At 38.5% G+C, this 522,546-nt stretch overlaps 13 protein-coding genes and 1 long non-coding RNA gene across 26 annotated transcripts; 6 read left to right on the forward strand and 8 right to left on the reverse strand.

The window, feature by feature from the left end:
- Positions 1 to 19,068: 19,068 nt before the first annotated feature.
- On the reverse strand, positions 19,069 to 179,852 carry nphp4 (nephronophthisis 4). The gene is made up of 29 exons (XM_086159231.1): positions 179,322 to 179,852; positions 178,577 to 178,714; positions 143,954 to 144,123; positions 143,477 to 143,541; positions 134,127 to 134,276; positions 130,792 to 130,928; positions 108,340 to 108,491; positions 106,007 to 106,142; positions 87,476 to 87,694; positions 86,908 to 87,043; positions 84,254 to 84,306; positions 76,261 to 76,398; positions 72,008 to 72,165; positions 69,739 to 69,930; positions 59,569 to 59,756; positions 52,674 to 52,834; positions 51,880 to 52,063; positions 46,170 to 46,304; positions 44,087 to 44,277; positions 42,100 to 42,320; positions 38,306 to 38,495; positions 36,252 to 36,335; positions 30,675 to 30,840; positions 28,231 to 28,307; positions 27,906 to 27,991; positions 26,210 to 26,381; positions 23,805 to 23,984; positions 22,877 to 23,020; positions 19,069 to 19,334 (listed from the first exon to the last, which is right to left on the reverse strand). Exons 1-29 carry the CDS (start codon positions 179,496 to 179,498, stop codon positions 19,194 to 19,196), a joined length of 4,341 nt encoding a protein of 1,446 aa, XP_086015357.1. The 5' UTR covers positions 179,499 to 179,852; the 3' UTR covers positions 19,069 to 19,193.
- Positions 136,582 to 140,049, forward strand: LOC147227217 (uncharacterized). The gene is made up of 2 exons (XM_086159960.1): positions 136,582 to 137,380; positions 139,904 to 140,049. Exons 1-2 carry the CDS (start codon positions 136,582 to 136,584, stop codon positions 140,047 to 140,049), a joined length of 945 nt encoding a protein of 314 aa, XP_086016086.1.
- Positions 179,853 to 183,549: 3,697 nt separating the features above from the next.
- dffb (DNA fragmentation factor, beta polypeptide (caspase-activated DNase)) lies at positions 183,550 to 188,603 on the forward strand. 2 transcript variants are annotated; one of them, XM_086159233.1, is made up of 7 exons: positions 183,550 to 183,705; positions 184,630 to 184,719; positions 184,814 to 184,999; positions 185,308 to 185,387; positions 185,484 to 185,657; positions 185,887 to 185,987; positions 186,915 to 188,603. In XM_086159233.1, exons 1-7 carry the CDS (start codon positions 183,633 to 183,635, stop codon positions 187,162 to 187,164), a joined length of 954 nt encoding a protein of 317 aa, XP_086015359.1. In that variant the 5' UTR covers positions 183,550 to 183,632; the 3' UTR covers positions 187,165 to 188,603. The 2 variants fall into 2 exon arrangements, with proteins under 2 accessions (XP_086015359.1, XP_086015358.1); XM_086159232.1 differs by having other exon boundaries at positions 183,553 to 183,776; positions 184,593 to 184,719.
- c14h1orf174 (chromosome 14 C1orf174 homolog) lies at positions 188,141 to 193,733 on the reverse strand. 2 transcript variants are annotated; one of them, XM_086159235.1, is made up of 4 exons: positions 193,570 to 193,733; positions 192,641 to 192,712; positions 191,712 to 191,945; positions 188,141 to 190,879 (listed from the first exon to the last, which is right to left on the reverse strand). In XM_086159235.1, exons 1-4 carry the CDS (start codon positions 193,579 to 193,581, stop codon positions 190,748 to 190,750), a joined length of 450 nt encoding a protein of 149 aa, XP_086015361.1. In that variant the 5' UTR covers positions 193,582 to 193,733; the 3' UTR covers positions 188,141 to 190,747. The 2 variants fall into 2 exon arrangements, with proteins under 2 accessions (XP_086015361.1, XP_086015360.1); XM_086159234.1 differs by having other exon boundaries at positions 191,712 to 192,077.
- Positions 193,734 to 197,583: 3,850 nt separating this feature from the next.
- Positions 197,584 to 228,166, reverse strand: cep104 (centrosomal protein 104). 2 transcript variants are annotated; one of them, XM_086159120.1, is made up of 22 exons: positions 228,112 to 228,166; positions 227,094 to 227,213; positions 226,327 to 226,500; positions 226,074 to 226,212; positions 225,029 to 225,091; positions 223,424 to 223,500; positions 222,925 to 223,093; positions 219,834 to 219,989; positions 219,460 to 219,675; positions 217,868 to 218,077; positions 215,958 to 216,125; positions 215,457 to 215,630; positions 214,004 to 214,180; positions 210,883 to 211,083; positions 210,035 to 210,130; positions 209,772 to 209,859; positions 208,977 to 209,046; positions 208,560 to 208,668; positions 208,147 to 208,285; positions 206,111 to 206,178; positions 204,384 to 204,471; positions 197,584 to 201,621 (listed from the first exon to the last, which is right to left on the reverse strand). In XM_086159120.1, the coding sequence occupies exons 2-22, from the start codon at positions 227,204 to 227,206 to the stop codon at positions 201,491 to 201,493; spliced, it is 2,826 nt and encodes a 941-aa protein (XP_086015246.1). In that variant the 5' UTR covers positions 227,207 to 227,213; positions 228,112 to 228,166; the 3' UTR covers positions 197,584 to 201,490. The 2 variants fall into 2 exon arrangements, with proteins under 2 accessions (XP_086015246.1, XP_086015247.1); XM_086159121.1 differs by lacking the exon at positions 225,029 to 225,091.
- On the forward strand, positions 197,836 to 199,638 carry b3gnt7l (UDP-GlcNAc:betaGal beta-1,3-N-acetylglucosaminyltransferase 7, like). The gene has a single exon (XM_086159122.1). It carries the CDS (start codon positions 197,836 to 197,838, stop codon positions 199,084 to 199,086), a length of 1,251 nt encoding a protein of 416 aa, XP_086015248.1. The 3' UTR covers positions 199,087 to 199,638.
- Positions 228,167 to 230,479: 2,313 nt separating the features above from the next.
- Positions 230,480 to 236,839, forward strand: lrrc47 (leucine rich repeat containing 47). Its single transcript, XM_086159123.1, has 7 exons — positions 230,480 to 231,069; positions 232,518 to 232,964; positions 234,478 to 234,594; positions 234,814 to 234,929; positions 235,089 to 235,191; positions 235,379 to 235,468; positions 236,403 to 236,839. The coding sequence occupies exons 1-7, from the start codon at positions 230,500 to 230,502 to the stop codon at positions 236,622 to 236,624; spliced, it is 1,665 nt and encodes a 554-aa protein (XP_086015249.1). The 5' UTR covers positions 230,480 to 230,499; the 3' UTR covers positions 236,625 to 236,839.
- A 775-nt stretch (positions 236,840 to 237,614) lies between these two features.
- On the reverse strand, positions 237,615 to 247,316 carry LOC147227223 (L-rhamnose-binding lectin SML-like). 3 transcript variants are annotated; one of them, XM_086159125.1, is made up of 13 exons: positions 247,147 to 247,316; positions 246,674 to 246,730; positions 246,135 to 246,196; positions 243,624 to 243,663; positions 242,670 to 242,737; positions 242,033 to 242,065; positions 241,887 to 241,946; positions 241,102 to 241,237; positions 239,552 to 239,661; positions 239,414 to 239,458; positions 239,140 to 239,272; positions 238,459 to 238,562; positions 237,615 to 238,165 (listed from the first exon to the last, which is right to left on the reverse strand). In XM_086159125.1, exons 5-13 carry the CDS (start codon positions 242,698 to 242,700, stop codon positions 238,158 to 238,160), a joined length of 660 nt encoding a protein of 219 aa, XP_086015251.1. In that variant the 5' UTR covers positions 242,701 to 242,737; positions 243,624 to 243,663; positions 246,135 to 246,196; positions 246,674 to 246,730; positions 247,147 to 247,316; the 3' UTR covers positions 237,615 to 238,157. The 3 variants fall into 3 exon arrangements, with proteins under 3 accessions (XP_086015251.1, XP_086015250.1, XP_086015252.1); XM_086159124.1 differs by having other exon boundaries at positions 246,135 to 246,236; XM_086159126.1 differs by having other exon boundaries at positions 242,670 to 242,751; positions 246,135 to 246,236.
- A 2,418-nt stretch (positions 247,317 to 249,734) lies between these two features.
- On the reverse strand, positions 249,735 to 254,592 carry casp9 (caspase 9, apoptosis-related cysteine peptidase). Of its 2 annotated transcripts, none has more exons than XM_086159767.1 (10): positions 254,323 to 254,592; positions 254,022 to 254,136; positions 253,829 to 253,912; positions 253,318 to 253,376; positions 252,997 to 253,173; positions 252,826 to 252,915; positions 251,325 to 251,472; positions 250,589 to 250,777; positions 250,368 to 250,477; positions 249,735 to 250,255 (listed from the first exon to the last, which is right to left on the reverse strand). In XM_086159767.1, the coding sequence occupies exons 1-10, from the start codon at positions 254,452 to 254,454 to the stop codon at positions 250,157 to 250,159; spliced, it is 1,203 nt and encodes a 400-aa protein (XP_086015893.1). In that variant the 5' UTR covers positions 254,455 to 254,592; the 3' UTR covers positions 249,735 to 250,156. The 2 variants fall into 2 exon arrangements, with proteins under 2 accessions (XP_086015893.1, XP_086015892.1); XM_086159766.1 differs by having other exon boundaries at positions 254,022 to 254,223.
- A 298-nt stretch (positions 254,593 to 254,890) lies between these two features.
- dnajc16 (DnaJ (Hsp40) homolog, subfamily C, member 16) lies at positions 254,891 to 262,180 on the forward strand. Of its 2 annotated transcripts, XM_086159706.1 has the most exons (16): positions 254,891 to 255,029; positions 255,419 to 255,599; positions 255,708 to 255,774; positions 256,496 to 256,820; positions 256,937 to 257,121; positions 257,274 to 257,378; positions 257,544 to 257,702; positions 257,797 to 257,927; positions 258,047 to 258,230; positions 258,842 to 259,021; positions 259,173 to 259,249; positions 259,672 to 259,752; positions 259,887 to 259,970; positions 260,048 to 260,215; positions 261,017 to 261,122; positions 261,207 to 261,610. In XM_086159706.1, the coding sequence occupies exons 2-16, from the start codon at positions 255,427 to 255,429 to the stop codon at positions 261,462 to 261,464; spliced, it is 2,283 nt and encodes a 760-aa protein (XP_086015832.1). In that variant the 5' UTR covers positions 254,891 to 255,029; positions 255,419 to 255,426; the 3' UTR covers positions 261,465 to 261,610. The 2 variants fall into 2 exon arrangements, with proteins under 2 accessions (XP_086015832.1, XP_086015831.1); XM_086159705.1 differs by having other exon boundaries at positions 261,017 to 262,180.
- Positions 262,181 to 266,738: 4,558 nt separating this feature from the next.
- On the reverse strand, positions 266,739 to 267,477 carry LOC147227226 (uncharacterized). The gene is made up of 3 exons (XR_015107074.1): positions 267,374 to 267,477; positions 266,960 to 267,044; positions 266,739 to 266,856 (listed from the first exon to the last, which is right to left on the reverse strand). It is a non-coding gene; the product is annotated as an uncharacterized LOC147227226 (long non-coding RNA).
- An 869-nt stretch (positions 267,478 to 268,346) lies between these two features.
- Positions 268,347 to 352,286, reverse strand: mtcl2 (microtubule crosslinking factor 2). Of its 2 annotated transcripts, none has more exons than XM_086159371.1 (24): positions 351,113 to 352,286; positions 345,184 to 345,285; positions 344,466 to 344,588; positions 336,633 to 336,782; positions 299,638 to 299,700; positions 296,401 to 296,568; positions 296,120 to 296,273; positions 295,178 to 295,745; positions 294,376 to 294,673; positions 293,337 to 293,552; positions 290,382 to 290,492; positions 288,120 to 288,230; positions 287,210 to 287,440; positions 286,964 to 287,080; positions 286,706 to 286,873; positions 280,233 to 280,385; positions 279,844 to 279,960; positions 277,140 to 277,198; positions 276,890 to 277,034; positions 275,904 to 276,476; positions 275,220 to 275,484; positions 274,870 to 275,085; positions 273,763 to 274,202; positions 268,347 to 273,645 (listed from the first exon to the last, which is right to left on the reverse strand). In XM_086159371.1, exons 1-24 carry the CDS (start codon positions 352,097 to 352,099, stop codon positions 273,505 to 273,507), a joined length of 5,676 nt encoding a protein of 1,891 aa, XP_086015497.1. In that variant the 5' UTR covers positions 352,100 to 352,286; the 3' UTR covers positions 268,347 to 273,504. The 2 variants fall into 2 exon arrangements, with proteins under 2 accessions (XP_086015497.1, XP_086015496.1); XM_086159370.1 differs by having other exon boundaries at positions 290,382 to 290,495.
- Positions 352,287 to 357,115: 4,829 nt separating this feature from the next.
- LOC147227228 (oxysterol-binding protein-related protein 2-like) lies at positions 357,116 to 385,236 on the forward strand. 2 transcript variants are annotated; one of them, XM_086159954.1, is made up of 14 exons: positions 357,116 to 357,205; positions 367,157 to 367,455; positions 371,292 to 371,418; positions 372,683 to 372,758; positions 373,494 to 373,628; positions 374,207 to 374,304; positions 375,340 to 375,522; positions 375,616 to 375,723; positions 377,086 to 377,175; positions 377,449 to 377,569; positions 377,663 to 377,788; positions 377,860 to 377,983; positions 379,299 to 379,389; positions 381,394 to 385,236. In XM_086159954.1, the coding sequence occupies exons 2-14, from the start codon at positions 367,419 to 367,421 to the stop codon at positions 381,494 to 381,496; spliced, it is 1,419 nt and encodes a 472-aa protein (XP_086016080.1). In that variant the 5' UTR covers positions 357,116 to 357,205; positions 367,157 to 367,418; the 3' UTR covers positions 381,497 to 385,236. The 2 variants fall into 2 exon arrangements, with proteins under 2 accessions (XP_086016080.1, XP_086016081.1); XM_086159955.1 differs by having other exon boundaries at positions 357,133 to 357,209.
- bsna (bassoon presynaptic cytomatrix protein a) lies at positions 377,930 to 488,109 on the reverse strand. Of its 4 annotated transcripts, none has more exons than XM_086159951.1 (16): positions 487,498 to 488,109; positions 459,828 to 461,318; positions 427,910 to 428,365; positions 419,742 to 425,120; positions 418,220 to 418,390; positions 417,683 to 417,939; positions 416,396 to 417,332; positions 411,293 to 413,804; positions 409,919 to 410,419; positions 407,405 to 407,730; positions 404,403 to 404,496; positions 401,799 to 401,930; positions 401,151 to 401,206; positions 398,863 to 398,991; positions 398,378 to 398,464; positions 377,930 to 378,043 (listed from the first exon to the last, which is right to left on the reverse strand). In XM_086159951.1, exons 1-13 carry the CDS (start codon positions 488,095 to 488,097, stop codon positions 401,166 to 401,168), a joined length of 12,897 nt encoding a protein of 4,298 aa, XP_086016077.1. In that variant the 5' UTR covers positions 488,098 to 488,109; the 3' UTR covers positions 377,930 to 378,043; positions 398,378 to 398,464; positions 398,863 to 398,991; positions 401,151 to 401,165. The 4 variants fall into 4 exon arrangements, with proteins under 4 accessions (XP_086016077.1, XP_086016079.1, XP_086016078.1 ...); XM_086159953.1 differs by lacking the exon at positions 377,930 to 378,043 and adding an exon at positions 387,627 to 393,617 and having other exon boundaries at positions 412,610 to 413,804; XM_086159952.1 differs by lacking the exon at positions 377,930 to 378,043 and adding an exon at positions 387,627 to 393,617 and having other exon boundaries at positions 412,133 to 413,804.
- Positions 488,110 to 522,546: the final 34,437 nt, after the last annotated feature.

Raw genomic sequence — 522,546 nt, forward strand, 5'->3', positions numbered from 1 at the left:
CAATAAGCCAAGTTGCCATGATTATGATGACTGCCTAGGTTGCACTTCAAGAGAGGCACTTATCCAAGTGTTACCTGTTGAAGTCTCAAGGAAAATAACTGTTAAGTTGCTTTTTTATGCACTGCTCAAAAAACATAAAGGGAACACTAAAATAACATGTCCTAGATCTGAATGAATGAAATATTCTTATTCATTACTTTGCTCTTTATATAGTTGAATGTACTGACAACAAAATCACACAAAAATGATCAATGGAAATCAAATTTATTAACCCATGGAGGGCTGAATTTGGAGTCGCGCTCAAAATTAAAGTGGAAAAACACACTACAGGCTGATCCAACTTTGATGTAATGTCCTTAAAACAAGTCAAATTGAATCAGTGTTGCTTCCTAAGTGGAGGTGGGATTGACTTACCTTGAGTTACACTGTGTTGTTTAAGTGATCCCTTTATATTTTGAGTAGTATATCTTGAGATTTGAGACTTCTACTTAATACAGAAAGGTAAGATATATTATTCAATTCTTTATTTTTTTAAGCATTAAATCAAGTGAGTGTCAGCTATCTTGTGCTGTTGTCAGATTTTTGAAGTATTTTGAAATTCAGAACACAGGTTCACTGGTCTGCATTGAAAGGAAAAAAATGCAGAGTAAATAATTTAATATTTCAATATTTAACCATGGAATTTCTATGACAAAATAAGAAAAAATGAGATTTATATCAAACAATTACATTTTAAAAGTACATCAAGTAGAAAAGCCAATATTTACATTTATATAATGCAATATAGCAAGGGACCCCAAATTTCAGAAAGAGATAGGTGGGTGTAGGTGGGAGATAGGTGGGAGATAGGTGATCTTGTCAACAAAACTTCAATGTTGATAGGGATATGGAATGGAAACATTAATCCTAATAGAAGCTAGCAAGCTAAAATGGAAAAATAAACTCTTTTGTACTAAAAACATCAATCGATAACATGCCCTCCTTGTGGTAAAGTCTGATTATTATGAGCAACTCAAATATTTTACTCAACACCCGGTACCCGGCCTGACTATAGCAAATTCACCTTTTTGCATATTTCATTATCTCTTGCACAAATAAGTAGAAACAATCCCTACTGTATAAATTCAACAAAGATTAGATATATCATTTTAACACATGGTCATCAGAATGACTGTAAGAAGTTCAAATTCGGTTTCAGCTTATGAAGTTGTGCTTTAATCATATACTGATCCGACTAATGCATCAAAAATTAAATCTTGGTAAACAAAAACTCATAGCAGGCCAGTAACACCATCATGTCTTAAAGTCAGGCATTGCACTATGCGCTGTGTTACTTACATAAAAATCTCCATTGACATATGATAACAGTACCAGTACCGTATTTTTTACACTATAAAGTGCATCGGATTATAAGCGGCACCTTCAGTGAATGACCTGTTTTAAAACTGTTTTCATATAAAGGGCGCACAGCATTATAAGGCGCATAGCATAGAAACTACTGTAGTGGCTGGGGTTGCGTTGTGCATCCCCTAGAATCTAGTGGGTCAAGAGAGAAATTCCCACATTCCCTTTGGCGCAGCTTCATCGAGTGTCAACAAAACAGTCAGATAAGTCAGTCAGTCAAACTACATTAACAAAATAACAACCAACGTCCTGAAAACGTCGTTCACTCCCAAAACAAGTAAGTTTTTTACAATACGGTACCGTAAGTAACGGTAGCACTTACCGGTATTTTCGCCGCCTTCGTTGAAAACAACGTTTTTCCAACTCCATTTGTCACAGTTCAATCATGTCGCTAGCTGGCGTTGTTGCCTTCAATCGAATAGTAACTGTAGAGACGCTTCTACTTGCTGCCCTCTGTTCAACAACTCATTGCTCGAGTTTGTCCTCCAACAGTAGCCATCGCTTTGTTTCCTCGGAAACTCTGTTTAGTCTTCTTTACTTGGTGCAGGTCATCTTGTCACTTCCTCTACTTCCGCACCATATCTTCATTAATGTTGAATTCTCTAGCCACTGCTCTACTCCCGTGTTCTACTGCGTGACTGATCGGCTTGAGTTTAAACTCTGCGTCATAAGCGTGTCTCTTGACAGGTGCCATTTTAGGGTCAAGTGGTGTTGGGATGGAATTCCCCTTTACCTTACCACTGCTACTTCGGCGACGCCCCCTGACTACGGTAGCCATAATTAACCAATATTGATCCATATATAAGGTGCATCGGATTATAAGGCGCACTTTTGGTTTTTGAAAACATTAAAGGCTTTCAGGTGCGCCTAATAGTGCAGAAAATACGGTAACTTCTTGGTCTATTGCAATATGCCCGCTATTAGTTTTCTTTGGCCCTAATAATATTAATAGCACAGTTTACACTCCAAGGGGAAGACATGAGTCCTCAGTATAAAGCGGAGAAGTGAAATTTCATTTTCAGGAAAACCCAAGGAGGGTATGAGCCAGACCAATTCAATTGTTTTTACATTACTATATTGTGCAGCATCATAGGCAGACAAGGCAAAGAGAAAGTCAGTAGCCATTACTGTTTATGAGTACTAAGGAGAAAAGTCACGGGTGTTGATGAGTGAGCTTGAAATTATTGCAACGTTTCCAACAGGCATGTAGCTTTCAGGTCTGTTAATAAAACAGGTGTTGCAGACTGTGTTGCAGATAGAGACTGTGTAGATGAAACATGTCTGCTGCAGTCTGAAAAGTTTTTTTTTTTGTTTTTTTTCCAGGAACATGGACAGCAACACTGTCAGTAGCAGCTGATCAAGAGAGAGAAAACATGAGTACCAGAGACCAAACCAGAAAAACCACATGTTCCAGCTAGATATCCATTGAGGAAGATAGTTGGGTGGAAAAATCAAAAATCTAAAACAACAGTAGCTCCACCTTGTATCGCCATAAATGAAGGCAGAAATCCAAATTTGGTGAAAGAAAAGGCCATACTGTTTCTATGAGGTATAAGCGGTGTCCAAGAACAAAGAGATATGCATTGATTTGGGCAACATAGGATGTAAGTAAGCATTGAGTGCACGAGGGCTCATCCTTATTACAGAAAAGAAGAATAGAACGTGCCCATAATCATTCCATAATGGGGACATTTCAAGTATGTTTCCATTTAGAGAGGAGGAATATACATATATATTAAATATATTATATTAAAAAATAACAATTAGCTGCTAATATACAAGCATAGTTATCAATGAAAATTAGTGGAAAATAAATTTTAGTAAATAGATAAATAAAGTGAATACTTGAATTATTTGAACTATGTAGTACAACTAGTACTGTATAAATCAAGAATGAATCAAATAATTTAAAAAAAGTGTGATTTATACATGACTTTTTGTTAAACTACAGCTCAGACTGCATTGGTGGCCAAGTCCTTTTTTTTTTTGAAGGAATGCCTTATTCTAACTGTGAGCTTGTCCTTACACATTGGATCACTCTCTGTCTGACGGGCAGATGACCCCCCACTGACCCCAACCTCTGTGGGCTGACTGGGGGTCTGTGGCTGGTGATGGTTGGCCCTCTGCCCAGACCCAGGTCATAGGGTGTCTTCAGGCTGAGAACACAGAAAACAGCCTAACCTCAAGGAACGCAAAGCTCAGTCAAAGCCTATGGGATCAAACGTTAACTTCATTTGAAACCGCAAATCGTACAGTGAGTGTGAGAGATGTTAGACTGTGAGAGGAGCAGGAGAAAGACAGTGAGGTCACAGACGTATCCATAGCTCGAAGGAAATGGCAGCTTATTCGCAGGCCGGGGGAGAGGATCAACACAAATGGAAAACGACAACAGATGAAACCACAGTCAGGAATGCTAAAGTAATTCACATGAGACTATTGCCTGGAAAATCCACAAAGCAGTATTTACTGTGTCCTGTAGCACATATATTTTACCTTTGCTCCAATCGTATGACCTAAATCAATCCCTAAAAAGCCTTTCAATGGTCGAGGTATCAAATGTACTTAAAAATAGAAAAAGCATTTTTATTTTGATGACAGACTTTGTTAAACACAAATTCCTATACAAGAAAATCATTTATTTTTTGTTTTCATGTTTCTCTTCTCTGTTCCCAAGCCAAACAACTGCAACAATGTTATATTAAGTGCTTCCACCGAGGCCAATATAATAATAATAAAAACAGATAAATTAATAAAAAAAATGCTAAATTAATCGTTGCCAACATTTAATGGGTGATTTAATATGCTGCTAATGGACACATTCAGAGTCCAGCCCTCCATTAACACAATTGTACAACATGCTTTTTGCCTTAATTTGGTCTAAGAACTACATTAAAAAGGTTCTTCCCGGGCTTACACCACATGCACCCATCATGTTTATTGAAAATGGACCCCATGGGCAGTCGGGCAGACACTGACCTGAGGTGTGTTGTGATCCATTACATTTTTTTTTCTTTTACTCAGGCCAGCTCGGATTGAAATAATTAAGGTTATATTTTTTAAAATACCACACAATACAATTGAGATGCCAATGTCAATTAATGCTTGGTTCACTGGAATTATTATTGTTATTATTAGCAGTAGTAGTAGTAGTAGTAGTAATAATAGTAATAGTAGTAGTCGTTGTAGTAATAGTAATAGTAGTAGCAGCAGCAGCAAACGTAGTAGTAATAGTTGTAGTTATATATCAAGGAAGGACTATTCATGCACTCATACCATCTATTAAGGTTATTTTTCTGTCAAACAAACTTTGATAGTAAAAAGATGCAGGAGAACTAACTCATCCTTTTGTCTCTTCCAGACTGGATTATTGTAACTGTCCCTTGTTGAGCTGTCATAATGAGTTGTGAAAGACTCTCTTGCTCATTCAGAATGCTGCTTGTGTGTGCGTGTGTTCTAACAAGAACTAGTATTAGGGATGAAATTTCTCCAGTATTGTCCTGTCCTCTTGTTTTTTACATTTTGTAATCCTTCTCCTTGCTGATAAAGCCTTACATGGCTAGACCCCACTGTATCTAGGAGAAGTCTTCAAGTCTATCACCAAGTCAGATCCCGAGGCTCCCAGGATGAAGGACTACTTGTGGACGCTGAATTCTGTAAAATCAGGATGAGAGTTAAAAACCATTCTTTCCGAGAAAGCGTGCTGCAAGGGCTAGGCTAGTCCCTAGCTATGTTGCCATATGCACAGGCTGCTGCAGGATACTGATTATATTATTGTGTCATTTAAATGATGACCATGTTACTGTCGTTGTTACTGGTATAAGAAGTAATAGATCATATATGCCTGTCTCTCCAAAAGGAGAGTTGTTTTGCAGAAACTAGATCAAAGGTGGTTGTTGTGTTAATGGGGGTGTCATTAGGTGGTAAATGAGGCCCGATTTCTGTAGACTTATCTGGACTGAAATTTTGTGTAGCCAAGGTTTAGCCAAAATTCTCAGAATGAAACAACAGAGATAAACCTATCGGATTGCATTGACTGAAGCTCAGTCGGTAATTACCGGGGTTTGGTTCCGATGGTGAATCTTTCCAGATCGTGCGGATGGGGCAGATAGGCCTGGTCTGTTTGAGTTAATATGTCTTGAGATGAATCCCATTAGCGTTCTATGTGAGCAAAAGGTTGTACCAAAAGCCCTGTCCTCTGAGACATTTTTTCAGTTTTGACAAAGATGGCTTTTTTGACTCTCTCTTGAACCGTCTGTCTTCTCTGGCTAGTAAGCAAACACTGCTGTCTATATAAATAAATATAAATATATATATATATATATATATATATATATATATATATATATAATATGTATATTATTTATACACAAATGAATTTAGGGACCACAAGCAGCCCTCCATAATAAAAAAAAACCTCACAGATGCCAGTTAGCGTACTGTAGTCTTTGGACTGTGGAAGAAAACTGAAGAAATCCAGAAGAGAATTCAAGCACTACAGAAAAAGTCAGCAACAGGAGGGAGTAGTGATCCCCACACCACCATGCCACATTAGGTTGTGACATATATTGATAAAACAAACTCAATATCGAGTAAACCAAGAGCTAGGTGTGCTACACAGACAAACTGACAGGGAAGTTATACTGGCTGTATGCGCAGAAAACAACATAAAGGACAAGACAAAGATAAAATCTGGCATGAACTTAAAAGAGCCAAAGACATAATGCAAGATGGATATAAATAATAAGGGCAAGTGACTAATATATTAGGAGCACCCAGCATTTTGACTCTTTCTGACACTACACTGGATATTGTGGCGGCGTGGTGCAGGAGATTTGAGCATTCGTCCTTGGAACCGACATTCCTTGTTCGATTCTTGATTCCTCCTCCCCTGTCGAAGTGTTGTTGAGCAAGACTCTGAACCCCTAACTGCTCCACTGATGCTGTTCCTTAGCTGCCTTCTGCTCATGGTTCATCCATAATGGTTTAAATGCAGTGGTCAAATTTGTGCTCTATGTTTAATTATATGTGACAATAAAGGCATTTCATCTTTTATTTTGAAAGTCCCAAGGAACCACAGTATGTATTAAGCCATTTGGATTTGTGTTTCATCCACAGATGCAGGCAGCTACACCAGAAAATAAAGTCTGAGAGAGTGGCTCTGGTTTAGAAATAGCATATTTATACACCATTATACAATCTGAATTTATATATCTATATTTATATAGATTGTATAATACTTTTGTGTATCCATCAATACCTTTGTTAAATCAACCACAGTAAATGTACATTTTGCCAGGAAATGCACATAAAGTGTGGTAGTTTCTAGATTCTTGATCCTAAACCCTCACATACTAAAACATATATAATAGCCAGTTAAAGCATTTGATAAAGTATGAAATGAAAAGAGGCAAAATATCAATATTCACAGTAATAACAACTTTAATGATTTTATGACACAATCTTTCACTGCTAATTAACTGCTGAGCTTATCACTAGATTATTTGATAGCCATTTGTTTATTCTGATTGAAAATCTTTCCTTCCAAACAGGTACTAAATATCTGTGAATGTTTATTAATCATATATCAAGACAAAAGTCATTCTATTCAGCTGACCTACAGCTGACTGTTGTTGATGTGTTCCCCTGCAGGACTGAGTCACTGCTAAGGCTAGAAAATCACCAGTGGCCAATGTTGTTCAAAATGCCAGTCTACACTGAGTGCAGAAAATGGTGAGTGATGTAAGGTGTGAGCTTTCTCTTCTGGGTTGAAATGGAAAGGAACTGCACTGCCTCAACTCTGCTATAAGATATTACCTGCACTCTGACCCTCACTTGATAAGGTGGACACACAAGCAAGAGCCCACTTTATTTCCCAGGGACCAGCCTCTCTCATGAATATTTACAGTATTTCTCCTTCCCTGCACTCGGGTCAATAGGACTGCACATTGTAATCAACATTGAAGCCAAAGGTTAATAACTGCAATTTGCTTTTTGTATCACTCCTTAATCTGAATATGTTATGATGAATTTTCCGGTACCAGTCAGTCACAGAGAATCTGGATAGAAGGGTGCTGACATTCAGTACCAAGACAATCTCAGTGCCTCTGACTTGTACTGCTTCGACTTTAAATGAAATGTGTAGATGTACAAGGACAAGACAGTCAGCTGTGTAGTGTCTCTGATGTACTTGATAATGTTTTTGTACATTCCAGTCTTACTAAGTGGCTGTTCAGTCCGCTGTGCAGTGGTTGCAAAGTGAGGCAGAAAGGTCTGCGGTAGGTCTCGAGTGTGAAAAGGTGGAGGGATAAGAAAAGTAAAGCTAGTGGTTGTGAACACAACGCTCCCAGCTTCTGTTGCAATGTGTTTTCAGACTGGAAGGGCAATGAGGCGTCTCAGACCTGTGCAGAGGGTACTAACTCTGCAAAAAGTGCTAAAAAGACTTGAGAATCATTCTTTGTTCTTTACCAAAGTTCCATTAGTACTGGAACACACTGGTGGCAGTGATTGAATTAAGATAAAAACCAAGTTGTTCTCTGCCAACTTCAATCAGGGTCTGCACCATTCAACATCAGCAATTTGAAAGAGTGGAAAATAAATCCCCCTCTCTCCCTAAGTAAAGAAAAACCAAAGACATGGCAATGAAAATAACCTCCCTGATGAAGGAAATTATGTAGGAGCATTCTTCTCCCAGGTGTAAGGTGCACTGTGATGCCCAATCAAGACTCCATATTTCATTTCCCCTTGCTCTCTGTTGTAACTCTTAGTTTATTAAACCAGAAATATGGTGGCTGATTTTCTAAGGGACTTGATTAAACTCAGGAAAGGGGACCTGATTTCCAATTTAAAATTCAAAACAAACTATCACTTAAGTTATTCAATTTTCCTTTATCAGTCAAGCAGTTAGTCTCAGCATCAGATTGGATAACATTACCTCAGCAGAATCATTTTGTTTTACTTTGGATAGGCAAACATAGACAGGTCACAGGGTTAGTATAGTTCATTCTATTAGATCCCATCAGAATACAGGTCTGCTTGAAATTTTCATATGCTTGACCTTCCAGATGTCCAGAAATTAAAGAAGAGGGTTCTTATGAAGAGACTTCAAGTTGTTCTTCAGCTTATTATCTCTTCTTGGGTGTTGCAAAAAGCTTGTTTCACTGACCAATTTGTCTATAACCTTTTTACATCATTTGTTCAGCATAATAGTTTAATGCCTCTTTTTTTTTGCTAGCGCTAGTGCTCCCTAGCTCTAAATGCCAGACAGAAGGGTACAAAAACAGGTCAGTTCAAACCAGTTACATCAGTGATAACCGAGAACTTTAGGTTGTCCTATTTGCAGAACAAACCTGATTCTGTATCAGTATAGTGTAATTCCTGATACTGTATTGTAAAAGTACAAAGATAATTTAACAGCATTTTAATATGTGTTACGGATAGTGTTACGGATAAAGCTGATAGCTTTTCATATTTTAGGTTGTGAATTCCATGAATTTACTATGTAGTTGTAATGATTTATGAGTTAGCAATAAATATGGTAATTTCAAAGACTGCAAGAAACATTTTACCAATATCAGAGAGTAAAATCTCTACAAAAACTCTACAAAATTAGATAAGCACATAAAAAGTTGTGATTCATTTCCCCTCCTTTCCCTTGAAAAACTACCTCATTGTAATTGGATTCAGAAAACCTTGTAACGCAAATATTTGACAGCAAACCTAGCAGTTCCACTATGAACAAGAACATCATTAGACACTGCTGCAAAAGGATGTAATTATTTTTTCAGCAATAGATTTTCTGCTAAATAACTATTGCTCCTGCTTTGATAGAATTTTAATTTAGATTGCTTTCTTTTCCTGTATTTGCTTTTATATATTTGTAATTGAAATTGATTATTCGTCAGTATTGTATACATGCTTCAAAGCAGGAAAAAGATCTGAATATTTCAAATACTGCGTATATCTTTAGAAAATGTGTGTGTGTGTGTGTGTGTGTGTGTGTGTGTGTGTGTGTGTGTGTGTGTGTGTGTGTGCCTATCTTCCAAATGAATGAAAATGACCCAAGCTTTATAGTTATTTTTAGAAAACTGTTAAGAACTTCATTTTCTAAATGAATGACTTCTCACATTTGGTATTGTTACACTACATTTTATCGAGACTCAGTTCAACAAAGGAAAACTCGTCTCTGTCTTGTCTGCAAGATAGGAAAGTGTAAAGAACAAAAATAAGAATCATTATTTTTATATATTTCATATATGTTATATATTTGATATACTATAGCTGTTGGTGGAGAATTCTTATGACCCCTACTTTGTGTTCAAGTCAAGAGGGTGGTGACAGTTGAACAGCGAGTATTGATTGGTGAGAATTTGTTTTTGGTTGACCCTTGTAGTCAGGCTTTTGTCATGTAGAATATATAGTGACCAGTCAAAGAAGAGCAATTTGTCATCGGTGATATAGGCTGGTGTTTAGCTCACAAAACATGTAGACATTATTGACATCCAAACTAAATTCCATATTAGTTACTTGGCAGGATGTCACTGATGAGAAACCACCTTTATTAGACTGCTCAGTTTATTCAATGGGACAAGAGCCGGGACACAAGGATCTACCAAGAACAAACACACAGATAAGTACTTGTTTGACTCACCGCCCTCTTAAATACAAGCTAGGGTCATCAGAACCCTCCAACATCAAGTGGGGAACCCCTGAAAGAAGGACAATGGAAAACAGAAGTTCAACATTTTAGGAAACAACCTATATTTTGTGGCTCCCCTAATTTGACCTTTTTCCAAACGAGATGCTGAACACCGAACCCGAGGAAGACAGAAACAAACGAAAGGACGGTGTAATACCACATATTGCTGGGATTTCTTAAAACTCAGAAGCTTTTCAACAGAGAAATCAAATCCCAGTACATTTCAAACCCTTCAACACCCTGAAGCAAAGACTAGTGCACCCTAATGACAGAACACATAGACACAAATTCAAGAATTTGATTTATGATGTTAAGTCCAACCTCTGCACAAACATATATCCCAACACAGGAGCCAGCTTTTGAGGACAGGACTCTGCAGTCCACCAACACCTTAAGGACAAACAGCAACGTCTGCATCCTGGCCAAAGCAGACAGATGTTTTGATAGAGGAGTCAAAGAAATCATCTTGGTCAAACTGGAGTGGCTGTCACTTTATAGCACAGGGGTCTTCAACATCACTTCTCACCTACATACAGTACAACGCCATGCTGAGTTCCATCCTAAGACAGATCAGCACATATATAGCTGCAGATCAGTTTGCACCCATTATAGTACAGGCATTGTGTTTTTGTAGACCTAGAAAAAGCATATGACAGGGTGCCAAGAGAGGAACTCTGGTATTGTATGAAGAAGTCTGGAGTGGCAGAGAAGTATGTTAGACTGGTGCAGGACATGTATGCTAGCTGTGAGACAGCGGAGAGGTGTGCTGTAGGGGTAACAGAAAAGTTCAAGGTGGAGGTGGGACTCCTCCAGGGACCAGCTCTGACCCCCTTCTTGATTGCAGTGGTGAAGAACAGGCTGACAGATGAGGTTAGACAGGAATCTTCTTAGACCATGATGTTTGCAGATGACATTGCACTCTGTAGTGAGAGCAGAGAGCAAGCTGAGAAAAATCTAGAGAGGTGGAGGTATGCGCTGGAAAGGAGAGGAATGAGAGATAGTCACAGCAAGACAGGGTATCGTATATGTGAACTCAGGTGGAACGGTGAGGTTGGAGGATTTCAGGCACTTAGAGTCAACAGTCCAGAGCAACGGAGAGTGTGGAAAAGAGGTGAAGAGACGGGAGCAAGAAGGATGGAGAAAAACGTCAGGGGTACTGTGGGATAGAAGACTATCAGCCAGATTTAAAGGAATGGTGTACAAGACAGTGGTGAGACCAGCGATGCTGTATGACCTAGAAACAGTTACAATGACAAAAAGACAGGAGGCAGAGCTGGAGGTTGTAGAGATGAAGATGTTGAGGTTCTCTTTGGGAGTCACCAGGATGGATAGGATCAGGAATGAGTCTATCAGAGGAACTGCACATGTTCGATGTCTTGGAGAAAAAGTCAGAAGCCAGACTGAGATGGTTCGGTCATGCACAGAGGAGGGATAGTGATTATATTGGAGACTGATGCTGGAATTGAAGCTGCCAAAGAGCGAATATATGGGCATAGTGAGAGAAGATATGAAGGTAGTTGGTGTGAGAGAGGAGGTGAGAGAATACGGTAAGATGGAGAAAGCTGATTTGCTGTGGCAACCCCTGAAGGGAAATGCCGAAAGGAGAAGAAGTCATTTTTAAAATGATTTAAATAGTTTGCTTGTAGACTAGTGTTGACAGCATTTAATAAAGGCAGCTCAAAAAAATTATAATGCACTTTGAACCACAAGTTTGGTCTAAACCTGACTGCCACTTTTAATCCAGAACTCTTCAAAAAAAAAAAGCACAAGAAATTAAGATCTGTCAAAACACATCATCTTGAAGAATAGTGAAAAGGTGTCTCTTTTATTTTTCTTTTTTTTTGTGAGATACCATGCTTTCTCGAGACACAGGAAAACAAAAAAATACTGCCTATCATCATTCAGTCCTCAGCTTAGCATTTCCTTTCACCGCATGGAAAGGCTTCGGTCATAAACCTTTTATAGGGCAGTGGCATGCAATATATACTTGCTTTATTGAATAATAAACCCACATGAACTCACTTTAACAGCTACAGAACTTACTGCCATCCAACATCCAAAGCAAACATATTAGAATTAAAATTTAAACAAAATTAAAAAAAATCCAATGTTTTACAACACAATTCATAGGTTCTATATTCCTATTGGTGTAGCGAATATCATACCCCTTAGAGAGCAATATAAATGAATACCACTTGTAATTTAAAATGCTTTCACACTGCATTACTAAATAATCATTTATTTATATTTTTGCAAACCAAGCAAGGATTCCCATGCTATTTTCCTTTCTAGACGATCTCTATGTCAGGTACTGGTCCCAGTAAAGTGTCTGTGTGTACGGGTAGGTGGAGAGGTCTGGCCAACACATTGCTGTGTTTCTGAATGATGTTACGTTGTCAGTTGAGTGTATTCCTTTAGGTCTCTCCACACTGCAGCAAATTCATGCCAATGGTGCAACTCAAAGAATATTAATGAAATCCCCATTGGACTGAGTGCTGCCTCCCTCTCAGCCCAACTCACAACTGCAACTGTATATTGGTAGAAAACAGATTAAATGTGGAAACTTTTTCTTATTTCAGTTTGGCATGGGTACGTTTGTGATATATATCACGCTTAAAAGTAAAATCCAGGTGTGACAATGAAAACCATAGAGGGACTACAAGTCCATGGGGCACAAAAATTGGGACAATTTACTGAAAAAGGAAAATATATGTAAAGAACAGAAAACTAAGTTCAAAAGAAAATTGCGATTGTTGAGTTTTATACTCACTCTCCAACTGTGTGATGTGATGTCAGACAGTCTGATGGCTGAATGCTCAATCAAATTGCAATTTCTTCCTGTGTTCCAGTGGATGAAGAACAAAAACATGAAACTGTGGTGTGAGAAGTAAGGATTGCAGAGATGAAGGCAAGTTCTAACTTTATTCATCAAACGCCAACAATGGCTGATGGTGAATTTCCGGGATCGATAAGATATTCCCGGCTTAACCATGCCCCACAGCCCCTGATCCTGAGGGGTGAGAAGCCACGCCACTTAGTGTCCGACATACAGCCCCCGAAAACCCAGAACAGACTCTGGAAGACCATCTAGTCCCTCACAGGAGGCCTGATTAGTCCTCCATAACGATTGCGTTGTCCCTCAGTCGAAACGGCAGACGGCACCAGAGACCGGGAGTTACCCAAGGACGCGTGCACTGCAGGCGGGATCTGACACAGAAAGACGTGCGGGAAATGGAAGCCGCCTTCGTCCGGTCCACGCAGCGACAGCATGTTGTGCATCATGACCATTGCAGTCCCGTCGCCCAAACCGGACAGATCTCCGCAGCAGACGGACTATATCTCTGGAGCAGAATCTGTTTGTGGGTGGCATATTTACCGTGTCGCGGTGAGAGGCATAACAGCTCCAAAACTCATCTTGTGGCCTGCTGGTCCAGCACAGTGACGGCAACGAAGTACCTAGCATTGACCGACATAATTCCACGACGCTGGAAAAACATCTCAACGTGCTGGAACTAGGAAGCCGGGTCGCTCTGCCAGAACTCCAGGAGGGCAAAGGTCACAGCCAGCTATGGGAGTTGGAGCGACACAGCTGAAGTGCGGTCGCACAAACGGTCCGAGTCAGACATGTTCAGGACAGGGTCACCGATGTGGTGTGAGAAGGAAGGATTGTAGCAATGAAGGAGAGTTCTAACTATATTCATCAAACACCAACAACAACTGACTGTGAACTTCCGGGATCGATATTATATCCCCGGCTTAGCCACGCTCCCCAGCCCCTTGTCCCATGGGGTGAGTGGCCACACCCCTTAGTGTCCATCACAAAATTATAGAAAAATCTGTCCCATGACTCTAATCTGCTGATAGGCAATAATTAACAATAAGGAAGAGTAATGAAATCCTCCCATATGAAAAATACATTTAAAGATAAAGCAGCACATCATAATCTGAAAACAACAATAAATCAGGGCCTCCATGCTCTGCAGCCTCGGCTTTAGAGGCAGAAATGATCAATAGGGCTTCCCACAGTCAGAACCGTGATCCCATACAGCAGCAAGGAATGCCATCAAAAGAAAAAGCATGAACAAAAATAAAAAAAGAAAGTTCATCTTTTTCTTAAAGGGTGAATACAATATGGGAAGAGCCAGTGGTATGACGGTTCTGGCCTCTTCTGAAACAAAAAAGGAAGATGGGCATCTTGAAAAGAACTCTATGAACTCAAAATTTGGATTGGATGTTTATCAGGTTTATATTACAGCAATATCCTAATTTTCTTTCTATTTCAAGCCAGTGAGATGCTGGGACCAGGCTAAGAATATAACTACAATATAGAACAAATAACCACGTGGTTCCTTGACAACTTATAAATGCATTGTTATTACTATTGAACTTGTATACCTTTAACCACATAGTGACATAATTTCTCATGGGAGACGATCCAAAGGGACTCGTGTGAAAGGGTAAAATGTATGTTTTAGATAGCGGTGTCACAGTTTCCAAGATGGCTAATGTTTGTGAATGATTCATGGTCACACAATTATTCTCCAGCAGGGTACATTTGAAAACGACAGCAGTTTCTCAGACTCCCAGTCATGGATGAGGACTGAACTGCCCTCTTGTGATTAGGACATGAGAAGGAGAAGGATGAAGAGGAGGAGAGGGTCCTCACACCAAAGCTGATAAGAGGGCATTAAAAAAAAAAATTGTGTTTGAAAGTTATGAAATATAGTGTTAAGTGCAACAGAAGCAGGTGTTAAGATGAAAAACAAAATAAATAAAAATACATACCTTAGCTGGAGAGGAATTGCAGAACGTGATATTTATTTAACAAACCAAGAAAAGTTCAACATAGAACTCACGGAATTAAACAAGCAGCGGCTGAAAGGGCAAACAATGGGCTACAACTGGAATACCAACTGACAAACAGGGTAGATATTGTGATATGGGCAAAATACAAGTGAACTAATCAGATAAACTGACAGGTGGAACATGTGGGCAGGCAAGGAGCTGAGTGGGTGAAAAGACAAGGGGAACGGGCAGACAAGGGCTGATTAACTGCTGAGACGCGGTTCAACACAAAACCACATAGGAGGTCAAAGAAGATAACAGGGTCTGTTTCAAAATAAAGCAGATATGTCAAAGTCAAACACAACAGTGAAAGAGTCCAACACTTGTGTTTCACAAAGACATGAAAGTGAAGAATATTTCTTGTACTCATCGTTCTGAAAGAGATGAAAATGAAATATTCATGACTTATGCATTTTCCACCAAGAATATTTATTTGACATATTTCTATAGTTCAAGACTGCTCCCTCTCAGCTCCTTCCGCAAATCTAACTTAATGATACAGAGAGTAGCATTAACATAAAACTTTTTATTGATTAAAGGTGAACTTTTTTCTTGTGCTATTAAGGTTACAGGACTGGGGCTGTTTATGTCTTTAGAGATGATCTAAGATATATGGCCGAGCTACTGATTCTGGGTTTTTACTGACTGTTTACTGCTGAGTAATTAAACCTCAGGGGGAAGGATGAGTGGTGAAACCAGTGGTTTGGAGAGCATGTGTGAAAGACTGCCATCTACTGAAAACTCTAAATTGTCCTCAAGTTTCAAAATCAAAAGTCAAAGTTAAAGTCAGATTTATTGTCAATTTCTCCACATTTACTCGACATACAGGCAAATCGAGAAGACGTTTCTCACCATCTCGTAATGACATAAAATTAACAAAATAATAAGAAGAATAAAGTGCACATGAAACAGTAAAGCCGACAATAAACACTAAACTCTAAAGGATGTATGAAATGTATAACGATATGAAATTTGAATTTAGACATTAGCAGCAGAGGTTTCTATTCAGTGCAAAAATCATCCTGTGAGTATTACCATACAATCGCAGCATGATGATACTAGGTGAGTATAAATAAAGTGGAGTTAAGGGCATAAGGAAAAAACAAAAAATAAAACAATTATAAAAATTGAATTTATAAATATAAATACACATGCATATGTATTATGTTACCTTGGGAGAGTAGCAGCAGAGATTTGAGTACAGTTTAATGCATAGCTGTCCTTATATATCTACCTCATATCACATTCATTTGTATTTTTGGAGCGCAGTGACACGTTTGGTCTGTGTTCTCGGTCACAGTTGAAAGAAGGCCCTTGAGTTGGCTAAAGTGGGAATTGTTTTTCAGTCAATGAAAAGTTCCTTTTTGAACATCTAATCTGATTCAGGCCGGTCTTGGTGAGGAAAGTAGAGAGACAGCCGCTTTCAACTTATCTATATTATTTTCTTTTTATTTGATCCTATTTTCTTTTTCTGTTTGAATTTCTCAGATTACATAACTTATTTTCCTGAATTCACAGTTCACTTTCTGAAAGTGCAAGTCAGATCAATGTGGATTGTGTAAGTCTAGACAGTGATGACACTTGCTTCATTCGAAATGTTCTCCATGAAATGTATAGGCAAAATAACCTTGACCTGACCTGCAATCATGCACAAAAAACATTTTTAACATGCTAGAGTTGAGCTCTGAGCCAGTAGGGCATGAGCAGTTGCTAGGTTGCATTTTCCTGCACTTAAAAACTTACAAAGCTCTTTGATATCTCCATTGCTGTATGCCCACAAAGACAAGCACCCACTCACAGCTCAGGTCAATCACTTATGCATGCACACACACACACATACACACACACACACACACACACACACCAGTGAGTGGATCTGTTTTTCCCCTAATCAGGCCAATAAAGGCACCATTCTACCAAACAAAATTGCAAGTAAACCTCACCTGTGGACCGTGAGGAAGCAGTCCTCCAACACCACTAACAGGCTGAGCAGACAGCGTGAGCTGCTGTGGCCGTTGTCTGTGCTCTTTCGGGAGGAACTGACAACAACTGGATTGGCACCACTAACAAGGTGTTAGCGCTGCTCTGCCTCTTGCAGAAAGACCATGCTGCTACCAGTCCATGCTGCCGCTCTGACCAGCACACGGGTGTTTAAACTGCAACAGGCGTGATTAGACACACCTGCAGAGGGAAAATAGCATGCCATTTTGATGCTGTGATAGTGGACATATTGGGCATGGATAGCTGCAGGAAATCTCCCCCACATACATGTTATGTTGAAAGAGGATGGATGTTAACAGTCTCTACTCAGACAGACACATGGTATAAACTGACAACTGTGAAGGAATTTTTTTTTGACTTTTTTTATTGCAATCTAAAGGATACTTTTGGTAAACAAAATAAAGAGTGATGGACAGTTTTATCCGGAATTTAGGATTTCTATATCAACAGTGAAATAATCTTGTTATAAATACTAAAATTATTAATAACAAAACAAACCTCTTATACTTATAATAACAGTGATATAAATAAAAAAAAAGTTTAAGAAGAAAAGCAAATGTCTTATTGATTTGTCTCACCCGGTTTGAGAAGAATCAGTTGAACCTATTTGAACAAATGGACAATTTTTTTTTTATACCAGATTTCAGAGATAAAAATTGATGTGACCTGAGATCCATGCATCCTGGTTTAGAATAAAGATGGTCAACTAATGAACAAACATATGAACAGTGCAAGGATAAATACACATTGTCATATTTCTCATACATAAAAACCTTAGCAATATCACACGTTATTTCTCCTTAAGAGGTCATACCTTTGTTGTATTTCTGTTGCTAAATTTCTTTAAAACCTGGTACTGGAGGTTAGCATGAGTCAAAGAGCTCATTTAAATAGTGTAACAAATGTTTTACATGGAGCTTGGAATAGGTCTATGGCTCTGAGTGCACTTTTATGATTAAAGGCACTCCATGTTAGGTCATTAGAGGTTCTGAATCCATTTTACCCATGGATGATGTTCCACATGCATTTCAGCTGCTTTGTCTAATAATACGGACATTGAAACACAGCACAGGTTCTAACACGAAATAAAATCAAATGACGCCGTCTCCGTGGGCCTCTTGCTGGCATCCGACCATGAGGAATGATTATAGCAAACAATCGTTCTGCATTTATTTTACAAGTATTGTATTAGGAGCGTTATTATCTTTTTAGCGAGGCCGTACCCCCACAAGGAACAATATTGCAAACCGACTGCAGCTTTAATATTTGCATCTGTAAGCACCATGCAAATTTAAAAAAGAAGACAATGAGGACTGTGCTTCAGACAAAATATTAGAAATGGTAAAGTGAGAGTGCACCCGGCTGGACTATCTTCTTATTAGCGTCTGCCGCTGTGCTGAGGCTTATTTTGCTGCCTACATTCTAATGAGAGACAGCGAAATGGGAAGGGGTGGAGGGGATTGTGTAACTGTGTTACATAACACAATGTGCTTGCCGTTTTCTCCCCGTACCTCAGACAGTCACCGAGCAGTGCGAGGGAGCTTGATGAAGATGATGGTGGGTTTGGAGGAATCGGGGCGAGAGCCTCGCTGGAAAATCATAACTCATTACCACACTGTTTCTAATAATGCCGGCGATGATGATAAGTAGTTTGGGAGGTGAAGGGACTCTGACTGTAGACCTCAGGCTTGTCTTAGATTAAACCAAAGCCATCAAGCGATATTCAAGGCGGTTTGCAGGGTAATTAAAGTCGATAAAATGTTATTGCTTTCACCCTTGGCCCACTTTAAAATTGGTTGGGATGATGTCTCAGAAATTCACTGGGTGCTTGGGAAGATGACTGATAACCACTGGGATTTAGTCTAAACTATTGTGAACGTTTCCAACTCTGTGTAAAAATTAATGTAGATGTCTGCTTGTTTCGGTGTATAGAGTATTGCTTGTATTTCATTAAAAATATTCTTTGCCTTCTTGTTTCTAAAGGTTTGATCTTTGAGATGTGACCTTATCTCTACACACAAACACACATAGATACACAAACACATGGACAATCAGATGCACGTACTAACACACGTTCGTGCCTCTTGATACAAATACCGAAAAGACCTCACAATAGCTGCATTAAAAAAGTTTATTTCTCTCATATATTTGATTGGATACATAATTACATGCATGAAAAAGAAACATCATTGCTCATTTAGGTTGTACCCTTTCATAAATTTCACACTGGCTGCACAGGAAATATCAGTTACGAGTAGGTGACTTTTACACAGAATGTCTCCTCAGTCTTTTCCTCCAGGTCATTCACGTAGACCAGAATCTCCACTGAGCCGGGACTCTGGCTGGGGGCAAATCGAAGTCCAATGATGTAACTCTCCCCCCCGTCAATCTGATCACAGAGAGCATGACAAACAATGTTGATACAAATGTGAATATGTTGTGAGGGTTTGTCAATCTCTGCTCTTCTGGTAGCTAGAAAAAAATTCTGATATTTCAATACAATTAGACATTGAATCAATGGGGATGATAAAAATGTATTTCTAGGAAAAAGCTGTTGCTTCTTTTATTTTTTTTGTTCATTGTTGCAAGCTAAATGGCCCAAAGCAAAAGTCATGCTTCAGGCTTCTCCTTCCCAGCTGGTAGCAGCAACTACCATGCGATTACTCTTACGCTACACTGTAAACAGTAAAAAAAAAGACAAAAGAAAGCAACTAAAACGGCATTTAAAACAGATGTAAAATGTTTTGTCCTTGCTGGGGGGTCCAGACAATGGACTTCAAACTAAGGTTATATCAAAAATAATGATTCTGACTAAAACTAAGATTCCTGCCTTGTAGTTGTATTCTCCTGTTGCTGATTACAGGAGCTGTGATTCGGAATAAAAGAATAATAAGACTACTGTGAACATTTTTAGTGAGTCTTCCCTTTATCACTTGTTACTGTAGGACAAAGGGGACCGATAGAAGCCTCATGACACCAGTCAGTCAAAGCTATTCATCAGTAACCCCAAAGAGGCAGTGGTGAATGAGCAGGGGAGCAGGAAGCCCCTTCCCCTGGTTTTGAATCAGTGAGAAAAAGTATATTACATTTCATGGGGCAATTTTATGACACAAAGGTAAAAAGCTCTTGTTTGAAATACAAAGCAAGAACATTGTGGAAAAGAACTGGAGTGAAATTGAAGGTGCATTGAAAAAAGATCAAGAATCGCAGATGTAGATGTTTTCATCAAGCTTGAGAAAAAAAAAAAAATCAGATTCAAGAAATCTGGCGGGCAAAGCTGATACATAACAGGTAGTTTGAGGAACAAGGAGATCCACATTGTACCTCAGCAATCATCCAGGAGGGAAGAAACAGGATGTTAAAGTGAATCTTATATTTTAGAGGAAGCCAGGAGGGCTGACATACACTGGGGTGATGTTTGACCTCTAACCAGCTCAAATTAATTATCTATTGGCTGCTATTGGCTAAATCAAACATAAATGATTCAAAGACGCTTAACAGTCGAATGTGTAAAATTCTCGCAGTAGTCTAGTAGATATATAAAAGTACCAATATGCAGATCGAAGCAAACAGGGTTTTCGTATTTTTGTAATGTTCCCCCACAGAGGAAAACAGAATTGCAGGACTTCAGTAACCTGTTAACAACTATCAAACTAATTAATTTTCAGAGTTTCAGTTTTTAATGTCTTAGGAGGAAGCACAAAGTACTAGAGTGCTGAACTGAGTTTTGGGAAAATTTTGACATATATATATTTTTCCTTTCTTTTCCTCTGAAAGCAATATGCACCCTTTAAATGTTAATTCCTCACTGAGTTTTTGTATATATTCACTGTATGATGTAACACAAAACATAGAAATTCTCATTAGTTCAAACTGAACAATGGGCTGAGGAAAACATATTGTATGGGTCAGTCGAATCCCAGGGGCTCGCAACCTTTTGCACCTTAAAAGCTAACAACTAAAATATTAATGTGGCACGGTTCTTTCAAAGTATTTGCATTTATTCAGAAAAAGTCAAAAGCTATACACACACACACACACATATATATATATATATACATATATATTCTGTTGCAGTGGCCTCACTTACAGATTCTTGTGACTCATTTCAGGCAGCAGTAGAAAATTATTTTGTGTTACAGCCTTAGAAATGTTTGGGGACAGGTAACAGATGGTTTGTTACACAGGACCAGCTGGGAAGAACCTCATGGAAACAGTTTGGAGAGGATTTGGCATTTAAAAAAAACACTGGCAGCTAATTGGATTAAACATCTGTCTACCGATGCAATTTGGTAAATGAAACTGTCTCTTTCCAGGAGACTATCTTCAATCTAGAAAATAATTCAATGCTGATAATCTCCCAATAGTTTTGATAAAAAGGATGCCACAGCAGTCTCTACGATAACTTTCTCAGAAGCAGTCACCATTAATTATGTCTCTTACGCGGATGCTTGTCTCACCTGAACACCTAAACAATGCTTAATGTTACCAATGATCTCTCCTGGGATGCTGATTAACTGAATTTGTATTGATGCAGCCACACATGGATAACTTGAAGTCTGGAGGATTAATTTAACATTATCTCATGAACCTGAGGCTGGGATTCTACTGCCAACCTTCTCTTGTCACTGTCTGGGTGTTTGGTCTTCAACACTATTACGGTACCTGCATGTATGTCATTGCTGTAAATTGCCTGTTTTGCACTTCTAAAACTTTGCTATGTGAGAGTTTTGTCTGTGTGTACCTCCCCCTGGGTGCAAGTTTGCTAACTGCCTGGTTTATTGTTTAGTGGCAATGAGGGATATCAAAAAGAAGGAACTCCACTTGTGCTTAATGCTACCAGCAAATGTGAATGTTTTATAAGACACCTGGAGAGTCACTGACAAGGTGGAAAAAACAATGGGCTGTTATTTCACTCTGCCCACCTCCTGTCTAATTGATGCAGTGTTTTCTGGACAGCAGCAGCAGGGCTTCTTAATAATTGATGTGGAAAAGACTTGTTCTATCTCATTCATTTATTTGTTCATTTAAAATGCAGTTTTTGCAATTTCTTTTTCTATTTCATCACACCTCAGCGAATGAAAGGAAATTATGGCAGTGACTCTTGTACTTTATGTCTGTCTGTTAGGAAGCCATTGCAGATGTGATATTTGATAAAAATACAATAAAAGAGTTTCAGTCAATGTACAAGAGTTAAGTTTGGGGCAAGTCTGAGTTCAACTTCAGTCTGACGGTTACAATTTAATAAGTAACCTTCAAACAAATTTGTGTAATTCTCTCAACTATACATAAAACTGGGGGCAGTCCAAAGTTGGGTTGATGAGAACTTGATGACTTTGTTTTCTGTGCAAAGACTGAACTGAAAGTCTACCAGGCCAATCAGCACATGATATTGTTGTACTAAATAACTATCTTAAAAAGTTATTTTGAAGTAACGGTATTTAAGTGCAGTTATGTTGCATCTTAGTGGGCCCCATGTCACCCGTAGGTCAGTTTTTACTGACTCAACTCTCATCGTCTTTGCAGCAACCCATGTTCTCTGACCCTGAGGCCTGATCTACAGTAATTGGATGCTGTTCCTTCATTCTTATGTTGATTAATTAAAAATGGGGCGAAAACACTTTTACTCAAATATACTGATGATTTGGTTATTTAATTTTGACAGGATGCAAAGGCAGTAAAACAGCATTTAATTAGTTAGTCATTAGCACTTCTGCAATTAATTAAATATTGAAGTTGTGGTTACAGTATAGAGACATTGTACCAGATGAAATTATCTGTACTGATACTTTCTTCTTCTTCCTCTTTCTGATTCTTGATTTTCTTTGTATATATAAGCAAGTTATATTCACATGGGGAAAACCCTTCACTGTTATAGGGTAAAACAAAGTGGACTGGAGATAAAGGAGAAATAAAGAGAAGAAAATGTACCTGGAATTTATCCTCTTTAAACTGCAGTAGGTCAGGATGATCAGAGTGGAGCAGAAACGTGCATGTGCTGGTGTAGGGGTTGGTGTAGGTGATTTTTCTGGAGCTGCCTCGGCCACCACTAACTGGAACACATACCTCAAAAGCCTGTGCAAACATACACACAGTCGGTAAACCCAGATAAAGCCCAGCAGACGTTCTAATATGCATCAGACTAGGATATAGAAATACATATAGATGTGTGTGTGTGTGTTCATATACACTAGATAACACTCGCCAATTCACACACACACACACACACACACACACACACAGCAGAGCTGCCATGCAAGGTACTCTAACCAGATCATTGGGAGCAACTGAAGGTTCAGTCTTACCCAAGGTCACTTCAGCATGCAGACATGAGGAGCCTAGAATTGAACCACAGACCTTCCGATTGCAGAGACACCCACTCTACCAACCACCCCATATACATTTTTTTAATGAGTAATTTTTTCTTATCCTAAGAGTTCTAATCTTAGAAGAACAACCAGTTAAATCACATTCATCTGTAAAAAAGGTACAAGTGATGGCAAAAGTAAGAGGACAAAAAATGCAATAATAGGCCAAGATTTTTTGCAGGTAATTATGGGACAGAAATCAATGCCATCTAAGATGTTGTTCTCCATCTGTTGCTCTTTCTTATGAAATTAAGATAATGAACAGTTTGTGTACCGTTGGTGGCTGCTCATGCCTGTAAAATGCCATTTAAAATAGTCAAGTATTTATTTTGTATATGATTGAGAGCAGGAAATAGCCTACACCTGACTAAACGACAAAGGCCAGACTTTGCTCCATGAGAGCAGCAGGAGTGCCCGCTCTTGCATTTATGATACACCGGTAATTGTGAGAAAGCATAGATATTTTCAAACCATAACAAACCCACCCCTACCTTTGATAGCAAAGGCCTGTGGACACTGAGACAAATTAGCCAAGTGGAGAGCAGCTGTCGTTGCTCCATATCCACAGCGTTTACGTAGAAAAACCGACTTCCTGCTCGCCATGGCTGCACCTTCAGCTGCAGCTCCTGCACCGCTGCAGGAGGCAGAGCGAACACACCTTCAGGATCCACCTACAGAGATAGTTCCGGTTGATTGGGATTAGAAGCAGGTAGGTGCGAGGACAGAGATAATGAGACATATGCAATCAAAAACAGGAAACACAAGTAAATGGTAGTGAGATGTATTCTGTACTATTTTATTCATTCTGCCCCCTTTCTAGAAATGTGGAAAAGAGGATCGAGGAAGTGTATGGATTAAAGGAGAGCGTTTAGGAGATTGTGTTGATTAGAGTCTATGCAAAAGGCAGAGAGAGACAATGAAAACGTGAGGAAGTGGAGAGAGGAAAGTGAGAGAGGGCTGTGAGAATGAGATTTTCTATGCAGCTCCTTTTCAATCTGTTGAGAAAAGCAAAGCTATTCTCTGGCGGTGAGCTTTATCCTATTTTATAAGACTCCTCCGATGCATTCCACAGTGAGCTAACCTGCCGAGAGTCAGATCAAAGCGGCTGCTGATGCATACGGTGAAATCTTTTAAAAATACATCTGTCGCTTTTTCAACCAGTAGCCTATTTCTTCAAGGAAAACACGTTTGGGTACTGTATGCACCCATCGTGACGGTCTATCACATCACTCTTTTCTTAATATGAATAATATGCAATGCCCTTTTACAACGTCTCTGAGCGAGAAGCATTGTCGCACTTATTCCCCTTTTATACTAAATCATGAATAAGAAAGGATCTATTAAAAATAAAAGGCAATCCGAGAAGACTTGAACATACTTTGTATGTTTCAGTCATGTACATTCATTACTCATTTTTATGTGTCAAATCGTGTCATAACATGATCTGACATGATTGCGGCAAGAAATAGCTAAACCTAATAAAAAGAAATATAATGACATGAGTAGGCCCATTATGCTGTCAAATCACATTTGTTCATTTTCACTAATGACTTGAATTTCAACCTAGGTAATTAGAGAAGAGACAATTGCTGTATCATTGTTTCCTTCCACTTTGCTGCAATTTATGGTTCTCACTTTTATCAGGTCTTCTCTTTTTGTATCATTGTAAATGGTGTACGGTGTACATACAGGATCGTGTCAAATCATGATTAGGTTCCTCTTTGTGAAAGCTCTGAGAGGGGCTCTTCTTTTATTAGAGCTGCAGGCATCAGCTATTTAGTTAATCATGGATAGCAATTAATATTAGCATTTTATTGATTTATCAGATTAAAAAACACTTGTGTTCGTCTAAGACAGAGAGTTAATAACAATAAAATATGACTATAAAATGACTGACTAGGTGGTTTCTTGTTCTATTTTTGAAAATCCGTTTTTCAATACACTGTATGTAAGGTTTCACTTTCAAATTCTACCATTTGACCATTATTATGGTTCTTTAGATAGTGTGGCTACTGAAATGTTATCTGTGTTGGGGAGCTCTAAAACTAAATGACAGCACAAGATGTCCAAGGAAATGTTGCCTCTTCTGTTATTTTCCATGTGATTGCTGAGAGTGAATAATTGGTCAATTATTTTCCGGGACGTGTGTGAAGGCTCAGGGCAAATAAAGGAAGAAGCTTTAGCCCAAATATTAGCCATGAGAAATCAACAGTGACAAATACCCCTGAAATGCTTGCCATTGCTGTCAGGGGCTAGATGTTTGTGAGACAATAGCCGATGGGTGTCTGAAATAGCTGCATGTGTAAATATATTTTTAAAAAGAGCCCCAGGATACATAACTTTGAACTGACTAGACTCAAGGATAATTAGTCTGCATCCAAAATGTGCTGGAGCCAAACAGGCTCGAAGAACCTCTCTGGCAGCATCCTGATGCTCTGTTGATTAATGAGCAGCTGTAGTCCAAAGGAGCAGCAATAAATACAGTGTTTTTTCCTTCATGTTACAGTTCACTTTCCCCATCCATCACAAAAAAAAAATCTAGAGTATCAGATATCATTTGATCTGAGCTGATAATCAGTCAACTCCTATCCAATGGGTATTTGCATCGCGACACACAAACTTCAGATGCTCAGTGATGGGAGAACTGTGTCGGGAGAGTCCGGGATATATTTTTTTCCAAGGGGCCAAAATTGTCTTTTTTTAACCTGAGAGATTTTATTGAAGTGTAAAAGGGAATGAAAGTTAGGTTGCTTTGAACATGGAATACAGAATGGAGCCAACTCAATTTGTTTTAGAAAACAAGCAAAGCTCTGCTATTATACGGACATGGCAGAATAATTTGACAGGATAACACTGTTTATTCTCATTATCTAATTTATGAACGGACGATGTGTACCTCAATCTCCTTCGGGTGCGATGAAAAACACTTGACCTTACGAACAGCCTGCTTTCCCCTCAGCACTAGTGACTGACAGCTCCGCTGGCCAGTAACACAGCTGACATCCACCCGCTCCATGAAATGCACATAAATCTTCCAGATTTGAGAGGGGGCAGTCATCCACTCATCACTAGACAGAAAAACATAATTTGAAACATTTAAGCTGAGGCCCCCCTGGAAACAGAGCAGGAGCAGGTTGACAATGAGGGGGGGTGCCAGAATTTTAATGAGCAGCAACCTCCTCCTTCTCCTTCTCCACCTCCTCCTCATCATCATCATCATCATCATCCTCTTACTGCTGAGACAATAGAAACCCATTCTCAGTGGACGACCCTGAGTCTGAGAGCTGAGTGGGAGGTGATGTAGTCATATACTCAGCCTTGTTCATTGACAAGTCTCAAGGAGCATTTAGGGACATTTGAAATGGGATTCAAAGGATTTGTAATTTGAAGGCAGCCATAATGTCAGCTGCATTGAATTGAAATTATATTTATGATGATTTTCATTTCTTAATATGACACTTTTACAGGTTTTCACTGATTGTTTCTTTACAGATTTATTCTTATCTTTAAACATAATGAATTACCAAATGTGTAAATAAGATTCACACTAACCTCACTTATTCTGTTATTATAATTTCATTTATTGATTCCAGGGAGTTGCCATAACCACAGTTAAATGTCAGCTAAGTTAAATGTCAGCCAAGAAAAAATCCTACATATACAGTGGACACATGATCAGTTTTAGTTTTGGTTTTAACATATCACTAACAGCTGTGCTTGGTAACAAACTGAAACACTCTCATTAACAGAGTTCATTTTTGTACATCCAGTAATTTGGTAATCATGTTTGCAAACATAGAGAAGACAAAGCGCTGATCAGTTCGTAGCAGGTGGTGCGTACAAATTGAATAACCATGTGTTTGTGCTATTTCAAAGAAACATAGGAACAGTTGTTGTTTGCTGTAGAATGTTCGGGGGAATCAGACTAATTGGATGGCTAAAAGTGATTCAGCAAATAACATTAAACCCCACATTCAAAAATGAGAATGCCCTGTTAAAAACTGGCACGCATCAAAATAATTTTTATTAGTTAGAAAAACAAGGTACTGCTTATGAGTATGAGAAGTATTTGTTATGGCTAAACAAATATGTTACTTTTATTTGTGCCCATTAAAACTAATATTGGATCACATATGGAAAGGAAATCCTGATCATTTTTTGATAGAGGAAATACACTTCCAACAAATTAGCATAACACAAATTACTTTGTAGGAATACTTGTAACTATGATGAAAGGACTCCTTATACAATGCAAATCTGGTTTACTGTCAATACAGGATAAAACTTTACTGCGCCTTTGTGCTATATCAAGTATAAATCTCTGACCTGATAGGAGAAAATCAGAAACTATATGTTAAAAACCATTGTTGTAAACCTGGCGGACATAGAAGAGCAGAGGACAGCCTTTAAACTATTGTTGTACCACTAAACCTCCTTTTGATTAGGTATTATTTCAAGCCTGTGTGAAGGATTAAATTAATCAAAAATAGAATAATACTTCAGGGTGAATTGTTTTTGTGCGTGTATGTGGTGTGTGTGTGTGTGTCGATATGCAATGTGTACAGTGTGCCTGTTCACTAAATAATACATACGTGAAAACCATTACAAAGAACATTTTTATGTGTGGACTGGGACTCCCTGGTACTTTTAAGTACACATCCTGAGGCTCCCCTGGCACCTAAACAGAAACATAATCACAGGCAGAAAGATGTTATTGGAAGATTGGCATAAAATAAAAAGAAACAGCAGATTAACACTTCAAAAGTATATTACATGGTGAAAGGGCAACTGGTTTATCTATTGGAGAGGTGCTTGAATAAGGCGCATTCCCACCTGAAGCAATCAGTTCAGTAATTAAAACCCTGATAATATGAGTGTCTGCTATAACAAATGAGTAAAATATAGTAATTTGCTTACCAGCATCCTCGTCTGGCAGATGATGTTTGGGTCACTGCAGCGAACAGAGATGTGAGTCCTGGCATCTGTGTCTCCAACTATTCAGAAAAAAAAAATACACAAATAAATAAATGAATAAATAAGTTACACATGCGCATAAATGTGCATTTAAACAGCTTTCTTATGGCTTGTTGTATTTTAAGCATCTGCATCTATTCTTAAAGTGAGTTCTCTATATTCTTCTTCTTTTCCTTTTGGCTGCTCCCTACAGGGGTCACCATAGTGAATCCGCTTCCTCCATTTAACCCTATTCTCTGCATGTTTTTCTCTCACGCCAAATAACTTCACATCCATATATCCAATATACCAATATACATTCACTATCCCTCCTCTATACATGTCCAAACCACCTGAGTCTGGCCTCTCTGGCTGTATCTCTAAAACATCCTACATGTGTAAAATGAGTTAAGTATAATGTATTCATATGCATGAATACACATAGATATTAAGTACATAGTGTGCTGCACATGCTGGTTTATTCTTTTATTGCTCCTCCGTGAGCTGCCACCTTACCGTGGTGGAGGGGTTTGCGTGCCCCAGTGATCCTGGGAGTTATGTTTTCAAGTGCTTTCCCCCTGGAAGGGTCAACCAAGGGCAACAGGTCCCAGGTGAGGGACCAGACAAAGTGAAGACAGAAAACCTCCCATGAAGAAGAAAATAATTGGACCCAGTTTCCCCTCGCCCGGACGTGGGTCACTGGGGCCCCCCCGGAGCCCGGCAGGGGCCAGGGGTCAGTGGGAAGTGCCTGGTGGCTGTACCTTTACCCATGGGTCTCAGACGGGCACAGCCCGAAGGAAACACATGGGTCTCTCTTCCCCTGGGCTCACCACCCGAAGGAGGAGCCAGAGGGGTTGGGTGTAGTGTGAGCTGGGTGGTAACTGGAGCGGGGGACTTTGGTCCTCAGCTGCAGAAGCTGGCTCTTGGAACATGGAATGTCACCTCTCTGGCGGGGTAGGAGCCTTGAGCTGGTGCGCGAGGCTGAGAGATTCCGATTTACTTCGAAGCGGAGCATTGGGTCTGGAACCAGGCCTCTTGAGAGGGCTGGACTCTTTTTTTATGCTGGAGTTGCCCTTGGCGAGAGGTGCCGGAAAGGTGTGGGCATATTGATTGGTGCCCGTCTTTGGTGCCTGCACGTTGGGGTTCAACCTGGTGGGTATGAGGGTATGAGTTTTGATTGTCGTTTGTGGCTATGCACAAATTTACCCACCCCTCTTGGGGTCCCTAGAGAGGCTGCTGGAGAACGCCATTAAACTGAAGGAGTCCTATCGGGCCTTTCTGACCTGTGGGGCTCTGGAGGCAGCTGACAGGCACCGACAGGCCAAGCAGCATGTGGTGGTTGCCAAGGCAAAAACTCGGGCATGGGAGGAGTTCAGGAAGACCATGGAGATCAACTTCTGGTGGGTATCGAGGAGATTCTGGTCCACCATCCGGTGGCTCAGGAGGGTTGAGCTGTGCTCTGTCAACACTGTGTACAGTGGGAGCGGGGCGCTGCAGACCTCAACTTGAGACGTTGTATATCGGTTGCAGGAAGACTTCCGAGACCTTCTCACCCCCATTGAGACGCCTTCCAATGAGGAAGCAGAACTGGGGGACTCTGGAGTGGACACACCCATTTCAAGGGCCGAAGTTGCTGAAGCAGTCAAAAAGCTCTTCAGAGGCGGGGCCCCGGGGGTGGATGAGGTCCGCCCTGGGTTCCTCAAGGCTCTGGATGCTGTAGGGCTGTCCTGGCTGACACGCCTCTGCACCGTTGCGTGGCTTTCGGGGACAGTGCTGCTGGACTGGCAGACTGGGCTGGTGATCCCCCTCTTTAAAAAGGGGGATCGGAGGGTGTGCTCCAACTACAGAGGGATCACACTCCTCAGCCTCCCTAGTGAGAAGAGCGTCTGCCGGGTCATTGAACCTCGGATTCAGGAGGAGCAGTGTGGTTTTTGTCCTGGTTGTGGAACAGTGGACCAGCTCTATACCCTCAGCAGGGCCCTCGAGGGGGCATGGGAGTTTGCCCAATAAGTATACATGTATTTTGTGGACCTGGAGAAGGCATTCGACCGTGTCCCACGGGAAATCCTGTGGGGGACGCTCTCGGAGTATGGAGTGCTGAACCCCGTAATATAGGCTGTTCAGTCCCTGTATGCTTGGTGTCAGAGCTTGGTCCGCACTGCCGGTTGTAAGTCGAACCCGTTTCCGGTGAGAGTTGGAGTCCGCCACGGCTGCCCTTTGTTACCGATTCTGTTCATAACTTTTATGGACAGAATTTCTAGGGGCACAAACCAGGACAAAAGCTTAGGATTTAAGAATTAAACTAAGCCATGAAAATGGGCCTTAATATAATTCATGGAATTCAGACATAATTGGGAGAGCAGGGAGGGGAGCGGTGGGACCAAAAGAATGTGGTTGAAGGGAAATACCTGTGCTACCAGGTGGTGTGTGCCAGGGAGGCAGGCGGATGGCCTTCTTCAGGAAACAGAGCTCAGGGTGGTAAAGTCTGAAAGTCTGATCGACAGCATGAGGTGTTGGCTCGACATTCACCTGCAAGATGGCTAGGGGTTTGCCGTCTTCTCCTTTGAAAGAAACCTGTGGTGTGAAAGTGAAAGAACAGCTGTGTTTGCCAGTCAGAATCTGAGCAGAATCAAACAGGATTTGCATGACACAACAATGAACTCCTCGTTTAGATGTTGATACAAGATCTAAACAGGAGCCTTTATTTTGTGATCCTGTGATAAAGTTAACACTTTCTTGTGGCTATTGGCTGTATTCAGGTAGTAAGATCTTTATCAACAGACTGACAACTGATTTTTATTTTTCTGTTTATTTATTTAATGTTGAACGGAAGGTCAGTATTCATCCAAAATGGAGCTCATACTGTGTAAAGAAAGGCATCTATTACTAGAGATAAGGTTTCCCCCTTAGCTTTTGGTAGCAAGAAATGATGTTTTTCAACTCACCAAAGATTCAAAGTAAACTCATAAACTCTTTTCAAAAAAAAGCACATGAAAAGCTACAATTATTTCAAGTTGTGTATATATTATAAGTAGACGGAAATATTTTTCTGCATAAAACACATATGCATTCTACCAACATTTTCTCTTTTACACTATATATTGCTTATGTTAAAAGACCTTCTTGCTTTTTATAGTCAGAACTTGGAGAATTTCATAATATTTCTGGCATTAAAAAGAATGCTGATTTTCCAAGTGAAATTGGAATGGAGCATACAAGTGTCACTGCCAAATATAATTCATTTCTCTGAGACGTGACATTATTTCGACTGCATTATCCCCCTCCCCCCTTCTTTTTGTGTGTTTAGTTCAGAATTATTTTTGTAAGGTTATGTGGATATTGGTGGGCCTCTTAATTAAGTGTGCAGTTTGTGCCCAGGTAGTGATGGATAATGATGAGAGTGAGGATATTAAAAAAACAATGGTCAGCTGTGATGTGCTAAGTATTAGAAAGGAAAATGCCAGAACATCCATCCATCCATTGTCCTCCACTTATGCTGCACTCAGGATTGCGGGGGATGCTGAAGCCTAATTTCAGAACATAGTCTAATTTATTAGATTACTTTTTTATTTAATTTTTGATTTCAACTAATTTTGTCTTTTCCAGTTCATATTTCTCAGCCTGTTCTGTATTTGATTCATAAACTGTTTCAGGAAACCGTCTTTTTCTGCCAAATGAAAGGTAAAATGAACATTGTCAAATTCGGGACAAATTGTTCTTTGAAAGCTCTGAATAGTTCATACTTCTCCAGTTTAATATGGATCTTTATTTAGAATAGTTATATCTATGTGTTTTAAATATTGTGGAAATATCTACTGCCCCTCAGCATACCTGTTCCTATATTTGAGTTTGTATAAACATATATATAGCCCAAGCTTTCTTTAATATACTAATGCATCAATATCAGGCCAGCTTTCATTTTTGATTACCATACAGTGAATATTAAAGTATACAATAACAGAGCACCGCAGTCACAAAAAAATAAACATGCATACTAACCCTCTCTTTAAACTATTATGCACAATGATAGTAATAATTTGCATGGTCTCTGCTGTTCATTGGGAGTTACAAATGTTTTCAGAACAGGAGCCTTGTTCTCATGCCAGCCAGAGTCAATTTCGATGTGCAAAATGACTTTGCGTTGACATCACATCAACACGGAAAGCAAACACTACAAGGCATATTGCTTCAATCTTTTTCTGCTTATATTGATTGACCTACACTCTCCAATTGTGAAACCTGAAGCTCATCCAACAATTCTTTTCAAATATTTTTTTCCTTTTCTATTCATTTCGCTATTTTCATTATTAAAGTTTTTTAGCTTTTAGGAAACTAACTGGTTGGACTGGACTATTGAGAATCAGTAGACAACTGTCTGGGTGACAAGACAGTGAGACATTAGCTCACATACAGCATGGTAAATGTGATCTGGCCAATGAATGCAGATGGTGAATCTGTAACTACTGTATGTATGGTCTGTTCCCATAGCACCTTTATATCAATGATGACCTATCACATAATGATATAAAAATCCATTAAAATATGACAAATTGCTTATGAAAAATAATCCCTCCAGTCCTCCCATATATTTGTGATTATTTTCTTTTTTTGATCGGTTGGTAAGCAAATGACTTTTGTTCCAGAGAAACTGTACTCATCCCATTTTGAAAGGTGTATCAAGGCTTATTCAGGTACATATATAATTTGGAGAATGTGAGTCAATTTCATAGCGAGGGTAAGAAAACAGCAAGCCATAAAGGGTCTTTTTCGATGTACAAATAACTGTAAAAGGTTATGATTCTAGTTCCAGGATATGTCTTGGGTTGCAGATCACAACATGTAGTATAAAGTGGATATCAGTGGGCCTTAGAGCATCCCATGGGGTATCTTCAAGTTGTTAGCTGGGCAGATATGTCTTGTTTTTTTTTCATTGTCCTCACATACAGTACTCGTCCCTGAGGTCCAAAATTCTAAACACTCTTTTGTGAAATGTATGTGTGTTTCCCCCAAGGCAGTTCAATATTGTAAGATAAGATACGAATAAGATGATGATGATGGGGTATGTCATACACTGGCATAGAAAAAAATGAAATTAAAAATTGGCTTTAGCTAGTTAGACAACTCAAAACCCCACAGACCTGAGAAATGTGCTTTGAAGTTTGCTACATTAAAACAGCCCCCAGGACAAATGTAATCATACATATACATAAAATTACATATGATATACATAAATAACCAGCATTAGCAAACAGAATGAGATTTCTATGTCTCTAATGCTTCAGTGCGATAAATCATCCTTTGCAACTTTAACACATTGCTATCGTATAGATTCTATAGATCACCTTTCTGCGTAGAGGGAATGTGCAAGTAAATTCACTTCAGGATATGAATTGTAGGTGTTAATTGTGGGATCACAAAGTTATTTACTTAGAATGGCTTGATACAGAAAGGCAGACTACTTAATTGGCCCCCCAAAAATTATATCATTCACATCTTTTCGTGATGTGTCACAAATTTTGCTTTGAATATGCAAGGTCCCTAAAGAATTTAATGACTTTGGGGAAATGTTCTTAAAGATTCCAGTCTACAGAATTTTAATCCTTACATTACCCATACATAAATACAAAGTGTTAAAGTCAACATAGGATTTTTAGTATAAAAATCATTGAGCTCTGTTCAGCGATTAAAGATTTGTAAACAAATTATACAAATTAAATGAATGATGTATAATTTTCAATACATGCATCCACAGACATGGTACATTACAGAGATTGAAATAATAACACTAATAATGGTTTAAAAATGAATTATAATTGAAAAAAATTCTAATCTTCTAATAGTTTGAATGAGTATATTCAGAAATATAAGTTGTTGTCTTTGGTGGATTTACATAAAAAAGGAGAGGCTATTGGCCTGGGTAGAGGTCTGAGCTCTCATAGTGCACTTGTAGTTGCTGCGTGTGTGCTTGAGCCCTGAGAGTGGCCCGGGTAAAAGATGACTCAGGGAAACAGTATCCTCTTTGAGATGTGTGGGCGGAAGGACACATAGTTTTCACTAAATTCCTCTTCGAAATGCCAATTTAAACAGGCTTTCTGTCACTGGCCATTTGGAAACATGCCCTTTAAAAGTGATTCCCTGGTAATAGCTGCTGGTTTAAACAGCAAACATAAACTTAAAAATCTTACTCAAACTATTTCCTGCTATAAAACAAAATTTCAGGTATTCAGGTGACTTTTTCCTCTTTTTCTTAATAAAGTTTCAGTTTTCACTTTGATTTCAGCAAAAATCAAGTTTCAGAAAACACTGAAACCCAACCCTTGTAGTTGTATAAATTGATTACACACACAGTGGGATGGGAATCAACTGTGTAGGAAGCCTGATTGAAAATTGTCTGCTCTAGTGAATACATTTGCCTGTGATATTATCAGTTACTCTCATCAATGCCAGTGCATATTTTCAGTTTTGCTTGTGCATGACAAATCAACTATATTCAAGTATTTACACTAAAGTTAATAACATAAGTTATAGTGAGGAAGAGAGGGTATGAAGCACAGTTTTTTGTTTACTAAATGCAGGCAACAAATTTTAAACCAACTTTTCTATTGAATTCAGACAGAGAAAATGAAAATGGATGTTGACTGTGAAACAACTATAATTGGTATGAACTTCAGTTGTTGCCTTCAGGAGACGGCACAGCAAATCAACTGCCACCATTTTACCATAGCCTCTACAAGCGCTTTTCTGTTTTCTCTCTCAAAGCAGAATGTTCTTTTCAACTCGATTGAAAAAATCTTGTTCGTGTGCTGACAACATGGATTATCTTAACCACCTGTATTGTTCAGTCATCTGTATATTGTTCTACACTTCCAACATTATAGTCACTTGAGGTTTGTCACCCGTGCTGTATCTGTTCAAATGGATGATGCATCAGACATATAGGCCGATGCTGACCTGCATGAGTGGCCCATATCTAGCTCTTGAGATATGTGCTGACTGACAGCAGTGTCAAAACTGGCATCCTGTCTGTACTGCTGATGGGGATTGTCAGTTTAAATGCGCAACATATATGATCCAGGCCTGACCTCTCTAATCTCTTGACGGAACTATTGCTCAGAGCAGCCCCTCCCACAGTGACATACACGTACTAGGTACACACATACATGCAAATATTCCATCATCCCATGCAGTGGTAAAAACATTCTTTAAGGGAAAACAGGTGAGTCAATTGTCATTGCATGCATATACAACACACAGGCATGGACAGACGCACACGCACACATACACACACACACAGAATTCAGGCTTCTACTGAGAGGGCTGGAATTCTAGTTTCAAATGATTCATGAAGAGACAGAACCTAATTTGGGTGACAGCTGTAGGATAGAGAGACTGGAGAGTACATTACATCACAAAGAAGATAAAGAGCACAGTCTTATCTCAAGTTCATCCAAACAAGCACATTCACATTGTTTCCCCTTCCTCTAAGCTTCTTATGTGTTAAAAATGGATGAATAAGCACTTTAAAAGGCAAAATAACTTCAGAGTAATAGTGTATATGCACGGTTCATTTAACTAGATTACCCAGACGTGTCAAGATGTTCTCCAATTGGGGGCAGTTTAACTCTAAAGTCTGACATTTTTTTCCAGTTGGAGTAGATAAAAAAAAAATGTCCAGTAAGATAAAAAATGATTTCCAGCGTATAATTTTGCTTGGCAGTCTCGTCTGGGTAGTGTAACTTTTTAAATAGTTGACACTTCAAAGACTTCTTTGTGTCTGAACAGTGACTGTGTGGGAGAGGAAATGAGGAGTTGGCAGCACACCACCACAACATAGTGGATTGTCTGGGTAGTTATGTGTACACAAGATGTTGTCAGATGGAGAGGAGTAGTAGGATAGGAGTAGCTAAGGATCTCAGATGACATAAAGATTGCCAGCTGCAGAGAGATGGTTGCATGAGTCATAAGTACAACAGAACTCTCTATACCTTTATAATTTTGGCAGTCACAATATTGGCAAGAGTCTTCCTGGCCAGTTGAGAACCCTTGGTTGTAGGTAGGAAGCTAGGCCCCTGTTGGGATATGATAAGAACAATATTCCTTGTCATAATCTATTACAACAAAACAAATGACATCAAACAAAATACTGTATAACAGCACAAAAAGTAAAAATCAGCTGGAGTGAATAATGTTACATGCAAGTGCCATTTCAGGCTTTTACAACTCACTCCAGTATTTCCAGCGTATTCTCACACCAACATCCAATTTTAACCTAAATTGCTAACATATTTTTAAATGTTTTTGTCGACTACAGAGAAATTATGTACTACGATATATAGGATTCTTATTAGGACTAGTTGTTTGAGTTGTTAAATGTCAGCACGACAATTGTGTGTTGTTGGAGGTGTCCACTTGGGTGGGGTGGAATTTGCAAAGATTGCATGGTGCCCCCGATACGACTCATCATCAGTTGCGTGCCCTGACTTCATTGGGTGTTTCAGTCACTTACTCAAAAAACACACATTGCCGAGATTGGCCCAGACCTGGGTGTGAGGCGCATGGTGGTACCATGTGGTCAATTGGCAGCCCATGTAGCATCCTTACGCTTCAGCCACAGCCAGTGTCTGCTCCATTCTGCTGCTGTGCCAAGCAGATTGCTCTCTGTTGGGCCTGTCCTCTGTTCCCTACCTCCCTTAGTAGGCTCGTGGTGGAACTGGCTACAAAGCCCCTGCAGCCCACACCTTCACTTTCCAGCCCTGTCCCTCTGTTTCAGCTGCTAAATCATCTCACTGCATCCTCTTCCGCTAGAATGCTTTGCCAATGGCATCCTCCCCTGGGACCGTAAGCTCAACAATGAAGACATGCCGACAGGACTTAGACCATAGGACCGGGTCTGGCCGCAGGTTGGTCATTGTAATTTTTGGATGGGAAGGTGAGTCTCTGGCTGAGCTCTACCCGCATTTCCCAATCCCAGGCTGAGTTCAGCTGGTCTGAGTCTGAAGGTGCTGGTTTGGTCCGCCGTTTCTCCCATTCTCGGATGAAGGTTGTTATTTGGAGGCATGGTGCTGGTGGTTACCTTCCTGTTCTGCAGTTCATTTCCTCCCAGTTTCTAGGGTTGGAGCAGCACCTTTGACCTACGGTTCCTTCGGATTATGTGAGGTCATCTCCAGCCTTGTTTTGGCAAATTTGTACTTCTCCACCAGGCTTGAAATTGGTAGGGAGAGGGCTCCATTGCCATTCAGGCCTATGCTGGTTAAGCATATCAGCAGTCCAAGCCACTTACTCACTTTGGCATTCACCATCTTACCAGCCGTATGGAATGGGACAGAATGACCTCATAGATGGAAACTGGCCACATAAGACCAGGTAACAGCCCAAAGTGAAAAGACCAGAGCTTCTGCTTCGCAGGGAGAGCAGTTGTTAATCTGCTTGAGGCCACTGATGGTATCCTGCCTGAGTTATTCCATCTGCTTCAAGTCTTTAAGGTCTGCACTATACCAGCAGCAAAGGCTCTTGATAGGCTTCTCCTGAACTGTTGGTATTGTATTGTATCTAAAACTCTTGTTGCCCCCGGGACTTAAGATGGCCTGATGGTTCTCTTCGTGTTCGAAGGTTCACACTCTTTACCCATAATCGCTTTGCTTCATAGCTGTCAATGACCTTCTCGAAGATGGACAAGGTCTGTGTCGGTGGTTTCCGACTCTTTTTTCTGGCAGGATTTACACCACAAGATTTGAGGCTTTCGCTGGTTCATCCTCCGCTCTACTGCTGTTTGTGGCTGGACGGGCTCAGGCCTCATGTCCATTGGTGGATCTATGCTTGGTTGAGTTTCATCTGGGGTTCTGATATCCTGTAGACTGTGGTGAATCTCCTTCTATGGGGCTTCAATGTATGTATATGATGAGTTAGAGGAATATGATTCCAATGTATGATTTATTTGGGGGAAGAACATCATCATAGTTTCGATAACATCAGTAGTTAACATGCTTACTTAAAACATGGTTTAGAATAACTTCAAACTTCAAAAAGTTCTAAACTTTACCTGAAAGGCCATAGTGTGTTTGCAATGGAAGCTCTGGTATTTCAAAGGAATGTGAATGGTCTCTTTGGGTCGAAGATAAACACTTGGACCTGGAGCACCCACTTCCAAATGAAACATGTTCTCCTCCAGTGAGGTAGGAGTTTTGGTTAGTGCTTTGAAGTAACGCCACTCTTCTGTGCTGGTGATGACACTGTATGGGAAGATTAGGGGACATGGGTGAAATGAAAACAGGCCCTTATCTTTAGAAAATCCCCCACGGATCAGCACTTAACTTGTTAATCAATCTGAAATGAGATGCAAAGCCAACAGTTCATCACACCCAATAGTAAGACAACAGTAAAATCAAAAATCTCAGCACAATAAAACCCAAAACGATGCTAAAATTTGAAAATAAATGGACTATAGATTACATCAAATGGACAAATGGTAAATGAATAAAAGCACAACGGTTATTGACAACAGAATGAGTGTGTCGGAGTTAGTTGAACCCCAATACCAATTACAAACACATTGACTTTGGGCGGAAAAAAATAAAATAAAAGTTGTTTACACTGTCTTCCTTTGAATGCGGAAATTTCATGGACAAAAGCAAAAAGAGAGGTGTTGCGTTAACTTCAAAGTCTTCAACCCATTGGTATGGAGAGAAGAATTCTTCTCAATATGAGAGTTTATGAATTAGTCAGGGGTCGACCTCGCTGACAATAGGCAAGATGCAACAGTAAATTTAGCGGGACTTATTTGGTGATCCCCAACTCCTACATTTGTAATAAAATATGTGTGGCTTTGTGTTTCCACAAAGCCTCAATGAGAAAAATAAATAAATCATGATATATATATGTTAAAAAAAAATACAACAACAACACACTGATATATTTCTTTTAAAATGCATTACATACATACTGTGGAACAGGACAGGTCGAGACCAATGTAGATCAATAGATTAAAATTACCAATGACAAAAAGATATCAAGAAATAAAATTGAACGACAGTGAGGGTCGGGTAAGTGCAGCACTGTGGAGAGGACAGGACAGGAGAGGTAGATATAATGGGCAAAAAGAAAGCATGACTAGAACATTTTCCTGTGTTTCAGGGTTCCAACAGCCATGGTTCACACTGGGCTCTGTGATGCCAAGTGTAAAAGGTAGCCATGCAAAATGGATGGCAACAGGTAGAGCAAACGTGTCCTCCATGACAAGAGGAGCCGCTGGGCTCTTAACCACTGCAGACATCAAAGCTCCAGCTAGGTTATCCAACTTCTAAGTACTTTCTCTTCAAAGCCTCATGCTGAATTTTAGGTTGAGGGTCAGACTTTTTTTCTGTTTATTTCAACAGAACAAAGAGGCAGATCCCAAGGCCTTGTTTGCATTCACAAAAAAAAAATTAAATAAACTGTCAAATATTGGCTGAAATACAGACAGGGATGTTACAACATGATGCACTGACCAAGCAGTACATGAAATCAGCAATATAATAGAAATGTCATTTTTTAATTTTTGATTTTTATTTTGCGTTGTCATTTGCTTGCAAATAGGCAACCCTGTGCCAATAAGCTTTGGCAGATGGTCAGGGTAAAATATATTTTCTGATTAAAAAATACATTAAGCAAATTCTTTACTCTATACAGCTGTCCGTTTACAGTGAAGCTCAATTTTATTCACTTAGGAGTTCTATAGCAAATTGGTTCTTTTGTCATGTACACCTGTATCATGACTTACAACCACTTGCTTTGAGCCATGGACTTTCTAAATATCCTAACTGCTGGGATGCATTCTGCTTTGTACTTAGATTCTAATAACCCTGCATTGCTTTTGTTGCTCAAGTACCGAGTAATTTTATCAGTTTTTAAATTGTATTAAAATAAAAGCTTTCAGCTAGATTCCTGTTAATATACTTTGGTGTGAGTCAAAAAGGAGAAACATTGTTTTAAGGGAAATACTATTGGCTCCATTACCTGAAATGAATTAACTACTTAAATAGAATATACAATTTTGTTACAATAAATCAATAGACATCTATAGTGATATTCTGAATCTCTGTAAATTATCAAACCCTAATAAAAAGCATTTTATAACAATTGTATATTTTATTATTATATAATAATTTCCATCCCTCCATTGAAACAACTAGTGACAACAATACACATGGTAAGAGCCGCTGTACAATAAATCAGTTAAACACAGTATTAGCTGGACAATTTTTGGAGGGGGCTGCTTAATAAAGCTGAGTAGGAAACCCTGCCTTGTTGGATGCTGAAATTCCCTTGGTAATTAACACGTTTCTAGCTATTGGAGGAGGTGACAGACGGTTTACTCTGAAGTGTCACACTGCTTCCTTTTGAAATAAATAAATAAAACTCAAGGCACTAAGCTGGCAAGAGGACAGATGCAAGGATTGATGACTCTCAATTAGACCTGGTAAACCCGATGGCAGTGCTAATGCCATAATGATTCATCCATGCCGCACTCCAACCTTTGTTGATCAATGTGATATATGTTAATCCGAAGTTCAGGCATGAGCAGAATTCATAACAAACAACTCAGTGTGATGGGATTATCAACAGCCCTAACTGGAGGAAACAAATGCCACATGGGTACTTGAAACGGGTGATCCAGGAATCATCAATCATAATGACGGCAATGTGCGGATTAACAGGGTTATTTTGCATCTCCCCAGCACTGTTGGCGCAACAATTTCAAGGACAAGTAAGTATAGAACTAGAATGTTCTTTGAATATATGCCTAGTTTCATAATATTACTAGAGGGGTGGATTGCAGCAGTTATTCAAATGTATAGCTCTTGTTAATCCACGCTGCCAAGTGTAGAAAATGAAATTCTACAGGTGCTCGTTCATGTTTCAGTTGAAATACATAGACAAAATTCACATTAAGACACATCCAAGTGAAAGCACAAGCAGGAACCTGAAAGACAATTTAAGTTAAAAAGTCCTCAAACATACACAGACCTTCCATTCTTTAGACACCTTCGCACACATGCCACATCAAAAAAATGAAATCCATCTGTAAAATCTCTATAGGTTATAAATCATGGGATTTCATCACCCATGTCAGTGTGGAAAACTGTAACAGAATCTATTCATACCACAATTGTAAAGTAAAAACCCACTCATTAATCTTTTGTGGCAATCAAGTATTCTTAATATACAAACTAACACAGCTATTACTATCATACACCTTACTGTTGTATATCACCCAAAACAAAATAATAAAATAGAGAGGAATAAAGCAATAAGAAAAAAGACATAGTTAGAAAAAGGAAAGCATAACAAAACACATTTCGTAAGTGATGGACAATAAACCTACTATACACTAACAGCTATTTAAGCTAATGACAAAGATGCTTTCATCTTGTGTATGATCACAAGATATTTTTCCCCCTTTGTCAGTAAGGGTCTCAGTAAAATGTTCCTTTACTGCCCCCCTTAGGAGGTCTTTATACATTGGACAGGAAAAATTGAAAAGAAAAGGAAAATTTTCTAGATTATATGTATAGACATATAAAATCTAGAGAGGGCTAGAGAAGAGCGAAAGACACATTTCAACTGTGTGTAATGGTTTCAACACCTGGCAGGACTTTTAACTGATTGTGATAATCTCTGAAAAATATACACTTTGTCACACATACTCACAGCTGTTATGTTAAACTGAAGATGGACTGAAAAACTTGTAAAAGTTTTCAGAATGATGGATAAAGAAGCAATCAAAGATGGAATGATAGTCTCAGACAACTCTCTGTTCATACTTTCGATTTAGGAAAACTTGCAGGGCAGACTTACCTGAGCTCAGGATCATCACTATAGATGGTGACAGTCTGAGGTACATTGAAAGGGTTTTTGAGGACAAATTCCATGTACTCTGCTGATCCAAGACTAGCATAAAGCAGGTGCTGGGTGGTGATGCCCTGGCTGAGCATGTTGGTGATGCACTCTGCCTTGCTGAGCTCTTCACGCTGTTTGAACTGATTATGTTCTTCAGTTGGCATGGCGTCTTTGAGACACTTTTAACACAAAATAATATGAAAATTCAGACAAAGTGAAAGAAATTAAATTTATCATCGGCCAATACTGAAACACATTGTAACATGTATGATAGGTAAATGAAAAAAAATATATATATTAATCCGTCGTGGAGAAATTTCATTCTCTGCATTTAACCCATCATGTATTAACCATGAGCAGTTGGCTGCCATCCATCAGCACCAGATGAGAAGTTAGGGGTTCAGCGTCTTGCTCAAGAACACTTCAACACACCAGGAGGAGCCGGGAATCGAACTAAGAGTGTTCGATTCCAAAAGACAATCGCTCTGCCTCCTGTGCCAAGCTGCCCCCAAAATAAAGAACTGAGCATTTCTTAAGCAATTCAGTAAAGTGCCACACTTGAGCAATTACCTCTGTGCGTTTTTTGAAACTATGACAACATTTGGAAGATAAACCCAGGGTTCAAAGACAAATGTGACCCTTTGCTTTTTCAAAGACTGCTGGGATACTAAATAGCACCAATCACTAAGAAAAACAACTTTTGAAAACCCTCTAGACTTATAAGAAAAGGCAAACAAATCTGTGAAAAAATATTACAGACACTTGATTGTCACATACTGGAATTAAAAAAATTAACAATTGTCAATTTGCTTTGACATCGTTGAGGTTTTATGCTTATACAATAAAAATAAGTTAAAATGTTAAATTGGGAATTAATAACTGGCCAAAATGTGATTTTAAAAAATTGGGTTCTCATTCAGCAAGGTTAACTTTTAAACTAGATCACAAGTCACAACCATATTGTGGATTCTGGCCAGGTTAAAAAAAAAAAAGTAACACTTCCGTTTTCAAAAACCGACAAAGCCTTTCGGATAAGCTTAGGTGAGATCTAAGTCCAGTTGCCACAATAAGAGATGACGACAACTTACCTTCACTGAAACAACATTTTCAAACTCAAGGTAATGTGTGCTTTTGAAAATGATAATTTCAAGGTTTCGATGAGTCTAGCACACTGAAAACTATGTCGATGACAAATATGGCCCAAAATAATTTGCTGTTACTTGCCAAGAACAGAGAATTCCAAAATAGACTGTGAAGGTTTTCTGAAAACCTTATTCATGTATTAGCAGTGCAGTACTCAGTTTGTCACAAAGTATTGGCTGTTATGACAGTGTGAAACATCTAAAACACCAGTGTAACAAAGGTAATAGAAAAGACATGCACCAATGCTATCCATCCATCCATTATCTACCACTTATCCTGCACTCAGGGTCGCAGGGATGCTGGAGCCTATCCCAGCTGTCATTGGTCAAGAGGCGGGGAAAACCCTGGACCGCTCGCCTGTCAATCACAGGGTCGCATACAAAGACAATCATTCACACTTTCATAATTTTTTTCTCCGATTAACCTTTTTGGCCTGTTGAGGAAACCATAGAAAACCCATGCAGAAAGTCCACACAGGAATGCCCCCAGCGTGATCCCAGTGAGTTCTTTGCACCGTGAGGCACAAATGCTTACCAAAGCACTAGAAGTAAATAACGTGCCGTCAGGTAGAAGAACAATTAACATCTTCTCGTACAGTCATTTCAAGGCACAACTGTAACATTAGTAGGTTAAGGGGAGATTGGTCCACACCTCTTTCCTGTGACAGTGTGTAAGAGCCCGAAACAAGTTTATTTTTCTGCTTCTAATGTCCATTTGAGATTTTAGCGAGTGACACATTTGAGACAGGAATTTATTCTTGGTTCCTAATTGGGTTGAGGAAAAAGTGTGACCTCACTCTAACCTTTGTTGCTTTGGAATCTCCCTTGCCCTCCTGTTGATGCACAGCGGCCATACATTTGAGTTTGCGGCTCTCACTGTCAGGCATGCCTAAATTGTGCTCCATGGACTTCATGGTGCCAGTTCTGCTACTGTGCCCAAACAATGGTACATGTTCCTCATCCGTATGCAGTTTGTGTGCATGTGCATTCCTTGCTGTGAAGAAGAAACAAGCCACAGTCATGAATATAGTCATTAAGCACAATGGTATGTAATCACTTTGTATTTTGACCATGTATTCTAAAAGTGTAGACTCAGTACAGAGAGGTGCTGACAAATACACCGATATTAGATCACATAAAGCAAAGACTAGTTAAATTCAAACAATTTCGGCCAAACCAGGTGAAAGCCCCACAAGCAGGCAAACAGACCTACTCTCTTGCTAAAACATTGTCCAGATTTGTTGCTCTATATCTTCTAATTAAAATACCTGATTCATCATCTAGACACCAAATAATCCATTCCGATTCAGACAGGATAATGCAAATTAGCCATGTTTTTTAAAGGCTTTGACAAGAGAATTTGCCTAATCCTGCATTTTGAGCACTCAGATATTAACAAAGTTGAAACATGGGTCTCCTCAAATAATCATCAATTTGAATACATTAACTTCAGCTATGAGCCTTTATAAATTCTATCACTGTAAAATGATTAAAGCTACCAAACCCAATAACAATGAAGCAACTGTTTAGTGACGTTTAAGCCAAAAAACAGTAACTATGACTTTTCAAAATCTTAAGAGAGCTGAACACAAATGAGAATTGCTGGAAATTATTAGCATGCAATGGCAATAAACATTATGTTGAACTTAGTATTGCTGTTGGTTAGACTGATCGAGTTTACATCCCAATGTACTGCTCTAACCTAAGAGCATCTCTTTTGCGGTGACCCAAATTACTACATTTTGTATGTGTTACACATAAATGCTTGCGAACTGGTTTCCTTCGCAGTTTACCTATACCTGTATCATTTTCTATCGCAATTCCTGACCATATTTCCCTCAAGACTTCTTATCAAATGTGCAGGTGATCGACTACCACTCATCTAAGTCGATAGAGCCTTGCTACAACGCTTATTTCGGAACTGCAGGCAGTGGTGGCACTACTTACTGAACACATGTTGCTTATTGTGACTTATTGGTTTAACTGAACTTGAGTGAATGTACAATGTTAGTTAGAAATGGTGCAGCACAGCTGAGAAAAGTGAGAAAATTGTTACATGTTATTAACTATAGATAGAAGAGAAGAACTGCTGTTGTATGTTTGTTGTGGTGTGATATTCAGGCATGAATCTAAGGGTAGAAAGAAATGGAACAGAGTAGGAGTTACTCCTACAGCCATTAATTAAATGCATAAATGCATTTACAATTAAACGATGCATGCCTGGTTACATAGGTACAGTATGCTTTTTACATGACAAACAGTAATGACTCCTCCTCATGCATTTTCCATGAGTATTGGTATGTAAAGTGCCATGAACAAATATTTGGGGGGGGGGGGGGGGGGGGTGCATCAACAGAGCACTTAAGCATTTTAAAAAGCTTCATCTGAGTTTGATGGATTTATTGACTGATCTAATTTATGTCATCATTTGCATTTATTGATTTGTTTCTGTCTATAATATGTGGTTTTGTTGGTTCGTGTCACAGTTCACAGTACATACTAGTATACTGGTAATTGCTTGTCTAATTGAGGAAGAAAAAAATCGTTTTCTCAAGTGTGTGTGTTCCTTTGCTTGGACTGTGCATGTACATGCACAAAGTACAAACAGGACTGCGGCTAGCCACCAGAGATGTTTTTATAAGCTCAATTAGGCTGAAAATTGGGTGGCTCATTGGCTCAGCCAACAGCTAGAATGTGAAATGGATTTAGTTCAGCTGATCAACGTAGGAGCTTAGTTTACAGCCAACTGAAATAAAATAATTCCTAATTGCTGGGTATCACACAAATGAGTTTGCCTATACATACAATGAACACTAAGGAGAGAAAATGTCAACAATTGATATGCTACAACACAGACATAATTCATTTTTGGGGTTAAGTGCTTACCATTGAGTTGCAGGACATTTCTGGGAGACAAGCTTCCCCCTCTGAAGCCACCTGAAACTTTGCAAGGAGTGATTATGTGTGATGGAGAAGGCATTCCATCTGCTGTCCTTTTCTTGCTTGGATCTGCTTGACACCCTATTCGAGAGATAAACTGATTTGTTTTGGGGGGTTCTGTTGTTGTTTTAAACAAAAGATCTTGCTATTTAACATAATCAGGAAAATGAGCAAATTTTCAACATGAAGAAATTTGGTACTTTTAGCAGAATATAATCCTTGGAATGATGAATGTACTTTGATAAGTACAAAATAAGACAAAATTATATATGCAGACTTCTAACTTCCTCAAAAGGCACACTTGAAACAGAGGCAGGAAAACCCCCATCTAAAATCATGTTAAGGATTAAACTGCTTTTGCTTTTATGTATTTTGGTCATAGGTTTCCCATGGTAACTGTCTGAAAAGATTTCACTTCATGAAATGATTAAATCCTTTCTGATTTAAATGTACTGCATGTACTTTTTTTAGCAGTAAAGCACATTTTTTCATGTAAGTGAGAAAATACAAACGATTGACCCAGCTTGTTGTAAGAGCACACTTTACATGTGAAGTTGATGCTCTCAGTAGCAGGACTGGAGCTCACTGAACCAGTTATCTTTCCTGACTTACTCAATGTATTGACAGCAACTCTCTGCAGCTCTACTTTAACTGTGACTTCCGACTTGGGGGGTTGATATCTGCTCATTTGAGATCTGACCATAATACACTATGCATGAATGGGCATCACTCACACACTCACTCACTCACTCACTCACTCACTCACTCACTCACTCACTCACTCACTCACTCACTCACTCACTCACTCACTCACTCACTCACTCACTCACTCACTCACTCTCTCTCTCTCTCAGACACACACACACACTCACTCACCACACACACACACACACACACAGTCCTTTAAGCCAGCGTTCTCTTTGGCCTTGATACAAGATACAACACACTGTCATTGTATGCAAGGCCAGACAGAATACTGTCCAGGTTAAACCTTGGCCGAGAACACCCCATGGAGGATCAATACATAGGGAGGTGCCTATAGTGGTTATTTAGATGCCAGAAACAGCCAGTAAAGTCCTGATGTAGAAATCTGGCACGTTGATGAATCTCATGCTGATTGATGGTAAATGCTGGCCTCTATGTTGTTTGGCAGAATACTTGCAATTACATGCGTAGAAGGCAATTCAACTAAAAGATGTCAAATATTAACTGCAACCATTTGACAATATTGCAAACAGTGAGGAGTGGGTCTTATATACAAAAAATACATTACATATACAAAAAATATAACAAAGGTCCTACAAACTATTTACCCAGTAATTAAAGCTGCTTTATGTCATCATAAATTGTCAAAGTGACAGTATCCTTTGTGCAATAAAACCAGTCTCTTGGCAGCTGCATTGTGTTGACATTTATTGTTGAGCAAACAGATATTTTTCCTTCAGCTGGATAAGTAAGTGTTCTAGGATGAATCTGAAATGATACAGGGAATGATGATTGATTGGCAGCTCTCATCAACCATAATACATCCTATGTAGGTTATAACAATACTTTATCTTTTCTTAATACCCTGTAGGGAAAGCCATTCTCTGCAATTTACCTATCATGGTTGAACCATGAGCAGTAGGCTTCCATCCACCAGCTAGGGGTTCCGGGTCTTGCACAAGAATACTTTGAACACTAGGAGGAGCCAGGAATCGAACCAGGAATGTTTGGCTCAAAGGACGATTGCTCTATCTCCTGCTCTATGTTACCCCCAAAAGAGCGCGTTATGTAGGTACAGTAAAAAGCAAACATCTGATAATAAAAGGTGACAGATACATACTCATAGAATCATATCACCAGATTATGAGATTTTTTTTCTGTTGATGACTAAAATGCTCCAACAGGTTTCTAGACTGTGTCGAATCAGAGATTAGTCAACTACGGTGCAGAATTGAACTTCAATATGTTTTAGTCTTTCCAAGTGGCTCAGAATACCTGTCCAGGATGCAAGCATATGAAATATATTAAGTGGAATGAAGCAGTGACTTTGCAGTCCAGAATTGATGGCTCAAGGAGTTTAAGAAGAGGTAAAAGTACCCTCCAGATCTCCAGCAACACGCTGAAAACAGGCAGAATCTAAATGAATGATGACTGGTTTTGCCATGCAAACAGACACAGCCAGCACAGTTCTGGAGATTAATGAGTGAGGCGTCTAGAGTCCCAATGATTTTCCCTCATCATCTATCAGTTGTTGCTGCCCCTGCCATTAAGCAGCAAGTATTTGAGTTATACTTCTTAAACATTACTGTGAAGACATTACTTCTGCCATTCCTTAAAAATCTCCTTTCAGCAACAATGCCACAGAGAACTCAGCCTTGATGCCTCATTATTGGCCTTTCAGATGCTTTCTTTTATGTCAACAAAAGCTTTGATGATGGATTGATTTGTACAATAAGTCTGCAAGGATGTGATAAGATGAACACCCAGTGCTACTAGTTAACAATCATACAAATGGACTGTTGATGAACTCAATTATGACCCTCTGATTTAATCATTCTATCATTTGAATTAATCAACTATCACTTGAATGATTAGTCTCATCAGATAAAACCTACTTTGGAGCTAATCATGGTTGACATGGATGGATCCCATGCTACTGAATCACAATGGTAGATTGATTGGAAAGCTGACGGTCTTCTACAGTCATATTTGCGTTAATACTCATAGCATGTCTAAAAAGATGGAAGCCCTTTACATATTTTGCTTCTCTGGTGTCTCTGTGGAAAAATACTGAATGGTAACCAATCACCAGGAGGTTTCCTTATCAAACACATTGACTACTTTATATTGTTGACAATAATCCTGCTCAGCATTAGCCTACCTGCCCTCCCTTCTTTTTTCTACTGGTGGTTTTTGAAGTTAAGGCCCCAACAAGCCACTGATGTATTGCCTCCTAGAGCAAATAGGTGAAAGCAACAAGGGATTTTTAAAGTAGTGTGTAGTATTCGATTTCTTTTCCTCCTTGTTCCAAGCAACTGACCTTTGAGAATAAGCAGATTCTCCTTTACATTAGGGCTAAAAGCCAGGTTGATGAAGTCATACCTTAATGAGCCAAATGGCAGTACTTTTAACAAGAAGTGAGACTGGGTGATACTATATATGCAGCCTTGGGGAAATCACCTAGCTCCACTAATTGTTAGGTAAACTTCACTGATGTTTTTTTCCTCTTGAGGAGGCTTTTAGATGGATTTGTTTTACTGTCTCCTTCTACAACAGTCAGTCTCTCTACAGCTTATCAGACTGCCGCAGATGAGGAGCACTGTGAGGTCTGGAGAAGGTTCTGATCAGTATTCAGTAGAGTGCAGAGGAAGATACATTCCATCTGTTTGTTAGTTTGTATGTGTTGTGTTTGTATGTCCACATCTATGTTTATCTGTGTGTATCCATGTCTGTTTACTGAGTAAGAGAAAATTGGAATCAATGAAAATATACACCCATAACTTGGAATCTCTATTATGTATGAATTATTTACTTCCTTCAAACATTTACATATTGGTACAGTATCAATACAGGTAATATGTAAGTCCTAGCAGGTTTTTTCACTTATAAATAACATGACCACTACCATTTGGAAATGTATCATACTATCCTTTTTTGATGCTCAAACTGCATGTATGCAATATATCCATCCATCATCTACCCATCTTCTGATGCTTATCCTGCACTCAGGGTCGCGGGGGATGCTGGAGCCTATTTCAGCTGACATCGAGAGGCGGGGTACATCCTGCCAGTTGCAGGGCCACATACATAAACAAAAAACCGTTCACTCACTGTATTGGGGCAATTTCTCTAATATTTTCCCAATTAACCTGTTGCATGTTTTCTGACAGTGGAAAGAAGCTGGCGGAAATTCATGCAGGAGAACATGCAAACTCCACACAGAGAGGTATGTATGCAATATGTATGCAATACATTGTCAGAAAATTAAAGGCTATTACTGCTGTATCTATCTGTGTTTTTCTTTTGTTTCCAGACCTACAGATTGCTAAATGGCTGGAAAAGGCAGGACGCAGAGCAGGAGGTCACAGAGATAAAGATGCTAACATTCTCTTTGGGAATGAATATTCATTATTTTATATTGGCAATATCCCCTCAATACAATAAAAATGTTTACCTCCGCTTTGTTAGCACTTTTTTTCATCACTTTAAATCATCAATACATTTTAAACAAATATCCTCAACCTCTCGATCCAAGATCCACGGGCACTTTTTAGTGTTAAGCGCTGAAAAACACCCTGTTTTTAAAACCATGTTGACCAATTTTCAGTCTGTGGGAGACTTAAAAGTCCGCTAATTTTCTGACATCTTTATAATCCATGGAGGAGGCATGAGAAATGTATTGAATTTTAATCACAAAAACAGAAAGAAAAGGGTTTCTACATGATATCAATGCCCCCTCTATCCTTCACCTTCATCACAGATTTTGTTACACCTACCTTCCTTTACATCTGTGCCTATGCATTAAAGCATTGCCTTTTAAGCATTTGTGAATTCATTGATATGCACATAAGCTTACATACAGTATACTGATGTCCCTCTCATGTACCTCTGTCTGCAAACAGTACAACTACTGGTCAAATGTTCTCATACCAAAGCCCACCCACACATTCTGATTAGCAAATTTACTTCAGATTGTTACTGCCCAGCTCATAAGACCGCTGAGTCATTATAGCTTGATAGCAGAAGCCAAGAAAGAACCCCACGAGGGGCATTGATGAGGTGAGAGAACAAAATCAAACAACAGAAAGACAGATAAAGACCAAAAAAAAGAAGTGTGAATTTGAGAAAGGCAGCAATTGACAGAGCCAGAAACATGGAAGAGTGCATGTGCACAGCCTGCAAATTGATTCTGACTGTTAGTCAGGCTGCCTGATGGATATCGTACCCTTGATTGGAATTTACATGCAGAGACCCTCCTTCGACCCCCAGCACACTCAATAACCCACTGCACTCTTAAACTGCTTGGATTGATAAGTGAGAATGTGTTGGCATATTTAGCCTCAACAGTGGCACTTAACAGAGTTTTGGAGGCCAGAAGAAAGATGAATCGTTTATGATCAGGAGTATCATTCAACAGTTGATTAATGCCGAGGAAGGTATTGTCAGCTGCCATCATGCCATTAGGATTAGCTGAGTCAGAATTGAATGAGTATGATGGAGGAGAAAGGCACTTAGCCACAAAACAAACTGGACCTATACCATCAAGATATTTGACTTAAGCACTGTTTTTTTCCTGTTCAGCTTTTTTTACTTCCAGGAAATGAAAACTTTCAATAGCAGGAGCAGCCCTGTGGAATTGCCTATTTCCAGACTCTAAATTTCATTTATTATAAATAATACTTCATTATCTAAGAATCCAAATGGGATACAACCACAGTATCCTTTGAAAAAGTCTACAGTAACGTGTCAGATACAAAAAAAAAGGGGGGTGGGGGGTAAAATTTTTGTTTTACTAAATAGCCATGCGTAAAATGCCATCATTTGTTACCGACAGTAGAACACAACAGCAATTAAATAGAACAGCTAACTCCATGTCATGAGGGTCCATTAGTTGTCTTGTTTTCATGCATTGTAATGTATCACAAAAGCCAGGATGTCATAATGTACTTGCCTATGTTTCCAGTGCGTATGTGCAGCCGCCCCCTGAGAATGGTGTGGACCAGCCTATGATTTGAAGCTGAGGATCTTTGCAAATCTCCGCTCATCGGCAGGCCTTCCTCTCCCACATAATCGGTGGTCAAAACCTCCACCTCATGAAGGGCCTGGACTGCCATTTTACCCTGACGCAACATGTACTGGAGATAGAAAACAGGTGTAAGGAAGGGAAATGAAAGTGTAATTGCAATTGACACAACAGACAGAAAAGCAAAGAGAGAAAAATGAGGAAAAGGAAAGGTGAATGGGGGAAGGATCAGGTTTTTACTTTCTACTAAATGGATTTTCAAGACTTCATAATCAGTCTCAAAATCACTTCAAAACGTGATACAAGAGACAAGTTAAATCAGTTCAGCACAACAGTTGGGAAAAGTGTTTAGTAAATCGATAAATTGTACAACAAAAAGATCTAAATTTAAAACAATTAAAATGCTTAAACATGGCATACAGAGGCACTTGTGCTACATATTGAGGTCTTTCTGTATTTCACACTCAATTAATGGGAGTGCTCTTTTCTCCAGTTTATTCTTCAGATGAAAACAGTCAAATGCCTCATGAATACCACACACACACTGTGACAAGATGGTGATGCATCATGATTTGACACTGCAGGAGTAAGAGATTGAGTTCTGTCTTCCTGATGCAGCATCCCTTGTCAGTTAAATTATTTTCAGTGATCTATCTGGTAAAACAACAAAGGAATGCAGTGGAGGTGAATCATAAAAAACTGCTTCGACCAGAAAGGTTTACCTTCAGCTCAATGGCAGTTGAACCTATTAGAAGCAATGAGTTACTGTCCCAAAGGTCAATGTGCAACGTGTGAAGAGCCAAGTAGCGCAGGAACAAACGCTTCTCTCCTGGCCCTAGAAAATTTTCATCTACTTTGAACTGCACCTGCAGACCTGGGGAGCCTGAAAAAGGAGAGAAAACATTTGCTACTAGAAATTAAAATGGTTCAAAAACATTAGGGTATACTGACCAACTACAAAAGGGGTGTAAACAACATAAAGACTGTCTGACCCCAAAATTTGCGATATGCTGTAGATTCTGACATAAGAAGGACAAGACTAAAGCTTTCTCTCGAGTTTAAGTTTAAGTTAATTCACTGGTCCACATTAAAAAAAACAGTTGAATACATTTCTTTCCATCTGAAGCATTTCTAACAATGCATTTTGTCTACTGTAAAAGCTTTCAATGGTTTCATCTATTTCTGTATGCCTGTTGGATGCCTTTTTAGTGTGACAGAGAGGGATTTCATCTTTTTGCACTGCATAGCAAGGTATATATTAAACAACATCTAGAATTACAAAATGCTGAATGGGAAATGGCCTAAAAAATAGCATAGAAAAGGAAGTTGCTTGAGATGAAGTGGTAACTAAGATGAGCGGCTATAATTCTTATTTGCGAGGATACAATGATTAAAGGTGCAGTTTGCCACAGGGGAGTGACTAACTTGTATGTCGCATGGAACCAAGTCACTGGTATAATTTTATTTCATCATCAAAAGATACACAAGTCTACTCATTGGTCACCAGAGAAGAATACATTCATTAATACACAGGACAGGTTGTTACTGTCCCTTTTTTGACAATGTGGTTCTGCTAAGCAGAAAACTGTTCCTTCTGCCTAGTTGGGCTAAATTATTAAATTGGCTATAGTATCTATAACCAACTGTCAGATAAATCAAACTTAGCACTACAAGCATCAGCTTTTGGTCAGTGAGTCTGATGATTGCACTGCATGTAGTACAATAACCAGGGAGTATGGGCTATTTCATGGAATCAAGTGTACCCTAGGGTTCCCATAATTCAAGAGGATAATCGCATCTAATACACTGCCAAAAGACGACAGGAGTGATTTCATGAACAGCAGGCTACAACAACGGCTTAAATCTCTAACATCCACAACTGACTTGCCCTTTAAAACAAGTAGAAGTACCTGTGTATCAAGGATATGAAGGTAGTTGGTGTGAGAGAGGAGATTACAAAGAATAGGGTTAGATGGAGAAGGTTGATTTGCTGGCGACCCCTGAAGGGAAAAGCCGGAAGAAGAAGAAGAAGAAGAAGAAGAAGAAGAAGAAGAAGAAGAAGAAGAAGAAGAAGAAGAAGAAGAAGAAGAAGAAGAAGAAGAAGAAGAAGAAGAAGAAGAAGAAGAAGAAGAAGAAGAAGAAGAAGAAGAAGAAGAAGAAGAAGAAGTCCATGTGTATCAGTCATAGAAAATGGAAAGAAAATATTTTAATTTGTTGAGAATTTACACAACATATAGTTTGAGGACATACATTTTTTATAGGACATTGGACTACTGTGAATCTGTCTAGATTCTATTTTTTAATTTATTTAATGTTAATGCAATGGTACATGCATTGGGCATTTGTGCTATGTCAGAAGGAAACGCACATGTTCAATCTAAAATATGCAATCTAATTTTGTGATGGCAACTTTGAAATTTAACCAACCGAGGATCCAAATTATTCTCTGATTTCAAGCAGTGGAAATTATTCTGAGCCTGCCATTTAGGTGATGCTGTGGTGCAATAATCAGCTGCAGCCAAAAATAAACATGCAACTGTGTGTGAAAGGGGTAAAAGGGGTGAGTGTGTGCTTGCATGACAATTTAAGTCCAAAAAATGTCCCAATAGCATCCCTCAGCGCTGTACTGGCACCAGCGCTCTTTTTATTGCCTTGGGCCATACATGCAGAGAAGCTACAGGGAGGTGACAGTCCTGTTGTGCAAAAAAGACCAAAAATCCTATCTGATACCTTCCTCAAACTAAGGTTAAAGTTGCTTTTCAAGCCCAAACAATGGTGGGCTGGATGGAATTCTGCTCCTTAAATCAAGTAGAAATACATTACAATTAATCCAATCATTCAGTATATCTGGACATGAAAAAAATGCATGACTCTATTTTGATGAATATATAAAAAAACAGGATTTTTACCAAAGGACCATCCTAGAGTTTTTAATATTCGGGGTTAGCATACAGTATGCGCCGCAAACAAATTTCTATACGTTGAAGCCCTCCACCCCACCCACCACCATCACCTCCAAATACAAATTATCTCTACGTGGACCATTAACTCACAGCATGCCTACAGAGGGAAAAAGAGAACGTACATGTATGTGTACGAGCGCGTGTGTGCGTGTACGTGTGTGTATGTGTTAGTGTGTGTACATCCATGGGTATGTGCTTGTAGCAACTCAGCATGCAGTCAAGGAGCGGCACACAGCAGTCACTCCCGCCCTGCTGACTGGCCAGCTGTGTTCACATCAGGCTGAAAATCATTGCAGGGAACAACTCAACAATGCTGAAAAGTGTAAGGGACATACAAAACAGTGAAGAGCAGCAGATTAGACCTCAGGATTCTGAAATTGATGCTGAGTGGGGCAAGAGTGTGTAATAGTTAAGTGAGTGTACTTAGCCTAATCTATCTAGTAGAACAATATATAATATAATAATGATGATGTGATTTATAGTAGATTCAATGCAAATATACATTTGAAACTAGCAATTGTTGGTCTGGTAAGTACCGATTTGCATGTGTTGGGATTATGTAACATAATTATGATTAAAAAATAGACAGAATGGTCTTTCACAATTTGGCCAACCCCCCTAAGGCGAGAGGCTCCCAAGCTAGGTCATCACCAAGGGTGTCTTTCAATACCACATCCAAAGTAGAACAACAGTCAGCAACCGCCTCCCAATAGATGACAACAAGCTGTATGCCAAGTATGTAAATTACATTGACTTCCTGATTCAGCTCACTGTAATATACAGCCATGATCTCAGGATTTCATTCAGACTGGATAACTACGGAGCGCTGGTGTGGACAAGATGGACGCTAATTGCCAGAGAGGGGGTTGAATTATCTCGAGGCAACATTGCAGATGCTCAGGACAGCAACAAATACCTGAGGATCCTACACGCAAATGGCAACAGCGAGGAGATACTGAGGTCACCCACCGCAAAGTACCATCACACAAACTGGAAGGTCCAGAAAAGTCAGCAGAATAAAAAGAAACAGATCAGCAAAAACAGCTTTGCCCTGCCACTGATCAAATACCAAGCTGGTAGAATATCCTGGCTACTGGAGCTATTGGAAGCTACTATTATCATGACAAGGAGGTCCAGCTTCTGGAGGCTAGTGACTGGTGAGCAAGCCTCTGAGGGAAAGATGGCAAGCCTCTGAGCTGGGGGTATATCAGAAATATGGTGATCTGCCAAGTGAATGTCTAAAGCAGCAGAACCACAGTAAGCAGAGGCTGAAAGGGTATTCTTGGGCAGACAAGCTTCTGCTTGGCATGTACCATCGGCAGCTTGAAGCAGTGGCTGACTTCACAAAAACATACCAGGACATGATTGATCAAGGCCAAGGTCTACTACACCAAGTAAGACCCCAAGTGCAGGCTTTGTAGAGATCCTCCTGAGAAAATCCAGTACATAACATCAGGATGAAAAATGCTGGCAGGGAGGGCATACATGGATCATTATAACCAGGTGGCTAGCAATATGTGCAGGAACATCTTTACAATGGGCTGGTTCAAATTGGAAGGCACTTCCAAAGGTAATCCAGAAAGACCAGACCAAGAACCTGCTGGGCATCTAGTTCTAAACTGACGAACTGGTGATGACAAACCAAACCGACATATTGTCAGTGGACAAGAAGCAGAAGACAGCAAGTGATGATCCAGTGATAGATCTAGCTATCCCAAATGTAATGCCGGGTCCTCAAGACGGAATTGGAGAAGATGTGAAGCATGAAGGCAAAATTGGCCCAAGTTGTGATGGGGTCACTTGGAGCAGAAACCCCCGATCTGGGGAACGAGCTCCAGCAGATTCCATCTGAGATCTCTGTCCAGAGGAGCACAATCTTGGGAATAGCAAGGATTCTGAGCAGAAGGATCCAATTATATAATCAATATGGGCTTAAAGTGCAGACTCTCAGCTGTAATTTGAGAGTATTCACATCCACATTGGAGCAAAGGTTTAGGAATTACAGCTCTTTAATATGTAGCCACCTCTTTTTCAAGGGCCAAAAGTAATTGGACAATTGACTCAGAATGCCGCAAAAAAATAACATGGCTGCATGGGCTCTACCCTTGATAACCTGTCATCAATTAAGCAGTTAAATGTTCTGGTGGTGATTCCAGGTGTAGCTTTTGCATTTGGAGTTAACTGAGCTTGGGAATTCAAAAAGGCCTAGGCATCCTCGGAAGGGAACAGAGGTGGATGAAGGCAGAATCCCTTCCATGGCGAAGACAAACGCCTTCACTACATCCACTCAAATGAAGAACACTCTCCAGGAAGTAGGTGTATCAGTATCTAAATCTACCATAAAGAGAGGACATCATGAGTAAATACAAAGGATTCACCACATGGTGCAAACCATTATTCAGCCTCAAAAAGAGAGGCCAGAACTGACTTTTCCAAAAAACACCTGAAGAGGCCAGCCCAGTTCTTTGGACAAATGAGATTAAGATCAACCTGCACTAGAATCATGGGAAAAAAAAGTTTGGAGAAGAATGGGAACAGCTCATGAGCCAAAGCACACCGCATATTCTGTAAAACATGGCACTGGGTCACTTGTGTTTATTGATGATGTGACAAAAGACAAAAGCAGCCAGATGAATTATGAAGTGTATAGGGATATACTTTCTGCTCAGATTCAGCCAAATGCTGCAGAGTTGATTGGACGGCGCTTCACACTAAAGATGGACAATGCTCAAAAACATACTGTAAAAGCAATCCAAGAGTTTTTTAAGCAAAGAAGTGGAATATTCTGCAATGGCCGAGTCAATCCCAAGATCTCAACCCAATCGAGCATGCGTTTCACTTGCTCAAGACAAAACAAGGCAGAAAGACCCACAAATAAGCAACAACTGAAGACAGCTGCAGTAAAGGCCTGGCAAAGCATCACAAAGGAGGAAAACCTGTGTTTGATGATGTCCTTGGGTTACACACATCAGGCAGTCATTGCCTGCAAAAGATTCTCAACAAAATATTTAAAAGTAACATTTTATTTAGGGTTATGTTTATTAATCCAATTACTTTTGAGTGTTTGTATAAAAATAGCGACAATTCCTCCATGTTTAATCGTATTTTAAACCCCTTGAATTTAACCTTAAAGTCTGCACTTCAATTCTGTTGTAGCTGTTACATCTCAAATCTAATGCGGTGGCATGCAGATCCCAAATCATGAAGATTGTGTCACTGTCCAAATATTTCTTGGCCTAACTGTATATATAAACGCACACACACATACGTATAATTATATATATAAATATATATAAAGATAATATAATTGGTAGCTCATGAGCCTGTATCAAGGGCAAAAAGCCTGTTACTGTTTAGTACTGAAGAACAGAGGAGAGGATCAGAGAAAAACAGAGAAGTTGAAATTATCAATTGTTCAAGAGCTCAAACAGTAATTTCAGGCAAAAGTTGCACATTCTTCAAATAGGGAGTTCAAATTTTATGTTGGGATTAGAAGGTGATATGAAATATTAAAATCATATGAAAGAGCAAAGCAGGACAAATTCCAATGAACTGTCAACAAATCTTTTCCTTATCTGTCTGTAACAAGAAAAGCTAGTTCAGTGTCATAGCACAATTTTCACAGAGCTCACACATTTTGCCTTTTTTCAATTTCAGTTTTGGACCATAACATAGCAGAAATGTAGCCCTTCTTTGTATAGAGTATGTATTTATCTTTAAGACAGATGTATGATGTTTTATAAAGTGTTGAAAATAACTGCCTAGGCTTTAGGAAAATCTCCACCAGGAGAAACTTTTAAATCATACACTTGACTCCTAATCCTTAATGTGAAAACAGAAAATTGTCTGGAAATGGATGAAAATAGGGGAAAATAGGTGGATAGATTCCACGCTAACGATTAAATAGAATCAACTCAAGGAAGGTAGTAAGGCTTTGAAATTCATGTCATGTGATATATTGTAGACCAAGAGACTCAAAGACAGAAAAATATTGACAGCCTTAGTGTTGAGTGTGCATCTGGGGATTGAAGAATATGAGTAAAAGCAGGAACAAAGTAGGGGGAAGAGGGGATTGTTTGTGTGTTCAATATCACGCTCTGTCAGAAGCTGTAATATCTCTTCCATTTCATTAGTTGCTACATGAATAGACATCAATCAGTGTTCACTCGGCTTATTGGAAGAGAAGTGCCTCAACATCACACAACATCATGGAGCATCTTGAAATGAGCTTGCAGTTTGTGGGTACAGATTGTACAGTGTTTACTGCAGGGGGGAGTAACAACTATATATAAATGAAAAATTACCACACAAGGTTATTCTTGGAATTCGTAACTCATTGTTATCGATGGCAATGAGTTATAAATATGTATTTTCAAGAATCAGCTTGTTTACAAGCAAATTTGAGGAATTGTTTTCTGTAATATAATGACATATCAGTAATGAATTTAATTTGAGTAGTTTTAATTTAGAATAAATATGAATGAAGACGGATTGATATTAAAAACGTACAAAACACAGAAGTGATGCAAAATAAAACAGAAAAAATGAATCTCAAGCTGACTTTAAGATGCTCCGAATGCAACCTGCAATCTTACAAAGAGAAGTCAATTATCTCAGTAAATGAAAAGTATTTTTTCCAGCAGTTGATCCATACCAGAGTTGACAGTTCCATCATTGTTGATGGGAGTCAGGACACAGGGAAGTGGATCAGTAAGTTTCTGCTGAACCTTGTCACTGTTCAGTAGTCTTAGCTGCTGCGATGTGACTGGTGGAAAGCGATAGAACTGGAAGGTGAGGAAGATACTGTCAGGCCATTGCTGGTGAACACTTGCCATTGGAATTCTAGAAAGAAAAACATTGATTATTGTTCAGAAAAATTGATTACTAATAATACAATATTTAAAATACAATGTAGACTGCAAATATACTGATACTCTTCTGATTCCGATTGTTACTTTATACATCTGCGGAAGACTGCTGTTACAAAAGTGGTGAAAACCACTAGTGTTTTAACTAGGTTTTGAAATGTCTAAGGAGTACAGGAGTAACAGTTGTTTAAATGACAGAGCTATTCATGGATTCCATTATCTATTCTATTGAGAAAAGTGTTTATTTATTTGTAATAATGCAGTTTCACAAAAATGTCTTATGTAGTGCGTGTGTATGGGGGGTGGGGTAGTGGTGCTATTAAAGTTTGCAAAGTAGACCAAAGATTCAGCTGAATCATGACCCTTCAGCTTGTCTCCTGTCTTATACAGTTGATCTGTTGACCTCATTAAGAACCCATTAAACTTTTTTATCCTTTGAAAAAGTCAGATTAACATAATTTAACATTCATTACATCCATTTGCTTTACAAACCACTGGGCCAAAGCTTTTCTTAGATTAGGAAAACTGTGCTACAGTAGTGGAAACTGACACCATTGTATTTAAGAGCATTTTGGCAAGTGTTGATAGCTCTTTCTATGATCTGAATTCATCTCGGGGAAACCCTCAAGACTGCTCAATATATAGTTACTGAAACATTTCAAAGCAACATTAGGTTAGGTTTTTTTCAGCTGTCTTGTCTGAGACTGAGGTATTGCAATGATTGTACCTCATGTGAACAAAATTGAAAAAATGATGTGTATGGGCTCTAGGTAGGAGAAAACAACACATGGTGCATACCACATTCAGCAAAGGGTTTGCGGAACAGTTAACAGTCTGGAGCAAGTGATCATCCTTACTAAGTAAGATTGATTTCAGGAACTTGAAAATAATGAGAATTCATAATTACTGAAAAGTGACTTTTTCAATCACATCCCAATAATGACCCCTGAAACAACAAGTAAAATGAACATCAATAAAAAGGAATTACCGGTAGCATTGGTTTTATTACTCTGTAACAATTACATTTGCCACAATTACACAAAGTTTGTCACATTGACGATAATGGAACTCCTTGGATATTTTTATTATTCTTCTGGTTTGTAAAGCACTTTGGCTGAAAACACTTAATACATATTTTAATTATTACAAAGTTTGTTTTGAACCATTTTATGTGAAAGTCTAACTGATAGCTTTTATCTAATACTTTGAGCCTGCTCACTTGAGTTGGTATTTCCAGGTGTGCAAGAGGTGGGCATTATCTGTTCCTATTATTATTATTGATATTATTATCATTATTGTCATTATTATCAATATCATTATTAGTCTCCTTTCGACTTTTTCCTTCAAGGGTCGCCACAGTAAATCAACCTTCTCCATCTAAACCTGTTCTCTGTATCCTCCTCTTTCACACCAACTACCTTCATATCCTCTCTCATTACATCCATAAATCTTCTCTTTGATCTTCCTCTAGACCTCCTGCCTGCCAATTCCAGCGTCCGTCTACCAATATATTCACTAACCTTCCTCTGTACATGACCGAACAATCTCAGTCAGAAATCTCTGACCGTCTTTCCAAAACATCTTACATGTGCTGTACCTCCATTCCTGATCCTCCATCACAGTCACACCCAAAGAGAGCCTTAGCATCTTGATCTCTGTGACCTATCACTCAGCCTCCTCTCTTTTCGTCATTGTAACTATTTCTAGGCTATACAGACTTGCTGGTCTCACCACTGTCTTGTACACCTTTCCTTTCATTCTGTCTTCTATTAGAGGTCTAATCAACTCTTTTCCACACTCTCCACTGCTCTGGACTATTGACCCCAAGGACTTGAAATCCTCCAAATTCTTGATCTCCACTCCCTGTAGCCTAACCATTCCACCCAGGCTCCTCTCATTCATGCACATATATTCTGTCTTGCTGTGACTAACCTTCATTCCTCTCCTTTCCAGTCCATACCTCCACCTCTCTAGATTTTCCTCTATGGGTTTTCTGCACTCACTACAGATCACAATGTCATCTGCAAACATCATGGTCCATGGAGATTCCTGTCTAATCTCATCTGTCAGCATGTCCATCACCACTGAAAACAAGAAGGGGGTCAGAGCTTATCCCTGGTGGAGTCCCACCTCCACCTTGAACTTTTCTGTTACCCCTATAGCACACCCCACCGCTGTCTCACAGCTAGCATACATGTCCGGCACCAGTCTAACATACTTCTCTGCCACTCCAGACTTCCTCATACAATACCAGCGTTCCTGTCTTGGCACCCTGTCATATGCTTTTTCAGGATCTACAAAAACACAATGCAGCTCCCTCCTGCCTTCTCTGTACTTCCCAAATTAGCTTTAGCATTCTCAAAGCAAATACTGCATCTGAAGAACTCTTTCTAGACATAAAGCCAGACTGCTGTTCACAGATGCTGACTTCTGCTCTCAGTCTAGTTTCCACTTCTCTTTCCCATAACTTCATTGTATGGCTCATCAACTTTATCTCTCTATAGTTGCCGCAATTTTGCACATCCCCCTTATTCTTAAAAATAGGGACCATCACATTTCGTGATGGATGGATGGATGGATGGATGGATGGATGGATGGATGGATGGATGGATGGATATCTGGATTTTTTTGGTTTTTATCTTGCTATAGCCTGTCTTCTGTATTTATATTTATACTCATATTTATATTCATATGTATTTCCTTTTTTCATATTATTACTGTTATGTTTCTGTGACAAAGGGATTTCCCAAATGGGGATCAAAAAATCTAATTTTATCTTTATTAATTTTTATCATTAATCATCTTCCCATCAGTCTTCTAGCATATCTGAATACATTTCCCTCTGTATCCTTAATAACCCGAACCTGTTGTACAACCTTTCCATCTCTGTCTCTGTTTCCCCAACCTGTATAGATCTTTCTCTCTCTCCTCACTGTTCAACTGAGCATACGAGTCATCGTAGACCCTTTGTTTTGCCTTTGCTACCTCTTTCTTTACCTTACGCTGTATATCCCTGTACTCCTGTCTATTCTCTTCAGTCCCCTCAGTGTCCCACTTCATCTTTGCAAACCGCTTTCTTTGTACATACTCTTGCACTTCCTCATTCCACTACCACCTCCTTAGCTACTTTCCTTTCAGATACACCAAGTGCTCTCCTACCTGTGTACCTGTTAACATTAGCTGTAGTTGTTCAATCATCTGGAGGCTCTTCCCTAACAAACCACAACCATACAACACTCCTCCCTTTTAAGCTTCCACTACTTTTGCCTCTACTCTGCCTTTGTCCTTGATCTTCCTTGTCATCAGAGTCATCCTAAAAATCACCATCCTGCACTGTCTGGCTACACTCTCATTCACAACTACTTTGCAGTCACTGATCTCTTTCAGGTTACCTCAACTATACATGATGTAGTCTACCTGCGTGCTCTCACCTCCACTCTTATAATGTCCAGGAGACTAGGTGGAAAGGCAATAAGGCGAGAAGCGTAGGTGCTTTTTAAGTAGTGCTATCATGGTATTGATAAGTGGAGAACTGGAGTAGGAGTCATCTTGAAGGTATAGTATGTTATGAATGTTCTGGAGGTAAAAAGAGTGTCATATAGACTTATTAGTCTGAAGCTGGAAATTAAAGTTTTGATGCACACTGTTGCTAGAGGCAAAAAAAGGTATATAACTACTTGTAGAGAATGACTTCTATAGGTCAGCGAAACAGAGAGTTAGAGGTGGGAAGAAAAGGCAGCAGGTTTGATGGGGAAAGTATTGACAGGTGCTAGCGAGTGATTGGAAGATGCTGTGGTCCACAAAATAGCAGACATTAGTTAAGGCGAAGTGAGGAAGATATTGAATAGGATCAGGGGTGGAAAGGCAGTTCGTCCAGATCATATACCTGTGGAGATGTGGAAAAATCTTGGGGCGGCAATGTGCCTTTATAGACCTAGAAAAAGCATATGGCAGGGTGTTGAGAGAGGGACTATGATATTTTATGAGTGAGTCTGAAGTGGCAGAGAAGCATAATAGAGTGGTGCATGATATGTATGTGAACTGTGAAATATTGGTGAGGTGTGCTACAGGTCTGACGGAGAAGTTAAAGGTGGAGGTAGGACGTCAGAGGTCAGTTCTGAGCTGTATTGCTGTAATGCTGTATTGTTTAGAGACAGTGGGACTGAAGAAATGACAGGAAGCAGAGCTGGACGTAGTTCCCTTTGAGAGTGATAAGGATGGATAGGATCAGAAATGAGGCCATCAGAAGGACAGCACATGTTAGATGTTAGATAACGTCATAGAAGCCAGACTGAGATCTGCTTGGTCAGGGATAGTAAATATTATGTTCGAAGGATGTTGGGGTAGGAACTGCCAGGTAGGAGGCCAAGAGGAACACCAGAGACAAGATTTATGGATGTAGTGAACAATGTTCCCTCTAAGCTGCGCAACCGCGCAATTGCGCACTGCTCGCACGCTCTCAGTGCACAAGAAAACCTATCCAGTGAACGCAGTGAACGCACTGCAAATGAATTAGATATATACATTTTTTTTTTCTGTATAATTTTGCTGTGTAACCCAGAGAGTGACAGGTGTCCATCCAGTCATATAATACGATGCAATTACACTACGCAGCCAATTATGGCATTGACAGTACTTGCACACCTGCTCTGCCCATACACGCTATATAACAATAATAACAATGTGGTGGAGTTAAGGGACGCTAATCCTTAACCCTTATCATGGCAAAACGAGCGGGCAGTGAATGTGATACGTCCACTCACCAAAGTAAAAAAGAAATGCGCTTCTTTTAAGTTGGAATGGCTGTCGGGGTACGTGAAAATAAAAGAACATGCGGTGAAATTTGGTGAGATTTTTTTCTTTTTCGAGTGAGAAAGGTCTGCTCTGCAAAACATGCAGCGAAGTGAGAAAATTCTCTGATGGAAAAATATGGACTAAAGAGGAGCTAGGATCCCAGGTGTGATACTGGTGTGTGGCCACAGCGTGCACATCTAATGTTGCTCACAGTGGTCCTAAGTGTGCTCAGCGAGGTTGTCTGTATGGCCAGACATATGAAAAATTAGAGTGAACATTGGTAGTGAACTAACATTAAGTTAGTTGGTGTGAGGGAAGAAGATAGATAAGATAAGATAAGATAAGATAAGATAAGATAAGATAAGATAAGATAAGATAAGATAAGATAAGATAAGATAAGATAAGATAAGATAGAAGATAAACTTTATTGATCCCCATATGGGAAATTTCATTGTCACAGAGGCATAACAGTTATGATGTCAAAAAATTATAATAAATATGAATATAAATATAAATATAAATAGAGAAGGAGACAGAAGATAGTAGGACATCTTCAAATAAATAGACAGAGGTGACAACAACAACAGCAACAACATCAGTGGACAACATAATGGACAACATAAGGGAACAGTAAGGGTGAAAAATACACGACCAGAACTAAACAACAATAAATAGAGTGACAATAGCAATGACAAGAATAAAATAAATAAATGAAAAATAGGCAATATCAATATCAGTTTTGGTCAGTGTCTGTACTACCTACAATAACGCTCAGAAATTTTAGGATGCAAGCAATTACAATATAGTGCTCCATCACATGTGGATGTGATTCTAGGTTAAATGTAGAGAAATCATATTGTTTTGTAATTTATATTCTTCCCTAAAAAATATAAAGGTACATCTTCAATTTTACTTGCGTAACAAATTGAGTCATTAAGAGAAATGACTAGAAGCATCATACCGGGATGCCTGCTGTGTCTGGGAGTCAGCTTTAAAGGAGAAATACCAGAGAAAAGGCTGAAAAAGGGAGCAAATGATAAGCAGAAGTGAGAGACAGATAAGAATGAAAGGAGATGAGGCAACAGTTAACTGGCAACAAGAAAAAGATAATGGGGAAGATAACTAATCATCACCTGTCAGATCATGTTATGGTTTAAATTTTAATTTTTTGGTCACATCAGAAACAGTAGACTTGTTTATTTCAGAAAACTCAACTCTGAAAGCCCTTTTCCCTTTCATTCTTACATATTTTTCAAGATTCAAAATACTTCCAATTTTTCTTACCAAGAAAAAGCATAGAGGAATGTAATTTTGTCCCCATTTTTGCTTCAGGATCTCAGTAAAACAGTTCCTGGGCTGAACTGCCTGCCCATGGTTGTGAGAACAGTTAGAACAGGAGGTTTTAAAGGGGGATCTTATGACTGAGGTGAGTGTCCCCTCAGTCACTGATATACCACTGTTAAAAATGCAGCCATGCTACATCTTTACAGAGGACCTGGCATTAATATTCATTCTGTAAATGGACAAGATCAATAATTATGGTGCATAGGTTAGAGATACTGTAGATATTACACTGCCGATCCAGGAGCTCCCTCTTGCCGAAACAAGAGGGAGAAACTTGCTGCTCTCTGAAGAGCAGCAAAGTATTGGTTTGCAACCATATTGGTTTGAGGTAATTGTTAGGATCTTTCATTAAGCAGCAGACTGGAACAATTTATGTTAAAAGCCGTGGAGTTGATTTGCACTTCGTTTACCTTGAAAGAACCTCACAACAATAAAAGTCAAAGATTTTTTTAAGTATGCGTTTTCATTCCCTTTTCTTCATTTGGAGATATTATTTTAAAACACTCGATATGTAAATATCTGCAAATCTAATTACTTACTATTACTGCAGTATATGGCAAACCACAGAAGGAGAATTCACAACTATTTTCAACTTTAGTTTTAAAGGTGAACTGCAGACAGACATGTTATATGCATAAAAAAGCAAGGAGGGGAGACTGTTCTCCAAAAAAAGAATGTTATTGTTTACTCTGAGGTCTGCCAGTATATTTCCTTGGATGCAACAGGTATTAAAACATCATAGGTACATAACATTGTGTTTGGTCAGTGGTCTCACCAGATCATGTCATACACTACAACCACCGAATGACTGAAACTGTTTGTGCAATAGATGATGCTTATCCATTTATTTTATATATTACCACCCGTCACAGCTGTGGCTGGAAAAAAACTTTCACACTGTAAGTATGCCTGTGTCAGTCATCCAGCCCAAAATGGCAAAATATAGTCCTTATATAGTCATATTCTTTGAGTTCAATTTCCACAGTGATGGCAAGATCTTATTTTTGTCAGCCTGTCCATCACCGCTGCAAACAAGAAGGGGCTCAGAGCTGATCCCTGATGGCGTCCCACCTCCACCTTGAACTTTCTGTTACCCCTATAGCACACGGCACCACTGGCTCACAGCGAGCATGCATGTCCTGCACCAGTCTAACATACATCTCTTCCACACCAGACTTCCTCATACAATACCATGGCTCCTCTCTTGGCACCCTCTCATATGCTTTTTAAGGTCTACAAAAACACAATGCAGCTCCCTCTGGCTTTCTCTGTACTTCTCTATAGCATTCTCAAAGCAAATACTGCATCTGTAGTACTCTGTCTAGGCATGAGGCCATACTGTTGTTCACAAATGCTGACTTCTGCTCTCTGTCTAGTTTCCGCTACTCTTTCCCATAACTTCATTGTATGGCTCATCAACTTTATCTTTCTATAGTTGCCGCAATTCTGCACATTCCCCTTATTCTTAAAATTAGGCATCATCACACTTTGTCTCCATTCTTTAGGCATCACCTCATTCTCTAAGGTCCTGTTGAATACTTGAGTCAGGAACTCTACCGCTGCCTCTTCTAGACACTTCCACACCTGGGCAGGTATATCATCAGGACCAACTGCTTTTCCTCTGCTAATCCTCTGCTAATCTCTGCTACTTTGTGGTCTACAACAGGCACCTCTTCTACCCTTGCCTCTCTTTCATTTTCCACATTCATCAGCTCTTCAAAGCCGGTACTCCTCTCTATTCCCTTCAGTCCCCTCAGTATCCCACTGCTTTTTTGCTCACCACTTTATCTGTATATACTCCTGCACTTCCTCATTCCGCCACCAAGTCTCCTTATCTACTTTCCTGCCAGATGACACACCAAGTAATCTCCTACCTGTCTCCCTGATAACACTAGCTGTTGTTGTCCAATCATCTGGAAGCTCTCCCTGACCACCCAAAGCCTTTCTCAACTCCTCCCTGAAAACTATACTACCCTCCACCCTTTTCACCTTCAACCGATTTGTCCACTGCTCTGCCTTTGTCCTCTTGGTCACCAGACCTACAAACCTCCTCTCCTACCTTCTCTCCTTCTTTGACCTACAGTAGCCCAGTTTCCACTGGTACCCTGTAGGTCATTGGTACCAGTGGCAGTCGCTGTTAACCCGGGCCTCGACCGATCCGGTATGATCTGGTTATTATGGTTGATTCGCATGGCATGAAAGTTTTAAGCCAGATGCCCTTCCTGACGCAACCATCTGCATTTATCCGAGCTTGGAACCGGCTCAGGGAGACACTGCTCTGTGTCCCCCCGAGGCTGGCTCAAGGAGACACTGGCCAGTGCCGCCCTGAGGCTGCATTGAAATCACTAAGTACAAGTTGAAAGACCATTTTATTATTCCACCCTCAGGTGCCTTCTGGCCTTCAACCTTCTTATCCCAAGTAGTAATGGTTAGTTGAGCATTCTAATTTCTCTTTTACAAAGGTGAGGGAGATAAAAATGTTGCATCTACAGTATGAGATCACAAAAACAAATTTGCAACAAAAATAAAGTTACTCTCTTTTTTATGTCTTCTATTTTTATCCTATTGTTACTGTCACTGTAACAAATAACTTCCTAAATCAGATGTCTTAAACAGTCATCACTGGGCTTGTTTTACTTGTTGGGAGAAACAGATTCTCATCCATCTTTTGTGATATTGGTAAAAATGACTACAATATATATATATACTGTATATATTGGAAAAAATTGGTAAAAATATATAAAGTCAGACTCCCGGTTATAAATTATGTAGACATATTTTCTATTTAAGTACGACTGCGTGTTTCTATTTATGAAAACAAAGGGCCGATAGTTTATTCATCCCTTTGTTGCAAGTCATTGATGTGTTCTAACATCAAGAACAAGGAAAATATCAATTGAAGGTTGTGCACTCTATGACATAATATGGATTGTTGGAGAATTCCACTTATGAACACCCTGGAGTACTATTCTCTTAATCTGTGCATGTTCACTTTCCTCATTTTGTCACAAAAGTAAGAGCATACATGAATTGAGAAAAAAAAATCAACTACCGGTACATAATCATTGTGCATAATCATGGGAATAAAATGACCAGGCAGAAGTGGCAGGTTCATCAAACTGCTGGCAATGCAGATGACAAGAGAAGGACACAAAGAATAGTGTGGTTTGTACCCATCATTCAAAGGCCCTCTTCCACTGTCAACCCTGACAGGGGGGATGCTGGCTCCAGGGGTTTTTGTGATGGGCTGCTGACAGAGGTGGTATTCAGCCCATGTGTATGAGAAATGTGTTTATGTGATATTCTGCAATGGTGAGCATATGTGTGTATACTGTGGATGAGTATGTACTTGACATGTGAGTAGAGGATGACTGACAGGACTTAATGCTTGAGCGCATTTGAATCTGGACTGCAGTTTGATATTCTAAAAAAAGAGAACTCTCGAGGCAGGAAGGATGTTTTTTAGAGCTATAAGTAAAATGCATGAAGGACAAATCTATTCTTGCGGACGGTTTAAGGCTCCATAGTAGAATTTCAGCAGGATAAGTTGGCTCAGGAAAGCTGTTTTTCATGAATGAATAGCTGTATGGTCACCTCAAATAATGAATTGTTTCAGTTCCACTGAAAATGAGTGTTTAAAATCTTTTTAAGGCATTCAAGCTACATAGTTGAGCCGCAAAATAAATAGTTTCTAGTTTCTAAAATAGTTTTGGATAATGTGTTTTGAAAGAAGTTTATACTAGCCATCATGACAAAACAAAACCATACGCAATCAATAGCCTCATTGCTTCATGTGTCCAAAACAATAAAGGCCTCACCTGGTAAATGCAAGAAACTGGAACACCAGTAGGTTGTCCTGTAGAAGGTCAGCCTCTTCACGGTCAGGATCAAAAGGCATAGGCTCTGTGGGGTCCAGAACTTCTGCCACTTGCCCACTACAGTCCACAATATCAGGGAAACCAGCAGAATAGAGGTGGGCAAGTGAGCACCTGGAGCTGGCTGAGGAGAAACTACAGAAAAAGATTTAAATTAGGAATGTGTCAGGATATTGAGTGGACATTACAAAACCCAGAGCACCTGGAGGTCATGTGTTTAACATCTACTGCGTATGCTTCACTGAGGTGATATATATATATATATATATGTAAACCAGTGGCTATAAACCAGTACTAGCAGAGTGGTACCTTCACACCCAAGTTTTTTTGTTTTTTTGTAGTTTTTTTCAAATCTGGGATCAGTTCCAATCTCACTCAAGATGACAATCTATTGATAGACAGTGTAACTTAAATATACTCATTGTATCCTAGGAAACTCAAATTTTACCGTTGGAAATATCTATTCCAAAATCGCTTTGGTTATGACAAGTGAGTGAGAGAATGTCAGCTACATCCATCAAGCAATGGTGCCATGAGAGCACTTAATGGAGAGAGAGAGAGCGGGTGCCAAAGTGCTCCCTGAGGATTCTCTAACGTAATTGGCTGTTATCTCTAATCACAGTGGCCACCTGTTTTTCTGCAACTCTGCTAACACTCATAACTTATACTTTCCATGCTGACACTAAACACAGAGCACAGATGGCTGGCTAAAGTGCAAGCACAGGACAATGAACGGTAATTTTTGGGCTTATCATAACAGGGGAGCTGCCAGTGTCCAGTCAGTAAACAGTTGCACTCAGAGGGTCAAATTTATGCAGAAAATAAACCATTGATCAAAGCTGCAGTGAAAAGGGGAGTTGATTTTTTTTTTCCTCACACTGTGCTGATTTCATGCTTCTCCCTCCTCATCGTCTTTTAAAATTATATCTCAACTTAAGTCTGGTGGATTAATTTTTGAACCACCATTGTTTTTTGAAAACGGGCTCAATCGGATATGCATGGCAACTTCGATTAAACTCCATTGTTCTAGACAAAGAAGTGGGTCATTCCACACTAAAAACAGTCAAAGGGAGTTTTTGGGGGGCGAGGTTACAAGTTAGCTGGCAGAGACGCTTCAGCTCACTGAACTGAACAGTATTGCGCCTGAATCTTAACTGGAATAAGTAGACTATTTCAACACCAGCTGCTTATTTACAAACTCTTTGTTTGAATGCGATACCTTCTGTCTGAGTCTATGTGCCAACTATTTTCTTGCTCATTTGGTGGTCCATGTCACCAGAAGTAGCTAATTGCTGCTAATATTTTGATATCCTTTCAAAAACTCATCATTAGTTTCAATTTAATGTTGGGCCAGTTTCAGTGCACAGTTCTCCTAGTAAATCATTGTCAAAACTGCTGTCTTTTAGCTGGGATAAATGACAAATTTTCACACTAAATAAGAATATGAGACCATTACCCCAATAAGGCAGATGAAAGAGTTGACACCATTTCTTCAAATTGGCTAGAAACAGAGTTCTTCTACTTACAGACAGCACTGCTACACAAGAATACATACTGCCAATTAGTAAGCTGATCGATATCACTCTGTAGACAGCAAGACAGTGAACTATTGCTGTAATGAAGAACTGTACAAGGTTTCACACTGAGTTATCAGGATACGGTGGAGATAATAGTTATGGTGTTTGGCTATTTTTTGTAACACTGAAATTATTTAAAATAAACATAAACCACTTTAGAGAACGTATACAAGGAAAACCTGAGAAAACAAAGAAAAACAAAAAAGATCTTGTACAATAATACACATTTGTCTGTTTTACGCAAAGGCCAGTCCTTTTAACAGTGGGAGAGCATTTCCAGCATAGGCTGGACATGCGCACAGACTACTATGCTTGCTCTTGTTTGTTAGTTCACATGGAAAATCCTTGCTGCAATTCGTGCAATACAGCTAATGGTGACAACAGCATGCAGCAGTATTTCCAATGCTTGTCATAAAGGTTTAATGGACAGTCAAAGATAAAAGCAGAGGTATAGACCCATTTATATGAGAAATTCAAATAGAAATAGCTCTCATGTACTACTTTACTATTTTATCAGTACACTGATGGATAATTCTTTATAAAATACCCTCAATGACTGTTAAATGTGGTTGAATCTGTTTATGACAATATTTAGGTATATCAATATATGAAGCAAAAAAAATAACTGGGCTTACCTAGGCACAGTCATTCCAAGACTGATGACAGGAGCATGTACTGGGGTGAAGGGTAGTTCCTGCAGTTGCTCTGCTTCATCCTGAGATGATGTTGATACATCTCTTCTTGGATGAAGGTCCATTTCTAGGTGAGCGATACTGCTGACCGCTGAGCAGCCCTACAGAAAAATAGGATGCCAGGTTATAGATGATGGAAACTATGAGCATTTAATGGGATGGTTTTTGCTAGCAAATGAGTCGTCAAAGGATTTTTTCACACACCATCGTCACACAAGTACAAGTAAAATCTGAGTCTGGTCAATTAATTAGCAGAATTTAATCAGTCAAATCAAGCAAAGTGGGCAGCACGGTGGCGAAGTGATTAGCGCTTCGGCCTCACAGCACTTATTATTATCAGTTTCCACAACTCTTTCTCATAGCTTCATTGTATGGCCCATCAACTCTATCCCTCTATAGTTACCACAATTCTACATATATTCCTTATTCTTAAACATGGGCATCATCACCATTATTCTTCTCACTCACTTAGATCCTGTTTATTAATCTAACCAGAAACTGTACCGTGCCTCTCCGAGACATTTCCATACCTCCACAGGTATATTGTCAGGACCATCATCCTATTCAGTGACCTCCTCACCTTTACTACTCGCTGCTACTTTCCTCATTCATCTGCTCCGCAAAGGACTCTTACCATCTTCTCATCACTCTTCCAGCATCTGTCAATACATTTCCCTCTTTATCCTTAGTCAAATAAACCTTCTGCACATCCTTTCCATATCTATCCCACTGTTTTGCTCCCTGAATAAATCATTTTTAGCTCTTACTGTCGTGCATAGCATACAAGTCATCACACACTCTTTGATAAGCCTTTGACACTTTCTTCTTTGCTAATCTCTTTCTCTGTGCTCCTGCACTTCCTCAGTCCACCACCAAGTCCTCTTATCTACCTTCCTTCAAGCATCACAACAAGTACTCTCTTACCTGTCTCCCTACTCTGCCGCCTTACGCTACTTTGTGGCCACTTTAGATTACATCGTCCATACAAGATGTAGTCTACCTGAGTGCTCCTACCTTTGCTCTTTTAAGTTACCCTACGTTCCTTCTTTTTATGGAAAAAAAAAGTATTGACAACAGCCATTTCTATCCTGTTTGCTAAGTCTACCAACATCTGTCCCACTGTGTTCCTATCCTTGAAAACCAAACCTACCCATTACTTCTTCATTACCTCTATTGACTGCACTAATATGACCATTGATTACCACTGAATTATCAATGTCTTACCCGTGGGGATAGTCTTCATCACTCCATCTAACTCACTCCATAAACGCTCCTCCTCCTCCCCCAGAAATGCTCATGTTTTTAATTTCAAACATATGGTTCGACTGAAAGTACTCAATTTAGAAGTTGATATAGGAATAGTTTTGTTTCACTATCTCTTTGAATAGTATTGTCAAACGTATTGTTTGTTATTTTACCTTATGTCATATCATATTATCAAGAATATCTGTGATGGTCATGTGCTTCACCATGTAACTGCAATGCAAAACATAAAATATATTATTTTTGTTTGTTTGTTTGTTTGTTTGTTTGTCTGTTTTTTTGTTGAAGTGACAGTAACTCCTTTCATACCTGGAATAACTTTGATGACATCATAATATTGTATTTGTTCAATTCCTTCATGGAACCAACAGTGATGGCAAATGTAAATCCATTTTTCATTTGTCAGTATTATCTACTGACATGTAGCTGTAGACCTTGCAGGATACGTAATCGTGTATGTTAATAATTCAACTTTTGTTATTGTGTCAGGTGCATTTTTTTTTTTTTTTGTTCTGGTGTGAGCTATTTTAAGTAGTTCTGTTCGCCAATCAGAGAACATAGCTCTATATCACTGGAAAGTCAAGTGAACTTTTGGGTGATAAACTCAACCAAATGTTTTAACATATGTGCTATAAAAACACTCATGTTCCTCTTCTTAATAAAAAGCAAACCGTAAATCGACTGTCGCTGCCAGTTGAAGAGCCTCCAGCATTTTTAACTAGCATAAAATAATGACTTCACACAAGACTGGAGGGTGTTTCCATCAAGATTTGTGATGAATTATGAGCCAATGACCTTTAATGGCAGGTGTTTTGGAGTCACGAGTTAGGACAAAAAAATATTCAAATCGTATTTCAACAAAGAGTATGATGTGGGCTAAAAATTTACATATCATACTTTTTATAGCTTCAATTAGAGGTCTTTCAGGGCCACCATAAGCAGAACAACATCAAGGTGCATAATCTGCTTCAGGGTGTGACCCATAAAACAGGTCTATTCCATGTAACCACCAATATAGACAACAACATAATCATTCTCCTGCTGAGGTTGAAATTAAGACCAATAATACTCAATTTGTGCAACGCAATACACTGCAACAATAGACCTTAGCTATCTGTATTTGGGACTGCAGTGTATTAATTTTAACTGTGAAAAAAAATACATGCATTAAGGTTTATTCACATCACAGTTTGGTTCAAAGTTTTTAAAATATGTCTTTAGTTGTGTTTTTCTACTGATTAGACTCTACGAGTCGGATCCGCAGTCTCTGAAATAATCCTGTCATAGGTTTCATGGCTTATGCTATACAGACTGTTGGGATGAAATATAGAGAAATCCATTACAGCTGATGCTGTCGAGTTAGAATTTTCCCGACAGTCAATGGCAGCTCACACAATCTACTGCGATAATAAATGGAAATGAAGAAGATTAAAAAAAGCCGATGATAGGTGTCGTGTTCAAACAGCCATGACCAAGTGAAAAAAGTGGACAATGATGTAGTGTATGTACATACAGGATTTCACACCGCTTCAACCACTATAAAAATTACAGACTGTCAGTTACTTTACAAGACTGCCTCTGGTTCAGGTCAGGCATTAGAGGTAGAGAGAGGATATAAGAAAAGCTCTCATTTCCTTGTTTGATTGAAATAGTGCTCTGGTCCACAGTCACGAGTTTGATATTCCCGGTGTCTGTAATGATCCTTTGGGACACTTGTAAAATGCCCCTAAGAGGTATTCCCATAAAGATATTAAATTTATGTTAAACTGTGACAGTTGAATTCAGTCAAGGAATTCGTTTTGCCTGTTTTCCTGAACTATTTTCTCCTGTCCAAAGATTATACAGCACCAAATTTGCATGAGTCGCTGGGTATAAAAAAAGGAAGTCTAAAGTGTATGTTGATAAAACAAAGTTTTTCTCAATCAAAGACACACCCACAAACAGACTCACATGACACTGTGCAGGGTTGAGATTGTTCTCTCTCGTTCACTTTGGGAAGTTGTGTTGCTCCTCTGTGTGACGTTAGCATCTTTGCTTGTGAACATGTCAAGGTGGCTTTCAAAGACAGGATTGAATTTGCCAGCTGATTCTCTGCAGCTAACAACTACACCTGGAGGAAGTGCATTTTGGCACACTGCTGTTAACTTCCACATTCTTCTTTGTCTCCAATAATGGAGTCTTTCATGCTTAAGCTGGAGCATGATGACACAATCACATATTTAGTAGGTATTAGTTCTCTTTTATGTATAACTCTAGCAATGGGTATCTAAGTTATTATCATTATTACTACTATCATTGTTAGCACTATTAAAAGCTGTTGTAATAGTAGCATTATTGCTGGTGCCCTTGTTGCTATTACTTTATAGGGATTTAACCTCAGTATTATATTAGGATGGCTTAAGGTGGTGTATTTATAAAAGAAAAAAAAATCAGCCAGGACTGCAAGTGACAACAACTGCAGTACACAATGTAAAAAGAAATTATTTTTAATGCATTTCAGAAGATATGCAGTTAATATGGGGACTACTATCTAGGGTGAATTGAAAGACAAATCTGGGAATAATGATTAGAGAGAGTTAAAGAAGCAGCAATGGTAGCTCCAACACTGTGTCTAGCTGCTGTTTAGTTTACAGGTATTACATATGCGTACCTTCATGGATATATGGCTGGAAGCCAAGTGCTCTAGAAGTGAGTGTATCTTTGAACTTGGAGGATGTCTCCACATCCTGGGGGATGCATAAAAATGCTTATGTATCATGCTGTGTGTTTTAGTATTGCTGTTTGAATTTGCTCTTTTGGTGCAACTGCATCTTAGACTCCCTTTTGTTTGGTCCCTTGTATGTGTCTTCCCATTGGTAACGGGTGTATGCATGCGTCTGTTGGCATGTGCATGCATGGAGTTGTGCGTGTGTGTCTGGGAGTGGAAATCTTACGACATGTGACAGCTGGTGGGCTGATGCCAATAGGGAAGGATGGAGCAGGGAAGAAAATGACTGTTGCCAAGGCAACGGTGTGCTGGAGTGGATGATGGTCGGGTACCGTGAAGTAGCTGCCAGCTGAGACATTGAGAGCTGCAGAGAACAATGCAAATTATTTTTCTGTCATTGTTATTCAGTTATTATAATGTAATGAATGAAATGTCACAAACATGTATTTTATAGGAAAAACATGAGCCATATAAGACAATAATACAGACCACTACATGGCACTGGTGCGTAAAATCATTTTGCACCTCACCTGGCTCCATTTACAAAATCCATCTTTTTTATCAAATCTTGCTAGGTCAAATTCAAAATTGTTTATTGAGTGTTCTGAAGACTTTTGAAAGGGAGCAAAGAAAATTCTACGTAATTTGAATAATTCCATTTACCTTCAACTAAACTTCAACTAAACTACATTAAATTAGATCAATTTTACTGACAAAACAAAATTAAGTGTTAGATACTGTGTTTTAAATTTTCCAAAATGAAAAAAGCATATATATATATATATATATATATATATATATATATACAGTGGGGAGAACAAGTATTTGATACACTTCTGATTTTTCAGCTTTTCCCACTTACAAAGCATATAGAGGTCTGTAATTTTTATCATAGGTACTCTTCAACTGTGAGTGACGGAATCTCAAACAAAAATCCAGAATGATAAAGTGAATGATAAAATTACACACCTCTACATGTTTTGTAAGTGGGAAAAGCTGGAAAACTAGCAGTGTATCAAATACTTGTTCTCCCCACTGTATATCTATTGGGCATATTGTTCATGCTGGAAGTATATCATAACCGGCATCAAATGACCTTTGGCTACATCATGAAATCTTTTGGAGAAGAAAACAATATCACACCCACACCAGTAGGGAAACCATTCTCTTTTTTGTTTTTATTTTTTTAATTTACCTCTGATGACAATTCCTCCTGCTACAACAAACAACCCTTGGAGCGTTTAAGGTGAAAGTGTATTGATTCAGCCTCCCAAATTTTGTGAGCCAAGTATCAGCACTTTATTACACATTCACATCAGAAGTGCCCTTGAGCAAGCCATCCAAGCCCAAGCTGCTTCCTGGGCTCCTTGTGCCCCCCGCCACTGTGTGATGGTGTGTTTATGGGTAGTTGACTTTCTTGTCTCCTTACTATTCTATAACTAAATAAGCAAAGGAATGGAGACCATAAAATGTAGGCAGCTACATCAAAGGTCTGGAAAAATATCTCACTGGTGAAGACTTGGAGATTGATGGTAACCTGTAGATCCTGACTGCCAATGGTAGTGTGGGATTTTCTCCAAGTATGGACACAAAATAGCTTGTTTAGAGCATTTTTTTATCTTAGACACCAACAAGCTATGGAGAGGAGCTGTGATGTCCTTTTAGTTGTCTAACATTATATTTGTCCAAAGTAGGGCAGAACATTTTAATTCCTCTGACATGTCCATTCCATGAGGTGTCCTGTGAGTTGATGGTCAGAGCTCTGAGTTTCAAAGTCTGGCCATGACATCATATAAAAGAAACACAGTTTGGACTTCTGATGATGGCAAAGGCTTGTCACAATGGATATAATCCTAATTCAAATTCAAAGAGACATTTTTCCCCCTGTAGAAGTGACTGAGTAGACTGTTAGTGGCTTACACTGTAAGAACTGCAGTACAATGTTTTGGTTTGATTTCAGTGACACTTGGACAAAAGATATTCATCTGCAAGTTTTTTTGTCTTCCCGTTGAAACAGAATTATGCAATATTTCATCTAATCAGCCTAATCTAATGTTTCTGTCCCAGGTCTTGATTTCACAATGTGCTATCTATATTTCTTTTCCTGACTGTCAGGAAACAGAACATCCAACTTGGATTTCTTCCTGCTGAGATAATGAATTTTCCAAGGGTAAAACATTAATTTGACTATTTTAACATTCAGGTAAACCTTGGTCTAACCCTCCATGGTGACAATGAAAAGTTGTATCTCTAAACTCTATGTGGTCAATAACCTAAATGTCTCTTTCAGTTGGCCTCATATAATTTGCTGTTTGTGAGCTGTTATTGAATCTGAGTCACTACAAATGGCTGTCTGGGAGACAATAAAGATACTGCATTTGGCCATTTTGAGCAGTAATAGAGATGTTCTCTCACCCATTGATGTGCTGGACATACACACACACTCACTGATCCTCCATCGCTTGTGTGAAAATTGTCTTTGATGAAAACGAACCCACTTAAATAGACTATACCAAATATATCTTTCTACTGCTACCAACTCCTAAAAATCAAAAGAAAAGGAAGTTATCATAACTTGCAGAATATTTCTTGTGCTATCTAGATTGCGCATTTTTTCTGGAATTAAAATATTTATTCATACACATACCATATGCATGAATTGTAAACATTGTAGGAAATGGATGATCCAAAAATAAGTAAAAATAGATTGGTGTATACTCTATTCTGCTCTTTTCAAACATGTCAGATTCTATGTGTCTGGGTTACACTGTTTGTTTGAAGTATGTAGATAGATATTCAGAACAGATGGATAGATTGATTATCTTTTCTTTGCTTTTTTTGTTGTTGTTTGTTGTATCGTTTCCATGTTCATTTATTCATTCAAATCTGTGGCCATCATGTGGGAAGCTTTCCAGGGGTAGGTGGTTTCAAGCCAGAGATGCTACTTCACAAACGTATTCATTGCATTTGAAAGCTTTTTGTCTTTCCCTTTTCCGAGTTCAAGCGCTTAACCAGTTTTAAACTATAATTTTAAAGAGAGCAATGCATCAAATGTCTCAGTCGCTAAGATAAAGTAACAATTTAAACAAAAGTGGTTGGACTCAGAAACGGGCCCAATGAGGATAATATCATTTCAGTGGCAAATATATTGTTAGGAGTCAGTGTAACCATAAAGCAAGCTACTTTTACTGTTAGTCCAAGTCAGAATGTTCTGAAAATGTCAATACCAGTGCGTTGTCAGAATTAGTCCTAACCAACAATTCATGTTAAACATATACACGTGCACACACATGCATACAAGCACATGGGAACGCACACACATATTACAGAGAATACAAGGTAATTATCTTCTGCATTCATGCCCTGAAACCCATGAAGAGTGTGTGGTAACAATCTTTCTTCATGAGACTTTTGCTTGTATGTAGATGTAGATGTAGGCGTGATAGGCATTACACCTCTGAATATGCATAGCATATTCCTGTTTATGTCTGACAATGTAGTTAATATTAATACAAAGTGCTTTCTAAGAGTACATACCCCAATTGTTTTGATCAGCAATGCATTTGCATGCATGATTGTGTAAAGTGATTCTGTGGGCTGTGTGTATGGTGGGGAGAGAAAAAATGACATTAAGTCAAGCTCATCATTTGCCTCAAAAAGAGAATATGAGACAAGTGTGGTTTAAATGAGAGGAGGATTAAGCAAGAAATCCAATGAAAAAGGTGAAGAGATTGGTGGAATTAAATACTGAGAACAAAAGGTGGAGAAGTCAAGCACAGAAAGGGAGACAATATTAGAGATGCATGAGAAAGGGGAGAGTGCCAAGTCAAAAAGTGAAGAATAGGGATTAACTCAGAGTAAGCATGAGTGATAATTCTGTATAATTGTGTTTCAGAATTTTATGAGAGAAAATAATGTATCGGTAATATTGAAAAAAGTGTTTTGATTTAAGATCAAGTTTTAATGGTGTTCTGGTCCAAGTAAAGGATGGCAAGTTCCACGCTCACAGTCATAAGTAGGACTCAAATCAACAGATGAGGTATGATGTTTCACTTTATGTAGATGCTAAAATCACAGGAAATAAAAATTTAAGATCATGTACGTAAATCTTCCAGAGTAGTATTGAATACACAACTGATACTGGGAGTTTTTCCACTTTACCAGTTGATGCAGTAATAAGTTGTTGAGCTACAGTCTCCAAGGAGTGATAATTGTGATACAAACAACAACAGGAACAGAAATCAATTTTAATCTCAGAGAAAACAACTTGGGCTTTGTTTAACATAAATATCAATCTGTACATACCTTACATCGATACTATTTAACTCTGACCATTTCCTTAATTGCATTGCTATGTCTGTAATAGGATTACATAACCCCCTCTTATTTCTCGACAAGAAAGACAAACAGTACACAGTAACAGTAAAGGGTATTGTAATGAGGTAGTCTCACAATAACATTGTGCAAAAGAAACAATCTGATGATTTTTGGAGAAAAATTCAAACAAAAATAAGGTCTAACTCTATAAGGGAAGGTTGATGAAAAATAAGGTTTGACTGTGCCAGCACCCTCTGCCAAACCACCTTCTGCCAACAACAAACAGCAACATGGCCTAACCTCTGGTCCGACTGCTACAAGACCACCAGGGTCAACAGAACACGAACATGACCCTGAAACATGGCCAGAGCCCAACGTGCGAAATCCTCATCAACACAGACAAGACAAACAAACTTGACTGCTCTCCCAAATGCTGTCTATAAATATCACGGGCTCTTTAGCATTCAGCACCGTGGCAAACAGAGTGTCAAGGATCAATAATTTATGCAAGCAAGAGAAAGTTGTCAGATCCAACAATGCCGACAGACAGAGTTTGAGCATAAGGCTTGTTTACGCTTGCCATTTCAGAGAAGGATGCCATTGATTAATCAGCACTTGACAGCCATGTTGAAGAGGAAAGGAAAAAAAATGTTGAACAGGGAAAATCAGTTTGCAGTTGAAACAAATACATTTTTAAATTGTTATATTTGAAAGGGTAAAAAACAGAGATATAGAAACAGACTCATTGTGAATTTTGCAGGAAGTTATAATGAATTGGAGAGAGACTGCGAACAGAAACTTCAGACTGTTTTGTTTCTTTACAAGAGATAAAAACACAGATGGGCATGTCCTCTCTCTTTTATGTGAAGTTATGAGCGAATGTATTTACCCTTGACTGCAGCAGGATGAAAATGTCTTATATAACAAGTTGATTAAGTGAACCTGTTTTCAAAGGCTCTTCTCCTTAAACACCCAGCATAATATGGATTGGATTGTAAAAAATAAATCAAATTTGATTAAATAAAATCAGTGTTATGGAAGTGTTAATAAGCAAAATTATATAAATCTAAAAAATTGAAGAATTAAAACAGTAAAAAATTGTAATTTAAGTCAAAAGTAAACACTTGCTACATTAATCAGCATGAGGCAGACATAGAAACTGCCAATTTCTGCGGTGACTGGCAAGTTCGTTGGCTTTTGCTATCTTGCAATGAATAAAAAATCATGTTTAAGTGTGCTTAATCAATAACTTATTCCAACTTGATATATTCTTACTGTAATATTGCTATCAAATAATTAGCAGGTTTTCATTCTGCATGTTGCAGATATAATTCTGCGAAACAAAGCTCCATCACCATCATTTGGAGTAGTATCAGATAATTAAAAGACTATTCTCTTTTGTTTTATTTCTCTTCACCTACAACTAAGGTGAATAGCTGTCTTTCAAACCCCTATAATGCGTCTGCCTGTGTCAGTCTGCTTTTAGGTGTTGCCATGTGCATTTGTTATAGCATCTTTGTTTAATGTGAGGTATCATGTTCTAGCTCTTTGCTGTTATTATGGGGTCTGCTCAAAAGGTACAGGATATAAAATAATGCTCTTAATGGACCCTCCCATATTATTATTTGTCTCCAACTACCTGTTTAGATAATCTTTTCATAGTTCCCCCACTCAAAACAGCACAGCCATCATTTTGAATAAATGCCTCAATACTCACTGACCCTAGGCAGAAAGAAACCATGCAATATTGTCCAATCTTTATAACTCCATTTTATGGCAACTGTGTAACAGCAGCTCTTGACATGATTAATTTTTTAAAATACTGTTCTCTAACTCGTGTACCAATTTAATTATTCAAAGTCTACTACACAGTAGTCAACTGAGCATTTTAAAATTCAAACAAAGCAACACATTCTCTTTTTAGTTATGAATTCTTCCCAATAGGCAGACCACATGTTTAGGAACATTGTATTGATTGAAGGCAAGAGAGGTATATCCCTGATCTAAATGTTGTACCTCAAGGCACCTTATTAAACCTCAGTGCCTTTGTCTTTAGCTGCCCACTCGAATATCACTTCCTGTCCATTTGTCTAATCCCAAATGAGGGTTGGTTTGTGTAGTTCATTGGTACACTGGGTCCAGCCCCTAATTTGTTCAAATCTTAAATGAGATAAATATGTAAAGTGGGGCAAATTTTGGCCCAAATAATTGGTACTGAAAAAGGGCAAATCTCTCTTCACCCTCACTTGCTCTATGTCACTGTGAGTATGCATGTGTGTGTGTGTGTGTGTGTGTGTGTGTGTGTGCATGTGTGTGTGTGTGTGTGCGTGCGTGCGTGAGTGCGAGCATGTGTGTGTAAATGGTCTACACTTATGTAGCGCTTTCAATACCTTGCAGTTTCCAGGCACTTCCAGGGACATTATCCATTCACACATGCACTCACACACCAGAAGTAGAACTGTCATACAACACGCTAACCAGACCATAGGGAGCAAAGGGGGTGGGATGGGGGGAGGGGGGGGTTCAGTTATGTACCCAAGGACACTTCTGCATGCAGACAGCAGAGGATCGAGCTGCCATCGTTCCAACAGAACAGGCACCCACTCTACCAAGTGAGCAGCACCCTCGTGTGTGTGTGTGTGTGTGTGTGTGTGTGTGTGCGTGTGTGTGTGTGTGTGTGTGTGTTTGATTGTGTCCCTGCCTCATCCCAAGTATAAGAAGCATCCATCAAGTCCCCCGTCTCAATTGACGATTTCCACTCCCGGGTGCTAGCTGAGGGATGATGTAACACCCTGTGGCTTAGTTTAGCTGGGATGAACAGACACACAGCAGCACACGCGATATGTGCTCAGCAATGGGACTGTACTAAGTGTGAGATGTGACTCATTGATCACCGCCCACCACTGATATGACAAATGCATCTCTATGGTTCAGTTGAATGTATTACATATTCATTGCACATGTGATAATTATCATTTTAATATTATGCCCACATATTTCCAACAGTTTTTAATGTAATATCAATTCATATAATTATTTATCTATTTCCCATTATTCAGAAATTTTAATGATTTTAATCATATTTAAAATAAGTTAATCAAATGGAAAAAGTAGAACTAATGACTAATTGTGCCCTTTTGCCCCTAGAAGCAAATTCTAATATGCAGATATTTTCAAGTGTTTTAAAGCTATTATCAAGGGCAGCATTTCCCTTTATATCTTACTTCATTGTTGTGAAACATTCAATGCCATCAAGGAAATCAATATCTCGATTTATATAAATCTTAACAAATCAATTAAATCTTTACTCGTCACTATAATCCCAAGGTTTCAGAAACACTTACTACACAAAGAGGTTCAGCGATCATTCTAGACTATGCGACTGCATGTTACTATTGATTTCAGTGTGAGGAAGTCCAAGACGTTTTCACCAGGAAATCTATGATGAACTCAGAGCATCCTGAATGTAACTCAGCTAACAGGATATGTGTCTTTGTCAGTGAAGTAAAGAGCCAGGAAAATCCTTCAAGGACTAAGGAGAAACTACCAAACTGTGATTGAATTGGTCTTTCAAGAGTTACACTACAAAATTTGTCCAGATCATTCCAGTGACAAAGAACAAAAATCACACTTTATATTGTACAATTGCAACTTCAGGAGACACCCATGAGTTTAGCAGATATTATATATTAATATATGTGTATGTTAGACTGACTAGTATGGGTCTATGGATCCAAATATACAATCTGTTCAGATAGACACACACACAAACACATACACACAAATAACCCACAAACACAGACACACATATATACACAGGCGCCAAAAGATCTGTGAAGATATGTGTCTTGTCATTGAGTTCAAAACTTTACACAGACAGAACATGTCACATGGTAACTCACCCCCAGGCCTTGTGGTGATTCTAGTGGAGATGGGGGTTCAAAGTAATTTTGACCTAAAATAGGAACAGGAGCGTAAGCAAACACAAGTAAAAAAAAAAGCATGTAGAGTTACAACAAAAAAAAATAAGTAGGTGTGAAGATTCGAACTATGAAAGCATTGTTCTTGTTGGCCTCCTTATCTGCATGTCAACTGACTGAGGAATTTAACAACCTACTATGAAAGCACTGTGATATGTTCCCACTGCTCTACTTACCTTGCTATCCACTGAGGTTTGATTTTTAATGTCATATTCAAACGTGAATGATAATGTACATTGATGGAAAAATTATGCCTTTGTAATTACCGTCATGTTAACTGTAAACAGTAAATTGCACCCTGAGGTACAAATCAAAATTTTAGTGGCATGGATTGGATATCCTCCTGATTAACAATGAAGTAAAATGCTAGAATACACTCAAAAAAAGTTCACAATCAGCCACACATCTACTCTCATATACCAACGGCTAGATTTGGATTTAGATGTCATACTGAATTGCAAGTCTGACAGGTCATTCTGGGGGTTTGGATGGTAGCCATGGCAATGCCTCTCTGACTTTCCTCCTCTCCCACACTTTCTTCGTCTCTGTGCTGGGCTTAACTGGCCTTTTGGAAATTGATTCATTTGCCTGGGGTGTCTTGCTGTAGCTCCCATCTGTTCAGGCTACATGTACAAAGGGCGGACACAGTGCAGGACTGGCTGGGTCTCTGTCACAAATGTGCACTGGCGTTTTCTGTGCAGAACCACTTTGTTTTTACGACTTTCAAATTTCACAGTGTTTTAGTGGAAAATATGTTTCACCTCATTAGCTGGTCTGACACGGAACTGGCTTTTTATTTGTGATTAACAAGAGGCCCTTTGACAGCTGAGCAGACTGGCAGAAATGTAGGAGGCACTTATAGATGCAGATGGCACCAGGGGTTAAGAAAGAATGTATTTAAATATGTAAAAACAATAAGACTATAAAGTTCATTAATGCGTATCTGTGTCAAACAGCAAAGTCTTTTCCATATGTATGTATGTGTGCGCGTGTGTGTGTGTGTGTGTGTGTGTGTGTGTGTGTGTGTGTGTGTGTGTGTGTGTGTTTTCCTCCTTTCATGTAAACAACTAGGGATTCTGCTACTAAATTATAGATTAATGTGTCCTGGTTCTTTCTAAGAAATGATTGATTCAGAGGTTGTGAGACACAGCAGGACTTTTCCATTACATCTTGCTGCAGAGACAAATTACGTTTTCAGACTGGTCAAGCTGTCTTGATCTGTTTTCATTAGATATCTTCAGTTGAAAGTCACACACTTAGGCATGCCTATGTACCCACCCATAAGCACATGCATGTGCTTATGCACTTATGCGCTTACACACAAAGACTAATACATACATTGTTTCTGGAAAAACAAAATCGAGGATGCAATCAAAGAATGACAGTAACCCATGACATATATTCTCCTATGAACAAGCTCAAGCCATACATGCTTGTGGGCGTTCTTGTGAAGACAATTGTATACTGATTAAAATGTAATTATTAGGCTTCACCAGTAGTCTTCTCTGCACACTCAGGAAGTGGGCCCTGATCAAGACTATTCTTCTCTCCCACAATTAGTTAACGGCGTCATTAAGAGAGAAATCATTGAGCGTACGGCTGGGGTCCACTCAACTTCTTGCTGTCACTAAAATTGAGTGGATGTGTGTAGTGTTTACTACACTTTTAATCAATTCACTGACAGCCACAGAGCAAATAAGTAGTTTGGGTTTCAGTAAGAGATGCAGAAAGTGGCACCCCATTTATCTTTTGCTGTGCGTGGAAAGTAGCATATATAATCAGAACTTTGTTTCAGTTGGAGGCCTCTTTTTAGCAATCTCGGTTCAGGGGGGAATTTTTGGATGAATAGTATTGAACGATCATGTTAAAACGAGTGAATGAATAAAAATGCCTTTGTGTCAGAAATCATCCACTTTTAACTGAAAACTCCAGGAAAAAATGCGGAAAAAATTGAGATTATTATTCAAGTCTGATTTTGCATTCTTCCAAGCAAGCAACAGGAATTTAGGTGAAAATTTCAAATGACACTGGCTGCATACAATTCTGTTCTAATCTATACAATTTTAAGGATGTCAGTGCCAGTCACTCAGAGCCTTTTGTAGTTAATAACAATTACAATTTAAGAATAGTTTTATTTTAACGATTTACTTCACTTATATCAAAACGACTACAGATATGGTTGCGAGTTGCTTGAGTTGAGTGTGCAGACCAAAATACAGGTGTAACAGTGTCTATTGTCAGGTAATTTAAAGAGCAGGAAACTGGAATGGGCAGCGAAATGCTTAGTTTATCCTTCATTTCCCACAGACACAAGTCATAGTGAATGCTGATGGAGAGAGCAGGTGGTGCCATTGATAACTCTGCTGATGTGAGATTATATACAGAGAACAGGCTAGTTTGACAGCTAATGCAGTTCATTGTACCTTGTTTTATTATGCAGGCTGAATGTACATTTCAGTGTTACAAGGATGCCTGAACATTAGCTTATTAATGGATGAAAACTCATGTTTGAGATTGACCTGCAACTTTTTTTCCTCCGTATCCATCGTATTATTATTTTCTTACAAATAATTTACCTTGTGAAGGTGATGAGGGTAATCTCTGATGGAATGCATCCCGTTGCTTTTTCCTCAGAGATAACTTTGGGCTGGGACCTGCCTTTCCAAGACATGGTGACAGCCGAAACACTATCATATCCTTCACTTCCGAGACCTAGGTCAGAGCACAACATTTCAGATACATCGGTAGAGCATGATAAATGAATATTTTTATGTTGATCAAATTTACATTCTGTTGGAGAATGAAATTAATGTCACTAGAAACAAAGCTGAGGTGTAAAATAAAATCATAGTTTTACAATTTGTTGTTTTCAAGACTGGTGTGATCAAAAATTTGACTTGAGGGCCTTATAATAAAAATGGCTTATCAACTATCTAAGTGCAAATTACAATGGATATACAGAGATTTCAAAGTCCAATTGGATAAGAAAAGGTTTTCTCTTCAGGGAGGACAGCATGAGTGCAAAATGGCAGTTGAAGAAGCTCTGGAACTAAATCCTGAAAACAGAACTTGTTCAACACCTTTTAATACATACTGGAGTGTGTGTTTCTTCAACAGAAAGATTTGTCTTTGTTTATGTGTTACCTGAGATGTGCCCGGAGCGGAGAGCTGTGTGGGGTTCTGAGTTTTGGCAGACGGATCAGCGCTGTAAACCATGACTCCATGTGGGTTTGGCTTTGCACCCCCTTGCAGTACAAGTTGTATCTCTTTTCCCTTCCAGTCAGCTGGCTCCTGGAAGGGGCACCAAATTCCCCAACGAAGGCATTGCAGGAAGGCTGCGCGAGATGTTGTAGTGGCAGAGAGCTGTGAGAAGGAAAAAACAGAGGAATAGAGAGCTAAAAGAATGAATTAAATGTATTTATTTTTGTTTTTTTACTGGATGGTTCTCACTGGGTTTATGTCATTTTATGAATGTTAATGCTCTTCTCTTTGCCTTCAGGGAGCAAACGCGTTTAAAAAGAATCCACAAAGGAGTTAGAACTGAACCTTACTTCAGCAGGAAATAATACAAAGGTGCATAAAAAATGTCATCAGTAGACATTGTTAACAGTTTTAGATGGAGGCAAGTTATTCCCTGTGGCTCCCTGATGGGAGCAGCAAAAAGGAAAAGAAAAATATATCATGAGCAAGATCATGATATGGAATAACATGTGGATATATGATCCAAGCATGGCTGAGTTGTGATATTATTTGAGATATTATCATTTTTTGGTAAGCGAGAAAAACAAGAATAAATTCTACATGTTTTCAGTTGCACTCTGTGACAAAATTGTTAGGTAACTGAATCTCCTCATGAACAAGGAGATTAATGTTTTCAGTCGTCAAATGCAAAGTAGGACCCATTATTGATTTTACATGTTTAAATGAGTCATGTAGACAAATTAAAAACAGAGCTGTCTCCATACTTATGAAGCTGCTACAGTGCAGACAGTTAATGTATACGGACAGGTAAGTGTATAAGAACATTGTATGCAAGCCCGGGGCTACACCTCAGTGTATTTGCCCCTTGTTGTGACTGAAACCCATATTAACTCAAAGATATGTATGCATTTGCAAACTGGTAGAGCAACAGTAGGAGCTGAGACTGGATAGCTGTCATATGGTGGTTGTACTGATATGCTACTATGGGTTTTAAATGCCCTTTTTTCTCTCCTTTTCCTCTCCATTTTAGCTGTTTCATATCGGAATATAGTATTTCCACACCAAAAAAATTAATTAAGGTGATAGATAAGACAGATAAGGTGGTTCAGTGACTGTTATATGGGAATACAAAAGTAGAACACACATACTGTTAAGGTGAAGCTACATTGTCTAAGAGGATGATTTACAATCTGTCCCATTAAACCACATCCAGGAGAAGTAAAAAAGCCTTTTGCTTTAAATTCTCCCCAGGAGACACTGGGGTATTGTTGAATCGATTAATAAGCTGGTCAGCCTCAGACCAGTGTAATCAATCATCGGTAGGACAATACAGAATACAGAAGGAGCTTGTAGTCCACATTGTTTCAAAACAATGTGGAGCAAATAATGGTGCACTCAGTGAAAACTATTCCCCCAAGCACATCTTTCACATGTAAAATCATAATCCTATACTAAAGGCCATCATTCATATAAGAATTTTCTTCAGGCATGCACTGCTGCATGGTATTATCAAAGATATTGCCAGGAAATATTGTCTTTATGTGCTTTTTAAGTACAATTTCAGCAAGACATTTTCTTTATATTGTGAAACAAAACCACTTTGATCCTAAAACCATTCTAATCTTCTCATGAGGGAGAACAGGTAGTCAGTTGAATGGAGTATTCCTTTAATCGTCCCACAGTGGGGAAATTTCAACCACTAAGCAGAAAGTGGACAGTGCAAGAAAAAGTTATAAATAATAGAAAACTACAAACAATTAAACAGTGTAAACAATATATATAAACATAATAGAACTTTTTTAACAAGTTGCAACAAAACAATATATAGAAAATATGTCTTTAAGGTCTGAGCCCGACTCAAGTTTGTATACTGTTAGATCTGGTGTTAATATGCAGTGATACTGATATCTTAAAGAAAAGTAGTTTTCCACAAAAAAATCACCACATAATCTCCTATAAACTTGTTGGAATTGTAACTGCCCTTGGAACAACAAGTTGTCTCACCTCAGCTTAACCACTACAAAAGCTGTGAGTAGAATTTCCCATGGCTACCTTGCATCAGAAATTCAAAGCACATGAAAAAAGGTTTTCCAGTTAATGCCACATGGGATATAATGGAATTTATATAGTCATAGTCCCATGTCAAAGACATGCAATAAAAACGCAACCATCTCCTTGCTTGAGCAGGGTGAAGGCTATGGAAGCAGTTCTATAATAAAACCAAGTCCTTGACACTGCATTAAAAAGAAACAAATCACAGGGGTCCTTCTTATCAGATACGTTCTGAATGGTCGGTGCAACACTGCCTTGGTAGACTTTTGAAATTTCCCCAACACAGACTGTTATTTTCCTCGTATACGGTTGAAAAGATGTTTCATTTGGCCGAATAATGACAACATACTATATCCTCCTTTGTTTTTGACATATGACATTCCGTATTCACACAGACAAGATTAAGACAATTCATATTTCATTGTATTCTTATTCTTCCTCCTTTCTACTATTATCTATTACTGTTATGTTTTTTACTTGAAACTCTGGCACAACAATTTCCTTCGGGATAAATAAAGTTGTTCTCATCTCATCTCATCTCATCTCATAAAACAGGTGTTGTTTTTTTGTTTTGTTTTTTTTTTTTAATCCATCATCTTCACTTAAGGTGTTTGGGGGGAAAAACAATATCAAAATGTTTTTATTTTTCTTGTGAGTAGCTGTTTCAAAATTTCAGATCTTTATGTAAAGTTGCTGCCCAGTTCAGCTATTATTATAAATCAAAAGTTAAGTGTTCATTAAGGTGAATGATGCTGACATTTAGTCTACTACTACTTGTGAAGGGAAGTGAAGATGATGAGAATCAATAATATCTGCAATATTCTTTTTGTTTGCCATTTTTCTTCTTTCCTGTTCCAAACAGAAATGATTAATTTACTTCTTACCAATGTGTGGAAGTTTCAGGGCGTATCTTTCCATAGGGTCTTTTTTCTTTTCTAGATTGCAATATTTTTGTCAGCAAACGTGCTGGACTTGTTGATCTAGTGCTAGGTAAAATTGGCATTTACCATAGAAAGTCATATAAAGAGCTATAATCAGTAAATAGTTGTTTCTAAAAATGGGGAAGCTAAGTACTAAAATGTATTGCCTTTTGACATATTTTTAAGAAAATTCTGTAAATAATCAAATCATCTCAGAGGCTTCAAATGTGCATCAAAAATATGTTCCAACAAAGAAGGAGTTTGTTTTAGAGCATAACTTCAACCCCAAGCAGCACTGAAATTAACTAATTAAATTAAACTTTTCCTTAAAAAAAACGACAGCCAAGTGTTCCATTTTCAAGCTTTGTCATCCTCTATCTCATGAGGTTGAATTAATAAGATGCTATATGTGAGACATTAAATTAAGCAAGTATGTTTACAAAGTGATGATTTCATAGAAATTATCATATGAAAAAAGATCACTTTACAGTTCAGGATAAAGCCAGGAAAATTGTGGGACAATCTCTCTCATATGAAATTCTCATCCAAGTCACCAACATGTTCGCACATAACACGAGGGAAAAAGACTGAACCCTCTTCTTGTATTATTCAGTGAATATATTTCAGTGCAGGAGTGATTTGGTGGCAGAAATGCTGGCTGAGCTCTAAGAGAATGAGAAAGACAAAGCGCCAATCAGAGGACTTTTCTACAGGGATGCCTACAGCTTTGGAAAAAGCTTTTATCAATCCAACACTTATCACACACTTTCAGTCTTCCAATCAAACGGATCTTAGAATGCCTATATATTCAACATTGCAGGGAATAAATGCCTGTTAAAATGTAAAGGAGAAAGGAAAGACCAAAGAAAAGACTGAAATATATATACTGTAAATGCAACTGAATCTGAACATGTTTCATATATCTTTAGAAAATTGTACAACTTATTAATAGTCAAAACAGTATGCTCTTTCAAATGGCTTCAGCATTGGATTTTATTCTACAATACAATATGGCACTAAAATATGAGAAACATGAAATAAGTATTGCATTTGACACAAAAGCGAGGCGTGGCATAAAGCCACATCACAATTTCAATCGGCGGTTCAGTTTTTAAGAGCTTCAGAATGATGTGATCTACATTTGAACTGCCTGAAGCACATAGAGCTTGGAGTGGTAAACAACGGGATTACAGGGATCGCAAAGAGACTCCTTAGTTGTGGTTTCAGTAAACAAACATGGATAATAATTTCATTCAAAACCAAGGAGAAAATTCATATTATGCATGTAATCCTTGTGCATAAACAGTACACACCATTTTGAAGCATACCTAGGCTTAACACCAACAATGCACACTACCTTGATTATGACAGCAGAGATCAATGCTGCATTTGCATGCAGTTGTTGATTGTGTAAATGGTACTGTGGAAACAGTACTGCAGGTTTTTGGTAGCTGGTTGCAGAGTTGAAAGCCTCCAGAAAAGTCTGGCATGGAGAGAACATGCAAACTCTTGAACAGAATGGCCGCTCGTGGGAATCGAACCAGAAAACATGAAACCAGTCAAGCCTTACTTAGAGACCCAGTCACCAAGTACTAGCTTCAACGCTGCACTTGGGAATAATAATGGAGACCTTTGCCAAAAGCAAAAACAGGAGAGCAACAACATTTTTCATAAAGTTGTCCTGAAAACAATAACAATAGATGTCGTTACACACATTGTTTCACCGGGCGGTTGCTTTTTTTCTTTGCTTTTTCTTTGGAGGAAAGAGTCTAACAATTCTGCTGAGCAATCGATAAGGCTGCCCTATCATTAGACAAACAAAAGTATTCCATCAACATTTTACATTCCAAAAATAAGATAAGATAAGATAAGATAAGATAAGATAAGATAAGATAAGATAAGATAAGATAAGATAAGATAAGATAAGATAAGATAAGATAAGATAAACTTTGTTGATCTCCATAGGGGAAACTCCTTTGTCCTTAGGTTCAGTAAAGTGGACGGTACCTTCTGAAAAATAAAGGAAACCACATCTATTCTTTGAAATAATTGTGATTTCATAGTATCCATTGCTCTTCTCTTCTTAGTATATAAAATCTTCTGATCAAGATAGTTAAACAGTTTGCAAGAATGCAACTTTGGAGGAAGGAAACAGCAAAATACTCAGGGATTTCCAAGGAATGGCAGGAATTAATCTAAAATTAAGGGGTTGTGAGCATTGATAGGAAACAGAGTCTGACATTTATTACAATCACTGCAGTCTGTAAGGCTGTTTAAAGTCATTATATCAGCCAAGACCCTGTGACAGGCACCAGCCCACAGCTCCTGAAGCACTAGAGAAAGTAAGGGGACATGCAATGAGATCATTAACTTAAGAGTACTAAACTTCTCACATTTTCATTCATATGTGCGAGCAGTCTAACTGAAGCGTGCAGACTTTTGGGCTTTGTTCAGTACAAGCAAAGCCACATAGGGCTGTGAAATTTTATTTCAGAGCTTGCCCTCGATGACTCCTCAACATCATGGATATGCTCATGAAAGGCATGGTCACTGTTGTGGCCAGTTTCCTTTGAAACTGTGCCTTTTTTAAATAAGTAATTCTATGCTTTGACAGAAAGAAACCAAATAATCCAGAAAGAAAATTATCCCTGGTTTTCCCACCAGCACGTTGACTTTCTGCTCTCAGGTGAAATGCAATGAATTTTTTTTCTGACTAGTGTTGACTGTCTGAAATGTAATTATCTTTCTAATACTTTTATAGCCAGCATAACAAACAATACACAACTGGCAGGGGTCTTTCTGGATATCTTCAATCTGTCCTTGCAACTGTCCACGGTCCCTCTCTGCCTCAAGTCCTCAAGAATTGTGCCTTTGCCGAAATAATTGTGCCTCTGCCTCAATGATTACCGTCTTGTCGCCCTAACACTAGTAATCATGAAGTGCTTTGAGAGGATCCTCCTCAGACACATCAAGGACGCTATCCCTGCTGGGCTGGACAGCCAACAGTTTGCCTCCAGGGATAAACACTCCATGGAAGATGCTGTCTTGCTAGCACTTCACACAGCCCTGTCCCACCTGCAACGCCCCAACACCTACCTCAGAATGCTGTTCGTGGACTTCAGCTTGGTCTTCAATACCGCCCTCCCAGACAAGTGGGCAGTGAAGCTCCGCAACCTCGGTCTGACTGCCTCCCTGTCTCAGGTCTCAGGTGGTGAGGTTGGGGAACTCCACATCTTCCTCTTGGATTCTGAACCAACTCTCTAGCTTTTCCTGTCATTCCCAATACATGTTATTCCCAATAACACTGGCATACCACAGGGCTGTGTACTCAGCCTGGTCCTCTACACCCTCTTCTCACATGACTGTCTTGCCATCCACACCACAAACGCAACAGTGTAGTATGGCGGCTCAGTATGGCGGCTCAGTATGGCGGCTCAGTATGGCGGCGTGATACAAAAGGAACATATCGGTTTGGTGAGAACAGCATAGGGCATTGTGGGCTGTCTCCTTCTACATCTGGACTCAATCTACGATGCCTGGACGCAGAAGATGGCTAAGAACATTGCAATGGATCTAACCCACCCAACAGCCTGTTTGCGCCGCTTCCATCAAGAAAGCAGTACAGGACAATCGATAACCACACATCACGACTGAAAGACAGCTTCTTCCCAAAAGCTGTAAAAGTAATCTCTCCCCCAAACCCTCTCCCCTTGCAAGCAACCACACCCCATCCCCCGGCAGAGCACTCACATCCACACCTGGACCCACACGCACTCTGTCACACACAACCACTCCATCAACAACCACTCACTCCATGGGGGTATTGTCCCCCTCGGAGACAATACCTGGAACTCATTCATATTCATATCACCCTTCATACCATCTGCAACATGTAAATAACTATGCACTGTGTAAATAACTTGTCTGTCTACAGTTAAAATATAACACAGTCAGCACAGCATGATGGGACTGAACCTGGACCATCTCAATTGGTGGCAGTGGGGAGGGTAAAAGAACAAACTGGGAGCTACCCTTCCCACTCCCTGCACGGCGAGCTGTGGCTAAAGGGCAGCTTTTCCAGCCAACGGTTCATCCCACCCCAGTACAGAACTGAATGCTTCAGACGCTCCTTTGTGCCCACGGCCATCAGACTGGAAACAGCAGTCTGGACACCACATAACTCTAATCAGCCTGAGGTGCATCTGTGCTGCTTCCACAACCTCACCACCTTACCCCACTCACTACCTCAACCATTCACATGTCATGCCCTAACTCTACTGTCTTTCTTATCCTTGTTGGTCCCAGCCTGCAAGCATCCTGCCTATTTTTCTTTATCTTATTTCTTGTCATTACTATTGGCACTCTGTTTATATTGTTGGTTAGTTCTGGTTGTGTATTTTTCACCCTTACTGTTCCATTATGTTGTCCATTACTATCCCTGATGTTGTTGCTGTTGTTGGTCTTCCTGTTGTCTATTTATTTGTGGATGTCTTGCTATCTATTCTAATGTCTTTATAAATGTCTATTTATAAATATATTTATATTTACTTTATTTTTTCTAATTTTTGACATTATAACTGTTCGGCTGCTGTGTCAGGAATTTCCCCTAACACTAATTGAAGTGTAATTTAAGGAAATTATAAGTCTTTATTTACCTCTATTTCAATGGTTATATCAAATCTGTACAACAATACTCAAAGCAGCAGTGTTAACATATCCCAGGGTGGTGTAAAAGATAATGTATGAATCCTCAGTAACTTCACGGTACATCTTGAAAACTATGAGCAGGGGCTGCTATCCCCTGAAGGTCTGCTAACATGATATCTTATACTGTGACTAGATTAAATCTTCTCTTTGACATGCAAGATTTTTCAAAATAACAGTAGTCTTCGGGTATTAATCTGGTCTCTGCATACCAACTCTACATGTAAATACACACACACACCAAAGACACAAATACATTACCACTGTAAAGTTTAACATGCAATTTTGTCATTTAATGCAAATATATAACATCACCGAGTATAATCATGATGGCATATTGTGCTTCTGTGTGGGATTTTTTTATCTGCCTGAGGCAAGGCCTGTAGGAAGGAGATAAAGGTGAAAGGAGAGTCCTCCAGAAGAAATGTATTCCTAAAACTTTAAAAACAGGTGCTAAAAATGTAAGTTATTTCTACATACTGCAATGATGAACTGTCTCCTGCAAAATACTGTGAATTTGTCCGAGACAAAATCAATAGTTTTTGTCAAACTACATTGACAGATTAAGTCAAAATAACATACCTAACTAATGCAATTGTTAAATTGGCCTTATAACTAAAGGGGAACACATGCAGACGAGTTCAAATGAGATCGTCACGTTTGTTTATTGCAGTCTTCACTGAATTTAGAGTGAAAGACTGGAAAGCATTTTGCCTGATACTGTACTGTGAAACATTTTAAAAAGTACCTCTAGCATAAAATTAATAGAAAAGAAAACAAAGACGAATTTGCAGTAGGTGACCTAAATGCATGAAGCAGGACAAACATATTTGATCCAAAGTGTGCTACCTATTCTGTCAGAAAGAAGAAAGGGAGTCTTATGAAGGAAGTTCAACATTGTGTATGCATTACTGCAGATGGAACTGGATTACTAGTGTTTACTCATGGAACGTAGTCTCGGGGGGGCACAAGCCAGTCTCTCTTTGGGCCAGTCTCAAGCCTGAATAAATGGACAGGGTTGCGTCAAGAAGGGCATCTAGTGTCAAACTTATACCAAACAAAAATATGCATCTCGAATCTACAAATCTCATATATGATTGGTCAATACCCGGGTTAACGTTGACCACTGTTGGTGCCGATAACCTAGAGGGTACCAGTGGAAATGGGCTACTGTGGATCGAAGGAGAGGAGGTAGGCGTGTTTGGAAGCGGAGAGAGGAGGAAAGGCACTGCATCTGGGACTGAGAAGGGACTCTCAATATTGGGAATGACAGGAAAAGCTAGAGAGTTGGTTGACATGATGCAGAATAGGAAGGTAGATACTGTGTGCCCTGGAGACTAAAGTGGAAAAGCAGTATGGCTAGACACTTAGGAGCAGATTTGAAGTTGTACTACCATGGTAGGAATGGAGTAGGAGTTATCTTGAAAGAGGAGTAGTAGGGAATTTTCTCAAGGTTAAAAGATTGACAGATAGACTTAAGCGTCTGAAACTAGAAATTAAAGGCTTGATGCTCAACTTTGTTAGTGGCTCTGAGTTAGAAAAGAGGAGTTTCTGGAGTGAGTTAGCTGTTAGTTCTGGATGAACCAGATGAATCCAGGTAATCCCACTAAACTGCCCTTTTGTTCCAATGAACAACACCTCCAATAGCATACAACCCCACCCGAAACCTACTTTCTGCACACAACAAGCCACCATAACTTAGACCCACCCAAAAACCTGGCAGCTATATAATCACAAACTCCCCATAGTTCATTAGAACTGAAAGAAGCCTCTCGGATGAGGGGTGAAAAGTCTTCAACCGAAGAAAATTCAAGTCCGGTTGCCAAGACAAGAAGAGAGAGAGAAAGAGACAGAGAGAGAGAGAGAGAGAGAGAGAGAGAGAGAGAGAGAGAGAGAGAGAGAGAGAGATCTGGTTTCATGAAAGTTAGCCATCCACATGGCAACCATTATATGTGCAAACACCATCACCGCTACCTCCCTGGCTTCCAGGGTGATGCATCCATCTGGAGAAGGATCTTACTGCTGGCAAAATCTGACAGGATAAGGCTCACTCCGGGCCTATCGCAAGGAGAGATTGATGCACTTCTCAGTGGGAGGGGAGCTGACGTTCATTTTAATTAGTCAGGAAAAATATAGCCTCGGTGGCATGTAGACTTATTTGCTTTATCCTCAAATTCCTCTCTTGATCTTAGAACTGTAAAATTGGCAGCATTGAGGTTTGAGCTCAAGACTATGGGCCTCAATTCAAGGAAATATGTATCTCATAAATCCCACTGACTTTACTACATGTCAGTTGTTTGATTAACATTTAATTAACATTAATGTGACATTTAAAATCAGAAAAAAAAATCCAAATATAACAGGTTTCTTTCAGCATGAGGTCAAAACCAGGAGGAGTATTTTAATGAGCATGTTATTGAGAAAATTCAATAGCAGATTTTCATTCACCAAACTGCTCCAGGGTCTACAATAACTGGGCAAATCTACACATAACACAAACATGCTAATCCTGCACACACTGGCACTTAGGTGAAGTCACAAGGAAAACAGACAGCAACATACACAACATGTACCTGTCGTGAACCAATTAAAATCCAAAGATGTCTCTAGCCTGGAGAACTTGTGTACTGTCACATTTGATAAACCCAGCTGCTGGTAATCTAACTACTCCACAGAACTTCTATCTCTATATTTGAGATCATGCAAGAAAATCTACCCTAAATGGTCCAATTTTCACAGGTTCAAAATAGTAGTTCAAAAATGGCGGAAGACTTAAGCTCCTCTCTTTACAAAACGCAAGTTTAATACACCTCTTGGGGTTTCACATAATGAGAAGTTTCAATATTAAGATGCATAAAACCATTTGTAATATGTTGTTACTTTGTTTGTTGTTAGTTGTTTGTTCTAGTTCCACATTGTAAAATCCACTGCAACAAACAACATCACAAAACAAAATTGTCATTAAGTGACTAAAAGTAGATGCTCAGTGGTTGAAACCAATTAAGTATTAGATTGCCTTCAATACTATGTGATAGTTAGCTGCTACCATTTGCAGTTAAATGGTTTTCATTCTTGAAAATGGGTAACTTATGGTAAGCAATAATGGTACTACATGCAAAATTCAATCAATGTAATCCTTTGAAAACACAAATATCTTCTCAAGTAAACTTCCTCCCTGAGACTTACTGCATTAACATATAAAGGGTCTCTGCCATCCATGTCATGGTCTATTGAAGTCAACTTTGTATAGTTAACAAATTCATTAATTGTTTTGTTGCCCTGACTATAGACACCAATTTTTTTTTGTCAGATTTTCATCAACCAGCCAAGATGCTAGTGTGATTTGTTTCTGACAAGCTCCATCAATGACTTTGCTGGTTGCAACTTTACTGAGATGCACTGAAAATCATAAAAGAGAAAAAAAAACTGCTATCAAAGCCACCTCTGCATAAAACCGGATGAGAACTCAGGTAAGGGAAAAACTGTGAGCATGTTGAAAGGTCATGCAATAATGGTTTTATTTCCTTGGATGCTCAGTAATAAACTGTGCCAGTCACTAAGCCCAGCCAGGGTCAAAGATCACACAAAATGAAAAAAACAATGATCCAGGTTAGTTATTAATGGATGTTCACTGACCGACTAATCCATTTTCCATTTCAATACACGACATGTATAAATACTGTCAACATATTATCTTAACTGCTCAAGTTTTTTGTTTTCCTTTTTTATTTTTCTCATCTTACAGCTTGGGAGAGTTGCCAATTACTGTTAGGAAGCTGTGATTTGTGCCTGGCAGACTCTCAAAAATGTAACAGTGGTTTGTCGGAGAATGAAACACTATATCTCCTCTCTACAAATACCCTCCCCTAGGCTTTTCATCTACTGTATCTGCTGTGCTTCCATCCTTCTCAGATTGACCTACAAGCAGTACCTCATGCCCTGTGACAGTGTTTTGGATGACTAAAGCAGTTCCACCTCCTGACAAACTGTTTTCTGGCAAGACATGTAGGCCAGCAGTGATGAGCTAGTGGCTGTCAGTCAAACATTGAAGACAGTAAACCTAATCTTTTTGCACTAAGTCATACGTGTGTGTGTATGTGTATATCTATGCTTTCATGGAAAAGCAGTGCCTGTGTTGAGTTTGCATTTACTCCCCATGTCTGAGGGGGTCTTCTCTTAGATCTCAAGTTTCCTCCAACAGCCAAAAATGCAGTTGACTAATTGAAGACTATATTGCCAAGACATGTGAACCTTCGATTGACTGGTGGTAACTGTTAAATGATGAACCCCATCCTAGGACATTGACCACAGGAATTGGCTCCAGCCCCATTGCGACCCTGAGTGCAGTTTAAACAGTATGGACAATGAATGAATTAATGCTTTCGTGTGTTACGTGGCGTGTGTGTGTGTGTGTGTGTGTGTGTGTGTGTGTGTGTGTGTGTGTGTGTGTGTGTGTGTGTGTGTGTCAGAATACAGGTCAATGTAAATTAATTACAGAGCAGCCTGACAGGGATGTTTGTGTTAAAGTTACAACAGCACTAAATTGGCAGTGACAGTCCACAATTAGGAGGCAGATCATCTCCTCACATCAGATGGGAGTGACCCGAGCATTCTTACAGAGCTGAAGAGGCCTCTCTGATGAAAGGTGGAATATCTTCAAAAAACATGGATGCGGCATGAGCTCACCTGTATCCCCCATAGTGGCAAACCTATACATGGAGGAGGTTGATCAGAAGGCCCTCGCTTCGTTTTGGGGGAACACCGCCAACCCACTTTTTCAGGTATGTAGATGACACACAGGTCAAGATCCAGATGAATGAGTTAGCCGCGTTCACAACAAACCTCAACACGATTGACGCCCACATCAAATTCACAAGGGAGGATAGCACTGCTGACTAACTCCCCTTCTTGGACTGTTGCCTTCACATCCAACAAGACAGAAGCCTGGACATCAAGATTTACAGGAAACCAACACACACCGACCAGTATCTACTTTTTGACTCACACCTCCACTTTGAGCACAAACTGGAGTTAATCAGAATTCTACACCACCGGGCCAAGAATATCCAATAAACTGCTGAAGGAAGCAAGACCGAGGTACAACACATTAGGAAAGCCTTGAGATCCTGTGGCTACCCTAATTGGGCCTTCGCCAAGTCAGGGACATAGAACAGGAGGAAGACAACGAAAAACAAACGAACATTAACAAACAATATCTTTGCTGGTGTTTCAGAAAAATTCGAAAGGGTGTTCAACAAACACCATATACCGGTACATTTCAAACCCCACAACACCCTGAGGAAAAAACTAGTGCAACCCAAGGACAAAACACCCAGGCACAAAATAGTGAATGTGGTGTATGCTGTCCCTTGCACTGAGGATTGTAATGACGTCTACACTGGAGAGACCAAACAACCGCTGCACAAACGGATGGCCCAACACAGGAGAGCCACCACTTCAGGAAAGGACTCTGCAGTCCACCTACACCTGAAGGACAAGAGCCATTGGTTTGAAGACACCAATGTCTGTATTCTGTCCAGGGAAGACAGATGGTTCAAGAGAGGAGACAAAAAAGCCATCTTTATCAAACAAAAAAAAACATCTCTGAACAGAGGAGGAGGCCTCAGACACAACCTTTCACAAACATACATCACCGTACTGGGATCCATACCAAGACGGATTTGCACACATGGACCAGGCTTATCTGCACCCTCCAAACAACCAGCAAAGACCCACCACAAGAACCAGCCCCTGGCAACATTCACATGAGCCTCAGTTCATGTGATCCAACAGGTTTCACTCTTTTGTTTAGCTGTACCTATTCATATTCCGATCCAGGTAATCAGACTAAATTGCTGTTTTGTTCCAACGAACGACACCTCCAATAGCATAACGACCCCCCCTTACACCTAGTTTCTGCAGATCGACTCTTCCACTTACACAGCAAGCTACCATAACCTAGACCCGCCCAGAAATGTGCCATTTAAATTCGGAAACTCCCCATAGTCCATTAGAACTAATAAGGCCTCTCGGATAAGGAATGAAAAGTCTCCAAGTGAAGAAATTCAAGTCCAGTTGCCAAGCTAAGAAGATTTCTACAAGACTTCATTGATACAGTTTTCCAACTGGAGTTCCAGTTGTTCCTGTCCTCTTATTCCTGTCTGCAGCAGGGCTGTATCAGATCATCCTCCGACATAGTTCCAGCATCAATCCCAAAAGACTTCCCCTGAAGTCCATCTAGAGGATGTCCACATTGGCAAAATTCAAATTTCAAGAATTGCTTCAACATTTGCAACATTGGCAGCCTCCTCCTTGTAGGTTTTGCCACACTTATGTTAATGTACTAAGGGCAATGGCTGTTGTTCCTCATGCAGAATCTATGGCCTGGAAAAGCAAGCTGTTTGTGATTTAGGGCTATATGATGACATAATGTCTTGAAGCATTAGCTTTGCAGCTTTGGCTGTCTCCCCAGCCCTACAGAGATCCATGGTGGCCATTAGCTTGTTCCTGTCCTACCTTAAAGACACTCTTGCAAGTTCACTTGCCTCCACTCCATAGCTTCTGATGCAAAGGTAACCAACATGAGATCCCCAACTTCTTTCCAGTTTACTCCTCACCCACTTTAGCACCCTCCTTGCTCATTCCAAGCCCCTTGAAATTCCCTACTACTTTACCTTGATCTGTCCTTGTCTACATTTAAGACATTCTTGTGAAAGTCTTCCCCAATCTTCCAACAGTACACACATTATTCTGCCTTGATATATATTTAAGTTGAATGTGCCCTTTGAGTCTTCTGGCTTAAGTCGGCTTTTTCCACACAAAGTGCATGCTTATCATAATGCAACATTCAAACAGGTTTGTAACATAAATGGGATATTAAATTCTTTGTGGGGTTGAACATGAAACAAACAGAGATGCTTTGGTTTAGTGCAATCATGACACAGCAATAAGAGGGATGCTTGGCCTCCAGTAATAAGCCCTTGATGAAGACAAAAACAGAATCATAAGAGATATTAGATACAGTATATAAACCCTCACCAAGAAAATTACTCGAAAGATTAAGATCGTTTTATTTGGTTTCTATCTCTTCATGTGCATCTTCAGCACACTACATACAAGCTGTCAACCACAATGAACATCATTGACACGTCAACTATTAGAGTAATTGCTTGTCAAAAAGTTATGTTCTCGTTCATAGAATTTTACTTCAAGCTCTACATGTCAACCAATAAAAAAGGACCTTGATGAAATGAGCAAACATTATTTACAAAATTAATATTTCAGAAGATCAAATTACTATTTAATGGGTGAATCTGAATCTAACCACTTTCAAAACTGAAAAGTGTTGCCATTAGTTTGTCAAACGATCATAGGCAATGTACATGAGAAGCAGAGCTGCTGATAGTGTTTGGGAAATTTCTGTGCAGAAGAATGCAAAGTTACCTGATCATCTGAATAATCAGGTAACTTATTTATTCATACACTCCCCTCATTCCATTACTTAACTGATCACAATCACATTGATGAGTCCTGAAATAAAGGTTTCACTCTGCATCAATTAATTACTGATATTGATTGATTTTCACTGTAGCAATTGCAATGTTTTATGGCAATTGTACAATGGTTGTCGCAATTCCAATGCTTTGACATTACTTTTTTTCAAATTCAATGACTTTCATGTTGTAAACTGTTGTCTGTTACTTTTTCAGCTTTATTAATTTCTAAAATATATGCTTGGAATAGGACATCAAACTGTTTTAGCTTTTGAATTTATCTAGAAGCCAATTTTTTTTTCTTACCTACATAAGTGCAAGGTAGTGATTACTTTATCTACTTAAGTCTGGGATATTTTCCATCAAAAAGAAGCAATATCATGTGCTGCTTGCTTTTTTATATAATGTATCCCCTTCTTTTTCAATACGGATATTTCAAGATAGTGGGTTGCAAAATTATTTATTTTAATTTCTTCCACTGGCAGAAATCATTAAAAATAATCCAAGAAGTTTACATGATGTATTTGACTGCATGTAAACTTCAGTATTTGAAGTTTGCCATCTGCAGATACCCTCAGAGAACAGTATATCCCCTCAACTCCTCAGCCTCCTTCATTTAAATTGTTATCTCCATCCATCTGACTGCTGCTAAGGAGCATGAAAGAAGTCTGCTCAAAGGCTCTGAGAGAGAGACAGTTAGTGACACACAGAGACAAAACATAGAGAACATGCCAACATAACTAAAATCAAAAATACCTCACAGGACAAAAGAAGACAGCAGGGTTTTCTTTCAGGACCAAGGCAATAAAGGCAGTGGATTTTTATAAAATACGGTCACTCACCACTCACAGACGGTGAAAAGCGGACCTTTTCATAACACTGCAAGGATGCGAGATGTTGGCAGTCTCAGTCTTGAGAGCGATTGCCTCTGGATTGCAGCGGCATTTAGAGAGAAGGGATTTGAACCAAATTGTTACTCTTTTCACCCACCTTAGCCCTCTCACAACATCAAACGACTTAATTCTATTTAATCAGACGTAAAACAACAGAATAGCAGAGTCCAGGCTTTTGCCCTCCACCCATGAGGCACAGGCTTATGAGACATCAAGTTGTGCTCAACAGCACCATCTAGCGGTGAAATACACAAGCAATAAGAGCACTTATAGGACTAGTCAAAAACATGCTTGGATAGTTTCTTCTGACTTTATATGGTGCCATTGTGGTGCCTGAAATCACAGTTGAAAAAGACAGTGATTCTAAATGTTGATGTTTCTTTTAAGAAAATAGACCATTCTCTTGATTGTATCATACTCAGCACAATATCTATAAATGTAATGACAATAAATACTGAATAAGCCTGAAGAAAATTTAAGCCACAGGTTTTAACAAGGCACACTGGTAACATGTATTTACTCTTGAAGAAACTCATCAAAAAAGAGTATAAACACATTACACCATGTCAGTGGTTGTTTTATCCAGGTTGCTCCCTATGTCTGCATTTGTTTTCCAGAAAACACAAACAACAATGACACGAACCATACCCATTGACAATTACATTGTTGCTCGTCATTAATTCTGGTGAAATTACCAAAGAAGACAGAGGAAGGGGGCCAAGCCTTTTGTGTGTTTCCTTCAAAATTACAAGATTATTACAGTGGCAGCTAAAAACGGTGTGGGGAGGGGGGGGCGTGTAGCTTTTAAGCATCTCGTTTGACTTTTGTAGGCTTACACATCAGTATGGTTCCACGGGAGTCTGTAAAGCCTGGAGAGGTTTGAGCCATAATCAAACATGAATTTCATATATCAAACAGTGTCAAACAATGTGAAGTGCTGTTGACAATGTACAGCTGCCTGCCCAGACGGCACACCTCAGCTTGTGGTAGTTAAAAGACCCCCAAACATCATTTTTGACAGCTGTGACACAGTGGGGTGACATGTACACTGTCCCATCACACTGTTCCTGAAAGCCCGAAATGCAGACAACCTTGAGACTACAGTTTTTAAAGTAAGCTGACAACAAGGGAGGTTTGGCGAGATGTACTGGGTAGCTAACTGACTGAGATTGAGGATGACAATGCTGCTGTCTGCTCCAGGAGGCTGCTCTTATCAAACCCTTATCAGTCAACACCCAAAACAAATCAGGCTCCGGATTAACACTCACAAACAACATATGCACACAGCACACAAACACACATACACACACAGCTCCCACATACAGATAGAAATTACTCTCCACCTGCTAAATATCTCTCACCTCATCAAACATTCATGCCAGCAGAGCCGAAGGTGCTGAAGTAGAATGTGGTAGGATAGGATCTTTTTTTCCACCCACACAACGTTTTTTTACCCTGCTATTCCTGGGTGATGTAGAAAGACATTCGTTTTTATTGTTCTAACAGATGTATGAGAAGTTATCATGACGAGAATTTTCTATTCATTTTAATCGTTTTATTTTTCACTAAAATCAGAGATTTTTATAACGCAAAGATTGTTGTGTATTGTATTTTTTATGTCTTCTTAGATTATATGGTTTCTATTTTATCAGGTATTGATGTGTTAATGATTCACAATAATCCAACAAATAAATACTGACATTAGATCAGGACAGACAGGAACATGCACAAATTCAGTCAGTGTCAGTATGTCAGTATTAATTCTCTATATTTTCTAAAATTCAATCAGGCAATACATTTGGATGTTTTCTAGTCAAAATCTTCTTATCGTGGAAACTGGACTTTATTTTTTTCACTTGAATATCTTTCACCCCTCATCCAAGAGGCTTCTTCAGTTGATGAGGGAAGATGAAACATCTTCAATTCCAGTTGCCACGAGAAGAAGATTGTGACAAGAATTCACCATGACCTAGATGACTGAGAACGTCCACAGACAGACACATTTAGATGTTATAGCATGACAAATTTATTTGGCCTCCAGCAACAATCAATCAAGGATTCTCATGAGACCAACTAGGAAAAATAATTGGCTAATGCCTGCCAAAACCCCTGACAAGACAACATATCAGGGTCTTGAATTCAGGCTCTTAGTTGTTCCATAATTACCTAAGTCTCTGGCAAAAACGTGTTTGCCAACATTTGTGTTGTACTTCAGTGTGACAAAACAGAGCTAAAAACTCGTTTGTTGCCCCTGAGCCATTATAGCTCCAACAAATAATGCGAACGAAGCTACATCATTTCCTGCCTCCTTCAAGCATTTTATTTGAATGATTTTCCATCCGGGTGCTGTTTAATATTACATTTGGGAAGTATCGTACTCCGTATATTCAATGTTTGCTGCAACTGACTTACCACAGTCTCTCGGCCAATTGGAGCAGAGAAGACATACTCCAGCTGGAAAATAATTGCTAAAGCCTGATGACAGCTCAGCTGGAGCTCCAAGTTGCTGCGAAGGCCCAGCATCAAGGGGGAGGATGACGTTGCCGAGCTGACAAAATAGAAAAGAGATGGGTATGAACAAATAGTGAAGACATGGATGATAGGATACTGGAAAGAGGAACTGGCAGTGAAGATACGACGACCGTATGTGTGATAAGGCTTTTTAGGGGGCAGTGTGGCGCAGGATGTTATGCAGTTGTCTCTGGAACTAATGTTCCCGGTTCGATTCCCTGCCTGTCAAAGTTTTGTTAAGCAAGACATATATTTCATCCATGATGGGTTGACTGTAGAGGACAAATTTCCCCACGGGTATTAATAAAGGATAAATGAATTATTTGGAGATACTACAAAATCACCTTGATATGACAACACTCAACTTTGTTGTTTAGATACTGGTTTATTAAAGAAAATAAATCAATGCATTAAAAGGTTAATGCTCAGTTGCTAAATGTTCCCTGGCAAGCACCCCCCTCCTGTGTGTGTAGTGGAAAAGCACTCTTGGTATTCGTCATTCACAGTTTGTATGCGCCATAGGGGGGACCATACTGTGGAGTGCTGAAGTGTCACAAGGTTGGTCCAAGTGCCTTTTCTCTTTTCACTTTATAGATCCTCTGGAGGACAGAGCAGGCAAGCGTTTCAGTTTTTTCAAAATTTATTCTCTATTTCTGTGCTGTCAGGAGCCACCAGCCGTAACACAAGCAAGACAGACTGGCAGCATTTCCTGGCAGAGAAGACAAACATAACTGCTCCCTATACTTATCTCACAGTAAATATTTGGACCAACTGCATTTGTATATGCAGTTTCTTTATGTAAAAAAATAAGTAAGTAAGTAAGTAAATAAATAAATAAATAAATAAATAAGGACAAAAAATAACAACGGGGTACATTTGACCTAGCTGGGTAAGTTTAATGATTGATGTCATAAACATAATAATGTCAGAAACATGATTTTATCCACACTTAAAGGTGTCTGACACTTAAATTTACATCAGTGTAATTGCTGCTTCAAAACCATTTAAAGTTGCTCACAAGAATTCAGATATCTTCTTCTCCTTTCGGCTTTTACCTTCAGGGGTCGCGGCAGCGAATGAACCTTCTCCATCTCACCCTATTCTCTGTATCCTCCTCTTTCACACCAACTACCTTCATATCCTTTCTCTCTACATCCATTAATCTTCTCTTTGATCCTCCTCTAGACCTCCAGCCTGACAGCTCCGATTCCAGCATCCGTCCACCAATGTATTCACTATCCCTCCTCTGTACATGACTGAACCATCTCAGTCTGACTTCTCTGACTTTCTCCAAAACATCTAATGTGCTGTCCCCCTGAACTAATTCCTGATTGTATCCATCCTCGTCACTCCAAAAGAGAACTTCAACATCTTCATCTCTGCAACCTCCAGCTCTTCCTCCTATGTTTTTGTCATTGTTACTGTTTCTAGACCATACAGCATCGCTGGTCTCACCACTGTCCTGTACAACTTTCATTTAATTCTGATAGTCTGCTATCGTACAGTACCCCTGAAACTTTTCTCCACCCATTCCAACCTGCTTGAACCCATTTCTTTACCTCTTTTCCACACTCTCCGTTGCTGTGGACAATTGACCCTAAGTACTTGAAACCATCAAACTTCTTGATCACCACTCTCTGTAGCCTCACCGTTCCACTGGGTTCCTCTCATTCACACATATATATATATTCTGTCTTGCTGCGACTAACCTTCATCCCTCTCCTTTCCAGACCATACCTCCATCTCTCAAGATTTTCCTCAACCTGTTCCCTGCTCTCACTACAGATTACAATGTCATCTGCAAAGATCATGGTCCATGGAGATTCTTGTCGAACCTGATCTGTCAGCCTGTCCATCACCACCACAAACAAGAAGGGGCTCAAAGCTGATCCCTGTTGAAGCCCCACCCTCCACCTTGAACTTCTCTGTTACACCTACAGCACACCTCACCACGGTCTCACAGCAAGCATACATGTCCTGCACCAGTCTAACATACTTATTTTATTAATTAGTTAAGTTTTCCAAAAAGTTGATCTTCTCCTAAAAGGTTTTCTCCCAGCCAAAATTGAAGAACTCACTTATCATGAGATTGATTAGATTGAAGTACAGCTTATTTGGAAAAAAAAAATGAAAATTCAAACCCAAATAGCAAAATTAAGGTCTATCATTTTAAGTACCATGGAGTATCCAATTGAAGGTAATAGAGGGACATAGGGTGTGTGTCGTTTGCTTACTTTGCCTTGACCATGTTGCTCTGGCTGGCTATGGGCTCCAGCACCACCACTTGAGGTGCATCAAGGAAACACCAGCCATTGTGAACCCCAACATGAAGCCTCCTCTCCTGAATAATAACTGCCCTCTGTGACTCCTCTTGTCGTTGCTGCTTCTGAGAAAACATGAAAAGGATAGGACTATTATGAGATCAAGAAATTACACCACCATAACTTTGGTAAATCTTCTTGGGGCACTCAAGCTTTAGTGTGTGCACCGCCCTTCCAGGGGAAAGCTCTGACATTAATCAAATGAAACACTTTGATAAATGGAAAAAAAAACACAATTTGTTAATGTCCAGAACATTTCGGCTTTCGATTTCTTGTATTCATATATATTCCGATACTCAGCCACATTTTTTCTCTAATGGTTGGTTAAACTATCTTAATCTTTCTGTAATATCAGTAACTAGGTACGTTTGCAAATCATATTTTAGAGTGACTGTAAGGTTAATGGATCAAATCTGAATAAAAATGTACTTAGACAGAGATCAAATAGGAATTCTGTTTTCAAAAAAAAAATTAACAAAAATGTACTGGATATTCTTCAGGATGAGTTACACTGCTGTTCGAGAATGCTAGTTCTAAATGAACTCTATACATAAACCCTGTGTGCGAATTTGATTAAAAAAAAAAAAGAACTCAGCCTGATAGCCTAAGCCCTAAAAATGACCTCCTATGTTCTATGCCCTTTTATTGCATCTTTGATATTATGATAAATCAAAGACAAGTGGGTTTGATATTTCTATTGAATGCAAAGTCAGTCTTGATGTTAAGAAACATGGCAACACTTTCCTCTTATTCTGAAAGAGTAAAGCCACAAACTCAAATAATTCTACATTAAATACCATCTCCATCATTAATTTATTCCAAAACGTTCGATCATAACATGACAGGCTCCTGGAATTTATTAATCTAAAAATCTTTTCAGCTCCCCAGTTTATTTTGAGGAAGCAGTACAGGCTCTAATGTCTTAAAAGTCATAAATGATACCGTTAAAGTGCAGATGCCAAGAAAAACTATACTGAACTCTGTATTTGTTTGTTCAAAGCATTTAAAAGTTGATTATGGTAAGATCTCAGAAATAAGCCATTCATAATCTCTTTGTGACTCCATCAACTACCTGTGTAGATCTGGGGTATTATACAAATGCCTGTGTCCATCTACTGTATATGCCAGCAATAAAAATGTGTATTGTTCTGCAAGCAGTGTGCTCTGACCTTTTGAAGCATGCATGCTGCGTACTAAACCTGCCAATCATCCAGTTACAACTGTCTCGCCTGGGATTTTAATGAGATTCGGAATTATTTTCGTAAAAATATGATCATATCTCTCCTTAAATTAGTTTCTGTCACTCTCTTCCCAATTTATATTTCTGCTCTCAAAATTGAATTGTTTTAGAGACCGTCTGAGAATTTAAAAATGGGTCACAAAAGTTCAGAGTTAGGGTCTCAATTAGTTAGCCAGGCATTGTTAACCCCTTTACCAAACTTTTCACGAGCACACCTTCATTTACAAAGAAATACTTTAAGCCACTGCTTGTCTTTTCACCTTCTTATTTTGGGAACAGTGCTATGACCCAAGTTTATTGGGCCTCATTACTTTGCCAATCCCTAATTTCAAATAGAATTAGGTAACATGTCTTTTTAATACCGTGCCACCTCAATTTTAAACATGGCAAGCTGTGACTGAAACTGTCCAACAGGATTCTTGTGTAAAATTTTGAAATAATTGTACATCGTACATATATGTTGTCTTTTTCAAGCCACCATTTTCAAGATTTTGTATTACCTTTTCTATTTCAATTCCTGGGCAGTTTTGCCTGCCATTGACTCCTTCAAAAGTATAAAATATTTTTTTTTAAGCGGTACCCTTTCATCTCATCCAAAGGGTGAGGATTTGCCAGCTTGCTAAGGATGTTGACCAATTCGATTCATCTATCAGTGTCACTTAAGTAATCTGTTCTTCAAATTTTCTTTTGTAAGGTGTGATCTTAAAAGTCATTAATGTCCTCCAAGGTGCAAAGGTCATTCATTTTCTTATTGCTTGTGGAAAGCAAAGCAGTGTCTGTCTGACTCTGAGCCACACTCCATGTCACCACCCTTACTTATCTGGCTTCCTGGCTCCCCTTTATCTACAGTAGTAATGTCATTCTTGCGTCCATAAACACTTGGGAGCTCACGTCTTTGAACAATGGTTTAAAGACGATATGGTCTTGGTTTCAGCAATGTCCCGCTCCACAAGAGAAGCAGGGTTTTGGGGTGAGTGTTCTCTACGTGGGTCCTTATTGATAGGCAAGGGACTTGGGTTTAGTGGACGCATGGCACCGCTGGATTATATTGGGCGCAGAGGCAGCAATGGTGAGCCAAGCTGTGGCTACAGTGGGCCAGGCTGCAACAGGCGGCACAGCAAGAGTGATAGCACAATAGTTCTGCCATCAGTAACTAAAATTGCCTTCCAATTCAAGTTTCCTATGTGGACAAGCAGCCTGTTTGTGGTCCACATCCCCACTTCAAGCACTTCATTTGCCCTGTGCTAGCATAAACCATGTAGGAGGCATCTCCAAGCTTCACTCTGAAGGAGACTGTGATGACAGGCTTACAGTTTTGAAGCTGATGGGGAATTTTACAAAACTCCTAATCTTCAGTTTCTAGCAGTTTGTTTGTGATGAACGGCAGAACACCAGAGACGGTGATCTGCATGGAGGGGAAAAAGAGGGGCGACACTTGCATGAAGGTTTCTCTGATGCCCACGGCCTTAAGCAATCAGCTAGTCGACAAGGGATTCCTTTTTTCAAGAATGCTACCACAGCTTTGTTCAATCTTGACGCATATGTCAGGTTTTTCGCGTCCTACCGGCTCGCAAACTATAACCACACTCCCTGCCAAAGAGACAGAGGTGGCATCTCAGAGGGCGCCATGTCCCAGTTACCAAGCGCGGCTGGGCAGATGTCAGGACACACCTCCCAGCTCAAACTATGCAATAGATCACTCAATTCAATCAATACTACAAAACAAATACTAAACAGACAGATGAACAACTAAAAAAATGAGGTACGTTTATATGCTAAAATGGATGAAAAAGTGGCCAAACATTGCCCAAAAAGGAACTTTCAATCCCCCCCCCCCCACAGGTAGAAAAAAAAGAAAGGAAGAGAGAGAGAAGGATTGTAATCACATTTGCAAAACATGGACAAACAGACGGCTCATTAAATCTAATTTAGATGGGGCAAAAACATGGTCATTCAGGAAAATAGAGCCCAGCTTTAGCACACCTTATTAATGCTGGATTAATACAACAATCAGCTCTTGCACTTGATTAGGTCTTCACGCCACACCTGCTGTTAGAAGCTACCTGGCTGGGGAACTGACTTCACTTTCAACTTTATTTCCAAACAAGGTCAATATGATAATCAGGCTGAAATGTTGGCTTGTTTGTGGTCCATCTGACTGCATATGTCTTACACTGTGTAGCGCTGTTGTAATGTAATTGTTGAAATAATCTTTTGTTAGCATAATCATATACTACATCATAATTATCTTTTTTTGAAAAAATATAATGATTAACAGATTGAAAGATTGAAAAGTCAGCCCTCTGCAGCATTGCGTGGATGTCGGGGACAGTTGTTGCTGGACTGGCAGAACGAGGGGGGGTTCCCCCTTTTTCAAAGGCAGGATCAGAGGGTGTGCTCCAACTACAGGGGGATCACACTCCCCAGCCTCCCTGGTAGGGTCTATTTAGCGGTGCTGGAGAAGAGGGTTCACCAGGTCGTTGAACCTTGGATCCAGGAAGAGCAGTGTGGTTTTTGTCCTGGTCGTGGAACAGTGTACAAGCTCTATATCCTCAGCAGGGTCCTCGAGGGGGCATAGGAGTTTGCCCAACCAGTCTACATGCGTTTTGTGGATCTAGTGAAGGCATTCAACTGTGTCCTGTGGGGGATGCTCCAAGAATATAGGGTACTGAACCCAATTATATGCGCTATTCGGTCCCTGTATGTCTGAGCTTGGTCTGATTTGCCGGTTGTAAGGCAAATTAGTTTCTGGTGAGAGTTGGACTCCACCAGTGTTCCCTTTGTCATCAATTCAGTTCATAACTTGTAAGGACAGAATTTCTAGGTGGATCTGGTTTGGTGGCCACAGGATCAAGTATCTGCTTTTTGCAGATGATGTGGTTCTGTTGGCTTGATCAGGCCATGATCTCCACAATGGAGCGGTTCGCAGCCAAATGTGAAGCGGTCAGAATGAGGACCAGAACATCCAAATCAGAACATCTTGCTCAACTGGTGGAGTGCAAACAGGTGGCGTGCACTCCAGGTCAGGGGAGAGGTCCTGCCCCAAGTGGAGCAGTCTTGTATCTCAGGGTCTGGTTTACGAGAGAGGGAAGGATGGAGCGGGTGATCGACAGGCGGATTGGTGCAGCGTCTGCAGTAATGCGTACTCTGTGCCAGTCTGTGGTGGTGATAAAGAAGCTAAGCCAAAAGGCGAAGCTCTCAATTTACCAGTCGATCTGCGTTTCTACCCTCACCTATGGTCAGGAGCTATGGGTAATGACCAAAAGAAGAAGATTGCAGATACAAGCTGCCCAAATAAGTTTTCTCTGCATGGTGGCCGGACTCTCCCCTATAGATAGGGTGAGAAATTCGGCCATCCGGGAGGAGCGGAGCTCAGAGTAGAGTCACTGCTCCTCCGCATAGAGAAGAGTCAGATGAGGTGGCTTCTGGTCAGGATGCCTCCTGGACAACTCCTGGGGGAGGTATTCCGGAGATGTCCATCTGCAAGGAGGCCACAGGGAAGACCCAGGACACGCTGGAGAGACTATATCTCTAGGCTGGGCTGGGAACGCCTTGGGATCCCCCAGAAGGGCTGGATCATGTGGCAGGGGAGAGGGAAATCTGGGCCTCCCTGCTCCAGCTGTCGCCCCTGCCATCCGACTTTGGATAAGCGGCAGAAGATGGATGGAAGGATAGATGGATGGATGAAAAGCCAGTCAATATGCTAACAGGTGCAGGTGGATTCTTTTCCACCACTCTGTTGGTACTTCACATGATGAGTAACCAAAGGACAAATGATCATCCACGACACACTGTTCACTGACAAATGCAACTCGACATTTTCAATTCAGAACTGAAAAGAAGAAAAGAATATATCCAGCCTGCATTGTGGTTTGAATTGCAAAAGAGAGAGATATGTCTGATAAACAAAATGGTTAATAAAGTTTGGAAACATTGCATGGGAAAAATTTATCTTTCAAATCTAGGTCTCCAAAAATTCAACCTCAATTATTCTGAATAATGCATAGACATCCGTAAGAACAGTTGTGAACAAATCCAATGCCACAGACAAAAGGGAAAATATATAATTTAATTGTGGTGTGGTTTAAACTGTGGGATCTAGATTCGCTTTAAACTTTCTAACCTAAAAGTGCAGGCATACTGAGTGCCCATTCACATCCTACTCTTATTTTTATTTGTATGTATTTCGATATTTTTACACCTATTCATTCTCACCTCACATCTCTGACTCCCACTCCATATCTTTCCTTTCCTTTTCTTGTCATTATCTCTTTCTGTCCCTCTTACTGCTCAAACCTTCCCCATATCCTCCCACACCTTCTCAATCAAATTAGCATTTCAATTCAGGTTTGTTTTTCTTTTAAAGAAGTAACAGCAGGAGCAGGGATAGCATCATATCCTTTCTGGCTACAATACAACCCACACAGCTTGCTCCTGCTCTCCTCATTTTACATCTGCACTGACAAAACCCCAACCCTCTCCATCCATTTATCTGTCTGGTTGTTTACTATCTACCTCCTCTTGTTATCGCCCCTAATACTCGTACATACAAGCAACGGACGATATGTGCACAGCGAAGTACCATATTTTTCTGTGTGATGGGGACAGAGGATTAGATTCTTTCATTGTAATTCAGTGTACCTTTCCTCCCGTCTTTACTTTTAGAACATTTCAAATTCAAACTTACTACTCAAGTGCTGTCATTTGATACTAGAAAGACTAAGGGACTTGTACAGCTCTAAGAATCCGCTAACTTGAAAAAAAGAAAGGGATCGGTAGACATTAACTATTAAAATGCATATTCGCCTAGCAAGGGTATCCATCCATCTTTTAACTTACCCTGCACTCAGATGCTGGGGCCTATCCCAACTGTCATTGGTCAAGAGGCAGGATACACCATATACAGAGACAAACCATTCACTCACGGCAATTATCCAAATTAACTTGCTGCATGATTTTTGACTGTGGGAAGGATCCCATGCAGACAACACACAAACCCCTTGTTGGAATCAAACCTGGGTCTTCCGAGCTGTGAGGCCGAAGCGCTAACCACTGCCCAACCATGCCAGTGACCCATTCATGCAATACTCTATGTATACTTGTTTTAAACCGTGTCAGTTCTCGTCAGGCTTCAGGAGTATTACATAACTGTCCTCCATCTGTATCACATGGGCTAAGGCTCTAACCAATTAATGTTTGGCACCTGGGTGCCAATACTAAGATGCACCCCTCACTGTGGGGCAAACATCACACATTTCAATCTGAGACTCAACTGCCTACACGGCAACAAGCAGGATAATTGCTAATTACCTGAGGAAATGAGGGAAAACAAACAACATATGACAAATCCCTGTGTAGAAACTACACAAGAAAAAAGAAAACTGTGTTCTTGTCAACTCATGGGGGGGCTTGTTACTTTTTCGCATGCTTTACAATTTGATGTTTTATGTAATTTAATTGTCTTTCTGTCTTTTGAATTAATGGAATTTGCGAATTTGCTCAGGTGTTTCTGTGAAATCCCATCCAGACTGATTGGTCATGCTTTCTTGTGCTCAAATGTTTTGTATGTTTCCTTTTTCATTCAAAAACACATCAGTGGCCCCGAAGATTGAGGGGGGGAGGGGGACATGCCCAGTGGGCAAAGAACTCTGCTTCTGCTCCACTATGCAAAAACTTTTCAAACTGGCGGTGAATGGAAGTCCACTGTTAAACATGTCATTTCTGACTTCACAAGCAGTATGTCATTTTGGTGACAGACAGTGTCTACAAAACCATTGCTCCACATACTAATGTAAACAATAGTCTGTTTGACTTATATATATTATATGGTACTGCTGGTTGAAGATGAGCACTCCTGCATGATCTTGTCTCATATGTGATAAATGAGGACAATCAACTCTTTGATAGAAAGCGAGAAGTCAAAATAAGGCAATTTCAGGGGCACCCCTCCAAGACTTCCTGCTGCTTTCTTTATTCTTTCAAATTTCTCATAATTTCTATGCATTTTTGCTGCATATCAAATAAAAAGACATGCCAGAAGTTCTTGTGTATCATTCCCACAAATTCAGTCATCCTCAAGTAAGGTAAGTCATATCTCCTAAACAATCTGTCCCACTGAATTAAGACTAATGAAAAGACAAGAGCTTTATAAAAGAGTGTTCTGGGGCAGCGTGGCTCGGGGATTAGAGCGGTCCCCTGGAACCAAACACTGCTGGTTCAATTCCTGCGTTCCTTTGAGTCAGTTGAAGAGCTGTTGAGCAAGACCCTGAACCCTTATCTGGCTTCTGCTCATGGTTCATCCATGATGGGTTAAATGCAGTGGTCAAATTTTGCTGATGTTGTGCTCTATGTATAACTGAATGTGGCATTAAAGGTATTTCTTATTTAGATTAGAGTCTGGCTAGGATTTCAGTTTAATACAACCACTCTACCTTTTAAAGGCAGCCTCGGAGGGTCAAAGGCCAATGTCTCCCTGAAAGGGTCCCAAGCATGGATAAATCCAGATGCTTGTATCAGGAAGGGCGTCGAGCGTAAATCTTGTGCCAAAACCAAACATGTGAATTGAACCTAAGAATCTTATACTGGATCGGTTGAGGCCTGGGTTAACAATGACCACCGTTGCTGCCGATAACCTACAGGGTACCAGTGGAAATTGGGCCGATGACAGGAAAAGGTAGAGAGTTGGTGGAAATTATGCAGAGAAGGAAAGTGGATATACTATGTGTCCAGGAGACCAGGTGGAAAGGTAGTAAGGCTAGAGGCTTAGGAGCAGGATTTAAGTTGTACTATCATGGTACTGACAGGAAGAGAAATGGAGTAGGAGTTATCTTGAAGGAAGAGTTTGTGATGAATGTCCTGGAAGTGAAAAGAATGTCAGATAGACTTATGAGTCTGAAATTGGAAATTGAAGGTGTGATGCTCAATGTTGTTAGTGGCTATGCCCAGCAGGTGGGATGTGAATTTGAAGAGAAGGAGAAGTTCTGGAATGAGTAAGATGAAGTGATGCAGAATATACCCAGAGAGGAGAGAGTGGTAATTGGTGCAGACTATAAATGAACATGTTGGTGCTGGTGATGAAGAAGTGATGAGCAGATTTGGTATCCAGGTTAGGATCGCAGAGGGACAGATGGTAGTAGACTTTGCAAAAGGATCAAAATGGCTGTAAAGAATACTTTTTTTCTAGAAAAGACAGGACCATAGGGTAACTTATAAGAGTGGAGGTAGGAGCACACAGGTATATACATCCTATTTAGACAAGGTAACATGAAAGAGAAAAGTGGTAGAATCTATAAAAGGAGGAGTGCTCTGGGTGGTCAGGGAGAGCTCTCGGATAACTGGACACAACCACTAATGTTATCAGGTAGACAGGTAGGAGAGTACTTGGCGTGTCTTTTGTAATGAAAGTAGATAAGGAGACCTGGTGGTGGAATGAGGAAGTGCAGAGAAAGGTTAGCAAAGAAGTGGGATACAGAAGGGACTGAAGAGAACAGACAAGGGTGCAGGGAGATACAGCGTAAGGTGAGGTAGCAAAGGCAAAACAAAGGTGGTAAGATGACCTATATGTTCGGTTGGACAGTAAGGAGGGAGAGAATGACTTGGCAAAACAGAGAGATAGAGATGGAACGGATGTACAGCAGATTTGGGTGATTAAGGATAGAGAGGGAAACGTATTGACAAATGCTCGATAAATGATGGGAAGATGGTAAGGGTACTTTGAAGAGCTGATGAATGAGGAAAATGAAAGGGGGTAGAAGAGGTGACAATGGTCTGATATTGTTCCCCTTGCTTCTGAGGACACTTTAAATGTGGCGAATGAGCTTTGCTCACAATTATTTTTCTGCTTCATTTGATAAATACCCAGCCTTCCACCATTTTAAATTCCAGACAAGGTTTTATTGGTCATCAGTAATTACAACTAAAGATATAGGAAATCAACTAAATGCCACCATCTATTATATGTCAAAAATCAATCAATTTTATATATCTTTTCTTATTCGTCAAATCAATTTTGGACTGCAAATTTTCCCGACTGATGTAATTTAACAATGCATACTGCAGTTTGTAATTTAAAGATTATATTGTCATGAAAGTGATCTTTACCACTTAATAAATAAATAAACCAACCAATCAATCAATTTTAGAAGGCAGCGGAAAGGAGCACAAGTAAAATCTGTAAATAATTGCTGCACAATAAATCCAAATTATAGTTATGAGTGTCTTTTCATTCAGGCTGCCTGCTCTAATCTTGCCTTTTCTCCTCTACTGCAGCCAGAGATGGGGAATATGACAGGAAAATAGCTTTGTTGCTCATACGACAGGTCTGCAATGAAGTGTTTCAGAGAGAAAATAAAAGAAAGACGGCTAGAAACTGTTGATAAGAGAACATCAGTTAAAAATGCTGCTTTCTCTCCACAACATTTCCCTCCTCATTTGGCTCCTTCGATTTTTTTCATTTATTTCTGTTTTTCTCACTCCGTCAGTTTCTGTCTCACTCTACCTCTTCTTCTCACTATCATCTTTCTTCTCCCTCTTGCCCCTGTCGACCCTCGTCACAGATTTCTTCCTCCCTCATCTTAAATATGAATATTTTCAGTCTAAGAAGCTTAAAGGGAACAATGAAAAGGGGCTCAGAGTTAAATTATACTCCATTTTCAGAGTCAACGAAGAAGGACTTCTCTCTGTGATGGGTGCATTGGTGCAACGTGATGTCTTTCTGACTTTCACACAAACATAAGCTTGTTGGCTCCTGTTTTTTATGTCATACTTACGATATTACCCCAGATATTGCTTCTGGAACTGTTAAACCATGCAGCAGCTGTGTAACCAATCAACATAGCCCCTTCAGTAATCATGTGCAATTGACAACTGGGGCGTAAAAAAAGTGAAATGCTATCTGGGGTTGACATGCCTAAATGCTTTTTGTGTCATTAAAAGGGGAGAGAAAGAATGGCAAGAGAAAGAAATATTGCTAATTTGCATGCTTTTCAAAGCAATTTCTGTTCAAGCTTTGTTAAGAAAATAAACATGAGGAGCGCTTCGGAGATGCACTGCTGGTAAATTTTTGTCTCCTAATTAGCAAAGTCATCCTTGTGCAGACCTTGTGTGTCTAATCACTCTATTCTGGCATTATGCTTAACCACACACACAAGACAAAGATTAAAGTAATATTGGTACATGTGTGTTTTGCATTTTGCAAGCTTTTCTTTTTTCTCAATATTAATAAAAAAATAAATGGAAGAACCTCTGAAGAACAAAACTGAATGTCATTGTCTCATATTAGCAACATTCAAAAAACGGTCGGCCATCCCAGGGAGGACAAAGTAGAAAGATAGGTGAAAATGACACATTAGCAAGAATAATTAATTTAGTCTGAACACTTTCATTTGAATAAAAACAAGCTTTTTATAATGATGGAAAGTCATTTAGGCTGAATTTAGAAATAATAGGTGCTGGAAGAAAAATTAAAACCAGGTGATAGCAGCCTCATTGTGCAAAGTTTGGGGAAAGTGAGGGAAGATTATCTGGAATATAAATTACTTCCTGAAGGTAACTTTTCCTTGCTCAGAGGGCAGGACATGAAATGACTGAGCTAGTTTTATTTGGGAGCCACAACCTGAAAATATGATGCTAAAGGAGCAAATGATTCAGGACACTATGCAGGTAAATGCTGAGAAGGGCCATTTAACAATTCTCAATAACTGTCCAATAGTCTAGAAAAAGGCTGATGAAAACTGTTCATGGCAAACAATAATTGTGTTTTTATCTTTGCAATATTGATCACTTAATCTAAAAAACAAAAATAAATAGAAATAGATAAAAATAGAGAGCACCTTCAGTATATCTTTACATTTACATTTTTGCGAGCCAAAATGTGTTGAAAATGTGTCACTTTGTCAAGGCCTAAAAACACTGTCATTCAAAATTTAGTGAACTATGCATGGAATTGTCGCTCAATCATTCCATTTGTGTGGAGTATCACATATGTACCATTATCTCAAAAACATGTTTAAACAATGAATAAGTAAATCATACATTCTTGAGGAAAGTGAATATGTGAAGGCATCAATCAAGACTGTGTTCAATTGTTAAGGAACGGGTAGAAAAATCTACCTCAACAATGCGCTTCTTCTTATATATAATGGGCTCTCCTTTGGCTTATGATAGACCCCTTTTTTGCTAAGTTCAGAAAGAATGCAGCGAATTTGTTTTTAGAATTTGTAGTAACATCATGGCATAAATGGATGAAAACATAAGCTCCTGTGATGGTATAAGATAATAAAGGTCTTACTGACTTCAAATTGGGACAAAAATGTCAGCAATGTATTAACAAACGTCTGACAAGTGTCAGCCCATAAGCTGTGTGTGCTCAGTTTTAAATGTCTCAGACACCATTAAAGCCAACCAGCAGCACGGATCATGAGGCCCACTTTGAAATTACTGGGACTGGTATTCCACTGATACAGATAGTCATTCTACAACAAAAAAAAAAATAATTCAATTGTCAGGGCAGATAATCTGGGGTTATAAACCCCGCCGCCCTCATAGTCACGGTGCAAAGGAAAGAAAGCATTTTTGGAACTGATACAAATTTGGGAACTGAGACAAACATCAAACATTCTGTATCTCGAAGATTCCATGACAACCACATAAATATATAATGATGATATTCAGACTGGGGAGATATTCTGATTAATTCCTTATGATTCTAGACTCTGTTCATTCCCTTCTCTGAGTGCTCAGGTTCTTATATTCAGGTTAGTCTTCACTTTTAATTCTAGGTACCTCTTCAACATTAAATTAAGTAATGTTAGCCTGTAATGCATGAGTAGGTAGACTATGCACAAAAATGTACATTACCGCTTTACTTGACTATTAACTTACCAGACCTGTTGACCAAATATGAGATAGCTTCTTTTTGTACCCTTCAAGCTGTTACTCTTCAAGCAGAGGCTAAACCATGATTCTTTCTGCTGACAAACTGATGTGCTTATCTTGAACTGAATTCCTTACATTGACTGGGTTTTTTTAAAAAGATTGGTGGCTTTAAAACTAGTCTGAAATTACATTTCCTGTCAATTTTAATAGCATTATTATACAAACACAGTACATCACTGCCAATGAGCACACTACATTTTGCAGAGGCTCAATTATATTTGCCCGGCGCTACTGAGATGTACAATATGCATATTCTTTGGCTTCTAGCAAGAGATAATTAAATCTCAGCCTATTTTGATATGTGTTCATAGTTTACACCTAACATTGTAAGGTGAGATGACAAGGAGGCTCAGATAGTAATTAATTTTTTTTTTCAGGTCTGAGCACAGAGATGATTCATGTTCTCTTTTGGCTCTTGATAAGTTACAAAATTAATTCTATGCCTAACAACTTTTTAGTCCAATTAGATTTCCTTGCTGCTGACAAAATGGTCATTCTCTTTAAACTTGCCAAAACTGTTTTTTTTTTGCTTTCTTTTTAAAAAGACCAAAACAGCAACTTTGAAACCCAATGGGTATTTTTCAATTACTCCTGTAGCAGTTCTTTGAGTCAGTATGCAGGCTGTTCCTGTGCAGGATAACTATAGAGTGAATTTGATTGGAAAAGTCAGAATGACAGAAAATTAGGTACAGTTAAGCCCAGAAATATTTGGACAGTGACAAGATCTTCATGATTTGGGCTCTGCATGCCACCACACTGGATCTGAAACAACTACAACAGAATTGAAATGTAGACTTTAAGGTTGATTCAAGAGGTTGAACAAAAATAAATGATCAAAAATGCAGGAATTGTAGCAATTTTTTATAAAAACACTCCTCATTTCAGGGGCTCAAAAGTAATTGGACAAATGAACATAGCCCTAAGTAAAATGTTACTTTTCAATATTTTTTTGAGAATCCTTTGTAGGCAATGACTGCCTGAAGTCTGGAACCCATGGACATCATGGTTTCCTCCTTTGTGATGCTTTGCCAGGCCTTTACTGCAGCCGTCTTCAGTGGCTTGTTTGTGGGTCTTTCTGCCTGAAGTTTTGTCTTGAGCAAGTGAAGAGCTTGCTCGATTGGGTTGAAATCTGGAGATTGACTCGGCTATGCAGTTTAAAAAACTAGGTTGCTTTTCCAGTATGTTTTGGATCATTGTCCATCTGTACTGTAAAGCGGCATCCAATCAACTTTGGTGCATTTGGCTGAGCAAAATCTGAGCGGAAAGTATACCCTTATACACCTCAGAATGCACCCAACTGCTTCTGTCTTTTGTCACATCATCAATAAACACAAGTGACCCAGTTCCATTGGGAGCCATGCATGCCCATGCTATCATACTACTTCTCCCATGTTTTACAAGATGTGGTGAGCTTTGGATCATGAGCTGTTCCAATTCTTCTCCAAACTTTCTTCTTCCCATCATTCTGGTACAAGTTGATCTTAGTTTCATCAGTCCAAAGAATGGTGTTCAAGAACTAGGCAAGCTTCCTCAGGTGTTTTTTGGCAGTCAATTCGGCCTTTCTATTTTTGAGGCTGATTAATGGTTTGCACCTTGGGGTGAATCCTTTGTATTTACTCTCATAAAGTCTTCTCTTTATGGTAGACTTAGATACTGTCATACCTAGTTCCTGGAGAATGTTCTTCACTTGAGTGGATGTTGTGAAGGGGGTTTTCCTTCACCATGGAAAGGATTCTGCGATCATCCACCACTGTTCTCTTCCATGAATGCCCAGGCCTTTTTGAGTTCCCAAGCTCACCAGTGAACTCTTTTTTTCTCTGAATATACCAAACTGATGATTTGGCCACTCCTAACATTTCCACCATCCCTCTGATGGATTTCTTTTTTGTTCAGCCTCAGAATGGTCTGTTTCACCTACATTGAGAGCTCCTTTGACTGCATGTTGTGTGTTCACAGCAACAGTTTCCAAATGCAAACGCTACACCTGGAATCAACTCCAGACCTTTTAACTGCTTAATTGATGACAGGTTACCAAGGGAAGACCACATGTAGCTATGTTGTTTTTTTGCAGCCTTCTGAGTACATTGTCCAATTACTTTTGGTCCCTTGAAAAAGAGGCAGCTACGTATGAAAGAGCTGTAATTCCTAAACCCTATCTCCAATGTGGATGTGAATACTCTCAAATTACAGCCAAGAGTCTGCACTTTAAGTCCATATTGATTATACAATTGTATCCTGATTTTTTTTTTTCTGTAAACAGCTAAAATAACAAAATTTGTGTCACTGTCCAATTATTTCTGGGCCTAACTGTATTTCCAATATCATATTATATCCAAATCAGTAACCACGTCAGGCCCAAAGTTCTCTTATGTCAATCACGTTCAAGAGCAATTACAGAAATGCAAGCTCAAAGGTGCGTGCATGCGCCCGCACACACACACACACACACACACACACAGACACACACACACACGCATACAAATATACATAAATATGTTAACAATGTACACCTTTGAGCTCGCACCTTTGCAAGCTCAAAGGCGCACACACACACACAAACACAAACACAAATATATATAAATATGTTAAAGAGCAGTACTCAAGCAATTTGTTTGTTTGCAATTTTGCAAGCAGACCTGTCATACAGGTAGGAATATAAGATTATATTTGACAGTAAGTGGCACTCATTTTTCCTGTGTGTGGGCATGTTTTCATTACCTCATAGGGATAATTTCTCAGACACATACCAAACTTGTCAAAACCAATAGTCCTCACTGGCACTGACTGCAGTTGAATGTTATTGTGCTACTTCCTGGTTAAGGTTGGGTATTATTTGTAAATTGAACTTAGGTAAAGGTGAGGCATGGATTGGGTTACTGGCATTGTAATTTTTTTCAATAACAATTGGAAGTCAATGCAATATCCTAAAAAGAAGTTACACTATCATCTCCCATGTTCTTACAGTCATCAGTTGCAGCCATGTCACAGACTCAATCTTATGTGATATACTTTTAAATGGTGTGAACAACATGACCTTATGTAAATCGAGAAAACTATTTGAATACTGTAATACATCCTGAAATAGGGCTGTCTGTCTAAAGCATTTTAATTTAATTAAGACTACTTTGCAACTGGATATTGGAATATTCAGTCAGTCAAAGAGAGAAAGCTATACATTGGTTTACTCAGTAAAGAATATAGAAGGCATAATTGGAACATTTTGGGTTTTGAATTTTTGTATACTAAAAATGATTATATACCATTACTGCACATTTGCAAGACCAGGCATGCTACTTTTGACCACATGAAGTATTTTTGCTAGCTTCATTTTCCTGCAAATATAAATTTTAATTGATCCTCCAAATCATCCCTGTTAACCACTCAAAGTTGAATATAAAATTTTGTCAGCTTTTACTGAATTTTCCAATTTTGATTGACTTGACTTTCTTCATTTCAACATGATTTTGGGTGGAAATGTCATACAAATGAGTGGGACACAAGATGAGGACTGCTGTAGCCAGTAACTATCACATCAATGGAGTGACGATTCTCTTTCATCAATAAGGTCTCAATGCTATCTGGGTGTGGTCTTGTGCTTCTTTGATGTGAAAATAGAAAAGGGAGATTAGATATAAGCAGTAAATGTAAGATATAAACACCTTTGCGGTAGACTGAAGGAAATAGGATTTGTGTGGCTCAAACCTACACATTTGTGTCCCCTTACAAAGAGTACATAAACACAAAAATGGACAGCTAGCAGATTAGTATATTGTGACTCTGTGTGTGTGTGTGTGTGTGTGTGTGTGTGTGTGTGTGTGTGTGTGTACAAATGTGTTGCTACCCACACTGTGGATGTTTGCTCCCCCATATAGAGGGTGACTCATCCATGGCAAGAAACAGTGACAGCATCATTAGCATGCTGCTCTCAACCTCCCACTTCCCTACTCCTTAACAGATTTAACTGCTACAGTGCTTCTACCGATAAATCACATTTGCCCTACTGCTGAAGCTCTCCCACTATTCTCAACCAAATGTATTATAGTTCTAACTCTACAACCATTACCCCTTTATTGTTTCCTGTCTTATCCTGAAACACACGACATACTGTAATCCCAACACTTGATATGTACATTTAACCAACACGTTTACCACAGTATTATGAAGGCATTGTCATTCATAACACTGAATGGTGCAGTCAGTTTTCATTGGGAAGAAAAATTAAATACTGGGTCCAAGCAAGAAGCATAACTAATAGAATTAAACTGCATAATGCTCCTTCTTCTTCTTCTTCTCCTTCTTCTTCTCCTCCTTTTGTTTTTTCCCTTCAGGGGTCGCCACAGCGAATCTGTATTCTCTGTATCCTTCTCTCTCACACCAACTACCTTCATGTCCTCTCCCACTACGTCCATAAATCTTCTCTTTAGTCTTCTTCTAGACCTCCTGCCTGGCAGCTCCAATTCCAGCAAACATCTACCAATATATTCACTATCCCTCCTCTGTAAATGACCGGGCCATCTCAGCCTGGTTTCTCTGGTCTTCTCTTCAAACATTCAACATATGTTGGTCCTCTGGTAGACTCATTCCTGATCCTATCCATCCTCATCACTCCCAAAGAGAACTTTAGCATCTTCATCTCTATGACCTCCAGCTCTGCTGTTTCTAGGCCATACAGTATCACTGATCTCACCACTGTCTTGCACACCTTTCCTTCCATTCTGGCTGATAGTCTTCTAACGCAAAGTACCTGACACTTTTCTCTTCCCATTCTAACCTGCTTGAACCTGTCTCTTCACCTCTTTTCCACACTCTCCGCTGCTATCCTCCAAATTCTTGATCCCCACTCCCTATAGCCTCACCATTCCACCCGGCTTCCCCCTCATTCACACACATACATTATGTCTTGCTACGACTAACCTTCATTCCTACCCTTTCCAGAGCATACCTCCACCTCTCTAGACTTTCCTCAACCTGTTCCCTACAGTCACTACAGATCACAATGTTGTCTGCAAACATCATGGTCCATGGAGATTCCGGTCTATCCTCGTCTGTCTGCCTGCCCACACCACTGCAAACAAGAAGGGGCTCTGAGCTGATCCCCGATGAAGTCCCTCATCCACCTTGAACTTCTCTGTTACACCTCACCACTGTCTCAGAGCTAGCATATATCTCCAGTCTAACATACTTCTCTGCTACTCCAGACTGCCTCATATAATACCTCTCTTGGCACCCTGTTGTATGTTTTTTCAAGGTCTACAAAAGTGCAATGCAGCTCCCTCTGGCCTTCTCTGTACTTCTATATGAGCATTCTCATACCACTGTTCATAAATGCTGACTTCTGCTCCCAGTCGTTTCCACTACTGTTTCCCATAACTTCATTGTATGGCTCATCAACTTTATCCCTCTATAGTTGCTGTGATTCTGCATATTCCCCTTATTCTTAAAAAAAAACTATGTAGCGAATGTAAAAAAAGACAAGATATATATATATATATGTATATATATATATATATATATACACACACATAAATATGTATGTGTGTGTGTTTGTATTCTTGTTATTGATGAAAAATACCAAAGGCAACATCTTTAACAATTGGAGAAATAGGGTAGCTTTAAACAGCAATGAGCATCAAAGAGTTCTATCGTAGGGTATCCTACTGAGATCAAATATGCATCACTATCATGTTTTTTTTTCTTGTAAAATTAAATCTAGTTAGTTTTCAAGGCTATTTCCCTTAAATTCACTGTATGTTAAAGGTAACAGAAGTAATGTAGGTAGCATGCACTTAACAGAGGTGATGTCCTCAGACTTCCAGTAACAAATAAAAATGTGATTTCTGAAAAAAAAGGAAAATGGCTCCAAAGGAAACAAAATATCATGCGTGTATTTGGTTAAAGGGCATATTTTTCACTCAATTAAAATATAATGTAGCCAGAATAAAGGAAGAAATAAGAAGGAAAACCATGGTTCCAACCACAATTCTCCAGTTATGGTACTGTTTGCATTCAAAGACATTTACTGCCTGGTCTGACTTAGAAGGCCTACAACCATTTGCAGTCAATTTTGTCTAATCATTCAATCATCAGTCATTCCAAAGACATGCATTTAATGAATACAGAATGTGAACCAAACACATTAACCCAATTCTGTACTGTGTTAGTTACAGTGGATGGGGGTCTAATTAGGAAAAAAGGCACAAAGCTAGCTTCAGCAAAACTCGACCTTCAAGACCGAAGTTCAAGACATCTCTTCAGAGATGTCCAACCTTCTTTTATATAGTCCTACTTTGAGTGATGTTTTCTTATTTCAAGAAAAATGAAAGCTTCTCGGAGCTTTGTTGGTATTCTTTCTTCATTCATTAAACCAGCCTAAGGCATTATGTTCTGCCTGCGGCATGGTAGCAGTCCTTGCCCACATCTGTCTTCTTCTTCGTTGTCTTCTGTTTTCTCTTTTCTTTTGATCACAAGTCAAGATGTTATACAATTTTTGACAAGATCCCAGAGCCTTTTATTAACTGTAATGCATTTAATAAAAAATGTAGGTGAATTGTTATTATGGGTCATTTGAGGTAATGCAGCTTCTTCTTTCATTGGAACACAGAGGTAGATATAGTCAAGTAACCATCACAGTAATCTTTTTCTAACATGGGCTATAATGTAATTTGAGAAATACACAACCAAAGTTCAAATTAGCCTTGCGCTCATTAGAGTATGCTTTAAAGATATGTAAAATGACTGCAGTGGTTGACATGAAAAGCACAAAAACTAGGGCACTGGCTCTTCAATGGAGGGGAATACGAACTGTAAAAGAAGTCACATTCCTGATCATCTTTCATGCTAAAAATAGAAATGCTTATAGTGAGATTACTGTATGATCGGACTCTGTCAGACTAGCAGGCAGTGTACATGATTTGTCTCGTGCTGCACTATTCATTCATCTACCGCTATTCATTTTTTGTCACTCAACTTCTCCCTCAATACCAATTTAAGCACAGGGACTGGCATGGAGTCAAAAACATAAACTCACTCACACAACAGTGAAACTAAATTGGTGGGTGAGGTGTCAGCATCACTTCAAAGACACCTTGATGACAACCCAGCTGGAGTCACACTTTTAAAGGTCACACAGATCACACACACAAAAACACACACACAAGAACACTCCTTTTCATTTTTCATCTGTGTGGATGTGCTGCACACAGAATCAGCCACACTGTGATTAAAAACTGCAATCAAGCTGACTCCTGCATGTATCAACACCTCTCAGAGACATGAGAATGTCATCATGAAACTGGAGTTATAAATGTCTGGAACCCTGAACAAATGTACGCAAGTTATGCTAGCTGTGAAAACTGTCAAAGCTCATCTCACAAAAGGGGAAAAACTGTGAACTTCAAAATGACTAATGTCAGTTATCTCACTGTGATAAAGGAATGCAAACTTTTACCCTACATTCCATCATTTGTACCTGATTATACACCATGTTAAATATATAACTGAACATCAGTGAATTTGTGGGTGGCTTATGTCAACAATTGAAAAAATACATTTTCAAGTCCCTCTTTTTCAGTTTTAACTCTAAGTATTATTTATGACAGTATTTTGTTATATATAAATTCAAAGAATAATTGAGGTGGTGTGAATCAGTGATAAAGTATTTAGTGGAGAAATTATGTCTACTTGACCATCATGAAAAAGTTAGGTGGCCACAGCCATCAAAGAGGCTGCTTGGCTATCATTACATCAACTACTAGTTTCTTTTACTTAATTGTATTTCTTTCAGTGAGGGGTAGGTTTTGTAGTGAAAAAATGCTTCATACTGTCTGGGAAGTAATGCATACCCACAGTTGCAACAGAAAAACTATATTGGATTGGTTAGAACTCCTGGTTGTAAATTAATGTAAGACAGTGTGGTACCAGAGTAAAGTATTGCTCCTCCACCATGAGTGGGAAATCTGAGGTTATGTCACAACATGTTAATATATGAAGACCTTGTGTGAGACCTTTGTCTTTCGTAAAACTGAAGAGGAAAAATTACTTTTTTAAATTTAAGATAAACTGTCAATACCAATGCCGACTAAAATGCAGTGTGAGTGGAGTATAAAATTCAAAATGACGATTTTTCATTCATGCATCGTAATGTGAAACAAAGAATTGATGTGCTTTATACCCTACTACTGAAAAACTATTCCCTTTACAGTCTCCATTGTGCCACATTAAAGGTCTCCCAGAATGGTTAATCAGGACTTCTTTTATTTTAGCTCCCACTCATGTTCTTTTTTATATTTTCTGACTTACATTTTTTTTTTTTATGAACAACATTTTCACATTTTATACCATTTAAATTTCACTCACTCTATATCAGCAGGCAGGTTTGGTTTTTACAATGGCTTTGCTTATCATGTTAATAAATGCATTGGCACAGCAACTCGATGGTCCTATTGTTTGCACTAGGGACTGGCAGGAAACTAAAGCAGGGCAACATGGTAACCGTAGCAGGCATCCCTGAACAATTAATGAGGAAACATAGAGAAATCAGTTGGGGAAAAGCAACCCAGGAAGAGGGCTAGGTGAAGACAACAGAGACTGATAGAGATGAGGCATCAGAAAACAATTAGTCTAGCAGCTGAGAAAACATCAGGTACATTTGTGTTGCAAAATCCGACAAGCTTGCAATATCTGATTGTGCGGGTTGGTTTTCATGGAACAAGTGGAAATCAGACTGAACTACAAATAGAAATGAAACTCAGATCAGCAGATTCATCTGGTTTCTATATTGAAAATAATTAACAAGACAAATTGAATGCAACCATCTGAATCAGTCTTTCAAAATGACATGCTACCAAAACATATGTCAGTTTACGCCTGCGTAAAATGGTTTTTCTACAGCAGATCGACTGGTATTCCTCCTTTATTAAGCTTCATAAATGCAAACACTTTGTTATTAGACCCCCTTATGATGATTTACCCTATCATCTTCCTGGGCTGAGGTAGTAATGCATATTCACAGATTCATAGGAATGTCTGTCTGTCTGTTTGTCCCTTGAGTTTGGACACATCATTTTAGAGCATGTGGAACTTGCTAAATATTCATGAAGATAGTTGACCAGCAAACTGTCAGCTTGGTTATTCTTGGTATTAAAAAGAAGAGAGGAGTTGATTGATTGGCCATGTCAAAAGTCATCCCCAATTCAACCTGCTGACAACCCTACTTTTAATAATGGCTGTGCAATGCACCATCACTGAAATAGCGAGAACCAATTACCTCCAAACTCATCCTCCTGTTTCACTACCCACTTCATTTGATTTGATCTTACTCAATTTTCTTAGATTCAAGTTTATGTGATTTTTATTTAAAAAAAGGTACTATGAAATTATCCACACACTCTCCACACACATTCTCTCTCACACACACACACACACACACACACACACACACACACACACATATAAATATACATATATATATATATATATATATATATATATATATATATCATTATACATAATTATTTTTTATATTTTTTAAAACATGAAAATACAAAATGCAAAGATTTGTTTCAACTGACAAAAATGAAATCCAGAATTTATCCAACGGTTCATAAACACACAACTTCAACAAATAGATGCTCAAGTTAAAAATGCCAGTCCACAGTTGGGCATGTCAAATATGTAAACCGATCTGGTTTTCCATTAATACGGAAGTAGGGAGTGAAGAGATAAGCTTCATTCTATCTTGGAATTGAAATGACCTAAATTGCTGTGGCAGCTGTAGAAGGTTTGCAGTTTCCAACTAAAGAAACAGAAAGTTAGATAAAAGGAAAGCATCTGGCTGCAAAAAATAATCTTGGCAGAGGTGTGACAAGGTCATCATGGCCATCTTTAATTTGAGGATAATGTACCTCAGATATATGGAACGTTATCAGCATGTATCAATGCCCATTCATCACAAAACTGTATGTTGTTTCTGTTTCACAGACACACAATAAATGCTGTTTAGTGCATATGTAAATAGATTTTTCCGTTAGACATCATTATTCCACAATATTCCATACGTCTACGGTCAATATTTTTTCAGTGGTACTGGTACTTCATCCCCAATATAACATTTCAGATTAAAATTTAAAAAAAATTTGAGACTAAAACTGATATTTTTAAAGGCTATGTATGCTGTGAGAACATGGCCTTACTGTGTTAAAGCAGTCGGCATTGATCAGCTGAAGCAACTGGTTTTCAAATTTCTCCAGGGATGGCTGCAGAGAGACTGTCAGTCTGTTGAGGGTGAAGGTCAGCATCTTCAGCAGTACAGGTCTCACCAGTGAGTCTCCTGTTCACAGGGAGAACACACCATCAAATTATGTCAATTCCACAGCATCTGAAGAAGAACTCCTTGAAAGCTCATTATTTCTCTTCAATACTTGAGTCTGCATGGCATTACACACTGGTTGCTAATTTTGTTTTTCAACTCAGAAGGGGAAAATCTACCTCGCACTGCAATAGAAAAGGGTGAATAAATCCAAAGAAAATGAATTTCTTTGTGTTAGAAATGTCGAAAATTCGTTCACAGATCTCAGTCCTAACTGCGTCATCACATGGCTCGGATGTTCGACAAACCTAAAAAGAGAGTGATAAATCCACAATTTGATACAAGGTTAAACAGTAAAAACCGTGTGTACTTCACTTCAAACAGCAATACTGTCAAAATAAGTGTGTTGGAAACACCGGTCGGTTCCTGGCAGCTGTACCCACCTTGTGGCCTACAAATGCTCCCCATAAAATGTAATATTCCACATGATGCTCAAACCTATGTGTCAAATTTGTTTGTTTTTTTCTTCTTTTGGTATTAATAGCCAAACTAGGAAATAGAAGGTAAGATTAGTTTGCCTGTCAGCCAGTCCTTAATTTTACTCAATCTGATACAGCTCACCAGCTATCAGATCATTTGACCAGGTAACAAAGTACATGATTGGTTCTTAGAAGGACTAGGGACTCCATCCCGGGCTTAATGGTGACCCTTGCCGTTTACCATCTACAGAAGGGGCCAAGGGGGCTGGTACAGTTTGAGCAGTGTAGTGGCCATCAATCATTGCGTCAGTGTTTTGAGAAGGTCTAACTTGTTGATGTTATTAAACATTATAAAGGTGTTTTCCAGTATATTAAAGAAATGCAATTGATCAACTTTATACAAAAGCAAAAAGTGCTTTTGATTTTTTTTCAGTGAGAGGAATCCAGCCTGACTTGGACTTGAACAAGTTCACCAAAATCTGGCTGAATGTCTAAAGTGGATTTAGGAAGGGCGGCTAAGAGATGTTCATCAGAGATGGAGGATTTGGATTTGTTGAACTTCATCGCTGAGAATGTCTGTTCACATTCGTGAATGTGACTTTAGTCTGCAGTTATCCCTTGTAGCAAGATGAGTAGCTGGGCTTTGTCAAGCACATTGCAGCTCTCATCCAAAGCTAGAGAATAATTTTCAAAGTTGACCATTGTCGTTCCAAATTTCCTGCAATCTCAACCCTCTACATCACAATGCATCACAAGAGAGGCGCACTGTAAAATGTGTGCATTTTCGCCAGGCATATTAGTGCTGCAGAGTCCAACAAACACTCCTTGGTAAACTCTCCTTCTGAAAACGGCTTACTTTTTACTTGCCTTACTTGCCTTAAAAACTGCATTTCTGGGTGTGCAAAGATAGCAAATAGTCTGACTACCTTGCCCGCTTTTCATCAGACAAGTTTTTTGTATCCTCCCCCATGTTTGGTCACATGGTGAGTTTCAAATTGTAATCCCTACTCACTGCTTTACCTTTGACTTTTGTGAATAAATATTTAGCGGTCTGTCTTGTTGAGGACGCGGCATTTGGCGTTTCAAAGGTCAACTGGCTAGCATCACTCCTCTTTGTTCAAGTACCCATGTCATGGATGTTCGTACGTGCATCCTAACGAAATAAAAGGGCACTGTTTTCTCATTGAAAGCAATGGAATAAATTTTTTTTTTTTTCCATTCATTCTCTGACTGACCTCACACGGGCCGGCTAGGGAGGCCCAAAGGGGTGTGGGATATGTACCGGATAAAACGCCCATTTCTGCTGTTGTGGGGGTGCTTTGGAAGTATGTGGTATTGGATCCCAAAATATGGGCCATTGGGTATGACCAGTGTTAAGAGCCTGATCTGCATTGCCGGAAGTAAGCTGTATTTGTTTCTCGCAAGGGTTGGACTAAGCCAAGGTTTCCCTTTGTCACCAACTCTGTTCATGGTCTTTATGGTATCTCAACCTCCATCTCCTCTGGACCCAAAAATATTACTATGGAAACCTGGCAAGATTCCATGATGGTGTTTTAGTATTTCTTTCTTTGAATACATTTCTTGTACATTCATATAATTTGGTGTTGCTCTTTAATTCACTGGCTTTCTCCTTTGCTTTAAAGGGTTTCTGCTCCTCTCATTTGGGAGCAAAAATGGGAAGTGAGAAGTCAGCTGAATCATGATGAAAGGATTGAACATATTTTGTCTCTAGGTTACTTTACAGCCTAGTGTGATTTGGATTGTTAGATTTGGAAGACTAGATTTGATTTGATTATCAAATTAAGACCAAGCAATTCCTGATTTTATCAATATGCAGTTAATGGGTTAAAACAGTCACTGAAATATATCTTATCCATACAACACAGAGAAACAAATGGTGGTGTCAAAATCCAATTTAACTGTTTGCAATTGAATACATGCTGAGATGCTTGAAGAAGGCACCTAAAACAGTGGAAAAAGGAGGGAAGGCCTGTGAAATCCACAGTCACCTCTTTTAGACATAACCTAGAGAAAATCGCCACAGTGATTGTAATCTCTTCAAGAGTAATGTCGCTATCAAGCATTTCATTGCAATTCTTGTCTTTAGAGCAAAGAATAGGACTGTTTGAATGCAGCATGAATATCAAGCTGGTGGCTGTGGTCTTAAAAGGCAGCTTAGGTCTCTGCAGCTCGCAGCCCCAGAACATGAAGAGGATTAGCCTGTTACCATACCTCCCACTGACTCCCAATGATTATGGCTCTGCACTGTCAGACATCATTACATTTCCCTTTAGAAACTTACTTTCTGAAAACTCCAGACATTTAACTTCAGATACAAAGAGCCTCGAAAAAATGGCAACATACATTTCCACCACAGATGCATGGATGTTGTGTATGTTATTTTGTAACTCAAGCTTATATCTTCTATCTCTCTGAGAATCCATTAGCTCCCTAATTTCTCACATATTTTACTGGCTTATGTCAGCTTAGGGTTGCATTTATTTATTTATTTATTTATTTATTTTGTGTGTGCTTTACTTATTACATAGAATGTGTGTCATTACTGATAAATTATGGCTAGCCTCTGTCAAAAAATCCTTTGTGTTTGCAGGCTATTTCAGTGTATACATCTGGATTACTATTTCACACTGTGCTAAGAATAAAGGCATACATGAACAGAATAATGACAAAAATAAGAAAAAAATCGGCTCATACATGAATATGTTAAAGGACAGTTTACCTGTTGGAGAGGCTGTGAGTCCAGGAATGTTCTCATCTCCAGACACAAGAACATTCTCTGGAAGGAGATGCATCATGGGAAGCAATGCAGGGTGGCTATTTACAGCAAACTCCAAATTTGCTCCATTGATACTCCTCAGGTGATTTCTGTCTAGAAACACATAACATTTTGTTGAAATGTTTTTATTATCTAATAGACTCTCAGCATGGCATTCAACTCAACCTTCAGTTCCAGTATACTCAAAGAAATACCATTTGTATTCCTTTAACTTCACATTGCAATAAAGCTCAAGAAATAATGATTAATCCAACAAAATGACACAGAAAATGCAGAAACTTCAATTTTTCAATATTCAATTTTGACTGTTAGTACCATAGCTGCAATAATCCCTTACAATATGAACAGCATTTTCTTAGTCTCTACACAACTTACATTCAACTTGGAAAATGTCCTCCTGCAGAAAAGCACTGTAGTGTAGATGTGGCAAAAGGTATGAGCAATGAGGCTGACATTGTGATTTTTCAAGCAGATCATCAAATGGCATATGACAAGCCTCGGCACACAATTTCTGCCATCAACACAAAACCATCTGGACAGTGCGTTTTTTAGCCTCAAAGGCCTCACAATGTTTCACTTATGACAAGGTTTGAGATTGTGCTTCCAAATGTGTCAGTCATATTGAATACACTCCATTGGAGAATACTCTCCATTCATTGCAATGGGTAGTAATACCCATCTTTAGGAAAGACAGTGATGGCAGTATTTTCAGAGAGCAAGGGATAATTAGTGCTTTGAATAGGTTTATCAAGGCAAAATTGATGTCAGTGATGTAGCGCAAGTTGCAGATCTTGCGCAGGGTTATGAAATCACAACTACAAAATCCCTCGAAAGAAACAGGTTGCATCCAAAGTGGGTAACTTTTTTTTTTTTTACTCACTGATTATCATGTCAATTTGATATCTATGATTTAATTACTGTCAACAAAAGCTCTATACAAAAAGCTAACTTTGAAAAGCTCTTAATGTTCAAAGGTATTCAATATACCTAGTGTAAACCTAGGCAGATGGTTGACTTTTGTCCAACTCATCAGTGTTTAAGTGACACTTGGGCTGATATTTCTTTGTTTCTTTTTATGTTTGTTTATTTGTGGCGAGGTGCTCAATGCAGGGTACAGATAGTCCAAGTTGGGCATGAGATTTTATGGTTGATTAGGCCATTTTAACTTTTTGACATAATTTTTTTCTCAAGTTTTCCCTACTAATTTAAATGTGTTTAAATCCACATTAACATAAACCCTTATATTATTGTGAATCAATAAATTATAATAATGTTTATGAATAGCAGGGCCACAGTTACCAAAGTCACTGAGCTTGCACATGTTAAAAATAATGTAATTGATATATTATTCTCTGTATTATTTGAATTGCTTAATGCAACATGAGGGTGGTGCAGGCCGGTGTCTCCCTGAGCCAGCCTCGGGAGGCAAGGGTCATTGTCTCCCTAAGCCAGTCCAAAGCCCGGATAAATGCAGAGGGTTGCATCAGGAAGGGCATCCTGCACAAAACTTTAGCCAAAGCCAAACATGTGCATCAAACATAATGACCAGATCATACCGAATTGGTCGCGGCCCGGGTTAACAACAACCGCCTTTGGTATCGATGACCTACAGGGAACCAATGGAAACTGGGCTATTGTAGGTCAAAGAAGAAGAGGAGGAGGGCGCGTTCGGAAGCAGAGAGAGAAAAGGAAAGGCAAGAGTCTGAAGAGTCAGGGACTGGGAGTAGGGACTTTGAAAAGGTAGAGAGTTGGTGGAAGTCATGCAGAGAAGGAAAGTTGATATACTGTGTGTCCAGGAGACCAGGTGGAAAGGTAGTAAGGCTAGAAGCTTAGGAGCAGGCTTTAAGTTGTACTATCATGGCACTGACAAAAAGAGAAATGGAGTAGGGGTTATCTTGAAAGAAGAGTTTGCTAGGAATGTTCTGGAAATGAAAAGAATGTCAGATAGACTTGTGAGTCTGAAACTGGAAATTGAAGGTGTGAAGCTCAATGTTATCAGTCGCTATGCCCCACAGGTGGGATGTGAGTTTGAGGAGGAGGAGAAGTTCTGGAATGAGCTGGATTAAGTGATGCAGAATATCACCTGAGACGAGAGAGTGGTAATTGGTGCCGACTTCAATGGACATGTTGGTGCAGGCAACAGAGGGGATGAAGAAGTGATGAGCAGATTTGGTATACAGGATAGGAACGCAGAGGGAAAGATGGTGGTAGATTTTGCAAAAAGGATGGAAATGGCTGTAGTAACACTTTCTTCCAGAAAAGATAGGAACGTAGGGCAATTTATAAGAGCTGAGGTAGGAGCACACAGGTAGACTACATCTTGTATGGATGAGGTCACCTAAAAGGGATCAGTGACTGCAGAGTAGTTGTAGCTGAGAGTGTAGCATGACAGCATAGGATGGTGGTTTGTAGGATGACTCTGGTGACAAGGAAGATGAAGAGGACAAAGGCAGAGCAGAGGACAAAGTGGTGGGAGCTGAAAAGAGAGGAGTGTTGTATGGTTTTTAGGGAGGAGTTGAGAATGGCTCAGGGTGGTCAGGGAGAGCTTCCAGATGATTGGACAACTGCAGCTAGTGTTATAAGGGAGACAGGTAGGAGAGTACTTGATGTGTCATCTGGAAGGAAAGTAGATAAGGAGAATGGGTGGTGGAATGAGGAAGTGCAGGAGTATAGACAGAGAAAGTGGTTTGCAAAGAAGAAGAGGGATACTGAGAGGACTGAAGAGAACAGACAGGAAAACAGGGAGATACAATGTAAGGTGATGATAGAGGTTGCAAAGACAAAACAAAGGGCGTACAATGACCAGTATGCTCTGTTGGACAGTAAGGAGGGACACAACAATCTATACAGGCTAGCGAAGCAGAGAGATAATGATAGAAAGGATGTAAAACAGGTCCGGGTGATTAAGGATAGAGAGGGAAATGTATTGGCAGATGCTAGAAGAGTGATGGGAAGATGGAAAGAGACCTTTGAAGAGCTGATGAATGGGGAAAATGAAAGAGAGGCTAGGGTAGAAGAGGTGACTATTGTAGACCACAAAGTAGCACAGATTATTAAAAGTGAAGTGAGGAAGGCATTGAAGAGGATGAAGAGAGGAAAGGCAGTTGGTCCTGATGAAATGCCTGTGGAGGTGCGGAAGTGTCTAGGAGAGGCAGCAGTAGAGTTTCTGACTAGATTATTCAACAGGATCTTAGAGAGTGAGAAGATGCCTGAGGAATGGAGAAAAAGTGCACCAGTACATAGTAGAAGCCCCCTGCTGTATCTCTTCATCAGTTTGTGGGCTATTTCCCCAAAAAACAGTGAGTACCACTGTTTTTGAACTTAAGAGACAGGAAACAACTGCAGAGTAGATTGGGGTAAAGGAGAGTGCTGAAATATGTTTGTTTAAATGCTAAAATAGACAAATATTACATGTTGAATAGGGACTATTGTGTCTTACAAGGCAAGGGTAGTATGTATTTTAAAATGCACCAAAAATCTGTCATGAAGTAGGTCAGGATGAAACGGTGTACAAACAATTCCTCCACCTTTGATACTAGAGTTCAGAGACTGCCCATGATCAAAAGATAGCATCGGCCTCATTTAAAAAAGACAAGGATGATTCCCTTCTTCAGATATTTACTGCCTCATGCTCAACATTGATTACAGTCACAACAATTCATAAACCAAAGAGACAGAACATAATAATTTGTAATACTGCACTTCAGTTAAATAATGAAATGCATTCGAATATAAATAGGAAATATATAATACTCACTGCTACATGAGACTCCATAAGAATTATTGATTGGCTCTAACAAAAGATCAACGCAACTATTCCACAGACTTGTTCATGATGATTCAAAGCAAAAATAAAAAAAGATTTAAAAAAAATAAAAAAAGATTTTAGTCATACATTCTTAAGTATCTGGAAAAATTAGCTTTCATTTGTGTATGTAATAAGACTGGAACCCGGACAGATCGTGGTGCTACCACAGGGCATGAAGCTGCTACTGCCACTCAACTGCAGCTTGATATGATGTCAAGGTCAACCAGAAATGCTGGAAACATTTACAAATGAGTGCTATTGGGTTATAGTGAATAGATATTTGTACCTTTCTGAAGAGAAGAAATATGAACACCCCCCCAAAAAAGGGATATATTGGGATATATACAGTAAAAACAACTTGCTGCTGGCAGATGGTAAGACTAGCTTAGAGCTGTTGATCAGAAAGGCAACATGCAATATTAAGGTAGTGCTGTTCAGTGGTTATGTTGACTCAAGATGCAGCTAAGAAAAGTGTATGATTAAATGGCACCAACTACTTTTGAGACATTTGCATACTCCTGGTCAGTGTATAAGTATCAAAAGATGCCCAGGCCTGTTTCAAATCACATTGTATGTTATATGTATGTCTGTAAATTGTATGTTTTTCTTGTTATTGATTTTCTTGAGACTGATTTTCTGATTTATTTTATCCTGTTTTGTTTTCCCTTTTATTATGTATCTATAGATGATTTCATGTATTTATCTGAAACAAAATGATTAAATCTGAGATAGAAGAACTCTTTAACTTTAAACACTGATCAGGTCCTGATATCTTCCCCAAGGATGGAACCCTTAGCCGTCAGCCTTAACATCACGTTATATTGTGGACAGAGAAATTGACTTAAAAATGTATTGTAAAAGGAACCAGACACTTTTGGTTATGTGACAACACCAACAAAACCACTGTTTCTCAGTGCTCATAAGATAGGAAGCATTAAGCATCACTTCTTCTTCTCATTTCGGTTTTTCCCTTCAGGGGTCGCCACAGCGAATCAACTGTCTCCATCTTACCCTATTCTCTGTATCCTCCTCTCTCACACCAAGGATTAAGCATCACAACATTAGAAATTTTGGAAATTACTTAGAGAAGGATACAGTTAGGGCTGTAAAATTGCAACGTGAGCCATGATGCACTAGCTAAACCCTAGTGAACCACGAGGCCACATGGCTCAAAATTCATCAGGCTGTGCATTTTGGAAAAAGCCCAATAAGCTCATATTTTTCAGAAGCTAACTTAACATTAGTAATCATGTCACTAAATGCATCACAATGGGACATGACTTTCACTGCAACTTAAGTCTGAAAAAATAAATAGAAAGAGACCTACCATGATTAATGATGTTTAAGAGAGAAAATATGAGGTTATACATCATATTAAATTATAACAATGAACAAAGTTAGTCAAGAGATCACTGAAATTATAAAAGCAAATATTGATTTTTGTGTTTGAAATAGTTATGCATCCATTTTTCAAAGGACAGGCAGTGTCTTTATAATTTGAAATGAATGAAAAGCAACAGAGATGTTAAGGTGATGTTTGAGTATATATATTTTCCTCTTTTTTTCCTCTCCTAATTTTACCCCTATGTTTCCACAAATAATGTTTGAAGAAAAAGAACAGAAGTAATTTTGAAACAATGAACTAACAGCTCCAGCTCTGTTCTACAAACATTTCAGCAGCGACAGCAGCTTTCATTTAATGGGTGTTTCCTACCACCAAAAGTAGGAATGAGCAGGTATGAAAGGAGAGAAAAGGAGGGGGAATCAAAAAGAACTTTCTTGGCACAGATGGTGCCCAGGTGTTTGACAACTTTTTCATCATTTATTTCTTGTTATTCATTATGCATCAAGCTTGCAGCCAGGTTCCAGTCAGATGCTGTGCATAGATTATAAAATTACCCCAAAATTTCAGTACAGCAAGGGTGCAGTACCTCAGAGTCAGATGAGCAGCAATTTGGCAGGAGATGTGAAACCAAGAAGCTGAGGGGAGAAAATGTTCCAACATCATACAAACAGTGGTTTGGGGAAAACTTTGTTTTGGGGAGATGGAAGCAATAAGGATGAATACAAACACAATGATTTAAACAAATGGGTTTAACTGTCATCAGGTGCAAGACAATACATTTTATGTTGTGAGTTGCAAGACCAATGAGACCTAGTTTGGGAGGGAGAACACATGACTGTGTTACTTTACTGCCTGTAAGGCTCTACCAAGACTTAATTTCTCACCCAACTTCTTTCTTCATTATTCCCAGTCATTTGGGACTAGTTTTCCTGTACTATTACCAATGTTTGAGAATATATAGGACACCTTATGATACATAGCTGCTATCCATTACACATGAATGTAGAAGAGACAGTTTCAAATGTTCATAGCTTATTCTTCCTCTAACAAAGAACAATGTAATGCAAGAGACCATAAGTGGATGTTGGCCAGTGTAAAAGAAAGGAAGTAGGTTGCTATAAATGTTGGCATCTGTCTACATACAGTCCACACCAGTCTACATCTTCAGTCTACACATCTGTCAACACCCAAGCTATATATTTTAGGATTTTACATATTATTCAACTCTGATATTAATTGTTTTTACTTCAAATTGCAATAATAGGCTGTCAAATCTTAAACCTCCTTCATAGCTTCCCACCTAAAGGTATAAATTGTGTCTCCACAGTTAGTATTAATTGTAATTACACTAATATAGTAACTGCATTCACATTCATAAATGGAAGCATTAATTTTGTGTGAAATTTGGAATTCTAGGGACAGGCACAAAAACAAAAATAAGACTCTAGTCCAAAATTCAATATACTTGAGTTTGATGTGAAAACTTAAATTCTACACTGCACAAAATAATTCACAGATTTAGGAGAAATATTTTTTCATGGATTATTATAGATGTGGAGTGTGAGACCTTAATGTAATAATGATATCATGTTTCTTGCCAAATGGCATTGAATCTGACAATCCAAAATAAATTAACCACCCCTTTTAGAACATGGGATGTGACTTAAAAAAAATAATACTGTACACAAATTAGGGACTGATGATTGATGACTGATGAATAACTGGATAAGGTATTAACAAATATCATGCCAATGACATTTGAGTGACAAAATCCCAAACTCCAGGACTTCAGTGGGTTAAAATACAGACCATAACCTTGATTAATATTTAATTTTCATCCCTGACCTGGTTTATTTTTATCATTTACATAAGCTTTTGTGGTGTTTCAGACTGCTGACTGTGCAGGTGTGCATGTGAGTATGTGCACATTTCATTACGGTCCAGGGCCACAGTTTCTGCCAAATTTTTGATTATAATTTATAATTATTTTTCCTTTATTAATCCCTCTTGGGGAAATTCATTCTCTGCAATTAACCCATCATGGATGAACCATGAGAAGTAGGCTGCAATCCACCAGCGCCTGGGGACCAGTTAGGGGTTCAGTGTCTTGCTCAACAACACTTCGATACACTAGGAAGAGCCAGGAATAGAACCAGCAATGTTCAGTTCCAACGACTATTGCTCTACCTCCTGTGCCATGCCGCCTCAAAAAATGTATGTTGAATTAAATAAAAAGAAATACAGAAAAATAAAGCAAACAGCCTCCTGGGCAGGTTACTCATGAATATCCTTGAACACAACCAGATTGACCACTATAAGGAAATGTACGTATTTTCTCCAGCAGCATGAAATGGTTTTAGAACCAGCTCACTTCACCCCACAAATTTACATTAAGAACACTTCAAGCATTAGATACGGGAACTGTGTGTCCCTGTCACAGAGGATGAGGATGAAATTAATGCAGAGAAATGAAAAAGGGTACTGACCATAAAAGAGCTGTACCTTGAGTGGCATCAGTGCAGCACTTAAAACAGAAAAGCACTGTTTGACTAAACAGCTATGTAGTTACTAATTCAACGAGTGTACAAGTCCGTTCGAGAAGATTTTTTTTTTCCTTTTTTTTAATATTTATGTGACATGATAGCCAAGACAGGAACTGGGGCTCTCAGTGGGCATAGTGTTATTCATACTGTGAGGCACTATGGTCTTTTGTAATTCATAGTCTTGGTTTCAGGCCAAGTGAGGACATACTGTATTGAGACAAACCAAGAGCTTTTAGTAACAATATCAATAATGCAGCAAGATTTTTTACTTAGATGGTACACTAATGCTAGCCATATTCAATCTACTCTGTAGGGAAATTCCAAAGAGTTGTACAGAGGAAAACAACTAAAATTCTTAAATTTTGAACTACCTTTTGTGCCAAAGTCTTTTTTTTTACTGTGGCTTCAATTTTAATTTTAATGTTGATGACTAATGTAGTGGGAAATGTAATATTCTTTCAATTCTCTAAATGAGAAATCTGGTTGCATAAACCTGGTAGTTGCAGGAGCAACAAGTCCCTCAAATCAGACTGTATAGAGGCTGTATAGATAATACATTTATTTTGCCTTAATACAACTAGCTTAGGGGAAATGCCAAGCAGAAGGTTTATGTCACACCTTGGTTGAGGTCTGTATGAAAATTAACTACATCTATTTAAGCTACTACTTAAGGGTTTCGTATTTCACTGACCTGTCTTTACGTTCATATTTACCACACAATAGTTAAAAGGTAATTGGGGACAGGATTGATTTTGTTTTGTTTTGTTTTGTTTTGTTTTGATACTAAAAAGTCAGGCCAAACTGGCAGTTGGAAAGGCACAGTGTTAAACAAAAACAAGATGTGAACCTCTATTGCACCAGGACTGGTACGATGCAGTCTGTGTAGTCTATCTATAACATAATTATAGATAGACATCAGGTAACTGATAATTATAGAAAACATAATTTATCACACATAATAAGATTTATAATCACAGATGATGCACACAAGTGTACAAACGCATTGGTGCCTGCACATAGTACTTATGCACATTCTAAATTTCAGTCGTGCAAAAGAATTTAGAGCCTTTTCTATGCACAGTTGATAAATTAGGTCCATATTCTTTACTTGGGTGGGAATTCATTCGATGAACACAGAGAAGCTATAATTTAATCAGATTTCATATAAAATACACCCCTACTGATGACACTGACTTCATTTGTTCCATAAAGTTTCCCACTTCTAGAAACCCACGTAGCCTTATACTAGAATAATTCCTCAAGCCATATGTAGTTAAATGTTCACTGGATATATTCTGTGTTGTTGAATATTTTGTTTTTTTTAGTAATGTTTAGTCAGATTATGAGTGTCTGATGTTTTTGGGTGTTGGGTGTTTGATCATTGTAGATATTTCATGCTGTAGCTTCATTTTCCCCAAATAACAAGAAGAACTTTTATAGTACATCATATGGAAATACCTGGATTAACTGATTAAGTGGTGTCAAAATGGTGAGCCTGTTTCACCATTGAAATGCAACACAGATTGACTCATTGCGCTCAAACGATTCAGAATTATCCAATAGTGGAGACAAAAATAAACTAAAGAAGAATTCTTACAGTCAACAATGTCCCTCAGCAGAGGGTGAAGAAGGCTTCTTGGTGATCCATGGAACAGATTCAGTCTAGGAGACAAATTAAAACCAATATCTGTCAGCATCAATTAATAACACCCTCATTTGTTGTCTGTTTGTTTTCTTTTTGGCACATAAAACTGTATTCTGAAGCTGATGTCAAAGCTGGCTCATGTCATACAACTATATGACTATTCCCTCGAAGTATGGAGTGCAGTCTCAGCCCACAGCTTAAGCAGAGAGAGTGAGAAGCATGCAGTTACAAATTAGGCAAATATAATGACTATATCTATGCTACGTAATATTACACAACATTTAATTGGTATGATTACACCAAATAAGCTGTAATGTGATGTTATTTAAGCATCAATCCTCTCATTACTGCTATACCTGTCCTTCAACTGTCTCCTCAAGAGAGACCTCATTAATCCCTGACTGTTGTGATTAGGAAAAGGCTAATCACCTTCTGTCCTCATCAGCAGCCTGCTCCTCTGCCCTGTTGTTAAAAAGCTGAAAGACAGTGAAGCCTCGTCCAAGGGCCTGCTGGGAGCCATCTGGCTTAGGTAACAATTCCACCAGCTCCAAAACTGCCACAGTACTGGGTAGCCAAAGAGATGTGTGGAAATACAGGACCTAGATGGGCAAAAACAGGCAAACACAAAACTTATTATTGCATTGTCAATTTATTTGTCCACAATTTTTTTTTTGTCATTTTTGTCATTTGTCACCCCACATTTAGGTTTAATCACAGTGAGCAAGTGTTATTGATTGCCAAGATGATCGCAACATTCGACGATGGAATATCAAGATGCTGATTCAATACCAGAACTACAGGGGATCAATTTTTCATTCAACTAAAAAATATTTAATTCTACTTGTCAACATGCAAATCATCATGTATGTCATGACGCAAACCATAAGTGCGATGTTCGAGTACGTTTTGGTCAAAGGTCATACATTCTTGGGCACTAGTTACTTTTCAGTCCTCATTTTCAAGCTGAATACAGACTTTCAATTTTTTTTTTTTTTCCAGTGGCATTTAATAACCAGAGACACAACTATTCTTAATCGCTTCAGTGCTGTGGCCACATAATTTAATCAGCCTCAAGCACAAATGTAGCGCTTTACCCATTCCATCGGCTGTCTCTTCCACTACTGCAATGGAATATTTTGTAAGCAAAGAGTGGAGGGGCAACAACAACAGCCACCACAGCTCCAGAGAATCAAGAATCAAGAATTGTTCTCTTCCAGTTTTGTAGATCTGGTTTTGACATAATCCAGCTCAATTAAACAGTGAGGACACAGACTGATGGATCAAAAGAGCACAGAGGTTGTATTTAAATGTCATAAATCATCACCGGAAAAGGTTAAATAGCTATGTATCAGAAAGTAGTCAAACAAAATGTATACGGTAGCAGCAGTTGCATTATAGTGAATATATTGGTAGACGGATGCTGGAATTTGAGCTGCCAGGCAGGAGGTCACGAGGAAAACCAAAGAGAAGATTTAGAACGTAGTGAGAGAAGATATGAAGGTCGCTGGGGTGAGAAAGGAGGATACAGAGAATAGGGTTAGATGGAGAAAGTTGATTCGCTATGGCGACCCCTGAAGGGAAAAGCCAAAAGGAATAGAAGAAGAAGAAGAAGAAGAAGAAGAAGAAGAAGAAGAAGAAGAAGAAGAAGAAGAAGAAGAAGAAGAAGAAGAAGAAGAAGAAGAAGAAGAAGAAGAAGAAGAAGAAGAAGAAGAAGAAGAAGAAGAAGAAGAAGAAGAAGAAGAAGAAGAAGAAGAAGAAGAAGAAGAAGAAGAAGAAGAAGAAGAAGAAGAAGAAGAAGAAGAAGAAGAAGTTATATTATACAAACCAAACTAGAATCCACTGATCTGCTGAAATATTCCAAAATATTTCATACCCTTTAATGTCATAATTATTGTTATTTTTGGTAACTTCACCTCAGAACGCTAGTATGTGGATATACCTGTATAATGTTTATGTATACATAAAACATGTGGCCCAATAAAACCCACTAACGCATATTGTACTATTTCAAACAAGTATGTCTGATTATACATTTTATTAACTGGGAATATTGTAATAGGTGTTTTAAAAGTGTATTTCCAAGTACTGACAAAATTAAAACTTCAAATAGCCATGAGTATTTACTGGTGACTCTGCAAAGTTGTTTAAGATCACTGTTCAGAATTAACATTCAAGGTATTATGTGGCAATATATCATAAAAGTGTATTTCCAAGTACTGACAAAATTAAAACTTCAAATAGCCATGAGTATTTACTGGTGACTCTGCAAAGTTGTTTAAGATCACTGTTCAGAATTAACATTCAAGGCATTATGTGGCAATATATCATAATACACTTTGTATTATCATTACCATTTGACGAAAAAAAAAAAGCTTTAGATGAGATATGCATATGACGGGGCCAGGACAAAAAATTGTTATAGACATATATAACATACATGACATAAATTGTAAATAAAAGTCAATAAACAGCATGTTTATAGTTCCTAGTGGAGAAATAACATTCAAACAAGTGCAGATGGTGCAGTCCCATGGTACATTACAAAGCGTAAGCCATTAACTGTTGCTGCCATTTCAGTTACAGCAGTTCAGGGTCAATCAAAACTGGAGTATATCACTCAAGTATTAGTTTAACATTGACCTTAAGAAACAGAGAAGCATTATAATATTGACAATAACACTAAGAACAAAAGTCAGTTAATTCTTAGATAGGCGTAATAAATTATGCTGAAGTTAAGAGCTGTGCTTGATATAGCAGTGGTATTTTTTGGGGTGAAAAATATACACATGACACATAACACATACAGTATGACCTTTTAGCCCACATTAAAAAAGGTGATACTAAAAAAAATGACAAGTTATTCACCCAGATACTTTTAATAACTGGTATTATCAAACTACTAATGGAAACCTCATTAGATAGCACTGAAAGGTTTTTTTCTTCCTCTGTTGTGTTATTCACCAGCCTTGCAGTAGTAGAGTCCCCAGCTCTGAGTTAGGGGTAGTTTTTTTCAAATGCCATTTATACATGACAAAGGTGTGTGAATGACCATGACTTCCTAGCTTTAATAAAAACATAACAGCAGAGGATTTACGGTTCAAGATGTGTTCAAGAGCCTATTTGGAAACAGACTCATTCAAGCTCTATTCCAAAAGGTAGATAGGTGGCCAAGTAGGCATGAAGATACCTCATTCACCCTAGAGGGGAAATTCTCATTTGCAGCAGTATTCACAAACATCAGATGAATGAGGAAATAAAGTGAAGACATACAATAAATACCATTAAAATACAATTCACACAATGAAAATGTTTTAGGATGAGTGTTACTTGAACAATCTCACGGTATGTTAAAATGTATATCATAATCAGCCCAGTCTGATTAGTTATTCCTCATCTTTCTCTTCTTTTTCATCTTTTCCTGTTGGCTGTTTCCTTCAGAGGTCATGAGAGCGAATCATCTGCCTCCATTTAACCCTATTGTCACATCCTCTTCTCTCAAAGCAATTAAACTGCATACTTCTAATGACCAGCAGGAGTGATTCATATAGTCTGACCTCTGTTTTCCTGATGAGCTTACGGTCTTAGTCCTGAGCTTTGAGTTATTTTCTTGAAAGCAAGTTCATTGGGTTTATCTTCACTCCATCCATACCAAATGACGGCAATAGTGGCTGAGGGGGAACAACTGCTAAAGCTAACAGGCTTACTGTTTTCCATTGCTACAGTACTACAACAGTAGTGAGAAAAAAATAGACATGTGGCTTCACAGTAGTCAGGTGAAGAAACATGTGCAAGGGTGTAGAGAAGTGTGAGGTGTGAGTGTCATAAAAAAACGTATTAGCCAAATTGAAAGGGAAGGTGTTTAAGATCGCAGTGAGATCAGCAATGTTGTATTTAAAGAAAAGACAGGAGTGGAGCTGATATGAAAATGTTGAGGTTCTCTTTGGGAGTGACGAGGATGAATAGGATCAGGAATGAGTCCATCAGAGGGAGAACATGTATTTATATTTTAGAGATAAAGTCAGAGAGGCCAAACTGAGAACATGTTGGGTTGAAGGCTGCTGAGGTTGGAACTGTCAGGCAGGGGTCTTAGAGGAGCACCAAAGAGAAGATTTGTGGTAGTAGTGAAAGAGGACATGAAGTTAATTGGTGTGAGAGAAGAGAATGCAGGGGATAGGGTTAGATGGAGGTAGATAATTTGCAGAAGTAACCTATGAAGGGAGCTACCGAAAGGAAAAGGAGAAGGCTTCACAGCATTCCAAAAACCAATGTGTTGGTGATCAGCCGATGATTTATTTCATTATCTCTTTTATTTGGGTCAATAATGAATTTTAAATTGGGTTAATAAACTATCCGCCATCGCTTTGGCCTATTAAGGGTTTTTCAATAAATGTCAATAAATATTTTATGAACAAACCTTTTCAGTCTTATTCAAACAAATTGAAAAGGTTATACAGAACTGTCTCAGAAAATTAGAGTATTGTGATAAAGTTCTTTATCTTCTGTAATGCAACTACAAAATCAAAAATATCATACATTCTGGATTCAATACAAATCAACTGAAATATTGCAAGCCTTATATCATTTTTTAATATTGCTGATTATGGCTTACATCTTAGGAAAACTCAAAAATCCTATCTCAAAATATAAGAATATCATGAAAAAGTATTTTTTGTCTTTTTAATTGCATTACAGAAGATAAAGAACTTTAACACAATATTCTAATTTTCTGAAACAGTTCTGTCGAACATAGTAACTATGCAGTGTACTCATAACACACTTGTTCACTACCAGAAAATTATGAGCCTTTTAAATGTCCAATGTAATTGACAACAGTGGCATTACATATCGATAAACCAAGGGACAATGGCTCCAACATTTTCTGTCACATTTGGTGTTATAGCAGTAGATAAGGATCCTTTGGTAAACTCTATAGTAAAAAGGCAGAAATGCATATGTAATGAACAAAAAATATGACAATATGAAACCTTTACAAGAGGTTAACCAGAGGAACTGTTGTTGAATGTTCTTATTCAATGGAGCACCATTGTTGTTTCACCTTGAGGACCACTCAGCTGAAAACATTTTTAAAACTCACCAATCGATCATAAACACCTGAAAAGGACAAACAGTTACCTGATGATTATACATCTGTGAAGTTGACTTTAACATGTTTTAAATGGCCAGCATGTCATTTATCTACCAACTGAAATGATAATTGATACTTCTTTAATCCATCATGAGGAAATTTGTTCTCAGCATTTAACCCATCATGGATGAACCATGAGCAGTTAGCTGCCGTCCATCAGCACCAGGGAAGAGGTTAGGGGTTCAGTGATTGCTCAATATCACTTTAACTCCTTCACTTAGGAGCAGCCAGGAACGGAACCAGGAATATTCAGCTCCAAAGACGATTGCTCTACCTCCTGTGCCATGCTGCCCCCAAGTTCAAGTTTATTGAATAATAAACTTCTATGGCAGTCAGACATTTTTACTGTACACCATGAGTCATTGCCTTTTAGTGGCAGTGGAAAAAAAAAGACAGGAAGCAGAGTTGGAGACAGCAGAGATGAATATGTTAACGTTCTCCTTAGGAATGACGAGGATGGATTGGATCAAGAATGAATAAATTAGAGGAACAGCACATGTTAGATTTTTTTGGAGATACAGCCAGAGACGGCAGACTGAGATGGTTGGTCATATACAGAGGATGGATAGTGAATATATTGGTAGAAGGATGCTGGGATTGGAGCTGCCTGGCAGGAGGTCTAGAGGAAGACCAAAAAGAAGATTTATGGACATAGTGAAAGAGGACATGAAATTGATTGGTTTGAGAGAAGACGAAACAGAGAATAGGATTAGATGGAGGTTGTGGCGACCCCTGAGGGAAAAGCCGAAAGGAAAAGAAAACGAAGAATCATGAGACATTGCCTTGGAAGATTCAGAAACCCTGCAAAATTGTTATCGTAACAATAATACGTAGTAAAAGTGACATTTAGCAATATTTTTATTCATCATCGAATTAATGAAAATGGTTTTGAGATGTGGGGTTAAGAAGAGTGAATAGAGTGAGATAAATCATTCTGAATTCTGTGCCTTTGCTAAATGATTCCCCCAAAGACCGTTTGCCGCTGACACAATCAAGAGATGTTCACCTTGATGGATATTATCATATTACCCTTGAGTATGAAGATTAACACCACTATCTCTTTCTTGCAGTTGTGCTGCTTTTGGTTCTCTGTGACTGAGCCAAGTACTTTGGTGTCGATCTCCATCAAACAAAGCTTTAAAAAGATAGAGGCGAACATCCCCCATTGAAGAGAAAAGATTGCAGAGGACATGACATTGCAAGTCTCAAATTCAGATCGGGATGTCCCTCTGGTGAAAAGTCGCTTAAGGATTTTATAGAGGGCTCAATATTGATATTTTTACACATTTTCATAGGACAGTCAAGCCTTTGGGGAGTGTGTTCGTAATACATGCCAGGTAGATACAATCGTTTCCAGACTCTGATCTGTCATTCAAGTAAAATATAAAATACCTACAGCAGAAAGCCCCCCAAAATTTATGCACAAGAGCCTTTCTATGATGAAGAGACACACAAATGCTATGTGATTGATTTATCCCAGGGCAAAATAAAGCCTTTTTGCTTCTTTTTTTTTTGGGGTGTTTTTTCCAAACCCATAAAGAGGAACAAGTCAATGTCAGATATAAAAGGGCAATGCAAAATATGAGCTACCTTGAAATACAGAGGCAATTTCTTCTGGCCCGTGGTGGCAGACCTATTCTTCTTCATGCTAAGCTATCACTCACTGTAGGGAATTCTATTCAAATTCATACCTGTGAGGCATTCCTGTTTTGTACCCATCAGTTTTTCATCTCTGTGAGTTGAAGTTTTCAATAATGAAACAAAGCTGAGCACAAAAGTGCCAGTGGTGTGACAAACATAACTCCATTCTATGTTTTGTCTGTTTATTTGTGTGTTTGTATTTAGTTTTTTGTTTCCTTGTCTCCATTCCACTCAATTCAATTGGTTCTCACCTTTCTACAAGAATAACATTAACCAAACAATTGAAATGAGCTGATATTTTAGATTTTTTTTGTAAATCATTCAAAATCATTTTACCTTTATGTTTGTATCAAACATGGGCCACTAACACATAACAAATATGTCCAATCATCCATCCATCATCTGTCACTTATCCTGCACTCAAGATTGTGGGGTATGCTGGAACCTATCCCAGTTGTCAACGGACAAGAGGCGGGGTACTAGTCGCCAGCCAATTGCAGGGCCATATCAAATATGAGTTATCAATAAAGTCTTTAATCTGATAAAATTACGTAAGCATCAGTCCTTCAAACTAAAGTCTGAAAAAAACATGGCAAATGAGTACATATATATTTTATATTCATAGCATAATCCCTGGGAGGAAACAGTTTGTTTTTTGTTTTTCAAGTTAAAATGTTTAGTGTTTATAGTCTTTATTTATATAAAAAAAACAATCAAATCCTATAGCCACTTCATCCTATATAATTTCCAACAATCGCACTTGTTTCCTTTTTTCAAAGCTCTGTGGGTTAGTTATACTCTGCAGAACTATGTAAATCAAAGTGAATGTACAAACTACAAGAAGCAGGTGGTAAGTGGTGCAAATAGCTATACTTCTATTTACCACAATTCTGAAATGAAAGCAGTTTAATATTCAAGGCATGAATTTCTTTCACGCCTTTACTACCTCATCTTTTTGAATGAACTTCTCCTGAACCTATCCAGGCTGTATAAACACATTATCTTCTCCTTGTGATAATGTGGAATTTGCATTGTATTCAAAGATGTGCATTCGTCTGTAGTCTCACAGCAGTCAAATGTGTGCATTGTTCATGATGGATTTTCAATTCAAAGGTAGGATTCTTTTCTAAACTGCCTCAGCTTTTGATACAGTTCTGAACTGGTTCTCTTACAATTTCAAACAAAAAGAAAAAAAAAATCAAAAGAGAAATAAAATCCTCCCCATGGAGTAAGTTTGTCAGTTCCTTAATTTGGAAAAAAAAAATCTGTCTTAAAAGAAAGCAATCAAAAGGAGAGGAGAAACTGAAATTTAAGTTTTATCAGAGGATGGGGACCTTTAAAATATCAGTTGAGCTAGTTTATGCAGCGTTCTCAGCAATCATGCATAATTTGCCTGCATTTGATGGCTCCTCAAAGGACTTGAGGAATCCTTCCTGACCCTTAAACTCAGAGGAAGGCCAGATCAAAATGTCTGTCAACAAGAGATGGTTTCCATTGACTGCTGTAAACATTGAAGTGTAGATAATTAGAACATTGGGAAAATCCTCACTTCAAAGAGCAGTATTGTACTCATATTGCTAAATGTCCAAGATAAATAAGTCTTCCTAAGAAGCTTTAAGTATTGAAGGACTTGCTTTCCAGGCAAGCTCATGGTTAAAGGGCTACGATAGTGATGGGTAGACAACAATTTGGCTATTTGACCTACTCCACTTTCAATCGTGAAAACTAATGTAGAACAGTATTCTTTGTCTTTACATGTTTAAATTTGTAACTAGAACAAATGTTTATTCAAATTTTCAGTTGCCATTGATATTAGGAGCCTGTAGCAGTGAGTCAATCAAAGGTAATTTTCAATTAACAAAAGGGCTGTTTTTGAAGAGAAAGATGCAGAACCTAGATAGAACATGTAGTCAGCTACACATGCACAAATTATTTAAATACTCTCTAGCAGATTATCTAATACATGAAAGAATGTCCAAGTGTTTAAAACACATAATGCAGCCTTATTGTCTTATTTCTCCTGAATAGAGTACTGGTACTAGAATGAGAGTAGCAGTCAGCAGTCGTATGCCGTGGTATGGTTTCATGTCTAGAACGAGTACTACAGAGGCAATATCTGATTGAGAATGCTAGCAGAGAAATACATAGAAGGTCAGAGGGAGCTGCATTGTGCCTTTGTAGACCTAGAAATAGCATTGGATAGGGTGCCAAGAGATAAACTATAGCATTGCACAAGGAAGTCTGGAGTGGCAGTGAAGTATGTCAGACATGTATCCAAGATGTGAGACAGCGGTGAGGTGTGTGCTGCAGGTGTGACAGAGAAGTTCAAGGTGGAGTTTGGACTACATCACGGACCAGTTCTGTGCCCCCTCTTGTTTGCAGGGGTGATGGACAGGATGACAGATGAGTTTAGACAGTCATCTCCATGGACTGTGATGTTTGCAGATGACATTGTGATCCATAGTAAGAGCAGGGAATAGGGGGAGGAAAATCTAAAGAGGTGGAGGTATGCTCTGGAAAGGAGAGGAATGAAGGTTAGTCGCAGTACAAAATATATATGTGTGTGAAAAAGAGGGACCCAAGTAGATCAGTGAGGCTACAGGGAGTGGAGATAAAGAAGGTGAAGTATTTTAAGTACTTAAGTTTAACAGTCCAGAGCAATTGAGGGTGTGGAAAAGAGGTAAATAAATTGGTTAAAGCAGGTTGAAATGGGTGGAGAACAGTGTCACTAAGCAATTGAAGAATATATGGATAGGATTAGGAATGAGTCTATCAGAGGGACAGCACATGTTAGATGTTTTGGGGATAAGGTGAGAAGGCAGACTGAGATGGCTTGGTCATGTACAGCTGGGGAATGGGGAATATATTGGTAAAAGGATGCTGGGATTGGAAGTGCTAGGCAGGAGGTCCAGAGGAACACCAAAAAAAAAGAACATTCATAAGTATATGAATACCTCAGCTGTATTATAAGAACATGGAAGTGTTTGGGAACTTTTGGTGAATACTTTTGGCCATATAGAGTATCTGACTCTAGCCTTATACAGAAGTTTAATCTTGTGGTATTTAACGTCAAACAGTTGTCTGCTGGAGTTCTCTAAGGCGCACACTCTGTTAGTCTGGTCCAGTTCAGAGACCTTTTCTCACTTTCACAACCTGCTCAACCTCACTCTCTGGCAGATATTTTTTAGTATTTTCAAAGGGATTTGCCTGAAAGGCTCTCTGCCTCTTCCTAGTGCCTTCTTCCTGCCTACATCTTTTCAAGACTTAGTCCATTAGCATTAGTGATGTTTCCAACCTCTATATCAGAGCCCCTGTTTTCTGTCTGTGGTGAACCCTTAGCCAAGGATGATTTTCCCTGTCCCCTGCCAACCCTTAGAGAAGCACTACTCTTTCAAGTTTCTAGGAGGAAAAAAAGAACATGAAACATCAAGTTACGGAATCTACTCTTTCAAACACTTCAACCAAAGTGATATTTCAGCATATTGGATTGTTTCTGTCTTATTAACAAATTCTATTAATTCAGTTCAATTAGGCAAAGAAAAGGATTTTATTTTTCATTACAAAAAAGTCTGTTTCCATATATGCCCAACTGTAATGATTATAGCCTTTAAATATGACGAAATTAAAATAAATGAAATTAGTTTCTCATATAAATTTAAAATAGTGATTGGAAACTGGTCAAAGCATCAAACTAAAAAGATCCATGTAGGACTATAGATGTGAAATGTTACTTTAAGAGGTGGGAATATGGATAAGCCTCAATACCATCTCTACATTTTTCAGTTATGAAGCTCAGCAATTTGACAAGTATAATTTTAATTTTACTTTGAATTTGACTGAAAGTCACATTGCTGGCTGTTATTCCAAAAGAAGCATGAACCTCTCACCATGCAATCACAAATTAAAAGCTGAAGTATTGGGCCATTATTATAGTTTCAACAGATCACTTGTTCCTAAAGACAGTTGTGCGAAACAACAGTACTCACAAGATTTTGACAGCAGGAAGAGTTAAAGCCTCAGGCAGCTCCAAAATGAAGTTGGCAGCTTTTGTTCCCCATTCAACACACATTCACCATAGTGATAACATACATTAATTAAATCTGTTTTTTGACAAATTAATTTATTCCAATTAGAGTTTTTTAATTCACAAATTACAAACATGCACAATAATACCCATCAAAAATGACTAAAACAATCTTCTAAGATATGAAGATAGCTCAGTGTTTAATTTTGAGATACCATAGGACTTGTGCAGATTTTATTCATGGTATTACAACATCTACTTGGTATCAAGGTATTGCAGTACGGTAAATACTGTATCAAAGTCATAATATTGGCTTAATGAAAACAGTATATTATTATTAGCCATGTGGCTGTACCCTGAGACTTAGTAATTAAATGCAAAGATTCAAAAACATTATGCTCTTAAACTTAAGCAAGCATGCGGCCATGGGGAGAATTTTCAGCCATAAAATTATGAAACTAGTTCTGGCAGCAACAACAACTCTGGGATGGAGAGTGCAAGTAAGTTACTTAGCAGGCACTGAACAAGATGTATCAGCAGCACACAAACTTTCAGCAGAAAATTTTATCGCTGCAGTCAGTATTGAAAATGAATTGGAGAAAGAGTCTTGGACTCTGTATAGTCAACAAAATGAATGTAAACTTGGTGGAGTGGTGAGCCCGTGTGTGTGTGTGTGTGTGTGTGTGTGTGTGTGTGTGTGTGTGCGCGCACACAAGTTAGCTGTTTACTAAAACATTCAGGATACAATTATATAATCAATATGGGCTTAAAGCGCAGACTCTCAGCTGTAATTTGAGAGTATTCATATCCAAATTGGAGATAGGATTTAGGAATAACTCTTTAATACGTAGCTGCCTCTTTTTCAAAGGAACAAAAGTAATTGAATAATTGACTCAGAAGGCTGCAAAAAAATTAAAAGGCTGAATGGGTTCTTCCCTTGGTAACCTGTCATCAATTAAGCAGTTAAAAGGTCTGGAGTTGATTCCAGGTATAGCGTTTGCATTTGGAAGCTGTTACTGTGAACACAACATGCGGTCAATGGAGGTCTCAATGGAGGTGAAACAGACCACCCTGAAGCTGAAAAAAAAGAAGAAATCCATCAGAGAGAGAGCAGAAATGTTAGGAGTGGCCAAATCATCAGTTTGGTACATTCTGAGAAAAAAAAAAAAAGAGTTCACTGGTGAACTTGGGAATTTAAAAAGGCCTGGACGTCCACGGACACTAACAGTGGAACATGATTGCAGAATCCTTTCCATGGTGAAGGAAAACTCCCATCACAACATCCACTCAAGTGAAGAACACTCAAGGAAGTAGGTGTATCAGTATCTAAGTCTATCATTGAGCGAAGACTTCATGAGAGTAAATACAAAGGATTCACCACAATGTGCAAAACATTAATCAACCTCAAAAATAGAAAGGCCAGAATTGACTTTGCCAAAAAAAAAACCCCTGAAGAAGCCAGCCCAGATCTGGAACACCATTCTTTTGACAGATGAGACTAAGATCAACCTATACCAGAATGATGGGAAGAATACTGCAAAAGCAACGTAGGAGTTTTTTTTAAAGCAAAGAAGAGGAATATTCTGCAATAGCCGAGTCAATCACCAGATCTCAACCCAATTGAGGATACATTTTACTTGCTCAAGATAAAACTTAAGGCAGAAAGACCCACAAACAAGCAACAAGCTGCAGTAAAGGCCTGGCAAAGCATCACAAAGGAGGAAACGATGATGTCCATGGGTTTCAGACTTCAAGCAGTCATTGCCTGCAAAGGATTCTTAACTAAATATTGAAAAGTAACATTTTACTTCGGATTATATTCATTTTTCCAATTAGCTTTGAGACCCTGAAATGAGGAGCTGTTTTATAAAAATAAATTAATCAAACCTTGAATCAAACCTTACAGTCTGCACTTCAATTCCATTGTAGTTGTTTCATTTCAAATCCAATGTGGTGGCATGCAGAGCCCAAATCATGACAATTGTGTCACTGTCTAAATATTTCTGGGCCTAACTGTATGTAAGAAAATATGAGATATATAATGTTTGAACAGCCAAAACAAGATCAGATAAGAGGCACAGATAGAAAAGATTTAGAGTATAGTGAATTTGGTATATCAGTTAAATCTGCGATGTATTTCATCACTGGAATCTATTAAACACTCATAAATGTTCTGCATCAACTGCTATGTCAGAAGAAATTATTTTACTTCATACTGGGAAGTTCTTAAAATATGCATCCTACCAAAAATGGCACAGCTAGTAATTAACATTGGACAAATTCATTACTTGAACCTAGAAATCCTTCCAGCAAAGATTTGACATAGTCAGGGTGCAAGGGACTAAAAACCTGAAACCTGACAGGTGAAAAAAGAGAAAGTGTTACTGATTGAGAAGTTCAAGACAGAAAAGGTGTTCCTTTGTATCTCTTGAGTGACAGGTGCAAAGTAGAAAGAATGACAGCAAATGAAATGTCCCCAGAGATGTGCAATGTTGCTGGATACAAAAGTTTTCATGCAGACAAATCACAAGGCAAAAAGAACAGGTGGAGGATGGGGAACAGCTGATCTATCTACCAAAGATAAAATGACTGCTGCAATTACCAGAGAAATAACCCAATTATGTGGAATCCCTGCAAAGACTATGGGGGACAGTGATGTGATTTCTATCCAACTGGGTCTTCAATTGAGCAGCAATTTGGATTCTTCAAAAACAATCTCCATCTTAGAGGTTATATGACATTTATAATGCAAACAATTTGTGAGCTATTAAGAATGACCCACTTTCTACTTTGTAGATGACTGTTCTGCATATATACAATGCGCTGCCATGCACAGAAGCTTTCACTTTCAAATACAAAGAGCTGAGATCAAGTGTCGTAGTCAAAATCAAGTTGACTGATCTAAAGGCTCCTGACAAAAGGAAAATATGTGATTTATAATCAACCCCACTGCATATTGGTCTCAATGAAACACAGTTGACAGAGTTAAATGCAAACACAATGTTGACCTACTTGTGCCATACCACTCTGTAACAGTTTGTATTAGTTTCCAACACTGACATCAATATTCTGTGTTTACATTATATGTCAAATAAGATTTCACCTCTAACACTTTGTTCCACTGGAGTAAGCAAATGTGAGCATTTTTTTTTTTGTATATAACATTTCTTCTCCTTTTGGCTTTTACCTTTAGGGGTCAGCACAGCGAATCAACCTTTTCCATCTAACCCTATTCCCCATCTCTCTAACCCTGCATCCAACTCCCTCACACCAACTACCTTCATATCCTCTCTCACTACATCCATTAATCTTCTCTTTGGTCTTCCTATAGACCTCCTGCCTTGCAGTTCCAATTCCAGCATCCGTCTACCAATATATTCACTATCCCTCCTCTGTACATGACCAAACCATCTCAGTCTGGCTTCTCTGACCTTCTCTCCAAAACATCTAACGTGCTGTTCCTCTGATAGACTCATTCCTGATTCTATCCATCCTCGTCACCCCCAAATAGAACCCCAGCATCTTCATCTCTGTGACCTCTAGCTCTGCCTCCTGTCTTTTCGTCACTGTCACTGTTTCTAGGCCAGACAGCATTGCTAATCTCACCGCTGTCTTTTACTCCTTTCCTTTCACTACGGCTGATAGTCCTCTATTGCATAGTACCCCTGACATTTTTTTATATCCACTTACGGAATGAAAAAATAATAAATAAATATAATAAATAAATAAATCACAAAACTAACTTCTGTCAACATCAGAAAAGCTTTCAAATAAGCCAATAAGGTTACAGATGCTCAGTGAACTTCATAACTTTACCATCTAAAGGGAAACATTGACAAATTGACAAAAAATTGAAAAAAAAAATGCCATAAAATGGCAAAAAAAACAAAAACAAATGAAAGATGATCTATTTGGAGTGATGCAGGTAGATATACACCATTATAAGATTATTTACAGATATTGATTGACTTGTAGGACTTCATGAAATAGGAGCAAAGGGTGACTTGCAAAGGGTGCCTTCTGAAAGTCTCATCGTATTTTTTCCTATCTAGAGGCAGGTGACAGGAAAAATCATTACCAGAAAGCCCACAACTTTTTCAGAGGGGAGTTAGTTACCAGTGGGAAAAGTTCAAAAATAGCATTGACAGGCTTTGTTACTGCACCTAAAACTACTTCCTGCCACTAGACTGGTTGCTGAAAAGTAACAATAGGAGGGTTAAATTAAAAACTCAACCTACATAGGCAAAGATTTACTCATTAAAAAAAAAGAACCAAAGATTGTATTAATGTGTCTTGAAACAATCAACAACAAGATCATATTTTTTCTTATTTTCCATTTGACCCAGATTTATCGCATCATTACTGTGCTGTGACAGTATCTCACAGGTATCTCATATGAATATACAAATAAATTCAATTAGCAGCAAAACCGGGGGAAGTCCCAGGATTTACCCTCAGTGTCAACCAAAGAATCTTTTGGTCTAAGAATAGATATTATCCATAGTTCCTATCTAAACGTCTTTAGAAGCAAAACCCTAAAACTTCTGGATTTTTCTACATACAGTATATTATGATTTTTTTTTACATTAATTTATGTTCATTCAAAACCTGATTTGTTGATCACATTTTTGTAAAAAGCTGTTTAATGATAATTTTTTGAGAGGGGATACCTCACTTCTAAAAGCAACTGATTCAAATATGTAAACAAAATCAAACTAGAATTTTTAATCTTGTGCTGTACAATTTTGAGATCTATGTTCTAGGAGTTTATGTAAATTCTAATGTGGGAGTGAGGGTTGTCAGACATCAAAAGAGATTTGATGAAATTTATGAAGGCATTTTTCAATGTTTTTTGATTATTTATAAACTAAATAATTAATTGGGTTAATCTGTAATTGAAATCATCACTGCTTGCAAAAACAAGGCAAATCTAGATACAAATAGACTAACAAATATTCATGATGTCTCAAGAACATAATGTCATCTATGGAGAGTAGGAAAGCATGAATCATTATCACAACATGATAGTGTTCTCACAATGAAGATAGTATCACAATGCCAGTTCTTTTATTCAGTCATTCATTATATCCATAATTTAACCTACATGGTTGCAGGGCCTGATGAAAATCCTTACAGACATCCTTACAGACAATGGGCAATAGGTGGGTCGTAACCTGGACAGGTTACCAGTTGATCTCTCCAGGCCTTCTCTTCAATGGAAGCAAGCCAGAGAACCCAAAAACAGCATCCAAACTCTACACATAACGGACCCTGATGGCCACTGAAAACAAACTTAGCCTTCTTCCTGAAAGGTGTGCGTTTTACCAGTACACCACTTTGTCACCCCTCTGACATTCTGTTTTAATAAAATCACAGCAACCTACACAGCACAGTATACCTATGTAACTGCAGACAAATACTGCAAAAATACGGTATTTATTAACTATATTGCTGTCTCGTGTTTTTCAAGACTTAACGAATGAGAAGAGACCACATAGAGAACAATATAGTTTTACGTTGCGCTCCCTCTCTCTCACATACACACACACACACACACACACACACACACACACACACACACACACACACACACACACACACACACACACACACACACACACACACACACACACACACACACACACACATTAAACAAGTTGACAAAATAATGATGGGTAAATCCATTTACAACACCCGCTGTTTGAATGAAAACACTGATATTATAAGGCATCAAGAAATGATGAACCCTAAAGCGGAATATTCAGTGTGACTTACCGGAATCCTGTAAAGCTTTATGTCCTGTAAAACAGCCACATCCACTCTGAGGCAGATGAGAAATTAACAAGCCTAAAGAACAATACAGTTACTGCCATTTTCCTCAAAGCTATCTTGTTTTATTGATAGACTAAACCCTATCTTTACCCTCAGTACTCCCACTCCAATAACACATGCCTGCGCGCAAAGGAAATCACCTATTCATCACATCTCCAAAAACCATTTCCAGGTCCCTCCTTCACTTTTTTCATTGCTTTGTACCAAACTTGGAAAATCTTCAGACTTTGCACTCTACAATGTCTAAGGTTTTACCAGCAACAGAGCTCAGTGAGGAAAGGTAGTATGATATCCATACTCTGGCCTAATTTTTAAAACCCTGACTAAGAGACCCAAGAGGTGATATGCAAGCATTGCATGTCAATGCTGAGGATTCATTACATTCATTACATCAAGGATAAATGCAAGTAGAGCCAAACAATAGTGAGCCTAGAGGAGCACAATTGAGCGCAAAAATACATTTTCCTCTAAAGTTACAAAAAGATAATGGTATGAGAGTTTATATCAGGTCAACTGGAAAGAGCTTGACATTTAGACATTGAATCATGCTTACAGAATCAGTGTCTACTTGGATTTCTTAAACAGTTCAAATAAGTCACATATGTCTAAAAGCCCCTCGTGGCTCTCTGTCCTCCCTAATATTACCTCAGCAGTAGCTCTTGTGGTCCTCAGATTCCCTTGATCTCACACATACACCTAAACTAAACGGCTGTGTATTACAGAATATGCCACTCGAGTGTGTAGAGCTGTTAAGCAGCAGCTGCTCTGCAAGATGCTTGGTCCCCTTGGAGCTAAAATATTGATCAATTCTTGGGCAAGGCCGTACTGTCTTAACCCCCACCATCCCCATGTATAATTGAAGTGTATATCTCTTACAGTGGCATGCCAGTTGGAAGAAGGAATTAAGTACTGAGGTAAGCTGAAAGCCTATCAATGCTACCATAGCAGCTCTTTTGTCCATCAATCATATTGCTTTTCACATAGACAGGTTTCACAGGCTTGCTACATTCCCTGTAGAAAATGCCTTGTAAAGACAACTGAAAAATCTAATTGAAGAAAATGTTTTTCTTTTTTCTTACTGCAAAGAAATCTAAGGACAGGCCAAAATCCGCAAATGCTCGAACTACATTTTTACCTCCACTATGCTACAACTCTCAGCCCCAAATGCTTTTACATCAACTGAAGATGCAGGTTTCAATTTTTTTTGAACTAACATGTCCTTCAAGCCAAGACAATGTAGTAAGCAGATGTTAGCCTTGCTTGATAGATACAGTATTTGAAGCTTTAGTACACCTTACCACAAAATGTAGTGAATTGGGTATTGATGTGTATTGACATGGATGATGCACAGAGCATAAAAGAACGTGTCTCCATAGGAAGGAATATGAGCCATTAGTTGGTTTTAATAATACTTTTGAATATCAGTGAAGCTCAGAAGGACAAAAATAATAGCATTGTGACCTTCTTACTGTTGGAGATGATATTCATGGAATTTGTTGAGTAAAATTACATCCAAAATTTATTTAAACGGTTTTTCTATTTCAACATAATATGTAAAGCCCAAACAGATAACTATATTTTTGAGAGGGATGATGTTGTATCCAATTCTCCATTAATACTTCAAATGAATGAGGGACAGCTAATATGCAAAGGCAGGTTTACAATGACTGTCGAGTTGTAGAAATGCTGAATAAATAATAATGGAATGAAGACCTCCAAAGCCTGATTAGAATATCTATACAGCCAATCATTCAAATGCCAGAACCGCAGTAGCACAATAGCCAATGCAGCAGTGTGTGATACACAATTTAAGCCCCAACAAACTTAACACTTACAGGGCTAAAATATTGTCTTTTCATGTTTACATCATTGAATACATAGATCCTGAAAATGTAAAAATAAGTTTGCTTCAAATCTGAAGTTTGCTCTTTACAGATGGAGCACAAACATATATGTTCCCAAAGGCGACATTTTCAAACAAGGTGTGATCCAAAAGGCTCAAGAAATCAACTGAGTACATAAACACTTGGGCAGTGTGGATTGCTGTCTGTAAAAATACAGATACCAAATGCAATCAACATTCATTGTTCAAACACACAATATGTTTTTTTTTTCTTTTTGTTCAAGATAAATATAAATAAGATCTTTTAAGACAACCACATTAAAACAAATGGAAAAATGGTTTCCAGAGCATCCAGAGCTTGTATGTTATTGTTTAAAACTGGGATGAAATAGAGGTCCAAATAACTTCTTTTGTTCTCTAAAGAGGCATGTTTGTGGAAAATAAGAACTCTATCATGGTGACTTTCTCCAAGGGCCATCATACCCTTAAATCAGGAACATGGTATTGATAGAAAAAAAATGTAGGTTTTGCTATAACCTGGTGCAATTTGCTGGATATAAGAGATAGCTAGACAATGGGTATGTAGATTACTGTTCATGAGCAGACCTCAAGTTTTCTTGCCTATTCTTCTCTAAACACAGTTGCAGTCTGGTGACTTTCGAAATGACTTGCAGTAATAATGACCTTTGACAAAGATGATTTCAGTGAAACTCTGGTAGAAAGGTAATTGGGACTTATTCTGGTTTGAAGATCCAATAAAGTTAATTGGTAAGTTAGCTGGAAGAAGGTATAAACATGAGAAACTTTGAACCTGAGAAGGCTCAAGGTTTGTATTTCAGCACAAGTGCCACCAAATTCAAAGCGAGCACAGCCTTTTCTTTCTGCAAATTTAAATGATGCTTGGATGGAGAATAGATTTCTACCCAGATGAGCCTCCAAAATCTACATCAAAAAGAACCTAGTTTAACCAAAACAATTATCTCAAGGAAGCCTGATTATTCACCAACAAAGAGCAGACTGAATGCAGGTCCGTATTTTATGTGAGCCTTGTCAATGTCGGAAATAATAAGGAGCAGATATGAGAAATTTGGATTTTTGGATACAAAATGTGTGTATTTGCTGAAGGAAGGATTTGGCTTACAGTAAATGGGAGCGAGAAAAAGGAAGCAAGTCTAAAGTTTTAAGGAAGTGTGTCATAAGACAGTAATACGCGAAATCTCTCAATTTGGGGCGGGTGCATCTATAGATTAAGAAAGGAAAAATGGGCTACAGATTTGGTTGAACAACATAGAGCTTACTTGCAGTGGAGTGTTAATCATTTTGGTATAATTTGTTTCATTGTCATGAATTTTGTTGGTGTTACATAGAGGTAAAGTAAACCAGTTAAGCGTCACTGAATATTGCTCATCTTCTTTTCAGTAGTATTTTAGCTTGGTGCCAGAGGCTGTTAAGAGAATGTTTAAAGGTCTGCAGGGGCAGGTAGCCGTTTTATAGCATGTATCCCCAAAGGACAAAGGACTGACCACTGTAACTCAATAGTGACCAGAATATGTGTACACATTGCTAAGGGGTCTTTGGAAGTGTGATAAGATGAAAAATGGCATGCATCGCAGAGTAGAATACTGGCCTAAGGGGGAAGTAAACACACATGTAATTGTGAGGAAAAAACATGACAATTGTAATCAACTGTCATGCATCCTGCTGGCAAACATACACTATATGGCCAAAAGTATTCACTCACCTGCCTTCACTTACATATGAACTTAAGTGACATCCCATTCCTAATCTATAGGGTTCAATATGACGTCGGCCCACCCTTTGAAGCTAAAACAGCTGATTGATGCAATCATATCTGATCACAGTGAGGGGGCAGAGATATCCAACAGCAGCTGGATCACATTCAAAGCACCCCCTCACAGTCCAAGTAGAACAACAAGCCAGCCAGCTGAAAGAGGTAGAACGATGCCATGGCAGCATGGAACTTAGATATGGAAGGATAATGGGAGAGAATCCTCTCCATATTCACCATGATGCTGTTGAACTAAGAACCAATGTATCTAAGAATAACTATGGTGAACCATTACAGGTCAGAGTAGATGCCATGGTCATTTTGTGGAATACTTAATACTGGCAGTGAGACATCTTGAAGACAGGGCTGACATATAGATAATAGCATTTGAAGGAAATGAATACTATAGAAAAAACCTTCACACCTAAAAACTTGAACAGTGATGACAGGCAACTCCCCGGATCATCTTTTCTTAATTTGATCGCCATTGCGATGTAATGTGGATTGATTAAAGAAAATGGCATCCTGAAAAAACATGGACCTTTTGGATTCAAAGGCTGCCTATGTCATAATTATCACAAATGTTGCAGTCATGGAAAGACTGAGCAGTAAAAAAGTAAGGGCCTGCACAAGAACTACAACTGTCATCACACTGTACTTATGACAAGCATCAAGAACACATAGACAATAAGAGGGATGTTTCAGAATGACTGTTAAGATCTATTGATTAATGGTAAGCTGCTCCTTATGGTGAGTAACAACATCTAAATAGAACCACAAGATAAATAGAACCACAAGAAGCAGCAGTAGCAGCAATGCATCTACGGTAGTGACAACAATGGTCAAGATCAGAACCTACCCTTCAGTTAGCTCTCATGATAGTAAATGGGCTCTTGTCACAGCAGCCCATCGCATACTATTGAAATTGCCACAAGTTTGGTCTAGGCACAAGATAAATGTAGGACTAGTAAAGTCAGCACAATTGACATATAGAATTTAAAACAAATACAATAAAGACAGGTAACGAGCAATAGCCACTGAAACAAATGTCAGAAAGCCAACAGGCTCAAGACTGTAGGCCCGGTGATGGCAGGGGTGGAAATTAAAACTTAAAACCCTTTCAACATTGCTATCTTTGTCATTTTAAAAGTCTCATTCTAACATTGTCATTTTATTCATGTTTTAAGAGCCATCAACTCTTGGTATTGTGGAAGCTGAGACACCTGATATTTTGGACCCTCATATGCTGCCGTCCAATATTACAATTACCATGGCATAAAGACTGATTTATGCTCTGCATTTTTAAGTGTGCAATTACATCCAGACTTACAAGATTAATTTGTATTTATATACCAAGACCAAAAATACACCTTTCCACATTTAGAACAGGCTTTTTTGGTAGTCCACCAATAGTGTTGGATCATAATTTCCAGTGTCTTGATACAGTAAGCACAGTGATTCAGTAAATTGATGCTTACTTAATATGTAGTTCATCCAACTCACAATGTAGGATTCCATTATTGTACTTACTATATTGACAAAAGAGGGACACAAGGTGAGCGAAGGCAAATTGAAATTCTGTCAAACAGAGATTGAGTATCTTGTGAAAATTAATGTGAAAACTGGAGAGCTATAGCTCCAAATAGAAGTCATAACTAAAGCTCCAAAACCACAAACAGTTGGGCTAATGTCGTTTCTGAAAATGGGATAGAGTAGACCATGGATGATGTGATTATGTTATCAAAGCTACTGCACCACAAGCTCGCATTTGAGCTGCAGGACAAGTAAATATGTCTGCCTAAATGCAATAGACAGAGAAAGCAGAAGGTACTTTTTGAGCTTTGAAAAGGGACTTGTGAGTATCCACAGCCCTTGGAAACTCATACTATACAGAATAATTTCTCTTACTTGTTGCAGAAAGAGACAGATATAACTGTGGGGTTTTGACTAAGAAAAGGTGTATGGTAAACAACCATCAGCTGCAGGGGTCTGCAACACAGCCCAATTCCAACTAGTTTGCCTAAGAGTTAATGAATCAAACAAACAGTTGAAAAATTACTTGTGTCCCACCCCATATTCAAAGTTATTATTCGCCACTTAGTTGTCAACCGTGCGGTTGTGCTGTTGTCTACCTTGATGAGTTAGTGGTGATGAAAGATAGGCCTGCAGCTGTCATGCCCACAGGAAGTGCTATTTTCACAGAGTGGAAAATCAAATTTCTTTCACAAATATAAGCTACAAGTGTGTTTGTCAGTACAAGCATATCAGTAGAGAAAAGGTGTATGTGAAGCCCTGTTTTACATAGGCCCACAGTAGCTTTTCCCAAAACTTACCTGTAGGTAGCAGCCCATGAAAAAAGAAAATAAGGGAGCTGAAACCTATGCTTCAAAAACAACAGTTTCTGTTCACCAAACCAACAAAGATGGCAAATGCAGCAACAGAGGCTTTGTAACTGTGTGGCCTCTGTGGCGCACATCTCATCATCTGTAAAGGGGGCCATGGCTGAAGTGGAAACATTATCCAGGGACCATGGAAAGAATACAGTAAATACCACAATATACCACAGCTTCGTGGTATATTGTGGGGGCAGCGTGGGGGCAGGAGGTAGAACAATTGTCTTTGGAACTGAACATTTCTGGTTCAATTCCCAGCTCTTCCTAGTTTGCCGAAGTGTTGTTGAGCAAGGCACTGAACCCCTAACTGCTTGGTGCTTGTCAACGGCAGCTCATTGGACATGGGCAGGTGAAAATAGTTTTCTATACAGTTGGTCTGTCTGTCAACAGCAGAAATGCAGGCAATCACATTTATTCATACAGTGTTTGATGACTTTTCTTACAAAGATGAGTTTTGACCTTCCACTGAACACTGCAACCAGTGGAGTTGATATGTGCAATACACCAAAGCACTACACTGTAGAAAAAAAAAGATTTCTGTTGAAAAGTTGGCATCTCTAACAACTGACATAGCACTTGCAATGACAGGATGTCACTCAGGATTTATTGCCCACCGAAAATAAGACTTTCAAAAGTTTTCAAAAATGATTGCATCATACATCGGACAAACAAGTGTGCATATGAACACACTTGTGAATGTGATAAAGTGACAGATTTAACAAGATGACAAGTGAATCAGTAACGGCATGTGCATTTATAATGGCATCATTGTGTTTTGACAGTATGCATATTTCAATGAAAATTAGATTAACATAATTTCTGGACTATAAGCCGCTACTTTTTCACATGCTTTGAACACTGCGGCTTAAACAACGATGCAGCTAATTTATGGATTTTTGGGGGCTAACGAGCTTCATGCTGCCAAAACATTTAGCCTCATCACATCAGACCAGTGAAATGACCAATGTAACAAAACGTGAATGACTAACAGCTATTTACATTTTGTAAAATTGCCTCTCAGAAGGAATGAGTTTGGTAAATAACAACCCTATGTTGCAATCCAGTTAATCCAAGTGGTAATGTAAATATCTGCAAACTATATTGCTCACTATTGCTCACCATATGGAGGCCTAGAATTAACAGCAGAATTCCTGGATCAACATGAGGAATTGCATAATCAGACAATTAATGCCAATCTTACACTGTTTGTGGATGGTTGAAGTTTCAGACCAATCAGCATGAGGTAACTCGAACTAGTATGGAACAAGAGCCGGAAGCTTAAACCTGTATGCCACTCATAAATCTTAAGTCTCAAATGTAACACAAGACAGAGCTAGGCTACATACATAATGGTTGTGGTTTAAGAGAGCAGCCATTAAAGTTACTCAGGATGAGCACCAAAAGGGGTTGTGGCAGTGTTGAATGACCTTCGGTATACTTAGCTCTTTACAGAAGACTGTTACTCTTAAAGAGCATCATTCTGAACATTACACGAGGGATTTTATTTGGGGATTTATTTGGGGATTATTAGGCAACCTCAACAAGAAATTAGGGCAGATTGTAATTATAAACTTACTTGGATTTATGAGCTGCCACTAGCACATACATGCAAGCATATCAATAAAAATATATCTACTACCTTGTGAACAGCTGACTGCCATCCATTTTCCTAAAGGTCCACATGAGAAATAAGCACTTGAGCAAGGTAAAAGAGAATGGATAGGTAAATTCCAGTATTTTACTCAAATACACCTGGTAGATTTCGATCAAGTGAAATGGAGGACATAAAGGTTGTGCCACCAGGCCCACCAAAGAGACACTATGTCTACATAGAAGTGTTTTACACGAGAAAGTGGAACCAAATCAGACAAGAGGATCCCTTTAAAGTGATCCTAGCAACCCCAGCTGAACTGAAAGTGGAATGTAAGAAAGTTTTGTTTCATCTCAATTACTGCTGCAGAGCAGGCAGTCCAACAAGAGCACAGCCCAGGCCAGAGGGGGATGGCAACAATTTCCTGCAAGTAGACAATATTGGAGCCCACCAGTAAAAACAGGGAGGGAGATGCTCACTCAGATGCTAACTCAGAGTGGTTGAAAGACAGAAACAAGATAGCAGGGCCTAGACAAGAAGTGGATCAGTGGCAACATGACTCAGCCCAGATAATAGAGATGGAGATGAACATGGCATGAAACAAATAACTTCAGAATAGTAAATGGAAAACAATTTATTAAATCAGTGGATGCAGTTCACAGCTAGAGAAGTTATCAAACACTTGCATTACATGTTAAATTCCAAGAGATTGTCATGTTATTAGTCACACTCTAACCCAGTCATCTGACAATAACAATACGAAACTGTGTGAAAAATGTGACATTTGCTTTGCATACTCTGCAGTCGAAATGGCAGGTGATATGCAAGATGTGTTATTTGACAGATTACATAAATATGCCCGGAAGGACTAGTGAATAAACTTCCGTCTGGGTCTACATCACTAACAGAAATGGCAGAAGATGTAGTGTGTCATTTTTGCATGCCACATGGACACAGGACACAGCACTTGATATGGGGAATTCATAACATCCTTGATAAACAAATAAAATGTCAAAAGAAAATCACAATGTATAAAGCTTGGTTTCATACTGCACAATACTGACACCATTGTAGCATCACAGCATAAACACATTTTGAAAAAATGGGCTATAAGAAACATTTAAGAAAGATTCATTGTGGAAACCATGTTTAGCCTGCCATTTCTGTCCAGAGGCACATAAGTAAAGTAAAAGTGGTGTGGCAAACCAAATGGACAGTACTGTGTACTCCAGTCATGTTGACAGTGTTCAAAGAAGAGAAGACGTCAGAAAGTTTTGAAGATAAAAGATATAGAAAATGAATATCATGGAATCTATTACCAGTAAGGTAGGTGTATCAAACAACTATCTCGCAACAGGAGAATTACGAACACAGGCAGGTCAGGAGACAGGGTAATTAGATCGACTATTAATGCAAACAATATATATATATGACATATGAGAAGATGGATTAAATTTTTGTGGTACAATCAGCAAATATATGTTCACTCAACTATTTCTGGAAGTGAACGGGTTGGTGAGTGATTACGCGCAAAATCCCAGACAGCAATGTAGGACAGGTTTATCATTAATATTTTGCTTACAGAAAATCAAGGTGCATATGCGTACATTGGGTTATACCAATGCAAACAAGGGAAAACACTAACTTAAAAAAAATATTTGGGCATTTTTAACACTGCGATGAACAAGAAAAAAGTTCTTACTGGAGCAAGAAAATAAAAGTGTTAGTTAAAATCTGTGACTGTTAGGATAAATTGCCATTGTAGAAAGTTCTTTACACAGTATAGGTGGAGTGGATTTGCATTAATTCCAGTTTGTTATATGTTATCAATATTCAAAATGGCATTACCGGTATATAGAAAAGCTAAACTGACAACTTAACAGTTATCCATGATTGTAATCACATAGAAGTGGGGATTTCAGATGAACCAACCCACTTACAGGTTAAACAGGACAAAAAAAGAATTAATCTCTGCTACTGATATTGTAACAATTATGGTGTGGCCCCCTTTCTAATTTGAATTGAAAAGTGCTGTGCAACACAATCATTATTATGCACATTCTAAGGGATATCCATAGTTGCTGCTGTACCTCTGTATGCTGTCAATAGCACATATTGGCCGAAATAATTATGCAAATTGTCAAGAGGGTTTAACTTAACACATAGTGGAGTAAAACTAACATTCAAGAATGATACAGTTGGGGATAGAAAGAAAATATGTACACCACTGTACATATTCGCAAGAACAGAGGAATCAGACATATAATTCCCATACATGAGGTTTTAGGCAAGTGAATTTACAAATGAGTTGAACAGTTATTAAAATAAGGTATAAGGTGCTGTTAAGGCCTATTTACAGCTAAACTTTGTGTCCCAGGGGAGAAAATGGGTTAATTTGCAAGCGTAAAGGCAACGCTAATAACCCTGACGGTTGAAGTGAAGGCTTATATCCTACAGCACCTGGACACAGCAGGAACCTACACTAGGATTCTGTTTGTAGATTTCAGCTTTGCCTTTAACACAATTATCCCAGTGTTTTTTAAGGACAAACTGCCCAGCTGAACATCAGCTCCCTAACAAACAAAGCACAGCAGAGGATGTTCTTCCTGAGGCAGTTAAAGAAGTTTAATTTGACAAAGACAATGATGGTGCACGTCTACACGTCCATCATCGAGTCCATACTCACCGCCTCCATCACCATCTGGTACGCCGCCGCTACCGCCAGAGACAAGGCCAAACTGCAGCGTATCATCCACTCTGCAGAGAGGGTGATTGGCTGTAATCTCCCCTCTCTACAGGACCAGTACACCTCCAGGACCCACAAGCGCACAGGCAAAATCCCAGGCCACCCCTCTCAGTCAGGACATGAACTTCTCCAACCACTCCCCGCAGGCAGGAGGTTGCAGGCCATCAGGACCGAAGCTACCCGCCACAAACAGATTCTTCCCATCAGCAGCATGCCTCATAAATAATGCCCCAGTGCCCCACTGACACTGTACCAACCCCTCTAATGCACTACCTTGCACAACCAACCACGATCGCCCTGATCTCGCTTTTATTTCTCACTTATTTAATGCCTGTTGCAAGTTGTCTGTTGAGCATTGTCAACCAAAGCTAAATCTTTGTAGTTGCAAAATTACTTGGCGAATGAAGCAATTTTGATTCTGATTCTGATATTGATTATGTCACCCGATAATGGTCAACCATCCAGTAAATAGACCAACTTTCACAAATGACCAGGTACCACAAGGAGGTACCCATGACCATTTTGAATGAAGGGTTCCCTATAGCAGTAGTCCAAAACCTTTTTATCATCATGGACCGGTCAACGCTTGAGAATTTTACCGTGGACAGGGGGGGGTTGCGCACGCAGTACACGTAGATTGTTTATATTGAGACTATAATAATAAACATTTACTTCCCCTTCGAAAGGAAACTTTCCGTCTGACGTCTGTTTTTTACTCATTTTGCTAGCTTGTGGGTTACATTTTTGACGCTCAAGTGACCGAGATGTAAAGGAGAGATTCCATTCGTTTTTTCAAAATAAAAGATTTTTTTATTTCTTGTGCTGTCTGGTACCAAATGATCCACGGACCGGTGGTTGTGGACCACTGCATGGATCCAACAAGCTCTGATGAGGCCCCCATCACTCACCCCAGCAGGTTAATTGTGGGCTATATCACCACAGACCTAGGTCTTAAAGTGTGTCCAGTTAGAAGAGATGAGCAAACCCCAAAGTCCCCAACTGGCCCATTTGATCGTGAAGAGAATCCTATGGCAGATGACATAAGCATTGGCTTTCTTTTTCAACCAGCGCCATTTTCCAAAATATAACTGTGTCATGCTCCCCCACCCTCAAAAGTCCCCTTTGGGATGTTCTGGATATATAGCAACATGTCTCTATATGGCCAGGAACTTGGCATTATTTGTGCCAGTTTTATAGCATTACATTCCAGATTCTTCCTGAATTCTTAAAAAAATTGAGATATTTCCTCCATTTGAATACCACCCGTTCCATTTTACCACAGGCATGCATATACTTTAATGGCATTTCATTGTCTTATTTTAGCAACATGTTGAAAATCCCATTGGCTACATAGCATTGTCATTACTACAAAGTAAGAGGTGATAACTGCACTACTGCAGCAGTCACCACACACATAGTTTGTAGTTAGATTAGTTACTACCATGATCACTTAAACTTGCTTGCTGAAACAAGTAGGTTGCTAATGGGTTTCCTACATGGCTCTGACAAAGTTCTGGAGTCCAATAAAAAGTGTCTGAGTCAAAAGAAATTCAAGACTGAGTCTCTTGACATACTGGCTTGACCCTCATACTGAGGCTCACATACCCATAGGCGGTGGAAAATCCAGAGTTATGTATGTGTACACAGCTACAAATCTGCCAGCATAAGTACTACCTGCTGACAAATACTGGCTGCTTGTGTGACTTCACCACGCTGACTGAGGGAAAACAAACACAGCCACTGTTGTTAGTGTCAACTTTACCTTGGAGGTCTTACAAATCGCTTGAGATGCTTCACGAAGTGAATGATCCACTCCCCATTTGAATATACACAAAAGACAGGACTTGTATGAGTTCTCTTTTGCTGTTTTACAACTTCGTTTGTTAGAGTATACACAAGATGATAGGCAGTTTAATAACTTCAGATGAGCTTTCCGAGACCATATACCTGCTTGTATTAACCCCAGGAAGCAAGCATATAGCAAAAAGAGAGGCCCTTTCTATTTGTGTTCATAAAAATTTGAAATTAAAGAAAGGTGATTTCACCTTTCCTGTAATCACTGGAGAAAAGGGCATAGCTTTCAACTATATGACAGGCGAATAATGTGTGTAATCAAACGGAGAAGCTCACAAATATACAAGAGTCAGTGGAGAGATTTTTCTTCCACTGAGCCCACCTTTCTGGAGTTTGTGTCTTTTTTTAAAGACAAAGGCAAAAAGTGGTCAGATGGAGGCTTTATTGGCAGCTTAATCATAGTACTGAGAGCTTCGATTTTCAATGTTTTAAGGAAGACTTTGTTTTTACTGGATTAATGTAACCAACTTTTCAACTTTAACCATCAGATTTCAGTTTTGAAGCCGGTATAAAGATGAACTATTCAAGAAATAAAGGAACAAGATGACAAATGACTGCCGTTTTCTGCTCCTGTGGCAGGCTGCCTCTCATTCACCTTTCCAATGTTTTGGATACATGAAATATAGATCTGAGTGAAGAAAGTGTTTTTTACTGTGAATGATAGTGAAGGCTACTGAAATTAGTTAATACCAGGGCTGGGCTAAGACCTGTGAAAGCCTTGAAAAAGGGAAAAAGGGTAGAAAAAAAAATATGTAGGTGTGTATGTGACTCCTTGCTGATTTTTTTAGTAGTACCTAAGTCATGCCAAACAGCATTTCAAGACCTACAAAAGCAGAGGTCACAGGGACAGGAACAAAGCCTGGCCTTTTCTCAGAAGCCCAGCTGTCGGCTTGATAATGTTGCACATATGAGAAGAAACTGCTGGTTCCCCATGAAGGCAGTGGAGTTCAAATGGAGCGATCACAGTGAGAAACAATACAGAGAGATGCACATTTCTCTCTGCCTCGTCTGGTCTTTTAAGTGTTATCTGTTGTCAGAGGTACAACATTGCCCTCTACTGGCTTGTAGCTTATACTGCACAGTCTGAAAAAATATATTGGGTCAACTGTCAAAAAATCTTGAGTCATGAACCCAAAAGCTGATTCAAATGAGTTACACTGAGTTGTGCTTCAAAACAACTAAAACCAGTGATATGAAAAATGACTGTATCTTACCTTAATATTGCAAACACAAGGGAGAACACAAAACCTTCAAGCATAAAAGCACAGATTGAAAAGCCAGGCTTTTCCATTTTGGATTGTTACAGTGGAGTTATTGTTGCTGGGTTTTTTTTCTTTGAAGCAACGCCATTATCACAAGATTTGACAGGCACTCAAGAATAAATGTCACAATGTGAGCTAACCAATCATTTCAAAGATCAAAATCCTGTTTGTATTGTATGTATTCACTATGTTTTGTCCAGCAAAGCCTGCAATTTCCATAAATACCACCCTGCATTTCAGTGTTTTTTTCACCTGTTTTAGACACATTGGTGCAAGTGACTTAACACTGAAACTTTATCAGGTTGACAATGAAAATTAAACAAAAGTGATTTCTTCTGCAGATTGCATAACATCAATAAGAGATGTTACTTTCTCCTATTTAACTTTCATTCACATTATGTCCTTAATTGAAGCTGTACAATTTCCTGGTTCACCATCAGGCATACTCAATTTAATCTTTACTTAAACAGCGCTGAATAACAAACACGGATTGACTTTGGGAAAAATTTATGGCAAGTACCACATCTTCTGGCCTTGGAAAAATGATTCAACAATAAACCTTTTTTGGATGGGGGGGGATTCGATCCCAAAAAACTGTCTGAGGAGGGATTTCACTTCCAGGACAAATGGACATGCAGGAACAAAGCACATAACAAGTGCCAAGAGTACACAAAACATCTGTTAAATTAAAATGAATTCAAATGGCTTCCTTTCGTGCGTTCTTTCTTTTGACAATAAAATGCACACAGAAAACAATGTCGTTCACTGCCATGCATTAATAAGTATCTCTGTATATAACAACAATCAGCCGACTAAACAATATATGAAAAAAAAAACAAGCTTAATTATTCATGAATGGCAATTGAAAATCAGATGCAAAATACAGCTGGAAAAATCATTGGCAAGACAATTTTTTCATTCCAGGATGAAAGAAATGGCAGGGGGAAAGAGATTAAGCAAAGACTGTAACTACAGCTCATTTTTGGTTTTCACCTGATATTAAATACAATCCATCATAGCTGACTGTGACAGATGGGGAGGAGTCGGGGCCCCTGCAATTTTTAGAGAGTGGAGACCCCCACCCCCCAACATTATTTGGATATCAAACAGCAATTTGGCACTCATAAACACCGGCATGAATGCAAGAGCATCAGGCCAAATCCAATAAAAAAGCCACTGCAGCTCTTGCAGCACAACACAGACAAGGCTGGGTTCACTTTATCATCCTGATAGGATATGATGTGGTTTATATCATAACTCTGGATGGATAATGGGATTTGGATGCTTATTGGGGTACCAAGTGGGTTTTTATACAAGCTATGTGTAATGATAGATCAAAGAAGGGCCATACACTTTGAGAGATGGTTTGATCGAAAGAACATCAAGCCGAAGCAAGAGTAAAAAACAGACGGCAACAAAACTGGCAATCAGAATGTGCCATAGCTGTGATTCATTAGTTTCTCTGTAAAAAGCAATTATATAACACATTTGGCAGCCAACTCACCGTTGTCTTTCTCTTAGAGAACTTACTCTCACAGCGTCTTATACAGTAGCTTGCACACAGTTAGCAGATCAGATACCTCACCATAGCAATGCGCCAAAAGCTCAATACTCTGATGACATCATAAAACAGCAGGACCAGCCACCAACCAGGGTGTACTGTATATATCAGTATTTTGGTCTTGAATTTAGACTTATCCATTAGATTTAACTCTTTACATGACCTACCTGACTACCTTGTGCTCAGTTTGACAACTAAAAAGATCAGCTCTGCACTGTAGATTGACAAGAGTTTTTGTAACCGGAACATTCATTGGAATGCCAGTGCAGGAAACAAGCCACAAGAAACAATATTCCAGACCCAAGGGTGCCTAGCTAATCAAAAGAAGTAATTTCAAGAAGAAATCGATGCCAAAAAGATAATGATATCAGTGTTACATATTTGGAACTTTATGTGTCATGTTCTTCATTGTTACAACATTCTCTTAAACCACTTTCAAGAAGTAATAAGAAATTTCATCATCAAAGCACATCTTTCAAAGTGTACATCCACACTGTGACAGAAAAATTGTTCCTTTGTTCCCTTTGTTAAATTATGATTGTAGAGGAGAAAAGATTTAGCGAACAATTGTTGGAAAAGTAAAGAACCTAGAAAAGTACAACAGTGAGACAGACTGACTTTCTCTCTTTCATGGATTTGTATAATTTAGTAGTCCTACAGTGATCGATCGCCATGTCTCTTCTTTGCAAATATATTAACACAAAACCTTAAAAAGAGGATACACAGTAAGTATAACAATAATTCTGTGTTACTGTCCTAGTTTTCATCCGTCCAAAGTATAGAGGATCTAAATATTAATGGTTGTTATGGTAGTATGGAGTTGACAGTGAGACTGTAGAGAAACAGAATGTACTAATACTAACCCACTTCTTTTATTTTTGTTTTGTTGTTTTTTTTTTGGGGGGGGGGGTTACAATAATACAGTAGATAGGGCTTCTAGCATATAGTGAAAATGTATAACTAGTTAACCGAAAACATCTTCACATTATGAATCTTGTTAAACTAATACAAAATCTCAAATTCATGATAAAAAAGAGAAGGGCATCCTCACATACATCCATCTCGGTTATTAACAATCTCTGGTTTTGGACATAGTTGTAAAATGTTAAATTGTCCGACTATAATCTTTCGATACAATCTGCATTGGAAACACCCACCTCACCATTGCAGATTTTTACAAACATATAATTTCTGAAAGGATAAATTTGTGAGGACCTCACTGTATGATTTTTAACACAATAAACTCAGAATATGATACATAGCGTAGTACATCATGGCAATGTTTGTTAACCATGTCTGACTTCTGACGTTTACTTTTACAGTTTTCTTTTTCAAACGAAACGAGTTAAACATTGACTTAGAAACATAAGCATGCCATTTGAACATTTTCTGTCCAGCCTGCTTCATGTCTTCCTCTGAAAGGTTAGATGGCAGGAGCCATTACATGATACAAGGGGTAGGAAAATCAATTCAGTATTGTGGATAATATTCTATAACCCTAATCACTACAGTATCCCAACTTCATCAAACTTCCTTCAAAAACAGCCAGCAGCACTGTGACCTTATAATTTGCACTTGAAATCACTGTTGTGGGAGACGTCAGCTTGCAACCTATATGTGTACTGAAGCATAGGTTTAACACATCTGGCAAGACTACAAGAGAACAAGACACAAAAACAAACAGAATGTGGGAGAACAAAAAAAAACATGAAATGGGACTGAAAATGTTGAAGTGAGATGATGTATGGGTTTATATGAAAAGAATGTGACACATATTGTTCAAAAAGTGAAGTGCTACATCCACAATTTCCCAGCTAGCCAAAAACTAGTTGAATTTTCAACTGCAAGCAGTCTCTTCACTAAATACCAGGTCACAAATAATGGGAAATATGGTGAGCAAAAATAATTGGTCAAAATGGATCCGTCCCTTGCAGTTTTTACCACTTAAAAATACACTCAGGGAAAGACAGGAAGAGTGAAATGCCACACTCAAAAAGGTTGCAGGTTTTTCGATCACAGAGCAAAAACCATGGGGAAGATCTGCGTACTGTGTTAGCTGTTCCAAAAAACTTAATTGGACAACACATCCATCGACAACGGTTCTTCTTCAGGCATTGTTCAATCCCAAAGAACAGTAGACAATATGTTACCATAATGTTAATAATAACAATAATAATAATAATAATATTCAATATACTGTCCTTATACTACATTTGGGCACAACAATGGCGCCAGTTAATCTTGAGCATGTAAAGGGTAGAACAAATGATTAGCAAAATATACATTTGAACGCATGATGTATTTTACATCACATCTATTCAAAAACTGTGAGAACAAAAGGCTGAGTTGAAATAGTATAAATACATATACAAAAAAAAAATCCCTGCATTGCACAATAAGTGGTAAACGTGAATATGAGGCTCAATGAAGTTCTTTAAGCATCGCAAGTCTTGTTTTATGAACCATTTCTTAAATGGTTGATACTGATTGTATTGATGGATCATTAATATGATGGGGTGACAAAGTATTTGACAACAAACTTTAAATTATTCTAGCATCTAGTACCACCAAACTTCAAACAGATGGTTAACGAAATGTCCTCTAATAATAAAAGTACTTTAAAATGTCAGGGAATAAAGTACAAGGGGACATTTGTAAAACGGCTGACAAAGCTGAATCCAACCAGAATTACTTCTATGGACCTGTATGTCACATGAGCTTCCGTTACTCAACAGCTCAGAAGAACACTCAAATTATTAGCTCCAAGTTGTTGGCTCTAATTAAATAATTGGTACACTAAATTAATAGTGAGCAATGCCTGAAAATGTACAGTATTCCTTTATTGTCATGAATCAAAAAAAAATCTGAAGAATTTCAGATTCAGCTGACCAACTCTATTGAACGTCGTTAGTTACATCCTGGGAATATATCAAGATTTCACAATATACAGTTTATCACACTTACTACACTAATTCCCAATTAGAATGATCTTTAAAGGATAAAGCAGTGTGCTTGTTTTGGTTTTTGAAAATACTTTATGGAAAACCTTTTTTTGAATTGTCATGATACATTCTCTGACTGATAATTCACAGGATTCACAGGATGGTTCACAGGACCAGTATTTAGTAAATGTTTTTGATTTGATGACTGGTATTTTTGCTTGAATGAAAGCCGGCTATCATGAAAATGTATTGGGAACTTCACCTTTAGTTCTCAACAAAATGAATTTCAGGCTGTTAACGGCGTGGAAAGGATATGTGCATCAAATGCCATCTCAGCATCAAGCATTTATCTCATCCAAATTATGTTCTATTCAAACAATTGTACAATATATTCTTGAAAATGTCTGTAAATACCATTATAAATCTACCTCATTGAAGGAGATCTTATTGTGTTTCATCCTGTGCTTGGAACTCTTCCATGTTTTACCAAAGAAGCACTGGTGATTTCTGTCATACAGAGTCACTCGGAGCTGGTAGGTCACGTCTGGTTCCTCATCTGATATTTCCTATGAGATAGAGAAAAGAGGTCCAAATTAGAAAACTTATATATCTGATTATGGGAGGATTGGGCAGCATATGAACAGTTATCATGAGGAAAAAGCTTGCATCACATAATCGTGATTACATTAATCAATTTCTAAAATTTGAGTCAAGAGTGATGCCATGTTTCAAATGCATCACTGAAAACAAACATTTCAATTGTTTCAAAACAATTTTTAGACCAACAGCACTAAAGAATGACTAGAAATCATTTATCAGAGGACAATAAAACTTGCTGTTTTGGTGTTGATAAAAGTGAACATATATGTTTGGGGTAAGTTATCAGATAGATGTGAGAGAAGATGATGCAGATAGGTCTATACGGAGGCAGATGATTCGCTGTGGCGACCCTGAAGGGAATAGCCCAAAACAGGAGATATCATCAGATATCACCATATTCGGGTACAGCAACACATAAAACGTCGTTTTGCAGTAATATTTAAATGTTAAAGTACAAGAAACCAGAGTGTTCTAAACTAACCCTTAAGTTAAGTTTCGCATACCACAGCTATGTTGAGCCACTACAGGTTGTTGTTTTGTTTTTGTTTTGTATGTATACATAGCTGCAGTCACCTTTTTAATGTGAGCCGTGGTTAGGCGGCCAATGCTGAGCTGGACGCCGCGGGACTGAGTGAGGTGCTTCTCAGCAGCCAGGCGGACTGTCTGGCTGGGCGGGGGGACCAAACGACTTCTGTCAAACTCTTCTCTCCAGCCGTTCGCCATGGTGGACGTAGTTTCTGTTTGTACCATATTTTCAGTTTAAAAACGAAGAAGATGTTGTTGTGATCTCTGCCTACTTCTCCTTTGGCTTTTGCAGAACGTATGCCACAACTGCGAATTGCTGTTCGATACTATTAGTCATTTAAGTCTTGCTATTTGTAGACGATTCTTTTTTGCTCCAACTCTACGCAGACACGGCCCTAATGTTTTCTTTTCAGTCCTATAAAGCGGAAAGATGAGCAGGAATATTATATTTTTCTAACCGCTTGTACTTTCATATGCACGGGCGCCATATTGCTATTGGACTGTACTCTGTGGCAGTGTGGAGGGTTGTCCGAATAAACCAAATATTTCACTAGAGGTAGTCATGCTTATGCAAACGATACAAATTGATACAAAGATTGTGTGTTGTGTGTATATATGTATGCCGCGAGTTCGTATTTGTCGAGGCATTGCCCCTGAATGAAATACCACAATCGCGATGTATTATCTGAAACCCCTTAATATGGTATCTTCCGTTGCGCTGCATCAGTTGCTATGGTAATCCCCACGCTACCATCTTTTGGCATAGGAAGGCAGCATTAATTTACCTTTTAAAACAACGTAAATCATTCAGCACAGAACTATTCAAACAAATATTTTGTTTCTAGAAGTAATAGCCTTTCAGACTACCTGAGCGGCATCGTAGTAGCTGTTGTAGTTGTACATTACATTTAAACCCACTCCCCATTGCTCTGGACTATTGACCTTGACTGCTCTGGACTGAAGTACCTGAAATCCTCCACCTTCTTGATCTCCACTCCCTGAGGCCTCACCGTTTCACCTGAGTTCCTCTCATTCACATACATACACCCTGCCTTGCAGTGACTAATTTTCATTCCTCTCCTTTCCAGCGCATAGATCCACCTCGAGATTTTCTGTTCTCTAGTCTCACTACAGATCACAATGTCATCTGCAAACATCATAGTCCATGGAGATTCCTATCTCACCTCATCTGTCAGCCTGTCCGTCACCGCTGCAATCAAGAAGGGACTCAGAGCTGATCCCTGGTGGAGTCCCACCTCCACCTTGAACTTCTCAATTGCCCCTACAGCACACCGCACCACTGTCTCACAGCTAGCATACATGTCCTGCACCAGTCTAACATACTTCTCAGCCACTCCAGATTTCTTCATACAATACCACAGTTCCTCTCTTGGCACCCTGTCATATGCTTTTTCTAGGTCTACAAAAACACAATGCAGCTCCCTCTGGCCTTTTCTGTACTTCTCTATTAGCATTCTCAAAGCAAATACTGCATCTGTAGTACTCTTTCTTGGCATGAAGCCATACTGCTGTGCACAAATGCTGACTTCTGCTCTCAGTCTAGTTTCCAATACTCTTTCCCATAACTTCATTGTATGGCTTATCAACTTTATCCCGCTATAGTTGCCGCAACTCTGCACATCTCCCTTATTCCTAAAAATGGGCACCATCACACTTCGTCTCCATTCTTCAGGCATCTTCTCACTCTCTAAGATCCTTTTGAATAAACTAGTCGGAAACTCTACCGCTGCCTCTCCTAGACACTTCTGCACCTCCACAGGTATATCATCAAGACCGGCTGCCTTTCCACTAGCTTCTGTTGTCCAATCATCTGGAAGCTCTCCTTGGCCACCTGCTTTAACTCTAATTTAAAATTGTTATGGGACCTGTGTTTGAGGCAAATGTCATAACGAGGTGTAAGATGATATCCAACGAATTCAGGTTACATCCAATGTCTATGATGCCCACTCAATTGTATACTGTATTGTTAAATTTAAATCTGCACATGCTTATACTCAACATTAAGAGCTGAGGATAAGTTCAAGGACAAACACAGATGCCCAACAATTTTATTACAGTTAATAGTTGTGACATTTTTACACAGTGGCTTGAAGCACACAGGTTGGGTGCACTCTATTGCAAATTTATCCTGAAAGATTACAATTTAATTTGGGGGGAAACAATATCTTCAAATGTCACCCTCCCTTCCAAATAAATAAATATAACTATAAATTATTTTATAAAGCACTTTCTATCAAAGTGCTGTACAAACAAGAAGAGATAACAGCAGAACACAATTAAATTTAAAAAAAAAGAAACATTAATTTATTGTCAATCCCTGCACTGAGGGACTATGTAGGCCAAGGGGTGTCCAATAAATGTCCTGTGCACATTTTCGGACTGTAGGGGGGAAATTAAGAACCGCGCAAACACAGGAGATCATGCAAACCCCCCCAAAAAGGCCCAATGCACTAAGAACTGCATCACAGTGCTACCCATAACTAATAGAAAGGAAAATAAATGAGTACTTACCTTTTCAAGTGCTAAAATATTGGGCCCAAAATCTGTCTGAATCTATTTTACACTGAACCTTGATAAAAATGATAAAAATTATAACACTTTTCTAAGATATACCATTTCCACAATACTGGTGAAAAATGAGCAGCTGATCATGGATGGATTCATTATGTGATTTTATAAAATGTCCTTGTTTTGAAACAAACATGTCCCACAGTTTTAAGTACAAGTATCAAGTGACACTGTGAAAAAATATGTATAGCCTCACAGTTTCAAGAATTCACCTCAGCAATAACAGAATAATAGACAAAACTACATCCCAATCCCCAAAGGAATAAAATATACTTCAAAAATAATATATCATGAAACCTTCCATAAATGATGAGGGTAGAAAGAATATATATTATTGGTGTTGAATTTGGAATTTCAAGTTCAATTTTCTCAAAAAACAGAAGTCTCACTGAAGTTTCAACCACAATTAGAGATGACTTTTGAACATTAACAACCTAGTGAAGGATGATATTTCCGCAAACGAGTGGAACTGTTTCACATTAAACTTCATCACACTAAATAACTATGCTAACTAAATAACTTGACTAATGACAGGTCAATAAAACATTTTCTTTGAAAACGCAAATAGAGAAGTATAGAGCAGGTCAGAGGGAGCTGCATTGCACTTTTGTAGACCTAGAAAAAGCATATGATAGGGTGTCAAGAGAGGAGCTCTGGTATTGCATGAGAAAGTCTGGGGTGGCAGAGAAGTATGTTAGACTGGTGCAGGACATGTATGCTAGCTGTGAGACAGTGGTGCAGTGTGCTGTAGATGTAACAGAGAAGTTCAAGGTGGAGGTGGGACTCCATCAGAGATCAGCTCTGAGCCCCTTCTTGTTTGCAGTGGTGATGGACAGGCTGACAGATGAGGTTAGACAAGAATTTCTATGGACCATGATGTTTGCAGATGACATTGTGATCCGTAGTAAGAACAGGGAACAGATTTAGGAAAATCTAGAGGTACGCTCTAGAAAGGAGAGGAATGAAGGTTAGTCGCAGCAAGACAAAATATATATGTGTGTGTGTGTGTTTGTGTGTGTGTGTGTGTGTATGAGAGGAATCCAGGTGGAACGGTGAGGCTACAGGGAGCGGAGATCAAGAAGTTGGAGGATTTCAAGAGGATCTCAACAGTCCAGAGCAACGGAGAGTGTGGAAAAGAGGTGAAGACACAAGTTCAAGCAGGTTGGAATGGGTGGAGAAAAGTGTCCGGAGCTAGAAGAGTATCAGCCAGAATGAAAGTAAAGCTGTATAAGACAGTGGTGAGACAAGCGATGCTGTATGGCCTAGAAACAGTGACAATGATAAAAAGACAGGAGGCAGAGCTGAAGATGCTGAGGTTCTCTTTGAGAGAGAAGAGGGTGGACAGGATCAGGACTGAGTCCATCGGAGGGACAGCACATGTTAGATGTTTTGGAGAGAAGGTCAGAGAAGCCAGACTGAGATGGCTGGGTCATGTACAGAGTAGGGATACTGAATATATTGATAGACGGATGCTGGAATTGGAGCTGCCATGCAGGAGGCCTAGAGGAAGACTAAATAAAAGATTGATGGACGTAGTGGGAGAGGATATGAAGGTATTTGGTGTGAGGAAGGAGGATACAGATAATAGGGTTAGATGGAGAAGGTCGATTCGCTGTGGCGACTCCCGAAGGGAAAAGCAGAAAGGAGAAGAAGAAATGGAATCGTAACCTCCATGCTCAACATGTGCAGACGCTTGAGGGCAGCAGCGCCCCTCCCAGTGTGTAAAACAACTTCTACAGGAAGAAGGCAAAGAAGAAGAGGCGTTACAGTATGTTTAAATCTATATTGCCACGAATGTTTGGATCCGCTCGAAGCAAACCTGTCAAAATAAGAAGTTTAAACGGTAGTAGAAAGTATGGAGTTGCTGCAAGATATTTAGAAGAGCTTCTTGAAAAAGCATGTAAATTAATGCAGGTGAGTATTTTGCTGGTGTGTTTTTTTATTATTATTTTTACAGTCGGTACATTCTCTTTTCCTTTTCCTCCCTGCCGCGAAGTGTGGAAAACAGGAAACGTCAACAATGGATATAAACAAAACAAACATAAGTCTTTGTACCGGAGGAATGGCGTTTTCGAGTCACTGCCAGAGGAAGTCTTTGTAAATCTAACTTCGTACGCGCCTGATCTTTCATTCTTATTGCCCTGCTCCTCGATAAGAAGGGCTGTTGTTGAATCCGAGGTCACCCTGGACAAGATACCGAGAGAGAAGTGGAGTGGGAGAGAGAAGATAAAGTTTTTGCTTATCAAAACGCCTGCATTCGTCGTACATATGCATGCCGGCTGCTTTGAGGCACGCAGGGGAGGAAGTCACCTAGAAGAAACTCATTATGTGGGGGGAAAAGTTTTTGGCTCTCGGCTACCCTCTTTATTTAATAAAACAGGCAGATAGCCCTGTAAGTTAAGGCAACATTTACACTAAAATTGCTATCATAACCCCGGTTCTAAAGATATTCTTTGCCATCATTATCCTCAGAATATGAGGATAATGATGTAATAATAATGTAAATAATACATCCTTAATGTAAAGGGTGTATTATTTTTGCATTGCAAATAGTATTTGAGCATCAGATACTGTTTGCTGTGCAAAAACAATAATGATTAGTGCAGGACTTTAAAAAAAAAAAAAAAATCACAAGTATATTCTCAGGATTACTCTGTTCTGTCATCAACATTAATTGTAAAGCTTTGATAGAAAAATGCTCTGCTAATTGTATCTCTTCCTTACGATCAGGTGCCTCTTGTTGCTGCGCATGTTTGTTTGTATGCAGATGGTACAAAGGTGACTGAGGAATTCTTCAAAACTTTACCAGACAACACTGAGCTTGTTCTTCTCTCAAAAGAACAGACATGGAGTGGAGGTAGGTGATGTCGCCTCAGCATAAAATGTGTTAGTTTGTGACACCTCCAGAATAGCTTTAACCCTTTTAACCCCATGGCTTCTATTTATATCAGCTTTGTGCGACATAAACGTGTTGCTGAACATAGACCGGCACGGCGATGGCCTCATCGACGTCGCGAGGGGGCTCCTCTCTGATGAGCAGTCTCCCAAAACCCGTAAAATCCTGACTGACTTGCTGAAGAACCTGGAGGACAAATCTGAGTTGGAGAGCAGAGTTGAGGATGAGGGCTGGTTCAAAGGTAGAAATTTCTATTCATTAAGCTACCAAGCTGCGCTGTTTCTTTTGCCTATGGGTACGAGTTTTCCTAATTAGAAATTACAGGGTAATGGCTATCCATAACTGGACGTCTTTGGATCATACCTGAGCGTGTTTACATGAATACAATATAGTATTCACTTGATAATAATATTCACACATAAGCCGCAAACTTCGTATTGTAAAAAAATCTTACATGATTGTTAAAGTAGCTTGTTCAGAGACTAATTGTGTATAATACATGGGAGATGAGTTTGTAATGTTATATTTTATCTCAAAACTCAATTCCAGGCATTGATACTCGATTCAAGTCAAAGTCTGCCTACATGAGATTCAACTGTGAAAGCAGAATACGGAGCTACATGAAGGAGGTTGGAAGCAGATATTTAGGCGCCTCGGTTTATTACTAGCCTTGTGTCGGTCATCAGATGTCTCACTAGACGTCTGCTTTCTGTCTCCTTTTCAAGGTGGATGAGGCTGCTAAAAGAGAACAGAAAGCAAAAGTCAGAGAAGAGTTGCTAAAAGTGTCAAGGTGCCTCTCAGAAATGTTGAAGTCAGCCGAGTACAATGGCTGCTACTTTGATAGGACTGAAAAGGAGCGAGATCGCCTGTGTACCTCGGAAGGATGGTTCACCTGCCAGGTATCGAGACACACAAAGACTCGGCATTGACAAATGTATTTAAAAAAGTGTCCCAGAGCCTGTCCAAGGTTTTTGCATCTGATTTGATTATGGATCTCTTAATACTGGGAGTAATCTTTAATCTGTTCATCCTGTAATAAATGTAATACACCCTTGCTGTTTCATTGAAATTCAGTGGAACCACATTGATAAAGTTCATGCTTACACCTGGAACTCTGACTCTCCTCAGGGTTCATTTGACCAAGAAGTCTGCGCATCTCTCCACTCTATCAATCCATACGGAAGCAGAGAAAGCCGGATCATCTTCAGTACCTGGAATCTGGATCACAGGTTTGACAACGTTGAGTTTTCACAGTCACAAAACCACAAACCAAGTCTCGCTGCATTCTGACTTACTAAAATAAATACAGGATTTAGTAGAGCTGGAAAATTACGACGTTTTACGCATTACTTTAAAATTATAGTTTAATCCCATGTTTTAAGATAAACCGCCCCCACACCCTTGCTAAGCACTTCTAAGCAAGCAATGTGAAATTGTAAAATAAAACAAAAGTAAAGAGGTTGTCACAGTTACTTTGGCTGAGTAAAAGTGGCTCAGGTTTGTAATGGTATGACAAAATGCTGTTACATTTGTAGCTGGCAGCTACAGTCTCTGGCTATTAAAGGTGTAGTACAACCAAGGATAGCTGTGGTTTTACAAGAACAATATATATTGACAAAATGGGGAGTTGAAAAATTGTATGCTCTGGCATCCTAAATATTTTAGGCCACAAAAAGAAGCTACCACAACAAAAGTTTTATCTTAAGTAACATTCTGTAAGTTTCATATTTTAGGTTTAGTTTACTCTTTGATTATAATGTTATAGACAATATGTCATTATTATTATTATTATGCCAGTTATGGAATTCATGTCCAAAATTAAACTTATTTTGTAATTCTCAAGAAAATTAAACCTTGCCTACACATGTTCTTTGCAGAAATGTCTAGTCTTTGGAGCAAAGTTAATCATTCCATTGAATTTCGCCGTGGGTATTAATAAAGTCATCTATCTACAAGATCACATTTCAATACATACAAAATATGTAAGCACATTAGCAATTTTGGGTACATTATCATTGAGCAGCCTTTTTATTTTAAAAACACAGGTATTGATTGCATTAACATATTTAATATACAGTGATCCAATAATTAAACTAATCTATGATCTGACTGCTGAACACACACAAACTGTCATTCTGAACAAAAATCTTTTCCAGGATTGAAAAGAAGAGGACTATTATACCTGCTTTGCTGGAAGCTCTACACAACCACAACAGTAGAGACATCAATCTGAACTACTTCTACGATCTGCTGTTTACCCGAGAGAATCTGAAGTTGGTGCACATTGTCTGCCACAAGAAAGGAGCCCACAACCTGCTCTGTGACCAAAAGAAGATTTACAAACAAGCCAGTGGCAAAAACAAAATTAAGGCCAAGACCCAACAGAAGAGGAGACGTGTGACTTGATTTTAACTTTTGGGGGAAGTTATCTGTATGCTCGGGGTATACATATTACATTTTTACATCATTCTATTTAAGTGCTGAAATATCCATCTGAACGCATGGGATGATCTTACTGCACTTCTGATCTTTTTCGTTCGGCTGCTCCTTTCAGAGGTTCCAACAGAGAATCTTTTGCCTCCATCTCACTCTATCTTCTTCATCCTTTTCTCGCATCAACTAACTTCATCTCTTCTTTCATTAAATCCATAAAGCTTTTCTTTGGTCTTCTCTAGGCTTCCTGTCTGGCAGTTCAAATCACAGCATCCCTCTACCAATATTTTCACTATATCTCCTTTGTACATGTCCAAACATTCAGTCTGGTTCCGCTGACTTTTTCTCCAAATCATTTGATGTGTCCGCCCTGTGATAAACATATTCCTGATCCTATTCATCCTCGTCTCTGCCAAAGAGAACCTCAATATTTTCATCAATACACTCTCCATTACTGCAGCCTCAGTGGTGAGACAAACACGGCTGGTCTCACCACTGTCTGGCACACATCTTTCCTTTCACTTTGATACTTATCATTCCTCACCCCTGACACTTTTCTCCAACCACTCCAACCACACTGTTAGGCTATACTCACCTACAACTTCTTTGCAGTCACTGATCTCTTTCAAATTACAGCATCAATACAAGATGGTAGTCCCAATCTCTACGGATACCGTGTAGTTTATCAGCACCGCTTGCAGCCGTTACTTACCCAGGCTTCAGCTAACCCGGGTTTAAAGTTATAGATATGATTTGAATTTCAGTTTGGCAGAGGTTCACACTGGATGTCCTTCCTGGCACAATTGCATTTATCCTGGCTTGTGGCCCTGTGCAGCTACATTATCTTGTTGTTCTCGAACTATGAAAAAGTCCTTTTTTTTAACAAATGAACTTAAAAGGGTTGAACTCACACTGAAGCCCGAGAGAAGAGGGTGTAGGCACCAGAAATCATGACATACATTTATTTGTTCTTATTCTTGGCACAATGATGAATGTGTTGGATATAATTACAAGGCATTCATTTAGTCAGAAAGTTGCATATGAAAAATAAGACAAACATTTTGCATGAATAAGGCAAATGAGTTCAAACAGTAAAAACCATTAAACATTTGGATAGTTTGAACAATCAGTTCATAAACAAACAATAGTTGGTACTAGCAACTCTTAAGTCTTGTTCACCTGACAATCAGATGACTAGATCATCATCTTTTGTTAAAAACAAGCCTCTTCATATATTTTTTTCATTTTCACAAATAATATCAATGTCTTCAGGATGTATTATGAGCTGCATTGAGATATATATGTATATGTTGATGTATAATTAAAAGCTGCCTAAGTAATAAAAAAAACACGTGACGAAAACACACTGAAAATCTACCAAATAATCTCAATTAAATCTTATTTTAAAACGCCTCTTTGGCTTGAGTATTTTTATTAAAGTTGCTGTATGTGTATATATATATATAAAGGCTGTTAAAATTAACACTTTACACAGATTCAATGTTCATGATTAATTTGAATTCAAATTTTGAACATTACACATGCACAGCACAGTGACTCAAAATCCTGAACTCCCATCCACTGGTGCTGATTGGTACCCCAACATTATTTGGTGGCTGAACTGAATCAAGATGGACAGCTAAACAACTTATTGACCCAGCTGGTGGTAAGTATTGAGTACAAAAAAACCCAAAGACGGGACAATCGACCAACAAAGTAGTTATTACACTCTGCAGGAAGGAGCTTTTGTTTCACCAAAGCACTCCCACCTTAAAGTACCATACCAATGCCAAGCATACATTAGTCAGGGATTCATCTGCAAGTACATGGGTGACCAGAACACCTGGCTTGTGCCAAACCAGCAAAGAACAACAGAGCCCCAGATAATGTAAATAAGTTAGTCTGTCTCAGCAGCTGGCTAAAAGAGGGACACTTTAAGATGGATTTTTAATTTAAAGAAAAAAAAAGTGGTTGATAACTCATTGGGTTTTTTTTTTACTTTGAAATCTGAACACCATATCCTTGACTCTAAAACATGTTAAGTGTGTGAGTGTACACACACACATTATCTATATAGATATAGTATCTTCAGTCATGAGGCTCTATGGCCCCTCTAAATTTAACAATTAATTATCTAAAGTGATCTACAGCGGCCCTCTGATTAATCTGATTTTTAACCCATCATTTGACAGCCCCAATACAGCTTTTGCAAGACCTTCTGATTGTAAAACCATTTGTACAACAAAAGGCAACAATGGCACTGAAGCACAGAAAAGAAGCTATTACACTTGAGTTATGCCTTAAACTTGGGATTTTCACTAAAATGACTTTTGTAATACCAGGATTGCAATAGATGCCAGTCTCATCCATTAATCAACATACAATATATCAACTTTAGCCAAGTTGGCCCCGAACAATGATGAACTCGTGTTTGTCCATTTGCTGTAATGATGGATAAAAAATAGATATTTATAGCTTTTCACTGGCATCGATTGTCACGTCATGATAGCGGCAACTGTGTTGATTTAAGACGAGAATGGTACAAAACAATGTTTCTATGATGGGTAAGATGGGGGGAGGGGGGCATTACATTTTAACTACAACATGGACATGCAATTTTTCTTGTGATAATTTACATCAAAACCCATTTTTCATTTTTAGACAGCCTCGGGTTAAGACCTGTTGCTGTAACATTCTGTGGCACTCCCAATTAGTTAATAAAAAAGACAATAAAAACAGATCCGTGGACCTTCATTGCTAAAGTAACAGTGTGGTGTATGACGTTGCCACTTGGCCACATCTTACACATAGCACCCTGAAAATTTTCTGAAACATTTATTTTACATTTCTGTAAGATCAGGTTATAGTATTATGGGTGAAAAGTATGTTTTCAGGGCTGAGCCTGACATAACCTGAATCCAGCACTGTTTTGGACATCTCTGAAGGCTAATCTCAGTATAGAAATTTGGCACAATTCCACACCAATTCTGTGGACAAATTTGGCCAAATAAAGTGCTATTTTCCAAACTCGTACACCTCTGTGTAGGTATAAACATATTAACAAACTTTAAATCTGGCAACATATTAACAATAAAAAGTCATTTTACTGGATTTTTATCAAATTAGATAATGCGGGATCAAGCCAAATGTAAAATATAGGAAGGAGTTTTTGCATTATTTGCTTGGTCTCTATTAAGTAAAAAAAATAGTTTTTTTTTTTTGTTTTTTACTGATAACAGATTTTTTTTTTTAATTTGGGAGCATTCTGTTACACTCCAGAATTGTTGCCTCACCTCAATACACTGGGAGTCACAGGTAGCAGGCATTAACACACTCCTATATCAATGGGTTGCATGTGAGGTGTATGAATTTGTCAGCCGACCGACAGCTACATCAAATGCATGTTGGCTCCAATTCTCTTGTGTGATGGTGGGTGACTTTGTCACCTTGGGCCAAGCGCCCAGTGGATGAAGGCAGATCAAATGCAGGGTCTGGGCTGTTACGTTTCTTTTGGCCTTTTGCTGCTAAGTGCGAAGTTTTCAGTGCAGTAAAGTCTTCACAGGGCGCCGTCAAGCTGCACGCTGCAGATGGCTGCCTCCTCTTCGTCACTGTCGTCTTGAGCATAATAATGTCGCCTCTTTTTCTTTTGGACACATGAAGAAGTTTTGGATGCTCTTTGAGGAAAATCCTGTGTGGTGAAAACATGTTTGTAATGTATTTAACCTGTAATATTTGTAAAAGGAACACTAATCACTGCAGACAGTTTAATTGGGTTGAACACTGGCATATATCTGAGACAGCAGGGGGGTTGTGTGGACACACAGAAGAAGCTCCAAACAGGCAAACATTTTACAAGCCAGTGAGTTTTTGACAGCTTTTCATGAGCTTGGAAACAGCCACCGACAAAAATACAAGTGCATCTTACAACAGGAAATTTTGACTTTATCACACAGGGTTTATTCTGTCAGCAAAAATTACTGTTGGCTGAATTAAACTATGATAACAAGAGGTCAATATACAACTTTGAAATCCATAAGCCTCACATGTGCTAAAACACTTGAATAAACAAATGGCTCAATAGTTACTTTATAATGTGTTTTTTAACAGTGTTTCACTGTAAAGGGATCAGTTTTAATGTCAGTGTTTCTATCTGAACTATTTTGATATTTATCTTTTGAAACAAATTAAGCAAATATGTACTATTTCTATTTAATTTGAAATTATGCTTGATATTTGGTGGTTCCTGATAGGCTGATGTAATTGTTTTTGGAAATCATTAGGGATTTTTTTTTTGATTGATCTGTCAATTTGTATCTATTTATTCAACTTGCTGAGAATAAGCCATTACCCCAACTGGGGAAAAAAACCTAGGTAATTGACTTATTGAGAATTTAACTGACAAAAAAGAATACGGCACACTCACCAAACCAGCACTGCGTCTGCTTAAGACTTGACAAGTTCTCTGTAAAATTTTGTTTCAGAAAACAAAAAAAGTAGAAAAAAGAAACACCAAGCCTTACCTGTACAGAGTCTAAATTCCCAAAAAACTGTTCCACAGGAAGTATTTGGTTACTGTCATCATCAGGGAAAATATTTTTGCCAGTTTCTTCATACTCCATTTCTTCAGACTCCCGTTTGTCCTGGATTCCATTCTGTCCGCAGCCATCCATGTCCAGCCCTGTCCTCAGCTCGTTCTCTTTACCCTCCTGTCCCTCCAGCTCTGGTGACGCCGAGCATCTTCTCCTGCCTGCAGACTGATGGCATTCGCAGCTGATGAGAGACAGCCTCTCCAGGTCACCAGCCGCCTTGCTGTGAGAACTGATGACTGAACTGCTCACTGCTGCTGAGCGTGTCTTTGGCCCTTTCATACTCTTCCTCTTTATGGACTGTGACGACAACAGGTCATAAATCACAGTGAGACTAGCATATCAGAAAATAACAAATCAAAAGATTTTAGTCTTTCACTTTGACACGACAGAGCCACCGTGGTGCAAATAAAACCTTGCACTATCACCACCCACCCTTCTAACCTTGAAATTGCTGTACACAAATTCTATAAAGCAGTTACACAAATTTAGACCAACTAGACAGCCGATCACCTCTGACATAAACATGATCAACATGATTTACTTGAACAAAACAAACATGAATGTTAAGATAAACTTTATTGATCCCCTAGGGGAAATTCCTTTTGTCACAGCTGCGTAACAGTTATATCAATAATAAAAAAGTAAAACAAATAGAAATAGAGAGAAAGAAGATAGCAAGACATCCTCAAATGAATAGACAGCAGAAATCTTATGCAATAACAGATTATGTAATAATGTGAGACATATGTTGAAATGAAATGAAAATCTCATATTGAGATAAGCTCCCTGCAAACCAATATAAAAACACAATTTGTTCTGATACATGTCACTTCAGTAGGAAACAGATGAATATTACAAACCTTTTTTGAGTTTCTGGTGTTAGAGCAGCTCCTTCTCTTTGCAGGCTTTGAGTAGTTGATTGGACCAGGCATCTGCAAAATAAGATCATGAGCTGAGTCCTTACAAAATGTCGTTGTACTTGCATAGTGACAATAAAAGCCCTTGAGTCTGGTAAATGTTCACAGGATCAGCGGTCATAATATAAGCGGCTCATAGGGCCCCTGAGCTACAAGCCTTCACTCAACTATGTTTGGTTCACCACCATCAAAGGCCGACTAACAACCAGAGTGAACAGGCAGAGATTTTGCCTTTTTGTTATTTTATTGGTCTAAAATTTTAATCCATCTCATCTCATAAGTGATGCGACTCATACTCTTTATATACTAGGGCTGCTGATCAGCATCTTGTCAAATGCAAGGAAATCAATCCACTCACCGAGTTTTCCTTTGCAACTTTTCCGCAATATGACGTCTTAGTCACGATTCAAATAAAATAAGATATTTAATTCGTGAATCTGAAATAAATATTGCTCTCTCGAAGCTATGGCCCAAACTTGACCGTCTAACATTAACAGTAAGGCTCTAATGATTTGCAAGTTCTAATCTAGAGACTCCTATGATTCGGACTCGAACGCATAAGTCGGCCTCTGCGCTGTTTCGAACAGAACACCGGGTGCGAAGAGAAAACAGCGCCCCCACCTTCATCCAATCTGAAGGCCAAATTCTTTATTCTATCTAGCCATTTTATAATGTTTTCTTCGTTGTCAAACGGTTTCAGATGATACATTACTCGGTCGCGGAACAGAAACACGAATGAGAATTGAATGATTCGACGTGTCGATTAGCTCCACAAACCCCAAGCTGACAAGACTAGCATACCGGCTATATGCCGACGAACGTATTAACGGGTGTTAACGGTCTTCAATTCGGCAGTGAAACTTCCCGCTCACCTTATGTATCATCTGTGACCTCCACCCTTTCCTTTTTTAACCCGGAGCAGGTCGCCAGATCCGACGGCGGTTAAATACGAAGGCGACCTGACAGATGTGGCGTCGTCCAGTCCGTTTTGGCTTCGCATTGCCTCTTGCTATTTTTTTCCTCTCCGCTCACTTGGTTCACGCGGAGGTCATTGCGTCTTACGTCACGGCGCACGGCACCGCCCTGACGTCATTTCCGCCCAACCCGTTTTCACCTTACATGAACCACGGTCAGAGGGGAAGGGCTTCGTTCGAGTGACTGGAAACTCCGTGTTTTCATGGTCTCGAATTTATATGTCATTCACCAAAGAGAATCGGGTTTCTGGATTTCTCAGTCACCCGTTTTGTGAGTGGGGCTGCCTCAGTGTGCAACTAAGTGATTCGCTCGTTGAGTTTCCCAGTCTACTGGGAGTCTAGATCTACTGTGATTCTTTGCTAACACAGCACTGGAGGGAAGAGGGACGCGACTTGAAACAAGAAACTTGAGCTCAACTAGACTAATACAATGGAAAAGTCACACAAATGCAGTTAGAATAGTAGCCGCACAATTGTGACGTGTTTTCTAGTCTCTTATTTGCAATACCAGGGACGAGTAAGTCAGTGAGTCCATAGAGATAAAGAATCGTGACTTAGGATTCATGGTTTGAGCTATTCGTTCACACATCGCACATTCACTTTTCTGTTCTCGCCCATTGCCATGATGCCACCACTTCATCCGCTGGCGTTCAGGCTGTAGCACATTTACTCCTTTCAAGAAATAAATTGCATTTTTGCTGTGTGTGGCTTTTCCTGGCCTCAGCGATCTGGTCTCATTTGTCACTAACCATTGTGGTAAATTTATTAAAAAAATCAAAATGGCCTTTTTGCACCACCTTTTTCCTCACCGTACGATAATAACAACAACAAAACAATAGGGCTTTGCACGTAGATGAGGGGTGGAAATGCATGTTATACCGTGAGTCTCATGGGTGGCCGCGAGATGGCGCCCCGGTGTTTTAGGAGATGGGGAGACAGTCTTGCAGTACAAGTGTCTAGAATAAAATGTAGTTTGGATGGACACTTTCTTTAAAGTGTGCGGATACATAACACAGTGAACTGCCCAGTAGGTAAGGTACAATTTGTAGATGTAAGGTATGTATTTACAGCAGTGAATAACAGCAGTTATATGGCAGTGCAGTTAAATAGCAGCAGTGGGTTGTATGTTCAAGAGAAAAATGTCACAGCAGTGAGATAAGCATTTTCAAGTACATCAATAGATATCTAATTGTACAACCATGCAAAAAAAGTGTAGCTGAATAGTGAGTGTGTAAGATTAGGAAGAAGTGCAGTGGTGCAGTTATAGGGGGGTTGTGTGTACAAATTGGAAAAGATGAGTGCTTAGCGCTTTGGCCTCGCAGCACTAAGGACCCTGGTTTCCTCCCATTGTCCAAAAAAATGCAGCAGGTTAATTGGAGAAATTGGGAAATTTGACCAGATGTGTGAATAAGAGAGTGAACGGTGGTCTGTCTGTATTCAAGGGTGTACCCCACCTTTCGCTCTATGGCAGGTGGGATAGGCTCCAGCATCCCCCATGACCTTGAGTAGGGTAAGGAATGGATGGATGTCAGAATGTACAAATATGCATACAAAAGAAATGTGGCTAAACAGTGCGTGTTTTAATTTCATAGAACCTTCTCGTGACTCACTTTATTTGTCCCAGGAATCCTTAATATTCACCTCAAAAGTCACTCTTCACAACTCTACAAACACTTTTACATGTCACACGTGATGGACCAAAAATCACTTCCATCCATCAACAACAGATTAACATGGGAAATCAGTCCTTGTTTTTGGAAAAAGGATAGGCTTTTGCGGTCCTTCTCTTGGTCTCATTCCCATATCTAGACTATTCTGTGAAAAGTGCACAGGTAAGTGGTAAATTAAAGAAGAAACAAAGTATAACAAGAAGAAGAAACCTGTTTGATACTCCAAACTTTTACTTTCAGGTTACATATTGGAACTTCATTGTTCTTTGAAATAACCATTTTCTTGCAGTTAATTGATGATCCCTTCACCTCTCTCTTTGTAACCAAGGCATCAAGGAGTCTCTGAAGTTCCTCTGCTGATTCTGACAGTAAAATAGTTTTTTCTCTCCCATTGTAAACATCTTTCTTCTTCGAGTGCTCTGAGAATCATTTCACTGTCAGAGCTGTAAAGATCTAGAGATAAAACAAAACTTTGTCTGACACCTCTTTCTATATCTGTATACCCATCATCTATCCTTAAGCTTGGAAGCTGGTTCCAAGCTTGACTGCAAATGCAGCTCTTTACCCATTACGTCCAGTTTGCCAGGATCTTTAAACAGGTCCTTGTGTCTAACGTTATCGAAGAGCTTTTGTCTAATCAGTGAACCACATGTAAGCATTTGCAGCATGTTTGCTGCTTTCTCTGTTCAGGTTCTCAAAATAAATATGGCATTCCTGGTACTCGTGTCTTCTACAAATCCAAGCTGTCCTGTCACTCATAATGCTGATTGTCCATGTTTTTTATAGTCCACAGTACCAGGTTTCCTTTAAAGAGCAATGAAGATGGACTTTCTCAGAAGTTCAGCATCCCTTTGGGAATTTTCCATTGTTACAGAGCTTGTGATTGACTTTTGTTGGTTTACTGACTAACAGTCCTCCATTGCCTCAATGATCTCTAACACCACGCCATTTGGCTTGGCTGCCTTGGTGTTCTTCATCATAATGTCTGCTCAGTCATCTGATTTTAGAATATTGGGACCTTCTGCTGAATCTGGGAAACTTGCCTTTGCTTCAGGCTGTAAGTAACTTTTTTTTTTTTTTTTTTTTTTAATGTTTACTGAGAACCCTCTTAATACATTCTTGGGAGTCCTCAAGACAACATCCCCAACACCAACGTATTTCCCCCCTTATTTTCAGGCAATGACAGCAATAGGACGTTCACTTGCCATCATTACTGACTGACATTTGAAAATGTCCATTCCCTTGTTCAACAAATAAAGTAGAACAGGTATGAATACAGCAGAGAGCATTGTGCAAAACATTGTGCACACAGTTTACCCATTAAGAAGTCTAAACAATAAAAGGTGTGTGTGATAAGGTGTGCAAAGAGGTGATTCACCGTATGTTGATCAAGCCGATTGTGTGGAGGGTGGTGCCATCAGCAGTTTGAGGTTTTTCCCTGTTTAATACACTCAGATCTGTTAACAGGAAGGAGGAAATGAAAAAGGTGATATGCCAATGAAATGCTGTGATTTTGTTTTCTCAACATGATACTCTGATTAAGAAGACTACAAGCAATAGTCACTTTTCAAACCAATTTATGCTTGTTTTGTGTGTCTTTTGTACCACAGAAAAATAGTAAAAGTGATCAAAAGTGACTAATCGATCAAGCAATCGCTTTCTGCAACAAAGCTGGAATAGTTAATATGACATATTTCCAGAGGTTATTTGTTATTAAGATAAGATAAGATAAGATAAGATAAGATAAGATAAGATAAGATAAGATAAGAACAACTTTATTTATCCTGAAGGAAATTGTGGTGCCAGAGTTTCAAGCAAAAACACAACAATAATAGATACTAGTAGGAAGGAGGGAGAATAAGAAATACAATAAAATATAAATTGTCAAGGTTAAGGCTATCAAGTGTTTTAAGGTCTTAAGTACAAAGATTTGAAGATTCCCTGCGGCTGAGGGAAGAGGAATTAAAAACTCTGATAGCCTCAGGTAGTCCATAAACAGACTGAATTTAGAATGTTAATTGAAACATTTGAAAGATCACAAAATAGATCAGATCGATTTCTTCCTTTTTATGATATTGTAGACAATTCGTGTGCTTGTGTATTTTGAACGACCTCCCCCAATCCCTAGACTAATGGGGGAGGAGATAGTACATACCCGACGTGTGTGTTTGTGGGTGGGTGGTGGTGGCGGTTAAGGGAGCACAGATGTAACCCTGCAGCAGGTCTTCGTTTAGGAGACAGAGAGCAGGGGATGTGCACGTAGTCTTGCAACATACTGTCGTTTGAGCACACCGTGAAAGAACCTCTGTGCGTCCTATGCGCGCCGTCATGGCCGGAGAGCCCCCGGGACCACTTCAGTGTCCGGTCGCCGAGGACTCGGTCCCGAGTGTCCAAATCAAGAGGGTTGGCGACGGTGGACTCGAATCGAGCTGTGAAGGACTATGATGGCGCAAGGTCCAGCATCTGAGGGTCTCGGGTAGCCGCAGTGACAACCATGGATCAGCTTTTTCGCAGAAAGCGGCTCTGTCTGCTGAAACCCCTGCTGAGTCTGTCTCTAGTCTGCGTGTCCCTCCTGATGATCCACAAGTTCAAACTGGCCGAGAAGGACGGGCTGTTGGTTAAACATATGAGGACCGATGGCTGGTGCGGCTCGGAGTGTTTTTCATTCAAGAAAGCGGCGGTGAAAATGAGTTTGGGGAGCTCCGACTCTCCAGCCCTCGGCAACGGCTCGGATGCGCAGCGTGTGTCCAACGTGACGCCATCCTGGGACGCGCAGGTTCTAAACTGTAGCGAGAACGCGTCGGTGAGGACGATGGACTGGTTTCGGCGACTGGACCCGAGGTTCCATCAGTTCGTTTTGTACAGGCACTGCAGGTACTTCCCTATGATCATCAACCACCCGGAGAAGTGCACGGACGGCCAGGTGCACCTTCTCATGGTGGTCAAGTCTGTCATCGAGCAGCACGATCGGCGGGAAGCGGTGCGCAAAACCTGGGGCAAGGAGCAAACCGTGGACGGGAAGACAACTAGAACTTTATTTCTCTTGGGAAGCCCGAACTCTGGCAAAGACTCCAAGAACCTCCAGAAACTGATCGAGTATGAGGACCATATTTACGGTGACATTTTGCAGTGGGACTTCATGGACACTTTCTTTAACCTGACCTTGAAAGAGGTGAACTTTCTCAAATGGTTTGACATCTACTGCTCTGGCGTGCACTTCATATTCAAAGGAGACGACGACGTGTTCGTGAACACGCACAATCTACTTAACCTCATCGCTTTCAGGGTGGAGGAGCACAGAGAGGTCAACTTATTTGTTGGGGATACCATCACCAAGGCGATCCCCATCAGGAACCGCCAGAGCAAATACTACATCCCAAAAGAGCTGTACGATAAGCCATACCCGCCTTATGTGGGAGGCGGGGGGTTCCTGATGTCCGCTCATTTGGCCAGGAGGCTGTTTGTGGCCTCGAAGGATCTGGAGTTGTACCCCATCGACGATGTGTTCTTGGGGATGTGTCTGCAGAAGCTCCACCTGAGCCCCGAGATGCATGCAGGCTTCAGGACCTTCGGCATCACCCGGCGCAGGGTGAGTCCCATGAACAGCGAACCCTGCTTCTACAAGAACCTCCTGGTGGTGCACAAATTGGGCGTGCAGGAGCTGCTCAGGATGTGGAGCGTTGTCCACAACGAGGACCTGGTCTGCGCGCAAAGGATCTCTATGATTGTCAGTGAGAAGCAGTAAAATCGGTTGCCTGGAGGGGAGTCTAGATTTTTTTTTTTGTTTTCACAAATGACGACTGATCACCTTTCCACCTTCTTAATGAATCTTTTCAGTCAAGCAATATATATTTCCATCCAATCAGTAATGGACTCAACATGAAGAACATTCATTGCTTTCGCAGAGCGTCATTCAGCCCACAAAGGTTAATTTTACTCCTCACGACTTCAACGTTGTGCTACTTTCATGTCCGTTGTGCAAAACCACTACAACACAGCTCTGCAGTGTGCAAGCATCTATGCAAGGTCTGATTTCGGTGCCATCGTGTCTTAATATGAGATATTTGTGATGATTCAATTTTAAAATTGCAATGATTTATGGGATGTTTGTGAAGGCATGAAAATTTAACATTCAAGTGTGTATATGCTAATAATATATTGTTTAATTTCATTATTTAATACTAAATATTCATTTATGTATCATTTGCAAATGAAATTCCAAAACCAAAGAAACTAAATAGATGTGATACTGTAGATGTGTGTATGATAATGTAAATAAACTGGAGGTTTCTGTCTACTTTGGAAACATTGAATGAATAACACATTTGATAGGCACCAAAATGTGTTCATTGAGATGACTTAACCAGGGAAGATTGGGAGTTACGTCACAGCCTCTACATGTTCAGCGCAGTGTAGCTTTATTTGAATTACTGCGGCAGAAAATAGTCATATTTGCAGAAAATACTGACATCTGTTCACATAAAATACAACAAAATATAAATACAGAAGAATATCAAAGTCTGTGAGATAAATTAAGAAATTAATATGCATTAGAATTATATTTTTGTGGTGTTTAGATCTGAATACAATCAGTGGTAATTCAAACAGTGATGTACTTTTAAATTTACTAATATATTTTGTAAAAATGCAATAGCAATCTTGAGACCACAAGAGAGAACTTATCATTGTGGACACTGTCACTAGTGTGTTTATGATGTCATGATCTATATTTCTTCCATATATCATTATTTCAAACTTTAAAAAATAATCTTTAGTCAATACCACATCAAAATCAAGTGACTCTGAGGACAATGCATTTGCATTCAATGCCAGTCTGTTGTTTCCATTTAAACTAAAAGGATTTTTAAAACTATGCCAAGCAGAGGATTGTCGGGAGACATTTGACAGAAACATAAATCTACAATATAATGAAAGCAATGTACGTTCAGCTGTGAAGCATTTCTCCATTCGCAAACTGCTATCATATTCATATAAAAGATATAGAGAAGCATTAAAACAGGTGAGAAGTCAACAAGGGAAGTCTACATTTACACAATGTATGGCTTTAAGGCCTTATATGAAGTAAACTCAACAAAACCTCATATCCTCTGCTCCATGTTCACGGACTCGAAAATCAATATTGTATTAATGATCAGACAGATCAGATAATTGTAGAAGAATTGATGAGATTTTTGTGCTGGCTGAAAACGGGTAGTTCAGCCTGGATCTTTCAGAAGAGTTTGAGGTTTAAAATGGTGTTTATACAACCATAAATGTTTAAAGGAAATTTTACTGTAACTTATAATTTATACATCATGGAGTTTATCACTGGAAGAAGGTGTTTAAGGTCCACCACGGTTCTGGAGGATCTTTTCAGGAAAATCTGTGATGACATCATCTGTGTTATCTTAGATTTGTGGCGTGCAGGTTATTTCATAAAGTTACTCACTGTCTATTTTCTATACAACTTCACCAAACACGTGCACATTTTGCTTTTTGTTAATAATTGTCGGTTTACATTGTACAAAATGTTGTAGTGCCATGTGACCACAGTATCTTGTATTTCCTTTGTTGGAGCACTTCTTGAGTCACAAAAGTCCCCAACTTTATGAAGGTAAAGAATTATTTTACATGTCTAAGATTCTGCGGAGCTTGTCTGTGATTAATAATGAATGACAAGAGGCTGAAAACAGCAACTTTACAAAGGAACACAAGGAAAGGGGTGTGTCGAATTTGCTAGTCGCACACATGGAGACAATACTATTAGGCTTGATGTTCACTCGAGCTGTCTTAAGTCTGTGGACTCTCTGTTATGGAGCCAAAATTGAATTTGCGTTAATGTGGCAAATGAAAGTGCCTTCTTAAGTAAATATGTGACTATAATGAAATTAAAATATGTGACATGAACAGAGAAAAAGACACATCTTCACATAATATGCGAACATTTTAGGAAATATGTGAAGCATGCTCATTGTTTCAGTCAACAATCAGACATTAGCTTCCAAATCCTGGTATCTGTAACTCTTAAACCCTCTTTAAAGGTGATTCTATGAAGCAAATGGGGACATGGAAGTATGCAAAGTTGATCTGATGTTACAAAGGGAATGGTTCTTTCAAATGTTGGATCTCAATGTTGCTGCAAACCAGCTTCACTGATTCCCAGGTGTCTGTCCTCTGATCAGAGGAGACAAGGATGGGATCCGACTACCTCTTCCCATGGGCCTGGCTCTGGCCCCAACAGACCAGGCCTGCTTAAACTTGGCTCCACCAGCAGCCCTGCCTGGAACGAGCATACACACACACACACACACACACACACACACACACACACACACACACACACACACACACACACACACTTTTAGAGTAAAGCACTGCCAGACCCCATTTTTTATGTACTACAATATCAGTAATCAAATTAGGTACAATGTACAGTATTACTCCTTCACAGAGAGCTATCAGTAAGGTGACACCACACAGCTGCATGCAGGAAAGGATCCTACCCATTAACCAAGTGTGAGGTGACCTATAGCATCTCAGGGGAAACCAGCAATGTCCAAAAAAACAAACAATACAAAAAAACAAGCAAAACTTACTTCCTGTATGAAAACCACAGGAATTAATAATAACATCAGAAACAAGTTATTTAATCCAAGAAGGCATTTCATAAAGATCCATCATATACCAGAGTACTAATCAGAACTACAGCACGGAAATATGTCAGTAATGATTAAATGTGAAGTACATCTGATACTGTAACTTCATTTTTTTTAAGTGAACAAGGGAAAAAAAACATTGTTTTAAAGTAAAAATACAGTCTCTTTGACAAAAGCCAAGGTTTTTGCCTTTTTTTGCTGAGTTACCAAATTTTCATTCAATTGGTCTTAATTTGCTGATTAGCCAAGTGAATATCTATCTTTCTTTTCTAAATCATGAGTAACTAAAATGAGTAAAGTAAAAATGATTCACTTTTGAATATGAGCAAAATAGGCAATCAACAAGAAAACACACAGACGACAGAATAAAATTAGTAACCATGTAGAATTTGACAAATGATCAGAAAATTGGGGAGAAAAGAATTGACAATTATAATTACATTCTAAGGAATATGTTTAAAAATTGAAAATGGAATTGGATAAAATTATGATGGAAAAATCTTCAAATCCTCAGCCAGACTGAGAGGTATCTTGATTTACTTTGGACTACATTGTTTTTAACTTGATTAAATATTGTGTGCTTTTGCTGTTAGCAGAAGACTGTTGTGTCAGTCAGGTTTAATTTTATAGTTGACTCGATCATGTAACCCCTTGTAAGTTGTCTAAGGTGTCAGTTTGGTTTTGTAACGGCAAGAACTAAGTGAGTAACAATAATGTGTCACTCGAGCACTGACTTCAACATGGCAGCTGTTTACATTACCCCTAGAGGAGAACTCTCCCATTCAGCCACAGCAAGAAGATAATTAGCAGATTAAACCAGATACTGGCATTTTCTGGTTTGAAATAAAGGGGTGCATAATACAGCTCAGTGCAGGCAGAAGATTAAGTATAAAGCAACTAGCAGCCAGAGTTTTTTTTTTGAAAAAGCCATTTACAGAAAAGACTGTTTTGCTGCAAGTTGTTATAAAGTATGGCTGCTGTTTATCTCTCAGCCATTATCTGAGCTGCTAAATCCCCTGTGCTGAATACCTTTAAACAAAATATAAACATTTGTTACTTGTTTACTAGTACAAATATATTATCAGCGAAATGCAACAGTTTACCAGTGATTATGGTGGAAATGGGTAAACATCTGCTTCTCATGTACAGAAGTTAATCATTGTTTTTATTAATATTTATGTAGCCTTTTATCCTATAATTAAGCTTCTATTTTTGTGTTGGCAAAAGCAGTCAAGCTGGAAGCATTCCTGACAGTCCTTGTTTTAATGTTTCATATTTTCCACTGTCCCCTGCTCTTCTCTATACCCTTGAGAGCATTTTAGACTGACAATGAGGTGTGCTTGTATAAATTCTAAGCATAGTGGGATCCAGCCCAGCACAACCCGTTTTAAACCAAACAACTTTGCATTTCAGTTGGAAACTAAACCAAAAAGCTAAACGTCTGTCATGTGTCACGTCTCATACCCTCATAACACCCCTGTCTCTATCACATTCTTGGCCTCTATCTCTGTCCTTCACTCTTGGTCTATCTCTTTCTGCCCCAACTGGTCAAGACAGAAGGCTGCCTACTTTGACCTCTGTCCAAGGTTTCTGTCCAGTGAAAGGCAGTACTCTCTTGCCAGTGCCGCCAAGTGCTTGCTCATGTGTGAGTGATGGGCTTTTGAAAATCCTTTTGAAAAGTGTGGTCTCGACCTGCTTTAAATGTTAAGTATCATGAGAGAATTCTGTTGTAATTTGGAGCAATATAAATAAAATTTGTATTTAGTTGACTTCTTCCAGATACCTCTGGAAGGACAGAGGAGCTGACCTTCAGACTGGTTTATTCATGTTTCTCCCAGGACACACCAAAATCCGCCTGTGAATCAAGGAATTAACTTGGTTCTACCATTTTGAACCATGAGTGTACAGTATTGTTGATGTACTGTCCTCTAAAAACAGCAAAAAATGTTAGGCTATACCTTGAATTAATTAAATTCACTGTGCTGAATACTTTGAATATTTTACTTGAGAATATCTAAGGAGGACCCTCTGAAGTTAAATGGCAAAAGATGAAAAAAAATTCATATAATCATTACAAAGTTATTTGTACCTGCAATACCAATGGACACTATCAAAGAAGAAGATTTCCTGTCTTGATATTAAGTCCAAATAACATCCATCTATATTTCACTTAATGTATATGGTATGATAACACATCAAAATGGAAAATAAAATGACCAATGCATTCCAAGTACTGTCCGTCACAATTTTTTCATTCCTTATTTTGTGCTGAGGAAGGAAAGCGTCACTGAAATGGTGATATATGAACATTTTTCAACAGGCATGTGCACCTTTCTGGGGCTCTCACACTGAGCCTTGGGAAGGACGGGGTGTATGAATGCATTACCTTGTGCTGGCTGGGTTCTCTGGCACACCGCAACCCTACGTGAGTTTTGTTTACAGCCCTCCCTGCCCATGAGGTGAGCCTTCCAGGCCTGGAACAGGGACAAAGTAGCTCAGTGAGTTCATTCCTGTCCTGGCTAGTCTCTCAATTGAGACAACCATGGGTGACTGTGGGCCCAGTCAAAGCCCGTATGGCTACTTTCCCTCCCACTAACACTACAGTCTTTCATTGGCTCTACATACAGGGCTCTGGTAATGTAAGTGTGACTTTCTTTTTTTTTTCCCTTCAAAAAATTTCGTTGTGTGTGTGTGTGAGTCAAGGCATTGCATGTTGTAAATCTGAGTTTGAGAGAAAATAGCAGCGACAATAAACATTCAAGCATGTCCCATTTCTGAACCTACCTGAATAGAACCTGGTTAGAAGCCATTAATAAAGACCTCAAAACAAAACATTCCTCAACTACAGATATTGTATCATTGCTGCTTCCAGTGCTTACATATAATCATGTAAGGTAGTACATGTAATGTACTACCAGGTGTGGGGATATACAATTGAAACCAATTAGTGTTGGATTCAGTGGACAAGTGTTAATGATACTTGTTCTCAATCAAAATTGATATGGCACAATTTACAGATATTACCACAATAAGTTTTTGCATTTTCAAAGGAAAAATAATGTGCAACGTCCATTAAGGCTCGAAAGGAACATCACGACATCATCAGCTATTGAGCTTTCATGACTGTTACAAAGTTTCTCGATACCTCTTGGTGGTGAAGTTGGATCATTTGGATAATTTGTGTGGCTCTTGTCTTTCTTGGATCAGAATGCTGTGTGACTCATAAGAATCAAGCTGTTTTTCTGGTCATAATTCTAATTCTAGTACCTTGAAAATGCAACAAAGCAGAACACAATTTTTTTTTTTTTTTGAAATCGGATACGCTGTACTTTCAGGGGATAGTAACAAAATCTGAAATTATTTCTTTCCAGAAGACCAGTAAAATTTCAAATCGAAGTCAGAGATTAAAATAGAAAGTCTTATAAATCTACAGTGAGAAAATACTGATATAGCTTCTAAGGTCAGACTTTTTTCCAGTTGTGACCCAGGAGTTGTTGGAAATCTCAACTTATCTACAATTACATAGCAAAGGCTTTCTCTGGCATTGATTGTTGGCTTAATAATTACTTCTGTTAAATACCATTACGTTACCCAATTCCAACATGATCTCTGTTTATTCAAACCAAAACATGCAAAGAATGTGATGGTTTTGTCTTCCTTTTGAGAGGAATAAAGCTGTTCTTTAGGAACAAAGTCATTTTGAAGTTTTTAAAGGCCAACAACTGTGGTGCTTTACCTCTGCACCTGCTATTCCTGCAGTCTTATATTATACACTGTCAAGTTCCTGTGGTGATATGAAAGAAAAATAAAATGTGAAATAGGCACCACTCAGGTTTTCAGGAATGTGTGCAGAGGCAGTTAGAAGTGACCCTCAAGTGGGTCATTTTGAAAAAAAAAAGGCAATTTGCCTTTTTGCCACAATTTGGAAGCAGGGACAACAGTTACTACAAAACCAATGTAAAAATAGCAATAGAAGGTGTACTGTAAATGTAGAAATATATATACCTGTACATAACTACTTTCGCACATAATGTGCAATTTGTATGTTTATGCCACTTCAACACAGCATGCTTGTTACTGCTGGTTCACCATCATGCATGTACAGAATCTCACCTCTTCTCCAGGTTTGAAGTTGCTGTGACATAAAGGACAGTGGTTGCAGGCTTTACCTGAGATGGGAGCTGAAAACAGAAACACAACACCTTTCAGTCACATCTTATACAATTACAGAAGATGGCCCAGAAACAGCACAGAGGAAATGCTGAAATTACATGAAGGAGCACAGTTTTAAATACAAAAAGGACAAGAATATAACTCAAATAACTTGAAACACTCAGCCATTGCAACTCATAATTTTAACCAAACTCTCTTTATTACCTCTTTTAAATATTAGTGGAAAGACCAACGTTAATGGTGTTAAAAAATACTCATTCCTATCAATTATTCAAGCAAACATATGGTTGGTGTTCTCTGCTGCATGTTTGACCATTTACGTCTGGGAGTTAGAAAACATCCTCTTGGGACATACAATATATACAGAACATCAGGCATTTTATTTACAGATAAATTATTGAAAAATAGCTGTAGTTCTCACTGTCATATCAAGATATGTTATTTTTGCCTTGTCTAATAATAATACATTTTATTTAAGGTGCCTTACTTGATATTCAAGGACACGTACAAGTTATATGCTATCAGTTCCATTTGTGTTGACAAAGCATTGTTTTCAACACTGTGATGTTTCAGCTGTACTTCAAGTCAAATTTCAGCAGCTGGTCCTGGAAGCAACATTGACTGATGTGACTGTGGCATTATTTTCAACAAGAAAACCACTGTCAGCTCTTCAATTTGATTCTGAAATATCACCACGTAGACTATAAAGGGAAGTTCAAACACCTTACAGGTGATAGCTCATACCTGTAATTCCCTGTTTTTTATTTTTGAGTTTCAATTATTTCAATATGAGTCTAGCCAGTCATCCGATTATGGCAATAGGATCCACAACTCAGACGATGGCTAAAATCAGTGAGAAGGTCATATGTTTGCCAGGAGTCCCATCTGGTATGTTGTGGTTTACAATAGTTGAATGACATGGGTTCTCTGGTTGCAACTTATTCATGGAGGTCACTGAATAAAATGACTAATAAGACAAAATCCTTGCATTACCTGCTTTGTTGAAAAAATGCTGAAGCCAGTTAGTGTGTCACTTCATAAATAGAAAAAACACTAAATTTTACAGTGAGAATAGCCAACTTTAGCTTCTGACTGACTAGTAAAAGAGGCATGGTAAAGCATGATTTTTCTAATTTGTTCTTTAATCGAGTGGTTGTTTTTGAAAGCTGTTTCGGCAGAGGCAAAGGCTTATTATCAGCTTGCTTGCCAGCAACTGTTACTTCCAAATTAGCCTTGGCAGCACTTGCTTCAATGAACTTCTACCAAATGTAGGCCTCGTGGCCTTATTATACATAATCCCCCAATTTAAGGACAATACACCAGGATCATGATCTTGACTTGTAATGATCAAACACACAGCCAAATCAAATAAATTGTCTTTTAGGCCAAACAGAGGAATGTTCTTGAATGGCCAAGTGATTTGAACTCTGTCAACCTGAGCATGTATTTTTCTTGCTGAAGCCTAGAATGAAGGCAAACACCTGAAAAACAAGCACATTGTGAATGAGACTTCTGTTGCACTTGGGCATTTAACCCGGTCATTTAAAAATATCGAACTAAATAAGACAAGGATTTTTTCAGGGGACGGGAAGGGGGAACTGATGTCTCCCTACTAAATATCTGCATTGTGTGTTCTAACACTTGGGAAAAAGAGACAGACGACAAAAACTACTGTTGCTGTGATCCTTTTACAGTAACTTTTCAACAACACATTATTAAATGTCAAATTTATAAAAAAAGAACAATAGTTATTCAGGAAATCATCACTGTTGAATTACTAGAGTGACGTTCATGTCTGAAATGGGTTTTTTATATTTTAGTAATTTCCTGGGGTGAAATTGAAACTACATTTGGCTACTCATTCGAGATTATAGCATGACAGGCAAAAACATATGAACTGCTTATTGCTTTGCATGCTGTATCTAAGACTTTCACCACATAAAACATTTCCAAAAACTCTTAAAGAGAAAACTCACGGTTGCAGGCAAGCCCACGGATGTGGTGATTGAGATCCTCAGTGGCCACTGCCTCTGAGCAGAGCTGGCACAGGCTGAAGTTTGAGCTGCTGTCACATTCACCAAGCAGGTGTTCTGTAAGGCTGGCTATCTCTACAACCTATAACCACAGTGGAGAGCTTTAGTCCATAACGTTCACTAATATGTTGGTATTTAAGGCTTGAAAGGTTTCTTTTTTTCTCTGTCTAGTTGTTTGGAACTACTACTAGCTATGCTGATAGCAGCTATTAATAATGAGATCCAACCATGCGTATACGGTTGTGCAGGATTACAATTTATAGAACATAATCTAATTTAAAAGCACTTGAAGTTACACTGAATAAAATCCATGCACACTGACCACTCCAATCAAGGCTGATCACGAACTCCTTTACCTGTCTACATTCATCACACCGTCGTAGCATTGGACAATGTTTCCAATAGTGAATGTCCAATCCATCCTCTGTGAATGACTCATCCTTCTTACCGCAGAATATACATAAGCTGAAATAGATTGTTAGAATTATGTCAGATAACATCCTTCAAAGGATGAAATACTGAAATACTGCCTGAATCACTCGAACTAAGATTACGAAGTAATTAGAAACAGTGTAAATAACAAGGAAGGTTTGGAAAACCTTTAAACCATTAAAAAAGTAAAGCTACAAATAAATCCCAATAGAAACACATATTACAGAAGAGTCTATTTTCTATTTTGGAACAATTGTTGCTTAAGTGGGACATGTCTAAAAGCAGAAAATTTCATCTTGAAAGCCTCTAATGACCCCCATGATGGGTTGTGATTCACTTACTTGTCCAGATATGTGATAGACTGCTGTGTATCCTCAGTTTGTTTCAACTTTGTCTGGGGCAATTTTGTGACTTGTGGAAAATAAAAACACAATATCAGTTATAGGTTTAATTAAGATTAACATCTTTTAGCACAAGGAAAAGGGACAAAACAGAATCTAACCTGAAAAGAGTGGCAAGCTTTGATATAAAAAAGATTAATAAACATTAGATAACCACAAATTGCAATCACTAAGAACCGTCTTTAATGCTGGGTTTCTTTCTTTTATTTGTTTTGTTTTTGCTGGTTTTCATATTGTATGTACATGATCAAAATAAATGGTATCTCAGTGCTGGACCTTTGATATTGTTTCACTTGTGTCAAATACAATTGTTTGAGAGCTGACATTACAACATAAGAGGTATACTTGGAGTTCACGGGTTAAACTCTGTCCAATGCTGCCACCCAGCAACTCAAAGCAAAACAAAAGGCCTAGCCAATATAGGCTCTTTGAAAATGGCCAGTCATTTTTCTTCTTCAGTAGAATTTCAGTACCCTCATGAAAAAATGGTCAAAACAGATGAACTTCCATAAGCCTTCTCATTAAATCTCCCAGGTGTCAAATTCATATCTTGAAAACATGAAAGACAGAAGAACCAAAACAATGAATCACATAAACAGGTCAAATTGGAGGGCTTATCGTTGCATGTCTCAAAAACTGTTTTTCTTCAACTCATGATGTCCTTGTGCTTTTAAATCAGTCCATCAGGCCTAGATGCATCTTAAACTGTTTCTTTCTATACAGGTATGTTCATACCTGATTTACCAGTCTTTTGAGTCTCTTTCTCCACTTTAGGAGCTGCCTTGTTGGTGCATTGTTGTTTATTGGTTTCATCCTCTTTCTCCTTCATGAAAACAGAAGTGAATGTTATTGAAAGTAAAGTTCTGAATATATATATATATATATATATATATATATATATATATATATATATATATATATATATATATATATATATATATACATTTGAAATGATTGCATGATGTGACGTAATGTAGTCTGATAATAACTCCACTGACCGTGATCTCTTTCAAGGCAGCCAGCTGCTCTTGAAGACAGTGGATCTCCTCCTTTTCCTTCTGTCCATCCTCTTTACTATTGCACTTCTTCAAAGTCTACGTGAAAAGTGGCAACTCTTCAGCTTAACAACCCAGGAGCACTTTGTAATTAATTCATTTCACTGGATTTCCAATTTTCACTCTTGGATTTGCAGCAAAGAATTGTAGTAGTGTTGGCAGCAGCTCATACAGATGACACAATTTAAATAATTAATCTTTCTTGGGAGTTTAGGTTATGGGAAGGTTAGGTCCCTTATACTGCCAGTAAGAAATTAGACTGAGTCACTGTTGAATCACAAGCCTCACAGTCAAACAAATAACCACCTCGCCAAGTTTGGAACAGACAAGACTGAAACATGATTCCTATCCTTGGTACTATCACTAAAACTATGAAGATTGGACTTGATGCCACTAGCACTCCATGCTTTTCAGCTTGAGAAATGTATCCATCTGCCATGTACAGTATATCATGTCATTGGTCCACCTACCAACTGCTCCTCAATGACAATGGTTTCTTTGAAAAAAACGTAACAGCATGCTCACACTCTTTGACTAACAGTTTGACACAATTACAATAAAGACTGCAAACAACAAGAGCTATAATCACAATTGAATTGTAATAAAGGTATTCAACATGTTGTGTCCAGAATAGGCCTAGTATTAACGTAAATACTCCATAGTACATTGATGTCTAAATAGCAATAAATGTGTAATGTTATGACATTAAATGTTAGTAGGTAAATGTTAGGTTGGCAAGTGTTTGAGCGATAATGTTGAAATTGTGTTGGAAAAAAAAATATTCTCCTTGCCTGGTTCTCCAACAGCTTTCCATCGATCTTTGCAAATCCGTCAAACACTGTTTTATAAAGGAAGGTGTTTCTTGAAGCAGTGTTTTGGGGTGATAGGTGGCTGAGAACAGCACTTCTGTCCTGCTTGTACATGGAAAAGATGATGTGCACAGCCAGCTCCCGCACAGCAGGTGCACTGTGTTCCAATGCTGCTATACAAAACTGAGAAGAGAACATTATATATTATGCTATAGTTATAGAAAACTGACCAACAGTGTTCCACATTTAGACTAATTTATAATTATACATACATACATTTAAACATTTAACACCGAGCGAGCAGATGACCTTAAATCACATTTGCAAGAAATTGAAATTGTCATATTTGCTAGAAATTTACATTGTTTATGAAATTCTGATGTCATTTGATCAGACTTAAGTGTATGATCATGACATGCAATGATCCAAAAGTCCAATGACTGGAAATCATTGAATCCAGGGTTGCATTCAAAAAAGGTTGAGGTTAAATTTTTCATAAAGAACAAAGACCAAAATGTAATTAATGTATCGTTTCTGTGTATGAACTTCGAAAACTGTTTAGGTCAAATTTCCCACCAAAACCGGAGATAACAATAATTAGATTTCACTGCATCAGTAATCCACTGCAGAGGGACTGCTAAAGTCGAAACACAAAGTCGAAATGTGACTCTAAAACTGAATTCTTTAATTTTTAGTTATTTTTCCTCATTTGATTTCACCGAGTTTTTGAAATGTTTTTCCAACATATTTTTGGCCTAGTGTGTTTGAACTATCTGTGTTTGACTTCCCATCAGTTAACATTGCCCCACCATAACTATACTTAGAAACGACCAGGTGAAAAGCAACTTGCTTTTAACAAGGCTCCAGTTTCAACAAACATGACTTTCATGAAGCAATGTTTGTTCAATCAGTCTCTTTTCTACACCTTGTTGAGGAACTTTTTGAGATGAGTGGTCACCATGACGCAAGAGACCATTATCCAACGCAATCAGAGTCAAGAGAGTAACAGCATAATGGCAGTCCTGCCAGTGGAGAACATTAACATCCACGGGTAAACTGTGTACAAAGGCCACCCATCCCTGGCACAATAGGCTTAGGGGAAGGCCGCCATTATTCTCTGTTGTCTCTGACAACCACTCCTCATTTTCATTACACAAATTCAGCCATTTCTTTTTTTTTCACATTGGCAGAGCAAATCCCCCAGGTAACAGCAAAGGAGAAGGGAAAAATGCTCATACCACAGCTGGGCCTAGCACACCAGAAACAGAAGCAGGCCAACAATGACATTAACCTATGCATGTGATAATAAAAGAGACATTGCAGCTCTTAATCTGTGAATTTGACATGTCAGTCTGACTTTTAGTTTCTATGCTGTTTAGAGATGTACAGTGTTGTAAAATAGTCTGCATAGAAATGAAGATTAAATTATGCATATGTCATAAAAGTATCTTGGCAAAATCATTGTATCATAATTTCTGTATTCGTAAGTATGTGCTACCAGAGATTGCATTTCTTTTCATTTTTTGTTAAACTCAGGCATTGCTGTAAGATGATGAGTTATCTCTACTTTTTATGTCATGAAGATGTCGACTGCAATCTGTCATTATCGATCACATTAAAGGAAATTGAGCAATCAGCAATCCTTTATATAAGCTGATAAGCGATATGTTGTTATCGTCTTACTTTTGCAACATTCCCAATCATCTCTTTAAGCATGGAATTAGAAATCTGCATGAAAGATGTCAAGGATCTAAACAATTTTTACAATAATATTGCCATTTGTTGCCATTTGTTCACAGGCTCATTTTATATGTTCTTGTTACAGCTCAACTTTTGGTGGCTGATTAACGTTAGTTAATGAAATGAAATTAAAGTTATCGGACAGAATTAACTGTTTGCATATCTTACGTGTATACATATTACAGTCTTGCTTTCTGGGTTTGTAAACTGCAGAAGTAAAATAAAGGAAATTATGGAACAGAATTCATACTCCAGCGTTTGCAGCTCATTGCTGTTCAATATATCAGGAGCGAAAATAAGCTGCCTGGTACAGCTCAATGAAGACAGGAGGTGTTTCCCAAGCACAGAGCAAGGCATGCACAAACATGCAAACACAGAAAATCCATGTGGCCTGAGCTTGGGAAGTTGGGGAAGCCCACATGACAAACCTAACAATTTACTCTGAATGATAAAGCTGTACAGATTCAGGGGGAGGGTTGAGTGGACATGGGGTTGTGAAGCAGAGTTCTATGCAGTGAAAAAGGAGAAAGGGACTCATTGGCCTGCTTAGTTCGGTTAACAGCTGGATAGTTTGCGCTTCAATATTAGGTCACTGTTGGAAACCTGAGGAGAGAAGGGTTGAAAACTGGGTGTCAGTAGTGACAACATTGTCTCGGTTGACTGGAACTCTGTGACGAATGTTTGGCGAAACCTGGGAGGAACAGCTCAATTTTCAATTAGTCATCATTATATTGAGAATTACTGTACTTAGCCACAAGTAATGGAAAAATAAGCTTGATTGAACAAGGTTTTTGAAATAAAGGTCTCTTTTCAGAATATGCATCCTCATGTTATATCCAAATTAGAAAAATTGCGGTTATAGAAACAAATCAGGCAACATGAAAAAAAAGTCATACAGCAAAAATTGTCATATAACTTAAGCATTTCTTGTGTTACTTTTTGTTTTGTTTGTGTAATTCAAGTCAAAAGCAGAAAAGTTTGAGTTCCTCATTGTTTAAGAGAGCCCCAAATGATAAATCCCCAAATACCATGTAAAGAAAGATTCAGAAAGACACAATGTCTTTCTTTTGTTGAAGAGGTAATGTGAATGTTGCAGTGCCTTGTTAACTGTACATAAAAAAAACATTTACAACCAATATCTTTCTTGGCTGTCACATAGGGTTTTATAATCTTGTGCTATGGTTGATTTGAAAGGTAATGAGATAATCAAACTTGTGACCTTCCATGAATAACTTTAACAGGATAATACCGACCATCGCAATGCTTGGTGTCTGCTTCTGATTTCAAATTATTTGAATCTAATAATAATAATCTCATTAAAATCATAATAGTAAGATCACCCAGTGCGTTACAGGTTCTTTACCATCATGACATTATCCAGGGTGAATCCAGTGTTCTCTGTACCCAGGACATGGAGCAGCTTCTCCAGAAGTTCAGCCCGACTTTGAGCCAGTCGAGAGGGATAGTTGCACTTGAATGGCTTAACAAGTTCACCCGGGATTACCTGCAGGGTGCGGACGTCCTTCAATGTAGCAATTTCCTACATGGAAAACATGAGACAAACTATGAGTTTGATATATGAGGTCATTATACTCTTAAGAGAGTGATTTGTAAGCTGTAAACTACCGAAAAATCATTGTGATTTGTCAATCAGTACAAGTGTCCAGCAGAGGCTTAGAGTTCATGAGGGAAGTTACAAAGGTATTATTACAGTTATACCGCAGAAGATCCTTTGGTAAAATCTCTCATCTTTTAAGCCTTTATCGGGCGAGCACGAGAAATATGTGACGCAAACATTAAAACACATCTCTTGAGAAAAAAACTAGTCCAGCACACAAAGAGACATTCTGTCATCCCGCTACAGGCGCACATCCAGAAGGGTTGGGCTATGATTTCAGAAGACCAACACTCATGGTATTGGCCTGCATGACCATCACCCTAACTGAACTCTTTAAAGGGTGCTACTGGAACTCATGAAGGCATCCTCTCGCTCTTACTCAACACATACACCCATGGATGAGTGCACTGGTAAAGAGTACACATTTTGTCTCCCAGACATAGCTATTGCCTTCACTAACACAGTGAGCATCATACCCTTCCCTCAGACATTAAACTGACACTTTCTGGTCACATGCCAAAATATACAAGGAAGCACTCCAGGACCTTGTACAATAAAACGTTCCACTACCTCCACTACCTGCACTAAAAGCTACAAGTAATTTCAAGGAGACAGTCTTAATGTCACAACTACCAAATATTAACAACCTGAATATGAAAACACTGAATGGAACACTCCTCACTCACTTCATGAATACACTACAGCACTGCATACTTCTGGTGGTGTGATCGGTACACAAGAAGCAAGGCCTTTGTATACTATTCAGAAACCTGAAAAAATATCTTTGGCCAGTTTTGAAAGCAACAAGAAACTACAAAGGTTTGGATTTTGTACTCTGAAATGAATAAAATTAATTTTTAGATGCTTTGTAGCAAAAAAAAACAAAAAAACTAAGGTTACAAGCTATCATAAAATGTTATTAGTTTGAGGAAGTGTTTAGATTATGGGTGTTCGTGTGGTTACAGTGCTCCGATCAATGCCATTTTCATCAAATATTTGTATTGTTTTAGATAAGCATGTTATCAGTTTGTGTTGTTCTCTCTCGGATGATATTCTGGGGACACAGGGTTCTGACTTCACACTAAACCTTCCACACAGCTTTATACCATGGGAGATGGAGGACATATTTATCACCAGTTAATGTAACATTGGCAATAACATATTGTGAAATAAATATCACTCTAGTAAGATACTGTACCTGTATGAAAGCAATTGCTGCAAGCCTGAGGCGACTGGCTGAGTCTCCAGTCCTGAACAGTAGATTGTGCCAGGTCTGCTCCAAGCAGTGGGACATTTCTGCTCGGCCGAGACATAGACCTGGGATCAGCTGGCTCAGCATGAGCCTAAGCAGCTTCAACGAGGTCTGGAAAACCTAATGAAAGCCAGTGGACATTTTGCTCAAATATTCCAAGAAAAGCTAGCAGCAGGGTGACATCAATTAGCACCGACACTAGACTTGGCAATGTTTGGTTTCAATTGGTTGGAGAGTGCAGAGAGAAAATGGCAAGAAACGGTTGATGAGTGGGATTTGCTGGAGCACCTTATATTTGTATTTATAAGCATACTGACCATATTGTGAAAACTGAGTGATGCAAACAAATTGGGGGAAGCAGACACTGCTCTTAAAGAACATTTTCATTCATAGTGAAAATATAAAGTATCAATACCATGTTAACTTGATTCTGGGGAAAATACTCACAGATGATACTTTGTCTAGAAGTGCTTTCTTAACCAAGAAGATTGCCGCTCTTATCATGTTTCTCATCTCCTCCTTGGGAGTGGTGGATGATGCATCCAAAAGCTTCTTATACACTTCCAGGAGTGCATTCCTTCTGTGAGACCAGGTTTTAGAATATGCCAATGCTATCTGGAAAAGGCAAGGTGGAAACGAGTAGTCAAGGAAAGACCCCAGTATCAGTTACACATTTACTACACTACACATAGTGGGTGATAACTATTTACAGTGGGAGCAATGATTATGGAGGGTTGATATAAGGTTAATGGTAATTTAAGAGGCTGTAACTTGTGATACTGCTGAAAAAGAAATGACTTACTTACTATCAGTGTATCAAATGACAAACATCATGATGAAACATTGCATGAAAAGTGCTGTTCCATATGTTCCATGACAAATATCTATAATTTCTTATGCACACTTGGGTAAACTATTTGGTCATTAAGCCCGTGAAATCAATTCTTATTGGCAAAGTCTGCAGCAGCTGTAGGACAGTTTTACATCAAAGGCATCAGGCCGTTCCCAACATTATCTATGACAAGTCTTATACGGCTATACACCAAAACAGACCCTAAAGGTACTTCAATTAGCATTGGATTTGAGAGGTGGACTGAATTCGTTTGAAGGGGTGCCAATGTGTATGTGAGGCTTCTAAAAACTAATTCAATTTGATGAATTAATGACCTCTTGCTAAAAAGAAATGTATTCCCACCTAACTAATGGGTAATGATTACATTGACCTGCATTGTCTTTTATGTCAATGTCCAATCGACAACATAAAGGGGTATCTCAAAACAAACATATGTTCATGCTTACCATTTAACCATGATGACAGCTCCACATAATTCATTAATCAAACTGGTTTGTTTTTTACTTGCCAAACAGTTTCAACTTGAGGAAGTAGTGTAATTTGTAAGGACAACTGATATAGCTAATCATCCAGACCCAGCTGAAATAGCATGCATCAGGCTACGGTTACAAAATAAATGTGAATTGGTATATTTTTATCATGTGGGAAAACGCATTAAAATATTTCATACAAAACAAATGCCATGCATATTGGGTAGGTTAATTTGCAATCCCTGTTCCTGGTTGGGCCTATACAAATAAAACACAAGTTCAAGAGCTAAGTTGGAAAAGCGGAAACACAAAATATCTCTACATGATCGATTGGACATCAGTCTGTCCTTGAATAAGAATCCCTCTTTTGAGGCTTCCCTGAGATTTCTCCAATGTTTCTTTATCAAAAGATATTTTCCTAAGGAAGCCACTCCTTCAGAGTGAAATAGTGTTTCTATCATTTTTGAGGACCTTTGACTTGAGGTGACCCTAAAAGTGTTAAATGTATATACTTAAAATGTACAATTTGAGACAATCTCTCCTCCCAGAAATCACAGCCTATGGATCTCACTTTAAGCAGGTCTGGAGACCTTTTAACATGAAATGACTTATTACTAAGTCAGGATTATCTTAAATGAATCAGTTTTACTTTATATGACCTCATATATTGGCACTTTGAGCCCCATTCGTGTCTGTTTGAAGCAGCCGCTAACAGACATTGACAATAGACTTCTCAATGATACAGGAGACAACATATGTCCAGCACTTGATCATTAAAAAAAAACATTTCTATACTACAATTCTTCAGAAAAAAACAAGACAAGAACGGACAAAAACTCATTATTCAAGTTTGCAGGGAGCTGTAAAATGGACACAAAAGAGTAAGCAAATAAAACCTTTTTTAATAGATTGTGATAGATAAAATAAGGTGATGATACACTTTATAATATGAAACTGTGGATACAGGAATATAAAAACCCAAGAGAAACTGACAATCCCTTAGAAGGCATAGGTTTTCATCTTCTACCTCTTACCAGGCTTTCTCCATAGACTTCTATTGAATGTGCAGCCTCTCTCTGAGCCTTCTCTGTAAGTGGCTGAGCTTCTTCACTCATCTCAGGGCTATGTGGACTCCTCTGAGCGTAAGGTTGGGGGTATTGCACCATTTCAGGACTGACATCCACTGTTGTGTCTTTCCTCTGAAGGACAGGCAGGGGCCTGTCATCAAAGGGCATACTGTTGACCTAACAAAGCACAATATAGGTTTAAAACACCTTTTAAAAATAAACATCTCTTGTGTACATTTATCAAGTATTTTTACCTTACAATGCATACATTACAATAAATAGGTTACATGTTTAATTCTCTGTCAATGAAGCATAATATAATGGTCCATTTTAATTAATCATTTCATTGCTTATTTTAATGAGGATGAGGTGGTCATTTACACTAAGGCTGGGGTAGTGGCAGGTTTTGTAGGGCTAAAAAGCTGAATTCTTTATTTGAAATAACTGGACGTCTTTCTTAGATTCATAAATACAGTATACAGTATTTCAGTATATGTTTAATGCTTTTTCTGAATGAGTACATAGCAAATACATGAGCATGAATAATGTCCCCTTGTTGAAAGGTTCTGGGAAAATAGGTCTACCCTATAATATACCCTATATACCCTAAGTAATACCCTACTTAATAGAATCTCGATTACTTCCTAAACTACGTAATCACAAACTGTATGTACTATTTGATCAGTGAATAAATTAATCACTAACATTATTATGGCAATGGAAGCTTGACACCCTCAAAACAAACTCAAGTTCTGTCCAAACAGCTGCTTATCAGTCACTTATACACCTGCTTTAAGGCCAGGCTGGCAGCTACTGGAGTCAGCCAACTGTTGAACGCTTTTAATTAAATTGTGAAACTTAAAACTCTGAATCAGTCTGTTCTAGGTTGGTGGCAAGTAAAGCATAAAAATTCCCCCTCCGAATGACCATGTATCCCCAATAAATAAAAACCACTTAGGATATGAGTACCCAAAATGCTTCAGTGGAGAATATAACTGTTAGCCATACAATTGGTGCGTTGGTCTGTCTGTATCTGCTGATCATTTAAGCTCAGACTGAAACGTCTTAAAAATTATTGAATGTTTACCCCACATTCAGGTTTAGCAGATATTACAGCCAAATCTTTTTTTTCCAAATCGATGAACTTTTCTCCTGCTACATTAACGTTGTTTATCAATTGTCTACAGAACTAAAAACATAACATTCCCGTGCTCCTCCTAGCTTGTCAAAAGCTAGATGATAGCTGCCCTCTGGTCATGGTTCATCCATGATGGGCTAAATGCTAAAGTTTTTGCAAATTTTGTGCTGTATGTATAACTGGATGTAAAGGTCTTTAGCAGTGAATTCTTCTGATTTATGAGGACCAAGTATATGTCTTACAAGTTGTTTGATATTGATTATTCCTTTTTGAGTTTATATCAAAGCATTCTAAAGTGTTCTGAAGTAAAACCTCAGAGATTAATTAGAAAGGTTTGATTTGTTTTGCCACATAAGGAGATGATGTCACATCAAAAAGGTATGGATGAGCAAACACACTGTTTGACAAAAGTGACACTCACGCCTATGTGTGGTGCAGCAGAGGAGGTGCAAGGTGTGACAACTTGTTTGCTGAGTTTAGGCAGAACAATGTCAGTGCGTGACTGTAATCTGCGAGTGTTTGATTTCTTCCCTCTTTTCAGCGTGTCATGGGACTTAACGGGAACTGAAGGGTGACCTGAAGAAGGCGAAGATGACAGAGGATTGCAGGCTGGCAATGCATCTTCTACTTTTGTTATCTAGAGAAAAAACAATCGGGCAAAAGACATTTAAACACTTTTAGATAATTCATGCTTTTTCTCAAATCTCTTACTAGCTTTTCAATTAGAAAAACAAACATGTTGTTTAAAAGGTACAAATTTTACAAAAAGTCTGTCCAAAGTGTTCCTAGACTGACCATAGCCAGATCCAGAAGATTGTGCACTTCCAGCTGCTGGTAGACAGTTCTTCGGTATGCCTCCATCTGATTCTTCTTCTTTTTGGCAAGATCATAATCTTCCTTTTCAATAGCACATCGTTTCTCTACATCATATCGGGCCAAACGCTCTCCCACCTGAAAGTCCACAGACAAAATGAATTAAAATGACAACTAAGGGTCACAATTGCACATTTTAACAAATATCGTAAAGGATGGAAAAAATGAAAAATAAGAAAACACTCTTGGCCTTTCCTTGCGTTGTTTTTCTTGATTAATTGATTGATGTTACTTTATTCCAGTTCTGAAACTGACTGACTAGTAGATCCTTCACTCTTTTTGTACAGCACTTAGACCAGTAGGGCCTAAAAAGCTCTATTAGTCTGTCAGAAAAACTAATTCTACATTATTAATAACAGAGCACCATGGTTTGTTAAGTTATGTGGTCAGAGAATGTCAAGATTCAACAGAAACACAGCAGGTGCTTTGTAGTGATGTGTTGGGATTTACAGGCTGAAGATGTCAATGGAAACTTCTATTTGACAAGACTAGACACAATTTCTCCAGATGGAAATTCCATTTAGAGAACTTATATTAAACTAAAGTACTTAAATTAAACTATTGAATCGACAGGAAAAATCAACAACTGGCTAACAATTGTATCAGTGTGTGTGTCATCTGGTTACAGAAAGGCTTGGAGATGAAGAAAAGGAAGCAGAAGGAGAGACACAATCCAGGAACCCCACTGCAGCTGTTGGGCCTATTAAGTATTCATGGTTATCATGGTAACATGGCATACAGAAGAGACCAATGAAAAGAATCCAAGCAATGTCTCACAAATACTGTTAGAGACAATCTAGAAATTATACTGAATATGTGATGTATTAAAAAAAGGCTCAACAAACCAAAACAATACATACAATATAATATACAATATACATACATACAAAACCGTTATCAGACGCAATTGTACTGAGTGAGTGATGATAACATTTAGTTGGAAAAAAAAATATCATATCTCTGATGAATATGGGCGTAGTATATGACTGTGTTGAGGGATAACAAGTTCTTTTTTTCCCTGAACTGTCAATGTAGCCCTCTTATTTTCCATGTGAAAGGGCCAGATTTTACCTACAGCAAGCAAGAAATAACCTATGTGTAAAAAGCTGAAAAGTTGATCTGTTTAGCAATGGTTGCAATCATAGTATCTCATATTTTGACCTTTGGATCCCAATCATTAGCGTGCACCCATGGAATTTCTCATTCCGCTCCACTTTCTGTTATTCTGTAATTCCAATCACAAGCTTCTGAATATTTTAATCGCAAGCTGAAGGTGTTGCTTGATTCTTAATGGCAATATTCAACTGTACCTTTCTTTCAATCATTAATTTCTTGACATCTGTTAGAATATCCTCTCAAAAGCTTTCAAAGAAAGTTTTACAAAGAAGAGCTCCTGTGCTAGAGACACTGTTTACAGTAGCAACTCAGTACAGCCATCATTTTTGACACTGCCTGTCCGATTGTCACACAGGATACTGACAATCCACTCCAGTAGCATTCTTGAAGCAAAGGCTCCATTACCATAGAAGTTGACTGCTTCTCATGGCTCCAGCATCATTATTAGGGAATCATTTCAAGCAATCAGCTCCACTGTGCAATCAAATTTCACAAATGCCAGCATAATTGGATAGGACCATTATCTGAGGGTCTAAATTTTTTTCGTTTTTCTTAACTTCTTGCATACACTTGAAGTAAACTTCATGAACTTTAAATGACGTGGCATAATTTTATTTGCTATATGTCAACATCATTGAGCAAAGGAGCAAAGTTCATGCCACTTGAAGAGAGAAGTTGCTAGGTGAGAGAAAATAAGAACTCACAAAAGTTAACAAAAGACAGTTAGGTAATATGAAAATAAACGTATAATGTTGTTTCGCTATTCCCACAATTTCAGCAAAGCCTTGAACTGACATGAATTTTCTGGATGCTATCACCCTGTCATGTTTCATCGACGTATCAAAGTTTTAACAAAGATTTCAGGAAAAATGTCTTGAGAGAAATATGTTATTTTGTCTCTTTCCATCCACTTTCAGCAGATAATGCATACATTTCAATTAAAATTGAAATGGTAGGACTTTGCAACTGTTTCCCCGGCAATGTAACATCAATAGTTGTTTTGCTTGAATAAGCTTCAGGAACTTGCAGTCTTATTACTGACCAAATACAAATCTTATGGTATCATCCATCTTTCCAGTGGACAACCAGACTTGATGCCATTTGTGTGAATCATTAGTTTTTTATTGACTATGCTTCCACTTTACCAAATCACATTCCTCTGTTACCAATATGTTAGTGTTCTCATCTCTACATAAGTTCAATGTTTTTTTTCCCGTTTTCACAGTTGTAACATAATCTTACACAGTATGTTGGTGCATTAAGATGAAGAAGAAAATATTCACTCTTATGTCGACGAAAATGCTTACACTGGCATTCACTGTTTGATCAATTCCATCACCTTACTAATCACAGAATGTCATGGGAAAACTTTCTTCAAGCTTTATTAAATTCTTACTTTGCATTATGTATAATGAAAAGGTCTGATGAAATGCAAATACATGTAAATTCTTGATATACACAGGTAAAACAGTAAAAGACACTAGATATTTCAACAAGACAATTTGGATGGTCTTGTTGGAATGGTTGAATTGAAAGAATGACCAGGTAAGCAGTCTGAAAAAAAACAATCCAAATGCAAATTGTACAATTACTGTCCTTATAAAGCAAATAAAACAGGAAAAGTTTTTTGTTTAATTTACAATTAGTAGAAGTACTAGAACTACTAATACTACTACTATTATGACTGATCTGCCAATATTAGACATACAAATATCTGACTTTGAACACATCTGTAAGTTAACAGATATATTTCTTATTACTAATTATTGCAAAACCTCATTGGTTATTTTTTTTTAACATATTTCCGTCAGACAATGAGTTCAGCCACAGAATTCCCGAACAAGACAGTGGTAACATTCATCATAACCTTCCTTCAGGTCAATTTTAGCCTCAGTACCTTTTGAAGATCTGCAATGGCCTGCTTTAGAACCTTGGCTTGCTCATATATCTCGTGTCGGACCATGTTCTGCTTCTTTTGGTCCAGTTCCCGGATGATTTGAGCCACTTCAGGGTCCTGGTACATGTCAAAGGCTAGGTCATCCAGCGGGGAAATGGACTCGAATTTCCTAGTTGCAAGACAAAACACAACCAGTTCTCACTGTCTTTTTCAGACAAACAGTTTGAAACATTACTAAGGCTCTGCAACTGGTTGAAAATGAACATGTGACACTTCAATGAATAGTTTAAACAATGACAGCAAGGCCAGCATGAAGAATTAAAACATTATTTATATGTATTGCAAAATGTGTTTTCTTCTTTGCAAGGCAACCACCTGCATTGTGTTCAATTGCAAGTGACCTTGAATGCCTTATTGGTTGTTTCCAGACTAGATGGCTTTGTTGAACAATGTTATTGTCACAAGACAAAGACAACAGGGTTCAATGGCCTACCCTCACCCCATGAGGGTCGTGTCCAAGGCAGCTTCCAGCTGAGTACTATTGAGGTAGTGTTCAATCAGCTGCTCTCTGCTTGGCTGGGGGTAAACAGATGGACAAATTACACACACATGCATATATAGCCTTGCTGTATTGGTGTGCTGAGGACTTCTCCAGTGACTCCGCAAAAATCCAAAATCCCTTAATCCAAAACTAATCATACAGGTCTTGTTCTTACACTATTTCACAACCACCAAAGAAGCCTTAACATGATGAAGTGAAAACCCTCCTGGTACATCAAAACACTATTCATGAAAAAAAACAGGGAACATAACTCGCTGTTATCCTGTTAATAGTCAAACTGTAAGGTCACTTTGAACACTTTGAAAAGACAATATGACAAATGGAAAATAAGAATTCTGATGGGCATCATAGCATATTAATGCAATACTTAAAATGTGTTAGAATAAGTTAAATTCATAATACGACAGGTGACCCTTTCAAAGTTCCATTAATTGCTTTTATTAAGAGAAAGTTAAACTTCATCAGTATCGTACTAAGACTGCAAATATTCATATGGCATTGCATTATTATGATGTAGACTATGGGAGAAAAGAAAGTTTCTGCATATATCTGCTCCTGCTGGACCAAATCTAAGCAACAGCCATATCACATACAGTGATTTGATGTCTATCAGATAGACCTCAGGTTTCTCTAGAGCAGTTTAGACTACATCTTTTAAAGTTCTCCCTCCATGACAGTGGCACCAGGATAAACTCCGACCACTGAGCAGTCGTAGGAGAACAAGATCTCCACGACCCTGCAGGCAAGATCACTGCTATGGTCGAGGTGCTTGGTGGGATTAGTGGAGCAACAATGCAGAGCCTGTTCACTGGAATCTGTGAGGGAGTGTGTCAGTGTCTTTCCATGTCACTGTCTGAGTGTGTGCGTGTGTGTTTAAGGTGCTCTCTCGACTCCAGGAGCTGTCTGTCTACAGAGCTATCTGATTACAGTCACTAACTAAAGGCCTCCTGTGTGATTACATACTATCCTCTTCTTGTGTCTCATTACTAAATTCCTGACACATGCACACACAATTCAGGTATATATGTTTAGGTAACAACTTATACAATAAATTTCCATCTGAAATGTGATATTGTATTTTGACATCTGAAATAGCCTTATGTGTTAATATAATAAAATAGTGCCTTTAAATGTAAACAGTAGGTATATTATACAATCTGGCACACTGGAGATTGCATTGTTATTTCATGAATGAGTTTCAGTTCAAATATTGGGTGTCTCTTTCTGTTGTTTTTCCGTCTTACAATTTATTCAAACAAATAATCAAAGCTAAAAACACTCTTAAAATGTAAACCTCAACAAAAAAACGGAAGTGAATGATAAAGGTGAAGGAAACTTATTTGACTTGATATGGAAGAAGATGAAATGGTCAGTCATTACTTGTGTGTGGAATGAGACGGAAACACCAATCAGACATATTCAGGATGAGTGATGACATGGATATAGTACGCATCTTTGAAAACAACAGTACAACAGCACCACCCATTGCTGTGCACGTGTTAGTTCAGTGATGGGGGACAATTGATGAGAGTGCTCACTTACAATTGTGTTAAAAGCATTGCCATCCAAAGAGTCTCCAACAATATTAATAGCAACCAAAGCAACCTGAAATTAAAAGCAGATGTTGGTGGCGTAAAGGACAAAACAAAAAACAAAAAAACAATATGTTTGTGATAAATGGGGTAGACCTGAGAGGTTCAAAGTAGAACTAGAATTAACAGTTGGCAGCAATGAACAGCTCAGGTGCTTCCTTATAGCACTCTTTCCCTCCTTAACTCATCTCTCTCCTCATTATCTTCAGTTGCTCAGCAAGCAGACCTTAGCCAGCGGGCCAAATCAGGGCTTCCATTCATTTTTACCAATAATTTTCCCGGACAATGTTTGCAACAAGAGCTGTCATGTTTTTTCTTAGTCTTTTCTAACAAAATTTGACTTCTATTCAGGAGAGTAAATTTAAAAATTATTGCAAGATTATCGCACATACTTTGTCAAAACTTGGAAAAAAAAATCGGAATAATTTGGAAGTCCTTTTGGTTTTCAAGATTTTTCAGACTTTAAAAGACGTATAGGAAACCCCCTCTTACTTTACATATTCCTTTTTCTAAAATTATTTGAAAATTCCACAGTCCCTTCTGCAATAAAGACCCACTAGCCATATAATTTGTATAAGATGAAAAAAAATGTGAAAACTATTGAAGATTTTTCTAGAATCTTTACAAACAACACATCTGAAATCAATGTGCTCAATTTTTGCCAATTAAACAATCAATTATACTCTGTTAAAGAATTTAGCATCCAAAATGTTGGAAAATGTCACGACAGCACTCCGTTCGGTCTCATTAACAGTGAAAAACCAAAAAACGTTCAATACAAATTAAATTGTGAAATTGAGACTTGTTATATTAAACTAATTGACAATCTATAAAACTGCGAATGATTGATTATATTTAAGTCAATGAATTGTTGTATCATGGATAAATGTTTTCCAAGAACCTACAATTGTAAAAATGAGACAAGTCAAAATTAGTCTGAGTTAATTCATTCATTGTATCACACTACACTTTTACAGCACTATTCGCCTGAGTACCTGATTGTAGATATTGTGTCGGTTGACATGGTTCCTATGGAAGGTTATTCTCAGATATTGTCCAACAGCGTCAACATGGACCGATTTCAGCTCCCGAGCTTTGAAGTCTATACTCTCATTGTCTGACAAAGACACATACCTAAGGTGAAAGTACAGCGTTAGAGCATTTTAGTTAAACACATCTCTGTGTACTGCACTATATTGTAGATTCTCATTTATTCCATGTAAGGTACTGCATTACATATAGTCTCACCCAAGTCTGTGAAGCTGCCTAGTCAACACTGGACTGCTGGTATCTGGAAGGATGTCACCAATGTGGAACTCCACCTTGGCTGGAATTAAGTATTGGTCTGCCAGGAGCTGTAACCTCTTAATCCTATATTTCTCCACCAACTGAAGGGTGATGTATTGAGGATAGGTGCACAACCTATGAAACATTTCATGCATACATTAGACCTTATCACTTAAAGTAGCTGTCAAGAATCACATTTGTGATTAATCTTTAATGAGAAAACTTATTAGGAAAAAATGAAATGGGTGGGCTTCCCCTAGGCTCACCACCCACAGGAGGCCAAGAGGGTTCAGTGCAGTGTGAGCTGGGCGGTAGCCAGAGTGGAGGACCTTGGCAGTCCGATCCTCGGCTACAGAGGCACACTCTTAGAAAATGTAATGTCACCTCTCTGGCGAGGAAAACCCCCGAGCAGGTGCCCAAGGCGGAGAGATTCCGACTACAAATAGCCGGACTCGCCTCCACGCACAGCATGGGGTCTGGAACCAGGCCTCCGGAGAGGGACTGGACTCTTTTTTATTCTGGAGCTGCCCCTGTGACCCAACTCCAGGTAATCGGGGGAAGATGGATGGATGGAATGTGTGGGTCCTGTTGTTACTGTACTAAAATAGTCTAAAATCCATGTAAACTGATGCAGCCACAAAGAGAATTCAAGAATCGCTGGGGGAGAATACCAAATCCTCAGATAGTGCGTAATATATATATCATAGTTGGGCAATGTGTTGATTTACCTACTAGATCTCCATCCATTGACAGTGGGTGCATGGACCATGAGCTCCTTTGCACTGAAGTTGTCCTCATGACTTGACCAGCTGACCACACTGAATCCTATCTTCCTGGGCATCCCTCTTCTGGAAATCAAAAGAACACAATCAAGCAATTAATTTGTTCTTTGGTAAAAGAGGTTTTGAGAGAGATAAAGAGAGGGGGAGTAACAAAATGAATTCAGGAGACAGCTCCTCATTAATTTGAAGTTTTTCGATTTTTTTAGAATACTCAAAAAAAAAAAATGGATCATTTCTACTGGTATGAGTAATAAAAAATAATTTGATTTCCAGATGTCAGATTTTTTTAAAAACCTTTTGCTTACATATTACTTGTGTTTTTTATATTTACTTACATACAAATATGTCAACATAAATTAAACATTTACCCTTATAATATAATAAATCAATTGAAACTGGTCTGAAATGTACAGACGTGTATATATGGAAGGATGCTGATGTTGGAACTACCAGGCAAGAGGCCTAGAAGAAGACTTAAGACATTTGTTGATGTTATTATTTATTGAAGTAAGTTGGTTTAAGGTTAGATGCAGGAAGCTGATTAGGTGGTGGGAGGGAGCAGCCAAAAGGAAAAGATTGCTTGAAAAATGTTTGTGAACGTGTGAAACACTATTTCGGGAATGCTAGTAGCTCGAATTAGGGAAGATTATTCACAAGGAAGGAAGTCTATATGCATACCAAAAGATCTATAATGAGGTGAATGTAGAGGAATTGTTCTTTTTGAGGAAGAATATATCTACATATATATTTACTAACAAAGTATTCGGGTCGCCGAAGACTTTAGCCAACTGTTAACACTACCTGTACTCAAACCTCAGCTAGCCTCGCATTAACTATAAGCCTTTTCAAAGCGGCATTTAGACCGTCTGGCATCTGATAAAAGTATTTTAAATTCTGTTTGTCCGCATTTCAATGGTCTGAGCAAAACTGAAATTTTCCTACGTTTTTTACTGAAATATCTTACCGAGAACATCACCGTAGGGCTGACAGCTCGTACTTGAGTCGCATCTCCATAACCACTGATGACAACAACCAGCGCGGACATGCGCAGTGGGCACTCTCTGTTCGGAGTGGATCGTTGTTAATATTATTTAATAGAAATAAAAGCCAATTTATTCACTTGAATGCAGAATTCATTGAATTTACATCTACAGTACAAAACTAGTGCTTTTCTTGTTAGTTTTATTTGCCTGTCAAGTATGCGGGCGGAAGTTAATATAGGTGACGGCTGTTCATGGTCATGTCCTTCAGTATAAATAACTAACCTTGCAGTTTTTCTGTAAAGACTTGACAACCAAGTAATAATGATTAATCTGACAGACTGTGGTTTATCGATTAATATAGCTTGACAATTTTATGTATCTTTACACCGAGACACAAAAATGGTTGTTTGTTCATCCTGTGAACATTGTCATTTTCATAATAAAGAATATACACTGGGCCCTGGGTTTTCACAACTAAAGAGACATTTGGGTCTGTATCAAATGACCATGATAAAGATACTGGCACCAGAAATCAATGTATATTGTAGCGTGGGAGACCAGCCGGCGGAACCCCAGAATCATCTGTGATGATGACTGATCTTCTCATGATTTCGTGTTAGAGAACTCCATTGTTGAATAGCAGCACAATGTTGTTGTTGATGTGTAACACTAACCTAAAGCGTTTGTTGCCCTAACAGGGGGTGCACCCTCAGTCTAACTACTAGAACTGAGAAAAGGACCCCCAGGTTTACACTGTTTGGGGACTGTTTGATTAATATAAAATAAAGTTTATTGATCTCCATAGGGAAAATTCCTTTGTCTGAGCAGTGTAATGATTATAATGTCAAAAAATTAAAAAGTAAAAATAAATATGAATACAAATATACATAGACAGAAGATAGCAAGACATTCATGAATAAATAGACATCAGCAACAACATCGGGATTAATATTGGACAACATAAAGAAACAGTGAGGGTGAAAAATACGCAACCAGGACTAGACAACAATATAAGTAGAGTGACAGAAGCAATGAATAAAATAATATACAAAAAATAGGCAGGCTCTGTGCGGGCTGGGACAAACAAGGATAAGAAAGACAGTTAGGGCATGCATTCTTAAAGAGTATAATCCCAAGAGCAAGTTATCCTTGATTCCGATTGGTACTTTGCTGAGCCACAGCTCGCCACAACATTCTACAAGATGAATGTAGAATTAACTACACAAGTTTGGTAGACATGAGTTTCCTAAAAAAATAAATGTGAATGTCATTCTTCCATGACACAATCTCATTAAGAGGAAACACACGTCAACCTACGATCTCCCACTGGGGTCAAGTGGTGGTTAAAATGACTAATTAAAAACTTACATGGATCAAAACATTGCGTGACCTTGTGCCTTTTGATGGGTTTGACAACCTATTTAAATTTTCATTCATTTTCACCAGTTGATGGCACCACTTCCAGCAAGTAGAAGTCACAAACCAATGAAACTGAATTTGATTTGCATTTACAGAGATGTCACTTGAGGTTGCAATGTCACACAGATGACATATTGCATAGGCGTCAAACTCTGGCCTGCACTGTAATTATATTTGGCCTGCAAAGCCATACCAAATGACTATTAGAGCTGGCCCGCAAGCATACTCTACAGTGCGTGTATTGCTAATTCTACAAATCTCAGAATTTTCTGCTGGTGTTTTGGCATGAAAATCACAACCGGACCCACAAATGCCCTCTCCTCTGTGCTCAGAAGTCATAGCGACCTTATGCTAATACTGGCACCCTGCTACTTAGGCAGAAAACAGGATTTTGCATGTGTGCAATATTAAGTCATATATTGTGTAGTATCAAACTATGCTTGTTCCATATTTAGTTTTTAAGCAAAACTTGTTTGGATCCATATGAAAAGGTTCATTGTTATATCTGGAGGAAGATTTTTTTCAATAAATATCAATATTGGCCCGCAACTTTGTCCCAGTTTTGAATTTTGGCCCACTGCGTATTTGAATTTGACATCCCTGACATATTGTTTAGTCTTATGTTTCTCCTCCCCTGCTCTTTGGAGACACTGGAGAGGAGCTTCACTTTCTGATATCGGTATATCCTCATTTTGTACTTGTACAGTGACAGGTGGCGGCCAGGCTCTACTAGGTCAAAGGAACTGACTAGGTCACATTGAAAGCAGAAACTATCTCTTCTTGGGGTGGCTGAACAGCACCAAGTCAGATGTGTCCTGGTCGATCGGTGAAATGTTTCAGATCAACTTCATTCGAAAGACCATTTCACGCATACCTCTTTTATTTTGAAATCCCAAAGTGGATGAAGTGTACTTCCTCATCGTGGCTTACTTGACGAATTGACCAGAAGCATGGATGACATGGGGAAATGGCCCGAGATAGAGAAAGCGTCGCTCGAAAGGAGACGTGAACTGGTTCTGCAGGGTGCCTCGGTCGACTGCAGGATCTCCTCAGATGGGGGTCTCACATCTGCCATCTATTCCCTTGAGCTACTGAATTACCTGGAAGTTAGTCAGTGCCCGAGTTTGACAGAGATCCACGATGGCGTCCAGAAGCTCACAAACCTCCAGAGCCTCATCCTTTGCAGGAACAAACTCAGCAGCATCCCTAATGTCATCGGTAACCTCGCTTCGCTTAAAGTGTTGGACCTCTCGGTAAACAACCTCGAGGTTCTACCTGCGGGAATCACCCAGTTGCGGGAGCTAAACACGCTAAATGTGAGCTGTAACAACTTGGGGGCCTTACCGGACGGTCTGAGCCAGTGCACCAAACTGGCCACTATCAACATCTCAAGAAATCGCATCACCAGCTTCCCCGCCGATCTGTACTCGGAACGGCTGGATCTCCTCAGCACCCTGGTTGCCTCGGACAACTCCATCGGAGAACTCAGCGGCGATGTTCACCTGCTTCCTGCTCTGAAGGTGGGCTTCATCGCCAGATCGCAGCGCCAAGTTTTCACATCTTTTTACTCCGTGACAATACAGCGCGCCGCTCGCTGTTGACTGCGCGCCGCGGACACGGTGTGTTGTGAATTGACCTTTTTTTTTTTTTTTTACTGCGAAATCCTACTGTTACTGAATCAAATGTGTGACAAATGTAAGAAAAGCCGATGACAGCTTTATCGATTATCCTCACGCACACCTGATTCTGTTGTTAGGATTTCCAAAGACACAACTCAGCACAAGATGCTTAGATCAGGGGTCCCCAAACTTTTTTTTTCCTGCGAGGGCCAAATAACTTTTCCCTTAAACTTTTCCCAACAACGTGTGACGATCGCAGAGGTGTCTCAACGTAAACATTCATTGTTTTCTAGAAGGGCACACATAACCCACAATTAACCCCTTCTGGGATCTTGACAGGGAAAAAAAAAATCAGAAAATAAATAAAAAACACATTTATGAAATGAATAATCACCAAAAAACTCTTTTTCAAGTTTTTCACAGATAAAAAAGACCAAGGAACATTAACTTTCTTGTAGACACAACTGTTTGCAGCTCTCTCATATCAAATATACTGTGAAAACCAGAAAGCGAGCAGCCTGTGAAACCAAACTGATACCAACACCTACCAAGTTAAATACACCTACCATGTTAAATACCCTGCATTCTGAATCTTTTTTTCTCTTACCTAATCTTTTTGCCATTATTCCATGTTATTTGAAAGGGGTGTGTCAAGGATTTTTTTTTGGGAGGGAGGGGTTTCAGATAAGGCACAGACTGCAGAAAGGTGGAATAGAATGTTATGTTCTATGCATATACAAGTCACGATTACGTGGCCAGAATTAAAAAATAACTCATAAAACATCTCTGGCATTGTTCAGGGGCCAGGCAAAATGTGGAGACGGGCCATATTCGCCCCCCGGGCTGTAGTTTGGGGACCACTGGCTTAGATGTTTAACTGGGATTGGTTTTCTCAAAGGGGGGTACATTCATGAGTTCTCCACAATTACGCTGTGTCTGTATGGGAGAGAGTGTAGGACGCTGCAATCTAATATGAAGATATTTGTGCCAAAACTTTCAGAAAAAATATGCAGTTTAAATTGTGTATTCATCGTGGGGAAACTCGATAAATACCAAAATATAGAGAGTAGTGGTAATGGAACTTTTTAAAATCCAAAATAAGATTCTTGTATGTGCCTAAAGAAGAAGCATTTCTGATCACAAAAAAACTGAACTGGGCAAGAAAATGGTAATTTCTACATCTATCAAATTTTAAAAAGGAATGATTAAGATTTATATTTTTTTTCATTAATTATTGATAATCATATGAGTTTTCTCTTTGAGATAAACTTAAAAAAGAAGAAGCTGGTACTTTCTTTTTTGAAACTTAATTTTTGCTTGTGGTTTATTCTCTCATATGGTTTTCCCAGGTGCTGGATCTCTCTAACAACAAGCTGAATGAGCTTCCACCTGAACTGAGTGACTGCACTAAGCTGAAAGAGATCAATTTCAAAGGTAACAAGCTTAAAGACAAGCGCCTGGAGAAGATGGTCAACGGATGCCAGACCAAGTCCATCCTCGACTACCTCAGGGGAAAAGCTAGACAGGGAGGGGAAAGCAGTGTTGTGGATGCGGGACGCCATGCTGACAAGAAGAAGAGGCAACAGCAGTTGAAGAAGGGGAAGGGTGAGGAGGACCAGGTGGAAGAACTTAACAAGATGGTGTTGAGGGTTCTCCATGTTTCCGATGCTCCTTCAGCTCTCATGGTTAAAGTGAGCGCAGAGGTAAAGGATGTTCGGCCATACTTGGTGTGCTGCCTTGTCAGAGGCATGAACTTAAAGCCTGGGAATGCTCTCAAGCGGTTCCTGATGGCTCAGGTAAGATAGAACCACTCACTAGCAACATAAGTCTCTGAAAAACAAGCTCCTATTTACATCTATGTGTGTGTGTGTGTGTGTTTTCACAGACGTTCCTTCAATCTTAGTGTTGGCAAGCATGTAACGATTAGCTGCTCTATCAATGTAAAGCTGGAAATTGTTAATCCATTGACAGACAATACGTTCCAAAGATATTTTTCATTTTGTTTAGGAAGCAAAACAACTTGTCAGCTATCATCAGGATCTAATGCAAATAGTAGTAACCTATGTTCAATCTAATAGCAACATCTTAAAAAGGTTCATACCCAGTTGGGCAGCTAGTCAGGGCTTACGATATTATGAGCCAATGAAATTCTTTACGTATAAAGCGCTGATATGGTAAGTTTTGTTATTTTGCAGAATATTTATAGCAGTCTGCAATGTCATATTGACAGGTTAAGTGAATGTCAATGAATAGCTGCGAACAGTGGCACCTGTCACAGGATGGACTATATTTGGCTGTGAGAGAATTTCCTCCTCAAGACCAACTATTGGAAGCATTAAAAACGGGCAAGCATGAGAATAAGAGGAACTTTAAAAAGGACCACATTAAGACAAGTTGATGACTGGGTCAGAGCATCTCTCGAAATGCATCTCCTGTGGCATATCCCAGTGTGCTGTGGTCAATTACCCACCAAGAGTGGTCCATGGAAGGCAAACTGATGGTCATCAACGACCAAGGCTAATGAGGAACGTAGGATTGCCCTTATGGTCTGATCCAAAAGAAGACATTGAGAAGCTAATGTCACTGAAAAGGGCAACGCTGGTTCTGAAAGAGACAGGCAAAACAGACAGGCAATTGCAAAAGGTTGCATAGCTGTAGATCACTGCCCACAATGGGCAGGTGAACAGCTGAAGTGGTGCCAGGTTTGATTAATCAAGTTCTCTTTTACATTGTGTCAGTGACCTACAGAAGACAGCACCAGGATGTACTATGGAAAATAAGACAAGCCAATGTAGACAATTTGATGTTTTGGAGAGCATCCTTGGGTCCTGCCATTTATCTGTTACTCTGACATGTACCATTTATCTCAACATTATTGCAGTATAATCACAACCCTTCATGGAAACTGCATTCAGTCATGGTCAGGCACTGACCCCTTTCCCCTGGATAATTCACCCAGTCACAGTCTAATAATTCTTATGTGAATGGTCTAGGGGAAAAAGCTGATTTCAAGGTGTTGGCTCAGCTTCCAAATTACCCTGATTTCAGTCCAGTCAGGCAACTGTGGGATGTGGAGGACAAACACATCTACACCCTTAAAGATCTGCTGCTAACTTCTTGGTGCCAAATACTGCACAACAGTTTTGGAGTTTCCATTGTAGTCCATTCTGCAAAGGGGTCGGGGATGTCAAAAACGGGACCCCAATGATATTAGACAGGTGGTTGATCTATGGCTGATAAGTGCATATATTTATAATATAAAATGTTCAAATGTGTTCACCAAAGAAATTACATTTTTTTTCCTCCTAGACAAAACTTCACGAGGATATATGTGGCAAAAGGGCCATTGCAACAATTGCAACTCATGATGTGGAGTTGCTTAAGGGTCCTTTGGTTTATGAAGCTAAACCCCCCACACAGCTTAAGGTATGCCAGAATGACATAGTGATATTTAAATGTGAGCCATATAAACATATTTCTCACCAGGCAAATGAGAGATTCAAATTATTATTAGATTAAAAAAACGAAATTAAAAAAATATATATTTTTATGACACTCAGAAACTTTTTGGTTTCCCAATTGCTTGTATTAGCATTTGTGTATTTTTTTTTTCTCACACAAGCTCTGATGATATCCCAATGCTAGGTGGTGCCGCTGGGTCGGAAGGAGATGTCGGCGGTGGAGCTAATAAGACATCTACAGCATGAAGCCAATGAGCTAAGGAAGCAGAAGAAGAGGCAGAATGTCACGGGTCTCCACAAGTCAGCAAAAAAGATAATTCTTTTTGCACAGTGCATGTTTGATCTACTCCTAAGAGAATGTTCTGACATATCAATTACCCAGATTTATGTCACTCGAACAGATTTAATCTGTTTAACTATATGTGTCTCGTTTCAATATGTTCCCTTAAATATTTTTAGATACCTTGAGCTACTGCAAGGAAAAGCTCTCTACCCCTGCCTCGTGGACGCAGAGGGACATGTGATTTCATTCCCACCTATTACTAACAGTGAGAAAACAAAGGTACGTGTATATCTCTGTGTTTCCCACTGATATTGAATGCATCAGGGATAGTTTCTTCTGAAAAGCTGACCCGATGATTACATTTCAATTTGTACCACAAATCTTATAGTCGGCCAAAATCTCTCCGTCAAAACCATCTTTCCATGAACACGAAAGGTTTACACGATCCACTTACTGTCTTCAACAGATCAGTAAGACAACAAAAGAGTTGTTTTTGGAGGTGACAAGTTCCACCAGCCTGCAGACCTGTAAAGATATTATGGATACTCTGATTCTGGTAAGCCTTTGTTTTTGATTTATTGGTCTCTGTTAAGAATGTTTTCATTTATTGTATCTTGAATTTTTGCAGGCGGTACGGTGGCACAGGAGTTAGTGCTGTTGTGTGGGGTTTGCATGTTCTCCACATGTCTATGTGGGTTTCCTCTGGGTTCTCTGCTTTCTTCCCACAGTCCAAACAGGTTAATAGGAAAAAATTGGGATTAAGTTCAACAACAGCACTGTGTAATACTGTGCTGCATGATGCAATTAACCCTTGAATGCCACATCTAATTGGAGTTAATTGTTACACATTTTCTGATGCTTTCAAGAAATAAGCTATGTGTGTAATAATCAACCCAAATTAATATCTCCATCTATAAACTTAAAGAGGGGATCTGTAATAATAAACTAATTAAAAAGGTTTCATTTTGAATTTGACTTGCATTTCACAGCATTTGCTAGATGCGATGTCTTTTAGAACAGTCATAAAAAAGTATTACATTCTCACTTCAAGCCATCTATTACATATTGAGGAACATTTTCAAGATGTGGATGTTTTGACAAAGTTAGATTCAATTCTTACACAATGTGTTTTTACATTGTTAGCACTTTCAAGCCGTGCCTTTTCCTTTATTGGAAACCTAAAAGCTTTCCCAGACACCAGTAGTATTAGATTAATAACTTAAAGTTAAACTGACCCCCTACATGTAGTTTCTAATTATAATTGAGATAACAATGTCATACCTGTTCACACTTTGTCCAGACAGTGGTGACAGAGGAAAGCCTGTGGTAAATTTGCTGCTGTGTCGCTTTCATATCAGGGTTCCTGAAGATTACATGGCAATTGAGGCTTGATGAAAGCTCCAGCTAAAAGCAGAAAAAAGGGGGATACAGTTTTCTAACATATCACACAACACAGTTAAGTATGCGTATGCACTTTCTGTTTCTTACAGAAAATGGCAGAGTTGAACAAGTTCACAGCAGAGCATAAAGAGGAGATAGGGTCAGACGAGGACGACCGCCCAGCAGATCCAACAGCGAGCGGTGGGATATCGAGTGAACTGATTGTTCAGCAGGTCCGAACTGTTGACCAAGATGGCAACCTGAAAGTCGTTTACCCGTCAAAGACCGACCTCTCCAAAGACATAAACAATGTAAATGTCATTTGGGGCTGAGGATGTGTCATCACATCACATCATCTGAACAAATAAATATTACATCATCAATCAACCAGAAAGGGGGACTACAAAGAAATGGTTGATAATACAAATCATACTTTGTCAACAAACAGGAAGAGTTTGAGACTGTTTACAAATGGTTTTATTCATGGCTCATGTTAAGTTTTTTTCAACCACAAATAGTGACTTTGAATAAATCCTCTTTTCCTCCTGAGATTGTCAGTGTCATTCCATTTGTCAAATTTTCAAAATGCATGTAAAACTACTTTACTAACCGATGATTGAAATATGTGAATTCCCTTTCATCATGGATAACCTGGAAAAGACATAGGTGTCTTGGAAAATTATCCTGGCCTGAAAATTCTTTAAAAAGTCCAATATCCCATTCACAAACATAATATTACCATTGGAAAAGGCTCCATCATTTAAGGGTCTCAAATTAACAATCAAACTGTATGAATAGTTTCTGAACACAAGCATTTTGAATCTACACACCAGCAGAAAGCCAAAACTTAACACAATGTTGGGAACATTATGAATGTACTTTACTGCCAACCTATATACTAACTCACTTAAATGGTAGCCCAAGTTGTATATGTTAGTATTTTGTTTCAATTGTTACATTTTTTCTACCTTCAAATTTAAGGTTTATGAATCAGTGTAACCAATGCAAGTTTGTTTTCTTTAGAATGGAATTATCTCAGTTTTTTGTATTTTAATCTTCCTCTTTGTTCAGTCCATCTCAGTTTCTTGCTATGGAGTGGAAGCACTAACCAATGTGCCACTGTGACACTAACATTCTTCTTTAAAATAAAATCAAAGTAAAATAAAGTCATTGTCCATTTGACTGCTTTGTTGAATGACTGAATGATCAATGACACAGGATAATCAAAATAAACCGCAACTGTGGCTCTATGAAAAACTGTTTTCTCAGTACTTCAACAAGAAGGAATTAATTGGTTTGGGCTCAATTTCACTTTCAAATCTGCAAGATCCTTGAGAATGTCCAGGACATCATAATTATAGAAAATGAATAAGGACCTCAAAAATATCAGTGTTCTTGTTATTTCTTGCAGCTGAAAATAACATGTAGAACATAGTTTTGAAACAATGATCCACTTTGCATTCACTAATGACACTGAATTTTCTTTGTGTTCATTAAAAGTCAGATTTTATTGTTTTGTTATGGGCCCACCACATTCAGCCTACACAGGACACTCAAGTTGAGTTTTACATGAATATATTATACTTGAGAATTTCCCACATGCAGTTTAGTATAGTCATAGCATAGTGTAAAAATAAACATGCTGTCTGGAGAGTTTTTCCTTGAAGTTTGAATAATCTTTGATGAAACTGGAAAAGTATATAATAATTCAGTTTTGGCATCATCAGTATCAAACATCATGCCTTTTGTCTTTGCAAAATCCATTCAACTTCATCCAGCAATCCATGCATAATGTGTAAAACAATAAAATCCACTCATGCATCAATCATATGAGATGCGTGACTTCAGTTTTGCAGCATTCCCCCTCAAACATCTGAAAAGAGCAGACAGTAGTTAGTTTGAATATAAACATATCTCTTAATAATTAAACCGTGCTCAGCGGCATAGATTTGGAATTTAATTGCTGATGTCTTGCAAACCTATATGAGAAGAACAGAAAGCATTTCCTATTCATTTGAATATAATTTGAAATCATACATTCTTTTCCCCAAATGATGCTTTCCCAACAGGTTTTGAGGTACCTTAAGCATCTATTAAAAACATTTTTTTCTTTGCATATCAAAAAAAATGGCTTAATAGACATTTAAACGAATTGTTCATACTTACAATCACAGAAGTAAGCAACCTGAAGATATTTATAAGTTCCAACACAGGGGTCTCCAAACACTGAATTGAGTACTGGAATGGTGCAGCTGTTTTTCCCATTGCACCTATACATACAGAGAGTCAGTTTCCCAAAATGCTTAAAGTATATATATATATATATATATATATATATATATATATACATACACACACACACACACACACACACATACTTGGATATATGTATATATATATATACACACACACACACACACACACACACACATATATGTGTATGTATATATATAATGTGTATGATATATATATATATATGTATAAAATACATATGAATATTAATTGAATCCATTTTGAATTCTGTTATTTAAAGATGGTTTTGGTTAAAATAAAAAAAACAACAATCAACATAAAAGAAAACAAATGTTTTCTAAAAGGAAGAACAGTCATTGTAATGGATGTTATTTGTGAAGAAATAATCTACTTTCTATTTGGTGACACACTCAAAAGTTGAGATAACATATAAAAAGGTCTACTTAGTTCTTCTGTGTGCCTTCATGCTTTTACAATCTTTTGCCCTGTTTTATTATGATTAAAAGAGAAAAACTCGGACGTGACAACAATAGAGAACAGTTACTTAAACATTCATTACGATGAAAAAACTAAGAAAAAAAGTAGAAATTGTACCTCTCAGCCACAATGCCAGTAGGGTTTGAGCAGTAGACATTTTCAATCTGACGTTCTGGACGTCTGGTGGAACATGTGGTCATGTCGTGGCGTCCATAGTCAGCACCATAGACAAATATAACTTGCCCGCTAGCTGGATATAACACAACAAACGGTTTGTCATTGGAAGAAGACACATATGCAGTTTAGATAGGCAAACTATAGCATATCCAAATAAATGTTCAGATGCAGATGACAAATAGATGCATACAATAAACATTTAAAATAATCTTACCACATTGTAAATGTGCCTCACCACGCTCACACTGGACAGTGTAATCTGTTGGGAGCAGCGAAAAAAAACACATGAAACATAACAATACTATTTCTACCTTTGTGTCAGTGTTAATTTCATGATGACAAACTAACTGACATGCTGGAAGGCAGGTGTAGTTCGTCTGCAGATATTTAGAGATGCCACTGCAAGGATCAGAGGTGTGGAACTCCTCTGTTGTCAGCTCACACGATTTCTTGCCGTCACACCTTTAAGAAATACATCAAAACCATGTTTCACAAAGATACCAGACAAATGAATAAATACATTGGATTTCTAGATTAGCCAATCACTTGAATAGAAGTTCACAGAATCTACAGGGCCCGAGCATTTTTAAGAGCTGGCCTTTCATTACCTTTTTCTGAGAATCTGTAATATGGATTGCCTTACCCCTAGAAACTTTTATGAAAGGTCCTGTAAAGACTCACTTCCAAAGAATGAAAATCCTGATCATAATCAGAATCACAAAAATACACCACAGGCGAATATGTTATTTACTCTTGCACTTTGCAATTAATAGGTTTCCCTCACATGAGGTCCAAAATCAACTGTATTGAGACATAAAGTTGTATCAGCATTTACAATTGGTTTTAGTTAATGTTTAAAAAAAAAAAAAAAAACAAACTGCAACTTTGAGCTAAATAAACAATTTCATGGTGACAATGGAGGAAATATATGGCCAGATAAAATTGTTTTAATATTTATTTATTGTATTTAAGTGATGAACACATAATTCTGTTGCGTTAAGTTGTTCTAAAATTCTGAATCAAGCCTAAAGTCAATTGTTTTCCAACAAGTCAACTCTGGTTCACAACTTTGGCAAAACCCAAAGATCCTGCTGAGTAAGTTGTATTGCCTTTCAAAGTAGTGAAATGAGGGACATTTTTCAAAAACAATCTACACACAGAGAAAATATGTTACCAATAAAGAACAGATAGAAATAACTACAAAATTACACACTTTATTAGGTTCAGCTTGTGCTAAATCTCTGACGGATCTCATCTCTAATAATCTGATAGGTTAATCGAACTTGAATGAACTTCATGCAACTGCAACCGATTAGGCAAACTTTGACTTCCTGTTTTAGGTTGTTTGATCATTTCTAACTTACAAAAAATAGCACAAAGCATAAAACAACAAACACCTTTCACAAAACGAAACCTGCATGGTATTAGGTGTATAAAGGAGAAAAAAAAACACCTAATTTTATTATTAACTTATTGCAGCTTATATCACCCTATTGGATTTACACTCATTATACACAGTGTCCTCGAAGAAAAAAAACCCTCTCGGAGTCAAAACAATTTCTTCTGCAAGACATCTACAATAGTTGTTTTTATCAAATTATTATCCTGTTTTGGGACAAAAGATTTAGATAAAATAAGGTGTTTCAGGGCGTGTCCCTCCGGTTAGCTAGATACAAGAAACTGTGCACAACCTTCTCAAAATACAAAGCCTTGAACAAAACCAATACATTTAATTTGTATAATGTATAATGTATTTTATGTGGATAAAATATTGTAGACACTGTAGCTACATGCTCTTGCACTACTATAAACTCACTGCCAATTTTGTCTATGCTTAGATTTAAAAAAAAGGGAGGAAAAAAAATGTATATTTTATTGTACTTTGGTGCATGAAACATTTACCTTCTCTTGATGATGTCTGCAGCACCCTGCTGAGAGCACTCAGTATTAGAGAGGGTGTTAGGCGATCTACCCACACTGCAGGTTTCTCGGTTTGTACGTCCGTACAAACCTGATTGAACACCAATGACACCTTGATCTGTTTCATATTAAGGGAGACACGAATAAAACAATTTGAATAATGTATTTTATTTTAACATAAATACTTATAGATTATATCCCCTTTGTTCATCAGTGATCAGAAAAACTCAGCTCAATCTTAAAAAATGTTTAATGATACATGAATAAATGATGAGCAAAGACTAAATCAGTCTATTATTTTTGCTCTTCTCTACCAGCTTCCTTTTTTGGACAGTCTGGTGCAGTAACATTTCAGTTTCCCATGACTGACCTCTTCACAGGGTTCACAGACCAATGGAACTAAACATTACACTTGCATTAAAATTTTGAGTGAAATCAATAATTAGCATGAGCTCTCAGACACTTCTGGATAACTTTTCATACAACTTATTTTTTCTTTTAATTTTTTTCTTTGTTTTGAATGAATGAAAAAATCCTCAAACTCTTTGAGTCTTCAGTTTTTCCTATTACAAAATTAAGTTTAATGTTGGCAATAGGTCATTCTGCTTTGCTGTATTTTCTCCCCCATGAAACAATAATGATCAAACAAGCACTAGTATAGAATACCCTGGTAAAAACTGGGCCAGGTATTATGTCAAACCTCTGTTTATCAAAACACCTGGACATAAACATCTCTTCAATTCTGAACATAAAGGTTGAAGTCTTACCACAGCTTAGACGATGGACATTGTTGCCATCACAGGTGGTGGCTGTCTCAATAGAGAAAACTAAAACAACAAATATTGAAATATAAGCAGCACGTTTAAGGCACATTTACCAAATAAATGTCAGCAAGCTCAAGAGTTTCAGTTACCTCCTCGCATGAGTAGACATGTCGCTGTCAGCACTAAAAAATTAGAAAGACATTGTTCTGAGTCAAATGCTCATGACAAAATACACATAAAGTTACAAAGTTAAAGTATGCAGAATTACTATAAATGACAATAAAATAAAAACCAAATAAACACCTATTTGCAAGTCTATTTCCTGGTATAAGCTCATTCCACTGTTTTGACAATGGATAACATTCAGGATTTCAAGTGATGATGAATCGTATCACTGAATCCATTGCAGTTTGATATGTATATGTGTGTGTGTGTGTGTGTGTGTGAGAGAGAGAGAGAGCCAGAGAGAGTGATATAATTTTGAAAATACAAATCTGAAAACCTTTTAAAAAATAAACTCAGCTCAGTATACTCAACTCAGTATATTTCCTGTATTTAATTTTCCAAGGAAGAAATTGCAGGATTGTCATCATTCCAAGAAAGAAATTAAAATTGTTGGATAATGACATTTCCAGAGTCCTTGTAATACAATATCTGTTTTTCATTGATATTTCTAAAAATAAATAAATCAATAAACTGTGATCTAGTTTTTAATTAGCAACAAACTTTGAAAACCATAATAAAACATGTGAATGTGTGCACACGCATTAACAAAAATATACTCACAGAGTGTTGTTGTGAGTCTGTAGAAGGCCATGTTTCATAGGTTCCTCTCTGCTTGAGTGATAGTGACACTGAACACAAGGACCTGTATTTATTGGGAGTGACGCTGAGCCATTTCCTTATGAGCAACATTTCTCTGTCTTTTGAAGGCATTCATTTAATAGGAAATAGATAACAAGTGAATAGCTTGTCCTTTATTTTGCAAAATGCAGAACTGAAACAGATTTAAACAGATATAACAGATATAAAATAGGTAAAAAAAAAAATCTTAGAGAACCTGTTTGTGTCTTAATATCACCCGACTGCTTAGGGGGAAAAGAAAAGTAAAAAAAGGTATTTCAGAATCAATCTGTTCTTTTTTTTAAGGTCAAGAGTTTTCTTTCTCCTCATCTAGTTACTTTAAATAGTTGGATCTCTAAATAGTTTGAATAGTGACAGGGATTTTAATGGCAGATGGTCCCCAAACACAAGTCACCTGTCATTCTTTTCATCAGTCTTTTGCGATCCTGGACTTCCTGGAACCCTGTTTGTCTGACTTCTAAATTTTTTTGTTGGCGGGTTTCCTGAAACACTTACCGTCCTCTGTGCTACTTTCCTCCTCTGACTTCCTTGTATACGTCAAATATAAAGTGAAGTGGGCGAAAAACTAAAAAACAGTATTTCAGTGGATGAGAAGATATTTTCCAAGGGCCTCTGTATATTTTTGAAGTGTATGATATTCTTATATAAAAAATACAACCCAAGACAGCAGGTGTTATAGATGTATCATGAGACATATTGTATACTTAGGGTTCCTACTCATGCTTAAGCAATTGTCTCTAGAACTTGCAGTACTCTTTGAGTAAGTCTTGATGTTTCCATAAAGAATTGTATGGCTTAATAAACTGTAGTCAAAGGGTTAAAAGTCCTGGAGCTTGAATGTTGATATCTGAACCGAACACCAAAGCAAATACATACCTCTCTTTGTGTTTCCTGGTGCCTCCTCCTCTTGTTGGCCCTTTGGCAAAGAGTGAAACTGATAAATAATAGCTTAGCCCAAATGCTGATTATTTTCCATTTATGTTAACATAGCTACTGAAGCTGAAACTGAACAAACATCCCCACCGCGGTATGCCTATAATCAACTATATTAGAACAGTTTGATTTCTGGTACATGGCAATGCTGGAGATTCAGAGACAGCAAACTGTAAACTGTTTTCGACATAAAATCTCTTCCTCTGACTCAAAAACCATATTGCAGTCAATTTAATTTCCTAAAGTTATAGGGGACGCAAAGCATTCTCATCAATTGCTGCAAGAGTAGAACAGAAGGGCTTTAGAGTACCCTTTTGGCCCTACATGTACTTGTTCCCAAGCCAGTGTCACCTACTGATGCATGGGAACGCCTTTCTCATCATTTTTCAATGCATCTGTAGTGTCATTTTTTGACGAACCTGGAGAAGTATCTATTTTCCACCGCAGCATCAAGGAGGAACACGATTTCTCATTTCCAACAGAATGATGTGGAAAATACAAACACTGCTTCTACTGGGTAGGTTTAGATATAGATATTGATGTTGATGTACACATGACACTCCATGGTTCATTGAAAAATGACGAGAACAGGAACATTTTCTATTCGTTACGCCATTGACACAGTGAGATGCAAACGAGTTCTTTTGACATATAATCAATGGCCCTTGGAATATTCAACAAGAAAAATTGAATTATAAAAAACTGATAAATAAACAGTCAGTCAGCCCCATTGCTTGCTTGAAAGAAGCTGGCCTCACGATCGCAAAATCCATGAGAGCAGTCTGAAGGGAACCACCAGGAATAACACCATTCTAGTTGAAGCTTGCACAAAAATGAATAACCATGCCAAAACCTTCAAGATTTAAAGATTCAAAGAAAGTGTTTATTGTCATATATACACTGCGGAAACGTTGTTTCCCTGTACAATAAAATTCTTACTTTGCTGTACGTGGTACATTTGGTTTTGTATTAATAAATAGATAGTGTAAACACTGTTGGCAGTGCAAAGGTAAAACATTGAGTGCAGCTTGGTGTAGGTGCAAGGATAAGTGCAGTTTAAATGGCAGTAGTTACATTTGAAGATAAAAGAAGAAATGCCCTAATGTCACATCGAATTTCACATAGAGCACAACATCAGTTAAATTTAACAACTGCATTTAACCCATCGTGGATGCCAAACCTCCTCAAACTCTGCAAAAAGTACAGCCACTGTTGAGTCTGTGGGGTGTTGAGGGACCAACCTTCCTCCATAATTATATGAAAGGTTAATGATTCATCATGACATGTTTCAGTAAAACATGTGATGCAATAAGGCTAGCTCAGGCGGGGGTGGTGGATGATAGAAGACGGTCAGTCTCAGGAGTCTATCCTATTTAAGAAAGCAAAAGTATCGACACGAGAGATAACTGACAAGCAACACACAAATCAGAGGACAAAGTCTCTTAGCGCTCTGTCTAAATCAGGAAATGAATAATTTCCTTATTGTAAGTGACTGGGGGTTTCTTGTAATACTGTTTATTTCTATAAGTTAACATCTTTGCCTCTTGCTTGCAAAAATATCTAAATCAGTTACTTTTTGAACACGACAAAACATCATGAAGCAACAACCCGTGATATCTACAAAAGGAAATATTGTGTATATAGGTGTGCGTGTGTGTGCGTGTTGTGTTGGGTTGTGTTGTGTAAGTTCCTTACTGGAAGAGAAGAGGAAGTACCTTCAAGACCACTCCCTCCTAAATGCTCCAGGTGACTAACATATCAGACGAAGCACATTCCCATACTGACAGGGTATGTTGCATGAGGTTGATCGATGTGACTGTGCAATGCCGCCAAGAACAAGGAATTCGAGCATGAGAAGACACTGGTGAGACCATGAAGGGTAGATACTGCAACCAAATCATTATCTAAGCTCAGTGACACTGTTAAGCAAAACAGCACCGAGGAAGACATTGTGATTATTCTAATTACCCGGTAATATACTTGAGTGTAAAAATACAGCACTCTCTGCTTCTTTGACTACTTCAAGAGAGGAGTCAAAGAAGCCATCTCTGTTAAAACAGAAAAACTGTCTCTGAACAGAAGAAGGGGCCTCAGACACAACTTTTCACAAATGTATAATGCTGGGATCAATACCAAGACGGATTTGCACGCATGGACCAGGCCCATCTTCACCCTCCAAACAACCAGGAAAGAGCCACCACCTGAATAAGCCCCCAGTAACTTCCACATGAGCCTCAGTCCATATGATCCAACAGGTTTAACCCCTTTGTCTGGCTTTACCTTTTTTACATTCCAATCCAGGTAATCTCCAAAAGTTGTTCTTTTGTCCCCAAAGAATGACACCTCCATTAGCATAACAACCCCCTTCAAAATAGTTTCTGCCGTTCCACTCACGTTTACATTACAAGCCACCATAACGTAGTAAAACCCAGGTAGTAATATTCGGAAACTCACCAGAGGTCATTGGAACTGAAGAAGCTTCTTGGGTGAGGGTTGAATTTCTTCAAGTGAAGAAACTCAAGTCCAGTTGCCACAACAAGAAAATTTCAATAAGAACTCATCAGGTTCATTTGTAAAGAAGGCCAAAGGAAAAAAAAAAAATCTTATCATGTTACAAATGTGCCAAGGTGACTTTGAAAATGAATGAAAACATTTGGTAAAAAGAGAATAGATCACATGCATTAGTCTCAGCATTGTAACAGTAAACATGGATCCGTTTTATTCAGATGAACTCAGTACTATCAATAGAAAAACGCAAGTATACTATAAGTTAATGAAAATTGATGGTGATCCACAGTGTATTTACTGTGACCTGGGAGGAGCTGAATTTGTTGGTAAACATGACTATCATTCTAGAACATTTTATTTAGTTTCTCCCTGAAAAACTTATAGTGTAGCATGAGAGAACAAATGGTCAATATTTCAGAGCATTATAGTGTTAATATAAAAACGGCAGCTGAGCGTCAAGATACAAGTTTTATGTCCAAACTTACTCAGGAGAGACTCCTTGCATCAAGAGTTCTTTTGTTTCACTTGTGTCACTTCCCATCCTATAAGCAACATACAAACATCTTGATGTCAAAACTGGGAAATAAGAAACAGAAACAAGCTGAATTGGTTGAACTATTGGCATTATGGGATATTAAGCAAGAAACAGTTAGAAAAGATACAACAGGAAGAACTGAAGCAAGATCTGTTTAGAGTTGGGTTGGTGCAATCCTGCAGTTTGCTAAAACAATACAAGGGCAGTGGTTGTATTTATGCCTTCTTCCCATATCTAATGCTTTAGAGTCTAAAGTTAAAACATAAGACACATTCGATACTTTGAATGGGGAAAAAGCAAAGTTTAGAGCAGGGGTCAGGAACCTTTTTGACTGGGAGAGCCATAAAAGCCAAATATTTCTAAATAAATGTAATTGAAAGCCTTATAGTATTTTTAATGTATAATAAATCATATATGTCTTACTTTTTTGTTCGAAGTGCCGCTTTATATCTGACCGTTTCATCGATGCAATTTTATCACTGCATATTAGAAATGCCGCAGATCCTGTTCTCTCCACATATGCAAACTCCTCTGTCCACGCAGCCTGGAATGCACAATAATCATCGTCTTTTTTTTTTTCTTTTCGTAATCTTTTCCATTACAAAGGTCTGTAGTGGATAAACTAGTTTGCTAAAAAATGATTTCTTGACCTTTACAATGACCCGGACATGCTCGGAAGCCATTGGTTCCCGACCCGACCAATGGGTGACCTTTAAAATTTATCTTCAAAACAATTACTGTTTACTATAAAATAACACAGTATTATGAAGACATATCACAAGTATTTTAAAATCAGTTCCAAACTGATAATTTTTTCAAATCAAAATTGTCTGCATGCATACTCATTCTTGTGCACACTGATCTGTAAATGGCATAGAATTGGGTTTCAACACCAAATTCAGTTCATCTTTTAATCGCGCTCTGACCTGCAGCAGATCCCATCACCACAGCAGTAGATTCACTAATAGATCCCATGACTTAGCATCATGCTCTTTCAAATTGCTGTATCGCACTGGATACCTGTGTTACAGTTCTTGTGACAAGCTTTAAGAGCTGTCTTCTGGGACTGGGTCGATCCCTGATTTTAGCTCAAAAAAAAAAAAAAAAAAAAGAAGTGTAAGAAGCCCTTGAAATTCACCCAGAGACTAATAGACACAATTGTTATTACCAGGAAACAAAAAAAAAAACTCACGACTGCTTCCTTGTGATTTAGTCTTGGACTCAAATACAGCGTTCCACCTCAGAGCTCATACCTCTCATTTCTTGGTTATTGGCCAATTTCAAAAACTGCCTGAGAATATTGCAACTTACATCATAGAGTGCTGAGAAAAGCTCTACACAAAGTAAAAACAACTATGATGGCAGAGAAGAATGTACGAATCCAACAAAATACTAAAATTCTTCTCTCCTAATAAGTTGATGCAGAAAAATTACAATCATCAGTCATTCTTTGAAGTTTTTGTTGGCTGGATGTCAAAGATATCCAATCACAATTGTCAGAAAGTGGTGCAGGTTGAGCTGGATTCAAGATATTGCAATGTCACTTTCAATATTTAAAATGCGTATTTGTTTTGAAAAGTTCAACAGGTGTTTTGTACCATACCATTGAAATCCATTCCAAATAAAACAAAAACTTTTTTTTTAAAAAGGAAAAAAAAAATCCCAATGCTCTTGGTTGGTTTTGTGTTTTTATTTTTTACTCTCTTTGTAAATGAAGTCATTAGAGAAGCCTGTGCTTGAAAGTGCATAAGTACAAAGTAAGGTACTTAAAACTAACACAAAACTGAGCAAATACGTCCTCTGGTGTTGGTGGGAGGAAACAACATTTTCTAAGACACTACTCAAACTCTACTCAAACAGATAAGTCACAAACTCAAACTACCGACGTTTGGACTTCAGAAGTTGCTCTGGTATTTGGCCTCAATTGGTCACTTGTTCATACAATCTCTCACATCATTAGCATAGAATGTATGTGTCTTAAATCATAAATATTGCATTTTGAACATTTAGAATATACTGTTGGGCGTATTAAAGGATCTATGTCACTCCTGAGTGAAAAGTCCAAAAGGCTGGGTTGACCAATCTGTGGTTCTGCCTCTATCAGGTTCTGGACTCACTGAACAGAGGCTTAGCCTGGTATCCTCACCTTGGTGATGTGTTTATTGACTTGGGACGGCTAGATACAGGTGACCTCTTCAACCTGAAGACAGCAACTCTGTATTTTACATGACTGGGAGGTTCAGAGCCAAACCAGGACTACTTGATGCAGATGTATGAAGCGTTGTTTCTGTCAATGGAGTGTTAACAAAACTGGACTCTTAGCGCACTGTTTAATGTGTAAAAAATGTGGAAAGCAGTGTTGCCGTAAAGTTGAAAGGAATAGCCAGGAGTCTGTGCAAATACAGTGACATTAATTTATAAAATAAAAAAATCAACAAGTCAGAAATAAGTTATACCAAAACAAACAAAAGTTACAGCAAAGTGCAAGACTGACAATACAGACTGAAGTTACAACATTACAGTAGAATCAGTGTTCCAACCATGACAAATGGAAAATCATTGTAGCAACAAGGAAACAAAGGAAAATGGCAATATGACATTTGACTCTGACAAGTACATTTACGAAGAATTGTCCTCATTATGAAGAAATTAACAAAGCAGTTTTCAGGGTCAAACGGGTCTGTCGAAGGCATTGTACTTTTAATCAGTACTGACAGACATCTAATTCCAGTGTGGAAGTTTCTTTTGTAGCATGAGGTTATATTACGTACATAAAAAAGGTAAACAGCCTGGGGGTATAAAACAGCACAACATTGCAATATATACCGGCTGCTATACGGATGCATATTTGAATTTAAAGTTATCCATTTGTATTAATGTTCACAAAGTAGCATGTTGGTTTTCCAGGGGAAAATAAAAGGTTCCTTGTTTTACTCGTTCCCATTTATTTCTGCAAAATACTGTTATGTTGTATGCAGACTGACAGACACAATGATAAAAGAGTCACTTGATTAGTATCAAAAGGCATAATTTTTATTTACAGTACAAATATGCGTAACATAATTTGAACCTTTTTTTTCCCCATTTTTCTCATATATTCATATAGGGGACACGACCCCGCAATGCACAACACTTAGAAAAGATACTGAAGTACAGTAATAGAAAATATGTTTATTATTCATGCTAATTGTTGCTTTTTATCACACCACAAATATTCAAGAATATTATCAAAGTGCCCAAAGTGCCCATTGATAACATAATCAATAAAAATCTTCACAAAATTATCAACCCCAATATCAGTTAACAAGAGCAGAAATGACTATCATACACAGCTACGTCACCATAAGAATTTTATATACTGAAAATATCATGAACCCTGTATTCTCTGGAAGCTAAACTGAATTATGAAAAAGGCTGAACTAATCATCTGATCTTAACTTTGGAAGTAGAAATGTTTACGGAGGAAGTTGAATGAGCCAGGCATTTGTTTGTACAGTCCTTTGGCAGAATTTTGAGAGACTTCATTGTTTACCTGTAAAAAAGCAGTAATAATTAAATACGTGTAACGAACCTCAAAACTACTAATTACTGAAATATATGAAACAAACCAATTTCTCTGTAAATTTATATCAGAATAAGCTTACCATCATTAACATTGTGTCCAAGTCACATGTAGAAGCATTTTCCTCAAGGACTTGATCCAGTATCTCGACATACCATGAACCTGCCTCGGTGTCTCGCCAGGACACGTAACCTGCATTTGTCACAGAGGCATTAAAGAGCAGACACATCTGAAATGTACCATTAGCAAAAAAGAAAGATGGATGCATGAACTACATTGAAATACGTTGCACTTGACGCACACCTGGAAACGTTGAGTAGGACACCAGTATGTCACTCGGCGTGGGCAGTGTGGCTCTGGCGTCAGGTTCATCGGACATACTCAGCGAGTCACTGCTGGACGACGTAGGGATGGCGTCAGTCTGGTCTTCTGCTCCCCTAACAGAGGGTTCAACCTCATCAGGAGAAACTTCAAACCCAGTGTCTCTTTCACCTCGAGGACAAAAGCAAATGAGACCTAATAAGAACTCAAAGCCACAATCTAATTAAAAAGATATTTTGTAAAAACTCAAACAAATCTTAAATGCTTCTCATTAAGTATTAACAAAATACGTTATTTTCTTCACATTGTTATTGCTGTCATTGTATATGCTGGTTGTGGAAAAATGTTACCAGTTTGCAATATGTATGTTAAAAGGAGGTTCCCAGCGGGACATTACAGGTTTGAATGTTGATGTTTGGTTGAATGGGCAGAGCGGGGTCATTCTTTTCATTACATTAACAGCAAGTGCGTTCTTCAAATACCGTACAAAGACTACTATATTTATATCAATTAGAAATATATTAGTATTGCCTTGTCTTTAGTTTTTGCAAATAAGTTTTTGTTCTGGTTGAAATCCTTTCATGGCAACAATACATGAGTTTCTTCTCTTGAAGATGAAGCTCTTTAGAACTCTTCCAATATAACCCCTTAATACTACAGAGGATGAGAAATTTCAAAGATTTATTTGATGACGCAGTCAACATTCTTTGATAACTACCTCCTCCACAAGCCTGGATGAAAAAAACTTTGGGTTTTCCCTGCAAAGATGGGCAGTGCTGGCCATTGAGGTAGTTTGTGATTTGCTGAACAGAGATGTGCTGTCCATCCACGCCAAACACAGCACCAGGGAAACGGCTGTGACTCACCTGTGAAAACAAACATGAAGACAAATTAGATTTAACAAGCTATCCTAGCCTTTAGTAGTATAAGACAGACTGAGAGCAAGTGAAGATTTCAGCCTGAAGCTTCAGCTCACAATAGACATCGCTTATGCATTTTATCCAGCTAATAGAATACTGTCAGTGAAGAAACAACACACTTCTGCTATATGGTTGACAAGAACAGGTCAACCAGTGCCATACTGTGGAATGCTAAACCTTAGGAGTCTCCAAAACTCAGGCTTGATAGTCTTTTTTTAATAAATATTTCAAACACTGCAAAAAACATTTGATTAAAAAAACATACACCGCATCACTAATAAGACATTTGGTTATATAAGTAGAAGTACAGATTTTGTCATTCTTTTAATGCTTTGGAAAACGTTATCTACAACATTACAACATTTTTTGTTCCTGTATATCAAATCTTCCAATAATTTTGCTCATTGCTGTTCATGTCCTTTCATCCTATTCATCCTATAATACATTTCAGTTGCTTTTCAGGTATTTGTGAAGAACTTTTTAAAATATGTTTTTTTTTTCAGATAGTATATTAATGAGTTTCGGTGATTTGAGATTGATTTCTCGCCAGTTTCCCTTCGTGTCCGTGTCCCAAGTGTCCCCTTGATTTTTAAAAACAAACAAAATCAAAAAATTAATTAATCAATTAGATAAACAGATAAATAAATAAAAAAAGAAAAGAAAACAAAGAAGTACTCACTTTATAAGTCAGAATATAAATCACACTTTCAATCATTAATTTCTATTCTTATTCTTAAAAAAAGACCTTCAGTAGCTGCATTAGCTGATGTGACTGGACAAAAGATTGTGACTCGAAGGACAGTTACCAAAAACGACATAATTACCAAATTGAAATGTTTTTAAAAAGTTTCAGTTAACTTAATCTGATCGGGAACATAAATGCAATTTGGGTTTTGATAAATGGGTTTTGATTGAGCCTGCATGGAACTGCTGCCACTTCATTCTCAACTGAGAGTGACAGAAAGCTTTTCCTTGGAAAAAAAAAAAAGTGTGCCTTACATACTGTGTGATTTACATTTCATTCTTGGTAATTACTAAAGATTAAAACAAACAAACAAAAAACATAACCTAATGTTCAAAAAATACTTGCCAGATACCATTCTTAACAAATACTTGAAAAAATAAAGATGAAAAAAAACAGTAAGCTGAACAACAGATATTTCTGTAGGTCACATTATAAACCTGGCAGCCATTCCATTAAAGATCTGGTGCAGAGGAGCTAGTCATCAGCATGTTAAGCAAAAAGATTTTGAGAATTGCCTAGTATATGGGTTGGTTGGATAAGATACAAAAAATTACCTCAGTCCCATGAGACAGTATGATAACCACACAGCAATCAAACTGGGAATGGTCCTTCTTTGACAAAGCAGACAACTCCTGTTTAATTTTCTGGGATATGGAGATAAATGTTAGCATGACAAATTGAAAGTTAAGTGGTGCAGACACAAACAAATGGAGAATTACCCTTACTCTATGTTTCAGGTTTGTTCTCACTTCCACAATAAAGTTGAGAGCCTTGAATCTTCTCTCTAGCTTTTCACAGTCTATATTGGACCCTTTGCGGTTGCTGAGGTCACACTGTGGTTCGAAATCCACGTTGTTTATGATGAGGCAGTGTCCACATGGGCTGGAATCCATTTTATAGCTCTGACAGATGCAGATAATATGCAGAGAAACCCACATTTGATAAATATGGAAACATAGCATGTCCTCAAAATTGACTGAGACCTGTTCAGAACTGATTATAAAGCCTTATATTTGTGTATCCCTCTAAAGACTAATGGTGATCACCTGAATACTGTCCCGCCGTGTCCTAGGCATCCTAGGTCTTGTTGAATTCTCCTCAAAAGCTGTTAAAAAAATTAATGTGTTAAACATTAAGGAACAAACCTATTTATAAACAACATGTATCACGTGCAGAGTAGAGACTTACCGATTACAACTTGTAGACTAATTTTATCAGGTGACATGTCTACATACAGTATATGCTGACCAATATGGAAACTGTATACAGCAATGTATCATGTGCAATAAAGGTTTGCATATGGTTCAATTTGTTTCATCTATATCCCACAAGGCAGCCAGCAATAATGTTGTGTATATTGACACCCAAATGTCTTGCATACATATGACTATTAAAACACTACTTAGGATGTTTAAATTAAGTAATTGTTGGATTTATATTCGCATACCTTGCACTGACAATAATTTGGACATATTTTCACCTGATTTTTCACTCCAAATCATCGGTAGGAAATCCAAAAATTCAGTATCAATCAGACTCTAAAGCAAAAAACCTTACGTGGACTGGGTGTACTACTCGGTCTCACAGTTAGACTGACAGGCAGAACATCCTTTTTTGGCTTATCAACGTCCATTGGAAAGGCTATAAAAGAAAAAGGTAAATATGTATTCAGATTACAATCAGGTTATGCCGCTTAAGTCAACATTTACGCACATTTGTAGTCGATGAAGAAGGTACAATGGCTTACAACCTGGGAGAGGCTTGACAAGAGGGCGGACAATCGGTATTGAAGAATGTATCTCATCTCGAGGAGCTCCATTTTGAAGTAGGTCTGCTAAATTATTTTGGCCTGCTTCCTGAAGACACTGCAGAAATAAGTGAAAGGCCAAATTCCCACGGGTCTCTAAATCCACGACAAGGTGTCTCGCCTGGGCACGTCTTGCTCCTTTGCTCTGACAGTAAACAGTAACATAATACAACTTAGCTCTTTGCTAGGGGCACAACAACTCCGACTACATTGAGGTCAATATCACTGACGTTAATTGCCCTACCTTTATTTCATCGATCATATCTTGTGTGAAAACTCCTTTCTCAAGAAGGCCATCATAGAGGTCTGATGGCTTCAGCTCTGTTACGAGTTTGGTCCTGTTGCGATGAAGAATCGTTCTGTATCTATCATCCATTCTTTAATGACTGTGAAACAACGCTGAAATAATAGAAGTTTAAACAGCAAGTCGTGTGACGGCCACAGTCTGTCGGTATCGGCAAATAAGCCCGATGACTAAATTGGAAAGCGGAACAAGTGATTCGTGGACGCTCTCTGTTGTACTCGGGTTGCATTTACTATTTCCTTGTTTACATCATGGATCCCTGTGATTGGTCGACTGGCTGACGTAAAGGGTGCGCTTGTTATTTACTCTTGTCCCTGTTGCCGGGCGGGCAACGTTGTAAATTGTTAGCCAAGCAGCGCGGCTTTCAAGAAAACATTGGGAAGTGAGAAGCTACTAACCGAACATTAGGAGGTAAACTATAGGTGTTATGAAACACTCAACCTCTCGAAATGATTGAAGAACACTTGGAACTCCACCTCCGCCCCTGCTTCGCAGTAGCAGGTTGTCGGGGAATTCTGAGATGCCGCCGAACACACCCCTTTCATTTCGCTGTCTTCTCACGTCGGCGCTAATGGTCAAGAGGCTGAAGAGGATCGAAGCCATCACCAAAAATGTGGCGTAGTTCAGGTTGAGCGCATCTTTTTCAGGTACGCAGTAATTTAGCGTCAACGTTTAAACCGATAGCCATCATGGCAACGCAGTAAACACACTCGCAGAAAATGACACATTAGCGTGAGCGACGTTCTATTCGGTAAATAACCATAATATCATGCCATATCGCTATAGTTATGATATGGTAATGCGCATTTGTTGTTTTCTCGTAACAAACCCCAACCAGCTGCCTCAGCTAGCACGCTATTTCCCCACATCTCCCGTATTTAGCAACTCAGTTGATAGCCTTCGTAGTTTGACATTACAAAGCTAACGTCTTAATGGGAGGGATGTTCTGCTTGTAAACCCCGTGAAATATATGCCTTGATATCAGGTCAGAACATTCTGAGACGAGAGGGTGATAGTTTTTCCCCTGTTTTCAAAGCGGCCGTGATGGTAGGGTGGAAGATGGGTCTGCCTCTGGCTGTGCTGGTAGTCCTTTCTATGCTGCTGACAGGCTCAACCACTACTTGGGCTGACATGGACCCATACAAAATCCTAGGAATCAGCAAGAGCGCCAGTCAGGCTGAGATTAAGAAAGTCTACAAGCGTCTCGCTAAAGAATGGTAAGTACTTTCAATCTAACTAGCTGTTATTTAAACTTCAATTTCTCTGCCAGCGATATCCAAAAGGACAGTTGCTACAGCATATTTCTTGGATATTTCTTTTTCAAGGCATCCTGACAAAAACAAACAACCAGGTGCTGAGGATATGTTTATAAAGATCACAAAGTCATATGAGGTAAGCAATATCTAGTATCTTAAAGCCTGAATGATACCAGTCAGTTGATATTAGCCTCCCTCAGATCATGGAATTATAATAGTTGACGTTAAAACTATTTAATATGTTTTAACATATTTATATTTATAATATATTATAACACATGATGTTTATAGATCAGCATTATGTGTGAAATATATTGTTTTATGTTTTTGCTTATTTTCTTGCAGACAGACAACTGGACAATAATGTTTCTAATTGAGACATCAGTGTTCTTTGCCTAGTTTTATTTTCTATGTATAAGTTTCTATATGTTTATTTCCCTTCAATTGCAGTACAAGGTTGAGAGTCCAAAACAATCACTACGTAAGGAGAAAAGGATGAAAGGATTTTGATTATTGCATTACGTCATACATCAGAATTTGAAAAACCCATTTGTTTCTTAGTTCCCTCTTTCTTGTTGAGTTATCTAAATTTGTTGCACTAAATATAATTATTATCTTGCAGTTCAAGCCAAATTCCAATAATTAAAGCAACTTTTTCAGGGCTATTAATACTGATGCTGGAGTGCACTTTTGTTTGAAACTGCTAAGTATGGTTGTGTTACACCCTACTTATCATTATCAATACCTGTTTAACATTTACACAGTATTCCAACTTTTTGGAATGTCTGCAGACAGTGTTTTTGGACAATGTCTGCTCTATTGATTTTTTTTCTTTTTTCTTTTTACCCATTATCCAGATCTTATCCAGTGAAGACAAACGTGCCAACTATGACCGCTATGGGCAGACTGATGACACCCAACCGTATGGCAATGGTCGCTATGGTCATCACCACGACAGCTTTTACTTTGATGAGTCCTTCTTCAATTTTCCGTTCAACAGCAAGAACCACAGGGACTTTGCAGATAGCAAATACACATTGCACTTTAACCAGTATGTCAACGATGTGGTGCCTGGTAGCTTCAAGAGGCCCTACCTGATAAAGATCACTTCTGACTGGTGCTTCAGCTGCATCCATATTGAGCCTGTGTGGAAGGAGGTGGTCCAGGAGATGGAGACACTAGGTTGTGAATGAACATATGAATTATCCGGAGTTTCAAAAAAGTTCTTGGCTGTATGAATTTTTTATTAAGAGACAAGTGAAGTCTGACAAGTCTTTTTGGCTATTCTGTCTTTGCAGGTGTAGGAATTGGTGTGGTTGATGTTGGATATGAGAGACGGTTAGCTAATCACCTTGGGGCTCATCGAACGCCATCTATACTTGGAGTCATTAATGGCAAAGTGACATTTTTCCATTATGCTTTAGCAAAGGAGCACCTGAGGCAGTTTGTAGAAGACCTTCTTCCTCAGAGACTTGTGGAGTGGGTCAGTATCTTTCACTTTCTGTATTCAGGGAAAATAACACAATTTCAGTTTTTCATGTAAAATGCAATCCATGTGACATGAATAAAAGTGCATGATCACATTCGTGAGCTGGGAGCATACCAGTAAAATAATTGCACATTTTTTCGTTTCAGGTCAATGATAATAATAACCTGCAGTTCTTGAATAGTTGGCATGAGCTCAACAAGCCGCATGTTCTTCTGTTTGACCAAGTGCCTGTAGTTCCTCTCTTATACAAAGTAAGAATTTGTCTTGCATGTTTTGTATGCTTGTACAACAGCTCCTAGGTTAACGTGTGTGTTTGTTTAATACCAGCTTTACTGTCTACAGCCATATATACTGTATATATTACCCCTAAGTTCTGATACAAAGATATACTTGACTCAATCTCTACATTTTCTTAGCTGACAGCTTTCGCTTATAAGGATTATTTGCAGTTTGGCTATGTGGATCAGGGGCTTCCAGAGACAGTCAGTCTGCAGAAACAGTTCAATATCAACACCTATGCCCCAACCATGCTGGTTTTCAAAGAAAGCACAGAAAAGCCTGCTGACATTATACAGGTCAATCACTGCCTTTCAAGATGAAATACATTGCTAGTATCTTCATCGTAAACTGATGGTGTTAATTTTTTACATCTTGTTTTTTTCTTTGCAGGCTAAAGGAATGAAAAAGCAAATTATTGACGAGTTCATGTCAAACAACAAATTTCTACTCGCACCAAGACTAGTGAATCAGATGCTCTTTAATGAGCTCTGTCCTGTCAAACAGTTCCATAGACGTAGGAAGTAAGATTTGTTTTTTAAACATGGTCACACTTTTTACTCTTCAAAATGGAAAAAAAATATAATCACACTAAATATTTGTAGTTTATGTCAGCTAATTTGTTGTTATGTAATCCCATCAGATACTGCGTCCTGCTGATTACAGGTGACGAAGAGTCGTTTGCTTTTGGGAAGGAGGCGTTTCTCTCTTTTGCCTCAACCAATACCAAGGAAGTTGTGAGATTTGCATATGTTTATCAACGGTTACAGCAACAGCTTTGTGACATCCTCATGCAGAGCAAAGACAGCACACATTCACCACCACAGGTACATTATTGCCAAATATTTTGCTGCGTTTTACATTTGAAAGCTGGAATGTCTTTCAGGAACCTTACTCCTATAAATATACTGTAGTTGAAATAGACTCCTGATTGAGACCTTGATCAGACATACAAATGATATGCATTCACACAAAAAGATCGGTATTTTTAACTTTATGTATTGAATTAATAAGTTAAAAAGTTGTCTATATCTGATTAAGTGCTTGGGTAATTTATTAATGATTTTCAGTTGATCCTGTGCTGGTTTTCAGTTACACATGGTAGTTTCTCATGATTCTGAAAACATTTGATTTGGTGTGGTGAAAAATTCAATTTTAACAAAAGTATATACTAAGTAGTCATTAAGTCAAAGAATTATTGAACTGAAACCAAGTGTTGATATGGCTGATTAAAATGGTTATTTCACTGACTTCTTTTTACTGTTGTACACTATCACATGACCGGCACATCATGTCTAGGAGCTCTTGTCTTGAACCTGGAATGGGGGGTGAAACTACGGGTCCAGGAATCCATGCATGCTCACAGTTATGACAATAAAGGGAGATTAAAACAATATTTTCCAATCAAGACTGTGTGAGTGAATGTGTGTGTGTGTAGGTGGTGATCCTGGAGAGGCGTAATGCTGCAGGGAAAGCTTTTTTCAAGCCAGTCACCTCCTGGAATGGCAGTGACAGAGACAAGCAGTGTCTTCTGGATGAGTTGGAGCGACTTCAGAAGGATCCATCCATTCTTATCCATGATGCCATACTGCCTGAGCTAAATAATGAGTTCGCCTCTGTAAGTAGTTTTGTAAAACTGTCAGTTTCAGTAATGCTTTATTCCTCTACTAGTGGCAAGGTTGGAAAACAGAACATTATCCATATAAATAAAAGGCGTTTGTTGCAACCCTAATGAATAACTAATGAAATGTAACACTCTTATTCTGCAGATATTTGTAATTCGTTGGATCTATGCATCCTATGATTACCTCTCTGAAGTCATAGATGACATTTTACACAACAACTGGTAGGTTGGAGGTTGTGAGTTTTCATCTGATATTATATAATTCAAAAAAGTCAACAGTCAAGCCAATACACATTTTGCCAAATTCAGCGATTTGGCGGTGCACTGAAAAACATGAACTTGCTGGTCATGTAGGGCTGGAATAGTATACTGAGGCATTAAAAAGTAAAGGTTATTTTATAAAGCCAATAATGAACTGCATTTAGATATTGGTCCTGAATTATGGTAAGCTTTCAAGCTTTGATATTAATGATATTTCTCCAAATTCTCTAACATCCCTTTTTACAATTTCTGATGCATAAAGCAGTTCAAAATTACTCTATAACAATAGATATATGCTATCAAGGTATGGCTCTAGTGCAGGAGCCAAACTTATGAGATGCATCTGAGTGCTGTGTTGCATTATAACATGTGGTGATTTATAGGCGGGAGATGATGCCTCTTCTATCTCTCATCTTCTCTGCCTTATTCATCTTATTTGGAACTGTTGTCATCCAAGCCTTCAGGTTAGTGTTTTCTCACAAAATTGCTTTGTTTCTCTACCTTGAAAAGCAGCACAAATGTAGCCACATCTGTTCACATTATGAAAAACAAACAGGATGATGAGAAGAGCACTTCTGAATTTCAATTGTTTTTTCAGTGACTCAAGTGAAGATAAACCGATCAAACCGAAGGTTGGGCTAAAAACAGAAAATGGATCATCTGGAACCAGTGGTGGTTCAAGGTGAGAATATTCTAGACTTAGATTAAATCAATCTATCATGGATCCAATGTTTTCATTGTTGTCTTTTACTTAAATAGGGCTCCCAAGAAGAACTTTGTGGAGGTGACAGAGCTTACAGACATCACTTACACAAGCAACCTAGTGAAGCTGCGGCCAGGGCACATGAACATCGTGCTGGTGCTCACTGATGCGTCAAAGAACCTTCTCCTCAGCAAGTTTGCCAAAGAGGTGTATTCTTTCACAGGGTACGTTTAAATTTCTAAAAAAAATATTGCTTTGTGTGGTAAAGATTGAACTGTAATAGGTCCTTACAAAATGGCCAGATGCAATTTCTTCCAAGAACCATTTCAAGTAAAATCAAGGGGTGGCTAAAGAAGAAGAAGAAGTAGAAAGATCTTAATTGCCACATTTAGGTATACTGTACATACAGCACAAGATCAGCAAAATTCAACCACTAAATTTAACCGATTATGGATGAACCATGAGCAGTTAGTGGTTCAGGTTTTGCTCAACAACACTCCCAACAGGCGAGGGGGAGTAATGTACTCTGAACCAGGTCACACAATTCCAAGAGGACTGCCTTCTGTGTGAAGGGGACATTAACAAGGGTGATTTAAGTTTTGAGCACACAGCCATGTTCCTTTCAGGACTAGAGATACCTAACATGTAAGCATATGAAATTACAAGTGCTGACACTTTCAAAATAAAAACCAATTGTACTTGTGGAAATAATGCTAGTTACATCAGCAGAATTTTATTAATGAGTACATACCTCAAAGTCATTCCATGACAATGCAAGGAGAGCAGAACTAAATATAGAAAAGTCATTCTCAATGTCTGTAGCTCTGATCCCCATATATTCTTAATTCCCACAATTCATTGTCATTTGTTAGCAAGGAGAGCTGTTTAAAGGAAACAGTACAGTCAAAAACAGTAAAACAACCCATGAAAAAACAAATGGTTGTGAAAATGTGCTGAAACAATACAATATGCATCTTAATGTATATTCATCAGTGATGGTGAAAATTATTATTGTCCTTTCCTAGGAGCCTCGCGCTTCATTTTTCTTTCCTGAATATTGACAAGCACAATGAATGGATGAACACTCTTCTGGAGTTTGCACAAGATGCTCTGCAGATGGATGCAGAAGAGGTATTGGGGGCGCACCAAAAGGTGGACTACACTGGCTATGTGCTAGCACTAAATGGCTTCAAGAAGTACTTTTGTCTATTTAAGCCTGTATACACTGGTGAGGATCTTGAAAGTAAGACATCTGAGGATGAAGGAGGCACTTCTGGGGGAAGGTCAAGGTCCATTTCCCGTGATGACCATCCTCCGCGTAAATCTACACGATCCCGCAGCACTTCTACCCTACAAATCCACCACAAACTTGACCGTCTCGGGTTGTGGATGGAAAGGCTAATGGAAGGCACCCTGCCACGTTTCTACATCCCTGCATGGCCTGGGCTGGACAAGATCACATCCAATAAATAAAAATGACTATTACAAAGGGCAACTACTGCTGGGCTAATCCAAGAGTCCACCAACTTACATTTATTGCATGCTATTTTAAAAAATTGGTCTATATTGCTCAGGCACCAGGTGCTGCTTCACCCCCCCCCCCCGCTCCTCTGCCGTCATTGACCATCGGAGAGTCAGACTTGCATACTGATGGAAGACCTTCACTGATAAATACTGTGAAATAGAGATTCAGGTTTGTGAATCTCACTCACAAAAGAACTCAGTATCTTCTTTGCAGTTAAAGATGATTTCCTAAACCAGGGTTTCTGCCACAAATGAGGGTAGAAGGGAATACTCCAGCTAAAAATTGCAGACTGGAAGCATATTAATTCTCTGAAAAGTGGACTATGAATGGAACCACTGAACTTCTTGGAGGGATGTAGCTTTATGGATGCTGATTCTTTACTTGTTTGGGGAAAGAAAATGTTTTATACTGTAATGTAATTCCATTCATGATGAAGTGAGGCTACCAAGACATTACTAACAAAGATGTCTTGTAACCAAGCACTCGCTGCATTGCTACATTCACAACTATAGCCTTACTACTGATATCATATTCAGCATAATGTACATACACACACTGTCTCTTTAACACTATGAATCCATGCATTTAAAATTTTCGCTGAGTTACAAAATCTTTGGAGGGAGGGTTTGTACTTGTTAAAACAAAAAAAAACACAAAAAAAAACTGAAGTATTGCAGTAGTTTAAATTTATGTTACTTAATTTTTGGGGTAGTAGTAATTGGGTTTAATTTAGGGAACATGCAGGTGCCTGGTGGAGAATGACTACTGATTAATTTATTTGTGCAATATAGCATTTCGCTATGAAAAATGCCTTTTATCCTGGACCTCAAGGCATATTGTGTGGTGCAGTGATTAGTGTTTCCACCAGACAGCATGAAGGACCCTGGTTCAATTCCCACAGAGGCCTATCCATGTGGAGTTTGCATGTCTACCCGTGTCTGCATGGGTTTCCACTGGGTTCTCTGGTTTCCTCCCACAGTCCAAAAACATGTTGGAGGAAAATTGGAAAAAAAATTCCCAAATGTGTGAATGAGAGAGTGAGTGGTTGTCTGTCACTATATGTGGCCCTGTGATTGACTGGTGACCCTTCCAGGGTGTACTCTGCCTCTTGCTCGATGACTTCCCTGCGGCACAAAGTGAGGAAAAAGCGATAGATAATGGATGGATTAATGGAAGATTCTATGGAAACACTTTTATTGTTGTATGCAGAAAGGCAAGGTTGAACTTATAAATGTTATCCCAAACCAACAAGAATGATTTAGCATTTGGAGGACTTTAGGTGTGGAACAACTTCAGTTATATAAATGGGATCCATAGGAGGATTACTCCGTGGCCATAGTTGCCTGTTAAAGTATTCAGATGGGGAGTCAACTGACACAAAGTACCAGAAGTAGCACAGTGCTTCTGTAAAATGTCAAAATAATAAGCTATAGTATAACGATTTAATTCCCAAAACACATTTCCCAGTTATAAAGTCAGTTTTGCAGCACGTCAGTTTTGCAGCACGTCCACCTGCATGCCCCTGTAGCGCACAAATTGTCCCTTTGTTTTGTAATGTTTTCTATTGGCCTCGTTGGATTGAGAAATATTTATCAAACCAAATTTTGTAGACAAACACATGAAATTCAGGTAATAAATTGTGTACTTTCCAATTTCAATTTATGTTGACAAAAATGTAAAACTAAGTGCAGATTTGTTGGTCGTACGTGATGTAAATAGTGTGAATCATGGTAAAGGAGGATGTTTATTAAAAAAGACAAACTTAAAAGAAAACTTGAATGTTTTACGTTAATTCAAATAAGTGCTCCAGATTTGGTCAAGGTTTCATAAGGTTATTTTTCCAGTCAGTGTATCTGCTTCTGCCACTTATGTTAGTTTGTCTTCAGTAGTAAATTTATCCTGTTGTTGGAAAGAAAATGCTTTATGTTTACTTAACTATACTATTACTGGAGCACCTTGTACATCTTGTGTATCACAGCCTTATTAAGACAGACTAAAGTAGCTGTGTTATAGAAAACATTTTAAAAATAATAACTTGTCTCATACCTGGTTAAGAGTACTTTAATAGTTCAGATTCAGACAAAATACAATAAATATTGGTAGCTTTTCCATAAATTTTGCCTTGTGTTTTACATGTTTTTCATATACTATGAGCATTAACCAGTATATTTATTCAATTCATAAATCAAATCTGCCTGCATTTTGACCTCAAAAGACGCTTTTTTTTATACTTCTCTATTGCTGTGGTGACTCCTGAAGGGAAAAGACAAAAGGGAAAATTTCATTGAAAAAAAAATTAAAAATGTTGATTTATGAACTTTTGGGACCGGATGGCTAAATCTTTTCAAATCACTTGAACCACATATTTGGACATGAATCAACCTGTTCTGTTTTTACTGATTGTGGAACTTGAGCATTATGGATGAGGGGGAAGATGATAGAACTTGTAAGCAATCAGGATTTCCACAAATCAACAGTTGATTTGCCATAATGTGTGGTTATATACAATGAAAATACCAGAACATTCTGAAATATTTTCTTTTAATTTGAAATTAGCTTCTCCCTCTTAATCCTTGTTGCAAAGACTATTGGAGTTGAAGGTCTTTCGCCAGATTATGCAACACTGGATTCACAGATTAGATCAAGGCTGTGTGGGATGACAATACATGCCCTTGTAACTTAGATAAGAATGCTGTCTGCATAAAGAGAAGTATTTTGGTGTATCTGTGTGTGTGCCTGATGTGTGACGGGGTTTGTAAAAGATAGATGGAATGTAAATGAGAGACATGTCCCAGCTAGTTCAGTGCAGAAATACATGTATTTATTTTTATTTCCCATTTTCTAAAACTAGAATTACATATTCTCAAAGGACCTCCATGAGACAGCATTTGAAGTCATATTTTGTTGGCACAAAAATATAATGTAATATATCAGAGGCTTATCTATTATGCCCCAAAGAGTTACAACATTACTTACATTTGAATTTTACAATCAATAATTTCAGAAGTCACTAGAAATAATTCATATTGGTAAATCAAAACAGCAACATTATTGTGTTCATTTCATGTCACCACATTACAGTGGACACCAGAGGGAGGCATTGCAGCAAGTCGCACCCACCAACTTAGTCAAGACTCATTGAAGTCTACCAGTCTCTTGCTCACTCACTGAAATCTTGTGCTTTATTATTCAGCTTCCTTTACTCTACCTGCAAGACCACTTCCTGAGAAAACGGGAATGGTTTTAACCTTCTCCAGGCAGATGTTGCAGATTTGCGACAGCCAAATATCAGATTTTTCCTGCAACTACAACTTAATTTGAGCCTGAGAGGGTTAAAATGTTGTTGTGGTACAACAAATTTTACATTTGTCCATAAGAATTTCCAGCTCCCTTTTCCAGGTATTTGGGGTCTTGTCACATACTTGTGAGCTAGAGGCAAAGAAAAAAGTTATTAATAAGTGAAAAAAACTCAAGACAAAATTTTTAATGTAGAGAAAAATAATTTCTATTCATATAAAATGGAACGGCTGTGGCTCATTTGGTAGAGTGAGCATCCCTCCTATTGGAGGCTTCTGGGTTTGATTCCTGCTGAAGTGCCCTTGGGCAAGACATTGAACCCCAAGTTTCACCGATAAGCTGGTTAGCACCTTGCATGGTGTAAAGGGCTTTGAAATCCAAATGTGGGAAACCGCAATATAAGAGGAGACCATTTATCATTAAGGCAGGGACCTCTTCTTTTCCTTTTTCCTCCTCCTTCAGGGGCTCCACAACTGGTGAATGACAGAGCCTCCAAGGATTAGATTGGCAGACCTTGAGATGCCTTCATTTAAGGGTTTGTCTACTGTTGGCTTAATGGAATAACGCTCAACATCCCCTTCAATCTCATTGCATATTTAGACAGGTGCTATTGAACAACAGCATAATATCCTGCTTTTAAAAGTGTGTATGAAAAGTTGTGAGGGAATCTAAAGATATAAACTGAGATTAATTGTCTTGATTTTTTTAGGGCGAAAATGGTGTTCATCAGGATTCAGTTTCTTTTGCAGTTACCTTACTCTTACATTAATTACATTTTATCCACTTTAAAATGGTTGTTAAACTCAATTGTGTGCAATTGAAAATGAAAATCTGCTATTTGGTGCTTTGTAAGAAACTCTTAGTTACCATAAGCCACTGCTTTTTGCTTATAACTTCAAAATCAATTTTCTGGCTCCAACAAATTAAAAATATTCAGATATTCAGATTCAATTAAATTCAGTTAAATACTTTCATTATGGCAATGTCCTGTAAAGTCATTTACAGTCTTTGACAATTATACAACGTCAGGCTCAGCGTCTCTTCAGACTTTGCAAAATACCAGTGTTATTTCTACCCTGTTCAGGTCTGTTAGCTCAGAACACCTTCTCTAACATCCTACACCCGACAAGAGCTTTTGGAAATCATATTACAAACATCTGACGGTTTTATCAGCAACCTTTGTCTCATCGCTGAGTTAGGAAGCTCTCCCAACGCTTTGAAGGCTACAAAGCCGAGCGGAAGTGCTCGCAGGCGGCGCAGAGGCCATAAACAAAGGCGGGGTAATCGTGGAGGACTGAGAACCAAGCTACAGCGAATGTGTGTGGTGTTTGGCGAACAAAATGGGAATACCAACCACAAAAGAATCATGGACTGCAATGTCATGGTATTCACTAAAACATGGCTAAATGACAGAACACCTGATACTGTAATCGAATGAGTTGGGCGCCACACTCTCCGACCAGAAAGGAACAGCAGACAACTCTAGAAGGATAAGGGGCGGAGGTTTTTTGTTTATGTCACCAAGGCTTGTTGCATGAACTCTGTCACTGTTGGTAGACACTGCTCTGCTAACCTAGGGTTTCTCATGGTTAAATGTAGACCATTTTATCTGCCAAGGCAGTTTACTTCCACAATAATAACAGCGGCTTATATACCACCGGATGGCAACGCCAAGTTTGCTATGGCTGCACTTCACAAACAAACTGCACAACCAGAGACTACATTTATTATAGCGGGCGACTTCAACTGCTCCAACCTAAGGAAAGTACTTCCTAAATTCCACCGATACGTCTCCTGCCACACCAGAAGGGACGAAACCCTTGACTAAGTCTACATCGACATCCCTGGAGGCTACAAGGTGACACCCCTCCCCCACTTAGGTCAGTCTGATTGCCTCTCTTTGTATCTCACCCCCAAGTACTCACCACTCATCAACCGTGTGAAACCAACTGTGAAGACCATCAGGTACAGCCAGTGGGGGTAGATTCTGTACTCCAGGACAGGTTTGAAGACAGACTGGAGTATGTTTGCCTCTCAGGCTACCTGTTGCGCACATGTAGACATTGACTCTTACACCCAATCATTGGTGGAACATATCAACACTGGAATTGACAACGTCACAATAGAGAAACAGATTACTACATACCTCGGTCAGAAACAATGGATGAACGGGGAAGTGCGGCTCCTGCAGAAGGCTTGCAAAAGGTGTTCAGATCAGGTGATGCACATGCCTACAACACAACCAGGGCCGACGTGAACATGGGCACAGAGAAGGCCGAGCATGAACACAAGCTGAAGTTGGAGGAACACTTTGTCGACTCCAACCCCTGACGCATGTGGGAGGGCATCCAGGCCATCATAGATTACAAGAGCAGCAACACCTCATCAACTACCATGGATGTGTCCTTCCTCAATGAGCTGAATGACTTGTATGCTTGTTTTGATAAGGACAATAAGAAGAAGCCTATTAAAATCAAGCCAGCTACTATTTCTCTTACACACAGACATTCAGAACATAGCCGTATAAATGCATGCAGGGCTGTTGGCCCTGATGGCATACCTGGACTTATGCTCAGAGCTTGCGCTGAGCAGCTTTCAGGAGTCTTCATGGACATCTTCAACTGGTCTGTGGCCAAAGCAGCAGTACCGGCATGCTTCAAAACGACCTCTATAGTGCCAGTGCCAAAACATTCCTTTTCAAAGTGCCTAAACGACTACTGCCCAGTGGCACTAACTCCCAAAGTGATGAAGTGCTTTAAGTGTCTGGTCCTGGCACACCTCAGGGAACATCTGCCCCCCACACTTGACCCATACCAATTTGCTTACCGTAGCAAGAGGAGTAAAGAGGTTGCTGTATCCATAGCGCTACACTGTATACTCTCACAACTGGATAACAAGAACACTTGTGCTAGAATGCTGTTGACTTCAGTTCAGCATTCACCACAGTGATCCGCCCCAAGTTACTCACAAAACTTGTGGATCTAGGAATCAATACCTCCCTCTGTAACTGGATCATGGAATTTCTAACAAACAGACCCAAACATGTCAGGTCAGACCGCAACACATCTGCCTCCATCACACTCAGCACAGGCACTTCGAAGGGATGTGTGATGAGCCCCTTCATCTACTCCCTCTTCACCATGACTGCAGACCTATGTTTAGATCCAACCCCATCACCAAGTTTGAGACGACAGGACAGTGACTGGACTCATTAGTGACAATGATGAGTCTGAATACAGGGCAGAGGTAAAACGCCTAGCTGCATGGTGTGCCAACAACAACCTGCTCCTAAACACCAGTTAAAACCAAAGAGATCATTGTGGACTTCAGAATAGAGGTCCACATCAATGGCATGAAGGTGGAAGAAGTCTCCAGCATCAAGTTCCTGGGGATCCACATCTCTGAGAACCTAAACCTGGACAACTAACAACTATTGGACGACTATTTTAGCACAGGCTCTTTTCTTTTCAAAATATGGCTTAAGAGTCTTTGCTTTGCATCTGGAATATGAACAAGAAAAAAAAATGAAACTGTGAAATTGCAACAAACATTTATTTGTGAATTCTATGACAAACAAGAGGCAGTTATGATATATTGTTTTACAAGCTACATTGGTCAAAAAAATCCACAACCCTGTTTTAAAAGCCCATATGGCTCAAATATTTTCAGTTTCCTCCTTCAAATTTTGCTGCTGTTTTTTTTTTTTTTAAATCTTTTGTTTGTGTTTCATTAATCAAAATGCAGCTATTTACAGAGAAAATGCTCAAGTGAGGTTGATAAAGGGAGAGCTACATACTTCCACAGTGACCCTTGTGCAGATCAGCTGTTGACATTCAGCTTTTCTCGAAGAAAAAAAATGACAAGAAATACAAACTCCTCCCTTCTTTACAAGGTACATTACAAGGGGATGAATTCCTCACTGTGTGCTCAACTGATTTAGCTGTCATTGCATTCTCTATTATCTATTCAAGCATCGAGCGTTATTAAAAACAAAGACTAGAATACAGTATATAAAGCAAATATACAGACAGTTATCAAGTAATCATTTAGCTAACATTATGAACAGCTAGGAATGAATGCACATATTGCTAGAATGTCATCATTATATGAATGGCAGGGATATAAATAGTGGAGACATTAAACTTGCTTTACAGTCAGGATTACAGTCAGAGTAAATGAGAACATGGCTTAAAATTAACATTACTTGGCTGGTGAATTCTTGTGACCTGTAAAACTGTTCCGTCATGGCTGATTTGCCCAGTACTTACAGTATGACCTGAGGGGGTGGAGTTAATATAACACCTGGCAGGAAGGTGAAAAGTCTGTAGAGGCTCACCAGTAACATCTGAGTCACTGAGTCTTACTGCGCCATTACAGATTTCTAGGGTAAAACCAACTGAGCAGTGAGTTGATTTTACCGCTCCGGTACATCACATCAAGGGATTTTCACGAAAAAATCCAGTAATGTGGAAAAGAGGTTTAAAAATTGTTTAAAAGTACATTTTCATTTATTGCAACGCCATCAATTTTATGGTTGAGAGATCTATAAGGTACTTACAGTAAATGCATGCATCGTCAAAACTGCGGTCAGACTCTATCAGGTGCTGCACTATTATCTTTTTTTTTTATTGTGACAATGAGACTTCTACGTATTATCACCAATAACATCAGCAAGGCTAGTAATGGAGATATATGGCTAATAACAAAAAAAAACAACTTAATTTGAGGTCCAGTCTCACGATAAACTAATTCCGAAGACATGTCATCGTCTTGAGGTTAGGCTTCCTTACTACTTTGCAACACAATGCGTCGATCACGATGTGTCCAGCAGAGCAGCAAGCTAATGTAAACAAATTCAAAATCTTCAAAACGTTTTCAGAAAATGAAATCACGACATCTTTGTTGAGGAAAGGCACTCAAAATACCTTTTCATTATTGAGACTACAGGACATTAGTTTTGCTATGCCGGCAGGTGATTGATGACAAGTTTTTGTCAAATATACAATAGTGTATTGTGTTTATTGTGAATATGGAAATCACAACATGGAGGTTAAATAATGTTTGTGCTGGAATTGCCACCAATGGTCATGTTTTTAAGATACCATAAATAGTGTTTTGGAAAACTGTGCTTCGATTGCAATGTATTTTCCCAATTTGCAAACAAAAATTCCATCCATATCTCAAGACTGTGAATTTAAATGTCATCTTCAACTGTGGTATCTTGTGAACTTAAAGCACAAAAACAGAAAACCTAAAACAGTATAGGACAAAACCTTGGATTGTTTGCTACAAAAGAAATAGTTTATGGATAATTCTTGTGATTCTTAGTGGGTTTCTTTCCTCTTTTCAATTGCCAGACTTCTTGATTTGGAAGTTAATGCTTCACATATTAAACAACTATAATAAAATGGTTGATAACATTCTTTCAAAATCTCTCATAACAAAATAAAGGTGCTGTTGTCTACTAAGGAACCTGCCACCTTTTGGAGCAAGCTGACTGATACTCTACAGTGGTTTAGTGAACCTAGTTAAGTTTTGCTTGATCTCGCTGCTGTTAGCAGGAAACTAAAAAGGCATCAAAATAAAAGCGGTTGTCACTCCTCTCAGACCTGCAATTCATGTTCACTGCATTTCTATATTCCTCTTGCCAAATAGCACCACAGCCATCTAATTTTGGCGGTTCCTTTCCTATTGTGGATGTTAAAGATGTATTAAGTTACTCCTCCTCCTTGACTGGACCAGACATGGTTTTATGGTTTTATACCTTTGCATTAACTTCAACTTTTATAAACCATCATGGAATTTAGAATAAATATATATACTCCCGATTCAACATCTGTACCTTATTAGCAGCGGTTTTAAGTTAACTTGGAGAATTTGATTGAGGTTATAGGATTTCTCTGGTCTTTAACCAACACAGTTGTGAGGCTTAAAACTATTTCTGGTATAACTGTGGTTGAAAATGAGACAACTTATTGATGTAGCAATCTGGACAGATCATTTTGAAGTAGCGGCTTCTTTCAGACGACATTGAGGGCTAGAGTGGAGACAGACAACAGCGTTCAGACTGTGGGTTTTCCTTACAGTGTTATTTAAATATGTTGCTGTAATGCACTATTTTAAGTTGCTGAGTCATTTAATGGTGTGTAAAGATTGAATTGCTCCATAGCTGCTTCAACACAAGTAGTAGTGAAGGAATGGTTAATAGAAAGCAGCACCATGATAAATAGAACATAAACTGAGAATATATCAGCAAAATAAGTCCACATACATTTAATTTAAAAAATAATAATTTACTTTCCAGAAATAACATTTGTATAAAAACTGTAATACGTATATACACTAAACCCTATAATATCTGTAAAACATTTTGTTCTTCTTCCACTGTGGTACAGTACTTTACTAGTACTTTAGTACGGCCTGATTTTAGTTTTGTGCATAAAAACAATCTCACATATTTAAAAAAAGGCCTGCTGGGTTTGTTTATGTGTTTTCATATATGGAATCCAGTTTTGGTATGAGCTGACGATGAGGCAATTTGACAGGCACTTTGAATATAAAGTGATTGTTCAGAAATACAGTGGCATTGTAAAGACAAGGAGATGAGAATCCAAAATGAATAAAAAAACTTTCCAAATATATACATTTTTTCAATGTACAATATTCACTACTAAGACTCTTGCCAGCAATTGAAGACATTGACACATTTTAGTCTAATGTCCTTCCCAATTATATTGTTTTAACAGGGTGGACATGACATTCAAAAGAATCTTATACCAATGGATGCCACAGTAGGTCAAAATTATTTACATTGAATTGAGAAAAAAAAAAGGTGTTATTTGAGTCTTCAAACTGTCAAATTGGGTAAAACAGGTTTCATCATTTACTTCTGAACTACTTCTGAATTATTTTGTTTCCTTCTTTTGACTGACAGTCATGTCTCTGAACTTGTCATAACTAATATTAAGCAAGATTTTGTCAGAGCACACATTGCCTTCCTACATCAGCTACATTGTTAGTTGTATGGGAATTTGAATATAAACTAATACATAAGAGTATGCGGACAGACAGAAAATATTAAATGTAACTTAAATGAAAAACCCGTTGAGATTCCCACCGTTTGTGTTTGCTCTTATAAAAAAACTACAATGTATTTTGAGTTAATGTTAATTATGTGAGTACATTTGTGTCATGGTACTGTTTTCTCCAAAGATAAGAGAATGAAACTTTGATTCTGTGTTTTGGCAGATGGGTGGCAGGGATATACTGAATTTTTCAAATTTGTTAAGATATTTCATATTACAAAAGCCCCATAAGATAGCATCGTTAACTTTTGTTCTAACGTAGAGTGAAGATCAACGTAATCTTTGTTACATGTTGGTTTGGTCCTCTCTCACATAACCGCAGGTATTAGTGGTTTCGGCTCACTAACTGTGTCGTAACTAAGTAATGAGAGTGTAATTGATAATCTACTTTTATACTTTTGCTGAGTGAAATTTGAGAAGTTTTCTTGGCTTTTTGTTTTGATCAATTCTAAACAAGACTCAAGGAAGAGCAGACAAATTAAATATTAGAGGACAGACTTCTGTACACTCTCCAGATCAGCAAGTTTGTGGATAAGGTTTGACATCAGTTACAAAATATACAAAAGTATGAATAAAACAGGCACTTTATGCCTGCTCTAGCAGTTTTGAAGCCAAAATTAATGTGTAAAATCCAAATCAGATTTTAATGGACGGCAAGGTTTCCTACATGAATATGGTTTAAGACACTTCTACTATTTCACTAAATTTTCGGAGCTAAAGTCCTTGCAGGACTGCTTACATCTAAACAAGCTGAGCAAGCTTTTCATTACTTAGGTTTGCTACAATATAAAATAGCGATAGCAAACAAGGTAGCAGTGAGAGTTCTAAACAGTCCAAGTATCCAACAAATGAGTCTAAGACTGGTACATGTAGTCCTATAGCTCTTGAACTTTTCTTTCTGCAAGCAGAGGGGGGGAAGAATTGCAACTGAAGATGTGCCATCATGATGCCAGGACACTTGCTGGATGTACTGTGTGAATCATCTATGTTTCCGCTTTCTGCTTCCAGCATCTGAGGTTGGTGGTTTCACAAGTGTTTCCAGCTGCAATGAAAGTCTCCACTCTACTTTTATATTTTGCAGTGTCCTTTCAATGCATGATGAAAATGCAACCTTTCATCTTCCATCTTAATCTGTCCCACCAAGCTAACGGTCCCATAGCAAAAGATGACATCATCATAGCGACATTTGAGAGTGGTCAACTGACCCTTTGTAGTACCAGTTATACGGTTAAAGAGGGTGGTGGTGTGTTGAAGTAGGTAGTTCCTGACATCGTAGTTATTAGACTGTTAAGTGTGTAAGACTGTGTGATCATTCTTTAGGTCCTGCTGGTAGTCTTGTGATGATGATGAGTCGCAGTCTTTGCCCTTGCTTTAGTATAGGTACAGTCCAAGAGAAGAATTGCAAATATAAACGTGTGCCTAGATGAGTGCGTGTTTGTTGCAATGTGTTTGTGGGACAGTTTGCAGTGTGTTATGGTTGGCAGTGCACGTATGTGGCAGGTAGTAGGTGTGTATGCACATCTAGTGATGGGAATGAGCGTTTTCATGGCAGTGGTGTGCAGTGTTGTGTTTGATGCTTGTGTTTAATGTGGCAGTAGAGGTGTTGTCACTCAGTGAAATTTTCTACTTTCTCCTCAGCTGCTGTAGGAGGGTCTTGCGAACGATGTTTGCATTGGCTGAGTGAATGGCGGGAGGCTGGCCTTGAGGATCGTGATGGGCAGGGAGACTGGCAGTCACAGGGTGCATCCTGGGACAAAAAGGACCTCATTAGAAATAGTTATTGCTTTGCATTTGCAGCCGAGGCCTTTAAAGATGTAGAACTGTTTAAATGGTTGAATTTAAATGATATAAAACAAGCTCTCACCTCTGTCACAGTTCCTGTAGCTCCAGTGTTGGTCACTGTTTCTTTCCCACCGCCCAGGATACTAACCATCTCATCCCCGGCTGTCTGTCTCATAAATCTTTTGTTGACAATCCTAGTAACATTGTCGTTGCTTCCACACAGTCCAGCCAGAGCTCCAAGGCCTCCAACCCCAGCTGGCAAACATTCTGGCTTGGGCTCATCCACGCTGCCCAAACCCCCCAAAACAGCCAGACCTCCGAGGCCATTGGAGGCGTCTCTTTGCATTCTCTCTCCAGGCAGGGGGACATTTCCCGGGCTACGGCTGCTGCAAACATTCTTAAAAAACTCCTGGACCAGGCCACCGTACCTCTGAGTGCTGGGCTCAGACGCACAGATCGCTGCACCAGAGGGTTTTCCTGCAGCGAGAGGCTGCCGTGCTGGACTAGCTCCTTGGCTGGCTCCTAGCAGTAAACACATAACAAAGATGGGCGTTATAATGCTTTCCATAAATTGTGGTAGACAGTCGCCAAAGAATAAAAATTATATTTATCTGATTCAAAAAAACATTAATGACACTCAAAATGTGGGGTTGAATGCCATCTTTGGTAAATATGAACATTATACATACACAAACACCAAATATGTAGTGAAAAACATGCATTGTGAGAAGAGAACGTAAAGGAATTACAATATAACCACCAAGTATTTTGGTGTAAGCTCATTTGACCAACAACAACTCATGCCCAGTCTCCAGTCTCCTCACTCTTGAATATTTTAAACCAACTCTTACAACTGCAACTCTTTCATACCAGCTATTTACCACCCCCTGGACACTTGGATCAGATCCTAAATAATTTGAGCAGGAACCATGAAAATTATGATTATTAAATAACTTGTTTACATTTTAAAGTTAATGGACTTTTAATTTCCATTTAAAACCACCATTTGTTTTTAACTTCTCATAAAAAAAAGCTGATCGCAAGAGACAAATGCACATGAAAACTTAATAAATGCTCAAATGAACCATTTAGGCTGATAACTGATTGACCATATCACACAGCTCTGTTGTATGGAAGAGGGTTTTATTTCAAACACTCAGTTTGACAATTTAAAAATCCTCTACCCTACCTCCGTCACTCCTCCAAAGTGATTCTGTGCTTCCGGAGTGTTCTACCACACTGAAAAGGCTCGAGAGACCGTCAGTGAGGCCGCTCAGTACCGGACTGTCTCTGGTGGTGGTTGAGCGAGCCCAGGCTGAGCCTCCTCCACCACTGATGGGCCGCTGCTGGAGGTTCCAGAGACTACGATCTCTAGAAGAAGTCCCATCCAGTCTGGATGTGGAGCCTAGGGAATGTAATTATCTCACATTGAATTATCACGAGTAGAATTTAATGTAGGGATAAATGAAATTGATGAACATTTTGAATGTAGATATTTATGGTTATTTAAAAATTTAAGAAACTGTAAAATAAAAATACCAGAAGACACGCGGCGCTGCAGTTTAGGTGATCCATACTTTGGTGAACAACATGGCCTCTCGATTCGGCTGTGAACTTTATCAAGTGATGTTGATATCTGTCGAGTTCGAGCTGAAGCCAAGGAGGAGGTGGTTGTTGAGGCTCGGGTGGACCAGGCTTTGGATTGTAAAGCTGATCCCCGGCCACTGGGGGGGCTGTCAGTCTGAAGCCCGATGCTGACGTACTGGGCAGTGGTTTGTGTAGATCTTGTCGACAGGCTGACCATCTGGGGCATTGAATGTGATAGAAAGTAAAAGAGAGAGACAATACTGAATATTCTGACACTTTAAATTACAATTATATTGACTTGTGAGGCTGAATTTTAATATAAAAAATTTTGATTTGCTATATCAAGACCGCATTTTTGAAATATATATATATTTTTATATCTGTTTATTATTCATAAGAAATGCTATTATCACTCATTTAAAAATTATTTCTAAAAACATACCATTTAATGACCAAATGCAAAACATGTAGGATCCTGCAATACTGCAAATGTAGAGTTCACATTTTACTTCATACCATTTTTATAGAATCAGAAATGTGTTTTCTCATTTGGTCTTGTTTAAAATAAAAGAGCAAGAACTAGAATGATGAGTCACAATTTTAACACATTACTTATTTTTGCTAAAAGGCTAGTACCTGACTTCCAGATTCCTTGCCAGCCTTTCTCTCCAGAGATGAAGAGCGTATGGCCTGTCGGACACAGTTAGTCATCTCCTTCATGTCATCACTTAAGTTAGCTGAAATTTCTCCAATCTCAAGGCCATGGAAAGCTGGTGAGGATGTCATCCCTTCAACCAAACTGTTAGCTGAGCCAGAGACTCCATTGTTGATGAGAGTGGGTATTTGAGTGGTGATGCTTCCACTTCTGCTCTCCAGAAGCTCTCTGTGCTGCTTGGAAAGCGAGCTCAGCCACTGTTCGTATGAAGATGAAAAGGAGGGGGAAGCCTTTTGTTGCTGAGTATCCAGGTTTGTCTCAGAAGCCCCCAGTCCCACATCCAGATTCTTTTGAGAGTTTTTGTCCTCCTGCTTTCTTCTGTGGACCTCCATGCGTCGCACAGAAGGGGGACTGTAGTAAATCCGAATGCCGGTGCGGTCTGGAGCAGTGAAGCTCCTCTGGACAGAGTCAAAATCCAATTCTGATCCTGCTAAGCTGCTGCAGGAGCCTGTGGGGCCATCCCAAGTTTTACAGGTGTCCCCTACCTCTGGGGTCTGAAAATAGGACAAAAGACAAGATTAAACAGTGATCTAGGTCTGTTTCAGAGTTCTAATTTAATGTCTGAATTAAGTAATGAGAAAACAAAACAAATGATCATAAATATAAAAATAAGATATATTTAAATTTCTGCAATTATCATATATGAGGTTAATTGGATTATACATGTATACATACATATACAGACATACATACATATACTGTGTGTGTGTATATACACACACACACACACACACACACACACACACACACATATATATATATACACACACACACACATATATATGTATATATACATATATATGTGTGTGTATGTATGTATGCATAATCCAATTAGCCTCTTGTGTATATATATATGTATGTATGTATGTATGTATGTATGTATGTATGAATGTACAATCCAAGTAACCTCATTTGTGAGATAGGTCCAGTTTTTCCTTGTGATATCACCCAGCTCTGGGTGGTTCCAAAGACGTGCTTCAAACTGTGTTTTCTCCTCCTTGTTAATTGATCCATTGGTGTCTGCCCCGTCTAACTGCGATGTAGATTTGGTCCTTTTCATAAAAACAGCATAAGTTAGCAAAGAGGCAAAGATGAAATGAATTCAAACTTAAGCTTTATTTCAATTGTAGAAAGGCATGACATTTTTTTTTTCTTACCTTGGTAACCATGTTCCATTAGTTGCATCTGCTGTGGACTCGCCCTCTGATGACTTTGACTGTGATCAAAGAGAGGACAGACTGTCAGCAAAATGGAAATTCTGAATCAACTTTTCACATCTTATTAACATTTAAATGACCTACAATATTTGCAGGAATCACTCCCATCGCAGTATTCATTTCTGTTTTTTTTTCATGACCAGAAGTCACCTGCAGCATACATTTGTGCATCTTTGCAATTCATTTGTTCTGCAGCTACAATGATCGGAGTTGGAAACCTGAATGACCTGTCTGATGTAAACACATGTGCTTCCATGCACAGAGCTCCCATGATCACCCTCATGAGCTATGTTCCCTAATTTTATGCGTAAAAGTTCAAGTTTTAAATGTGGCTCACAATGATTTCCAACATGGTTACATACCCTGGAAGACTATAATAAAATAATCAATAGATGCAGAATAAATGAATATCAAGATACTGATCACACAATATACAGCAACTCATACATAATTTATGATGTGTCACATCCTGGAACTGCAAGATTTCAGAACAAAAGCTACACAGAAAATCTTTATCTTTACCCCCTTAGTATTTGATCAGTTCTATTTTTCAGCTGCTACGAAATTGTGGAAATTTCTTATCATTATTTATATGATTTCAAAGTTACTATTGTGTATATAACTAAACTATAACTTACCAAAAAAATAATCCAATTAATGCTAACCAACTTAGGTATCTCCTGCTTTTATTTTAATTTTTGTTTTATTCCAAGTGGAAGTGTAATGCTGTAATTCATCAACATAAACAAGTGTACTGTGGGTAATCACAATGAAAACTTGCATGAACACATTTAAACCAAACCTACCCCAACTGGCCTGAGAGAGGCGCCATAGTTAAAGCTCAGGGGTCTGACAACAATGGCATGAAAGGAGCTGACAGGAGGTAAGATTTGTATTTGCAATAAAGCATGCCATAGACACAGAGGAGGAGAAGAATGTCAAAATATAACAAGGTCTAACCCCCTTGCCAAGTTTCTTCATGTAAAGAGGGACTAATTAGAAAGGAAACAAAAACCTCAAAGGAAACAGACACAGTGAAGATGAAGCAGAACCGGACAAACAACTGTGTCTCAATCTCAACTTGTGTGTGTGTGTGTGTGTGTGTGTGTGTGTGTGTGTCTCATGGAAAAAATGAAACCTCATGACTATAAAAGCTGATGCAATCCCAACGGGTCTGACATGTTTTAGCGGCGTGGCAGCGGGTGTGCTGATGTAAACTCAGCAGTTCAGACTGACCATGTTTTCTTGATGAGCTCAGCCTCAGATTAACACTATGAGGCGCAACCAGACAGGCCTCTCCTCCGCTGTCTGAGACAACAAAGTCTCGCGAGAGGAAAACGCAACTTTGTGTGCTCTTTTTTTTTGTTGTTTATCAAGAAAATTCTAACAATCAAGAAGTGTATACTCTTCATTGTAAAAAAATAAAAAAGTCTTTTGAGGAAAAATGTTGAAAGCTGTGTTTTTATCTTTTAAAAAAGGATCTTCTTCTTTCGGCTTTTCCCTTCAGGGGTCACCACAGCGAATCAACTTTCTCCATCTAACCCTATTCTCTGTGTCCTCCTCTCTCACAAACTACCTTCATATCCTCTCTCACTTCGTTCATAAATCTTCTCTTTGGTCTTCCTCGAGACCTCTTGCCTGGTAGTTCCAATTCCAGCATCCGTCTACCAATAAATTCTCTATTCCTCCTTTGTACATGACCAAACCATCTCAGCCTGGCTTCTCTGACCTTCTCTCCAAAACATTTAATATGTGTTGTTCCTCTGATAGACTAATTCCTGATCCTATCCATCCTGGTCACTCCCAAAGAGAACCTCAATATCTTCATCTCTGCAACCTCTAGTTCAGCCTCCTGTCTTTTTGTCATTATAACAGTTTCTAGGCCCTACAGCATTGCTGGTCTCACTACTGTCTTGTACACCTTTCCTTTTATTCTGGCCAATAGCCTTCTATCACATAGTACACCTGACACTTTTTCTCACCCATTCCAACCTGCTTAGACCCGTCTCTTCACCTCTTTTCCAACTTTTGAAAAATGATACTTTATTTTAAATAGAACAGGATGCTGCCAAGCTACAAAGCCCAAAATAGCTAAATGAGTACAGATATTATGACACAAACATTTTCCATTAACATTCAGAAAATGCACATATCAGTTAGAAGTTTTTATCAAATAGTGTGCATATACTGAATATACATAATCTTTATAACATAAAACAACATGGATTTTAATTTCATTGGATACATATATTGCTTGTAATGGCAGCTAATGTTCAAATGTGATACATCTGTTAATCCATTTGTTTTGTGTTTTGTTTTTTGTTGATAAAGCAACCTTTTCCTGCAAAAAGAATCAAAACCTTTAATGAATAATGATAAAGAAAAGGCTACTCATTGCCAGCTAGGTTTACTACCTATTTAACTGTGCTTCAAATATACTTAGTAAGTCATTTATTAAGCCAAAATAATTACGTCAGTGTAAGGGATACGTTTATTTGAGGTAAACCCTTACCCTTTCAGATTCCATCATCACAAGATATAACATGCACACACACACACACACACACACACACACACAGACAGACACACACACACACACACACACACGGTCTTAAATCACTCATTTATGCATTCGTGCACATACCTTTCCGGGCTGTGCAGTGGCCTCTCTGAGTCTTTGCTCCCACTGAACTCGTTCCTGTCCAAATCGCTCCAACAACTCCAGCTTCTCTCTGCCCCAATTCCTCTCTCCAATCTGGAGCTGTAGGCCAAGAGACCAGCCATGGCAGAGAGACAAGGATTGAAAGTAAGCGTCAGCTGTAATGGGTAGAATGCTGTAGCTAAAATAAATCTCTAACTGACAAACTATGATCCTGCTCTCTCTTGTGTTTGGAAACAGTCAAAAAACAAGAGAGCATGTCGAGAAGTGATTGAGAAAACTTCTGGACAATCTTTCCTCTTCCTCCATGTCTTGTTTAAGTTACTACAATGGCTTTTAAATTCTATACGGAGTGCATACACACAGACACACACCTCTTTAGTGAGGTCCATCACAGCTGCATAAGACTCAGCCAGAAGATGTTGGTGTTCCTCTCGCTCCCTCTTGAGTGCTACCTTCAGGTCTGGAGGATCCAGTGAGTCGGTAGAGGACAGGGGTACCGTTGCTTTGCCGGCCTTGGTCTCAAGCTGGGAGGAGACAGCCCAACATTTATTACAAATGACAAATATCAGATAGGTTATCAAAAATCGTAGGCGTCTTTCATATTTGCTTTATTTTAAGCATTGTTTTTTAGAATTCAAAGACAGGAAATGTTTTCTAATATGCTAATTTATTTCACATCTGATTCCTGTAAGTGAAAAAAAACTCATGGAATAACTTGACCTTATCACAAAAGTCATAATTTTCAAAACTAGTTATCTGGTCATAGAAAGAATAGCCACAGTTTCATATCTTGGGGGCAGCGCAGGGGGTTAGAGAGCTTGGAACTGAACATTCCTGGTTTGATTCTTGGCTCCTCCGATCCTTTAGATAGGTGTAGTCTTGTGTTGAGTAAAATACTGAACCTCTAACTGCACCGCTAAGTGGCTGTCAACCATTAATAGTTATGATGGTCTATGATGGTTAATGAAGAGAGGAATTTCCCATCAGCGATTAATAAATAATAAATAAATAAATCATGCTTCATCCTGGTGGAGGGTTAAATTTGCAAATGGTTGCATGGACAGAGCAAGCTCACCAAATGGACCTGGTTGTCTCAGTGTCTGCTCAAGCAAATACATTCTGTTATGGATGAGAAAATTATAAACAAAAAAAGAAAATTCCAAGAAGCATCTATGGAGCAATATGCATTGTTGGCCTGCATGTTAACATCGCCTTAATTTTTTGCACCATTAAGCCATACTTCAGCTGCTGTAAACCATGTCTTTGCATCTTTCAGGCACTGATAAAATGCTGTAGGACCAGCACTGGACAATTTTCCTCTATCATTTGCAACAATTGGATATCTAGCCTTGTCTAACCATTTGCTCTCAATAGTTAGAATAACTATTGATGGGCCAACTGTTAGCTGCAGTTGTCATCATTAGCTAAATTCTATCACCTTTTCAGCATCTTTTGCTCGTGTTTTAAACCTGGACTGTCCACGGCATGTAAACACTGAATACAACATTTCAACCCTTTTTTTTCCTACCTTTATCTTCTTTCACCTTTATGATTTATATTCCATTTCATACCTTTTTGCTTGATTAATTTTTAATAAAATTAATAATTTAATTCTTCTCTAATCCCTAATCTCTCATTAAATTTGATCTTCCCATCTCTTCTCTAGCTATCCTTTCAGTCTAATAGAGTGAGGATTCCCTCTCTCAATATTATTTTTTGTCCTTCTTCAAAGAAAAAACTTTTCCAACCTTTCCCAGTTTTATATCTTTGCAGCACTCCATTTCAAGATATCTCACCCGCCGCCTGTGCTTTGCTCCTCTCAAATTGGGCCCACTGCCACACAGCCTGTAGGTGAGATCACTTGAAATTTTTATAAGCAGCTCTGCTTTCTCTTTCACTCTGCCAGAGCCTTGAAGTTCACACAGCTGACACCAGCAGGTCCATCATTTTGAAAAACAGGCACGCTGACACGCCATTTCACACACTTGTGAATACATACACACATATACTGAACCCATCAGGGCTCATGCTGCCTGTCTATGCCTCATTTTACAGCAGTGGTGTCTTACGTGGTGCTAATGGAAATGCATGGCAGTCAATCACACTTATGCACACGTACACATTGTCTAGCTCCTGTCTCCCATGGCAACATAGTGTTAATGATTATAGCTGTCTTAAGAAGCCATTGAGCTTAAGAAAGTTTACTGCTGGTGCATTAAGTGCTAGGTTATTTTACTGGATGTTTATCTGTGGAAGGGAGATGTTTTGTTCACAATTTTGCATTCAGTGTTTGACACATTTAATCACCTCTATTTATTCATCTGAAAATATGTTAGTCTCACAATATCTTTTTCTCAGGTAATTTGGAAACTGAAGACCGCTGACAAGAAAACAAAAAATAATTGCACATGGTCAGTGAATTTCATAAGCTTGCTTATGACAGTAATTACCTTGAGACAGAAGAGTCACTATGTGGTTTGAAAAATACACAGACATTAGTATTATAATAGCAGCTGCTGTCTTCTTCTCTTCCTTTTGGCTACTCCTGTCAGGGGCCGCCTCAGCAAATCATCTGCCTCCATCAAACCCTATTCTCTGTATCCTCTTCTCTTACACCAGCAAGAACATCATCGCTGGTCTGACTTCTGTCTTGAGGTCTATAATATTCTGAAGAATATTACATAAATTTCATTTAAAATAAATGAACAAGAAACTCAGCAATATCCAACTTTGGTGATATTATCCTATCAGCTTTCAAAGCATTGATGTAATGCGATTTGCTTGAAAAATTCAATATAAATTGTTTGATAGATATATTGGGCAGTGCTTAATGTCAACTGAATAGGACAGTGTTATGTACCAAAAAAAGGTCAAAACCATTTATGTTCTACAGAAATGTATGAGCGACAATCTTATCAGTCTACGTAATCAGGACATTGTACCAGCTTTCAGTTATTAATCTAGGGCATGTAGCGATGGAATAATCCTGTGGTTCCTTGAGCAACAGACTTGTAAAAAATATATATGAATGACAAAGCTCAGACGAATATGTAACAGAAGACAGTTGCTATCACTCAGTACTGTGCTTATATAGAGCGACAAATTCAGAAGTAGCATTACAACTACATACAAGTGCACAGTAATACCCTGCTTGATGTTATGAAATCTGAACGGAATACATACAGGTATGTGTTAATTGTGAGATTAAAAGGGTACTGCTCTCCAAAATTAAGAACAAATAAAAAAATTAAAAAAATGAACAAAAATGTGTGGATTTGATTCAGCCAATGTGATTAATGTGAGATTAATCCCCAGGATGCTCGCTCTGTTGCACCATGGGGACAGCAGCTGTATTCCAAAGGTGGAATAGTCAAGATGGATGACGGGTTCAGAAAAACAAGAGGAGGCAGTGTTGCATCGCTTGCTTACAGGGCTCTGGTCTTTCTTTTCAGCTTCACTAACACTGTTTGTTTATGCGGCCGCAAAGCGGAGATAATTTCCTGCCAAGCTGGCTGACAGGTAGGGCAGTGTTTGAAATTGAGATGACTTGTTAAATCAAGCAGCAGTCGGGCGAGCCGCCACATGCTGCTAGGATGCTTTGCACGGATGTGCTCAGTCGATTAGTGAAGAGACGCAGAAGGCAGACTCTCTAGTTTTATGCAAACCATGATTGTATCCATATACCCATAAGCATGGACACGAGCACAAATGCAAATACACACAATATTAGGCCATTAGATACTATGGTAACATTATTACTTTACCCGATAGGGGACAGTGTATGACATCACAATGTTAAACTTATGTTTCATTCTTCAGTTGAGGAATCACTGCATATTGAGGATTTGATCTGAATGTTGTCCTTGGTATGCTATTTATAATAATAAGTATATGCAACATGCCAGTGAAGGTCATGGTGGTGTCCAGTGCGTATTTGAGAAGCTAAGAAGAAAGAAACCCATTTATTGTCACATTCAGTTATACAAAGAGCATACCATCAGCGAAATTTGATCACTGCATTTAACCCATCATGGATGCTACTGAACAGTGCCAGGGGAGCAGGTAGAGCAGTTCAGTGTCTTGCTCAACAACACTTTGACAGGCTAGAAGGAGCAGGGATTCAGACCAGGAATGTTCAGTTCCATAGTTGACTGCTCAAACCCCCTTCTTTTTGCTATATTTCACTTTGTATGACTAGTAGGGATGCTGCTGGGCATGGAGTCTTCTCTCTGTGTCGGCTTGTTTATAATATTTACTTTGCTCCTTCTTCACCGGACACTTCCACTTCTTTCGAGGGCAATGTTTCTAGCATTTACTTCAGTGGGCACCTTTTTCCTTGGCTCATCAACAAAGCAAATATACGCATTCAGAGGCTTCTTGATAAATGGCCGATCCTTGCTCTGACAGATAATCAACTTTTGACACAATGACGTTTTTTGATCAACTAACTGAGGAAAGTGGAGCTGCTATATTGCCCACAAAATTCATCATTCCAAAAAGATGCAAGTATTGAGCCAAAGGTGGCATCGCTGGTGTACTGTAGTCCAGTGGACCCTCCGCATTTGGGTCATTATAATCAAACACCAGATACAGCAAAGAGCATGTTGGAGAGTTGCATGAAAAGTCAGCTGTAGCATCCAATGGTGTGTCAAACTGGGAGTTGGATGAATATCCTATCTCCCCCAGATCAACGAGTGCAATATGGATGAAATACATTCTTCTTTTGTTTTGTGCAAAAAGCAAACTGAAGGCACTGTCGGAGTTGTTCTAACTATTGAGGTGAGAAACATTCACGTTTTTTGTTTTTTTTTTAAAGTAACTTGTTTTTTTTGGTGTCAGAGGCAAAATAAAACCATGTCAGCCACTTCTTCTTCAGGACTGGATGGCAGAAACTGCCTTGATGACATCATAGCTTTGTCACAGTGATGGGGGAGGACAGTTTTTCAGACTTGCCGTTTAAATCTAAAATGTCACTATCCCTTTTTCCCAGAATCTTGCAGGACACATATTGATGCTCTCGTGGTGTACCTCATTATTCATTTACAATTAAATGAATGGTTATTGATTTTTTTTTTTTATCACCTCTAAAACACCTGTTGTTTTGACATACATTATAGACTAATTATCTAATTAACTTACTTTACATACAATATATGTACTCCGTGGTTTGACATTATAAAAAAGATCTTGTGATACAAAGTCAGCGCAGCAAAAAAAATGCTCAGCACTGTGTCTGTGTGTGATTGGATTCTTGATTTTTTATGGCTAAATACATACATAAATTTGTTTGCTAAAAATAGTAGTGCAAAATTGCATCTCAATCTTTGTGTATAAAAAGGCCTTACAATCATAAAACGATTCTTTATCCTAGAAAAGATTAGCTTTGCCTTCAAGGGGGATTGTCTATTTCTCCAGTCAGTAGTAAGGAACTATATGACAAGGGCAAAAGCTCTCTGATCATGTAAGTTTATATCTATTTCTCTATGTATATACTTGTGTGTCTGTATGGCAATTACTGACATGTTCAATATAGTGTCACTTTTAATCTTCCAGTGTGGAAGGTTTAGATTAGAAATGGCCGTAAGCTGAAGAAATCGGGTTGCATTAGAATATATCAGCATAAATAGCTACATATGCTCTTTCATTATTGAAAATAAGCATCTTCCAGTAATATAGTTTCCCTGTCATGTTCAAATATTCAAATATTTATTTGTGGTTATTTTGATTTGCCAATGAGGGAGAAGAGAATAGGAGACAGAGTAAAACCATTACTCACAGCAATCAGCAGAGTGGGGATTAAAGGTTTGCAAGGAAGCACAAACCACTTCACAAAATAAGATCTAGAAACTCCCCCCCAAAAATGCCTTCAATTTTAAGAACTGCTTGCCAGGCTACATTCCCGGTTAAAATAAGCAAGGTCAGAGGTTGGTTTGTGACAAATATAAAGGCTAGTATGTCGTGGGTTGATATGTGCACAGTATTGTCATTGCTGACAAAAATGTAAGTAATACCAACAATGAAAAATAATGTGACAAACTTAAATGCATTTTGTTAATGGAAATACTTCTGAAACACCTTTTTATTTTTTTAAGCTAATCTTTCAATGCCATTGGTGACATTCCCTGCAAATAACATTTTCATGCCACCTTTGTTTTGCCATCGTAGCGTGAAGGCTGGTGTGTAACATGTTGAAATTACTTCACCTAATGCGAGAGACGCCGATATGTAGCAAAGAGGTAAGCTGAAATTTGTGATCCATGGATCCTATAGCCTGGATTCGCAGAGTACTTTGTTACTTATTTTTTGCATTACCAAGAATATAATGCCAAATTCGTTTTGAACATATTTCCATGCAGCTATTTTCAGAATATGTATGTCCTTTAGTGTCAAAAATATGAGCTTACTTTATACCTTTAGCTGTGTATTGTTTCTATTTTAATAGTCAAATTTTCTGAACCGGACACTTGGATGATAATTCAAAACTTTAATTGTATTATTTGACCTTTTTACAAGTAATTGTTCTTCTTGCACTGGTGTATCATTAATTGCTTGTCTTGCCAAATATTGATAAACAGAAGATCACTATCTATGTACAATCGTTATTGTGGGCAGAGTATGATAACCTAATACTCATCTAAAAACTCAGATCTCAAATTGATCAGTTCTGCCTGGATGCAACAGGAGTGGTAGGATGGCTGGTCACTATCGTATTTGAAATAAATAGATATTTTGAAAAAATAACTCTGCTTTCATATAGTGAAATGAGAAAGCTTTGCAATCAGTTTTGCTATTGTTTTTACAATGACTAATGTTTTAATCAAAAGCAGGACCTTCGCTGCCTTACCTGAGTGATGACACTCTTCAGCTCAGTTCTCTCAACTTCCCATGTTGCCTTTGCCTTTGCAAACTGCTGAGTGAGTTCCTGTGAGCCTTGTCTCTCCTGTCTCAACTCTGCACTAAGGTCCTGCAGGGCCACTTTAAGGTCAGCCAAGGTGCTGCTAACAGCACTCGACTGGACAGAAAGATGGATGGTCAATGAGCCACTTAAAAGCGAACAAACGAGTGGATTTTCTAGAGTATTTGTGTATATCACACTATCTACCTTAATAGTTGGGCTGAATGGCTGTTCCTCTGCTGCACCCCTTTTGTCTGATTGGGAGGCAGGGCAAGTCAGGTTCTCCTCCTCCAATAGAAGGTAAAGATCCTTCAGGCTGTTCATCTTAGGAGAATCAGATTCAACATCAAACATTAACCATATTATCCTCAATTCCAAAGAAAACACACTGTCTTATAAGGTAGATTAGGACAGGTAATAGCCAGCTATGACAGAAAGGAGAGCTTCTTTTACCTCTAAGATGTCCTTCCACTCTGTGTCCTTCTTGCAGCCTAGTCTCCACTGTTTCAGGAAGCAGCGCAGTTTGAGACTGAGCAGCAAAAGGGCCTGTTTTAGGTGTTGAGACTCCTGGACCAAAAGGGTCCTCTCCTGCCCCCACATCTTCTGCTGAAGCTGAGCTTGGAGCCCCAAGCTCTGTAGCTGGAAGTCGCGACAGAGCAGCGCCTTCTGCTGCTCCTGCTGGAGCTGAGATGAGAGATGGTTTCAAGCAAGGAGAAACAGTGAAAACACCAAACAAGCAATCACTGTCCTCGAAGTGTATACGCTAGCTGATGTACATAACTTTGAGTAAGAGTTTCAATTTATTTTTAAATGTCGAAATCGTCAGTCTCATTTTAACATTGAAAATTACTGACCTATGATGAATGATAGTCTTTAGTGTCATAGTTCATGGCACAGGTACAGAGCAACAAAATAGATATCAGTTTTCAACCCATCCAAGAAATATGTAAAGACAGTGACATAATGGGGGAGAACAGGAGCATTGGGAGAAAATTTAGGCAAAAGGGAGAATAAGATGGGGGGTGAGTGGGAGAAAAAATAAAAACTCCCACCTGGGCTCCTGTAGGGGAGGCACAGTGTGGGATTAGTAAAAAAAAAAAAAAAAAAACCCTCAGCACATGGGCAACACAGGGTATATAATATGTGATCAAAACTAGTCTTAAAAGGACTGACCTGGCCTATTCCCTTTGTGGGGTGTCACAAGCAAATTTATCATAATAAACACACAATAAAAAAGAAAAACAAAGAAAGGATGCAAGGATGTGACAAACATCTAGCCTGAGGCCAAAAGCAGTGGTTTGGGGTTTGAGTGTGACCATTTTCTAATCTCTGTATCTTTATAGGATCTGTGTTGTTGGCTGACCTGTCTGACATTGATAGTGATATCTCTCTGAGCCTCCAGCTCCTCATAAATCCCCTCAGAAGACTCCTCCGCCTCACACAGCCTGGCCTCAAGGTCACTGGAAGGGGCAGGCTATGGGAGAAAGGAAGATGGGATGATGGGTTACGCACCAAGAAAACTCAAGGAGTCTGGAAAATTTAAAAGAAAAAACAGGGCAGCGATGGGGAGAGCCCCATGGAAAGATACTTTATTAAGTTAATGAATAAGATCAAGTGTAGAAGCAGTAGATGTACAGAAGTAATTCGGAAAAAAGAAATAGGAGGTGACACACCCCTTAAACAACACCTTAGATGGGTTCTGTTGCTGTATACGGACCACACGCACACAAATGTCACGTCATTGGCCGCTCAGTGAATACAATGCATCGACCATTTTGTGTTCCAGTAATTTCCTTGACTCCATCAACAACGCCCTGGCCCTTTATTACGCTGTACTTGATAGCAGCTCACAGAAATAAGTACTTTGACCTGTGTTCTAAAATTAGATGCAAAAACTGCTCATTAAAATTGCACATTAAAAATTGTAACAATAGCAGCGACAATATTTTAAATGACTTAACCAGATTTCCTGTAATGGCATGATATTGTAGTTCACAAGGGCACTGACCAAATGACCATTTACTTTCTTAAAGCATCCATGAAATATCTCACGAGATTTAAAATTTAAATTCTCCTTACTCTCATTAGAAAAATAAGTTAATTTACTCGTTAATCTGGTATTTTCTTCACATTTTTCAGGTTAAACATTGAGGTAGTGTGTGCATAACATTGCTGGATGCCATGTGATTCAATGCCTGGACTATGCATATTATAGCCGTGAGTTAACCTCAATGTGGACTGAAATTTGAGGAGGCTGGGTTACAAAGCACGGGGGTTACATTTACCAGCTATTGAGCACATTTTCAATTTGTATCTGACTCAAGAGTTAGAACCAACAACTACTGATTCAGATAAATTGACTCCACATGAATGCAGGGGATTAAAAAATATCATTCAGTTTACCTGATTTGGTGGAGCACTGGTTAAAACATGCCATATATCTGGAAGAGATCCTGATTGCTGGGAATACACATTATAGTGATTTACTAATCTTTTACATCCAGCAGATCAGCCTCTAATGCAAAGAATTATTTACATAATCTCAAATAAACATTTCAGTACGGTAATCAACAGATGTACTATCTACCTAATGCTGTACTGCTATGTGAAGACTTTATTAACTTCTTCCCATGTCTTTGCAACATTCCTGCACATCAAAAACAGTTGCATTTCTGACAAGTCGGTTAACCAAATGCTTTCTTGCTATTTTCGTCCTCTTCTTTTCCCCTAGCCTCCCGTTCCTATTCATCCCCTGAATAAAGCTGCAGATATGCGTGGCCTTGGTTTCCATGGAGACATGCTAGCAAAAGGTCAAGCAACAAAGGTCTTTTCTTCCTGTCGTTACCCCAGCTGATAGGGAAGTCACTGCTCATGTTTGTTTACCTAGCAGTGTTGTTGTCATGAGTAACCACCACAGTATCACACCAGGTACCGCTAGATGGGTATGCATGCAAAATAACCTTAAGGTGACCTTAGCGGGGCTACAAAATATTGTGTTTAGACACAAAATACATGAGATACACAATGGATATCTTATTGGATATCTCTTTTGGAGTCTATACTAATGGTCTGAATGATAGCGAGTAATGTAAAACGAATATTAATCGGATCATTTGGTTTGATTTGTTGTCATGGAAATCACTTTCATCATAACTATCTTTAAAAGGACAGATGTTACTACAGCCAATATATGCGCACACACACACCCACCCACCCACACACACACACACCCACACACACAAAACACAATTTTTTATGTGCTACCTGCAACCATACATATCTCAAATATTTGTAACGTATAACGTAATATTTGCACACTAGGCACCCTGGGAACATATGCAAATTAGCAACGAAACAGTTCTACAACAAACCAGCAACAAAATAGTTCTACAAACATAGTTTTCATTTGTTTGTTTATTCTAAATGACGTGACTCACATTGACTGAACATTGTCTTACTGCACAGACATTGCAGCAGAAACATCTTTCGTTCTGTTCTCCGTTCTCTATTTACTAATATGTGCAACAAACATTTAAGGAAGCCAAAATGCTAACTTAGGTTAGTGCCATCTGTGTATCTGTGTGGGAGGGGGGTTGGGATGCGTGAATAATGGTGAGCAGCTTACCTGCGCATCATCTGTCTCAATGTCTTCCTGCTGCAGCTGCTTGGGGTTCTCAGAAAGGCTGTTCTCTGTGTCTCTTTTGACCTCTGGTGATGACTGGTCCCTAAAATCAGGCTGCTGAATTCATGCATGGTCAAGTTAATGAAGAAAAGGAAAAAGAAACATACAAAAAAAAAAAAAAATTACAGAGAGAGGGACATGATAGACATGAAAGAAAAACAAACAAGATAACAATAAAAAAAATAATATATGCGACAACACAAAAACAAAAATAATTTATGGATCTCACAAGACAAAGAAAAGGATGTACAAGAAGAAGAGCTTGGTCAGAGAGGAGTAAGAGAGTGTAGAGAAAAGAAAGAAAAGGAGAATTGAGGGAAGAATGAATGGCTGAGGGGAAGGAGAGGAAAAGGGCACAGAGTAGAGTTGGGGGAATGGCGAGGAGAGCAAATGGGCCATGAGAAAGAAAGGAGGGAAGGGAGAGAGGGAGGAGAGGATATAAGTCGAACAGGAGGACAAGAGAAGGAATTAGGCAGTTAGGATGAAAAATGATACATAGGGAGCAGCAGAAATGAGTGCAGTTGGGGAAGGAAGGCCAAGAGGAAGGAGATTGAGGAAGAGGGGTAATGAGGGAAGAAAGTGGATGTGAGGTGTGCATCAAGCACGAGTAAGAGAAGCAAGAAAAGACGTTATGAAGATGAGATGCGAACGGGGAAAGAGAAGTGCAGAAACCCATTGGTTATGGTGCCCATGCAAAGAAGAGGAATGAGGAAGGGACAAAGGAAGAGGAGAAAGGGGAGGCAGTGGGAGGAGAATGTAGGGCTGTTGGGATTCAGAGCTGGCTGTCAAATGGAGTCTAAACACGTAAACAGAGTTTAATCTCTTACAATGAGTGCCTGAAAATATATGTCTCTATCATGGTTTTTTTTTAATTTCAACTTGATGTAAAAAATTGTGAATTCTCATGAGAAAACTTTTGTGAAAATTTTATCTCTCTATTGAATTAAGTTATATGAAACACTATGTCATTAAAAATATTAGTACTGCTTGTAGTAAAAACAGAGGCAGTAGAAGTGCAGCTAAACAACGTAAAATAACTTTTTTAACCAAAAATATCTTTTCTCTTTTTCACACAGATTTTTGAGATTGCAAAAACAAACTTAATATATTTTTCCACAGGCTGAGGAGAAAATGTAAAATATTACTGATTGTGGTGACGACTTTATGGCCGTTATCAGTCCCTTCTGACCCAGTGAAAATAAAATGGCCAAATCCCTCAGTGTTACAATCCTTGACCTATAAATCAGCGGTCGGGAACCTATGGCTGGCGAGCCATATAAGGCTCTTCTGGTGACGGCATATTGATGGCTCCAGACAATTTGGATTTGAAAAGTAAAAATCAGTTTGGAACTGATTTTTAAATACTTATGAAATTTCTTCATAATACGTTTTAAAGTAAAGTCATTTTAAAGTAAACAGAAACTAGTTTGAAGATAAATTTCATGTGTCACCCGTCAGTCGGTTCGGGAACCATTGGCTTCCGAGCACGTCCGGGTCATTGTAAAGGTGAAGAAATTAGTTTTATCAGATAGCCAACTAGTTTATCCGTGTCAGCCCTCATAACGGAAAAGATGGCGCAAAGAAAAAATACGATGATTACCATGCATTCCAGGTTGCATGGACAGAGGAATTTGCATTTGTGGAGAGAGCAGGATCTGCGGTATTTCTAATATGCTATGATAAAAGTGCATTGATGAAACAGTCAAATATAAAACGGCACTTCGAACAAATCCATGCAGCGCCAGAGGTCGCATTAAAAGTAAGACCTATTTAATTCACTATACAGCTCTTGATGAAATATATTTAGAAATATTTGGCTTTTATGGCTCTCCCAGTCAAAAAGGTTCCCGACCCCTGCTTAGATTGACAGCAATTGGAATAAGAAGCTCATGTAAGACCTTCACTTCAAAGGCATTTTTTTTAATAATAATAATAATAATAATAATAAAAAAGAATGGTGCTGAAATATGAAAGTATTTCAATCATGCATTATGTGTAATTGTATTATGGATAAAAATTCATCAGAATCACAACATATTGATAGGCATATACAGTGCTGTTTGAATCAACCATAACTTGTGTTCAACACCTGTGGCCGTAGTTAACTTGATATAAATAACACAGCCGAGGGGAGGGGTGGTCCTGCACATGTACCATTATCACGCAATACTTTTCGAGGATGTTTTAGCTTTGTGTTGACGGCAATTGGAATTACGATTAAATTAATAAAAAGGACAGATGTCTTTGAGGTGATTACTGGAAACGTCTGAGTATAAAAGTAATTAAATTAAAAAAAAAAAAAACTTATTTATTCTATATATCATAATTTAACAATTAACTCATATTTATCTAGATACAAATAAACATTGTAATGAAAAAAAATCCAAGTCGATTTGTATGTATTTACATGAATGTGAATGACGTCTTTATTTGGCTTGATAAATGTAATATAAGAGACTCCATTTGAGGCAAACAGCATCATGCAGACAAAATGGAGGGTTATGTTGGCAGCTCAAATCCAAATTTTGATGCATCTTTATAGCATAAGTTATTTAAAGAACATTATACCTTTTCTTTTTTGTTAAATCCTGTTGATTCAGAGTCATTTACCTGATTGTAATCTGTTAAACCTTAACCTAATTTTCTGATTGAAGTATGCTGGGTGCTCTTGTTCAGATTTGAGCATGGTCAATGAATACATACTTCAGCTTATGGAGAAAATAAAGCAGCCTGTCCTGATGGGTTTGGGAGTGTTTGACTATTGTTTCACTCTTATAGCTAACACATAATAGGAGTAGAATTACAAATAGCTGGAAAAAATATTCAAAATGTAAAAGATAAAAATAAGGAGAAAATTATAGACATAAGAATGAAAAGTGTGGGATTGTTGTACTTTACCTTCTCGTCTGCAGCCTTCAGTCTATCCTCCTCTTCTCCCGTGTTTTGAAAGGAGGTGCAGGATGAGGTCAAGGGTAGGGCCCTCTCATTTGCAGAGGGTTTACCCAGGCTGTCTACATTCTCTAAAAAGGCCTGCAGCTGGCTGTGCAGAGCGTGGAGCCTGCTGGTCAAAGCCCCTACCAGAGGCCTGTCTGCTACATCAGAGAGCTCTGAAATCTAAAGGAAACATGAACGGAAGAATACGTCTCACAGTCAGCCTTCACTGTCTGACTAATGGAATAGCTCATGCTGATAGCTGATAAGCATTAGCTTGAAGGTACAAGAAAAAAAAACACTTGTTTGTCACTCAGTCTCCTCTGTCCTGCTGAAATGGAACCGTTGTCTTATTTAAGTCCTATTGAAAAATATAAATCTAAATTCTGCAATAAGCCGGAATAATATAATCGGCCTCCCTCATTTGTATCTGAACTGGTGTATATGTTGGTCAATATAAACAATTTACTACATATCTTTTTAAGAGATCTGATCAATGTGTTACAGTATATTCCCAGTGTGGTTTAGACATTTATATTTGGTTGAATCTGGGTTCTGAATTGTATGTCAGGATATCTTTGATTTAGACAGTGACAATTACACTGATATCGTGTTGTTGCCAGGTAATGAACACACACATTGACCAATTTGACCTGACCTTCTTGATACGTTTTGAGTCCGAATAATATTTCTTCACTTTTTGTGCTGCTGGTTCTTACAGGCAATGTAACAGTATGATCTGTTGATCTGTCAGCATGTGATTAATTATTAACCAACACATTGACGTGACTTTTTGTCTTCACATTACTGATGTGAGTTTATCTCTCAGCTCCAGACGGAATCTGTGCCAGTGAAGGTATAGGACTCTGTCAGAGCTTTACATATAATATGGTGTATGTTTATTTTAGTATGGGTCTCTCCACATCTTGACTCCGGATTCATTTATATTGCAAAATGATCCATCTCATAGGTTTAAAAAGGACAGGAGTAAGTCTGAAAACTATACCTGGCTATTCGGCTGAGGTTTCTCCAGGTCACAAGACTCTGCAGCCTCATTGCTGCAGACCTTGTGATAGAGAGATTGGGAGGGAGAGAGGCAGTTGGACTCAGGAGAGGTCAGAAGCTGTATTGCTGTGGAAACCAGGCGAGCCTGGTCCCTCATAGCCAGCAAGGCATTGTGGTCCTTCAATCCCAGGTACCCGAGTGGGGTTTTTGCATCAGCATTGTCCTCAATGTTGTTTTTCTGTTCCTTGATCTCCAGAGTGTCATTCTCACCACCGACAGGCTCCTTACGATGAGGTGGACTGATGGTGGAAGCAGGACAGATAAGGAAAAGCAACATTACTTTTTTTACTTTTGGGCATCAGGGTAAATAGACCTTGAATTTGACAAGATTGATAACTGACTTAATTTGTATAACTGTCCTGGAAATAACGTTATGTTTTACCTTATCACATATTTTTTAGTTCAACCTTGATTCTTTTAATTCATTGATGCAACAATTTTCCACATTGACAAAAAAAGTGTACCAGTAGATGCAAACATTCATATAATAGTCATGAGCTCTATGTATATCTTCAATGAAGACGTATAAAATTATCAAATTTAATATCTTGCAAAACCTATTAGTATTTAGATAAGATTTTACAATAACTGAGTTTGCAAAATGAATTTCTTGATTTCATTTAGATATTTAGATAACATGCATGTTGAGTTATTGCTGAAAGTGTCTTTAGGAGATACCCAAACTTTATAACATATTTCCTAATCTTGAAAAGGGTGACTTAAAGGTTTGAATGGTACGATACCTGGTAGGGAGGCATTCAGCGGAGTCTCCAGCCTCTGCATCTGTCTCTAGAGCCAGGCGTAAAGAGGAGGAGGATAAGGAGGAAGGCGAATGGTAGGAGGCAAGATCACAACGCTGCAAATTGGACAGCAACACTCTGTTCTCGTACTGCAACTTTTTCACTTTTCCACTCAGTTCTCCAATTTGAAGCTTTGCTACTCTGAGTTCGTCCTCCTGCGGGTGAACATCTGTACTGATTAGCACTGCTCCTTCCTGTATAGAGGCCACCTGGCTGTCGTTGAGCAGCCCATCCGTCAGCGACGTGAGTGACGTAGATGACAGGGTGGATGAGGGTGGCGGGAATTCCGATTTATAGCGGTTAATTTCATTCATCAGGAGTTTATTCTGTTCTTCCATCTCAATCAGAGACCTCCTCAGTAACTCTGCCTCCTCTTCCACAAACTGGAGGTGTCTCTGGAGCTCCATTATGTTTTCAGATGAAGTTCCACCCCCGAGAACAATTCCTCCGCCTCCTTGGCCAAGTCCTGCCCCCAGACCACTGCCAACACCGATAAGCTCTTGAGGACCGTCTAAAGAAAGGAAATGATTTGGGGTTAAGCAGTCGTTGCAAATTATAGTCCAATGCAAAGAATGAGGTAAGTTTTAAACTTGCTAAAGTTGGAAATTTGTCATTTATCATATCATAAATGCACCAAACATTTTCTAGACTTGACACACGGACAAACTGGCATTTCAATAATATTCAAAAAAAAAAAAAGTGCACACATCTCCAATTTATTCTCTGTTCTGGATTTATTTGGTTTCAGCTTTATTTCCCTTAAACCTATTAAAGCCAGTATCAATTGACCAATAAACTGAGAATGTATTTGAATGTAATTTGATTAAAGGAATCACTATGAGTTTTTATTTAAGATTTTGAAGCAAAGGAATGTTTGAAAACCACCTTGTGGCCCCTTCATATCATCCATCTCAGCCCGCAGTCCCCTGTTCTCCACCTCCAGCTCTACAATGCGTCGACTCAGCAGATTGGCCTCCTCTTCCACTAACTTCAAGTGTACTCTGACTTCTGCCTCCCTAGCATGTGGGGAGTCAGCAACCTGGTAGGAAATAGACAAAAAAAAGATTACTTTCTTTCTGTCTCACCTCTGACTCTATCCTATTGTTTTACAAAATTTCAAGTATTGCCAGGCAAGGATATTTAATGGGAAATCTGCAAAGACATACCTCCTCAACAGTGATGGAAGCGTCAATGTCTCCATACAGGGATCTATATTTGGACAATTCCTCCTTCATAGCTTCACTGTCTTTCACCAGCTTGGACAGTTTCTTGCACATCAGGGCAGATTCCTCTTTGGCAAAGTGGAGCTGACATTTCAGATCTGAATTGTCCTCCTGCAGTGATGGGAGAGAGAGTGAAGAAAGCATAGCGGTAAAGTATCATGCAAACCTGTTTTTGCAGCAGCTTAATAAATCCATGACAATTGCTGCGTGACTTATTTCTTGTTCAAGTGACTAATGTTTAAAATCCTGACAATATGACAGATTTAGTGCTTGAATCATGACAAAATAACCAGGTGGAGGATGACACTGCCCTTCATGTGCGATGACCAATCACTTATTTACCGGTAATTGCAGAATAAGGTTTTATGCCCTTGTCTTAACTGCATCAGTATCATGAGGTAACAAAGTTATGTGAAGCACTGACTGGGGATACATCAAGGTGGCTATTAACAGGATGATTTCATCCTCCTGCCCATGCATCTGTGTTGAATTGTTTTTTCCTCTTTCCTCTTTTATTTGTTAGTTACTTTCCACATGTATGGAGTCTGTTCTTTTTTGATGGTAAGTCTCCAGTGTGATCCCAAGTGAGTATTTCGTCATGTCTGCTTTCACTACCAGCGGCTTGTTGTTGGACTTCTGCCTTACTTATATCTAATCCTGTAAACTCAGTCATGTAACTACACACTATATATATATATATATATATATATATATATGCAAACCACAACAGGCACTTTAGTTAATTATGAGAAAAATATCACATGTGCATAGAAACTGACAGGGTCAGAAAAAGATATATATTTAGACCAAAGGATGCCAAAAACTTGGATGATGTGATAATTAGTTGCTTATTTTCTGGTTTGTATGTTCGGCAAGACCATGTATTTTTCAAGATACTGCATTCTGAATATTTATTCATAATGATTAATATCGCAAACCGTTTCAGTAATCTCTATCATCTGGGATGAAATAGCTTTTATTAAATTTGCAAACAGTCTCGAATTGGAAAAAAACAGGACAAAGCTCTATCTGACTAACTCACGGCTTAAAGCAACCAAATGATTAGGTTGATGTCATGCTACGGTCTTTCCTCAAGAGGTTTTTACAAAGAACAAATAGCAGAGAAAATCCAGCAAAACACACACTTGCGGTTTGCGTCTGACATCATCTGGAATCTAAACTGAATGGTTTGGGGGTAAAACAAAACAAATTGACAGATGAAGCAGCTATTGGCGTCTTGAGTGGAAAGCTCTACATCGTCTATAATTTATGTTTCTATTTAAAGACAACCTATGTCATTTTTTGTATAACAGCCACTAATATCATTACTAACAATTATGGGTTCATGACAAATGGTGTAGTACAGTTGAACATCAGCTATGGAACCAAATGTATGATTTGATATGTCGTATCATTTAAAATTGGCATACCTGCGTGTTTTTTTTTTAATACTTTAATACTTGAAATTAAATACTTCCATTCAGATGAACAGACAGGAAGTCATGTCTGCTTAGAAGTAGGAGTACATGGTTCAGTGAAACCACTTTCTGGCTTCCAGAGGTAAAGGGGTTGGCATTCTAAGAAATAATTTGGCATATAAATCATTGTTTCAATACTATCTCTACAGATTGTATTTCTTTTTTTTTGGTTAGCTCACAAATGAGTTAGTAATTTATTAGTGAGGTTTAGAGTGGCTATTGTGTGCATCTTTTCTTTTTACTTGAAACAAAAACATGATGACATGCTAATATCAGAATTGATTTGCTTTTCAGACTTATAAAAACGCTCATAATGTCAAAGGATTTTCTGTGCTAAAAGTTATCATAATCTCTAAAGCTCCATGAAGAGGCGAAGAATGAATATGCTTATCCTGATACAGGCGTTGTGTGACATCCACAACACAAAGATTATGAAAATGGAAGTAGTGCATGGCTCTCTTTCTCTCATCTCTAACTCGACTATGACTGGTTGTGCCCTGAGCTGAACCTCTACGCTCATTCTTCTTGAGCAGCTATGAGACTGTTTGTTTTACGGCAGGTGGAGGGTTTCCAACCACATTAAGCAAGATGTGGGCAGCGAATTCACAGCCATTTATGGTGTGTGTCTTGGACAGGAAGCCTTTTTTCGTGTTAACAGCCAATCGGGGAATCACCTACGTTACATACACTTTCTGTCCAGACATGTTAATCCTCTGAATTTTGGCTACTGAAGATCATATACTAACAGCATAACTCTTTTGAATAAAGAGGGGAAAAAATGATTTTTTAAAGCTGACACCTGGAAAGTGAAGCTTAGAGGGAAACTTTGTCTTGGAAGGAAAGAAATAGGCTAAATGATGCATGGGTAGATGGAAAGTATTATGTTAAGGCCTGATCTAAGATAAGCTAAGCATACAGGTTATATCAAGAATTAACATGTGCAGAGCGAGAAGAAGAACAGAGCAAAGAGAGACAGGGTGTGATAGAGACAAGAACTGCTGATACATGTATTCAAGCTGCACTTTGCTTGTTCGGACAAATAAGAGCATGATCCCAGGGGAAATGGCACACAAGAAATACACAGAAAGCACAACACAGTCAAATAGTCAGTCAGTCATAAAACATTCAAAATTTCCAACATTCTACATAAAAATAGATAAAGTAACAAGTGAGTAACTGATATTAGCCTAAAAAGATTCTAGCTCAAATAATAAGACTGATGATTAATTCATTAATGTTTTACAAGATCTCCTTTTATCTAATCAAACTTGAATACATGTGAAAGGCTGTTTAAAAGTTAAACTGCCCTTTGAAGTGGAAGTCCTTCTGTTAATCTCACCTTAAACTTTTCTTTTTTTGTTGGATGTCTCTTTATATATCTGCTTTCTTTATATATCTGCTTTCAGACTTGTTATACTTCCAGCATGGATACTGTAGGATTCTATACATAATGGATTTGCAGTTCTGGACTGGGTCACATTCTTGTGTTGTGTGTATTAGATCACTTTCTCCTTGTGGGTTCAAGTATTCTAAGATTTCTTTTTTTGAATGTGTACTTTTACTCAGTTGCTGAAAAACCTACAGCTGAGTGTGTGTGTGTATGTGTGTGTACATGTACACCCATATTTGAGATATGTTTGGTTGCAGGTAGTACATAAAAAAAAAAAGTTTTTGTATGTGTGTGTGTGTGTGTGTGTGTTACCTGAGCGACAAGCTTCTTGTCTGGTTTGCTGCCGGGTCTTGCCCCTCTTTTTTTCTGAGAGTTCTGCAATGAATGGACATAGATGGTTTCATTAGCAAAACATGACACTCCATCACATATTTTAATAAAATGAAATGTCTTTAGTTATAATAACTAGCTGTTATTGGATTTCCAGGGAAGTAGAAATCCATAATTTATTTTATGCCCAGCTTCTGAATTTTGTAGAAAAGAGAATGTTTTATCAATTGCCTCAAAACTATTTTTCTCTTTTCAACCGAGCTGTAGTTTTACAGTATTGATAAACTATGCAAAAAATGAGTTGATGACTGTGAATGTGTTGTATGTTAATTTAACATTTAGCACAATATGGGACCCAAACACACCCCACCAGGGTGAATTTAACATGCCATAGCTCCAATAGACACTTAGCTCCATTTGTCACTGCTGCAGTGAGGTTGATCCTCTCCATGACTATTTTAATTATAATAATGATTTTGCTAAAAGCACAGAGTAAACCGTATTGTGCCCTTACGTCACTATAAAGCAACACAGATATAGATGTAGTGAGAGAGGGTCACCAAGGAAAGCTGCAGTAGTAGAAGACATAGGAATAACTTATAAAGCTGATCACATGAACAAAATGCTGGGTTAAACTTCTGGTAACTGGACAGCTCATAGGATTCAATGTGCGCCATTGAATCCGCGCGCACACACACACACACACACACACACACACACACACACACACACACACACACACACACACACACACACACACACACACACACACACACACACACACACACACACACACACACACACACACACACACACACACACACACACACACACACACACACACACACACACACACACACCTCATCCAATTGTCTGCCAAGTACAGGATCCTCTCATAAATCATTAGTCCTCGATGTGGAAGGAACACACACACACAAACAGACAATCTGACATATAGATGAACTTACACGTGTGTGTGTGTGTACAAAAAGGCAGACACTGCAGCAGTAGTTGTCAGGCTTATTTGACTGAGTCTGTATCCATGGAAACAAGGGACTTTGTGAAATCAAGGGAAGCGAAAAAAAAGCAAGAGGCAGAAAATTGTAAAATAATGAATGGTATGATATATTTAAAAATCTAAATACTCTTCCTCTAAATTAAACTGTTTTTGAAGTGTGTAGTTCTGTTAAAACACTTTCCACCTGAGCTCTGAAGGAATTGGTTGGCAGCATTATTATCTTGTCAGCAAGTTGCTCGATTTTCTTCTCCCAGGTCTTCCAACCCCAGCGCTGTTGCTTTTCCCTGTCTGTCACCTATCATAATTATTCTCCCTTTTCCTGTCTTTTCTCCCTTCTCATTATGCCATCCCTGATAGATTTTTCTCCAACCGATTTTATCCCTGTGTTCCTTGCTCCCTTTTCCCTTTTGCCTTCAAAATTCACGTTGGGTCCAGTTTATCTGGGTGCAAAACAGTCTATCAATGGCTCGTAACTCACTGATCATTGTGCCTGCCCAGTAATGGAACCATTGATTCTGGCATACTGCTGAGCATGTCGAAATTATGGGATCAGACGTTCAGTTCGGCACAGCGCTACTCGGTTGAACGGGTCGGGTGTTGGAAAAGTAAATCAATTAAGTCATATAAGACTCATGAGAGAAACCTCATGACAATGTAAATCAGGCTCTTTTGCAAGTGTATGGGAGTTTTTGATTTTCAACCATGTAGAAAAGTTGTTGGATCAGCAAAAATGAGCTGACCTTACCTTGGAATTAAAAAAAGCACAGTGTGTTTCTGTATTATGAGAATTTATGCATATGACTGACATAATCTGCAAATGTAGTTTATGTGACTGTTAATTATGTGTTTTTCACAAAAAACCTTGAAATTCCCTGAAGTACATCTGTGCCAGCTGTGATGAAGCACTAGATGGAAAAAAAGGCCAGATCATAATGTTTTAATAATTTTAAATCAAATGAGGACAGGATGAAACTGTAAAAGATGGGGGAATCAATGGGGAGTGCAAAAACTTTGTTATGTTTGCACGGGTTTTCGCTATCTACAGGTACTTGAAAACACACTGCTAACTTTAACAGTATTCAAACACCTCAAATAACTAAAGTTATATACTATAAAAAAAAAAATCTGTGTTTAAAGTACCTACAGAAGCATGTCTGTGGAGGTTCTCAGTCATCCAGGTCAATGGTGAATTCTGGCATGCTGCTACAGGAGCATGCACACACAAAGCTTACATCAATTATTCTTTTAAATTGCATGGTGTTGTAAATTTCTTTAAGTTAAAGCAAAATATAAATGTCAGCCAAAATATTTTGTAAATACAGTGAGATCAGTCTGATACAGGCATGTTAGCTCATATCAAGTATTGAGTAAGCTTGATTTATCATAACTGGAGGTTGTAACAGTGGGAAACCTGGTAACGGAGGCAAACTATACATTCTCAAATGTAGATATCCTGTTTCTTTACCATTTTACTTTCTTTGACACATGAAATTTCTCAGGCTTCCTATTTTTTAGTCTGCAAATAAGAAATTAGATTTTCTTATAGCTTATTCAAGGCAGAATTCGGCACATATACCATTTAAACACAGGACAGGAACAACGGCCAGTTGCCACAATGAAATTTTACAAGATACCAAATAATACTGCTGAATTCCAAAAATAAAAACTGATGGAAGGGGGATGATTGTTTTACAGGAAACAGGAAGAATAAGGCAGGAGGATGGATGTCTCATACTGAGGGACTTCATGGCAAGACTGAACTTGAATGATATAGTTTACGACATAAAAGATGACGGGAAAATCACAAAGAGAAACATTCTAAGCTAGACACATTGCTGACAAAGCAAGTAAAAAAAAGGGAACTGTCATTCTTATATCACAGATGAGGAAACAACAATGTGAACCCACATCCCCACTAGATGTGTTGACTTGTAGCTTTGACCAGCTATTTCAGAAAGAGCCTTGTGAGTTTTTTTTTTTTTTTTTAAGTAAAAAATAATGATGGCAAATAAGAAACCCCGGGAGTCAAATTAGAACAGAACACAGAAACAAACATTTGAAAATGCTGATTATATGTTGAAAAAAAGCTCCTTAATGAGACACTGATTAGTCGCAGATGAGTCCATGTCGTTCCCGCTGTCATTGGAATGAACTGAAATAATTGCTTTGAGCATAAAATCTCTAGGTTTACAAGTACAGGAGGTCAAAAAAGTCAGCTTAAACAAGGTTAGTTAAGCACTAAAAAAACAAAAAAAACTGTAATTTGTGCCTCATTCCTTAATTTGTAAAAAAAAAAAAAAGGAAAAAATGCAAAGAAAATATAATAAAAACACACACTAGAGTAAACAATTCCTTATTAGTAATTAGATGTAATTGGATAATTCCATGAGTATTTGTTCACAACAAGTACTGCTATATCCAAACACAGCAAAAAAAAGTAATTTATCTTAGTGTTCAATCTGGCTCAGATATATTCAGGGAAGGACAAAAATATGATCAGAATGCTTGACACTGAGACAAATGTGTGTGTTTGTTTGCCATAAATACAGTATGACGTGCTGGAGGGCAAAGTGTTCTGAAGAGCACGAGGCTCAGCAGACACACTCTCCCTCTACCTGGTGAAAAGACAGTTTGAGCGGAGTAAAAAAGGACACAAGCGTCTCATCCCCCACACCCACTCAAACAGAGTCTACAAAACACAGCTCACAATGAGTTGCATAATCTGTGTTTGTGCACAGGTACGTGTGTGTGACGCTAATGGGTCGAGGCATGGAGATATAGAGGAGCGATGAAGAGAGAGAGAGAGGATGTGACTAGTCCAAAATACCAATCCTACCAACACAACAAATTTGACCGGCAGAGCTCAGAGACTGTCTTGACTCATTAACAGGAAAACAATTCGGCTATGTGTAACCTTACATTTTCCCAATAATTCCCAATGGAATTGATCTTGATTTCATACAATACCGGTGGACAGTTTAAAGTATTGCGGGCTTACATTTTAATTATTCTTCGAAACTTCAATTTGACATTCTCACATTCAGATTTGGCATTGTCTTCCCACTTGTCCACTTGCCTTGGAAAGTGGTTCAGAGCACAACGGAGCAGAGCAGATAAGACGAAAGCAACACCAGTGATTCTCAAATCCCCAGTCAGTTCCACTCATTACAACACACTGGAGCTGTTTGCATGTTCCGCTATGACTATTTCACTTTGGCATGGATTTTAGGAAAACAATATCACATCATGCTTATAACGAAAAGCAAATGAATAACTCCTTTTGATTTGAACACTTCAATACTAAAGTCTCTTTGTGTGCCCCAATGTTGTCGTTAAGCCAAAATTGAGAATCAAACTGAACAAATTGTGTTTTCACTCTGGTTGTTTATAATTTTAGGCAGCCAATTTGAGCTTTGTGTGCTTCTATCCAATTGCTCCTAATCAACAATATGTCATTTGAAATTGTAATTATTCAGCAAAAACGGTTTGACGATAATGTTATTTCCGGGTCCAATATGGAGACAGGCAAGATTAGTAGATTATTCATTGATGAAGACAGCCACATTGCATCATTCAGTCCTGGATAGTACTGCAAAACCAATTCTTGGCTTGGTATTCTTGAAATGAAATAAATAACATTGAAAGCATTAATAATGTATTAATGAGATTAAGTTTTGCACTGCTTGAGTGTTACCGGTATGATTTCAGTAGATTTGCTAACTGCTGATTAGCATTTACTAAAGAAACTGGCCAAGCAAGTTAAACTGAATGTTCATTATTTACATCAACAAGGGGACTTTTCCTTAACTCTCAATTAATAGTTTGATATATAACCCTTTTCAAAAGTAAAAAAAAAAGCAAAAAACTATTTTCTTATTGCATCATCCGCAACAGTGAAAAAAACTGAATTTTTGTGAAATTACATTTTTTAATCAAACTTCGATACTTATCATCAGGCCTTATCCAGATATGTATGTAAACATGTCTTACAAAAGTGTGATTTAGCTTAAAACAAATGTCTTCATTGATAGAGGAAAACATTGAAATAAATTAACAGATAAATAAACTCTGTCTATAAACGTGGACAAATGTTTGGATTTGTAGGCTGACGATGTCCAAGTGAGTGCTGTTTACCTCTTTGTTTACATTAGCAACATTTGTGTCAAGGTAGATTGATTGAGTTAAAATACCTTTTAATATGGGATTTTCATGTTTACATAGAACTAGTCTCTTCATTTTTCCACATTGAGCCATAGACGGTTGTGATCTCTCTATAACCCCATATTCCCATGTAAGACAATGATGGAAACAACCCATGGCAAGTCTGATGTCTGACTTTTTAAGTTTTTATGGTTTTGTTTATCGTGTAAATTTGGTTTAGAGGTATGGAGGTTTGTTTGAGTTTCTTAAGCGATACAGAAAAGTTGACCCTGTTTTTACAGACTAAAAAACATCACTTAACATGCTATTGGTTAATGGATGAATTCAAAATTTTGGCCAAAGTACAATTTCAATAACAAAGGGATCATTTATGATTGTGGCATTGTGTTTGCTTTTTATCACGACAACACTTATGACCAAACCTATTGATTTGTCTGTAAATTTCCAAATCATTTGGGGCAAATTTTCCCAACTAACCTGCTGCATGATTTTGGACTGCAGAAGGAAACCAACACAGATATGGGGGGAACATGCAAACCCCACACAGAAAGTTCCCCTGTTGGAATTGAACCAGGGTTCCTCATGCTGCGAGGCTGAAATGCTAACCACGGCATTTTATTTTATGCCAATGACTTATACTTTATTTTTTACTTGAGAATCTGTAAGTGTACTATATTTGAAGATGACCGGTGATCTAAATGTTAAATATCCCAAATATGCTAAGAACTGATATGTCCATTAAATTTGCAAAAACCTCCACAGATTAACAAGATTATTTAAATCCGATAGCATCATCAGTCTTTTTTCTGTGGTAACCTTTGCAAAAGAAAGCCACTGAAAGCAAACCGTATATATGATTTAAACCCTCACAACAGTAGCTCATTCAGAAGTGGGCACAGGAAATATCATAAAAGGAAAATCTGTAACACCGAGTCAGTCGAGTCATACTTGAATTTAGGGATCCTTTGACGTCATTTTGGTTTTTCAGCCTCAAAAAAAACAAAGCTATCTTTCTCCTGCTTGCACACATGCAGTCACAATGTCCGTACCTCTCCGCCTGAATGCACCACTTCCCTTTCTGTGGTGTGAGAAGGATGGGAGCATAATGGAAATAAAGAAATAAAGCTGAATCAGCATTTTGTTGGTTACTGGAGGCTATATTCAACATTATTCCTAAAATGGTCAAATCTTTGTTTAGTTAAACGCAGGCCCAGGTTACAGTATTAAAACAGCCCTGCAATGTAATTTGCAGTGGCGGATTTGAGGGTAATCGGAGATGAAAGGAGAGAAATGGACGGACATAGGGAAGTGGAAAGGGGGGGCAGAAGCAGGGAAGAAAGAAGGGAGAAGAGGGGAGGCAGGGTGGGCTGACAGATTGACTGAAAAACATTATTTTAATTGGACTCTTGTAAGAAAGAGGCTGACACACGCAGTGATATGTGTTGACTCCTGAGAAAAACAATGAAACCATTTCAGATATACACAGGAAAAAACCCTCATGTCTTTTGATTATGTTCAGATTAGATCAAGACTGTGTCCAGTAACAGGAGTTCCAGTTTTATAACCTCTTAAAAGGAGGTTAGGCTTTAACTGAAAATGTCTGTCTTGCACAAAACTGATGTCTGAATGGGAATGAACAAGGAACCCGAGATAAGACTGCCCACAATCAAGTATCAGTATTCACCAGTTTGATGACATTTTAATCAATCAAAAGAAAATGTATCTACCGACCAGAATAATGAAATAAAAATGACATAAAGGCGAAACTACATCAGGTATTTGATTAGTCTATCTATCAGTCTGGCAATATAACTCAAATTAATTAGTAATGATAGTAATTGTTGGTTGAATTTTTATTAAGCCCCTAGCTCTTAAAGACAAATGCGAAGTAGACAATTTGTCACAGTAAAGAAAAGTTGTTCTCATTTTTTCAAAATAATTTATGTCATTTTGTATGATTTATGGTATCACTACAGTGACATTAAGTGGCTGCCTAAGTGGTTTCAGTTGTGTTGGTTATGCTAATGCTGATATAATGATTTCTTTCATTAGTGTAAATTAGTGCGATAAAAATTAATAAGTATCAATCACTTTGGATGGATATAAAATGGCAAAAAGTAAACATTTCAATCCTTTTGAAAGCAGGGAAACTCACTATATTTGATGTCTGAGAATAGATTAAATTTTAAACTGCAATGAATTGCTCTGCTTCTCCTGCTTTTGTCATTTGCCCAGGATATTAAATGCAAATACATATATCTTTGCATGCAATCCCTCATCTCCAAGCTCCACATGACTGTGGGATTATGGTTTTCAGAAGAAGTTTTTATTAATTATAATTATTATCAATAGTTTTCCTGGAAAATTCCCATAAACCATATTCCATTGGCTTAAACATGCTCATGAATAACATGTTTTTCTTTTAACACACTTCCCCATCAATATGCCCCTTTAATATGTGGTGATAATGAATAAAAAAAATAGAAACATAGGACAGGGTAATTCTTACACTTTTTAACAAGCCCTTCTGAAACTGATTTTACTCTCAAAGTTTGGTATTAATCAATTTACACTAGGCTGACTGGAAAAATCTACACTGCAATGTAAATGACTCAACTGCCATTTTCCATTAAATCGGCTTGCACTAATTTCCTTGTAAATGCTCATCTCAGCTCCTATAGCTTACCTAAAGTGTACAAAGCGTCCAGCTATACCGGCTAATATTTAAATATAATCATTGCTCTGCTCCAGTTAGAATCGCAAATATAATCAAAGGCTTGCATGTCTCGAAAAGTTCCTAATATGATTATTTTGGGAAAATGAACGCTAACATGATGCGGTACAACAACAATTCAGAGCCGCTTGTTTGTCTGGGATGGGGTGAACGGTCAATTAGCATTTCATCTGCATCTCATTAGCACAGTCGGGGAAGTATATGATATCCTAAATCTGCAGATAAGCTCCACACACTCACATTGAAACACACATTTCACTGCCTCTCTTCTTTTTTATTATCCCTCTTCAACTCTATTTTCCCTTCCTGAAATAAGTAATCATTTCAACAGCAGTCTGTGTTTGAGTCTGACAAAAAAAACATCTTGTTCTCTATTCTTGTTTACCCTGATTTTTCAGTACATGCACAAAGAGAGACAATCACACAGAAATGTGCAAACAAAGGTGGTAAAGGACAGAACCAAAAAGATGGCAGGAGGCGACGAGAGGAAGAGGATGAATGAAAGCTGGTTAGGAGGGGAAGAGGCTTTGCGCTTCTTTGTTACAGGAATCACTGTTCACTTCCAGTTCCTCTATGGGAGAAAAGCTTGTGCGCCTATCTGCCAATGTGTGTGTGTCTCCAGACACTCTGCTTATTAAGGCAGTGTGTTAGTAGGTGACCTTGAGCAAATGAACACTCATCCAAGTAAAACCTGTAAGCTTAGTATTGACCTGAATGAATCATGGGAGTATAGCTTGTTTTGTGTGTGCATTATTTTTGTTTGGGCAAGCAAGAAAGATGTGTGTGTGTGTGTGTGTATGCAGTATCGATGTATGCTTGTGAAGAGACTTGTGGGTTTTTATCTGTGTGCCTGACATTTCATGCAACATGAAAGCTGACCAAAGCTAAGTCTGCAAAAAAGTGGATGAGGTGTGTGGGTTTATGTACGTGTGTGTGTGTGTGTGTGTGTTTGTGATGTGAAAAACCCATCTTTTCTCCCCAAGTCCACATGCCCCCTTCTATAGTCCACTTTAAAATACACATATGTTAATTTCAAATTAATATCACCCATTATGGAGTGGCTCAATATGTTAAGCAGGCTGTCGTTTATACATTTTTAGTCCAATAAAGGGCAGTGAGTTTAGCAAGTTTGCTTGCATTTCTATACTCTCCATACTAAAAACACCTATAAACATATCAACATATCTACCCCTTTAACATCATCAAATAAACTACTAATGAAAATAAAAAAAGCTGATTGATGTGATTTTATGCTAAATCAATTATGTGAAGTAAATTGAAATAACTGATAGAAGAGCTATCTTACCTAAAAGGTTTAAATAAATGAAAAGCTCTATTTACTTGGCCAAAGGTTTAAGTCTGTCTTTAACATTATCTTCCTGCTTGACTACTGTTTTGTTTTGTTTAGTTTATTACCACAGTCCAGAAGAAAGTACAAACACAAACTGCGGCACCAACAAAATCCCAACCATAAATAGTGATGTATGAAAGCCCTCATTACTGGTTTATTCCCACCAGTGACTTGGTTCAGAAATGTGCTAAACTTTGTGTTACAGTGCAAGGTGAAGTAATCTGAACATGATCAGAAAATGACTGTATATGACTCTTTATTTGGGAGACACAGACCAAATCTCATTGATAAATAACATTGCTGAAACAGGGTTTTACTCTATTGATGGCAGCTCCACTGGTGCACAAAATAAAACTGAATACTTTATATAAAGACTATTGCTCTTCCAGGTATATGGTATATGTTTTCCATTGTGATTTTAAGAAAACACACAAAGGGACATGATGTCAGACAGTGAGTGTCAGGATCTTGCACTGAATGTGTAATGAGACAATTAAATTAAAAGTATATAACCTAATATATGAAAAAAGGGGCAAAAGGAAGGCACCAAGGAGAAGTATTCAAAAGATAAAATAGGAGCTCTGATCCACAGTAATATAAAATGATTCCGCATCCATTTACACCCCCCAAATCCACCCAAAACAAAATGCCTCAACAAGCACAGACTCACAACATGTTGTCATGGCGACACCCTCTGTTGCCAAGGAGCCCGTTGGCAGCAAATTAATCAAATGACGGCAAGAGGAAGAGGGGTATCAGAAGAGAAGAAAAACACCCGAGGGTCAATGAGGAGCACTGTAAGGGTGAGAAAGGGAGAGGAGAGAGCAAGAGAAATGGAAGGAGACGAAGAGTGGAAAAGGATGACGGGTGGTTGGAGTGTAAAACATTAATTAACAATCAATGGAAAGCTTGCCTCTTAAAAAGACACACAAAATCACAGTTGTTGCTCATACGATAGAGCTGGTGCCCCTCCAATTGGAAGGATGGGGGTTCTATCCCTGAGCCCTCCTGTCTGCATTCCAAAGTGTCCTTTAGCAAAACACTTAGTACCCAGTTGCTCCCAATGGGCTGGTTAGTGCCTTGCTACTCTTCCATGCTGAGCGAGTGTGTGAAGGGGAAATCAAGTGTTAAGTGTGTTACAACCAAAAAGGGGATAAAAGCGCCATGAGAAGAGCGCATTACTAAACCACCACAACTTGTACGATGATCTGCTCGTGTTCACAGTTTTTCTGTATGTAGGCTATGTTCAGTAAGTTAAACTTAAGTGTTGATTTAGACCAGTTTAGCCCATAAAATGTTTTCATTGATTTGTCCACTTTAGCTCACTCTGAGGAGGGTTGAAGTCATGATATGGTTCTTAAGTTCATGGAAGTGATTAAATTACGTTATATTGTTATGTGTTAAACCATCGCTCAACCATGGCACCTTTTTATGTTTTTTTACTTCTCTTATAAATATTTCTCAAGTGCTTTCTCCCTGCGCAGAAATATTACTGTTGCATCATTGTTCTGGAGGTTCATGCAGTTTATGTGAATCCATAACAAGTAAACATTTTTCTACAGGCTCTTCCCCCCATAGGTTTGTGACTTTGAAAAAAACAAACAGTAAGTTATTCATATTTTTTCTCTTCTGGTATTCTGCGTTATCATGCTTATACAGTTAGGCCCAGAAATATTTGGACAGTGACACATGTTTTGTTATTGTAGCTGTTTACAAAAACACTCACGATACAATTATATAATCAATATGGACTTATCTGTAAAATGTAGACTCAGCTGTAATTTGAGAGTATTCACACCCAAATTGGAGCAAGGGTTTAGGAATTACAGCTCTTCAATATGTAGTCACCTCTTTTTCAAGGGACCAAAAGTAATTGGACAATTGACTCAGAAGGCTGCAAAAAATAAATAACAAGGCTGCATGGGCTCTTCACTCAGTAACCTGTCATCAATTAAGCAGTTAAAAGGTCTGGAATTGATTCCTGGTGTAGTGTTTGCATTTGGAAGCAAAAAGGCCTGGACATCCATGGAAGACAACAGTGGTGGTCTTCTGTAACATTAAATTACATTACAGTCATTTGGCAGATGCTTTTATCCAAAGCGACTTACAAAAACATGGTTGAGGTGGTGTGATGGCATGGGCATGCATGGATTCCAATGGCACTGGGTCACTTGTATTTGTTGATGATGTAGCTTGTTTGATCATATATTTTTGTTCAACCCCTTGAATTAAGCCTTAAAGTCTGCACTTCAACTCCGTTGTAGTTTAATTTCAAATCCAAGGTGGTGGCATGCACAGCCCTAATCATGAAGATTGTGTCACCGTCCAAATATTTCTGGGTTTAACTAAGTATGACCAGGGTGGCCAGAGAAATAACTTGGGCTTCGGTTTTCTCTGTGAAACTGGAAATATGTCAAGCCTATTGTGAGGCTTGTATATCATCTCTGTCGTGCCGAGAACTACATCCCAGTTCTATCACAGTCAACACTTCTGTGACTAAACAACAGTGTTAATACATTTTTTATTTTTTTTTTTATTTTGTGAGGTGCAGAGTTGAACACTTCTGGCTTACACCAAGAAGGTGTAAGCCAGTGTGGCATTTTGCATGTTTGTCAACATTCTCTGGTTTCCTCCCACAGACTAAAAACATGTACTAGTTTAATGGGTGACCCTTGGTTGTATATCTGGTTGTATGCCCAGATACTTCCCTGTGATCAACTCGTGTCCAGTCTAGTCAAGGGTGTTCTCCGCCTCTTGCCCAATGACAGTTTGAATAGGCTCCAGAACCCCCTTAATATGGCCACTCTGCATTGCCCTATTGATTACATGGGTAATTTCATACTAATACCCTCTGCCTTACCAACTCCAGGGTTTAAACAAAATTTGCCAAAATGTGTTAAGACATTCCCTCCGCAGGGACAAGCTGTGATCCTTGAGTTAAGGCAAGAAGCTGTATGTCAACGGAGAACACAAATTTCTCCACCAATGCAGTTGGTGTGTGACACCAAGTGTTGCAGCAAGACACAATAATACAGAGCATTGTGTTCTATATATACTGTAGAGAACACACTCTCATGCTGTCTCATAATCTCACAATAAAATTTACATTATGGAGCATAACAATGGTTGAAGATTAAACCATGGTAATTTTGTTTATGCTTGGTTCTCATAAATGATTTGAAATTCTAAACTTGATATTCATTTGTCATAAGCAATGAAATAATATTAGTCTGATATTAAAAAAAAAGGTGAAGGAAGGTCGCCATCCATTTAGGTGAATTCAGGTGGACATTTCATTTGCATTCTGTGAAACCACTTGACCTCCACGCAGAGCCTCAACTCCTCACTTAGGAGTTGAAAGTTGGTGGCCTCGCAAATTAATTAGTCAAACACAAACACACTCCTACAGATGGTAGCAGCTGACAATGTGTTTTCTGTGTGTGTGTGCTTGTGTGTATATTTGTGTGTGAGAACTGAAGAATGTACTGTATGATGGGCTGACCAGAAATTTCCAAAGTGAAATGCATCATTCATGAGTGTGAATATACAACAGTACTACAATATCACTATGATAAAGATGTTAAACAGGGTGAGCAATTTTTACAGGCGGGTATTCGAATGTATCACATTGATATACCACCAATGTGTATGAGATTTAGCATTGCTACAACTCTTGTGTTATTTAGATCAGGTTTGTCATCTGTTCATCCTTATTTTCATATGCAAAGACAATTATGAAAGGATAGTAATGCTTTCAATATTTGACAGCTGGTTTGATTGCACTGACAGCAGAACAAAGTCTGTCACCAATGGGCTCAAGATGCCCCAGGTGGCCTTTGGGTGTGTCTGACAGTTCAGACAAATGGGTAAAGATCAACTGTGTACAGGGAACCACAGCGGATATCAGAATATGTTTAACTGGTTTGCACAATGAATCAATCTTCTCAGATTTGAAGGGGGTTGAAATTGTTTCAACATACACTTCTGTGTACTTTTGTATGAAGGACCTTTTTTTTTCTATCATTGTATATAATAATACCAGACCAGTTATATGCAACAAAGCAATATCCTGCACAATGATACAAGCTAAACACATAAAACAGTGGGTGACATAATTTTTCTCATATCCTGGACTAATAGGATTTTGCAAATAACTTTCCTTACCCGATACTATTGCTTGCAAGCAATAGTACTTACATAAAAATCATTGGCTTATCTTATATTAGCAGTGTTAGCATTTCTCGATGGCCTCAGGCAGTGCCAGCTGTGTGTTACACATGCAAAAATAACAGCATTACCGAGCTACTTGTTTTTTGGTTATTCGAAAAACTTTGAAAAACACTTTTCTCTTGTCTAGTTTCTCCCTGTGCCATAAAATTAATAATTTTGGTGTTTCTTAGAGTTCATCATGCAGTATTGAAAGAGAGATCAGAGCCAGTTTTTTTATGCATTCTTATGCTACTTTTGCAGAAAATGATGTTTTCTGTTTAGCAGTTTACACTAAAATACAAATTTGGTATTCCTCACTCATTTGTTGAGATGCTAAAAAGTATCCTTTTTAGTATCCTAGTATCTGTTTTAAACAGAACTGACCATAAAATAAAAAAATTAAAATAAAATGGAGAATTGTTGGAGTTTTTAAGTCACGGTGTCGCCATGTTTATTAATTTCTTGCAGTTGATAGTGGTACAGCAGAGTCAGGAAATAATGCTTGTACATATGTAGGCTGGAAAAAATAGAAAGACAGCAGGCATTGATTTTTGCCCCCAGTGATCTTATGGGATTTTATAGGATCAACGTTGAGATATTAGGACAAACAACAATTCTAGGCGAAAAAGAGAGAAACAATTGCCTTCTTATAACTCAACCATATTTTTACAAATATGATACCATTGGTGACATACTTCATGAGTACATTTAGCTTCTCATATAATGTCCCTTTTTTCTTATACCTACAAATCATTTACTGCTACAATAATTTAGAGAATATGTCTGATTGCAAAACCTTCTGTCTCCTTCTCTAACTCTTCCTTTTGCCCATTTCAGTTTCTAACCCTTCAATTTATTTTCCATCGCTCACCTCTTGTTGGCTGTGATTGGCTGTTTCCTATTTGAATATCAAATTAGAGTCTCCCCTTTTTTCTTTCTGTCTCCGTCAGCGGATAATCTGTGACACACACACAGAATTCAAACTAATCTCAATGCAGTTATCTGCATCTTCCTGCCTCATTGATGATCTTTGTCTGACATGCTTTCTTTTCTGCCTCTAACATGAATCACAGACAAAGGGCTGGGAATAATACGTATAATTTTAACAGAGGATGGCTCTGAGTGTCGCTGTGTGAAATACGGGATGAGCTGGTATAATTACATCAGGAAGATATCGGCGTACGGGCTAGTTTGCCCTGATTTTACCCCCTTATAGACTTGCTGTGGCTTTGCAAATGGGGCCCTAAAGGCACACTGATAAATATTGTGCTTGGATCTTCGCCCTAAGTTAAGGGATGAGCTTAATGTGCTTTTAACAGGCCAACTTATTGACATGCTGCCTGGCTGGAGTTATTGCGAGTTGAGGGGGGGGGCAAACAAAGGACAGGCAACATCCCTGATCACAGATAATCAACTCTAATGAAAAAGAGAGATCATGTGGTTTTTTCTTGTTTTGCGGTTACCAGCAGCAACACATATTGCCCCATTAGGACATCAAATTTAGGGCCGCATTACCAGCCTACAAACGATAAAAGGGGAAATGAGCAAAGAAATATCTGATAATATGTGGGGAGTAAGAGAAAGAACTGTTTTCATACCAAGTAAAACTATCTTTTCAGTTACAGTTATTTACCCTTTTCATCACATGCCAGACCTCATACTTGGAATTCAATGAAGATATCTAAATTCAAATTTACTCTGTGCAATTTTGCACACGCTAATGTATTGACTCTAGTACAGTTAGGCACTTTATTAGCGAGATAAAGCCAAAATACTTACAGCCCACTTAGTGATTTTCAAATTAAATGTTAAAATAAGTGATTAATACGGGCAAAATTGATTTCATTAGCAAAAACAAACCAAAAATGAAGAATAAAAAAAAACCCACAATATTCAAACACAATATTCTGCATATGATGATATTCCCCAGACATCGTATTACTGAAGAATTTGTTTACTTTTGTTATTACTTAACATCACCTATCTGTCTGTCTGTTTCCTTCCATTGTTTCCCCACCTCTTCTGGGTAATAAAATAAACATCATGAATAATTTGACAAACGGGATCTTTACATGTTAATCTATACCGAAAAACATAGATTCACTCTTGCATGAGTTAACAGCAGAACCCTTCACTCACTTGTCTCATTTCACAGCCAATATGTTTTCCTCTGTCTCACTAACACTAACACACACTAACCAAATCCTTTCATTCTGCTTGACTGCTCCGATCAAATCAGTGCTGTGACCAAGTAGGCGATTTTTGGCCTTAGTTTTCAAGAACAACATGAAGTTGCTCTCCTAAACCCTCTGAGGACTGAGGAAAGAACTATCAAGCTGCTTTAAGAAGTCAACAGGTCAGTTAGGGAAGGAAATTACCATTACAGGCCCGTAAATCTTGACTACGGCGGGCTTGTCGACAATTCACAGTCAATTTAAAACGCAGCCAATTGTTATCCTATATTCAGTTCAATAAACACTAGACAGTCGGCTCAAAAAAAAAACTAAATAGAACAGCGGCTCTTGGCACCAAGCAGCAACTGCAAGACTTTGATTAGACTACTACAGTATAGTTTAGCAGAAGGTCATACCTGTCACAGCAAATTTTCAGATTACAAATTCAGAAGAAGACTAATGTAGAGCACAAATACACATCACGATCACGTTTTACTTCAAAAGATAAACAAATACTTTTTGTGACGGTGCTAAAATTAAACATTTGATCAACCACTCGATCTAAATTTAAACTGAGTCTATATATATTTGTAAAACCACCCCTCTTTAAAGACCACTGACCAACAACACTGATGAATAGCTGCACAGATAACAGCGCGCGCGCACACACGCACGCACACGCACGTATACATGAGATGAGATGTCCTTTAATGCTCCCATGCTTGGGAAATTATTTAGCCAACCTAATGTTGCCGAGCTATTTGTCTATTGGAGAAATATTTGACACTGGAGAAATATTAGACAAAATTTCAACATAAAATAAAAAAAAAGTGATTTTGATTAAACTGATTTTATATTTCTCACATTGTTGTGAAAGTTGTCAAACTGGTTCAGAAATCCCCCGTCACCAATTTGATGTGATGAGATAAATGTGTCGGTGGCTGTTTTTTTTTTTTTTTTTTTTTAAACTGAATGGCTAAGGTCTTGTGCTTAGTCATGAATTTATTGAGGAACAAATCAGAGGAGAGGATACCATTAGAGGGAAACCAATACGCAGGCAATTTTTAAAGTGCAGTCAGTGGGAGAGTTATGGTAAGTAACTTAAAAAAAGTTATGGTAGAGCTAAAACTCAAAGGAATGGTCATGTTTCCCTGTTTGATCTGTGCTCCTTATAATGGTGTGATGTCCTCTACTTTCAAATAAAAAAAAGACAGAAATAAATCTCTTTCACTATGGGATTACGGAATCATCCCCTCCATTGAGCATGTCCAACCCCCACACATCATTGCCATGATCAAGATTTACCACTCATTTTCAACCCCTCTGTCTTCTCCTTTCCAAGTTTTCATGAAATTGCTTGATTTTGACGATTCATGCACAAGCCCACACACACAACAATCCATTTAAGAATGGATTTAAGATGTATCCAGTATTTTTATTTCAGCCACCAGAAAATGGACATTACAACATATTTAGGAAGGATGTCTGAGGATTCTGTGATTTTTCTCCTTTCCGCCCACTCTCCTTGACTCCAGTTGCTAACACTGAAACTCTTGAAGCCAATTTTCTATTCATCCAGTTGCACAATTAGTCCTTCCAGCGCCACATAATAATCCTTCTATTTCTTTCTTTCTCAGCCAAACAGTGTGAGGTTGCATCAGTGGCGAACCAGATACAAGGTGCTCCATTCTGCCCCATTAACCATTCAATGATTGTTTCTGCATCGAAAGGCTAAATAAAGCTCACCACTGTGCTGTAAGTGAATGATCAGCAAACCAGTGACATCAGAAACCCAGTACTTGAAACAATAATTTATGTTTTACGTCTTGCATTGACCAAACATTAAAATGGAAAATTAAGCTCCATGGGTTTCGGCTACGATAACACAACTCTAGTGATCAGCAAATAAAAATTGTCTATTTCTACACCCTTGGGATCCATCCTCAAGCACATTCTGTAACTTCTGCTTGCTGGTAATGAATCAGCTATTGGCAGTACATTAGCTTAGTGCTTAGCTTAACTAAACCTGGTTGAGGTTCACAGTACTGCACAATTATTCTGTTCCACATATTTCCATATTTGAAAGTAAAGCTACATAGATCAATAAAATGGAAGGCTGATATATAATCTGTCTATAGTATCTCATAGTTTCTAATATAGTTTCAATAATATGTATGTTTCACCTAAGCACAAGCCCTTCTCATAGTGTGTTTTCTTTTTCTTGGTACCCTGTTGTTAAGGTGTAAACTTGAAACAGTTTTAATGGAATAAATCTGGAAAAATATATGTAACCTCCAATTTAGACATCAAAATCTGAACATTTTCAATTCACTTCTATTAAAGTGAATAGTACAAGACTTTACCTTACACATTACTTTTCACATGACGACCATAGACCAGAAGCTAAATAGCACTGTTCAATTTTGTTGGTTCAGCAAAATTCAAAATGCATTGGGATGCCTCAGAGGAGCTTTTAGACACCTTTACATTCCTTTTCAATTTTGTCAGCATTGATCCGAGTTCTCACACACACACACACACACACACACGGCTGACAGCTGCTCATGGTTCATGATGGGTTAAAGAATTAAGAAATTCCCACAAGGAGTAAATAAAGTGCAATAAAATTAAAAAAATACACATATTCCCTAGCTTAACTATTCTGTTGCTATGTGGATAATTATATTCTTGTCCCACCGGTCTCTCCCCTAAAAAACTTTGTATCAATCCTATTTTGTATACACAGCGAAAACCCTACTCCCTCCTGGTTGAGAAGGGGGGTCAGTATCACGCATTAAAGTTTATATAACCTGGTCATCATCATAAGAGCATGAAAAAACAAGCATGAAAGAGACAGAGAGGAACAAAGAGGTAATGTGCTCTTGTTTCTGTCCATCCGCTCCAGTTACACAAATCACTGCATCTCACACAAGGACAAAAATTACACAGAAGACAAGACAAATATCAAAGTGCACACGTACAAACTTATAAATCAACTTGCCATCCAGCACTTTAAGTGATGCTGTGAGTAAGTCTTTTAATATTATAGTGTACAAATACTTGACACCCAGCAATTAAGTGTCTCGGCTATTATGAGCAAACCACCAATCAAAATATCTCTGCCTGCTTTTACATTCAGTGGAGTTGGATCTGGAGATGATCACTATAGATAATCATTCAAGTATTGTATTACACACCGCCCACAACTCAACTACTCATAATTTGTGAAACACTCTGGAATGCTGCAATTACAACGAGATAAAACAAATAAAAGTGAGTCCGGCACAGAGGTATGGCATAGGTAGATGGGTAGAGTGAAAGAGGAACTTTAGAAGAGGAGAGCCGTAGATAGAAGGAACGTGCCTGTCAAAACACAACACTCTGATCCATTCTAATGAGAGGAACACAATGGAAGTACAGAGCTGTGAATTATGCAACAGGCACTCCACTGACAAACAGTGACATGGAAACACTAGAAACAGACAAATTAGGAGACTATCTTCATCATCAGGGAAACACATTATAACAGGCCTGGGGCTTCAGATTATCAACATTATCAAAAAATCCCTGTTGGGTACAAAGAACCCACCCATGATGTAATGAGGCTGTTTTTACAGTCAAAGAATCTTTAAAAAAATAACATTGGGTGACTTTTTTCGTTTATCCACGTGGCATTAAAGTTCTTAAGTACCACAGGTCCCTCTGCTGAACTATACTTATCAAGTATAACTGCATTTTATCATGGGTATGTTTTTTTGTCATGCCATTATGTAATGTTTTATATTGCAATATGGTTTTTCATTGGTTTCTATACCATTATACTGTTCTTTTGTAATCAGTATATTATTTAAACTGATTTTGAAATCATACTGAGCTGCCTTGATTCAATTAGCAATGAGCCACACGTAAAAAGTCAGATAGATATTTCCCTACGTTTAGGAAATAGTGTGAGTATTTGTTAAAAAAATCTAAAAAGCTGAATTAATTTACATATATAGTGGCCAAATATCAGGACAAGTATGCAAAAACTGGCAAGAAATTACTAAAAAATTAACAGAAATATATAAGAATTAGAAACCATTCAAATTTTTAAAAATGAGTCCTTTAAAAACATCTCATGTTTGGGGACAGACTGTATATTAAATCTAGGCACCTGACAAAAAAAAAAAAAAAACACTCATTCATTCCCAAAACATTAAAAATAATGGGCTCAAGTAGTGAAGCAGACCTTGTTTTTGCGAAAAGATGTCCATAAACCAAGCAAAATGTACAAGTACAGTTTGAATTTCCATACCCATGATTTTCTAAATTACACATGGGATTCAAGATCTAATTTCAGAGCAAAATCTTTTTCCTTTCTCTGCCAGGTTTACAGCTGCTGTGGGACATCACACTGCAGGATAACCATAGCAACACGCGACACCGCCAATGTAGCCATAGCAACCACGGTGCAGCCAGACTTGCATCAGCGGGAGGTGCCAGCTACACACTTTCCACGTCTCCATTTCCACTTCACAACAACAGCCGGCAGCACAGTGATGATGTCAGAGAGCCTCTATTTGGAATCAGGAAAAGGCGCAGGAGAACAAGAGGGGGAAATACAAAGGGCAGGAGACCAAAGACGAGGAGAGAAGAAAGCAGAAATACAGAGGAGGGAGGACGTAAAATGTATAAGTCGAGAAGGAGTGTCAAGATAAGATTACAATCCTGATGCTTTCTTTTTTTTTTTTTTACCCTTATAAGCGCCACAAATCTGCAAAGACTAAATAAATAAAATAATCATCTTGGAATTGAGTTAAATTCCATCTAACTTTAATAAATATCCTAAAATATTTCAAGTTATTTCTTTTGATAGGTTGCATGTCAATACTTGCAAAAATTCATACATTTATTTATGATTTCATTAAAACACATTTTTTGCCCATTTAAATAATTTCTTATCAATTATTGGATATTTCACTGTTATCCATTAGTTCACTAGATTAGTCTTTGTATATTAGTGTATTTGGATATTTCCAGAACAGTAGCACAATGCTTGTAATACAATGACATGTTGAAAGGTCTTCCTATATTTCATATAGGCACACACACACACACACACACACACTTAAAGTGCTGCTGCATGTAAATCCTCTCTGTGGCTTCTTGCAGAACAGTATTGGAAAGGAGGGTCGATACACAACAAAGTTCTCTGGTCGTCATAAATCATCAGTAAAGCTCTCCACACATCAGCCATCATTTCAATGTAAATCTTTCATCCAGAGGCAATAAACAGGGTGACTCAAGTTCCCTCATACGTTACATTTTCCTGTCAGTTATAAATATGTATGTTTGATCTTTTAAATCTCAATATACATGGCTTATTTTTTATTTGTCATTTCCCATCTGAAATGCTTCAAGCTTTTCTCTGCACAATACTGACCCGGCTTCTTTTTGAAAGGAGTTCAGCTCGTCTGACAAACTCTACTCAAAAATAAGCAACTAAATAGAATTTGTTACTTATCCTCTTTTGGAAAGATATTACACAACAGCAGTTCACATTTTTTAGACCCTGTATCATGATGCTGTTAATTCATTCACTTATTATGGGTGTACTAAATACAGACTACGGCAACATTAGCTTCAAAATGTATAACGGCTATTAGAATGTATATGTGGAGGTTGTCAGTCATCCAGATAATGGTGAATTCATGGTGAAGCCAGTAGAATGCGTGTTTGATGACTTTCCTTGTGTAAATCTACTGATATGATGGATTGCCATATATTGCCAACCAAGCACAGAGAAAGAATCCGGGCCAACAGGTGATTTTTTGAAATGACAAAAATTATTCTGCGGGTTGTGTCCTAGATGGGTGGAGAACCATTGTATGTTGTGTGGACAGAGAGGGCTGGTTATGCATGAGCATACCAAATTATGCAATCATACTGTTGCTGTGAATACTTAATCCACATCAAGACATTTGCAGTCCCTTAAGAGTTGAAAGTTCAGCTAAGCCAAAGTCCTCCTCCCAAGACTGAGATATCTGTTATATGCACTTCACTGAATCATTTACTTGTGGCTTCAGTATTATTGCTTCCGAAATTAACTCTGGGTTGTATCATAAAAGTAAATTAGCTCACTTATATGGGTATATCTGAACTTGAGAATCTAAAGCCAGAGAAAGACAAATGACCTAAAGTTTAGATCATTTGCCATTAGGCCATGTCTATTTTCCCACATCTTCAAAAAAGTTTTGGTTAAAACACATGTTTGCTGTTGGGTTTTTCCAAATCTGACTACTGATGGTTACTCACAAGATCCCTTTCCCCATACTGAACCAGACCTGGAATCATCATCATCTCCACAGTAATCTTAGCAATGAGATGAAACTCTGGGACTGCACTGCTCTTATACAGACCTCACTTATTATACAGACCTCTCAGGATGGCGAGGAAATACAAGACAACATGATAAACAACATCATCTGTCATGCACAAACCATTAAAGTCTGCATCATAAATCACAGTGCTATAAGTCTTTTGTATCAAACTGGGAAGACAAGGTCACCTGCAGCACTTTAACAAGAAAATAAAAGCTTGACATCCATTTGTGAAGTGGCAAAAACTTTCTGCTTGAATGTTTGGACCTGGCTTCACAAGTGAACCGGCCAACTGACAGAAAAACCTGCCACTGTTAAGAAAACCTAGCCAGATGAGAGTTTAATATTATAGTCTCCAAATGCATACCAGGGCTTTGTGCTAAAAAAGCCTGGTATTTTTTCCTTGTATGATACTATTAAATTCAAAGGCACTCTACCCTCTTAAAAAATTCAAATGCTTGTATTGATTTGGCTGCCAGAGAGATCTGCTACATCCAGGCTCCTTGTTTATCAGCTCCTTCGCTGGGAAACCAGCGGTGCAGTCCCAGACAGTCTGGTGTTTCTGCACTGTCTGCTGAGCAGATTAGCAATTATCTACTGAGGTTTAATTCATGACACTGAAAATGTTGTGCATATCACCAAGGAAAAATGTACGCGCATCATAGCGCAAAAAAAGGATACGATGTTTTTTTGGGATCCACTGTATTCAAAGAGTGTGATAACAAGGTAACAAGTTTCCTTTTTGAAGTGTAGAGGTTTTGGGGTGCCAAGACTTCATAATGAATATCCCATAGGTAGTTGGACCATTACAAGCTGGAGGAATTTCATATTTCATCAGGTGTGGCCATACTTTGGGGGTTCCCTAAATGGAGCTGCTGCATTGTGCCAAAAAGAGGGACGTCTATGACACCTAAGGCTGGGCTGCACAAGACTACATGCAGTGCAGTGGAGCAGAAGCCCACATTAACCACAGTGAGAGTAATGTGACACATAGCTCCCTGATCGGAGTGGTCCTTTAGGTTTATTTTTGCCTGAGATACAAGAAAAGTGGTCATCATGAGCATGAAGATAAACACAAGAACAGAATAGAGAATCTTGTGAATTTTCAAAATAAAACCTGTTTCACATCCTTGTTAATGATAGAGATGGGTGTCCAGCCAGACGCACATTTTAGCCTGTTGTGTCTGAAAAACGGAGCGAGAGCGACAAGCAGACAGATAGATGGAAAGAGGTGGGAGGGGAGTGGATGTGATGGTGGGGGTTGGGTGGCAAAAACACAAACAAGCGCATAGAAGGAAGAGGCGAGAAGAGCGGAATATTGCCTAGTGATGAGAAACTCGCTTCTTGTATGAACTGTGGTGCTCTATTACCTGCTACGTGCCCCTGGTGCAACCCAATCTCCTGACATTAGATGTCGAGCAATTAAAAATGGGTGGATGAATCAAAAAAAATACACATAAATGTGACTTTTTTTTACTGAATTCAAAAACAAACAATGACAGAAAACACAAATTCATCAGATGTAAGAAATACGTGCTTGAGCATTTGGTTCATGACATGTTGTAGCAAACATTGACAACACTAGCAGTTTAATGATGTTGAGCAAATTATTTCTGAAATGGGGACGCGGTTTTCATATATAATTAAAGAACTGAGAGCTGCTCCGATTCACTCACTGATTCACTCACTTTCAAAGACGCAACGCTGGTTAAAATCAGACACACACAACAGACAGGAAAGCACATGGTGAAATCTGAAGAGGGCCAAGCTACAGCTTAACTGTCTGTTTATACAGACCATTGCAATAGTAGTTTCTACGGATACAATTAAACCTAGTGTGGTTGTGTGTGAGAAAGTGTGTGTGTTATTGTACAGTTCCATAGGGAGCCCTAGGTGGAACCTTTTTAGGGAAACCCCACATTGACCCCCACAGGTGATATAATCTGCACTCCTGTCAGCTTTCAACACTTGTAAATCTCTTAATGGCAGACCAAGAGACAGATAGAAAGAGATAGAACCCCTCCTCCTTCCATCATCCATCTGCTCTTTCAAACCCTCCGACAACTGAGTTGCCCTCCACCAACTGGTGTCTGTTCACATGGCTGCTTTTCTTCTTTGTCCTCTGGCTCTCAACACATGTTGTCAAACCTCCCCCATACACACTTGGTCATTCAAGTTTGCTAATGTGAACACAGACACTACATTACTAAGTGTCTCTATCAATAGGTATTCCATCAATTGACCTATCAAATAAATCATTCGATAACAATGTAGACAAACACTAAATGGATAATAATTGTCATTTTTGCTGAGGTTAATCAATCTGAAATGGTTTAAAAGCTCTGTGAGATGACGGTGCACTGGCACAGACACATTCTAATAGCTGTTATGGCACAGTGTATTTTCAAATATATCTGCATTTCTTGTAAGAACACAAACCTTGTAAATACAGGTGAGGGCTTGTGAAGCATTTGTAAAAGCCTGTAGCACTAAATGTGAGTCACAGCCCATTCCCTATTTCTCTTTAACAGGGTATTGGTAGAAGAAAATTAAAGACTAGAGGCAAGGGCACAACTTAACACACATCATGTTTTCTCTCTAGTGGGTCAACCCTGTGCGACCAGAAAATGGAAATATTTAGTCTAGCCCATTTTAGGAAGAGCCTTAATATGACAGATCACATTATAATTAGACTAGGATTGTGCCAGTGAAAGTATGATGTGTTATGCTTTTAGCAAGAAACATGCTGTTGAGAAAAAAAGAAAAAAATCTTGGTGACATTTTCCCACCCAAGAATAGCAGTGGCTCTTTATCCTTCAGAAACGGAATCATTGCATCAAGGTTCAAGACAACATGATTTTCCTGTGCGATTCTGGTTTACTAGAACCTTAACCACTTAAGGTTTACTTCTCGTCAAGTCTAGAGGTGTGCACGTCAACTGACCCAGCATCCTTCCGTGGGTGTTAGAAATTACTTTGTGCTGATGCATTAGCACTAGAACATAATGTCTTGCTGTAAAAGGTCAGCATTTACGAGGTGTATTAAAAAGGCTTTAGACCAAGATGCCGCTTATTCAGTAGGAGCAAGCCTGTTCCACCTGAATGATCATATTTCTAATCATTTTTAACATTCATTTTGGAATTCATGGGGTTTACTAGAAATGTGAAATACAGCCAAGTTCCAGCTTTTCCACTGGGAAGGCTCAGCTTCTTTTCTTGGGATTCTTTAATTTGCATCCGAAAATAAACTGAAAACCAGATAGGTGTGAATCAGTCATCAGAATGTTGTGGTTCAGATATCTTATTCCAAGAAGAATTAAACATACGTTATAACCCAGTAGAAATTTGAGATTTTTAAAACCCACTAGATTTCACAAATGATTCACATCCATCCAGAATTTTTTTTTTTTAGCATTTTTGGAAAACAGCGGCGAATTAGATGCTTAAAAAGTAAGCCTCAAAAGTCCTGACATTGATTTCACCTTCACATTTAACCAGTTAAAATGCTGATGTTCAGCTGGGAACGTAGATAGAGCAAACTTGTTCTTTAGATCGTTTATATGCAAAATATCAATTTGCAAGGTCTGATGAGAAATCAATACGAAACAATGTTTCTTTGTAGTACCCTTTTTATATTCTATGCATGTTCTCTTTCATATCAAACACACAGCAGATAAAAGACAAGGCTGTTGTCTGTCAGGTTTCTACTGCTGACTGCTGCCTATAGTTATCACTCACTCAATGCCTCTGTTTATCCCCACCTAATTCTGTCTTATTGGTCTTCCCTCTTGTGTTCAGTGTTATTTCTCCCCAGTCGTCTCCCTGACCCTCGGTTACTCAACTAGATCTCAGCCCTACGGCGAATGAGGTGTCTTGGTGCAGTCATGTTCCCACAACTGAGGCATGAAATTGCCCCTGCACTCGATCTGACTGCTAAAAAATTGAACACAAATATTGGGAGTGACAAGGGAGGAGCACAGAGGAAAACATGATCATCTTTTTAGAGAGGCATCATGTGTTCTTCTTTTGGGTTCATTTGAGATTAGTGCAAATTAGTACCTGCAATTAGATTTGAGGCCTGGGAAATACTGCACAATTTAGTGTAGTTTATGTATCAGCTTCTCTTTCAATTTCATGGAGCACTGCTAATTTCTGCCTGTTTTTTTTTTTTTTTTTTTGGATGAAAAACGCCCCCACTGTGAATGATGCACAGCAGCATCTGTTTGTGGAAATAGCCCATGTCAACATTTACTGTGGAAAAAGCACATTGTGCTGGTACTACAATAGTAGCAAAGCTTGTATTGGATTGTAAAAGTACAGATGCATCCAAACAATTAGGATAACAAAAGGGGCAAAAATTAACTATGTTCTCTAACTCTATATGATCATACTGCAAAACAACGTCTTCTCTTCATAATAATAAATATAATTGACTTTTGACTATCATTGACTTTGACATTGACTTCTGACTAGCAGAATGCAACCGAAAATAACATTCAATTTGACATTTTTTATCAAGTTCCATTTTATATATAATTTACATACTAGGAATTAGCAAACCTGTGGAATTGTGGCTCTGGCTGACTGCTGAACGCAAGTCAATTCGAACATAAGGTTATAGATCTATAAACACCACATCTTGCAAAACATTTATGTACAAATGCTGAAGATTGTATTCTTTATGAGTAATCAAGGAATATTTAACATGATTGTAAGTCACATTAAGCATATGGAAATATCTATCAAAATTAGAAATAAGCACATTTAAATCATACAGTGTGATTCTGACAGTTTACCATGAATTGATTAAAATTTAAGATATGGTAATTGCAAGTGATAAATGTAGAGATACACACCCTTCAGGTCACACTAGAATAAATAAATATTTTTTAAATGCAAAATATTACATTGCTGCCGTTGGTGAGTTTGTAATGGAGAGATAACACATTATTATAATCTGATGAAAAAAATTACAAATTGCATCATATTGTTCTCCAGTGGCAAATCCCGACCAGGCTTTCAAATGTGCTGTTTAACAGAATGGTTATGAAGAATATCATTTTGTTAAACTGTAATGTTTAGTGCAGGTTACAAAAATGTATATTCAATATTTTTGATTTCATTTAAATCTGTTAAAATGAAACATTGTATACATTATACCACACTAGTTTCCTCTTAATCTGAATATGCAGAGACATGAAGCGTGGTCTTAGTAGATTCTATGCTTGCTTTACTATGGAGAGTAGATTTTTCTTTGTTCTTACACTCCTCTCTCTCCCAGTTTCTCTCTGTCTCTCTCTCCCTCCCCAAAGGACACTCCTACACATTACAGTGTACATGTAGGTATCATATGAACCTGAGTGTGTGTGCGTGTGTGTGTGTGCATGCATAGCCTCTGTCTATCCCGTTGGAAGCTGTGAGGTTTCCAATCGACCCAGAAACGCTTCTAGCAAGATTTTCCTTTGTCTTTCCCTGACTTTTGTCTTTCACTTCTTCTCTCTGTCGAATTTTGTTTCTTTTTCCAAACCTTACTCTCCTGGCCTCTTTGTTTTAAATATATCTTCATGCACTTTTCCATCTGGAGTTTTAATGCTAAATTTATCATCTTTTGGTACTAATCTCTCTTTTCAAACCTTACTGTACATATCTTATTTCACTCCGTCTCACTTTCATATCAAGTTTCCACAGCTTGTCTATCAGCCTTTCATATTTCCTTATTATTCCCCTGCTTTCTCTTTGTCTGCTTCCATTTCTTATTGTCTCATCTGTCACTTAATTTTACCTTCTGCAGATCTTTGTCATCTCTTTCATAAATCTGCATATTTTACCTCTATATTCATCATTCACTCATTCTAATCTCCCCTATCTTGCTAGTTTTAGTTTAATTATTTTCTCTCATTCATATATTACCAGTCCAGAGTTCTGAGGCTATTTCCCCTGTTCTTCTTAGACCATCTTAACTCTAATCAATCACTGTGACCCATATAAGTTAGAACTGAGCTGCCTTGATGATCTGACCCATTTAACAACATGCGGTTCATACCGAAAACACACAGCTTTCTATATGTTGGCCAGAGATGAACTACAGGGAATAAAAATAGGTGTCTTGATCTGCCTGCTGTGAAAAACTGATAAGGTCATTCTGTCAATTGATCCAAACTTACATATCTATTGGTCCTGGAATGAGAAGCAAGAGGTGAGTTATTCACCATGTGGTCATGATTTCTAATCCTGTTACATTTTTTAAATTCAAACCATATCTGTCAATTTGGTTATGTATTCTTTTTAAAAAAGTAAAACAGCTTATTAACCTTTTCTTTACAATGTCAGCATCATCGCGGGCAATCTGGAATTTGCAGGGATGAAACTGAAACTGGGAAGCGTAAGTAGGAAAAGGACATTAGTAGGTCACTCCTCAACAGCTTGTCTTTAGTTCAAAATTCAACAAGGATACATCACCATGACTGAACAGGCAGAAATATCCTGTTTTTATCATGTATTTAAACCAGAGTATTCTTATTTTTATTGAATTAAATTATACTGATTGATGGATAAATATATCCTGAAATCAATTACATGAAGCATTTAAATTTAATTGCATAAATAAAAACTGTTCAAATGCTTGATCATTTGGTTTAACATGTTCTGTTGTTCGAAAAGAAGGTAACTTTATCCAACGTGCATCAGTCAATCCAGTTTCATTTGCAAAATTCACATTAGGTGCCGAAGTTGCAACCAAGGATTCAGGAAAAAACACTGAACAACTTCTCTTACTCGTGGGTCAACGCCCTGTCTTTACCATGCATTCCCCCAATAAGCGCGCAAACACGCACACGCGCACACACACACACACACACACACACACACACACACACACACACACACACACACACACACACACACACACACACACACACACACACACACACACACACACACACACACACCTTGCCCTACACCAAACAATAGGCAGCACTTCCTGAAAGTCAGAAATAACAGGGAACAGTTTCCTTCAGCAGCCACTGGGAAAATTATGAAAGAGAATTCAAATAGGTAAAAATATTCAAAAATTTGTGTATCTTGAGCAGTACATTTTAATTTGAGATTCTTGAATAAAGTATTTTTCAAAAATGTATCTTAAGAGTGAAGCTGTGAATTCTTGGACATTAGACAAAACGTATTGTAAACATTTTTCTATACTGATAGGTAGATAATAGTGATAAGTAAATTCAAGCCTGGATTTAAATTTGACTTAAAGTTTCACATTCCTTTCGAGGCAGTACCACTGAATACTCTATCAACTTGCTTTTGTGACATTTAAATCCCTGTAAGCCATATGCTAGCATCTCTTATTATTTTCGACTCAAAATAAAAACCAAGTTAAGCTTCTTTTCATGTTGAGGTTTCACCAATGTGAAAAAAAGGATGCTTGAAAGAAAAATGAAATCCACAACATTGTGTTAACATCACAGTTTGACCCATCAAAGAACTGTAATTTACTATTTCTTTCCTTACAGAAAACACCAGTGCAGGCAGCCCAGTGACACAGTGATTAACGCTTTGACCTTACGGCACAAAGGAGCCTGGTTCGATTCCGACAAGGGACTTTTCTCTGTGGAGTTTGCATGTTCTCTCCGGGTCTGCGTGGGTTTCCTCCAAGAGTCCGAAAACAGGTTAATTGGGAAATTTGCCCCAAATAAGAGAGTGAGTGACTGATCTATGTATGTGTATTGACTGGCGACTAGCCCAGAGTGTTCCCCGCCTCTCTCCTGATGAGAGCCGGGATAGGAGACCCTGAGTGCAGGATAAGCGGCAGGAGATGGATAGATAAAAATAGCAGTGCTCTCTACCAAGTGTTAACTGCCATACAATTGTAAAGCAATAACATTTTGCAAAAACATATACACTATATGGCCAAAAGTATTCGCTTACCTGCCTTGACTCGCATATGAACTTGAGTGACATCCCATTCCTAATCCATAGGGTTCAATATGACGTTGGTCCACTCTTTGCAGCTATAACAGGTTCAACTCTTCTGGGATGGCTGCCCACAAGGTTCAGGGGTGTCTTTATGGGAATTTTTGACCATTCTTCCAGAAGCGCATTTGTTACGTCACACACTGATGTTGGACGATGAGGTATGGCTCTCAGCATTCGCACTAATTAATCCGAGATGTTCTATCAGCTCGAGGTCAGGACTCTGTGCAGGCCAGTCAAGTTCATCCACACCAGACTGTCATCCATGTCTTTATGGACCATTGCTTTGTGCATTGTTGCACAGTCATGTTAGAAAGGAAGGGGTCAGCTTCAAACTCTACCCACAAAGTTGGGAGCATGGAATTGTCCAAAATGTCTTGGCAGGCTGAAGCTTGAAGATTTCGTTTCACTGGAACTAAGGGGCCAAGCCCAGTTCCTGAAAAATTACCCTACACCATAATCCCCCCTCCACCAAACTTCACACTTGGCACGGCACAATGCAGTCAGACAGGTTCTGTTCTCCTGGCAACAGCCAAACCTAGACTCGTTCATCAGATTGCCAGGTGGAGAAGCGCGATTCGTGACTCCAGAGAACGGGTCCAATGCTCAAGAATCTAGGGGCAGCATGCTTTACACCACTGCATTCAACACTTTGCAATGCACTTGGTGATGTATGGCTTGGATGCAGCTGCTCTTTGAAGCTCTCTGTGCACTGCTCTTGAGCTAATCTGAAGGCGACATGAAGTTGAGAGGTCTAGAGCGATTCACTTTGCAAAAAGTTGCACCTCAGTATTCTCTGACTCTGCTCTGTCAGTTTACATGGCCTACCACTTCATGGCTGAGTCCCTGTGATTACCAAACGCTTCCGTGTTCTCATAATACAGCTAACGGTTGACTGTGGAATATTTAGGAGAAAGGAATTTTCATAACTGGATTTGTTGCACAGGTGGCATCCTATCACACTTCCATGCTGGAATTCACTGAACTCCTGAGAGCGACCAGTTCTTTCACAAATGTCACTTGCTTTGGTGATTGATTTTATATACCTGTAGCCATGGAACTGATTGGAACACCTGATTCCAATTATTTGGATGGGTGAGTGAACACCTTTGGCCATATAGTGTATATGGTTGCCATGAGCAAGCATTGAGAAGGACTTTTTCCAAAAATCCAATTTTTTCATGAGAGTATATGAAATAAATCACAGTTGCATTGTAGGAGTGCAGGAGAGACAGGGGGAGGAAGCCTTCATAAAAATGTCTATTTTATTATATTTGTATCTGCCAGAGCAGACAGGGTGGACTAGTTCTAAAGTACCTTACTGTGCTGGAATTGACACACACCCACCCACCCACCCACCCAAACACACACACACACACACACAGAAACATAACCTTTCAAATGACCTTCAGCTGAGGCAGGGGTCTTTAAGCTCACACAGTGAGAAAAAAGAAAATATACATTACAGAGCCAAGCATATAGAAAGAAATGGGCAGTGACAGTGTGAGAGGGGCTGAAGAAGGGAATCAGTGAGTGACATGCTGCATTATTCCCTTCACCCTTCAGTCACCAAGGATTTTTTTTCCAATTACAGCTGTTATCTCGATGTCAGCCCCATCACTACTTTGTTTTTTCACTCCCCCATTACTGTAAAATTGTCCTTTTAGTCTGTATGCTCTACCTCATTTAAATTCCTAGCCCTGATTATTTCTGTTATATATATACATGCACATAAATCTCTCTCTCTCTCTCTCTCTCTCTCTCTCTCTCTCTCTCTATATATATATATATATATATATATATATGTGTGTAAAAAAAAAACAGGAAAAAAAAATCAAATTGTAAGCAGTTTAGAGAAATGGTTTCACTCCTTGTTTCATATCTTCCTGTCAATTTCTCCTCCATATAACCTCTCTGTCTCTGTTGTGTTAAGTCACCTTAGGGTAATATAGCCACAGCTTAAAGAAAGCTCTTTGGTCAAGTTCTCCAGCAGTCAAGAGGTCAACAGGGATTCAAGCTTGTAACTAAGTAGCTACAAAATAGGATTTTAGCGGTACTTAGTACTGCAAAATGTAAATGTTGGCTGCACATTACAGTTTAGACAAAAAAAAACAGGCCCTTGCTCCACCAAACAGACCTAGTGCAGCCAAGTGTGTTAAGCAATAAAATAAACACAGTGGACTGTCACATAGGTCATAATTTTATGTAGAAATTGGCATCTAAAAGCATCTTTCATATTATAAAACTGCAAAGGGCAAGGTAAAAAAGTTGCTCATGGGTTAGCTATGACAGTAAGACACCATTCTACTTGATTCACCACCTTCTCTTCATTATATAAAAAAAAAGAAGTTTAGGGCATGATGGTACATAAATCACAATATACTTGGCTCAATTTTGTTTATATGTGGGCTTCAGGTTGTTTTCATATTTACATCGGAGTGAGCTGCTGATAGCATAGACAAAGAAAAATGATCAAAATGATGCAAATTGTATAGCACTCCCTTTAAATTTACTGAAGATAACAACAATAATGAATCCATCTCCCTATCACTGTGCAAGGTAGCCTTACATCTTAGTACAACAATGACAGGTTAACAGTAAGGCAGCCAGGTAAATAAAATATCCAATTAGACTGCATGCTCAATAGGAACATGATATTGGATGTAGATTTTTTTCATCTGGCTGTCTTATGTAATTTTAAGGTCTGTCTACTTACGGTACATTTGTAGTTAGACTTACAAACTACAATAGACATGTCCCACCTATTAATCCCACAAGTCCAAGGGACTAATGCTCGTGCCAGACTGGCACAGAAAGGCATCCCTGCACAAAATATAACACTAATATAATTTGGACATTTACTCTAACACAGCCCCCAAAATAATCACTACAGTGACAAATAATGTGGTAAGCTGCAGATTAACATTTATTTGGTGGTTTGACTGGATGCAAAGAAAAAAAACAGAGGGTAAAAGACAAAACATTGTGGAAATTGCAAACAGTGACCTACAGGCAAATTCTCACAATGACAACGCAGCAGCATATTGTTTATCAACTGCTTTCAAGAGCCGACTTCAACTCTCTCTGACTGCCCATCTTCTCACCTGGGCAACTGGCTTCCTTAAAGGAACCATGTCCTCGTAATCATCTATTGTCAACTCATCCCTCCTTGAGTAGAATGCACCTCTGAAAGTGATTAGTGAATAGCCCAAAACCCAGTTGTCCTTCTTTGCGCCATACTTCCTCACCTTCAGATAAAAAAAAAACCCTGAGGAACACTAGATATATGTGCCCTGTCTATTTCTCACAAACCTCAAGAGGCTCCTTTGTCTTCTTGTCCTTCATCCCTCAATCACTTTGCCTCCTCTACCTCCAGAAACCTTGCCTCTTTCAGAGGTCAAACAGTTGGAATGGATCAATGGTTTTGGAAGGGTGGGGGGTTGGGTATTGGAGAAGCGACAAAGAAAAAAAAATTGAGAAGCATGGGGGGAGCAGGATTTTGCGGTATGGAGGAGAGAAGCTGCAAGGGGAAGAGAAGGGGGGGAGCAAATAAGGGGGACAAGACTGACAGGAGCGTGGATGACAGGATAGAGAAATCCCCACATCAGCATTTCTCAGGGTCTCTATCGAAACAGCAGGAGAGAGGATAAAAGGTGATAATAAATGGGAAATAGATGAAGTGAGTGGGTGCAAGGATGGAGGAGGGAGAGATAATTGTCTATAAGGGAAGGATTGGAACCCAAGAAGCGAACAAGAAATGTACACCCCCCTGTTCTTCTTCAACCCAATTTTGTTGTTTTTTCACTGACTAAATAGGTAGAAGATTTATGTGTGGGCTGGATAGGTAAAACACACACACACACACACAAACACATGCATACATAGACGACTCTCCAGATTCAAATAATGACTTTGCTGATTGACAATTATCTAACCTACCATCCCTGGCAATCAGAGTTTGAGTCAGCATTTCTAGTATTAAGTATTAACAGTAGCAACTACATCTGAATCTGAATCGGACCAATTGCTTGTTTATTTTTCTCATTCACATGTCTGGGCAATTTAGGTCTCCAATGAACCTACTGCATATTTGTGGACTGTAGAAGGAAATCGGACACAAGCAGACACAATTCAATTCATAGTAAGAATACTAGGAACAACAGAATTTTTTTTTAATGTTTACTTTTTACTGCCTTGCTCTACAATACTTGGGCAGGTTAGGAGGAGTTTGGGAATGGAACCAGGAAGTTGTTGGTTCCAAGACTACCGTTCTTATCACCTAAGCCATGCTGTCCCTGACTTTGTCATGTTTCAGGTCAGCTATGGTCTGTCACTAGCCTAAGCTGATCTTCTCTATCTATTTTTTAAATGGATATGTTTGAAACAAAGAAAAAAATGACACACTGGCCAGGAAATTGACCAAATAGGTGGGGCAGCAGCTCACATGAGAATGCATTGCAGAGAACCGATACCACTGTACTTGCATGTCAAAAATCGCTGATTTGTTTACTGATTATGAACTCAAGAGGAAGTCACACCCATGAATAAAAAATGTAGCTATTGCTAGTTTTCAGCTTCTCAGCATCTTCTAGTTTCTTTTGTAAATCGTATTATTGCTCGGTTACCTTTTCTGAGACTTATCCCTCTCTAGTCATACCCAATTAGTCCCAGGGGGTAGAGCTCTTGCCCAGTAAGCAAAACACCTGCAGGTTCGACCCCCAGGTTCTCTCTCACCCGAGTGTTTTAAGAAAAGATACAGAACCTGCTAGATGAATGGGGGAACTTTGTAAAGTGCTTTGAACAATGCAAAAACAAAAAAAAACAATGTCAAAAGTTTGTTGCTGAATTATAAGTAGAGCCCAATTCCACTCCCAGTAAGACCTCAAAGGCTGCCACTAGCACAATTCAGGTCTAGACAGGACAGCATTGTAGTTATTAAAGAATATCGATATAAACTGAAGCCTGCAGCCACAGGCACAACAAAATCAATAATTCAAACACCACCTTTATACCTGTGAATCACTGCAGCCCTCAATGTCTGTACATCCCCTTTCACTCCTCCTTTCACTGCAGTTACATCCAATCAGTTTTTCTGTTATGAACTTATTTTGGGGTATAGCTTATAGCTGTGCAATTTGATGTTTCTTTCTGGGGTGCAATTTCCTCCTATCTCTTCCAAAATTTTGGAGGTGGCACATATTTGAATTCTGTATTGATATAATCAAAGGTGAGACAAATGGGTGAGAGACATTCCTTTGCGGGTGAGCACACACAAAAACACAGTTCCCTGAACCATAGCAGCCATGTGAAGAATTCCCATCCAGGCAGGGTTTGCATAACTCTGTACAATAGATCCAGACACAGTTTATGAAAGAACGTTAGACAGTTATCACACAGCCAGAAACCACAGAAAAAAAGCAGGCAACGGCTGATAAGTGAGGGAGGGGATTACTGAATATAACCACTAGCATGAAGTGTTGAAAGAGTTTGCTGCTACACTGCAGGAAATTATTCAAATGCATTTAACTTAGCAGCTGTTTGAGCTTTGGGAAAATTTATTCCTGAGATCCAATTTAAAGTCCAGATTCTGTTGGCAGCGCCATAGTTACATTTAAAGGTCTGGTAAGTTTTTAAAAAAACAGGAACAGGGATCATAAAACCAGTTTGGGGAATGGATTGTAGTAAAATATTTGTTTAACCAATAGAGTGCCTGCATTTTATTTACACTGTTATGAATAACATGATGAATGTTTTTTTATGATAAGGGGAAAACTATTATTGACACCATCAAAAGAAAAGTTTGAAACTGTTTGCAGCCCAGAAAAAAGACACTCCTGGGACTAACAGTTCCTTTACTGTCACTTCTAAAACCAATTTCAAAGCAAAACAGCAACATACATATTAAATGAATTTCACAGTACAACGCTTGGAAACTCATCTGTTCAGTCGCCATTCAAAGCTCTTATGTGAGTTGAAACATAAACAGGAAGCTGCTTCTCAACAACAGCATTCCTAATGAAGCAGCCCTCCATAGATATCATGCTAAACACTTGCAATACCTACTGCGGGAACAAATAAAGTTTCTTATATTCATGTAACCAATCAAGATTCTGTCAATCATTCAGGATTAAAGAAATTAAAACCACTGAACCAGCTGCTATTTCTACTGAAGGGAGGGCAGTCAAACCAGAGCGGAGACGACAGAGCCATGTGTTCTGCCAGCAACCCAGCCATCCATCCAACCCTGACCGACATCAGGTCCTATGCCAAAGCTATGAATATCAGCCCTTCAAATACTCACAAAGAAGCAGACTATTATAAATGAAAAAAAAATGTTATTTAACAGTTTAATTACACAGCTCAGAATGAAAAACATTGAAAAAGGTTAGTCAGCAAGTACAAGATTTGTTTAGTAAAATACCAAATCCTACTATCTACTACAATTATTCTATCAACATTTCTTTTTGACCCAGATGAAGAAATGACCATTTGCATTGCAGAATATTATGAGCTCAACTTGTTGAAACAACAGAGGTCCCTAAAGTAGCAGCAGAGTGTCAGGGTTGAATTCAAGACTAAGTGAGAACACAGGCTGTCCTTTGGCTTTCAAGCAGACAGAATGCAGTAAACAGTATTTTGTCCAAATAGGCAGAAAGGACAACAGGCTAAATAAGGATCTGCCCAAACCACAGCGTTTTGTCCAGTTAGGTTCAAACTCAAACAGACACTTTATTCTGAATTTGGATCTGAATACTCTTCAACAAATACAGATTTGCTAAATGGTATCGCAGGACATTGGATGGCTACTACTATTACTTCCCAGACAGATGCTGTGCAAATATTGACGTCAGGACAAGCAGCCTTTTCAAGCTCATCTCAAAAGCTGATCTTCTTTCAACTAGAAACTGTTGCACTCTTAACCAAAGTATAGCTTTGGAGAAAAACTTCCAGCTAGACTTGGAATCTTTACATTTTCCTGAGTACTGAGATCTTACCTTGTCAATCTCTTGCTGCAGAACCTGTTTGGCGACCTCGAGATCCTGTAGTCGGACCCTCAGTTCCTCGTTCTCCTGCTCCAGACGAGTCCTCTTCTTCTCACCGCTGTCCAGCTGGCTGTGGAGGCGAATTGATACATCCTTTGCCACCTAGGAGGACAAACAAAAAGGATGGCAGAAGACAAGAAATGTAGGAAAGAAAAATATTAGAGAAGATATTTTCTTAATATTTCATTCATTTTATACTTATAATGTCCGTTCAAAATAAAAATTACACCGAAAACAGTACACCGCGTCATAAAGGCAGCAGAGCACACTTATGTCAAATTGATGCCCAGTTGGTTTAGTGACTGAGGCGAGAGAGAACACAAGCAAAGCAAAATTATGATACAAACAGATGTTCAAATATATATCGAAATAGGATAATGGCCATAAATAAATACTAAAATTAAAAGAAAGTTAAATTAAAAGTAACACTGAGCTTAAATTTGGATCAAGTATGCATGCATCTCTGAGGTACAGTGCTTATACAATTGTGCATTTACATAATGCATACTTTATTTAATGCTGTTATATGCATGTCTCACCGTGCATATAAAAAATATAAACATAATACACAGTCTTATGTGTTGGAAGTGCATCTGTGTGCCAGAGAGTGAATGTGTGTGTGTGTGTGTGTGTGTGTGTGTGTGTGTGTGTGTGTGTGTGTGTGTGTGTGTGTGTGTGTGTGTGTGTGTGCAGCTGACAGGAACAATGCCCTACTGTGCCGTTCACTCTGACCAGTGGCACCCCATGTTCCTCTGTTTTCATGTTGTGGGAAAATAAACATACGTAAACAGTCAAACCATGGAGTCTCATTTTCATTAAGGGGAAAAAGTAATTCCTTATTACTTTAGTTATTAAACAGTAGGGTCAAAATGCATTATTTATATTTCTGTTTAAGGGAGTTCTCCAGGTAATGATTTCCAAATGGTCTATTCAAATGCTATGAATCATAATTCACAATCTGGTACTTGGTACGGAGTGGGTTTATTTTTTTTAGTATCGGCCTTTCTACATATCCCACACCAAGGGCAATCATAATATTTGTACAGAAAAGATTGAAATACCACATTGTTGGTTTTTCATAGTCAAGCAGTCCCACCTGAAGACACAAAGACATAAATACAGGAGAAGCATGTAACATGAATTAAATTCAAGATGGATAGGTTCACCCTTGTCAATGAAAAGAAGAGGCAGGGATCTGATGCTATCTGAATTTTGGGATAAGTCCGGAAGAGGCCTCACAATTCGGTTTTGGATCAAATACAGCATCGCAACAGAGATTATTCATACTTAATCCAATGTGCCAGTTGTCATGCGGAAAATTTATCTGAGTGTTTTTGCCCCACATTTTTCACTGGTGTGGAGTAGGTTTAAAAAAAACAGTTGCAGCTTTTATAAATAGGTCTTGTTCACCACAGCATGTTTAATGGCTCTTGCTTTTATCCCCTGTTTTCACCTCTATAATTTCCTTGACTTGAATACTTTGTCAGCCTTTGACTTCTTATAAGAGCAGCATTGTTTGTCAATGCTAAAGGAATCTTGGGGGAATTCAATGCCATTGAAGATTTTTTTTTTACCCAGCAACAGAGCTATAGGATGAAATTAGTATTCAGACAGGGTGCCAACCAGTGGAACAGCGTAAATGTGTATGTACGTGTGCGAATGTGCACAATGTGTGTGTGCAAAATTACGCTAATCATACACACACCGCACACACCCTCAGAGAAAACAGCAATTTCATTCTACAAGTGGCAGTTGGTCTTCAAAACAAAGTCTTCCTTGTAGACTTCCTTGAGTTCGGTTGGGTTTGTGATCGTGTTTAACAAGTGTATTCTTGTTCCGATGTACGCACTTGGTGCACCCGCATACAAACACACACGCGTGCACAGACTTAATTGCTGTCTGGACATACAGTATAGGTCTCTGATAAAATCTGCGAGGGCAAAAGTCCCAAGAGGTCAGTGATGGAAGAAAATACAGTTTGGTACTGTGTGTCCATGAGTGTGTGTTTGTGTGTGTCTTTGCCATTTACACATGATCATATTATCTTGCATTAAGGTTATATTATGAAGAAAGAATGAATGGGAGAAGCTTGTGTTGTAAATTTGAAAGCCGTTTACACGCTCAGCAGATACGGTCAGCATCAATGATTCATTCAGTCATGTTTCCAGCCACCTGATGAATAAACGGTTGGTACTCACCCCCCTTTTAGTGCATAATCCCTAAAATCCGTGGGGGGAATTCTACTGCTTAGTACTCTGCTGTGTTTGTGTAGAAGCCTGTGCAGATAGGGAAATATTGGGGAAAAACCACCACCAAAACAATGAAGGGTGGCTCAATTGCTGTCAAAAAGAACGAAAAGGCCAGAGGCCTGACGCAGAAATCTTCCAAAGGGAATTTTTCCTCATTCATAGAGGCTAGGAACACCTATCTTTCAAGCTTTGTGCCGCGCTTGCCTCTATTTTTAGTGGTGTGCAATGATCTGGAAAACACATTATGCTGTGATTTGCTCTCTGTTGGATACACTATCAATACCTTTACTAAGGAAAGAACATTAGATCTCTATGTGGTTTCCATCTCATTACATTAAAAACACTCTTTCCCTTTTTAGAAGGTAGAAATCATTTAATGCGCTTTTTTTATGTATGAGTTTAAAAAAATCCAAATGACAGTTTCAACTCTTGCAAAGTGACCTGATATTAAAAAAGTGGTATTATAAATAAAGTCATTCATTCATTCATTATTTCAATTTCTTATCACTGTTTAAAACTAATACATTGATCCCATTCGTCCCATTCGTCCCAGGCCACCAAACCTCAATACAATTTATCCAACTTAAACTTAAATAAATAACACCTAATGGTCAGACAACATTTTATTCCAACTTTTCATTACAACTGGATTTCTTATTTTCTCCTTTTTCCAGGGAACAGGGAGCACCTGATCACCTGGCAGTGCTGGTGTTAATGTTTACTGTTGACCTTTTTGACATCAATCCAACACTCCAGCCACTCAACACCCATTTAGAGGATGTTACATCACAAGTAATCTGCTGCATGTCTATATATAAAACCATTATGCATGAAAGACAGTGAGAGGGCCATTGGCGTGACAGCTGTTTCAGTACAGCCTGTGATCCATCTATCTTTGGAGAGACAGGGTGAGATGGATGGGAGTCATGATAGAATGTGTTGAATTATCACAATACTCGCCATGTTGTCTAGCATAATTTCATCATCATAAACTGGTCTATGCAAAAAGAAATCTGTCCAGTAATGCAGACAAAATATTTGACATTGATAGGGGCAGGTCGTTGTATGTCTGTGGAATATTCCTGAAGCTCAATGTTTTCAGAACATCCTTTTTTTCCTCTTTCACTTTCAATCATTTGGCTTGTTGAATATATAGAATTAGACAATATTATGACAATTAAATTGAGATTTGTTATATCCAGACATTTAAGGAAGTCCGAAATGTTTGTAATTTGACATCTTGACCTTTTTTGTATATATAATATACATTTTGGCTTGATATTAGGTTGAAGCTCAACAACTGCCTGTTATAATATTAGCTTGACCATCAATACAACATGCATGCTGCAAAAGTACTTTTTATATAATGCTGGGAGACAATAATTGACACATTGATTGTGTGTGGTACACATCTAATGACAAACACGCAAGCAACCTACTGTCAATTTGGATATTAACTGTGACAATGGTACTGAAGCTGACACATGGTCCACTAGTGGGGGTTAGGCTGTGTATGCATCACGCACACACTATATATGGACATATGGAGAGGAGGCTGTGAGTTGGCTCTATTCAGATCAAAGAACAGGATGCTACGAGTTCCGAATTCAAATCCACTCATTCTGTGCTTCTATTTAGGAACCAGCTTAAGTTGTTTAAACAGGGAAATTGAAGACATTTGTGGTTTTTCAAGGTGATGGTTACAGTCAGGGTTAGAGGTCATAGTGAAGGGTTTATCTGATTAGTGGCCAATTACAATGTGCAAATGTATCTGAGGACAAGACATAAAGAATGACCTTCTGTGATAGACAGAACAGGCAGAGCACCATGCAATTAGTGGAGTACAGAAGTTCCTTTATCAAATGAAGATAATTAGAAATCAGGGGATCAGACTACGACAAAAGCACATAACAAAACTAAAATACAAAATTAAGTGCAGGGCAAGCATGGAGCCTAGTGGTTGACATCCTGGACAGCCAAAATGTGGCTCCGAACTGCTTTCAGTGTCGCACGCTGCAGTATGGTCAGCATCTCTTGCATCAATCACTGTTGGCATTTTTACCTCGCCATAATAGATTAGCTCGCAAAACGTACAAGTGTTAACTTTGATATGAGGCGATACATGTTTAGTTCATCTTGCATACAGTGAGGAGAACAAGTATTTGATACAATGCTGATGTTTCAGGTTTTCCCACTTGCAAAGCATGTAGAGGTCTGTACATTTTATCATAGGTACTCTTCAACTGTGAGTGACACAATCTAAAACAAAAATCCAGAAAAACCCATTCTATAATTCTTAAATAATTGATTTGCATTTTATGTATAAATAATGGTATTTTTAATCCAAAGGTGGATTTTAACATTATTCAGACTTTCTTTTTTTTTTTGGAAGGTTGCAAGTCTTAATGTTAAATTGAAAACTAGTGGCATTACCCTAAGGCTGTTGTTATCAGTGCAAAAACACAGAATTGATGAAAAAAAAAAGTGCCAGAGCAGCACTCAATTGTTCCTGTAACGTATCTGTCTATTTAAATTGACTGCAAACAACCCACACCTGCTCTTTGTGAGTTGCATATTCAAAGCTGCACTCAACTTTAACTTGCACATCTTGCTAATACTGTTAACATTTCAGATACAGTTTCTGTGTGCTGTTAACATTTCCCTGCACTGATCTCATCCAGTAAAAAAAGGATGTTTATGATTTCTTTATTTTATTTATTAGGGACATGCTACTTCCTCTGGGTAGAGGAAATTGTCTGAGGGGAATACACAACTAATTTTCACTAAACATACACTAAAGCACAACAGCGTTGACACTGTGAGAACCCTAACTTCCTGCATATGTATGTGTGTGTGTATGAATGTGTGTGTGTGTGTGTGTGTGTGTGTGTGTGTGTGTGTGTGTATGTGTGTGTGTGTTTGTCCAGATGTCTGCAGCTTGTGGGAATGAGACCAGTGTATGAGTAAGGCAGGACGTGATGTCAGAGATTCTCCTGCAGACAGCAGTCTTCTCACCACGTGGTGGCGAAAAACACACACACACTTTTAAAAAAAAAGTCAAAACAGATATACCATGTAACATCTCTCCATTCCCTTACATTCTTCTTTCAACCCAAAACATGATGGGGTGAAGTGAGTATAGCACAAAAAAAATTGTATGGTACAGCAACCAAAAAATTTTCAAAATGTGTGACAGTTTCTACAGACTGGTTGTCCAATTCATGCAAATTTACTGATTTGCATATATTTGTGCTCAATTTGTTATCAATCAGTTCCTTCAAGCTACAACAGTAGTTAAGCCAATTACTTTTGTAAAGCAGCTCAGTGGAAAGCGGCTCAGTTAGTGAAGGTTAGACAAAACCCCCAGTGGGCGTTTCCAACTTCACCCTCTTTTGGACAGCAGAAACATCTTGTACGAGTCCAACAGGCAACAAGCACAGTCTAATGTAATAAGGGCAAACAATAACCCTTGAAAGGTGTTATTTGAAGGGTACAATTCCTCAATTGAGAACGACTAACTCAAGATAACTGGGATATGAAGTCTGAAAAAAACCAATGTGATATTTTTCTTCTGCTTTATTTAATTTTTGAACGTTTCAATTTTCCACATTGTCTGAATCAAAGCTGAGTCACTGAGGAGGGAGTGAGTCGTTGTTTTATAGGTTTAGAGTTAATGCCACCAGAATAAGCAGAGGAGTGACTGTGAGAGGCTTAACATGGGTTTAATGTGCTTCCACACACACGAATACACACAGCAGAAGCATGAAACCTGACCTAATGTCTGACCTTTTGACCCTGGCAGCAAGACACAATCAACCATGTGTTGAGAGAAATACAGCAGAGTTAGGTTTGTCTTCCACTGGTGCGTTTTTTTAGTTTCTACGATTCAGGATCCGTCTGCACACTTCAAACCAACAAATGCCAGCCTTACTAGTACTTTTTCCAAACAATTGCCCTTTTTCCCTCGTCAATATCTGACTCAATATCCCTCTCTTATTGTTACAGAAGGAAATTAAGTCAGACCTTCATTCAAATCTTTTTAGAATTTAACTAATCCCTTACTTATCCCCTTTCCATGCCTCCCGTTTCTTTTATCTTGTATCTTTTTTTACTCACTCCTCTTATCTCTCATTGGCCAATTTGAATTTTCAAACAGTGGCCAATCCCCTTTTTCCTTTCAGTCACAACACAAACCCCAGGAGACACAGGATGTACGGTCACCCTTTTCCCTCCCTTCTTCCATCCTTCCCTCTCCCAAAACATCCAGATGGAAAGACTGGAACGGAAAGATAGACAGAAGCAGCAGGCAGAGGGCCCTTAGAGTGACATCATAGTCTCTCACCCACTCTCACTCTCTCTCTCACCCTCTGTGTGTATAAAAGCCTCATTGTATCCTCTATCACATGGAAAATGCCGGAGGGGCATTGTGGAGTTGATGGAGTGTATGCACAGTCCAGGGTCAGTGTGATAGTAACTCACACAAGCTTAACCCAGCACTTCATGCACTTGCGGAAAAATGGCCTTTATCAACAATTCCTTAAATGACTGGGATGATTGGTGTGTATATGAAGTATGAAGGACACTTGTTTAAGTGTGCATGTGTGAGTGTGTGTGTGTGTGTGTGTGTGCATGCGTGAATGTGTGAGTGCGTGCATGAGCGTGTGTGTTGAGGGACATTCGGCATGTCTCCAGATTAGTATGAAAATAAGTCCAAATATGTTTTAGGCTAAATTAAATTAGATTGAGCCTTCAATCAGCACAGTCTCGTGACTTTCACGGACCAAAGAAACTGGGTCACACAAACTATTTGAAAAAGCATAAACATCTGCCAAGACAGATAAACATCTGTGTAAAATATGTCCTCATGCCAATAGTTGGCAAGTTATTTCTGGTGAGAATAACGGTTAGTCCTATCATCTTAATACATTGAATGAATTCACTCTATCCTACAGAGATTTAAAGTGCATTTTTAAAGTCAAGCAGCTGTATTTTCAATTAGACCCATTATCATTACTCTTAGTATCAATTTAAAATCAAATACACAAAACTAAATAAAGCCTGGCTGAGTTCCCACATGATGACTGGAAGATTTTATTGTCTTTTCTGCTTAATCTCTTTTTCTTAGTGCACAATTTTTTCTTGAAGAAAATAAAAACATCAATAGTGATGCTTATGTACAGTATTAGGATCCTATATCCATCCATTCATTATCTACCGCTTATCTTGTAGTCAGAGTTGAGGGGATACTGGAGCCTATCCAAGCTATCAATGGGCGAGAGGTGGAGTACAACCTGGGCCGGTTGCCGGTCAATCACAGGGCCATATACAGAGACAAACAACCATTCACTCTCTCATTCACATATCTATGCAATTTTTTTGGACTGTGGGGAGGAAACCAGCACAAACATGGGAGAATATACAAACTCCTCAAAGAAAGGCTCCCTGTATGACCAAGTGCTGCCCTGGGGTTCAATAATTACTGTTTGTCTTTTAAAACTGAAACTGGTAAGACTAGTCTAAAGATAAACACACTTACTTTGACATCTTGTTCCAGTGTTCTTATCAGTTCTCCATCAACCTGCCCCGTCTGGGCCACTCGGATAGAACGACGCTCAGCCTTTCTCAGCCGGTACTGTAGGATTCGGCAGGTCTTGTTTGCCTGAAAATACATAAAAATATTTAGATTTTTTTTTTCTTTCCCCCTTCACATGCAAATTTCCCAACAAAGTAACCTTGATTTATTGCCAATGCACATAGAACGAAAAGTAACAAAATAAGATTATTTTGGCATGACAATAATGAAAAAGTTTCATTTTATATCTAAAAATGGCTTATGGGAAAAAAAAAATGCAACTTCTGCCGAAAGCAGCTTCTTAGCAGAGTAATGTCCTGCTTTGTCGGAAACTAACTGACTTCTCTACGGAGACATCTAGCTGTAGTCATAAATAGGTTATTCTGTGCTGTATCTGTCAAAGTATATGATAAACGAGGTTTGTTTCCTGGTTACCCGAAGTCAAAGTGGAGAATGTTCAACACTTTACATCTCACATAGAAAACTAACCTCGTCGTACTTGTTCACTGGTTTCTCTTTAACTTACTGGAATTGAACACAAATAAGTAACATTTTGCCTGATTGGACCCTTAAAAACATTATGTGACCTCTTTCTTGTTTATATGTCAGTAAAACTGGGTTAATCTGTATAAATTGTTGGTCATAACAAATTAAAATCATGCCTGCCTGCCAAAACACACACCTGTTCCAGTTGTTGCCGTAGATCCTGGAGCTGGTAGACATCTTCCTCCATGTACATGTCCCTCATCTCCAGCATCTCTGAACGCAACTCCTCCATCTCATCCTGTAAACAACAGAAAGACGTAAATTAACTGTGATTATGTTTTAGAAGATAGTGAACAAAGTCACTTTTATATCAGCCCACAGAGACCAGCAGTTTGTTGACTAGTTCGTATAATGAGTCAGAGATTTTAACATCTTTGTGATAATGCGAGACCATGACCACCATCAGATATCTTCTTTAATTTGGGCTGGTGTTGGAAACCATCCCATCAATCGCCGCTCTCTGCCTTTAACCGGCACATCTTCATCCTCACAATCTCGATAGTATTACAACATTTAGCGTCTTCTTAAAGTTAACTGCAATGTCACACTGTCTTTACTCAGATAAAAAGGGTCATCAGATTTAGAGAACTACATTTTGTCTGGGGAAGAGTCATGCACTGAGAAGCATAGTATGACACTGTATCGATTCCTCTTTTTCTCTTTTACACAGGCCAACAAACGTCGAAGGTCAGAGCCAAATTAATGAATTAGGAATGTCTTAACACTCTCCACAGTGCTACTAACTCTTTGCAGCAGCACAAAATTTCTAAAAATTCCCACAGAAAAAAACTGAAACCATGTTAAAAAGATGGCACTCAATCATAACCAGTTCATAATGTGATTAATTCACCATACTACTCATGTGTTCCACTCTTAGACATGTAAGGGATATATTAATCATTTCAGTGGGAAGACATAAGTTGCATCATCCTACTGAACTGGATTTAAAGGTGCAGCTCTAATATTTGTGTGCATGTCTGAAAGGAAAGGCATCTGCAGCTCACTCGAAAATGGGACTGAGGATGTTTTTTTATGCTATTGCAAAAATTTAAATATGCTTTCTATGGTTGTATGCTGTCTGTACACTGGCAAATGTGTGTGTATGTGTGCAGGAACCAGAAGCATAGTAGTATCAGTAGTAGTAGTGCAGTCAATTTACCACAGTGGTGAATGTGGGTCAACTTCAGCAGAAAACCAAGAGACGGCAGTGTGTGTGTGTGTGTGCACACGTGCGTGTGCATGTTTGAAGAAACCATGATAGAGAGTGGCACAAAGCAGGGTGTTTGGGCTTCTAGTCCTAGTGCGTGTGTGTGTTAGATTGAGTTGGGTCATCCCATGCATCACATGTTAACAATTAAGGTCAGGTGATAAACAACTTGCAGACAGATGTGTGTGTGTGTGTGTGTGTGTGTGTGTGTGTGTGTGTGTGTGTGTGTGTGTGTGTGTGTGTGTGTGTGTGTCTGTTGTATAAATGCACATACTACTCTGTGTTAATTGATTTATTTCCGAATGCAGCTAGAAGATATCTTAATAACACTAGACATCGAAAAACAAGGGAAATACAGAAGAGGGCCGATAAAGACGGTAAGAGGAAAATCACAGAAGAAAAAAAGCATAGAAAGACATATAATATATATTATATATTTTCAAATCAAACCAACAAATCACAATTCGTTTGAAGTATGACACCCTTTTTCCTTTAAGACAAACTACCCTAAAATCTTTTTAGAAGTAAAGAAATATCAAAAAGACCCTGTCAGAGGACAAGATACCCGTTTTTACAGAAAAGGGGAGACAATTGAGAGGGAAATATTCGAAAGAAATGGGAAAAGAAAAAGGTCAGGTAAAAAGAGCATGAAGCAAGTGGAGACAGGAAGGGAGATTAAAAAATATATTGTGGCAGAATATGAGGAGGTGAGGACATGAAACTTGGGAATCACAAGTTAAAGTAGTGAGGTGGGAGAGAGCAAGAGAGAGAAATGGTCCACTGACCTGCTTTTCATGGCTAACTTAAGAATAGGAAAGATGGTTTCTACCAAGAGAGCAACCAGACAAGTCAGGAGAAAGAAATCTACCAGTCAGCTGTGAGCTGGTAATAAATAGGATTTGTTAGTTACTGCTGCAAAGTAGAAGTTCATAGCATCTGCTCTAATAATGGTCCAGCTTTAAGACACTGGGGTATAAAAGAGTTTTGTCTTACTACAGCCATTGACCCAAATACAGCTGATCAAATAATTTATATACCTCCATTAACCAAGACTGTTGACTTTATTGTTGTGGTGGCAAGTATTGACACCACTGTCTGTTTTTTAATAAATGAAGTATATATATATATATATATATATTCTTGCTGAGAGATGTCATTTTAAGTATGTATCCAAGTCTGCTTTTTCTGTGCTTGCAGTTCCTTCAGCATGATTCTTTAGAATAATTCAAGTGCTAGGTTATTTGCTGGGTTATATCCTTAAAGAAAAACTAAACATCCGAAAACACTATCTAGCACTTTCACATGCCTCCATTGAGTACTGACAGAAATATCTAAATCAGTGACAAATTCAATTCTGGTCTTGCCATGGCCTTCATTGCAACAATGAAATAAGGACATGGTTTTCTCCAGCATTGTTTACAGCACAAATTCAACTGCTTCTTGACTGGTCACTGAGAGAAAACAGAAAATAAATAACTCAACAGAGATACCCTTGTGTCTGTTGATAAAGTTACTGCTCGCAGTGAATTGTATTACGACCAAATTCTTTGTGTTATAGGACTGACCAATAAAAACCTCAGAAATGCAGCTGAAATTAAACATATCTGAACACTTTTACCAAGCACCTATGACCGGTAGCCTGCCTGTTTATGCACACTTGTTGACAAAACTACTTTTTAAACTTGAGATAAATAGAATAACAAAAGACCTAATCATCTTAGCTTAGCAAGATGCAACTTAGACTGCAAATCTGTAAGTTATCTTTATCTGTAATCACTAAACACCCAGAGGCAAAGAAGCACTATTTCTGACTGCTCTGTAGATATAAAACAGACAGAACAGAAGGCACCTATTATATACTGCAGAACAACATGAATAAAAGTTTGAAATTGAGACAATGAGTGACAATCACATATTGGACCTGCAAAAAGAACTAGACAGAGGATTCAAGGGGACTGACAAACCAATGGCATGCTGTTCAAATCCTCTGATTATTAAACTGGTGTTGCTCATAGCTGCAACTACAGAAGAGGGCAGCCATGCAAATTCCTGTGCCATGACTTCCATGAGGCCTTTGGGTTGTCCAGTAAAGTAGCCCTGCTCCACACACAGGGAAACAATTCAAGAATACGCATGGAGTCAAAGATAGCCTCTGGCCATGACTAATAACTGCATTTTTTTCAGTCAAAGAATCATGCAGAACAAAAAGTGTTTCTCAAAGGCAATATGACAATGTCCTATATTTTGTTGATATGTAGAAGTGCAAACTAGTGTTATATTATGGGGTTTCATGGCAATAATCCATGCCACGTGTTCAAAGGGGAAAGTAATTTATCCTGTTTGAATTATCAGAACTTTTTTGGCCACCAACCGTAGCTTAGGACCACAACTGGAGCTCAGAGTAAAAGAAAAAAATATTGTTTTGCACATTATCTCATGAGAAAGAAGTTTGCATTTTTGATTGCTACAAAATTATTACTGGCAACCCAACTCTCTGAAAATATACTTGTCCTTTTGTTTGGCCCCAAAAATCAAGAAACATTGACTTACTGTTGCAAAACAAAATGAAATACAGAAGTAGTAAGATAAATTACTTTACTGGCTAGGATATCTAAAAACACATAAACTGTTGGTAATAATGATAATAATGGTAATAATGGTAAGCCATATGCAGACATTATGGTCTTACCAATAAATGCAAATATATCCAGCAATGATCGGAGATAGAGTCTCTTTGAGAAACACATTACCATCCAAAATGACACTTGAAGTAATCTATATTTTAGTAGCTAAAAAAAATTAAACTAATCTAAACAAGTCATATTTTCCATCAGTGAGAGAGCAGGTAAGCCTTTAAGCTGGAATAATGACTGTATTCCCCATGCTGCTTCAATCAGCATAAGGGAAACCTGGAAATTTGTTTACTTAGCACTCACTTTGCCAGCTTTCCTGGCATGGACAATGGATTGCTATTACATGTGTCAGCCTGGTACAAAGAGAATACTTTAGGTGAGGTACAAAGTTTGGTTTTTTGGAGATGTTATTTGTTACACTGATGTGTTAAAGGTAATTGTGCCCATTTGGTAGGTCTCTTTGCAGGATTTGTGGTACAGACTTCACTTTGTTTACAGATGGTTGGTTCTTGCCTTTTGAGAAGTAGGACTGCATGTGTTTCTTACACTTCCTGGTCTTTTTTGACTCAAGTCTGAATTTTGAAATTTGTAAATACCCTAAGCTGATTTGAGCTGGCCTGAGTCCACATCACTATCATGTTAGTCATTATCTGTTTGACTAACAAACCAAATTAAACAAGGAATTACTGAGCACTTTTGCAGAACTCCTGGGCAAGATACAGGGTGGCCATCCTGTACATTCCAGTGTTGTCCAATCAATCACCCTAACCCTAACCCAATCAATTATTGGCTTGTCTGGTCATTGCCACTTAGATGTTTAGAGACATGCAAATGAAATTGATCCTTACCCTAATCAATCAGTCATGGTAGAATGGATCAGGTAGACTATCGGTTCTCTCTCTCTCTCTCTCTCTGTCTTTCATATACTGTATATATCATTTTACTTCATGCAGACATTCTATAAGGTGCCTTTGTTGCAAAACTGGAAACACAGAATCCGACAAAGATGAATTAATGGTATTGCTATTTCAGTTTTCATCATTGCTGATGGCTTATCAGTCTTGTGTGGGCTGCTAAAAATAATAAAGTCAACTTTATCTTAAAAATTATGGTGACCCCCTCGAATAATCAGGCAGGTTGGAATAATACAGCACAGCTCAATGCAGCCTCTTCCGACTCAGCCCCTGAAAAAGTCCATCTCCATCAAACACAAGTGATTTTGAAGAGCTACAAAACTTACAGTCCATATTCAGCATTTCTAATACCTAATTTAGTCTTGAGCAAAGTCTACATGCAATACTAATAAAACCGTCCAGCCGTCATCCTTGTGGTTACTAGACTTGAATAGCATCCAAAGGAACCACTCCACGCTGGGAAGCCTTTTGCAGAGGATTGCAAACACAAAACACAGTATGATTCATACAGAGGAGGTATTTATCTGGTAGTGGATCAGGGCTGCTGTAAAAAGGGTCTCTAGGCTGAATCAGAATGCCTCAAAACACATTCAAAGATAGTGTTAGATAATCTGTGAAACCCAACATAACTTGTTTACATTTGGATCCCATACACAAAGTTTATGGAGTCTCAGTGAGAGCACATTACATCTATAGCAGGGGTCTCAGACTCACGGCCCGCGGGCCAATTGCGGCCCTTGGAGCAATATTTTGTGGCCCCCCCTGCCTGAAATCAAATCTTTGTGTTAGTGCAGCCCGAACATTTTTTCTCACATGCATCTGGGGGTTTTATACAGTAGGTTTAAAAAAAAAAAAAAACCTGCATTAAAAAGAAACTTTGCAATGTATTTTGTGCTTCAAAATTTTAAAACAAAATTATTTTTTGATGAAAAAACGTCCAGTGACAGTGTTATACTGATCTTTTCTTTTCTTATTTCTATAAAAACCACAAAAAAAATAGCAAAAACTGTCAATATTCATTTCTAATATTACTTCGTCATGTATTTTTTTTTAGAGGAACAGTTCATTCCATATTAAGATTTTTATAATGTACCTTTTTAACTCCTTTACACTAAAACAGTGGGAAATTTTTTGACTAAGTGTTACTTCTAGGTAATGATTTTACAGGTCCAGCCCCCTTGACATAAAAATGGGGCGTATGTGGCCCACGAACCAAAATGAGTTTGAGACCCCTGATCTGTAGCTTACTGAGGCAAACCCCAAGATAATGTATTATTTATAGTGAAACAAGAGCAAGCGTAAAATACTTACTTTGAGGTAATCGTTCTCAGATCTCAGCTCCTCCAGTTCCCTGACAAACTCCTCATGCATGCCGTCCATGAACTCCTCGGTGAGGTCTGAGAAAGCCAGGGATGTGCTGGCTGGAACCCTGCTGTCAAACGAGGTAATCGAACGCTCCTCTGCGGGAGAAACGCTTCCCTCCCCGATCTCGACACCCGCGGACAGACGATCTTTGTCTTCTTTGTCCCGGGGGGAGCAAACGGCTTTGCCAGATGTGTGTTGGCCGGTTTTATCCGCCAACGCGCCATTCCTGAGCGGGTGATCTCCATCCAGCCCGCCGCCCCGGCTGCTTCTAGACTCGGCATCGCTGCTGACAGCCTCCGTGGAGATCTTGTTTTCTTCGGAGGCGCAGTCGGAGAGCTCGGAGCTGCTGTCTGTGGGGGAGAGCTTCCCCGGAGCGCAGCCGGAGTCCTTGGATAAATCATCCGAGCCAATGCTGGCATCCGATACCTTCCTCCGTACTCCGTTATTTTTGGCAGCCTTGCCCCCCGATGTCTTAGACAAGCCTGCGGCGGAGAAGGAGGATTTACCCGCCGATTTTCCGGCGCCGCTTTTTTCCGCCTTTCCGTCTTTTCCGCCGAGGCTTCCCACAGGGCTGCGCCGGGAAACGCGGCTGCCCAGGTGGATGGCTCCCGGCTTCACGCTCAGAGTCGGCGTCCCGATTCCCCCGCGGATCTTCGTGAGAGACCAGCCAGGCACGTCCTTGGGTCTGGCCGGTGATGGAGCCCGGTTCACCTTCTTCTTATTCCCCGGTAGCACCGCAGAGAGCTCCGCGGCTTCGGGTCGGACGTTCGGCTGCCCGGCGGCCACCGCGTGCTGCGCCTGCCCGCCTTCCGAGCCCTCCGTCCCGCCTCTGCTTTCCATCTTCTGCCGGAGATGGAGTCTCCGTTCCTTGGGCGAGGCGAAGAAGAGGTGAGCCGGAGAGTTATGGACATCAACTTCCTTTGTTTTTGTCATTCATCCCGTTTTGGCCTAAACGTGAAAATAGAAATGAAACCTCCTGATGGGGGAAACAGGAGGCAGAAGTTACGGCTGAGATAAACAACTGCAGTGCAGGACAAAGAGAGGGACCTTCACCCCCGCCGCACAACGATCCGTTTGCGTGAGAGTAAAGCGAAAAAGCAAGTGGAGAGGTTGAAAATACGATGCATCGGCCGTCGAACGGTCTTGTCTGCTGGCTCCTCCTCTCGAAGCCGAGAATCCTTGTTCATTCGCCGGTCGCTGTGCAGATAAGTCGCGGCGAAAAGCGAGAAGCGACGTGCCCCCCCCTCCGTCTCTCTCACTCCGCCCAGATAATGGTATATGTGGCTGGAGGAGAGGGAATTCCATGGGAATATGTTGCTGCCTTAATGTTGATGTCTTAATGTTGATGCCTTAATTTTGATCCCTTGATGTTGATCCCTTAATGTTGATGCCTTAATGTTGACGCCTTAATTTTGATCCCTTAATGTTGATCCCTTAAGGTCGACGATACGTATACTATATAAGCGGTATCATCCAACCGATAGTTCTCTTCTTCTTCTTATTCTCACTCTGGAATATGCTCTGCCATTAAAGCAAACACCCGTTCTAATAATCACCCGCTCTCACCGATCGTTCTTGTACACACGGTACATTTCTCGAACCGAGAAACATTACAGATAACGGTATATGTGGCTGGAGGAGAGGTGGGGAGGGGACTTTTAATTTCTGCAGCTCTCTGTCGCCACCCTTCAAAGATACATGAGCAGGAGAGGAATCGTGTTTAAAGACGTCAAAATGGACATAAAGGAACGTATCCTCCAGCTGGAATCCTTATAAGGATTTTAGTTTTTAATCAGAATAAAGTATTCTGAAGTAGCTTATATTTTTCAATTTTTTTTTTTATAAATGTAACTATTTGTTTGTCTATCTATCTACACTATATGGCCACAAGTATTCACTCACCTGCCTTGGCTTGCATATGAACTTAAGTGACATCCCATTCCTAATCCATAGGGTTCGATATTACATCAGCCCACCCTTTGCAGCCATCACAGCCTCAACTCTTCTGGGAAGGCTGCCCACAAGGTTCAGGAGTGTCTTTATTGACATTTTTGACCATTCTCCCAGAAGCGCATTTGTGAGGTCACACTGATATTGGACGAGAAGGCCTGGCTCTCAGTCTCCGCACTAATTAATCTGAGGAGTTCTATCGGCTTGAGGTCAAGACTCTTTGCAGGGCCAGTCAAGTTCATCCACACCAGACTCTGTCATCTATGTCTTTATGGACCATTGCTTTGTGCACTGGTGCACAGTCATTTTGGAAAAGGAAGGGGCCAGCTCAAAACTCATTCCACAAAGTCTGGAGCATGGAATTGTTCAAAATGTCATGGTATTCTGAAGCTTTCCAGGTTCCATTCCCTGGAACTAAGAGGACACCACCTAGAGCAGGCCTGGCCAACTAGTGGCTCCCGAGCCACATGCAGCTGTTACGTTCTTGTTGATTTTCGTTTTTGTGTGTTTTTTTTTGCTGTACGCAAAGAACGCTGGAGCGGCACATGATTGCACAAGTAAAAAACACACACGCCTATCTCACCTCCTCCATACAACGCTCTTCCCTTTTCAGCTTCCACCACTCTGCTCTGGATGCTGGATACCAAACCCCCTCATCTCTTCATCAGCTCAAATGCCTGCACCAACATGTCCATTGAAGTCTGCACCACTCTCATCTCTGGGGATATTCTGCATCACTTCATCTAATTAATTCCAGAAATTCTCATTCTCCCCTAACTCACATCCCACCTGGGGGCATAGCCACTAACAACACTGAGTATCACACCTTCAATTTCCAGTTTCAGACTCACGAGACTATCAGACATTCTTTTCAGCCCCAGAACATTCCTAACAAACTCCTCCTTCAAGATAACCCCTACTCCATTTCTCTTTTTGTCAATACCGTGATAGTACACCTTAAAACCTGCTCCTAAGCTTCTAGCCTTACTACCTTTCCACCTGGTCTCCTGGACACACCGTATATCTACCTCCCTTCTCTGCATCATGTCAACCAACTCCCTACCTTTTCCTGTCATTGTCCCAGTATTCAAAGTGCCTACACTCAGTCTAAGACTCTTGCCTTTCCTCTTCTCTTTCTGCCTCTAAACACGCCTTCCTTCTGTCCTTCTTCGACCCACAGCAGCACAATTTCCACTGGTACCCTGTAGGTCATCGGCACCAATGGTGGTAGTTGTTAACCCGGGCCGCGATCGAGTCGGTATGAGATTCTTATGTTTGATTAGCATTTTTCATTTTGGCACAAGTTTTTCGCCAGATGACCTTACTGACACAACCCTCCACATTTATGCAGGCTTGGGACCGGCTCAGAGAGACACGGGCCTATGCCCCCAGAGGCTGGCTCAGGAAGAGACTGGCCTGTGCCCCTTTGAGGTTGCATTAATATATATATATAATTTAAACAACTGTGAAAAAAAAAGAATCCTTTCCGAAATAAAGGTTGCTCAGTTACCATCTCCCCTCACCAGACATTTCTTCCAAGTCACCTGATGGTGAGCTGGTATTTCTAGAAAGATAAAGCTATAACAAGAAATGGGTATATCTAAGCTATATGACCTTTACATAATTTGTGACTATAGATTTACATTTGGCAGACAGAACATCTTTTTTCATATTTGTGTTTTTAAAGTCTTTAACAGCCTTTATTATCTTGTGTAATGATTCAACCATTGGATAAATGAAAAGGTTTTTCCATTTGTTGTTTGAGGGGGAACAAATCTCTTGACAAACTCTATAACATCCAAGCTGGTTGAAGCTGTACCTGAAAGTAACTAAGAAACTGACAGAAACAATAGACATAAGAAAACCTGAAACCTGAAAGACAAACGTGTTAAAACTATTTGGTAATGATGATGCTCTGTTACCATGTGTTAGTAAGACAAGGTGTCATAAAGTTCAATTAGTAGTTTTGCCAGGCTACTTTTGGCTGTTTTGTACATTGAAATTTCATACGTTGAGATAAATATTTCATGTGGATTATTGTCATTTGGATTTTTCAAAACTGTAATTATTAACACATATCAGAGGAAACTTACAAGGAGACAAAGGACAACAAGAAAATAAGAAAATAAACTTACATTCAGCTCAATATTTAGATTATTGCCAAACAATATATACAAAATACCATTCTTGGGCAACTACGATCAATTGCTTACTTATCTTTTACCACCATCTTGTGGTGAGTAGTGGAACATGCAATGCAGACGATCCGTCATAAGGTCATAACAAAAAAAGGAAGTTTGTTTTGTTGTGCTTGCTTTTTTGTCTTGTTTTTTTTTCAAGATCAGAACTCCTTCTCAGCCACAGGTACTTTGAGGTTTAGCGTTAATTCGGCACAGTAAACCAGCAAAATCTTGTTTATTCACTGCGGGAATGAATAGCTCATTGTAGATTTCCCCATTAAATCATTTGAGGAAGTTCAGCGTGATTGATAGAATTGTGTCATGATTAAAGAACCAAAAATAAACGAAAAACATGGATAATAAATAATGGTTTCATCATCATCTACTTGTTTGTTTTTTGTCAAGTTAATGCAATGTACCTCCACAAGTAACAAAGTTATTTTGCATGTGTATATGTGTAAGATATTTGTACCAGATTTTCCCCATTTGATGCTCTTCTTGCCATGTTTTTCTTTGGGATTGACATTTCTTGAATTATGTCCTTATTCTGTAGTTCTTACTCATGTCCCCCCCCCAAATTTTTTTTTACCCCTCTCCGCTTTTTCCTGTGTACTGATATTTTCTGTAATTTTAGATACTTAGAGTTGGTAGGATATTTTGCAAATGTAAAGTATCAACAAGACATCATTTGTCTGCATGTTTGTGTATTGTGTATGTCTTTGGGGGCATTTGCATGTATGTCATGTGACTATTTCTTTGTGTGTGGTTGTGCATTTGTGATGCTCTGCGCCCAGCAAGCCTCAATGGAAACCATTTTCTCCTCTCCTCCACTGATCTCTGCATATTCCCTTCTCTCCTCCTCCTCCTCCTCCTACTCTCATGTTGTTTTTTTTTCTCATCCAGCCCCTGTTCTCTTTTCTGTTCCTCCCATTACACCATAATGCTTGTTATAAAATGGAAGGAAGAGAGAAAGACAGCTTGTTTTTCTTATGGCTGCTGGAACAACAAAAGATGAATGAAGTTAATTGTTTCTATTTACAGCCATAGGTCCAGTTAAATTTCAACTATGAGGCAAAAGTAGTGCTCAAAAAGTTTTTTGCATTTTCCCTTTGGTTTGTATTGAGCACCACCCGTAAGACAGTATGAGCAGTACTTCTACAATTTTATAACAAACAACAAACCAGGAATGCATCAGCTTTTGTTTGTTCACTGAGCAGAGATCTGTTAGCTGATAGCAAGAGGAAAAGCTCAAAAAATTGACATTCTGTATCAGCTCGAATCGGATAACTATAATAAATGATAATGAATCATTTTTTTCCCAGCTCATTCATTGATAGACAGTTATGAGGGAACTGGCTTAAAAAAAAAATCAGTGAAATCTTATGAAATTGTATTATGAACTGTAGATGAAGCCGGGGACAGTATAACCAAATACAACTATGATAAGAAGACTAAATAAATGTTTTTGTATATTTGTTCTTGTTTCATCATAACAATCACTATTGACACCACCACCACAATACTACTACTACTACTACTACTAATAATAATAATAATAATAATAATAATAATAACAATAACAACAACAACAGCAACAACAATAATAATGATATAATGATAATAATAATAATGATAATAATAATAATCATAAAAATCCTGGCTTGTATTTGACTTCATTCTCAATACTCAGTGTATTACTCAGTCTATTTTAGTTAACCCATCGGTCTGTATTCCTATTGGTCAGGTTCTGCATATGCTATGTCTGATTGGCTAGAAATCCTGTCCGCCGTTCATCCAACATCGTCCCCTTTGCCAGCGACTTCCGCTTCTGTGTCAGTCCCAGGCTCACGCAAGTTCCTCTTCATCTTTCCAGACTTGTCAGGTCGTTCGCCCTATACACACCGTGGAGGTAGGTGGGTAATTTTTTCAGACCTTTTACAGCGACGTTAATGGTTCGAAAGTGTTTTAGCGTTTCCAAAAATTCAATGTCTTCTGTTCACTAGATCGGTTTCCAACTATGCTAGGTATCCATCGCTTTATTTAGCCTGTCCGCTAACTTGAATACTAGCTGTCAAAATGCTCCATGGAGTCTTGTCAGTTTGGGCGGTTGGCTTGGTGAGAGTTATTAGGGGCGACAAGCAGTATACCATACAAGATTGTCCCATCTTTGCTACCATTTAACCGTCAACTGAGGATAACTGCAGTTTATCTCCGCAGTCTCATCTCTTGATAGTGTAAATGCTAACAATAGCAAGCCAACAGCTTCGGCAGGAATAGTGCAGTGGATTTTCCTTGGCAGTCGTTCGTATTGGACGCTCTGTAACGGTAATTGAGAAAGTAATTAAGCTTTCATTGCTTGTTGGTGTAGGACTAGTCAACATGGATAAATGCTATTTTAATACAACAGCATTAGAGATGAAAAAAAAAGAAACTAAAGCCAAGCACTCTCAGGTAAGGTGTAACTTATGAAGAAGGGAGTTACTGAAACCCGTCAGCCTCCCCAATCTAATCATGATTTTGTCGTTCGTTGACATCTTGGTCAATACCAGCTGCACTTATCTCGGGTGAGGTGTTGGCATATACCGCCACAAATCACAGTGAACTGCCTCAGCAAACAGTTAGAATGTTCCCTTGCCTGTTTAACGCCTCCCGCCTCAATCACCTTCTACATCTGACTCACAAGAAAGACTAAAAGCTTTTCCTTTAAATATTGGTGCACTATAGGTCATTGACGCCAAGGTCTGCTCTGACACAGCAGACTGTTTATCTGCTTGCCCTAACAGGATGATAATTCTGAGGCAGGGATTGTTCATTTGATTTAACTGGCCTTTCATGATGATGCCCAACACAAACATAACTCAGGTATAATTAATATCATCAAGGAACAGGGACATTGCAACAGGGCCTGAATGTTCAGTTGTTGTTGTATGCAATATTTAAAATGATTATCAGCCTGAAAATTTGTTGTTTTACCACTGCACTTTGCTTGAAGTTTGAGACCAGACATTGATCTTCATATGTATTTTCCTGTGATATTGATTACATTTTTGTACTGCAAAAGCTGATCAACTGAAAAAGTACAGGTTACCAACTGTAAAGTGTTGTGATCTCTATTGTTAGGTTAAAAACGTCTAGTTGCTGTATGCTTCTTGAAAAAAGAAGACCATATTACCACAGTACAGAATGTAATTTAAACATAGTCTTAAATCATTAGAGAAATTTCAAAGTTAAATTCAAGACTATTGGGTGTTACTGGACTTTTTCTTCATTACGTAACACACAAGACTATGTTCCCTAGGGCTAAAACTGTTTGGACTCAAGGGTGGGATGACAATGAGGTATCAGTAGACTTCTTTCCACCCTGCAGAACAGTTGTGGGACATTTAAATACTAACTGAGTTCTGTCTGGGGAAAAGCAAATTATGGCATCTGTTTATCACATTTATTGACATAATTAGATAAGTAAAGCAAAACTATTTTTTTTCCCTTTGTTTAAGCCTGGTCTCCTTAATAGTTAACCCTGATGTATGGTTCTGCCTCCAGCAGATGAGCCTTTTTCTTTTTTTTCATAACCAAACAAATATACTGATCACTTACCAGTCTTTCAGTTTGCTCTCTATCAACATTAGCCCATTTAAAAACATTAGGTTAAAAAAACAACTAAGCAGAGTCTCACATAGCATTTGAATGTTACAGCTTAAACAGTGGGTTTAATATATCCATCCATCCATCCATCCATCCATCCATCCATCCATCCATCCATCCATCCATCCATCCATCCATCCATCCATCCATCCATCCATCCATCCATCCATCCATCCATCCATCCATCCATCCATCCATCCATCCATCCATATCTGTTTTTCTTGAATCAAAAGTATTAGCAAAACTAGCAAGTGAAATCTACCTTAAACTGTTTATATAGGACTATTTTTTTCTGTAATATATTTTACAATTCAAGAATTATACTTAAAATTAATTGTTAATATCTGTTTATTCATTCATACAATATCTATTCCTGCGCTCACGTTCCTGATCGAGCCCATCCCATCATCCATCATTGGACAAGATGTGGGATACAACCATGACTGGTTGCAAAGTGATCACAGACCATGTTGATATATTGAAGATAAAAACAGCCATTCTAATGCAGAAGTTTAAAAGATACTAAAGCCTCCTTTTATGTATTAAATGGTGGACCTATTTTGCAATTAATACACTTGTTTTGTAACAAAGCATTTCTTTGAATGCCACAAGAAAAACTTCAATTGAATAATGTATATATAGGTGAAATCTATTTCATTAATTTTAAGAGGACAGGAAAGATATTTTGCAAAGAGGAATGTTGCAGCACTTGTCAGCCAAACACACAAGGAAGCTGACACATCAGTTGAATTTCTCATGAAGGTTACATTTTTTTGAACATAAGAAAGTTATGTGATTCACTTATACTCTGAGTTGGTGGGGAAAATATCTCTTCGAGTTATGAGACTTGGACATGAAGAATTACTTGCGTTTCATTATTTAAGATGTATGTTTTTCCTGTAAATCATTGTTAGGCAAACCGACAAGACTGTCTTATCAGTGAACAGTAAGACAGTAACAGGTGGGTTGCTCTGGACAAACACTCTCGTCTTATTGTGATTCATATGTGTGCAATGGGTTGCCTCATGGGGACAAGGCAAGGTTTGAGCTAATTCTGGTCTAGGCAACCATCCAAGCAACAGAGAAACAATTCAGTATGTATAATGCATGATAGAGCTGTGTTACATATTATCCAATCAGCAGCTAGTCTGACACTGAGCCATTGCACAGTTTGGCTTGATTCGCTCACAATCATCAGCTCCTGGGGCAGCAGGGAAAAGCTGCAACAATGGACCATTTGATCAACATTGTGGCATTATTTATTAATGTTGGTGACTAATATTAAAGGTATTATTTGAATATTGTCCTGTCTCAATTCCCCAAACAGAGGGACCATGCAAATTATAGTAAATATTGTATGTGGTCAAGTTAGTTTTTTCTTCCTTTCTTAGGAATCTACAATGACTTTGAAGACCAGAGTAGTAGAAGACCAAAGCAGTAAAAAGTAGCCAACTGGTTTGGTAAAAAGTTTATTGCTTTTCAAAAACATCAGAAATCTAGGCTGTGTTGCTTTACTAACTGACAGAATGTGAAGATAGCTAAAGTTAGTGTCTGTTGATTGACTATGACCTTGATGTCTGAGGACCTTAACAGAGGCAATATGAAAGATCATTAATTAAGACAATTTGCAGTGTTCTAAAGGTTTTGCAATAATCTGATATGAGAACTTAGTAAGTGATATTTATTTAAATTGCTTTTTTTTTATTTAAAATGAGAAATTGGGAGGTATTTTTCCCTTTCACAATTTCATTATTTCTTTTGACACACAATGAGTAACATTTAGAATAATTTAGAGAACCACATACCCTTCTGCAGAACAAAAGGAAATTAATGTATTGTTCAATGACATATCTTTATAAAAACATGTTTTAGTATCACAATAACCCTTCAGCAAAGCAGCAAATATCCCCCTGTACCTCACTCTCCCAGCTAAAGAAGTCACAAGCCAGTACAGTTCAGAACTCTGTTGATAACAGTAACTGCCCTTGTGTTAAATGTGCTAAATAAGGAATGCCATGGTGTTGGCTTTATCAAGTGTGAACACCTTAAATACTTTGCAAGGCTAGATGCAGAGCAGGCTTTGCAAGAGGGATTAAATGTCATCCTTGAAGGTGCTTAGTCATGCTAAGTTGTGTGCGTGTGTGCATGCGTGCGTGTGTGCTTCTGTGCACTCAGCATCCTCTTCAAAAAATTGCTCAGTGTTTGAGTAGAGTAGGGTTTTCCTTTGTTCTTTTGGCAGAATTATGAACAAGACAAACTACTATTTGATATCAGAAGCCAAGACTCAAAGTAACTTGAAAGTCATACCCCTTGAAAGAGCAAGCCCAAGTCTGGATTGGAAAGGGGATTTTATGCAGGCAAATTTATTGTTAAACTATGCTTATTTGGAAAAGCCTGCTATTTGATAATGATTTAGCAATATGCCCCATTTTGAAAATATAATTATTTCTAACAAATCCCCCAGGCCAATTCTGTCTTTCATCCATTTGGGGACTTGTGTATCCAAATTCAACTTGCTTCCTTTCTCCTCATTCATTCCAGATTATTTAAGCCATAGCTCCTGGACATGTTTTCAGTATTACAGAAATTAAGACAGTATTTAACATTTATTGAAATTATGATTTATTTATTTATTTATTTATTTATTTATTTACATCTTAACACACATGCACTGACCACCTTGTTTCTCATCTGTTATATTGTTATGTTACCACTTGCATGTTTTAAGGACAGACTGCTGTCTCCTTGTCCTCCATTTTCCTATATTTTCAGTCTCCTAGGTGTTGATATTTAAGCTGTCAAAGGACTGTAGTACTGCTGTGGTTGCTTCAAGTTTAATTTCCATTTTGCTGACCAGTCATCAATGTAGGCCGTAGAATAAGTCATCCTCTTTGCTGGACTGATACTATTGATGATAGAATGTTGCCCCCCCCATCTTCCTATGTGTGAATGTACTCCAACAAGGTTAGTCTTGTGATTGAGAGGGAACAAATTTGATGTCATACTGGTGGTCACACAAATTCATTTATTGGCTATGAACATTTAAATTCTAGCCTTGTGACTTACATTTGTGTACTTCAATTTAATAAATGTACTTCAATTTCTAACCCTGAAGCTTATCTGATTTGTCATACTTTTTTTTTACAATAACGCTGTTTTAATGACATTGATTTCCCTGATGTAACTGATACAAATGGCTGTGAAATAATGCATATGGTTGTTTTAAGTTATCTATGTTGTTTAACTTATATAATTAGTGTTATTTAGTGTTAATGTTATTTTATTCAGCCTTGAAGTGCTGCCATAATCTGTCAGGTGAACATGAAACCAGCAATGGTATCGCGGTGTGACATAGCAGTGCAGTGAGTCTACTTTGTAGTTTCTTATACTCTAAAACAAGGAAACCAGTTTATCTTGTCTTGGTGACCAATGACTAACAATTTCATCACATTGAAGTTGACCATGATGTGGGCTTGTACTGACTGATAGGATTGCTCATATCTGCACCAAGCAGTCATGAGAATTTTGCTCAGCCGCATCTGTACTCCTAGGTTAACCCCTAAATATTTTACAACTGTGATTTTGTCCTTGTTTGTTAGCAGTAAGAGAACAAAGGGAGCTACTTATCTATTTCATGAGTGTGTGTGTTCTTTGTAAAAGTCATGGGCCTTTGTAAATAACATCAACATGACCCAGAGAGACCAAGCAGACCTAGAAATCTAAATCCCCTTTAATGAAAGCACATGCTACACTAGTGGTCTCTCACATTTCATACATTTTAAAATATCGATTCTTAACAGCTAAGTTATATTACTTTAACTGGCCCCTCATTTAAAGTCTTACACTTGTTGCAAGATGGCAATCGTACAGTTTTGGTGGGTTCATGCACCTTAAGCTAAATGTGAGTTTTTTTCTCCACAGCTGGAGAGAGAATTGTTCCAGATATGTCATGCACCCTCCTATAGAAAAGAAAACACAATTGATGTAGCCCATGGGTAAATTTTTACACAGTATTACACTACAGTTTTTTCACATTTTAAAAATTGTGATATTAACTGTACTCACTGTTAAAGTTCATCTGGAGTCACAAGGGAAGTGATCAAGAATTGCAAAATTGGAAGCATTGTTAATGGGATTTCTGTCAGTCAAATCCAACCTGTCTCTATGTTCTTTCTCATTTATTTTGACTCCCAGTGTATCAGTTTTCTTAGATACCTATTAGTACAACTATAAAATGTATATACAATGTTAGCGTCTAAGAAATTTAAATTATTTGGTCTTGTTTTAGGTTTGTTATGTTTCTAGGAATCAATTACTAGCAACCTGTTGTGGAAATATTTTACTTGAGCTATTCACCCTCTCTGCATCTCTGCAGAGCAAGCAATCACTGAATACTCACACACTCCTAGGAATATGTCCTGTCAACTTCAGTTTCTTTTGTGTTCCAGCAGTAGAAATGGAAAAAAACCAACTCATTTAGTGCACAGTCGAGGCTATTTATATCCGTGATAGTTGACAATAAATGCCTGTTAAATTTAAAAAGAGACTGCTTTCTTTCATACACAAGTTTTGCACATGATTAACAACTAGCTATAATTGTTTTCTCAGTCATTTATTTCCTAAAAAGTAGGATTTAATGAAACCGCTTTTAAAAAGCATCCATAAATACTTGTCTTCCTTGGTAATCTTGGTGTCTTGGTAATCAAATAGATATATTGAGACATTTGCATTTTTTGAGTGTGTAATGGCTGTGCTTATTACTGCATATGGCTGCGCTACACAACATCTATAAACTTCTCACCTTAAATATGCAATGCATATAATAATGCTGTCCAGAAAACAAGAGCGGCCTCATGTTTAGTTCTAATTTAGAATATTCCAAGGCAACCCTAGAGTTGGATTCAGATGATGTCTCAGCAGTTTTTTTTTTTTATCTTGCAAATAAGAAATGCCATGGCAATTATTTTCATAAAATTGGAAGCATAATGAGAAAACATAGATATTACAATAAAGTTAATATATGAAGATATTTCCAATGATCAGTTAGTTTATCAAATAACATGCTCTTCCTCTATGCTTAACTTTATAATGTTATTTAAATGCCCCCTTGCCTATTGCTCTTTATTATTAATAACTATTTTATTTGCATTGTTCTATGTCAGTTGACATTTGCCAAAATTATTACACTTATGGGCTATTAGATGGGCTAACAAATTTAACCAAAATGTTGATTAAAGCAAGACTTTGGCATTTAATGTTGTCATCACCTTGTATGGGCCTAAATCTATAAAATTTATATCTGTTTTTGTCTGGGGGCAAATATTAGATCTAATATGGGTCCTTAAATAAAAGTTGACCTCTAATTATTCCTTGAATGAATTCTATAAAGCAAGGTTCAGATTTCACTGGTTTAAACAAAGAAACAAAAAACATACAAAACAAAAACATTCAGTTCCTGTTTGAAACATTTTAGTTTGGTCTGTTTTTGCAGCTCCACTCTTCTTCTCAGCATATGCTGACATACAGTATGGTAAAGGTTGTAAAGGTGTGTCAACTTTTGAGATATTGTTGGTGTGTGGAAAATAAGGTCAGAGAATATATATAAAAATATACTTATATATATATATATATATGTTTGCAACTTCACTGCATAGCATTTGACTATCTGGCCCACTATCTGGCATTACCACAGGTCTTGTTTCATTTTTTTTTTCTCTCTCATTCCCTCTCCCTCTTTCTGCCTGTCTCTATTCTACTATCTCTGTTTCACTAGTTCTATATTTTCAAGGCTTCCAGAGGACAGCAAAGACAGACAGTGCTTGGCAACTATCTTTCCTCTGCTCTTGTGATTTCAATTGCAGCCTTGTTAGGTTTCCTTAGTCCTTCTTGAGGTTTCATAATTTTAGATAGTAAGCTATTGTGATATGACTGACTGTATATTTTGCTTGATTTCATTGTGGCTACATTATTTTACATGATATGTAGTTTGGGCTGACATAGAGATACTCTTGAATGAAAACATATATGTTGATGGAGGTCATATAATCAACGCCTATTGTACTTTTTGTACTTTCATTTATCCCAAAAATTCTGTTTCCTTTCTTTTTTTAATTAAAATAGCTGTCTAACAAAATTGTCTCAGTCAAAGACTCATGGATTAATTAATAATTGTTACTTGATTAATTATTTGAATGTGTATTCAGAAGTTTGGTATTGATTTATTTAAGGGTATGTGCAAATACAGGAATGCACAATATAGACAAAGAGATCTAAGCCCATTAAATTGTGAAGCTATAAATGTAGGTAATAAGATATTAAAGGATTTCATGTACTCGGGGTCAACAGTCTTGAGCAACGGAGAGTGTGGAAGAGAGCTGAAGAGACTGATTCAAGCAGGTTGGAATGGATGGAGAAAAGGGCCACTGGTACCATGTGAAGACCGTATAATCAGCCAGAGTGAAAGGAAAGGTGTAAAAGACAGTGGGGAGACCAGCGATGCTGTATGGCCTGGGAACAGTAACATTAACGAAAAGACAGGAGGCAGAGCTAGAGATGAATATGCAATGATTCTCTCTGGGAGTGATGAGGATATATAGGATAAGAAATATGTCTAACAGAGGAACAGCATGATGGATGTTTTGGAGAGAAGGTCAGAGAGGCCAGGCTGAGGTGGTTTGGTCATGTAGGGATAGTGAATATATTGGTAGACGGATGCTGGAATTGGAGCTGTCAGGCAGGAGGTCTCGAGGAAGACTAAAGAGAAGATTTATGGACGTAGTGAGAGAGGATACGAAGGTAGTTTGTGTGAGAGGAGGATACAGAGAATAGGGTTAGATGGAGAAGATTGATTCGTTGTGGCGATCCTTGAAGGGAAAAGATGAAAGAAGAATAAGAAGATATTAAAGCTCAGTTTAAACTTAAATTTTGGAGGTGTGTTTTATCCTGTGTCTGTGAATGGTACCATGTCTGTCATGTTATGTAACTACTCATGAGTGCAGAATGCAAGGGAACCCATTCAACAAGTGTTAGTCATATTTTGTCTCATATTTTCAAAAGTGATCTCACCCAACAGAATCTACATTTTAAGCTTGATACAAATTTCAAATCATTTGAGTATCTCTAGATTTGATAATGAATACATACTACAAAAGATATAGCACAGTTAATATAAATTCTCTACCACTATGGTAGGGTTTCATCTATGGTGGCAGCACATAGTACAGCCTGCTTGGCCAAACCTAATGATAACTTGCACCATTAACCACAGGAAAAGTTTTATGAATGCCATCAGATGCAACTTTGGCTTGAAATGAAGGCGCTCAAGATTTTAAAACTTGATAAACTAAATGTGTATTTATTGTACCACCCTAATTAAGCAATTTTCCCCTTGGGGATCAATAAAGTATTCTGATTCAACCTTGTATTTCAATGGTTTGAAAGGAACAATCATACAATATATAAATAACTCACTTTACCCCTCTCTTCCCCCATTTCTTTATTTTCTAGTTGTAATGGTGATCAAGGAAGGGAGTTTGGAATTTTCAGGAGTCTGTGTCTTGTACACGAGGAAACAAAGAACCAGAATTCCTAACACCGGTGTCCTAATTATGTAACTACCACACCAGAAAACTCTGTTTGTACTCACTGGCCCATGATGGAGACGATTGCCAATTAGCAAGAGTAAATTTTCAGCCGGTACCCTGAATCGCAGAGACACCCTGAATGTTTCTTTGTCATTTGATATCTAATCATTTCCCAGACAGGCGAACTATTATCCTATTACATAAGAAATGTAAAATATTAGCAACTACAGTGGGTGAGCAAAATTGGCTTAATATAAACATGTTGATTTATTTTATCCACAGATTTTACTTCATCCTAAGTAAGCTCTGGTAAACTCAAATGCCCAATCTTTGGCTGAAATGGTGCTAAGCTTAGTCACAGAAAATGGTTTCTGTGATTTTTCAAACAGTCGGAGACTATCATATCTCCAGTGCTCCCTCTCTAGGGACATCGAAAGAACATCACATGAGTTCTGCAATGTTGGTCAGAAGCTAACAGCTAAGCTATGAGCTAAAAACAAAGTTAAGCACAAAATGTGCATAAGTAGGGCTTCATGAATATGTTTTTTTTTTTTTGCATAATGCTCCTGATGATTGCTCATGGATACAGAGCCTCTGTGAAATTGAAGCCATGTTTCGTTTTATTTCCACAGGTGTTTTTTCTATTTGCTTCACTCTACAAAGCCAAAGAAGCAGAAGTCTGTACTCCTCAGCCATCCTTCTACTGTCAGATGACCAAACATCAAATTGGACAATACATTGGGCCAACATTGGGCTGTTGCTACAGAGACACTTTGAAGCAAGATTGAATGAAAGGTCTTTCTCCAGAGGAAGTTTGAGAAGCCACCACCAGAAAAAAATATGTGTTAGAAGTTGAACATCTGTCCTAAACGACTAGTTGGCTTTGACTAGAAGATGAGCAATGAGGATGAGTTCTATGATGCTGTCACAGGTAGGTGTCTGGGAGTATTTTGACGAAGTTTGTACTTATTTACACAAATACAATTCTTTTCACGTAGACATGAGTGCAATAAGGTGAAAATGTTTTGAAGATTTTTAGTAATTTTGTATTTCTGTAATTAAAGTTTGATTTTCTTTCTATTGGCACTATTTTTCTTTTCATCCAGCTTTCTTTATAGACTAATGAATTATGCAGGTAAGTAGAAGAGCACAGGACGGAGAAATACTCTGCCTCAAAAGCTTTGCCAAAGTCTTGATGCTCATTAAGTATTTATTGCTTCTGTTTATAATCGGTATTCTAACTTGTCTCCAGTTGTCCTGACCACAGAAACATAATACCATCTGATGCAATGTAGACTACATTTATCTGATTATTACTTCAATATTTTAAGAGTCTGCTGCCTCGGGGTCCTAATGACTGATGACAGCAATAGCTGGAAGTCAATGAGAGTTTTCTTGTTTTCAATAGGCTCAGATGCTTTCTTTTTTTTAGTTTCTTTACCTGCACAAGGTTGGGAAGGAAATGTGAGATAGACCAAAGTAGTTATAGTAATTGAACAAAAAAATATAAAGTTCCATAAAAACACTTAAAATATCTGTTTTTAATGTTTCAGTTTATGAAAAATAGTTTAAGTAATTTAGCTATTTAAATCATATGTTTGAGAAAACTGAATCCATCATGCCGCTTTGATTCCAAAGGACGCTTTGCATTATTTTTCTACCTCTCCTGAGTGATTATTTACTTTGAGAGAATAAATTTGAATGAAATTGTCATGTTCTGGCACTGAGATGCTGAGAGAACGTGTGTACTTGGGGGGGCAGCGCGAGCAAGAGAAAGGCCCTTACAGTTGTATTGCTTCATCCTGAATACTTTTTCAGCATTGAAATTATTCACATATTCCTCAGAGAAAATATACATCCCTTTTCTGATAATCCTCAAATGTTAGCAAATGTCAGATATCTGTGTGTAGTGATATTTTAGAATAGAAAGGGATTAAGCTTTCTGTAGCAGATTGTAGTTGAGTGTATTTCGTTTGTAGAGCATCATTTTTTTTTTTTTTTTTTAAACAATTATAAGCAGCTTAATTCTGTCTATTTACTTTCATTTCCACATCCATTTGTTTACTTGAAACTGCTAAGCATATATGTTTATGCTGAAAACTTTGCTGATATTATTTCTGGTGTGTGTGCTAGTGCGCGTGCACATGGGCATGCTTGCGCATGTCTGCTTGTGTTTCCATCTGTCTCTGGCATTATTGTGATCATCTTACTCATCTGAGACAGATGCAGAACGGTTTGTATATATTATTCATAAGTGCGTATTCACAGGGTCAGCTGTGTACATTATCTTTTGGCATCTTGCTTAGTCTTTTATCTGTAATCATCCTCAAGTCTAAGAATAATTGCAACAACATTTTGCTCATTTTTTTCTTCAAGGCTATCAATAAATCTTTAAACTATTCTTGTTCTTACCTAAAGGCAGGATTATATCTGAGTTTTGAGTCTTTGTTTTGAATAAAACATTATGTGTAATTCTGGGCTACATTTATGCCAAGCAATAGTTTATCTTTGCACTTTAACTTGAGTGTGTTTTATGTTTTTTTGGAAGTATAAATAACTTTGTTCATGATTTGCAAGCCTCCATGACTGCTGTGTGTGCAGGTTGTCTGATTCTTGTCAGTGGGTTATCTCAGTAAAACATTCCATTTCATCCATCTAAACAGGGTACATTTTTAGAAATTTTTAAATAGTTTGAAAATACAGATCAAAATACCTTGAAAACTACTCCAACCCTACATAATAGCCAATAACCTTTTTCTTTTTCTTTTAATGGCTTCTAACCCAATTTTTTTTTTTTTTTCTTTTTTTTACATGAACCGTTTTGCTTTTTTAATTGATCAAGTAGTGTGGTAATGCTTAAACAACCTTAAACCAACTTATCTTTTCCTTTTACTTTTGCTGCAATATCTAACCAGGCAGAAACTTATTTATAAATGGCAGATTGTGAGGAGGACAGTTGCCTAAGTAACAGGGACAGTGACCAAGCAGTCGTCTTGTTGTCCCATCTTAGCATCTGCTTGTTTTCAAAATAACAGATAAACATTAAACATTCTGGTTCTTCCTGTGTAACAACAAAGAATCCTGTCCACATCCGGAAAAAATAAATAAATAAATAAAACTGCTGTGAGATACGCCAGTGCAGGGCTCATTCACATTAACACTGGTGCGCTTTGTGTCCGCAAATGTAAAACCATCTGTGCTTCACTTTTGTGACAAATGAGCAATCCCTTTAAATGAAACGATCCACCTTTCAGTGTTATATTTACTCAATGATCAAAAGCCCAGCACATAGCTGCATAATAAAATGTTCTCCTTAAGATATTCTTTCATTGTAAATGTTCAGCTTGAACAGAAATGTTATAAATAATTGACTTGTGGGTTTATGTGTAAATTTCAACCACATGCTGCTTTTTGCTCTCTGACTTATCATTTTAAGGTTTTGTTTCATCCTTTTTCACGTTTGTCCAAGTATTCAAAAATCAAAATGTTGATGCTATAGCAGAACGTGTTGTAAAAAGCCTCATCATTTGCCCACTTTTACTTTTTAGGTTGTGGACCTCAGCAGGGAAAAGGGAACTGTAACAATTGATTGATTGAAATTCTTTTTTTATAGCTGTCTAACAAAATTGTCTCAGTCAAAGACTCATGGATTAATAATAATTGTTACTTGATTAATTATTTGAATTTGTATTCAGAAGTTTGGTATTGATTTATTTAAGGGTATGTGCAAATACAGGAATGCACAATATAGACAGTGATTTAAGCCCATTAAATTATAAATCTATAAATGTAGGTATTATGATATTAAAAGATTTCAGGTACTTGGGGTCAATAGTCCTGAGCAGCGGAGAGTGTGGAAGAGAGGTGAAGAAAAGTGTTCAAGCAGGTTGGAATGGGTGGAGAAAAGTGTCTGGGGAACTATGTGATAGAAGACCCAATAATTGACCAGAGTGAAAAGAAAGGTGTACAAGTCAGCGGTGAGACCAGCGATGCTGTATGGCCTAGAAATTGGAACGATAATGAAAAGACTGGAGGCAGAGCTAGAGGTTGCAGAGATGAAGATACTATGGTTCTCTTTGGGAGAAACAAGGATGTATTGGATAAGGAATAAGTCTATCAGAGGAACAGCACATGTAAGATGTTTTGGAGAGAAGGTCAGAGAAGCCAGGCTGAGGTGGTTCGGTCATGTACAGAGGAGGGATAGTGAATATATTGGTAGATGGATGCTGGAATTGGAGCTGCTAGGCAGGAGGTCTAGAGTAAGACCAAAGAGAAGATTTATGGACATAGTGAGAGAGGATACGAAGCTGCTTGGTGTGAGAGAGGAGGATACAAAGAATATGGTTAGATGGAGAAGGTTGATTCGCTGAGGGGAGAAGTCACTGTGAAGGGAAAAGCCAAAAGGAGAAAAAGAAGAAGACTGATTTAAAAACAAACAAACAAAAAAAAGACATAGAAAAGCATTGAATGCTCAAAGACAAAAATAAAGTAGGTTAATAATCCAAACTGAAAGGAATTGTCCAATGTTTTGGTAATGTGGTCTTGGTAGCCAGTGTCCCTACTTGTATCAATATAGTTAAGAATGTACTTCTTGGTCATTATAGTATTTCAACTCAACTCGATCTTGAAAACCAGGATGTATCATACTTCAGTAAGGCAGCTTGTTTAACATTTTGTGGGTTATAATGGAAATGGGACCTGTATATATATACTTGGTATTTCTGGCACCCCCAAATAAAGACTTACGTGGCGGGTTTTTTCCCACAGGCCTGGATTCAGACGAGTCCTACGAGGGTTTGTCAGAGGCCAGTTACAAGGATGCGCTAGTTTTCGAGAGCAGCAGTCAGAAAAACAATGGATCTACGCCTCAGCAGAATGGCATCAAGAAGCACAGGTACTGCTGCATTCCTGCACCACCCTCACCATGCAGGCTGCTTCTGCTTTAAATGTATGCTTATTTCTGTTTTATAGATTTCAAAACTAACCAAAGTATCTGAATCATTTGGGAAATCTATTTGATTTTTTTTACCTTGTTTATTATTACTTGAAAGAAAGGAATATATTTGAAGAAAAGTTACTTTGTCTTTGCCTGTTTAAGTCTTCCCTTGCCTCTGATTTAGTGGCTGAAGGACTTCATTATTGCATAATGAGACCGTTATAATTGATTTGCAGGTTTTAAATTTTGATAGTCATATTTCATCAGTTTCTGATAAACTTTGCTTAAGTGCAATGTGATACCATGATTTGTAGATTTACTTCAGTGCATGCTTACAATTGGTGGGTAAGAACAAACCAGTCTAGTTTTCACAGGACAAATCCCATGTTCTAATCATGCTGTGTTTTTTTTTCCTTAACCACACCTTTAATAAGTTAAACAAATTTTTGTAGACTTAGAGCTTTTGTTTTTTTGCAACAAATTTGAGTTTACCCGATTTTCAATTTATTCTATTTGGAGGGCAAGATTAGCTTTTGTTTATCTTCTTGATCATTTTTACAGGAACTTTTTTTTTTATAATAAAGATTGTCATCAAATTTTTTTTAACTGCTTTTTCACGTTCACACATCTCCTGAAATGGGGGTGAAGTGGCACAGGAGGAAGAGCAATCGTCTTTTGAACGGAACATTCCTAGTTTGTCGGCTCCTCCTAGTGTGTCGAAGTGTTGTTGATCAAGACATTGAACCCCTTACTGCTCCCCTGGCACTGGTGGACAGCAGCCTACTGAAAATCCATGATGGGTTAATTGCAGAGAACGAATTTCCCCACAGGGATTAATAGAGGAAAAATTATTATTAAATACACTTTTTTTCTGCATGTGTTTGCCACCCAGACATTTGATTTAGCCAAATCATGGGTAATTTCTTCATCTCAGAATTGGTCAGCAATCATAATGGACCACATATTTATCTTACAGTTTTAGTACACATGGTTTTCATCCTTATGTTTGTTTTGTAGATCATATTACATTTGTGTTTTTTTGATCTTTAAAGCTCTTATTGAAACAATGCAGGTGGTAAACTGTTGTTTGCTCTATTTGTGTGTGTGTGTGTGGGGGGGGTACCAAACCCCCTGTAAACCACATCATACATTAAGAGAATCTGTGTTTACAATATATATCCTTACCACTAATAAACATTTTTCTCTTCCTATTCCTTTTCAGAACATCATTACCTTCACCCATGTTTTCAAGAAACACTGTTAGTGTTTGGAGTATCTTAAAGAAATGCATTGGACTGGTAAGAAGTTATTTGCAGATGTTAATCCTATACTATCATAAACTGCTTTTCTATGTTTATACTACACTGCAGCATTGCTGTTAAAAGGTTTGCAAATATTTTTGACTCACATAAAGCTCCTTTGGTTAGTGGTAATGTGATTTTGATGAAGTTAAATATTTACAAGAACTCTTCCTGGTCTTTATTGACTATACAGTCAGCAATAAAGCAGTTAATGGTACTATCTCACAAAGTTATTATATTATTATTTAAACATAAATGTGAACTTTAACATACTGACTATTTAATCATTTAGTCAGTTTGACCAAGCGCTGAGATGAAGATGATGAGGTTCTGTTTGGGAGTGACAAGGATGGATAGTGTCAGGAATGAGTAACCGTTTAGGAGATAAGGTCAGAGAAGGTTCGGTCATGTACAGAGTAGGGGATAGTAACTATATAGGCAGAAGGATGCTGGGGTTGGAATGACAAGGCAGGACATCTCAAGGAACACCAGGAGAAGATTTATGGATGTTGTGAAAAACGTTATGATGTTAGTTGGTGTGAGAGAGGAAGATCCAGAGAATAGAGTTAGATAGAGGATGTTGATTCAATGTAGTGACCCCTAAAGGGAAAAGCTGAGAGTAAAAGAAGTCAATGTGACCAAGCAATCATAGATTGTGTGTGCGTGTGCATGTGCGTGCGCGTGTGTTTGTGGGTGTTTATTTTTTTTCATGCCAGTACTTATCATTTTCAGGAGCTGTCTAAGATCACAATGCCTATTGTCTTCAATGAGCCTCTGAGCTTCCTGCAGAGAATCACAGAATACATGGAACACACTTACCTCATCAACAGAGCCTGCTTGATGTCTGACTCCACAGAGCGAATGCAGGTCAGAGAGGGGCACAGACACAAACACAGACCTCCTTGGCCACTGAAAGCATTTTTTTATTCGATAATATGATAGAGAAACCATGAGACAAGTGTGTGAGTAACCACCATTTGACTTGTGATTCTCTGACAACCGCACTTTTTGTCGTTGAAGATATTGGATTTGAGTTCAGGAACAAAGTGTCTTCCAAAAATCTATCACATTTCATTAAACACATATTCATCATAAAAGATTGAGAGATCATTGATAGAACACACTTAATGGGAGCATGTGCGCAGAGGGTTAGAGTGGTCGTCCTTGGACCGGACATTCCTGGTTCAATTCCCGTCCTCTTTTCCAGCCTGCTAAAGCTGAAGTCTTGTTGAGCTAAGCACTGAACACCTGCTCCCCTGGCACCGCTAAGTGGCTGCCAAATGCTCATGGTTCATCCATGATGGGTTAAATGCAGAGAGAAGTTTCCCACAAGGGGAAATAAGTTTAGTATAAGTATAAGACTACAGGTGTAATACTTTTACTGCACTTATTTATAAGTATAAATATGAATAAATACTGTATAAACAAAAACTGTTTATCTTCAGGCTGTAGCTGCATTTGCTGTGTCTGCAGTTGCATCTCAGTGGGACAGAACTGGTAAACCCTTCAACCCTTTGCTGGGGGAGACATATGAACTCATCAGGTACAAACCTGTGCACACACACTTACCTTTCTTTTCTTGATCACGTACTTATGGAGCCAAAGGTTGATTCCAGTTAAGAGTGGATAAGAAAATACCCTGTACTGGTTACCTAAAAACACAACCTTGAATTTCAGATCTGTTTCTGTACATATCTAAAACTAACCCCTCAGGTGTTAAAGGCTACCTAAGTTCCTCTCTGCCAGGACCTGTCTGCTTTTCAGGCATCAGCATAATGGCATAATTGCTAGAAAGCATGTCTGCAGAGAATGTTCCAAACTGGCTTTATGATCTAGAAAAGGAGTGCAATAAATGTGGTATACATTGTGGAGTCCTTGGTCCTGACCAAATGTGCTGTATGAGATGGCAACATCTAGTAAGTCATACAGTATTTCTCAGCTGTCCCTGAGCCCAAGAGCCCAAGCACATTCAAAACCTTGGAAACACAGGCGCAGGATCATGCAGTGGAGACGAGCACAGGAAGCTTCTTCACAGTTTTGTTGTTGGAATGAAAGGAAACAAATACACAATGAGGTTGACTTTCTTTTCTCTGGAGCATAATGTCTGTAATGTCTGTACACTTCTTAGAAAACATGCAAACTGCAAAAAAGATTCTTTTTTGCAGAAGCTGCTTCATCTTTCGACTGCTGTCAATAAATATGAGACATCGATGTTAATTAAAGCTCTTGAAGTAGACAATAACTGATGTTACAGATCAGGGATGAATTGTTTGGATCTTTGTCATCACAGCTTCACAAGTAAAACATAAAGCAGTCCTATTACGTATTACATACACATTTTCTTACATGTTATATACACAAAATGTATACACTAAAACGAAATGTAAAATTTGTTCAATTTTGAGAGAGAATAGTTTGAACATCAAATAATTCCACCTTTTTCTCTTAACACTTTGGAACTGAAACAAGGAATTGATAAGCAAAGGCAGAAGCAGAAGTGGAATCTTGATCGATAGAACCCAACCCTAAATAGCCCCATCTCAAACAGTAATCAGAATTTCTGTCGTGCCTCCTACAGAGAGGAGCAGGGTTTCAGGCTGGTATCAGAGCAAGTATCCCATCATCCCCCTATCAGTGCCTTCCATGCCGAGAGTCTGGTCGGGGACTTCGTCTTCCATGGCTCCATCTACCCTAAACTGAAATTCTGGGGCAAGAGTGTTGAGGCTGAGCCTCGAGGAACCATCACACTAGAGCTTGTCAAGTACGTAAAACCAAATGTTTAGATGTTCATTTTTATTGCACCATATTCTTTTCCCATCGACTTCTCCTTAATGCCACATCTGTTGTTCTGCAGGCACAACGAAGCATACACATGGAGTAATCCTTACTGTTGTGTACATAATATCATTCTGGGCAAACTTTGGATAGAGCAGTATGGCACAGTGGAGATAGTCAACCACAGGTAGGACATAATTGCTGTAAAGCATCTTGCATTGTTTACGATGAGCAAGTTAAACTGTTTAAAGTTATGATTAGACATCAGATAGCTTTAGTTATTTATTTCTTAGGTACAATTTCTGAGCAGAAGAATCAGAACCGGCACTCAGTAGGTCAACCTTAAGGAGTTTCCACCCAAATGGAGGAGATGACAAGGGAGGCAAATGTTCCATGGGGACCCACTCTCAGCAAAGCCTCCTATGATCTTGTGATTATGTTGATAGAAAACTCCCAACAAAAACAGAAACCATCCAAAAACCAAAAAGCTTGCTGGGAAAAAAGACAATTGCTGAACAATCTGTTTATAAAGAAATAAAGAAAAAAAACATTTGATTCAGTCCTTCACCTTGAAAAGACAACTTAAAAAATGCCTTGACCAGGAAGTTCCACAGAGATGAAAGAGACCTCAGGGAGGGCAAAGTCTACTGCTACAGAAATAATAGAGTTCAAGCTTTTTGTTTGTTCTCCTGTTCCAGCAGGCTCCTCAGACAAACTATTTAAATCTAACAAAATACTTTTTTTTTTAATCCGTGATAAATATTCTAAGGTTTTTTTATTCTGGAAAACTGCAAAGTTTTTGTTATCTACACAAAACTCACCTTGCTGAATGGCCAAATCCCAGTAGAACTTCTGCACTTTGCTGTTTTCAGTGGAAGCCAGAGTCTTTTGTTCTAAATTCATTTTCACTCAACATGGGCTCTGATTTACAAGACATATTCACATTGGGTCATTTTTGGCATTGAATTACTTACACATTGATCATATTGCCTCTAGTATGTACTGACTTGAAAATATTGTATTAATACTCTTTCCCTCGTGTCATGTCTGGTTCACAGAACATTTATTTGGCATATTTTAGTTGTTTTATCAGTATAGTTGTATTGTAAAGCTCACAGAGATGAAGATGCTAAAGTTATCTTTGGGAGTGACCGGGGTGGATAGGATCAAGAATGAGTCTATCAGAGGAACAGCACGTTAGATGTTTTGGATAAAAGTTCAGAGACGCCAGACTGAGATGGTTCGGTCATGTGAGGAAGACCAAAGAGAAGATTTATCGACGTAGTGAGAGAGGATATGAAGGTAGTTGGTGTGAGAGATGAGGGTACAGAGAATAGGGTTAGATGGAGAAGGTTGATTGGCTGTGGTGACCCCTGAAGGGAAAAGACGAAAGAAGTAGAAGAAGAAGTTTTATTATAAAGCTTCAAAAACATTGCACTATACAGGCTTTTTTAAATTTTGCTTTTCTTTCTTGATGATTTTTTTTTTAATCCCTGTTATGCTATTTCTCAAAATTACGACTCACAATGACATGTTTGATTCCCTGCAGCACTGGAGACAAATGTGTGTTGAGTTTTAAGCCTTGTGGGATGTTTGGCAAAGAGCTGCACAAAGTGGAAGGATATATCCAGGATAAGAAGTGAGTTTATTTTCACCTTCTATACACCATTAATGTACTATATGATCTTGTATGTATATTAGAATTTCACACTCATTGGCTGCTTCTTTTTTTCTCATTTTTTGCATCTGCCTTTCTTCTTCCCTCCACTGTGACAACTTCCTCTTCCCCATATTGTTTCCCTATTTTGTCTTGTGACTTTTCTTGCCTTTCCCTTCCATTGTTTCTTCATCTTTTATATCCTCTTCTCTTCCCTCCCTCTTGTCCTTTTCTTTTGTCTTTCTAACTGTCCAGTAAGAAGAAGCTCTGCATCATCTATGGAAAGTGGACAGAGTGCATTTGGAGTGTTGACCCTCAGGCCTATGATGCTCACAAGAAGTCGGAAAAGAAAGGAGACAACAAGAAGCAGAAAAATGTAAGTGTCTACAGGGTCAGTAAAAAAGTTATGCATAGTTTAAGTGTGTTTGCAGCATTTTTTTAATACAAGGGTTAAACAAATTATCTCCAGGAGGAGCCAGAAGGAGCAGAGAATGATGATGCAGACGACATGCCTGAAATTCAAGAGACTGTGTCAGTGGTACCAGGAAGCACTTTGCTGTGGAGGATAGACTCCAGGCCACCACACTCCGCAAAGGTATTTTAACTTTGATTTTTAAATGTCAAATTAAATTCTGGATTATAAGCGTCTTTTTTTTTTTTCCTCAGATGTACAACTTCACCAACTTTGCCATGTCTCTCAATGAACTGGAGCCTGGGATGGAGAGTGTCTTGGCGCCCACTGACTGTCGTTTCAGACCTGACATCAGAGCCATGGAGAACGGCAACATGGGTAATGTGATTAGATGTCTCCTTTCAGTCTGGAGGCAGCTGTTCCCTTCTGAGAGCTCTGCTGATTTAAAAAAAAAAAAAGAAGTTATCAGATATTAAAGCAGTTATTTTCACATATGTCATGAAAAATCTTAGTTGTATTTATTTTATTTTCTAAAAAATATTATTTCTATTTTTTTCTAATATACTAATTCCTTTATTTGATGTGAATGTGAATCCTCAACATAACACTGATGCCCCCTGCTGGATGTCTCTGTCACTGCTTTGAGCAATTCAAAGGTTTAAAGATCTGAAAACAATTGCATTCACCAATATTTTTCAATCACAGTGATCGTCAATGACATAACTAAAACCTACAAATAAAAATATTGGAATTCTTTTTTTTTAATTTAGAAAGTAAAAAAACATGTAATAATTGACACAGAGTAATAACAAGTCCATAAAGAAGTTCCACACTCCATCATCCAAACTCCCTATCCTTGTTAATTGGAAGTAACAGCAGATATACTGATAAAGAGGAATAAAATGGAACTCTCTCTTTTAATATTTTATATCATATTTATATCTGATTAAAAAGGGGGATTGGAGGCTGTACTCAAACTCTCGGGGACCACACTCCTCCCCTATGCGTATTGTGGGTCCTATGCGTATTGTGGGTCCTATGCGCAGCCAGGGTGTTGAGGGGATCCGTTTTGGTTGCCATCCTGGCTTGGTGAAGAAGGAAGTGTGCAAAAAGGCGAAGCTCTCAATTTATCGGATGACTTATATTCCTATCAAAGTTGTGCAAGAACAGAAAGAAAAAGAACTAAGTTGTTGATTCAAGCAGCCGAAATTAGTTTTCTCCACAAGGAGTCAGAGCTCTGCCGTAGAGATAGGGTTGCTTCTCCTCCACATAGCAAGGAAGTGGAAGGGGAAGACACAGGACATACTGGAAGGACTATGTTTCTAGGTTGGCCAAGGAACACGTTGGGATACCCAGGAAGAGTTGGACCTAGTGGCAAGGGAGAGGGAGTCTGGGCCCCTCTGCTTTGGCTGCTGCCCCGTGACCCGACCTTGGATCAGCAGTACAGGATGGATGGATAATGTTTTGATACTGACATGCTAAAGATCACTAAAACTCTGAAAGGAATAAAACCATTCAATTCAGTTATCTGTCTTGACTATCCCACGAAGAAGGGAACTTACAGAAACATCTGGGGCCATATTGGAAAAAGAAGAACCCAAATATGAGGAGAGAAAGTGCTGATGACTATTTAACTGAAGCTAAAGTTGATCTAGAAACCCAATTAAAGTGTTTTTGTGACATATTAATACAGATCAGGCCAGTCAGGAGAAGGAGAGACTGGAAGAGAAACAGAGAGCTGCCAGAAAAGAGAGAGCAAAGAATGATGCTGAATGGTCTACAAGGTAAGCCACGGGGTTGCTGATAGATACTTTTTTAGAAACATATTGTCATATAGTTCAAATGTGACTTGCCAGGCCCTGTCTGCTGGAAACCGATATTCATACCATCTTCCCTGTCACTAGAAGTTACTTCTCTAGTGTTCAAGGGTTTCCAGAGGTAAATTAAAAGCATTAAAAGTCATTAAATAGATTTGGCCAAAAAAAATTAAGACCTTAGATAGCATTATAAGCATGAAATTCAATATCCAGAAGTATAAAATTTAAAATATTAAAGTTAAAAGTGTGACGATTGGCAGGCGGAACACTTTAACTGGCTATTGTTTTATGGACATGTTTTGATGGTGCACAGAGTTACAGCACTGAACATTAAGCATGGGTAAGAGCTGAGCGATATGTCATTTCGGGAGAATGTAATTTTCAACAAAAGGGGTTGGTTGTTCTGAGGCTGGTTAAAGCCCGTCGGCGGAAAACTGGGTGAGGCGTTTTTTTAAACTCAGCACAATGGGCATCATTGCAGTTAAATTGCACATGAAATCAGACGTTCAAAAGTTGACAAGGCAAGTAGCAGTTGACTGTGGTGGATTTTTTTTTTTTTTTTTTTTTTTTTTTTGCTCGGACCATCAAAGCAACTACTCCAGTCACCAACATAACAGCTGTGGCTAGTACCACCACCACCACTGCTACAGGGACCGCCTCTGGCATGGACCACGGAAGTGCTCTGTCATCTGAACACTGAAGTGCGGCACCACTTGTATGTGTCAAACTATGGTGTCTCTGAGGTGTTTCAGGCACTTTCCTAACACAGATAAATTGCTTAATCTTTTCCATGTGGTAAAGAAAAAACAAGCTACATTATAACATTTGGACTTGCTCAGCATTTAAGAAAATAACTGATTTCCACAAGGCAGTGGAGACCCGCAACATAACCGAACAAATTGTTGAGGCCCAGAGATTAGTCTATTACCAGATCAGATGGAGGAAAAAATAAGCATTGGAGGATGAGCTGGAAGCAATGAGAAAGGGGTAAAAAGACTGACAGAGTAGTATGCCAGCCTTCAGAAGGACGCTTATGAATTTGCTGCGAAAGCTGAAAACAACGCAGGCAGCGAACTCCTGGCTCAAATGATCACCAAGTCACAGGACAAATACCTTAATCTGTAAAATGTAACAAAAGGAAACAAGCTAAGAAACATGCACTAATAATTATACACAAAGTTGTAACCATGTGATTCTCAAGTTCCATTGTCACTTAGAAGGTCATATATAACATATCTACTGCTGCACAAAAGCTCTTCAAGATGTAAATGATTGACATAAATAAATGTATCTACAATTGGACATGGGTGTTAAATTTGTTTACAGTGGAAATTAAAAGGGCATTAAAAAGCATTAAATTAGATTAGCTGATACCTGCAGAAACCCTAAATAAAGACAAGATTTGCAGTTCAAAACTGTTGTGGGAAAAGTAAACCCCTCCATGTTTATGAAACAGTTCAGTTGTAGCAAAAGTGCCAAAGTGGATCTGGTGCAAAAAAAGCGAGTGATCAACTTTCATTCTGTTTATGTGTTGTGGTAACTAGGCCTTTACTAGTAACAGGCATCATCTAAAGTATATGTATTTCACAAGTGTACATGGTACATTTTATAGTATGTTTGGATTTGATCATTATCATTGTAGGTTTGCTGAAAATATAGCACATACTTTAAAATTCTGATCTTGTCTTTCCAAACATGAGAATAAGAACCAATAATAATACAATTAGAAATAGAAGAAGGGATCACATAATCAGAACACTATCTATATTTAGGATTTCAGTTTGAGAATGATCACTGGTAATGCTCCCATGGCTTGTATTCATCTCAAAGTTATTTAGCCTTTCTCCTTCGATACCAAGGAAATTTCTAAAAAGCTCATTAAATGTATTTACTGTATTACACAACCTGTGATTTGTTTAAGCTGGTAAACATTTTCTGCACATACTAACTTTGTGTTTGGGTTTACTCCAGGTGGTTTAACATGGGCACCAATCCATGCACTGGCTCCCAGGATTGGATCTATTCTGGTGGCTACTTCAATAGAAATTACCAAGACCTGCCTGATATCTACTGATATCCCACCAGCCTTCGCCCTCAACCCTTTCCTCTTGTATAGCCTGAAACAAATCTGCCTTGTCATGAATTGGAGAGACATTAAGAATTGATTTAACTTGCCATCATCTTACTGCCTTTGATATCTTCCTCTTTAAATTCACCAGTACACCTTGCAAGGAGTGGACTGACAAACAAAGAAGCCAAAGGCTCTTCACTCCTTTTAAAAATTGGCCTGCTTGATGTCACCTGATTTTCCAGGAATTCTTTTTACATGTCAAGGTTTTTTAACTTGTCTTTGCTTCAGTCTTATCGTCACCACTTAACAGCCATCAAATGTGTCCGATTTCTCTGTGTTTGTGTTTTTTAGAGCACAATAACCTTTTCCCCCCAGAGTTGATACATTCGACACTAAGGTTTAATAGTCTGGAACATATTTACAATTAAACTCTCTCCTCTGAGGAAAAGCCTGCCTTGTCTCTGGATGGCAACATCTAATAGGTTTAGCAATATGACTAAATTTGATTGAAACCAACATGAACTCAGTCACGGGGATGAATGGACATGGAGGGACATCCAGTCAACCAGGAAATCAGGGATGTGAATTCTCCTTTGACTGCAGAAACATGAAGATTTATCTCTTTCTGAAATGTTATTCAAGCACTAAAACTGTTGTGACAATAGAAAATATATGTAATATCTGTGCTTCAGTAAAATTAAAATATCTACATATATATATATATATTAAATATATATATGAGAGAGAGAGCATACACCTGTTGACATTTGTAAGATAATGATTTTGTGCTTAAATCAAGACAACCTTTTGTGACCTTGACAGGAAATTAGAATGTTTGCGCTCGAGAGTTACTCGACAGGAAACTGCATTATGTACATTCACATGGAAATAGAAGATTGAAATCCAAACAGTGAGTGAACAGAGAGTATTAGCACTCCTTTCTCATAATCATACTGTGAAAAATGTGGATGACAGTCCCTGTACATGTACAGGGAGTTTGCTTTGGAAGAAAAGAAAAACACAGTTGTGAGCCTGAAAGTGCATTTTCTGATTGCAATGGTTCGGTAAATGCTCGGTTTAAAGGTCCATGCAAACATAGACTTTTCCATGACCCCTATTTTAACATAAGTGTTGCAGCAGGGGACGCCTGTTACTTAGCCTCCCACAAAAAAATGACATCCTCTGGTATCTGTTGGTTTCCTCAATGTAATATGTCACCATTAAATACATATCTCAAGAATTCCAAGCTACTTTTACAACATTCTTTAATTTTAGACTTTTTGACTAAGTACGTTCATCTTGACTGTTCACTGTTTTGTCTCACATTCTAAAGGGACAAAGTAGGAATATATATTTTCTGAGAAGCGGCATCACAATATTTTGCATCATTTCAATTGGTTGGTTGCAATGACATTCCCTATTATGGTGATGCTTTTACAGGGGTTAATTCTCTACTGATAGAGGTCTGTGCTCAGTCAATGTGCACAGTAGTTGTGTCAGGAACAAAATATTTCATAACACATGATTTAATAGCATACTGAGTGAACAAGGCACAACATGCATAAGAGCATTGTACTAGTTGGAATGTTTGTTTGATAATGTTTGACAGAGGTAGGCTTTCAGTACCATGCACCAGCACACAATGTACCAAACTAAGTAGCATGAGGGGCACACATGAAATGGAGTCGGGAATCTATCAGTCAACTTACAATGGGGGTCATGGCAAGTAGGCAAGTTTCCTAAAAGGTTGGCATATCCCTCTCAGGACCGCTAAACTAAATGCACTTGCATGTTGCGTAGTCACAGCTGAGTTTCACTGATATGAGAGCAGGGATGTTTTTTTTTTTTTCTGCTATGATTTGTATCACATCAACAGCAAGGTGCAATTGGATAAAATGTTGAAAATCTGTTCAGTCACTGGCTCTAGCGTGTGTTGGTCATGATAATCCAGAGTGAAAAAAAAATGTTGCCATGACCTGCACAAAATGCAACACCTTTGAAAACAGGTGCCTGCATTTGCTTGTTTTTTCAAACCATGAAGAACACATTTACTGTCACAGAGTAAATTTGGCACCTAAGGCTTTTTACAGTAAGCACCCTTACATAAAATCAATTCCCACTTTGGACACACCAAAGTCTAGAATTAAACTAATTCCCAATAGGGAAATGAAAAAAATGTAAATGTAAAAAAATGTAACCCTAATGAGTGTATAAATATGTAGAGAAATATAAGCCATACAAGAAGCAAGAGAGTGGACTTGCTATGCAAGTGATGGAAATGTTGAACCCTTGAGATTGACATAATTAATCTTGTATAATTATTGCATGATTGATACAGAATACATAAATGTCCATATAACCTTTTAGAATATTCAGCTCTACCAGATTGATAGGATGTAAGTGTAATTCTTTTCCTCATTTCTTCTCTGTTGAAAAAAAGGAAACTTGTAAAAGATCATTAGCATGTTACTGCTGAGGAAAACATGGGAATGGCTCTTGTGAATTTACGAATGTGACCACAAATATAAAGATTGTTGACACTGTCTGATTGACTAATAACAGCTGATAATTTGATGTATAGAAACTTATAACCTGGTTGTGAAACACCCTGATTTGTTTATGTTATTTTTTTTCTTTTGCGTATTAGAAGTTTAGGCATATATTGGGCACCCCCCCCCAAAAAAAAAAAAAAAAAAATCTGCATCTCAATGACAAATTCTCTGCAACTATTAATCTATTGTGATACCTTTGAATAATGCCAAACAGGTCATAACAAATAGCCATAATTGCAAAAATAATGGAAAGAACGTGAAAACTAGCAAATAGTGACCAGGGAACCAACAAACAACAAAAACTGGGGAAAATATTAGCGGCACTGATATAGTGTTTGTTCTTGGCACACATTTTTTAGAGTTAGTGAAAGCCATCAGTTAACATTTCAATAAAATTGAATCATGTCATGTTTATGCTGAGGACAATGTGGAAAATTTAGCTTCAGTAGACTTAAAGAAGAAACAAGAAAAGGAACAACAATCCATATTCACAATACCAAATAGAGCAGTTTTTTTGTTCATTTTTGTTCATTTTCATTTAATCTGGCTTCCATTTATTAGTTTAATTACAGTTGAGAGGATTACTTACCAGCTATACACTTGTACATTTGTGCAGAGTTAATCTGTCAGATTAACAAGCAGAGTCACACATTCACTGACTTTCCTATCAAGTATATATTGGCTGCCAATGCAGAGTCACTATTTTTACCATGCACCTAAAATATATTTTTCTCCTTTCAAAAGTGTAATTTAAAAACCTTAAAATAGACAAACACTACTTACTTTGCTCTGAAAGACATTGGTGCGAATTCCAGAGTATCACAATTTTTTCTTAAAAACTAGTTTTGACAGTAAAAGAAATACTCCACCTGGTTAAATTTAAAGTTTTAAGTAGATCTAGTTTTTTATATTACTGAAGTGTTTTTCTGTTGGATCTTACCCTCTCAGATTGTATCATGTGGTTGTTTTTGTTATTCTCTAAGTGCACAAGTGTTACAGAGAGGTAATCACAAGCAAAATGATGTTATTTAGTGCAACTGATTTATTTTTCTAATATTTAAGCTGTTCTATGGGTGAGAGCATTGTACCAGATGATTATTTTTGGGGGGGAGGGGGGTTGTCAGGTGTTCTATTGATTCAGCTTGGTAGATTAATGAACAAGGAGATGTCTACTAATAAAATTCTAATTTCACTTTCTGACTATGTGTATTTTAAATAAAATACATCTGGACATAAATGTAACAGATGCAAGGGGTCTGCATGTTTCTGTATGTGAGAGAGAAATGGCAAAAGAGAAATCTTATGAATATAACCTTTGCCATCCTTCTAGTTCCTTCAGAAGATTATATTATTCTTATAAAACAGTTTGGTCTGCTAGTTTTCAGTCAAATATTTCAGAGGCTGATTTTGTGGCCATGTTTGACAACTGGAGCTCGGGACGGACTTGTAGTTATTAGCAGTGAAGGCAAATGTCACTTATTGTCATCTTTTTAAAAAGTACAAGTGGAAGGGAGAGGCCTCACTTGGTTCACTGCTGAAGATGGATGAAGGAAGGAATGTGAAGACATTTATGTCTTTGTTTAAGAATAAGCTTAAAACCTTTCTCTTTGGAAAACTTATCGTTAGGGCGAGAGGAGCCCCAAGTTCTGCTGCCATAGTCTTACTTTGTTAAGAAACATCGAATGACACACTACTCTCATTCCTCCCTGTGTCTCATCATCAGTGCATGGTTGTAACTTAATATTTTGTTCAGAGTCCTTAGGCCTTAGTCCATTTTGCAGGTTGCCAAGGGGCTTGAACTACAGCAATAGTCTTGCTGGGTGTCCACCATTGTTATTTCTTTGATGGTATTTTAGTTACTACCATGTAACTATCACTGCTATTTCTATTAGTTAGATATCTTTTGTGGCTGTCCCTCCCAACCCTCATACCCTCCTCTGTCTTTTTCAAACACTTGTTTTTATCTTACTGTTTGTCTCTCTCACTCTCTCACCTTCTACCCCATCCAAGGTTTCTGCCTCGTAAAGGACTGTTTGCAGCCAACTGTTTGCTCATGAGGGGAATGTTGGGTTTCTGTTAATCATTTTAAAGAGTGTGGTCTGGACCTGCTCTCCATGGAAAGTGCCATGAGACAACTGTCTTGTAATTAGGCACCTGAGGGCTTTGCAGAGGTAGCAGTTCTTTACTACAGTGGAGTGACCTGATACAGAGTATGAATTAAGAAATATCCATCTTCTTCTCCTTGCGACTTTTCCCTTCAGGGGTCGCCACAGCCTTAAATGTTAAACCCTCTCCTGCCTCACACCAACTACCTTCATATCCTCTCTCACTACATCCATAAATCTTCTCTTTGGTCTTCCTCTAGACCTCCCATCTGGCAGCTCCAATTCCAGCATCTATCAATATATTCTCCACACCCTCCGCTGCTCTGGACAGTTGACCCCAAGTACCTGAAATCCTCCAACTTCTTGATCTCCACTCCCTATAGCCTCACCATTCCACCAGGGTCTTGGTGTGACCAACCTTCATTCCTCTCCTTTCCAGTGCATACCTCCACCTCTCTAGATTTCCCTCAACCTGTTCTCTGCTCTCACTACAGATCACAATGCCATCTGCAAACATCATGGGCCATGGAGATTCCTGTCTAACCTCATCTGTCAGCCTGTCCATCACCACTGCTAACAAGAGGGGACTCAGAGCTGATCCCTGATGGAGTCCAGGCTCCACTTTAAACTTCCCTGTTACCACTACAGCACACCTCACCACTGTCTCACTGCTAGCATACATGTCCTGCACCAGTCTAACATACTTCTCTGCTACTCCCGACTTCCTCATACAATACCAGAGCTCCTCTCTTAGTACGTGGTCATATCCTTTTTCTAGGTCTACAAAAATGCAGTGCAGCTCCCTCTGGCCTTCTCTGTACTTTTCTATTAGCATTAAGAAAAATCCATGTTTACTTAAAATTGTCAGACAGAACAGACATATCCATTTGACCTGATGATAGCGTTCAACTTTTTTGACCTCTTGAAGGCACCAGTGGTGTTCTGTCAAACAGTTGCCGGGAGGCCACATGAAGGACATATTTACAATGTGCCTCCAGTGAAATTAAGTGGCTTATTTCAAAAACAGCAGGAACATTTTTACAATAAAAATTCCCACATCTCTACAGTCCAACTTTTTGTGGAATGGCTTGTATGACTGACATCATGAGAGCTTTCATTTGAAAACAGCAAGCAGAAAAAAATCAACTTTTTACAGCAAAGACAATAGGAAACCATAGACGACAGTTTTTATGTATTTGTTTTTTTTATTTATTTTTCCTGATTGAAATGTATTGTAAGGTCAATATTTGTCATTCATCACATTACATGGCATGATGCACCAGGTCTACTACACCCATTTACAGGAGGAACACACAGAAACATACACAAGGTTTTACAAGGGGGAAACAGGAAGTTTAGCTCATTGCACTTACAACAGTGAATGGAACACTTTGTTGTCATTTTCAGGCTCTCGGCTTTTATTTATTAATTTTTTTGGATTTTGCCCTCTGTATTACCCTCTTTTTTCATCATTCAATTTGTTTTTTTTTCCTCTTCATTGCTGTTCTTTTTTCTTCTCTTTTTTTTTATATCTCTGCCATCCAATCCACCCCTCTCTCTCCATTGCCATTGTCCAAATATTCTGTCCAGGCCAAAAAATTTCATGGAAGCCAGAAAATATGTTTTTTTTTTTTTGTTTGTTTTTTTTGCTTTTGATGTCATCTCATTTTACAAACACAACAAGTATAGAAACTCCACACAGACCAATATGTTTTTAATTTTTTTTTTTTTTTTATCCGAATACAACTTACTTATGTATTTTTAAACTGTCTGCACGTAGCAGCCACATACATACACAATGCAATTTTTGTAATTCATTATTCAATTCATCAATTGCTCTTGTTTGTCATGTAGTTTTGTTGTTTTTATTCACAAAAAGCCCAATTCTGGGTAAGGAAGTTCAGGCTTGCAGACACTCCAGCATGTCGCTGTGTGTTTGCAAAGGCCTCTCTCATGCCCATGTGTGCATGTGTGTTTGAGTGTGTGTTGTGGCCTGTTGAAATATATCAAGATTTACATGTTGTACAGAACATGTTTGTCATGGCAATTACATGATTTCTTCAAAGTGACTGGTGGTCAGAACTTATTTAGTATTTACACTGGAAAAAATGATGGCAGCCAGAGAGGCTGGAGTTCGGGGAGAATCTAAGGGTCAATAGGAGGATTGGGAAGGGGCGGAGCGGAGGTTACGTTGGGTGGGGTGGGGTCCAGGTCATGCACTTGTAATTTTACTTGGATGATTCATTACAGGTGAAATGTGCACTAACACTTGGTGTACTTCATAGCGTTTGTCTCACATCTGTTTCAGAATCCTTTTGCTGTTTTACAACCTCTCATTTGAAAAAATCGTTTGCTGCTAAATGTTGACTGTCTGCAAAAGCAGTGGCAACAGTTATTGCATTGTACAAGCACTGCTGCATTATTTTTTTCAGGTAAACAACATAAACACAGTCCAGGCTTCTCAAAAGTCTCCTAAGCTGCACTTTAATACAGTTGGCACTAATGAAAGCTGTGTTTTTAACTCGTTAGTGCCAGCAGGCATATTCATTGCTGTACAGCAGAAAAGGGTTCACTCATAGACAAACATCCGCGCAGGTCTGAGAAAAGTTTGCACTAACACATCACAAACCTCCATTTGCTACCACAGTGGATCGTAATGTGATGACCGTACATGAACGCTGCCCCATCCACTGCACTATAGCTGTCAGACTCAAAGCCTGCAAGTTCCAAGAGGTGGAAGCATCCATTCAGGGTGTCATGTCAGTCATTCTGACTCTCTTTTGCAGAGAAAGACACCCTAGTGTTTCATTCCAGGACATGTGATGTGACCCAAAATATTACTAACAGGGAGAATGCTAGCCTTATACGTTTTTTTCTAGGACAAATCTAATTTAAAATCAAGAGGCTCTATTTGAAACGAATGTTTGTTTTTGTTATTGTCTGTATTTGTGCTTCAAACTCCTCAGAAACACCAGGCTGTGGACTGGTGATTGCTGCGGTCTCAACTGGACACCAACAGAGTAAAGACAGAGACCACCGCTGGCTAGATGGCAGTAACAGAATGGCTTTCTTCAGTCACTAATATTGTTGTATAAAAGCCCTTGCTGCTATGCATATTGAAGTCACCTTCAGCGGCCATATTTAGACAGGAGCAGAAAATGACACATCCTTCATTCATCTGGATGTTACAATATTGTTTTATGTATGTGATGTCCAGTATTGAGGATGTCATTGGTTGCTCCTGAATAAATCCATCCATTATTATTTACTTTGAACATCCTCATCGTGATGCTGCATTTAGCACATGCTTTCCTGAGGCAAAAGTGATTGAGGAGCATCTTATTGAAGTAAAATAAGAAAAGGGAAAAAAAAGTCATGTACAACACAAAGGAGGAGGGTAGGATTAAAATTTGGATATCTCTCATGTTATCCTGGTTCATCCTGGTTTGACCTGACCCTTGTTACACATCTGATGGCAGTGTGGACCTGTAACTGTTTAGTGCTGCTTTTTTGGTCTTCGTGCACAGTACGTGCAGTTGAATAGGCTTAATGGACATATAGAACCAAAATAATCTACTGAATATCAGTCTTCAGAGACATAATTGTGGCATTATAAAGATAGCATGATGTCGATAAATCTTTTAGAATGAGATTTTTCATCTGATAAACTTTAAGATAAATAAATATGGCTGTAGATAATGTGTTAAAAGTACTGTTTCACTCTGTTGGACAATAGATTTAAAACTTTAATCATTCCTCTGTTAAATACCAGCCAGCTATCTGTTCCCTCTCAATAATATACAATAAATTCATAAATAAATAATGTTTCACAAAAAAATATTTATGGCTAATTTTTTTACACAGTTTCAGTAATGCTGTGCTTTAACGGAAATGTTGGGGTTTTCAGGTTTGTTGGTTTACTGCATTAACTGACACTGCTGCTGTTGAGGGTGTCTTTTACATAAACTTTACATGATGTGGTTTATTTAGCTTATCAAACTTGAGAAGTAGGGTGCCAAAATATTGCACTTAAACACTTAAAACACACAAAAACACCCATTAATTCAATCCAGGTCTACCTGGAATGAATAAATAATAGTCTATACTATATTATGCATACATTTATATTAACTTATATTACATAAACATTCAGATAGCCGAATACATTAAATGTTTGGGCTGTAATCATCAGAAAAAGTGTTTTTCCTTCTTCACCCCTGAGCAGAAATAATGGGGAATATATCTCTTTTATAAATAAAGTTGGCATTTATATATGTATACCTCTCCTAATATATATATATTTAAATATATATATAATTATTTTTTGCAGTGTAATATCAGGGATAAACCTTTTCCTGTAGACGGCCCACTTCTATATGTTTTAGGAGTTTTAATATTTATAAGGGGAACCAAACACTACTTTTATTTTCTGCTATTATCTCTTTTTCCACGGTCTGATTTTCTTATGGCAAAAAAACAAGTATTTGTAGTGAATAATTCCTATTTCATTCCATGTTTTCATTATCAAATGAGTGATGGATGTGTTCTAGCAATGATATTATCTATTTGTTCTCTGCTCCGAAGCAACAAAGCTGTAATTTCTGTCATGAGCCCCACTGTAGAGGAAGACCCTCGGACTGCAAACTCTCCCAGGTTGGAACCCTGAACATGCCAGGGTACAAGTTGTTATTTCCTAACCTCAAGCAGTATAATATACACAAATTCACAAACCTTATTTTGGTACGAGGAATGTCAAAAACAGATATTAAATGTAACAAGCCACAATTTTTGTTTTTTTTCTCTTCATATCTGTGTGTTTCACTCTTCCTCGTGTCTCTTGTTTTCCGAATGGGATTCATTGCATAGAACAATTGGAGATGAGAGGTTGCCTTTCCTGTCCACCATATTTGTTGTGGTTGTTTTTCTCATTTTCTTTTCCTCTTCCCACATTAGGCGATGGTCACTAATTACATACATACAAAACCCCTACACTCATACATACAGACATTAGGAACAGAACAATATAGAGGTGAGTTTGAGGTTTTCAGCACCGGGCAGCATGCGAAGGTTCCCAGCAAGCGTTCACACAGACAATATACAGCAGAAGTTGGTTGGTTCATTGGTTTTGCTGAAGGCCTTCGAACTTTTGGCCCAACAGTGTGTTTCCAGTACCGAACCGCAGATCCCACAGTGCACTGCAGGAGCAACAGCAGGGAGAACACTGACCTGAGAAGTTACCATGACACTGACAGTCTTGAGAGACAGAGGTCCACCGCTATAGGATATGAAACGTTTAAAAAAGGCGAGTGATTTTGTGACACATCCGACTGTGTTGTTTTTGCTTCCTCAGTCACATTAGTGTTGTTTCCTTTCTTCTTCTTTTTTTTTTTTTTTTTATCCCATTTTCAAGTGTGCATTCACATACTTTGTGCACATTTGGCCGAGTGAAGAAACATGCTGACACATACTGATGTGTAAAGTAGCTTGGATAAGCTTTTTGCAGACTCTCAATAGATGTCCATCTTGGAGGGTTGGAAGAATTCCCAAAACCCCGCAGATGACGATGTCAAGTCCAGTTCTGTCGTGATGTGTGACTGGTCTGCTTTTCAGTGCCTCTCTGCTGCCCTGCAGTGCTTCCACATCAGACTCTAGCTGGATAGTACAAGCAGCTTATCTCTCCCATCAGTGGCTTGTTGACATCACCGAAATCTCACTCTTGGGAGGAGATGATCTGGGAGGTACCAGGCTTGTTGTTTAGAGTTCCTGCTCACTGATGTATCAGTAGGCTACAGCAGTAGTAAAATGTTGAAGTATGTTTTGTAGTCAGAGTCAGAGTTGAGAGGTACATCAGCGATACATTTGAGAGAGTGATAGAGGCAACACGACTCTACTCAACCAACTTTTAAAACAACACAAGATTGTGCTCTTTACTTTCTTAGCTCTTACTCTATTGCTTTTATAATTGGTAATCAATAAGAGTCTGAAAATAGACAAGGGGCACAATGAAGGTAACAAAATACTATAAAATATAAATTAATGAAAATTAATATTATATAATAACATCCATTAACAAAAAGTTGATCTAAAAATATAAATTAATCTCACTGCGGACAGTGTTCCAGCTGACGCTTCGACATAAAAAAGTGCAAAATAAAACAAGTTTCCGGAATGTAATAAAAAAAAAAATGCCACTTCAACTCCAAAAGAAAGATAAATAAACGAAAGGATTAAGGCGATATTGGTTAGCTGCAACGTAAAACCAGGCAATAAAACAAAATCATAATAAACAAACTGAGAGCAAGAAAAAAATCTAAAAGCACAGGAAAAACCCATCACCACAAGCACTGCAGGTAAATGTTATCTTAATGGCTTAGTAATGGTTGGAATACAGCCTCACCACATACCATCCCATCACTATCGGTATCTGGATTTAAAAAATTCCAGAAAGGCTGATTTGATTCCTGTGTGTTGCTTTCGTTTTTTTTTTTAACTGTTAACATCATGCTAAAATGAGTGTCCCAGTGTCCTTATGGCCTCTTTTAAGTTATGATGAACAGTGTAAGGTCTTGGATATAAAGTTTCATGCATTCCAAATTCCTACGTATTTTTTTAATCCACTATACACTTCCTCAAAGACATGGCAAACTGAAAATCATTGAGTAAGGATTCGAAAGAAGAATCGGCATTCATAAAATGCAGGGGAAATGAGGAAGCAAATGCTTTATCAGTTCTGATCTGGAATGTTGATCGAAATAGAGAGAATGTGGATGTGGAGGCAAACCTGCACACTCGTTCCCCCAGTGGCAGCTACCTCTTTGTCAGTGTCTCATTCATTCAATGTGATGGGATTTAAATAATTTCTTTTTGACTAGTAATGAAACAAAGAGGACTTTAGTACCAGAAAAACCTGCAGTACTTCAAGAAAGTTTCATTAAATGTTCCTCGAACTTTATTTTTCTTTTGACGAGAGGTAGAAAAGAGCACAGAGGCTGGTTTATTGCGTCGAGTTTGAGCACAAGATCCGGATACCAGGGATCCCATCAAGCCGCCAACAAACCTCTTATTTCTGGTTCCAGTTCACTGAAAAACACAGCTTTTGTAGTATTTGCCGAGTAATCAGCAAACAGAGGTCAAATTACTGCGTTCTGTTTTATCCACACTGTGTTGCCACTTTGTTGACCCCAAATCCAACACTGATGGGATGTAATACCTTTGCTGCAGCTGTTTGTTTGGACGGAACTCAGAGTTTATCCTACAAGTTACATCCTGCAGAAAAAAACTTTTGATTTGATCAAATTTTTGGCCACCGGCTGCTGTGTTGAAATGAAGGGGCAGGGTTTTGTTGCGTTACAGCTGAGTTTAGAGCTCTTATGGTTGGTGGTATTGGAGCCAGCTGAGATTCTTTAGCCTTTGACTATGGACAGATGAGAATAGACCTTCTGAGGATGGAGGTGAGCTTGCAATGATCTGTGGGAAGAAATAAAGTAACTTAAGCAAAATATTCATACAAAAATTCAACAACACTGCTCATACTTTTCTAATGTCTTATGTGGGAAAAAAGTTATATTTTGTAACTACTGGTTATTCATCGATGAACGTAGAGAAAAATGTGACTTGATAATTATTCAAAGACATAATTTTAGCAATTAGAAGAATTTAAAAATGAAACTTGCTGAGTGTGAGACTCTGCAAAAACAGATGTCACTTAGCCAGTTTATAATTTTGTAAAATCAAGTTTATTGATCATTATTTTTTGTGAGCTCTTTTTTCAAATTGGACTGAGCTTGTCACCACATGCAAATGTTCTTTCTTCCCATCTTGAAAGCAACCTTTCTTTATCTCTGACTTGAAGCTCAGGGATCCTTGTTTCCAGGTTGGTAGCAAAACATGTTCTATTCTCTATCTAAAAAACTACCGCATGTCTCTCTCATTGTGTCCTATCCTGATTAACAGCACCAAACAGGAAGTACTTCATATGTTGCTCAGCACCAGACTTAATCTCTTCCAGTGTAAAGAGAGGGTCCCCGAAGGGCCGATATACAACATAATCACACACACGAATGCACACTCACTGAACATAGAGTGGGCAGAAAAAAATGTCGGGGGCAAATAAAATAAAATAAAATAAAATAAAATAAAATAAAATAAAATAAAATAAAATAGAAAATAAATAAATAAAATAAAATAAAATAAATTGTATTAAATTAAATTAAATTAAACAAAGGTCAGAGGTATGCGGGGACCAGAGATGTTTGATGTTTGGGGAATACTGGTTCCTCTTTTAACATTAAAATTCTCGTATACAGAGCCAGGAGTGCAGTGGAACGAGAGAATGGAAAATCCCCCGCAGGTGTAATTGTATGGTGAAGCCACATTTAGAGGGACCGAAGAAACGGCGATGACTGAGCTAGTGAGGCACTGCAGTTTTCTCCTCTGTGGGGAGAGATTGAAGAGGAAGCATGAATAGTGTAAATGTGTCAGAAGAAGGGGAATCACTGCAATGAATGGAAAAAATGAGAGCGAAAGAAAGAGTGGGTGAGACACTGGACATAGGGAGGAGGCCACTCATGGATATAGAGTGAGAGAGACTGAAGGCAATGTTTGACAGCAGGAGCAGGAGTGTGGGAGGATTTTCTGGCAGCAGTCACATGTGGCAGTTAGTCAGCGCTGGGCTTTCCGGCAAGTTCAGCTCAAGACTTAAATCTGAGGAGGAGCCTTGTGCATAAACCGTCATGGGAGATAAAAAATCCTTTTAACTTGTTTCTTGGTGCATGGATCAACTTGATTCTATTTTCCCAATACATTTTGCTAACCAGTGGTCATTCTATTAGGCTGTTTTCATCGCCTGTGGTGGAAAACAATGATAACCCAGGCGAGGAGATTATCTGTTATGGGACATAAAACTTGAAACATAACAGCAACACCACTGATTTCATGCCCCCATCATGTACAAGCAGCTTTCAAGCCCACCATAACCATATTACCACTTCAAATGAAAACCAAGAAGGATATTTTCCAGGCATGGCTGCTTCTGTATTTATGGGCCCAACCACACACTGAACACTTTTTATTTAGTATTGTTTTTCATTCAGTAGCTTGTCTCTTAGCAATTGTTTGAAAATCAAATGTCTATAAAGAGCAGGATAAAAATAGACTAAGTAAAAGGACAATTATTTTCTTTGAAAATCATCCCTACATTGTTTGGTGTGTTATATTTAAACCTTCTTGACTTTTGTGATGTTGTTATCAGAGCGGAAATGGAAAAAATATCTCAAAATAGCTCACTAAAAAATGAAGAGCTAATATTTTGGGAAGAGATGGTCAATATGATCGGGTCCACTCTCAGTGACTGAGAGGGAGAGAAATCTCTGCAGAGCTCATAGTCTAGTTCTGATCCTATTTGATATTTCTGATTAAGTTACCTTTGCATGGCTGCGCTTCATCAATCAGTTCCATACTCTCTGAAATGATTGGCTGTTTTTTTTCCTGTCCCAGCTGCCTCTTCAAGTTTGTGACACACATGATTGATACAAGCGATTGGATAACACAGGCAGCGATGCAACTGGCTTAGTGCTGTTATGGACTTCTGACAAAGCATGTTTCAAAAATAGAAAAATAGGAATATGAAGACGATAGACTGAGTCTGAATGGCTTTTACTCTGAGTTTTGCACAGTATCGTAGACTCTGATTTTTTAAAATGTTTTTTATATTTTACATATATCATCCAAGTGTGAGGAATCTAGGATCTATTTGCCAAAAAAACCAACTGTGTATACCATGAGTGATGTTCCAATCCTATTACTTGGTATTTTTGTGATACATCCCCCCCTGACCCACTGGCTTTTTGTCCCACATCCTCACAGTCCTAGCATAAGGACTGTCAATGGACATGTTGGTGACCCCCAATGAGAGTCATTAAGTCCTGAGCTTAGTGTGAGATATCATATGAACCTCGCTTACCCTATTACATTATGTTTATCTGGTAATGAATTTCCCAATACAACGAAAGAAATCTATGTTATTGTCCCTCTGTCAACATTGTAATTGCTCACTATGTCATGGATGACAGATTGAATTATTAGTAACCACTATTGAAATCCTTTAGAACATATACTATACCTGATGTAAGCTTTTTTTTTCTTGAATTTAGAAAGTTTGAGATATTTTTTGTATTTTTAGCTAGATACTTTCTGCATTACATGGTATGGTTTCACTGACCAATTAATTTCCTATACTGGGCAGAGCAGATGTGCATCTTTCAACACAGGGTTTGGGCAATTCATGTCAAACAGAACATTGTTACCTTATTTATATGACTGACTGCTGTAGGGTTCTGTCTTAGATAGGCCGTCTATTATTTCTGTGATATTAATATCCACTGCATTGCCAAGAGGCTGAGAGAAAGTAACTCTCAAAAGTAAAAATCACTCAGACATGAATACCAATGTCATTTTAATTAAGAGAGGACCAATCAATCTCAGCTGTAAGTCTCATGGTGATATCAGTATACCTGGCCTTCTCAATGTCCAATTTTTCCTAGAGATGGTTTTTAAGTATAAATATGAAACCTTTTAATAGCTTATACCTTTATTAAAGGTCCAAGAATATATCAACCAAGAATAAAGAATTCCTCTTAGCCAAACAACACTAAAATGAAACAGCTCATAATCACTCTCTGCCATATTTTATGAAATAATTTATGACCATTATAACAGCAATTTTAGGAATCTTGATTTATCTAAACCCTTTTTCATCATTTTAGGTAACACATTGACAAGCTGGTGTATTCATTTCATAGTCATCCTAAATAAAAAGCTGGATTTGTTGCAGATTGTCAATATTTGGTGCCCCTAAGACTTATTTATTGATTTATTTAATTAGAAAAATTGATTTTTAAATCAGGCTGAATTTTCCTTCGGCTTGTTCCCCCTGCAAGTTCAACTCACAGATCTCCCGAGACCTAGTTGAAAACACTACAATTGCTGTTTTTGGGCTACTGATCTTCATTTTGTTTATTTAATGTGTTCTTTCTTTTATTACCAAAACGGTCACTCCACAGGTTGTCTTCGTAATTCAAACTGTGTTGCCATGCTCAGCTAGGAATTTCCAACCTCTGTGCACAATTTTTGCATTTAGTTGACCCCTAATGTATTTCAAAAAAGGTTTTCAGTACACTGGTTTCACTGTTCTACATAGAACTGCACTTTTTATAACAGCAAACAATGGCTTAAGGCCTGTATCAATGGCGGGGGAAACAAATCGGCTATTGAGAAGAGCTTTCCGGGAATTTATGATGAATAATGTCAATTCAAAGTTTAAATGGCTAAAACAATCTATTTTTCTAATATTAGAAAGGTAAGTCTAACTCCAAAGTGACCGAACCTCTAAGATTTGAGAAGTTTTTATCTATCGCATCCATCAAAGTCAGTACATTGAGAAATCAAATTACCCCACTGTCTCCTGTAACACTTGAACCTCGCCGTAATATTTCCTTCTTTCTAAATTTATTTCACCTTGTCTCAGGAAATCATTTGGCCAGAAATATCATAAAAATGAAGCCTACATCCTGTCCTCTGGTTATTTTCCCCATGTGCCTCTTTAGAAATATCCTGCATTCAATTTTTCTTTCTATTTCAAGCTACAATCAATTCCTCTGCATCATAATAATCCTCAACCAGTTCTACAGGGTATTTAATTGCATAAAGCAGGTCAACATGATTTTTGCTTTGTCACATGTGGATGTGGATTTTGAAGCAAATTTGACTAATAGAAACCTGATCCTGTTGAAATATGTTCATGTTATTTAGATAATTAGCATTCATATCCATAAAATCATCTGGCTAGACAATTCCCAACTGTGCATTCAATGAATGAGAGGATGGAAAGTCTGCATAAACAACTTCAGGTTCTTCAGCATCTGTACCGCAATATTAAATTCACATCTTAAAATTGATATGTATTATAGTGATATGACCTATATTTCACCAAATTATACACCAATACTGCCGGTGACATACTGACACAATTGGACATTTAATCCAGCTTTCTGACCTTCATATTTATTCAATCGTTTAAGCAATTTTTGAACTCTCGTAGTTGTTGTGCTGCAAGCGACACTTTGAAACAAAAGATAAACAGACACTTCGATTTCAATTTTGTAAAACTGAATCTAGAGGGCAGAGCTGTCCATGTGATAAACTTTAGGTGAAAAATACCAGACACTTACTGTCTGCCTGCCAGAGAGAGCAGTGTGATCTCTCTGCCAGTGGGTGCTCAGGCCTGATGAAGTATCTGCAGGATTAGTCCTTGTTGGCTGCAAGAGGAAGCAAGAACAGGGTGAGACAGCAAGTTTTTTCGCTAATAGGGACATCCACCCATACCTTTTTGAAAATGTGCATAATTAACTTCAAGATCCAAGTGGTAATTATAACTAGGAAGCTCTAATGTATTAAACTTGAAGTGCTTAAAACACCGAAACAGACATCATAGCCTCATGTCATCTTAAACATTTATTTTAATGAGCAGATTTAATACTATATGGACAGTTCATATAGTCCGTTATAGTCTGTCCATCCCATTTCATTCTGAAGACTGGGTAGAAGTCTGGCATCAAAGCAGAACCTGTTTAGAAAACGTTTTTGGTGCTCATTCTGTAGATTTGGATTTACCTTTCAGTCCTGCCAGTATTTACATGTTAAATGAGGTCCTCACCAGTGTGCTCAGCTCTTCTCTCTGTCCTCCCCTCTCTTTCCTTCCTCTCTCTGTCAGTAGTCAAAAGCAAGGGGAACTTCATAGGTTTTTCTGGTACAAGGCCTCGTGAATTGATGATACAACATAATTCTGGAAATGCAAGGGTACAGCGTTAATAACTAACACTATTTCTACAGAATGACATTCATTTATTTGTCCATTGCCTATATGATTTGAGCTATATTGACATACAACCATTAACTCTCATGTTCATGCTAATAGTATTATTGAGAGTTCTCATTTGACATACTTCATGTCAATAGAAGGAAGTAGAAGAACCCAGAGAACCCATGCTGGCACAAGGGAACATATAAACATACAAGTACAGTAAACTCGAATTTCCCCTATGATGATCAATAACATATTATCTTAAATCTTATCTGAAATAATGTGTCTATGAAAGCTCTCAGTCATCCAAGTCATAGCAAATCATTGTCAAATCTTGACTTCGTTTTTTTCTTGAAGATGTAGACAGCGGGGAATGTCCAGTTTAAAATGGCCGGGTTTGGCAGATGATTTGTAAGGTTTATAAGTGAGTTGTTTTGCAGAAGCTAGATTAAATGGATTTATGTTAATATGTGCATCATCATGAGTCTGTTGTTTGTGAGAGCAAAAGTACAGATTCCAAACAAACTCATCTGCGTTAGAACCTGAATAGGTAATTGTTAGGCTACTGTATATATTGTGTAAAGCAGGAGAAACCTGTTGGTTTGCTTGGGCTGACAATTAGGCAATAGTACCCCGGGCCTGGCTCAGGTTGTTAGTATTTCTTGGTGGTTTGCAGTGTACAGATGGATCTGGTAAGTGTGTATTGATTTGTCTTGGGATGGCTTGCAGCATCAAATTTTATGTAGGTGAAAGGTTGTGTCTAAGACTCGCTCCTTTGTTCATTGACGGTCTTTCCACTTTGACAAACATGGCCTCTTTGACTCCTCTCTCAAAGCACCTGTCTTCTCTGGCCAGAATGCAGACATTGCTGTCTTTAAATGAGTGGCCCCTGTCCTTCAGATGAAGTGGACCGTGGAGTCCTGCCCTGAAAAGGTGGCTCTCCAGTGTTGGGCTGTCCGTTTTTGCAGAGCTTGTCTCACCAATGTAGAGGTCATCACGATCCTCATTGCGCTTACCACCATACACCCCAGGAGAGATCTTGTGTCTGGGTGCTCTGCCCTTAGAGCAGATTTGTCTCAGGGCATTGTGGCATTTTAAATGTACCAATATTTTGGTACACTTCTGAAGTTTTTTGAAATACTTGCAATGTACTACAATGTCCTTGTGTTATGTCTATCCCCCTCTGTTCCGTAAACCGTCTTCTGGCAGTTTCTGTCAGGCTTTCCTGATCTTTGGGCTTTTCTAATATGTTGGACCTCTGGTTTCATTCCTATGGTAAAAGAAGTCTCTTAAAGAAGTTACAGGTCTGTGAGAGACAGAAATCTTGCTTGTTTGTAGGTGACCAAATACATATTTTCCCAAGGAATTTCCCAATTAATTCATTAAAAATCCTACAATGTGATTTCCTGCATTATTTCCCCCCATTCGTTCTTTCATAAATGCACCAATGATGAAAACTACAGGCCTCACTCATCTTTTTAAGTAGGAGAACTTGCGCTATTGTTGGCTGACTAAATACTTTTTGGCCCCAATGTAGATCCTTGTGTTCTGTAGAATATATACTAAGCAGTCCATAAAAGGGAGTTTGTCATCAGTAACTTCCTCCTTAGTGAATTTGATGTAGTTGTCCACCTCTCAAAGAATAATGGAATCATCTGCAAAAAAATTCCACTTGTCACAACAAGATTTAACGATGTTGGTCAGTACATCTCTGAGCAGTTACTATATTACTTTCTTTACGAGCATCATACAGAGTATGGAAATGGCTTGGTTGTCATTTTCAGCATGTTTCCCAACTGTTCTTGAACATGAAATATACTCAAGGGTTTTGACAAAACTCACCATGTTCTAACTGAAAATTTGGAAAATGCCTACCGTCTTCCACCTACAGGAGTACACCCACAACACACTGAAAGTCTTTGCCGACTTCCCTGCTGATTTTTAACCAACAGCTCTCTGAGGTTTTTTTTAACTGTAATTGCAAACCACGAGATATCGAAAAATAATCCTTTATGTGTCTCATATTTACTTTTTCTCTTTTTCAGTGTTTTTATTGTCATACTTGCCTTCACATTTAACAAAGTCGGGTCAGCCATTTACTTATGCGCAAATAGTAGAAAGGAAATGAAATAATTCCATACCTTAAACTTAGCACTTTAGAAGAAAGAGGTGAATTTCTTGCCAAATCCAGAGATAGCTGAGGGTTAATGGACAAGAGAAGATGTGAGATGAAATTATGGGTTTTAGACAAACGGTTTACATGTATTATTGAACATCAATATAACTTTGCCTATCCCCGGCGAAGGAATAGTATAGTTATATATACTGTGTTATCAAGAAAAAAATGTAAACTCTAACAAACTTTTTATTGAAATATAAACAACATTTATAATGTTTGTACATTTAGAAACACTTATATGTGCAACATATAAAACTTCATTCTAAAAACTTATCAGGGAGTACACTTAAACACTAATGAGGTACAGTCTGCAAAATTATTACCTTTACTTTTGACAGTTTAAGTATTTTTGCCAATGAAACGTCTGTACTTTTTTCTTAAAAGTAACTTTTGTAATTCAGGAAATGATTTCAAATTCTTTTGTTTAATTCTAGATTTTTTCCACATTTCTCACTGTAGAGGGACTAATTTCTTCATTCGCAATGCCCATGCGTTAATATAATATATTCAAAATATACTTGTATAGTTTAAAATTCTGTAATATAGTTAGGTATTCTATTTCCATTAAAATTCATAAAATTATCTTATATGAAGGTATTGTTAGACATACCTTCTCCTAGTTTTCCAGCCTGTTCAGCAGCTCCTCCCGGCAGGATCTTGGACAACATGCTGTCTCCCTCCATGCCAGGCTGACCTGCTGCTGCACTACCTATGCCTCCTGGCCGGGGAGCAGCCTTGGAACCTGCAGACAACAATGTGGGTGACAATACATAGGGGAGAGAAATCAAAGATGGAAGCATAGGTTGAGGTGGTAGCACCTAAACTGATAAATCAAAAAATTGTGATGAGAAGAGTCACATGCCTCCTGCCGACTAGTTATTTGACTCTTTATTACCAATCAGGCAATAAAGCATATCCATAGTGCAGTTGTGCTTCTCCTGCCCTCTTCTGCAGCCAATTTCCCTGTTTTTTCTTCAGGTCATCAGTGAAAAGCTCTATGTGTTTCTATGCAAGATTTTCTTTGTTGGGGTTTTGTCACCTCTATCAGGAATTGAGACATCCTCCCTGATTGCCTGTTGTCCCAGCAAATTACTAACATCACGGAAGGCTTAGGGGCAAGATGATAACCAACAAACCGCCTCTTAAACATGAAGGAAAATTAAGAAAAATCCTGAATTGGTTTACAGAAAGTGCATCAATACCAATCGGACTTTCAGATGTATTCTTTTTCACACACGTTTGCCTTCATATCTCGGAGTGCGAAAGCACTCACACAGAAACTTAAAAATATTTTTCCTCACTGGCTGTCAGACTCCTGACCTTCTTCCACACTACATACCACCAATGACTGCTAGCATCGCACAAGAACCACTTTCGCTTCTCCTCAATGTATAATGATTAGTTATTATTTTTCTTGGCTAGTAATTATTTGCACATTGCTTGCATGAATTATTACCGTGCAATAATTTACTTACTTCCTATACTGCCTGTGCTGCTAGTTCTATCACCCCCTTCTCCACCTATCACCTTCACTGAGGACCAGGTTTGGAGACGGCTGAGTAAACTCCACCTAGGCTGGTCTGCAGGACCAGATGGTTTGAGGCCTGTGTTCTTAAAGCCTGTGCTGCACAGGTTGCTGGTATTCTTTGCCATATTTTCAGGATGACCCTTCGTCTACAGAGGGTCCACCTACTGTGGAGGCCGTCTTGCATCATCGCGTTTCCTAAGATGACATGCCTTAGTGTCTCCTGGGACTTCTGGCCTGTCCCATGAAATGAAGACTTCTGAGAGGTTCATCCTATATTAGCTCTAGCCCATGATAGATCACACCTATGCCCACTTGGACCAGACTAGGAGCACTGTGAGTCATGTGTTTGATTTCTCTAGTACATTCAAACACCATCAGGCCATCTTTTCTTGGTGCTTAGTAGTTATTCATGCAGGCAGAGATTTTCCTCATGTCTTGGATTGTGGACCATCTCACTGGCAGACCAGTATGTATGCCTACAACAACTGTGGGTCAGAGCGAATGGTCTGCAACACTGGGGAACCGCAAGGGACGGTCGTCTTCACGCTCTACACCTCTGATTTCAGACACAGTGCTGAGTCCTGCAACCTCCAGATATTTTCTGATGACTTGGGTGTTGTTGGGGGGGGGATGTGCAGCTTAGTGGTAGAGTGCATGCTTCCCATGTCCTGGATTCAATCACAGTTATCTCCACAGAAAGTTGTTTTGGTTAAAGGCGTCTGCCAAATGACTGTATTCTATTCTGTGATGAGTCAGGCTACTGTTGTGGACTCCTTTATGTCTTGGTGTGAACAGGACCATCTGCAGCTTAACATACCCTAGACAAAGGAGCTGATTCTGGATTTTAGAGGGTCAATACATATAATAAGTCAATACATGATGATGTGAACATTATGGAAGACTACAAATCCTTTGGCATCCACATTGATAGCAAACTGAGCTGGACAGGAAAACTCTCATGCAATCTACAACAAGGGCAAGAGCTGTCTTGACTTCCTGAGGCAGCTGGGGTCCTTCAACATCTGCCGGACAATACTGTGAATGTTTTATGTGTCTGTGATGGCCAGTACCATCTTTTATGCTCTTGCATGCTGGGGCAGCAACCTGAGGGTGGCTGAATCACAAGATATATGACAGTAAACCTCTTGAATCTTTCATTAGTATGTGTTTGCACTCATGCATGTGCAACCTCAAGTACACACGCGCACATGCATGCACACACATGCACACACATGCACACACGCACACGTATATGTTTGTTATCCTGTTCACTAAATATTTCCTGAAACAAAATTAACTAAATTTCATGATATGTAACTAAACTAAATAATAGTTAACTGAAGCAATACTTAACTGGAGCAAACTCAAGTAAGTTGGATGCCAACAAATATAATCAACCTGAGTATTTTCTATCATTGGATTATTCAAAGATTAATCTCATATTAGATAAAACAGACTGGTTACATAATAGACAGCAGCACAGCAGCTGGCAAGAAATAGATGTTAAAAGATGCATGTGTGAGTGTGCATGCCTGCATGTCTACATGTATGTGTGTGTGTGTGTGTGTGTGTGTGTGTGTGTGTGTCTGTGTGTGTATATGTGTGTGTGGGCTTGCAGTTTTGACCATAATTTACATTCTGAATGGGCTTGCATGTGCATATATGTATATAATGAGCATACTGCACCTATGCCTGTCAGTGGGGGCTGGGCTGCTTTTGGAGCCATTACAGGGGCTGCCTTTGCTCCGATGGCAGTTACTGGAGGTGTGTCAATCTTGGCCTGCGGTCACAGAGAAAAAAAGATACGAAACAGCAGGAGTGAATGAAAAAGGAAAGCAAGACGTTAATCATTTCGAAACAAACACCTCAGTATTTACCATTTCCCATCAGTAAAACTGTTGATAATTTGGGACAACAGGGGAAAATTGCTCTCCTGTGGAAGGGAGGGGTATCTCATCTCTATTCATCTCTATTTTCTCAAAGTCTGGGTGACAGAGTTGACAGAGAGGAATTTTACAGGAAGAAAAGCAAGCATTACTGGAGAAGAGACTGGAAAAAAATAAAACACTACAAATATCTATTAAGCTTCTCCCCTTGTAAATGGTGTCAATTTACTAAATAATATGAATGATGAATGACACAGATCAGAAGAATGAAGAACAGGGGTCATGATTCCTGTCAAATAACATCCACTACCCCCACTAATACAGATTTCAGCATTTTACTTTGACGTGTGCAAAAAAGAAAGCAAATAACCCTTAAATTAATTTTAAAACATGCTATTTTATCACATAATTTTATGTAGTTTTTTTTCAACACAACATCATTATGTTTGAATTTTGGTATTTATGAGTTGATTATTGCAAATAGGTACCTAAATAATGGCTGCTGTTTTCAAGTAGTTAAATATGTTTCGGACCACAGTTCATTGTGAGGAACATAGGCTATGTATAATCTGCTTATTTCACATTATTATTTGATGAGGTTTGAAATGCAAATTGTTGGAACATTTGGTGAGGGTCATTTAGAAGATGTGTAAATGTGTATTTGCAAACCTTTGATGACCGCAGGCTATCAATGCCAAAGTCTAATATTTCATGCAATAAGCTAATAAACTAAAGAGGGTGTCTGGGTGACTACAGTATTGTAGCATCTGGTGGCAACTATCCTGTCATCACATAAAAGGAGTCATGGCAAAGAGGTTCCCACAAGCTTCAGTTATTACCTCATGATGACTGAACAAACTCTATCAACTCAGTGAGATAAGGAAGCACTGATCAACAGCATAAATTTCTCCTTTTCATTGGACAGCTTTGGACAGTTTTACAGTTCCACAGTGTTCATTTGTTTTGCTGCGTCTGTTACTTTGTCCTGAAGTCTGTCGGAAAGACAGTGGCTCAGCACTGTGAGAGGATATCTTTATAAAGCACACAAACAAGCCCCATTCTGATACAGCCCTAAACAGGTTTTACAATTTGGACACAAGAAGTGCATCCCAGTATTCACTCTGTTCTGATTTCTCTCTGGCTTGTGTTCTCTGGGGCGACAAATCTTTTTTTTACACATTGCTGTCTGTTTTCTGTAAAGCTTTATGTCCCACTTGTTTAAATACATTTGAAATGTTGGACAGACACTGGACTAGGGTGAGGGTTAGACACTGGACTAATGGCAAATAATCAGGTAATACTTTGTACCTTTAATTCCCTTCTGAATCCCTGTTAACTTTCCAGCAGGTTCTGCATCATGATGCAGCATTTAATCATTTTAATCATTTGCCACCTGATCAATTCTTTTAATTAAATGATGGACATAAGTGATTGCTTATGCATATTGAATAACAATCACATGACAAATCAAAATGCCTGTTTATGGCTTCCTGACAACACTTCCTCTGCAGAGCTTTCAGAAAAGAAATATGAAAAACAAATATGTATGATTCATCATTAGACCAAATGTCACCGCTTTTGTGTCCCGTTGATAAATTCAACAAAGCAGCGATATAAAACTCGTGAGCAATATTCAGCAATGTGAGGGAACACAGACCACCGTGATTTACATTTGAAACATCATAAACAGTTTTAGACTAAAAGGAAAATACATGTATATGGAATTATGTTGGGGATGGTTGTGACTTAATTGGTAGAGTGAGCAACCCGCCAATCAAGAGGTTATTCCCAGTTTCTTCTGTTTGCCTGCTGATCGGAGATGTCCTGCCCATCTCCTTGGGCAAGACACCCCAGTTTCTCCCAATTGCCTTTTTTGCAGCTTACATGGCAGCGCTGCAGCCGTTGGTGTGTGATTAGGTGACTGTAAAATCTAGTGTCAAATGCTTTAAAAGCAAGGTAATGAGAGTGCCATATAAGACGGATCGATTTACTATGAATGATTGCTTGTGGATAGATCATATTTCTGCATAACTGTAGTTGTTGAATATAGGTTTTATATGCATCAAACGCACAGTGATCTGATTAAGTTATCTGCAGCTGCATCAAAGGCAAAGTTTGAGAAATCCTGCTATCACTGCATAGCAGAATTTGAAAAAGCATCTAAACCAAGACACAGACAACTTGACGTTTCTGGTTGTAATTTTTTATGTAAAGATCATAGTAGGATGGACAGAAATCAGAGTCAAAGAGACTTGCTGGTACGAAACTGGAATTTTGCTGGAATGAAGGGTCAAGCAATGACTGGATGGGACACACAAGTCATAAATCATATGTTTAAACACACACACACACACACACACACACACACACACTCACTGTACATGGAGAGGACAGAGCGAAATGTAGGGAGCAAATAAAATTAAACAAAATGTGAGGGGTATGCAGGGATCAGTGATGTTTGGGGAATCTCGTACACAGAGCCAGGGGTGCAGTGAAACGAGAGACTTGAAAATCAGTCGCAGGTGTAATTGTATGGGGAAGCCATATTCAAAGGGACCAAAGAAGTCCCTGAAGAGGACTGAATAGGGCACACAAGTCATAAATCATATGTCTAAACACACACACACACACACACACACACACACACACACATTTGTCTCCTCCTCCTGGGAGGTCAATTTCTTTCTGTCTTCCATTATCGTTTTAGTACCACATTCTATTCCCATCATGCAACTATTTCACTCTGAATCAACATGGCACATGTTCTTATCTATAATCTGTCTCTTATTTGGTTTCACTTACCATGGTTGGTGGTGTGGTTCCTGTTGGGCCTGTTTGTCTATTTGGTCCCAAAAGTCCACCTGCTGGTCCCATTTGCCCTGGCTTGGCCTGGCCCTGCCCCATGCCAGCGTTTTGTCCCTGGGTTTGGGGCTGTTGCTGAGGGCCGGTGGTTGCCGTGGCACCTGGCTGCCCTGGCCTGGCTGCTGACATCTGAGCTTGCTGTTGGAGCTGTGTCCTCTGTCCGGGAGCCACGTCTGTCTGAGAACCTGGAACACTCTGCCGCCCTGATCCGGTAGAACCACCAGCTGGACCCTGAGCCCGTGAGGAGCTGCCAGACCTAGAGGTTCCTGCATGAAAAATTTTGAATTCTTTTTTAACATTTGCAATTATAATTTGCTTTATATGATACTATTAAGAACATGAAAAATAAGAAACAATCCTTAAAGTGTTTATGATTCAAGTGATTTTAAGCCCCCAACAATGTTTACCATTGATACTGTATGTGATTAATAAATATGGATCATCCCATTTCCTTTCTGAGACAGTGGCATCTCCCCTCAGTAAGGCTTATCTCATCCAGTCATCCCATCTCTAAAGTGAAGTTAGCATTTGAGAAACTGAGGTACCTCTCAAATGTGGACCAACATTTTTCATACCTATGCTGTATGTTCCTGCATGTGATCATGGCTATGGTTTGTATTACACTATAAACAACAGCAATTGATGGGAGAAGCGGGCGGGAATAAGAGGACTTTGCAATAAATGGCTTGAGAAAACATGTAAGCCAAACATTTAATGATTACATTACAAAGAACACAGGCTTAGTGCTGCTCTAAGAGAAAGCATTTCCTTCAAGAGTTTACGCTTGATGTACTTAATTAATAGGTAGTGATCCCTGAGGGTACAATTGATTGCAAAACGAGCATCAAACCCAGTCTAAGCACCAGAGGTTGATACAGAAAAAAAAACTTCGACATTCATTTGGTTTGAGGAGATATAATAGTATGTGCAGTTAAGATAAATGTGACCGATCATTAAACTTAAGTAATAGACACCATACAAACACTGAAAAATAAAAATAAATCCAATCATGAATAAGCTGATTTCATAACATTCTGAATAAAAAACAAAAAATTGTTAAAGAAATCAAACCTAAGATAAGCAAAAGTGAATTAACCATCAATTATAATAACATTCCCATTCCTAATCAGGACATAGACATATAACCTTAAATGAAGATGTTTTTTCACTGCTACCAGACTGCCAACTGGACAGGATGTAAATGATGTTTTTTTCAATTATATTAGAAATAAGTGTGAAAACATTTTGATGATAGATATTCAAGGTGACATTTTTATTTATCTTTGCACCATTTGTTCAAAAGACATGGACAAAAACATAAATCACTGGTTGAATCTGAACTCCCCTCCTTGAAAGACATTCACACCACCTGCCTCACCCGCAAAGCCTCCTCCATTGTGAGCCTCCATTGTGAACCTTCGTGCCTGACACACCAGACTCACCAAAGCCTTCACTCACCGGGCTGTCAGGATGCTTAACTCTCTCCCCACTCTCTACTCCCTCCACTCTGCCCCCTTCTGCCCAGGCTGGTCCCGAAAACAATGAACTCTGGCAACATATTGCACTATTTTGCACTTTCAGAGTCAAAGACAGCTTTATTGTCAACTTCTCTGCATGTACTGGACATACAGAGGAATCAAGATGGCATTTCTCACAATCCCATGGTGACATGAAATTAGCAACAATAATAATAATAATAGAGTGCAAATTGGCAGTAAAGTGCATTGAACAGTAAACATTAAACTATGAGGTATGAAGTATAAAGTGCACGCAGGTGCAGATTTAATATTTAACGGCATGAGAGAGTAGCAGCAGAGGGTTGTTTATTTTTGTGTACAGTTTACTGAGAAGGTCACTATAATGGTATTTGGAACAATGGTATACTGCTAGTGGCCTATCACAGAGGAAGTCCAGCAGCCAGTTGGAGGGGGAGGTGTTGAGCGCCAGCTGTTGTGGTTTGGTAATCAGCTGTTGAGGGATTATGGTATTGAACGCTCAGCTGAAGTTTTTAGTGTACAGGTGGGTGCAGGCTATTGACATTTTTGCGCGGTTACAGTAAAATCCATTATGCTGCGACTGTATTATATACTTTATACTGACTTTTTTATGCTTTAAAATCCATTTAATGTTCTCACCTGCTATCGTATGGTATATTTAACTACTGGTTTTTGCACTCTACTGATAACTCTGCTGCTACTCTCTCGCTATACGCTATACTATAAACTATACTCTCTTATAGTTTAATGTTTGTTCATTGTGAACTTTACTTTTAATGGGCTCGCTATTATTATTTTTTCAATTTCATGTCACTGTGGGAAGGTGAGAGATGCCTTCTTGATTATTATTACTACACTGGTGCAGACTCTGACCAACTGTGGTCGTAGGTATAAAAACTTGTGTCCTTCACATAAAGAATAACTTGACTTATGATGAGTAAGTAGTAGATTGATGTACCTGATGGTTGACTCTGCATGTCCACTTGTTGCTGGGATTTGCTGCGGGATGACCGGTGTGAATCCCCCTGCCTGGAGGAACGCTGACTGTGGTGGTGCCCAGATGGATCCCGGGAGTAGTCTGATGAGTGGTACCCTCCTGATCTGGATTCACCACGTCTTCCTGAAGATGAAGAACGCCCTGAAGTGTCATGGCGCATTGACTGGTCTTTTGGGTGCCCCTTTGATGACCTGGAGGACCTAGGCTCATCTGAATGACGTGAAGAAGATGAATGTCGGCTTGAGCTTCCATGGTGCCGGTGGTCACGTGATGAAGAGTGCCGTCCTCCATGGCCATACTCGTCTTGTGGCCAAAGGTCCTCCTCAGGAGGCTCATCATAGTCATGGTAAGTATGCTTAACCCCATGGCGACTCCTCGCAGATGAGTGGCTGCTGCTGTAGTGTCTAGAGCTGGAGCGTGGCTTCTCAAACCAGTCAGTCTCTTCTTGGCCAAGATGGTAGGCTTTGGAAACCGAGAGCAGATCACAGTCAATCTCCATGTCGTTTGGAGACAGCGGCATGCAGGCTGTGAGAAGGAGGCAGGAAGAAGACCAACCGCATGCAAAAAAAAAAAGAGTAGGAAGAAGGAGAAGATACAGAAAGAAGGCAGAAAATAAAAATAAAACTGTCACATCCATGCAAAATTCACCTCATATGTCAACATTAGACATCACAAGACAATAAGAAGATAAATCACTGCAAAGGTGTCCACTAAGGATTATGCTGTTGTGCATGAAAAGTGATGTATTTTAAATTCAAAGCCAAGATATTAATACATAAAGATACCACCGACAGCATTTGATTCATTTTCCTTTATGTTCTTGATGATGATTATGCTTATTTTTGCACTGAGTAAATGCTTACCATCTTGGGATGAAAATGTTTGAAATACCATATTATGTCAATGGACAGTTTTGCAGTGGAGTGATAAATATACAGTAAAGACATCTGAAAAAGACATTGATACATAATTCAAGATAAAATCCTGTAAAGAGAAAAACAATATATTTGTGACGTGCAAGAAGACCTTCCATGTGAATCAGGTTGCAGCGAACGACGACAACAACCACGTTGGTGGACCATGCGAGTATTGGACAAACAGATGACTGGACGAACAGGCGGAAGGACGGACAGGCAGGCAGACAGACAGACAGCACTCCACTGATTTGAGAACTTCGTGTGACTCTCAGGAGGAGGTAAACAATAGCATGCAACAGCTAGCTGTCTCTTTTTTTCTTTTTCTAAGCCTATTCTCTCGGTGGGTGGGGGACATTTGATAAACGTGGGGGCAGTAGTAGGTAGTGAGACTGTGTGGGCATTCAACTCCCACAATTACCTTCACTGTCTGACACAGCACAATGATAATCGTCTATTATGTATGTATCATCCGACTTGTAGACATGTGTCCGGGGAAGGTCCCTTATGTGGTCTTGTACATCTGGCAGTGAGTGGCTGGAACCATATTGGCCATAATAGTAATGATATCTACTGGTGCGGCTGTCATATGGGTCGGGACCTAAGCTTGATGATCGCCCAGAACCCATGAACCTCCCCAAGGGACTTAGTGGGCTCTCCTCTTCAGAGTACTGCCGAGTTGGATGACGCCCCCGGCTATAGCCAGATCGGTAGGAGCGGTCATCCCTCTCATAGGATCGACTGCGATACCCCGAGTAGTCCCTAGCTGAGATCTTGTCCATGCCATAGCCAGTGGAACGGGAGCGGCCTGTGGAAGTGTAGTAAATCCGATCGTCCTCATCTCCCATTGATCCATAGTATCGACTCCCATGGGAGTTGCCACTGCCCGCCTCGTATGTACTCCTTTTGAAGCCATAATCCTCAATCAACTGGCGTCCTCGAATGTGGGAGGAGGTGTAAGACCCATTCATTGTCGAGGAATAGGAGGCCAAGTCTGCCTCTACATCCCGAGCCTCTTCAATGGGGGAGAACTTGGAGATTTTCTGCTCCATACTCCCGAGTTTCCTGTGCTTGCTGCGCTTGGAGGACATAACTGCAGGAGCCAGAAGGCTTCTGGAGGTTGAGGAAGACTTTTGTATCCCGGAGCGGATGCTGCCATGTTTGTAGTCGTAGTCATAGTAATAGGAGGATCCCCCACCCATGCTAGTGCTCACGCTGCTGCTGCTGCCCCCTAATGGTCCATGCCTGTAGCTGCTCTTACCCCTGCCATGGTGGTCGTACAATTCTTCCTGCATCGCTGCATCCTCCTCGGGTGCCCTTCCGTACAACGAGGTGCTTGTTCCCCCACGCGTCGTGCTGCCAACGGTGCTGCTGTGGCCATGGATGTCGCCCGGGTAACGCCCAGTTCCGCCGTGATGCATCATGTCCACTGTTGTCGTGCCCAGCCCGTCTTTTGCCGTCAGCTCACTTACATCATCAATCATCATGTAGTTCCTTGGGATGTTTTGCTCTAAACCAGGAGACCCATACATGCCGTCTGCTGTGCTGTATGTTGAGGGACTATCTACAGGGTGTCCATAGGCATTGGAAACTGTTGAAGTGTATTGTCCATATGAGCTGGCTGTTGTGGTAGTGTAACCATAAGCATTAGCAGTTGTTGTCGTGTATTGGCCATATGAACTAGCTGTGGTTGAAGTATACTGGCCGTAAGTGCTGGGTGGCATGGTAGAGTACCCACCGTAACTGTTGGACACTGTTGCTGGGCCATAGGGCCCATAGCTGGCCATGGTGGTTGTTCCAGTGTACTGACCATAAGAGGATGCTGCACTGGAGTAGGCGGCATCCTGTGCTGTGGTGGTGACCACAACTGTGGGGTTGCTGATTGTCTCATAGTTGGTGGGCATCTTGTGCTCCAAATCAGCTATAGAAGTCTGTCTGGGTCTTCCTTGGTGTACTGTCAGGATATCTGCTTGGGGTTGGCCAGGGTATGGGGTGGTCTGGCTTGGGTAGGAAGACACAGCACTTGGATAGGGTGAGCTGTGGGTGGGGTATGGGGGCTGACCAGGTGGTGCTGGCCCAAAACCTGTATGCCCTGGCTGTGGCTGTGGCTGAGGTTGAGGTTGAGGCTGAGGCTGAGGTGCAGCTGGTAACCCCATGTCTGTCTGGGGGTATGGGGGTTGATTTTGGGAATATGTGTAGGCGGTTTGAGACTGGTAGGGAGGTCCTGGAGGATGATGGCTCTGGAGGGGTGTAGGCTGTGGCAGTGCCTGGGACTGAGACACAGTGGGATAAGGAGGTTGGCTGAATGTTGATGACTGGTAGGGTAGACTTGATTGACTTGGTGCTGTTGGCTGGCTCTGCGGGTACTGAGAAGAGAGGAAAGAAGAGGTTGGGGGGTACTGGGCTGCCGTATTAAGGTCACTGAACTGGCTCAGAGGTGCGGTGCTTGGTCTTGTTGTCAAAAGCCCGTTTGTCTCGTGCGTTGCAGCTGCAGCTGCTAAACGTAGATTATTTAACTCACTATCAGACATATAGTCCCGAGTGTCACCCATACACCTCAGATAAGCAATATCCCTCCTCTCCCTCTCCTTGACTAGTGTCTCTTTCCTTTGATGGATCCCCAGTTCTAGGTATCTTAGTTTTGCATCAATTTCTTTCTCCTCTTCCTCTAGTTCAGCTTGTTGCTTTCGAAGTTTTGTTGATTCTTGCTCCACGGCCTTCAGCTCATGGGTAAGGTCTTTGAGGAGGCTGGCTTTGGCAGCCAGGCCAGACCTGGAGCTGGGCTTGAGGCTGGGCACAGAGGGCAAATAGACCTGTTGGAGGGCAGGTGTTATCATGGGCAGGTGAACTGATGTTGTGGTCTCTTCCGGAGGAGGGCTGGGCAGGGTTCTCTTGACTTTGCGGAGAAGTGAGCTCTGCTGTAGGGCTGCCAGCTGAAGAAGGAGAGAGCGAGAGAGAGAAAGACACAGACAGACATACAGACAGAGCAAGAGTGAAAGAGTAATGGAAGACAAGAGGGGGAAAGCAAGAAAGCATGCAAACGAAGAGAGCAGAAGGATAAAACAGAATAGTAAGATAGTGATAGTTATGATAAGAATGAAAGCAATTTATTTTGCATGAGATCAAAAGTAGGTAAGAGTACAGTGTGCAGTAATAAAATATTTGTAGAAGTCAAATAAAAATGTGAAATAGGCGACATGAGAGATTAATAAAGAGTGGCGGATCATAAAAAAGTGTGGAAAGACAATGGGAAACATGAGAATAAAGCAATAAATAGGAATTAAAAAGGGGAATTGATTTAAACGGTAAAAAAGGTTGAATTGAACATGTGCAAGGGAAATGATTTAAAGATAGGTGGAAAGAGAATTGGAAGATGTTGAAAGTCATATACATGGCAGGTGAACAAAACAGGAGGAAAAAGTGAGCCAGATCACAGAGGAAGCAAGTAGAGGATACAAAGATGGGGATATTTAAAGAAGACACAAGAGACACATACAGACATAGAGACAAAGACAACAAGAAAAAAGAGCAAAGTTTGAATTAGAGGACGTATACAAAATTAGTGGATTTTAAATACAATGCTCAGTCCCATGTGATGCAAATTAAACTGTTTGTGAGGTTTGTAACCATCGACGACTAAAGATGATTTAATCCAACAAGTTGGTTTAATGACTTTGGAATGTCTGTTGTAAAGTCAGTTAAGGTTCATGTAGAACATCAAGTAATCCTAGTTTCATGACTTCTTTGTTACTGTACAATGCAGTTATTTGAACGGTACTTCTTTTTTTTTATACGTATTGGAGGATTTGGTTTTCTATTGAATGCTCCTAAGAAAGACTCTCATTTCTAACAATTAGATCACTTGCACTGTCTTTTATATTAAAAGCGGTCAGAATGGATATTGACTAACTCTGTGCCAGAGATGAATGCGATAAAACATTAGACTTCTATATCACCCGAATTTCCTATGCATTCTGTGTCACAGAAATGAAGTTGACGGGTTGCATGATCAATTTCCCTGAGACATTTACAAAATCCCTTGTCTGCAATTAAAACAAGTTTGTTTGCATATCCAGTAAAATTGGAAAAATTGCCCAGATGTGTAAATGAGAGAGTAAATGGTCTGTCTCTATATGTTGCCCTGCGATCGACTGGCGACCGGTCCAGGGTGTACCCCGCCTCTCTCCCAATGACAGCTGGGATAGGCTCCAGCATCCCCACGACCCTAAGTGCAGGAAAAAGCAGTAGATAATGGATGGATGGATGTATGCACATCCTTGAAAATGTTCTTTGCCCAATGATTTAAATGTCATAATCCAAATTAGTTAACATAGTATTTAGTTTAGATATAACTAAAGTTTAGAAAAATATAACCCAAGAAATCAATAAACATATAACTGTACCCTGAAATGGTAACAAAAAGGAGAGTTGACTGCTGATAAGAGCAGAGGGACTAGTGAAGTATCTACAACTCTTATTCTCTTGCTTTTGATATACAGTTTTTCAATCAAATAATTTCATTGTTGCTCCTAAAGGTAATGTGGAGAACTTGTGTATGATATCTACTTCATCTTTCTTAGCAATTTTATTACGGTAAGCCCTTTCTAGCTTCCAATTGACTTGTCAAATCTGTAACTCCAAGTGATCTGTAGAAAGTAAAAACTTACTTGGACACTGTTAAGGTGCTTGAAGACTGCAGCTGTAAGATACTGGTCTTGTGACTGTGTTGAGATGTTGGGTCTGCCACAACATCCCCATTGTTTCTACAAAAGTTTTCTCCAGTTTCCAAGAACCTTTTATTGGTGGAGGAAAATGTCCTCACTGACACTCTGATTCTCTTTGAAGTTTCTGAAGGAAAAATCTACACTTTCAACCGTTATTACTGTATACCAGTCATCCTTAGTATTTTGCCTGTTAGTGGTCATGGATGAACTGTGCGAGGCTATTCAAATTATGATTCAGAGGGTCCGGCAATACACCCAGATCCAGTCTTTTTTTTATATAAATACTGCTTGACAGTCATTGGTGCAAAAAAATTAGAACAAATCAGTCCTGCTAATCCCTCATAAAAGGCTTCAAAAATTGTCACTCTTCTTTTATGACCATTTTCAGAGTATATAATTTTCACATCAAATTTTTTAAAGGTCTGAACATTTGAAAGCATCTGTCCATTGCCTTGCAGTTTCTGATGTACTAAAGCTATGTCCAAAATCAGTGTGTAGTTTTCTTTTGATTGGATTCAACTTGCATATAGAGTGAGTTTGTGTTTTTTTTTTTTTTTTTTATAGCTTCAATCTTAAATAGTGATTCCCCCCCACAAATATTGAAAAACACACATACCAAGCTTGTTTCTGTATAACATGGTAGAGCATGAAGCAAAATAACATTGCCTTTAAACTGGGATCGCAGTGTCTGTAAAACTTACTTCCATCTTATTCAATCAAAAATCATCATTTCAACTTATGCTATCTCGATTGTTAGGAAGTTTTAAAACGCTCTGTTGACATGATATAAATTACTGTACCTGGCTTTGGAGAGCTTGCTGCTGATACAGAGTAAGCCTGGCCTTGGTATGCTCATCTGTTGTGGGACTGAGAGGCTTCGGGTCTGACATGGACCTTTGGGTGCTCTTGATGGGTCTGGGCACTGAGGGATGTCTTTGGGGAGACTCAGCTGTGTAGGACTTTTGTTGAGGTGTCACATGGGCCTTGTTCAGCCTCTCACTAGACAAAGAGGTCTCCAGTAGCCGGTGAGGGGACACTGGGGATACAGGAGAGTAGAGAACCTGAGGGGATTTCGGAGCAGCTTGCTGCTGCCGGATGATGCTAGAGATTGACTCATTGTGGAGGTGGTTGTGAGGCTGGTAGTTAATGTCGAGTGGGTCGGGGCGGCGACGTTCAAACTTAGCAGCATTTGCTGTAATATGCTGCTGCTGACGCTGCTGGGTCAAAATGTCACTGGAACTAGATTGTTGAGTTCCAGTGCCGATGGAGGAAGAATATGGACTGATTGTTGTCGGCACACTGAGCTGAGGAGCTACAACCCCTTGCGACTGGGCTTCTGGGTCTGTCTGGCATGCCAGGGACTGTCCTTTTTGGGTCCGCTCAGGTCCAGAGATGTAGTGTACAATCTCAACTTTATTTGGGTCAGGAACTGTCACATGAATTGAGGGGGAGACTCTTCCTAGATGCTCCACTTCTGTTTGGCAGGAAATTTCCCTGATGGTTTGAATGGCAATGCTAGAGGATACCATCTTGGAAGTGTCAGTTTTGGTGTCAGTGTTTGTTGTGGTGGTGGCAGCAGTGCTGCTGCCAGCAGAATTGGACTCAGAGTGCCGTGAGAAACGAGAACGTCTTCGGCGGACTGGCAGCTCAGTTTCAGCCTTGTCCTCATCATCATCTGTCTGTACAGAGCAATCAACACTACGACCGCGTCGCCTGGTACGATGACGCATCATGTATCTGGTGATGGGGACAACAGAAGCACAAACTAAATTAGGAACCAGTTATGCTTTATCTGATTCTATTTGAATTACAAAATTCAGCCCTGGTGATCATTTTGATAACAAGAACATTACTAAGCAAGTCATATTTTGAAGTGCATTTCATGTAATGCATAAAAAAAGAAAAATAACAAGGCCGATTATTAGTTATAATTATAATTGCATGCATGTTGAGATAGACGATTCTTTTAGTTAAACATAGCCTGTTTTCACATCCACATATCGAGAAACACACCAATCAGCCTAAACGATTTTCACATTCACTTGCTCATACCATCAACTAACACACACACACACAGACATCTCTACCTCTCCCCCCCATCTTCGTCATCTGTCTGTACACAGCTATCCACAATCCTGTGTGGGGAGCTGTAGAACATGGATCCATCTCCATCCAAACTGTCCCTGCTCAGCCTAGTCATGGAGCTGTGCTTCCTCATACTGCTTCTAGTCTCCACATGTTCCTCCTGGCTCCTCAGACACATCTCTGATGAAGAGTTGGGAAGTGAGCGGGAACCCATTTGAGAGTCAATGTACGGATGCAGAGGTTGTCCATTAACGTCCATCTGAAAAATAAATGCTTCATTTAGTTTGAAAATTGTTTAAAATTACATGTTTGTAGCTTGAAAAAATTAAATAAAAGAGAATCTTTGAATCTTACGACAAATAACAAATATACCTTAACATTTAATTTTGTAAAGCATCTTTAGAAATCAATTCTAATAAACGCTTTACACCTTTGTGCCAAGAGAAATGAGGAGGTAAAGGCAAGTTAAAGCCAAATCGGTCCCCTTCATCGCCATGCAATGTAGTCCCATGTCTAACAGTGCTTTTCACTCCCCTCACCTGCACTCCATGGACTGCAGCAGCTGTTTTCTGTCTCTTCTGCTCTTCAAGCTGCTGCTGGAGCTGCTGCTGTAAAGACTGGATCTGGTCTAGTTGGGACTTTTGCTGGGCCAGCTGTTCCCTTTGGACAACAAGTTGTTTTTCACGTTCGTGCTGCTGCTGCTGTAGAACCTAAAATGCCATTGGTGAGAGAGGAAGAAAACAGAGGAGCAATGGCATAGCATATAGAGGAGGTGGTAGTGCGGTGACAGTTGAAGAATGCATGGGAAACACAAGATAAACAGAGAAATGGTAAAGATAGAAACAGAGATGGTTACTATATTTGGTACAACTTGATGATAAAATATAAAAAAATCCAATAAATGCAAATAATGTCAAATCTCTTGATTCTTATTGTAACATGGTGGGAGTCCCATGCTGATGGTGTTGAAATGGCTTGCAGTTATTTAACTTTTCATGAAATCTATAAACCATGAAGGCAAGTGCAAATAAAATAAATATTAGTATGTATAGATTATATCCATTGTAAGACAAATGAAGCTTAAAAGAAAACAATGCATTATCTTAGTTGCATGACTACAGGCTGATGTAAGTTGAGCGTTTGGTTCGGGTGTGGGTTTGGGTATGGGATGCAGCATATTCATTCTTTAGTTCATATTTATCAAGAAAAGATCCCACACCTGTTTATATGTCTTAACTTGAGAGATTTTCAACTGCTTGTTCTATCAAAAACAAGAACATTGTTGCATTAACCTCTTGGTTGACTGTCAACAGAGGATTTCCATGAGCCACTTAATGATTGAAAATGCCTACACATAGCTATGTTTGACTCCGATGATTGAAATAATGAATTAATCTATATTTTATTTGATGATCAAAAAAGGTAAAAAAAATCCAAATCTTCCATTCTGCTTCTAAATATGGATTGTTTAAATACACAATAAGAAACCACCTTGTGGACAAAATGGGAGCATCATTTCCTTCTGATTCACATATGTAGACACAGACATATTCATGCACACTTTAGTCTGCGGAAACATGTAAATCAACTTAACAGGATTTAACTCTCATTTGATGTGCGTAATTCTCTGGGCATATGTTAATACTTTTCAAGCAGAACAATACAATGGCTCTGCAACATACCCTAAATTAACAAGGAATGCCATATTAATCGTAGTGATTTTTTTCAGTGAGTCTCACCGGCCAAAATGAAAGCCCTACAACGACGTTGAAGAATTAAGAGAGGAGACATGTATTGAATGGCATGCATGTACCATATTCTATGTATGGTTATTCTTGATTTTTATATTAGAGTAGATCACTGTATTTGTTGTACATCAGAATTTTGACATTAAAACAAAAAGTATTTGGAATAACATTAAATGATGAAACTTAATAAAATAGAATCTCAAGGAACACACTAATAAAAACAGTAGAACACAAACCAATCTCATATTATTAAGCATCTATGACATAAAATGTAGTAAGACACCAACTGTCTGCATCCTATGTCCCCCTCTACCTGTTCCTTGATGTTCTGCAGCTCTTGTAATTCTCTCTGCACCAGCATCTGTTCCTTCTCTCGATGCAATTTCAGCTCCATCCTTTCCCGTTCCAGCTCCTCTTGCAAACGTAGCTGCCGGAGTTTCTCTAGCTCCACACGCTCTCTCTCCATTTGCAGGAGCTGCTCCTGCTGTCGATGCAACCTCTCTGCCTCAGTTTCACCCTCCTTATGTATGGCACCTGGTGGAGGGAAGGCAGGGAGACCTCCTGGAATGGGTAAACCACTGCCAGGAGCAGAAGGGCCTGCTGGTGGTTGGGTATAGCCATGGGTGTGTGAAGGGTCTAATGCTTGGTAGGCATGGACTGCTGAGGGAGGTTGTTGTGGTAGCTGAGCCGTAGTCGCTTGTTGCTGTTGTTGTTGACTGTTCAGATGTGCCTGGGACATATTCAATGGTTGTTGTTGTGGATCAGTTGGTACAACAACTGCTCCTTTTATTGTGGTGACCTCTGCTGATGAGGAGGTCACTGTGGCACCTTTACCAAGATAAACAGGTTCATCCTGGACAATGGAGCTGGAGGCTGTCATGGAAGCTGACAGCGGAACACTTACTTGGGCTGAGGTTATAGCAGGAGTAGCAGTAGTGACAGTGGTTGATGTGGTTTGAAGAAGGCCAGGTGTCGGATACCGGACTGGAGCTTGTCCCGATAAAGATAATCTTGGGCTCACTGGTAGTCGGCTAAGACTAGATAAGGGCACGGGTGTCATGTTAGGAGAGGGGTACGGCCTGTATACTCCTTTCAGTAATGGGCGAAGAACTGAAGCAGGCTGTGTTGTTATAGGTAATGTAGAAGCAATGGGGGTTTGGATGGTGGAGTAGATCATCCCATCCGAGGACCTAATGGCGGCAGGATACATTGCTCTCAAACTAGCCTGTCTGGCATTGATGAGGTTTGTTAGTGCTTGGCTGTGAGAAATTGGTTTCCCATCTAGTCCAAAGAGGAGATTTTGTCTCATGCCAAGACCAGCTGCGAGTCTGGCAGCTGCAGAACTAGTTCCTCGGCCCAAACTACCAAACTGCATCAAGTCTGGATTGCTTCCATAACGATCCATGGAATTGAGTGCTGCACACATGCGACTTATCTCTCTGGCTGTGGTAGCACTGTACTGTGCCAAATTAGCCTCTTGAAAGCTAGCAATATCACGGGCAGAGTAGCCATAGTCTGAACTAATGTTTGACAAGGAATTGTATCTTCTAATAGGCACGGTTTGGGAAGAGATGTCTCCTCCATGCCTCAAATCTGTATAGGAGCCATATTGCATCCCAATATAACCCCCATAGCCCTGTTTCATAGCAGTTAGATCCATGGCAAGGTTTCCTTGAGCGTGGACTTGTGGTTCTAATTTGGACTGGTAGGAATTTAACCCTGTGTCAGCTAGGTTTGTATCAGACATTGAGGGTTGGAGCCTACCAGGAAAAGGCAGCGTATAGGCTTTATGTCCATCCACCGGATATTCATGGTACCTTCCAGGAGGTCTTTCTTGTTCGGACTCATAGGTGAGAGGTGGCGCAGAAGGAGGCCTTATGCCCTCTTTCTCAGAAACACCGACACAAGTCCCACCAAATGGAAGTCGGTAAACAACATCACAGCAAGCTGGCTGGTTGTCAGGTTTAATTTGGCCTCCTACAAGATCTACAGCATCCTGTCCTTCTTCAACATTGACTAGCTGGGTCACTGCCCTTGCTGGCTCTGGCCCTCCATCTATTTGTACTACCATGCTATGTGGGGCAGTAACCCCTGAAATCAATCCGGGAGGACTAGGCTTCCCTTTCAGTTCAATGGGACCTGCACCATATAGCTCGGTGTTAATTACTGGTGATACAGCACTGACAACAACTGAGGCAGTGCTTGTCTGATTGACTAACAGATCTTTCTTGAGTAACGGTGTGATCTGGCCAGTGAGATTATACCTGGCCAGAGCGGACACCTGTTGCTGCTGCTGCTGCATCTGATGGTGCTGCTGCAACTGCTGTTCAAGAAGCTCTTGTTGCATTTGCAGCTTCTCTTGTTGCTTTTGTAGCTCTCTCTGTTGGATACTGAGATCTTCCAATTTGGCATCAATTTTTGGTATTGATGGGTCAGTTGGAGGAGATGTTGGTTTGTTCTGGGAAAAACATACAGCTGACCCCACGCCTTGACCCAGATCTATTCGGTTTTGATGGGGATCACCATATACTGTTGGCTGTTTGGGCTGGGTCATGAACATGGAAGCCGCCACAGTGACACTCACAGTAGTTGGTGTTGTGGTTTCCTGTGCATTCAGGTTCATAATCAGTGGCTGTACAACTGTTGAATGTCTTCCACCTTCTGTTCCACCATGGTATTTCCTGCACTCAGTAGCCAAGGAGGTTAGATCCATACCTTGGTCTGTAATAATGATTGGGGCAGATTTGGTGACTGTTCTGAGGTCAACAACACTTCCGCCTTGGATCATATGTCCTTGCTCTACCCTCGAAGCACCTGGGACTGTAGATATGCGACAGAGGGAGATATTATCCATTGACATTGATCCTCTTGTGTAAGTGCTGGCTGTGCTCACCATACTTGTACCAACATTTACCTTCTCTACTCTCTGCGTTCGATAAAAGCTGCGTGTAGGAGACTGTTGGTAGGGTGGGGTGTCAGGAGGGCTACCACACGGGGAATAAGAGTCAAACGTTGACTGCCGGCTGAATCGGGTGGGGGACGATAGTGGTGAAGTAGCCGTGTTGACTGTCATCGGTCGGGCCGGGCTTGGTGGTGGAGAGTATGGAGCTTCCTGGGAAGACTGTTGTCGATACAGGCGTGGGGAAACAGATCTATGTGATGTTTGGGTTCCTTGAGCCATCACTGGAGATGTAGGGCCAGAGCCGCCTGCATCCATTCTCAGTGCTGAACTGAACGTCTGTGTGGAGAACTCAGCCGTAGCCCTTCTGGAGGGTGAAGGTGTGGGACTTTGTGGTGGTGGTGATGGAGAAAGAGGAGGGCTGGTACTCCTGTAATAAGTAGTATACTTCGGTGAACGCGGCTCAATGATTCTCTCAGCTGAAGATGTTGAACTATCTCGTACTTGAACACCTCTGGTCTCCCCAACTCTTCTGGTAATCACCTCTCTTTGACTATAGGCCTGAGTAATCTCTGCAATCTTGCTGCATACACTTGAGACTGTAGCTGAAGATGTTGCTGTGCTTCCTGTTTGTCTGGCATACATACCGGACTGGCTAGATGTGATTGTGTGGCTTGAACTAGTTTGAGAAATAGTTACTGCATCTCTGGCATAAACTCCATATGCAGCAATAGTTGTAGCAGCTACTGTTGGGGTTATTCCATTCTTCCCCGCTTGGGATTTGATCCTATCTTTGTGCCCATCCTTTGCAGAAAAATGTTGTGTTACACGGACATCGGGTATTCGTCCGCCAGTTTCAGCAAAGGACACGGGTGCTGAGATCTGTGTAGGACTAGTTCCTGGAGTCAGTAGAGCATTGCTTTGTTCTAATAACTTAGCAAAAGCTGAACCTGTGTCTAGAAGCTGTTTTTCTGGGTAGGAGCCCTCAATTTCAATCTCAACTTGCTCATCTGTGGCCTGCTGCATTTTGGTGATGTTCTGAGATGTTTGTCGAATCTCCTCATAAATATCTGTCTCTGTCTCTGCTGCCTCATTATCATATCCTGTTGGATCTTGTTCATATTCATACTCATCATCGTATCCTTGTCCATTAATATCCTCCTCATAGTACTGGCCATGTCTCCCATGCTGCTGCTGTTGCTGTTGTTTCTGTTGTTTTTGGAGTAACTCTGCCTTTCTCATCATCTCCTCATATACTTCCTCAGCACTTTTTAGGGGCTTGGAAGTTGAAGAAGGTGCTATTGTAGTTGTGGTTGTTGAGGATTTCTCCACTGGTGAGTAAAGAGACATAAAGGTAGGCAGATTGTACTCACTGCCTGACTTGTAGAGTTTAGACTCATATCCCTCAGCTTCTGAGTCCAGGCTCTGAGGAGAGTATTCAGAGGCAGAAGAGCGATGCAGTTCCTCCATTTCTGCAGCTTGTCTCAGCTCCTCTGTTGGAGAAGCATCTTCAATTGGTGAGAGATTACTAGGTGGTGTTTTTGACCTCTCTCTGCGCCTCTGAGCCCTCAGCTCCTCCTTATCTCTTTTGGTTTTTCGTGCTGTGCTCCTTATTCTCTGTTGTTCTACCTCCCTCATTTTCTCCTGCTCTCTCAGAAGTTCCTCTTCTTCTCTCAACTCATCCTCTTCAGACGAGTCCTCAATCGTTGGCAAAAGAGGGCCATGAGAGCGGTGCCGTGCTTTCCTCTGCTGCTTGGCCTCTTCCAACCTTTGCCTCCTGCTGGGACTACTGTCGCTGTCCTCCTCCATTGATGAAATAGATGTAGGAGATTGGCCAGAGCCATAGGAGGATGAAGTTGGCGGGAGGGTAGAGGAATAATCTCCTCTGGATCGCTCCTCGGGAGATCCCGTCAGGCTCTCCATTTCTAGCTCAGGCTCTCGATCAAGACTCAGATCATTTTCATTGCTCAGCTCTATATCTCTGCTGTAGCTATTAGTATTATTGAGTTCAATCGTTTTGAAACGCCTCAAACCACCTTGTGATGCCATCACATCTTCCTCCCCCTCTTCCACTGAGCCTTTGTAAACATCAGTCGAAGTCTTAGTTTCCTCCTCAAAACTGCTAGAATGGTGCTGAAGTCGCCTCTTTTCTTTCCCAGCATCCGAAATTATGTGTTTATGGTGGCTTTTCTTAGGCTTCTCATAGCCATACCCTTCATCCTCATCATCTTCCTCTTCCTCCATCTCTTCCTCCTCCTCATCCTCATTTTCTTCATCGGCACTCATCTCCATTATTTGTCTCCTCATGAACTCCTCATCGGTCATCTCTGTGGTATCAGGTTGTTTTTCTTTCTTTTTCTTCTCTTTCTTCTCTTCCTTCCCCTCCTTTCGTTTTCCCTCCCAGTCACCTCCATCCTCTTCTTCTTCCAGTATATCTTCTAATTCCTCCTCAGAGTCATATGCATCTGGTGGAATGGATAGGGAACGAGGGCGCTGTTTTCCTCTGTCATCCAAGTCTCTATCTTTGTGCTTTCGGCCTCTTCTGTCCACCTTTTCTTCTGAGAGGCTCTTCTCTAGCAAAGGTCTCATTGAGCTTTCTAGCTTAGTGATTTCAGAGGGGCTGGGTGGTGAGCCCCTCCCACTGATCCCTCTCTCACTCAGCTTCATCTCCTCTTCTTGAATGAGACCCGTGATTTCACTGTGGGAGCTGGAGATACCGTCAGAAGAGTAGCCAGTGTCACTAAGACTCTGAGGGCTGCGGGACAAGTCATGTGTGCTGTTGTTTTTGGTTTCCTAAAGAAGAAAGAAAAAAGACTTGCATTAAATTTGGTTGGGTCAAAGCTTTTTTTGAAAAAGTATTTTTTATTAATGCAAATAATCTGAGCCCAAATAAATGGTGAAGTAAAAATGTTGCCTTATTTGAAAAGAAAATCCTAGATATGACATCACAATGTAAGACTGTTAATGTATGTATGTTGGCATTGATGTATGGACTACATTCTGAAATGTAGTCCATTCATTTATGGACATTATAAATGTTGCAAAAATCCCCTCAATTGATCAAGAGGTATTTTTTGTAATTTATTTAACTACTTATCTATGTACATGTTTTTAGATACTTTAATTGTTCAAATTGTATAATTCGGAATCTAGCTCTCTAATATATGCACACCTTTTTCTAAATCCTTACACTGTACCGAAAAAACTTTCATGAATGAGCTTTCAATTTTTACTTAATGTGAGCAAAAATTTAGAAGAGTCAATCTGTAGAAGCTAGGTGTAAGGGGGGTTGTCAACCAGGAAAGACCCACCACCAGAACCAGCCCCTGGTAACATCGATCATGAGCCACAGTTCATGTGATCCAACAGGTTTCACTCCTTTGTTTAGCTTTACCTATTCACATCCAGGTACTCCCACTAAATTGCTCTTTTGGTTCCAACCAACAACACCCCCATCAGTGTAACAATCCCCCTTCTATGTCCAACTCTTCCAACTCTGCCATTGACACAACAAGCCACCATAACCTAGACCTGCCCAAAAACCTGGCAGTTATATTCCTAACTTCCCAATAGACTCCCAATTAGAACTGAAGAAGCCTCTCGGATGAGGGGTGAAACGTCTTCAAGTGAAGAAATTCACATTCAGTTGCCAAGACAAATATATTTCGACAAGAATTCACCATGACCTGGATGACTGAGAACCTCCAAAGACAAAATTTAGATTATTCGATTGTACACATTTTATAATTTGGTATCTTTATATGGTTCTCTGATATATTTTTTTTTTTTAATTTTTTTTTTTTACTTGTGAAGCGTCTTTGAGTGTCATGAAAAGCGCTATAAAAATCCCATGTATTATTATTATTATTATTATTATATGCACACCTATTTCTTATACTTTAATGAATGAGTTCTAAATTTTTACTTAGTGTGAGCAAAAATTATTGGCTATGTATACAATTTAAGCATTGCAAATGAATTAAAAAACATGGAAAACAGTAGGCTTCGCATTTTCATCGGTAATGCCTGCAATAGAGATGATTTGTGTTTCTTTTCTTGGGAGCAAAAGCTTTGCGCTTAGTTTTTCAAAAGGCATTATGTCATTATGATCTTGTAAAAGTTAAAATATAGAATTATTGGTTTAAAAAAACAATTGGCAATATAGTAAATAGATTTGAAAGAAACTGTCGAAATCTTCATGAAAACCCTTTATGATGCTCAGTTTGAGACAGAGAGGATTTTGCTGAGAAATGTTATTACTGCTAAAGGCTTTGGAGATTTTACATATTTACAGTGTGCCTATATTTAAGCAGGAGTGATGGTTGCCAACAAGGAAGAAAAAGCACCATTTTATTTATTCTCTCTCTGACTTTCTCTCATTGTCTCCATCCTTATGGGATTCCATGCCTTGTTGCCTCTTGCAACCTCAGCATTCTGTAAGGAAGAAATCAATGAGATGCTCTCAAAACAGCCGCAGACATTCAGCATTCGAGGGGAAAGTGTTTTCATTTAAGTGTTTTGTCATTGCATATTGAAAATACCACTAGTTACCTTTTTTATATACATCATACACTATTTCAGAGAGTGGAGTATCAATAAAACTCTTACTTAGCTATATTTGGTCAAGAGATGTAAAATATAGTCTTACAAATCTTACACACACACACATATACAACACACGCATGCACCTACACACGCCTGCAAACACGTACGCATGCATGTATGCATACACATGCACACCAGCTCGAAGGCAAATTTCCATGTCCATGATTTTCAAACTCATTTCTGAAGACGGGAGGAATAAGAATCCTCGTCTACCGTATCAAAATAAATGTTGGAAACAATGTGGTTTCCATGCACTGAAAAAAAAAATCAGATTAACCTAAAACTTAAAAGTGATGGGCAGGTATACGCATACAAAGTACCCCGCAGTCTGCTCCACATCAGCACCTCACTGAGAGAACCATTTTTTACGAAAAATATTGATTATATCATTCATGTCACCGATTCAATTACCAGAAGCCTTCAAAGTTCAAGCTGTATGCAGACTAATTAAGCCTGGAAAGCATCTACCTAGTACATGATGCTATTAAAATGTAGAACAACAAACATTTTATTAACCTTGGCTTGCTTTTCAAGGAAAATTGAGGAGCTTGTTATTGGAGCAAAGTAAATTGGCTGAGCCTATCAGAGTGGAGGGGAAGATCTTTCTATTTGGTGACTGGATGAGAATATCTGAAAAGCCACTGTCATCACTATCAAAATAGTGGTCTGATAATAAAACAAACTAATTGCCCTTTAAATGTCAGCCCCCTAGCATTGTCGTGTAACATTTCATGTGAAATTTTGTGGCTGTATATGTGTTGCCTGGCCTTTATATTTAATAAAAGCTGCATTGATGTCAAACTTACATTTAAGTTTATATATTACCAACCATCTATTCTAATCTGGCTGGACAACAAAGCTTTGATACTATAGTCATTCATTTTCTTAAGTTTTAATCAGGATCACATTTGGTTACATTACCCTAATCAAGGTTACAGGAAATGCAGTATACAATTTGAAAGAAAATCAATACTTACATCGTAATGCCTGGATTTCTTGATTTCCTTGATCGGCGCATTTTGTTCTGTTTTCTTCTGAGAGGGCTTCGTTTCTTTGGCAGTTTGGTGGTCAGTATCGGTCTTGGGCTTCTCTTCTGCCATTTTTGTTTGTTTCTGGGTTTCAGAGCTTGGAACAGGTGTTGCTGTAGCCGGTGTCATGGTCTTGGTCTCGGTTGACTGTTTTGCTGCAGTTGGCAAGATTCCACTACCTCCAGTTCCTTCCTGCGGTTTCTGCGTTTGGGGCTGAGTTGGCTTGGGCCCCTGCTGATTGGCAGTTTTGTGGAGAGGACTTTGTTGACTAGGAGGTGCCTGGTGATGGGAACCGGTTGGCTGATGTTTAGGAGAAGGGTGAGGGACAGGAAGTGGAGGCTCGTCAAGACCACCTCCAGACATTAACCGTTGGGTTTGGCAGTTGAGACATAACCACTCCTTTTTCTAAAAGAGAACAAACGGTTGATAAATGATTGAATCGCAATGGCTATGTCCCTTCAAATTCTAAAAGTTTTGAAAAGCATCAGAAGACTAAGGACCATTTCGAACCCTTTTTAATTGGTTTGAATACTTAAAGCCAATCAATGTAAAGCATTTTATTACTACTCTGTGCTTATTTATATCTGATTTCCACAGGGTTGTCAAATAAGCAACAAACTATATTAACTAAACAATCATATAATAGCAAATACTACCATACACACATGCATTAATTGAACAAAGAAAATTTTTTTCTTTAAAGATTTTTGGTATATAAATTAATAAACTTGAACTCAATATACAGACATCACATTTGAATTATTGATGGATATTTTATGGTTGTGAAATGACCCCTTGTGCTGAATGATTCATGATAATGTGCGGCGCAACATCCGAGTAAATATCAACATTAGAGAGCGAGCTCAAGCTAAGCTCAGGCTAAATCAACATTTAACCTGAGCTTTGAATTGTGGAGGTTTTAAAAAAAAGTGCCATGTCAGTTTAAATAGAATGATATTATGTTGGTTGTAAGATGCAGGAAAATATTGAAACTACACAGTAATTGTGTGTGTGTGTGTGTGTGTGTGTGTGTGTGTGTGTGTGTGTGTGCATGCGCGTGCGTGCGTGTGTGCGTTCGTGCATGCGTCTGTGTGTATTATGACGCTACAAGGTCGCCAGTCATTCAACCATTTTTGTCAAACATATTGAGAGCTTGACCATTCACTGCACACTTAACAGCTACCCCTTTAACCATCACACATTTTTTTGTTTGTGCATGAACTTGTGTGTGTGTGTGTGTGTGTGTGTGTGTGTGTGTGCATGAGTACATGCTGTGGCTGTTAAGCCATTTAAAGTGAACACTTTGCCTTTTACCCTGAGCCAGTACATTCAGTCCTAAAGATCACATCACAATTGTGTGTGTTTCATTGTGTGTGTGTGTGCGAGCATGCGTGTGTGTGTGGTGTGCGGGAGAGTGCTTCGTTCCCTGCTGAGCATCTCATTGCTGCACCACTTAACCTACATAGCACAAACAATCTGGCTTTTTCTAATATTGTCAATGACACAGTAAAATGCGGCATCAGGGCTAATTCTGTCTGAAGAGTCTTGCCTCTTTCTTTTCATATGACGGCTTCATTCTGATGGAAAGAACACATTTGGACTTCCTCTTTTTTTTTTAAATCTCAGTCCTTTCTAAGGATTTCTCGCATTCGCCGAATTAAAATTTTTCACTTTCTTGTACCTTTTAATTTTCTTTTTTAGGGGGCATTTATTTACCTAACAATTGTGAATATTATTATTATATTATTCTTTGATTTCTTCACAAAGCTCCTCTTCTGTTCATTTTATCTCTAATCAACATTAATATTGTAAAGGATAATTTTCAATGCTGGACATTTCTATCATGTACCTCTGTCACATACTTTGGTCTTAGTTTATTAAAATTGGATCCTATTATTTATTAAATAGTGCAGATTCCCACTGAAAAGTCATCTTCTGACCGTGTTTCGTGATGTCTTTATACTTTATCAATCCTTAACCTAAGAATGTTAGGATGAATCTTTAACAGTCATTTAAATTTGCCTTCTCTGTACATTCATATTTCAGTGGTCTGTACTTCCCTTTACAGCGAGACAGAATTCAGCAAAGAAATAAAAAACCTGCTTCATAAGTTTCCAAAGCTTGTGTGTCAGGGTAACGTGTAAACTACAAAGCGTCTTTGTTTCGCTCATTTTTACTTTACTTCCAGTTTGAGTCAATTCTTGCGTTTGCTCCTTCCGTTTTACTTTCTAAACATACAGTTCCACAGTTTCTTTTCTTCTACTGTAATGTCTTCTTCACCTCTTCTCTTGCTTTCCTGCTTCTCTGTCTCTCTCTGTCACTCTGTCTCCTTTTCTTTTCCTACCACAGTGCAAGGGCTATTTTTACCCAGAATGCCATTGTTTTGCCTCAGTGCACACTTCCCCTGCACTGCCAGTTACTTTAGTCTGTACTCTTCTCTGCACTTGTAAGTAGAATAGCTCACATCCACACGCACACACTTAGATAGTCCTCATATATGCAAAATGGAGTCTTTAGCTGAAGGCTAACCAGAAAGAGAGACAATAAGCAGAGGGAGGGATGGGTAATCCACTTGATGGGCTGTGGTAGAGAAAACTATACTATGCATGCATGTGAGAGCACACACATAAACAGAGCTACAGCTGTGCCTCAGATGAAAGAACAAGAAGTGTGTGCAGCTAAGGTGGATGACAGAGAGATGCTGGTCATCATCATGTCATAAGTACATGGACACAGTGTGACATCACCAGTGATGTCTGTACACTTCCAGTAGGAACCCCAATGTTGTAAAGCCAGAGGGAATTCAATTTTCTGTAAAAGCAAGCTGTTTGTCTGTTGTTCTCTCTCAGAAAGTATGTATTTGAAGTTAGGTTTGACCTCCAACTCTATTCTTGGAATTAGATTAACAATTTTAAATACAAAGAAATTAAAGAAAAAAAACTTGTTGAATATGGTAGCAGGATACATGCCTTTTAATTACTTTCAAAATTGTATTTTTCAATTAATTCTTCTTTGCTCTGTATGAAGTTCATCACAAAAAATTTTTTTGATTGTTTTTGAATTATTATTATATTATAATAATTTATATGATTATAAATGATATTATCCTTATTTCTCAATATAGCACTAAACTGAAAATTAGACATAGTATAATATTTTTAAATAGAACACAATTCCCATTCAGTGATATTGGTTTGTGCTTTATTTCTGTATACCAGTATTCTCTCTCATCTTTCTCCAGAGGTTAAAGCTGTCTTATTTTTACCATTGATGTGTAAGAGTGAAAATGTCAAATGTATGTGGTATTGCTACTTTTCCCCATAAATTGACTGATGTCAGTCAGTTCAAATATAGTAAAGGTCTCCTCAGCACACGCAGAACACCAGGAGTTCGTAGAGCTCTAATTGTCAGTATGCAGACCTGCCATCGACTCCCAGGATTCCTGCCTAAAGGCTTTCAGGGGTGGACAATCATACATTTTGTATTGTGAGAGAAAGAAGACAGTGGTCCGGTAGGATTAATGAGAATAAATCAGGGGAGAGGAATAGAAAGAGACAGAGCTGGTGGAATGAGAGGAAGAACAAGAACAAGAGGAAGTGGAATCGAGGGTTGTAAAGAAATGGACCTTCAATTGTAGACAAATGTAAAGATAAAAGATGGAGATTGTTGAAGTAATAGAATATAGGGGAAAATGGAAGAATAATTCATGGACAAAAGGATGGACAGAGGGAGTAGAGGAGGTATGTCGGGGTGAAGTGGAAAGGGGAGGAGGACAGAGGAACTCACTTAGGGAGACAGAAGTAGAAACTATTTGTAATGAAGCAAGTCATCAAAAAGATTGGCAATCGATAACAAGGGAATAAGAGGAGAAGGAAAGAAGAAAGATGAAGGTGGATATTACAGGGTGACACAACTGGAGAGTGGGTGGCGATCAGTCCTCCCATGTTATATAACCTAGAGAGGTTTCAATTACAGTTGAGACAATTCCTCCAGTCTTCTTCCTTCTCAATTATTTAACATTGTTGTGAGAAAGACCAGGCTTTGTATGCTTGTTTACATTTTGCTTCAGAGACCATATTGTCACTAACCTACTTCCCTTCCTTCCTATTCTGTTTACGCTCATCGTGGAGCTGGTACAAGCCATGAGATGAGAATTATTTGTCTGATAACTTCTGAGAATAAATAATGTGAATTTATTGTTCCTATGATTTTGAATACTGACGTCAGCTAAAACTGTTAGGCATCATCCATGCATGTTGATGTAAGACCATCTTTAGCTGGTGTGGTACAAAAAGCAGAAAATGACTGATTCTGTAGTCAGCAGGTAAAATCAAACAGAACCAGACTCTCCTCCTAAGATGAATGAGTATATCTCCAAGAGAAGCGCCCTAACCCTAGCTGTGCTCAAAATTAAGTAACAGATGCACAAAATACGAGTCGAAGCAAAAGAGAAACTTACATGATGACAATGCAAAGGGACAAAGTCAAGAGCATTCAGTTGTTCTGTCAAAACAGGGATTTATAAATTTACAACTAAATAGGGAAAAATGAGTGGAGTTATTGTTTGTGATAGACTGAGCTTATCATCATGGTGCAAGAAATAAAAAAAAAAAAAGGAAGAAGTTGCTTACCGCAATAACTAGTGTAACAGGTCCTTTAGTCATGCAAAATAAGATCAATTTATTGTCCATGTCACTTGGTGGAACTCTTGTGATACACAGGATCCTTGAAATATAGTCAACAGACTGAGGTTTAAATTTTAGTCTGAGACACAATATTTTTCAGTATAGCTAAGTAGTTGTTTAATCTTTACCTAACCAACATCCACTCATGCATCCATTGTCTACTGCTTATCCAGGGTTGCAGAGGATGCTGGAGCCTATCCCAGCTGCCAATGGGCATTAGACGGGGTTCACCTCGAACTGGTCGCCAGTCTCAGGGCAGACAACCATTCACTCTCTCATTTGCACATCTAGGCAGTTGTCCCAATTGTCCATGTTTTTGGACTGTGGGAAGAAAACAAGAAAAACCAGAGGACACTCACGCAGATACTGGGAGAATGTGGAAACTCCTCACAAACAGGTCCCTATGCGATTGATCCAGGGTCTGAACCAATGCAGTAATTCATATTAATGGATTGCAGAATTAATCAGAATTGTTAGTGATTCTGTATTGAAACATACAGCTATCAATATGCAAGGAGTCCCTGGAAATCTTACCCTTTCATAATGTCCCTGTAAAAGAAATGGCACCCTGGACAAAAAACACATTAAAAATTTGGAATAAAATACACTCATCCTATCATGTATCAAAACTACTCTCACTAACAAATATTGGACTTATGATGACCTTTACCCCTTATAACTTAGATACTGGCTTTAGAAAATGGTCAGAATATAGTCTTATCTATTTGCATCAACTGATCAAGGACGACAATTTAAAAATATTTGAACAGTTGCCAAAGGAATTTGATCTCCTGAAGACAGACTTTTTTAGATATCTACATTTAAGACCTTTCTTGACAACGCACATGGAGTGAGAAAAAACGAATAGACTTACTTCCATAGAAAGGTTCCTAATAAGAAATAGCGGGAAGAAAATAATCGATAAGCTATATAATATATTTGTATCTATGAATAAACATAACTCCCAGCAACTGAGACAGAGATGGGAGGGGGAAATGAACATTGACATATCAATGGACACCTGGGAGGAGATATGCGGTGAGGCACACCGGACCACAATTTCAACCTCCTGGAGCGAATTCAAGTGGAAAGCAATTATTAGGTTTTTCAGAACACCACAAACAATAGCTAAGATGGGGCTGGCACGGTGTAGTTCTTGTTGGAGGAATTGTGGAAAAGATATTGCCAACCACACACATATTTTGGCTTTGGCCTAAACTAAGTTTATTTTGGAGGCTTTTGCTGCCCTTAAAGCGGTCTTAAAACATCCAAAAAGCCCTACAACTGTAGCAACCCCTTTGGATATAGACAGAAAGTCTGAAAAATACCTCCTAAACATATTGCACAAAGCAGTATTAAAAGCCACAACTATCAGGTGGTTAAAACTGTAAAATGTATCCGTAAAAAAGCATTGTTGCGCTAATAAAGGGTAAAGAAGTAAGTGCCAAGGATAACCTACTGGCTTGCTGCGCCTTCTAGTATTTTAGTTTTTTAGCTTTTCAGTCATGCATGCAATGCATTTAAATTCAAAAACTAAGTTGTATGGTGGTTAGCACTCCTGCAACACAGCAAGAAGGTTTCAACTGAGGCCTTTTTGAATTGAGTTTGTGTGTTCCTCTCTGTTTCCTGCTTGGGTTTTCACTGTGTTTTCTGGTTCCATCCAAAAGTTTAAAAACATGCAGTAGACTTAGGGAATTGTCTCTACATATGAAGAGTGTATGTCTGTGTGTGGCCTTGTGATCAAGTGGTTCACTCTAAAATATGTGGGGCATCAATGAATGAAGGACTATTCAAAATGTCAGTTGTTCTTGGCTGGGGAACAAGATAAAAGACAAAGTATACTGAGTAGAGGCATAAAAAAATCTTAATATTCTTAGAAATATGTCTCTGTAATGAGTAAATAACAGGACAGTCAGAGACATATACAATATTAAGGAATTTGTTTTGGAGTGAAATGCAAATTGTTAGATGAAATGTAAAATTCTCTTTCTGTTCCACCTCTTGCACTCTCAACACAGGTTTTCGGGAAAAAATGTGCGAGTTAAAATAAAGCTTGGGTGAGGCTGCATCATAAAAAATACATTTGGTTTGCTGGGTCCTTTTTGTTTCTCTCTCCATATTACTTGAAGCTTTTAGCTGAAAGAGGCAATGACCATGGAGAATTACTTTTTGCAGCTGAAGGAATTAAAAATGAATGCCGGGCTATTTTACGGAACTCGAGCTATGTTTAGCAACCTGTTTGCTGTTTGCTTGATTCAAGGTGCGACATCATATCTAGAATGTCATTATAAGCCATTCGGTTTATTATCTGCTGAGCGACAACACATTTCCTACACAACTTCCCTACCCAGTGGAAGTTGACTTAGGGGGTGGGGGGTGGTGGTATTATTAGGATTTAATGAATCTGGCCTTGGTTTTGTATGAAAGGAACCACAGCCTTTGAAGTACTGAAGTGACAAGTTTGAAGTATGACAAGCTTCCCTTGAACAGGAGCTTGTGGGGGCAGTTGGTGGAATCCCCTGAAGGATGAAGGCGGCAGAGAGGAGCTGGGGTGGAAGGTGTTGTAAAAAAGTCTTGAGGAGAGTTTAGTAGTAGGTTTAGAATGAGGACATGTTGGAAATGGAAAATAAGTTGGACTACTTTTGGATATGAGTGAAGATGGAAAAGTAAATCAGAGGGTCTTAACTTTTATGAAATGTGCTCATTTCACAGGTGCAAAACTGACATATTTTTCTCTTGGCTGTGCCCAGATGGATTGAAGCTGGTGTCAGCAAGAGTTCCGCATTAAAGGGTCGCTGACCAGGCGGCTAGTGCTAAGTTCCTCTTAAGTTCATCTAGAACAGTGAACTTATGGATTCACAGTGTGTTTTTGTGGAGGGAGTTAAAGGGATCAGAGGAATGTTTGTGTCGGTGAGCCTTTTTACTGGAGAAAAAATAAATAAAAACCCCTCTGTGATAAAGTTCTTTATCTTCTGTAATGCAATTGAAAAAACAAAAATTACTTTTTCATGAAATTCAAATATTTTGAAATAGGATTTTTTAGTTTTCTTAAGATGTAAGCCATAATCAGCAATATTAAAACATTAAAAGGCTTGCAATATTTCAGTCGATTTGTAATTAATCCAGAATGTATGACATTTTTGTTTTTGTAATTGCATTATAGAAGATAAAGAACTTTATCACAATATTCTAATTTTCTATACATGTTGAACACAGTAATGATGTTTTCCTACATTAAATGTGTGTCATCCTTTTCATGATATCAAATTTTGAATTCCAGAGAAAAGTACAAATCGGGTGAAAATATATCTCTCACATTGGTGGTTTCTGCTTTTAGACAAAGAATGGTATGAGATAAAAATGGGCAGTCACATTTGACTTTATTGTCATTTGTACTCAACTCTCCAAATTGCCAGATACATCAGATACATATTACAGGTAATGGATATAAAGCAAAGAAACACTGAAGTTGAAAAAGCATTCAAGTTTTTTGTGATTCAAAGCGTGGGCCAAATTTGATAGTTGAGCTCAACCAATTCCCTTACTGTCACTGTTCATCTAATGTTTTCGGGAGGGAGGAATACAGTTCTTGCATCATACTAAAGGGAGAAGAGATAGTCAAACAGGATTGAAGGATTGGAACGGGAAAAGTGGAGAAAAGATAAAGAGGTCAGAGGCCATGGATAATATTGATGTTGATGTTGTGGAGAGGAGAGGAAAGAGGAGACAAAGAAAGGACAAAAAGGGATAGATTGAGAATGTGAGCAAAAAAGCAAGGCAGAGGAAAAGGATAAAGATATTAGCGCATTAGAAAAAGAGATGAGAGCAGGAACAGAGTAGAGACGAAGAGTGAGGAGGAGAAAAGAGGCGGATTCCAAAAATGTACAGTGAATTAGTTCTGCCTCATGAAACTGGTCGTTCTGGCTGGGAAATGCTTTGGGGCTAGGATTTGTGTGTGTTATTGTGTGTGCATGTGCATTTGTGTGTGTGCTCTCATACATTTGTTTTCTGTGTGTATTAGCTTGATAAGTGTGGGCTTCCTTTGCTGCTGTGTAAAGTGTAAAGATCATCAGTTGCTCCTCAGAAGAGAGCTGATGCCATGTTGACATTTAGACAAAAGCACAAACTCCATCATTTAAAAGAGCAACTCAGAGAATTAAGACTTGCAATCTGCTGCGGCAGAAAACAGAGCAGCCAAACGAAAAAAATCCAGCAAAACAAATTCTCTTCCGATGCCTGTTTATAGGAAACTGCATCGAATTCAGAGTGTCTCTTCCAATCTCCATGTTTGGACTCTTAGCTACACTTTAGTCACCATCTTCTTTTGCAGAGAAATAAAGAGAAGAGTATCGTTTCAAAATCCAGTCCACTCATGGAGCTTTGTTAGAATTCCATTTCTTCACTGGAGAGTGTTCATCGACAGAGTCTTCATTTTATTTTTTATAAAATATAGACTCTCAGGTTCTGCTACGAGGCACAAAGAAGACAAGGACGTCTTTAAACTGAAAGTATTTCCTCTAAGGCTTTTCTTCTAATGTATTGCAGAAATCTAAGGCAGCACTTTAGTTGATATACTGTATTTCCCAAATATACAAGGAAAATGACATCTGAGGCTTCTGTTGGGCCTGATAGCTTCAGTGCACTAGTGTGGTTATTAATATTCAATGATAATTGGATCTATAATTTTGTAAAATAATGAACTTCAGCCCATTGAGATAAAGAAAAAAACAGGATACAGATATAATAGCAGCAAATAATAATCTTGCTGCTCTATCAAATCATTCAATGATTCCAAAGTTTCAGATTGTACATATTAATGAGTCACTACTTGACAACATGAATATCACCAGCGCTCACATGACCAATAACATTATAGAAAATGAACACGTTCTCTTTCTCTCTCTCTCTCTCTCCCAACATTTCATACTCGAGTCCTAACTTGTTAATGTGAAGACTGATCATTGACAATATAGTACATCCAATGTGACAATTCATGTGTCTAGTGTAAAACCTTTGGTCAAACTCAGACAAGCATCCTGCTGAGTTAAAATCCTTGTTTAACTCCAACATCTGAGTGTGACAGTAGAAGCCTATTTGAAGCAAAAAAGTACGCTGCATCTGCATGAATGTGTCTGTGTGTGTGTGTCGTGGTGGTAGTGGGAGTATTGTTTTACTGCAGCAGGGATCTTTGGCTAGTATTTGACTGCATGTCCTTTATTAGATCTTTAATACACCATATGAAACTTAATTTTTATACATACAGACATAGACACACATGCATGACATACATTTTCAGTGCAAAGACCCTTATCCTCTCACCCGATCAGATCTCTCTGTGGGAGTACGCACTCGCTGTGCGGCGGTACTATCAATTTGCTTTAGGGAATGAAAATGGGGCTCCACATTAATCACATAGTCACTATTTTATGCCTACATAGAAAATCCCTTTTTTTTTTACACCAAATTTTCTTTTATCTTTGTTTGAAATCCAAAATATCTCTTGTTCTGCATTTTGGTCCATATAAGGACCTTCTGTGTTTTGTATTAACTAATGAAAGAGATGAGGAGGGACTGGCCTTTTTACATATCAAAGACTATTAATTCATACACATAGCAGAAGAAGAACACTCGGCAAGTACTGAATGGAAACATGGTGATGGAAATGATCACATCGCAACATAAAATAAATATGTATGTTTTTAATGATAAAGAGATACACTAGTGAAGAGTAAGGTGGAGACATGTGGAAATAGTTGTTTACTGGAAAATATGCATGCATTCTTTACAGATGAAGTCAAACTTAGACAAAATAAACAGTCAAACAAATAAGTAAATCAATTGCTCAATGGTGTTGCCTTTTAGATTACTTTGTCTATTGCAGCACAGGGCTGGATATAGAAACAGACGGTCATTCACTCAATCATTCACACATCTGGGCAATGTAAATAGCTTATTAGAATACCCAATGTTGTTTGAAAATATGAAAGAAGATGTCTGTATTAATACATTTTGAAAAGTTTTTAAATCATCCAGATGGAGGGTTATATCAGCTACGTTAGTGACATGACACAGGGATTGTTGTTATTTGCTTTTGCTGCCATTGACAAACTCATAAAAGTGAATGGCTGAGGACACTTTAAATGTTATGGCCTCATATGAAGACCCTGGTAGCCAGAAGTTTAAATATGTGTAAGTAATGAATTGTTATGGGCAGCACGGTGGACCATGGTTTGATTCTGACCAGGGGACGTTTCTGTGTTGAGTTTGCAAATCATGCAGGTTAATTGAAAAAAAAAAAAGAGAAAAGTGAGTGTATGGTTGTTTGTCTATATATGTGGTTGACTGCGATTGACTGGCGATCAGTCCAAGGTGCACGCCGCCTTTCGCCCGATGACAGCTGGGATAGGCTTTAGCATTCCCGCAGGATAAGCGGAAGAAGATGGATGGATAACAAGTTGTTATGATAATCAATACGTCACAGTATTTCTACTAAGATAGGATTGAAACTAAAAATTTACCTCCCTATGGGTATTTTCATACATAGGCCTCATTTCCCCTGTCTTATCTGCCTTTCATCCTTCAATTCAGGCTGATGAGAGCTGAAGACCCTTTTTTAAAAGGACTGTTTGAGTCAGTTATTGAACATCCATTATATGGACATCGCCTGACTCACGGCAGTATTAACATGATAAAGTGGTGGATGGCAGACCATCTATTTATGAAGATAGTACTTTGAGCTGTGAACAAGAAGAGAAGTGGAGCTGACAGTCTGCTGAAGAGATGTGTCACAAAAAAATAGTGATTCACCGTACGTTTGAGGCCACAGCAGGAGTTTGACAGGCACAGGAGGTCCTGCTGGTCCACACTTTTCACTATCATCTTCTTTTTTTTTGCAACCTTTTTTTTCTGGCTGGATGACTTGATTTCATTCATGTCATTATTTTCACACCGTATGGATATACCAGACTAACAAAACGGTATTTGTCAATGACTGTTACAAGTTTTTTTTTGATTATGTAATTATATGTAGGCAAGAAACAGCGGTTAATGCTGTTAAGCACATCTTCATGCAGGTAGATATTCGTTGAAACCAACATCTGAGATTGAACTCTCCAACATTAATGAAATCCTGTGTGACATTTTCCAGACAAATAGTCATGATTTGCGTGAAATGTTTTGGTCAAAACTTCATAAAGGTCCTGAAAATTAGTTCTATCCATAAATCTCATAATACATAAAAATGTGTCCATTAGGTTACCCTTTTTCATGTCCCTTAAAATCCATAGGTCTGACAGTATGAAGACCCTTGAAATCAGCACCATGGACAGCGGCATACTGATACATTAACCAGATGCTACTGTACTGTTGAAAGGAGAAATGTGTTTCACTTTTGCATAATGGCATAGTGTGGTGATAGTTGAGTGCATGAAAGATGAGGTAAAAGAATGTATTTTATAATCACAAATGAAACACTCTGGGGGAATGGAAAGGAAAGGACCTGTGAGAACTAAATAGAAAAAGGGAAGGAGACCAGAGATCAAAAGAGGTACTGTTCGAGAAGACCAGCCATAGCACATAAACCACAAGCATGCATTGGCACGCACACACACACACACGCTCACACACAAAAACACACACAAATAAATTGGAAAAAGCACCATTTGCGTAAATATTTCATTGCTGTTGTCAAGGGGTGTATGTGTGACCTTGTATTTATATATCAAGATCAGTTTAATGCACAACTACACCCAGGTTCTTCATCTTGTTCATGAAAAAGATTTATGTGAGAAAGGGGTTTACATTTCTATTAATGGGATATATTTGTCAACAGATAGTGCCTGAAAATATCAGCATTGATGTTCCTATTTTATGACGCAAAGACACAATGTCAAATAACAAAAAAAAAGAAGAACAAAGGAAAATTTAATAAATCATACAGGGGAAAAATAGTTAAATGAAACGTTTATATGTTTGACATCTTCAAATAAGCAGTTCAAACAAGGGATTATCAAACTAATAGGCACACGTACTGTAGTTGCTCATAAAATTCAATAGATATTTGTCTTTGCCTGAGGTTCCTTAGGAATTTTTTTACTTTCCTCTCTCTCTCTCTCTCTCTCTCTCTCTCTCTCTCTCTCTCTCTCTCTCTCTCTCTTTCTCTCTCTCTCTCTCTGTCTCACACACGCACTATATTATATTCCAACCTTTTTGCTTTCCACCACCTCCTTCTGTATCTATCAATTTCTTTCACTCATTGTGTCTTTATCACTATAGCCCACCTCACTTGCCTTTGGGCTTTGCTCTTAATTTTCACTATGGATGAAGTACCAGCGTAGCTATGTGTAAGAAGTGGCCTGTGTACAAATTGGCTTCTACTTAGTTTCTCTGTCATCCTCTGAGCGATTGTTAAGATTCATCTGTATGTACACAACACTGTACATGTGTGTGTTTGGTGTGTGATAACTGGTTGCAACCCAGTGGAAGATGCTGCATGCATATTTAAGGACATACCCAAATCCACACATATTCTCATACACATATTTTCAAAACCAACATGAGCAGATGAACAACATGATATTGGTAGAGTTAATTCACCAGCCAATCCCTGAATAGGGAACAATGCAAATATGCCAGAGTGTGAGGGTATGTGTCGTCTCTCAAGTGGTGCTTGAAAATGGATGCAGCTATAAGGAAAATTAGTTGTATGGTTCCTGTGCCAGGCTTTTTATTTCTGCCACTTGTAACAATGGAGTAAAAAATATGCTCATTAAATCATGTTTTAATTAGTTCTAGCAAAATACATTATGTGAAGGTTGTCATTTTTTAAATGTACAAAACAATGAAAAATCTTACATGCAATTGTGAGTAAAACTGTGGCTGATAAAGTCAATTGAATATGAACTGTGATTGGATCAGTTAGGAAACCCTATAAAGTGTAAGACCTCTCTACTTAGCAATATTTACTACTTTTTAAAAAGTCTCTGTCCATTATTAGTAGTAGTATTTATTTTGGTTTTTCTTTCTGCATGTATTTATCTATTCATTCATTCAGTCATTTATTTGCAATTTTATTTAAAGTAACATTTGCATGCCACAGCTGACACTGATAGACAGCTAGAACAGAAAGTAAAAGAACACTGGCTCACAGTAAATATTGCATCTGATGTCTGTTCATCATCACACACACACAGGTTTGTTGTGCCTGTTTTTAATTTAAGGTTAAATCTTCGCTGTCTCTAGTTCATGGAAAATATTTAACTTTTGAATGCGTAAATAGATTAAAAAAAAGTAAATATAAATCAGCAGTACTTTTTTATATTTTGCTTTAAAGGGGCAGGGAAGTGTTGTTTAATTGTACCATGATGTAGCGTCATGTTCTGTATAAACTTATCTGTGAGACATACAGGATAAGAATTAGGGTATTTTATTGTTATCGGTTACTAAAATGAAAGCAGAATAAACATGTGCAATGCTGTTTGGGATGATTTCACTCATTTCAAAAGTGCCAATGTATTAAACCCAGAATGAAATCCACCTAATATTTCAAAAACACTTCTGGCCATTCACAGAAAAGCAATTTTGACGATATGTTCAGAGCTTTCAAATTGTCCATAAATAGAGATATTTGTGGGCTGCTATCTGTGAAACTTTGCAGTAAAGTGCCTATTTCTGACTTGTTTGTGAATGAAAGCTTTCAATTAGCTGAGCACTTAGTGTTACACAGGTCTCTGGTATGTAATAAATGTGATTCATTAGTATTCCCACAATGTGTTTGATGATTCTACATTTCCTTGAAATTTTAGCCCAGAAGTTTCTGAATCACATCTCACGGTTACCAAGACAACTAAAATAACTGATAAGACAGAGGTTATGAGGTCGTAGAAGTGTGAGTGGGCTGAGGGAGAACAGCTGGAAGCGAGGAGGGGCGGATGGACTGAAGGGGTAATGGAGTGGAAGCGGAGTCAGCTTCAGTCCTGGATCAGGACAGTCAACAACAATAAAATAGTAGACCTTTGAAGAGGAGAAGAATAGCCCTGGCCACCTGGGAATCATCCTTAATGTGAGTGGCAGAGGGGTGAAATACAATAAATTAATCTGTCATCTGTCACTTGAATTCTCTAACTTCTCTGTACTATAACTCTTCTCATCTCTTTTTATTGCTCTTCATTGCTTTTGAAATTGAGGCTTATAACATCAAAAACAAAAAATACATGAGCTTTTCAGTGCATTACAGTTCTTTGCAGGGTGGAATACACTGAAAATATTGTAATGTGAGGATGAAGACTTATCAGCCTCTAATGCATCCTCTAATGCATATTTATCAATATTTCGTTGACACTTATGTGGACACAAATCATAGTTTAAGATGCTATCTGGTTGTGTATTTGCCTGCACATTTGTGTGTGTGTGTGTGTGTGCTGAATGTTTGTGTGTATCAAATATGCTTGCTGTCGGTGTCAAGGATGATAAGCTGCACATGTAGCATATGACAGCTGATTGACAGAAGTTCTACCAACATTTCTAAATGCAACCACCGCGGATATTGTGAATCTGCCAGAAGGAGTCTATTCAGTATACTAAAAATCATAATAAAATCTGTTCCTTTTGACCATGTGAGTAATCTAAATTCTAAACTTTCAGCATTTTGTTTTTGTGGCATAAAAAATCTTTTATTAAACTAAAATTTTGAAAACCTCAGTCCACTTTTTCCGCTGTTGGAGATGAGTCACTCTCTTTGGAAACCTAAGGTTGTCCGTGCATGGCACTGATTGACTTTTAATTTTCGTATTCTTGTCCAAGCAAGCCCAAAAAACATTTCCTCTGAAAGGAAAATGAAAAATTTCTATCACTGCTTCAAACAGCAAAACTGGCAGTGAAAAAACATAAAACAAAGAAAAAATTGAGAAACTGAATAGACCCTCTGACACAGAGAGAAACAAGCCAAGGAAAGTAGAACAACATTTTCTGCACAACAGATAATAGGAACACAGCAAGGGAAGAGCTGGGAGACTAAAGGTGCCTGGACTGACTTCATCACCATTGAAAACTATACAGTGCAAGAAAAGGCTATGTAGAGTTTTTAAGAAAACACAAAACACACCGTAGACAAAAAATTGCATTCAATATGACATGATATTTTAGTGACTAAACTGTTCACATAACCTTGAAATCCTGCAGGATTGTCTTTAAATCAGAAATAACTGTAACAATAAATAGGAAATTCCATGCAACCTACTAAAAATACATGTAATGTTCAGTGTTGATATTTATCCTATGATAATTAATATGATACCACAGGAAAGGAATTAGTTGGGAGACCAACCTTCTGTTAACTGATTTAATATGATGAGTGGTTCTTGTAGTTAAAAATGTGGTTGATAATTGTAACAGTCATTTTCCCCCTTTTTTGAGGATTAAAAACATTTTTGCAATAATGTGATATTCTTCCACTTCAACCTCTGCACAGACAACAAGACATTCACATATTTTCAATTTACATGAAATATGGCATGAAATACAGCTTAGTTCCTGCTTTGAAATATTTGTGATGTTTTTTTTTCATTTGTTTGTTCTTAGCAATGAGTCTAGGGGCCAAATACAGGCCAGCTGCAGGATTCTTGAAACATTGTCACAGATAAAATGATATCGCTTGGATTACTTCATCTCCAGTGGCAGGCTCTAAAAGAGGAGCCTCATCTTCATCTGCACAAAACAGCACTTTAACTCATTGACTCCTCATGGATCTAAATCTGTGCCTTATCTTAGGACTTAGAAGCAAAACAAAAGTGTGTTTTGATGGCTTACAATAGATACACACACACACACACACACACACACACACACACACACACACACACACACACACACACACACACACAAGGGCACATAATTTGTGAATTTTCCACAAATGACTATGAACACTCCCCTTGAAAATTGTTTATACTTGTTTATAAAGTGTTTATACTTCGACATTGGCTCACGGTATATTGCTTTTACAATTGTCCTCTTGTTTGTTTCTTGAGTTTTCTGAAAAAAAATCAAGGGACTGATTTTCTTGAACCAAAAAACAGACATGCTCTCATAGAAATGAAATGCTCTTTCCAAATATTTTAAATTAAAAGAAAAAAAACACAGTTAGATCCATAGGCCCATGCCACACACTTACTTGTTTTTTGTCTTTATGTATTATGATAAAATAAATAACAAAATAGAAAAATACAAAATAGCAGGATTTCTCTTTCCCTACTTAGTGACAACAATGTAGGTAAAAGGGCCAGTTCTGTAACATTTATTGTATGATTTTTCTTCTTTTCCCTTCAATAAACCTTCTCCATCTAACCCTACTTTTGGTACCCTCTTCTCTCACACCAACTTTGTTATCACATGGAATGTGAACCTCAGAACAGAAACCGACACTGCTTTGGGGGTAGAGAGAGATAATGATGGTTTTTACTTCAGTCCATACACCACAACACACCCAACTAACTAAAGCTACAATTGTTGCCAGGTGTCTTGGCGCGTTTGTATGTACACACACATACACACAAAGATGATATATACATGTATTTATGCAAAAACTTATATTATTTTTTTCATTTTATTTGAATCCTTTTATACTGAGGCGGAATAAAAACTGGCAGAATTTGCGCTATTTGGGTTTAGGACTTGTGACTTCCATTAACAGTGGTTTTCTTTGAGACTGTGGTCCCAGCTCTCTTCAGGTCATTGCACATGTCCAGCCGCGTAGTTCTGGGCTGATCCCTCACCTCCCTCGTGATCATCAATTGACCGTCATCTTCCATTTTCTAATAATTGTGCCAACATTTGTTGCCCTCTCACCAAGTTGCTTGCCTATTGTCCTGTCACCCATCCCAGCCTTGTGCAGGTCTACAACTTTCTCTCTGGTGTCCTTACACAGCTTTCTAGTCTTGGTCATTGTGGAGAGGGTGGAATTTGTTTGACAGGGTGGGTGGATAGGTGTCTTTTATATAGGTAACCAGTTTAAACTGGTGAAGTTGATACAGGTATTGAGTGCAGAACAGGGTGGCTTCTTAAAGAACTAATGTGTCTGTGAGAGCCGCAAATTCTTACTGGTTGGTAGGTGAAAAAATACTTATTTCATGCAATAAAATGGAAATTAATTACTTAAAAATCATTCAATGTGTTTTTCTAGATTTTTGTTTTAGATTCCGTCACTCACAGTTAAAGAGTACCTATGATAAAAAATTAAAGACCTCTACATGGTTTGCAAACTTGTTCTCTCCACTGTATGTTTATATATAATATATATGTATACATGTATATATCAACTTAAGAAAATCATATATTCAGATAAGTAAAAGCAATTCAAGCAATTTTAGATGATTTTAGTCTCCCCAGAGATTAGGTGCATCAGGCTCTGAGCCTTTTCCCTCACCTCCCAGCTGCCACCATCCAGGTGCCGTGACCCAGCTGCACCATTTACATCTGAGCCATCATGCAGTCACAAGGGGAGTATTTTTTTGTATTAAAGCACAGTCAGTCAAGAAAATCAACACTCTTGTCAGCTTGTTATTCAAGAAGAACTTTTCATCTCAGCCCTGAGGAGACCCAATTGAAACAGAATCATTTTTTGGTTCAGTTCATTTGTGCCCCTAGGCTTTCTCTTTGCTCATTCTGTTTTCTATCACTGGCAATTGAGAAAGCAGTTATTTTGAAGTTTCACATCTTTTCTTCTACAGTTTTTTAGTTGTGATGAGACTCATAATGATTCAAACATTCCATAGCCCTGCAGTTATCTGGGTCTCTATTTTTCTTTTCCTCAAATCCTTTTTGTAATGTCACTGGGGGTAGTGATGGTTTTGGTGTGGAAAGCTTGTGACTGATTTATTTCTTTTTGCTATGGCTCAATGGGTCAACATGTACTACCATAACAGGCAGCCAACACTAATGAATAATTGAATAAAGCTGACGCAGTTTGAAACAATAAACAACCATCACAACAACGAAGAGACTACTCCTAGTCCTACTACTACTAATACTAAAAATAAAATGATAATAATAATAATCATGATAATATTGACGAAGACTGATTCTACATGCCCTGGTCATATTTGGTACAGCTTAGGCAGGTGTCCAGATTGCAACATAAACCAACACAGTGAAATTGAACGTGAACCAGAGATTTCTGCTCAACATCATGGCCAAAATAATTGCTGCATGAAAATTACATAATCTACAACATTTAAAAGAACCCCCAGCATTAACAGATTAATGCTCTGTTCTTTGGATTAGCTCCTACATCTCTGCACTGTTTGTAGAGTCCTGTTACTTTGCAGGCAAAAAAAGGTATGAAGATTTTCTTCTCCTTTTGCTCCTATTTAGGATGCTTGATCATCTTCTACAGGAACAAGCATTTCCTATGTGTTTTGGATCTGCACACTGCTCAGTTTGAATCATGCGTTTGTGTTTTTTTAACACATCTCAAACCTTTCATCTTTCACAGCTCTCCATTGAAATTTGAAGTCTTGAAGATTTTTCTGCAGGTTTTGCCCATATGGGGGATTTCCCACATTTCAGTATCGTCCCAGACCCTGTCAGATTTTAAGTTGTTCAGAAACACTCACTCTGCTCCCGAGGGATTTCTTTTGTGTGCACGAGGGGAGCAGTTAATCAGCTGCATCGCCCAGGGAAGAGAACAGCTCTCCTTACTGACCCACTTAAAGCCAGCATGGTGGAGAGAGAATGAAAGTAGGGCGGGAAAAATACTGATCTTAAAGACACTGTGGACAAAGATTTATAGGCTCTCACAATGATACATATACACTTCCTTTGCATTTACTCTTTCTGTAGCAAAAAGAACATACTCCCCCTTTCCCTCTCCATCCATCACCTATTGTGTCTTTACTTCAAAAGTGTCTACGCCTAAGTGCCTTACTGCCCTCCAGTGATAATAAAGCTGGCAGAATTTCTCTTATTCAGATGTTTTTCTGTTTCCAAAATTCTCTCTTTGTTGATTTTTAGGAATGTGATCTGTCCCTAAGTGTAGTGTTACAGTTCTCCCCTTGATGTTACCCAGGAGGGCCATTCTGCCGCTCTTACAGTGGCACTTCAAAACACATCTCTATGACTGACTTTAGGGGGTAAAGTGACACACTTGACTTCAGAAAGCATAGTCTTATGTGCAGAACACATGCAGAATTACTGAGATATAATGCAAGATATTGCCTCCTTTTTGCAAAGTTTGTGGGGGGAGGGGGGCAAGAGGGACATGCTCATTTCATTTTCTGGGCTTCTTTTGTGCTCATTGATTTATTTTGATTGTTTTCTTTCTTTCATCTTCTTCCCCAGACAGTGGAGTTTAATATTTGCACTACAAGCATACAAATACATACTTTTACACGTTGGCTGTTTTGATGTAGAGGACTGTCTCAGAAAATTAGAACATTGTGATAAAGTTCTTTATCTTTTGTAATGCAATTAAAAAAACAAAAATTACTTTTTCATGATATTTTAATATTCTGAGATAAGATTTTTGAGTTTTCTGAAGGTGTAAGCCATAATCAGCTATATCAAAATAATAAAAGGCTTGCAATATTTCAGTTGATTTGTAATGAATCCAGAATGTATGAAATTTTTAAGATAGAGAACTTTATCACAATATTCTAATTTTCTGAGACAGTCCTGTATTTTACTTTATTATACCATACGCATATGTTGACCCTTTTAGATCTATGCGGTATGACACAAAACAACCATTGATCTGAGCCTGCACACCACATATTTTCCATCAGGATACATTTTAAACTGCCTCTTTTCTATCAAAAAAACCCTGCAACCCTGCAATGCTGATTTCCTGCTTTTATTGTTTCACTTCAACATTGAGTTTGGTACAACAGCCACTTGGGGAGTATGTGTAATGTGTACATAAGCTTCTGGATGCAATTTAAAGAGATCGATGACCATACATGGTCATTTTGTGTGGGTTCTGAATGCGTCATTTATTTGAGGTGTAACTGGTTTGCCATAAGGGCGGCACGGTGATGCAGAAGTCAGCGCTTCAGCCTCACAGCACAAAGGACCATGGTTCGATTCCAAACAGGGGACCTTTCTGTGTGGGGTTTGCATGTTCTCTGCGTGGGTTTCTCCAGTTTCATGCACATTGAGTGAATGGTTGTTTGTCTACCGACGTACCCTGCCTCTTGCTCCATGACAGCTGGGATAGGCTCCAGCATCCCCCGCAACCCTGAGTGCAGGATAAGCGGAAGAATATGGATGGATGGTCTGACCTCCTCAAAATTCAAGTTGAAGTGACTTTAAAAAAAGTTATTTATATAGGAATTATAAAGAAAATCCATTTAGTATTTCCACTGCTTTCAATCTGACTCTCAAGCAAGTGCACCCACTGCAGTCGAGATGCATCAAATGATGCACGAAAAACATGGGCCTGGCAGATGAACAAATTCATCAGAGCACGTGTGTGTCTCTGTTTGCGTGTGTGTGCCACCAGTGTCACATGTCCTGCTCTGGAAGTTAAGAAATGAGTTGTTGAAAAGAAGAAGAGAGGTATGAAAGAAGGGTAGATGAATGGATGCAAAATAAAAGGGGATACGACAAAACTTGAGAGTAGGAAGGACAGAGTTCTCCAGCAACATCAGACATGCTTGTTAGATATTTGTTGCTCAATTTTCAGATGTAGAATTGTATTAAATTGAAAATAATTAACAACTATCACTCTTTAGATCACCCTAAGAGGGAAAAATACTTTTTTTAACTAATATCTTTATCGATCATCATCCTAACATGGCACCTGCACACCCAAATAAAGTCAGTGTTTTAAACCAAGCGATCCGCCTGGCTAAACATTGTCTGAAGGTATTCAAAGATTTTGAGTGAGAGAGAAAGAGTGAGATGTCAAGTTTGCACGCAATGCTGAGTACAGATATAATTCTCCGCAAAAAGAGCAAAATCACATGCCACTGAGCAAAGTCTATGTGAGACAAAGTTGGAGAAAGTTGGAGAAAGTTGGTGACTCACATTCACTTACTATGCAATGATATGTGACATGAGTTGAAAGAGTAACTTTGACATATTTAGTTGACATGAGAGATTCAGACAGAAATGAACATAAGACTACCATTATAAATAATTAAAGTTACTTCAAACAGATTGGACAAAATATACCAGGCAGATGAAATTAAAAGGGTGGCACATTTTCTCTGGCCAAATAGACATTATTATTCTATTATCATTACCCCAGGTTTGTGAAAAATCTTTTGGAAGCTGCATTAGCAAACTTGGCAATTGAAATTTTAATTACAAAAATAATTTTCTTTCAATTAGAGATGGCATTTTCTATTGCTCTATTTTTTTTTCCAGAGACATTCAGTGAAAGAAAAACACTTTAAGTAAAATACTTCAAATTATAAAGAAGTGAAAATACTCTCTATGGTATTGGTAATGCTATTTCATTAATTCATTCATTATCGATACACTTATCCTGCACGCAGGATCGGGGGGGGGGGGGGTAATGTTTTATCATAAATAAAATATGCCATAAAGAATAAAAGTTCTTAATGCCTCTCACAAAACACATCTAAATTTAACTTTTTAAGGATAAATGACAGCAACCATAACAAATTAAAATGTAAAAAGATTGTTGACTTGCAGGTTCCCAAAAGCACATTGTATAAGCGTTAGCTTGGTTTAAGAAATATGTAGCAATATAGCAGAGAAATTGAAATGACTAAGAACACCTGGTCAAGTCCTGAAAAGATGCAAATATAAACGGGACCTTAGAGAATGTGTGGAATAAGTGAAAGAAAGAAAGAGAGAAAAGAAGAAAGGGGAAAGAAGCAAGAAGACTAACAGGGAAGGCTCTGCACTCAAAGCATGGATCAGAGAGTTGCCAGGTTGAATCCCCTGTGAGAAAACCTGAGGGGGAGAGAGAGGATGGAAAACAGGTAGATAAGACTACATGAAAGAAACAGATGGAGAGGAGGTGGGTGGACAGAGGCAGGAAGAAGACGAGGAGAGAAGGAGGAAGAGGAGGAGAAGATGGTGAGCTGTTGTATAATTAATTGTAGTGAGATGTCACTGAAGTGCTGGAGCGAACCATCCCTCCATTAGGAGCTGGTTCCTGCTGCTCGCCCTCTATTTTTGTACTGATTTGTTTCTAAATACAGGCGCATGACTCACTCAGTCCCCACTACCTTCCCTTGAATCCTCTATCCTTGTTTCACCTCCTAAAAGGTCTCCTCTCAAAATCAATTTTATTGCAGAAAGATGAATTGTCTCAGGTGTATAATGCTGATATTTTGATACAAGTTAAATAAAAAGTAAATAAACCCAAGTGTCTACAGAGGCATCAGACACATTTTTGGCGCAACTTACTGCCACTGCTCACTGGTTACTTGACAGTTACTAATGTGTACTCTTTTTATGAGCATGTTTGTACGATGTCCTTTGGTGTCACAAAAGATGTATTCAAATATAATTATTTTGTATTATTATTATCTTTTCATGAATACTCAAATTAAGAGTATTATGTTTGTGTTTAAGTGTTACTTGGATATAATTCTTAGTGAGTACTTTGGTTGACCAGTAAATTTGGTTCCGATATGCATTTTTCACAATGACTTTTGGCTTTAGGGTGTGAAAGATTTAAAGTGGCTTTCTTTGCCGAAAAAAGCTAAACCAGTTGTTTTTGCTTGTTCTTAGACACAACAAAGCAATTGGGTAAGTGAGTGATTATTTTTTGATTCTATAGCTGAATCAAAACACATGTATTCAGCATATTTTAGAGTCCTGAATACTGTGAAAACCCTGGGGCTTTGAAGATTGCATTGCGTTTGCTAAATTTACCGAATTGCATTAACTTCCACTTACTCGCTTTTTATAAAAAAAAAAAAATCTTTTTTTTTCTTTTTTTTTCATTCTCTCCACAATTATTGCACCTCTGTTTGCTATAAATATTAAAACTGGTGATGTTACATTATCTATAATCTTCTAAAAAGAATCTTTTATATATGTAGTGCTTGCATGAAATACATTTGATTACCATTGGAAATTCCATTAGATTCATATTTGGTTTAATATATACATATAAACTTCAGATAAAAGTTCCGATATTTCAGATAATATTCAGATAAAATAAGATAATAGTTTTACAGACGGTGAGTGTGTGTTTAGTGCGCCAATATGTTAATCCGTGTGTGAGGATGCTTGTGTATGTCATTGTATGTGTCTGATTGTGTAACATCTGCTTTTCTCTGCATTACTTTTAGATGCTGAAAAATGCACACATTAACCATTCAGATTCTAGATATTGTGTTCTAAACATGCACAATACAGAGCTTTCCATACAATGCAAGCCACCGAATAGTTATAATTACACACATCTTACAGTAGCCATTTTGTGATCTCCAAGTCACACTGAAGAATCTGGCATTTTCATGACAAGTCCATGCATGGATTTGGATCTGATGATGATATGTGTATTAAAGAACAATTAATTTTTGATGCTGAATTGGAAAGAAATGCCACAAAGTCAGTGTAACAATCTGTAGATTCTCTGCTTTGACGAACTTTATCACAAAATGACTAGTAATAGTCAGTAATGGTTCGCAGGTAATAAACACTACATCAAGACAACACACCAGTGAAACAAACAGTAAATGTAATATCTTAGTCACATAGTTAACCAGGTTTTTCAAATCAAAACTTCCATCTTTTAGGACTGAGGACAACCTTCAAAATGAACCAAGCTTGACGTCTGTTCACACTATACCCATAAATAAAGGCACACGTTGAATTATACATGCTCACCTCTTGGCATTTGCCTGAGGCATAACTGCGAGCCTGACTGCTAAGGTGACATGACATTTGAGTATTATGGCAACTAAATCAGCAAGTAACAAGCCCTACATTAAAAATCCTAATTTGCCTGTGACTGTGTTGATTATGAAAACAAAGCTGGGAACATATGCTGGGCTCAGTTTCTATAGATGATGTTGATGCATGTACTTGACATCATAAATTGACTAAAGAAGGATTAAAAGAATGGTATCATGCTGACTTCTTGGCCTACACACCTCACAGTAGATTTAAACTACATTGACATCTCTGCATCACAGTTATTGGAAGTGATGAATGTCAGAATGTCAAACGCACTGTTTTCACTATTTCCCGACACAAATAAAACAGCAAGATTTTTTGACTAATTGCCACATTCATAGAATGTCATTCTGGGAGTATCTGAAGATGAGATTATTCAAAAGTAAGTGTATATTATAATTACAATTTGAAAAAAGGGGAAGGTTTTGTAATACAGAAGCATTATGGAATGGTTTTGTCCACCATGGATTAAATTTGGCTGGGAGACTGTATTTTGCTTTTACTCATCATTTTTTCCCTCACATTGCAAAGTAAACATTTTAACTTTATGTTCAACTTGCTGGAACATGCTGGAAAATCCCAATATTTTGGGGGAACGGTTGCGTTGCAAATCCCACCCACAGTGATGAAACAGTTAACCATTTTGGCCTTAATGCACCATGTTCTTGGCTGATGTAGGCTGCTGCTTAAAACAGAAAAGCACAGATTATATTATCTACTCAGCACCAGTTACAGCACTTTTGCGGTCACAGAGACTTAGGATAATAGCCCAAAGTTTCAATTATTTTAACAATCTCAGATATTTCTTAGGAAACAGCCAAGCTTGGTAACACTATTAACTTTGGTCTTTCCAAGGTTAGACACTTTCATTTGGGGAAAAGGAGTTGTTGTTCCAGTCTGGCCATTCAAGCTTCTGAAGGGCATATATTTATGGAAAATATCCCACCCACTTTCCTGTCCTCCTGGCAGCTTTACGTGTTTCCCTGTAAACATTTTCACACATCATTATAACATCCAAAATTGACTTTGTACAAATGGCACACCTAGTTTGCTAACTTTTTAAAAACATTGCCTGATCTGCCTGAGTAAACAAAGTAAACTTATTAACATCGATGTGCTTTTAACAAGTCTCTGGAGCCTTCTAAGAAATCATTGCAGATGAGTGACTTATGTTTCTTTAGACTGTCCTGGATTTTCTGAAGCTTTTCAGGTGTGAACATCACATTTTACAATGGAGTGACTAAAGTACCAGGGGCTGCAAGATGCTGGCTTACTGTCCGATGTCTATTTTCATTTATATATATATATATATATATATATATATATATACTCACAAACACTCTTTGTTTTCCCTGAATGATCTTCGACTCAAGCAGTGAAATACAGACCAAGGACATTCTTATTATTCCAAAGAGAGTTGGCGAGCTTGTTTTTACAAATATCTATGTGATCCTGTTGAAGTTGATACAGAGTTTATGCAAGAGAATGTTAAAAACAAAATAAGATATGACTGACATTTGTAGTAATTTAGTTGCATTAACCTGAGTTGAAAGGAGAATTATTGTAGTATAGTATAGTATAGTATAGTATAGTATAGTATAGGTAGAAATAGCTATTAACCAACTTGCTAGAATAAGTGTCATGAAGTCCTGAATGATGATCACCTTATAAGGAATGAGAAACCGCAACATTTGCAATTTTCTTGGTGTGAAAACCTATTAATTATGTTGATTAATTTGAAAACTTTCCATTCAAGCCCATTTATGAGTTTATTTTTTTGCAATTTCTATGGTTAACCATGACCAAAGACACCATCAGTTTGTTTTGGTCCCTACCTGTGGCTTTGTGTTAGTCAAATACAGTCAACAACATGCTGCCTGGTAAAGTAGGCAGAAAAATCCTGATAATTGTTGTGACAGTAATAGCGACAGCTGAGAAAGTCTGAATGACAGACTGGACCAAGAAATGGCCTCATTCACTCAGTCAATAGCACCTGCTTATGCAGCATGTGTGTGTGTATGTGTGTGCGTGTGTGTGTGATTTGTGCGAGTGAGCAACGTGGGTGTGTTGGCACTTGTTTGCACACTTGTGTGAGTGTTTGCCTTCCTCTCTCACAAACACTGTGTGTGTGTCTGTGTGTGTGTGTGTGTGTGTGACTGCCACACTGATGCTGTATGCATCACTGGACAATTGAGAGAATCCTCTTGTGTATTTATTCGAATAAGGTAAGATATGAGAAATGAGGCTTAAGGTGGAGGAGAGCAGGGAGGTAGAAGCATGATAGAAATACAGGACAAGGGGAAGGAAGGAAATGACTATCAATGAAGGGAAGGTGGAAATAACTTTGAAATAAACCCACTGACTTTTTACTTTTCTGTTTTTAGGAACCACAGTGACCCTGTGCAAATTTAATCTCTCAATCTATTTATATTTAAAACCCCTTTGCTGAATTATGTACAGATGAAGCAAGTGCTACCCTCCGTAAAATCACTCAATGTTTCCGTCTTTTCAAACATGGCTAGGTAGGCATCTGTACTGTTTGGTTTGACATGTTCCTTTTTTTTTCAATTTAGAAACATGGCAGTTTCAAGTTTTAACACTGGATGAGACTAAAGCTCGTGAACATTTTGGATCTTTAGATATTCCTTGAGTATCATCTCATTTCAGTTATTCATAGTTTCCTCTTGGGTTTTCACATTTGAATTTGCACCCTTGATTGATCTATAGTCCCTGAACTGTAGCTAACAGTATGACGAAATGTTCTGCTTCTTCTTTTGGCTGCTCATACATCACACCGAATCAACCTCCTCCATCTAACCCTATTCCAGCATCCTCTTCTCTCACACCACCTAACTTCATGTCCTCTTTTACAGCATCCATAAATCTCCTCTTTGGTCTTCCTCTAGGCCTCCTGCCTGGCAATTCCAACCTCAGCATCCTTCTTCCAATATATTCACTATCCCTTCTTTCTGCATGTCCGAACTGTCTGACTTTATCTCCAAAACACCTAACGTGCTCTACCCCATATGGACTCATTCCTGATCCTATCCATTCTAGTCCCCCCAAAAGTGGAACTCAACATCTTCATATCTTCTACCTTCAGCCCTGTTTCCTGTCATTTCCTAAATGCCATTGTCTCTATGACAAAGTGTAATATTTAAAATCGGTACTATCGCTTGGTTGCTTATCATTTTGTACTTAAAACAAACTTTCGTTAATTGTCAAGGACAGAGGAAAGTATGAGTCCTGATTGTTTTGGCGTCACCTCCCAACTGCTAGCGCTTTTAATGTTGCATAGTGAGCTTAACACAAGCATAATGAAGGATTAAGATAATTTTGGGACTAAAAGCATCACCTTGTTTTGGCCAATATACTATTTACTGAATTGACGTAACACTTAATGATTGTAAATAAATGAAATGTACCTGCTTACACAGATTTACTGTGACAATATTAACATGTCAAAGACATACAAGGAAACTGAACACTTCAGTGTGTTTATGGTTCTGAATGAAAGAGTCTTAGTCCACTAAGTGATTTTCCAGTCCCAAACCAAAACGGAAAATACAAATTTAATGATAAAGCAAGAATAAGATAGGGAGAATTTGGCAAGATTATTAGATTTCACACTCAGAGGACCTTGAATAGAATAGCGGATTTCACCACAATCGATTAAAAGGTGTCCCAGATAATTTAGTGAGAGAGAAAGAAGCTGCTCTCACAAGTGAACAGGCATGGCTGATAAGTGCCCTGTGTATTCAATTTAAATATGTCTGTTAGCACTTCTTAAATCATCTAAAAATCAATCTCTATCTTTTTAAAATTCCAGACCTCTAGGATTAAAACACATTCGCTAAAGTGCCTTCAATCCATCAAACCATCTCAGCAAAAGCTGCCTCTGTGATCTCATTGCTGTACACACCTCATAATTTCTTCTGTGGCTTGACAAGCTGATTTTCCCTTTTTTCCTCTTTTCCCTATTGGTCCAATTATCTATATTGCGTAAATATATCTGTACATTCATACATGAAAGATTTCCCTGTGGATGGAAACATATGATTGAGCCCTGAATGCTTCCTCATCAGTTATGTGCTTTTTCCTCAGCTTTCACTGACATTTTTATCTTTTTGTAATACTATTTGATATTATTTTTTTTTTCTTTATCCAACTTTACTCCTTTTCTTGCATCTACTGTTTCCCTTACAGTGCAGGGTGTGATTTATCAAAAAAGAATTTGGCTACATTTTCACACAAATATCCTCACATAACCATCTGTAATGCATTACTATTTTGAATTTGATCACAATATCACAAAATGCACTGTTTGCACTCATATCAAATATGGACACATTTATTTTCCATCCATCATCTGCTGCTTATCCTGCACTGAGGGTCGCCGGGGATGCTGGCTGTCGTTGGCCGAGAGGCGGGGTACGCCCTGGACTGGTCGCCACTCAGTCACAGCATTTTTGTTTTTTTGGGGAGGCATTCATTTTGACTCAGTAAGAGTACATGTAAGAATTCATTCTGTAAATAATTACAATAATTTTGCTTGAGATAATTATATTGGACATATTGATTGCCCACTAGCAATACCAACCTTGATTCTCTTTGTACTCATTGCAGGTTGTTAAGTTGTTCTTTGCTTGTTTTTTGGCAGATTTTTTTTATAACTCAGGAATTAATATACACGATGAATATGATGAACACCAGTGGAAGACTTCAACTGTGAATCACGTCTTGTGACGTGTGGCAAATGCATCAGGCTTGACAATATTGGGATCTAAGGTGTCAATATATGTAATTAATTTAAAAAAAAAAAAAAAAATGAAATTAATTACTTATTCCGGGGAGTAATTGTGTAAAGCATTGCATTACTTTTTTAATGTAAAGATGCTATGAGTGTAACTCCTCTGTCCATTGATTGTACTTCAGCTGCTGTCTTTCAATTATCTTTTCATTTCTGGTTTTTGAAGTCAATACAACTTAAAAGTGAAAAATTAGGCCTAATTATATGCATTTCCAAATTCATATAAAAAGGGTTTTATTCTTCAAAACATAATTTAGTTTACCACCCATCTTATTTATCCTCCCTCCTTTTATTCCTGCCTCTGTTTCTTTTTCATTTACTTCATCTTGAAGACAAACAGGCCTGAAGCCTGCGGAAATTGCATACAGACACGCCAAACCAAATACCGCATACACACACACACACACACACACACAAACATGGGATGAGCAAGAATGACTGGGTCAAAATGTTATGTAGACCGTGAGAAATTTAAAGCCATAAAAACTGTCACACTTCTATGCAAAAAATGTGTGTGTGTGCATGTGTGTGCATGTGTGTGTGTGTTTGTGTGTGTGTGTGTGATGTACTGTAGTTGTTACATAAAACCTTGTGCATTATCTTTGGTTCTGTCCCGAAGCAGTGACATAGTAGAGTACTATGAACAACTGTTCTCCACGCAGATCCTGAAGGCATCACACTGCCTCAAAGTAAATAAACATAAGTCATTCTCAATCTGCCTGAATGGCTTACACGCTTCCTTGCTTCATCCCTGTTTTTTCCTTCATCACCTGCTTCATCAGTTGTGTGCATCATTCTAGCTCTGATTAGTACAAACATTCAATAAAAACTTTTCTTTACATGATTTGCCTTGCATTTTTTTCCCCAATGACGCCATTCTTCCTTTTCTCTTTTTAGTTTGCATCTTGGCATGCTTCCTCCATTTCTTTCTTTGTTTATCTATTCTATCTATTCTATTCCGTCTATGTTCGTCTATCTATTCCTCAAATAAAACTATCTGTCTTCCCTCCATAAACCGCCTTTTCTTCTTTCGATTCCTTTTTGAAAATATTTAACTTTCCATTTTCTGTATAGTTCAATATTTGATCCGTTGTATTGTTACAAAAAGAATTACTTTGAGGACAAATAAAACATCACTACGGTGAGCGTACATGTTGTAATTTTGTTTTTTTCAAATAAAATAGTGTTATCCATTTTTGTATTTTTTTTTACATTTGTCCTGGGCTCCCATCCTCTTTATATGTATATGTATATCTAAATATCTTTTCTTTGTATTTCTGTTAGTTTTTCAAGCTTGACTTTCAGCTGTCTTTTTTTTTTAATCGTTTCCCTGACTGAGGATGCAATTTAGTGTTGATTTTAATGAAGAAAAAAAAAATGATAGAAATGATTGGACCTGTGAATCACGGGATGTGATTGGCCATAATTGAGATATGTAATTGAGACACGGACTATAGGTTAAGGACCACCGCGCTGTTATAAAAGAGGGTTTTGATTGGTGCAGGCTTTTCAGCTTTGGCTTATTGTTTTTGGCGAAGTAATGACCAAGGTAGACAACCAGTTTTATGGAAAATCGGCTGCTATCATGTACTCGGTATGTTCAAAACAAGGCTGACAGAGCAATAATCCTTCCTTGCAGGAAAGATTAAAAAAAAATCCATTGAACTCAACTATCTATTCAACTGTGTGCATCAAACCTGCACCTTGTGAGTTTAGACAACCAAAGCTGTCCTCAACGTTTTAGATATCAATCTGTATTTTCTTCAACTTGCAAATTGTGCCAACACAAGTGTTTCAATCTCAATTTGCGCTCTGGCTTTCAACTTGCACAGCTTGTTTATGCTATTCACATTTATTTACACTCTTTACATCTCTCTTTGCAATATTTACATCTGGCTGCTACAATATGCTATTTATTGCTACCTAACTGTCTTCACTGTGGACAGCAAAATAAGAATTTCATTGTGCAGGGAAACACGTTTCCAGACTGTGCATGTGACATCTGACACAACTCTTTGAATCTTAAATCTTGAATCCTTGTCATTACCAAAGAAAACCTCCCAAGCCTTTGGCTTGCTAGAAAATGAATAATGTCTGATTTTCAAAATACCTCAAGAATATTATTGCCAATAATTGTTAATTTTCTGTCCAGATAGAACTTTAATTTGGATTTGTGTCTTTTGAATAGCCTTTTAGTATCAAAATGTAAATTACTATCACAGTACAGGAGCTGTGCTTTGCTATAGATAATCATGCAAATTTCTGTACTCAAACCAAAGATTTTGCCGCTATTGCCGCGATCCAAAAATGTAGCTTATTTTAGAAATTAACTGAGTCCTTACTTCATGGTGACTTCATCAGTTCATATGTGATTTCAAAAACATTATAGAGTGAATTTAATTATATCTATTATCATCATTACCTAACTGACACTGTTTTACTGGACACACAAACAATGTGTTCATGGCAGAAAAATCATGTTAAAGTTGCCTCTTACCTCAACCAGATGTGGCGTAGGGTTGAAGCCACACAAATTGCACACTTGACTGTGGCACTGTGTGCAGGTGTTGTAGTTGGGTACATCAGAGCTACCCATGTTAAGCTCTGTTTTACAAAGAGGACAGTTCACTTTGGGCTTCGCAGGCTCAGGAGTAATCACAGGAGCTGCAACATGGTCCTGCTTCTGTTGCATTTTCTGCACATGTGCAGTGGACTGTTGATGTAGTTGCCCTTGTGGTTGCTGTGGCCCTTTTTGCTGGTGTGCAGGTGACTGTGGCATTCCTTGTTGATGGGGCATGGTCTCCTGCTGCTGCTTCTGGGTTGGGGCATGGAGGGCCCCCATTTGAGGTGGAGCATGGGGACCCCCTGTTTGGCTAGGTGCATGGGGACCCCCCACTTGACTGGGTGCATGGGGACCCCCCATTTGGCTGGTAACATGGGGACCCCCCATTTGGCTTTGTCCACGAGGACCAGCCATTTGAGTTGGACCATGAGTAGCCCCCGTCCCAAATGTTTTGGCTCCCATGGCCCCTTGTTGTTGCTGCTTGGCGTTAGGTGCTGCATTACTGAAAACCACCTTCCCTCGTGAAGGGCTGGGCTGTGTTGAAGCAGAAGGTAGAGGGTCGACACTGATTAGGGTACTAGCCTGATTGAGCAGCGATGCACCAAAGCCGAACAGCTTCGTCAGGCCATCCTGAGCAGGTGCTTGACTCTGAGGCCTGTGAGCTGGTGATGATCCAGCACTTCTGGTCTGATCATGATGCCGTGCCATTGACTGGTGCATAGGAGAACTGCGCCCCAGATCTGGTTGAGAGGGTGCTTTGGTCAGGCCAGGCAAGGGAACAGCCCCAGGGTGGGGAATCCTTGGAGCCCCCTGATGAGTGGGACCACCCACAGGACCTCCCACATTCCCTGGCGCTATGGGACCTCGCTGAGTATATGGTTCGTTTCTCATCCCCTGATGAGAAGGCCCAGCTTGACTCTGTGGGCCTCCAGGGGATGAGTGTCTCTGCAAGCCTGGAAAAGGATGAGGCTGATTTTGGGGGCCTGGCTGGGAAAGAGGCTGGGATTGAGACTGGGGATACTGATGTGATTGGGGATCCTGCTGAGATTGGGGGTATGGCTGGGATTGGGGATATGGCTGAGACTGGGAGTATGGCTGGGACTGAGGGTATGACTGGGGTTGAGTATATGGGTGAGATTGGGGGTATGCCTGGGACTGGTTGTATTGTTGATTCTGGTCATAGGACTGAGGTGCCTGCTGCTGCTGCTGCTGCTGTCGCTGTGTAGGCTGACTGTGTGCCAAAGGTTTGCCCTGTGGTGCTGCTGTCAGCGGTGGTGGCTGAGCTGCAGGCTGCTGAGGCTGAACGATGGGTTTGGCTTGGTGAGACGGAGAGTGAATCTGTTGTTGGCTCTTCGATCGAGGTGTGGTCATATCAATGCCGAGAGCTCTCTGCATCTGGCAATTCAGACATAGCCATTCCTGTACCTGCAAAAGATGTACAAAGAGAGCTGATAAAAATTAAAGAATAGGCAATTTACCGATACCTGACACATATGTTGATGTCTTTACTGATGAATTGATGAGAAATTTGTTCGTCACATTGAGAGTCCTAATCTGCCATGAAATTTATGCTTGTACAGTACAAGAGGGTAAAGATACAAAACAGTCAAAGCAGTAGAAAAGCAGTAGAAAAACTGACAAGTCTGGAGCATCGGTCCCCAACCTTGTACCAGGGACTGGTTTTATGCATGAAAATGTTTCCGCAGACCAGTTAGAGACGTTGGTGTTCAAATAATAAAAACATTTGTCAGTTCACAGTACAACGATTATATATTAGGCAATTATAATATTAAGTAGGCAGTAAGGTGAAGGCAGAAACAGTCGTTTTTAAAAATAAGATTTGGAAGGTCTAATGAAAAAACTATTATTTGTACAAAGAAAGATTTTCTTTGGGGACCAATGATCCACGGACTGGTCCCCCAACCGGGATGGAGGACAATACAAATATAATACATTATAAGCGTGTCTTTATTTCCATTTTAAAGATAATTAGTGTTGATTATATCAAATACCGTTGCTATTTCGGTAACAATGCACCACATTTTTTAATAAACAACATGGACAATATCTTTATTTATCCAGGTTGAACACAACTGATGAGATAAAGCGCATATATATGGATATACATAGAATATGTTCCATTTTGAAAAAAAAAATATGAAAGACCAGAGAGTGGCAATTAACCAGAAATAGAAGAGAGAAGCAGTAAATCAACCACGAATAAGCTAAAGCGATGACTGATTGCAAAGCAAAAAATATATAAAATGTGTTAAAAGGACTTGCCGTACATACCTCACAGATCTTAACATAAATTCATATGGGTCACGAGGTATGGGCACTCATAAATCCTACACAGAGATACACAGCTATGTTAAATAAATGCATATTGGACATTTATTACTATTTGAGTAAAAAAAAACATCACCCTTCCTCATCTTCTTGTCCTGTCCTTCAACATCCGCTTCCACCAAATAACAGCTGATACTCCCCAGTGTCCAGATATTGCTTTGCTCTATAATATCCCGTGACTGTTTTAACCAACAGTGTCCTGTCTGTCCTTCTGTAGTCTTCGGTCCACCTCTAAAAACCCTCAGAAGCCATAAAAACTGCCTTTTCATCTCCTCTGCAAACGATGCACGGACTGTATATCACAGCATGTTACTCCCTTCCTGTCTTTCCCATAGTGCAATGCGCAAGCGTACTGTACTGTAACACCTCTTCCCCTGTCCACTGAATCTACCCTAATGTTTTTTTTTTCCTGAGCAGTGCTTCAGGACAAGGTGGCTCCTTAAATCTTAGGGGAAGATGTGGCGAGCATAGGGAGAAGACACACTAAAAATGCCTGCACCCGTCATGCAGACAAATTAAGCAATTCCATCCACTGTGCCATCCCAGCCTACTTTGCTACCTGGCATTTTCTTGACAGCATTCCTGATCCCATGCTCTGTTGACTCAGCAGCTACAGACACCACTCCTGCCTGACATCCTCCTCTTGTTCCAGACATTAATTTTGCAGCTGTCTTTTCACTCTCCTCTGTGCATCTCAACTCCTTGTTTTATTGCCTTGCTTTTATCACAATTCTGTCCCTTTTGCCTTACACTTGACATGCTTTTTGTTTCTCATCTGTGCTCTAATTTCTCTGATCAGACTGAAAATGTAGGTCTTGTTCCATGGATAGCTCTGGCAGAAAGAGATTTGAAAGTATAATTTTTGCCATACAGGCACCTCCCACGGTGTGCTGCTATAATTACATCTGATGAAGATAGCAAGTGGGAACTTAAGAGAGGTAGATTGGGAAAGGAAGAGTCTGATTTTAATGAGTCCCTGGTCTGTCTATTCAATCACTTAAGAACCAACATCATAATAGACTCTTGTAAGAATGAAGGCTCGGTTTAGGGATAGAGAGGAGAGAGACGGAGAGGGAGAAAGCGTTGAGGGAAAAGAGTCAGCAGTTTCTTAATCCAGACAGCTTTTCAGTACCCATCATGTCAAGCTTAATCAAGAGCACAGCAGTAAATAATATCCTCCTCTGGTTCTATGTGGTTAGAGCCAGTGAATCCCCAAGCAGTGTTTCTAACAGGTTTGGAAGGAAACATCATATAACAAGAAAAACATGCCCTCTTATTCTTATTATCTGACCAAACAGATAATTCTGTTTTTTCGTTTTTCAAGGTTACATATGTCTTATTTATAGCCTCTGCCATTTCTGTATCCAATACGATACAATTAACGTGTTTCCCATTCACTCTGTTTGAAGAAGGGTGTATACCCTCTAACTTTATTGCACTAATTTTATAACGCTTTCAAGGATATATTTCAGAAATCGTATAAACTAATGTTTAAAAATGTTAATGCTAATTTAAAAATAAAGATTATCTGCCACTCATGCAGTGGATACCAGAATTGAAGCCTTTTGTTTCTGCACTATAACAATATTCCAATGTGCTAAATATGTATCTTGGAATGGCAAATCATTATGTCAGAATGGTAATTTGTAGCTTAAACCTTCACACAAAATTATTAGAATAAGCCCAGAGATTAAACAAAAAGGTTTTCATTTTCGATCAATTTCCATACATGAAAATATTTAGACACATATATATTTAAAAGAAAAATATGATAAAGTAGAAGTTTACATCATAGGACAAAATCACCAAACATGCTGGGCATTTTACTGAGAAAGTGAACGATAGATACTCAATGCTTTCTGAAGGCCAACAAATGTAATATTTTTACAGCAATGTTGAAATATATGAATGTGTTTTGTCAATAATTTCTGGTAAATCAACACGCCCTTCACTCAGCTTTTGCATGCACAGCATTGCTTATTAGAATGCATAATGTCACCATGTCCAGAGGCATTTCTGTTCCTCAGAGGCTTTTGGCCTGGGCAACTGCTTGGCAATGAGAGCAGATTGTGATACCTATGTCAAAATTATACTGTAAGCGTTATGTAGATCTAAATTAAACTGAGAGCCATAGGCTCATCTTATTATCAGCCTACACAATTCAATGCTACATATATTTGGACATTGTTATAAATTCTCAAATTACATGACTATTTTCCTAATTAAATTTAGGTTTAAATAAGGTTTAAAGGGAAGGTTGAAAATGTTTTTTTATATAATTTTCTGTTGCAGTGTATTGATTGCTGATTACCCTTAAATTAGTTCAAATTTCTTTGGCGTGTATCCCTTCCATAAGCAAATATGGTAATTTGGTCCAAAATTGTGTGTGCGCGTGTATGTGTGTATGTGTGTGTGTGTGTGTGTGTGTGTGTGTGTGTGTGTGTGTGTGTGTGTGTGTGTGTGTGTGTGTGTGTGTGTGTGTGTATGTGTGTGCGTGTTGGGCGCGTTAACATTAATGATGGTGCTATTACAGTATTCTGGTAATCCGCCTCTGTGAGTCAGCATTTACAATGTCAGTACAGTGCTGGCAAACAAGCATTTTTAGTATTAACATTAACATATGTCTAGGATGTAAGCAAACAGACCTGATCTGTTCAGTGTAGTGTTGATGGAAACATTCCCATAATGCAAAATAAAAAACAAGGAAAAGGCTGGGGCATAATAATCACTTGCACTCAGTGAACCAAAGTCACTCTCCTTTGCTTCATTTATCACAGTGAACATCCATTTGTCCTATTCTCCCGAAATCATGTGTCATATTGCCCTGTGTAACTCACAATATATTATACAGCGTATTCTGTAGTTCTACTTACATTCCCTGCAACCTTAGACAAACATCAAACATTCAACACTGTTTATGAGCAAGCACAAGCTGACATTACAAAACACCCAGGGGCTCACTGTACGGTCCAAAACCTCATATGAAACCATTGCCATGCCAGAGACTGATAAACTTATCATTGGAAAGCTATGACAGGTGTCTTATGTCCCTCAAAGTGTTTGAGCACACGTCTCCCCTCAAGTTCTAGTCCATTTCTCCCACTCACTTTGTATGTGTTGTTTCAGCTAGTTCAGGCAATTTTCAGGGCCGCTGATATTATTGCAGCGTAAATGGCAGTAAATGTATTTTCTAAAAATAAGCCCTGGCAATGACATTGCTGTCCATGCATTCTTCTGCTTCGAGAAATGAGAGAGAACATCCACCTGAAAGTTTATTAAATCTAATTCTATTCGTCCCTCCTTAAATTATATTTACCTATCCATCCAAGAACCATGAAATGTAAAAAAGGGGAATTTTACATTAATGTCTGAGAAGCAGAGTTTCCTTTGTACCCACAAGACATGATGTATTCCAGTTTGAAATAATATCTTTTTTTTTTTTCAAAATGCATCACTTTTACTGAAGACAAAACATATCTTTTCGACACACATTCGCGTTGGAGCCTCACATTTTCAGCTTATCCTAAGAAGCTCAGCCATCCTCAATCCTGTAGGTCTCATTTCCTGAACATTCTTCTTCCCGTCTCTGTACGTGTGTGTCTTGGTACACTTGAGAATAATTTGCCCATCTCAAATGTTATTTAAGAACTCCAATTTTTACATAGCTCTATAATTGTACATTATCTTCAAAATAAAGAAAATTGAACATACACGAATGAAAAAAATAATGGTGTTTTGGAAGCCAAAAATAATATATGCAGTTTTGTCAAACATTCTATGCATCAACAAAAATATATTAAAATACTCAATGCAATACAATATGCAAAAAGTATAGACTATTACTAAGAAAAAAATGCAGGATAACATATTCATGGAATCAATCAATAAGATTGAAAAATCGTATAATTATATAGGTTTGCACAGCTATCCTATACTGAGGGCATTCACTGACAGAGTGCATTCTGTAGGCTCTCCCCTATTAAGACCCGACACTGCTAAACACAAACACACTGCTGTAAAATGGGCAATCAGTGTTATTATGCAAGCTGTTTACCCAGACCTTTACCATTACATCAAGCATTAAACTACGGTCACTTCTAACTTTATTGTCCCAACCTTATGGCTGAGCCAAAGACTAAACCTCTTTTTAATTTTCTGTCAGAAACTCAGGTCTGCATTTACATAATCAGGATTTACTTATTCTCAAGATCTGAAAACACACACAAACATGCACTATGCCATCAAAGATAGAAGCTTGATGGAGCAGATCAACTAGTGTAATACAATTTTTACCATGCATTTGTGATGATGATGAAGACGATGATGACGATGATGATGATGAAACTCGCTATTGCAGTATAAAAATATTCAAAATTTAATAAATATAGAAAATTGTTGATAGCACAAAAAAGAGAGGATTCTACTGAGAGTCTCTACAAAATCAAATGCATGAATGTCCTAAATGTGACAGAAAAAGAGTGACTCTTTCAAATTTGAACTTTCTAAAGAATTAATAAACTTCAAACTGTCTCAATATTATGTTAAATCACATTACAAACTACCAGACCAGTGAATGAAATTATGAAATAGACAAAACTGCAAATCACTTCTCATGCTGCCTCTTTAGTTTTAGAAATGTGAGTGTATGTTGGCTAACTGCAATGCTATTCACTAATCAAATTTGACATAAATTAGTCTGCAGGAGCAGAATGGGGGAAAATTGTTGAAACACACAGATTCTAATCAAATAGTTAGAACTGTAGGAAGGTCTAAATATAATATAATACTAACTTAATTGCTGAAGCTATTAGTTTATTTTCTGCCCTGTGCTTATCAATAAGGCAATAAATATATAGTATCATAACTGGTCACTTCACTGGGTCTTAATGAACATGTTGATGCATCACATTTTAAAAGAATGTTACCATTTTCATTATCAATCAATGTGTTGATCATTGACCTCATTCAATAAGTTGATTTGTCCAAAGATGTCAGACAATAGTTAGATATTGAAGAGTGTTTTCTAAAGGTAAAGATAATATCTTTGAATATCCAGAACCTCAAGATCAAAATACAAGCCATAGGAAAATACACAAAAGAGAAAAGATTCACTTATCATGCCCTGGGACACGACAATCATGATATGTGTTGCTAAACACATGAACATAATTGGTCAATCTTCCATCAAAATAACTTACAGGCTCCAATTTCTTGTTGCAGCTTAACTATATTTATTTTTATTATCAATAGGGTAAAGTTGTTTATTGCATGCAGAAGAAAAGGGTAAAATTACAGAAGATTACTCTTTTGCCATGATTGAAAAATGCATATATGACCTCTATAACCGGATATCGCATAAATGATATTGAAATGTATTCTCCAACAAAAGCTAGAGTGCTTTTGTATGGTTCCAAAAAACTGAACTGCAAAGAATTTGTGAATTTCCTATTCAATGACACAGGTGTGTATTTAATGGGAGTTTGAACTGTCACCAAACCTAGAAGCTTTGTACGACAAACGGCGAAAACCCTTGTTCAGAAACCAATTTAATTCTAGCACTGACTGACAAGTTACGGAACATAAATAAAAGAGCCAGTGTGATGGCTTCACTTCGGATCATACCCCAACACAAGATGATGCTACAAAACCTCACACAGTAAATATACGCTACTGTGAAAGTGCTAAACTGGTAGCAACCCAGAGCTGGCTGCAAACATTCATATAATCTACTCTTCCATGAATAATGAAAAAAGAGGAACAGTCCAGTTTCTTGCCCCGTCTAACAGAGGTGAACGGACACTTGATCTCTTTTTCTACACAGCCCTTAATCGACAAACACCAAAACACATGCACACGAACCTTTCAAAGTGAGCCACAGTTCTTTGACTGAGAAAAAGAAAATAGAAAACAAAAACCTGCTCCTTAAGGCTTTAACAACAGGATGTGTTATTTCCTTTGGCTGTTGCACATAAAATGTAGCACAGATACAAACCCAGACACGCACACACACACACACACTAACACACTCACTCACACACACATACTCACACGACAACCACATGTCAACATAAAATATTCACTCCGGAGCGCCCATGCCCCTACAAGTGAGAGGGACCCGTCACTGGATTCATTGTGAAAACGGGGTTGATCAGCCACATCTTTGCATTACAAAAAACACTAACTATTGACAAAAGGCACAGCAATTCTCAGTTATATTAGTTTTTTTTTATCAAAGCCTGTATTTACCTGTAGTTGCTGTAATGAAAATGGAGGTTGTTTCTCTTCTCCAGCCTGCTGCACATATAAATGTAAGCTAGAAAGAGACCAGTACAACCAGCTGATGCCCGGCTGTTGGCAAAAGCAATGATGATAAATGCTTCTTTTTGTGGTAGCTAAACAGATTTAACAGACCTTCGAACATCCACAAATAGTTCTCTCTTTGATTTGATCTGATTGGAGTCTGGGAGCAGAATCAAAACCATCTGTTTTTCTGTTTAGTTCCAAAGTTTGGTGATTTTTTTTCAACGCAGTCTCTGCAAAGGTTTTTACACTTATGACTGTCTTGAATGCAAGTCTGTTATTAAACGTTTACATGAGAAAATAGCCTACTGTCCCCCTGCTCTAATATCAATGTGGAAGAGGGAAACATACAAGTTGTTTTTTGGGCTGTTTCTTTTGATTGTGCCTTTTGTCAAGTCAGAAAGAAACATGCTGGGATTGTCTAAACTTTCTTATAGCCTTTCACGTGCCTTTTCACCTTTACCACATTTAAAATCCACTGTTGCAGACAGGACGTTTCCTTTTATGCTCTTTAGAAAGGGATTTCACCAATTGTCATTATGAATCACAATAAAGAAAATCAGATGTTTTTTTAACCATTCAGTTTTTCTTAACTGTATGCTTGGGTAAATCCCTGTTTTTAAAGTCCAATTTTTTCACAAACTGGGGCAAGGAGAGAGAGAGTCTAAGGCAAAAAATCCTAAATCTCTGAACTCAACCATGTGAATATATTAGCACTAATGAATCCATCTCCTGTGGGTTTATTGAGGTGTGTAGCAGCATAGCAAGAGTACTGAGCCTACATTTAAGATTCAAGATTCAAGATTCAAAGCATTTATTGTCACATGTATAGTATAGAAATGTGCTTCCTTGTACAGTGAAATCCCTACTTTGCTATCCGCAGGGATATGCACTTTTGAGGTTCTGGTGGCAAAATTTCAGTGTTCTTCTCACGGGAAATAGAGCAGTAGATGAACAGTAGATGAACTTGTCATGAGCTTTAACTGTTTCAAATCGGCTGAAGGTTACAAGAAATATATAGTGGATGATCACACCAGGAACCAGTTTGAGATGATGTGGTTTAGTCCAAGACACTCACTTTCCCTGTCATGGCAACATGCTACATGTATATCGATGCATGAACTACACACTCACACACCCACACACCCACACACCCACACACCCACACACCCACACACCCACACACCCACACACCCACACACAAACGAATATATGTACTTGGAGAGAGCAGATATACAAATAGATGTATAGACAGACAGATGAATCAGTATAGATGATTTCTTGTCTTTTGACTGACAAGAACTGACTGGGCATGACATTTAAGTCACTCTGTAAGCATTTCCATATGGAATTAAAGCTAAACAGCCAGGAGTAAAGTCGAGGTTGGACTCTGTGTACCATCTACACTATCCAGGCAAATAAATAGATCTCACGCGAGCAGAAACATGAATATCAGTATTCAGTGTGTCAGAATCCCAAAAAACAGACAAAATAAATTACAGTAAGGATGGTGGAAATAATGTTTTTTTTTGTCTTAACAAAAACATCAGGGAGTTTGAGGTTGACTGGGTTATGGGATGAAAAAAAGGTAAAGAGAATGAGATGAAGATGGGTTACAGAGGTAGCTCGTTATAATCAGTAAATGTTTGTTGAAAAATCTATGCAGTTTCCTAATGCATTCAAGGAAGCTACCCTTGTGTTGAGCTGTTTTATCCTAATGGTACAAAGAAATACATCGTATACGTTATTAGACAATATGACTGAGGACAATATCACAAATAAAGCTAATTTAAGTCACTCAATTCATGCCCAGAATGTGTATCACGCTGATTAGGGGTGATAGTCATGTGAAGGAATCTACAAAAAATACAAGACTAAGAGAGTGGCACATGCAAACAAGATGAGGCAGACAGAGGGAGAACTTTCATATACATTTTGTTGGACTCACAAGGTTGAGGATTAACAGGAAATGGGGAAATGTTTGAAATGTAACACTTGTAGATCTGCAGGGCACACAAAAAGAGTTCAGAGCACGTTTCCTGTTCATCCTGACTTTGAGTCACTGAGTGGAGGCTCTTACGCAGATTGACTTCAGTAAGAGGACAGTTTGTCTTGATGCTTACAGACATGGCAGGCGACTAATGTACTGATCAATATTCCACACAGCGAGGATATTCCCGGAAGTTTTCCCATGTGAAGAAACACCAGTGTTTCTACAAATTACGGAAACATGCACACATTTGTACTCTCTACATATTTGTAGGGAAACTCACTGACCAATCCAAAGTGCCACAGCACATATACTGTGCTTTACGGAACACAATGATCTCCCCAAAGGATGTAATGCTATATTTTAACACAGGTCTGTCTTGAGTTTAACGATATTAAAAAAAAATGTAAAGAAACAAAACAAAACAGCTATTTAAATAACTTAGTGTCAGACAATTACAATGACAACATTTTGTTTTTTTGTCTGAGGAACATAGAGGGTCAATTATCATATGTAATGATTACATTACATTACATTACACATAGTTTTAAAATTACTTCACTTTATGGAAAAGGTGGAGGTTGAATATTTGCAGCAACAGGTAATATACTGTCCTTGATGTCTTTGGAAAAAATATATATTAATATATGATGCAGGCTGGTGAGTAGTGGTGGAAGAAGATGCAGTATCTATAATGAGACAATACAATAACACACATCAATGACAATGACAATGACAATTGTAAATGATCCAGGCACTTGATTAACAGGGTTTATCATCTGGTATTCTCAGGATTATTTGTATATTGAATTTGTACTGATTTCTTTACATCAGATATGGCAGATATCACAAGTTGTCAACCATACTGTAAAAGGGTGTAATGAGCCCTGCATACAAAACAGGAATGGATGCTTTTGAAATGTTAAAAACTTTGATAAGAGGCATAAACATGTACTACATGTACAATTTGCTTCTTTATTTTCCAGAAAACCCGTGATAAGCCTGGAAAAGGAAGACTGGAACAATGAAATTACTTCATAATTCATAAAAAAGGGACATGTTGAGAAATAGACACGACACCTCTGTTCAGCTCGTAACAGAACTGTAGTTGAAAGTTAATTATCTGGCTTATCCTGATGATGGACCACACACCCACCCACCCACACACACACACACACACACTCACACACACATACACACGTCTATGTCATTGGGATTACCATCAGCAAGCTGCTCCCTGAGAGGCAGTCATAAAATATACTTACCGTTCACTTATTACGCTTAGTGCTAGCACACACACACACACACACACACACACACACACAGCAATTTCATAAATCTTGTTCTCATCATGTTATCTGAGTCCACATACACACTACCTTCTCACAGATCCAACCAGTTGATAGTTTTGGTTACTATTACACTATAACACATGTTTACTAATTAAAATCTGCCTCAGCACTCTGCACTCTGAGCTGATACCAATATGATCTGTGTTTGGAAGCCTGTGCGAGAAAATCGACAGACTCAAAGATAGATAGCTTGATGGAGCGGGGATGGGGGTTTTGAATTCATGTTACTTGTGATTAAAAGCCTACGACCTTATAAGCCAGTAACTGGATCGATAGTTGTTACAGACAGGCTTAAAGGCAAAACCACTGTAGTGTAATGGATAGATGGAGAGATGGACATTGGAAAGGAAGAATATATGCATGGAAGAGAAAGAGAGTGGGACTGCAAGATATCTGGAACAATGAATGGGTTAATGAATGGAAGGTTTGCGAGGGGAATGGATGACTAGATTGCAAAGTCATAATGTCTTTTGATGGATTTGAGAGGTAGATTAACTTCAATTGATCAAATATGATTTGCTGAATTAAGGGAGGCAAGCATTAAACAAGCATATTGTTTTTACTTTGTTTTTACAATCCAAATTACATGATCTGAGGTATTTCAGGTTAAAAAGAAAATATAAAATATAACTTAAGTAACTTCTTAGTTAAAGAGTTTTCAAAAAAAATAAAGTAAATAATTAGTAAAAATGTGTGGTACATTTTCAAGGTAATTTTTGATTGTGACCTTAAATATGTTTCTCGCCAACCCTGTCATGTGAGTCATGTGACAGCCTGACTGGTCCTGAGCCAGACTTTGAACAACCGCAAGAATCAAACCTGATGTTTAACAGTGTCTGCTGACTTGTACAAAAAAAGGTAGATAAGATATTTGGACCTGTGTGCCAAGGTTTTAGAGCGTAAACAAGTCATAACCCCTCTATCACAGCCTTATCACTCAGGACAGTGACTAAATGGTCTTTGACAAACCTGCAGCCAGTCATTCCCTCCCCATCAACCACTATTCATGTGTTCCTGTAGTTTAATCTTATACTAATTCCTTCATTGCACATGTGCTATGAATTAGCATCACTAGATGATTATCGTATTTCTGGGTGGGCATTTCATTCTTAGTGAAAAGCCAAAGAAAAACTGAAACCAGCAGAGAAGAGAACACCTGATCTTTATACCTGTTTTATACCTGTTTTTATACCTGTCTAATATATTGTTATGGACTTGTTCACACATATAAATATTTCTGTTCAGATCAATACAGTGAAATATGTGATGTATTAAAATTGATCATAAAATTGCTCTCTTTATAACTTTTTAACTTATATTTAATCTTCTTTATTTCTTTTCCTCTCAGTTTAGCTGATGCCTATCTCTCTAGTTGTCAGTATCTGTGCCGGAAAAAGATATGAAAGCTTTGACTTAACTGAACATGAAGTCCAAATCTTGAATTCCTTCTATTTGCAACTAAGCTCATTCTGTTCATGTGTGTTTGGGAATATGAGGGAAGATGTTTATTTCTCGTAGCGCAGATATGTGAGTGTGTGGTTTTTGAAATGAATATGTGTGTTTGTAGGTGGGTTCTCCTTCACTGGGATTTCTCTCTCGGGGCTGTTGAGGAGGAGACTCCCTGCTTCTTTGCTCTCATGGTTAATGCATGTGGAGAGAGAATCCAGAGCACCTCAGTTTCTCCCCTTCTTTTTTCCCCCATCCCGCCCGACTGTGCAAGAATAGCCCTGATCCTCATCATATATAAAGAAAGATAACTATTGCTCCCCATTTTGCTCTGCACTGCTCGGAGGATGGATTTGAAAACCAGAGAGGGAGAAAGAGGATGAGAGAGAAAGGGCAAAGAGATAAGCGGTAGAAAAGAAGAAGGAGTTAGTGAAAAGGAGACATGAAGGCATTTATTAAAAATAAAGGTGAGGAGGGGGAATAAAACAAGCTTCAACAAAGGGGACAAAGGAGTCCATCATTCATTCCTTTATCTCACTAGAACAGTGTATCCGATAATTTGGACAAATATTGAAATTATACTGATATCTTGATATGGTAAGTGGCAAAATGTACTATCCAAATGCATCATGCTTATCCTTACACTATCACAATACCTGTAAAGTGGTATGATGTACAAAATCAATCAAAACATGGAAGAAATATTAGATATACTGTAAAAGTCAATATTCCGATATGGTTGCCACAGAGACTTGAAACTTCTCATTATACTGCTCTCAAATAAAGCACCTGGATGCAGAGACAGCGGCAGCTTATGCGGTGGTAAAGGCCAAAACACTATCTCATGTTTCCTCCACAGACTAAAACATCATAAATGAAATGGGGATGGGGGAGCTTGAACAAATGTAACATTATAAAACAATAAAAAAAAAGCTCAGACCATACTGAAATGCTGTGCCACTTTCATAAAATTCATTAAAATGGTTGTTGAGTACAAGTGCTGGTATAGTTACAGAAGTGGAGCTACAAGTAAAAGCAAAATAACTACTGTACAAGTTCTATTTAATTAAAAAATGTAGATTTGTGAAATGAATCATTTTTTGAAGCAAATACTGTGCTTTCTAATGTGATGAAAATAGCAGCACCATACGTTTTCGCTGCTTAATTGCTATGTTTTGTAATACAACAGCCCTTTGTCTCAGACACAAGTTTAAACACAAACAACTTGGTTAGGTTTTTAGATACATTAACATCTCATAAAAAATATAGGTTCTTTCAGGGACTTTGCAGTTGTGGTTGTAATTGTAACCATAAAGTTGAAGGTTATGGACTTGGTACTTCAGAGTTAAAAAATAGAGGAAGCAAGTTCCTCATCCTCTTTTTTTCTGAGATATATGACCAGTTGCCAATAAGGAACTTAAAGTTAGTTGCCGACAATTAGGGTTTTATATAATTCATCTTTTTACACTGTATTTGTTCCTCCAGAGCCTCCCTCTTGCATGCAGATGAGAGTTTAATAAGTGCCAGGTTAGAGAGCCACGCTCATCGGGCTAAAGCCAGATACTTTAGGCAACCATCATTGTGATATATCTGTTGGGCTATATTTAGAGCTAATCCTGAACTCGCCTTATTGTGACACAAGTACAGACATCATTTCCCATAACCCATATTTACTTTCTAATAAGAGATGTATTCTGCTGGAACAAACAAGATGTTAGTAGACAGCGTGATATTTTCAGTATGGCATGTGTGTCTCTCAAGAGCCGAAAAGGCCTTTTCACAAAGGACATTATGTTTTCAACACATTTTCTCAAAAACTACATGCCGTGGTCCCTTAAGATACAAATGCAATTTGTTCCAGAAGTGGGTTCATATGTTCAATTGATTTAAAATAACAGAAAACAAATTAATTCATTCCACTACCCCTAAAACAAACTCCACAAAATAAGGATATTAATATAGATAAACCCTGAAAAAGAAGGTTGTTTATAATGTAAGGAACAACAAAAAAAAAAGTTATTGCAACTTATAGTATTGTAATACGCGTCAATTCAGAACATGCACTGGCGTCATGAAGTGTATTTGATTTGTGGGAGCTTGCATGTAATGCACAGATTTGAATTTTAATTTTCTCTCTCTTGTATTCATATCATGATTTTGTTTTTTGTATTTCAAGGAAAAAAATTCCTCAAATCATACTTCGTAGGTTGAAAAAAAAATGTATATAATGTGATTTGTATCTTAAGGGGCCACTGTTGTTCAAAACTCATGTGTAATTAATTTCATTCATAATAGTAGGGATATCAGCTCATCCTCTGAGATGACAAAATCTAAGGATGATGATCTGGCCATGGCTGCATTGGCTGGTTTAAACTGAGTAGACTTTTGCCTATTTTTCTTGGAATAGGTATCATCATCAGAATCAGAATCTCTTTATTGGCCAAATGTATGATATACACAGGAAGTTGACACAGTATGTCAGCGCCTTGTAGTAGGAAATTTAAGATGAGTTATAAGTTAAAGAAAAGAAAAGAAAAGAAAAGAAAGAAACATCAGAAGAAACATATAGATTAATATGAAAAAGGAAATGACATGCAGAAGCCGAAACAGAACTGCCAAAACTGCAGAACCAGAAACTTGCTGTCAATTTATGACAGCAGTGTATCAGGAAAAGAGACAGAGGCATCTAAATTATATCAGCTGAAGCCCAAGGCAATAGTTATTGTTAGCCAAAATAAAATAATGGTAAAGCAGAAACCACAGAGGAGGAAATTAAAAAGATTTATATAGATGGTATATTGATGTTTAAAAAATCTGACAAAATTTGATCTTTTCAATATCTTTATTAAAGAGGGCATAGAGCGCTGCCTTTAAATAAAAATCTATCCATCCATCGTCTGACGCTTATCCTGCACTCAGGGTCATGGGCGACGCTGGAGCCTCTCCCAGCTGTCATTGAGCGAGTGGCAGAGTACACACTGAACTGGTCGCCACTCAGAGGCCACATATACTGATGGACAACCATTCACTCACTCACCCATTCAGAGGAAGATTTGTTTCCTGAATTTTGCCAAACTAACCTCTTACCACAATATTGACTGAAGTTAGAGGTACTTATAAAATGCATTTTCTTGACATCATAGCATAAATGAAAAATGAAAACTCAAATGAAACATGTTGAATACAAATTACATTTAGATATTTAAATATATTTTTTGTATTTGCAAAATAGTGTAATGAACAGTTTAGATTTCTGAAATTTTCCAGTGTTTTACACAGTTCAGGGGTACACCAAAAAACTCTTCTTGGTTTAAGAAATCCAAGACGAGGTCCTCTTGTTGGAATTGAAGCAGGCTTCTTTGTGATGTGAGAGTAAAGCACTATCCACTTGCACCATGCCACCCCCTATTAAAGAGGTTTTTTTTTTTTTACTTTTCATTTCACCACAGATGTGGAAATATAAGCTCAAAATACCAGAGCGTGGTGGCTACCTGAATTGTACAATATGTAGCTACCTAATGTAATGCTTTTGTTTGTAGATTATACACCTGGGTAAGTGCCATATGAAATGGCATATTAGACATATGATACAAACATTAGCATAAAGATTATTTTCTCAATTTCAGTATATTCAGTAAAAAAAAATAAAATAAATAAAGATTACATTTACAACAGGAATTCCTCTCCATATTATGTGATAGCTATGTAGGTTTTTGGCATGCCTGATTTTTTGGAAACTACACATGCTGCATTTGTGTGTTCAGCATGTCCCCTTGTGGCCCTGATAATGCTGTTGCCATCGTAGTTGCTCCCGGCTGATTTCTCTGGCTAGATATCCCAACGTGTCCACAGAGATTTACAAATGCAAAGATAAAGCCTTACCCATATTCCAGGCACACTCACATAGTCACACTTAGAGATACAGTTGCCCAAATCATGAGTGACTCAGTTTCTGTGGCACAAGCACAGCGTACCTGTCAAGGAGTGAACACTATTTAAAATAAGGAGGGAATTAGAAAGAGAAATATAGGATACAAGTGGAACAAAAGGATGAAAAAAAAATGGTAAATGTGAAGGACAAAGGGATTTACAAGAATGACAAGGGGCTCTGTGACTTAAAAGGCGAAGGAAACATGTTTCTGTGAGTTTAATTGGTGCGAACAGGGCAGTAACATGGGAAGGGTTAAAAGTGTTATTCCCCAGGGCCACTCATAGTCAAAGAGAATGTAGTGAAGAATGTATCTCCTGAACTGGGCTTTCACTGTCAAAGCCTCTGTAGCACTGTGTTAAAAATAAAGAGGAATTTTATTTCAGAAGCTGGCATGAATTTGGATGAAAAGATATAAAGCCTTTTACACTAATTGTTTCATAAAATGAAATATGATGTGTCTCAGTACCTGATCAGTAAAAAAATTTGGGCAGACTTTGTGTGCAAATTTCTAATCAGCTTGGACATTTGGACAGATAAAATCAGCAGGGGGAGGAAGATTGTGTAATTAAATGTGAGAATCGTGGCTCAGCGGTGAGACCAGGCTGGTTGTTATTGAAAGATCATTGATGAATTGTGGGCTGGGCTGGAGTAGACAAACTTCTCTTCCTGACTCCCACACAATCACAACTCAGAATACCACAGGGTGGCAAAGCTATTGATCTTATACATTTCTTTCCATACAATCCAGCCACATCCATCCATTGTCTCACGCTTTTCTGGGATCCAGTCGCAGGGGCAACAGGCAAAGCAGCGTAGCCTAGACTTCCCTCTCCCTGGCCACTTGTTGCAGCTCTTCTGGGGGGATCCCGAGGCATTCCCATACCAGCCGAGAGACATATTCCCTCCAGGGTGTCCTGGATCTTCCCTGGGGTCTCGGCCCAGCTGAACATGCCAAGAACAGATGCCCAAGCCACCTCATATGACTCCTCTCCATGTGGAGGAGCAGAGATTCTACTCTGCTCTCCACTCTTTTGGTCACGAGCCACAGCTTGTTACCACAGGTGAGGGTAGGAAAGTAGACTGACCGGTAAATTGAGAGCTTCACCTTTTGGCTCAGCTCCCTCTTCACCAGGACAGACCAGTGCAGAGTCTGTATCACTGCTGACACTGCACCAATCTGCCAGTTGATTTCCTGTTCCATCCAAACCTCATTTGTGAAAAAGACCCTCAGACACCTGAACTTCTCTACTTGGGGCAGGACCTCCTCCCAAATCCATCTAACCATGCAGGCTACCTAACTGGCTGAGAACCATGGTCTTGGATTTGGAGGTGATGATCCTCATCCCAACCACTTCACATTTGGCTGTGATCCGCTCCAGGACTCTGCCAGGGGCAAGATGCTGGACCGAGGTTCAACAGCCTGTTGGGCCCTTCTCTCCCACACCCCTGAGTAGACTTTTCCAGGTAGGCTGAGGAGCGCTATTTAGCAGCGCCTCCAGGGACCCCAAAAAGGGTGGATAATGTGAACTGTTGTTGGGTGCATAGGCACACACAGCAGTCAAAGGCTGTCCCCCAACTCAAAGCCGGAAGGAAGCTACCTTCTCGTCTACTTGGTAGGTGTTGAGACGGGGGCAATCAATATCCCCCATAACTGCCTGGCGCCTCTCACCGGGGGCAACTCCAGACTGGAAAAGAGTCCAACCCCTCTCAAGAGGCTTAAAGCAATATATATATATATATATATATATATATTTATTTATTTGGCATGTTAAATATATATACATATATATATATACATTTGATAAGGGACATTAATACATAAATTCAGCTGGCCAAATTCTCCAGAAAATATAGGAAAATCATCAAACTACCACTCTGCATAGACCAGCTGAAGAGGAAAACACTGTACCTTTTGCTGTTGTCTATTCACCTTCGTGAATGCTGCATTCAAGCAGAAATGTCGCCCAGAAGAGGGAAAAATAAACAATTGCGGGCAAATAAAGCCTTGTCGATTTGATTTCGACATTCCATTCAACTCCTTTTTTTTCTTTTTCTAGTTCTGTTATCCAATCTCTCTAGTTGGACAGTTCAACAGAAAGACCAATTATGTTACATGTACAGTTGAAGTTTTGAAAATAATGATAAACTTATTGCTGTTTTGCATCTGAAAGCACTAGCATTAAGCAAAAGAAAAGAAAATCAGTGTTCACAGCAGTCAAGCTTTTTTATGGCCCTGCACTTTACATATCCGCAAAGTAGTGCTCAAAATAACATTGCTCCATCACCTGCTAACACACCATTAGGTATGACACAACAGAGGCGAATGGAATAAGTAAAAATATTTCTGTGGACAGGTTTACATTGACAAAACAATTATATGAGTCAAAGAATGATTGCTTTAAGTGATCCTGGGTATGTCTGATGAATGGTTTTTTTTTGTTTGTTATTTTGGTTGTTTGTTCCTTTTTTGGCTGGACTGAATGGAACTCCCAAGGAAAATACACTCTGTTAGTGCTAATACCATATGCAAAGGAAACATACACATGATGATTTATACACAAGAAACACACAAGTTTTCATAAAATTTGTTCTGGAACATATTGTCCATGTGTCCACATATATGTAACTGTGAGTCGTAGATGGCATGTGTGTTTTCACTGTGCTGTCAGCAGCACTGGAGAATTTAGAATAAGATTTTTGCTGTTTGGCGGAGGTTTGTACCTCTGCTGGGACTTCTGATTCCTCACTCACTCATGGACAGCCATGCATGACAGAATGCTTCCTTACCACAAAGAGGAAGGGGAAAAAAGAGAGATACAGTGAGACTGAGAGGCAGACAGCAATGGTAGTTGTGTCTAAAATATGAGAATAAAAAAAGGGAAAGTAAACAGTTATGTGAACACCAAGGAATGAGACAGACAGATGATGCGTAGACTGAACAAAAGATGAGAAGTCTCAAACGTATTCTCTTTTTCTAGAATTATTAATTTTTAGCTCTGCTGTTAAAATAGAAGTTTTTTCCAAATTCCATTGCATCTGATATGATTTTATTTTTATCTTTCACATGGATTGTCTCAGGGTCTAAGATTTTTTGATTGAAATACTCACAGGAAGTAATGACCAAATAAGTGATCCATCGATTATTGATATATTCCATGAATTTTTTCAACAGTTTTTTGGTTTACCTTATGATTAGTGACAGGTACCTGACACAGAGAAAAAAGAAGAAATAACTGTGCTGAGGATCTGGACAGCTTCAGTTCATCAGGCTTGGTTTCGACAGGAGAGGTTATTCTGGGGATATCGTGTCCTGTAGCTCAAATGAGTAATCTAGGTTCTAACTTATTCTATAAAAAGCAAATCTTTGCAAAACAAACAACAACATAGAAATACAAGAAAGTGATGGTAAATGAAGGACTGAATAAAGTTTAAAAAAGACACATCAAATGATAAATAAATAGACTGTGTAAGCAAGTGTTTATCATTTGCATATAGACATAAAACTCAACCAATAGATGAAAAGTAGAAGTGGGGTTGGACTGACACCTACCACCTGTCCTTTTTTTGATCATTTGAATTATAATCATTATTCTCTCTTTACAGGGATGAAAATATATCCTCTTATTAGAGTCAGTACAGCCATGTCTGTCATGATGGAGAAATTGTTGCTCTGACTCATATTTTATGGGCACCTGGTTTCCATCCTTTCATCAGAGTACATATATCACCAGTAAAAAAATATAAGTGGTCATTACTCAAAAGCAATATCTTCCACCTGTCGCATTACTATGATTATGATAATTATTATCATTATTATTATCATCAACTTGGTTCCTATCAGAAATAGAGGTGTAAGGTAATTGCATGAATATTAGGTTACAGGGAGGTAGTTGCATTGGTTCAACACCATGACTTGAGTGTGTCCAATGGCTGGCTTCAAGCTTTATTAACAATGTATATATTGATTATCCATAGTTATTAAACTATCAATATAAATATCAATTCAGAAAAAAAAGGGTTTAGGGATTCTCTTGTATTCTTGTGGTTATTTCTATATACTTTTTTATCAGTATGTATAAGATCTATCAAGGTTGCAGTTAATACAGACGACTCATCATTTTAGGTTATTTGATTGGCAATTAGAGTATCAAAAAATGTCCGATGTATGAAAGGCTTAACGTATAGTCATGCAAGTAAAGTGAAAAAAACTAAATTAAATCAAAAAGAACACCTTGTACGGAACAATAAGATTTATGTATAGTACAAACAGATAAACAAATAAAACATAATGGGAAACAAAATAGATTGACATCATAGGTATCAACATATAGGTCTATATCCTAGTCTCCTATTTCTGTTTTTTCCTTACCATGTCACTTAATTTCTACAATCCCTGTCTGCCTTCCTGCCTTTTCCCCCAGACTATGCCATCTTTAATATAATTTCTCATTTCTCACTTTGTTGACAGGGCGTCAAGACAAATTATTCCCTTTTACTGACATACTTAAATGATTAACTATCATAGCACTATACTGCATATACTTTGATGTAAAATAAACATTTTCTTTATTCAGCTGCCTCATTATTATCTTGTGCTCCATACCCCTACTTCCCATTTTGTAGATTTCCTTTGTAAAACACTTCAAGACAAAATGTCTGTATGTTAGTAATAATAATCAAATGTGAGACAAAAACAACATACTTTTACTGCCACTACTGATGGATGCCCCAACACTAAAAAAAAAATCAATAGTTATAGGCTCAAAGGAAATGCTTTAATGTCCCAAAATGAACAGTGACACATAAGGTGCTGTTATTTCTACCATCGAGGGAAAACTTAACACACAAATCAAGTTGTCTGCATGTTAGTCTTTGAATGTTATTAAATCAGACATAAAAAGTGTATGAAAGACATTTGCTGAGAATGGAGGAGAGAACAGAAAAGCACACTCTGCAAGTTCCTCCAGAAAGTAATTAAAGCGACTCACACACACACACACACACACACACACACATACATACATATTTTTCTATTAGCAACCCTACATTCACACTGTCTAAAATTAGTACGGAGTCTGTTTAACAACAACAAAACTGCAGGAAGGAAAGTATGCTGCCAAAAGGCTTAGATGACAAATGGTGGGTAGACATCAACAGGCCAGGTGGAGGTATCAAAGACAATGTCTGAAATAGCAGCAATCAATAGGGGAAAATTTTTCTGTGATACTCAGCATTTACATTGATATACATATGCATTTGCTCTCATTGCAACTGGACTATCTGCCAGCACAACAATGGGATGCTCAAACATTTACTGCAGAGTAATCTAATTGACATAAATGATATGATATGATATGATATGATATGATATGATATGATATGATATGATATATGATTCTCAAGATTATGTAAAATGACAGGACGGAGAGCAGGAGAACTTCAGTTTCATCGGAAGAAAAAATTATATATTCATATATGTATAAATATTAATATATACTCTATGACATAGAGAATCTGTTAACAGTCTCATCTCTGTCGCTATCTCTCTGTTGGTCTTCCTGTCTCTAAGTCTCTCTCTCTGTCTCTTTCATTGTCTATCTCTCTCTGACATGACACAAAAACATAGGCAGTACAAGTGAAATTACCATACTTATTTCTAAACTCAAATGAAATAACAATATCAGTTACATAATGCAAACTTTCATATGAATGAGTAGACAATGAAAAAGGTTTTGTTTTTTCTTCACTTTAGCTGCATAATACTGTTAGATTACTGTATCTATTGGATTTCTTTGGGATTTTATTTATCTGGCAGCTCAAATTAATGAGAATTCCATCTTTTGTAGGGAATATATCTATAATTGCAATGTCATTGACTAGGAGTCAATTATTTTCGATGTTTTCTCTCTTTTCTTCCTGCAAGCAACTGCAGTATTGGGTGAGCCCAGTTGGTGTGAATCCATTCAATTAGAGTTTCTTTACTCTTCTTTACTTGTCACTCTGAAGAGAACTGGGCAACAAGAGCTTTTCAGTTCTTGAGCTTATAATGTCTTCTGTATGAGAAATAAAATATTTTTGTCGGGTGACTGCTGTGCAGATGGATTTGTGCAATCCACAAATCCATTAAGCAAATACTAAATATCTTTCCAATTAGGGTTTCTAAAAGGAAATTCCTCTACATTCCACTACATCTAAAATAAAAATGTTGCAGTTCAGTGTTTTGTGAGAAAGTGTCTGGAGAATTATTATAATTTATGCATAATTTTATTTTCATTGTTTCAATCAGTAAGGGAATGGTCAGAAAAGTGTTTATTTTTGATGATTTGAGTTTCTATGTCCAAAATTTGTTCCTAGCTTGTTCTATTAGCAGAGTGAAAAATAATAATTCACACTGACACCAACTATAATAGCTTAGTTTGAGGTAAGACTGTCCACAGCATAGGTTTGCAACATCTTTGATAGGCATATGTTTAACAAATATTAGTATTTCTGAGCTGTCAATACATAGAAAATTCAGTGCTTTGAAATCCATCAGCTATATTCATAGGTGGATCAAACCTATTAATAACCATGACTAACAAAGCAGAATATACCATAATTGGAAGATGATTCCTCTATTTTTAGAGAAAAAAAATGCTTCCTTTACTTTTGCCATTTTGACCTTAAAAATAGCAATTACTGTCCAAGTAAGTAACATCTCATTTCACTAACTTAATAAGTTTCAGGGCAAGTCACTCAACATGGATCAAGAAGGACAAATAGTATAAAACCCTTTCTTCTTATGTCATCCCCCTTGATTACAAATAATATCTCCCCGATCCTAAATTGGGCCACTCTCCGGATGTAGAGGGCAAAACAGAAGGCAATGCAAGTGTCCCCTAAATGCAACATGATATGGATGCTGGCAGAGCTTATTATATTACCTGGGCAGAGGGTACATTGATTTAGCACTAATGGCAGTCAAAGTATTAATCCATGTTACTGGTCATAGCAAGCTGCTCACCACTCAATACACAGCTTTAAGCAACCTGGATAAAAAATGGGTTTCACAGCATTCTTGTATTTGTTTTTCTAATAAAAAAAAACACCCATTCATTACAATCAAAAAAATCATTTGCAGCTTGAAATTCTGTGTAGATTGTTTAACAGATATAAAAGAACATCCCCTGAATCTGATCAAATAATCTGTTTGGTTGGCCTTGCTAAGGCTGCTAAATATCATTTGATGCAAATGAAATTACCGCACAACATGACAGATATGCAGAGGCCCCGCTTATTAGATTACCGAGACACCAATCACACCACCACTAATCAATGTAGATTAGTGCTGATATTAACAGATAATGCTCAATTTAAGTATTAATTCACAGCTACAGACTTAACAAGGCTGAAGATTCACAAAGACCTGGAAGACTGTCGTGTTACTTATGTAACTCTGTTAATCAAATAGGAAACAAAACATAAGAGATAACATTTTGATTTCTATGAATGGAAATCCATAGCACTAGTTCTCTCTAATCCTCATACACAAAATGGATGTTATTTTTAATTAAAATATTTGTATATTTAAGAAATGCATTCTAAATATTGATCATTCCTAATTATTAATATTCAAGTGAAATATCATCATTTATTGTACTTGTTGAAATAATTACACTATTAAACCACAAGTTCAACAAAATAAGAAAACTATATAATTGAATGAATAAGGAGAATGTATGATTTATAATGAGTTACTAACTAGCCTTTTAAATTTTCATTCTCAATGTATTACTTATATGTGATTAACAATATTTTTCAAAAGCAAATCCTCACAATAAGTTTAAGTGTATTTACAAATTACAATACATTTCTAAAAATAGGTAACAAAGGAATGGGAATATTGTATAAATGCTACTGCTATCCCCATGATTGAAGTTATAGATAATCCCTTTATTTTGCAAATGTTGATCACAATGAATCTATTTTATATTTATAAAACAATTAAGGTAAGCTAACTGATATCCATGACTGCAGTACAGTCACTGCTACATGCTTACCATACAATAAGCATCTATTTATGAGGACACTTGAAGAGTGTTCATGATTAATCAGTGAGAAAGTACAATAAAGGGTACTGAGATTAGATATGCTGTGTATACCTCTTTTTTACATGGGCTGTATTTTCAGGGGGATGCAACTTGCTTTTGTCACATTAACAACATTTCGATTGTTTGTTTCTCTGAAGGCATCCACTTCTGATCCATCAAGAAACATTTAACCACCCCCCTGGCCCCTTCATCCTTTTTAAAAATATACTGACAATTTTGGTATATTATTATGATATTATATCCTCCTTCACCTTTTCACCCCCTTTGATCAAATTTGTGCCAAATTTAACATTCGAAGTGGCATAGATTTCTTCTTTTCCATCCATCCAAACCCCCAATGGGGTATTAACAGCATCTGCTGCCTACATCTCGAGGCTCAGTTAATCACAAATGACCAAAAATGAATTGCAAAATACTTTCTGTGTAGGAAAGTCGGGGAAGTTTTTGTGTGTGATAAACAAATTTTTTTTTTCATTAGGGAAAAATCAGGATCTACCTGCTGAATGTGTACTGATTAGTAATCAGGGATACTGGTGTTGAGAACTTCCAAGTATCAAAAAAATATTGGATTAAACCACATGACCTTGATCCAGCCAATCAGCAGCAGGGAGTATTTATGTTTATTGTCTCTCCTAACTACCTGGCTTATGCTGTGTCTTCAGCAGATGCATTCCATAATAGGAACAGATTGCGCAAAAATTTCGGAAATAATACTTTACCCACCCAGCACTAAAACATTGTCCTTTGTCCTGCATAAAACTACCTTCTTTTCTATTTAAGGACATACTGACATGTATCTATTTCCTGAACAGTAAACATTCCTCTTAATGCTAGTCAACAGTGCTTTGATTCCATTCAATATCATTGTGAAGAATTGTTTTGCTCAGCTTCTAGAGCAGGAAGCTCTAAGATGAAATCAAAGTTGAAATATTTTGATGTCCACAAATGTGGAAATTTACTTTTGGCTATCAATGGTGGTAAAGAACACACAATAAAACTTGTGGTTTGTTTATGAGTTCTGCAGTAATAGCTGTGGGTCAAAGATTCTTTCTCAAATATCTGGCCATCCATTAGTTGAATTATAAAGAATCGAAAAGAAAACAACCCATCAGACAATCTATCAGTTTGTAATCAGCACCTGCAAAATGCTTGAGATGATATAAGACTTTGTGTGTGATTTGGCCAAATTTAAACCTTGCTAATCTTTTCAGATATATATCTATTGTCGATATAATATTTTCTAAGCAGGGCTGCAGCAAACATTGAAGTATGCAGCAGCGATTGCTGAATGACATTCGGTATAAATGCACACAATCCAAGGTCATTTTAACAAAAGCACTGAGTCGTCTTGATGGTGCTAATTGCAGATGATGAATCATTCTAACTTTAGGAATGTAGGTTAAGACCAAAGAACCTTTGGCCAAATATTTTTGTCTACTTTCAGGATAACAGGCTGACACCCACCAAAGTTGCCAGTCCAATTTGACATTTTTTATGACTATTCAGTTGTTTTGAATGGGTTATTGGAACACTACAGAGACTACCCCTACAGCACATTTAACAGCAACTAAAAAGACCTATGAGCTGTCTTCAGATAGGCAAAGGTACTGTTTGTACAAGAAGAAAAAGAAATCCCTGTATATGGCACATTGAATTGTCTACATAGCACAATGTCAGCTATATGTGGCCTCTGCATCAACCCATCATGGATGAACCATAAGCAGTGGGCAGCAATTGTGGGGAGCTGTAATGGATACAGTGCCTTGCACAATAATACCTTGACAGACAAAGAAGAATTAAACCAGGAACTTTCAGTTCCAAGATAAGAAATCACTCTTACCACCTAGGCCACGATGCCATGTCATTGTCACCATTCTGTTCCCATTTAGATTTGACTGGCACCCTTTATTAATTTAGCATTTTCCTGTCCTTTCTCCTTGGCCTGAATCATTCACAAATGCAACTTATCTATTCCCCAGTGGTAAATTACAATATAAAACCTAGTCTGTAAATCCAAATTAAAAATTTGTTCCACGTGTGTAGGCATTAAACTGCAACCATTTTGTTTAGCATATGTATTGTTACAGTCATACAATGGAAAATCCAAATCACAATGGGAAACAATCCAACTGTTCCAGAAACATACCTCAGTCAGGTGTGGGTTGGGGTTGAAGCCGCACTGGTTACAAACCGTTGCCTTACACTGGGTGCAGGTGTTGTAGTTGGGTACGGCCGGTGGGTTGGAGAGCTCTGTGGTGGTGCACACTGGACACAGTTTACTGCTTGGCATTGGTGCAATCTGTGGCACTGAATAAGGTGAGGTTGGTGTCATGCCACGGTCAGGAGACACTGAGGGAGAGCGCCCTGTCCTGGAACCGCCCGAACTGCTGAAGTCAACCTGGAGGTTTCGGCGGGAGGCATGCTGACCTGGGCTCTGTCCTCCATGGCCTCCCATGCTGGAACCAGCTGGCCCATGACCCATCCCATGTCCAGAACCCGAGCCTTGCCCTACACCTGGCCCTTGGGCAGACTGCATGTGTCGAGGGGAAGTAGGACTCTCATGAGTAGCAAGGCGATATGGCTCACCTGCTCTTGACCCAATACCTCCTCCAGAGCCCATGCCTGCTCCTCTTCCACCCACCATTCCCCCTCCCATACCTCCTATTCCTCCACCTCCTCCTCCTATTCCTCCTATCCCTCCAACTCCATGAACTCCTTGTTGCATGGCAGGCTTGGGGCTTCCCATCTGACTCACTGGACCCCTAAAAGATAACAGAAAAGAACCAAAGGAAAAACAGAGCTTTAGTTTATATTTGAATTGTAAGTACAGTCAAAGGTTTTTTTTTGCCTTCGTAAATTCACAGACTAGCCAAGAAAGATTATTCATACCTGCCTGCACTTGGCAATTCACTGTGTGGGACTATTTTTTTGTACCAATATTTGTAAAGACATCTCATTGCAATGATTGAAACATTTAACACTTTTTTGCTCACACATGATGTATAATGTTAGGAGACTCCTGTATAAATGTTGCCTTTGTGGTTTCAATATCTAATTTCACAGGGCCACTTATACTACATTGTATTTGTCAAAATAGCCCCTAAAATACATTCTGTTAAATACATATATCTACATCCTTTATCCTGCACTCAGGGTTGCGAATGAGCCTATCTCAGCTGTCTTTGGGTGAGAGTAGGGGACTGATTGAAAGACTGGGTGATCATAGGGACACATATAGAAGCATACTGTCATTTACTGATTAATTCACTAGTTTGGTCATTTAAGGATGTTCAATTAACCTCCTGCAATTATTTGGACTGTGGGTGAAAAACAGAGAACCCAAGGGAAACCCTGCATGCACAGGGGAAACATAGAGACTTCAAACAGAAAAAAAAAACTGTCAGAATTGAACCAGGCTTCTTGCTCTTGTGCAGAGGTGCAAACCACCACGCCACCCACTATTCTATTCTATTCTATTCTATTCTATTCTATTCTATTCTATTCTATTCTATTCTAATCTCGTTACTGTCATTGACTGAGTTCAAGCCAGACAAATATTATTTTGTTAGTGCACAAAGAAATTGGAGTTGTTGATTTAGTGATGCTGAGAGTCACAAAAAGGACAAAAAATGTTCTTGTCTGTTTACTCTTTAATGAAAGGTTGTCTTGCTGACAAAATGGTGTTGTTTTCATCTGACTTTTCTCCTTTTTCCTACTATCTTTTGTGCATACGCACATTAATGAAATAAAGGAAAAGAATGAGCCTTGGTCAATATATTTTTAAATACACAGCAGCCATTTTTTCACAGAGAAAGTTTTGATAATATGACAGTACCTTTCTACTTCAAAATAATTAAAATGCAGATCGAACAAATGCGGCAAACCCTTATTAGAGATTTCAGTTTACAAATTGTTTGGCATGTAAAGTAATGGAGACAGCAAAGTTATAAACATCTTAAATTCATTCAACTCCAATTTTTAATGTTACTAAACAGAGGAAAACAAATTTAAAATAAAAAAATGTATAAATGGCTCCAGTTTAAATGATGTTTCTACTGATCATCTTTTCTGCCACAACAACTAAGACCCTGCTGGGCTTCTCTTACCCTTGTCGTGCTTTAAATTGGAATCTTACTAAATTGGAATCAGTTGAGAGAAAAGCGATGGATGCAATTTGTGGAGGTTGAATCCAATGTAAAAAAAAAAAAAAAATACAGCACCGATAAACAAATAAAAACTTTAGGTGTTATCATTCAGTTTTGTTGAAAATGTCTGGTTTTGGCCCACTTTTTAGAAAGAGGGTTGTCAACCTGAAAGGAGAGCTGTAAAACAACAGCTTAGTGACTACCCAGTTTGTCTGCACTTGTACAGAACACACTGTCACAAAACTCTGCTGTGTCAAACAAAAAAGAAATACACACAACTATTACACACACACATACACAATACAGCAATGCAGATTTGCCATGTACTGTAAGAGTGTGTACAGTATGTATATGTATGAAGGGGTGACTCAACGAAAGCTGCATTGACTCACTGAGCCAAGACGTTGGAGAAGAAGGAATAAGAGGCTTAAAACTGTCAGAGAAACTGATGATGGGAGAAGAAGTACAAAGAGGAGAGGGGAGAGAGAACATGTGCTGCAGCATACTCCTGGAAAATATATCAGAAAGGCTTTCAACTGGTGTAGAAGGATCCAAAACGCAGAGACATTCAAAATCACCCAACAAAAGTCATCAAATACTCACTGATGTGTATCAGTTTTGGGTCTTAGATCATATCAAAATGCATAGGTGGCAGAGGATAGACAAATCACAATTAGAGGTTTTAGATTTTCAATTAAGCAGTTGCTGGTCCTTAGAAAATAAGATTGACATAGATGTCAAGAGAAATGATAGGTAAAGATTACACTTGGTCTCTTTATACATTTCACTCTTATATTGCACCAGGGACATTGACGTTTGCCAATGTTCAGTATTTAATGAAAAACACACTTGCATAGTCTAAATGATTTCAGCCACTCAACACACAATGTTGTTGCATGATTTTGAGAGATATAAAGCCTGACTGCTGATAATTTTTTGGAGACAAGAACACAGATGGGGAAGACTTTGGATATGAATGCCATATTGTCTTCCATGTAAACTATGTGACGTTAAACTTTCGCACTGTATAACTCAGAGATTTTAGTATGACATGTAGCATGAGGAATACTGCCAAGCTATAATTCATTCTAGTTTTTCCTCAAGCTGTGTCTAGTTTGCTCTAATAAAGGAAGATTACTTGTTATAAAAGCAATTAATTTCACTTTATTTTCATTAGTAGTTTTTTTTCCTCCTATTATTTTATAGCTTGTGTTTTGGAGTGAACAGGTCAGGTGATTAAAAGCATACAGTAAAGGAAGTACTTACTGTATAAAGTGTACATAATCATGCAAATTAAATGTCACCCACTCTTTTAAATGACATTGGTCCTGGAAGGTCAGTGGACATGCTCAGCAATGTTGTTTACAGTGACGCATGTGCGAGTCATATCTACAACTGACTCACTGACAGAGACAACAACACAAACAACATTAAGTCAGGACAATGTTGATAGATTAGGTAGGACATTTCACCAGTACTGAGGGTTTTTGTTGTTTTTTTGGAAGATGGTTTGTGAGTTTATCTTGTTTTGACCCTGCAGCCCTATTTAAATAAAATATTCTAGATAATAAATATTCCATTATTGTCTATGTGTGCTGATGTAAAACAATTTATTTTTCATATATTATAGATAGATGTATGAAACATGCAACAGTGAAGATAGTGGGGGGAGGAGGGACACATGCACGTACACTGCAGGACCACTTCAGTAACTGTATGACTTACTGTTGATTGTGTTTCTGAGTGTCATCAGATTAACTTGAACAATCTGAGGTTAAAATTGGATGTATGTCTGCTTATATCTGGTTTTGCAGCTCATATAAGATGTAGTCTAAGTATTGCACGACATGACAGCAAAGAAAGGGGAAGAGGATCCCACTTAAATGTCTAAAATATACCAAGCTGCGAGCATGTTCTTATCTCTATCTTTAGCTCTCCAAAAAGTACAAGTTCTTCATTGTTTTCTTCTTATGTGAGCTTTGCCTGATGTTGCAGCCATTATAAGTATGATAAGACAAGTAACTGTCTTCATAACAAAGGTGTGAAGCCATCTGATCATTTGTACACTACATTAAGTTACAACCCGCCCTGTTAACTGCTGTTACTATGGAGGCTCAGTCTACTGGGTACACTCCAAATGAAGTTACAGTCGGAGAGAAAATAAAAAGATACACTGGGATCAAGAACACCCATTTTGTTTTCTAAAATATAACACTTTTATGGTGTCTATCAGAATCAAGACCCTGGTTGCCTGGCACAATACAGGGTAAATTCATCTAAGCATGAACCAGAAGCAGAAAAGAGAAAAGAATATGCAGCCATGCCCACGCATATACTCTCACTCATGCCTGTCCCTGTTTTAAAGAGGAGTGGGTGGGCAGCTTTGCAGGCCATTTCCTTTTAGATGAAGCTATTGTAAGTACACTATGCCATGGGATTGTGAGGTTTCACTGCGCATAAAAAGAGGGATGAATATATTCAAAGGAGTATGATTTCTGTCATATTATTGATAACTTGAACTTTCACTGTAAATGTGCAATCTCATAGCTCACTTTATAGACATTTTTGATACATCAAATGCATTGTGTTGGCTTGTACCTAATTTTCAGTCTTCTAAAACAGTTTGTGTCATCTATCGACATATCAAATATGCATTACTGACAATTCTAATAGAGAGATAGTTTGAAAATATGCTGATATGGAAGCCAATAATAATAACTTTATTTAAAAGACTCCAAAGTAAGAATTGTGAATAATCCAATCAAGCTTTTGTTTTTTTTAGCATCAGGTTCTTCTGTGCTTTAGGGCAAAATATGAGCATAAAAAAATAACGAAACTCTACATTGTGTGTGTTTCTTTAGGTGCCTAATTGATTCTAGCCTAAAGCAAATGAAACTTTACACTTGTTATTTGTTACACCTCTTCTATGGTACAAAGGCATCATTATATGGAAAAAGAGATGAAGCAGACTACTGGATGAGTTATGTCATGATTTGCTTAGCTCAGAGCCAAATACTGATTGTTATCACATGTAATATTTACTGTTTTCCCCTTGTTGAGTTTTGCACATTAGTTTACTTTCAGGGGATAAAATGAATATCATGCCATTACTGACACATACTGTAGATCAGTGGTCCCCAAACCCCGGTCTGTGGCCCAGCACTGGTCCCGTGCATCAATTGTCACTAAGTCTGAACAGTCTTTATTTTGAAAAATCTTTTATTTGGAAAAATGACTGGATTCTCTCGGTTACATCTCGCTCACTTAAGTACTAAAAAATTGAAGCTTGCAAAATGAGTAATAAACAGACCTCTTTGGAAAGTTTCTTTTCAAAGGGGAAAAGGCCCCGTGAGGAGGCAGAAGAAGAGCCTACAACTTCTAAGAAAAAGAAAGCTTTTAACTGACAATACCAGGAGTACTACTTGAAATATGGATTTATCGCAACAGGTGATTCCCACAGACCAAGCACGCTCTGCATTATATCTGGCAACCAGCTTTCTGATGATGCAATGAAGCCTTCAATGTACTCATGTTATGTTGTTGGCACAATGTTACGAGGAAGCTGCTAATTTAGTTGCATACGAGTACACACTGGATTCACGTTTATTATTATATTCGCAGTATAAACAATCCAATCTCCATGTAGGTTTTGTGGGATATGTGTGTGTGTAAATGTCTTGTTTTGTGAGAAAAAAATGTGTGCATATTAATGGTAATTGTAACGATACACTTTTGTTCAGGGAAACATAAGGGCCCAAAATGCGGTCGTGATGACGTTCTGACAATGGCCACGTCTTTATTACTTTTGCCCAGGTGTCATTTATTACATTTAAGATTATGAGGTGTTATGAAAATAATTTGATTGTTGTAAAGATCATCAGAAGAGCTCACATAGCTATCATCAAACACCAAGAAGTATTTCAAATATGTCTGTTAGCTCTTTAAATCTGAGTTTTGCATTGATAATACACATAAGGGGTAAAACAAACAATATGTGAGATCAAATGCAGATGACTAATCAGCCAAAGTGGTTGTCGAGTGAATAGCAGTGAGTCAGCAAAAACAAAACAAAAAAGAAGCAAAGAATAGGGACCATAGACTGGGTATGTTGTCTATTAGGAGTGGCTTTTTGGAGGAGCCTTATTAGTGTGGCAAATAAAAATGTTTTTCATTCTTGTTGAATTCTTGTCAAAATCTTCTTGTCTTGTCTAGTTTCCGATTATAACTGCCAGGTTTTATATTTGGAAACTCCCCATAGGTCATTAGAACTGAAGAAGCCTATCGGAGAGGGGTAAAACGTCTTCAAGTGAAGAAATGCATGTCCAACTGCCAAGACAAGACAATTTTGACAAGCAATCTTACAACGATCATTGTTCGCTTTTTTGCCTCATACTGTACCCTGTGTCCTCCTTGGTTGTCCTGGCTGAAGATCATCACCCATGACAACCAGATAATTTGTTATGCAACTGATCTGGTATGTTTTAGAATACGGACATTAGGTCACTGGACTAGTGTCTTTAAATAGAGTGCTCATCTACAAGTCTACATATTATTTATTATTTATGATGGTTTAAAAGAGAAGAGAAAATTGAAAGCCAAAATTGCATTGCACAAATAAAACATTAAGGATATTGACTATCAGGGTTTTGTCATACAACTCATTAATGGAGCATTTAGACATTTTGTAAAGAGCTGACTTTTGTTATTGGTGTTACTAGGGAGTGGCAAGTCTTCAGCTGATCCCATTCGGCTTAAGACCATTCAGTGTAAATATTCAACATAAAACGAGGAAGGTATTTGTCAACATTCCTTAGCACAGTTGCACATTAACTGCATCCAAGTATACACACTATCACATTGTTCTTAACAGCATGTGTATTGACTGAGCTAAGTGTAAGGTTCTGCAACCTAAGAAGCTTTGTTGCAAATTATCTCATATGGTGCTTAGTAAAGGCTGCATACATTGACTTAAATTTAGCTAGAGACACGGTCTGCACAGCACTAACTTATTTATTTATTCACATTAAATTTGGATACAGTATGCAATATCCCGTTGCTAAATGGCAGGTGTGCAGGAACCTGAAACATCTCCACACGTCGCAAAACTGAGTCAGATAAAATTGTTAAAATTGAATAAGTAAAGGGAGCAGTAAGGAGATATATTGCTGATTGAAATATATCAGTCCCCAATATTCTAATATTCTAATGAGTAGCGGATGAAGGTGATGCTGCAATGAGTCCCAACCCCAACCTTCTTCCATTGCCGAGAATAGAATAGAATAGAATAGAATAGAATAGAATAGAATAGAATAGAATAGAATAGAACTGCCACCAACTAACAAAGAAAGATTTTGTGGTTGTTGTTTGATTCACTGGCAGTGGAACCTTGAGCCCCAACTTCTGTTGTTCTATGTACATATGTGTGTTTATTCCATTCTGCTGCAGTGTCACTGTTAAACAGATGTTTGATGTGCTCCTCTTTGATTGACCCAAAAATCTCAGTAAACCTTCAAAACATTCCCAACAGATGGCTGCTGTAAATGATTATTTCCTTTCTGTAATTTCAATTACAATGTGAGTGTCTGCTTGTGTGAAAAGATATTAATTTATGTGTGTCTGATGCTGAATGCCTACCAACTTGTCTCACGTTATGGATTCACGCAAATGTTTACCTGCATGTGTACGTGTCTGCGTGTGTGAGGTACTCTCTTTCTCGCACACTCACATACTCATACACACATGGCAAAAACTGATTGAGGTAATTCTTCATCAATTCTTCACCCATTTAAACACTGCAAAAAACATTGTATTTTAAAAATGACAAGTTATATTGTTCAGATTAACTAACTAACTGAATGGCTACGAGACAACACCCTTCTGATGGACGTTTGATAGGTGTAAAGGGATTTAATGATTTGTCCAATACCTTCTGTTTAATTTGCAAGGCAATATACTGATTGACTGACTGGGGGATGAATATAGATGATTGCTAGTTATTAATTTTGCTATCAAAGTGACAGGATGGCAAAGTAGCCAACCTTGGACTTTTGACACCAGGACAGCAAAGCTTTTAAAAAAAATGATATTTTACGGAGCGAAAGGAAAAAGTTGTAATGCATTATATTGACTCCAACAGTAAGACATGTTCCAGTAATGTAATGAAGTTGCCCGTTGCTCCTGTTTTCATAACAACCTCAACAACAAATCGGCATGAAAATAGACTTGGTATGGATTGTTTATGTTTGAATATTCAGTTGGATAATAACTGTTGTGATAGAAAACAAGTGCCTCCAGTGAGGCAAGAATAATATAATGATTATCTTTATAACTTTGGCAAGGACTGGAACAATTTGTCAGTAGGTTTTGGAGAATGGGGGGCATTTTATATCGTTAGGACTCTAAACGAAAAAATGGGTAATCCCAGACGGACCAGCTCTCTGTCTTCCAGCCAGGATGGCCACCTGTTTAGAAAACTTTGGGCTGAAATTGAATGGATGTCGGAAATCTGCTTTCACAAAATTTAGAATCGTTGTTGATTCTGGATTGCAAATTGAATTGTCATGAGTCACAGATGGTGGTGTTCCAATGGAACTGTAAATAAGCTGAATTTGATTTACTTAATTTTTTTGTTGTTGTTGCTGCTTTTTTCTTTCTTTGTCTTATAAATTAAGCTACAGAATTTACATGCAGCATCACACTGATTAACAGACACTCTGAAAGAGCACCAGATTGGCTGATGAGTATCTCTTGGTTCCAGGTCTCTTGCAGGTCACCCCACCATCTTTACGCCTGCTAACTGCTGGCTGATTATACAGTGCAGACAGACCCATTTCACTGCTTTGGTGATTTGGTATGAATGAATGATAATCTGGTTGTCTGACATAGCTGTCTACAAACACTGCCTCGGTCAGCTTGAGCCCGGAAATGAAAGCAGCCAAATACTGACACACCGAGGCAGGTGTGAAAATGATCAAAAGGGAAAGCAGTGGGAGGCAAGAGAGAGGAGAGAGAAAGTCTAAAATTACATTCTTGAGCATGCTGCTCCACACATAAAAACCTGTCTTCCACCTTTTTTTTCAACACTCTTACAGTGAAACATGTTTATGCCCACTGGCTCAATCACGTGAGGACGTACACATAAGCGTGAGGCTACACATGTAAATATCAATTTCAAGGCCATTCATCGCCTTGGTGGACCTGTTCACCAATTTCTTTAAACTCTCTGGCATCAGTAAAAAACACTCAAAGCCTAGCCCATGTTTGAACCAGTTAGAAAAACATCATGGCTCAGGAGCTGTAGCATTGCACAATACTTTTATTTATTGATTTGCTGCTTATTTTTTGTGTTTTCTAATAGCGTCTGCAGAAAACTAATCCTGAAAAATGTAAAACATGCAGACTTCAAGAAAATAAAAAATATCTTAAATATGCTGTGAGTAAAATATGAAAGTGTTTCCATCTCTTCAATGTGTAGCCGACATATTAAAAATGAAAAAAGGTCAACTCATAATTTGTCATACAGAGATTTACATACACAGTCATATTCAGTCCCTGTGTTTAAGCCATTCCTTGGATTAATGGCATCCACTGAGTCGCCTGAGGGTAAATCCAGTTTTTTGACAGACCAGTGGAACTGATAGAAAAAATAATATAATGATTAGTTTATATGAGTCTTTTGTTGTGAACAGTATGTAATTGACTAAAATTCCCACATGATCAACAGTGCTTGTACATTCACGATTTGTTAAGGGCCTGCTGAACAATTCAAGAAATTTTTTGGACAATCTACTAATGTGACTGATTCTTACTTACTGACACAAGAATGCTGAATGAAATAGCTTTTAAAATAACTGTCATGGTAAATCTGGAGTAAAAGGGGAGTAAAAAATCCATACTTTATTCAACACCAGAGCAACGTTCAGCCTCACCGTTCCACTTGGGTCCTTCTCATTTACACACATATTTTCTGTCTTGCTGTGACTAACCGTCATTCCTCCCCTTTCTAGAGCATACCTCCACCTATCTTGATTATCCTCCATGTGTTCTCTGCTCTCACTACAGATCACAATGTCATCTGCAAACAAAATGTTCCATGGAGATGCCTGTCTAACCTCAGCTGTCAGCCTGTCCATCACAACTGCAGACAAGAAGGGGCTCAGAGCTAATCCCTGATGAAGTCCCACCTCCACCTTGAACTTTGTACACCAAAAGCACACCTCACCACTCTCTCGCATCTTGCATACATGTCTTGCACCAGATTAACATACTTCCTGCCAGTCCAGACACCCTCATACAATACTATAGTTCATCTCTTGGCACCCTGTCATATGCTTTTTCTAGGTCTACAACAGCACAACGCAACTCCCTCTGACCTTCTCTGTACTTCCCTACCAGTATTTTTGAAGCAACTGCTGCATCTGTAGTACTCTTTTTAGGCATCAAACCATACTGCTACTCAGAAATGCTGACTTCTGCTCTCAGTCTAGTAGCCACTACTCTTTCCCATAACATCATTGTATGGCTTACATTCAACGATTTACAGAAAAAAGGATAAAACCTATCTTCATGTAGACCAGGGGTAGGCTTCATGTAGGCCGCAGAAGCTGGATTCAAATAGAGCTTAGCATCATAAGGACAATTTCAACAAGGAACTATTGGACTTACATAAAAATATGGTTTCACAGATGTGTCTGTGAAGACACTCACTCACTCGCTCACTCACTCACTCACTCACTCACATACACACACACGCACGCACAAACACAGACAAATAAACACTAAACATGCACACACTTTTACAAGGGAGATGTAATGTCAGTATTGAGATGGTCAGAATATGGGGTTATTTCCATCACATTAGTGCCCACCATTACGCAGTCACTCCTTAAATTCAATATCTAACTACTACTGCTAGTTAGGGTAGTAGTAGTTTTTGTTGTGTTTGTGGCATTTGTCCATCCTTATCCTTCTGCACTCCTAAATTTCAAACTTTATTAACTCCAACGGTTACTGTGCTACTGCGTTAACAGCATCAGGAACCTATTTAATGCTGTGTGTAATTCATTTTACTGCACATATTAAGAATATAGAGCAGAGCTATATGCATAGATTAAAGATTCTTCATCTCAAACTTTGATTGCTATGAAGGAGTCATTATCGCTGTCTTTTAGCATGTAACATATAGAAATTGGATTGCATTTGGTGTCGTGGCCCCAATGATGAAAAACTCAAGGGACCAATGTTTTTGTTTTCTCACATTCAAATGCAAACTTTCCTGGTAAAAAATCAAAACCAAACAGCTTTCTGTTCCCAAATCTCTTGTTGTTCGTGAATTCCCCTTTGAGCAGTTTACAAAATTGACATCTTGAGGAACCTATGGCTTTATTTGTTTGAAGCATTGATCACTGACCAAGCTCCGGTGCTCTACAAGTTACAAATTAGAATGTACTGCTGTGACAGAGGAGATACGGTATATGTCCTTGGCAACAAAACAACAGATTTGCTGAGCCACAATTTGTCCTGCTGGATTTAACTCCCCCTTACTCATTCTTTTTCCTTTTTTTTCTCACCCTCATTTCATCTCCTGGTCCCTCTCCTCTCTTTATCTGCACCCATCTCTGTCTCTCTCCTCTCTTTATTCAGCTCATTAACTGTCATGCATAACTGTCAAACAGAATCAGAGACTGTACACTGGGCTGCTCACTCAGGGTGTCAGTAAAATTGAGGTGTTGGACCAAAAACAGAGCTGGAGGGCCTGCAAACATCTGTTCATTTCCCAGCAGAAACACTGCTTACATTAGGCTTTTTATGTATTTTCAGTCCTTACACAGTAAGCCATTTTGTCTTATTGGTATGACTTTATTGTTACAGTGTTTATGATTGAAGGGCCCTGGAGTTTGACATGGTGAATATATGACATGGTGAATTATCATTACTGGAGTAACTTTTAATTATGTGAAGTTCATGTTTGGGGCATCAGTTTAAAATATCCTGGGAAGAAAAATCTTCAATCAGTTGGTGTGAAACATTCATCACACTCCTAATAACTGTGGAATTGATGGAGACCTCAGCCAAAATGAAGTCTATAAAAATCTAATTTGCTTTATAATTGGAAAGGATGCTGCACATTGGTAGCATTGTTACAGCAAAATTGGTAAAGAAATATTTTCTCATGCTAAAGGTTGCTGACGTTTGTGACAGTTGTGACAGTTGTAGCTCAGTTACTAGTCACTAATGCTGATATTGTATCCCATCAACAATTATATTTCCAGTCTCTGTTTGTATGAAGACTGCATGTATGTGTGTATTATAAACTGGGAATAATATAGAAAGTTCTCTGTCCTTATCAAAGGAAAAACAGGTCTCTGGATCGGTAAACTGATAAACATGTATTGAAAAAAAATATATATATATTCATTTTTTTCTTCAAATAAGCTCAAATGTCAGCATCAATAACACTATCCATTGATAGCAAACTGAATCAGAGAGAATCCTTACAGGCTCTAAGAGCTAATCTTTAAATGATCCATCTTAATCAGTATGAATCAAAGGGAAACCTGTGAATAATGACAATTACCTCTTTAACTATATGTTTGTCTTCAAGATACTTGACAGTTGGTTTATGTGGACACTTTTGAGGTTGACCATTTTACTTTATAGCAACCAGCACGGAAATGACTGATCAATGGCTTCATCACAAAATTAGACAAATTGACACGATAAGAAGAGAGAGCTACAACTCCTTTTGAAGATGCCGAGAAACTGCTCATGAACCTTTGAATAAGTCAACCAAAATGACCGACATTCAAAAATCCAATTTTTTGATAATTTCATGTTGTTAACGAAAGCATCCCATTTGAGTATCATCTGCTCAGCTGAACCTCCTACTGAGTCATACAGACTGCAGGGGCAGAAGTGCACAGAAAACCAAAGTGTAATCCAGAGGAAAACAGTTGTTAACACAGAGAACATCTACACAATACATGCCAAAACGGCAACTGTTAAACAATAAAAAAAAAAGATACTGTATAATTTTGATTTCAACATGTGAATATTTGACTTCCCCTGAAAGTATGTTTTACATTACAGGCCATTTCCTATGTTAAACTTCTGAAGAGGGATGCAGAGAAAACAATCCTCATGAGGAATTACTGTATGCCAACTATGCAACTATGCATATGTGGTGCTAATTATCTACATTGCTGTGTTCTGTTTATGATGATCGTTGTAATTTTTGTATGGATCGAGGTTGTGTCTCTTCACAAAACCTAAAATTAGGCAGATAATGTATATCAGGCAAAATTTCATTGCATGATGTTATTTAGAAAACAATGATATTATTATTTTTTGCAACATCTTTAATCCTTAATAAGCTGCATATCCCTCTCCTAGAGAATATTCAGATTTATATCATTTTAGATTTGTTTGATTGGCTGTGGAGGTTTACATTGTGTGTGGTTTTAATTTTCATCCAACATCTATACCACTGATTCTGTACTCATGGTCGTTGGGGGCTGCAGCCTAACCAAGTTGTCATTGGGCGGGAGGCAGGGTTCACCCTGGACTAAGCCAGTTGATCACAGGCCAAGATACAGTATGAGGAAAATAACCATTTACTCACTGATTTACACATATAGGTAATTTTAGGGTCTCAAAATTGCCTTCTGCATGATTTTGAACTGTTGGAGGAAACCAGAAAACCCAGAGGAAACCCATGCAAACACGAGGAAAGCATGCGCACATGCATTCAAGATGGGAATTGACCAAGGGACCTTCTTGCTGTGAGGCAAAAGCATGAATCATCGTGCCACTATGCCACCTGGTAATAATATTTAGGTGAGAAAATCAAGTATGTGCCAGATACAACGTGGATCTATTATTTCAGATCACAACAATATACAGTACTCAAGTAGTATTTAAGTAGATAATGATTGCTGGATTGTTGAAATATTTGCCAGTTGTTGAATATGAAGGACAGACGCAAAACATTCTGTTCCAGGTGGTGCTTTTTGAACTTCTCTGCTTTCACAAACACATTCAGTACATACACATAGTGCTGTATGTTCAGCCACTACATCAGTAACAGCTACTGTCAGGTGGCGACAACATAATGAGAAAACACAGCGTGACCTTCACTGGTGCGGTGGGGAAAAATGGCAAAGCACAGCACAAAATTCTCTGACAAACAAATGAAAGTCATAGAAAATGTTTCATTCGAATGAAACCAGCAGCAAGAGTGCAATGTCCTTATGCCTTACAATGAATAAAGAGAATAAAATTATTTACCTTGAGTCTTTCATCATAGATCCACATCCAATTTTTGTTTCACACATCCATTTTTTGTTTCACTGAATTAGAAGTAAGAAAATATAAGTAAGTGAAAAAGTGATGTATATTGTAAAAAACTAAGAGTTTTGCTCGATACGTGTGGAAATATTGTATGTAACTGAAGTGTTGAGACAGTTAACAAAAAATGCTGACTTGAAAATTATCTGGGTCAGCTAAGACCCAATTTGACATTCTGCATGACAGTCTCGAGCCATGTTAATGGCTCGGTGCTGGGATCAATATGGGTTTTTGAAGTCTGTTACATGAATGTTTAAAGCTATTTTTATGCCAGTATTCATTATCACGAAATTGGTCCTGGCAGAAATGAGAAAATATTCCATGCTTGCCCTAGAATTTTAGCTCTGCAGCCTTTGATGCAGCTTCTTGCCTAATACCCTTAAAGGACAAGTGTATAGGAATCTAGTGACATCCAGCAGTTCAGTCATAGATGCTAACACATCACATCATCTGATCCTTCCCTCAGGATAAGAAAGGGATGCTGTGTTACAATCTTACATGCATGAAATCCCTCAAGATCGGGAATGAAATCTAGAGTCCCATGGTTGCTTAGAGGACTACATCAGACCCAGTTAATAGCTGAAATCCTCCCCTGTAAAATTCACCATGTTTGTCCTAATTGCTGCTGTAAACTTTTTGAAGGTTTTTTGATTGTAACAAACAGATGGAAAACGCCAAAATAACTCAACCCTGGTATCTGTTAATGCTCAAAACAAACTGCAATATGGTTGTGAGAAAACAAGTCAGTACTTGTATCTGTTTTTAATCAGTCCTACACAGGATACAGTTTAAATTTCCCTCTTCATCAGTCTTTGTTGTCATGGCACAGTCTGCTTTCTCCAGTGTATTTTTTATTTTCGTCGCCACACTAAAATAGATGAAGTTGTTATGAGTATAATTTCATGACAGCTGAAAATGGAACATAACAGACTACTTAAGACCTGTTCCTGAGTAGATAAATAGGGCTCACTCTTAGCTTAAACACAGTGATTCATACATACTGATAGGTCAGCAATAATGGAGTTCCAATTTAATTAAGTTTAATTTTACATTAAACTAGAGGTTTAATGTAAAATAAAGTTGCATGACTCTTCATCAGGGGCAGCACAGTGGCACAGTGGTTAGCACTTTACAGCACAAAGAACCCTAGTTTGATTCTGACAAGGGGACCTTTCGTTTAAGAGTTTGCCTGTTTTCCCCGTTTCTGTGTGGGTTTCCTCCAGGTTGTCATGTTTCCTTCCACAGTCCAAAAACATGCAGCAGGTTAATTGGAAAAAAAAGGGAAAATTGCCCCTAGGGTATATGTACCCTGCCTCTTGCCCAGTGACAGCTAGGATAGGCTCCGGCATCCCCCCGCGACCCTGTGTGCAGGATAAGCGGCAGACGATGGATGGATGGACTCTTTGTCAAGCAAGCAGAGAATGCATCCTGTTGAATTAAATGGCAAGGAATAAGTAAATCAGGGTTTTAATTACTATAGCTGTAAAGGCTAATTTAAAAGCTTCATTCTTTACAGCTAAAAATGGTTTGATGCAGTGGCCTGTCTGCCTGCCTGACAACCCCCGTCACGCATGACAAACTCAGCTAACATTCAAGACACACAACACTCAAATGTTTCAGTGCCTATCTAACATTTTTTTTTTACATTTTTTTACATTCTTATTGACCATTTATGCATTAAATCTTTGCTGATATTATTGGTATATGATATTAAGTTGTGAATGAAATTGCACCTTTGGTTGCCGATGTATGTCCACATATGGTTTATGTGAGTTTCCATTTTGTTGTCTGGGGGTCTACATTGGAACAAATGTTGGCTTGTTAATTGCTGCTGTGTCGCTTTCACTCAAAGAGAAAATGATGCAGTTTTGTTGTTGACCCCGCGGATGTACGCAATGCACCAGGTCACAGCTTGATTCAGACCCAATCAATTTTTTAATGCCAGAGCTTTACCCAAGAAGGATCTATTAGCATGATGAGCACGCCTCTTAACCCACAGTCAGAACATAAGGGTCAGAACCACCATGATCCAGTTGTTCAGATAGAAATTCTTCTCAAACATCTCAATCGTCTATATCATAGGCAGAAAAAACAATATCCACATACAGATTAAATATGAAATGGGTCAGCTTTGAGGATGGAAATGAGTATCATTACCTTTATAAAATCAACTAATCTGATTAACTGACTTCCAGTGTCTGTTGGATTGTTAACTATTTAATATCCTGTGTGTGTGTGTGTGTGTGTGTGTGTGTGTGTGTGTGTGTGTGTGTGTGTGTGTGTGTGTGTGTGTGTGTGTGTGTGTGTGAATGAGAAGGAGAATGGATAATTTATACATTTCCATTCATTTTATATCCAAACAGCCATTCACTGTATTATGGAAATGCAGCATTTGGAGTGATTGTTTACCATGTTGCATCTCCGATCAGTTTCATGAAACCTGATATATAAACTGAAAATGTTTGGTTTCTGATGCAAAAGCCATGGGAAGAAGTTAAAAGCATTAACCTCGAGGATGCAAATCTGATACAGATTTCATTTTGTTATTTAATCACAGGAAATGCAAAGTATGTGTCAGTGATTTTAATTGGAGTGACAGGGAAAGATGCATAAGACAGGGCAGGATAGAAACAGATGATCCACTTTGGCTACCACTAATTAAGGAAGAGTCAAAAGAAGACAGGAAATCCGAAGTGTTTGTCAGTGTCTTGGCAGTGACTCGATCAAGGACCACATCAACAAAATGAAACAACGGTTATCTTGTGCATTTTTGGAAACAGGACCTGCTTGAAATATTGCTGTAATGATGGAACAAGATGGATAAACAATGAGCAGGAAATTAAGTGACACTGTAACCCTTGATCTGCTTATTTGGAGACTTGGGCCAATTATAACTTCAAATCAGGTCATGAATAATCAAAAAGTGTTGGACGAAGAATGATGCTTGTCTTACTACTTAGTTTCTAACCTGCTCTGTCCGATTATGGCCGTAAATACAGGTGACAACAAATCACCCCAAACTGACATTGAACACACTTCATGGTTTTACTTTCAATCTGTTATCCATGAATGGTCAGGCTTTTTGGATTTTGGAAATTAACAGACTTTTGGATATTGATGTACTCCTTGTTATTTATTTTTTAAAGGACAGTGATGCTTCATTCACTCTCTCTGACTTAAATCCTGTTTGACAGCTGTCTGAGACTTCGGTGTAGTAACTTGCTACTGAAATAGCTGAATCTCCACTGAGAGACTCTCCGACTACCTGAGGTCAGGCTGGCCATGTCTGTTACAAATCCCTGCTGAGTTCTGGAAAGGGATGCAGCACTCCAGGAAGCCTCCATAATCTGGATCTTTAATCCTCTATTTGCAGACACTCAAATCTATTGTATTGTAAGGTAAAGCAAACATACAAGGGGCCGAAGATTTTTTATGACCATCATGTCATCTATAAAGTTCCCTATGAGTATATAAGGAAAAACTGCCATTAAAGTCATTGAGTATGGTATGGTATGAGTATATACGCCAGTTTATTTTTGTCTTAAATGGTAATTCTAGTTTATATAAATAAATCTCTCTTTTTCTTGTGAACAGGATTTTTGTGGAACTTTGGGCTACTCTGATAATACAATCAATAAGAAGAAGTAGTGCAAAATAACCTAATTATTTTGAAGAACTGCATTTGCATTTCAAATTGTCATGATTTACTTGCATTTTTTCATTCATTTTTTCATTTAGTTGTCTGTTTTTTTGTGTCAGTCTGCAGCAAAAACAAACCCGAAAAAATGAACATGCGAATGAAAATTCTCTAATTGCTGAAAAAAAACATGACATAAAACAACTCACTCGCACAATCACACCTTTGGATGATTTTGAGTTTTTAACTGAAAGAATCCAGAAAGAAACTATCAAGGGATGGGAATGGATGGAGAGAGCATGCCATCACCACACAAAAAATCCCTTTTCGTGACTATTTTACTTAATCCCAGATCACAAGTGTTCCATTATGGAGGACACTAGGAGCGGTATCTCTCATCTGACAGGACTGTTATCTAGGGGGGCGTGGTTTTTGTTCCTAGTGGTTTAAGGTTCTATGTGATCCTTTGTCAATGTTGGTTCAGGAGTTGGGGAATAAAGTTTAAACTCGCCTTTGTCTCGTTCACCACTCCCCTCAACACGATCAACTGTCACATCGCATTCACAAGGGAGGATGTCACTGCTGACCAACTCCCTTTCTTGGACTGTTCCGTGCACATCGAACAGAACTGAAGCCTGGACATCAAGATTTACAGGAAACCAACACACAGACTAGTATCTACTTTTCGACCCGCACAACACCCTTGACCACAAACTGGGGCCCAGAACATCCCAACAATCGCTGAAGAAAGCAGGACCGAGGTACAACACGTCAGGAAAGCATTGAGATCATGTGTCTACCCTAATCGAGCCTTTGCCAAATCAGAAACCACCAGACGCAGGAATGTAGAACAGGAGGAAGACAACAACAAATAAAAGAACATCGTCATACTGTATGTTGTTAGTGTTTCTGAGAAACTCAGAAGGGTGTTCAACAAACACCATTTAGTGGTACATTAAAACCCCACAACACCCTGAGGCAAAAAATGGTGTGCCCGAAGGACAAAACACCCAGGCATAAGATAGAAAATGTAGTGTATACAGTACTGTCACTTGCACTGAGGATATTGGTGACGTCTACATTGGAGAGACAACACAACAGATGGCCCAACACAGGAGAGCCATCACTTCAGGAAAGGACTCTGTGGTCCACACCTGAAAGACAAGGGCCATTCGTTTGAAGACAGCAATGTTTTTGCCGGAGAAGACAGATGTTTCAAGGGGGGAGTCAAGGTAGCCATCTTTGTCAAAGTAGAAAAACTAAGTTTTTCCTTTGTTCCAACGTACGACACACCATTTGCATAACAACCTCCCTATACCTAATTTCAGCAGACGTATCCTTCCATTTACACAACAAGCCACCATAACCTAGACCCGCCCAAAAATTTGGCAGTTATATTTGGTAATTCCCCATAGGTCATTAGAACTGAAGAAGCCTCTCGGATGATGGTTGGAACATCTTCAGGTGAAGAAATTCAAGTCAAGTTTCCAAGACAAGAAGATTTCGACATGAATTCATCTCCGTTATTCTTCCTCATCCTACCACACCATAAGAATACACCTCCTTCATCTACAACATCATCACCTTCTCCATAACCAGCTGGTTTCACTCAACCAGCATCCAGAACAGAAACTGTCTGCAGAGTACTGTCACTGTGTGCCAAAAAATCATCATCACTTCTCTCAGAACCCTGTCAGCTGTGTACAACAATATGACACTTTGGTTATAAAACCTTGATCTCCAAGACCCCTCACATGTGTTGTTTCCCGTGTTTGAGTGGCTGCCACCAGGTTGCTGGCTTCGCGCTGCCCTGCCTTGGCTGTCCAGCTCCTCATCTCCACTCATAAATGCTGACACCACTCCTCCCCCGCACATAGACACATACAATACCCCCCCCCCACCCCCGCCCAATTCGCACTTTGGAAATATGATTACATCGTTTTCAGTTGCACTATACCTTTGCACGTTCTTACCATTATTACGTGTTTACTGCAAATACTTGTTTATATATATAATTGCACAACTTTCGTCCCTTTTTTAAGTTCCTTGTGTTACAGTTGCACTGTTTGCTGTCCTGACTTGTATAACCTGCTCTACTTGCCTTGCAATTGCCCCCAGGGAAATTTTTGAATTTGAATTTGAATTTGAATTTGAATTTGAATTTGAATTTGAATTTGAATTTGAATTTGAATTTGAAAGGTTATTATTTCGGGACTGTAGATTTCATTTACTACCACTATTTAATAAAAAAATACACAGAGAAAAAAAGACGTGGAGCTATTGTATATTATTTGCAAGTAAAGCAATTTAAAGGTTTTTGTAAACTTATTTTGGGTACGGAATAGGTAACTGCATAATTTTTTTTAATTTTGTTTGTTTACTTTTTCCTCAAAGATTCACTTATGAGCCCGGATGACAAAGTATTTGCTAAAAACTAACACTGTCTTGTGCTTAGATACTGCCTGTATTGCTATCTTATCTCCTCCTGCAGCTACACAAACACATTTAGTATTCGGGGGCTCCTACAAATATGACTTAGTTATAATAAGGAAGGGAGATGGAGAGTTGTTGTCTGCTTCTTGCCCACAAGATTACACATCGGGCAAGCAAATGCAAACAAAATATGATGGCATTTAACATACATGTTAACTTGTAGAGTAGCCAAAGAAGCCAGCTTTGGCAAGATGGAAAAACATCTCTGAACAAAGGAAAGGGCCTTGGGCACAGCTTTATGACGCCCTGCTGGGATCGATACTAAGATGGGTAAACAAACACGGATCACCAGAGCCAGCTCCCCAGTAACTTCCACCTGAGCCTCAATCTATCTGACCTTTCACTCCTTTGTTTCACATTCTGAAACGTTTGTCTTCACCTTTTCAGATTCTAATCCAGGTAAATCCACAAAAGTTACACCTTTGCCCCCATTAGCATAACAACCCCATTCCACCTAGTCTCTGCCAATCAACTCCCCCATTCACGTAACAAGCCATTATAACCCTATATCCAGAAACTCCCCACAAACCATTAGAACTGAGGTAGCCTGTCAGATAAGGGAATGAAACATACTCAAGTGAAGAAAATCACATCCAGTTGCCACAACAAGAAGGTTTTGACAAGAATTCACCATGACCTGGATGACTGAGAGCCTCCACAGACATGTTCGCAGGGTACATTTTGAAGATGACTGAGGTGGGATGATGTTTTGGGTCAATTATGCATCTAACAATCATTGCATTTCTGATTAAACCCATCAAATTCTGCCATCTTTGATTACATCCATCCATCTATTCATTCAGTCGGAGCAGCGAAAACATTTTAAATAGATTTCCCAAACAACTTAATTGAAATAGATTGCACTAATGACCTTATTGGTTTAAATAGATACATACATAAACCTTAAGCTTGTCCAAAACTGAGCTGTACATGATTTCAGTTAAAGTAATTACCTACTCGTTTTATTTTAGTTTACTTGTAATGATGGAGAACTTTTCCAAAGAAAAGGACAATCCTTCAAGTTCACATTCATGTTGTCTCGATCAGCAGTAAAGATGTTTCTGCCTGTTTTGAACATAATTTTTCAGCAGGATTTAAAAATTCTCCCTAGATGTCCCAAGAAAGTTCCAAGACACGCATTGAGTGATGATTCCAATCATCTTTTTCGTAGTCTATATCAGTGATGAATTGCAGGTCATAACGAAACAGTCAGAAAAGGTTCTACTTTAATTATCTTATATTGTAGTCAACAAACTGGACAGTGATTATCAAGATAGCCTTCTGTGGTGCAAGAAGAGGAAAAAAATACAGATTTGTCAGTACTGTAACTTTGTCAGTATTCTCCAGTTGACTTTGCGGTCTATCTCACCAACCTGCACATCTTCACTGGATGTCAATCTGCCACGAACCAACGGTCAACTCTACTTTTGTAGTACCAATATAATGAATTGAGAAAAGCCTAAGATGGCCTTATAATGTGTTTTTGTGGATTTGCTGTGACAATTCACAACCACACTATTGATTTTAAAACTTTAGGCTAATCACACACTTGATTTTTTTTGTCACTGATTGTGACTTAAAAAAGAACCTTCATATTTTTTATGAGGGGCAGTCAGTAATAGTAGGACCTCAAAAGAAATAAAGTATTCAGTTTGACTGTGTCTTTACTTTAAGCACAGTGATGGCAGGCTGCTGTTTTTCTGAAAGAGGCAAAAAACAATAAAAAAAAACAACCATATTTAATCTCTCAGACATACACACACTCACAAACATAGAGAGTAAGAGAGGTAGAGAGAGACAGAAACAGATGCCCACTGTCAAATGTGTCTGTCTTTCTGGAAAGTGAAAATTGAAGAAGAATTCGGTGTGACAAAGGAGGAAAGATACAAAAAAGCAGCTACACAAACAGACTCTGTTAGTTCTTAACTCTCCCTCAGTATAAACTTGACAAGTCCAGGTAATAACCTGATGGCTGGCACGGAAGTCATCGAGTACCATTTAACAGTTACTGTTAATACACGCTGGAGCAGTGAAGTTTTCACATATAGCGTACATTTTCAATCATGCACACTCCAATGCATACAGACCCCAGCCTATATGTGCCAACATGTGTGAGCTGAGTCAGATCTAATGTGAACACGTGATGGATGCCTCAGCAAGTGAAATTTCAGCTCCATATGTGCCGCAGATCGAGGGTTCTCTCCTTATTGAACCATCTGGCTATCCTTACTCTCCTTCCCCATATTCTCTTTCTATCTCCGGCTGCTTTCACCTCTAATGTCTACCATCTCCCTTCTTTTCACCTCTTAATATTTTTCTTGTCATTATCTAGTCATACATTTCTTTATTACTAACTCCTCTATCTTATAAATTATCCTCCATCATTTATTGTAATGCCCTCTTTTTAAAATTTTAGATTGATTTTGACCTTTTTCAGTATTCCATATGGATCCATCCTCTTTGATTCATCACTTACACTTTTGACTATAATGTAAATATTATAGTAATTCTAAAAAAAATCTAAAATACATTTCTTGGGGAATGTCATCCACTGAATTCACATTCACTGTACAGTAAGGCAATGTACAGAGAATCCCATGAGAATCTGTGCATTAACACTAGGAGTGGCTGTATGGGCTGTATTCCCTGTGGTACTGTACTGTTTTCTTCATCAATATGTGTTTATCTCCTGTGTGAAACCCATACAGCTGATGGTTTGATGCTGGGCTTAGAATTTATGTTACTGATTATTTTTAAATAAAGCTAAGATTTCCGTTTGGTATTCTGGTAACGCTTGGATGTTGGCTGAATTACATTTTAGGTCAATGGTTCCATGGTAAAAGAAAGAGGAGATTCACGACAGGGCATATGATTGCATGTGTTAATTTATGTGTGTGTTTATGTTTATTTTTACTCTCATATAATATACGTAAACATAGAATTAGCATTTTTGGTTGTTTTTTTTTGATTGAAGTGTATTTTTTTATGAAGGTTGTTGTTCCCTTCCTCTCTCTGAACAAAAGTGACACTTTGATCCAGCCTTTGATTCATCACAACTCCATCAGTCCCTTCCCCCTTCGTCTATTTCCAATCCCTTTAGGTTTTATTCCATTGAATAGCAGGGCAAACTTGATCTATTTCCAACCGCCTCCATTCCCCTCTTTTCTTCTGTTCTCTCCCATATCACCATCTCTCTCTCTCTCTCTCTCTCTCTCTTTCTCTCTCTCTCTTTCTCTCTCTGTCTATCTCTATTTCTTCCCCCGCTCCACCCCTCTCTCTCCTTATCTCTCCTTCCATACCCTTTACACTGAGGCTGTGTCTTGCTGTGAAGGCAGAGCCAATTATAGGCTGCAGGTTATTGGTTGAAAAGGGGGCGGGGAAGGAGGGAGATGGATGGGGAGGACCACATTATCTACAGTAAATTTACAATACTGTAAATTTTAGTGAAATAAACACACCTGGTCCTGATATATTGAAGTAATCAGTGCAGTTGGCAGGAAAACAGCTGATATATGTTTCACATGATTAATCAGTGGTTCCCAAAATAGGAATCAAAACCCACAGGGGGGGGATCACTGAAGGAAAACAGGATGATAGTTCAGAGTAAATACAAACTAAAAAATGATTTTATACATAAATTAAACAAATGTAAATAAAATAAATCAAAAATGACATCTAAATTCTGGCATTATGCAACAATGTCCAACTGCAAATCCATTGCTCCACAACATTGCACTAAACCATATTGTAAAGTGCGATTTCTGACACATCCTACTAATTTTGTAACATAATCCCAATTATCCAAATATATCCCATCACGGAAGGGAATTATGGCCATACCCGTTCCCTCCAGCCTCAGTAACAAGAACATATGTTGACTGTTACTGATCATATTCTGTTTATTTTTTATTTCTATTTCTTTAGTTTTTAGTTTTTTTTCTGTTTCTCTCAGTGAGTATCAAAACGGAACAAAACTACCTTATTGTTACAAAACTGTGGTCCAGGGAAAGCAAACTGTTAACTGACCTTCAGAGAGAAACTGTATTTTTTAGTCTTTTGTTTATATTTTGAGCATTTACATGTATTGACAGCCTAGGTCAACAAAAGTCCCCAATTATTCATTTTACAATTTGTAGGAGGAGGGAAATCAAAAAAACAGTGTTAATTCTATAAGACCAAAAAAGTACAAAACATTCAAAAGAGAAATTAGGAATGTGCAGATATGGAGTTGATAGTTACAACGTTATAACTGATGATATAAGGTGATTGGGTTGAGAGAAAAGTGAGGACATAGAGTAAGTAAGAATCAAATATTCATCGAAGCAAAACAGTAAAAGATTAGCAGAGAAATGGAAAGCAACGGAGTAAGCGATGATTAGGAAGCAAAGAATGTGTGTCTGAAGAGGAGATGTGGAGGGGAAGAGTGATGTGAGCAGGCAGTCAGGCAGAGCGCTGAAAAGGGGGAAGTATATGTGTGTATGAGAGAAAGAGAGAGGGAGAGGCGGGGGCTGAGCAAACACGCTCTGCACGTGATTCAATCTGTTCACATGGCCTTATATTACAGCATTATAAATACTTAATGTGAGCTGCATGCTGCTAGAACCTTTGGATTTTCGTCATTGCAAATGAAAGAATGATCAAATATTTGATGGCATGGCCGGTGCAATCTATATGGCGATTCTAGCAAATAATACATCTGAGCATGTTCTATCCTGCTGTTGTTCATCAGAGGCGAGCTTAAGCTGTCATCTGCTCTGAGACTCCATGTTATATAATGATGGATATGCCTGTGCTGTACTGCTTTTCTCTCCAACCAAAGCATGAATCAAACCTGGTATGTGTCCTAAATATAACCTGTCGACAGACCTTTGTGAGTGTAGGCCAACTGCAGATCCATTCCTGCATTATCTTTACAAATTGTCACATTTGATTAGGTCTCTCTGCAGGAGTCTGACTGCAGCGTAGGATTTTTTAATTGATGGGATGCGGGAAACAGTGGATTTTTGATAGTTTTGCATCTGTATTAATTTGTACTGGTTGAGCTTAGCTACTGAGGAGGGAATGAGATATCACACATGTTGCCATATCATTAGAAAATGTGATTTTTCATTTGTCGTACTATGATATGCGATAGTAGAATTGTCTGGCTTTGGTTCTGCAGTCTGAGGTTTCTACGTGATCGTACCAGCGTGACACACTTCACACACACGCGCGCCTAGATTCAGGCAAGCCCCTTTTGTGCACGAACATGCACACGAACAAACACAGACGCGCATGCACAGAAACACACTTCCGATATCGTTCGCTCAATCACGCCAAGCGAGAACATGAAGGAGAATCCTGCATCACATCAGCGGCAGAAACCACAAAAGACGCCTCGGTGTCACCAAGCTTGAAACGTAACATACTATCTGCATACTATCTTGGCTGAGTGTGTTGTATGCCCCCCCCTCACCCCCCACTCCCTTCAGTGCAACACACTACGCCACAGCCAGAGAAAGGAAATACTACTACAGCACATGACAGAGCCGAATAAAATAAAAGGTCGTTTGCTGCCTGCTGTTTTTATGCCACATCATCATCCTATGTCAAGCCTTGTGTAAGAAAAAGAGGGTTGTTATTTGGCCGTGCGGCGCAGCTGGTTTCAGCACCGCGGACAGCTCCCTGTGCCTAGCCATCACTCCCAAACTGGTGAAAACACACCGGAGGCGGGGAGGGGGGGGGACTCGCTACTCCCCGTTAAGCGCAACCGTGTCCTTAAACCAAACCCACACCGGAATGTAGTAGGACCCGGTACACTTTCACGCCGCTGCTCCTACCTCGTCATGCCCATCCCGGGCCCGCCGACTCCCATCCCTCCCCCGGCAGCGGAGCCGTTGACGGGCTTCATGTGCTGTCCTGGCACCGGGCCCGCCGTGGGACCTCCGGTCATCACCGACCCCATCCCGGTGGCACCCGGATCCCCGGGTTGCCCGCCGCCCTCCATGCTCGCCTCGTTTCCCATCTCGGTTTCGGCTCGGGAGACGAGAGGGAGTTGAAGTGAGGTACGAGGTCAGATACCGGGGGAGGGGGGGGGGGCGCTCTTCTCTCGCGATAGTGCCCTTTGAGAAACTACGCGATGAGAAAGAACGGATGGGAGAGGAAACTAGGAGAGAGAAATCAGCGTTGCTCCTCCATCACCGCCATCATCATCCCCGTCAGCCTCAGCACCAGTTGGCTGTTTCCTGACGTATGGCGGGAGCGCGCAGCGCGGCCACGATGAGAAACGGAAACGCGTGAGAAGCGGGTGGGAGGGGGATTAAATTAAATGAGCCCGGTGAGTCGCTGCAAAGGCGGGAAGGGGCTACGGCTAACGGGTACAATGACAAATATATGTATATAAATTTCTCGGCCTTTTTTTTTTTTTTTTAATTTTCTGCAAATTCACTACACATACCATGATAAAAACTGGCAAACTAATGTTGAAATCAACCACAGCTCAAAAAGCGATTTATTTAATGAGCCTTATTATAGGCTATGTTGCATATTGTTTATGTTTTGTTTTATTCTCTAATTATTATGTTGCTATTTTTTTATTTCTTTGCTTTTTCTCATTTCATTTTCTGAAAATTCACCACACTTAAGATGACAATAACTGGCAAACTAATATTGAACTCAACCACAGCTCAAAAAGCGTTTTATTGAAAGAGCCTTATTATAGGCTATATTGCATATTGTTTATGTTTTTTTTATTCTCTTATTATTATGTTCTTTTTTTTATTTCTCTGCGTTTTCTCATTTTAAGCTCAGCCATAGCTCAAAAAGCGTTTTATTTAATGAGCCTTATCATACATTATATTGCATATCGTTTATGTTTTCTCCAATTAGGATGTTTTTTTTATTTATTTTTATTTTCTCATTTCATTTTCTAAAAATTCAGCACACATGCCATGATAAAAACTGGAAAAACTAATTTTGAACTCAACCATAGCTCAAAAAGCGTCGTATTCAATGAGCCTTATTATATATTATATTGTATATCGTTTATGTTGTGTTTTATATTCTAATTACGATCACTGGTGTCGTTCATGCATTATGAGCATTCCTCATTCTCCCCCCCACGTTTGCTTTTAGGAGCGAAGAGGTGCACAACCACGATCGCGGGGACGCGCTTTCCTTTACTGAGAATGGGGATAGGAGAGGAAAGGGAGGGATTAAACGTGCGCGCACGACAATTTCTCACTTGAGGAAGGGCGGTAGGAGTGACGTGAACACGCAAAGGCGCCAGAATCGACTGCACTGAGCATCACGTGTCTGGAACACTGCGTAGTGTTCCACACCTGCCGGATACTCACTGTTTATTCTGATTTCATTCATGGCGAGCAGGAGTGTTCTAGACAATAGCCATGGTGGTTTTCAATGAACCGGTTGAGGAAATTGGAGACGATGGCAGCTGTCCAAGCAGAATCATACTTAAATATAAAATGTTATTTCACAACAGTTGTTTTTAATATCTGTGAAAATTGTGTTGTTTTTTTTAAAGAGGAGTGATTGTCAAATTTAGAATTGTACATCTTGGTGTACATGTCCCCCCAAATTTAGCTTGATAGTCACATAAGGAATTAATTCTGGGATATGTGGTTTGATCCATCATCCATCAAATCATATATATATCGAGATGAACAATTATTGCTAGTTGCTCGAAAAAAAAAATGTAGGCATTGCAGAATTTAAGGCAAATCCACATCCATGTACCGATCCTATATTTCTAAAAAGTTATTTTGCAATGCTCAGTCCACTGACATGAATGCATCATGATTCCTCACAACAGCTCTTACTGCCACAGTTCCTTACCAAAATGAAAGAAGACAAATAAACAGCTATGAGTATTCTATGATGACCGCACTCCATATTTTCCCACAATTTTATAAGACTTAAAAAAAGAACTATAGTTGCAAGGACACAACAAGATGAATAAAACTGAAACAACAAAACAAAATGCAACAACAAAACCTTTATTCATAGAAAGTTTGGGTAAAATGACAGCCACGGAAACAAAATGCTGTCCATATAATAAAGAAATGTCACAAACAACAGCCTCCAAACACATCCAGTTCTCCAGAAAAGAGGTCTGACTTTATAGAGTTGATTAACCCTGTCCATAAATTACACTGCTACATTATAAACTTACTGGACTGTTTGTTAGGTACAACTATAACACTAACACAAAAGTCTGTATTAAATCATTCACTCTATAGATTTGTGCTTATAACAATAACAAAATCTCATTCAACCTGTTTTATTAATTAATTGACAAACTGAGCAAAAATGTAATGTCAAAGAGAAGCTGCAGGTGTTGAATTTAATTAAAAAAAGATTAGACTGGCATTTAAAGCCCACAATCACTGGTTGTCAAACCTTGAAACTGAAATAAATGCCAGAAAGAACATGAAAACCCCACACGGAAAGGTTGGAATAGAGCCTGGGACATTCTTGCTATGAGGTGGAAGCACGAACCACTGTGCCAGCACGCTTGCCATAGTATGATGATGAGAATGATGAAAGCTAATATTGTTATTATGGTTATGATTATTATAAATTGAAAACTGCCTAATTACCAATAGTAACTACATCCAAGTGTTTGGCACTCACAAAGCTTTCATTTTCACCTGCATCTAAAAGAAATAAAATATTTTTGTCAAATGGGAGAATCATTTGTATTTATAGGGAGCAAGCAAAAGTGGGCAGAAATCCCCTATGTTACACTTTTTTTTCTATATTTTAAAGATGGTGATCATTAGCAGACATACTTGTTTTTTGTTTTTTTTTCATTCAAATCAAATATACATCAGCCTAATTGTCTTAACTCATTTCACAAAACGAGTAGATTGTGTGATTGTGTGTCATTGGGTGAACAGGCCTTTTTAAGGCGGAGAGGTTGTCCGGGGACAGGTTTTCCGCATAGAGACCTGGCCATCACCATCGACAACACCGTGGTAAGGCCAACCACAATTGGGAGAAAACTGGGTGTGGTCCTAAACAACCAACTGTCATTCTCAGTGAACGTCGCAGCAGTTGCACGTTCCTGCAGAACTTTCCTCCTCTACAACATCAGTAAGATTTGCAGATTCCTCACGGCGGATACAGCGCAGATACTCATCCAGGCTCTAGCTAGTTCTCATTTGAACTACTGCAACTCCCTCCTTGCTGGTGCCCCAGTGGTGACTATCAGGCCTCTGGAGCTTATTTAGAAAGCGGCAGCTCGCCTGGTGTTCAACCGCCCCAAATTCTCCCACACAATTCTCCTTGTTATGTCCCTATACTGGCTCCCGGTAGCCACCCGCATCAAGTTCAAGACCCTGGTGCTCGCCCACCGGGCAGTGAATGGGATGGCCCCGTCTTATCTCCAGGATATGGTTAAGCCACATGTCCCTACCCGTCCCCTCCAATCTGCCACCTATGGACGCCTGTCCAGCCCATCACTCAGAGCTCCTGGCTGCCGATTGAACAGATCACGGTTCTTCTCGGTCTTGGCTCCTTCCGAAAATGGTCAGAACAGCTGGGTCACTGCCCATTTTTCGTAGTGAGCTGAAAACATACCTCTTTACCAAGCACTACCCTACTAATCGCACTTGGCCCCTTAGCCCCCCAAAAAGAAAAAAAAATTAACGATGAAATGAATGTATGTATGTATATGGTTTCTGAGACGGCTACTTAGTTGAGTGGTCGCTTCTGACTTCCAACTGCTGGCACTTCGGATCTTTGGTGACTGAATTGCACTTTTTGTAAGTCGCTTTGGATAAAAGCTCCTGCCAAATGACTGTAATGTAATGTAATGTTCAAGATAAAAATAGAGACTTTGCTGTGATCATTAAATACAAGCTTTGTGGTGCTAGATATTTGTTATGATAAATAAGAAGGCAACAATGTTAGGGTTCATATTTCAACAGAGATTTTTGTCACAAAAAACTACTACTACGGTAATAGTAGAATTACAGCGGTAAGGGCAGTTTTGTTTGTTGAAACAATTTTTGGGCTCTCCATGCCAGGTATTGAATGCAGGTCTTTCAACTCTGTTATTTACCTACGGCCCAAGGGCATCTGTTATCTTGATGCTCCTGTATATTTAATGTGTCTTCTTTTTAGGAGACAGGTTTTTAAATGTGGTATTTGAAACACCTGAAGACACAAGAAGTCTCACTCTTGTTAGTCGGAGGGGACCAGTACCTTCAAGAGGTCTTTGGCTTGAGCACATCAATTTACAGATTAGACAAATTGATAAATAATAACAAAAAGACATGTATAAAATATAAATGCTGATGCTTAAAATACCAATGCTTATTAAGTCTTTTGTGTGCAAATAGCTTTGAGGAGGCTACTGAGGAGGAACAAACAAAGAAAAAAAATTGAGCACAAACATTTGTTATTTCCACAGCTCCAATCTCCAATGGCAGAAATCCAAGCAACCTAATTTCAATCTGCTGTCATAAAGTGACTAATGAATAAGGAAATCCAACATCCACCATTTACTCCAGTGTGTGTATTATTCTCCTCCAGCAGAAAGTCCTGGAATCCAGCAACTTCAGAATCGATCACAACAGACTGACTGACTCATTGACGCTTCTGCGGAATACTTAAAGAGATTAAAATGAACAGTGTGCCAGCCCTCCACTTCATCTTGAGCAACAGGCCATGAAAGCGAACCCTATTGGTCAACAGAGAATGGTTGATAGATTGATTGTGCAGACCTCAGTCAGCACATTTTGTTTCTCAGATCCCAATGTAGTAACAGACGGGGCTAGCCTTTTAGTTTATCTCTTCCTGTGGTTTCTGGCTTCCCTTTGACTTATCCCATTGGCTAATTAAAAGCCTATATCAATATGCTATACTGTAACTTGCCTTTTTTTCACGGTATAAGGTTGTTTTTCGACAAGTGCTTTAGACATTGAAATAACTACATATTAAACTCATTACAACACATGCAACCATTTACCTTAGTTAAAAACTTTTTTTTTGCATTGACATATTGACGGCTGGAATGCAAAACCTCCTATCTGAAAGAAACACTTTTTTCAGGGAATGAAAAAAACATTTCATTTGATTATAGTATGGTCTTTGTTAAAGATATTCAAGAATATTCTGTTGTTCACAGACTATATTTCTATGTTATAATTTAGAAATACATAGCATGTATTTTTACCACTGACAATGCAGATAAGTGTTTTTTTCCTTTTCTTTCTGCTTCAATGTGCACATAGGAGTTTTGTCATGTGACATTTATGTCAAAAGAAAGGGCGGGATTATCATGCAGATAGACTGAAAATATGGAGCCATCCCATTTCTCACCATTCAATGCAAAAACCCAAAATCAAAAAATTTGCAGATACGTTTTGCATTCCAGCCAACGATATGTCAATTGCACAATGAAACGTGATAACTAGGAAAGACAAGCTAGCTAGGCCTAGTCTGTCTGTGTTGGACTGAAGAGTTTGTTGCTTGGAAATTTTGTGTGCTTTTGATTCTATGTGGTTTTACATTATCTTAGTTTTACGAGCAGAATGTCATTTTTGAGGCTTGGATTTTGTTAATTGCCCTCATCTGTGAATCTTCATCAGGCCTGATTGTTTAAAGTGTGTCAGCTCCCTATCTGCCCTCTCAACGAAACCAACAGCAATAACAATAAGCTCTAAATGTGTCTTAACTTCCAGTATTTGACTAGTTCTTGGCTTTGCTACCATGTTATATGAGTGAGTTGACAAAAAATTTTCAGGCTCATATCTCATTATACAGTTTATCTTTAGTTCATCAATAAATAATTGTACTTTTCCTTTCCTGACACGCTTAGAGTTCTTCTGTATAGGGGTCCTCATCTTGCCTCACACCTTCACAGCAATATGTGACTTTTAACACATGACCAATGCCTGCACTCCCAAAACATTCAGTCACAGAAAGGTGGCCAGGACTGCACCATCTGTTGTTAATAAGAGCAGCATGACTGCAGCCTCCTTCCTCCCCACTTTAGATTTACCCCTCTCTGCACACTCTTAATAGAATCCAGAGCCTCCTCCTATAGCTGTGCAACACATAACAGTTGCCCTCACTGAAGTCCTTTCAACTCTTGACTGGCCCATCTATTGTTCTGCTATCTCAAATTGAAGATAATAATTAAAGTTAGACACAGGAGTCCTTCAGTCTTTGTTTTCCAGACTCATCTCTCTTCCCTTGTTGATTGTTTCCTACTCTGTGTCCTCCATGTGTCTTCTTATTATTTGTGGTAATGTCCACTGTTTTGGTTGCCATGACAGCTGGCTAGTGTCCCTGGTGGCTATATGTTGCTGTGCCAAGACATTTAGCATCTAATTTAGCAGTATCAGAAATAAATACCACTGTAAAACAACTTGGGTCACCACAAAGACCTCTATTAGTTTAGAAAGCAGCTTGAATGAGTTCACTCTTATAACAAGTGAATACGTTTTAAAAAATGAAAAATAGATTTTAATAGACTGTTTAAAACAATAGAATAAAATAGGACAACATAAATGATCACAGGCTGGGAAAATTATTATGGAACTAATAGGGTAAAAAAGATAATTAACTTATTTAAGATCTCATAAGCAAATGGATGGAAACAATCGTCCCAACAAAAATAGAAAAGGACTTCAATCATCTGTATTAAAAAGAAAAAAAAGAAACGAAAAATGAGGTTAATGAACTCTGACAATGTCGCAACATGCAGTTTCATACATTGCACCTTGTTCCTTCTTTTGCTTCCTAAATGTACTGTTAATGACTGGGTTAGCTATTAGGCTGCAGAAAAGAAATAGCATTAAATATTTAATTTTGTATGAAAATGGATTTTCATTCTGATTCTAATGAAAAATACATGTATGAATAACAAACTCCATTTCTTTCCCTGCAAAAATTATTTGGAGAATATGACTATACAGGAAGTCATATTAATATATAACCAGTAAGAAATATAGAATGATGACTCAGTTTGTTGATAAATTATATTTTTACTTCATCATGTAATGTGCTAGTAGCAAAGTGGACAGAACAAATTATCTGGTCATGTATTTTCTAACACTTCCCTTGATCACCCCAATATTATTTCCTCTATATAGCTAACTGAATTGTCTCTATGGAGAAAATTTTAAGAGTCCTACTAATAATAATAATCAACATCATCTTCAGCTGCATCTAAATCATCTTTGATAACTGTTCCCTCACCAAAACTTCAAGATGATCTTGTTATTGAAGACCAGTTTTACAACTCAATATGACTTGACAGTATGAAAATATTTCATTCCAGAAAGCAATTTGGATCAAAAGGAGAATTAAAGCAAGAACTATGTTGACCTTCAACTGTATATCCACATCACTGCTTTGTGTTTGAATTGTCAATATACTGAATATACTGTTCCAGAAAAAAGAACATATACATAATATGTACATACATATACATGGAAAGGTAAAAGGGCTCTATTTGAAGCCCCATTCATTCAGGGCAAAATAAATCATTTGTTATGTCAAATGCTTCCCAAACTTTAGAGATTCTATCATTTAATTCTTTAACTCATATCTCACTGAATTGAAGTTCAGTTGAACATCATGGCTCATAAATGTATTTAGAATTGAGTTCATTGAATTGGTTACCAAGTAACAGCACCAAAAAGGGCTGAACAACTTTATCCGGCTTTCATTTTTCCTTCACAGTGCCCCAGAAATGATGTACATTACTTTTATTTCAACCTCTGACTGCAGGATTGCAGGATGCACAAATGTCTTTGATGGGAACAATGTGTCAGCAATGTCAGCATTCCGTTTTGGCGTATTGGGTTTACTTTGAAAAGCATTTATGGCTTCTCACATTTGGAGATGAAAAAGGTGACAATTATTATAGCAGTATCCATTTTTTTATCATTGCTATGTGAATAAACAATGACCAAACACATGAAAGGTTTGACACTTCAAGGCTGTTTCCACCTTCAATTATGAATTTTCAGCCTTTTAGCCCCCCGTCCAGGTCCAATATTCTACATTTGTAACTGTGATTATTATTATCCCGCAGTCAATTTTATGATGTTAAAAATATTTCAGTTATGTATTATTGAACGATAATGTTTAGAAAATAATGGAGGAAGATAAATTGAAATGTAACGTTCTAACATACATATGGTGGATCCTATGATATTTAGTGAAACATGTTTTTTACATTAACTTCTCCTACACAGTCATGGTATGAATTGAGGATATTTACTCTGAATTGATTATTTTCCCTCTTGGACAGCTACCCAGTAAAACATCCAGCCACCTTGAACATTTCATAAAAACACAGTGTTTGTGCCAGGTCAGTTAGTACCTGTAGTTCCAACAGGTGCCTATTGGATCCAACAAAATGTCTGTACTTCCTCTGCATCTATAAACAGGCATCACACCCTTGCATACAGCATTCACACAGCAACCCCCTGATGGAATATCTTTACTTGCCATCTCCATCACCATGCCTATCCAAGGGTACAAAAAGGGCACGTTGTAAAATTTTATATGATAATAAAGGATAACATGAGATGCTCATTTATCAGTTCCACAGCAA

The sequence above is a fragment of the Fistularia commersonii genome, chromosome 14, assembly GCF_037954325.1.
Source record: "Fistularia commersonii isolate RoL2024-O1a breed Wild chromosome 14, RoL_Fcom_v1.0, whole genome shotgun sequence".
Lineage (NCBI taxonomy): Eukaryota > Metazoa > Chordata > Actinopteri > Syngnathiformes > Fistulariidae > Fistularia > Fistularia commersonii.

Coding starts and splice junctions, on each gene's coding strand:
- c14h1orf174 (XM_086159234.1), bottom strand. Junction 192,078..192,640: donor ACACCAGAAACTCAAAAAAG/GTTTGTAATATT, acceptor TTGTCGTCACAG/TCCATAAAGAGGAAGAGTAT. Junction 190,880..191,711: donor GGAATTTAGACTCTGTACAG/GTAAGGCTTGGT, acceptor TTCACCACACAG/GATTTTCCTCAAAGAGCATC.
- casp9 (XM_086159766.1), bottom strand. CDS start 254,454: ATGGATGATAGATACAGAACGATTCTTCATCGCAACAGGACCAAACTC. Junction 254,224..254,322: donor ATATGATCGATGAAATAAAG/GTAGGGCAATTA, acceptor GTTTACTGTCAG/AGCAAAGGAGCAAGACGTGC. Junction 251,473..252,825: donor TACTGTCTCATGGGACTGAG/GTAATTTTTTGT, acceptor TTGTTTTCACAG/GTGAGTCACAGCCGTTTCCC.
- cep104 (XM_086159120.1), bottom strand. CDS start 227,206: ATGCCCAGGAAGATAGGATTCAGTGTGGTCAGCTGGTCAAGTCATGAG. Junction 218,078..219,459: donor CTGCTGCACCACACATAGGC/GTGAGTGTCACT, acceptor GTGCTTTGTTAG/GTCAACAGTATGCCCTTTGA. Junction 214,181..215,456: donor CAGCAATTGCTTTCATACAG/GTACAGTATCTT, acceptor TTTTCCATGTAG/GAAATTGCTACATTGAAGGA.
- LOC147227217 (XM_086159960.1), top strand. CDS start 136,582: ATGGTGGTTTGTAGGATGACTCTGGTGACAAGGAAGATGAAGAGGACA. Junction 137,381..139,903: donor ATTCAACAGGATCTTAGAGA/GTGAGAAGATGC, acceptor CCAAAATTTCAG/TACAGCAAGGGTGCAGTACC.
- b3gnt7l (XM_086159122.1), top strand. CDS start 197,836: ATGGATCAGCTTTTTCGCAGAAAGCGGCTCTGTCTGCTGAAACCCCTG.
- bsna (XM_086159951.1), bottom strand. CDS start 488,097: ATGGGAAGCCCCAAGCCTGCCATGCAACAAGGAGTTCATGGAGTTGGA. Junction 461,319..487,497: donor CCAACCCACACCTGACTGAG/GTATGTTTCTGG, acceptor CATCTTTTGCAG/GTACAGGAATGGCTATGTCT. Junction 428,366..459,827: donor CTACGCCACATCTGGTTGAG/GTAAGAGGCAAC, acceptor GTTCTCTTTTAG/AAAAAGGAGTGGTTATGTCT.
- nphp4 (XM_086159231.1), bottom strand. CDS start 179,498: ATGGTACAAACAGAAACTACGTCCACCATGGCGAACGGCTGGAGAGAA. Junction 84,307..86,907: donor ACCCTCATCACCTTCACAAG/GTAAATTATTTG, acceptor TTCCTATTTTAG/GTCAAAATTACTTTGAACCC. Junction 52,064..52,673: donor CAACTGCCATTGAGCTGAAG/GTAAACCTTTCT, acceptor TTCTATCTCCAG/TACATGTTGCGTCAGGGTAA.
- LOC147227228 (XM_086159954.1), top strand. CDS start 367,419: ATGAGCAATGAGGATGAGTTCTATGATGCTGTCACAG. Junction 367,456..371,291: donor GTTCTATGATGCTGTCACAG/GTAGGTGTCTGG, acceptor TTTTTCCCACAG/GCCTGGATTCAGACGAGTCC. Junction 377,984..379,298: donor CATGGAGAACGGCAACATGG/GTAATGTGATTA, acceptor ATATTAATACAG/ATCAGGCCAGTCAGGAGAAG.
- dnajc16 (XM_086159705.1), top strand. CDS start 255,427: ATGGTAGGGTGGAAGATGGGTCTGCCTCTGGCTGTGCTGGTAGTCCTT. Junction 255,775..256,495: donor AGATCACAAAGTCATATGAG/GTAAGCAATATC, acceptor CCCATTATCCAG/ATCTTATCCAGTGAAGACAA. Junction 259,971..260,047: donor GGAACCAGTGGTGGTTCAAG/GTGAGAATATTC, acceptor TTACTTAAATAG/GGCTCCCAAGAAGAACTTTG.
- mtcl2 (XM_086159370.1), bottom strand. CDS start 352,099: ATGACAAAAACAAAGGAAGTTGATGTCCATAACTCTCCGGCTCACCTC. Junction 286,874..286,963: donor CATTCAGCCCAACTATTAAG/GTAGATAGTGTG, acceptor CTTTCTGTCCAG/TCGAGTGCTGTTAGCAGCAC. Junction 275,086..275,219: donor GCAGCGCCGCGTGTCTTCTG/GTATTTTTATTT, acceptor TACATTCCCTAG/GCTCCACATCCAGACTGGAT.
- LOC147227223 (XM_086159125.1), bottom strand. CDS start 242,700: ATGGCCTTCTACAGACTCACAACAACACTCT. Junction 239,273..239,413: donor TGAGGCACATTTACAATGTG/GTAAGATTATTT, acceptor TGTTATATCCAG/CTAGCGGGCAAGTTATATTT. Junction 238,563..239,139: donor ACTGGCATTGTGGCTGAGAG/GTACAATTTCTA, acceptor CTGTATGTATAG/GTGCAATGGGAAAAACAGCT.
- dffb (XM_086159232.1), top strand. CDS start 183,633: ATGTTTAAATCTATATTGCCACGAATGTTTGGATCCGCTCGAAGCAAA. Junction 183,777..184,592: donor AAGCATGTAAATTAATGCAG/GTGAGTATTTTG, acceptor CCTTACGATCAG/GTGCCTCTTGTTGCTGCGCA. Junction 185,988..186,914: donor ACCTGGAATCTGGATCACAG/GTTTGACAACGT, acceptor AATCTTTTCCAG/GATTGAAAAGAAGAGGACTA.
- lrrc47 (XM_086159123.1), top strand. CDS start 230,500: ATGGATGACATGGGGAAATGGCCCGAGATAGAGAAAGCGTCGCTCGAA. Junction 231,070..232,517: donor ACCTGCTTCCTGCTCTGAAG/GTGGGCTTCATC, acceptor TGGTTTTCCCAG/GTGCTGGATCTCTCTAACAA. Junction 234,595..234,813: donor AACCCCCCACACAGCTTAAG/GTATGCCAGAAT, acceptor TCCCAATGCTAG/GTGGTGCCGCTGGGTCGGAA.